This window comes from Cetorhinus maximus, chromosome 11 (assembly GCF_964194155.1).
Source record: "Cetorhinus maximus chromosome 11, sCetMax3.hap1.1, whole genome shotgun sequence".
Classification (NCBI taxonomy): domain Eukaryota; kingdom Metazoa; phylum Chordata; class Chondrichthyes; order Lamniformes; family Cetorhinidae; genus Cetorhinus; species Cetorhinus maximus.
In genome coordinates, this window is record NC_135889.1 from 56,676,738 (window position 1) to 57,122,109 (window position 445,372).

The 445,372-nt window shown below is 43.7% G+C and overlaps 1 protein-coding gene across 1 annotated transcript; it reads left to right on the top strand.

Moving 5' to 3' along the window:
* The first annotated feature begins 13,270 nt into the window (after positions 1-13,270).
* Positions 13,271-413,960, top strand: pde11a (phosphodiesterase 11a). The gene is made up of 20 exons (XM_078552024.1): positions 13,271-14,174; positions 90,578-90,736; positions 208,642-208,731; positions 239,094-239,234; positions 239,813-239,877; positions 252,147-252,279; positions 256,545-256,620; positions 257,645-257,712; positions 265,811-265,903; positions 276,549-276,599; positions 311,614-311,760; positions 313,304-313,411; positions 330,979-331,088; positions 332,403-332,493; positions 341,904-342,004; positions 351,308-351,385; positions 361,163-361,226; positions 366,907-366,981; positions 377,061-377,144; positions 413,812-413,960. Exons 1-20 carry the CDS (start codon positions 13,386-13,388, stop codon positions 413,953-413,955), a joined length of 2,667 nt encoding a protein of 888 aa, XP_078408150.1. The 5' UTR covers positions 13,271-13,385; the 3' UTR covers positions 413,956-413,960.
* Positions 413,961-445,372: the final 31,412 nt, after the last annotated feature.

Below are 445,372 nucleotides of genomic sequence, written 5' to 3' on the forward strand. Positions count from 1 at the left end.
TACTGATGGACTTCCTATATTTATTCCAGACATGACACTGCTGTAATCATGTGGCCCCTCTCCCCAGGCTGCCCTGGAAACTCCTCTACTGAGGAGTGCGGAGGAACAAAGGGATCTGGGAGTTCAGATACATAATTCCCTGAAAGTGGCGTCACAGGTAGACAAGGTTGTAAAGAAAGCTTTTGGCATACTGGCCTTCATAAATCAAAGTATTGAGTATAGGAGTTGGGATGTTATGGTGAGGTTGTATAAGACATTGGTGAGGCCAACTTTGGAGTATTGTGTGCAGTTCTGGTCGCCTAACTACAGGAAGGATATCAGTAAGATTGAGAGAGTGCAGAGAAGATTTACTAGGATGTTGCCAGGTCTTAAGGAGTTGAGTTACAGGGAAAGATTAAACAGGTTAGGACTTTATTCCTTGGAGCATAGAAGAATGAGGGGAGATATGATAGAAGTTTACAAAATTATGAGGGGTATAGACAGAGTAAATGCGGGTAGGCTCTTTCCACTTAGATTAGGAGAAATAAACACAAGAGGACATGGCTTTAGGGTGAAAGGGGAAAGGTTTAGGGGGAACATTAGGGGGAACTTCTTCACTCAAAGAGTGGTGAGAGTGTGGAACGAGCTACTATCTGACGTGGTAAATGTGGGCTCACTCTTAAGTTTTAAGAATAAATTAGATAGATACATGGATGGGAGAGGTCTGGAGGGTTATGGATTAGGTGCAGGTCAATAGGACTAGCGGAATAATATTTCGGCACAGACTAGAAGGGCCGAATGGCCTGTTTTCTGTGCTGTAGTGTTCTATGGTTCTACTGTTAGCAGATCCCAGAAATCACCAAGTGATCCAAATGCCATATTTCACCCTCAGCCCCCACTGTTACCAAATAAAAGATTCCCTTTCACAATGCTCTGTACCCCAGAACCATTCCCCTTGGAACCAAAGCCCAACACCTGCTCCTCAACTGCTGTTAAACCTCATAACCTCCTCCCACGACAATTAAATCACACAAATCTATGCCCAATCTCCCACATTTTGCTTACCATCTTCAGATGTATCCTGTGCTATGAGAGATTAGGTACATAAAAATTAGGTGTCTAGGTCAAGAATGTCTGTGACTTCTGGTGACCTTACAAATCATGCACATAAAGGGAAACAAAGTTTAGGATCTGACCTGCAGATGTATCAAATCCTGACTTCCCCAAATATTTACTTCGTAGCTATTGGAGTTTCTGGCATAAAAGGGACAAAACTCTACCTTAGCAGCAGGCAATACAGTACATTATGGAACATGAATGTCCCTGTTCTTATAGTAAGTTGATTGAAATGTAGTTTTATAAGTAATGCAACCACATATCCACTAGCAATATATTAAAGATGGTACATGTCGCACTCCACATTGATTTCTTCACAGCAGGAATCATCTGTCCTTAGCTGTGCATTATGCAGGCATCAACAGTTTAACTAATATTTGGTATGTATTTATGCACCTTGGGCATAATTGAAGAAGGATTGTGGACAGTCAGATACAGGACTAGGAGTCAAGGAGAAGGCACCTTGGCTTGTATGGGTGGACATAATTCTGGCAGAAGCCTAATATCCATCTGACTAAATAGGTTGAACAAGGTGAAATAAACAATGCACAATACTCTGTCCTGATACCTAACAGGCGATGTCTGATCTGTTTGAAATTGTAAGCTACTGCCTAGACACTGTAATGTATTCATCTGTGCTGCATGCTAATAAAAGGTTTGCTGTAACCAAGTAGTATCAAGTTTGAATCCCTTGAATTCTGACATATGGCATATTAGATTTACTAACAAGCAAGGAGTCAGATTCATTTAACAGCCTAACTTAATTTATTAAATAGTGATAATATTGAATGGATTCAACTAACTGGTCAAGTCTGTTACTGGGTGATCCATTGTAAGATCAGTGGGAAGTGTTCAAGAAAGAATTTAATGTGATACATAACCAGTTTAAACCCCTAAGGGGCAAGAACTCTACTTGCCTGAATGACTGAAGAGGTAAAAGCCAACATAAAGCCAAAAGAAAAGCATATGAAAATACAAAAAAATAGCACAAATCCTGGTGAATGGAAAAGATACAAAGAATAACGAAGGACGACAACATAGTATGAAAATAAACATGCATGGATATCAAAATCAACACTTTTTTACATTTATAATTAGAAAAAAAGAGTGCTCAGGAGTAATGTGAGCTCCTTGAAAACTGATAATATTGTAAATAAAAAATAAGGAAATGGAGGTTATGCTGAAAAATTATTTTGCATCAGAATTTATTGTAGAGAAAGAGTTCAGCATGCCAGACATCCCAAGGAAAATAATATTGAGTCCTGAAAAGGGACTAATGAAAATTAATGTTAGCAAGATAACGGTAATTAAAAAAATTAATGACACTAAAAAGTGCCAGATCCCCAGGACCAGCTGGTTTCCATCCCAGGGTTTTAAAGGAATAGAGGAGAATATTGCAGGCATCCTAACTTATAATTTTTTGACATTTTCTCAATTTGTGGACCATTCCTTTAGAGTGGAAAATTGCAATTGTCTCTCTGCTATTCAAGAAAGGTGAAAAAAAGCAGGGAATTATGGATCAATTAGCATAACATCTGTTATCAGGAAATTACTACAATCTATAGTAAGAGAAAAGAAAGATGTGCCCGCGTGCAGCGAGACATGGACGGCATTCAAGCTTGGGTTGATAAATGGCAAAGTAACATTCATGCCACCCAAGTGCCAGGCAATGACTATCAATAGAGAATCTAACCATTGTCTTTTGACATTCAATAGCATTGCCATCACTGAATCTCCCATTATCAGCACCTGGGACTACCATTGACCAGAAACTGAACTGGACCAGCAATATAAATAATAAACAAAAACAGAAAATGCTGGTAAAACTCAGCGGGTCTGGCAACATCTGTGGAGAGAGAAATGGAGTTAACGTTTCGAGTCCGTATGACTCTTCTTCAAAGCTAAAGATATATAAATACTGTGGCTACAAGAACAGGTCAGGTTGGCAGTGAGAAACTCATCTCCTGACTCCCCAATGCCTCTCCACCATCTACAAGGCACAAACCAAGAGCATGATGGAATACTCTCCATTTGCCTGGATGAGTGCAACTCCAACAACACTCAAGAAACTCGACATGATCCAGGAAAAACAGCCTGCTTGATTGGCACCCCATCAACCATCTTAAACATTCAGTCATTTCATCACTGGCGCACAGTAGCAACAGCATGTACCATATACAAGATACATTGCAGCAACTCATCAAGGCTCCTTCGACAGCACCTCCAAAACCGCGACCTCTACCATCTAGAAGGACAAGGATAGCAGATGCATGGGAACGCTACCACACACCATTTGTATCACCGTTCCTTCAATGACACTGGATAGAAAAACTGGAACTCCCTTTTTAGCAGCACTGTGGTTGTACTTACACCAGATGGACTGCAGAGGGCCAAGAAGGTGACTCACTACCACCTTCTTGAGGCCAATCAGGGATGAGCAAAGAATGCTGGTCTGCAAGTGATGCTCACATAGGACCATAGAAAAGTTACAGCACAGAAGGAGGCCATTCAGCCCATCTTGTCCATGCCAGCCCGAGAACACCCAGGTGCCCTTTCTAATCCCACCTTCCTGCACCGGGCCCATAGCCCTGCAGTTTGCAGCACTTAAGGAAAGAATTTTAAAAAGCACCTTTCACAGTCACAGGGCATCCCAAAGCATCATAATTAAGGATTGGGTGACTGAGCACCCCTCTCCTAATATTACTCAGTTCTGTTGAAGGGTCATGAGGACTCGAAACATCAACTCTTTTCTTCTCCACCGATGCTGCCAGACCTGCTGAGTTTTTCCAGGTAATTCTGTTTTTGTTTTGGATTTCCAGCATCCGCAGTTTTTTGTTTTTATCTTTGTGTTTAATTGACTGCCACTCCTCTTCAAGAAATGCCTACCTTGAAGAAGTACTGCTCTGCTCTCTGACAGGATTTCCGTATCTCTCTTCTGCCTTGTTCACCTTCATTGCTTTCCATTTCTCTCCTGGTGTTTGACAAGGTGTTTACTAGAACCCGCTTTCACAGCCATATTTCCTTTCTCAGTGACTGTCTCCATCTCCGACTTACCCCGCGTGGATTTCAACTGAAATTCCATCCCTCTTGTTTCGAACCCACCCAGGATTAAAGGTATCTCCGGGACATAAAACTTTTCTCGGACTGCTGTTCCCGTCGCATTCTGAGATCCACACTCAGTGCCACGCGCCGCCATATGAACACACTCGACCTCTCCCTCCAGCAGCGCCGCCGCACCCTTTTTCAAAGCTGCGCGTGCCCCCAGTTTCATTTTATTCTTCGTCTCATCCGACGCCTCAACAAGAAACTTTTTCTCTTTCTCTCAAGTGCTAAGGAACGCAAGCTCCAACAACTCATCGACACCAACACCCATCTAGGACCCTCCACCCCTGCCTGTCCCTCCGTCCCCACCCCATCTTCCAATCCCAGCCCCGGCCTTGTATTCACTATAGCCCCTGACCCTCCCCTCTGCAACGCTGAATGTTCAGTGCTCAGCAAAGGACTTAGTTTCATACCCTTACGCCCTCATCTCAATGAATTTCGGGCTCGGCACGATGCTGAACTCTTCTTCCGCCGTCTTCGTCTCCGTGCTCACTTCTTTGGGCAGGAGTCCTCTCCCCGTTCAACGGATCCTTTTACCCACCTCCAATATTCTCCCTCCACCTGGACCCCTCCCTCTGGATTCTTACCTTCTCTTGATCTTTTCATTGAGAACTGTCGGCGTGACATTAGTCGTCTTAATTTCTCTTCTCCTCTCACCCATTCTAACCTGTCTCTCTCTGAACTTACTGCACTCCGTTCTCTCAGGTCCAACCCCAACATTGTCATCAAACCCGCTGACAAGGGTGGTGCTGTTGTTGTCTGGCGCACTGACCTCTACCTCGCGGAGGCTGAGCGTCAACTCGCAGACACTTCCTCCTACCTCTCCCTGGACCATGAGCCCACCACTGAACATCAAGCCATTGTTTCCAGGACTGTCACTGACCTCATCTCCTCTGGAGATCTTCCTCCCACAGCTTCCAACCTGATAGTCGCCAACCTTGGAAGGCCTGCTTTTACCTCCTACCCAAAATCCACAAACAGAACTGTCCCAGCAGACCGATCGTGTCAGCCTGTTCCTGCCCCACGGAACTCATCGCTCGTTATCTTGACTCCCTTCTCTCTCCTCTTGTCCAGTCCCTTCCCACCTACATCTGTGATTCCCCTGACACCTTACGTCACATCAACAATTTCCAGTTCCCTGGCCCCAACCGCTTCCTCTTCACCATGGACGTCCAATCCCTCTACACCTCCATCCCCCACCAGGATGGTCTGAGGGCCCTTAGCTTCTTCCTTGAACAGAGGCCTGAACAATCCCCATCCACCACTACTCTCCTCCGTCTGGCTGAGCTTGTTCTCACACTGAACAATTTCTCCTTTAACTCCTCTCACTTCCTCCAAATAAAAGGTGTGGCTATGGGTACCCGCATGGGCCCCAGCTATGCCTGTCTCTTTATGGGGTATGTGGAACATTCCTTGTTCCAGTCCTACTCCGGCCCCCTCCCACAACTCTTTCTCCGGTACATCGATGATTACTTCGGTGCTGCTTCATGCTCTTGTCGGGACCTGGAAAAATTTATTAATTTTGCTTCCAATCTCCACCCCTCCATCATTTTCACATGGTCCATCTCTGACACTTCCCTTCCCTTCCTTGACCTCTCTGTCTCAATTTCTGGTGATAGATTGTCCACCAATATCCATTACAAGCCTACCGACTCCCACAGCTACCTCGACTACAGCTCCTCACACCCCGCTTCCTGTAAGGACTCCATCCCATTCTCTCAGTTCTTTCACCTCCGTCGCATCTGTTCTGATGATGCTACCTTCAAAAACAGTTCCTCTGACATGTCCTCCTTCTTCCTTAACCGAGGTTTTCCACCCACGGTCGTGGACAAGGCCCTCAACCGTGTCCGGCCCATCTCCCGCACATCCGGCTTCACGCCTTCTCCTCCCTCCCAGAAACATGATAGGGTCCCCCTCGTCCTCACTTATCACCCCACCAGCCTCCGCCATTTCCGCCAACTCCAGCATGATTCCACCACCAAACACATCTTCCCTTCACCCCCCCGGCGGCATGCCGTAGGGATCGTTCCCTCCGGGACACCCTGGTCTACTCCTCAACCCCCACCTATGGCACCTCCCCATGCCCACGCAAAAGATGCAACACCTGCCCCTTCACTTCCTCTCTCCTCACCGTCCAAGGGCCCAAACTCTCCTTTCAAGTGAAGCAGCATTTCACTTGTATTTCCCTTAACTTATTCTACTGCATTCATTGCTCCCAATGTGGTCTCCTCTACATTGGAGAGACCAAATGTAAACTGGGCGACCGCTTTGCAGAACACCTGCGGTCTGTCCGCAACAAAGACCCAAACCTCCCTGTCGCTTGCCATTTTAACACTCCACCCTGCTCTCTTGCCCACATGTCTGTCCTTGTCTTGCTGCAATGTTCCAGTGAAGCCCAACGCAAACTGGAGGAACAGCACCTCATCTTCCGACTAGGCACTGTACAGCCTTCCGGACTGAATATTGAATTCAACAACTTTAGATCTTGAACTCCCTCCTCTATCCCCACCTCCTTTCCATTTCTTCCCCCTCCCTTTTGTTTTTTCCAATAATTTATATAGATTTTTCTTTTCCCACCTATTTCCATTATTTTTAAATCTATACCTTTAATGCCCTGTTAGTCTTTCCACCCCACCCCCACTAGAGCTGTACCTTTAATGCTCTGTTAGTCTTTCCACCCCCCCCCCCCCCCCCACTAGAGCTGTACCTTGAGTGTCCTGCCATCCATTCTTAATTAGCACATTCGTTTAGATAATACCACTACCTTCAACACGCCTTTGTTCCTTTGTCTGTGACATCTTTTGATTATCTGCTCCTATCACTGCTTGCTTGTCCCTACAATCCACCCCCCGCAACTTCTCTCCCCCAACCCCCCACCCCTTAAACCAGCTTATATTTCACCCCTCTCCTAATATTACTCAGTTCTGTTGAAGGGTCATGAGGACTCGAAACGTCAACTCTTTTCTTCTCCACCGATGCTGCCAGACCTGCTGAGTTTTTTCAAGGTCAAAAGAAACTTAGGGGTTCAGGTATATAGATCATTAAAATATCATGAACAGGTACAGAAAATAATCAAAAAGACTAAGGGGATACTGGCCTTTATATCTAGAGGCTTAGAATATAAGGGGTGGGGTGGGGTAGAAGTTATGGTATTCAAAGTGCTGGTTAGACCACATATGGAGTTCTGGGCGCTAGACCTTAGGAAGGATATATTGGCCTATGGGAGAATCCAGGTTTACCAGAATTATACCTGGATTCCAATTGTTAAGTTACGAGGAGTGATTACACAAATTAGTGTTGTATTCCCAAGAAGGTTAAGGGGTAATTTGATCAAAACTTTCAAGATATTAAGGGGAACAGATACAGTAGGTAGATAGAGAGAAATTACTTCTGCTGGTTGGAGAGTCTAGAACTGGAGGGCATAGTATAAAAATTCTATAAGTAGCATAAAAGTACAACTTTCCCTTAGCAAGTTTTTGCTAACTGTCCTTGATTAATATGTGTCTTTGTAAATGACGATTCAGGCTTGTCCAACGCCTGGCTCACAGGCCGGATCCAGCCCGTCAAGCCTCTGTATCCGGCCTGTGCACCTGGTGTCCAAACTACAGGTAAGTTCAATGAAAGATTCTGCAAGGAGCAACCAAAGGCAGAGAGAGTGTACAAAACAAAAGCCACTCACCTTCACACTGCTCATTGCTCCTCCAATCAGAGACTGTTTCTCTCTCAAATTTGCTGCTCATAGGGTGAGAAACGACCTGTGATTGGAGGAGCAATGAGCAGTGTGAAGGTGAGTGGCTTTTCTTTTGTTTTCACAGCATGTGCACTCTCTCTGCCTTTGGCTGCCCGCAGTCTCTTACTCTCACCCTTCTGCGCAGAAGCCAGCCCTAAAGTCCCCTAAAGGAACACAGGGGTCAGGATGGCGGAGTGGGCTGGGGAGGCCACCGGAATGGCAGCCCACCCGGCCCCCCTGCCTTCCCAGGACAGCTGAAATCTCCAGCAGGGTGGAGTGAGGAAGCTTGTCGCTTCACAGTGTCCCAAATTCCTCCTCAATGCTAAGATGCCCAAACCTCCCAGGCCTGGGTGGGGAGTGAACGAATGAGTCTGTGTGAGTGAGTGAGCCTATTTGGGTGTGTGAGAGCGAGAACCCTGAGACTGGGAGTGAGCCAGACACACACACACCCTGCCCTCCTCCTCCTCCTCTCTCGCCTCCTCCTCTTCCCTCCCCAAAAACCTATTCACAAAGCAGGCCAGTAGAGAAGGAAAACATAGGTTGAAAGGCAACCCATTTCAGAACCTCACTTTCGTATGAATTCCGCTGAGGCCTGCATGCAGTTTGTGCCACCAGAGGCAAATGCAAGGTCAATGTTAGTTAAACCCAACTCCTTAGCTTGGCTCCGGTCCCCACCCTTTCCCCTGTGACCAGGACTTGAGGCCTAGTCTGTACTGTTTCACTTTGCTTCTTAAGCGAAAAGGCAAAATAGGTTTTATTGGTTAACTCTGCTGCTTTGCACTTTTTAGTGGTCAGTTTTATTAATTACTGTTTTTTTAAATTTTAAATTTATTGTCTTGATGTTGATTTTTAAAAAAAATTCATGTTTAATGTTGTGTCAAACCTTATCTTGCCGAAATTTGCTCATTGGCCCCTTGAGTGAGAAAAATTTAAATGTGGCCCCTCACACAAAAAGTATGATGTTAGCAGTCCTCCAATCCTCTGGTAGCATGCATGTGGCCAGAGAGGATTGGAAGATGATGGTCAGAACTACTGTTATTTTCTCCTTTGCTTCTCTTAATAGTCTTAACATTTCATCTGGACTTTATCTGCTTTCTAAGAATCCAATGCCCTTAATATTTTGTCGCTTTTTATGTTTATCCCATACAATAGTTCACAGTCTGCCTTAACTGCAATGTTTGTGTTGTCCTATTTTTGTGAAGGCAGTGCAAAATATTCATTTTGTCTTCAGATTTCACACACCAGTTACCTCTTTGGTTTCTAATAGGCCCTACTTCTTCCTTAGTTAGTCACTTGCTCTTTATTTATTTATAAATTTCCTTTGGTCTCCCTTGATTCTACCTGCCAATATTTTTTCATGCCCTCTCTTTGCTTTCATAATTTCCTTTTTAATTTCACCTGCAATTTATAGACTCCTCTAGGCTTTCTGCAGTATTGAGCTCTAGGTATCTAACATAAGCTTCCCTCTTTTTTAGCCATATCTGTATGGTCCTTGACATCCAAGGGGCTCTAGATTTGAGAGTCCCAGCTTTTTTCTTTCAGAACAAGTCCTGGGAGCAAATGAATTTCACTTAGGCAAAGCAGCTGTCATATATCTTTAAAGGCTTTCCAGCCTGTCAATAGCCCAGCGCGATCAATCTCTGTGGTCCTTTCATCTTGTTCAACCTGGTAAGTTCCTGGGAGCCCACAAAACCTGTGCATTGCCAGTTAAAGACAGAATCTGGGGTTAAAGATGCATTCGATTACCTTTCAACATATGTTAATAGCATACTTTCCCGTCCCATGGAGATTTTCCACAGGTTACCAAATTCTCTTGAGTTAAATGTGGAAGTTGGGGGTTGCTACCGGTTTCTTGACAAACATGCATTTTTTGCTCTTTTAAACTGGTACCCATAAGGACACGGACCAAGCAAGGCAGGTTGAAATTGCCCCCTGCCATTCTGCAACCACTCACAAGACTAATATGGATGAAAAAGGCTGCAGAAGCCATTTTAACTCATTGATCTAGAATAATCTCATCGCAGCAATTTATGTTTTTGAAACCTGCCTCTCTTTGTAGCTGCCTCTTTGCTTCTTTAACACACTTGTCCAAACTGCTACACATGGACCACATTTGCTGATACTGGCCCCTAAAAGCCTAGGTTTTCTTATTTGACTCAAAGTTAGCTGTATTGTTTAGAAATCAGAAGGTCATGGATTCAAATGCCTCCCCAGGACATGAACGCATAATCTAGCCTGACATTCAGTGCAATGCAGAGTTAATGATTCATTGTCAGATGTCAAAGGTGCCATCGTCCAATTGAAGCACTAAACTGAGCCTGTTCTGTGGGCGTAGAAGATCCCAAAGCATTCACTACACGAAGAACATGTGAGTTCTCTTGGTGTCACACAAAACATTTACTGTATCTTTTCGCCAACGCCACCAAAAACAGTTTGGCTGCCGATTTATCTCATTGCTGTTTGCGGGACATTGTTAAACAATAATTGACTGTTGGGTTTATCTGTCTAAAACAGTGAAAATAGACTTTTTAAAAAATGGCTGTAAAGCTTCTTGCGATGGCCTGAGGATGTGAAAACACTTTATTGATGCGGGGTTTTATTTATTGATACACCGTGTTTGAATTTTGTTAGCCTGCAATCTGGAAAAAAATTGTTTTGAGAATGTTCTATTTGTGGATAAATTCAATTTGAATGTGTTGCATTTGTTGGTATCAGCAATTTGGAATATGTGCAAATTACTGGGATCACCAGTTTAAATGTCCGCTCCCACTATTGCGCCTCAAAATGAGACACAATAACAAAAAGCTTGGACACCTCTGACTTAAATACCTCAAACTCGAGTTATTTAAAATAGTTCTGAGAAGTATAATGCGGAGGAAATGAACAAACCTGCGTTTGTCAAAAATTACCCGATTAATAGTTAAAATATATTGAGCAGTATAAATAATGAAGTGAAACATTTGCTTCAGAAGAAGCGAGTGAAGCAAAATCAGTTGGACAGACGTCTCATGCTCCGATTATGAAAAACACATTGGTACTAAACACCACTACCATGGTTTAATACACAAACCCCTTCACCTGGCAAATCTATGACGGGTAATTATTGGAGGCGGCGGCGTATTTGTTTCCTCCAGATCACATGATTCAGCTTGTTAGAACTGAATGTTAAATGGTAACAGTTGGTGACTGAGGCCAGCTACCAGTTTTGTTTGCGCTCCGATTTGACGATGCTATGACCACACATTGAGTATATTCTAATTGTGGCACTTGTACTAGAATTGGAGTGACATTAGGGGGGACAGCAGCTGCTCTATATATTCTGAAATCAGAAACAACGGTATAATTTCTTCTAAACCTGGGTGTAGAGTCACATCACAAGCTTATTCGTTGATATCAATATTTTCAAAGTTTTACCAGTAGCATCACATCATAGTTATACACAAGATTTTCCCACTCGGAAGACTGAATATCCAAGGACTGAAAGAAAGTCCCGACTAAATCCTTTAATGTAGGAGGTTTGGTTCATTTAATAAAATAAAACAGCTTCGGTAATAAGACAAATATTACAAATAGAAATATAGAGCTAATTATTAGAGACTGAGGCTGCCAAACCACAGATCCCCGCTTCCTGACAGAACAATAGCGTTTTCCCACCTGCCACTCATAACAACGGCCAATGTTGACGGAACCAAGTCATTGGTTCACACCAGGATAATATCAACATCAGGGAGTCAGAACTACCGAAACATTTCCAGTGTACAGGACAAATACTGTGCGAGAGGACTTTCCAGCCACATGTTTGTAGCGAGCAGATTGTTTTGTTTTGTTTGTCAGGGAGGGAGGTGAGAGCCATCAGTTTAACTGAGAGTCAATGAGAGGAACTGTCCGCGCATGCGTGTCACTTAACATGCGAAATGGTTTTCGTCATCAACCTGAAAGTCTTTCAGAAAATTCAAGCCTATTAATTAAAACGGCACTGCACTCGGGGCATCCGTCACTGCTCAAATAGATTCAATTGCTTGTCATCCGTGCGCACTGATTTAAATGGGTTTGCAATATAAGGGCTCTTGCTGAGCTCTGCTGCCTTTCATTCTAGATTCGACTGCATGGGCGTCTGCCCATGCCAACAAATTGATGAACAAATAACACTTCCATCAGCCCACACGAGAGAGGATCAAGACCACAGTTCTTAACAGTGTACTTATTTCATTCAGTTAACTCTGTGAGAATCAGAGTGTTTTTAAAAGGCTCATGTTACGATCGTTGTGTTCCGTGTAGTAAAACATTTCACCATGAGCACCAGTAGCCTCCTTCACTTGCGGGCGCTGTGCATATAAATGAATTGCAAAAACATTGATGGTACTGGATCTTTTCCTGATACCATGGAAGGAAAAGCGCCAGTTTTAAACAGGGAGGCATTCGCAAGAAAAGAGGTTCTACGACACAGGATATACATCAGTCATTTGGTTGTAGGGCATGTTTAGGGGCGGGCGCAAGGAATCTCAGGCGCTTTGCGTAAATTGCATTGAGCATTTCTCCTGACTGAAGTCGCTGCTTGTTCGAGCCAATTATAATCCATTCATTTCAGGACATTCGCGGGATTGGACTGGGAATTGTGCCTCACGTATCCCATCTGTTTAACTCTCTGGCTATTCCTTTAACAGTATATTGATTAGAGAGAACAATAAAATGAGCATTATGCTAGTTGTTGGAAACAATAAAAATAATTGTTTTCATCAGAAATGTCTGTTTTACATTTGTCCATAGATGATGTAGTCCTAATATATTCTCTTATCCACGTGTTATTTTAAGAGAGGGTTATTAATAGTCCCTTATTCAAGAGCCTCTTGAGATCTGACAATAGAAATATTACCATTTTTATACATTAGGGAACCTATTCATCAAAGTTTCTCAGAGTACCAGTTTGCTTTAAAATGCATTCTAATCTTCCTTGAAGATTTACCAGAAATGGTACAATTTTTTATCCTCGCAAAGACAGAGGAAAATAACACCTCAATTTTACTGCTGTTTTTATATGATCAGAGTAGACTTCGCCAGCAAACAGTGACCCCTTACGTCAGTGGATCAGGAGGATCCACGTTTTATCTGTCATTACTGGCCGTGCCTTCTTACGCAGCTTCAGCACTCCCAACATGGCAAGATAACAGAACGGACTGGGCTGTCTGTCATCTGTTTCTCAGGAAGACACCTGAAGGCATCAAACAGCAGCCTGCTCACATCAACCATTAGTGAGAGATCATTTCACCCACAAGTTAGTGCGGCTGTGTCTACCTTTCAAATGTGCAGCTTGGCTCAAACGGTTTATTCACTTTAAACGTGCGTGAATTTTAACCTGTAGACTACTGCGCGCAAACAGGTTAAATACAGGGTCATGCTGCTATGATATTTCTGTGCGATACAGTTCGTTACACTGACTGAGGCTTCTCTAGTTGCAGCTATGTCGGGTTCAGCAAAGCTAGACTTCTCTGAAGTGGAAACTTTTCTGGATAATCATCCGGATCTTTTCGAAGAGTACCTGCTGAGGAAAGGCAAGCACAGCACTGTGGAGAAATGGCTCAAACAGCATCACCTCAGCAAAACCCCATCAACTCCCACTTCAGGGGAGAAGACCGTGCCTGCCAAGGAGTGCTGGGCGACCAAAGGAGACGGGCTACAGAGGAGGCCCTCTCAGAGAGAGCTCAGGAAACATTTTGCCAGATCTAAGGCGATGACCGTCAACAGGACTTACGACGAGCATGTCAACTCCAGGGACAAGGAACCACTCTCCAGCATGAGGAGGCGAGCTCTCCTCAGGAAAGCCAGTTCGCTACCTCCCACCACAGCTCATATCTTGAGCGCCTTATTGGAATCTCGGGTCAACATCCCCCAGTACGCGCCTACAGCGATCGACTATAAATATGAACTCAGGGACAGCAATGAGAGAGAATTCTTTCTGGAACTCGTCAAAGACATTTCCAATGACTTGGACCTGACCAGCCTGAGCTACAAGATCCTTATTTTTGTCTGTATCCTAGTCGATGCTGACCGTTGCTCCTTGTTCCTTGTGGAAGGAACTTCCAACAAAAAGACTCTAGTGTCCAAATTCTTTGATGTGCACGCAGGGACCACAGTGCTGCCTTCGAGCAGCATGGAAAACTCGAACGAAGTGCAGGTGCCTTGGGGAAAAGGAATCATTGGTTATGTGGCTGAACACGGGCAGACGGTCAATATCCCTGATGCCTATCAGGTAAGACACCTCCTTGCGCACAAGACCCCAGAATATTGCATTTGTTTTAGACAGTTTATAATCCGAAGATAAAAGACTTCACCAAGAAGGCATAGTGTTTGTATTGACGATGTCAAAGATAAAATGCTATACAATTACAAAGAAACAATTAAAGAAAACTTTCTCTCCCCTCCCCCCGCCGTTGTTGTAGCGTTCATTAAGACTCGGTTTACAGTCAAGTACTTTACAGTGTCGTAAAACAACGAACATTTTGTTTAAACGATGCGACTGAAATAAAGGTTGTTTTTTCCCCACCGTATGTGTAAGGAAAATACTTTCATCATGTAAAGGATTGGCGTACACTTTCTTTGCTATTACAGTATTTAATTCGCCATCGGTTCTAAAGGTGTTAAGTGGTGAAATCAGTGATACTGTGGGACTGGCAAAAACGTCAATATTGGCACCACTTTCACCTCATTTGATTATTTGGGCAAACAGATTTTTTAAACAAATTTTTTTTAAAAATGAACCCTTTCTTGCCTATATATGCATTGCATCTATGAAATCCAATCTTATTTAAATTCGTGTTGAATAAAACACGATGTCAAAACATTTCCTCGGTTATTTTAAACTAAGACATGCAACGCAAAGTCTGTGGGTTCATCCTTTGCCTTATAACATGATTCATATAGTTCCTAGAAAGTGGTTATCAGAGTGGGTATAGGAACAGGTCTGATAATGATCTATTTAGACATTGGCCAGCTAGTCTGTGCACAGCAATGCTCGCCGGAATAAATGCAATCGCTTAAAATAAAGGTAATAGTAGTAATTTATTTGAGGATTATTAACAAAGGGAACAATTAAAATGCTACTGTGAAGAAAGGAAAGGGGGTTTCTGCCTGGAAATGTTATCAGCAGGTCCAACTGGAGAACTGAGACAGAATTTCCTGTTGCTTCAATATTTTGGAAGAAAAAGTTAAAAACGATCAAATAATTTGCATTACACACAATGCCGTAACATGGTTTAAGCACGCTTTAGCGAAATAGTATGACATATTTTGTTTGACACAACAAACATTTTGTGGTGTTTGGCATGATTTCGTATTCCTGACCCAGATTGTAATCCTGGAGCAGCAAAACAAAACAGTCAGAACCTTTCCAAATATGGTGATCCATAAAACCTGGCATCGCGGGATAATTTCCCGCAATGATAACGACTGGAGTCAAATCCCACAGCACCTTTGTTTCACCGGTTACACAGTAGCTGTGTATTAGCATGCATCCCGGTCATACGTATTAGCATGACAAATTGACAATTATGATACAAGGCAAAATGTAATGAGTTTTTTAAATGAAGTAGAATATTACATACATTATTTCTATGCCAATTTTGAACAGTATACAGTCATGCTAAATAATGCAGAACATTCTTATTCTTGCTTGCACGGAATATTCGAATTTGATAACTCTTGTTGCAGGCTTTGGTTAATCACTGTGGGATCGAATCCCATCACTATCAAGAAACGGAATGGAACATGTAATCGTGTGATCTAATACCAACATAAAACAATGATGCGAGATGAAGCTAAATGAACTCGCTAGGAGTTTGTATCTTAACAATATTGCAGAAATTTGCAGAAGCCACTGACACAGTGACAAATGAGGACCCTCACGGTGCCTTTAAAATGCATCGTTTGGAAATAATTCCAAGAGCACAGCAAAAAGATTGTGAGGTAGAAATTGTTTATTGCAAGTGATCTATGGTGCCAAACTGTAAGACATCACCTCTGCCATTCATCTCGATAATCCTTTCTCCAAGCACACGTGACAGTAGGCGGCGCTCCAAAGTTACGTCTTTCACGTTGCGTCAATAGCACTTTTACTGCAGAGAAAAGTAAATATTTTGAACAGCGTTTGTCTTAACGCTTGCTTATGTCAGTGGTGCACATGGTCGTGTGCTACTCCTGCTGCTGTGACATGCGCTTTCGCCCAACGTGAGAAAGTGTTCTTTCAACCACAATTTCGACCTCTCTTGACACGGGAAATTCTGAAATCTATTTCCATTCTGCTCAGAAATTCGAGGTTGGGAACCCTCCCTTAAATAGTTTCACATTGTTTCGGTTAGACATGGAGACTAACACAGCACTTCACACTCCAATAGCCTAACGAACCACTAAAACTGTTCTAAATTTGCCTGGCTATACATTTTGCTAACTTCTTTGTTTTTATATAGATGAATTCGATCTTTAGATAAGCTATCACTCACGGACCTGAAATTAATTTTGAGGAACATTCTTTTTCTGGTTCCTCACTCTTTCCATCACCTAGTCTCCCATAGGATGCTGCACCTCACAGTTGTCTGGTGGGCGTACTTATTCAATAGAAAATAGTGTTGGCATTTTTAGAGCAAATTTTACAGATAGGTTCAAGAAACAACTTACTACAATTTTGGCTCTCTTCATGAAATTTTACATGTTCCTCCCATGGTGCATTTGCTGCTGCTCCTTTATGGACAAATTTTGTTCCTGCCCCCTGAACAACATAGTTGAAAAAAGGGTAGCAAAGGCTGGAATTTGAACTTGGTTCATTTAGTTAAGTCTAAGCTGCAGCTACTGGACTGCCAAGATTCACAACTTTCCTTGCTGTCGTGTCTAATAAGGGTCCTGCTGTCCACTGCGACTACTTTACTGGATCCCACATTACTTGGTGTTGAGATGAAGGTAAAATTTCCTCCATAAACAGTTCGCCAGTGTACTCCAGATCATGGTCATTTCATTCTTTCATCAGGACCACCAATGAATATTCAGATCAGCACCTAAAGAGCTGAGTGGAACTCGAGTAAAGTCAGGACCCAGAGGCACTGAAAGAAAGAAATGACTCTCACTTTTACTGTCTGAGTTAAGTTGATGCATGTCGCATTATCATGAACACCAAATACATTTAGGACAGTAATCCAACTTGTAACGCTTTCCCAACTGAAGATATCAAAATTGTTCAGCCTACACCATGTCCACAGCTGCTTGGTCCTGCATGCCTTCTGCCACATATACAATCATTTGAGTAGAGTGGCCTGTGGGCGTGTGGCATTGTGATCATGGGATATGGCAACTTCATCTATGTTAACTCCAGCCATGTCACTACTACTGGAAATTGCTTCACCTACTCATCAGTCTGAGTACAATGAAACTTCTCTTACTGTAATCAAGCACATGGAAAAGCAGGCTAGAGGACAAGGCCTATAAAGCTGTAGTCTGCACATCGATGAGAGATGCTATAACTGACACTAGGGCCCCTGCCCATGCACTGCCTCGTGGTGGGAGGCAGCTCTGCAAATTCATTCATTTGCACTGTACTGATGTAGATAGTGGACAAGACCATTGCTAGCTGTCATTTGCAGCAAGTTGAGTAGCAAAGGCTCCAGTGATTATAATTCAGCTCTTTGTTCCTTCAGAAGTCAGTCTCACCAGGGTGTACATAAGCTGGCCTTTTGGATAGGAGGTTCCACTGTTTCACTGCTACCACCACACCCTCCTTGCTTCTGCTGAGTTGTGCACTGTGCAAATGTAACCTCTAATTTCACTATCTAAATCCATTGGCATGGATATGCCTTTGCTGGTATATGTGTTGATACAAGAGAGTGGCACTGGATGCTTGGAGGTCCTGGACAGGTTTGGACCACTGGTCACAGATTCTTAGAGAACACCTAGAGATAGAGAAATGGACCATAGATTACAACGTTGTTATTGCAACACTCTTTGCAATATATTTCACTGTGCTTTGATGCCAGGGTAAATAAAATAGGGCGAGAAGTTTTATTGAATCATGGTGATCACTCTGACCAGAAGGATGTTGAAATATCATTGGGGTTCATTATACATCATAGGATCCAGATTTCTATGAATTCCCAAGGCTCCCACCTGATTTAGCCAGGCACTTCAAACACCTGGTGGTAGGCCATGTGAAAAATGATGGCAGAGTAGCAATGGAATAGTAATAGTTTGCTTCTACTTAAAAAGAGGAAAACCACATTCCTATTTAGAGAATCAATTGTGGCAAACCTCTCAACATCACCAAACAACCAAAGTGATAAAGCAAGTGAGCATGAGAGAGAACAGTGTCAGAGACCCACAGTTAAAAGCAGTGGTGGGGAGTCAGTGAGGGTAAGAGTTAGCCTGAAAGACAACAGTGTTGGAGACCCACAGTTATAAGCAATGGTGGGGAGTTAATGGGAGTCAGAGAAAACTACAAAAAACATTTGTTTCCAAGCAGTGTATCAACAATCTTTCTTTGCAAGGACAATCCCACATTGGAACAAGCTGCCAAAGGAAATAGTCACAGTCTTGAAATCTTCAAAACCCATCTTTAGGTTATTTCCATTTAAAAGTTTTTTCATTATAAGGACTACCAATTCAGGTCAGGCCTGGTTTAGCTAGCACTACCCTTATAAATGTTGGCAGAACATGGATATTAGTCTGTGATGTTGACACAACTGAAGCAGAAGATGAAGAGTGAGCTTGAGAGAGAACAGTAGTGGAGACCAACTAGGAAGGGGACCTTACTGAATCTGATGGTGGGAAAAGAAGTAGGCCAAGCAGACCAAGCGTTTGTGGAGGAACACTTGGGTAAGAGTGATCTTTGTAACATAATGTTTAGATTAGAAGTGGAGAAAAGCAAGGAACAATTTAAAGCAGAACTTCTAAATTGGAAGAGGGCTAACTTCAGTGGGAGGAGAGGGGATCTCACCAGGGTAAAATGGAACCAAAGATTGACAGGAAAAGCTGTAATGGAAAAATGGATGATCTTTAAGGAAGTGATGTTTCAGGTACAGGCTAAGCACATCCAACAAGGTCAGTAAGTTAAATGAACCAAATCCTGAGCTCCTTGGATGAACAGGGAGATAGAGAATGTGATGAAACCAAAAACAAGATGTATGGTGCATGTCAGGTGAATTCTTTAAGAGAGAACCAGGCCAAATACAATAAGTTTAGAGGGGAAGTGAAAGGGAAAATATGACTGGAAAAGAGAATTATCAGAATATAATGGCAATTAACATAAACGGGAACTCTATCATCTTCTACCGGCATGTAAATAGTAAGTGGGTAGTCAGAGGTAGGGTAGAGCCTAATAGGGACAAAGAGCGTGATATGTGCTTAGAGATGCAGGGCATAGCTGGAATACGTAATACGTACTTTGTATCTGCGTTTACTAAGGAAGAGGATGCTGACAAAATATAAGTAGAAGTGGAGATGGTAAAAGTAATGGATGGGCTAAAGATTGATAGGAAGGATGTACCTGAAAGGTTTACTACGCTTGGAATGGATAAATCACCTGGCACGGATGGCTTGCACCCCAGGTTGCTAAAGGAAGTGAGGATGGAGCTAGTGGAAGGGCTTGCCATAACCTTCCAATCTTGCCTAGATATAGGAAAGTGCCAGAGGATAGGAGAGTGGCAGAGTGTGAAACCCTTATTCAAGAAAGGGTGCAAGGATATTCGTAGTAAATGCAGATCAGTCAGTTTAACATCAGTGATGTGTAAGATTTTAGAAACAATAATCAGGGAAAAAAATCAACAGGCATTTGGAGAGGTTTGAGTAAATTAAGGAGACACAGCATGGATTTTTAAAAGGCAGATCATGCTTGACTAATCAAATTGAAATTTTTGATGAAATAACAAAGGAGGTTGATGAAGGAAAAGTAATGAATGTTGTCTAAATGGATTTTAAGAAACCCTTTGACAAAGTACTGCATATAGACTGGTTAACAAAATTGAAGGTCACGGAATAGGAGGGTCAGTGTCAGCTTGAATAAAAATATGGTTTAAGGACAGAAAACAGCGAGTTATGGTAAGTGGTTGTTTTTTAGCCTGGAAAGTGGTTGGCAGTGGTGTTCCCCAAGATTCAGTGCTAGGACCATTGTTTTTTTTTGACATATATAAATGGTTTACAGATTGGAAAACAAAGTAAAATTTCAAAATTTGTCAATGATTCCAAACTTGAGGTGTGGCAAACAGTGGGATGATACTACAAAAGAACACGGGTAAACAAATCGCAGATAGAATTTAATACAAGGAAGATTTTTTATTCTTTCGGGGCTGCGGACGTCACTGGCTACGCCAGCATTTTTATTGCCAATCCCTAATTGCCTTTGAGAAGGTGATGGTGAGCTGCCTTCTTGAGCTGCTTCAGTCCATGTGTTGTAGGCACACCCACAGTGCTGTTAGGGAGGGTGTTCCACGATTTTGACCCAGCTACAGTGAAGGAACATCTATATAGTTCCAAGTCAGAATGGTGAGTGGCTTGAAGGGGAACTTGCAGGTGGTGGTGGTGGTGGTGCCATGTATCTACTGCCCTTGTCCTTCTAAGCAGTAGAGGTCGTGGGTTTGAAAGGTACTAGCGAAGGAGCCTTGGTGAGTTGCTGCAGTGCATATTGTAGATGGTACACGTTGCTGCCACTAGGTGTCGGTGGTGGAAGGAGTGGACATTGAAGATGTTGGATGGGTGTCAATCAAGCGGGCTGTTTTGTCCTGGATGTTGGCGAGCTTCTTGAGTGTTGTTGGAGCTGCACTCATCTAGGCAAGTGGACAGTATTCTATCAAACCCTGACTTGTGCCTTGTATACGGTGAACAGGCTTTGGGGAGTCAGGAGGTGAGTTATTCTCTGCAGAATTCCCAGCCTCTAACCTGCTCTTGTAGCCATGGTATTTATATGACTGGTATCGTTCAATTTCAGTTCCAGGTCAATGGTAACTCCTAGGATGTTGATAGTGGGGGATTCAGCAATGATAATGCCATTGAATGTCAAGGGGAGATGGTTGGATTCTCTCTTGTTGGAGATGATCATTGCCAGGCACTTATGGGCTGTGAATGTTACCTGCCACTTATCAGCCCAAGCCTGAATGTTGTCCAGGTCTTGCAGGACTGCTTAAGTATCTGTGGAGTCACGAATAGTGCTGACCATTGTGCAATAATCAACAAATATCCTTGACCTCATGATGGAGGGAAGGTCATTGATGAAGCAGCTGGAGATGGTTGGTCTAGGGCACTACCCTGAGGAACTCCTGTAGTAAAGTCCTGGGACTGAGATGATTTACCTCCAACAACCACAACCATCTTCCTTTGTGCTAGGTATGACTCCAGCCAGTGGAGAGTTTTTCCCCTTATTCCCATTGACAGCAGTTTTGCAAGAACTCCATGATGCCACATTCAGTCAAATGCTGCCTTGATGTCAAGGGCAGTCACTCTCACCTCACCTCGGGAGTTCAGCTCTTTTGTCCATGTTTGGACTAAGGCTGTAATGAGGTCAGCAGCTGAGTGGCCCTGACGAAACCCAAACTGAGCGTCAGTAAGCAGGTTCTTGCTGAGTAAGTACCACTTCATAGCACTGTTGACGAACCCTTCCATCACTTTGCTGATAGTCGAGTGTAGCCTGATTTGGCGGTAATTGGTCGGGATAGATTTGTCTTGCTTTTTGTGGACACAACATACCTGGGCAATTTTTCACAATGCCAGGTAGATGCCAGTGTTGGAGCTGTATTGGAACAGCTTGCCTAAGAAAACAGCTGGTTCTGGAGCACAAGTCTTCAGTACTATTGCCAGAATGTTGTCAGAGCCCATAGCTTTTGCAGTGTCCAGTGCCTTCAGCTGTTTCTTGATATCACAGGGAATGAATCAAATTGGCTGAAGACTGGCACCTGTGATGCTGGGGTTCTCAAGAGGAGGCCAAGTTGGACCATCCACTTGGCATTTCTGGCTGAAGATTGTAGCAAATGCTTCAGCCTTGTCTTTTGCAAGGACAATGTGCTGGGCTCCCCCATCATTGTGGATGGAGGTTTTTGTGGAGCCTCCTCCTCCAGCTTTTCTGCCACCATTCACAACGGGGTGTTGCAGGACTGCAGAACTTAGATCTGATCCATTAATTGTGGAATTGCTTAGCTCTGTCTATTGCATGTTGCTTTTGCTGTTTAGCATGCAAGCAGTCCTATGTTGTGGTTTCACCAGGTTGACACCTCATTTTTAGGTATACCTGGTGCTGCTCCTGGCATGCCCTCCTGCACATTACATTGAACCAGTGTTGATCCCCTGGCTTGATGGTAAAGATAGGGTGGAGGATATACCGAGCCATGAGGCTACAGATTGTGGTTGTATTGCTGCTACTGATAGCCTACAGCATCTCATGGAAGCCCAGTTTTGAGTTGCTAGATCTGTTTGAAATCTATCGCATTTAGCACAGTGGTAGTGCCAAGCAACACGATGGAAGGAATCCTCAATGTGAAGACAGGGCTTGGTATGTGGTGGTCACTCCTACAAATGCTGTCATGGACAGATGCATCTGTGGCAGGCAGGTTGGTGGGGACGAGGTCAAATATGCTTTTTCCTCTTGGTTCCCTCACCACCTGCCGCAGACCCAGTCTAGCAGCTATGTCCTTTAGGGCTTGGCCAACTCAGTCAGTAGTGGTGCTACTGAGCCACTCTTGGTGATGGACATTGAAGTGCTCCACTCATTGTATATTCTATGCACTAGCCGCCCAGAGTGCTTCCTCCAAGTGGTGTTCATCATGGAGAAGTACTGATTCAGCAGATGAGGAGGTGGTAGGTGGTCATCAGCAGGTGGTCTCCTTGCCCAAAAATGGGTTCCTCACAGTCACAATAAAATTGTGTATTTGTACACTTTTACTTATTATTTAGAATGCTTGAGTTATTGTTTTGTTCTGTATTTTTGAGTGCTAGAACACTATCACTGAAAAACTTACCATTAAGAAAAACGTTTTAACATATCCAAAGAATATGCTTGTGTAGTTCTTCATATTTGTACTTAAAAGATTCATCTTTATTAACATGTGGTAAATTGTTTTGGCAGATACTACATGTTAGGCATCTTAAGCACACTTTGAATGTTGTAAAAGATCTCTGGCTGCTGAAAAATGTAATTTAATTCATCTTTTGTGTACATATTCATTAAGAAAGTGTTCACTGAGCCACTACTTAATCTGTTCGTTCCATGAAGCTGTGACATTCATCTAAAATGTTATATAATTTATTTCAGCTTCATCTACTTACATATTTTCAATAAATATTTGCAATGATTTTTAAAAAACACATTCAATCTCACCCTAGCTTGCATTTTTTCAACAGCCAGACAGTTCAGCCCATCAGTATTTACAGAAGTCAGACCCTTTGCCAAAATACTACATGGTTGTTCTTAATGTTATAATCATTGAGACCAAAGACCTATAAGAACTGAATTTACCAAGTGACTCCAACAGAAGAAAGAGATGGACATGATTTATCTTCTTATAACATTTACTTTAACAATCAAACCAACATCAATATAAATTAAAAATGAATTAACAGGCAAATTGTATTCAACAGAAACTATAAATTACACTTTAAATAGCCAATACAACAAAGAAAGATTCACAGATTAACTGACAGCGCCCTTAGCATGTACGCAGGTACAACTACAAAGTCCTTCACAAATCTCTCTCCCTCAGGTAGAGTTCAGCTTTTCTTCATGCAGGATTTGGTCATCAAGTCACCTCTGATAGCAACTTTACTTGATGGATATGGTTATTACCAAAAGGACATTTCTGCAGAACCTCCTTCATGACAGTCTTCAGGTTCCTGTCTCTTCAGCAGTTCTCATCCACATAGCTCCCCACAGTCTGCCTACTTTGACTTCCAGCTGAAATCTAATCTCTGAGAGCTTTTTGTGTGTTTTTCCCCCCAATCACCTTCCTTTTCCTTCACAACCTGAGGTCACAGTTTGATTTCGCAGAAGTCTGATGTCACAGTCAGGAATCCAAGTTACAATCTCCCTTTCCCAGAAACCCAAAGCTTTGGTTTCTCTTTCAGTTGGGGATTGTCTCAAAAAACATAGGCTTTGAAACCAAAATTAGTGCAGACAACAGCTTGCACACGCTCCCCTCCCCCGCCCCCCGCCTCATTGATCTCACAAACAACAATTTCATCACAATAGCATAGGCAAAGATCTCCTTGATAATTAGATTTGCAAACTTCCCTAATGACCCAGCTGGGACAGGCAAATGTAACTTTCATTTGAAACCTGAGTGTGGAACATAAGAGTAGGAGAAGGCCATTCAGTTTCTCAAGCCTGTTCTGCCATTCAACTAAATTGTGGCTTAATTGTAACAAAAATCCAGAAATCTCAATTTTGAAATGTTACCAATTTATTTCTTAGCCAAGAGGCCAAAGTTTAAGCATTATAGTTGACAGGCTATATTGCCATGTTAGGCAATAGAGTTTGGCATTGCGAATACTAATTTCTAATTTACCTAAATGACCTAGATTCAGAAACTCAAGTCAGAGTGGTCAAATTCACAATTTATACCAAAGGGTCAGTGGAATTGGAAGAGGCAACTCAGAAATTACAGGATGAGTTTGAAAAGATGTGAGAGTGAGCAGAATAATGACAGATTAAACAAAATGCAGGCAAATGTAAAGTGCCATACACAGGAAGGAAAAACAAATGACATGCGTAGTACATGATGGTACTGAAATCATTTTTAGGGATATTACATTACATTACAAAAAAGCAGAAAACAAAGAGCAAGATGGGAAATGAATAATGTAGAATAACTGAATCATTTAGGAGTAAACTTGAGGACCATCTGCTTCTTAATAATCCAATAAACAGTTGCCAACATGAATTCAGAAGGGGAAGACCCTGTCTGCTCAAACTGTTAGACTTCTTTGCGCAAGTGACAACCCAAGTGGTCTGTGAAACATGGTGTATGGCATGGTGTATCTTAATTTCCAAAAGGTTTTTGATATAATTCCATACAAAAGCTATTAATTAAATTCAATGCTGTGAGAATTCAAGGAAAATCCTTAGAATGAGTCAGAAATGGGTTGAAGGATAGGAAATAACAAGTACTCAATAGGGAAGTTATGTCAGAGCGGGAGAGAAATTATTGAGTGGAGCTCTTTAGAGTTTGGCATTGCGATTGCTAATTTCTAATTTACATAAATGACCTAGATTCAGAAACTCAAGTCAGAGTGGTCAAATTCACAATTTATACCAAAGGGTCAGTGGAATTGGAAGAGGCAACTCAGAAATTACAGAATGAGTTTGAAAAGATGTGAGAGTGAGCAGAATAATGACAGATTAAACAAATGCAGACAAATATAAAGTGCCACACACAGGAAGGGAAAAGAAATGAAGTGCGTACTACATGATGATACTGAAATAGGTAAGGATGAAGCTAAAAGAAAACTAGATTTTTACTGGACTCAAGGCTATGTAAAGCCGACTAATGCAATAAACAAAGTCAATAGGATTCTGATTACACAGCCAACATAGTAGAATATAAAATTAGAAGAGGTGTGATCATATTTTAATAGTGCTCTGGTTATACCACAGCTTGAATACTACATCCAATTCCAGTCGCTATGAAACAAGAGGGAGACAGTCAAGTGCTGGAGGCAGTGCAGAGAAGAAGCTTGAGACTGATCTTTAGTCTCAGAGGATCTGAGTTTTGAAGAAAGATAGGAGAACTTCGGGTTTTCCGCTTGGTAGGGAGAAAACTAAGAGATGATTTTATAGAGGTAAACTAAATTCTTAAGGGTAAAGAAAAAAAGAGACATGCTTTTTGTCTTGCACTCATCAGGACAGATGCAGGAATGACAAATTTCAAAGGGAGCAACAATTTATATTGCATGAGAAGAGGGTGCTGATTGGTTGGCAAGTCGGTTCTGATTGGCCGAGGCATTGCCATGGAGAATGCACAAGGGAGCTATTGTTCCCCATGCTTTTGTTTAATTCAAAAAATGGCTCAATGCCTGGACATATTCCTTTTGCCTGCAGAGGACTTGTTCCTGTGTATGAATATACATAGCTTTTGGCAAGCTTAAGTGAGCTACATTGTGAGCCTGACTAATAATGATAAATTAATGTGATCATGTGCACACTCAGAGTTGTTCAAAGGAACATATGACTTAGAAGCAGGAGTAGGCCATTTGGCCCTTTGAGCCTGCTTCACCATTCGATAAGATCATGGTTGATCTGGTTGTGGTCTCAACTCCACTTTCCTGTCTGCCCCCCATAACCTTGACTCCCTTGTCTATTAAAAATCTATCTAACTCAACCTTAAATAAATGACCCAGCCTCCACTGCTCCCTCGGGAAGAGAATTCCACAGACTATTCTCCTTACCTCCATCTTAAAAGGGAGCCTCATATTTTAAACTGTGTCCTCTGGTTCTAGTCTCCCCCACAAGAGGAAACATCCTCCCAGAATCCACCCTATCAAGTCCCCTCAGGATCTTATATGTTTTACTGTCTGCTTCCTGTTCGTTAACAAATCCTTTATCTGTGCTAATGTGTTACACTCTAAACCATGAGCTCTTATCTTGTAACCTTTAAAGTACCACTTTATCAAATGCCTTTTGGAAATCTAAGTACACTACATCTACAGTTTCCCCTTTATCCATGTTGCTTGTTATCTCCACAAAGAACTCTAATAAAGTAGTTAAACACGATTTCCCTTTCACAAAGCCATGTTGACCCTGCCTGATCACATTATGATTTTCGAAGTATCCTGCTATAATCTCCTTAATAATGGATTTTAGCAATTTCCCTATGACAGATATTAGGCTAACTGGCCTATTGTTTCCTGTTTTCTGTCTCCCTTCTTTCTTGAACATGTATAACATTAGCAATTTTCCAATCCGCTGGAACCTTTTCAGAATCTTAGGAATTTTGGAAGATAATGACCAATGCCTGTACTATCTATGCAGCCACTTCTTTTAAGGTCATAGGATACAGTCCGTCAGATCCTGGGGCCTTGTTAGCCATTAGGTGTAATAGTTTTCCCAGTAACTTTTCCCTGGTGCTGGTAAATGTTTTCAGTTCCTCCCTCCCCTTCACCTCTTGATTTTCAATTATCTTTGGGAAGTTTTCTAAGTCTTCTGCACTGAAGACCAACACAAATACCTGTTCAACGTTTCTGCCACTTCCTTGTTTTCCATTTATTAACTCTCTAGGCTCCTCTCGAGAGGATCAACACTCGCTTTAGTTACTATTTTCCTTTTAAAATACGCATAGAAACTCTTACTATCTGTTTTCATATTTCTAGCTAGCTCTCTCTCATGCTCTAATTTCTCCCTCTTTTTTTTAGTGATTCTTTGCTGGTTCTTAAAATCTGTCCAATCTTCTGATCTACCACTAATCATTGCAGATTTGTACAATTTGATATTATCCTTAATTTTCTTATTTAGCCACAGGTGATGTGGCCTTCTCAAAGAGTCTTTCTTTCCCACTGAGATAAACATCTTTAAAAATCTTCCACTGCATATCTAGTTTCCCAGTTCACTTCAGCCAACTCTGGCTTCATCCCCTTATTTAAGTTTAAAACATTAGTCTTAGACCCGCATTTCTCACTTTCAAACTGAATGTGGAATTCTATCATGTTATGATCGTTGTTGCCTCAAGGCTCCTTTACTGCAAGGTTATTGATTAAACCTGTCTCATTGCACATTACCAGATCTAGAATAGCCTGCTCCCTATGTTGGCACTAGAACATACTTCTCTAAGAAATTGCCCCAATACACCCTATGAACTCATTTTCCAGGCTACCTTTGCCAATCTGATTCACCCAATCTACATGTAGATTAATGACACCCATGATTATTGTAGTACTTTTCTTACACACCCCATTTATTTCCTCTTGTATACTCTTATTGCAGTGTAACTACTCCTGCAAGTGACCTCTTATCTTTCCTATTTCTTATCTCTGCACAAACTGATCCTACATCTAGCTCTTTTGAGTTAAGGTCATCTCTCACTACTGTACTAATGTCATCCTTAATTAACAGAGCTACCCCAGCACATTTTCCTAGTTTCTTGTCTTTTTGAAATGTCAAATACCCTTCAACATTCAGCACCCAGCTGCCTTTTGAGTGCAGAAGATCATTAGTGAAGAGGCATAGTGGAGCAGAGAGGTGCCCACCCCCATCACAGGATAAGTTTACAAACAATATTATGAATTCTCATGTTCCTACCCTATCCCTGTGTTTTCATCTGTCCTCTGAAATGTGTAAAGTCCGCACATTGCATACTTCCCACTCTAAATGTTACTGTCCAAACTGAAGTGAACTAGACGGTGGTCCACGTTTCCAGTGACCCGTCTCTCTTTGCCCCCACCACTCACCCCACTAATTGGCTAGCAGACCATTTCTCTGTAATGGCCATCAGGTCATACATATTTTTTTTTATCTGTGCTAACAATTCATCTATTTTGTTATGAATGCTGCATCCATTCAGATACAAAGCCTTTAACTCTGTCTTTTAACCATTTTGCAATCTCTGTCCTTATCTGCTGCTGGACTCTTAAGTTTTTATCCTCTGTTCCTCCCTGCCACAGCTTGGTTATCATTACCTAAAACACAAACTTGCTCTATTATCATTTAATTTACCACATCTCCCCTCACATGATTCATTTCCCCTATTATTTAGTTTAAAGCACTCTCTACCACCCTAGTTATATGACTTCCAGAACCCCGGTCCCAGCATGGTTCAGATGAAGACTGTCCCAACAGTACAGCTCCCACTTTTCCCAGTACTGATGCCAGTGTTCCATGAATCACAACTTATTTTCCCGCACTAGTCTTTGAGCCACGCATTCATCTCTCCGATCTTATTTACCCTATGCCAATTTGTTTGTGGCTCAGGTAATAATCCAGAGATTATTATCTTTGAGATTCTGCTTTTTAATTTTGTCCCTACCTGCTCAATCCCTAAGCAGAACCTGTTTCTTAGTCTTAATTGTGTCGTTGGTACCAACATGGACCACAAAAACTGGATCCTCCCCCTCCCACTGCAAGTTTCTCTCCAGCCCCGAACAATTGTCCTGAACCCTGGCACTGGGTAGGCAACACAGCCTATGGACCCTCGCTCTTGGCTGCAGAGGGCAGTGCCAACCCCGCTGGCTATACTGTCCCCTACTACCACACAGTCCTATTTACACCTCACAATTGAATGGCTTTCCATACCATGCTGCCATAGTCATTTTGCTGATCCACCTTGCAGCCCCTACTCTCTTCCATCCAAGCTGCAAGAACCTCAAGCCTGTTGGACCATTGCAAGGGTGGAGGTTCCTCCATTTCTACCTTCTCAATCCCCATACCACTCTCATTCGCAGTCACACACTCCTGCCCCTGACCAGTGACCAAATCAGAAGGCCATATCCTAAGGGGTGTGGTTATCTTCTGGAACAAAGTGTCCAGGTAACTCCTCCTCCCTGATGTATCACAATGTCCATAGCTCATCCTCCAGCTCATTGACTCTGAGCCAAAGCTTCTCAAGTTGCAGACATTTACTGTGGATGTGGTTGTCTTGGATCACACTGATGTTCAACATAACCCACATACTATAGCTGCAACACATCACCTGCCCTGCCATCCTTATTATTTGTTGATGAATTTATTTTCCTTTATTACTTAATAAACCCTGTTACTACTAATAAGCCTTACCACGCTAATAAACCTTACCACTACTAATAACCTTACAATTAGTAACAAATTTCCAGAGTTATAGAAGATAAACAAGTAAAGACTCACCAACCCATCACTTATCTATTTCCTGTGACGTGGCACTTTGATTTTCTCAGAACACAGTCTGGGGACAGGCAGGCCTTCGTTCCTCTTTTATACTGGATCCCCATCGCTCTCCTCACACTCTTTTATACTCGATCCCCATCACTCTCCACCCTCTTTTATACTGGATCTCCATTGCTCACCACCCTCTTTTATACTGGATCTCCATTGCCATCCACCGTTCTTTTATACTGGATCCTCATTGCTCCCTCATGCTCTTTCATACTGGATCCCCATCTATCTCCTCATACTCTTTTATACTGGATCCCCATCTATCTCCTCATACTCTTTTATACTGGATCCCCATCGCTCTCCTCATGCTCTTTTATACTGGATCCCCATTACTTTCCTCACACTCTTTTATATTGGATACCCATCATTCCCCCATGCTCTTTTATACTGGAACCCCATCACTCTCCTCACACTCTTTTATACTGGATCCCCACCGCTCTCTGCAGTCTTTTATACTGGATCTCCATTGCTCCCCTCATGCTCTTTTATACTGGATCACCATTGCTCTCCTCACACTCTTTTATAATGGATCCCCATCACACACCATCCTCTTTTGTACTGGATCTTAATCGCTCTCCATTGCTCTTTGATATTGGATCCCCGTTGCTCCCTTCATGCTCTTTTATACTGGGTCCCCATCGCTCATGGCCCTTTTTTGTACTGGATCTCCATTGCTCTCCACTGCTCTTTTATATTAGATCCCCATTGCTCCCCTCACGCTCTTTTATACTGGATCTCCAATGCTCTCCTGATGCTCTTTTGTACTGGATCTCCATCACTCTCCACTGCTCTTTTATACTGGATCCCATAGCTCCTCACACTAGTACATACTGGATCCTCATTGCTCATCTTTCGCTCTTTTATAATTGATCCCCACCACTCTCCGCCACTCATTTATATTGGATCCCCATAACTCTCTGCTGCTCTTTTAGCTGGATCCCCATCACTCCCTGCCTCTCTTCTATACTAGATCCCCATCACTCTCTGCCGTTCTTTTATACTGGATTCCCATAACTCTCTGTCGTTCTTTTATTCTGGATCCCTATGTCTCTCCTTGTATTATTTTATTCTGGATCCCCACCGCTCACCACCCTCTTTTATACTGGGTTCCCATCGCTCTCCTCACACTCTTTTATAATGGATCCCCATTGCTCCCCTCATGCTCTTTTATACTGGATCACCATCGCTCTCCACCGCTCTTTTATACTGGATCCCCATCACTCTCCTCATATTATTTTCTGCCCTGCGTCTCCGCCACCCTCCTCGCGTTCTTCTGCCCTGTGTCTCCGCCGCCCTCCTCGCGCTCTTCTGCCCTGCGTCTCCGCCGCCCTCCTCGCGCTCTTCTGCCCTGCGTCTCCGCCGCCCTCCTCGCGCTCTTCTGCCCTGCGTCTCCGCCGCCCTCCTCGCGCTCTTCTGCCCTGCGTCTCCGCCGCCCTCCTCGCGCTCTTCTGCCCTGCGTCTCCGCCGCCCTCCTCGCGCTCTTCTGCCCTGCGTCTCCGCCGCCCTCCTCGCGTTCTTCTACCCAGTGTCTCCGCCGCCCTCATCGCGCTCTTCTGCCCTGTGTCTCCGCCGCCCTCCTCGCGCTCTTCTACCCTGTGTCTCTGCCGCCCTCCTCACGCTCTTCTGCCCTGTCTCCGCCGCCCTCCTCGCGCTCTTCTGCCCTGTGTCTCCGCCGCCCTCCTCGCGCTCTTCTGCCCTGTGTCTCTGCCTCCCTCCTCGCGTTCTTCTGCCCTGTGTCTCCGCTGCCCTCCTCGCGCTCTTCTGCCCTGCGTCTCCGCCGCCCTCCTCGCGCTCTTCTGCCCTGCATCTCCGCCGCCCTCCTCGCGCTCTTCTGCCCTGCGTCTCCGCCGCCCTCCTCGCGCTCTTCTGCCCTGTGTCTCCGCCGCCCTCCTCACGCTCTTCTACCCTGCAGGTCCGCCGTTCCCTCGTGCTCTTTTGACCTTCATCTCCACACCCTGCTCTCGTGCTCTTTTGCCCTGGGTCTCTGCCACCCCCCCCTCACACTCTTTTTCCCTGCTTCTCCATGGCCCCCTTCCATTCTTCTGCCCTGCATCTCTACCACCCCTCTTGCGCTCTTCTGCCCTGGGTCTTTGCCGACCCCTCGCGCTCTTCTGCCCTGTGTCTCTGCCACTCTCCTCCTCCTTTTATACTGTTTGGTAAAAGACATTCTGCTTGCCAAGCAAATGCATAATGTGGTATATGAATTTCAGTGCCAATGTGATGCCAGGTATTGAGGCCATTCATCCCAATGACTGACAGATCGTGTCGAACAGCATATCCCTTTGGGTGTTTGCAATATACAGAGTACATACTGTACCCAACTAGTCCGTGCTTGCAAAGCTCAGAACATAAAGTCTAATGTTAGATGTGATTTTGCAATTGGACAGCACTTATAAACAATCTTGAGCGCTCTAAAGAATTGCACTAACAAACCGTTTTAATATTATCAGCCAGGCTCACAATGTGATGCACAGACTCTCAGACTCACACTTACGCTTGCTCGAAGCTACAGATGTTCATATGCAGGGACCTGCAGGAAAAAGGAATACGTCCAGGCATTGCACCTATTTCTCGAATTAAACTAAAGTATGGGGAACAATAGCTACTTCTCCATGGCCACGCCTCAACCAATGAGAGCCAACTTGCCAACCAATCAGCACCCTTTTCTCATTCAGTATAAATTGTTGTATTCTTTGAAACTTGTCATTCTTGCATCTGTCTTGATGAGTGCAGGAAGAAATGTTTTGAAGTATGTCTCTTTTTTCCGGCAATGTTGAATTTCTGTACTATCAAGTGACTGTTGGTATAGAAAAAGTTAATCCAGGATATTACTTTAGATTAAACTGTGGGAATAGAACAAGGGGCCTTTCTGGTTGGAGGCAGGAGTTTGGATCTAGTAGTCTCACACTATGTTGGAATCTGCAATGTAAGCATTTTTGATGGGAATTCCAATATTTACATGTTTGCATGATGCCAATAATGTCGCCAAGTGACATTATAATGAGAATTCCGCTGTAGCATTTCAGTGCAGCACTGTAGCATGTAGAAAAACATAGGACAGGATCTTCCAGTTGGCGAGCGGGGGCGGGGCCCACTCGCTGACGTGTAAAATGACACAGGATGATGTGCAGTGGAACTCCCGATGTCACCCCGCATCATTTCCATTTTCAGGTCGGTGTGGGCGCAGCCAGATGAGCTGCGCGCCCGCCGACCTGTCAACGGCCTATTGAGGCCATTGAAAAAGTAATTAACATCATTAATGGACCTACCTGTCCAACCTTGAGGTTAGCGGGCAGGCCGGGAGCCCTGGCGAGCTTAAGAAAAAGCATGAAACCTCATCCACGGGTGATTTATTTAACAATTTTTAATTTGGAGCTGATCTCCCTGAGGCAGCACTTAGCCTCAGGAAGATCAGTACGTTCTTTTGCGCACATGTGCGAAAGAGTGCACTCTCGGCTGCACGCCCTTGCCCGCACGGTGCGCATAGCGCTTCCTGGCGGATGTCACGCTGGGTGGGCCTTAATTGGCCCAACCATGTAAAACGGTGGCACGCCCCCAATCGGAGGCGCCGATCGGAGGCACGCCTGTCCGCGCCTGCTCCTGCACTTCTCCCCCCCCCAAACGAGGGGAAAATTTTTCCCATAATTTTCCATCAATAATTCATCCCAGATTGCAATCTGTGATGGGATTACAATCTCAATGATATTTTGTGTGAGTGGTCTCTCTTTTGGCTTGATCCAATGCGTTACGGCTTTGCACAGGGATCTTCTACAAAGCCTGGGTAGCTCAATCCATAGATAATGGGAATCTTAATCCCAGGGACATCATTTTGAGTCTCATGTTGGGTTAATTATTTTTTCTTAAATATTTTAGCTAAAATACTTTGTGACTGATTATTACCAAAAACTATTAAATCATTAAACTAAATATTATAATCAATTCTCCACATTGGAAGTTGAGAATCTCATTTACTGAAATGTTCTGATTGTATATTTTCATAATTACTGAATTGTTAGAAGTATGTTTTACAGAAGGAACAGTTGCTAATTGATCGGTGGACTAAATATAAGAACTTGCAATTGGTTAAGGACTGCACCGACCTAAAAATGGGTAACTTGAACTTTATTGTTAGTCTGTGGCAAGCCAACTTGTTTGTTTTAAAGCTGTCAATTGACACTCTGACATTGACACTCGGACTGCAACTGAGCATGTTTAGGAAGTTCTCCCCTAGTGTTGCAGCACAAATAAACACAGCCTTTAGGTAAGGTTGAGGTAATTGGAAAAATAAACCAAATCAGAGAAAAGGAGAGAGTTTTTTTATGTAGTGAGTTGTTATCATCTGTCCTGTACTGCCTGAGGAAATTGATTCAATCGTAACTTTCAAAAGGTTATCTGTATAGATTATGGACAACAAGCCAATGAGTTGGATAGCTCTTTCAAAAAGGTAACAGAGGCATAATGGTGCAAATGGCCTCCTTTGGTGCTGTATGATTCATCCTGAATTCTAATATATTATTTTACCTTTCTACATTTGCATTAATTCCTAACTTGAGCAATAAACAAGACTCCAATCCATTGCCTGTACTCTCTGTAGGATACTAGAAATAGAGGAAATATCTATTATTCCTACTTTTTCTATTTATTGGTGTGCAGTATTAAGTAGTACTTATGTAGCATATCTATCTGGTAAGGAATAATGTTCCTGTACTTATTATGCTTGTCCCAACTCCAAGTTAATAAATAGATGTAGTCCTGTAAATCTTAATCTATTTATTATTACAGTAACAAGCAGGATGGATAAAGGAGTACCAGTAGATGTAGTGTATTTGGATTTCCAAAAGGCATTTGATAAGGTGCCACATAAAAGGTTACTGCACAAGATAAGAGTTCATGGTGTTGGGGGTGAAATATTAACATGGATAGAAGGTTAGCTTACTAACAGGAAACAGAGAGTCGGGGTAAATGGAAGATTTTCAGATTGACAAACTGTAACAAGTGGAGTGTCACAGGGATCAGTACTGGAGCATCAACTACTTATGATCCATATTAGAGACTTGGATGAAGGAATCAACTGTATTGTAGCCAAATTTGCTGATGATACAGAGATAGGTAGGGAAACGAGTTGTGAAGAGGATACAAGAAGCCTGCAAAGGTAGGTTAAATGAGAGGGAAAAATTTGGCTGATGGAGTACAATGTGGGAAAATGTGAGATTCACTTTGGCAGGATGAATAGAAAAGCAGAATATTATTTAAATGGAGAAAGACTGCAGAATGCTGCAATATAGAGGGATCTTGGTGTTCTTGTACATGAATCACGAAAAAAGTGACATGCAGGTACAGTAAGTAATTTGGAAAGCAAATGGAATGTTGGCCCTTATTGCAAAGGGGATGAAGTATAAAAGTGGGGAAGTCTTGCTACAATTGTAAGGGCATTGGTGAGACCACACCTAGAGTACTGTGTACAGTTTTGGCCTCCTTACCTAGAGAGGTATATACTTACATTGGAAGCAGTTCAGAGAAGGTTCACTATGCTGATTCCTAGGATGAAGTGGTTATCTAATGTGGAAAGGTTGATCAGATTGAGCCTATTCTCATTGGAGCTTAGAAGAATGAGGGGTGATCTTATGAAACATGTAAGATTCTGAGGAGGCTTGACAGGGTAGATGCTAAGAGGATGTTTTCCCTTGTGAGGGAATCTAGAACTTGGAGGTACAGTTTAAAAATAAGGGGTCTCCCATTTAAGATGGAGATGAGGAGGAATTTCTTCTCTCAGAGATCTGTTAGTCTTTGGAATTCTCTTCTACAGATAGCAGTGGAGGTTAGCTCATTGAATATATTCAAGGCTGAGTTAGACAGATTTTTAATTTATAAAGGAGTCAAGGGTTTTGGGGACAAGCAGGAAAGTAGAGTGAGGGCCACAATCAGATCAACCATGATATTATAAAATGGTGCAGCAGCCTCGATAGGCCAAATGGCCCACTCCTGCTCCTGTTTATTATAAGCTTATTATCTTATAATATTGACAAATCAATGAGTTGTAACTTCTGAGTTCCAGGGCAGTGTAACTGGGAGGTACCCCAAAGATGCACTGGGAAGCCCCCCCCCTCCCACCACCAGATGTTCCCAGGTAAGGATTGCATGGCAATTGCCTGGGAAGTGCATACTTCCAATGGGCAATTGCCCTGCACTGGGAACCATCTGAAAATGTGATTTAAATTGCAAAGTTCGGATGGTTCCAACTGTATTACATCAATAGTTACCTAGAAAATGTTAGAAGAATTAAAACCTCTTCTAGCTTCTGGGTAACTATTGTACAGATCCAGACCGACCCCCCATGGGACTCCCCTCCATACCCCACCGACTAACCTCAGGGGATGCACCCCCACCCCCCAACTAAGCCCCCAACCATTGACTACCCCACCCCCGGGCCCGATGCGACCTGACCTCCCACGCCGGCTGTCTGAAACCCCCCTGTCTGTGCCCCCCCCAATTGCCTGATCTGCCTGATTCCACCCACCCCACCACGACTGCCTGATACCCCCTAACTGCCTGACATTCCCCCCCCCCCCCCCAACAACTGCTCGACTCCTCCACAACTGCCCGTCACCTCCCCCCCACGACTGCCCGACCTCCCCCACCCCCACCCCCCATAAATTCTAACCACTTACCTGACAAATCTACCTTTTCCATGGCTTGAAAGGCTGGACCTTTAAACTCACCTGATTTATGGCAGCCAGTGCCATTAAAAAGGGGCGTGGCCTCATCACATCCTACTCTGAAGCCCTCGATAGAAGGCTCTGGAAACACGCTGCCTTACACAGTTCTCACCTGGCCTGAGTTGGAAGGTCGGGCGAGATAGGATCGAAAGGATTTTGAGGTAGGAAAATAGAAGCGCAGCTGTAATCCAACTCTGATTGCCGCTCCACAGAAATTCAGACCTGTTATGCTTCCTTTTATGACACGAGTGTCATCAACAAAGTGGCCAAATACACTCCGATTGCAGCATCTAGGAAAAGCTAGTTGCGAAAATGAAAGGTTATCCAAAATATTCAGCAGAGTTTATGATGCAATAATTGTGACAAATTCATTTGTGGGCTAGTTTTTTGTTAGTAGAAGGTCTGGCCTGAGCAAAGTGATCAGATTCCTGTGCATGCATGGACATCGAATAGCATTGTTTTCAAGTCTGGAAGAAGTTAAGTGCTCACTGGCATTCTGCAAGTTGAAGGGAATTGTTTAAAGGAAGAAATGAAGAATGCATATTCAAGGCATTATTGACTAAAATTCAGCAAGCTGATGTTAATGTATTGTTTCAGAATTTTGATCAGAATTCTGTTGACTTCATAATTCCAGAGGGATTAATCATCTCTGTTAAAAGATCTGAAATGATGTAGAAGGTAAGGCTCAGTACAATGGGGTAATATCAGTTGAATTGTGATTACCAACGCTGCTGGTTAATAAAATTGAGAATACTGTTTAAATGCCTCCAGAAGGGATATATTTTATTAAAGCCATTCATCTTTTTAAGAACTGCTGTCACAAAATGAACTATTTCACATAAACCTTTTACTAGTGGTTTTGTCTATTCTATCAATTTAGTAAAATCCTTTGGTACAGCCATTCATGATTCTAGCACAGGTTTGAGGTACAAAACATAACAAACCTCAAAGGATAAGCATAATAAACATGATAATCATGAGAAAGAAAAATAATGATTTGTCAATGTGCTGGATAATAAGAAATATTTTGCAGCATAGAGTATGATGCTATTTAATTTTGAATTCATTGTCCGCTATGGAATATATCACTGGAACCCTCAAGTCAACCCCAAACCTGTTTACCAGTGCTGTGGCACACCACTCCCCATATCCATTCGCTGTGATGTTGCACCCTCTTGGATGTCCAGTGAATAGAGAAAAATGAACATCTCCCTACCCACCAGGACCTCAACACTGCTTGAAGATGTGCAAGCCTTCTGAACCTTCAATGATTTGTCTTCAACCCTGATGAAACATAAAAAGATGAATGAAGTTCCCAAGAAGTCACAAACAAACACCTCTGAGCAAAAGACGCAATGCAAAAGATACCTGACTTGGAACTTCCACAAAGCTCATGAGCAACCCTAAACTGCAATTGCATAAACCATGGCAGATGCAAATAATTGTTGCGCAAATCAAAAATTAAAAACTTTCTGTGCAACTGTGGTCACCCAAAACAGGCCATGGAACCTATAACAATTCAATGCCTGTTTCACAACTACAAAAGGAGGCATCACAACAATACACTCTGCTTCTTCTGACACAACTATCTAGCTAAACGACCTGAATATAAAATTATTGTTGTTGTTTTACATCAATGTCAGCCATAAGCAAGAAAGAATTTGAGTTGGAGCAACAATACCTTCAATGCAATTAAATGCAATAGCAGACAGCAAATATTCACAATAACTGATCTCTTTACTACAAAAGCTCACCAGGTTGAAACAATGGCCCAGATTTTGCAGTTATAGTAATGGCACAACTGCCAGTGTTCACCAAAACTACCCTGTGAAACCAAAACCACTCTGTGAAACCGACAGAAACTTCTGGTGTTCGCGGATGCACAGTTAAATGTGGAAATCTAGCAGTTGCTGTCAGGGGTACCCTGCTCCTCCACAGACTGTGCTGTTGCAATCTTTGCAGATGCAATCAATGCAGAGTCACCGGTTTGACATGAGTGTCAACTTTAGGCACTATTCTCACTGTAAAAACTGTTGAAAATGTTACATCTTGTCGAATGAGGTGAAACTGAGATTTTAACTGTATTCTAAGACATAATTATTGTTGGAAAACTTCTCTGGCCCATACAAATTAATTTTAGATGTCTGGAATGTCATTCCCTCCACTTCATGATAACAATTCCACGGATTTATAAAATAATAAAAAGTATTTTTTTTTATATAAGATTTATGATATTTCAGCTCCTATCTTAATCCCTTATATATGATATAATCTTTATTTCACTCTCTGTAAAATGATGAAAAACTTAATGATAATCAGTCCTTTTATATTAAGTTTGCTACCTGTGAGAATTCTGCACTCTGATTGGCTACTCAGTCTACTTAGTGATTTCTCTATTCCTGGATGTCAGTGATCCTCTGTATCTGGCACCAGACTGAAATTGATATTATACTAGGAGAAATTGACTCCACAACGCTTACCAGATCTTTATGTGCAGCTTTCTTTGAGGTCAGTGGTGAGTGCTGTCAGTTTGCCGCTGACCACAAGTCTGTGCCAATATTTAACACAATATTTACAGTTAATTCAGTAACATACTTCGATGTATCTTTCCGAATCTTAAATTTAAGGTAACTAAACAAAGTAACAGCTCACCTTTTATTGAATACGAAATGTAAAATACAAATGTACAGTTCAAAAGAAATGATAGATAAAATACCCCTTGTGTACAATTAGGATCTAATCAACTCTACTACTTTGACTTCAACAAAAATGCCGTTGTAAAGTTAGTCAATGCAGTTATTACCAGCGAGATTAATTATCTAATTCATTCTTGATTAAGACTGTAGCTATGTGTAAAGTGTTCACTCTAATGATAACTACTGAGCGTGTGCATAGGGAATTATGTCACAGTGATGTCAGTCACTGAGAGAAGTTGAGTGTGAAGCACCTCAGAGCAGCTCCAGCTATGCCTTGATCTTATTTACCTTTGTAAATAGTTAGCATGTAAATCAATGGTTTGGAATAAAAGGCCATTGCCTCCAACAACATCTCTTCTAGAGTAAGATGCCAACGAATCCCAAGATAAACCCACATTAACAGATGGTGTCAGCAGTGACTACACCCACAGAGAAATGGTAGAAAATGGCAGGAAAAACCTCACGTGAAGCCCAGGAACAGTGCAGCTCAGCGGGTGAAAGATTTCGAGGCCGACCCAGCAAGCACGCCGGAGTCGACAAAATAACGAAGGCAGCCCAGCGACTGGCGAGACAAGCAGCATGGAAAATACCAACCTTGAATCAGGATGACAAATTGCTACTACTTTCCCCTACCAGAAATATTTCAAAGTATAGAGGGCCCCAGGCAGACTGAGCAATGGCAAAATTGGCGAAGATGTTTTACCCAATACTGCAACACCTCAGGTCTTGTGAGTAAAGATAACAAAAATCAAGTTAACACTTTGTTATTTACTGTTGGGAGCATAGACAGTGTGCCGGCCAGACTGGGGATGACCGAAGAGACAGTATCCTACGAGGATATCATCGGAGTCTTTGACTCATACTTCAGTCTTCGTAAAAATATTGTCATAGAGAAGGCGAAATTTAATCAACGTAGTCAAAAACAGGGTGAAGGGATTGACTCATTTATCAATGAATTGTACTGCCTAGCCAAATATTGAGAGTATGGAACACTAAAAAACGATTTGATCAGAGATAGAATAGTCGTTGGCGTTTTAGATGAGAATCTGCCTGACTTCTAACAATCTCGGGAAGATTTAAATTTAAGCAAAGCTGTACAACTGGCCAAACAGGCCAAAGAGTGGAGGCATAATAAGGGCCTTGTCAGAAATGTAAGGGAATTTTCCCAAGAACTGCTCGGTGAAGTCATACAATTTGTAAGTTGTAAAACCGAAAGTATTACAAGGCAGCAATCAAGGAAATGCCCTGAAAAGGTGCCAACCGCTATTTTCCAATGTCCCCACTGAGATGAGAAGAAGGTCCACAGGAGGGATGAATGCCCCGCCTGAATTCTGCTGTGCCGTGGGTGTGGCGAGTTGGGCCATTTTCAAATGGCCTGCCATTCCAGGAAATCGGTGTTCATAAGACAGAAGGAGAAATCTGCTAAAGGAACCTCCATTCAAGAGATTGACAACCAGGAAATCACCTTCCTAGTAAAAATAAAGGAAAATAAAAACCAGTATTAGAGTGCTGACATTGATGTAAATGGGCAACCGACTGAATTCAAGCTAGACACAGCAGCTGGTGTCTTAGTGTTATCTGATAGAGTTTTATGGCTGATTCAACTCCAGAGTCCTGGGGGGATCAAGTTGAATGTTCAAGGCCAGCTAGAGACAACACTAAAATACAAAGAGAAATTTCTGAAATATTGTACATTATCAAGAATCAAGAATACTCTTTGTTGAACAGAAAAGCCTGCATAGTTCTGAACCTGCTTATAAAAGTTGATGAAGTCATCAAGAAAACACAAAATAATGAATGTAGGAGGGAATTCCCCACACTTTCTAAAGGCTTAGGTAAGCTGAAGACAGTGTATCACATTACATACAAGATAGAATCTAAACCCATTGGTCTATCCACACCAAGGAAGGTTTCACACCCATTCCTGAAAAGAGTCAGGACTAATATAGAGATGATGCTACAACAAAGGGTCATTTCACCAATAACTGCACCAACCAAGTGATGCTCTGGTATGGTACCAGCCCCAAAGCCTAATGAGTTCATTTGAATCTGCATTGATCTAACACGCCTCAATAAGGCAATTGAAAGTGAAAAACATCCAATGGCATCAGAAGATGAGAATGTTGCAAAAAGCACAATCTTCACCAAGCTTGACGCCAATAGCGGATTTTGGCAGTTACCATTGGATCAGGAGTCAAACTCTTAACTACTTTCATTACGCCCTTTGGACAGTACTGTTTTAACAGTCTGCTGTTTGGCATCATATATTCCCTGAAATATTCCAAAGGACAATGTCCAATATACTGCAAGACATTGATAGCATTATATGCCACATGGATGACACCTTGATCTATGGGTCAACGAAACAGGAGCACGACAAATGGGCCAGTGAAGTCTGACTAATGCTGTAAGAGGCTGGCTTGATGCTCAATGACAATTTTTTTTCATTCACGGGATGTGGGCTTCGCTGGCTGGGCCAGCATTTATTACCCATCCCTAGTTTCCCTTGAGAAGGTGGTGGTGAGCTGCCTTCTTGAACCGCTGCAGTCCATGTGGTGTAGGTACACCCACAGTGCAGTTAGGAAGGGAGTTCCAGAATTTTGACCCACTGACAGTGAAGGAACGGCGATATATTTCCAAGTCAGGATAGTGGGTGACTTGGAGGGGAACTTCCAGGTGGTGGTGTTCCCATCTATCTGCTGCCCTTGTCCTTCTAGGCGGTAGTGGTCATGGGTTTGGAAGGTGCTGTCTAAGGAGCCTTGGTGAATTCCTGCAGTGCATCTTGCAGATGGTACAAACTGCTGCTACTGTGTGTTGGTGCTGGAGGGAGTGAATGTTTGTGGACGTGGTGAGTTTTCTAGGCCCACGATAAAGTTCCATGAACTGGGACTGAATAGCACTATGCGGTTATCAAAAAGGAAGCCCTCGAAGCAACTAGGGTGTGTGAGAAGTTCTTTGATAATGTACTGGGCCTGGAGTTTAAGATTGAGACCGCTCATAGTAACCTGGTTGAACACAAAAGAAATCGCAAAGATGCCACCCAGGATTCAGCGATTTTGACTTAAATTCATGATACGATGCTACTACAAAATGCGTACAGGGTAATATCAGATTACAGCTGATACACTGTCTAGGATACCCACCACTTACCCAGTACAGGCAGATAAGACCTTCATAGCAGAAGTTGAAGCCTTTACAGCCTTGACTACCAAATACTTGCCAGTAACAGATCAGAAGTTTCCTGAATTTTGTATGGCCCAAAGGCAAGATGAAGAATGCATCCAGATTTACACCTACTGCCTGGACGGATGGCCACAGTACATTCCGAACAACTCCATCTTGAGGCAATGTTTCAAACAGCGGCACCATTTCAGGGTCATAAACAACCTCCTAGTATACAATGCAAGAGTGGTGGTGCCATGAGCTCTTGGCCTTGAAGTCCTCCAGAAGATCGACCAAGGACATCTTGGTATAACCAAGTGACCAGCCAGGGTGCAGCAGTCAGTATGGTGACCAGGAATTTCGCAGTCTAGTGAACAGATCGTCTCCAGCTCTGTCACCTGTGTCATCCACAGACAGGAGCAGAAAGAACCACTTTTGCCTTCCTCCTTCCCATCAATTCCTTGGCATGGATTTGTTCAACTATAAAGGAAAAATATTTCCTATAGTGGTAGACTATTATGCCCACCGGATAGAGGTGCAGAAGCTGCATGGGCTCACCTCTGAAGTCATTATTACCTCCTTGAAGAAAATGTTCTCTATGCATGGAATTCTGGATACTGTCATCTCTGATAATGGACTACAATTTGCCAATAAGTGCTTCCAATCTTTTGCAGCATCATACGGATTTGTACATGCCACAAGCTCCTCAAAATACCCACAGTCTAATGCAGAAGCTGAGTGAGGAGTATGCAGTATAAAAGACCTACTAAAGAAGAATGACGAATCTGAGCTCACTCTGCTTAGTTATCACTTAACACCTTTACAAAATAGGTTTGCCCCATGTGAGCTTTTGATGGGCTGTAGGCTAAAGACCCAACTTCCTTTCCAGTCCCACACTTTCCCTACCAAATGTCATAGTGGAAGACCATGATCGAGCTAGGAAGAATGAAGAAGCCTATTGAGTGAGTCAAGCTCATACGTTTAGGCATAAGGTTCAAAACGTTCTGATTCTTGGAAGGGGAGAGAGGGTATGTATCAGAGACCAGAACAGTGCTGGTATGGTAATTGAGAAGCTCTAGTATCCGGAATTGTGTCTGTCAACATACAGTCAGGCATCATTCGAAGGAATAGATCTGCCGTAATTTCAATGGACATAGAACCATTAACAGCATGGGCAGAGTACCCTGAACCTCAAGAGAATGTCACACCTACAGAACCACAAACGACAGAAACCAGAAGTGACAACCCCCATGAACTGACTTTAGAGAAACAGATTCCCATCTAACTCAGAAGGAGCTCTACACTCATTCAGGAAAACTGGTGAAACTGTCAAAGAGACTTTCCCTTTAAGAGAAGAGACTTTGGGAAGAGGTGTAGGAGAATGTGTGTATAATAGTATTGGATAAAGACTCGGTGGGCAGGTGTAGAGTAAAGCGTTAATGCTAATGCTAGTTGCTGAGCATGTGCATAGGGAGCTAAGTCACAGTGATGTCACTCGCTGAGAGGAGCTGAGTGTAAAGCATCTTAGAGAGTAGCTCCAGCTTTGTCTTGATCATATTTAACCCTTGTAAATAGTTAACATGTAAATAGATGGTTTTGAATAAAAGACCATTGCCTCCAGCAACACCTCTTCTAGAACAAGATTCCAACGAATCCCAAGATAAACCCACAATAACAGACTATGTTATTGCTTTGCTTAATTGTAAAGTGGTTTCCACTTCACAGTGCTAAGAAAATGACAACTTAATTCCAGAATCAGACCCAAATCTGACTTCAGAATGGTGTGGTGTGTGACAAACTTAGAGACTTGATTTTGACACCACATATTTTTAGTATATTGTCAAATTATGTTAAAGAGTGCTCATGGGGTCTATTAAAAAAAATCAAATTTGCAAGTTGGGAGCAGAATTTTGTGCACAATTGTGTTGGCATGCATGTGAAGAATTCTCTCATGGTTTTCAGAGTGCAATCCATAGTATGACAAGGATGCTGCCAGTTGCCAATCTATTCTCTGCAGCTAATCGTCTCAGGGTGGAATTTTATGGCCCTGTCGCAGCAGGGGTGGGGCTGGAAAATATGGCGAACCGTTCAAAATTCCATTGACTTCGGCGAGACCGGAAAATCCTGCCGGTGGGAGGGACTGTCAAATTCCACACTCATTTATACAGTTGCAGCAGAAGTTATAAAGCACAATAATCAAATGTATTTTGCAAAATCTGAGCTCACTAGTCAGCGATTATCTTGTAAACACCACCCATCAGGCTGCATTCACTTTATTCTTCATTTTTCTGTAGACAAATGAACATTTTTCAACACAACTGGTAAAACGTAAAGGGTTTGTAGTTTGATATTCAGTTTATAAGTTCAACCCTGAGAGCTCAACAAAAAGGATTTGCCTCCTCAGAGGCAATTTAGTGGAAATGGGTTTAGTAGCGCCTATACTTTTGGGTATTGCAAGGCCCCTTATGGTTCCAAAATATGACTTTGGCACTTCTGATGTGAAATGTGATATAGGGGTTAGCACCCATGCACCTAATGTCTGCTGGCAGCATGCAGATCATGGGCCTGAATCTTCTGGACGGCTTGCGGGGGCAGGCCCCGCTCGTCAATGCTTAAAATGACGCGCGGTGATGTTGGGCGTGCGTCTCGACGTCACCGTGTGTCATTCAGATCTTCAGTTTGGCGGGCGTGCACCGGAGTTGGCTGCGCGCCCGCCGAACTGTCAAAGGGCTATTAAGGCCATTTAAATAGCAGTTAAAACAATTAACAGGGCTGCCCATCCTTGGACAGCAGGTGAAGAGCCCAGGCGGCCTTCGCATTTTTCATGGAACCTTATCCACAGGCGGGATGAGCTTTCATGAAGGTTTTTAAACTTTAATTAAAATTTTTAATAAAATCCATAGATATGTCCCAGCTCATGTGACACTGTCACATGAGGAGGCATGTCTGAATAATTTTAAAAAATCTTTTATTCCCTTTTTCACAATGAAATTAAACTTCCTGAGGTAGCTCTGTGACTCAGGGAGATTTCTGCACTCTTTCACGTGCATGCACGAAAGTGCGCAGGCCCCGACTCAGCCTCCTCCCCCACCCGCACAGGGAGCGCTCAGCGCTTCCGGGTGCGCGTCAAGCTGAGTGGGCCTTAATTGGCCCGCCCATGTAAAATGGCGGCGCGCAGCCGATCGCAAGCGCTCCTGCTCAGCTCCCCTGATTGGGAGAAAATTCTCCCCATGATATCATTCAGTGAGCAATACTGATTTTAGGCCAGTGCTGTCATTTTGGAGCTCCACACTCCAGCCTATGCCCTCTCTTCACTTTGCACTGCTGAACACAGTGGGCGAGATTTTCTGGCCCCGTCCACCGCCGGGATTGTCCAGTTCCGCCAAAAGTCAATGGCTTTTTGGCTGGGCCACTGAATCTCCTGCAGTAGGTCCTGGCACGACAGCGCTGGAAAATCCCGGCCAATGTAATGCATCATAAATTTCTAATCCTGATCTTCAAATCCCTCCATTGCCTAGCTTCTCCAGCTCTTTGTGAGCTCCTCCAGTCTCAGAACCCTTTGAGCTCCTCTAATTTTGGCTTCTTGAACATCTCCGATTTCAATCACTCCACTATTGGTGGCCGTGCCTTCAATTGCCGAGGCCCTAAGCTCCAGGATACCTTCCCAGAGGTACCCCCACCACCAGTGCTTTTAAAATCAACTACTTCCATGATTAAAGGGATCTATTCCAAGAGTGCAAAGCCCTGTTCCAAATTGATGCTGGACTCCTCCATGCTCCTTAACATTGAACACGGGCTTTCTACAGGCTTACCAATGCACCAACCTTTTTTCACCCGTCAGCGCTTTTCTGTAGTCTGGCTCAGGTTAACCGCACATTACGATCCCCATGCCCATTTTGTGGTGCTAATCAATTTAATCCCCAATGCATCTATCGGGATGTTTGCCATTTAGTTTTTAATATATTTTCTAATGTATATTTTTAAATCTATATTTTCAAGTAAAGTTTGAGAAATGTTCATATTCATTAATAAAGTTGAAGCTTTAACATTGGAAAACTGAAGAGAACTTATAATTTGGTCATAAGCTATGTATTTCAGTATAATTAGAAAAAATAATTGTGATTAGTGTATGTGTCAGTGAGTATCTTAACTCCTATTAACTAAACACGGTGGAAAATGCAATGAAACACAGCAAATCAACATACCTAAATAATACATATTGCAGAAGAAAAAGAAACAAAACTAAGATTCACCTGTGAGGAGCCTTTAACTGCAGTTCATTTAAACGTATGGCTAGTTATTTTACATATACCTTGACAATCCTTGACCTAATTATACAAAAGGGCACAAAGAAATTAAATACATAAATTATGGTTTTAAAAACTAGATTCCCTGCTTTTTCCAATGTATTCCAAACATACAGGGTATGATACAGGGTATTGTAAGCTGTCCCAACTTAAGCTTCTGAATGAATATTTCATTTAGATGAAATTCCTGTTGGCAAATAGGGTAACAGTTTTGTTAGAATCACAGATGTAATCTCAACATTCATGATAGTTTTGAATGGTTTTAGTGCTCCTGTGAAGCACTTTGGGATGTTTTACTATGCTAAAGATTCTATACAAATATTAGTTGTTGTTCATTTTAAAAGGGTACATTTAGGTTTTTCTTTTTCTATCATGCTGTATCATCAAATTGCTTTAATAATCTTTACATGATAAAATTGTGGTGTGCTCATGACTCCACTGCCATATATATATTTCTTTAAATGCTGCTTTGTCTTGGCTGGCTTGTAAGCAAGAAATCTTTGATGATCAATAAGTCTGACATTTTCATTCCAAAAGATTATGTTCCAATTTGTTCTAAGTTACATGCTTCAAGCCAATAGTTGAAGACTTTATTGATGAAAATCTACTTAAAATGACTGCATTTCTATAAATATACCCCAAAATAATTGAATAAGTCCCGGTGACTTGACAAAGACAAATATGCAGTTTTTGAAGGGAAAAGTGCGGGATAAAACCAGCAGGTTTCATTTTGAATGTAAATGTCTCAGAGGCTGCTGATTGAAGAATGATGAAATATAGGGTTTATTCCATGAACCAATCATTTTTTTACATTATTATCTTCCTCATAAGTGCAATTTTTAATTTATCTGTAATGAGGATTATTGTAAATACTGAGGCGATTTTAGTACCCAACTGCTAGTACTGAATGGTCAACATATTGAAAACCCCCTAGTAGGAAAGGAGAAATTAGATTGGACCATGATAGAAGATATTATGGCAGAATATCACAACTCAAAGTGAGAATTTAGCTTTGTTTTATTAAAAAGTATATAAAAATAAATATCAGGCATCAGCTTCTCCATATAATTAAACAGTGCCATTGCTACCTTAATTCCATATGGTAATCTTTTAATATAAAAAAACCATGGATTCTGAAAACAAAATTTGTGCCTCATTGCCACAGTACATTTTTCAATGCGATCATCCCATGAATTATTTCTTTACCCTCTAAGGGAATTGTTCAGATGGTGGTGATATAGACATTGTGGAAAAATGTGTGACATCACAACTAACATGGAAATTATCAAAATTGAATATTAATTTATCCAATGTATGCTGGATAATAATTTATATTACTGTGTTTACACAAGAAGTTATGAAAGAGTAATAGCACAAATTCAATTGCCTTGCTACGTGTGGATATATAAAACCTTTATTTTCAAGTAAGTAAAACTGTGGTGATTCAGAAGAGCCAATTGTAACATAATCCCTGACAGTTTTGGATAGGAGTTGGAGTTGGGCATGAAGTTAAAATCTCCCGGGGCTCACATTCTTGGAGACTGGATTGTTCAACATCCACTTTGGTCCCCACGCCTTTAATTCCCATCCAGGTTAAAATTGCCACTAATGATACATCATTAGTGGGGAGGCGGTGGCATAGTGGACTAGCCACTGGACTAGTATTCTAGAGACCCAGGGTAATGCTCTGGGGACCTAGGTTTGAATCCCACCACGGCAGATGGTGAAATTCAATTGTAAAATTAAAAGTGTGATGATGACCGTGAAATCATTGCTGATTGTCAGGAAAAACCCACCTGGTTCACTAATGTTCTTTAGGGAAGGAAATCTGCTGTCCTTACCTAGTCTGGTATACATGTGATTTCAGACAGCAATATGGTTGACTCTCAAATGCCCCTCTGAACAAGGGCAGTTAGGGATGGGTAATAAATGCTGCTTAGCCAGTCCACATCCCATGAACAAATATAAAAAAAATTGGGAGCTTGTATAACCTGAGAAACCTGAAGAATTTAAGGAAAAATAATGAACTGATGTTGCTGGAGGAGGGCTTTTCGTTTGTGCAGCATTGGTTAGACTTTATTCTGCACCATTCAGGACAAAACCACAGGAGTTTCTCAGGACAGTGTCCTAGGCTCAATCAACCATCTTCAACTGCTTCATCAGTGACCCTCCCTCCATCATAACGCTATTAGTGCAGATGTTCACTGATGATTGGACAGCATTCACTTGCGTTTGCAACTCTTCAGATAATGAAGTAGCCAGTGTCCGTATACAGCAATGCCCAGACAACATTCAGGCTAGGGCTGATAAGTGTCAAGCCTAACAACCTCCCCGTGACAATCAATGGCATGACAATTGTTGAATCTCCCACTATCAACAGTCTGATCACAAATTTAATTGGACCAAATACATAAGTACTGTGGACGAGAGCATGTCAGAGGTTGTATATAATGTGGCGAGTAACTCACCTTCTGATTCCCTGAAGTCCTTGCACCATCTGTAAGACATAAGTCAGGAGTGTGATGGAATACTGTCCACTTGCCTGGGTGATTGCATCTCCAACAACACTCAAGAAACTTGACAGCATCTAGGGCAAAGCAGCCCATGATCAGCACCCTATCCATCATTTCAATTGTTCACTCCCTCCACCACTGAAATATTGTGGCTACAATGTGTACTTGCAAGATGCACTGCAGTGAGTCAGCAAGTCTTCTTCAACAGCACCTTTCAAAGCTACAAACTTTACCATCTGGAAGGACAAGGGCAGCAGATGCACGGGAATGCCACCCCCTGAAAGTTTCCCTCCAAATCACACACCATCCTGACTTGGAAATATATCATCATGCCTTCATTGTCACTGCATCAAAATCCTGGAACTCCCTTTCTAATAGCACTCTGGATGTACCAACACCATACAGCTGCTGTGCTTCAAGAAGGCAGCTCACCATCACCCTCATTAGGCTAATTAGGGGTGGACAATAAGTGCTGGCCTTGCTAGCAATGCCCACAAGTCATGAACAAATTAAAAAATTCAGCTAGAAAAAGTTTTCACCATAGCTTGCTAGAAGTGTGAGCTGATGATGGTACAAGAAGGGCAATGGGGCATCTGGAACCTTATTGAGTAGTTGGTCCAGCAGTGTATCTCCTTAAACTGATGAGATTTAAGGATTAAGAGAGAAACAAAGGAACAATGAAGAAGGAAGGAGAATTAGAGGTAAATCAGATGTAGAAAGAGAAATAAAGAGAAAAAAGATTGATTGGATTGGAGAGAAGAAAGAGACAGCAAGGACAAGTAAGAAAAACAACTTTAAATTTAAAATTTAGCATTTTTAAAATCCCAAATAACAATTGACCTTAAACAGAAATGAGATTAAATTCTTTAAATTGTACCCTTTCTGGGTCAGAGAGATTTATTGACATTGCATTAGCAATTAAAGAATACCTATGTTCTTAATCATCAGAGTTACCTTTTTGTGGCATCTTTAATGAGCACTTAATGTGCCAATCCAGCAAGTTCTGAAAAATAATAGGGAGATTGAGGGCAAGATGCTGGTTTTGCAAAACAAGCAGTGGAGTGGGGTATATTGACCAGCAAGTACTAGAGATTCACAACTTAATGCTGTATTGTGCATTAATAACAGTGTGTATTAGTAGCATGGCATTATTTTTCCAGCAAGATCCAGTCCAATCATTCTGAGAATGCTAGTTAAAGAGAGTTTGAATGTTCTCCCAAGCCTTATCTATTTATAGCATTGTGCAATGTATACATATAAATGCAGGATTGAATACAAAGAAAACCAAATGCTGAAGGTGGAACACAGAAGAACAAAAGTCTGGAAAGACAGATAAGTGCATGTACATTCTTAGTCCCATTCAATTGTCAGGGGATTCATGAGAATGATAAATAAATATGGACAGTCACATGTATCTTAACGTTTTGCACTTCATCACAGCAGAACGTCTAAAGCTTCTGAATCCACAGTGATAGATAAAGATGAAAGAAGGGTGCAAGTTGGCAAATAACAGCTGATTCTTCAATACTTCCAATGCCTTGTGTAATTACTCCCTGGGGTGGGGTGGGGTGGGGTGGGGTGGGGTGGGGCTGGAATGAACACTAATAGTAACAGGCATAAAAATGAAAAGTCAGGAAAGGTAACTAAAGGACTTTTATTTTGATACTGTGAAGAACAATAACAGGTTATCAATCTGTACAAAATCTACTGATTATTCAAACTTTTATCTCTACTCTGAAAAAAAAGGTGAAAATTTTGGATAGAATTTTTTTTATCTCCACTCTAATAACTTATTTTAGGTTCATTCATTGGATTTTATTCAAATAACACAATGGAAATGAGTATTGCTGAAAAAAGAGACATGCCTACGTTTTTCGTCTTGCACTCATCAGGACACTTGCAAGAATACCAATATAAGGGGAAGACAACAACTTTACTGTATGTGAAGAGAGTGCTGATTGTTTGGCAAGTGACGTTGCCATGGAGAATGCACCACTGATGGCAAGTGACAGTTAACTGCCATGCAATGTTTGAAATTTAAACCAGGAAGCTTGACCCTGATTGGTCAAGGCATTGCCCCGAGGAATGAGTCAGCGAATGGCTGTCATTTATTTTGTTTAGCTGAAACAGGCGCAATGTGTGTATATGTTCTTTCTGTCTGCAAACAACAGGGCCCTGTGTATTAATATATGTAGCTTCCAGTACACACACATGCGCCACACTGCAAGCCTGAATGACAATCTTAAATTGGTTGTCAGTTTAATTTTTAGCACACTGAGGATTATTCAGCAAATGTTGTTCAATCTCAGAATCACATCTAATGTTGGACACTGTGTTTTGAGTTTTGCAAGCATGGGCTGGTTGGGTACAGTCTGTACCTTGCCCATTGTGAACTGTGGCTGGGACATGCTGTTTAATATGATCTGCCAGTCTTTGGGACATACAGCCTACATATCTAACATCACACTGGCACTGAAATTCATGTACCACATTGCTCATTTGTGTGATAGGCAGAATGCCTTTTTGGCTTGACGGCAGCATCTGTTAGTGGCGAATACCACTCGTGTTGCTACTGCATAGTAGCAGCGTGAAACAGCTAGCTTCACCTGTTGCTGAAATTTTTGAGATACCTTGCCCTTCCAGGGTAATCTAAGGTAGACTGGGCACTTTTCAGGGCCGAAAGTAAAGGTCTTAGGCCCGTTCATGAGCTTGTGTGATACACAGTGTGAAATGACCTGATCAGTGTAGCCACTATCCCACAGGAATCCCAAAGCGTATATTGACCAGTGAAGGTAAGCTTGTGCTAGACCGTGGTAGAGAATCCCCGGGCATTTTCTCAACTAGTACGGCAAGGAAGGGGAGCTCATTTGACTGCTCCATTTCATAGGTGAATTTGAACACAGGATGGAGCCCATTAGAACATGTAAAGAAATTGTTACATGCAACTGCAGATCACACAAATGTTCTATACTACCAAATAACAATGGAAGTGGTTTGTAAAATGGCTCATTTCAACTTCATCGCACATTTATTCATCTACCACTAACAGTGAACTTTTAACTGGGGAATCATGCCATTAGATTGGAAAATTGCTAAAGTCAATCCATTATTTAATAAGGGTGGAAAGGAGGATCCAGGAAACTAAGCCTATCAGTTTAATGCCAGTTGTAGGGAAATTCTTCTTCAGTTCTCTGCCAGAAGGCAGGTCAGACCCAGAGGGCCACGACCTCCACTGTAGGTAGGCCAAGGAAGCAGGTCCTGAATCCACCCCAGCCGGAACAGGTTTGAACCCCATGCGACTGGCATCAATCTGATCCACACTGGCTGTCCAGCCAACTGAGCCAACAGCCAACAGGGAATAATGGGGATGTATTCAAATTGTGGGACGTGACATGTGGTGTTCCCAGGAATGTGTTTTGTGACATCAACTTTTTACCATATTTATTAATGACTCGGAATGAAGAATTGTATATCATAGCTTGTAAATGGCACTAAATTGGGAGGTGCAGTAAATAGTGCAGATGGGAACAGAAAGTTACAGATGTAGAGATATGGAATGGCCAGAGTTCCTTCTCCAGTTGATGGTGGGATTTGGCTTATCTGTAAATGTCAGTATGCTCATCAAGGTGAGGTGTATCAGAATCCAGATGCGCAGATAGCAGTAGCAATCTTCTTGCAGATAAGTTTTGCCAGACCAGCCACTGATACAGGAGGCTCATAAACATGTGACCAGCACTGGCGGGGTGGGGGAAGGGTGGTGGCTGAGAGATCCCAGTGTAAGTATTGACGTAGTCAGTGCTGGAAGACATGGGCAGCTTCGGTGTAACTGCCAGGATTACATGCCCAAAGAATTTGGCTCATATACATCTATCTATTTGCGTGTGCATTTTCAGCAGTCACATTTTCTTCTTTAATGTAAAAAAACTTGAAATAAGAGTTGAAATTGCTTTATTTAATTACTGCAACACATTTCAAATAAACTGGTTTAATTAATGATGAACTTCAATGATGCATTTTCACATCTTTCTTGAAAAGAAATGCAGAAATATAAGTCAGCATTAAGAAAACCCAAAATACAATATTGTTAAAGTAGATTATCATGCCAGACAATATTGTGTAGTTTAGCTGTTTGTAGTAATTAAATATTTATTTCCAAGGTTATGTAGTGAGCTTCAAAGAGCAGCCCTCCTGCACCACGATAGCACTGTAAGCAGGAAGTTTATAACTGCACACATTCTACCTTTAATGTCGCCAACTCCTCCCCCACCACACACCCTCCCTGTCCCTCCCCCCAGAATCACTGAATGGACATTTCTTCAGGGGAGGTTGGGGCTGTAGTTGCATTATGGTTAATTTTGAACACATTATTTTCAGATTTATAGGAGAAATAAATGACTTTTGGGTTAATCAACATTCAACAGACTATCCAATTCTCACCTATCAACAGTGATGTGACTAGGAAAGGAAACTTGGGTTCGCCCAAAATGGTGAATGGAAAATAACCAAAGGTTTGATGCCTGAGCAAATTATTTAGATTGCAAATAATTTAAAACCCCATAAACATAAAGTGGCACTCCTGAATTTGGATGGAAAGAAAGAAAACTACACAAAGGCACATTTAAATTTGGTGTTCACACAGGCTCAGGGTTGTGTGGGGCTGAGAGCTGGACCTACCCAGGCTCAACAGTGCTTTAGTTCCTGCATATCATTTCCCACAAAATTACCTGTACATGGAGGCACTCTACTTCCTCCATCCTCACGTAATTCACAAACACACCTTTCAACCTTCTTCCAGCTGGGTCACAGAAGCACTCCCCATTTCCAATACCATTTCTCATTCACACCTTCCAACCCCATCGCCCAGTCCTCCCAGTTCACAGAGACACCCCATTCTCCAGCTCCCTCTTCACCTGCTTCATTAATGCTTTCTATCCCCTTGGCAATATTTTTATTGCTGGTCCCAGCTACAGCTCATAGCTGTTGTGCTCTGTGACTGCACTCTGTCCTGCATATGAGAATACTTGATCTGCCATGGGATTAGGAATTTCCACTTGCACCCTGCAACATATTCCCTTCCCTGATCGAGACAGCAGTGATAGATAGAAATTACAGCAAGAGCTGGTGGTGAGAATATGAAGGAGTGGAGCAGAAGTCACTTCTTGGTCAAATCTCTGGGGCAAGATCTCAGCTGTTATATGATGAACTTGTTGATTTGTCATAACAGGGGATACAGTATACAGAATCGTGTGTGGTGCATGCACCTGGATTCACCCCTACTACCACATTTACAGCATACACTGAAAATCTAAGGGGCCCTAAAGCCAAATTGTTTTTATAATGGTTTTAAATCAGGGATGAATGTCTGCTATGAATTAGTCTGTGACTGATATATTAATAGTCAGTGGAAAAAGTTAGTATCTGAGACCATGGTGTGGAATTGTGACAGAATAATGTGGTGGAGTTGATATTAATACAAAAGGCACCAAATAATCTTTTCCAATTAGGCCACAGCCAATTAAGAGTAACACTGAACTTTCTCCGACATCACCTATTCATACACAAGAATGCTTCTCTCCAATATTATATTCTATATATATGGCTTTTTAGAGGAGCCATTTTTTAAAATCTGGCAAATACGTTGTGTGTTTATTGGGAGACTAGTACATGCCACCTGTCCTACAAAACCCACCCCCCCGCCCCCGCCAATCCTCCTCCCCCCTCCCTGGGTTCTAGGAACTCTTCCCATTCTAAAATCTTAGAACTTGTCTATCCTGGGCAGCCATGATCTCCTTTAGGCTTCTTCTTGCAGTTCCGGCAGCTTCCACTACTGAGCTTTGGCTCTGCATGATTGGCTGGAAGTTCCTGAGGGTGGGAATTCTTCTCACCGAGAGGTGGAAGTCCCACTGTTAAACAATTTGGCAATGTGTTATGGTTGCAGGGCAGGCTTCTTCAGCACGGTGTTGTGGCTTCTAGCTGACATTCCTTCCAGTGGGTGGGGCTGGGGGGGGTAGGTAAGCAAGCAGTACACCCCCCCCACCGCCCCCCCCCCCCCCCCCCCCCCCCCCCCACACTCCCCACCATGTAAAATGCAGCCCTTTATTTATAGTGGGTATATGGTGGGACATGGGAGAAAAGGCAATATTGATGCTGAAAGAACAAAAGCAAAATACTCTGAATGCAGGAAATCTGAATTAAAAACAAGAAAGGCTGGAAATACTCAGCAGGTCAGGCAGCATCCGTGGAGAGAAACACAGTCAATGGGCTGAATTTTACAGCCCTCTGGGGATGGGCTAGGAGGTGGGGGGGTCACAGGGCCCATAACGTGGTGAGGGAAGGTGGGGGATGGAGTGACATTGGCTTCCTGCCACCATAACACTCTGTCAACAGCGGGGAAGATGGTGGACAGCCTTCCTGCGCAGAGGCTAATTGAGCCATTTAAGTGGCCAATTAGGGGTCTCTTCTCTCTGCTGCTTGCACATTACCAGTGGCAGGTGAGCCTTCCACTAGGTGCTAAGCCCAACATGTAAACCCTGGTGGCCTCCCAGTGGCTCAGGGGGATGCCCTCCTATTTGGGCACTCTTTGGCCCACGGAGCGGCAATGGCTGTCCCTCCTGATGACAGCACTACCTACCCTCAGCAACGCCAATGCCCCCCCTCCCCCTGTCCATCACCAGTACCTGCCTGACTGGTCCTGGCGCCCCCAGGCCCCAGGTATCTGCTTGGGACCGTGGAGTCCTCCTATGGTGTCCTCTTTCTCCAGGTGCAATCCTAGCAGCAGCCACTGCTCCTGGTGGTGCTGCTGGTCCTCTGTTTGGCCAGCAGCTCTTGGGGGCGGGCAGCTGTCCTTACCAGGGCTGGCAACCTAGGATCGAGTTGTTCATTTCCTATTCCCCTTAAAATGCAGCTCCAGGTCCAACAGCTGGCTGAGATGGAGTTGCTCTGGCTTTTGGGACTGTCAGCGGGACACTCACTGTGTGTACAAAACTCTGGCCAACATTTCAGATTGATGAACTTTCATCAGAACTGCTGAAAGGATTTGGTAAGAAATGTGCAGAGACAGTGAAGTAAGTGTATATAGTAGCTTATAGCACAGAATGAGGCCATTCAACCTATCACACCTGTGCCAACTCTTTGTAAGTGTTTAATTGTTTCCTGGAGCTGAGTGCCCCAAGTTAAAACCAGGACTTTGTAACTTTTTTTCGTTGTTATACCCAACTTTTCTGTAGTAATCTTTTAGCACTGTAGTGATTGGGCAACAGTAGAAGAAGGACCAATTCTGATTTAGATGCTGTTTTGCTTTCCTCCGGTAGCTTAACTGCTACTTAGCTAGTATGTCTAACATCTGATGATATTAAAGCAGCTACAGAGAATGCAATTCCAGAACGCCAAATCTCAGCAGCCTACAAAAGAAAGCTTGCTCAAGGACACATCTCTGCTCGAGCTTGTAGATACGGTCCTGGAGAGAAGAGAGGCACTTTTCAACTCAGCAGGTCGTGAGATTACCAAGAACAGCATGCCTGACAGGAGGTGGCTAACAGGGTGAACATGGTCTCCCTGACCCCAAAGACTATGGATGAGGCAGTGACAGGTTCCAGCAGCGTGCACAATATCACAAAGGTAAGCCAATATTAATACAGGAACAAAGGGTCAGGGGACAGCCATGGACTCTGAGGCCATCTGTGACTAACTGCTTGGGCAGTAAATATTTTATTGCCATTATAATATAATGAGTTATGATGTGACAGTTAAAGTTAATTTGTTATTGGCTAGGATTAGTGCAGATCCTCAAATAAAGGAACACTACATCTAGGTGCTATACCTGTAGGTGATATATCTAAGGAAAGCATGCCAATTAATCCTATGAAAATGGAGGGGAAAGTAAAATAGAGGTGAAATGTATGTACACTCACCAGCATTCACCTTCTGTACTTGAATTAACACAAGTTAATTGATATGCCATATGCATGAGTTGGTACAGCAAGGCATGAATGACATATGCTATCCTTAGACTTGAATGTCCTACCCTTGACTCATCCATGCAGATAAAATTGCTACATCTGTTCACTTTATCAGTGTCATTTGTTAAGAGAATATTTTCCTTCTTCTAGGTCAAGCTGAATTATAATACCAGGACACTTGAGAGGACAGTTCAAGGAGAATATTTTGCTGTCCTAGAGGACTGCCTATTTGAGATAACTGGCAAACCCCTTCTAGAAATTAATATCCTACCTAAATAGGTGACCCGCAACCCTACAAAGGTAAATACATTCCTATGTACATAGCATGCAGTGAGCACAGCATATGTGTGTCAACCATCACAGCACTCAGGCAGTAAAGTCAGACAGTCATTTAAAATACACTCTGTCTTTGCATAGTAATATTAACATGTTCTCTGCTGTCCCATGTGTTCTTTCCACAGGTTAAGGATGCACAAGTCTAGTTGTTGATCATTCTTAAGAACAAAAGGAAGAGCAAGGGGAGAACTGTTCCACTTTCATACATTTCAACAGCATGAAATTACCTAATTTTTTTGCATAGGGAGCGAACAGCGGGGTTATTTTGGTGAAGGTAATAGAATGGCTGTCAGCAAGGGAGTCTTCAGAGGATTGGAGGCATTGAATGAAGGCCTCAACCACTGCAAATCCTCTCTTAAAAAAGTGTGAGAAAGAAAATCTCTCAACAGATCCCTCAAGCAGAAGGTGTTGGACCACATGCATGGTGCATTCACTTCACTTGACTCCATCCATGCAACCAATTCCTGATTCTCTGATTGAGTCTGTGTCGGGATCTCAAGCAACCTGAATGATGTGTGAACAATGTGCTCAAAGAGGGCTTCTCTAGCTTGAGGTCTGAAGTGCAGCATGTGTCAGGTACTGTGGCACACTCTGTAACAGCCTCATTAAGTGTGAATGCAGTAGCTTCAAAAGCTGCACCATGTTCCAAAAGACTTGAGCCTTTTTGAGGAAATGCATCCTACAGTGTGAGGAGAAGTAAAGTTTGTTAGCAGTTTGGTGGAGTCCTGTGTAAACAGGAGGGAGATTGTCAGTGAAACATACCTCTGACCTCTTGGAATGTAAGGCAACAACACCTTAGGAAACTCGGGGTTGGTTGTGGCTGGAAGCAGAGGGCCTTCTGCTTTCCTAGACACTTCATAATCACCAACCCTTGGTATGTCCTGAGGAACAGAACAGGTCGAGGTAAATTAAGAACGTAACGTTTCCATAGGTGCATAGCCACATACATTGCACAAATATGTATGCTTAATAAATTAATCTCACCAATTCACTTGTCACATGTAAATCTTTTCATATAAATGCAACTTTTCAAACATCTCAGTTTGCTGCAGAGATACTTAGGGGACACACAGTGACTTCATAGCAATTCATGTTTACTGTGCCACAAGATAAAACACTATACTGCCTATGTCTAGTTTGCAATTGCCAAAGGATAGCTGCATATGCTCATGTTGATGACTTACTGATGGAATGTAGGACAACAGTGGTAAAGTAGATAGGAAGGGATTCATTCTACTGTCAAGATTTTTTTTTCATTCATGGGATCTGGGCATCACTGGCTAGGCCAGCATTTATTACCCATCCCTAATTGCCCTTGAGAAGGTGGTGGTGAGCTGCCTTCTTGAACCGCTGCAGTGCGTGTGGTGTAGGTACACCCACAGTGCTGATAGGGAGGGAGTTCCAGGATTTTGACCCAGCGACAGTGAAGGAACGGCGATATATTTCCAAGTCAGGATAGTAAGTGGCTTGGAGGGGAACTTCCAGGTGGTGGTGTTCCCATGTGCCTGCTGCCCTTGTCCTTCTAGATGGTAGTGGGTTTAGTGGTCATGGGTTTGGAAGGTGCTGTCTGAGGGCCATTGATAGTTCCTGCAGTGCACCTTGTAGATGGTACACACTGCTGCCACTGTATGTCAGTGGTGGAGGGAGTGGATGTTTGTGGATGGGGTGCCAATCAAGTGGGCTGCTTTGTCCTGGATGGTGTCGAGCTTCTTGAGTGTTGTTGGAGCTACACTCATCCAGACAAGTGTAGAGTATTTCATCACACTTCTGACTTGTGCCTTGTAGATGGTGGACAGGCTTTGGGGAGTCAGGAGGTGAGTTACTCACTGTAGGATTCCTAGCCTCTGACCTGCTTTTGTAGCCATAGTATTTATTATGTACCTAGTCCAGTTCAGTTTCTGGTCAATGGTAATCCCCAGGATGTTGATAGTGGAGGGTTCAGTGATGGTAGTGCCATTGAATGTCAAGGGAGGTGGTTAGGCTTGTCACTTATCAGCCCTAGCCTGAATATTTCCTGGGCATTGCTCTATATGGACACAAACTGCTTCATTATTTGAGGAGTTGCAAATGCAACTGAATGCTGTCCAATAATCAGTGAAGTAATAGCCCTATGATGGAGGGAGGGTCATTGATGAAGCAGCTGAAAATGGTTGAGCCTAGGTTACTGCAATGAGCAACTCCTGTGGTTTTGTCCTGAATGGTGTAGAATAAAGTCTAACCAATGTTGCACACACGAGAGGCCCTCGTCCATCAACATCAGTTCACTATTTTTCCTTAAGTTCTTCTGGTTGCTCAGATTATGCAAGCTCCCAAAATGATGTATCATTAGTGGCAATTGTAACTCAGGTTGTTATTAGGGGTGATGGTTAGTTTCTCTCTTGGAGATGGTCATTGCCTGGCACTTGTGGAGCGAATGTTACTTGCCACTCGTCAGCCCAAGCCTGGATTTTGTCCAGGTCTTGCTGCATTTGGGCTTGGACTGCTTCAGTGTCTGAGGAGTCGCAAATGGTGCTGAACATTGTGTAATAATCAACAAACATTCCCACTTCTGACCTTATGATGGAAGGAAGGCCATTGATGAAGCAGCTGAAGATGGTTGGACCTAGGAAACTACCCTGAGGAACTCCTGCAGTGATGTCCTGGAACTGAGATTATTGACCTCCAACAACCACAACCAAATTCCTCTGTGCTAAGTATGACTCCAACCAATTGAGAGATTTTCTCCTGATTCCCATTGACTCTAGTTTTACAAGGGCTCCTTGATGCCACACTCGGTCAAATGCTGCCTTGATGTCAAGTGCAGTCACTCTCACCTCACTTCTGGAGTTCAGCTGTTTAGTCCATGTTTGAACCAAGGCCGTAATGAGGCCAGGAGCTAAGTGGCCCTGGCGGAACCCAAACTGGGCATCAGTGAGCAGCTTACTGCTAAGCAAGTGCCACTTGATAGCACAGTTGATGACCCCTTCCATCACTTTACTGATAATCGAGAGTAGACTGATGCAACGGTAATTGGCTGGGTTAGATTTGTCCTGCTTTTTGTGTACAGGACATACCTGGACAATTTTCCACATTGCTGGGTAGATGCCAGTGTTGTAGCTGTACTGAAACAGCTTGGCTAGGGGCACGGCAAGTTCTGGAGCACAAGTCTTCAGTACTTTGGCTGGAATATTGTCATGGCCGATAGCCTTTGCATTATCCAGTGCCTTCAGCTGTTTCTTGATATCACTGGAATGATTTGAATTCACTGTTGTAGATACTTTTCTGAAGTAGCTTCTATAATTATCTAGGCACTTGAATTGTTGTGCCCAAATAGCATTATGGACACAATCAATTATTCCATGAATACTTAGGAACTGTGCAGGTAAGTAAATGTTTTACTTGTCTTGTGATTGCAGACACAGAACATTTGTTTTCTGTAGAGACTGGTGGACATGACATAACAGTGCATTAATTGCTGTACAGATTAAATAGTGGCAATCAAAATAATAACTCTTTTTGAGAGACTGGGGCTACCATTGCCTAGGAACTGAGAGCTTCTCTACCTGTTAGTCCCTCTGTCTTTTATGGCAATGCAGGACAACAGACACAGCAGTTGCAATGTTTACCAGCATGTTTACTTATTCTAAAAATAAAATGGAGTAGATTCTCAGATTCAACCTTTGCCCGGGCATTTGTCAAGCAGTGCACTTTTAACACCGGCGTGATCTTTATTGTATGGACGCCATCTGATTTTGTGGAACTTTATTCATATAATGTGGACAAATTAAATGGCAGTCTTGCAGAGCAACTATTTAGGTAATGATACCCAGAGTGTCACAGGAAGGGACAGAGTGTACAAACATAAAAAAAACAGCAGCACATAAGGTCGAAGGGGGAAAAATGGGAAAAAGGCAAAATTAATGGCTCTTTACTTAAATGCACGTAGTATTCAGAACAAAATAAATGAATTAACGGCACAAATAAACATTAATGGATATGACCTTATAGCCATTACAGAGATGTGTTTACAAGGAGATGAAGCTGGGATATGTGACTTTTCGAAAGGACAGGCAGGAAGGAAAGGGTGGTGGGGGAGCTTTGTTAGTACGAGATGGAATAAGTACAATAGCAAGAAAGGATCTTGGATTGGAAGATGTAGAATCTATATGGGCGGAGGTAAGAAATAACAAGGGGAAGAAGACACTGGTGGGTGTAGTCTATAGGCCCCCGGACAGTAGCTATACTGTAGGACAGAGAATAAATCAGGAGATAGTGAGGACATGTAAAAAAGGCAGTACATTAATCATGGGTGACTTTAATCTTCATGTAGATTGAGAAAATCAAATTGACAGAGGTAGCCACGAGCAAGAATTCATAGAGTGTATTCTGGAGAGTTTCCAAGAACAATATGTTGTGGATCCAACCAGGGATCAGACTATTTTGGATCTGGTAACGTGTAATGAGGTTGGTTTAATAAATGATCTTGGAGTAAAAGATACCCTAGGAAACAGTGACCATAATATGGTACAATTTAGCATTCAGTTTGAGAATGAGAAACTTGGGTCAGAAACAACTGTGCTAAACTTAAATAAAGGTAATTACAAAGAAATGAGGGCAGAGTTGGTTGGAGTGGACTGGGATAGGATTTTTGCTGAAAAAACGATGATGAACAATAGCAGACATTTAAGAAAATAGTTCATGACTCACAACAATGATATATCCCAGTGAGGAAGAAGGATTCAAGGAAGGGGATAAACCAACCATGGTGAACCAAGGAAGGTAAGGGCAGTATCAAATTGAAAGAAAAGACATACAGTGTGTCAAAGATTAGTGGTAAGCCAGAGGATTGGAAAAGTTTTAAAAACCAACAAAAGATGACCAAAAAATAATAAAGAGGGAGAAAATAAACTTTGAGGGTAAACTAGCAAGTAATATAAAAATGGACAGTAAGAGCTTCTTTAAATATATAAAAAGAAAGAGAGATACCAAAGTCAACATAGGCCACATACAGAATGATGCTGGGGAAATAATAATGGGGAAGCAGGAAATGGCATTGGAGTTGAATAAATACATTGCTTCAGTCTTCACGGTAGGAGACACTAATAGCATTCCAAAAATACTAAGTAATCAAGGGGCAAAAAATGGGGAGGATATAAATACAATAACTATCACTAGAGAAAAAGTACTAGGGAAACTAATAAGGCTAAAGGCCGATAAGTCCCCTGGATCTGTTGGGTTGCATCCTAGGATATTAAAGGAAGTAGCTTCAGAGATAGTGGATGCACTGACAGTAATCTTCCAAGAATCCTTAGATTCTGGAAAAGTCCCAGAAGATTGGAAAACTGCCAATGTAACTTCCTTATTCAAAAAGGGAAGGAGACAAAAAAACAGCTAACTATAGGCCACTTAGCTTAACATCTGTCATTGGGAAAATGTCATAGTCTATTATAAAGGATCTAATAGTAGAGAATTTAGAAATGCATAATATAATCATGCAGAGTCATCATGGCTTCATGAAGGGGAAATCATGCCTGACAAATTTATTAGGGGCAGAATTTTCTGCTTGTTGGGCGGGCTGTGTGGGAGTGGGCACGGGTCCGCGCTGCCATTTTACGCATGTGGGCCAATTAAGGCCCGCCCAGCGTGAAACGCGGCTCCCTAGGACAGCGGGAGTGGGTGGGCGGTGGTGGGACTGCTATGACCACCGGGTCTAATAGCGACGTGGCAGCCTGTTTAAAAGAGCTCCTGTGGCCTTGCAAAGGCTGTCAAATATGGCCAGTGGAAGGGCTCCCCAGAGCGCTGCTGCTGAGCAGGCCAGGCAGGAGGGTAGGGCAGGGGGACACTGTGTCCCTCATTTCTCAGACAATTGCCTTGCTGCCCTCCTTGAGGAGATGGCAGCACAGCGAGAGGTCCTTGCTCCCAGGGTCGGGAGGTGGAGGCCCCTCCCACGTGACCAAACGTGCCTGGGAGGAGGTGGCGGAGATGGTGAGCTCCCGCGACTTGGTGCGACGCACCTGGATCCAGTGCTGTAAGTGCTTCAACGGCCTTTTGCGCTCTGGAAGGGTGAGTACCATGTTGGCATTGGGCATTTAACCCAGCAGGTAGGCATTACCCCCTGGCTGCCCCTCCCCGACTCTCAGTGCAGTGACTGCATTGAATCATTGACGGCATGTGTCCTTCGCTGGGTGGGCCAGCAGATATTGCCCATGCCAAGGTCACCCTGAGAGGGTGGTGATGAGATGCGTTCTGCACCCGCAGCATGTGGTACAGTGACACCCACATTACTGTTTTGGGGGCAACCTGGAGGATCTGCACCTAGGCGCAGTGCTGGAACTGCAAAACCTGTCAAAGTCAGGGTGCTGACATGCTGGGAGGGGAGGTTCCAGGTGGCGAGACACCGATCCATCTGCTGCCCTTGGCGTTCCACGTGCTTGCGCCTCCTTGCTTTGCAAGGTTGGACCATGTGGTACCAAATGTGATTGAGGCAGCATTTAGCCAAGGTGGGGAGCACAGGGCTGGCATCTTTGTGTGGGTGTGCGGCAGCTGCGGGGTGAGGAGGCACTGGAGCCCTGCAATGTCCCACTCTGGTTGGGGTGGGACGGCAGTGAAGAGAGTCCGGGTACAAGTTGCACTAATCAATGCTCTTCTCTCCTTTTCAGGAGAAGAATGCTCATAATGCCACTGAGCGATTGAGGACTGGTGGAGGGCCGGCCCAGTTGGCAATCATTACCAGGTTCGAGCAGGAGGCCCTCGATCTGTAGAGGTGTCATGCGTCCAGGTCCACCAGTGTCGGTGAGGCTGGGGGGCCACGGGGAGGTATGTTTGCCCAGCACTGAGGTCGCCATTAGTATCCCAGCAGCCATGGCACTGCTGAATGTTCAGTGATTGAAGTTTGCAACATGACTTGACCGTTGCTTATGGAAGGATGAGCGCATAATGATCCGGGGGACAGGAATGAACATTGACATTGTCTCCATGTTAACTGATCCAATGTCCTTGTTCTTCCTTTCAGCATCAGCGGAGCAGGACCGGGAGGAGGAGCAGCAGAGGCCGCCTCTCACACCTGAGGGCCCTGAAGTCTCTGACCCACCAGCGTCACACCATCTCCGCCAGGCAGGGACCAGTGCAGATACTAGCCCCTCAGTGGGAATTAGATCATCGTCTAGTGTCCCGGGGCACAGCAGTGAGGGCACTTCACAGTCACTGGAGGAGCTGGTGAAGACAGAGAGTGCCCATGGCGCCAGCAATCAGAGGACTGCAGGGGACCAGGCACATGCTCGGTCGGTGGCTGATGATGTGTCTCTGGAGTCGTCTGTGAGGCAGCAAACGCTGGAAGTGCAGCAGGGTATGTGGGAGGATCTGGCGGAGATACATGAGGCAATGCTTGGCTTGGTCTCCGTGGTGGAGGAGACCACATGGACCATCGCCGATGCAATGAACCTCATGGCTGAGCGCCATGCTTCCTCCACGTAGAGAGTGGCGACTCGCGTGGAGAGGGTCCTCCAGGAGACCAATCAGGGCTTCCTGGGGATGCACTTGGACTAGCAATCCCTCATATCGGCATTGACCTCAGCTGGTCAGTGCCAGTGTGGGGGATGGTCTGGGCACCAGGTTTCCCAGCTCGATGCTCATCCATCTACGGTGAGGATGGAGGTCCGAAGTGACCTCATGTTGGCGCAGCAGCTGCCTGTCATCTCTGCCGGCTCCTCTCAGGGCATTCCGGATGAGGGCGGCAGCTCCTCCACCCCTCTCCCAGTGACTGTTGCATCCGGTGAGGCTGTGACAACTGGGGAGATGCCAGCTGTGGAACTGGTAGCTCCCTCCCAGGCAGGGCCAGCACAGGCTCCACGGGACAGAGGACGTCCGCCAAGGTCATCGAGGCCAACAGGACAGCACAGTGGGCAAGGCTGTCTCAGGTGCCAGTGCCTGTGAGGGGACAACACCAAGTCGAAGCGCCCGTAAGCGTAAATTTAAGGCACCTTAGGTAGATCACGGGTTTCTGACTGGTGCTTTTGTGTTGTCCTGCAATGAGGTCATGATTAATTGGTGTGCTGTTTAACACCTTTGTCATTTTGTTTCCTTAAGTTCGTTTTGTTATTTCATTAAATTTAGACATGTGATCATGGCTGAGGGTGACTCTTTTCCTCTGCAGGTGGATGGTTGCCCATGATGTTATGAGTGGATTGTGTCATATTGAGCTTTATGGACAAGGCCCTTAGTTAATGTTCCTATCCAGGCAGATGTAACACTCAGGTATCGAGTATGGAGCCTGCAGCACAGGCCTTTGTTGGAGGTCCATCTGTGATGTTCTAGCTGAAAGTTCATTGGATTAAAGCCTCCCGGGTGTCCCTGCCTCCCTGGAGTATGCCCGGGTCAGCGTCTGCCCCCTCAGCATTCTCCTGTGTGTGCTCATCCTCGGACTCACTACTGGACTCATCGTGTGCAGCCGGAGCAACTGCGTCTACATCTTCTTCGTCCACAGCGTTGCCCCTTTCCAGCGCCAGATTGTGGAGAGCGCAGCATGCACCCACTATCAGCGACACACGATATGGGGGTTACTGGAGGGCGCCCCCTGAGCGGTCCAGGCATTGGAAGCTAATCTTGAGAAGACCGATGGCTCTCTCCACCACAGCCCTTGTGGAGGCGTGGCTCCTATTGTACTGCTGCTCAGCTTCTGTTGGATGGCGGAGAAGAGTCATGAGCCACCTTCTGAGGGGATAGCCCTTGTCACCCAGCAGCCATCCATCCAGCCGGGCCGGAGCATTGAAGAGCCCCGGCACCTGGGAGTGTCTGAGGATGTAGGTGTTGTGGGAGCTGCCTGGGTGCCTTGTACAGACTTGTAGAATCAGCATCCTGTGGTCACACACTATCTGCACATTCATGGAGTGGAAGCCCTTCCTGTTGATGAAGGCACCGGGCTTACCTGCTGGCGCCTTGATGGTCACATGTGTACAGTCTATAGCACCCTGGACGCGGGGGAAACCAGCAATGGCCGCGAAACCTCTGGCTCACTCTGTCTGGCTGGCTTGGTCCCAGCGGTAGTGGATGAAGGTCAATGCACGCCTGAACAGAGCGTCTGTCACCTGCTTGACGCAAGTGTGGACAGCTGATTGGGAGACACCGCAAAGATCACCCACCGAGCCCTGGAAAGAGCCAGAGGCATAGAAGCTGAGGGCAGCTGTGACCTTTAGAGCCACTGGCATGGGGTGTCCACCCACACAGTTAGTGGAGATCTTAGGGCCTATCATCTGACAGATGGAGTTGACTGTCTCCCTTGAGAGACAGAGCCTCCTTTGGCACTGCACCTCAGACATATTGAGGTAGCTGTTTCGCCACCTGTATACCCTGGCCGCGGGATAGTGGCATCTTTTGCGGCCCCTTTCACCTTGAACTGCCTCTTGGCCCTGCACCCCGTCTGCCTGTGCCTCTCCTCCCAAAGGTGGCTCCCCTGGAGGCTGAATGTGGACTCCTGGCCTCCTCCCCCTTCTGGCCCTCCCTTCCTCCTCAGAGGAGGTGCCTCCAGTGGAGAGCACAACTCCCATTCCCAGGCTAAGGGAAGGCTTCCTGAAGCCTGCAGGCCCCAAAAAGGATCTTCACTGTAGAGTGCTGACCTGAAGGTTGTGAGTCCTGTCCAAGCAGCTGGTATGAGTTTTGAAGTATTTCTGTACTGAGCACATTTGCGACCCCTCTGAGCCCTCTTATCCTGCCCTTGGATGAGGTTTATACAAATGTGTCCTACCCGCCTGCCCGTTGCACCCATGCGACGACCTGAAGATCGCACAGGCCCTGAAAAATTGCCGTCAGTTGGTGCCTTAAGGGCCTTAAGTGGCCCGTTAATTAATGGCGGGCACACATCGGAGATCATCGCATGCCCACCCGCCGAAATATCATGATGGCACGTTGTGACATTGGAACGCTCGCTCGACGTCACTGCACGTCACTTTATGTGTCGACGTGTGGGGCCCTAAAATTCTTTGAGGAGGTAACTAGTAGGCTAGATAAAGGGGAAGCAGTAGATGTAATATATTTGGATTTCCAAAAGGCGTTCGATAAGGTACTGAACATAAGGCTACTTAATAAGATAAGATGATGGTGATGGGGGTAGTATATTAACATGGATGGAGGACTGGCTAACTAATAGAAGACAGGGAGCTGGGATAAGGGGGGGCATTTTCAGAATGGCAAACTGTAACTAGTGGAGTGCTACAGGGATCAGTGCTGGGGCCTCAATTATGTAGAATATATATTAATGACTTAGATGAGGGAAGTGAATATACTATTGCCAAATTTGCAGATGATACAAAAATAGACGGGAAGGCAAGTGGTGAGGATGACACAAAGGATCTACAGAGGGATATAGACAGGTTAAGTGAGTGGGTAAAAACTTGGCAGATGGAATATAATGTGGGAAAGTGTGAGATTATGCACTTTGGCAGGAAGAATAGAGGAGCTGAATATTATTTAAATAGAGAAAGACTGCAGAAAGCTGCAGCACCGAGGGATTTGGGAGTCCTTGTGCATGAATCCCAAAAAGCTAACGTACAAGTTCAGCAGGTAATAGGGAAGGCAAATGGAATGTTGGCCTTTATTTCAAAGGGAATGGAGCATAAAAATAGGGAAGTCTTGCTAAAACTATACAAGGCACTGTTAGACCGCACCTAGAATACTGTGAACAATTTTGCTCCCCTTACCTAAGGAAAGATATATTGGCATTGGAGGCAGTCCAGAGAAGGTTCACTAGGTTCATTCGGGGTATGGAGGGATTTTCTTATGAGGAGAGGTTGAGTAGATTGGGCCTGTACTTTTTGAAGTCTAGAAGAATGAGAGATGACCTTATTGAAACATATAAGATTCTTTGGGAGATTGACAGGGTAGATGCTGGAGGTTGTTTCCTCTTGTGGGGGAGTCTGGGACCAGAGGGCAAAATCTCAGAGTAAGTTTTCATTTAAAACAGAGATGAGGAGGAATTTCTTCTCTCAGAGGGTAGTAAATCTGTGGAATTCTTTACCGCAGAGGGCTGTAGAGGCTGGGTTGTTAAGTATATTCAAAGCTGAGATAGATAGATTTTTAATCAGCAAGAGAACCAAGCATTATGGGGAAAAGGCAGGAAAGTGGAGTTTAGGATTAACAGATCAGCCATGATCTCATTGAATGGTGGAGCAGACTCAATGGGACAAATGGTCTACTTCTGATCCTTACGTCTTATCGTCTTAAACCCCTCCCAGACCTCACTGGGCCTGGCACATGAGCTTACTAGCATGAGGAGAAGGAACAAAACATCACAAAGCGTGGTTTTCACAGTTTTTCTATTGCATGTAGTCTCTTAGAAGAACAATTAGACAATAACAAATCCAGCAAATTTTAAAAGTATGAAATCCTAATAAAGTATTATGTTGAATTAGAAAAATTACCTATCATTATGAATAGTTTTGATTTACACCATGTTGGTTCCAAAAATTACACATCTCTTGTTCTTTTACAGTACAGTTACTGAATCATTCTATTATGGTTTCCTCCAATACAAACTTCTCCATGCCTCTTCACAGGGTAATGAAAATGTTGTTTCTTTCAATTTTTTAACAATCTATTTCATTATGTCTCTTGTAAGTCTACCCAACAACCTTCACCTTTAATTGTCCACCCTTGTAATTCTTCCATTGGCATTCTTCACCTTACTATTTCATCTGACCTCAAACAGAGCTAGCACATACATCTCTTGGGATTACCATAGCAGTCTCCAAGAAGCCAGGAGGCTCTTTTGCTTTCGACAATTATTATTTCTCTATAAAGTGCAATTCCATTTAAGAGCTGAAAACGTCTCATGTACACCTGTCTGCCACTTCTCACACACACGGGCAGCAAGCAAAGAAAAATCTAGTTGTCTAATCGGCAATCTCTCTCATCTCTAACCTCCAAATTCTGTTTTTCCTAACATTCCTAGTTTCCCTCTATTAATACAACAGATGTGCACAATCCTCTGAACTTGCTGTTCCAATTCCTTCTAAGTTGCAATGCACCCACCAACACATCCCTCCTTATGTTCTTTCTGTGTTAGTATCAAGAGTTGTTACATAATTTCTTACTCTAACTCATTCTTTTCCAGAACCTGTAAACTATCGTACTTTGTAGCTTCTGCAGGGATTCCTCCATCTTTTCGTTTTGAAGGCTATTGGTGTTGCAAAGGGAATTGACTCTGATGAAGCTCTAATTCAGTTCCCACTGAATGTTAGGTCGAAACAAAGGATGTTTCTAAGTTCATGTTACCTAAATATTGTTCAGTGCAACATCAATGAAATAAGAATTTGAAATATCAGACTAATATATATTTATATATATATATATATATATATACTTGTATAATAAGACCCTGAGGGAGATTATTACCTTAAGAACTACCACAGCTAATCTGAAAATGTTTGGTGATGTGGCTAGTTTGTAAGCAGAGGAAATTGCATTGTGTAGTAAAATCAGTACTTAACTTGAGAGTAAGTCTGCAAAAAAAAAGTGGCGCTTTAACTCTTACGTTAAGATTATATGAGAAAGTTTATTTATTTATAATGAAGTTTATTTTTACAAACAACCAGTGACTGGTTCTAAAATGAGTAATAAAATTTTATATTACATTGTGATTTGACTTGGTAGAGTAATTTCACTGTGCCCGCCAGCTGTGTATGTTTGAATCCAACTCACCTTGAACTTCGCTGAATCAACTTAGATTTCCAGGTTTAGTGTTTTTTCATGAGCTGAGGGTAGGTTGGTTGAGAATACTGCCTGTGAACAGGAACTGGCCCTAAATGGGTGGAGGGAAGTTAAGTGCTGCTGCAATCTTAATTCTGCAAAACCAGCAGTGAAACTGCCAACAGCCACACAGTGCCCTGCTGCACTTCACACAAAAAGATTAAAATGTTTGAATTTTTACAAGGTTGCTGGCGGCCTTTTATTAGACCAGCTAGTTGAAGTGTTGACCACTAATATGCATTTTGGAGGCATGGTGATATCGTCTCCATGTGATTTACAGGTCTTCTCTACCTATGCCTGGGGATGCCCCAGAAAATGCATCCCAGCACAAAAGGCACCAAAGATGTTATGGGTCCCTACTGGAGTTTTGTCTGCCCAATTATTCAGAATGTGGTGCACGCAAGACATTAGACAGAGAACAGAATGGGTGCTGTTGCTTATGTGGGGAAAGGGCTGTATGAAAGCAAAGCATAGTGCATGAATGTAGAAGAATATAGAGACGAAGTTTTCTGTAAACAAACCCGTTCCACCATCTCCGGAATTGCTGATATAAATCCAGCGCTGCTACCTGAGCTGATCTCGGCATTGGGCTGGTGTTTTACTATCATAATATGGCCTGACGATGGCCTGAGAGTTTAGGATGGCAGCGGCTCGGCTCTCGCCGTCTGAGTATCAGTGGGGAACATATCCCCAATGATTCCAGCAGCCCCAATGCCATTTTATGTTGCAGTGAGCGTTAATTGGCATAAGGCGGGACTTCCAGAGGAAGCCCTGCCTTGGAGAGTTGCCAGTCAATCAGATTGGCTGGCAGCTGTCCCAGGGCGGGAGGGTTGGCAACATCTGGGGGGGCGGTTTGCGAGGGGGGATGATCAGGGCCTTGGGGGATAGGCCGGGCTGGGAGGGATGGGGTGGTCACTGGGCCTTAAGGGGTGGATGCCCCCAGGCAGAAGGGGCCTTCTGATGAAGGTGCCCGCCACCCCCACCCTCCTCCACCACCACCACCCCACCTTCCCACGCAAGATCGAATTCAGTTTAATTCCGGCCTTCCCCCCCTGAGTTGTCACCTGCCTGTCGGCCTAAAAATTTAGACTGGGCAGATAAAGGCCCTTAAGTGGCCATTAGGTGGCCACTTATGGGCCTTAACTGGGGCAAGGGCAGGCTTCCTGTCTGAGGCCCTGCCCGCCCCACTGTAAAATCACTACCATGTGAGGGTGGGCGGGAACCTGGAGGGAATCCTGTCCATGCAATTTCATGTACCCACCCCCTCTCCACCCCCCCACCCCGCTCAGAATCTGCCAGGGGGTGAGTGTAAAGTTCTGGCCAATATATGCAAAGACTGAAATAAAGCACTCCAATTAATGTAGGTTTCAATGTTATAGATAATTTTTCAGTAAATCGGAACTGAAACCAGTTGCAACTGTGGCCAAGCTAGAAACCTACCTGAAACAAATCAGAGTAAATTCTGGAAGACCTTATGCCATAATTGAGGCCTTGAAAAAAATCACATGCATGAACCCTGTTGCTGTCCATTTAACAGATGAACACCCCCAGTCCTCTTGCAGTAGTTAATGAATCATTCCCTTATGATTTTCTCCCACAAGATCTTCTCCATGCCTTTTGACAAGACAATGAAAATTGCAGGAGCCACACCCATGTTTTTGCATACTCCTGTTCCCTGTGTGCATGGTCACTCCAGTGGTGCAGGGCTTTGCAAAGTTTATCCTAAAATTCTCTCTCTCAAACTGACTGAGTGAGACAAGTTTAATACCCCACACTGCATGATACTGCTTTGTGATATATTTGTTATTAAGCAGATTCATTCTATTGTTTGTTATTTCAAATTATTGACTCTTGCTACTTTTTTTTTTAAAGTTTCTTTCAGCTAACACTTCGAAGAAGGTCTCCAGAGAGTCTCCAGAGGTTGTATTCAACAAATTATTTCTAAATTAAATTCCTACCCTAGTGGAAATTCCAGTTGCTTCCACTGAAATGGTTTCTACTGACCAACAATTGCAATTGTGTTTTAAAGCTTGGTTAGCTGGCCAAGTGGGACACCAGTTGGCAATTGAATCAATATTTAGAGAGGAACTTAATTTTCTTTCTATTTACTCAAATATGTGCAAGTTCCCCAAAAAAATGTCAAAATTCAGCCTTTTCAGCTGATTATGTATTTCACAACTCGTTGCTTAAAGTTTCTTCTGCAATGCTGAGAGATAATCTTGGTACAATAGTGTCTGAGGGATAACTCACTTTGGATTACCATGGGTCATTAACTATTAATTTTTACAAGTCGTTATTTGTGAACAGGAGGCTGTTGGAATTTCTACAAGGGTACAGCATGTTTTTCAAATGTTCTGTATAGAATCCTTCTAACTCTGAGCTTGGATATAATAAGGAATAACTATATTGCTACATACTGTTTGTATTTCTTTAACACATACCACATTGAACATTTTATACATTATCATAGTTAAAAAATTAAAACTAAAATCTGATGGAAATTTAAGAGAATAAATATTATATGTAAGACTTTATTCTTACTAATACAATGCTGAAATAGTAAAAAATCCTATTGAAAATCCCTACTGCTGATTAAGTGCAGAGCTCCCAGTAGAAACCAATAAGAAACCTGTTCACCTAGCTTCTGGGCAGCATATATGATCACTGCATGAATCAGTAAAAACTAATATCCTGTTGACAAACAAACAATCCCTAAGTGATGTTAAGGATTGGTATGCTTGAGCAACAAATTCTGAATTTTTAAAACAGACTTTCATCAGGTGAGAACGGAACAACTTGAATTTCATCCCCTCCCATGAGGGGGTGAATATGCAAATTGTTTAATTGGAACTGCCTATAATTGAATTTAGTGTATGATTTAGTCAACTGTTCTCGGGAACAGATGGCTACGAGCTGACCAACTATTGAGTTTTTTTAATCCAATGAGCCGTCTTTCTATAGTCAAGTATATAACCTATTTATTTATAAACTAAGCTCGCGATATTTTATAAAAATCTGGCGGATGCACATACTTCTTGTGATGATTTTGGTCATGTTTGAGGAACAAATTCAGAATCCTCAAAACAGACTTTCATCCGTTCCACTCAGCAATGAACATTGAAACCCCCTGTGCAAGCATTCAGAGTGAAATCCCAGATGGAATTTTGTCAGTGGAGTGCCATCCCTGACGGCGGAACCGGAAGTGTGCACCATTCCTGCTCTCTTGCTTTTTCCCGTTTCCCAAACGGTTACAATTTAAATTTAAAGTGCCGGCGGCATACAGGGAAACACGTGCAATTCTGCAGCAGGGGATGCCTTTCAGTGGTGAAACCCGCTGTCAGTTGACAATGCTGCAGCTATGGGTGGAGGTGTGGGCGGGCGGGCTATGGGCTATAAAAGAGCCTCCTGCTAAACACGGCCACAATTTTCCTGTACAACTCATTGCCATTAACATAAAACATATTGAGAGATCAAAGGTGGCATGGGTGTTTTTCATTTTTAATTTCGTTTGTAAATAATTCACATTACATTGTTTTCACTTTATTCATGTGTGTATCATTGTTATTTGTTGAGACTTCGCTTAGTCAGAGAGCTGAATGTACTGGCATATCTCATGGTTGTAATCGTCAATGCATGCCAGAGGGGTTATGGACATTTCCTTTTATTGTGGAAGAAGCAATGTTGTGTTTTTTGTTCACTGTTCATTGAATTTCCATGTTAGTGTTATACATGTCTGTGGAACATGACTGAACTTACACGCTCAGATGGCCCTCCCTTCTAATCATTGTAAAGGACATTGTATGAGATCACTCTCAGCAGGGATAACTGAAATATTGTGAACGAACTCAAAGCCCTATAAGGACTCTGCCAGCCCACATCCTGAGACGGGTCCACATTTCGACAATACTGACCCTGCCCTTTAGACCCCTCATTTCCTTACCTTGGCTGATTATCCCCACAATACACAGGATGTCAGGCCATTCCTACTTCACTCCTCCATGCCCCCCAACCCCACTCCACACAACCCTACCCACCACCACCCCCCTTCACCACTGACTCACCTTTCCGGTCCTGGGCCTCCATGCAAGCTGCCATTCTCCTGCTCCCCTCCCTTGTGTTGTCGAGTTCAACAAGGAAAACCGCTGACCTCAAACACAACTGCACAAAGCCAACTGGTGCACGCCACCTTTGAATAAACGTGAGCTGGGTGCAATGAGATTCTCGTGCACCACTGACTTTATTTTGAAGGTAGGACTTTATTTAAAAAGTTTTACGTTAATGAATATTCATGGTTGCAAAAGTATTACAAGAATGAACCCAGCACAGGTATGATTCCGTGAGGATGGCTATGCCAGGCTGTTGCTTGGCTAGTCTGTGAGACAGCTCTCCAATTTTGGCACAAGCCCCAGGAGTTAGTAAGGTGGACTTTGCAGGATCGGCAGGGCTGGGATTGCTGTTGTCAGTACCTAGGTCAACGCCAGGTGGTCATCCGGTTTTATTCCTTCTTAACTTTTCTGTAGCGGTTTGGTGCAACTGAGTAGCTTGCTGGGCCCTTTCAGGGGGCAGTTAAGAGTTAGCCACCTTGCTATTGGTCTGGAGTCACATGGAGGCCAGACCAGGTAAGGACAGCAGATTTTCGTCCCTAAGTGAACCAGATGGATTTTTATGTGGCATCACTACTGAGATTATCTTTCAATTCCAGATTTTAAAAAAATTAATGAATTGAATTCCTTAATTGAACTTAAATTCCAGCAGATACCATGATGGGATTTGAACCCTTGTCTCCAAGGTATAAGTTTGGGCCTTTGGATTACTAGTCCAGTGACATGACCACTACACCACCATCTTCCCTTTGGAGAATGGGGTGGGGAATGGAGGGGGTTTGAACGGGGTGGACAGATGAAAGAAGTCAATCGGGGGAGGAGAGAGGTCAATGGAGGGGAGCAGGGAGGTTTGATTGGAAGGGGTTTTACCTTTTTTTAGGTTAAAATTCAATTTCTAAGTCCCACCCCAGCTCTGCCTGGTTCAACCACCATAATGAAATAAACTCTTGGATAGATGGTGCTTACATATTAGTTCTAGGTAGTCTCTTTTTTCTAGTAGAATGTGGATTGTACACCAAGGTGGGATTCTTCTTTGCACCGAGTTTTAGCAAGGTGGAGTTTCCCCTGCCCCTTCATATCTGCCCAAACTCAAGCCATTATCCAGTGTCAGCGAGCCTTCTGTATCCATGGTCCAGGTGAGATTCCCATCAACAAAAGGCAGAATTGGGGAAAATCCAGTGATGTTGCAGTGGGGATGGTGCTGGAGCTCCAGAAGGAGCAGCTAAAGACCTTAAAGGGGAAAAATTGATCTAAGGGTTGAAATTGAGGCTCATATTGGCTGGGATGAAGGCCTACAGCACTTAAATATTGGGCCTGATTGAATAGATAAGAGGCCTCCTCTTGATTTTCCGGACAGGTTTCTCATTATAAATATTGAGCTTTATTTACAGGCTGCAGCAGCAGTTTCCATCAAGCCCCACAACTAGAAGAAGAACCCCTACTCAAAGGGCAGAATATTGCACTCGTCGGGTGGGCACACGACCAACCCGAACGAGTGTAAAATGATGTACAATGACGTCAGGTGAGTGTCCCGATGTCATTGTGCACTCGCATGATATTTCAGTCAGCAGGCATGCGCAGGAGTTGGCAGCACACCTGCCAACAATCAACAGGCCTATTAAATCCATTAAAGATCTAATTAAATGAGATTTTTCGCTGCCCGTCCAATCTTACGATTGGCAGGCAGGTGAAAAGGCCAAGCGGCCTTTGGATTTTTTGCGAAACCTCATCCACGGGCGGGATGAGGTTTTGATCAGTCATTAAAAAAAAAAATTTTTCAAACTAATTTCTAACATGTCCCTGCTCATGTTACAGAGTCACATGAGGGGACATGTTATCAATATTTTTAAAATCTTTATTTTTTATTTTCAAAAATCTTCATCTCGCTGAGGCAGCTCTGTGCCTCAGGGAGCTTTCCCTGCACACACCCACGTGCAAGCACAAACTTCTGTGCTCGCCCTTCCCACCCCCCCACCCCCCCGCCCCCCTCCCCACTCCCCCCACAAGCAGCGCTGTAGCGCCCGTTTCATGCTGGGTGGGCCTTAATTGGCCTACCAGCATGAAATTGTGGTTGGGCCTGATCGAGGTGGTGGTCACTTTTGCAGCCACTCTCAGGCCCACTCGCCACGCCCGCCCAACAATGGCAAAATTCTGCCCTAAGGTTCCCTGTGCTTAGAGCTGATTTGTTTACACTGTGTCACGTGATACTACACAACACAATAAGTCTTAAAGCTACAGTCACTACATTCCTTAAAGCTACAATTACTATATTCTTCCCCCTTTAAATTTTTTGTACAGTTTGCATTTACCAGAACGCCTTCATAACATTACAAATACGTACATGGGCCATGGAATTATAAGTTCAGTCTCTCAGGTGGTTTCCTGATCCAGGTGGAACATCTTGGCTCCACAACGTTCGAATCTCTTAAGGATCCACATTATCTGGAACCGCAGCAACATCAGGTACCTCTTTAGGCTCAGGCAGTTCAATGTTATCTACTCTGACAGAGACATCTGGTATGTCTAGCCTTGGTTAAACAATTTCAATAGGGACTACGGATTCTATAATGGTTACATGTTGGGGGTATCCCCCTTTTTCTCAAATGGTCCACGTGTTTGCGGGTGATCCGGTCCTCCACTACTGCCTGGTATGACAATGGTCCGGTCACAAAAACTATTATGCCAAGTAACCGACTTGATCCACCACTGAAGTTTCATAGATATACTGCTTCACCAACAGTAAATTCCCGTTCACGACTATGCAAATCCTGAGTCACTTATTGATTCCCTTGACTTTTCTCCACCTTTCCCTCCAAATTGGGAAGTATCAGGCTTAATCTCGTTCGAAGGTGTTGCTTCATAAGTAACTCAGAAGGCATTGAACCTGTAGTAATGTGGGGGTTTGTTCATTATCTTTTCTAAGCCATCTTCCATCTGGTCTTCTTCTTTCTACCACAGAGTTTAGTCTCATCCTTCATTTTGACTTCACAGTTGGTCAGGCTTCTCTCAGGCGAACTATCAACTTGGCTCCGTTCAGGGGTTGAGCTACCCATGGCTTCATCACCCACTTGCATTTTGGAAAGTTCCACGACTTTTCCTTCTAATGACTCCTTTGTTTCACGCAGCTGATTCTTCAGCTGTTCTGTCTCCTTCCTCCTGGAACCTTGAACATTGCTGTGTCTTCTCTGCCAACTGGTTCTTCAGTTTGTTTAGAGTGACATTAAATTCTTTCTGCTTCGTGTCGTAATTTTACATTAAATAGGGAGTAAATAACAGAATTGGTGGTTTTGGTTCTTCCACATTATGTACTTCAATTAACTTAGTTTGCTGCCTGGGAGTCTGTCTCAACCTTACTTTACAATGCTTCAGTATGTGCCCTCTTTTATGGCAAATATAGCACTCCACCTCTTTAAAACAGCAAGTTTCAGGAGCATGATTGCTTCCACGTCGGTAACAATTCATTTTCAGATTTGCTGCTGAGCTGCTTCCTGTATTTATTTTAAATTTTCATGTAGCAGGGACTGTCTCCCGCTTTGCGACAGAGTCCCGGCATTTCACACCACACCCGGCTGTCCATTCCTGTCCCAACTGGAAAACAGCACCATTTTGTGCACCTTGTATAGCCTGTGCTTTTCATCGCGAGTGCTATTTCCAATGCTTTTTTAAAATCGAGGTTTACTTCAGCTAATAATTGTCGTTGAATGGTATCATCTTGTACACTGCAGACCAAACGATCCCTGAGCAGATCACTTACAGTCTCCCCAAAATCACAGTGTTCAGTCAGCTGTTTCAATTTTGTCACCTATGTAGCAATGGTATCCCCCGGGGCACAACCATTGAATTAAACCTGAACCTCTGCATGGTGGCTGAGGGTTTGGGTTGAAAGTGCCCCTCAACAAGGTCTACCAATTCACCGAAGGTCTTTGAATCAGGGACATTCGGGGCCGTCAAACTTCGGATTAAATTATAGGTTTTACTCCCGCAAATGTTTAGGAGGATTGCTCTCCTCTTTTCCTCCCCTGTTATTTTGTTTGCCTGGAAATAGAACCTGAGGCATTCTACATGTTGACACCAATCCTCTGTGGATGGCTTGAAGAGGTCAATCCTGCCAAAGTGTGGCATATCTGGTGAGTATATTTTCCTTTCCTTCTGTTTAAACAAGATACACATTCTCTGGACAAGGGACAATGCTGGACCCAATTTATCCTCATCGCTAGTTTGTTATGGACTTGATTTTCCAGACAGGTTTCTCATTAGAAACATTGAACTTTATTTACAGGCTGTAGCAACAGTTACATGCTTCCATCAAGCTCCACAGCTAGAAGAGGATCCCCCACTCTAAGGTTCCCTGCAACTTAAAGCTGATTCGTTCACACTGTCACATGATAATATACAACACAATAAGTCTTAAAGCTACAGTCATTACATTCCTTAAAGCTACAATTACTACACATAGGTACCAAAATCCCAGTCAGGAGGTCATGAGAGGTTTGATCTCACTGCCTGAAATTTTGATTATTCTCCATTATAATCCCACCTAATTCTGGACAGAATTGTGGAGAATTCCCTCCCAGGTTTCTCCAATTCTGTATACAGAGATCTGATTCAAATAATCTGAAACCAGTTTCTAAATTTTCTTCCTTAAGGGGTACCTGTGAGGTGATGTCCAAAGCAATCTTTAATATGCTCACCTAATAATTTATGCGCAATTAACTTAATTTGAATGACTATGCGGTTCTAACATCTATCTTTGGGGATTCTTTGGGACAAAATCTGGAAAAAACTTTTCCCCAGCAATCCACCCAACCCCCACACCCCCACCCATCATATCGCAATCAGAACTTGTCCAGAAAATCATTTGTGCCCTGATTGTTCCATACACTGCCTATCTTTTATCCAAGGTGATTTCAGCCTCAGCCAAAAACTTGGGATGGAATGGTCCCACTTTGCACTAAGTGCAGTAGTAGGCAGGTAAAATGACATTATAGCCGCCGGCCGCAATGGCAACTTCTCACACCGTATTGCCCCAAACCTGCCACATTAATTATGCATTCCTGGGAAACACGTCGCTCCCATGATAAGCGGGCTCTCATTTGCCCGCCACGCCATCACCTCACCACTTTGTTGCGTTGGGCACCGTATTTAAAGTCCAGCCGTGCGCACACCTCTCAGTGCTTCCAGCCCATGACTGCTGCAAAGAAGAACTGGCCCCGAAAGGCAAAAAGACTGCAGCCCCCAGATTCAATGACACATCCCTTGAGCACCTTTTGGATGCAGTGGAGGCCCGCTGTGATGTCCTCTACCCCTGCTCTGGCCGCAGGATGGGCAGCAACATCACTAATCCGGCTTGGGAGGTGATGGCAGTGGTGATCAGTGTCAATGCCCTGCAAAAGAGGACAGCCACCCAGTGCCACAAGAGGATAAATGATCTCCTCCATTCCACCAGGGTGAGTCACTCTTCTCACCATTCTCAACTCACACACTCACAAACCCATCACACATCCGCATGGATCTCACTCACCGCCAGTTCAAGGGACATCACCATTCACTCTCTCACACACACCTTCATTGTCCTCATCCCATCCATGGGACCACTCACCACCCACACATGCCAGGCATACTTATCTGGCCTGGCAGGCATCCTGCTTACACTCCATCTCTATTCATGCAGGACAAGCTGGCACACAACAAGAGGGAGAGGTTGCAGACTGGTGGAGGAATGCCTGAAATCAAGGTCCTCACGGACTTTGAAAACAGAGCCATCCAGCTGGCCGGCGAGGATCTGGACCGGTCCTGTGCTGACGGTGAGGTCGGCAGTGCCACGCCAAGTGAGGATCCAGCAGTGCAACATCCATCAGACAACCATGCTGTGAGTGATGTGTCCTGTTTCACAAGCCACTGCCACGCACTAATGATCTCCCCTTACTTTTGTAGGCACATCTGGGAGACACCTGATGGAGTCCATGACCCAGGTCCTCCAGTCAAGCCCTGAAGAAACCTCTGAAGAGGAATCTGAAGGCACACCCTTTGAAGACCTGTCACAGCGCTCACCCACACCCTCCACCAGCGCAGAGACACACACCTCGGTGGGACCTAGCTTTAGAATAGCCTCGGGATCACAGTCTGGTGAGCACATCGCACTTTCTGACCCACAGCAGGTGGCAGCAGGACTTCCCAGGTCAATGGCACTCGGAGGACTGCTGGAGGCCAGAACATTGCTGAGTCCAAGTCAGATGACAAGCCTCTGGACTCGGTCATGTCACAGTTGCTAGAGCTGCAAAGGCAAGCTCGGGAACATCAGGAAGGGATGTCCGCTGCACTCCTCAGATTGCAAGGCACAATGGAGGAGACCACCTGCTTTCAGGCTGAGGTAATGGCGCCAGCATGCCAACACACCGAGGTCAACATTGATAGGATGGCGATCGCCATGGACACCTTGGCACTGCTGCACAGGCTGAATTCCATTGCTGACACTATAGTTGGCCTCCAACAGTGTGTACGCAAGAGGGCTGCTCTGCAGCCCGGTCTCACTCCAGCTTCCCCTTCTCCTTAAGGAGTCAGCCAGGGGCACTTGGACACCCATAGGGAGGAGGATCAGCAGGTGTACCCCGTGGGGCCATCCATCCATGTGACTCCGAGAGTGTCTGACCCATCCGAATCCCATCTTCCTGTGACCTCAGCAACTCCAGCTCCACAGGCTGAGGGTGCCACTGCCACACAGCAGGACCGCGAAAGGCCAAGGCCTTCCAGGTCTTGGCCCTCCAGAGGGTGCCTACCATCACAGACAGGGTGTAGCAGTCAGCAGGCTGCTTCCATCTCTGCTGTGGATGCCCGGGGAGCACCAAGAAGTGGCGGCACAGTTAGGAAGGTTAAGAAGATATAGTGTCACAGCCTGGACACAGATGTTAATCACTTGTACATATTATTCACTATTGTCAATAAACTCCCAAGAATGTCTCCTTGCCTGTGGCTCCTTGTTCTGATGAGCAGTGTTCCTGTCACTCAGATGTGAAACTTTTTTGCACAAGATAAAGGCAGATGTCTCAGTCCAGGGCCTCTTCCCTGTGCTTTGTGCAGCCTTCAGACCAAAGTCACGGTCCAGCTTCACACTCACTGGACATATTAGTGATGCCTACACCTCGATGGTGCTTGTCATTGCTGCCAGAATGTCATGGGCAGGCATCACAGAGTTCCGTCATTCTCTCTGTGCTCTCATCACCTTTAAGGTGGGGCTGGCGCCCCCCCATCTCTTCAGCATCTGTGACCATTGACACTGTACTCCTGAAGTGGTCAGGTGCTGAAGGTTGACAAAGGATCAGATGCCTTTAAAGTTTCACAGCTGCATCTCTATGATATGATATGATGTGACCCTGATCACAGAGCGCTGGCAAGCTGCCCTCAGCCAGACAGGAGTCAGACATTCTCAGAGGCTGTGTGAAGATCTCTGGAGTGTCCTCACTGCATGTCGTCATCATCCTCCTGCAATCGAGCGACTATTAGGGCATCCACTGCGTCGTCTCCATGACAGGAGCACGATCACATAGGGTATTCGTGCTGCCATAAGCCAGACTGGAGTCAAACATTCATAGATGCAATGTGAGGATCTTATGATGTCTCCTCACTGCGTGTCATCATCATCCTCCACAAATCTAGCGTACCTGCCTCGTGTGGCAAGTGTGAGGGCCTCAATGCCCTCAAGGCCTCCTCACCCACATCACCGTTGACATCCTTCTCATCGGAGGAGACCTCCAGCTCCTGCAGCCAGCTCCTCTCCCCGTTGCAGCACCAGTTTGTAAAGGTTGCAGCAGGGGATGACGATGCGTGTGTCCCTCTGTGGACAATATTACAGGGCTCCACCAGCCCGGTCCAGGCACTGGAACCTCATTTTCAGCATCCCAATGTTTTGCTCCAGCAAGTTGCGAGTTGTAGGAGTCATGCACACTCCCTGGAAACCTTCCACACACCTGCAGGATGCGTTTGTGGTGGTCGCACTCCAGCTGCACATTCAGCGAATGGAATCACTTGTGGTTGACATAGTTGACTGCTTGTTGAGACGGAGATCTGAGCGCCACGTGAATGCAGTCAATGGCACCCTGCACCTATGGGAAACCTGAGATCTGGGCAAATACAATTGCTCTTGCATCCTGGCTCTACTGGTCCTGGGTGAATTGCATGAAGTTGTGTGCCCTCGCGAAGATGGTACTAGTCACCTCATGGATGCATTTGTGGGTGGAGGCGATGATATCCCACAGAGGTCACCAGTGGAGCCCTGAAAGGAGCCACTGGAGTGGAAATTGAGTGCTTCTGTCATTTTCATGGCCACTGGCAGTGGATGCCCTCCATGTCCACGTGGCGCCAAATCCTGCAGCAGCTGGCAGATGTGACCAACCAGTTCACGAGACATGTGTAGTCTTCAGCAACACTGGTTCTCGGTCATCTGCAAGAATGAAAGGGGGCATCTGTAGATGCTGGGTCTAGTTAGGCGCCGACCAGCGATTGCTCTCTGTGGCTTTTCGGTGGCGTGTGTGGGAGTCCCAGCCACCCCTTCTTCCTGAGGGTGCTGCTCCCCACTCTGTGCAGCCAGATGCCTCAGTCACTCTCCTCCGCTGTCTTCACTCTCTGTGCACTCTGAGGCATACAGCTAGTTCAACAGGCTCCACGATCCTGATGTACTCTTCCTGCAGTATGAACGAGAGAGACGCATGGGTGTACTAAGAACCTCTCTTGGTTAAGCCAGAGTGCCCTTTAACGCATCCCAGAGAGTGCAGGCCACCACTTGGATGACCAGAAATTAGTGCGCTGCATGGTTGCCCAAAAACCCACCTTCCACTGCCCTACTCCACCTGGCCGATTGGTGACAGCTTTGCTCATTGGACTGCATGTTGTGCTCTCAGCTCAGGAGCAGGCATTCTCCTAACCCACACTGCAAGGCTGCACTGTTAGCTTGAACCATGGGGGAGACTGGTCCAAACCGGAGTGATGACATTGCAAGGGACTGTGAGTGCCCCCACCAGTGACTGCTCCATGGCCAGCTTTAGCCAGGAGATTGTACAACTTGCCCAGTCGTCCAAATATTCTGCAGTCCTCTAAAACGCTCATTAGTTTGCAGTCTGTGCCTGAGGGGTCAAAAGCTCTGGAGCACTTGGTGGCACTTTGATGCCTATGCATTGCTTGAGTGGGCAGATGGGCTAGAGGCCCGACTCCAATCATATCAATATGGCTGCGCCTGAACTGTCTCAGCTGCAGAGGGATGGTCACTTTACACACTGTGTCCCTAATGCGTGGTCGCTTCCACCACCACCCCCACCCCCAAACCCCGCATGTGCTTGTGCGATACCTTCAACCGCAGGGCAGCCTTTGCCCCGCACCAACGTGCCTCAACCTTGAAGTCAAACAGGCATCCCTCGTGAACTCTCTGCAACGTTACTGTGCACTCACCTCTGAGCTCCCCTCAAAGTGCAGCCCACCAAGTGCATGTCTTTTATATGCTGTTGTGAAACATGTCGGCGTGGGTGGACGATCCAGTAGTGGAGGGGGGGACCGATTCCTGCAGACTGGTCTTATAATGATGTGCTGATGTATTACAATGAGGTTCCCGATGTCCAATGGCGGGAATTGTGGCCCGCCATTGATGGGCTGAGCAGATGATCGCAAACTGATTTCATGCTGTCGTGAAACCGATTTTTGGCCTTGTCGCCATATTATCTGCTCACACTGCTAAGCACGCCCGATGCCAGCAGGCATGGATGATTCTGCCTTTGAGCTGAAAATACGAATGTGGGTAGAAAAGGCCAAAGGAATTTAGCATTTTCTAAAAATGAGTGTACAGTACAAAGTTGGCACTGAGGATTCTCCCAGTCAACTGCCGAAGCTTCAACAGAAGATCAGTGGAAAACCAATTCATGTCTTTATCTAAGGTTTCCTGCAATCTTCCACCAAATCACAGAGGTCAAACAGCAAAATGCCTGAGGAAGTTCCAGTGACAGTGTTGTAGAAATTAGGCCACAGTTAGCTTACTATATGCAGTTTTCTGCACCCCATTATAGGAATGACATTAAATTCACATAAAGCTTACAGAGCAGTTTCGCCAGGACAGTGCCAAGGCAGATTCTTTTATGAGGAGAGATTGAAAAGACTGGACCTGTGTTCTCTGGAGTTTCGAAGAATGAGAGGTGATCTCATTGAAAATTACAAAATTCTTACAGGGCCTGACAGGGTAGATGTAGGTATGGGGTGAAATCTTCTACTTCTGCCAACAGCGGGAATCCTGGCGGGCTGGGGCACCTAATTTGGCATGAATGAAAAGATCAGTTTTCCGCTGATGGAAAGCTAGTTTGGAATTTTGTTCTCCTGACTCTCAAAGCGGGTGAAAGGCAGGTCGAGTTTCCCGCTGAACAATGTCAGCAAAAACATTTGCATTCATTAGCATCTCATGAATGTTCATTAAAAGGCCAACGTGCCCTCCCCAAATTAAGTGTCCCGCAAGCAACTAATTAGAACATTCTGTTTTATGACTGTATATAAGTGGCGGGAACCTGGCGAGCTTCATTTCATCCATGACTTGGAGGTTAGTAGGCACTGCTTTTGCTTTCCTTTTACAATGTCACTGAAATATGTGTTGCATTGAGAGCATTACAGTCCTTGAGATGGTACAGATCACAAAGACCATTCCTGCCTATATAACCTAAGTCAGTGTGAGCCCAGTCATGCAATGAATTCCACATGGGATCGAGTGCTGTGCCTTTACCCAGGGAGCATTGAAAGCCCTGCTAAGCAGCCGCATGCAGCTCCAAATAAACATCATATGAGCTCAGGAAACTGCTTCATCAAGATGAACACACACTTCTTACATCACACACTCCAACTCCTCTTGCAGTCAAGTCTAAGGTGCCTGTTAGTTCCCTACTTGCCTAGTTCAACATCAATAATGCAGAGAGTGAGAAATCATCAATCAATGAGGTTCAGCCTTAAACGCGAACACTACATCTTGCTGCAGAGAAGCATGGAAGCCTATGGGCTTCGAAGGTTCACAGTACGTTTTTCAGAAACAGATTTTCACACAGTAAAAGCCATTCTAAATGACATATTGGACATACAAATCTAACGTGGGTCCCAAAGACTACTCATACCATCCACAAACAACAGACATCACTGAAACAACAGCAGTAAAATCAATAACCTTGATGAGCATTTCTGCTGAAGCCAAAACTTAGTTACCTGGGAAAATTGGCTGACAACAGTGTCACAAGTGATGTGCATTGCTGGATGTTGCAGATGAGGAATTCTAGTCTACACACTGCAGTGAAAATGTGGGAGAATTTATGCAACTGAAGATCTTTATGAGATTCCACTGGGGGGCTACATTCCAGACCCTTAAAAGACCGTGAAATGTGGAAGCCAATTGAGTAGAAATGGAATCAACGAGACTTGGAGAAGGATAGATGTAACATGTATTTACAAAAGTGAAAACTATATATGATGGGTGAATACCCGTGTGCATTCAATACTTTTAAATTTTTTTAATCCTACCACTACGTCTAGGTGCAGCTCCGATATCTGCAGCTGAGGTGGAGGCAGTCTGCTGACTGCTGTGCCCTGCTGTCTGAGATAACTTTGCCGTGTGACCTTTGGTGACCTGAGGCTTTGAGGGGTTCGACCTGCTAAGGATCTCCTACTCAGGCGCAGGTGCATCCTCTCAACCTGACCTGCTGAAGTTGATGTGTCAGGGCCCCCTTGAAGTGTCCTGGGTAGATGCCCCCAGGGCGTCTAGCTGGTGCTGCTCCTCCCTTTGGATGCCCAATTAGCCCTCCCTGACTCCTTGAGAGAAGGGGCACCTGGAGGGAAGTTGAGGTGCTAGCCCTCTTCTTGCCTAGCCACTGCTGGAATGCACCCATGGTTGGAGCGATGGTGTGCAGGTCCAAGCACAAATCCAGCAGAAGCTGCTGGACCTCAATCTCCAAGGCAGCTATCACCCTTCCAATGGAAACTTTGATGTGCTCACATGCCAGAGTCACGTCAACAGATAGAACATGAATGGACTCCTACATCTGTTGGTCCAGCCTGCAGACAGCCTCTGACAACTCTGCCTGATGTTCCCCTGCCTGACTCTACCTCTCCAAGACATCTGTTAGAGCCATGTCTGGAGGCTTGACATCGGACTTGGTCTTAGCAGGGGACTGGTCTCCAGTAGGCCTTCGAGTGTCAGAAACCTTGGCTGTCACTGCCTCCACCAGCTGTGGACTCGTGCCTGTGAGGTGATCCCCGGATTGTGAACCTGAGTCTGCTCTAGAACGAGGTCCCACTGAAGTGCATAGATCTGCACTGGTGGAGAGTGCAGGTGATCACAATGATGGTGTTTCTTTTGAAGATACAGCAGCTTCCTCCTCAGACGTGGCCCAGGGGCTGGGGCTTTGGTGTCTGGAGGATGATGTCCCCCCTTTTCTTGATGGTGCCTGGAATAGAGAAAACAGAGAATTAGTGATTGACTAAGTGTACATGAAAGATCGTTCACAGTCATTGCCAAATCTTGTCGATGTATACTGGATGCATCCTAGCTGGCTTGTTGGAGGAGGCCAATTTCACCTTCCGCACAGGAACCATCGCTCTCTCCTTTCCAGCAAACTTTGCAGCATGTTCTTTGAAGATTGAGAGGGTTTGGATCTCAGGGATGCCACTTCCCGTCTTGGCACTCTCTCTCTTGTTGTGGGGAATCTTGTCCTGCGGAAAGACAGAGGGATTGACTGTGATCCCAATGGGTGAATGGGCAGTTCTAAACCATGCACACCTCTTGTCTCTGCTGATCCCTCCCCAGTAAGTGATTAAGGAGCTGTTTGTCCAGGAACTAATATGAGATGGAGAGCTTAAAATGGCTGGCACACATTCAGTGCTGATGTCCCATCTGCCAGTTGTATGTGACATCCCTGTGGACTCTAACCCTTAGACTGCCTGATACCCTTATGAGAGTGAGAGTTTGCAGTGAGTAGACATTGTACTTACTCTGGTGGAACGCAGCAGAACATTCATCTGTTTCCTGCACTGCAGAGCAGTCCTCTTTTGGGCCCCATGGGCGCTGACCTCCCTGGAGAGCTCCTCCCATGGCAGCGTGGTCAGGTGGGTGGGCCTCCTGCTCCAACCTCGTGGAAGGAGGACCTCCTGCCTTCCCTGAACAGCTTGGAGGAGAATCCCCAGGGAAGATTCGCTGAAATGTGGGGCCAAAGGTTGTTTGCATTTGGGTGCCATAATGGACTCTTATCCACAGCATCTGGCCTGCATTGAATGAATGTCTGCTGGGTGCTGTTTAAATATGGTGCCAGGGCCTTCAAACCCATGAGGTAATGGCAGGGCAGGCGACTTCCTGTCCGCCTCGCCAGACCCTGAGATTTGCTGAGCTCCTCATTGATGCATAATTAGTGCACTGAATAGCAGAAGATTGCGTGTGTTCGGACGTCCTGCTGCCCAACGGGAATCATGCCGACTTTCCTGCACGACACCGGACTTAGTCTCCAGAATGGAAGATTCCACCCAGGATATTCCCCCTGGCTGGTGAGTCTAGAACCAGGGGATACAGTTCCAGAATAAGGGGCAGGCCATTTAAGATAGAGATGGGGAGGAATTTCTTCACTCAGAGGGTGGTGAATCTTAGGAACTCTCTACCCTAGAGGGCTGTGGAAGTTCAACCATTGAGCACATTCAAGACAGAAATTGGAAGATTTCTGGATACTAATGACATCAAGGGATAGGGGGATAGTGGGAAAAATGGCGTAGAGGTAGATGATCAATCAAGATATGTTTGAATGGTGGAGCAGGCTCGACGGGCTGAATGGTTATTCCTGCTCCCGGTTGCTCTGTTCCTATGAGAAACTATAGTTATCAGAAGAGAGTTGAGATACTAGAAATAATTTCACAGAAGCAGGGATAGCCAAGAAGAGATTTAATAAAGAATATTATGGTTATGAGGATTTTAATAGAGTGAGTAGGCAAAGACTATTTCCTCTGATTGAGCAGTCATTAACAAGAGTTCACTCACTTAAAATGATCACTTTGATTGAGGAATGAGTTTAGGGGAAATGTTTTATGTTAGAATATGGAATGTTTTGCCACAGAGGGTAGTTGAGGCAGAGACCATTGTATCATATCAGGCAGAAGATAAATATTTGAAGGAGAGGAAGATATAGGAGTACGGGTTTAGTTTTGGATCAATCTCGCAAAATGGCAACACAAATAAGATAGGCCAAATGGCCTCCTTCTGTGCTATAAACAGCGATGGTTCTACACCAGTTGGGATCAAGAACTGCTGTCGAACCCAGGAGTACTGAAGGGAATAGTAGTGCCTCAACTGTAACCCAACTAACTGAGCTGCCCCAACACAGACCAGTGGTGAAAACCTTTCACATTCCCAGTCTGCATGGATCAGTCCTGTACCTTGTCACAGTGCATTCCTTGACTGGTCCATCAGGAACACTCTCCCTTTCTACAGAGTGTACAAGAATTTAAATGATTTATTTGCAATATTTGGGATTAAATTAAATTTCTGATACTTAAGCAGGTACTTGTGCTATAAGAACATTTTAAATTAGTTGGTTTATTTGACTAATAATACAAAATTATTCTAGAATTTATGATGTTCAATGAACAGAGATAGAAATGTACTTCAATTCTTTTTAGACTAACAAATCACTTAGGCCTGAATTTTCACTCCTGAGTTGGGAGTGCAGTCTGGGACATTTCCCTGCTCTGCAAACCTGACTTGGGAGAAAGTGCCTTGTAAGTTGGGATTCTTGTTCCTGGGTAGCGGGGCTCTCTGGGAGTCCGGTCCATTGCCCCCAGAACGAGTACAGAAGTTTCTGGGTATGGAAGCGGGCTGGTTGGAAGGCCTGCCTCTGTGCTCCACCACTATGTTGAAACTTATAAAAGAAACAGCAAAACAGCCCTCACAGCTCCTGAACCCCCCCCCCACATACTCCCCATGCCCACCATCCATGTCAACCACTGGCCCCCACCCACCTCCCCACCACCATGGTACCTCATACCCTCATGCCATCTCATGCCCCCTGCCCAGCCCATGGCCCTTCATAACCCCTAGGCTTACTTAGTGGCAACTCATGCCAACCCCCACCACCATTTGTCTTTACACCTACCATGAAAACTCACCCAGCATCCACCATGGGCAGACCTTAGGAGCCAAGCTGAGATAAAATAAAATAAAGTTCTAAGTGACTATTGATGAATTCACTATTAAAAAACAGTCTCTTTCATAAAAACCTATTCATTACATTTACATTCCTTCAACTATATCCTCATAAAAACAAACATTTCATTCAAATGCTTAATCCCTTATAAAGCAAACATTGGAATTCATAGTTCCACTTCAAAGAGTCTAAATGCACTTGGAGCTGTCCATCAAGTGGTGAACTGGAAGGCACCCTACTGTGATAATGGAATGTTGTGAAATCAGTTATGCAGCATGAATTCAGTAATGGCCACCTTTATGTTTATATCAACAGACAGAACAGAAGAGTTAAATCGCAAATAATGATTTAAAAAAAAATACTCCTGGCATTTTTTTAAAGATTTAATGGGCAGGAGTCTTGAATGCCTTGACAGCTTGACAGCTAACTTTGACAGTCCATTTTGATACTTTTGACAGTTGTTTCTGACAATTCATTTTGACACTTTTGACAGTTCCAATGAGCTTGACAATGAATGATAATGCATATTTTATGCACATTCATGCCTACTTTTAACAATTCCAAGGGACACCTTACCTCTCCCAAGGGGCACATGATTTCTCCCAAAGGGCACCTGGCCTCACCCAAAAGTGTCCCAGGACCATATCCAAAAGGGTACCCCACCTCTCCATCAGGGTACCCCACCTCTCCAAAGGCCTCCACAAAGTTCAGGCCTGCACCTACCAGGTCTAACCTGCACACATGGTGTTTCACACACCTGGCTGACAAAAATCACACACGAGGGGAGGAAGCTGCTGATTTAAATGGACAGCTGCCCCCACGGAATGTGCATGCATGAATGCCAACCTGGGCCCACTCCTGCCCCATGAAAATGGCAGTGCCATGCTCGGGGGCAGGGCTTTTGGATTTTGGGCTCGTCTGCCATTTTTGCAAGGATGAAGAGGCTCTCCATTATTGTGAAAATCCAGGTCTTTGTATCTGTTCAGTGCATTTATGTGATTATTTTCTAATCTGTTGAAATGTTTCTCAATTAAATAAAGGGTGGCTAAATTTGTACACCACTAAAATGGGAACTGGGTAACCAATGTTTTCTGTTTCCTTGCATAGGACCGTCGCTTCAGAGATGAAATTGATAAGCTGACAGGATACAAGACAAAATCCCTGTTGTGCATGCCAATTCGAAACAGTGATGGTGAGATTATTGGTGTAGCCCAAGCTATAAACAAAAATCCAGGAGGAGCTCCCTTCACTGAGGATGATGAAAAGGTTGGATTTTATTTCTCGTTCATCAATGATTATCATTTAATGACAGTATTTATAATAAAATGAAACATAGCACAAAGCACAGTGGTTATCCTTGATGCTTTTGATGATTTCGATAAGGCACTTTATCAAAGGACGTTAAATATCGAATCCAATGTGGCTAGAGGAAAGTCATTGCATGAGGTGGATTCCAATACTACTGAAATAATTTGACAATAATAAAAACTTTAAGGTTGCTTGGAACAGTGTTATTGCTGTGTACAATTTGAAACTTTGATTAAAGTTAAATTAACAATGAGCCTCGTATTTTCTTCAGATACCAGCAATTAAAAATATGACATGCAGAGTAGAAAAGTGAATGAGTATGCTATTTTGTTTTTAACTAAGGTAAATATTACAGCAATATTGTGTGATTTACACAAAATTTTATAACGATTTGCTCTTACAAGATTTAATGGAAACGCCTAAGGGCAATTTTACAGGGCTGTATCAGCAATTAAAAAATTTAAAAATAATGTATCCATTTTAAAATTGCTATTGTAAGCGACACTGCATTTGTTGAGCTTATGAAATTGTGAATTTATTTGAATGGAAAGAGTTCTAATTTGTTTGATTGCTTTAATTAGCAGGACATCCTTGACAATAACATACTTATTAAGATAAATTTCAGCACTGTAATGACATATAAGAATTTACCCAATGCTTGTTCAATCCATTATTAAGGAAACAGATGTTCCTGTAAAATTTTTGTTATTGTCAAAAAATACACACAAAAGAACAATTGGAAGTAAACCGAGGCTAACAGTAAAAAAATACGTGGGGTGAAATTTGTCTTGGGTGTTAGCGCAAAATGGTCAATAGTGAATTCCCAATCCATTTCACACTTCATTTTTTCAATTCTATTGCTTTACAATCAAAATGTACTTAATATTAATAATGTCTTTGAAGTAATGTTTTGCATACAACAATCTGTGGAAAGCAAATGAGCAGTAATTAAATTTTACATTTTCATCACATCTCATGGGGATTAAAAATAAATAACCTTATGAGTTGCATTGTCTCAGATCCCCTTATTTGTTATAGTGTGGCCCTACTGAGTTTATGGTATAAAATAGAGGAAAAGAAAGACAGACTTGCATTTATGTAGTGCCTTTCAAAAGCTCAGGACCTTCCATAGCAATTTATAGTCAATGAAGTAATTTTGAAGAGTAGTCACTCTTGTAATCTAGGAAATGCCGAAGCCAATTTGAGCACATCAAGCTACCACAAACAGCAATGTGGCAATGGTGAGATGATTTAGTGTGTTGATGTTTTAGTGATGTTGATTAAGGGATAAATGCTGGCCAGGACACGAGGGATAACTCACCTGTGCCATGGTTTCCTTTACGTCCACCTGAGAGGGAATTGAGGGCCTCGGGGTGTGATATCTTATCTGAAAGATGGCACCTCTGACAGTGCAGCACTCCCTCAGTACTGTACTGGAGTGTCAGCTTAGAATTTTATGCTCAAATCCTGGAGTTCGACTTGAACCAACATCCTTCTGATAAGTTGGACAAACAATCCGAAAACAGTGGGCTGCTGAAAAATAAATTAAGAAATGTCCTCAAATTATGGACCTCAATGTTTAGGGTCACAGGATGATGGATTTTTCAGAAAGACAGTACTCATCTTCATAAATAATCCATGTAAAGATGTGTTACAATCCCTGGAGAGACTGATAACTTTTAGAAAGATCTCTGAATTTCCAGTGGCTGACTGGAAGGTTTCAAGTTTTAAGACTTTTATTGTAACAAACAAACTAAAAGCAACATTATCTAAATGCTATTCAGTAGGTAACTTATCTTCTAAAGTGCAGAAAAAGTCCCCCATTTAACTTTTAAAACAATAGAAAATCCCCCTCCATGGATATATTTTACTCTGCCCCTTAAATGGACACTTCATTCTCCAGGAATGAAGCTAAAGCTATTCTCAGCTCCCATTGGCTTGCTTCTTTTTTCCCTTTCTAGCCGATAACTTCTAATCTCCGAATTAGCCTGGAGATTCTTCTCTCTAGCCAAAGATAAATGAATCTTCCAGCCTTGTTTAAATCCTCACAAACATGGTCTCTTCAGTTTGAGTGCTAGCTCCTACCTGCCTTCTTTGTGGTGAACAATAGAGGGTGGCTGCCTCTATTTCTCTGCTCTCTCTCTCTTTCTCTCTCTCTCTCTCTCTCAGTTTCCTGCAGCCTGACCTGTCTGTGAGGTTCAGGGATATCTTAAGAAAAACCCTCTAACCTCGTGGCTCACTATAGACTCTTCCCCTCTCAAAACCATCTCCAGGGCAACATGAATCACATGAGCCTTGTATCCAGGTATAAATGCTAATTATCTATCCGCTAGTCCCCCAACTTCATTCCGTCTTAGAATTAAATAGACATTTTAAAGCATAACCATTCACAAAACCTGACATCCCTAGAAATGAAACTAGCTAGAAATATAAAATGGATAGCAAAAGTTTCTACAGGCATGTAAAAAAGAAAAGAGTAAGTAAAGTGAGCGTTGGCTCTCTAGAGAATGGATGAGTTAATAGCAGATAATAAGGAAATTGTGGATGAAATGAACAAATATTTTGCTTCTGTCTTTATTATAGAAGATACAAAAAAATTCCTGTAATAGCTATAAATCAGGAGGTGGAAGGGAAAGAGGAACTTGGTGAAATTACAATCACTAGGGAAGTGGTACTGAGCAAACTGATGGAGCTCCAGATGACAAGTCTCTGGGCCCTGATAGGTTTAATCTTAGGGTCCTAAAAGAGGTGGCTAATGAGATAGTAGATGCATTGGTGTTAATTTTCCAGCATTATCTAGATTCTGGAAAGATTCTTCAGACTGGAAAGTAGCAAATATAACCCCTCTATTCAAAAAGGCAGAAAACAGGAAATTATAGCTTGACTTCTGTTGTGGGGAAGTTGTTAGAATCGATCATTAAGGAGATTATAGCTGGGCGCCTAGAAAAACTCAAGGTAATTGGGAAGAGTCAATATGGTTCTATGAAAGGGAAGTGATGGTTAACCAACTTATTGGAGTTCTTTGAAGGAATGACATGTGCTGTGAATAAAGGGGAGCCTGTAGACATGCTGCACTTGGCTTTCCAGAAGGCATTTGATAAGGTGCCACATCAAAGGTTACTGCAGAAAATAAAAGCTCATGGTGTAAGGGTAACATATTAGCCTGGATAGAAGATTGGCTAGCTGGCTTAAAATAGAAAGTATGCATAAATGGACTTTTTTTCTGATTGGCAGGATGTGATGACTGGAGTCCACAGGGGTCTGTGCTGGGGCCTCAACATTTTACAATTTACATCAATGACTTAGATGAGGGGAGTGAAGGCAAAGTAGCTAAATTTGCAGATGACACAAAGATAGGTAGGAAAGTAGGTTGTGAAGAGGACATAAGGAAGTTCCAAACTGATATAGATAGGTTGAGTAAGTGGGCAAAAATCTGGCGGATGGAGTATAATGTGGGAAAATGTGAAGTTGTTCACTTTGGCAGGAAGAATAAAAAAGCAGAGTATTACTTAAATGGAGAACGACTGTAGAATCCCGAGGTGCAGAGTGATCTAGGTGTTCTAGTGCATGAGTCACAAAAAGTTATATGCAGGTGCAGCAAATAATTAAGAAGGCTAATGGAATGCTGTCCTTTATCATGAGAGGAATTGAACATAAAAGTAAGGATGTCATGTTTCAGTTGAATAGAGTATTGGTGAGACCGCATCTCAAATACGGTGTGTAGTTTTGGTCTCTTTATTTAAGAAAGGGTGTAAATGTATTGTAGGCTGTTCAGAGGAGATTTACTAGTTTGATACCTTGGATGAGCAGGTTGTCTTATGAGGATAGGTTGGACAGATTGGGCTTGTTTCCACTGGAGTTTAGAAGAGTGAGGGGTGACTTGATTGAAGTATATAAGATCCTGAATGGTCTTAACATGGCAGATGTGGAAAGGATGTTTCCTCTTGTGAGTGAATCCAGAACTAGGGGGCACTGTTTTAAAATTAGGGGTCACCCTTTTGGGACAGAGACAAGGAGAAATTTTTTCTCTTAGAGGGTTGTGCGACTTTGGAACTCTTTGCCTCAGAAGGTGGTGGAGGCGGGGTCATTGAATATTTTTAAGTTTGAGGTAGATAGACTCTTGTTAGGCAAGGGGATCAAAGGTTATCGGGAGTAGATGGGAATGTGGAATTTGAAACACAAACAGATCAGCCATGATTTTACTGAATGGCGGAGAAAGCTCAAGGGGCCAAATGGCCTACTCCTGTTCCTATTTTGTATGTTTGTGTACCTCCCTGTCAGCTGCTCTGGTCCTTGTTTGAATATCTCACATCTTCTTCCTAGTAAGCCAACTTGGGCCTCTGCTTTAACTTTAAACAACCAAGCCACCCACCCAAGCTTGTTGCCAGGCAGAATACAGAACAGGTAACATAACCTCCTTCCTTCCTCCATTTTAGACCATAAAACGTAGTAGAAGTAGGCCATTCGTCCCGTCGAGTCTGCTCCACCATTCAATGAGATCTTGGCTGATCTAATAATCCTAAACTCCACTTTCCTGCCTTTTCCCCATAACCCTTGATTCCCTTACTGATTAAAAATCTGTCTATCTTAGCCTTGAATATACTTAACGGCCCAACCTCTACAGCCCTCTGCAATAAAGAATTCCACAGATTCACTACCCTCTGAGATAAGAAATTCCTCCTCATCTCTGTTTTAAATGAGTGACCCCTTACTCTGAGATTATGCCCTCTGGTCCTAGACTCCCCCACAAGGGGAAACAACCTCCAGCATCTACCCTGTCAAACCCCCTAAGAATCTTATATGTTTCAATAAGATTGCCCCTCATTCTTCTAAACTCCAATGAGTACAGGCCCAACCTACTCAACCTCCCCTCATAAGAAAATCCCTCCATACTCAGGATCAACCTAGCGAACCTTCTCAGCACTGCCTCCAATGCCAGTATATCTTTCCTTAAATAAGGGGACCAAAACTGTTCACAGTATTCTAGGTGTGGTCTAACTAGTGCCTTTTATAGTTTTAGCAAGATTTCCCTATTTTTATGCTCCATTCCCTTTGCCAACATTCCATTTGCCTTCCCTATAACCTGTCGAACTTGTATGTTAGCTTTTTGGGAATCATGCACAAGGACTCCCAAATCCCTCTGTGCTGCAGCCTTCTGCAGTCTTTCTCCATTTAAATAATATTCAACCCCTCTATTCTTCCTGCAAAGTGCATAATATCACATTTTCCCACGTTATATTCCATCTGCCAAGTTTTTGCCCACTCACTTAACCTGTCTATGTCCCTCTGTAGACTCCTTGTGTCATCCTCACCACTTGCCTTCCCACCTATTTTTGTGTCATCTGCAAACTTGACGATAATACATCTCATCTAAGTCATTAATATATATTGTAAATAATTGAGGCCCCAGCACTGTTCCCTGTAGCACTCCACTAGTTACAGGCTGCCATCCTGCAAATGCCCCCCTTATCCCAACTCTCTGTCTTCTATTAGTTAGCTAATCCTCTATGCAGGCTAATATACTACCCCCAACACCATGAGCTCTTAACTTATTAAGAAGCCTTATGTGCGGTACCTTATCGAACACCTTTTGGAAATCCAAATATATTACATCTACTGGTTCCCCTTTATTTATCCTGCTTGTTACTTCCTCAAAGAATTCTAATAAGTTTGTTCGGCATGATTTCCCCTTCATGAAGCCATTCTGACTCTGCTTGATTAGATTATGTATTTCTAAATGCTCAGCTATTACATCCTTTATAACAGACACCAACATTTTCCCAAAGACAGATGTTAAGCTATCTGGCCAATAGTTACCTGTTTTTTGTCTCCCTTCCTTTTTGAATAAGGGTGTTACATTGGCCGTTATCCAATCCTCTGGGACTTTTCCAGAATCTAAGGATTCTTGGAAGATTACTACCAGTGCATCCACTATCTCTGTAGCTACTTCCTTTAATATCCTAGGATCCAACCCATCAGGTCCAGGGGACATATCAGCCTTTAGTCCCATTAGTTTCCCTAGTACTTTTTCTCTAGTGATAGTCATTGTATTTATTTCCTCCTCTCTTTTGCCCCTTGATTATTTAGTATTTTTGGAATGCTATTAGTGTCTTCTACTGTGAAGACTGAAGCAACGCATTTATTCAACTACTCTGCCATTTCCTGGTTCCCCATTATTATTTCCCCAGCCTCATTCTGTAAGGGGCCTATGTTCACTTTGGTCTCTCTCTTCCTTTTTATATATTTAAAGAAGCTCCTACTGTCTGTTTTTACAATACTTGCTATTTTACCCTCAAAGCTTACTTTCTCCCTCTTTATTATTTTTTTGGTCATCTTTTTAAAACTTTCCCAATCCCCTGGGTTTACCACTAATCTTTGCCATATTGTATGTTTTTTCTTTCAATTTGATACTGCACTTAACTTCCTTGGTTCACCATGATTGGTTTATCCCCTTCCTTGAATCTTTCTTCCTCACTGGGATATACCTTTGTTGTGAGTCATGAACTATTTTCTTAAATGTCTGCCATTGTTCACCAACTGTCTTTTCTGCTAAACTGCTTTCCCAGTCCACTCCAGCCAAATCTGCCCTCATTCCATTAAAATTACCCTAATTTAAGTTTAGCACAGTTGTTTCTGACCCAAGTTCCTCATTCTCAAACTGATTGCTAAATTCTACCATATTATGGTCACTGTTTCCTAGGGGGATCCTTTACTCTGAGATTATTTATTAAGCCTGCCTCATTACACATTACCAGATCCAAAATAGCCTGATCTATGGTTGGACTCACAACATATTGTTCTAAAAGACTGTCCTGAATACACTCTATGAATTCTTGCTCATGTCTACCTCTGCCAATTTGATTTTCCCAATCTACATGAAGATTCAAGTCACCCATGATTAATGTACTGCCTTTTTTACATGCCATCATGCCTGATTTATTCTCTGTCCTACAGTATAGCTACTGTTCGGGGGCCTATAGACTACTCCTACCAGTGTCTTCTTCCCCTTGTTATTTCTTACCTCCACCCATATAGATTCTACAGCTTCCGATCCAAGATCCTTTCTTGCTATTGTACTTATTCCATCTCGTACTAACAAAACTACCCCACCACCCTTTCCTTCCTGCCTGTCCTTTCGAAAAGTCACATACCCCTGAATAGTTAGTTCCCTGCTTGCATCTCCTTGTATCCATGCCTCCTCTATTTGTGCCATTAATTCATTTATCTTGATCTAAATACTACATTTAAGTATTAAATGAAGCGCGTCTAAGTAAAGGGCCATTAATTTTGCCTTTTTAACATTTTTTCCCCTTTTGACCCTATTTGCTGCTGGTTTTTTTATGTTTGTACACTCTGTCCCTTCCTGTCACACTCTGGGTATCATTACCTAAATAGCTGGCCTGCAAGGCTGCCATGTCCTTTTGCTTTGTAACCCTACGTATCCCCTTTCCAAAACCTTCCCCCCTCCCCCTCTATTTAGTTTAAAGCCCTCTCTACAGCCCTAGCTATTCGGTTTGCCGGGACACTGGTCCCAGCACGGTTCAAGTGAAGCCCATCCCACCAGAACAGCTCCCTTCTACCCCAGTACTGTTGCTAGTGCCCCATGAGCTGATTTTATCCCAAATTAAAAAGACAATTCTAAAACATAACAATCTTATGAATTTCATATATGTATCAGATGACATAAAATGAGTGAACATTTTTGAATATTTAGCCAAATTGCTCTTTAATCACTGTTACTTAGTGTGTCAATGGCTATGGTTGTACTTTTTTATCCTGGAGCACAAATAGAGGGGATGGTTCGCGAATAGGGAAAAGGAAATTTTTGATTGGTTTCTAGCAAATTTCAGACTATCAGAAGAGCGTGACAGAATGTTTTGTATTGCATAATTATTACATGCAATACATTATATACACACATTAATATATTAGTGATTTTAACAGCCACAATTCTTTTTTCTTTCAAAACATTAATTGGGCCAAAAGAAAGGATTTCTTCACGAAAAAATAAGGATATTCTTTGTGAGGCCATACAATAGAACAAAGATTTCACAGATATATTTGAAATTTATGAAACTTGAATAACATAATTATGGAACATATAATGATGTGTTGATAATGGTAGTAGTCAGGGCCTATTTAATTTGCAGTTTCATCAATGATGATTGTTTTTTGCTGAGTAGATGGTATAATGTGATAAATAATGTATCAAGCACTTATATTTTCATTTTCTGATGACACAGAATTATGAGTTTCACTACTGTTTTGGGGCAAGTCTGAGGATCAATGGATCAATGTGCTGCTTAAAACTTTTATTAAAATGTCATATTGTGGTTTACGTAGAATCATAGAAAAATTAAGTGCAGAAAGAGGCCAATCAGCCCATCATGTCTGCGCTGGCCAAAAAGAGAAAAAAGAAACTAGCCGCTTATTTTAATCCTACTTTCCAGTACCTGGTCCGTAGCCTTGCGGATTACAGTACTTCAGATGCAGATACAGGTATTTTTTAAATGAGTTTAGCGTTTCATAAGAACGTATGAATTCGAAGCAGGAGTAGGCCACTCGGCCCCTCGAGCCTGTTCTGCCATTCAATAAGATCATGGCTGATCTGAATGTAACCTCAACCCCACAATCCTGCCTATGCCCAATAACCTTTCACCCCCTTGTTAATCAAGAATCTATCTAGCTCTGCCTTAAAAATATTCAAAGACTCTGTTTCCACCAACTTTTGAGGAAGAAAGTTCCAAAGACTCAACCCTCAGAGGAAAAAATTCTCCTCATCTCTGTCTTAAATGAGCGACCACTTATTTTGAAACAGTGACCCCTAGTTCTAGGTTCTCCCACAAGAGGAAACATCCTTTCCACATCCATGCTGTCGAGACCCCTCAGGATCTTAAAGGTTTCAATTAGGTCGCCTCTTGTAAATTCCAGTGGATACAAGCCTAACCTGTCCAGCCTTTCCTCATAAGACAACCTGCCCATTCCTGGCATTGGTCTAGTAAACCTTCTCTGAACTGCTTCTGATGCATTTACATCTTTCTTTAAATAAGGAGACCAGTACTGTACACAATACTCCAGATGTGGCCTTACTAATGCCCTGTATAACTGAAGCATAACCATTACTTTTGTAATCATTTTCCTTCACAATAAATGATAACATTCTATTAGCTTTCCTAATTACCTGCTCTACCTGCATAATAACCTTTTGTGATTCATGCTCTAGGACACCCAGCTCCCTCTGAGTCTCAGAGCTCTGTAATCTCTAACCATTTAGATAATAAGATTTTTTATTCTTCCTGCCAAAATTAAAAATTTCACATTTGCCCACATCATACTCCATTTGCCAGATGTTTGCCCACTCACTTAACCTATCTATGTCATTTTGTAGCCTCCTTACATCCTCTTCACAATTCACTTTCCTACTTATCTTTGTGTCATCAGCAAATTTAGCAACCATTCCTTCAGCCCCTTCATCCAAATCATTGATATAAATTGTAAAAATTTGAGGCCCCAGCACTGAGCCCTGTGGCGCACCACTCGTCATAGTTCCAGCCTCAACTACCAACTTAGGCATGAATTCCAGATGCCCACCACCCTGTGGGTGAAAAAGATTTTCCTCATGTCCCCTCTAATCCTTCTACCAGTCACCTTAAACCTATGCCCCCTGGTAATTGACCCCTCCACTAAGGGAAACAAGTCTTTCCTCTCTACCCTATCTAGGCACTTCATAATTTTGTACACATCAATTAGGTCACCCCTTAGCCTCCTCTGTTCTAAGGAAAACAACCCTAGCCTATCCAATCTCTCCTTACAGTTGCAATTTTCATGCCTTGGCAATGTTCTTGTAGATCTCCTCTGCACTCTCTCCAGAGCAATTATGTCCTTCCTATAATATGGTGACCAGAACTGTATACAAAATTCCAGCTATGGCCCAACCAGCGTTTAATACAGTTCCATCATTACATTCCTACTTTTGCATTCAATACCTCACCCAGTAAAGGAAAGCATTCCATATGCTTTCTTGACCATCTTGGCCACCAGTTCTGCCACCCTCAAGGACGTGTGGACATGCACTGCAAGGTCTATCACTTCCCAATAACTTGCCGTTTATTGAGTATTCCCTTGCTTTGTTTGCCCTCCCCAAATGCATTACCTCATATTTTTCCGGACTGAATTCCATTTGCCACTTTTCCGCCCACTCAACCAAACCATTGATATCATTCTGGAGTCGACAGCTACCCTCTTCACTATTAACTACATGGCCAATTTTTGTATCATCTGCAAATTTCCCGATCATGTTTTCCACATTTAAGCTAAATTATTAATATATGCAACAAACAGCAAAAGCCCCAACACTGAGCCCTGTGGAACACCACTGGAAACCGTTTTCCATTCACAAAAACATCCATTGACCATTACCTTTGTTTCCTGTCACTGAGCCAATTTTGGATCCAACCTGGCACCTTCCCCTGTGTCCCATGAGATCTCACTTTCCTGACCAGTCTGCCATGTGGGACCTTGCCAAATGCCTTATTGAAATCCACTGCACTACCCTCATCAATCCTCCTTGTTACTTCCTCAAAAAATTCTATTAAGTTAGTAAATCACGATCTTCCCATAACAAGACCATGCTGACTACCCCTGATCAATTTGTACTTTTCTAAGTGACAGTTTGTCCTGTATCTCAGAATTGTTTCCAATAATTTGCCCACCACTGAAATCAGACCGACCAGCCTATAATTTTTTACCTATCCCGCATACCCTTTTTATATAATGGTATGATGTTCACAGACCTCCAATCTCTGGGACTTCGCCTGTACCTAGTGAGGATTGCAAAATGATCCTCAAGCCATCAACTATTTCCTCCCTGGCTTCCTTCAACAGCCTGGGATACAATCCATCTGGCCCTGGTGATTTATCCACCTTCAAGGATGCCAGCCCCTCAAATACTTCCTCTCTCACTATCCTTATTGTATCTAATATTTCACACTCCTCCTCTTTAACAAGAATGTCTGCATCATCCCTCTTCTTAGTGAAGACAGAGACAATGTGCTCGTTGAGAACCCTGCCCACATTTTCTGCATCAACGCACAAGTTACCATGTACATCTCTGATAGGCTCTAGCTTTCCTTAGTTATTCTCTTGCTCTTAATGTACTGATAAAACATAGGATTTTCTTTGATTTTACCTGCCAATACTTTTTCGCATCCTCAAAATATTGTTGCAGTTGTACTTTAAAAAACATAGCATTTATTGCAATAAACATTTGATATAATGTCAACATAATTGTGCACATTGCCGGAGAAGCGGGCCCAGCCACCATTTTACGTGGGCGGGCCAATTAAGGCCCGCCCAGCGTGATGTCCGGCGGGAAGTGCACTCCCTGTGCGGTCGGGGGGGATTCCCTAAAGGCGAGAGTGTGCTCTTTCGTGCATGCACACGAAAGAGTGCACATCGCCCTGAGGCTAAGTGCAGCCTCAGGGAGATCGCCTGGACTTTGAAAAATATTAAAAATAGAGAAAAAAAAATCCCTTACATGTCCCCCTCATGTGACAATGTCACATGAGTTGGGACATGTTCATAATTTACATAATAACTTTATTAAAATTTTTAAAACCCTGCATGAAACCTCATTCCGCCGCTGGATGAAGTTTCATGTTTTTTCTAATTCCCGCCGGGGCTCCTGGCCTGCCCACCAACATTAAGGTTGGACGGGCAGGTCCTTCAATTGGTTAAATTATCCTGTCAATGGCCTCAATTGGCCATTGACAGGTCGGCGGGCCCGCAGCTGATTTTGCTGCGCCCCCGCTTTCCTGAAAATTTAAATGGGGCGGGATGATGTCGGAGGTTCCGCCCAATGTCATCCAGTGTCATTTGACATATCAGCGAGCGAGCCCTGCCCCCTGCTCACCAGCAGCAAAATTCTGCCCATAGATTTTAAAAGACCCAGGCAAAGAAACATGATACCCTGAACAAGTCAAATTCAAAGTGAGTTCACACAGAGACACATCCCACTATTACTCTACTTTACAATAAATTCCAATAAAATTATGGAAATTATTATATCTTCCTGACAGAGAACTACAACTATCATTGGGGTTAGTGATTGCTGGAGCTTGTGGGTGCTAGGGGATCATCAAGGAGTTTACATTTTGGAGGTACTTTAACAGACTCTGCTGAATGAATTAGCTTTTATCCATTAGTTGCTTGGAGAAAAAGACTGTCTGGAGGCAGCAGTTTGGTACATACAGGCTGCAGGCTTTTCACATTTGTTGGATCTTAAACTGCCCCCCTTACAAACAGACTTCTCTCCTTTATACATATTTTCCCCTTTGAATGCAAATCCCCATTGTTTCTCTATGTCTTTGGACTTTACCCTTCTGATAATAAAAATTTCACATAGCACTAAGTTTTACCAGTAACCTTTAGGAAAAATAAACACACTCTTTCTAAACTTCACCTGGCTTGGTGACACATTTCATTCCCTTTTTTGAAAACAATCTAGTCTGGTTTATTTAAAAATGCAAATTTTCCCTTGACTCCTATGTTTCTTAACTTCCCCATGTTTTTCTAATTAACATTTCAAACCTAACCTCTCTTCTTACATCAAAGCACCAAGATTAGCTGCCTCTGATTCAATTAAGTCTCACACACACACACGCACACATAGGCACATCCCTTTATTACTCTATTTTACAATAAATTCCAGTAAAATTATGGAAATTATTATATCTTCCTGACAGTGAACCACAACTATCTTTGGGGTTAGTGATTGCTGGAGTTTGTGGGTACTAGGGGATCGTCAAGGAGTGTATATTTTGGAGGTATTTTAACAGATTCTGCTGAATGAATTGGCTTTTATCCATTAGTTGCTTAGGAGAAAAAGACTGTCTCCTTGTGCTGGGAAACTGGTGATGCACTTCTCTTTGCTGGTTGAGATCAACTTATTTGGAATTGGTTTGGTGGCTTCAGGTTTAATACCCATCTTGGGTTCCCAGCCAGAATTCTATTATACCTGGTCACCCAGTGCTAGTATCTGAGGGCGGAATTTTCCGTGCCCATTGGCGTTGGGCATCATGGCTGGCTTGAGTGGACAACATGGCGGGAAGGCCAAAAATCAGTTTCATAATGTCGTGAAACCAGTTTTCAATCGTCCACGCCGCCCATCAATGACATGCCACGTTACCCGTCGCCGCATGGTGGGAACTTCATTGTAATATGCCTGCTTATCATTATATGTCCAGCCCGCTAGAATCATTCCCCCATTCTGGGTCACCCACAACTGTACATAAGCGACATGCACTTGATGAGCTTCACTTCACTCGGGACTTTGAGGCTTGTTTGCCTATTTTGCTTTGGGCAGCACTCGTGGTCATCAGCAGCAGTCTTCACAGGCAGCACCACATCACTTTTAGGTGGGATCATGGGCAGGTCTCTACTTATAAGATGGGGGTAGCTTTTCAACAGCTTGTTTGGGGAAGGGGCAGAAGTGGCCTCAGGCAAGGGAAGAGGCTGCAGGGCTAGGGCATTACTGGAGAAGGGGCTATCCCAGGGTGTATGTGGAGGCACATGTTGACCTGTGCAAGTGGCCTCAAGAGGGTGAGGGCTGAGGAGGCAGTCTCCAGAGGAGATGAGGCCAGATGGAGATGTGAGGGTGTGTGAGAGAGTGAGTGGTGAAGTCCCTTGAGTTGGCAGTGAGTGAGATGCCAGTGAATGTATGATTGCCTTGTGAGTGTGAGAGTTTAGAGTCATGAGATGGTTGCCTTACCCTGGCAGCACGGATGAGATCATTGATCCTCTTTCTGCGCTGGATGGCAAACCTCTTCTGTGCAGCATTGGCACTGACCACCTCTGCTACTGCCGCCCAAGTCAGAGTGGTGATGTTGTTGCCCCTCCTACGGCCAGAGCAGGAGGTAGAGGACATCATGGCAGGCCTCCACGGCGTCCAAAAGACGTTCCAGGGACGCGTTACTAAATCAGGGGCAGCAGTCTTCTTGCCTTTTGGGACATGGACAGGTTGCCCCATCTAACTGGGTCAGTGTCCATGTTTTCTGTGAGTGGTGTGGGAGAGGGAAAGATTCTTTGAAAATGCAGAGGTTTCCGTTATTCCGAAGGATTCAGATGTCTTTATCTGCATTTAAAAAGCTATTGGATACCCACATATAGGGAGTAATTTATCTTAAAAGCAATTGTCAATGTTTCTACAGCCAGGATAAAAATGAAGGAAATGTGGCAATCTTGTATAACCTTGTTGGAGAACTGTGTGGCAAAGCTATGGCCGTTGATGGAAAACTAGCCTGTGAAATACAGAGAAGGAAGTCACCCTCTAATGTGTCAGGTGCCTATATTACACCAAGGGACAGCATTAAGGCATGTGCTTTGGTCTTGTGCAATAATTATTGTGCTAAATGGCTGCCCGGTGAAATTCCCCATTGGTGCCCTGGACTGAATTGGAACAGTTTTGCGAGGTGGAGCATGTATGCAACCTGAATGTTATTTAATGCTTGAAAAACATTATAAAATGGAATAAACACTAACTGCACCTTATAGAATCGTGGAACGGTTACAGCACAGAAGGAGGCCATTCGGCCTGTCATGTCCTGCCTACATGAAATTTCATCTGTCACATATCTGTGGCTCTCTTGACAGAGTAACTCCTTTAACCCCACTCTCCCGTCCTTCCCCTGTAGCCCTGTAAACCTTTTCTGTTCAGATTATTATCCAAAACCATAAATGAATCTACCTCCACCACATTGTCAGACAGTGCACTCCAGATCCTAATCACACACTACATGAACTGGAGTATTTTGTCCAATTCTTGGCACCTCACTTTAGGACAGACGTAAAGGCATTAAGGGAGGGTGTAAAAAAGATTTATGAGACTGGTTCCAGCGATAAGGGACTTCAGTTACTGGGTAGATTGGAGAAACTGGGGTTGTTGTCCTTAGAGAAGAAAAGGCTGAGAAGGTTTGACAGAGGTGTTCAAAATCATGAAGGGTCTAGACAGAGTATATAGGGAGAAACTTTCCCTTGATGGAACGGTCCAGAACCAGAGGACACCAATTAAGGTGAATGGCAAAAGAACCAAAGGCAACATGAGGGAAAACCTTTTGGGTAGAATTTTAAGGCCCCTCGCGCCAGTGGGATTTTCCGGTCCTGTCAAAGTCAATGGATTTTGTACGGCTCACCACCTTTTACAGCCCTGCCCCTGCTGCAACAGGCCATAAAATTCCGCCTTATAACTTGCTTGTTTTTGTACTTTATGGTCCTATTTATAAAACCCATGATACTGTATGTTTCTTAACCACATTCCCAACTTGCTCACCCACATTCAACAATTTGTGCATATATACCCCTAACTCTCTCAGCCCCTGCACCCCTTTAGAATTGTACCCTTTATTGTATATTGCTTCTCCTCTTTCTTCCTCTCAAAATGAATCACTTCCAGTTTCTCTGCATTAAATTTAATTTGCTATATGCCCGCTCATTCCACTGCCCTATCTATGTTCTCCTGGGTCAATCATTTTCCTTATTACAGTTCACAATACTTCCATGTTTTGTGTTCTCTGCAAATTTTGAAATTGTGCCCTGTACACCCAAGCCTAGGTCATTAAGATCAAGGAAAGCAGTGGCCCTAGTACCGCCACTGGGGCACCCCACTGAATACCTTCCCCTAGTCAGACACACAGAAGTTGAGGATTGAGTACGTGGTTCAGAGTCCGGGATCACTACCAGGCCCAGAGTCATGGCTGCTTTACCAGCTGTTAGTGGGCAGGGCCTCGGGAAGGGCACAAGCTCAGCTGCAGCCTGAGTTACCACTTAGAGAGCCTGGAGTGGCTGCAGGCAAACAGCCCAAGGAGGGCAGGAACAGAAAGATTCCATCTTACTAGGAGAGACTGGGAATGGGTCCCATTCCAATGGGAAAGGCCAAGATTGGGTACCTGTCTTACCAAGAGAGGCCGGGAATGGCATCCATCCCACTGGGAGAAGCCGGGAATAGGTCCCTGTCCCATCAGGAGATCTTGGGAATTATTCAGGAATAATAACAGGAGCAGTCTATTCAGTTCCTTGAGACTTACCAACCGTGCTGAATCAAACATTGAGGCTATAGCTGGCAGCGCTATTCAGAAAGGTTCCTTATTATGAAACCCAATCTGAAATGAAAATGTGCAATTGGAAAATCTCTAAACAGAGGATTAGTTTAGTACATCAGCCATACCTCTTGCCTCCATGCTCCATTTTGGTTCCTAAATATCACCTCCCCTCCTTTTACCTCCCTTCACTATTTATATACTTATAGAAGACTTTTGAATTCCCTTTTATATTAGCTGCCAGTCTCTTCTCATACTTTCTCTTTGCTTCTCTTATTTCTTTTTCATTTCTCCTCTGAACTTTCTATATTCAGCCTGGTTCTCACTTATATTATCAAACTGACATTTGTCATATGCACACTTTTTCTGCTTCATCTTACTGAAAAAAGAGCCACGCCTAGGCTTTAAATCTTGCACTCATCAGGACACTCGCAAGAATACCAATATAAGTGGGAAACAACAAATTATACTGCATGAGCCATGGCAATGCCATTTGCCAACCAATCAGCACTCTCTTCACATGCAGTATAAATTGTTGTTTTCCCCCTTATATTGGTATTCTTGCGAGTGTCCTGATGAGCACATGATGAAAAACTTATACGTGTCTCTTTTTTCAGCAATATTCATCTTACTCTCTATTTCTTTCATCATCCAGGGAGCTCTGACTTTGTTTATCCTATATTTCCACTTTGTGTGGAATGTTCCTCAGCTGTACATGAACCATCTCCTCTTTAAAGGTAACTGATTATTCTGTTACAGTTTTGCCTGCTAACCTTTGAAACCAACTTATCTGGGGCAGATCCGTTCTCATCCCAGTCAAATTGGCCCTCCCACAATTAATTCTTTTTGCTCTGGATTGCTTCTTGCCTTTTTCTATAGCTAACCTAAACCTTACGACACTATCATCACTGTCCCCAAATGTTCCCCTACTGACACTTGATCCACTTGACCCACGTCATTCCATAGAACCAGATCTAGCAATACCTCCTTCCTTGTTGGGTCGAAAACATACTGATCTAGAAAATTCTCCTGAAACTCTTACCTCTCTTCTCCCTACACAAGTGCTATTCCAGTTATATTAGAATAATTGAAGTCCTCCATTGTTACTACTTTGTAGTTTTTTTTCACCTCTCTGCAATTTCCCTGTAAGTATGTTCCTCTATTTCTTTCCCACTAGTCAGTGGCCTATAGAACACACTAGCCCATCCAGTTCAGGAAATTGGAGTCATAGATCTGCCATTCAAGTATCACCTTGCAATTCTTGCATGAAAATCTGTCAAAAAGATTAATTTATGATGGGATAAAAACTTACAGAAGCTGTAATATTTTTAAAAAATGGTTAGCAAAAGAGAAGTGTTAGAGAAGGGATTAAGGCAAGATTTCTAAAGCTTTTGCCAAAATTCAATTATTCATTTCTAGGATCGAACAGGAATGCATCCAGGGTATCAGACTGCGGCAGAATCCACAGCTTAATGTTTGCACTTGTACTTCTGTGTGTCCCTCCTGTATCTGAGGCTATGTGCCTTTTTGGTGCTATTTGTAAAGTCTCAGTATCGAGATTAAATTAGTCCACAAATAATTATTTTGAGTGTATAAGGTTATCGCACATTGCATGATTATTTTGTTCTAGTGTTGTGTGCAGTGCAAAGAATATGAATTAACAAGAATTTTTACAAGACCTGGATGCATGTTACTCATTTTTATTCTGTCAGTGAAGTAACTTAATAATTCTACTTTCTTTGATTTGAGAATTGAAGAGGTGTGTTGTTACCCAACCACTGTGCCACAGTATAGCTGCAAAAGTAATAGGCAAAACTGTGGCTGGGATATTCTCAAGGCTTTGGAGAATGGTCTGTGAGGTGGGAGGGATCATAAAATGGCACTAAAAGGTGTCAAGAGGGAAGCGCGATGTGTTTACATCGTGAGTGGATATCACCAGAGGCAGCAGAGCTGGCGGGAGGAGAGTGCACTAGAACACGACAGGAAGGTAATTAAGCCTGTAAAGCAATCAATTAACTGCGATTTTACCACTTTTTTCCAATTTACGAGTTTGCACGGGTTTCAGAGCCTCGCCAAGTATAATGAGGCAGAAGCTCAGCGGAAGGTTGGTGTTGGCTGCAGTTGGAGCCATTGTGAGAGATAGTGTGGCTTGGCGAGGCACGTGATGCTGAGTAGTGTTGAGTGTCCTCTCTGACTTGGCAAATGCATGTACGCAATAACGGGCAGGGAAGGATGCAAGGCCCAGAAAACTGAGTGCAGCAATTTGCCATGGGTCTCATTTGTATGGGCTTTGAGATTTCCAGTGAGAAGCAACATCAGAGACGGAGAGAGCTATAGCCACAAGCAGCAGGGCAACAGCACCCAGAGGGGCATCAAGAAGATGAGGCTGGATGGAGGCATGGATAAAGAACGCAACCAGCCTCTCACAGGGAGATGACACTACTCACACGAGATATTCTACTGTCAGAGGCTCAGCTTTCTGCAAATGTTGCAGCAGCAGTATTGCCAAAGACTACACCTCCCCAGGGAGATGGTAAGTGAGCCGTGCACCACGATAGAGGATGAGCTGAGCCCAATGGGAAATGGGCACCATATGCCTCACAATAATTCCTGGAATCTTCTGGAGTTATGCGTGGGATCTGTCAGTCTGAGGCTCATCACTGCAACAGATGGTCACCAATACCACCTTCAAAAGAGAGGCGGCAATACATGTGCTTTCACTCCGTTCTAGAAAGTCAAGCTAAGAGAATGGTAGGATTCAGGGCCATTAATGGATTTCCCCAGGTGCAGAATGCCATTATCTGCACCTCTGTACCTGGTAATGTGTAATGAGACAGGATTAATTAATGTCCTCACAGTAAAATATCCCCTTGGTAAGAGTGATCATAACATGATCGAATTTCACATTCAGTTTGAAGGTGAGAAATGTGGTTCTGATTTAAATAAAGGCAATTGCGAGGCTATGAAGGCAGAGTTGGCTAAAGTTGAATGGGAAAATAGGTTAAAAGTTAAGGTAGGAGAGAAGCAGTGGTAGACATTTGAGGAGATATTTCATAACTCTCAACAAAGATATATTCCGTTGAGGAATAAAGACTCTATGAGAAAGATACACCATCCATGGCTAATTAAGGAAGTTAAGGATAGTATCAGGTTGAAAGAAAAGACATAAAATGCCGCAAAGATTAGTCAAGGTAGCCAAGAAAATTGGGAGAACTTTAGAAACCAGGACTCCCTTGCTGTTCTGTCCTGGCTTACCACATGTACAAGTACTGCTGGCTATCTTTTAAAGATGGTGCCAGCATTGCCTGAGCGGAATCTTCCCCTGCCCATGTCGCCTAACTTGCCTGCTCCCCTCCCACTGACCCCCACCACCAGCCATTAATTGGCTGGTCCTGAGAATATTGTATTTGCAAGTCCAGCCCTGTCCGCACCACCACACCACCAGCTCACTTTCTATCCTGACGTTGGGAGTTGGCTACTGCCCAGTAAAATCCTGGCCTATGTATTTATGACTTAGTAAGTCCTCAATGAAAAGATTGTCATGTGACATTATACACAGGGCATGTATGAAATATTGGGAGCTCTTGGACGAGACACATAGCGAACTTCTCCAAAAACAATAACTTGTCTTTGTATAGCACCTTTAACATAACACATCTCAAGGCATTCACAAGAATATTATAAAACAAAACTTGATCCAATAATAGGGCTGGTGAAAAAAAGTTTGGTCAGAGAAGTACGATTTAGGGAGTATCTTAAAGGAGAAATGTGAGGTAGAAGGGTGGAAAGGTACAGAGTTTAGTGGTCAAGCAGCTGAAGGAACAGCCTCCAAAGATGGAGCAATTAAAATCAGGAATGTTCAAGAGGCCAGAATTAAAGGAACGCAGACATCTTTTGAGGATTGAGGGGCTGGAAGAGGTTACTGAGTTAGAGAGGGGTGAGGCCATGGAGGGATTTGAAAATAAACATGGGAATTTTAAAACTTAAATAAAAATATTAGCAACTCAAAGATGGAGGTCCAAAAGCTGTAAGCTGACGTTAATCAAGTTAATGAGCCAATAATGTATTCTTCAATAAGAATCTATTAATTACTGATATGATTAAATAATTAATCATTTTTATACATGTAAGATGATACCATTTGCTCTCTGAATCCCAGAAGATTATAGCTTTGCAAAATTTACAAATCAATTTTATATAAAAGAAAAATCTGATGAGGCAACAGTATTTATTGAGATTATAAACACAAATCGAGCAGTTGTAGGATGAAATAAAACTTACACAAGTGATTTATTAAATACTTTCATTTAAAAAAAAATCAGAATAATTATTAAGCCTTTGCAACTGCATTCTGAGCCTTTGCTCCATATGATGCATTGCAGAAGTGCTGGCTGCCAGATGTTAAAGCTTAAATGACCTAGAGAGCCATTTCTAAAATGCTTACTATACTCCCTGGTGTTATCACTGCAGCTGACCATATTTCTGTGTCTACCAAAATGCACTGCTAGCAAAATCAGTAATAGACTACAATAACAAATAACTGTTCCAGTGGTCTGTGCAATTGAAATTGTTCAGAGACAGCATTATAACAAGACTTCCTGAATTTGATGAAAGCTTTGTTTTAGTATTTTATGACATCCTTAGAACTCAGCTGCTCAATAGCTCACCCCAGACTGTTAATGTGACACACAAAACACCCAAAATGTCTCCCAATATCGTATGTTGTAAATTTTGTTGGGTTTTTATTTTGCTTGTGTGGGGTAGTGGTTTAACACTCTTCTAAGGTTTTCTTCTCGATATAACCCGCAATGCCAGGGTAACAGTTTCCACTTTCTGTCACCAGTAAAGTATGAAATAAATTTGTGCAAGTTCATAACATAAAAACAGTCCACAAAATCAAGTTGTTTGCCATGAGTTAACATTAAACTCTCAATGCAGTTGGGAGCCTTAAAAATGACTGATGTGAGAATTACCAAGAGTTGGGAAGGCTCTTCTGAGTTTGAAGTTAAGCAGGAAAGAGGAAGCAAAGTGTTATTTGAATAGAGATAGACTGTGGTACAGGGGGTCTGGTTGTCCTGGCAAATGAATCACAGCAAGCTAGGATGCATGTACAGCAGGTGATTGGGAAGGCAGGTAGAATGTTGCAAGGAGATTTGAGTATAAAAGTAGGGAAGTGTTGCTATAGCTGCTATAGGGCCTTGGTGAGACTGCATCTGAAGTACTGTGTATAGTTTTGGTCTCCTTACAAAAAATTAGTTTGAAACCAGAAACACTATGCACCATCTTTTTATTGAAACTATATACCTAAAAGGGTTATTTTCAGTATTTGATAGATGAGTACCACCCTTGAAAACTGAATTATAAGATGTGAATTTTGAAGATACGTATGTGCAGCAGGGCTGCTTCCATTTCATGTAGTAGATATTCTCAAGGAAAGCATGATTGGAGAGGGAATACCATCAGTAAACAATAACTTGCATTTATATGATGCCTCGAATGTAGTGAGAATGCCCCAAGGTGCAATATTGACAAGCATCTGTCTTTGGTTAATCTGTCCCAATTTTTAAAAATGGTAAAAGTCTTAATGTTTTTACTGTTCATTACCCATTGAGGTTTAATCTCATCACAGCTTTCTGACAACCACTCTTGAAGAAGCTGCAATTTCAGGTTGGATGCAACAGCTGCCAAGCCCTGTCCCTTGAGAGCAGCAGATTATAGTTATTCCACCTCTAATGGACTGCATGCAACAAACTTCGCGTTTCATAGGCTTAATCATTGTGATCCCTAATGACAACTCTGCCCAGTTATCTCAGGATAGGGACTGCCTCCTTCGGTATGACAAGTTTCTTGATGATAAATTTGACACCTTGTGCACATCTAATAATACCATGGTGCTGTTCATTAGGCAAATGTTTACCCCTTCATTTAATGTCCCTCTTGAAAATTTGGAGCATAATGTTGATTCCAGATACTTCAATTTTCACCCACTGACTGGGCTCATAGCTCTTCTGCTACAAATGATATAAATTCAGTTTATGTCCAAATTTTCCTTTTGAAAATATGGGCGGAATTGTCCCACAATTGCACTAAGTGCGGTAGCGGGCATGAAATGCGCATTTTACCTACCGGCCGCAATGGCGGGTTTTCACCCCGCATCATCTGCTTCCCTCCTCATTAATTATGCAGCCACGGGAAACATGCCAGCTTGCTGGTGGGTGGTCTCTGAATTTCCCGCTACACCGTTACCTCACTGTTTCCTCACTCCGGGTGCCATTTCTAAACTGCAGACACGCACACAGTTCCCAATGCTTGCAGCCCAGGACTGCTCCAGTGAAGACATGGCCCTGAAAGCCAAGAAGAGTTCAGTTACCTGTCACTGGAATGCCTTTCGGAGGCCCGCCGTGATGTCATCCAGTCCCATTCTGGCCGCAGGAAGTCCAGCAATCTCACCACTCCAGTTTGGGAGGCGGTAGCAGAGGTGGCCAGTGCCAATGCTGCACAGAAGAGGTTGGCCATCCAGTGCAGAAAGAGGATGAATGATCTCATTCATGCCGCCAAGGTAGGGCAACCATCTCATCACTCTAAACTCACACACTCACAAGGCCATCACACATTTACTGGCATCTCACTCACTGCTACCTCAAGGGACACCACCACTCACTCTCTCACACACACCCACACATCTCCATCTGGCCTCATTTTCTCTGGAGACTGCTTCCTCAGCCCTCATCATCTTGAAGCCACTTGCACAGATCAGCTTGTGCCCCCACACACACCCTGGGATATACCCCTTCCCCAGTACAGCCCTCATCCTGCAGCCTCGTCCCTTGCCTGAGGCCACTTCTCCCCTTTTCCCAAACAATCCCTAGCCTTGCAGCCATTGAAAAGCCACCCCCGCCTTACGACTGGTCTGGTAGGTAGAGACCTGCCCATGCACCCCCCCTGCGAAGCCTGGTGCTGATCACCCTGAGTACTCCCTGAAGCAAGGTAGGCAAACACACCTCGAAGTCCCAAGCAAAGTGTAGCTTGCCAGGTGCATGTTGCTTATGTACAGTTGTGAAACACAGTGTGATTGTGCCTGGATGATCCAGTGTTGGGGGGATGATTCTGACAAGCAAGGTTTATAATGAGATGCTAAAGTATTGAAATTATGTTTCTGACATGCGGCAGCGGGAAACGCGACCTGGCATTGACAGGTGAAGCAGACGATCGCAAACTGGCTTCATGATGGTGCCAAAGTGATTTTTGGCCTACTTGCAATGTTGTCCACTCATGCCATTAAAGATACCCACTGCCAACGGGAGTGGAAAATTCTACCCTATGCTAGACAGGAACTTCAATTTACCAAAGGTCCTAACATTGAGACTCCCAAAACCTCAATGTCACTCCACCAGATGTTCTTAATATGGATCCCATCAAAACTATTCAGCTCTAGACCTCATCATAGACATGATCCTGACATGGACACTGGAGCTGAGCATCAGAGGATAGCCAATATTAGCTTCCTTTGACATCAAGGCAGCATTCAACCAAGAATGGCACTAAAAAACCTAAGCAAAACTGAAGCCAATAAAAGATAGAAAGACTTGCATTTAGATTGCGCCTTTCATGACCACTAGACATTCCAAAGTGCTTTGCAGCCAATGATGTATGTTTTGAAGTATAGTCACTGTAGCAATGCAGGTCAAAGCGTAAAAGTCTCCAGTGGTTGCAGCCATATCTGACACAAAGGAAGATGGCCATGATTGTTGGAAACCAATAAATAGCAGCCCCTAGGAGTTCCTCAGAACAATGTCCTCTGCCCAGTCATCTTCAGCTGCTTCATTAATAATGATTTCTCTGGGCAGAATCGTCCCAGATTTGCACTAAGTGCGGTAGTGGGCTGATAAAACGACGTTTTACCCGCTGGCCATAATGGCAGCTTTTCACGCTGTATTGTCCCAAATCACCCACATTAATTATGCATTCCCAGGAAATACGGCCTTTCCATGGTGGGTGTGCTCTCATTCACCCACCATGCCATCACCTTGCCACCTCATCCCACTGGGCGCCATATTTAAAGTCTAGCCGCATGCACACATCTCAGTGCTTCCAGCCCAGGACTACTGCAGGGAAGGTGTCCATGAAAGGCAAAAAGACTGCAGCCCCCAGGTTTAATGACGCATCTCTGGATCACCTTTTGGACGCCTTGGAGGCCTGCCACGATGTCCTCTGGCTCTGGCTGCAGGATGGCAGCGGCGTGACCAGCCAGGCTTGGGAGACAGTGGCAGTGGTGGTTGGCACCAATGCCCTGCAAACCACCCAGTGCCGCAAGTGGATGAATGGTCTCACCAGTTCCACCAGGATAATTCACTCTTCTCATCACCCTTAACTCACACACTCACAAACCCACCACACATTCACGGGGATCTCACACCTTAAGGGACAACACCACTAACTCTCACACACACCCTCACATCTCCATCAGGCTTTTACCCTCTCTTTCTCATGTCCTCATCCTGTCTGTGGCTCCGCTCATGACACAAACATTCCATGCAGTGCCATGTGTCCTGCTCACATTCTCTCTGTCTGTTTTCATGCTGGAGAAGCTGGCTCACATCAGCAGGGAGAGGTCCCAGACCTGGGGTGGAGTGGCCCACATTAGGCCCCTTACTCATTTTGAGGAGTGTGCCATCTCACTGACTGGTGAGGACAGGGACTGTGCCTGTGGTGACGGTGAGGTCAGCAGTGAAGACCCTCGTGAGGATCCTGCACCACATCATCCCTCTCTCTTCACAAATGTGAGTGCTCTCTCTCCTGCTTTTGACTCTGCTGCCATGCACTAGTTATCTCTACTTTGGTTCACGGGGAGCTCTGCCAAGCGACTGACAGCCTCAGCCAGCCAGTCCCTCAGCTCCATCCACATCCTGACCTCCAGTCAATAGGACACCTCCTCCATTGAAGAGCTGGAAATAAGCAGCCTGGAAGACCTGTCACAGCGCTTACCCACACCCTCCCCCAGCGTAGAGACATGTATCGGTGGGACCAAGATCTAGAGCAGGCTCAGGTTCAAAATCTGGTGGTCACCACACAGACACAGTCCGCAGCAGCAGGAAGCAGGTTCGTGCGAGCTCCCAGGCACTTGGAGGACTGCTGGGGATCAGGCATCTGTGAGGTCCGAGTCAGATGACAAGCCTGTAGATTTGGCCATTCATCTCATCCTGGAGAGGCAGCAAAAGGCATGGGAACATCACGCAGAGCTGTTCATGAATGATTCCAGTGTTCAGCTCCATTCACAACTCCTCTGATAGCTGAAGTCAGCTTGCAGAACATTAGCAACATCCACATGAGCCAAAAAGTGGCAGTAACATCTACATCTTATAATAACTGGCAACAACCATCTGCAACAATAATGCAGAATCTTCAGCTGCAATACCATCATCAAGTGCCAAAATCACCAACCTGAAATAAAAACAGAAAATGCTGGAAATACTGAGAAGATCAGTCAGTATTCGTGGAGTGACAAACAGAGTTAACATTCTGATTCTGATGTGAGCTCATCAACCTAACTCTGTTTTTCTCTCCACAGATGCTGCCAGGCTTGCTGAGTATTTCTAGAATTTTCTGCTTTTATTTCAGATTTCCAGCATCTGTAATATGTTGCTTTTAAATGACCAAAAGCTTAAAGGGTACACCTATATCAATATCATGGGAAAAAAAGAGCAGCGAATGTGCTGGCTATTTTAAGATGAATTATTCTCTTCCTGACCCCTCAAAGTTTCCACCATCCATAAAGATTAATCACCACCAGCCTAGATACATACACCCACAACAACATTCATGCAGCTTCCAGGACAGAGCAGTTTGCTTCCCTGCCATTGTACTCAGTATTCATCCCCTCTGCACCATCACACTGTGGGTGCAGAATTTACTATCTGGCTTATTGGATGCACTGCAGTACCTTGATTAGCTTACTTTCTTCACAATCTCCGAGAAAGACAACAGCAGCAATTTTGTGGTAACTTCATTTCCTACTTCCTCTACAATTCAAACACCTTCCTGACTTGGACACATGGCACTGTTCCATCATTGTCACTGGATCAATACTCTGAAATGCCCTAACTGACTAGTTGAGGGACATGGATGTTTAAGCTGGTAGGTGGAATGCTGATCAAATAGACTGTTTTCAACTGGTTGGTGTTGAGCTTCTTGAGCTTTACCCATCCAGACAAGTGACCAGTATTCCATTGCACCCCTTACTTGTGCCTTTTAGGTGGTGGAGAGGCTTTGGAGAGTCAGGAGATGAGCTGCGCACTACAAAATACCTAGCCTCTGACCTGCCCTAATAGTCATGGTATGTATGTGGTTGGTCCAGTTGAGTATGAAGTCAATGGTGATCCATTGGCAGGGTATTCAGCAATGATAATGTTATTGGATGTCAAAGAAAGGTGGTTATATTCTCCCTTGTTCAGAATGGTTATTATTTAGCAATTGTGTGGTGAGAATGTGGAACAAAATTAAATTAAAATACAACATTAATCAACACTCTGTGGTGCAATAACTTTTCAAATGACTATAAAATGAGTCAATTAAATTGAAGCAACAAAAAAAGAAGTCAAGTCTGAGGAATACATGATAGTCAGCCTACTCTCAATCCTCATCATGAAAGGTATAACAATGCTGTCAAGGGGCTCTTAGTCACCAATAAGGTGCTCACCAATGGTCAGTTTGGGTTCTTCCAGGACCACTTGGTTTCAGATGTCATTGGTCCAAAAATGGAGCCTATTTCCAGAAGTAAGACGAGAGTGACTGTCCTTGACATCAGGGCTGCTAAACCCTGTCCCTTGAGAGCAGCAGATTATGGTTATTCCACCTCTAATGGACTGCATGCAACAAACCTGCTTAACCATTGTGATCCCTAATGACAACTCTGCCCATCTCAGGATAGGGACTGCCTCCTTCGGTATGACAAGTTTCTTGATGATAAATTTGACACCTTGTGCACATCTAATAATACCAGCCCTGGCCAAGATGAAGTCAAGATCTTGCTGCATGCTTGCATGGACTGCTTCATTATCTGAGAAACTGTAAATGGAGCTGAAAACTGCAATCATCAATAAACTTCCGACATTACGATGGAGGGAAGTTCATTGCTAAAGGCAGTTGGACCCAAAATACTGCCCTGAGGAATTCCTGCAATGATGCTGCATGACTTGGGATGATTTGTCTCCAATTACCATAGCTGTCTTCATTGTGCTAGGTATGACTCTGGACACCAGAGAGCTCCCCCATTTCTATTGACTTCAGTTTTACTATGGTTCCTTGGTGCCAAATTCAGGCCAATACTGCCATGATGTCAAGGACAGTCACTTTCATCTTACTTCTGGAAATAGGCTCCATTTTTGGACCAATGACATCTGGAACCAAGTGGTCCTGGAGGAACCCAAACTGATCATTGGTGAGCACCTTATTGGTGACTAAGAGCCCCTTGACAGCATTGTTATACCTTTCATGATGATGATTGAGAGTAGGCTGACTATGATGTATTCCTCAGACTTGGCTTCTCCTTTTTTTGTTGCTTCAATTTAATTGACTCATTTTATAGTCATTTGAAAAGTTATTGCACCACAGAGTGTTGATTAATGTTGTATTTTAATTGAATTTTGTTCCATATTTCTAATTTAAGCTCGGTGTAATAACTTTAGCATTTTACACCCTTGAGACCATGTTACTTCATAATTAGTTTGATAGACCAAGATATTCATTCATTTTCATAAGAAAATTGCAATTCACAAAAAAGTGATAATTATTTTTTCAAGAAGCAAAATAAGCGCAGTAAACTCTTAAATTTTAACAACACATCTTTAAAAATTTCATTCTAATTATAAAATAATTGCTTTCAGTGTCATACACAAAGCCCAAAATATTTCAGATTTATATTTAAAGTAATAATTCCCATTTTTTAAAAAAGGAGACACGTCAGACTTTTGTAACTTTGGACCCATTAGTTTGACATCAGGATTTGGAAAGATGCTTGAGGGAATCATTGAAAGTGCAATATATGATACTTGGATAGAGAGGGACATATAAGCCTCCAAAAAGCAAGTCATAACGTACATAAGTAAAATACTGCATGCTGAAAATCTGAAATAAAAAACAGAAAATGTTGAAATACTCCACAGGTCTGGCAGCATTTGTGGAGAGAGAAACAGAGTTAATAATTCAGGTTGATGACCTTTCATCACAACTGGGAAAAGTTAAAAATGTAATATGTTTTTATCAAGTGGAAGGGAATAAGTGGGAAGAAGAACAAAAGGGAAGGGCTGTGATAGGGTAGCAGGCAGGAGAGATTAAATAACAAAAGGTTTCAATGTACAAGGTCAAAGGAAGTGGTAATGGGATAAATAAAGTAAGAAAAGATGTTACTGTCCAGAGTAGGTGTGAATGGCAGGATCCTGAATGGCTGCCGTCCGGAAGTAAAGTAAAGGAAATAAGAGAGAAACAAGAGAAAATGAGAGAAACAGGAGGAGAAGAGCGAAACATTGTCTGCAAACCTGCTGACAAGGTGGGGATGGGGGATGGCGGGGGGGCGGGGGGTGGGGTGGGGGTGGGGGGTGGGGGCGTGGTAGTGGTGTTGGGATGGGGGACAGGTAGTTGGGGGGTGTTGGTGGAGGTGCTGTTGTCTGACACACTGACCTCTGCCTGGCAGAGGCTGAACACGAAATCTCTGACACTCCCCACTGGCCATGATCCCACCATCAAAGATTGAGCCATTGTTTCTGGAACTGTCACTGACTCATCTCCTCTGGAGAACTTACTTCCATGGCCTGCAACCTCATAGATCCATAGCCCACTTCTACCTTCTCCCTAAAATCTACAACAGGACTGTTCTGGTAGAGCCATCATTTCAGCCTGTTACTGACCATCTGAACTGATTTCTCCCCCCTTGGCTTTATTTCTTTTCCCATTATCCAGTCTTTTCCCATCTACATTCATGACTCTTCCGATGCTCTCTGTCACTTTTACAGTTTCCTTTTCCCTGAGCCTAAACATCTCCTCTTCAGCATGGACATCCAATCCCTATACACCTCCATCCACCACCAGGATGGTCTGAGAGCTCTCCGCTTCTTCCTTGAACAGAGGCCCAACCAGTCTCCATCCACCACCATCCTCTCCACCTGGCTGAACTTGTTCTTCTGTTATTATTGTTTTTGTCCTTGTATATGGTAGTCATGGTTCTAGACTTATTGATAAGGCTGGGGGCAATACTGTTACCAAACTCTATCTTCTATTGAACATTATGCTAACTATTTAGAAGGTAGTTTCTGCACAAGGCTCGATATAGAACTCTCTCTCTTCATGCTTTTTTAACATGTGATCTTACATCACTGACCAGGCTTGTCCAACTTACTCTACTTGACCCCCGGAGCTAGTTTTCAAAATGCCAGTCAAACAGCTGAGTTTCAATGGAAGATTCTGCAAGGAACTGCTCCTCCAATCACAGGCCATTTCTCTCCCGCGTTGGCTGCTGATAGGGATAAGCTCACTAGCGTGGCCCAGGAAGCAGAGGTTTCGAGGTGTGTGGACAAGGGAGTGGAGGTTTTGAGGAGCATGGCCAAGGGAGCGGAGGTTTCAAGGAGCTTGAATAAGGGAGCGGAGGTGCCAGGCAGCCTGGAGTGGGGCCCAGGCAAGTTTGAGTGGCCCTAAGCGGGCTGAAGCAGAACACAAGGCAGCAGGAACAGTGCCCAAGGGCGTCTGAGAAAGTGAGAGACTGGAAACTGTGTGAGAGGCAGAGTGTGGGAGGGGGGAGTGGGGTTGAGAGAGGATGTGAGGGGGTTGAGAGATTGTAAGGGGGAGGGGGTTGAGAGAGTGTGAGGGGGACGGTGTTGAGAGAGTGCATGAGGGAGAGGGGTTAAGAGAGAGTGTGAGGGGGAGGGGATTGAAAGAGAGTGTGGGGGGGTGGTTTGAGAGAAAGTGGTTGGGGCGTGAGAGAGTGTGAGGGGGAGGGCATGAGAGTGTGAGGGGGAGGGCATGAGAATGTGAGGGATGGGGTACAAGAGTGTGAGGGAGAGGGCATGAGAGAGTGCGAGGGGGATGCGGGAGAGTGCGAGGGGGGCGCGTGAGGGAGTGTGCGGGGGGGGCGCGGGAGAGTGCGAGGGGGGTGCGGGAGGGTGCGAGGGGGGTGCGGGAGAGTGCCAGGGGGCGCGGAAGAGTGCCAGGGGGGTGAGGGAGGGAGTGTGCGGAGGGGGCGCGGGAGAGTGCGAGGGGGCACGTGAGGGAGTGTGTGTGAGGGAGTGTGCATGCGGGGGCAGAGTGTGTCCATAAGTCTGTCTTACTCCCAGTGTCAGGGTTCTCATGCACTCTCATCCACTCATAGTGGGTAATCATCCTGAGGCTCGGAGTGAGCAGGACACACACACACACAAACTCGCCCTATTATTACTGCTTTTTTGCTCAGCAAGGGTTTCTTTTCATACCGCAATTTTATTTTGAAATTCATGTTTATTGTTGTGCCAAACTTTATCTGAAATTTGCTCATCAGCCCCTTGAGTGAGAAAAAAGTGAAAAGTGTCCCCTCACGTGAAAAGTTTGGACAAGCCTGATGTTGAGTATGGGTGGAATTTTCTGTGCCCGCTGGCGTCGGGCGTGTTTGGCAGCGGAAGCGGACAATATGGCGAGAAAGCTGAAAATCGGTTTCACGACATCATGAAACCAGTTTGCAATCGTCCGCTCTGCCCATTGATGGCGGGACACGTTTCCTACCGTCAGACATTGGGAACCTCATTGTAATACATCTGTACATCATTATAAGCCCAGCTCACTGGAACCAGTCCCCCACACTGGATCATCGGGGCAGGTCAGTGTGTGTGTTTCACAGCTGTATGTGAGCGGTGTGCACCTTGTGTGCAGGTCAGCGTGTGTGTTTCACAGCTGTATGTGAGTGGTGTGCACCTTGCCGAGCTACAATTCGCTCAGGATTTCGAGGTGCGTTTGCCTACCTCGCTTCAGGCAGCACTCGTGGTCATCAGTGTCAGGCTTCACAGGCAGCATCACATCACTTATAGGGGGTGTTCACGGGCAGGTCTCTACCTACCAGACCAGCCATAAGGTGGGGATGGCATTCCAACAGCTGCAGGGCTCGGGCTTGCTTGGAAAAGGGAGAGAAGTGGCCTCAGGCAAGGGAAGAGGCTGCAGGGCGAGGGCTGTACTGAGGAAGGAGGGTATCCCAGGGTGCATGTGGGAACACATGTTGATCTGTGTAACTGGCCTCAAGATGGTGAGGGCTGAGGAGGCAGTCTCCAGAGGAGATGAGGGGGTGTGTTTGAGAGAATGAGTAGTGATGTCCCTTGAGCTGGCAGTGAGTGAGTTGCCAGTGAATGTGTGATGGGTTTGAGTGTGAGTTTAGAGCGATGAGATGGTTGCCTTACCCTGGCTGCACAGATGAGATCATTGATCTGCATTGGATGGCCAACTTCTTCTGTGCAGCATTGGCACTGACCACCACTGCCACTGATCACCACTCCCATTGCCTACCGAGTCGGAGTGGTAATGTTGTTGTCCCTCCTGGGTCACTAAACTGGAGAGCTGCAGTCTTATTGCCTTTCAGGGCCATGTCTTCTTTACAGCAGTCCTGGGCTGGAAGCACTGAGAGGTGTGCACGTGGCTGCACTTTAAATGTGATGCCCGGCCCAATGAAGCAGCGAGGTGACTGCAAGGTGGGTGAATTGGAGCCCACCCGCCATCAAAATGGCGTGTTTCCTGGGAATGCATGATTAATGAGGCCAGATTGGGACGATACGGCATGAAAAGCTACCATTGCGGCCGGCGGGTAAAACGTCCTTTTTCTCACCCGCTACTGCACTTAGTGCTTATCTGGGGCAATTCTGCCCTATATATTTACATATTTAACATTAACCCTTTATACTACATCTTCTCCCAAGTCTCTGACTCAATAAATACTATTTGCATTATCCTACACCTCCGTCCGAAGTCTTTGCCATCATCTCTGTCACAGAGATAAGTGTTGTGGTGGTTTCACCAATCTCCCTAACTTTGTTCACATCTCTCTCTCGTAGGTTGCATAGGATTTGGATTCTCCGCGTTCTCTCTTGAACACTGTGGAGTAGCTTGTGAATCTTTAGAGACTGTTGGTTCTGTGTTCTGGTGGTCTTCCTGGTCATATGGATAGTTGGTCCATTCAGTTTATGGTCTTCTTCTTGTTGATATAAGTGCGTTTCTATTTCTTCTCACAATCCCATTCTCTGTCTCAATAAGATAAGATCTCAGACTTTGTGTCATTTCCAGTATTTGGCTTTCTCTATTCTGGACCCTAATCCAGACTGGTTTAGTTGGTTGAAGTTCTAGTAACTCATATACTCTGGCGGTGATTGTAATTCTTTGTCTGATTTGCCCGATACTCATTCTCCTTCTCCCTTACTCTCTCAATGTCAGAGGTTTTTAGACATAGCATGAGCATATGTGGAAGAACAGGAAGTTGAGTGTGTAATCTTCTTCCCGTCAGTAGTTCTTATGGAGCTAACCCATTCTGAAGTGATGTGGATCAGTAGCTCAACATTACTATGTTGAGATCATCACTCTTTTTCAAAAAAGCTTTGACCGCTCTTACTCCTCTCTCTGCCTCACCATTTGTTTGTGGGTACCTTGGCGATCTATTTTTGTGGACAAATCCATAGTCTTCCGTAAATTTCTTGAACCCTTGGTTCGCAAACTATGGCCATTGTCTGAAATGATAAGATCTGGAATGCCATGTATGGCAAAAGTTTCTTTCAGTGATTTAATGGCTGCTTCTGAGGTTGGACCATGAAGATGTTTAGCCTCAATCCATCTGGAGTAATATTCACCAGCTATGAGGAATATCCTCCCAGTGAGCTTGAATAGGTCCATTCCAAGGCGTCTCCAGGTTCTGAATGGGAATGATGATACCATCAAAGGTTCCTCCTGCTTTTGCAGAGGATTACACAGGTGATGCAGCTTGAAATCATGTCCTCTAGCGATTCTGAAATTGCTGGCCACCACACTGAATTATGTGCCCTAGCATGGCACTTTGTAATGTCTAGGTGTCCCTGGTGTATTCTTTGAAGGACTCTTGGTAAGACCAACCTCTCATCATAGATTAGTAAGTCATCTACAATATTGAGAAGTATTGCTCGAAGTACTGTTTTAAGATGAAATTGTTAAGAACATATCGGCCATTTATTTTCACAATATTCTCTGATTTTAGCACATTCTTCATCTGTCTTCTGTGCTTAGCATATTTCATTCAGCTTCCATGTGGTTACTGGCAAGAATTTTGTTATCAGTGAGCTGTAGACTATACATCCTCAACAAGATTTATACCCTCCTGTTCAGGCTTCGAACAGGAATGCATGACAATGCATCTCCTGTTGTTTGCTGCTTGCTTTATACATATTCATCTGGTTCCTTCACCTGCTGTTCCAGGGAAATCTTCTGCCCAGCTCCCTCTAGGTTTTCCAATTCATCTCCTTTAAAGAGAAGTTGTAAATCTGTGCCAGCTTTACAGCTTAAGAAATGGGCATTCTTAATCATGAATCTCATACAAAGTTTCTGTAAATTCTCTTCCTTTGTGCTGGAGTTTAGCAGTCAACTGTCTTTCAGCTGAATGCCTCCTGGACCATGGAGTCTTATGGTCAATGGCTGGAGTATCTCTGGTTTTAACAACTTTTCTGTGTCTGACAGAATTGAAACTCCTGCTCCAGTGTCTAACTTAAAGTTTGTTTTGTCCATTGACCATAATATCTGCACTACAATAGTTTTCGTTTGATCCAGTGACTTCTCCCAAGAATGATACTTCCAATTCTTTTCTTCAATTTCTTGAACGCCTTCAATTTCCTGAATGGTATACGATCTTGGATGCTTCTCCTTTAGTTGTTTGGTTAAAAGCTGTTTGCTGCAGCAAACTGATTTAAATTGGTCTCTCTTCTTGCAGGAATGGCACTCCACTTTTTTGGCAGAGCAATCTTTGCATCGATGCAGCCTTTTCCCACCAAAACGAGAACACTGAATAATTGTGGCTACTGCACCCTCTTCTAATTTTCTCTGTTTGCAGTTAGGTGTGCTGCATGTTTCATGTGCTACAAACTGGACTGTATCAGTCTGTTTTCTCCATGAGATTTCTTTTTCACCTCAAATAAAACTTTTGTTTTCTCTCTTTTGTTTGCCACGCTATACGTATCGCTTTTGATAGGGTCAAGTCTTCCTGTGACTGCAAGAAATCAGAGAGTGTCTATTCTATGACTCACATGACAATGTGATCCCTTATTAATGCATCTTTCAGGGATCCGTATTCACAACTTTCTGCTAATTAATATTGCTAATTAATAAAGGAATCTATGCTCTCTCCCAGTCTTTGGGTGCACCTATTAAATTTTGCTTGCTCTGTAATGGTGTTTTTCCAAGATTAAAATAAGTATCAAAAGCTTTGATAACTTTGTCATACAGTGCCTTGTCTTTGTTTATGTCCTGTACGACCACAATGTCATCTGCACTACTGCCTATGGCATAGTGTAAGGTACTGACCTGTTCCTTCCTAGTCTTTTCTGCTAGTCTTGATGCTGTTTTGTACCTCCTAAACCTACGATGCCAGTTCTGCCACTTTTTGGCTTGATCCGGGCCTTCCACGTGGTTGCACATTGGTAAAGGTAGGAATTATTCCATCTCTTTCTTTTATTGTTGCTTCTTCTGGTGTAAGGTTGAAGATTTTCCTGTGCTGTTCTTGTTCTGCAGTTGTTTCTTTTGCTGCTCCATCCAGTTGCTGGGCTCTTCACTTGTTGCTTCTTTCGTCATGTTAACTGCTGCCACCCTCTAGTACTGTTGTTTTTGGCCTTGTATGTGGTACTCATGGTCCTGGACTTATTGATAAGGCTCGTGGCAATACTGTTAGCAAACTGTACCTTTTATTGAACATTATCTAGCTATTTATCAGGTAGACTTTGCACGAGGCTCTACATAGAACTCTCACTCTCCATGCTCTGTTATCATGTGATCTTACATCACTGATAATGTAGATTATATATTTACATCTTTAACATCAACCCTTTATATTATAGTTCTCACCTTGAACAACTTCTCCTTCAACTCCATTCACTTCCTCTAGGTAAAAGGTGTTGCTCTGGGTACTTGCATGGGTTCGAGCTATGCTTGCCTTTTTGTGGGAGGGGTGGAACGTTCCTTGTTTTACTCTGACTTGGTCCCCTTCCCTCACCTCTTTTTCTGGTACGTGGTGTATCGGTGCCATTTCCTGCTCTCGCCCTGAACTGCAAAATTGCATCAATTCTAATTCCAAATTCCATTCTTCTCTCACCTTCACATAATCTACCCCAGTCTCTTCCCTTCCTTTCCTTGACTTCCCGACCTGCATTTCTACAGCTTAACTATCAACCAATATTCACTCTAAGTCGACCAACTCCTATAGCTGCCTTGACTATATTTCCTCCTCCCTCGCTTCCTGTAAGGGCTCTATTCTGTTCTCCCACTTTCTCAGACTCAGTTACATCTGTTTGGACAATGCAACCTTCCATACTAGTGCTTCCGATATCTCTTCCTTTTTCCTCAACCGAGGGTTCCACCCAGCATGGTTGACAGAGCCCCTCGACCATGTCCATTCTATTTTCTGCACTTCTGCTCTCACTCCGTCTCCTCCTTCCCAAAAGCACAACAGGGCTTCCCTTGTCCTCACTTTCCACCCCACCAGCCTCCGTATTTAATGGATCATCCTTCACCATTTCTGCCACCTCAAGTTTAATGCCATCATTTTTTCTCCCCTTTGAGAATGCTAACTGGTCCTTTTCCTCCCTGCCCACTTTTCAGTCACCCCCAACACCCTCCCCCTTTCCTACAGCACCTTCCCATGCAAGTACAGGAGATGCAACACCTGAGATGCCAAACATTACTTTCAGGTGAAACAACAATTTACTTGTGCTTATTTCCGCTCAGGATACACTTTTTGCTGCTCATGATGTAATTTCCTCTACTCTGGGGAGACCAATCACGGACTGGATGACAGCTTTGCAGAAAACCTCGCAGGCATGACCCCGAGCTTTTTGTCACCTGTCATTTTAATTTTCGATCTTGCTCCTGCTCTAACTTTTCTGTCCTTGGCCTGTGCAGTTTTCCAATGAAGCGCAATACAAGCTTGAGGAACAGCGCCTCATCTTCCAAATCTGTATGCTACAGCTTTCTGCACTCAACACTGAATTCAACAATTTTAGATGATAACTTCTGCCCCGATTTTGTTTAGTTTTTCTTTGCTGGTTTGGCTTTCCTCTCATTTCTCTCTTATTTCCTTTGCTTTCAGATGACAGCTATTCAGGATCTTACCATTCACACCTCTGCCAGATACATCTGTGCCAGATTTTCACAAAGTTGGACCATCTCCAGAGGCCTTTAAAAATGGTGGGTGGGACTTGATTCTGGGATTCCTGTCCCCATTCCCAAGACAGTGATTTTTTCTGGCACATGATAAAGTTGTGGGTAGTGAGCCAGCACATTACACTCCCGAACTGACTGGTTCCATTGCAGGGGTAGGCATCTCAAACACCTGCACCCTCCCCCTGCAAATTTTGTGGAGTCAGACCTACTTCCTGAGGACTCATGATTCATGGGCCCTCAAAAGAGTTGTGGACCACAGTTTGGATTCGAGAACCTTTTGAAAGGCATCTTTAAAAGATCTTAGCCATGTGCCCTCCAGGCCCTCCCATGTCCCTTCCTTGACCCCATACTCCCTCCATGCTTACACGCCCAGTATGCATTATGTACAGAAACAAAAAACCATATGATAACAATGGCAAGTCTTGAAATGCTCATGAAAAAAAACACACTCAGAAAAATGCTTTGAAAAAAAACTGCTGCTCTTACAACCTTATAAAAATGTCAATCAGTGCCAAAGCTTCAATAATAGATACTTTACTCTGCACCTCTTAATCTTGTCCAAATAATTGTTCAGACATTGAAAAAACAGATCAAACCACGTAATGATTGTCAATGAATCAAAGCTAACATTGCACTTCAGCATGTCTAGACAGATCCCTTGCTGAGCTAATCCCTTAGTGAGTCTTGGAGCTCAGCATCGATAATGAGGCCCTCTGGAGAAACAGATGCCGGTCCATCTGTTTCTGTTGATACAGTTTTCTGTTTTTATTTCGTAGCTTACAAATTTGAATGATTCACCAAGGCAGTGGATGTGGGAAGACCAGTAGATGTTGTTTACTTAGACTTCCAAAAAGCCTTTGACAAGATACTGCACAAAAGGAATCTCGATGAGATCAAAGCATTTTAAAAATCTTTCATTGGATGTGGGTGTCTCTGGAACAACCAGCAATTGTTGCCAACCCCTAATTGCCTTTGAGAAGGTGGTGCTGTGCTGCCTTCTTGAACCATTGCATTTCATCTGGTTCAGGTACACCCACAGTGCTGTTAGGGAGGGAGCTCTAAGACTTTGATCCAGTGACAGTGAATGAAGGGTGATATGGTTCCAAGTCAGGATGGTGTGTGGCTTAGAAGGGAACCTGTAGATTGTGGTGCTTCCATGCATCTGCTGCCCTTGTCCTTCTAGGTGGTAGAAGTTGCAGGTTTGGAAGGTGCTGATGAAGGAGCATTGTTGAGTTCCTGCGTGTATCTTGTATATAGTATACACTGCTGTTTCTGTGCGTCGGTGGTGGAGGGAACAAATGTTTACGTTGGTGGACGGGGTGCCGATCAAGTAGAATGCTTTTCCTGCATGGTGTCAAGCTTCTTGAGAGTTATTGGAAACAAAGCCACCCAGGCAAGTGAAGAGTATTCCATCACACCCCTGACTTGTGCCTAGTAGATGGTGGACAGGCTTTGGAGTGTCAAGAGGTGAGTTACTCATCTCAGAATTCCCCATAACTGAACTGATCTTATAGCCAAAGTATTTATATGGCTGGTCCAGTTAAGTTTCTGGTCAATGGTAACCTCAGGATGTTAATAGTGGGGAATCAGCGATGATAATACCATTGCATTTCAAAGGGAGATGGTTAGATGCTCTTTTGTTGGAGTTGGTCATTGCCTGGCACTTCTGTGGCGCAAATGTTACATGCCATTCCCAGCCTGAATATTGTCCAGGTCTTGCTGCAGAAGGATACGGACTGCTTCACTATCTGAGGAGTAACAAATGGTGCTGAACATTGTGCAATCATCAGCAAACATCACCACCTCTGTCTTTATGATGGAGGGAAGGTCATTGATGAAGCAGCTGAAGGTGGTCGGGCCGAGGACACTACCCTGAGGACCTCCTGCAGTGATGTCCTGGAGCCAAGATGATTGACCTCCAACAACCACAATCATCTTCCTTTTTGCTAGGTGTGACTCCAACCAGTGGAGAGTTTTCTCCCATTGGTTCCAGTTTTGCTAGGGCTCCTTGGTGCCACACTTGGTCAAATGTGGCCTTGATGTCAAGGGCAGTCACTCTCACCTCAGCATGGGTGTTCAGCTCTTTTGTCCATGTTTGAACCAAGGCTATAATGAGGTCAGGAGCTGAGTGGCCTTGGCAGAATCTAAACTAAGTGTCCATGAGCAGGTCATTGCTGTGTAAATGATGCTTGAAAGCACTGTCGAAGATACCTACCATCACTTTGCAGATAATCAAGAGTAGACTGATGGGGCGGTAATTGGTTGGGTTGGATTTTTCCTGCTTTTTGTGGCCAGGACATACCTGGGAAATTTTCCACATAGCCGGGTAGATGCCAGTGTTGTAGCTGTACTGGAACAGCTTGGCTAGGGGCATGGCAAGGTCTGGAGCACGTCTTTAGTACTATTGTCGGAATATTGTCAGGGCCCATTGCCTTTGCAGTATCCAGTGCCTTCAACTGTTTCTTGATATCACATGGAGTGAATCAAATTGGCTGAAGGCTGGCATCTGTGATGCTGGGGACCTCTGGAGGAGGCTGAGATGGATCATCCTCTCAGCACTTCTGGCTGAAGATTGTTGAAGATGCTTCAGCCTTATCTTTTGCACTGATGTGCTGGGCTCCTCCTGGATATTTGTGGACCCCCACACCAGTAAGTTGTTTAATTGTCCACCACTATTCACAACTGGATGTGGCAGGATTGCAGAGCTTAGATTTGATCCGCTGGCTTTGGGATTGTTTTGCTCTCTCTATCACATGCTGTTTCCACTGTTTGGCATGTGATTAGTCCTGTGTTGTAGCTTCACCAAGTTGACAAATTTTTACATATGCCTGATGCTGCTCCTGACATGCCCTCCTGCACTCTACATTCAACTAGGCTTGATGGTAATAGTAGAGTGGGCTATATGCCAGGCCATGAGGTTACAGATTGTAGTTGAATATAATTCAGCTGCCGCTAATGGCCCACAGCACCTCATGGATGCCCAGTTTTGAGCTGCTAGATCCATTCTGAATTTATCCCATATAGCACGGTGGTGGTGCCACACAATATGATGAAGGGTATCCTCAGTGTGAAGTTGGGACCTCATCTTCACAAGGATTGTGCAGTGATCACTCCTCCCTGAAATGTTATGGGCAGATGCATCTGTGACAGGTAGATTGGTGAGGACAAGGTCTACTAGGTTTATCCCTTTTGTTGGTTTCCTCACCAACTGCCACAGGCCCAGTCTGATGGATATGTCCTTCAGGACTCAGCCAGCTCGTTCTGTCGTGGTGCCACTGAGCCATTCTTGGCGATGGACATTGAAGTCCCCCACCCAGAGTACATTTTTTCCCTTGCCACTCTTAGTGCTTCCTCCAAGTGACGTTCAACATGGAGGAGCACTGATTCATCAGCTGAGGGAGGGCAGGACATGGTAATCAGCAGGAGGTTTCCTTGCCCATGTTTGATCTGATGCCATGAGACCTCATGGGGTCTGGAGTCAGTGTTGAGGACTCCCAGGGCAACTCCCTCCGGACTGTATATCACTGTGCTGTATGCCCTGTCCCACCAGGGCTGGTGATGGAGGAGTCTGGGATGTTGCCTGTAACATATGATTCAACGAGTATGACTACGGTAAGCTGTTGCTTGACTAGTCTGTGGGACACCTCTCCCAATTTTGGCACAAGCCCCCAGATGTTAATAAGGAGGACTTTGTAGGGCTGGATAAGTTGTTGTCGTTCCTATTGCCTAAGTTGATGCCAGGTGATCCATTCGGCTTTATTCCTTTTTGGCTTTTCTGTGGTGGTTTGGTACAACTGAGTGGCTTGCTAGGCCATTTCAGAGGACAATTAAGTATCAAACACATTGCTGTGGGACTGGAGTAACATGTGGGCCAGACCAGCAAAGAAGGGCAGATTTCCTTCCCTCAAGGGCATTAGTGAACCAGATGGGTTTTTATGTCAATCGAATGAAGTTCCATTGTACTACGACTGAGTATCGCTTTTATTTCCAGATTTCTACTATTCAATTTAAATTCCACCAGGTAGGAACTAAACCTATGTTTTCAGGGCGTTAGCCTGAGCCTTTGGATTACTAGTCCACGTCTTCCATGGTTTTAATGGTAATATATGTGCTGGATTGAGAACTGGCTGGAAGCAGAAAGTAATTATAGATGGAGTCGTATCTGTTTGAAAGCCTGGGGTGCCCTGGAGTAATCATGTTGGCGCATTTGCTCTTTATTATTTTTATTAAAGATCTAGATATAGGGGTTGGGTCATGATCTGTAAACTTGTAGATGTTGCCAGGATCTGTTTGATTGTTAAGAGTCTAGATGATGCTTGGCTGCTATTGGTGGATCTTGTATTATTGAGGCATTGAGCCTAGCTGATAGGCTAAAAGTGCTGGGAATCTATACTTTAGAGAAGCACAGAATTAGTGGTGATCTGATTGAGGTTTAAAAGATGATGAAGGGAATAGATTGTGTTCAAATTTATAATTTGTTCCAATTAAATAGGTTAATGAGAACCAGGGGTCGCTATTTTCGGGTATAAGACCTGATTTAGGTTAGATGGCAGCAGGTGGTGCTTAGTGGCCCTCTGGAAAAGGCTGCTGGCCCAGGTGGCGAACACAGATTCACTCAATCCCTTCAAATGAGACCTGGGCCACAGGTTATCTCTTACAAAAGGTTAGGTGCTGCATCAACCTCCTAGACTATCTAAAACCGCCTAAGAGGCCGAAGAGAAATTTCCCAGAATCTATCCCCCACAAACTGACCTTTTTTCAATATGTTTTAGTACTGCTCTCAGGCGGTCACATGGTTAGGTGGAGTGGAACCTGCACTTATTGTGATACACGATTGTGTGGGACAGACTGGATGGTCACTTCCTGTCCATTATTATTTGCATGTTCATAATATATATCACATAACATTTTCACTTATTGTGACCAAGAAAGAGTTTATCCTTTGCTTTATGCCTGCCCCCTTCCTGATGTCCACTCAGTCGCCTCCATTTTCACACCTCTTTGAAGCCAGAGGGTGTGATGATAAAGATACAAAACTTTCCGTAGCTCCTGTCAGGTTTACCGTTTGATCAGCAAGGGAGATATATATTTCAATGGTCATGCTTGCTTTACATCCTCACAAACAGAAGACTCTTTTCCTCGCTGTGCTCATCTAGGCACCCTATAGTACTAAAGGCCCTATGCTCACTAGTGGAATTTTAAGAAATATAATTGATGAGCACGCTTATTTTCTGTCATGCTTTTATATGCAGAAATATAGGCCGGGACGTGCTGCAGGGGATACAGTGGCCCAGCTAAAAGTCCATTGACTCTCAGCAGGACCGGACGATCTGACAGCAGGCAGGGCCGGAAAATCCCGCCCCTAGAAACAGGAGTTGGCCCTTTTAACCTCTTGAGCCTGATCCACCATTCAATGAGATTATGGCAGATCTGTAACCTATCTCTATATACCCATCTTTTCTGCATATCTTTTAATACCTTTAGTTAACAAAGATCTTTCAAACTCAGTTTTAAAATGAGCAATTTGTTAATTTGTGGAAGAGAATTCCAAACTTCTACCAACATTTGTGTGAAAGGTTTCATTCCTGAAAGGTTTAGCTCTAATTTTTTGACTATGTCCCTAGTCCTAGACTCCCCAACCAGTAAAAACAGTTTCTATCTACTCCATCTGTACTCCTTAATATCTTGAAAACTTTAATTAAATCATTCCTTAGCCTTCTAAATTCCTGGGAATACAACCCTAGTTTGTGTAATCTCTCCTTGAATGTTAACCCTTGGGGAAAATATTTGTGATGCTTTGCAGACTTACATCAATTCCTCGGAGCAGACAGCACCATTTGGTGCTACCTGTGTGGACCACGATATCAATGGAAAATGATGCACGGGCAAGCTGTCGGTCTGCCCTTGGGGAAATGACATAAATCCGTACACGAGCAAACTTCCTCCCCTTGGAATCTAACTTTTATCTTGACAAATCTTCTCTGTACTCCTTTCAGTGTCAATATTTGTGTAACCTTGTCCTTATATGCTGTTAATAGTGGCATAACATACAGAATGTGCAATACATTTCATTGCAAAGAGAAACAACATTCTAGACACTGTAGGATTATGCAGACACTAAATAATCTCAAATTATTTATTCATCCAGACCCTTGTTACTAGAGGATAATACAACACACAGGATAATGTGTAGCTTGAAGTGGTTGGAACCGGAGATCCAATCCAAAGTGGGTTTGGGTGATGTTATAAACTGCAGGGGAAAGTAATTTGGAACCATCATTTGAACTAAGAGATTAGATTACGGGCTTCAATCACTCCATGCTAAGTGTAAATGCTTCTAATATACACTGTTTTAATTTATGGTTTAATTTAATTCCAGGCAATTTTTGCCAGCCAGTGCACTTCATGTATGAGGAAGAATGGCCACATTGCAAGTTTATTCAGAACATTTACTTACACATTTTATGTACGGTGTGTATTATATTCCATTAATAGAATTTTAGTCTATTCAGCTTCTCACCAACAAAGAAAAGCAATTAAGATGAATTTATATGGAGGTTTCAGCACGTATATTGTATTCAAGCTACAACAAACATACATATTTGTTTAAAAGCAAAATACTGGGGATGCTGGAGGTTGAAAATAAAAACAGCAAGTGCCAGAAAACCTCAACAGGTCTGGCAGCAGCAGACTGAAGAGTCATTTGGACTCGAAAGGTTAACTCTGTTTCTCTCTTCACAGATGCTGCCAAAACTACTGAGTTTTTCCAGCACCTCCTGACATATTTGTTTAAATTGCTTCTGATTTTGAGTCTTATCTCTTTAACGTATGTTCATCAGGAAACACAAGAGGAAATCTTCTAGTTCAGAAAAAGGACGTTGATAAATTATTAAATATATGAAATCATTATTTCTTCTAACTATTCATTAGGGAAAATATGGCAATAATCAGTGAGAATCAAAGTAAAATTAATTACTTCAATGGAAACAAGCTGGAGATTCGAGGTATAAGCTAATCTGATGACTGGTGCTTGACAATCATATCAACTAAATGTAAATCGGCGGAGCTGTCGTTGTCTGATTATCTGCCAATTAACGGAGTGGGCGAGAAACGCACAATAAGCGAAGTCGAACCAGAGCAGCTGGGCGGAATCCTCTGGGCTTAGTCCTTGCAGGAAAAGCGGGATCATTTTTAGATGGGAAACCTGGGCCAGAATTTTTAGCTCGTTGGGCGGGCACGCATCCGACCTGAATGTGCATAAAATGACGCGTGATGACATCGGGCGAGCGTCCCAACGTCATCGTGCACTCGCGCAATATTTCGGTTGGCAGGTAGGCGTGGCCGCCAACAGTTAACAGGCCTATTAAGGCCATTAATACCAATTAAATGTGATTTTTCACTGCCTATTCACCCTTACGGTTGGCGGGCAGGCGAAAAGGCCAGGTGGCCTTTGCACAGTTTAGGAAACCTCATCCACAGTGGCGGGGGGGCGGGGGGATGAGGTTTTCAACAGCAATTAAAAATAAAATAAAAACTTTAACTTTTCATCAATAACATGTCCCTGCTCATGTGATTTTTAACATTTTTACATTCTTTAGTTTTGATTTTTTATATCTTCAGCTCCCTGAGGCAGCTCTGTGCCACAGGGAGTTTTACCTGCACGCAGCTTCGCACCTGCGCAAACTTGTGTGCTCACCCCCCTCCACATCCCCCCGCCCCTCCCCACAGGCAGTGCTGAGTGCTGCAGTGCGCCTTTCATGCTAGATGGGCCTTAATTGGCCCACCAGTGTGAAATCGCGGTCAGGCCCTGGTCGCGGGCGGTGGTCAGCTTCCCAACCGCTCCCGCTCGCCCCCACCGAGCCTGCCCGATGAGGGTGAAATTCTGCCCCTGATTTCCTAATAGGCAGGCTGCATTGAGGCTCTGATCCACAGCAATTAGCATCCTGCTTCTGGGCTCCTTGACCAGTCGGAGAAGATGAGCAGGATGACCCAAGCATTCTGTCAAAGGAAGGATTTCTAGTTAAAGGGACTCCTGCATGGGTTACAATGGCTCACCTGCACGTGAATTTTTGAGGCTGCAATAACCACAGAGATGAATAGGAGACCTCAGAAAGGCCGCTCCCTCGGTCTCTCACACTTACCTGGAAGTCCTGATGTGGGGGCTGCAGTGAGATGAGATGTTCAAATGATGGGAGGAAGAGGACAACGTCTCCAGCCGAGCAGACAGGGATAGAAGTGGCTGAGGAAGTCACCAGCAGAAGTGTGCTTCCTCCAACCTGGAGACAGTGCACAAGAGGATCCAGGACCAAAGCTGAGCGACATAATGCTCTCAAGTGCCAAACTCTGACTTTCCTAGGACTTGCAGCTCTATTCTTTCCTCTCTCTCCAGTCACCTCACATCCCCATCTGAACAGCCAACACTCACTTGCACTCATCTTCAGCCTATTGTTTTTGCATACCCTTGCCCCTCCGTCTCCCTTCACAGATGTTGCCCTTCCCTCCTGTCCACACAGCCATTACTCACACTCACACCTCTCTGTTTTTACTCCTTGCAGGAGAAGAGGCAGAGGCCTGGGAAGAGGAGGTGGTGACCATCCAGTGAGATGCAGCTTGTCGACCTCTGAAAATGCACAGCCACCTGCTCCACGGGGAGGCGATCTTGTTCGAGGAGGCTGTAGATGTCAGCAATGACCTATTGTCAGAGGCTGAGCCTCCTGAGGCACTGGTGCTCAGACAGATTGAGAGAGCTGATCCTCCATCAGCACACACTGTTTTAGGGTCTCACCTCCTTCCAGCTGGATTTCTGCTCATCCCATCTGCCCTGTGGAGAAGCATGTGGCTGAGGGGACGGCAGCTGCTGCTGGTGTTACTGCTACTGCTGTTGGAGCACTTAGTGGTGGTGGCAGTGGTGGTGTGCTTTCTCCCCAGCTGCCTCGATCAGAGGGGGAAGGTGGAGCTGCATTAACTGCTCCCATTCTGTGGCGGTCTGGCAATAAGGGAATATAGCTGAAGCTCAGTGAATGCATGATAGGTGAACTGCGTTCCTAGGAGTTGACACTCATCTGCCAAGCAGAGATTGCGCTCTTTGAGAGAGGAAGGGATTTGAACAGCAGCCTCTCAGCTGGCCATGGATGGAGCTCTTCAGTTTCACTGATCAAAGCACTTCCAGCCCATTGCTTTCACTGAAGAAGCTCTTCTTGCTGTGCACTGGCCTTGGTGACCCTGGTAAGTTGCTTAACTACCTTAATTACTTACCTGATAGAACCAAGTGTGCTCCCTGCTCACTGTCAATCCCACCCCATGGAAAACTGGAAAAGGGTGGAATGGCTTTGGGAACCTGACCCGATGTCAATTTCAGAGAATTTAACCCCCCCGCATATTCCACAACCTTCCTCCACCTGTCGGGGAAAACCCCCCACCCCCACTGACTTTGGCCCTGAAATCTGAAAGCAGAGAGGTCAGTAATGAGCCATGGATTTCCTCACTTTGGGTGCATAGAAATGGGCAACAATGGAGCCCAGGGCAGCCACATAGTGGGATTTGGAACTGCAGCAAAACCCTCTCCTACTCTTAAAGAACTGCAGCAAAACTGCAGCCAACCACAGGGTCTGACCCAAACACATGAGAAGGTGAAGCCCAGCTTGCGAAACATGGGCAATTTCACATGAGTCACAAAAAACAAAAACGTTAGAAATACTCAGCAAGTCTGGCAGTGTCTGTGGAGAGAGAAAAACAGAGGCCGGATTTTCCATGCCCCCCAGCGTCGGGCGTGTTCAGTGGCATTAACGGATAATATGGTGCGATCAGCTTCACAAAGAGGTGAAACTAGTTTACGATCATCTGCTCAGCCTGCCGATGGCATCGGACGTCAGGAACCTCGTTATAATACATCAGCATATCATTATAAGGCCAGCCCACCGGACTCATCCCCCCTCCACTGGATCGTCCGCCCACGTCACAACAGCACATAAGTGATGTGCATTTGGCGAGCTCAGGACTTCAAAGTTTGTTTTCCTACCTTACTTTTGGTCAGCACTCATAGTCATCAGTGCCAGGCTTCACAGACAGCAGCACATCACTTTTAGGGGGCCCACAGTAAGGTCTCTACCTACCAGATCAGCCATATGTGGGTAGCTTTTCAGTGGCTGCAGGGCAAGGCCTTGTTTGGGGAAGTGGGGTATCCCAGGGTGTGTGTAGGGACACATGTTGATCTGTGTAAGTGGCCTCAAAATAGTGAGGGCTGAGGAGGCAGTCTCCAGAGGAGATGAGGCCAGGTGGACATGTGAGGGTGTGTGTGTGAGAATGGATGGTGATGTCCCTTGAGCTGGCAGTGAGTGAGATGCCAGTGAATGTGTTATGGACTTGAGTGTGTGAGTTTAGAGTAATGAGATGGTTGCCATACCCTGGCTGCATGGATGAGATCATTCGTCCTCTATCTGCATTGGATGGCCAACCTTTTCTGTGCAGCATTGGCATTGACCACCGCTGCCATTGCCTACCAAGCCAGGGTGATAATGTAGCTGCCCCTCCTGTGGGGGTAAAGGACATCACAGCGGGCCTCCATGGCTGCAGTCCTCTTGCCTTTTGGGACCATGTCTTCTTTGCTGCAGTCCTGGCCAGAAGCACTGAGAGCAGCTGTACTTTAAATGTGGTTCCTGGCGTGATGAAGCGACGAGGTGACGGTGTGGTGGGCAAATGAGAACCATGGAAATGGTATGTTTCCCGGGAATGCATAATTGATGCGGCGGGTTTGGAACAATGTGGCGTGTATTTTACCCGCCTGCTAATGCACTTAGTGCAAATCTGGGACGATTCCGTCCAGAGTTAACATTTCAGGTTAATGACCTTTCATCAGAGTATCTCAGGCTAATCACCATCACCCCATGGATATCTCAGAAACCAGTCAAACCCTGTCATGTGAGGCTCACTGGGCTGATATTTCTATTCCAATCTCTTAAGATGTGGCAGCCCCAAACAGAACCTTTGCCTAGAACCAACGCCAGAAGGGCAAATGCTGCTCCTGTAAGACCAAAACTTATGTCATAGTAGTTCGATTACAACTTATATAAGCACACAGATATTAAATAAACAGGCAAAACTTTTTTTCTAACTTAAGCATAATACTTGATGAAATTGCCTGGCAGCAGTGCAAATTGAAGGCTAGGTTCTGATACCTATGAATTGTGAGTAAAACAAAACCACTAACTGGCTACCAAAGAAGAGCCAAGATAATAAACATTTTTATACTTTTGCAAATGGCTGTGATTCATCAATTTAAGTTGTTTTTACCGACCATGGACATGAATTGAATGTATTGCAATCTTGGCCTTAGTTTGGAATAGTGATCAAAATAAGGAATTTTTAGTTGCAAAATGTCATTAAAAGAAACTACCCAGTATCATGGAAATGTTTCTGGAAATAAAATGTAAATGTCTGTAAGTAGTGATATTGTTTACTACTTTTTGAATAGCATTTTCTGAATGTGGCCCGTAACATGTGTACAGGTGATGGCGTGATGCCAGAATGTGTACAGTTCTGGGCGCCACATTATAGGAAGGATGTGAAGATGTTGGAGAGAGTGCAGAAGAGGTTTACAAGAATGGTTCCAGGGATGAGAAACTTCAGTTACGGAGATAGATTGGAGAGGTTGGGACTGTTCTCCTTGGAGAGAAGAAGGCTAAGAGGAGATTTGATAGAGATGTTCGAAATCATGAGGGGGCTGGACAGAGTAGATAGGGAGAAGCTGTTCCCACTCATAAAAGGATCGAGAACGAGAGGGCAGAGATTTAAAGTGATTTGCAAAAGAAGCAAATGTGATGTGAGAAAAAACATTTTCACACGAGTCGTTTGGGTCTGGAATGCACTGCCTGAAAGTGTGGTGGAGGTGTGTTGAATTGAGGCATTCAAGAGGACATTAGATGATTATTTGAATAGAAACAATGTGCAAGCGTACAGGAAAAAGGCAGGGCATTAGTACTAGGTCATAATGCTCATTTGGAGAGCCAGTGCAGACATGATGGGCTGAATGGCCTCCTTCTGTGCCTTTAAACATCTGTGATTCTGTGAACATGTGTCCCCAAAGGTGAATCAGACCCCCCAATATGAAATAAGTTTGACACCAGGGTTCCTGAAAGAGTTAAAAAGCTTGAAGCCAATAAAATGTCTGGGATGGGGATTTTAGAATAAGAGAAGCATGAGTTGAGACTTCTGAAGACATTAGTGGGGTGGGTGGGGGGTGGGGAAATGCTAAACATAGGGGAGATTGGGGAGATCCTGCTAGACTGGAATTAATTATTCAAGCAATCTTGAGGATTGCTTGTGGGAATTGCAGTTTAAACTTGGATGTGGATTTTGGAGTAAGGGGAAATACTAAGTGGAGGACACCATTGCTCGGCAACATCTTTAACATCCTTCTTAATTTACATTGCATTTCAGTGTTCAGGGGCAGAATTTTCACCTCGCGCACCTGACCTGCTCGAGCGTGAAATGACACGCGATGACATCAGGCGAGTAGTCGCGCAATAGTTCGGTCTACAGGCACGTGCGGGAATCGGCACTGCGCACGCTGACAATTAGAAGGCCATTATGGCCATTAAAGTGTTAATTAACTTAAATTTTTCGTTGCTCGTCCAACCTTATGGTTGGCGGGCAAGCGAAAAGGCCAAGCGGCCTTTGCACTTTTTAAGAAACCTCATCCATGGGCGGGATGAGGTTTCCAACAGCAAATAAAAATAAAATTAAAAATTTTACATCTCATTCATAACATGTCAGAACATGTTTTCAGAATCTTCATCTCCCTGAGGCAGCTCTGTGCACCTGCGTGCATGCGTGAAGTTTCCCACTCGCACTGCTTGCCCCCCCCCCCCCCCGCCCCACCGCAGTGCAGGCAGCGCTGAGCACTGCAGCATGCGTTCACATTGGATGAACTTTAATTGGCCCGCCAGCATGAAATTGCTGTCCAGTCCCGATCGTGGGTGGTGGTCAGCTTCCTGACCGCTCCCGCCCAACAAGGGCAAAATTCTGCTCCAGGAGTTCAATTGTTGCTGTTACATTAAATACCCAGAATCTCAAATGTAATGCAAACTGGTAAATTCATAAGTGGAGCAGGTAGCTCAATCAGAGGAGGAAGCCAGGAACCTCCAAAAGTAAAAGGCTAAAATCTGTAATGGGTCAAAGTAAGAACAGATGACATTTAATACTGTCATGTGCAAGGTATTGTACATGGGAGGAAAAATGGACACTGTAAATAGCATATCAGAAATAACAAAGCATTCAGTTGAAAGGGATCTGGAGAGATGGTAAACACAGCGCTTAACATGTCAAATCATTGTACAGCAACAGTAAACAAATACTGCATAAATGGCAAACATCATCATTAAGCCAGCGCAGTGCAATCTGGAGGATGCCATGCTAAAACCGTACAATGCTCAGGTCAGATTACATTTTGAATATTGTATTAATTTTGGTTACTGATCTATAAACAAACATTCAGCTCAGGAAGGTGATGTAAAAAAACAGCCACAATGCTGATCCCTAGCATCAAAGAATTAAGTTATGAGAGAGAATAGAGATCTTCATTTTTGTAAAGGAGCCAACTGAACCCATCCTCATGTTTAATTGCTCCATGGCCTCACCCCTCACTATCCCTGTGACCAGCTCCAGTCAAAAATCCCTTCCCCTAAATTCTCCGTTCCTCTGACTCTGGTCTGTTGCTCATTGCCCCTCTTCTTGTCCCAGCTTTGGCAAGCGTATCTTCAGCTATATAAGATGCATGCTTTGCAAATTTGACCCTAAAAATTTCAGTGTCTCCAACTTCCCCCTTAACAGGAAATTTATTTAATTTATTTATTAATATTCATTTTATTCATTTAAGAGGAAATTAAGAGATTCATCTCTCCTTTTTTCTTTTAAGGCTCACCATCAATTTTTATTTTGATTATGCCTCTGTGAAGTGCCGATGCAAAATTTTCTACATTATGGATGCTATATAAATGAGAATTGTTGTCGTGAGGAGGCTCTACAGACATGCAAAAGATATTGAATGACACAAATAAAATAAATACAGAGCAATACTTCAATGTAAACCAAGAAATGGGATAGGGCACATAGGCGAAATATCATGAAAGACCAACTTATTCACACAAAGAATGATTAGCACTTGGAATGGCCTTTGGCAGGTTTTAGAGGTGAAAATCTTAGATTCTTTCAAGATCCATTTAGATGACATAAAGGGGGGACTGAAAGATTTTATTTGTGAGTGAAAGAGCAAAGATAGGCTGAATGGTCGCCTTCATCTGTATTTAATTTGTTAATGACCAAGTAAATAAAAGCCAAAACATAGAGAAAAGAAAAATCCTGCCTGACTTAAGTGCAGTAAAATTGCAATGTTCTACACTGTGATGTACCTCAATTTCCAAAAAGCCATCAATAAAGTCTCATTTGAAAGGCTAGTACTTAAGGGATTCAAAGTTAAACCTGCTAATTGATATAAAATTGGCTGAAGAACAGGAACCAGAGGAGACTTGTCTGCTGAGGGATGTTAGAGTGGGCTGGATAGTGCTGAGTGGAATTATCCCGGGACCGGTGATGGGTCCTGCACTGTTTCTAATTTACGTTAGTGACTTAGGCTGAGAAATTCAATGCACATTTACCACATTCACAGACCAACCTTGGGGAAGGCAACACAGTTAAATCTGAGAAGACAGCCCAGCTGCTACAAAATGGGTAGCAAAAAATAGATTGGTGGGTGGGACATTGGTTGAAATGCAATATAGATGCACATAATGCATAGACTGCACATGGGGAGAAGAAAATGATGATGGCAATATCCCATGAATAGGAAAGTGAGAGAGAGGAAACAAAAAAAGTGTGTAAAAAAAAAAAGAGAAAATAATAGAGAGAATGCGAGAACAAAAGAAAGAATGAAAGAAAGAACAAGACTTATATTTAAGTAGAAATGTTGAACAATGCTTTATTTAGCAGTACAGATTTTTGCCTGAAAATGAAAGAAAGAGAAAGTGGACATCAGGCTTTGTGTCACACATTGGAGAGACTGAGTAGCTAATTAATTTGGGTTAAAGCAGTTGAAAAGTTTTTGCCTAATAACAATGGGGATTCAAGCCATGAATTGTGTAAAACTAATTTGTGTTCAGCACAGCTTATGGAAAATCCAGAGGCCACAAAATTCAATAACCCCCAAAAACAGGCCCAGGGATTGCAATGGATGACTCCAATGCAGACAACAGGCAGGTTTTATGCTGCCAGCTAATTTAAATGATTGTCGTGTGCAGCCAGAGCCAATCACACTGTTAACTGGCTACATGCCTGACAGGGAGCTCAAAAGCATGAGAGGCTAGCATGAGTTAAAATTGGACTGCACTACTTGAAGCCAGTCTGCACCTCTAAAATTGAAAGCACATTTTAACTAAAGTGGGTGCTGGATGTCTTTCTAAAAGTGATTTTGACTTGGGACAGGCACAAGAAACACTGGCAGAAAATGACTTCAGGATGTTTTGATGTGGCACTGGAGACCTCGGTGCCAGAGGTGGCGAGGAGTAGAGATGTCATCTAGATACCAGAGGCCCTCCAAATAAACATGGTGGCGGCAGTGGGACCAGAAAGGCATAGTGGTCAATGCCAGGCGTCTAGCCCTGAAAACCTGGATGCCGTGCTGAAAGATAAAAGTAGTCAAGTTCCAGTGAATTCAGCTTCAAATGTCATAACCTACCAACTGCACCATGAGCCTCAAACGTTGTCCAATTCATCACACCTCTATCAGCCACCTATAAAATCTCTAGCAATTACAACTTATACCTCACATTCATAACTTCACCTCACCCTCACACACTTAGCACCAGGGCCAGGGTGAGAAATTATGGGCCCAGGTGCTTCTCTAGTTTCCAGGTCCCTTAACCCCCCACCCCTTTAATCCTCCCCCTCACACCTTTTGGGTGCTCAGAATTGGGAACCATAGTCACAGTGGGGTCCAACTGTTTTATATTGATTTAGCAAAACTTCTTTCTTTTTGGGCTCTATGCCTCTTTTTTATAAAGCCCATTGAAAGCTCAGGTTTCAGTATGAAACAATTCACAGCCACAGCTTTGTCAAACAATTACACATAACTTGGTCATTCATATTATGCGACAGCTCTGCTTCTTAGACAGCAACATCCAAAAGGTTTGAACTTCACGAGCACCGCAAACAACAATCCCATGTACAAACGGGAACATCTTGAACTAACTGTGACATTTTCTTCTGGCGCACGACTCCTGGTTTCACTTCCGAGTTTTAAAATGGAGAAACCTTCCGGTAAATTAGCGCCAACCAATTCACCTGCAATAATTTGTTATTTCTATCCACACAGTGGGCTTTGTTAACAGAAAAGTTACACTTTGTATTAAGCGATAAATATTTTCTCATTTTAAATTGAAACCAGCCACATTTATAAATACCCAGCACGGAGCCAGCCTATAATAGGAGAATGGAGTGCAGTTGGTGCCGGAAATCTGAAATATAAACAGAAAATTTTTGTAATATTCAACAGCCCAGGCAGCATCTGTGGAGAGAGAGAGAGTCAATGCTTCAGGTTTACAATCTGCACTAGTTCTGCTGAAAGGTCGCTTGACCTCTGTTTCTCTTTGCATAGATGCCACCAGATATGCTGAGCATTTCCAACACTTCCTTTTTCTATTGGAGCAAAAATTACCTTTTTCCAGCCCTCCAAAAAAGCAATCAGACTCTTGTGAATCTTTCATTCTCCTTCAGCAAGAAACGCAGCAGCAGCTGCCTGTGATCTGCTTTGGCATCACATAAAACATAAATTTCCAAATAAAAAGTTAAGTGAGATTAAAACACAAACAAAAAAAACAATGTCAAAGCAATAAATTGATAATTTAAAAAAAATGAGTAATTAATAAAAATGACCATTAAAAAGTGCCAAACTGCAGAGCTAACTAATAAAACCTTTTTTGTCCTTTTGCTTAAGAAGCAGAGATAGAGAGTGCAGACTAGGCCTCATGTCCCAGTCACAAGGGAATGCAAAGAAACTGGGGCCGAGCTAAGGAGTTCGGCTTAACTAACACTGATCTTGTGTTCTGGTGGCACACACTCCAAGCTGGCCTCAGCAGAATTCATACGAATGTGGGGGTGGGAAGCAGGTTGCCTTTCAACCTGGGTTTTCTTCCTCTCCTGGCCTGGTGTGTGGATAGGTTTTTGAGGGAGGAGAGGTGGGGAGGGGGATTGTGTGTATGTCCAGCTCACTCCCAGTCTCAGGCATCTCTCTCGCTCTCTCCCTCACTCGCTTTCACACACACTCTCACACTCACTTGCTCTCGCACTCGCTCTCACACTCACACCCTCATGCGCTCTCGCAGTCGTGCACTCTCCTGCACGCACTCATGCATACTCACCGACTCACCCACTTGCCTCCCCGACCCGAGAGGTTTGGAGATTAATATTGCTGAGGAGGAGTTTGGGACGGCTCTGAAGGTGGCAAGATGCATTTCCTCTTCACCCTGTCTAACACTCCAGCTGCCTTGCCCCTTGGCCTTGCTATTACTACAGTCACAACTTCTCTTGGCCTCCTTGGCTGGCTCCGCCATCTTGACTCCTTGGTCCTTTATTGGGCCCATTCCTGTGCCAGAGGGAAAAAGCATAGCCAAGGGTGGGCTCCGTTACCCAGAATATCAAAACAAATGGCTGCATGGACTCAGGCTCTCACTCTGGAACAATTGGATCTCGAATGCTGGAACTTTGTCCTGGAGCGGATCACCCACTACGCGCTTGTGTGTGAACACATTGAGGCATGAGGCAGCCACTTGAGAGAGGGGCAGTGCTGCCGGTAAAGGCAAAAGCAAAAGCTGTGAGTTGAGCCCTGTGGAGCTGGGCTCTGGTGCTTTGCACCTTGTGCATCCCCATTTCCCAGTCTTGCTGCTGCGAGCCTCACATTGACATCTCATAGTTTGCACACACTGCCAGATATTCAACTATGACAGCCATATCGGCCAAACATATTGCACCACACTCACTGATACACTTTTCTTTCTCTTGCAGGACAAGGTGTCACAAAACTAGAGGCAGTGGCCCCTGACAGATAGGGGACAGGTACAACTGCATGTCCTAACTTCTATGGAGGAGAGGGTGCTCGTCATCATTAGAGTTGTAACTGAAGCCGTGGCCAGTGGTGGGACTGACTCACTTCCCTCTCATCCCACAATCTCTTTTGATTTGCAAGCTGCAGGTAGTGTAAGCATGCACCTATCACCTTACCCACCTTCCTACACCATGACACTACCCCTGTGCCTTTCTCCTTTCAGATACCCAATACTGCAATTTGTCCGTGGCGAAGGAGCACCATTTGCAAGAGTAGGAAAACAATGATTACAGAAGAAATCCTAGTTGATTTCACACACTCAGTCACCAGCTCCGATACTGCCACTGTGCTTACTTTAGAGGATAACTTGGAGGTGGAATCGGCACATGGTGAGACACACGGCACCATTGGCCTACAGACAGGGCAGGGGACAAGGGTGTCATAGGTGTCAGATCTCTGGAGAAAAGGCAGTTGGGTATGCACAATGCAATGCTTGATGCATTAGCAGGCCTGCCAGAAATCTTGCTGTCACTGTCAAGGAGCATGCGGGAGTCCGGCACACTTGGCTCAAGGCTTTATGCAGAGATTGGACCTGTGGAAGTAGTCACCAACTCTATTAGCACACTTGCAGACCTGTCCTTGATGCTGCATCTGATAGCTGATAGCTTTCCTTGCAGCGTAAGCAGAAGCCACTTAATATTTGGCTGCTGCGGACTTAAAATCATGCAAGATCAGCTTACTGCCATGCAGGCTTAGCCTGCTGCTGTCATAGCCTCAGATACCAGAATTCTTTTTAAAAAATCCTTTCATGGGATGTGATCGTCACTGGCAAGGCCAGTATTTGTTGCCCATCCCTAATTGTCCATTGACGTTTCCAGTTCCTAGGTCAGTGCCCGGTGGTCCATCCATTCCTTTTAGACTTATTAGCAGTTTGATACAACTGAGTGACCTTTCAGGGGGAAGTTAATAGTCAACTGCATTTCTGTGGATCTGGAGTCACTTGTAGGCCAGACCAGGTAAGGATGACAGATTTCCTTCCCTAAAGGACATTAGTGAATCAGATGGGTTTTTATGACAATCGATGGTAGTTTCATGGTCACCATGACTGAGATTAGCAAAGGGAGTTGCAGGGTGTCAAAGCAATTTTCCCGCCAACACATTAGAATTGCAAAGACGTCCCTCCCTAGCAGTAGCAGTGGCACTGTGAAACACAAACCTGCTGTCCACTTTCATTAGCACAGCATTTGTCCTCCCACCACTGCCACTCCACCAGTGCCATTGCTGCTGTCTATCAGCCTGTCAGGTCAGACTGTTGCTGCCTATGGTGAGATGATGCATTGTGAAGTCAGGCCTCCTGGCCCAGAGCTGCCTGAGGGCACCTGCGAGGCCATCTTCAGTCTCCACCACATCCACTTTACTTGGCTAGCATTGCAGAGGAGCACTAGGACAGGAAAAGGCACATGAAGTCAAGGGCTAAGGGAATGTAATTAGTTGATGTTTGTATACAATTGGCATATTTTGATTTGGAATGTTTATTTTATGTTAGCTTTTATTTTTGTGTTGTGGCTAAACAGACATTGTGATGCTCAGTAACAGAGGGAAGGTCAGTGTGGGGCTGTTGGTGAATGGGGAATTGGAGTTGTGATTACTGTTATCACGGTTGGATGAATGAATCATGCACAGCTTGGGTAGAAAGGGGCATTGTTGGTTGCCGCCTCGTTTCCCCTTCCGCCTCAGCTGGTCACCGTACTGCGAGTGGTAAGGGCTATCCTGTCACGTTAGCAGAGCTGAGCAGCGTGCAGCAAATCACTACAAAGCTTGCCACGTGCTCTGTTGAGTACTGCAGGACCCCTCCAGAGCTGTCCATGCACCCCAATGCTCTGCTCTATCACACTTCATGTGGCAGCATACATGCTGTCCAGGAGTAAACGAGTTGTACACTGGAGCCATGTTGTCAAAGGATAGCCCTTGTTACTCAGCAACCATCCTCTGGTTTATTGTGATGGCTCAAATTTAGATGGTACAGCAGACTGCCACAGGATGAGGACATTATCAGTGCATGATACACTGCGTATAGTCGCACAACGAGGGCATGATACACTGTGTATAGTCACACAACAAGGGCATGATACACTGTGTATAGTCACACAACAAGGGCATGATACACTGTGTATAGTCACACAACAAGGGCATGATACACTGTGTATAGTCACACAACAAGGGCATGATACACTGTGTATAGTCACACAACAAGGGCATGATACACTGTGTATAGTCACACAACAAGGGCATGATACACTGTGTATAGTCACACAACAAGGGCATGATACACTGTGTATAGTCACACAACAAGGGCATGATACATTGTGTATAGTCGCACAACAAGGGCTGATACACTGTGTATAGTTGCACAACAAGGGCATGATACGTTGTGTATAGTCGCACAACAAGGGCATGATACATTGTATAGTCGCACACCAACAGAATATTGAATGGGTGCAATTCTTTCCAGTTGTGATACATCTCATGTGATGCTCAAGAAAGCAACATGTGTGCAGTGAATGACACCCTGCACCATTGGGTAGCCTGCAATTCTTGCAAAGCCAGGTGCTTGCTCTGTCTACTTCTCTCTGCGAAGAGAGTGAAATGTATTCAGCTATCTTGGAATTCATAGCCTCAGTGATCCCCCTTATGCAATGGTGGGCAGCAGACTGGGAGCTGTTGCAAATATTCCCAGCTTCAGCCTAAAAGTACATGGCCACCGTCACCTGCACAGTCACTGGCAATGCTGTGTTTGTCCCGATCGGAGGCTGCAGTTGTGGTCGCAGCAGGTGGAGCATTTCAGTCAGGATGTCCTTAGCAAAGCAGAGACGTTAGACACATTGTTCCTTCCTGAGGTTCAGGCAGGAGAATTGGTCCCTGAACACCCTGGGCATATATGACCTGAGAGCCCTTCTCTCCTCTTTTTCCTTCTTCAAGTAGCTTTACCTGCTCTGTGTTGCTTTAGTTCATTCTCCCTGTCATGCTGTATAGGCCACGGGGTTGCAAACCACTCCACCCATGCCTCGGAGCAAGTAGTTTATGCAGAACCCTTGAAGTCAGGACAAAGTCCTTCAGCGTGAGCTACATCACTCCCTGTAACTTCGTTAACTCTAAACAACTCTGGAAACCAAATGCTTCTACAATTGCAGCATAAGCCAGTAGATATCAGTTAGCAATTAACCAGAAATTAGTTGATTATCATTGTAAACAGCCCTGATGGAGGTCCTTTAAGCTGCTAAACGCGTGTTCAGTTGTGTGAGGTGAAGAGATGGCCTTAGCTGGAACATTAAGCTCCAGTGAGGCAGTGCTGACTTGAAATCAATGATATCACAATCTGCCTACTCTGCATACTTCTGGCAGATTCTCCCTGTGCTCGCCTACTAACACCCTCATCAAAATGGCATCTGATGCAGCTCGCATGCTGTGGCTGCAATCTGGGTGAAAAGTGGTACCTGTAGTGCTGGGAAACAGGCACTACAAAGCAAAATTTCACAACCGCAGTCACTAAAATTTGGTTTTGGTGACTTTGCTTTAACCACTATATTTGCGTGATTACTACAAGAAATAATCAATAAAATGATTCCAATTATATTAATAAACAAAATATTTAATTTCTTGCATGTTTGTAATCAGTGGTTTTTAATTACCTAATTATTCACTTGGTTAAACAGAGTGACTCAGCCAATAAACCACATTCCACTGAACAGTTTGAGCCTGTAACAGATAGGTCTCTGAAGTCAATGATTGATTGGTTTGGAAAATCCCCCTAAAAATGTCTAATCACTGCAGAGCAGCAACCAACAAAGCGAATAGAACAATTAATTATATAGTTAAAACAGTCAGAGGAATCATGCTTAAACTGCATAATGCTCTGGTTAGACTGTACTTTGAGTTTCTTTAATTCATTCATGGGATGTGAGTGTCGCTGCTAAAACCAGCATGTCTTCCACATTACTAACTGCCCTTGTGAAAGTGGTAATGAAATAACTTCTCTGCAGTCCATGTGGTGTAGGTACACCCACAGTGCTGTTAGGAAGGGAGTTTCAGGATTTTGACCCAGCGACAGTGAAGAAATGGCGATATATTTCCAAGTCATGATGGTGTGTGGCTTGGAGGGGAACTTGCAGCCATATAAATATTGTGGCTACAAGAGCAGGTCAGAGGCTCAAAATTCTGTGGCAAATAACTTAACTCCTGATTCCCCAAAGCCTGTCCACCATCTACAAGGCATTAGTCAGGAATGTGATGGAATTGCCTTCACTTACCTGGATGAGTGCAGCTTCAATGACACTCAAGAAGCTTGACACCATCCAAGTTAAAGCAGCCTACTTGAGAGGCACCCCATCCACCACCTTAAACATTCACTTCCTCCATTACTAACACATGGTGGCAATATTATGTACCATAATCAAGATACACAGCAGCAACTCACCAAGCCTCCTTAGACAGCCCCTTCCAAACCTGCGACCTATACTATCTGGAAGGACAAGGGTAGCATACGCATGGGAAAACCACCATCTGCAAGTTCCCCTCCGAGACACACACCATCCTGACTTGGAACTATATCACCGTTCCTTCATTGTCACTGGGTCAAAAACCTAGAACACCCTACCTAACAGCACTGTGGGTGTACCTACACCACGTGGACTGCAGCTGTTCAAGAATGTGGCTCACCACCACCTTCTCTAGGACAATTAGCAATGGGCAACAAATTCTGGCCTGGCCAGCAAAGCTCATCCCATGAACGAATAAAAAAACAGTGGTGGTTTTCCCACGCATCTTCTGCCCTTGTCCCTCCAGGTGGGAGAGGCTGTGGACTTGGAAGGTGCTGTATCCTGTTCTGGTTAATGAAACATAAGGGAACATGGATGCAGAGTAGACCCACAAGACTAATCTTTACAGCAAAAAATTTACTTGTGAGAACAGATTGAGAATACGTTGGTTTTTCAGCTTTAAATAGAAGGTGCTTTACAAGGGAGGTCACTCTCTGCGAATCACCACCTTGATGTGGTGGAGCAGCTTGTGTGCTCTGACAGTCCCTTGAGCGATGCCATCAAGAGCTCTTTGCTCCTGGTAGGGCCACCCATAGCTGCAAAGCCAGGGTGAGGTGCTAGATAGAGTGTGGGCCAAAAGGTTCTGAACACCAGAACAGGAGAAGGAGGAAGGCAGCAGTGGTAAGGTGGTCCCAATCACTGTGGTTTGACACATCACCAAATTCTGTCCACCTACCCGTGAAGATCGTGTGGCCAATAATGGCGCCCCTAGGTCTCCACAATAAACAAAGTCACTTGCAGGCTTCTGCCAGGGTCCATTTGCCAAGTCCTGTGGCGATGAAGAATTGGTGACGGGGTCAGGGCTGTGAACCTGGGAGTCCCTAGTTAAGAATCTTCACACAGGTGACAGATGCCTGAAAATTGTTGGATACCTTTGTTGGGGCAGAGGTGTCTTTCGGCAGCAGATTCTGTGACTGAAGAGTTCTCTTCAGGATACCCTCTGTTCACCCCAAATGTGGAAGGAGCTGGAAAAGATGCCCTAACAATAGGCTGCCCCACCTACTCTTGGCTGAGGAACCACACCAAATCACGATTAGAATGCTCATGGATAATTCCAAGGGTGACGATCCGAAAGGCAGAACTGCAATCAGATCACGTGAGCTATCAAGATTCCAAATTGACATCGCTGCCTTCAGAAGAAAAGATTATCCTTCTGGGCGACTTTAATGCCAGGGTTGGCCATGGCTGCAATGTCTGGAGCCTAACCATTGGGAAAAATGGGGTGGGAAAAGCCAATACAAATGGCGTGCTCCCACTGGCAAAGCGTGCTTAGCATGCCCACATTATAACAAATGCCCTCTTCCATCAGAAGGGCAAATGCAAAACCACATGGAGGCATCATTGGCACATTCTGGATTATGTCATTGTCCAGGTCAAAGATCCAGGTGATGTCTGTATCATTCAATCCATGCAGGGCCTGATGCCTGCTGGACAGATCATAGACTTGTTCAATCTGCACCAAGACATCACAAGGCCCATAAGTCCAAGAGGAAGAAGATCAATGTTGCAGCTCCAATGCAGCCCGACCAAAGGGAGGAATTCCAAGTGCAGCTCATGACCAATCTGGAAAATCTTCACACACCTAACACAATTCCAGAACAGTGGGATCAAATAAGTCAGCTGTACTAAACTCCTGTGCCCAGACCATTAAATTTAAGCATTGTTGTCACCAGGATTGGTTTGATGAAAATGATGCTGAAATATGTGACTTCCTAGAATAATAACAAGCAGCCTTCATTGCCTGGCAGAACTACCAACATTGCAAGTCAAGAAGGCAGCATTCCAATAGCTCAAGACTGATACCCAAAGACAAATCCGGAAGATAAAGGGTGAGTGATGGGAAGAGGAAGCCCGAGAGATCCAACAATATGCTGATCATTATGACATGTGAAGCTTTATTGAAACCACCAGGGCATCAGTAGACCATGGTCAAATGTACAAAATCCCCGTCACTCACAGGGTGGTGCTTCTCTTCTTAAGGATGACAATGTCATCCGTCAACACTGGAAAGAACATTTTCAACAACTCCTCAAATGTGAATCCACAGTGGCAGCTGATAATCTCCAGGCGAACCCCCAGCTCCCTGTGGTAGAATCCATGGGTGAACCACCATTGTGAGAGCTGCAACAAACAATCAGATGGATGAAGAACAACAAAGCCTGTGGCCACAATGGGATTCCAGCTGAGGTCTTCAAAGTTGATGGGCTTTTGCTCACATCAAGACTCCATACACTCATCCTATGGAATTGAGAGGAAAAAGAACTCCTCCTCATTTCGGAATGCAACAATTGGAATTATTTTCAAGAATGGAGATAAATCAGGCTGTAGAAACTTTCGAGGTATTTCTCTCCTGTCCATAGCAGGGAGATCCTGACACGCAGTTGCAGAAATGCCTGTCTGTTCCCCTACTCATTGAATCCTTTTTCACTATCGCTTTCCCGGTCTTCCTCCTCCACTACCGCCCCACCCTGCCTCATACAGTTGAGTCACCATTGGTGCTGTGGACTTGGCTCTGACTGCAATCCCCAGAGAAACCATTGCAAACATTGATATTCAGGATTGACAACCAGTCGCAGAGCAAGATTCACTCAGGGGACTCACTTGGCGTCAGATTTAAATTAACCTTGGGAGAGGTGAAATTCATGCCACAGAGATTGCTAGATCTTTGTGGGGCAGCCGTCTTTGAGGTCTATGGGAGTGATGTTGCTTTGCTGCTGATTGCAAATCCAGGTGATTATTTTATGCTTAAGAATAGCCTCCATGTAAGGAAGAATGACTAACACCTCAACAACTACGAGGGGTTGGGCAATAAATGAATTGCCAATATCTCACAAATTTTGAAAAGATTGAATTGTGTCATATTGTTGAATTATGCTTTACTGGCTAGATTTTCTGAGGGAATAACAGTGCAGCTGGGAAAATTTGTAATGTTTCCTTGGAACTCCAAGGTCAACTGGTGCGAGTTTTATTCTGAAATCTAATCAAGGCTATGAACGTTGTGCTGCATGTGATAATCAGTCGCATGCTTTTGCTACAAATTTGTACAAATGTGAAACTGAAATGCAAGCAGAAATGAAAATATGAAGGACTAAAAGGCAATTATCAGAGGTTTTAATGAAGACATTCTGTGGAGAAATGAAAGAACATTCATTTCTATGGCACTACTGTAGATGAGCCATAATGGCATCATGGATGCTAATGACAATGAATCACACTAAAGCCATGTGCTTGAGATCGCAGAAACCGAAGCAATAATTCTGAAAGTATTGGGGAAAATATTGAAAGATTTCTCCTTATGATTAATTTCATCATCATTTACCTTGACAGAGCTTCTTCTTATTACAAGGTATCAAAAACCTCTCATTGCCAGCAGTTGTTAGAGAAGATTACAGCACTTGCCTTCCCATTATACCCTACTGCTGAGGATTAACAACCCAAATTTCCTGTTCATTCCAGATTTAAGTAGCCATGGACACTTGTTATAATTATTATCTGACTGTGAATTAAATAATAGTTGGTTTGCTTAGAAAGAGCAAGAACACTGATATCAAGTCTGACTGTGCAGTAAATGCATATCTGCCCTTGATGTCAAGCTGGGTAATCATGGCAGGCGTGACAATATGAAAAAAATAATTTGGCATGAATGCTTTCAGTAAGTGGCAATTCTGTGCTTGACCACTCCAGTGAACAAGCTATTAATATTTAATCACATCCCTCCTAGAGGTGCTGGGCTTGATTCTAACATGCTGGAAAGCATGACAGATAACGAATAATAAAAGAGCACATTGTAAAATATGAGATATCAAACTAGCACAGAAAAACTGGTGTGCATCAGATAAACATTTTTAAAATTCATTTATGGGATGTGGGTGTCGCTGGCTAGGCCAGCATTTATTGCCCACCCCTAATTGCCCTTGAGAGGGTGGTGGTGAGCTAACTTCTTGAATGACTGCAGTCTACACAGTACATGTACACCCACAGTGCTCTTAGGTCAAAAGTTCCAGGATCTTGACCCAGCAACAATGAAGCAACAAGATATATTTTAAAATCAGGATGGTGAATAACATGGAGGGGAGCTTGCAGGTGGTGGTGTTCCCAACTGGCTGCTGCCCTTGTCCTTTAGGTGGTAGAGGTCACAAGTTTGGCAGGTGCTGTTAAAGGAGCCTTGGCGAGTTGCTGCAGTGCATCTTGTAGATGGTACACACTGCTGCTACTGTGTGTCGGTGGTGGAGGGAGTGAATGTTTGAAGTGGTGCACGGCGTACCAATCAAAATTGTCCTAGATGCTTTCGAGCTTCTTTAATGTTGGAACTACACTCATCCAGGCAAATGGAGAGTATTTTATCACACTCCTGACTTGTGCCTTGTAGGTGGTGGACAGGCTTTGGGGAGCCAGGAGGTGAGTTAGTCACCACAGAATTCCCAGTCTCTGACCTGCTCTTGTAGCCACAGTATTTATGTGGCTGGATCAGTTCAGTTTCTGGTCAGTGGTAACCCCAGGATGTTGATAGTGGAGGATTCAGCGATGTCAAGGCAGATGATTAGATTCTCTCTTGTTGAAAATGGTTATTGCTTGATGCTTGTGTGGTGCGAATGTTAATTGCCACTTATAAGCCTAAGCCTGAATATTTTCCATGCAGGCACTGATTGCTTCACTATCTGAGGAGTTGTGAATGGTATTGAACACTGTGCAATCATCAGCAATCACTCACCTCACTTCTGTTTTTATGATGGAGGAAAGGTCATTGATGAAGATCAAGATGGTTGGGCCTAGTTCACTGCCTGTCAAGCTCCTGCAGCAATATCTTGGGCCTGAAATAGTTGGCTTCCAACAGCAACTATCTTCCTTTGTGTTAGGCATGACTCCAGCCAGGGTACAGTTTTCCACCTGATTTGCTAGGGCTCCTTGATGCCACATTCAAATGTTGCCTTATGTCAATGGCAATAACTCTCACCTCACTGATGGAATTCAGCTCTTTTATCTATCTTTGGACCAAGGCCTAGAGACCTAGAGGTCTAGGACTGAGGCCTAGAGCTGAGTGCTCAGAGGAAGACAAACTGAGCATCAGTAAGCAGGTTGTTGCTGAGGAAGCGCTGCTTGCTAGCACTGTCGATGGCACCTTCCATCACTTTGTTGATGATTGAGAGTCGACTGATGAAGTGGTAATTGGCTGGATTGGATTCTTACTGTCTTTTGTGAACAGAATTCCAACTGGGCGATTTTCCACATGGCTAGATGCCAGTGTTGTAGTTGTACTGGAACTGCTTGGCAAGGGCATGACTAGTGCTGGAGTCTTCAGCACCAAAGTGGTGATGTTGTCAGGACCCATAGCCTTTGCTGTCTCCAGTGCACTCAGCCATTTCTTGATACAATTTAAAAATATATTTATGAAGCTCTACACAGGGTATTTTGTTACAAGGGAAGAATAACTGCGTGAGCTTTTGTCTTCTGACTAATTTATTTATCCTCAGGGTTTCAAAACAAAAAAAAGAGTTCCACTGTGCCTTTGTAAAGAAAAGCGTTTGTAAAGAAAAGGTTACCAAAACAAGTAATTTGGCAGTCTGAAATATTTACGATTGCTATCTCACTACAAGTGTTTTGACGCTATTCAATTTTTTGCAAATTTGCACGTACATTAATAGATTTACAGTTTTTTCAGTAAATGATACTAGGTGATCATCCAACACTCCAACAGTATCCAGCAGAGATCAACGAACTCAGCACAGGCCAAAGTCAAATATTAGAAATTATTGGGCTCAATGAGACAGCATTACACCTTACTGTACAGTATTACACCCACTTACTCATTCAGCTGTCAGGTAACCTCTAAGAACTATTTCTCAGTATACCACAGTTTAGAATGAAGTGATTTTACCACTTTTGTTCAATCATTTTTTACTTATTACTGATATTTTAAAAAATATTTCAATGGTTAACAACAACTGAGTCAAATATTCTTTTGAGTTTACTTAAGTTAAAGTAATTTGAACAGGAATGTTAAATGCGCACAAATTTATGCAGCACTGTGGAAATTGTGGCAGAATTGGGACATCCAAAAAACAAGCAAACTCCTGATACATCTATGTGCTTTATGGCTGTAAATTCTCAGCTTTAAAGAAAATACAAAACCAGGGATATCACAAAATAATACACACTATTAGCCAAAGTCACTGATTTACAATTTTTACTGATAGCGGGCAGAAGCTGTTCACTAGTCTTCAAGCCCACTGCCAGCTGCTTGGTCCCTCTCTGTCAAACTTGTATCACATAATCTCAACTCGGTTAAGCCACAGATTTCTTCTGAAATGCTGGACCTCTGCTTCAGACTCTTTGCTTACCAGTCAGCGGTTATGCAGAAGGAGGAATGGCCTGGCAGTTCAAAATTGAAATGCAGCTAAAATCACAATCTTGATGCAAGGGGCGAAGCAAGAGGCAAGGATCATGGGGAAGAAAAACTTTCCATCATGATTCAGCTGTTGCTGGGCATTGGGTGGGACAAGGTTTAGCTGCAAATGCCAAATATAAAGACAGTTTGCAGAAGCTCAGAGAATAATTGGACAGTAAGGTGGCAGTGAGATCTCCAAAACCCATTATCTACCAGCTCCAGACATTGCCAAAACCCCAGAATCCCTATGAAATAATGCTACTTCACCCAACGAGCTATCTCTCTTTCCCCGTTAACATTGATCAGGAATTTTGGGCACACATAAACAGGATTTCCACTACTCTTCCCTCAAAAATAACAGCAGTGTAGCCAAGGTGCTTTAAGGAAATTCCTGAAAAATCCCTCTTTACCCTCCAAATAGTTCTCTGTCCCCATACCCCAGTCTCCAGACACTCCAGGCCCAATTCCTCTTCAAATATTGTGGAGTACTGTGTCCAATTCTGGACACCACAATTAAGGAAGTGTTGTAAGGGTTGTTTGGTGTCTCACTGAGAGATCTGGAGGCTTTTTTGGTTGACCATTATGTCTTTATTAACAACTCATCACTATATACATCTCCAAGGTATGGCCCTGCATAGGTGGTGTCTCCATGCATACTCCTTCCAGATTCATCTACACACAGTGTACTACCATGTGACTTTCTACAACACCATGCAGCGGTACTGTTTCCCCAGTCCCACAATGACCCTTGCTCTGCCTGAACACTCTTATACCACAGAAAGAATGTGAAGGCATTGAAGAGAGTAAAGAAGCAATGTACTAGAATGGCTTCAGGGGTGAGGGATTGCAGTAATGTCAATAGACTGGAGAAACTGTGGTTGGTTTGGGAAACAAAGCAGCAGGTTAGCGTGTCGGGGGGGTGGATTCAACTTCATGGAAAATTATGAAAAAACTGAAAAGAAAGGAGAGCCCAGGAGAGGCTATTAAAGCCTCCAGAACACAAAATAGGACAGAGTGTTTGGAAAGGGCTAGGAATCTAACTTCAAGCACATCAGATAAAGGGACCACAATGAGAAAGGGGACGGGAAATACAGGACTGAAGTTGTTGTATCTGAATGCACGCAGGATACGAAATAAAGTAAATGAGCTTGTGGCTCAGATTGAAATTGGCAGGTATGATGTGGTGGGCATCACGGAGACATGGCTGCAAGAGGATCAGGACTGGGAGCTAAATATCCAAGGATATACATCCTATCGAAAAGATAGGCAGGTTGGCAGAGGGGGTGAGGTTGCTTTGTTAGTAAGAATTGAAATTAAATCGATAGCAAGAAAAGACGTAGGGTCAGATGATGTAGAATCTGTGTGGGTAGAGTTGAGGAACCGCAAAGGTAAAAAAAAAACATAATGGGAGTTATGTACAGGCCTCCGAACAGTAGTCAGGATGTGGGGCTCAAGATACACTAGGAGATAGAAAAGGTATGTAAGAAAGGCAAGGTTACAGTGATCATGGGGGATTTCAATATGCAGATAGACTGGGAAAATCAGGTTGGTAGTGGATCCCAAGAAAATGAATTTGCGGAATGTCTACAAGATGGCTTTTTGGAGCAGCTTGTGGTGGAGCCCACTAGGGAACAGGCAATTCTAGATTTAGTGATGTGTAATGAGGCAGATTTGATAAGGGAGCTTAAGGTGAAGGAACCCTTAGGAGGAAGTGACCATAATATGATAGAATTTACCCTGTAATTTGAGAGGAAAAAGCTGGAATCAGATGTAACGGTATTACAGTTGAATAAAGGCAACTACAGAGGCATGAGGGAGGAGCTGGCCAGAATTGACTGGGAGATGAGCATAGCAGGAAAGACAGTGGAACAGCAATGGCAGGAGTTTCTAGGAGTAATTTGGGAGACACAGCAAAAATTCATCCCTAGGAAGAAGAAGCTTACTAAAGGGAGGACGAGGCAACCATGGCTGACAAGGGAAGTCAGGGACAGCGTAAAAGCTAAAGAGAAAGCATACAATGCGGCAAAGAGCAGTGGGAAACCAGGAGATTGGGAAGCCTACAAAGACCAACAGAGGACAACTAAAAAAGAAATAAGGAGGGAGAAGATTAAATATGAGGGTAAACTAGCCAGTAATATAAAAGAAGATTGCAAGAGTTTTTTTAGATATATAAAGGGTAAGAGAGGCAAAAGTGGACATTGGGCCGCTGGAAAATGACGCTGGAGAAGTAGTAGTGGGGAACAAAGAAATGGCGGCGGAACTGAATAGGTACTTTGCGTCAGTTGTCACAGTGGAAGACACAAGTAACATCCCCAAAGTTCAAGAGAGTCGGGGGGCAGAGGTGAGTATGGTGGCCATTACCAAGGAGAAGGTGCTAGGAAAACTGAAAGGTCTGAAGGTGGATAAATCACCTGGACCAGATGGATTACACCCCAGAGTTCTGAAGGAGATAGCTGAAGAGATAGTGTAGGCGTTAGTGGCAATCTTTCAGGAATCACTGGAGTCAGGGAGGGTCCCAGAGGACTGGAAAATCGCTAATGTAACACCCCTGTTTAAGAAGGGAGTGAGGCAAAAGACAGGAAATTACAGGCCGATTAGCCTGACCTCAGTCGTTGGTAAGATTTTAGAGTCCATTATTAAGGATGAGATTTCAAAATACTTGGAAGTGCATGGTAAAATAGGGCAAAGTCAGCATGGTTTCATCAAAGGGAGGTCATGCCTGACAAATCTGTTAGAATTCTTTGAGGAGGTAACGAGTAGGTTAGACAAAGGAGAGCCAATGGATGTTATCTACTTGGACTTCCAGAAAGCATTTGACAAGGTGCTGCACAGGAGGCTGCTCAGTAAGATAAGAGCCCATGGTGTTAGAGGCAAGGTACTAGCATGGATAGAAGATTGGCTGTCTGGCAGGAGGCAGAGAGTGGGGATAAGGGGGTCCTTCTCAGGATGGCGGCCGTTGACTAGTGGAGTTCCGCAGGGGTCAGTGTTGGGACCACAACTTTTCACTTTATACATTAATGATCTAGATGAAGGAACTGAGGGCATCCTGGCTAAGTTTGCAGATGCTACAAAGATAGGTGGAGGGACAGGTAGTATTGAGGAGGCGGGGAGGCTGCAGAAGGATTTGGACAAGTTAGGAGAATGGGCAAAGAAGTGGCAGATGGAATACAACGTGGGGAAGTGTGAGGTCATGCACTTTGGCAGGAAGAATAGAGGCATAGACTATTTTCTAAATGGGGAGAGAATTCAGAAATCTGGAGTGCAAAGGGACTTGGGAATCCTAGTCCAGGATTCTCTTAAGGTTAACTTGCAGGTTGAGTCGGTAGTTAAGAAGGCAAATGCAATGTTGGCATTTATTTCGAGAGGACTAGAATATAAAAGCAGGGATGTGCTGCTGAGGCTTTTTAAGGCTCTGGTCAGACCACATTTAGAATATTGTGAGCAATTTTGGTCCCCGTATCTCAGGAAGGATGTGCTGGCCCTGGAGAGGGTCCAGAGGAGGTTCACGAGAATGATCCCAAGAATGAAAGGCTTAACATATGAGGAACATTTGAGGACTCTGGGTCTTTACTCGATGGAGTTTAGAAGGATGAGGGGGGATCTGATTGAAACTTACAGGATACTGAAAGGCCTGGATAGAGTGGACGTGGGGAAAATGTTTCCATTAGTAGGAGAGACTAGGACCCGAGGGCACAGCCTCAGGGTAAAGGGAAGACCTTTTAGAACAGAGATGAGGAGAAACTTCTTTAGCCAGAGAGTGGTGAATCTATGGAATTCATTGCCACAGAAGGCTGTGGAGGCCAGGTCATTGAGTGTATTTAAGACCGAGATAGATAGGTTCTTGATTGGTAAGGGGATCAAAGGTTACGGGGAGAAGGCGGGAGAATGGGGTTGAGAAACTTATCAGCCATGATTGAATGGCGGAGCAGACTCGATAGGCCGAATGGCCTAATTTCTGCTCCCATGTCTTATGGTCTTATGGTTTCCTTAGTGCAGAGAAGGCTTAAAAGGAGATTTGATTGACTTAAAATCAAGAAGGGTAAATAAAGAGAAACTGTTTCCAGTAGCTAAAGGGTCATTAACCAGAGGGCACCGATTTAAGGTGTCTGGCAAATGAACCAGAGGCGACATGAGGAAAATCTATTTCATGCAGCGATTGGTTAGGATTTGGAATGCACTGTCTGATAGGGTGGTGAATACAGATTTAATAGTGAAAGACAAAAGGGAAATGGATAAATATCTGAATGAGAAAAAACTTGCTGTGACATGGAGAAAGAGCAGGGGAGTGGGAAAAGTGGATTGCTCTTCAAAAAAAGGCAGTCGAGACACAATGGATCAAATGGCCTACTTCTGTATTTCTCTCAGTACGCGTGTAAACCAACCAAGGACCAGACTCACCATGAGTAGCACCATGGGACACCTGCTGATATATATAAATAACTCTTGCATCCGGCATGCATTAAATGTATTAAAAAAAGAAAAAGCCTGTGATAACCTACATTTTTTTTAACCTTCATCTAATCTCCCTCAACAGACAAGAGCAAATCTACAGAAATTTCTTTCAATCACTTTAGGAAAAATGCAAAGGCATCAGAGGGAGAGCAGAAAAGATTCACAAGAATGGTTCCAGGATTGAGGAACTTCAGTTACGTAGGTAGATTGGAGGAGTTGGGACGGTTTTCCTTGGAGAAGAGAAGATTGGCAGGTGTTTTGATAGAGATATTCAAAATCATGCAGGTTCTGGACAGAGTGGATAGGGAAAAATTGTTTCCCCTGGTGGAAGGATCAAGAATGAGGGGGCACAGGTTTAAGATAATTGGCAAAAGAAGCAATGAGGATATGAGGAGAAACTTTTTCACACAGCAAATGACCTGGAATGCGGTGCCTGAGAGTGTGGCAGAGGCAGGTTCAATCGAGGCCTTCAAGTGGAAATTGGGTTATTATCTGAAAAGGAAGAATATTCAGGGTTATGAGGAGAAGGAGGCGAATGGCACGAGGTGAATTGCTCATACGGAGAGCCAGTGCAGACATGATAATCTGAATGGCCTCTTGTTCTGTAATAACTCTGTGATTGTGTTATCATTGACCTCAGCATATTTACATTTAGATCACTTCTGCACAGGCAGTATCAGAGACAGCCTTAAAGAGACAAACATGTTAAATACAGCTCTAACTAATGAGGAGAAATTTCTTCACCCAGAGAGTGGTGAGTCTGTGGAATTCGCTACCACAGAAAGCAGTTGAGGCCAAAACATTGTAAGTTTTCAAGAAGGTGTTAGATATAGCTCTTGAGGTGAAAGGAATCAAAGTATATGGGGAGAAAGCGGGAGCACACTATTGAGTTGATCATGATCATGAATGGCAGAGCAGGCTCGAAGGGCCGAATGGCCTACTCCTGCTCCTATTTTCTATGTTTCTATGTAACTTATTACTGCCAAATTCATTTCCTGTGAGCAACTGATAGCTTTCACAATTACTGAATAACGTCAGGTTACCTATAAAGCAATCATAAGGTTAGAATTGAAGACCTAATTTTGGTAATTCATTCATTATTTAGTAATTTGCATGCTTTGAACATGTAAAGGACTCAAACTACAGGGAATTTACATTGTGTTGAGCATTTTGCTAAATGTTATGTTCTACAGGCATTGGTCCATCACCAAAGAATTGTGCAGTAATTATTCCAACATGGAAATACTTCTCCCTGCTACATATTCATTATTTGTCAGTTATTAGATAGCAGTTTCCTTGTCAAATAAAGTAGAGCAATAATCATACCAATCTGACAAGCTCTAATTACACTTGTATTCTTCATACATATTAAAACAATTTGCAGTGTCACATACAATATAAACCATATAACAGAATGCTTGTGAATTATGGACATATTTAATGCATGCATCATTAAAGCTATTTTATATATATATTCATTCCTGGGATGAGGGCATCGTTCGCAAGGCTGGCATTTATTGCCCATCCTTTGGTGTCGTGTGAAGGTGGCATTGAATCTTCGTGAACCATTGCACTCTGTGGGGCTCCCACACAGCAATAATTATTTATATTGGTTTAATAGAACTAAGTGGCTTGCTATGCCACCTCTGAGGGGCAGTTAAGAGTCAATTGCATTGGATTAGAGTCACATGCAGGGAGCAGGTTTTCTTCCCCATCAGTATATCAGTTGGGTTTTTATGACAGTGCAACAGCTTCAGGGTCACTTTTACTGATACCAGATTTTTATTTTCATATTTCCTTTAAAACTATATTCAAATTCTCACACTGTCATGATAGGATTTTATCTATTGCTCTCTGGATTACCAGCCCAGTAACATAACCACTATACTGCCATAAAATTTATGTTTAAATACATACATTGGAACAAGAAAAATCAGATTGTTCAAAGTTTTTAAATGGCATTAATTAATGTGGTGAATATAGTTGTTTCATAGTTAATCTTCAACAGGAAAGGTTACTTAGCGTAGGACTCAAATGATTTGTTTTATCTGTAGCAATATGTCTTGAGTTCCTGACTGAGTCCATGATTTTGTTTAGCAATTAAAGTAATTGGCCTCCATGGCTGACTGTTAATAATGGGGAAATCTGCCAGTGACTGTGAAAAGGAGTCTCTGAATACTATGCGATGACAAGCTATTAGTGAAGCAGCCTGCAGTGCGAGGTGTAACATGTCAGCTTTACTCTGACACCCAGTCAACAAGACAAACTGCTGTGCTTCCAAGAAGCAGGCATCAAAGCACAACAAGGTTTGCATGGGGTCTTTCCTCCAAAGAATTCACTACAGCCACAAATGTTAATTCTTTCCTTTCTCCCTCTGTTTACCAACTGAAAGATTTGTTATTTATGTGTATTTAGAAATCTTCAGGCTCAATTTGGCAACTTTAAAAAAAATGTTAATCAACTGCTGATTTCCTGACGCATAGAAAGATTCAAAGTAACATCTGTTAGAATGAATCAAAATCCAGTGTTTCATAATCATGAAGTAACTCCCAATGTTCAGAGAAGAAGGCTGGAAGCTGTGGGTATAAAACAACACCACTGCTATTAAGTGTCAGAATTTCATATCTGTAACTAGCTCCCATTCTAATTAATTCTGCAGCTTTAGTTAAAAAGGAGGGAAATAACTGACATCAAAACTTAATTGCAGACATTAATATTAATCACACTAATCCTAGTAAAGAAGCAATTGTATTTGCCTCTGCCATTTAAAGATAGAACAGTAAGATCTCAACCTTAATTTCTCAAGTTTAAATTGTTTGTGGATTTCAAAATATGTATCTTTACCTTCAGATAAAAATGAGTAAATAACTTTGTTTACATTTGTAATTCTGAATATTATAATTGAAAATAAAAGCAGTGTTATAAGCTAGCAAATTTTCTGTAAAATTTATAGGATTTTTTGAACAGACTAACATTATTCAATGTTCATCGTTATTTCTAGTTTATGAAAGTGGTACTTCATGAATAAAAAATGATTGTCATGGGCAAAAATAACATCCAGTTCTTTGGAAGTTTGATATATACAAAACCAAGTGTTTTTTCTTTATTGATACACTTTAATTTCCTCCAACAGTTTTATTAAGTAAGAATAGGGAGGATGTGAACACATTTGGAGAGAGTGCAGAAGAGGTTTACAAGGATGGTTCCAGGGATGAGAAATTTCAGCTATGAGGGATAAATTGGAGAGGTTAGGACTGTTCTCCTTGGAGAGAAGGCTAAGAGGAGATTTGATAGATATGTTCAAAATCATGAGGGGGGCTGGACAGAGTAGATAGGGAGAAGCTGTTCCCTCTCGTAAAAAGATCAAGGACGTGAGGGCACAGATTTAAAATGATTTGCAAAAGAAGTAAATGTGACTTAAGAAAAATCTTTTTCACACAACGAGTGGTTCAGGTCTGGAATGCATTGCCTGGAAGTGTGGTGAAGGCAGGTTCAATTGAGGCATTCAGGAGGGCAATAGATGATTATTTGAATAGAAACAATGTGCAGGGGTACAGGGAAAAGGCAGGGCAATGGCACTAGGTCATAATGCTCATTTGGTGAGCTGGTGCAGACTTGATGGGCCTCCTTCTATGCCATTAAGATTCTGTGATTCTGTTAATGTATGAATGAGAACACCATCACCTTCTAGTTCCCCTCTAAGTCACACACTATCCTGATTTAGGATTGTTAGCTGTTCCTTCATTGTTCCTGGATCAAAATGCTGAAAAACTGCATCTAACAGCTTTGTGGTATTCCCTTCAACACACAGGCTGCAGAAACTTAAGAAAGCAGCCCAATAAACACCACCTCAGGGCAATTAGGGATGGACAATAATTGCCACCCTTGCCTGTGTAGAATAAGTAAATAAATAGATACAATTTATGTCCAAATGAATGCATATGTTTTTACATGAGTATTAATTTTATCTCAGAAATTTATCTGTTACTGATTTTAGGCTAATTGCCCAATAGTTAACGAATGTTAAAAATTCATGCCTGCTATAGATAGTCTGCTGATACAGTAGCATGAACTCGCTTAGCAGTCTTATTTTTGTATGCGTTAAATCATAATGCTCAATATCTGCCACACTGTAAGTGTAAGTTGTGTAGCTATTACTTTTAGAGGATGAAAGGTGTTGGTTCAGAAGGGATAAAAGGGGGAGTGGCCAATGTATTACCTTGTCTGACTTCATTAGGTCATTAAACTTTTTGTGGTAATGGTCGGGTGGCGGTGAAACCTCTCTTCACATGAGTTCAGTGACCTTTTTGGCTGGTTTTCTGTCATGGACACTGACCACTCTGTAATTCCTCAGTTCTATTCAATTTAACCTGTTCAGATAAAGAAGATGATGTTTCTTTCTTGTGTTGACATTCTTGTAAAATGTCATAAAAACAGTCATGAGATATCAGCTCAAGTTAAAGTGCTAACTCAATGAGTTGTTTCTCACTTACCTGCTGCTATTCCAGACTTCAGCTGCAATCTTCAGCCAGAATTGTCTCTAACGTCCATGCAACCCATCTCATTGCTCCTGTTTTACACCAATTGTTACTCTAACAGTTATGAAAATAAGTTGACCCATGACACTTTGGCATAAATACCCCCTCAGACCAACAAGAGGCATGATTCATTTTCCATTGGTATATAAGTAGGGCAACTCCGGTGTGGAAATTTGCTGCTTCATGTGTGGAAATGTGTGGGATGCTTTGATAGTGTTGTAGTGAAGGTTCTTTGAGGGAATGTTCCACGTTTCAGAATTTCCTGACTATGATTCCACACAAAGCATTTGGATCAAGAGCTTTTTTTCAACCTTAGATCTTTTAAGTTAAGTGTATTCCCCCAAATTTTATTTTTTTTAAATGAAGAGACAATAAAATCCTAATACGTAAAACTTTAGTGTTATTTCCTTAGAGATCATAAGTGACCAGCAATTTCTTAGCCTGACTTGGTAACTGGCCGTGAATGCAGGGTGTTAAACCAAAAACAGAGAAATAATTTTTAAGCAGACGTAGTAAAGGCAAGTGTTGTCCATACTTAGAAGGAGATGCAGGAGAGTAGTTAGGAGTTATTTTGTTGAAGTCAAATAAGACGACTTACTAAGTCACACATTCTGTTTATTATTTGATTTTATTTTCAAATATAAGTTGTACTGATTGAATTAATGAGTCAGATTATAACTGTCACTCTGTATGCTCACTTACTGTGCACTAAAGCAGCTCAAGGATTCCTATCAGACTAGGTTTGACCAAGTGTTTTCTTGGTTCAGCTTTAAGATTAAAGAAGGTATGTGTGAAAGAGTCGCAAAAAGTTAGTATGCAGGTACAGCAAGTAATTGAGAAGGCTAATGGAATGCTGTCCTTTATTAAGAGAGGGATTGAACATAAAAGAAAGAATCTTATGCTTCAGTTATACAGGGCATTGGTGAGACCGCACCTCGAATACTGTGTGCAGTTTTGGTCTCCTTATTTAAGGAAGGATGTAAATGCATTGGAGGCGGTTCAAAGGAGGCTTACTAGATTGATACCAGGAATGAGTGGGCTGTCTTTTGAGGAAAGGCTGGACAGACTGGGCTTGTTTCCACTGGAGTTTAGAAGAGTGAGGGGTGATTTGATTGAAGTATACAAGATCCTGATCGGCCTTGATAAAGTGGACGTGGAGAGGATGTTTCCTCTTGTGGGCGAGTCCAGAACTAGGGGGCACTGTTTTAAAATTAGGGGTCGCCCTTTTAGGACAGAGATGAGGAGAAATTTTTCTCTGAGGGTTGTGCAACTTTGGAATTCTCTGCCTCAGAAGGCGATGGAGGCGGGGTCATTGAATAGTTTGAAGGCAGAGTTAGATATATTCTTGTTAGGCAAGGGAATCAAAGGTTATTGGGGGTAGATGGGAATGTGGAATTCGAAACACATGCAGATCAGTCATGACCTTATTGAATGGTGGAGTCGGCTTGAGGGGCCGAATGGTCTACTCCTGCTCCTATTTCTTATGTTCTTAAGACTCCATATCCAATAAAGGAAAGGAAGACTTGCATTTTTCAGGACCACTGGACATCTCAAAGCACTCTGCAGCCAATGAAGTACTTTTTAAAGTGTAGTCACTGTTGTAATGTAGGAAACATGGCAGTTAAATTGTGTATATCAAACTCCCACAAACAGAAATGTAATAATAACCAAATAATCTGTTTTTGTGATGTTGATTGAAGGTTACATTTTGGCCAGAACACCAGGTGTCACTCCACTGTTCTCTTCAAAATAGTGCCATAGGATCTTTTAGATCCACCCAAGCAGGCAGATGGGGCCATGGTTTAATGTCTCATCCAAAAGTCAGCACCTCCAACAGCGTTGTATTCCCTCAGTAATGCCCTGGAGTATATTCAAGCCCTGGAGTGGAACTTGAACTTAGGTCCATGTGACTGAGAGGCAAAAGTTTTATTCATTCATGGGATGTGGACACCACTGGCCAGGCCAGCATTAGTTGCCCATCCCTAATTGCCCTTGAACTGAGTGGCCTCAGAGGGCAGCTAAGAGTCAACCACATTACTGTTGATCTGGAGTCACATGTAGGCCAGACCAGGACAGCAGATTTCCTTCCCTAAAGGGCATGAGTGAACCAGATGGATTTTTATAATAACCGATGATAGTTTCATGTTCGCCATTACTGACTAGCTTTCAATTCCAGATTTTATAAATTGAATTTCAATTCCACCAGCTGCCAAGGGGTGACTTGCTCCCAGAGCATTACCCTGGGCCTCTGGATTATTAATGCAGTGATATTACCATTGCACCACTGCCACTGTCTCCCTGACACAGCAATTTTATGTCAAGGGTGATGCATTCTAATCTTTCTGGATTATACTATTAAATAAGTAGATATTGGGCAATGAGGATCATTTTTGGAGTGGAAGAAGCATGGGATCTGCTTACAAGAATGACTGAGGCTACTAAACCAGGAAGTTTTCTGCAACAGATAGGGGGAGTTCTATAGGGGGAGGTGATGGCATAGTGGTATTGTTGCTGGACTAGTAATCCAGAGACCCAGGGTAATGTTCTGGGGACCTGGGTTCAAATCCCACCAAGGCAGATGGTGGAATTTGAATTCAATAAAAATCAGGAATTGAAAGTCTAATGATGACTATGAAACCATTGTTGTGAAAACCCATCTGGTTCACTAATGTCCTTTAGGGACTGGTCTGGCCTACATGTAACTCCAGAACCACACTAATGTGGTTGATTCTTAAATGCCCTCTGAACAATAAATGCTGGGCCTGTCCAACCAACCCAGTGATGCCCAGATCCTGATTGAATAAAAAATACAGATCTCTGATTTGTAACATGTTATAATCAGTCTCAAGGTTCAGCATGAATTGACGTAAATAGCTTGCTAAACTGGTATCTTTGTGAAAATCTCAACTTGAGTCCAAGCTTGTGATAATGTCACAAGAATGACTCCACACAGTTGTAATGGGGAGAAATTTAAACATTTTTTACTTGAAGATAGTAAACATGATACATAGCTAAATACAGCCCTGGTTAGGCCTCATCTGGTGTACTGTGATAAGTTCTGGGCACCACCCCTTAGAAAGGATACAATATTATGATCTTGATAGAGACCAATAACTTTTTTTTAAAAATCCAAAATTCCAGCTATGTACTGAAATAATGAAGCCACAAGATTCCACTATTTAAAACAAAATAATTTTTACTATACAAGAGTCAACAAAGCAAACACTATTTTAGGTAATCACCGATACTTCAAAACCTAGAATTAACATAAATTAATCTATAAGTTCATAGGCAGATTGTGTTTGATTATAAATCATAAATTACACAATCAATGACAGATACAACTAAGACAGATCTTATGAATTAGCTCGGCAGTCGAACTAGCATATATGTCATCAATCTCAGTCACAAGGTCCTTCAGAGCTCTGTCTTCCTCATGAAGAGTTTCAGCTCCTCTTCTTCTAGGATTTAACCTGATCTTTAACCGATAGCAGCACATAACCAACCCAAGTTCCACAGGCATGGTCATCAGCAAAAATGGCACACTGCTGCAGAACCTCCTCAACTCTGCATACAATGGTCTGGTTGGCAGAGATACACCAATGTTATTTCCAAGTAACAGAAACAGCTACAGCAACTATATCTTTCTTATTCTCAGCTTCTAGATCTAGCCTGTCTTCTTCAGCCTGCCTGTACTGTTCTAGTGAACTCATTATCTACCACTGAGCTCGGAGGGCTCTCTGTGTCCTTTTATATGAATTCAGTCTTTCCAGAAGCTTTGGTTTCCAATCACAGTTTCAGTCTTATTTTCCCCAGAAACAGTTTCCCTTTTCGGTTTCCCTTTTCAATTAGGGTCTGTCTCAAAAAAATACCAGTTTTGAAACTACAGATTCCATCACACCTGGAAAGAGTGCAACACACATTCACCAGAATGTTACCAGGGCCCCAAGAGTTAAATCATGTGGAGCGATGATATAAACTAGGCTTGCAGTATTTAGATTAAGGGGTGATTTGATTGAGGTTTTTGGGATTTTGAAAGGAAGTGATAACGTAGATAGAATCTTTCTGCTGGTGTGGGAATTCAGGGCAAGGGAACGCAACTTTAAAATCAGAGCCAGGTCATTGAGGAGAGAAATTAAGAAACACTTCTTAGTGCAAAGGGTGCTATAAGTGTGGAATACACACCCACAAAGGGCAGTAGATGCTAGCTCAAATAATAATGTTAAAACTGAGATCAATAGACAATTGCTAGCCAAGGATATTAAAGGTTGTGGAGCCAAGTGGTGGATGGAATTAGAATACAGAATGATTTCACTGAATGGCAAACAAAGCTTAAGGGCCTCCTGCTGATTCTATAGTCCAATGGATTAGATTTATTCATACCAATTTTTCTCTTTTGTTATATTAATTTGGTTCTTTGATCTTTAATTAGAAAGAAGTGTCCTATTGTGAATCTTCAGTCATGAGGTACAGTAGCTAGCACAAATACTTTAAATAGTCTAATTGAAATGATACAAGTGATGTTGCAACAGTCCAGAGGTGGGAACAAGGAAAGGTATGAATAGATACTTTCTCCTCCAAGAAAATTCTGTTTTCATTACATGAGATTTAGAGATTGTATTCCATTAATCCATTAATTTATAAAAATGGTGTGGGAGAATGAAACACCTTCCATTTCAGACATCCAAAGGGAAATTTTAATAATTGAAAGAGGTACACAAATTTAAATGGCTTCCAAGCACTTGCTGTCCAGTTCTCACTTATCCCACCAGCTGCTTTAACTTGTCTTTTGGCTGAACTGTCTACCCAGAAGTAGGCAGGCACCATATGAATACATTCCAATCAGGGAACGGTTATGTAGTTAAGGTCCCAATGGAATTTTAACAGCCTCTGCCTTGAGGCCTCAAAGTCTGGAGCCTTGGGCATCCTTTCAGTAGCAGCAGGTGGCTTTCAGTCCCCAAGTTTGAGCTGCCTAAAGTCAGGTCATCTGCTTCCTTCCTCTCAACACTCACAGGACAAAATCTCTGGCTGGGATTTTCAGCCCTGCCGTGGTGGGATCTGTGGTGGGGATGTGGCAGGCCAGCCGAAAGCCCATTGAGTTACGGTGGGACAGGACGATCCAGGTGGTGGGCGGGGCCAGAAAATTCCGCCCACTGTTTTTCTGGGGTTTGAAGGCTGCTTGGTGAGATGTAAATCATTCAAATTGGTCTAAATATCTCACAGGCCAAAAGAAACTTAGACAGTTCTACTACAAAGTGTTTTGGCAGGGAAAGTGTTGGAGGTTTATTCAAGCCTTTTAGATGGACAGTCTGCACATTATTAAATGGTTAAGCCTGTTGTGCTTAATACGCATGAGTTAGTTCCAAAAGCTTAAGGCCAATGGCTTAGAAATCCAAGTAAGAGACAGAATCAGACTTGCGTGGAATTTCCAGCAGAAAGTGAAATGGTGTTTGACAAATGGTATAAGGCAATGGGCTTGATCAAGATTTTGAAAACCTTAGAGAAGTGTAGTTAATGGAGGAATTTAAAACCAGTAGTTATAGGAGTGAGGTCGTAAAGAAGATTGTAAAATTTCTAAAGTAAGGGAGGCAGTGTTATGGCTGCTAGTTACAAACTATCCCACAAATACATAGGTGGCAGCAGATATTTGTTTGCAAATCCACACAAAAACTAGAGAGATAAGGGAAGTGATAGTGAACAGAGTACTCATAACAATGAGGGGATGGCAGAAATCAAAAGTCAGATGCTTTTCAGAGTAATGGAAGAGACAATGTGGGAGATAAAAATTATTTATTTTATTCATTCATGGAATGTGGGCATCATCGGCTAGGCTAGCATTTATTTCCCGTCCCTAATTGCCCTTGATAAGGTGGGGTGAGCTCCCTTCTGAACTGCTGCAGTTCATGTCTTGTAGGAACACCCATACTGCTATTAAGAAGGGAGTTCCAGGATTTTGACCCAGCGATAGAATGGTGATATAGTTCCAAGTCAGGATGGTGCGTGACTTGGGGAGAGCTTAAAGGTGGTGGTGTTCCCATGCATCTGCTGCCCTTGTCCTTCTAGGTGGTAGAGGTTGCAGGTTTGGAAGGTGCTGTCAAAAATCCTTGGTGAGTTGCTGCTGTGCATCTTGTGGATGGTACTTACTGCTGCCACTGTGTGTCGGTGATGGAAGGAGTGAATGTTTAAGATGGTGCATGGGGTGCCAATCAAGAGGGCTGCTTTGTCCTGGATGATGTCAAGCTTATTGAGTGTTGTGGGAGCTGCACTCATCCAGGCAAGTGGCAAGTATTCCATCAGACTCCTAACTTGTGCCTTGTAGATTGTGGACAGGCTTTGGGGAGTCAGGAGGTGAGTTACTCACTGCAGGATTCCCAGCCTCTGACCTACTCTTGTAGCCACAGTATTTATGTGGCTGGTTCAGTTCAGTTTCTGGTCAATGGTAACCCCCAGGATGTTGATAGTGGGGGATTCAGCAACAGTAAATGCCATTGAATGTCAAGGAGAGATAGTTGGATTCTCTCTGGTTGGAGATGGCCATTGCCTGGCACTTGTGTAACATGAATGTTAATTGCCACTGTCAGACCAAGCTTGAATATTATCCAGGTCTTGCTGCATATGGACATGGACTGCTTCAGTGTCTGAGGAGTTGCAAATGGTGCTCAACATTGCGCAATCATCTGCAAATGTCCCCACTTCTGACCTTACGATGTAGTGAAGGTCATTAATGAAGCAGCTGAAGATGTTTGGGATTAGGACACCACCCTGAGAAACTCCTGCAGTGATGTCCTGGGACTGAGATGACTGACCTCCAACAAGCACAACCATCTTCCTTTGTGCTAGGTATTATTCCAACCAGTGGAGAGTTTTTCCCTGATTCCCATTGACTTCAGTTTTGCTAGGGCTCCTTGATGCCACAATTAGTCAAATGCGGCCTTGATGTCAAGGGCAGTCTCTCTCACCTCACCTCGAGTTCAGCTCTTTTGTCCATGTTTGAACTAAGACTGAAATGAGGTCAGGAGCTCAGTGGCCCTGGCAAAACCCAAACTTAGTGTTAGTGAGCAGGTTATTGCTGAGCAAGTGCCGCTTCACAACACTGACTCCTTCCATTACTTTATTGATGATAGACTGATGGGGCGGTAATTGGCTGGGTTGGATTTGCCCTGATTTTTGTAGACAGGACATACATGGGTAATTTTCCACATTGCTGAGTAGATGCCAGTGTTGTAGCTGTACTGGAATGGCTTGGCTAGGGTTGCGGCTAGTTGTGGAGCACATGTCTTCAGTACTATTGTTGGAAAGACCCATAGCCTTTGCAGAATCCAGTGCCTTCAGCTGTTTCTTGATATCAAGTGGAGTGAATTGGCTGAAGATTAACATCTCTGATGCTGGGACCTCAGGAGGAGGCTGAGATGGGTGATCAACTTGACACTTCTGGCTGAAGATGGCTTGAAATAGTTCAGCCTTTTCTTTTGCACTGATCTGCTGGGATCTGTCATCAGGAAGAATGGAGATATTTGTGGAACCTTCTCCTTCAGTGAGTTGTTTAATTTTCCCCCACCATTGGTGACTGGATGTGGCAGGACTGTAGAGCTTAGATCTGATTGTTGGTTATGGGATCGCTTAGCTCTATCTATTACATGCTGCTTATGCTGGTTGTCATGCAAGTAGTCCTGTGTTGTAGCTTCAGCAGGTTGACACTTCATTTTTAGGTATGCCTGGCACTGCTCCTGGCATGCCCTCCTGCACTCTTCATTGAACTAGGGTTGATCCCCTGGCTTCATTCAAGGAGATCAATATGTTACTTTTGCCATAAGGCAGGACATGTAAAAGCGTTGCGCTGGAAGTTGGAAGCCAAGCTGGCAGCTTTTGTGAGAGTCTCTAGTGTTTCCCCAGAAAATACTATACCAGTGAAGGACGCTTGTAAGAAATTGATATCATCTAATGCATTCATGTTGGGTGTAAATCAGAACGTAAAAGATTATGGAAATTTTATATTTGAGGGTGAAGTCACTTATATAGAAAACAAAAAAGATTGTTATTTTTTGACATACGGTGTTGACTCAAATGTTTTATGTTAGCAAATGATGTGAATTTCTCTCCAGAGAGTTCACTAAATAAAAGTATATTGATGGAAATTGTTTACCTATTTCATTGTGTAGAGAGAATTTAAACTGTGCTTTAGTCAATGGGTCTGTTATTGTTGGAGTGGCATCAAATTTGCCTGTTAAAGATGTTGATTTCATACTAGGAAATGACCTAGCAGGAAATAAAGTGATGCCAACTCCAGGGATAGTAGCAAAGTCTATTGAAGCTGACAATGTGCTAAGTAAATCAGGGGTTATTTGTAATCCTGCTGCTGAAAATACTGTTTCAAGTAAAGATGTGTCCAAAGAATCAAAAACTCAGACTTTTGAGAGTAAGGAAACAGTTAAGCCTCAGATTAATAACAAAGAGTTAAAAGCAGCTGGAAACAAATTGGATCTGTTTCAATTAAACTTGCTTGCAAGCCCTAAGCCATGGGTGTCAAAACAGAATAGAGCAGCAGATTTCCAGGTGAATGGACAAACAAAGAAAGACAGTGTTTTAAGCCAAAGTGACTTGCCACTAACTGATGCTGTTACCTTGGAACCATGACAATGGATTTGAGTCCTAGGGCAGATAATAAAACTTCAAGATGAAGAAGTTGTGGCTCTGGCTTGGAAGAAATTGAACAAAACTTGTGCTGAGTTCAAAGATGAAAAACAGAAAGAATGTAAAATAATGCAAGAGCTGATTAAAAAAGAATATCAGGATTTTTTATTGGAACATCAACATAACTTCAATGAGATTCTTAAAACAGTGAAGGAGATTCGTAATACTGCATTTAAACGGGAAAGGTGGCTCAGTTTTTGACTAGATGAGGCTTTTTAAAAAAAATGCGGACATTAATGAACGTATAATTCAGAAAGAGAAGGGTGATCCAAAGACTGAATTAAAAAGTCAGCACCCTGATGAAAATGTAAGACCTGGTTTTGAAGGAAAGCCAAAGGTAATACTGAATCCAGAGGGTAAAAGGCATTAAAAAAGAGAATTTCTTCTTGGTCGACAATTTAGACCTGCTAGTGTTCAAGCCAGAGGGTCTATCAGAAGTTAGCAATGAAGTTCTTGATGAGACTAACCAAACCAGACCGAGGATACAATTGTCCAACCAAGGACATGAAAACAATGTGAATTTGAATCATCATGAGAAAGGAGAGTCATTAAAACAGATCTGAGAAGGTGAGGTTACAAGCAGCAAAACATATTCTCATCCATTTGTGATGAAGAACTTTAAAAATGGACATAAAGTAGACTTGAACTCCCAACTGCTGCTTGCATTTGGTTGATACAAGTTTAAACTTATGCTACCAAGATGGACTGTTTGCTGGCAAAAGTTGGCAGCACAGGAGAAGAATAATTTAGTTAGTTAGTAAGTTAGTTGTTAAAATATCTAAAATGTTATAAGTTATATTTTGGAAAATGATTTTGAAAACTCATCACTATGGTGATGACTTTTCATTCTTTAGGGAGAGGTGTTACAATTATGACGTTTATAAGATTGTTAAGTGTTAGAACCGTGTCATTAATTTAAGGGAAGATGAAGTGGAACATATGACCTGTTCTGAATTCTACCCGACAGCAAGCCTGATTGTTTGATGGTTAGAGATCAAAGGGGCCCGGAATGTTTTATTGGGAATACAATACAAGGTGTTTACACTTGGATGCAATGGCAGCAGCCTGTCTGCTAACAGAGGATAGACTGAGTCTCCAAAGTCCCAGAAAAGTGTTGAGAATATTGATTTGTAAACAGTGGTGCTTTAAACTGTCTATTTACTTCCAATATAAAAAAATGACGGGGTCTCAAGGATAGCTAATTAGCATTTCTATCTAATTACAAGGCCCATGTGATTCACATTGTCATGGAGATGGGCCTTGAGACGGGAAGGGTCTAAGATATCCCTGAAAACTCACAGACAAGTATGGTCTATCAGGATCTGGGAGAGGGAGAGCAGCGATAGGCAGTAAGACTCTATGGCCAGAATCTTCAGTTCGCTGAGTGGGGGCTGGCCCCACTTGCCGATGCATAAAATGACACGCAGTGACATTGGACGTGTGTCCCGATGTCACTGCGCATCATTCTGATCCTCAGTTTGGCGGGCAGGCAGCAGAGTCGGCTGCACACCTGCCGAACTGTCAAAAGCCTATTAAGGCCATTTAAAAACTAATTAAAGTTATTAGCTGAGCTGCTCGTCCAACCTTAAGGTTGGCGGGCAGGCAAAGAGCCCAGACGGCCTTCGCAATTTTCATGAAACCTCATCCACAGGCGGGATGAGGTTTCATGAAGGGCTTATAAATTAAATAAATTTTTAAATTCAAGTTCATTGACATGTCCCAGCTCATGTGACACTGTCACATGAGGGAACTTGTCTTAAAAGTGTTTTTTAATTAAAACTTAAAAAAATCACACTAATCTCCCTGAGGTAGCTCCGTGCCTCAGGGAGATTTCTGCGCTCTTTCGTGCACATTGGCCTGCCTACGCAAAATGACTACGCGCCTGCCTGTGCCCACTTCCACCCAACCCCCCCCACAACAGGGAGAAAACTATCCCCTATGGTTCACTACCCAGGAATGTGGGTGGGAGTTCATGCTCGGATTGAAAAGACCAAATTCATGTGGAATTAAAATTAAGCTGAAAGATTTGCCTGGCTTGTGCTAGTGGAAGAAATTCCGGGGGGAAGAAACCTTACTGAGAAAAACAGTTCTAAGACTAAAGGTTCCAAAGCTGAGCAAGGAAAGGAACAGAAGTAAACACTCCAGAGCTAAAGGATCGCCTTGGACTGGTTGCAGGAAATTGAATGTTTACTTAAAGGACAGTGTAAAGTATCTCTGTGAACTGTGTTTTCGGTTATGCCAATAGAAAAAGGGGATTGTTCTGTTTTGTAGTTTAAAGTACAATTGCCTACAACGATACTGTTTAGTCAATAAGACTTTTCAGTTTTTGTTACAGTAAAAGACTTAAAACATGAAATCTTGCTGTGTTATTCTTTCAGTTATTAATTGAAAGTTCAATTTCTTTTTAAAAGTTACTGTCTCTATGAGATTGTAACGCAAGACCTATGCTAATCCAATTTCCCCAACATTTTTAATATTTTTTTTTATTCATTTCACTCACGGGATGTGGTCTTCGCTGGCTAGGCCAGCATTTATTGCCCATCCCCAGTTGCACTTGAGAAGGTGGTGGTGAGCTGCCTTCTTGAACTGCTGCAGTCCATGTGGTGTAGGTGCACCCATAGTGCTGTTAGGAAGGGAGTTCCAGGATTTTGACCCAGCAACAGTGAAGGAATGGCGATATATTTCCAAGTCACGATGGTGAGTTACTTGGAGGGGAACCTCCAGATGGTGGTGTTCCCATGTGTCTGCTGCCCTTGTCCTTCTAGGTGGTAGCGGTCGTGGGTTTGGAAGGTGCTGTCTAAGGAACCTTGGTGAATTTCTGTGGTGCATCTTGTAGATGGTACACACTGCTGCTACTGTGCATCGGTGGTGGAGGGAGTGCATGTTTGTGGATGTGGTGCCAATCAAGCGGGCTACTTTGTGCTGGATGGTGTCCAGCTTCTTCAGTGTTGTGGGAGCTGCACTCATCCAGGCAAGTGGGGAGTATTCCATCACACTCCTAACTTGTGCCTTGTAGATGGTGGCCAGGCTTTGGGGAGTCAGGAGGTGATGCCCTGGAGCTGAGATGACTGACCTCCAACAACCGCAACCATTTTCCTTTGTGCTAGGTATGACTCCAACCAGCAGAGAGTTTTCCCCCTGATTCCCATTGACTCCAGTTTTGCGAGGGCTCCTTGATCCCACACTCTATCAAATCTGGCCTTGATGTCAAGGGCAGTTACTCTCACCTCACCTCGGGGATTTAGCTCTTCAGTCCATGTTTGAACCAAGGCTGAAATGAGGTCAGGAGCTGAGTGGCACTGGCGGAATCCAAACTGGACGTCAGTGAGCAGGTTATTGCTAAGCAAGTGCCGCATGATAGCACAGTTGATGACCCCTTCCATTACTTTACTGATGATCGAAAGTAGACTGATGGGACGGTAATTGCCCAGGTTGCATTTGTCCTGCTTTTTGTGTACAGGAACTTCCTGGACGATTTTCCACATAGCCGGGTAGATGTCAGTGTTGTACCTGTACTGGAACAGCTTGGCTTGGGGCACGGCAGGTTCTGGAGCACAAGTCTTCAGTACTATTGCCGGAATATTATCAGGGCCCATAGCCTTTGCAGTATCCAGTGCCTTCAGCCATTTCTTCATATCATGTGGAGTGAATTGAATTGGCTGAAGACTGGCATCTGTGATGCTGGGGACTTCCGGAGGAGGCCAAGATGGATCACCCCCTCAGCACCTCTGGCTGAAGATTGTTGTGAATGCTTCAGCCTTATCTTTTGCACTGCTTTGCTGGGCTCCTCCATCATTGTGGGTGGGGATACTTGTGGAGCCTCCTCCTCCAGTGAGTTGTTTAATTGTCCACCACCATTCACGACTGGAAGTGGCGGGACTGCAGTGCTTAGTTCTGATCCGTTGGTTGTGGGATCTCTTAGCTCTGTCTATCACTTGCTGCTTATGCTGTTTGGTATGCAAGTCATCCTGTCTTATAGCTTCACCAGGTTGACACCTCATTTTTACGTTCGCCTGGTGCTGCTCCTGGCATGCCCTCCTGCGCTCTTCATTGAACCAGGGTTGATCCCCTGGCTTGATGGCAATGCTGGAGTGGGAGATATGCCAGGCCATGAGGTTACAGATTGTGTTTGAGTACAATTCTGCTGCTGCTGATGGCCCACAGCGCCTCATGGATGCCCAGTCTTGAGTTACTAGATCTGTTCAAAATCTATCCCACTTAGCATGGTGGTTGTGCCACACATGATGGAAGGTATCCTCAATGTGAAGACGAGACTTCGTCTCCACAATGTCTGTGCGGTGGTCACTCCTACCGATACTGTCATGGACAGGTGCATCTGCAGCAGGCAAGTTGGTGATGATGAGGTCAAGTATGTTTTTCCCTCTTGTTGGTTCCTTCACCACCTGCTGCAGACCCATTCTAGCAGCTATGTTCTTTAGGACTCGGCCATCTCGGTCAGTAGTGGTGCTACCGAGCCACTCTTGGTGTTGGACATTGAAGCCCCCCACACAGAGTACATTCTGTGCCCTTGTCACCCTCAGTGCTTCCTCCAGGTGATGTTCAACATGGGGGATTCATCAGCTGAGGGAGGGCGGGACGTGGTAATCAACAGGAGGTTTCCTTGCCCATGTTTGATCTGATGCCATGAGACTTCATGGGGTCTGGAGTTGATGTTGAGGACTCCCAGGGCAACTCCCTCCCAACTGTATACCACTGTGCCGCCACCTCTGCTGGGCCTGTCCTGCCGGTGGGACAAGACATACCCAGGGATGGTGATGGTGGAATCTAGGACATTATCTGTAAGGTATGATCCCGTGAAGATGACTATGTCAGGCTGTTGCTTGACTTGTCTGTGAGTCAGCTCTCCCAATATTGTCACTAGCCCCCACATGTTGATAAGGAGGACTTTGCAGGGTCAACAGGGCTGTGATTGCCGTTGTCGTTTCTGGTGCCTAGTTCGATGCTGGGTAGTCCATCCAGTTTCATTCCTTTTTTGAGTCTTTGTAGTGGTTTGATAGTGGCTTGCTAGGCCATTTCAGTGTCAACCACATTGCTGTGGGTCTGGAGTCACATGTAGGCCAGACCAGGTAAGGATGACAGATTTCCTTCCCTAAAGGGCATTAGTGAACCAGATGGGTTTTTAACAACAATCGACAATGGTTTCATGGTCATCATTAGACTTTTAATTCCAGATTTTTATTGAAATTCCACCATCTGCCATGGTGGGATTCAAACCCGGGTCCCTGGAGCATTACCCTGGGTCCTTGGATTACTAGTCCAGCGGCAATATCACTATGGCACCACCTCCCCCAAATTGATTTATTGATTTATATGATGTTTCCCCAATTTGTATATTGATTTTTTAGTTTAAAAAAAAGCTTTTAAGATATATAATTCTGTTGTTGTTAATGTATTTCCACATAAACTAAGAGGCAATACTTCCACTTTTCAGGTAGAAAATCTTCTGAAGAATTGACATTATACATCTTAAAATAAATGAAATCTGGTATTGATGAGTTAGGGAGCACTTGAAAATATTGTTTATGTGCTTAGATCTCATTGATTTATAGAATGTGATTTTAAACAACATTAACATTGAATTAGATCCAGTCCCTCATTAAATACTCCATAGAATTTTACCAGCTCATTAAGATTAAGAAACAACTAATGTTACTGTGACTTGCTAATGAAATAAAAAAAATGAAGAGTACAAATAAACTGAGTTGGAGGCAGTGGTGTAATGTAGACCTGAAATAAAAAACAAGGTAACTTACAAGTTACAGGGTAGGGTGAAAATTTGACAGTACACAATAGTGATAGCCCAAAAAGCTACACTAAAAGGAAGCAGTTAAGATTACAAAATGGTGCGCTTTGGGATAGATAGGAGACAGATCTTTGAAATCACAAATGATGGAGAGACTGGGGAGGTGGTGTTTATTGTAAAGCTTTGGTGGACAATGATGACTTACCCAGTTAGTTTCTGATACATTTCATAATTAAAACATTTTGGTTTTCTGGAATTTCTTTCCTGCATTACATAGGATTTCAATGGCTCAGACTGACTTCTGTGACTAGGTTTCTTTGTCATCTATAGGCTTGTGATTTGCTGCATAGATACTTAGTTATAAATCTTAGTCACTTTGTGTTGAATTTGCTGTGAAGCAGTAATGGATGCCAAGTGTGTGCTTTCTTCCCAATTAGACGATAGACTTGTTGACAATGGTTACTTCCAGACAGGCCTGTCGAAAATAAAAGCCAAGAACTTGGAACACGCCATTTACTTCAAAAAAGGTTGTGACTACATCAGACTTGCAACTGTATGCAGAAAAGCTACCTGTGAATCCGGTGAAAAACAAATCTTTAAGTAGAGTCTCACACAGGAGGTTCCTTTGCCATAATTATTGTAGTTTGAAATTTGTATGTGGGCAGAGATACTCAGTAACTGATTTTTGCCCCACATTTGCAATCTGTATTTCCCCAATTTTACACATTTAGGAGGCGTTTCAGCAGTGAAAATCAACCCTGTTGTTTTAAGGATTCAGCTTCTTTCAATGAGCAATGAATTTTAACAGCCTCTTCTTAAATAATGAATGACATTTTTGCCCTACTGAAAACTATCCTGTAAAATTTTGTAAGGGTTATATATTTGCATATTAATAGGAACAGTGCATCTATTAATATATTACATTCTGTCCTGCTCTATGTTCTATTTTAGAAGAAATTTGCTTCAGTTGAACTTTATTTTATTATTAAGTAATGTGATTATATTGAGAAAATGGATCATCTACCAACATCTAATTGAGTTGCCTTGGCGTTTTACTCTGTATTCAGCAAGTGAGGAGTAGATTAAAATTACAGTTCTTGATGGCAAGCAAGTCATAAGCAATCATAAGCTACATCTTGCCATTTATAGGCATTGTTTTGGAAAAGTCTTATTGTAATTTTAATATATAGCATCCCAAAAACCTGCACATTAATCACAAATATAAGGGGTAAAAACAACAACTGCTGTTTTGATTTACAGATTCATAATAATTTGTCAATTGGATGCTCAGTTCTTGATTGCACAAAAATGTTTAATTCCACATAATGCCGATAATGTAACATAATCACTCAATTCATATCCTTTTCATCCAGTCCTATTCACTTTGCACCTCTAAACAAAAGGAGACTGGAGAGATTCATACCAATCTTATGTCAATTTTTTGTTTTGTTTGATTACACTCCTGTGAAGTATTTTGGGATGTTTTACCACGTTGAGGGCGCTATATAAATGCAAGTTGTTATTATTGCTGTTATAAAGTTCTAACATACAGGCTCCAAATATCAATAAATCCCTGATAAATGTGTAACTACCTCATCAATATTCTGGTCCAGTAGCTATACATTTAGTGATATTCAAGTATAACACTCCTAAATGTTAAATGTAAATCAAACCTTCCACATAACATACAGGACTGGGAATAGGTCATGATATTGTAATTCCATTTGGAATCAAATGTCCTTTTCCATATTCAAATCCATGCTTTTTCTTGCATCATAGTACCTCTTTATTGTTCATTAAGAAGGAATTTAAATAGAAAAAAATCCGATAATATTCATGAAAGTTTAATTTGTGAATGAACGTGAGAAGCATCTTATTTCCAATATGATTTGCTATGAATTATAATAGGAAATTAGTGCTTGTTGTGAAAAGGTATACAGTGATAGTGACCTTTCACTGATACAATGGACATATGGGGCGGAATTTTCCCAGATTTGCACTAAGTGCGGTAGCGGGCGAATAAAACAACATTTTACCCACCGGTCGTGATGGTGGGTTTTTTTTTTGAGGTGGGTTTTGATGCTGTATCATCCCAAACCCGCCTCATTATTTATGAGCTCCCGGGAAACATGCTGTTTCCATGGCGGGTGGGCTTTCATTCGCCAGACGGCCATCACCCTGCCGCCACATCACACCGGGCGCCATGTTTAAAGTCCAGCCGCAAGCACAGTGCTCATTGTTTTCAGCTCACCACTGCTGCACGGAAGACATGGCCAGCAAAGGAAAAAAGACCGCAGCCCCCTGCTTCAATCACAGGTCCCTCGAGCAACTGCTGGATGCCCTGGAGGTCCACCAGGATGTCCTGTGCCCCTGCTCTGGCTGCAGGATGGGCAGCAGCCTGACCGATCCAGCTTGGGAGGTGGTGGCAGCAGCGGTCAGGGGCCTGACCCCAATCATATCACTGTGGCTGCGCCTGTCTCAGTTGCAGAGGGATGGTCAGTTTATACAGGTGTCCCTACTGCCTGGCCAGTTCCCTCACCTACTCTCCCCCCACCTCAATTTATTGTGCGTGGGATCCAACACCAGTGCAGCAGTTGATGCCACCCCAACAATCATTGCCTCAGAGACTGGGCAGCAGTTGCCTCTGGACACCCCCCCCCGACCCCCCTCCCCTCTTTCCCCAAACAAAATTGCCTCCGAGGCCTGAACACCCCATCCGACAACAAGCGCCTTCGTGGCAGGGCAGCACTTCACCCAGGCCCCCTGGTGCCCCTGAAGCCTGCAAAGTAACAGGCAACCCTGGCAAGTCCTGTTCACTCACCTGCTGTTCCCCCAAAGTGAAGGCCACCAAGTGCACGTCGCCTGAGTGCTGTTGTGGAACACGCCGACGTGCTTTCCCACCGACGTGGACGGACGATCCGGCGGGGTCCAAGAGCTGATGGGATGACTTTTTGATGATATGCTGGTGCAGTACAATGAGCTCCCCGACGACCGTTGGCGGGAATCGAGGCCTGTCGTCAGTGGGCTGAGCAGACGATCGCAACCTGCCTTCCCACTGTCGTGAAACCGACATTATCTGTGCACACCACCTATCACGCCCGCTACCAGCGGGCACAGAAAATCCCGCCCACAGTTATCAAGTATACTGCACATCCAGACCAGCATGCGGGCAATACTATAGTTTTAATAGCCAAGATGAGGGAAAAGATATTGACAGTTGGGGTCCACTTGACATGACCTCAGGTACAGGGAGGTCTGAACAAAGTCTCAGAGTCCTAATACTTGGTTAAAGAGCTGTAATTAAAGCTATAAGCTGAACATGTCGAGACCTACCAGAACTTTCAGTGCTGCAAACAGTCTTTGAAGTCACGAATGCCTTCTCCATGTCTCCAGTCCCACTACAAAAGTATTTCTACTTATTGAGTTCACAGGGAGAACTTAAAGTGCCAGCTTCAGGTTGTTTAAAATGGCTGAAACCAACAATCCTTTTTAAGATTCACTCCTTCAGTAAATTGATGCTGCAGGTCTCAATTGCTGCAGTCACAGTGGGCATCTTGTTCTACCTTGTTCCTTTGCTGTTATCTATCTCGCTGCTACTTACTTATATTGTGTGCTTCATGGGTGGTCCCCCGACCTTTTTCTCATTCCCCAAACTGATTGACCTGGAGTTTCTTCAATGAACATTAGGCCTGAAAATGCACCCAATGCTGCAGCCATTTTGCTGATGTCAAGGCACAGAAGTAACCTCCGAATCTTAACTTAAAATCTTCAAACTTAAAATCAACATAAATAATCAGGGCCCAAGGAAAGCTCCAAACCCACATCCTTAAAGTGTGAAAAATTAAGTTTCAACTCATCTAACCATCATTTTTACAATCAGGATGTGCATTTTAGGAATCTACTAATGGAGATGATATTCAGTTTTTAATGTGATTCATGCTATCAGCATGACTTAAAAGGAAATGCAGAGCAGCCTTCACTGAGGATATAGTTTTTACAAAAAACAGCTCAACGCATTGCAACAGAACACCAGAAGAATTACTTTTTGTTTCCTGCTGCACCTGAAAATCTGTTTGCAATGTGAAGAAACACTTTAAAGAGCACAATTGGAGGGCACTAACTAAACCAAAAGTGAAATACTGTGGATGCTGGGAATCTGAAATAAAAACATGAGATGTTGAATATGCTCAGGAGGTCAGGCAGTGGGGAGAGAAACCGAGTTATCTTTCAGGTCAAGGACCTTTCTTCAGAACGAATCCTATTGGAGGACACTCACATTTGAGGGTGTGGCCAGGTTCTGGATAGATTTTCGATTGGGCAGAAGGTTTGATGGCTGGTAATAAAAGATTGAGGAGTCTTGGGTGTGCTGTAGTCACATGTGCAGCTCGGTGCCAGTGGCTTTCAAGGAAATCCAATATTGCCAAAGGGCCTCAAACAAGCATAGGCTGTTTGTATATTCAAGTAAGAGTCTGAAAACCCGTTTCAGATGTAAGCCCTGAACATTGATTACTTCCTGTGTATTTCCGGCTTGTGCTGAGCCCACCTCATTGGAGACTTAGGAACCTATTTATTACCAAAAGAAGGGTGTTGCACGGTCAAATTTCTAAGCCTCTGAACTTGCCACTTATCTTCGATGAGGAACATTTCTTGCTGTTGTTTAGGGTTTTGAGGTAATTAGATATGAGCCCCCAAATCCAGAGGACCATTTGCCTCTGTGATGTGCTCCAGTGCCCACTGACCCACTCAAGTGATGACCCACCATAGAACACATTTATATGCCACTGGCATTGGCTAAGAGCAGCTCCTATCTAACACAAGATTTCTGATAACTATGGGGTTGGTGTCAGCTTCTAAGATGTCCACTGCATTGAAGGAATTATAATTTCATAGAAATGGGGGAAGAGGGATAATTGCAGTGGAGACCAAGGGAGACTAGAAGAACCCTTCATGGTTATGTTTATTTTGGATGCCTTGTGAATCTATCACTGAGGAGTGCTCTGAGTGTGAGGGGTGGGGGGCGGGGGGAGAATCTTGATAAGATGGATAGGTTTGTGAGCAGACAGCAGGTTAAAAGGGCTGAAATTGCTGGTGAGTCAGGAAACCAGCAGCAACTGACTGACTTCTGCCTTTAACCTCACTGCCACCTGCAGCGCACAGGAAACTCTTGTGGGTCAGACGGGTGGCAGTTTAAATGATCTATCAACTGCTTTAATCATGATTTCTGACTGTAACCTTGTGTGCACGAGCTCCCTGGGCTTCATGGAACTCAGCAGGGAAATTAAGGTGAGGGGATAGCGGGACTTGAGGGGGCTGAACAAGTGACGGACAAGAAATACTTTGAATACTGAAATCTCACAGTTGCTTCCTTGCCTAGACTTTTGTTGACACTGAGAGTGTGCTCTCTCTGGAGGTGGTGATGAATTCCACTGCTTTGGAGATCACTTCTAGTACTCTGGCGTCCATATCATTGGATCCACACTCACCAACTGTCAATCTTCCATTCAGCACTTAAGCAGCTGTACCTTGGACCTCAGATGAGGAATAAGATAGTAACAGCGGCAACACCAACAGTAACACCTGCTGCTCCACAGGACAGATCATCGAGCTCCAGTTGCAGGAGGCAACACCCCTAAAACAGTGTTTACATGAAGAGGACAAGCTCCCTGGACATGACTGAGCACAGGTGCCTCAGGAGGCTCAGAGTTTTACATCAGGTAGCTGCAGAGATTTGCAGACTCCTGGGAGAAAACCTCCTGCCAATTGGACCAAGCTGTCGAAGTCACCACAGTCTGTGATTTCCATCCCTCTGGCTCCTTCCAGGGATTTTCAGGTGATATTTGTGGAATCTCATAAAGTGGTGCCCACAATTAAGTGAATCTCACAGATGACTTATGCCATTTTTGCAAGGTGGGGGCTAATGTGCACTTCTTAACAGCTGAGGTCAGTGAAAATAAGAGGGCATTCCGATTTGCTTCTCTGGCTGGATTCACACAGGTCCAGGAAGTCATTCAATGCACACATGTGGGAATCAAGGCACCCCCAGGTCACTCTGGAGTCTGCAACCACTGAAAGGAATCCCCCCTACGTTGCTGTCCAGCTCATCTGCAACCACAAAATGGTCATTATGCATATCTATGCAAGAGTCCCAGGGAACTACCTTGATTTTATCTGTGCCAGTCCTAAGCCCTTCACACCTCAATGTAGAGTTGGTGGATACAGGTCATAGTCCTGAAGCTTTAACTCTGTTCTGCTCACCACAGTTGCTGCCAGACCTGCTGAGTATTTTCAGTATTTTCTGTTTTTATTTTATATTAGAACTAGCAGATGTCTCCTTGGAGATGAGGTCTACCCTCTGAAGATATGGCTGCTGACATTTGTGAGGAGCCGAGGCAAAGATGCCCAAGAAAGGTACAATGGAAGGCACCTGACCATGAAAGCTGAAATTGTGCAAGCAATTGGGAGGCCGAAAATGCACTTTAAATGCTTCGACAAATTTGGGAATGCTCTTCATTATGCACCAGTCAGAGTATCCAGAATAAAAGTGGTCTGCTTTGCCTTGCACAGCAAAGCACAGGAGCAAAGACTGGAACCCAGGAGGAGGAAGTTGCTGAGTGCCCTGCCTCTTTGATGAAGGAGAAGAAGGAACATGAGGAGCAGGAGGAGCGCAATGTGATGAGGACATCAGCTGAGGCACAGAGAGGTGTCCAGGGTGTCTGGGATGGCCTCATTCAGGCATGGTTTACTTTGAGTGCAGCTGGTGCACAAACTCTGTGCACCTCCCCCCCCCCCCCCCCCCCCACCGGGGCAACCAAATAAATGTTATGATGTAGAAAAGAATAAACATAAATGTGATAATGTAACATTGTGTTAAACACCCATGAACATGCCCTTGTACAACTGCAATTCCTTACTATTCCTTTTTTGACTACTCCTGCCTGGTGTGGCCACTGTGGATTCAGCAGAACTAGAGGCAGTCTGAAGGCTGCTTATATCCCTGCTCTCATCCTCTTGTCTGAAGTCCTCTGGGTTTAGCGCCTACCTGGACCCCCAACTTCCCCTCTGCAGGGGCCAGACTCAACCATCAGAACAGGAGGCAACTTGTGGGGCTCTGAATGGGGATAGAAGTTTGGGACAGGGGGTTAGAAGTGGAGGTGCATTGAGAAGGATTCACACTTCCAAGTCCCCTTTTACATTTAAATACAAAGGACATACAGATACAGGCATTCGGCCCAACCAGTCCATGTTGGTATTTATGCTTCATTCAAGTCTCCTCCATTCTTTCTTCGTTTAAATCTACCATAATAACCATCTATTCCCTTCTCCCTCATATGCTTGACTAGTTTCTGATTAAATGCATCTATACCATTCATTTCAACCACTCCCTGTGGCAGTCAGTTCCACACTCTCATCACTCTTCGGGTAAAGAATTCTGAATTCCCTATTGGATTTCTCGGTGACTATTTCATTTTGATGGCATTTAGTTATGCTGCTTCCCCATGAGAGGAAATATTCTTTCTGTATCCAATCCATCAAAACCTTTCATAATTTCAAAGACCTCTATTAGGTCACCCCTCAGCCTTCTTTTTTCAAGAAAATAGAGACCCAGCCTATGTCACGATGATGTGACTCGTGCATGAGTGATATTAATCTGTAATTTCACTGGCCAACCGAACATATACTGAACTGTTTAAAAAGGACCTTTTAAGGACAAGAAAAGACACTGACTAAAGATGACTGCCACAAGTCATTTGACATCTGGTACTCCAGTGACCAGATTCTGGAAAGTTCCAATGTGGAATACAATTCAGACATGCCATGACATCCTTCTTTGGAATTTCACAGCTGAGGGTGTCAAGAACCACTTCAAAGGGATCAACCAAAATGTACTGGCCATAGCATTTACATTTCAGTAGGGCTACCTCACCACCAGAGGCAGAAAGTCTGCTGGAACAATAGTTATATGAAAGATGGTTTCCTATCTCATCAAGATGGATAATGAGTCATTCAGGGGGTTAATAGGTGGGACACTCACCCCCCCCCCAGCCATTAAACAAAAGCACTGTTGGTTCAGACATCAGATAAATATACATCTTCTGAAATCATTATGGGGAGAGCGTGGTCATGTGACTGAAGTAACCATTTTTGAAACCTCTTTGATACAAGCTGCTAAAGATAGAAATAGAGAGTAGTTGGAAAAGCTGCCAATGGAGCAGTAAGGAGCTCCCTTCTCTCCTCTCCCGAGTTAAGACCTATCCCTTACAGTTTAAAAATCCAGCACAGAGATAGTGAATTTTCCATTATAAGGAACCTCAGGTGCAAAACTCATTAATCATAATCTTTATCTCCCTCAACATCCAAGAAGCCTTGGCTTTGTTTCCCCTCCCTTTCACTCTCTTGTTGGAATGTATCTAGTCTGTAACTAAAACATTTCCTTAAAGATCATCCATTGTTCCATTACAGTTCATCGTGTCAGTCTTTGGTTCTATTTTACACTGCCTAGATTCCTTCTCATCCCATTGAACCTTGCATCCACCTGTCCTGCGTTCCAAGACCTTTGCAAGGCATGCAGTGAAAGAGGACATTGGGCTTGCCAATGCAGGTAATCCAGTTCTGGAGGTGTGACCAGAGGTTACAATAAGATGTGACCAAACTAAAAGTATGTGCAGCATACTGGCAGTGATAACAGGGAGTGTGCCAGAGACCAACATGAATGCAAGTACATTCATAAGGTTAATGGCAAGACAGACCAGGGTGAAGATTCAGAGTTGGGGAGATCTTCAACTTGAAAGTGAACAGGCATTCTGCATCGTGAATTTGACATGATGTGTGGATGAAGTCACAGAGGATTTTGCTGTTATCAGCATCATGTGCCCAAAGAAAAATGACAAACACATGCTCACCACCAAAGTCAACAGTGGCTAGTGTGATCATCTCGCCAGTCAGAATCCTGAAGGGCTTATATCTGGACTGTTGGGATACAACAACTAAACTGACTGCATACTACACATCATCCATTCATTGCAACAGTACATTGACATTGAAATGCAGCTATGGCAAGTCTGCATGGAAACCATGAGTATTATACCTGGTGAACACAAGCAGGCCAGCAATAGCAGGTTACCGGCATTTATGGAACTCAAAATTGTGACCAAACACGAGATCACCGATGCACCAATTGCAGCAGAAAAGTCAGTCCATGATCTCCAACAGATATTCGGACAGATTCAACATTATAGGAAATTCCTGAGGTAATTATACCTCAGAAGATGCAATCCCATTGACTGACTCTCTTATAAAGTGAAGTGTGCACATAGAGGAGAAGCTTAAGACTGAGTTGGATGACATGGAATGTAGTGACCTTATCCATCATGTACATTAGACTGGCGCAGCTCTATCACATGCGTACTGAAAAAAAGATGGCATAATCTGGGCGTGCTTGGACCCAAGACATCTAAATCCTGCTCCAAAGAGATGCCAACAGAAGATCCTGACATTAGAGGAATTGAATCCCAAATTAGGGTCAAAATTGATAAGGAGTAAGTGTTGGATAAACTGTCAGTGCTTAAAGTTGACAAGGCACTGGGCCCGGACGAGATGCAACCAAGGATATTGAAGGGAGTGAGAGTAGAAATAGCAGGACCACTGGCCATAATTTTTCAGTCTTCCCTAGACTTGGGGAAGGTGCCAGAGGACTGGAGAATTGCAAACATTATGAGGCCCTTGTTCAAAAAAGGTTGTAAGAATAAGCCCAGCAATTGCAGACCTGTCAGCTTAACTTCAGTGGTGGGCAAGATTCTAGAAACAATTATTTGGGATGGAATTAGTAGTCACATGGAAAATTAAGGATTGATGAGGAAGAGCCAGCATGGATTTCTAAAGAGGAAATCGTGTTTAATTAACTTGCTGAAGTTTTTTGAAGGGACAACAGAAAAGGTCAATGAGGGTAGTGCTGTTGATGTGGTGTATGTGGACTTTCAAAAGGCATTTGATACAGTGCCACACAGCAGACTTGTGAGAAAAGTTTTTGCTCATGGAATAAAAGGGACAGTAGCAACATGGATACAAAATTGGCTGAAAAATAGAAAGCAGAGAGTAATGGTCAGTGGATATTTTTCAGGCTGGAGGAAGGTTTGTAGGGTTATTCCACATGGATCATTTATATATATCAGGAAAAGCAAGTAGGTATTGTGACTCTTGCTTTTCCTGATGTATATAAATTATCTAGATCTTGGTGTGCAGCGGACAATTTCAAAGTATGTGGATGATATGAAGCTTGGGAGTGTTGTAAACTGTGAGGAGGACAGTGTAGAACTTCAAGAGGACATAGACAAGTTGGTGGAGTGGGCAGATAGGTGGCAGATGAAGTTCAATGCGGAGAAGTGTGAGGTGATGCATTTTGGCAGGAAGAACATGGGCAGACAATATAAAATAAGAGGTGAACTTTTGAAGAGGATGCAGGAGCATCTTGGTGTATATATGCATAGATCATTGAAGGTGGCAGGACAGGTGAAGAGAGCAGTTAATAAAGCATATAGTATCCAGGGCTTTATTAATAGGGGCGTAGAGTAGAAGAGCAAGGAGGTTATGCTGAATTTATATAAGACACTCGTTAGACCTCAGTTGGAGTATTGCGCACAGTTCTGGGCACCACATTATAGGAAGGATGTGAATATATTGGAGAGAATGCAGAAGTAGCTTACAAGAATGGTTCCAGGGATGAAAAGTTTCAGCTATGAGGATAGATTGGAGAGGTTGGGACTGTTCTCCTTGGAGAGAAGAAGGCTAAGAGGAGACTTGATAGAGAGGTTCAAAATCATGAGGGGGCTGGACAGAGTAGATAGGGAGAAGCTGTTCCCTCTTGAAAAAGGATCAAGAACAAGAGGGCACAGAATTAAAGTGATTTGCAAAAGAAGCAAACATGACGAAAAAACTTTTTCACACAACGCGTGGTTCAGGTCTGGAATGCACTGCCTGGAAATGTGATGGAGGCAGGTTCAGTTGAGGCATTCAAGAGGGCATCAAATGATTATTTGAATAGAAACAATGTGCAGGGGTACGGGGAAAAGGTCGGGCAATGGCACTAGGTCATAATGCTCATTTGGAGAGCCAGTGCAGATGCGATGGGCCAAATGGTCTCCTTCTGTGCTATTAAAAAGCTGTGATATGCTGTAATTCAGGAAGAGACAGATTATGTTTTTTAAAAGAAATTGTCTCTGGCAAATGCAGTTTTACATGGGCTTCAACTCAACTCCTGAAATCTCAAGACGACTGTGGAGAAAAATCTGGCACAGCCAAGGACTCATGAACAGTGGACTCTCAATTTCTTTACCTTTCAGCATTGAACTTTAATTTGGCTAAGAAAGTAACTACCTACAGTATAACTTGTAAATTTTGCATGGTTGTGTGTGTCTGTGTGAATGTGGGTTGCGAAAGTTCCAGAAACACAGGTTTACTTTTTAAAATATTTTGCTCTCTTTACCTGGGTGGGTTTTGTTAGGGGGAAGAAAGTAAATGAGAATTTATGGTAAGGGAGATTTCATTATAAGGGAATGAATTACTTAAATTAGAATCTAGAGGCAGGCCAGCGCAAATCAGTAAATCAACAATTAAACAGTTAAACTAGATGAACCTTATAAATTCTCAAACTTTGTACACCCTCAGGGTTTGCAATCACCAGCAAGGTCATGGGAATTAGACTGGAATCAGAGGATGGCAATAACATAGATTAAGTGTGCTCTTCAACAGATAGAGGAAGGACAGATGGTCCCAGCTTAGGTAGGAAGGCGGGTCTCTGCCTGGGTGAAAATAGGGACATACGATGCATGTACCTGTTACCAGTGATGTCTATTTAATGTAAACCTATATGTTGACGAGATCGGAATCTGGAAACTGTTCTTGTACATGACCAATAATGTATAAATATGTTGAATACTTGTAATTTAGCAGAGTGCTATCTCAAGCTGTATTGAGATGGTTCTCTCCTTGCAATTGCTCGAATAAACGATCGTGACCTGTACCTGAGACTCCTGTGGTCCGTTTGTCAAAGTGACCACAACAGTTTTTAACTCGATTAAAAAGTAACCCCTTTTTGTTTTTAGACCTCAAAACAGCCTGTCAGACTCACTTCTCCACAATCAGTACATAAATGGTTAAACATAGACATTGGGTGGAGCTCCTTCATTCTTCTAAATCCTCCAACAAAACCTGTTACAGTCAGACTTGGAATGGTAGGGCAGGGGAGTCATATTTTACCACTCCTCACATGGCCATACCACCTGTCAATTCTTTCCTGATATGTATACTTATGCATTTCTGGCATTATTCTTGTGAATCTTATCTGCAGCCGCTCCAGTGCCTTTATAACTTTTTATAACATGGGACTAGAACTGCATTAGACTACATTAGAGTACTACATGCACTAGTACTACCACCGTGCTAAATAGGATGATTTCGAACAGATCCAGCAGCTCAAGACTGGCATTCGTGAGGCACTGTAGGCCATCAGCAGCAGCAGAATTGTACTCGAACACAATCTGTAACCTCATGACCTGGCATATCCCCCACTCTACCATTACCACCAAGCCAGGGGAGCAACCTGGTTCAATGAAGAGTGCAGGAGGGCATGTCAGGAGCAGCACCAGGCATACCTAAAAATGAGGTGTCAGCCTGGTGAAGTTATAACACAGGACTATTCACATGCCAAACAGCATATGCAGCAAGTGATAGCTCTGTTTATCACTTAGCTCTGTCTAAGAGATTCCACAACCAAAGGATCAGATCTAAGCTCTGCAGCCCTGCCACATCCAGGCACGAATGGTGGTGGACAATTAAACAACTCACTGGAGGAGGAGGCTCCACAAATATCCCCATTCTCAATGATGGAGGAGCCCAGCACATCATTACAAAAGCTAAGGCTGAAACATTTGCAACAATCTTCAGCCAGAAGAGTCAAGTGGATGATCCATCTCGGCCTCCTCCGGTGGCCCCCGGCATCACAGATGCCAGTCTTCAGCCAATTCAATTCACTCCATGTGATATCAAGAAACGGCTGAAGGCACTGGATACTGCAAAGGCTATGGGCCCTGACAACATTCTGGCAATAGTACCGAAGACTTGTGCTCCAGAAATTGCTGCGCCCCTAGCCAAGCTGTTCCAGTGCAGCTACAACATTGGCATTTACCTGGCAATGTGGAAAATTGCCCAAGTATGTCCTGTACACAAAAGGCAGGACAAATCCAACCTGAACAATTACCGCCCCATCAGTCTACTCTCCATCATCAGTAAAGTGATGGAAGTGGTCATCAACAGTGCTATCAAGTGACACTTGCTTAGCAATAACCTGCTCACTCAGTTTGGGTTCCGCCAGGGCCACTCAGCTCTTGATCTCATTACAGCCTTGGTTCAAACATGGACAAAAGAGTTGAACTCCCGCGGTGAGGAGAGAATGACTTCCCTTGACAACAAGGCAACATTTGACTGAGTGTGGCATCAAGAAGCCCTTGCAAAACTGGGGTCAGTGGGAATCAGGGGAAAACTCTCCACTGTTTGGAGTCGTATCTAGCATAAAGAAAGATGGCTGTGGTTGTTGGAGATCAATCATCTCAGTTCCAGGACATCACTGCAGGAGGTCCCCAAGGTAATGTCCTCAGCCCAGCCATCTTCAGCTGCTTCATCAATGACCTTCCTTCCATCATAAGGTCAGAAGTAGGGATGTTCACTGATGATTGCACAATGTTCAGCACCATACGTGACTCCTCAAAGACTGAAGCAGTCCATGTCCAAATGCAGCAAGACCTGGGCAATATCCAGGCTTGGGCTGACAAGTGGAAACTAACATTTGTGCCAGACAAATGCCAGGCAATGAGTTCAATGGCATTACCACTATCGACATCCTTGGGATTACCATTGACTGGAAACTGAACTGGACTAGTCACTGGACTAGTCATATGAATACTATGGCTACAAGAGCAGGCCAGAGGCTAGGAATCCTGTGGCGAGTAATTCACCTCCTGATTCCCCAAAGGCTGTCCACCATCTACTAGGCAGAAGTCAGGAGTGTGATGGAAAGCTCCCCACTCGCCTGGGTGAGTGCAGCTCCCACAAGAAGCTTGACACCATCCAGGACAAAGCAGCCTGCTTGATTGGCACCACATCCACAACCATTCACTACCTTCACCACTGATGTACAGTAACAGTAGTGTGTGCCATCAAGATGAACTGCAGGAATTCACCAAGGCCTCCTTAGACACCTTCCAAACCCACGAGCACTATCATCTAGAAGGACAAAGGCAGCAAATACATGGGAACACCCCCACCTGGAAGTTCCCCTCCAAGTCACTCATCATCCTGACTTGAAAATATATCACCGTTCCTTCACTGTCGCTGGGTCAAAATCCTGGAACTCGCTTCCTAACAGCACTGTGGGTGTACCTACACCACATGGACTGCAGTGGTTCAAGAAGGCAACTCACCACCACTTTCTCAAGGTCAATTAGGAATGGGCAATAAATGCTGACCCAGCCAGCCAAGCCCACATCCCATGAATGAATTTTCTGAGGCAAACTTCCTCATGCCAAGAAATAGAATCTCCCTTTGGGCTCTTACAGCCATCAGCATCATCTCTGGAGAGGCATCACTGAGGGGCGGTGCTGCCTTGCTACATTGTGTCTCCATCACTTCGGGTTCTGGCTCTGTCTAAAGACCTCTACAATGCTTCAAGTCTCATCCTCACGTGGTCCTTGAAACAGACTGATGCAGGTCACCATTACGCCTGCTCAATCTAATTGGATGCGACACCGAGACAAACATACCAGCTGAAACCTCCGGGCTGCCCATGTGCTGCCAGCTCCCCAGCTTGAGCAGGTCACAAAGTTACAATCCAACCCTTAGTTTTCCTGCTGCGCTCCTTATAACCACCTGGGCCTCAAGCTATGGAAAGCCAGGTGGCTTCCCATATACCTTGGCTCCTCCATGTACTGATCCCCCCCTCTCAGATAAAATCATCACTAATGCTTCAACTTAGCTCTGAAATGCGTACCAAAATGTCCTCAGACCTAGAAGATACACTTTCAGGTTAAACACTGAACACCATTTGAAATTCAATTCTTGTTGGTTGCGATTTGTTTGTTACTTCTTGGCCTCATTAGGGCATCTGTTAAATTGTTACTCCTAGTGTATGTAAGACCTTGAGAAGGAAAGTCCATTGTGAGTTTACAGCATGTTCATACTCAATTTTGTATTGTTATGGCAGAAATGCTGCACACTGACACTAAATTTAGAGTATAAATCAGGCATTAACACTCAAATTAATTACAAAATCAAACCAAGAAACTTCCTTATCCAAGGAGCTTCATTGCACTTGTTCCACTGTCAGGCCAAGACTGGTGTAGATTCAGGATGCATTTACCCTCTAACTGCAGCATGCAAGTGAAGCAGAAAATTGTAGTTGTACAGAACTACAGAAAGAGAACGACCATTCTGTCAGCTAGGGAGATGCCTCACAACAATGAAAAGTTATTGAGAATCCTAGGGCATAATTTAATACCCTCTCCTGTGGAGGGTTTGGTGGTGCGGGCATTTAGTTGGGCAGGAGGTTGGCATGTGGGGACCCTACCATATTCCCATCTCCACCCCGATTAAGTCCGTGGCAGGAAGGCTCCTGGACCACTTTCCTGTCCTGCCTCCAATTGAGGCCCTGAAGTGGACACGGGCCTGATCCCGCTATCACTGATATTTAGCCAGTGGTGGGCAGGGCAGCCGCCATGCGGGAAGCACGACAAGTACCCCATCGGTGTTGTTTGCGGGCTCCTCGGAAGGGGGGGTTCCTCATTCAAAGGTACTCAGTGCCTGATCAAGGGACCCAGCATCGGGAAGGTGGGGGTCCTGCTGAGATCCACACCCTACCTTTGCTGCTGACACCCCTTCCCCCTCACCCACCATCCACACCCTGTAAAACCCCATCCCGCTACCACTCACCTGTGGCCTGGGTCCATGTTGATCTTGGGCCCCGGGTGGGTGTCCCTGGTGACAGTACCGTTCAATAGAGCTTCCGGCCTCTGATTGGTTGGCAGTTCTTGAAAGGGGAGACCTCCTCCCTGTGGTTCCTGATCCCGTGAGAAGGCCAACTGCTGTCCAGTAAAGCACCTGAATGTCAAATGATGCGGTAGGTCTTCCTGAAAAGAGGTAACGTGGCTGAGAACCCTGTCAACTCCATTAAATCCGCTCCTTCGTGCTTATTAATTGTATTTCCTCCTTAAAAAAAATGTTTTATAAAACCAAGGGAAAATCTAGGGACAAAAGACTAAACAAAATGAATGTCATGACTTTATTATTAACTGTAGAAGGAATTGTTTGTTGTTGAATGGCTAGTTGCCTCTAAAAGACAGCAACTGTTCATCGAGTGTCTCGATGAAGCTTTTGTTCTCATACATTCACCTTCCAGTAGTAAGAAAAGTGCTAACAAATGGAACAGCTGGCACTCTGTTCACATCATATTAATAATGCATCACAGCATTACCACTGATGTGTGGTCAGACTAACAGAGCTTTTGATGCACTGCTATTGTACCCGTGAGCGAAAATGACTGTCAGCAAAGCTCCAGACTATTGTATCAATATCAACATTAACGATTCATTGCTCAGGAGCACTGCCATTTCTTTACTATAACATTTGCCAATTGAATACTAACATAATTCTCATATCTCAATGCTAATTGTGAAAGATAATCAAATTGCAACAAAATATGCAGTCTATGGTGACAGATGAGTTATTTCTTGAAAACCTTTGATAAATAACATGCACTTGTTGACATTGTTATTTAATCAACATTACCTGGCTCAATGTAAAAGAAATAAACTTGGACTTTCTTTATCCCTGAACTATCAGTCTATGTATCATTCCCAATTTTAAATTATTTATTTCTGTTGATTTCAGGTTCAAGTATATTGTAAAAATGTCCATGGAATACAGTCTTATCCACCACATCCATTTGCACAAAGATGCTCACAACATGCAAGCTTCAAATAAAACATTCAAGGAATCTTTCCAATTAGTTGTGTGTAACCCTTGGGAGTACTAAAGAACCAATTTCCCAAGTGCAGGTACACACACATGCACTTGTGTGTTGATAGAATGGATAGCATTTAGTGAGCGATTATTTAAATATTTTTCCATGTGTACAGAAGGCATTCTGGCAGCATGAGTGAGGATAATGAATGAAGCAGTTTTTAAAGGACTGCTGCTCTTAATTTACTGTTCATTTTTCATGCAGGTTCACTATTCTGGCATAATTTTACTGAAAGATATCTATATGGCATGGAGCAATTGGAGAGTTGCCCCTTCCAACAATGAGACTTTATAAGCTGTATTTGCCCTTGAGAAAGTGGTGGTGAGCCGCCATCTTGAACTGCTGTAGTCCATTTGGTGTAGATACACCCACAGTGCTGTTAGGAAGGGAGTTCCAGGATTTTGACCCAGTGACGGTGAAGGAACGGCGATATAGTTTCAAGTCAGGACATTGAGTGGCTTGGAGGGGAACTTGCAGGTGGTAGCATTCCCATGTATCTGCTGCCCTTGTCCTTCGAGATGGGTCATGGGTTTGGAAGGTGATGCAGTGCATCTTGTAGATGGTGTACATTGCTGCCACTGTGTCGGTGGTGGAGGGAGTGAATGTTTAAGGTGTTGAGTGAGTTGCCGATCAAGCAGACTGCTTTGTCCTGGATGGTGTCAAACATCTTGAGTGCTGTTGGAGCTGCACTCATCCAGGCAAATGGGGAGTATTCCATCACACTCCTGACTTGTGCCTTGTAGATGGTGGACAGGCTTAGGTGGGGGGGTCAGGAGGTGAGTTACTCTCCTCAGTGCCTCTGACCTACTCTTGTAGTCACAATATTTATATAGCTTGTCCAGTTCAGTTTCTGGTCAATGGTAACTCCCAGGATGTTGATAGTGGGGGATTCAGTGATGGTAAAGCAACTAAATGTCAAGGGAAGATGGTTAGGTTCTCTCTTGTTGGAGAAGGACATTGCCTGGCACTTCTGTGGTGCAAATGTTATTTGCCACTTATCAGCCCAAGCCTGGATGTGGTCTAGGTCTTGCTGCACATGGACACGGACTGCTTCAGTTAATGAGGATCTGCGAATGGTGCTGAACATTGTGCAAGCATCAGTGAACATCCCCACTTCTGATGGAGGGAAAGTCATAGACGAAGCAGCTGAAGATGGTTTGGTCTAGGACGCTGTCCTGAGTAACTCCTGCAGCGATGTCCCGAGACTGAGAAAATTGATCTCCAACAACCATAACCGCTTGTGCTAGGTATGTCTCCAACCAGTAGAGAGTTGTCACCCTGGTTCCAATTGACTCCAGTTTTGCTAGGGCTCCTCAGTGCCACGCTCGGTCAAATGCTGCCTTAATGTCAAGGGCAGTCACCCTCACCTCACCTTTTGAGATCAGCTCTTTCATCCACTTTTGGACCAAGGCTGTAATGAGGTCAGGAGCTAAGTGGCCCTGGCAGAACCCAAACTGAGTGTCAGTTATCCTACACATTTACCATAGGGAAAGAAAACAGTAGAGCAGGGACACAACTTGAGTAAAGTAATAGATTGCTTACACCTTCTTGCATTTTCAGGAGAGCATGTGAAAGTTTCAAATGTTGGGAAACGGAGTGAATTTGTAGTAAAGGCAGTAGTGATTCTTAGAGTTTGTTGTGTATGTAGCCATCATAATATGGAGAGGCCTTTCTTCCCTCTGTATGTACCCCCCTTCCACCTCTAAACCCATGATGGCCATTGACAAGGCCCAATGAATGGAGCAGGTGTGGGTTTTTAGCTGATGGCAGCAGTAATGCTCTGTTTAGAAGCCTGTAAATGTAATCTTGTAAAGCAACAGCAAATGAAACTATTGAAAAAGCTATAATGCATGAACAGCAGTAAAGCAAGTCAAGTACAACAGCGTGAACAAAGCTTCCAATAAACAGTCTGGCAGAAAATCTGTAGGGATGAATATCTCAATACAAATACGAGAATGTCCTCACCCAGAACCTCCACAAGGACCTTGTCAAAGTTTTCAGGGTCAGAGGAAGGCCCTTTCATTTCCATATGTACCAAAGGGTACATGCAGGGTGCCGGCCCACTGAACACAGAGGTTCTTCCCCTTAACAGAGCCCTGTGTAACCTCAATGTAGAGACTCCATAGCAGTATGTCAGGACAGTCAATCTACATTGTTCTGGCCTATTTTCTAGCACAAGTAACAATGGATTTACACCAGAGGGACTGGATTTTTGGCCCCAGTCAGCTAACAGTCACAGCTCTGCACAAAAATATAAAATCCTCACCTTGACTTTCAGGAGAGCATGAGGTCTTCAAGGAAAATTATAGACAAGATTTTAAAAGGCAAGTCAATGAAAATGTAATCATGTTATTGTAAAACTCATCTTTTTTTGGTTCAGCCCTTATTCTGTATTTAAGAAATGTTTTTGGGAAAACGGTGACTGGAAGGAATTTCAGAAAGCAGTTTGAGTGATTTATGGGAATGCTGTGGCCAGATTGCTTAACCGCAGGGTAACATTCGCTAGGCATGAAACAACAGCTTTTGTGTATTTAACATTGAAAATGTCTGTCACAGCACCAATTACAAGAGTAACCTTATGGATTAAGATACTGGAGTGCTGCTGCAAATTATATTTTTTGATGTTTTATGATTATGCCCTGAAGATATAGTTACAAAAATGAAGGCAAAGCACAATTCAGAAAATATGACATTTCCAGCCATTTTCTATTTAATGACACTCAGGAGGGTGGGAAAGGTGAGTAGCTTAACACTTTCAGTGCCAAGCCCCACAGTGACTTGCCCAGCATTCTCCTGCACACCACTCCTCTGAGCAACACACCTTGCAGCTCCACTCATTCCTCTCTCTCCAGGCACCTCCTCACATCCCCAACCGAACAGCCAACATTCACTTACCCTCATCTCTGTGCTATTTCACACCCATGCCTCACAGTCACTCTCCACAAATGTTGTCCTTCTCTCCATTTGTCACGCTCATAATTCTCTGTTTTCTCTCCTTGGAAGAGAACAGAGTTCAGACTGCAGGGAGAGCCAGAGAAATGGATGGGATGGAGTGAGTGGTTGGGGGGGGTGGGGGAGTAGGTGGGTGGGGGGTGGGGGCGGGGTTGCTGCTGCTCCAGCGATAGCCACCTTGATGGCCATTGTCAATGTATGCCCACTGGTCCATTTAGAAGGAGGTTTGTTCCATGAGACTACAGATGTCAGCAATGACTTGCCATGAAAGCCTGAGCCTTGTAAGGCACTGGTGTTCACACATGCCAAGAGAGCTGGTCCTCTGCATTTAGACCTTGTTTTGGGGACCTCACCTCCTTTGAGTTGGACCTCTGTCATATGGAGCGGCATATAGTTAAGGAGTCAACTGGTGCTGGTGGTGCTGGTGGTGCTGCCCCTGGTGCTGCTGGTGCTGGTGGTCCTGCCCCTGGTGCTGGTGGTCCTGCCCCTGGTGCTGGTGGTGCTGGTGGTCCTGCCCCTGGTGCTGGTGGTGCTGGTGGTCCTGCCCCTGGTGCTGGTGGTGCTGGTGGTCCTGCCCCTGGTGCTGGTGGTGCTGGTGGTCCTGCCCCTGGTGCTGGTGGTGCTGGTGGTCCTGCCCCTGGTGCTGCTGGTCCTGCCCCTGGTGCTGGTGGTGCTGCCCCTGGTGCTGGTGGTGCTGGTGGTGCTGCCCCTGGTGCTGGTGGTGCTGCCCCTGGTGCTGGTGGTGCTGGTGGTCCTGCCCCTGGTGCTGGTGGTCCTGCCCCTGGTGCTGCTGGTGCTGGTGGTCCTGCCCCTGGTGCTGGTGGTGCTGCCCCTGGTGCTGGTGGTGCTGGTGGTGCTGCCCCTGGTGCTGGTGGTGCTGGTGGTCCTGCCCCTGGTGCTGGTGGTGCTGGTGGTCCTGCCCCTGGTGCTGGTGGTGCTGGTGGTCCTGCCCCTGGTGCTGGTGGTCCTGCCCCTGGTGCTGGTGGTCCTGCCCCTGGTGCTGGTGGTGCTGGTGGTGCTGCCCCTGGTGCTGGTGGTGCTGCCCCTGGTGCTGGTGGTCCTGCCCCTGGTGCTGGTGGTCCTGCCCCTGGTGCTGGTGGTCCTGCCCCTGGTGCTGGTGGTGCTGGTGGTGCTGCCCCTGGTGCTGGTGGTGCTGCCCCTGGTGCTGGTGGTGCTGGTGGTCCTGCCCCTGGTGCTGGTGGTCCTGCCCCTGGTGCTGGTGGTGCTGGTGGTCCTGCCCCTGGTGCTGCCCCTGGTGCTGGTGGTGCTGGTTGTCCTGCCCCTGGTGCTGGTGGTGCTGGTGGTCCTGCCCCTGGTGCTGGTGGTCCTGCCCCTGGTGCTGGTGGTGTTGGTGGTCCTGCCCCTGGTGCTGGTGGTGCTTCCCCTGGTGCTGGTGGTGCTGGTGGTCCTGCCCCTGGTGCTGGTGGTGCTGCCCCTGGTGCTGGTGGTGCTGGTGGTGCTGCTCCTGGTGCTGGTGGTCCTGCCCCTGGTGCTGGTGGTGCTGCCCCTGGTGCTGGTGGTGCTGGTGGTGCTGCCCCTGGTGCTGGTGGTGCTGCTCCTGGTGCTGGTGGTCCTGCCCCTGGTGCTGGTGGTGCTGGTGGTCCTGCCCCTGGTGCTGGTGGTCCTGCCCCTGGTGCTGGTGGTGCTGGTGGTCCTGCCCCTGGTGCTGGTGGTGCTTCCCCTGGTGCTGGTGGTCCTGCCCCTGGTGCTGGTGGTGCTGGTGGTCCTGCCCCTGGTGCTGGTGGTGCTGCCCCTGGTGCTGGTGGTGCTGCCCCTGGTGCTGGTGGTGCTGGTGGTCCTGCCCCTGGTGCTGGTGTTGCTGCCCCTGGTGCTTGTGGTGCTGGTGGTCCTGCCCCTGGTGCTGGTGGTCCTGCCCCTGGTGCTGGTGGTGCTGGTGGTTCTGCCCCTCTTGTTCCTGATCAGAAGTACAAGGTAGAGTTGCATGAGCTGCAGTGAAAGCTGACAGATCAAGGAGAGTGAAGGCCAAGGCAGGTGAACTGACTTCTAAGAAGTTAGAATCACCTGTTAACAACAAGGACACATTCTCAGAAAAAGTGCTGTGAATACCAGCTTCTCATCTAGGCAGAGCTGCAGCTCTTCACTTTCACTGTTTGAAGGCTTCCCAGCCTGTCCATTTCACTGAAGAAGCACCTCCCCGCTGTGAACTCGCCTGGTTGACGCTAACAAATTCCACACAGCTCGGAAAATCTGTGCGCTGGCTGTTAAAGCCAGAATGCTGGATTACATCCTCAGTGAATTGCCTATTTGAATAGTTCATTCACTTAGCTGACAGTTCCCTACTTGCCTGAAAATCTGCCTGGGATTAAACCTGGAAATGGAGGGGACCATGTAAGGCTCCCAACTTGACACCACTTGTCAGAGCTTTAATCCCCTTCCCTGAACCTGAACCTGCAGTTAAGATTCTGCCCTATGTTGTCAATGCTCTCTTAGCTAGCCTTGTATCAGCCACCATCTATAAATGTTAACTCATCCAAACCTCTGCTGCCTGTCTCCTAATTCGTGCAAAGTCCTTTGACCCATCACCTCTGTGGTCACTGATCTATGTTGACTCTCAGTCAAGCAAATGCCGCAATTTTAAAATTTTCATCCTTGTTTTCAAATCTCTCCCTGGCCTTGCCCCTCCCAATCTTTGAAATCTCCTCCAGTTCCACAACCCTCCAGGATATCTCTCATCACCTAATTCTGTCCTTTTCCGTTTGCCCTATTTTAATAACTCCCTAATTGGTCGCTGTGCCTTCAGCTAGGAATTAAGCTCTGGAATGTCCTCCCTAAACCTCTCTAACTCTCTACCTCTCTCACCTCCTTTAAGACATTCCTTAAAACCTACCTTTTAAGCAAGGTCTTAGTCATCTATTTTAGTAACTCCTAATGTGGCTTGGTGTCTGTCCTGTGTACAGTTTTGGTCTTCTTACTTGAGAAAGGATATAATAGCATTAGAAGCAGTTCAGAGAAGGTTCACTTGTCTGATTCCTGGCATGAAAGGGTTATCTCATGAGGAAAGGTTGGACAGGTTGGGCCTGTATTCATTGGAGTTTGGGAGATTGAGAGGTGATCTTATTGAAACATATAAGACCCTGAGGGGAGTCGACAGGGTGGATGCTGAGAGGATTTTTCTCCTTGTTGGAGCGACTAGAACTGGGGGGGGGAGGGGGACAGTTTAAAAATAAGTGGTCTCCCATTTAAGACAGAGATGAGAATTTTTTTTTGGTCTGTGGAATTTTTTTCCTCAGAGAGCAGTGGAGACTGGGTCACTGAATATTTTTAAGGTTGAGTAGGTTCTTGATTGACAAAGGAGTCAAATAGTATAGGGGGTATTCAGGAAAGTGGAGTTGAAGCCACAATCAGATCAGCCATGATCTTATCAAATGGCTCGAGGGACTGGATAGCCTACTCCTGCTCCTAATTCGAATTTATGTTTATATGTGTCAAATTTTGTAGGATAATGCTGCTGTGAAGTGTCTTGAGGCATTTTACCATGGTAAAGGTGCTGTATAAATGTAGGTTGTTGTTGTACTTTGTTTCAAGCTAAATGCAATGCAAGCCTTATCTCACACAAAGTATAGCATATACCATTCCCTTGAACTTGATTTCTTTCACATTCAAATGCATGCAATATCTTACTGTAGAATGAAGAGGAATGTTTTTTACACAGTCTGCCCTTTCATTATTCTTTCTGTGTGCACAAGTATGGGCAGGTAATAAAATCATTTCTCACCTTCTACACCATAAAGCTAACTTTAAAACATTATTTATTTTTGAAATGAATGGGGTGATTACAGTCACCTGATGATATCACATTAATGTCATAGCACCTGGAATCAAATGGTTTTAATGAATGAAAGGCTGAAATGATTTTCTAAAGTTCCTAAACAAGCACTATATTGTTCATTTAATTTGGGGAATATTCTTGTTAAATAGTCAATATTCTTTGTCCTTGAGCTCTTACACTATTTGCATGATCCTGTTGCACAGCAGTGTTTTCTCTGAATACCTGGTTTCAAAATATTACCAAACCATGTCAACGAAACAATAGTGCAGAATAACTGGAGTCAGGGATAATAATTCATTAATGCTTTGGTGATTCTCTACTCATACTTGGCTTTAGGCTTTGATACATGAAATGAATAGGTTTTCATGATCCTGATGTCTGTCAAAGTATCCTACAGGAGGTGTATTTTCAGTCTTATTAATATTAATTGTTTTTATTCGTATACAGGTATATACTCCGATAGACCATGTCCACACAATACTAAGCTTTGTTTTTAACATCTACTAATTACGTTAGAAGAACTTGCAGATGGCGCTAAAAATTGATGTACGGGCACAGTTCGTGAAAAATTATAATGCATAAATATATTAATAATCTTGAAGTATTACATTTTCAAATAAGTTGATACATTGACACAGTGCTTTCAAAAATGGACTGTTTTATAATAAAATAATCAGTGCATTACAAAGTTACCAAACATCATCCTTTTAGAAAGTAATTCATTCCATGCTCTAATACTTCAAATCATTAAGCAACTTAATTGGTTTAAAATAATTTTTCAAATTTCAGGAGGCAACAATGTCAATTTTTGTTTATACTGGAGAAATTGTAATTCGACAACCATGATTTATAGATTAGTTCAACTTGTGAAATCATCTACTCAATTGCCCTGTCTAATTGCAGGTTTTATACTGCGTTCAGATAAAATACTATCTCATTTAGATAGACTTTAGCTTCTCATTTTCTCAGCTGAGGTTTAATATTGTGCTGTGGGCAATATGCAAAACTTGACTAGAACACCCAAGCTGTTTGCCTCTGAGGAACCAAGACTAGAAGTCATCATTTTTGATGTTCACATGACATTCTTCTGTATGCTGCTTTAACAAAGCCATGAACCCATTTAAACTAAACCTACTTTAAAATAAAGTCCCGTCATTTGCAACTTCCTCTTTCGCGAATTTGTTTACCTGCACAAAAGTTTGTGCACCAGATCACCCAAAGCGGGCCCAAATGTTCGCTTATCCACTGTTTTAAAAATAAAAAATACTGTAGAAGCCAACTTTAGAATTGTACTGAAAGAAAGTAAAATTGCCTAAATGAAGATAAGAACGGACGGTGCCCATGGCGGGTTTCCTGCAGTAGAAAGTGCGCCTGTGTCGTCTGTCACTGTTTGCACGTGGGTGTCCCTTGTTGCTGCAAGTTAATTCCTGATCACAGTACAATATCTGGGCAATCTGTAAGCCTGTATCTTTAAGTCTGTACAGTACAGAACTATATTTAAAAATGAATTTAAACAGGAGCAGGTGCAGGAAGAGGAGCCTAAGAAGACTCATTTTACACCCAAGATGACAAAAGACCTCATAAGATCAGCTGAAGATTTGAAAAAACGCGTGACAGGCTATGACACAAACCTGGGAAGAAGCATTGCCTTTTGTAGAGTGGTTGGCACAGCTATTGCTCCTTACCGTGAACTTTACAAAGTTGAAAAGCAAAAGGCGAAGCAGTTAAGAATAATATCGTATTTTATCCACATCTTCATTTCACCCACTCCCTCTATTCTCAAGTACAGTAGTGAGACAAACCTTAAATTGTTCCTGTCTTATTGTTTTATTAAACAATTTCTCCAGTAAATTTTTCTTTAAGTCTATTAAGAGCATAGTTTTTATTGCCTTTGATCCTTTATACATGTCAATTTTTAGAATGGCTGGAATCTAATTAACTCCCATTGTAAAGTATGTTTGTCGTTTGCGATTTCGCCCTTTGCGAGATTTCATGGGAACGTAACCCCCATGAATGGCGAGACTTTACTGCAGATTTCAAAAAGCATTTTGAGCAACCTGGCCAGATTGCACAATCTCAAGGTAATGTAACCTGTAAATCATTGTTGTAGAATTACAATTTCCCTAATATAAACATTGTTGTCTCCTGAAATTTGAAAAAAATGTTAACACAATTAAGTTGCTTACTATATTGGAATTTTAGGAGCGTGAAATGAATTACTTTCTATAAGGATGATGTTCAGTAATTTTGTAATGTGCTGATTATTTTATTATAAAATAACAGCTATAACATGTCTCTAATATTGTCAACAAACATTCATAGTCTAAAAGATGGTTCAAGTAGATCATTTTATTAAAGTCAGCTCAGAGATTGCATTTTACATGAGCCAAACTTGAATATGATTTATAACTTGATATCTACACCATTATAAGCTGAATAGTAACATGTAAGGACATTGAATAATTCCAATTCTTACTAAAGAGAACACACTTGATAATATGTGCATTAAATATCAGCAACAGAAACATGAAGTAGTTCTAGGAAGCTCTATTAGAAGATGAATTAAATGATGCAATTATAATTGATCTTCACGAAAACAATTGAAGTGTAGGTGGATTTGATAATAAAGAATGATCGGGAACAGCTCTGTTTATTCAGAGCCCCAAAGCATCTTTCCACAATGCTTCAAATGATGCACATTAATCATGTGATATTGGCAAGTTGCTACCAGAGACATGCAAATATTTGTGTTTATCTACACGCAGTTGCTGGTGCTGACTTCACAGGAAGATTAAAAATTTTTCACAGCAAGTACTGTGATTAGTGGTTATTCTTTCATTGTCCTACTCTAACATTCCTGTTTTCACTGGGATGAAGTCCATTTTTCTTTTCTCTCTCTTCCTTCACAGTTGTTGACCCCCAAACTAAGCACCAATGATTCTTAAGAGGGTAGCAAACAGGAAAGTGAATTGTTCTACCTGGGAATGTGTCTGATTTTCCATCCTCCTATCATCCTTTCAGCATTTATCACAGAGGGATGGATGAGATCATGACAGCAGTGGTGTGCAAGCTATAAATCAGTTTCCCCTGCTCTCTGGTAATACATGTTAGCGCTGCAATGGGCTAATAGACGGAAAGGAGGCCCTCCAGACTCACAGTGGGAACAGTTATCTGTGTTGGTAATGCCAGGATACTGGCCATGAGGACCTGGTTGCAATACCACAAGAAGTTCAATGAGCTCACGAGGGGTCAAGGTCAGTAAATGTATCTTCAAATACCATGGGTGGAATTTTGTGGTCCCTCTCACTAGTGGGATTTTCCGGTCCTGCCGAAGTCAATGGAATTTTAAGCAGCTTGCCGTGCTTTCTGGCCCCCACTCCGCCCCCGCTGCGACAGGACTGTAAAATTCCGCCCTATATCTTACCAACTGCACCACTAACTTCAGCCACCATTCAACTAACCACACCCCGATCACTCACCAACCAACAATCTCTATCAGGACTCATAACTAACATTCATATGCTACACCTCACCTTCACACACTTAGCACTGCTGAAAACGTCACACCCACATCTCACAGTTTGCACAGACTGCCAGCTATTCAATGATAAAAGCCACATCACCCAAAACATTGCATAACAGTCACTGAGAAGCTTTCCCCTCTCTTGCAGGACGAAGTGGCACAAGACTGGGGACAATAGGAGCTGAATGGAGAGGGCAAGTGTGCCTAACCCCGATGGAGGAGAGAATGCTGGCCATATTAGATTGGCCACTGTTGTGGCCAACAGTGGGGCTGAAATCATCGAAAATGACAGGATCCTCATAACTAATCCCGCCCCCTCCCCGCACATCCCACTTCCCCCTCATCACACACTCTCTTCTGATTTACATGCTTCAAAAGGTTTAAGTATTCAGATAGTGTAAGCATTCATCTCATACTCTCCCTGCTTCCCCTCACCTTCTGCCTGTTTCCTTTCAGCCTGGGCAGGAAGGGGCAGCCTATGTTGCCTCCTCCTTTACTCTTTCTCCTCCTTCTTTACAGCCTCCACCTTCTCTTCAGCGGCTCGCCAGTGTGCTGGTGGTAATGACTGTCCCCTCATGATGTCCAGGGTGTGCAACATCCACCAAAAATACTGACACTCATTCTGCCGAATGCTGCAAGGCTCCTTCAAGGCGGTCCAGACAGTGTTGTTTCAGCACAACAATCTGCTTCATCACATTTTGTGTGGCAGAATGACTTTCATTGTATACATGCTGTACACGTGCATGTGAGTTATGCTCTGGAATCATGAGCCATGTCATCATCCTTATTGCCTAAAAGCCACCCTGGTAATTGAAGGGTAAAATAATTAATAATCAGTAGTCAATAAAAATCAGATTGTTTTATTTTTCTGTATTTTTCCACTAACAACTCAATGAAACGATTACAAGTGCTGTTAAAGAGTCTGGGAAAGAAAAAAGTCTGAATTCCATGGGATCCTCCCTATCAGGACACATTGCTCTTGACTGTCAAGTTTCTGTTCTAATGAATTGCACATCTGTAAAGACATCAGGATAAGAAACACTGCTTAAAGCAGGCATTGTTTTAAGTTTAAAGCAATTTGCTCAATTAGTTAGGATTTATGAAGTTAACCCTTAAAATTATCAATAATATTATAGACCAGTTAGCCATTTCCAACAACTTGGCTAAGGTGGGCTTATAACATCTTTAGGGAATAAGGAAGGGTTACTGGAATCATCTATGGGTGCACCAAGCGAAGGGAAACCGGTTGTGATCTTCGGGGACAGAAGCAAGAATTCCTGTCAGTGCGGAGAGTGTGATGGTAGCACTGGGGCCAGGGACAGAGGAGAGAATTCCTGTCAGCATGAATCCCAGCAAGGTGCAATGTTCTTCAGAGACAGATGTGAATACCTGTCATCAGGAAGGGTTGAGATAATTGATATCCCCGGGAAGAGAAGAAGTTTCCTGTCAGCACAGGGATCGAGTCTGTAGGGTTTAGTTGATAAGCACGCTTTTGTTTTCTTTTTGTTAATTAATTGACATTTGTATCATTTGTCCAGGTGCTGGGGATGTACCTCCCATTCTGTGGAATTGCGATCTCAAATGCTCAACTGTTTGCTGCTTCCAGAAAGGAGTACGATAGGAGCAGAGTAAGTAAAGAGAGTGTGCCATGGGGACTTACTTCTGACCATTTTTTCCATACATCCTTCTCCATAATCAGTGTGGTGCTGAGTGCATGTTCAAAATGAACAACTATCTTAACTGGAGTGGTTCAGTTGATTGAGGCAAGAAATAATATTTTCTTTAAATTATTTTACTTTAAATAAGGGCATAAAATCCCTCCCTTTATTCTTCTTCTGCCCCTATGTAGGTCTTATCAAATCCCATAACTGTTATAACTGAGAGGAAGAATAAATGATGTTCCCCCAGTTCTCCAGCAATGCTCACCTTCATCTGGCCACAACATCGAGCTGGCAAAGGCTCTCCCTCAGGAGATAAGATGCTCCTTTGTGGATTACATCCACATGACAGGGTAGGGGGGGCTGCAGCTGTGCCTTCTACCTAGTCCTTCTGGGCAGCGGTGTTTTCACATACTGCACCATCTGATGACCCTTTGAATCTGGTTTCGAAAATTTTATGTGATGCCCATTGGCTCGCTTAGGAATGGTAGGGCACAAAGATAAATTTTGGGATTCAAAACTTACTAGCTTGGTATCATTGGGAAGATTGTGGACTAATTTATAAGGGACGAATTTAAGGGAATCTAACAAGTGAGTGGCAATGAATAAAACCAAATAGGTTCATAAAAAGGCAATGTCTCATAAATTTAATGGTATTCTTTGAGGACTTAGCTGAGAGTGAGGTGGCGAATATCATACATCTTACTTTCTGAAAGCATTTAATAACATTTCCAACAGGGCATTTATGGCTACAAACATCGATTGGGATCTGATATAAAAATGATAGACTTGGTAATATATTAACTAGATAAGAGGAAATTATTCTAATTATGAAGCTATGACCAGCGGAATTTTCTAATCAGATCATAATATTTTTGATGGCTTTAGTGAAAATATTAGAATCAGACTGAATGGTGCAGAAGACAGATTTGTGTGGGAAATCAGAATCTTTAAAGTGCAATGTATTCAGAGATTCGTTGCATATTAAACTGGCGAACTGCATTACAAATTATATTTAATATTGAGATACATTTTAAGGTAATGTAAATTCATGCACTGCCTGTTTTCTGCCTGTCGGGCGAGCCATGGGGGAGAGGGCACAGGTGGGCGTGGGCGGGCACGGACCCGATTGCTGCCTGCAATCGGGTCCGTGCCATCATTTTACGCGGGCGGGCCATTTAAGGCCCAGCCAGCGTGAAACGTGGCTCCTGAGGACAGTGGGAGCGGGCAGGCGGCGGTGGGACTGCTATGACTGTCGGTTTCAATAGCGACCCAGCGGCCTTGCAAAGGCTGTCAAACACGGCCAGCAGAAGGGTTCCCCAGGCCAGGCAGGAGGGTAGGGAAGGGGTGCATTGTGTCCCTTGTTTCTCAGACGATTACCTTGCTGCCCTCCTTGAGGAGATGGCAGCACGGCGGGAGGTCCTCGTTCCCAGGGACGGGAGGAGGAGGCCCCTCCACATGACCAAACATGCCTGGGAGGAGGTGGCAGAGATAGTGAGCTCCCGCAACGTGGTGCGACGCACCTGGATCCAGTGCCGCAAGCGTTTCAACAACCTTTTGCGCTCAGGAAGGGTGAGTACCATGTTGGCATTGGTCACTTAACCCAGCAGGTAGGCTTTCCCCCCTGGCCGCGCACACCACCCCCCCCAACTCTGAGTGTAGTTACTACATTGAATCATTGACGGCATGTGTCCTTCACTGGGTGGGCCAGCAGATATTGCCCATGCCAAGGTCACCCTGAGAGGGTGGTGATGAGATGGGTTCTGCACCCACCACCATGTGGTACAGTTTTGGGGGCAACCTGGAGGATCTGCACCTAGGTGCAGTGCTGGAACTGCAAAACATGTCAAATTCAGGGCGCTGACTGACTGGGAGGGGAGCTTCCAGGTGGCAAGACACCGATCCATCTGCTGCCCTTGGCGTTCCACGTGCTTGCGCCTCCTTGCTTTGCAAGGTTAGACCATGTGGTGTCAAGCGTGATGTAGGCAGCATTTGGCCAAGGTTGGGGGGGACAGGCCTGGCATCTTTGTGTGAGTGTGCGGCAGCTGCTGGGTGAGGAGGCACTGGAGCCCTGCAATGTCTCACTCTGGTTGGGGTGGAACAGCAGCGAAGAGATTCCGGGTACAAGTTGCGCTCATCAATGCTCTTTTCTCCTTTTCAGGAGAAGAGTGCACATAATGCCGCTGAGCGGTTGAGGACTGGTGGAGGGCCGGCCCAGTTGGCCATCATTACCAGGTTCGAGCAGGAGGCCCTCGATCTGGGGATGCGCCATGAGCCCAGATCCACCGGTGTCGGTGAGGCTGGGGTGCCATGGGCAGGTATGTTTGCCCAGCAGTGAGGTCGCCATTAGTATCCCAGTAGCCATGGCACTGCTGAATGTTCAGTGATTGAAGTTTGCAACATGACTTGACTATTGCTTATGGAAGGATAAGCACATAATGATCCGGGGGACAGGGATGCACATTGACATTGTCTCCACGTTAACTGATCCAATGTCCTTGTTCTTCCTTTCAGCATCAGCGGAGCAGGGCAGGGAGGAGGCACAGCGGCCCCTCTCACACCTGAGAGCCCTGAAGTCTCTGACCCACCAGCGTCACACCATCTCTGCCAGGCAGGCACCAGCGCAGACACTAGCCCCTCGGTGGGAATTAGATCATCGTCTAGTGTCCCGGGGCACAGCAGTGAGGGCACTTCACAGTCACTGGAGGAGCTGGCGGAGAGAGAGAGTGCCCATGGCGCCAGCAGTTGGGGTCTGGCTGGGGACCAGGCACATGCTCGGTCGGTGGCTGATGATGTGTCTCTGGAGTCATCCATGAGGCAGCAAACGCTGGAAGTGCAGCAGGGTATGCAGGAGGATCTGGCGGAGATACATGAGGCTATGCGTGGCATGGTGCCTGTGCTGGAGGAGTCCACACGGAGCATCATCGATGCAATGAGCCACATGGCTGAACGCCATGCTTCCTCCATGGAGAGAGTGGCGACTCGCGTGGAGAGGCTCCTCCAGGAGACCAATCAGGGCCTCCTGGGGATGCCCCCGTCCAGCAAGCCCTCAAATTGGCATTGACCTCAACTGGTCAGTGCCAGTGTGGGAGATGGTCTGGACACCAAGTTTCCCAGCTCGGTGCCCATCCATCTACGGTGAGCAGGGAGGTCCGAAGCGACCTCACGTCGACGCAGCAGCTGCCTGTCATCTCTGCGGGCTCCTCTCAGGGCACTCCGGATGAGGGCAGCAGCTTCTCCGCACCACTGCCAGTGACCGTTGCATCCGATGAGGCTGCAACAACAGGGAAGATGCCAGCTGTGGAACAGGCCACTCCCTCCCAGACGGGGCCAGCACAGGCTCTACGGGACAGAGGACGGCCGCAAAGGTCATCGACGCCAACAGGACAGCACAGTGGGCAAGGCTGTCTCAGATGCCAGTGCCAGCGAGGGGACAACATCTAGACGTAGCACCCGTAAGCGTAAATTTAAGGCACCTTAGGCAGACCACGGGTTTCTCACTGGTGCTTTTGTATTGTCCCACAATGAGGTCATGATTAGTTGGTGTGCTGTTTAACACCTTTTCATTTTGTTTTATCATTAAATTTAGACATGTGATCATGGCTGAGGGTGACTCTGCAGGTGGATGGTTACCCATGATGTTATGAGTGAGTTGTGTCACATTGAGCTTTATTGACAAGGCCCTTAGTTAATGTTCCTATCCAGGCAGATTTAGCACTCAGGTATCGAGCATGGAGCCTGGAGCACAGGCGTGTGTTGGAGGTCCATCTGTAATGTTCTTACTGAAGGAGCGTTGAGTTAAAGCCTCCCGGGTGTCCCTGCCTCCCTGGAGTACGCCCGGGTCAGCGTCTACCCCCTCAGCGTTCTCCTGTGTGTGCTCATCCTCGGACTCACTGCTGGAATCATCGTGTGCATCCGGAGTAACTCCATCCACATCTTCCTCGTCCACTGCATCCCCCCTTTCCAGCACAAGATTGTGGAGAGCGCAGCATGCAACCACTATCACCGACACACGATCTGGGGGCTACTGGAGTGCGCCCCCCGAATGGTCCAGGCATTGGAAGCACATCTCGAGAAGGCCGGTGGTTCTCTTCACCACAGCCCTTGTGGTGCCCTGGCTCCTATTGTACCACTGCTTAGCTGCTGTTCTTGGATGGCGGAGAGGCGCCATGAGCCACCTTCTGAGGGGATAGCCCTTGTCACCCAGCAGCCATCCATCCAGCCGGGCTGGAGCACTGAAGAGCCCCGGCACCTGGGAGTGTCTGAGGATGAGGCGTCGTGGGAGCTGCCTGGGTACCTTGCACAGACTTGCAGAATCAGCATCCTGTGGTCACACACTATCTGCACGTTCATGGAGTGGAAGCCCTTCCTGTTAACGAAGGCACCGGGCTCACCTGCTGGCAGCTTGATGGCCACATGTGTACAGTCTATAGCACCCTGGATGCGGGGGATGTCAGCAATCACTGCAAAGCCTCTGGCTCGCTCTGTCCGACTGGCCTGGTCCCAGCGGTAGTAGATGAAAGTCAATGCAACGCCTGAACAGAGCTTCTGTCACCTGCTTGACACAAGTGTGGGCAGCTGATTGGGAGACACCGCAAAGATCACCCACTGACCCCTGGAAAAAGCCGGAGGCGTAGAAGCTGAGGGCAGCTGTGACTTTTAGAGCCACTGACATGGGGTGTCCACGCACACAATTAGTGGAGATCTCAGGGCCTATCATCTGACAGATAGAGTTGACTGTCTCCCTTGAGAGACGGAGCCTCCTTTTGCACTGCACTTCAGACATATTGAGGTAGCTGCTTCGCTGCCTGTAAACCCTGGCAGCAGGGTAGTGGCGTCTTCTGTGGCCCCTTCCACCTTGGACTTCCTGTTGGCCCTGCACCCCTTGTGCCTGGGCCTCTCCTCCCAAAGGTGGCTCCCCTGGAAGCTAAATGTGGACTCCTGGCCTCCTCCCCCTTCTGGCCCTCCCTTCCTCCCCAGAGGAGATGCCTCCAGTGGAGAGCACAACTCCCATTCCCAGGCTAAGGGAAGGTTTCCTGAAACCTGCAGGCCCCAAAAAGGATCTTCACTGTAGAGTGCTGACCTGAAGGTTGTGAGTCCTGGCCAAGCAGCTGGTATGAGTTTTGAGGTATTTCAGCTCACACAGGCAAGTATCAGTTCCTTTCCAAATTAAATATCTGACCGAGCACATTCGCGACCCCACTGAGCCCTCTTATCCCACCCGTGGATGAGGTTTATGCAAATGTGTCCTACCCGCCTGCCCGTTGTGCCCGTGTGACAACCTGAAGATCGCACGGGCCCCGAAAAATATCAGACAAATGCTGCCTCAAGGGCCTTAAGTGGCCCGTTAGTTAATGGCGGGCGTGCATTGGAGATCATTGCATGCCCGCCCACCGAGAGGGCCCACCCCTGCATGCCAACAGGAAAATTCTTCTCTATATTATGAGGGGTTTGACATGAAATAAGATATCACAGGAGAAAAATTTGGTATGATCAGATATTGACACGTTATCATTTCCATGCTGCAGAAATTACAAAGGCAAATTGAATCTTAGGGCAGGAATCTCAGCACCCCCAACCCCCGGTGGCTGGAATCAGAAGTGGGTGGGGCCCAAAATGTAGCCCCATCGGTCAGCTTCATTCTGCCTCTGGGTGAGTTTTGTGGAGAAAGGATGGGGGTCAGCAGCCCTCCCCACTCACAAGTGGCAGGTAGCTGATCAGGCTCATTAAGGTCTAATTAAGTCCAATTGAAGGAGGCTGACTGGAGTTTTCCAGTTCGCCTCCAGGTGCCTGCACTGCCAGGTCAGCTTATGTGCCTGAAAATGAGCACCCAAACTGGAAGCCCAATGCTCCAATCTGACCTGGAGGCCCTCCCTGCCTTCCTGAGTATGACAGCAGCCACCGGCCCCACTCACTACCCCCTCACCCCCTCCCCAAGATACCAGTGGCTGTTTTGTGGAGGTTCAACTTGGTCTATGGGTGGAATCATCCCAGATTTGCACTAAGTGCGGTTCCGGGCACGATAAAAGACGCCTCACCCGCCGGCCGCAATGGCCGATTTTCACGTCCTGCCCCATTCATCACGCATTCATGGGAAACACACTGGATCGCTGGCAGGCGGGCTCGGATTTGCCCACCACAGCTCTTCCTCGCTCCAGGCACCATATTTAAAGTGTACCAGAGCACAATCTACTTCATGTAGTAAGGAGCGCATGAGGAGACAGGCGACCTCGCTGGAGCGAGACGGAAACTGAGTAAGTAGCGAATTAGGTTCACATGGTAAGATCTGGTAAGTCCTTTTCAAGTTTTAACTATAGATTAAGAATCAAGACCTGACATAGAACTAACCTTCAAGTAAGTTAAGTTAGCTTGTTAAACATAAAACTGCCTGTAGTGGCAGTTATCTGTCAATCACCTGAAAACAATTGGTTCAGGTGGTGTTAATTACTGTAGCAGGAAGCTAAACTAGCTAGTGACTCATCAAATGGTCTGTAAAAGAGACAGGCTTTTCAGACTACACGATCAGTATGGGGCGCACAAGGAGACAGGTGGCTATGCCGGAGTGAGATGGAGACTGAGCAGGTAGCGAATTAGGTTCATGCAGGAATTGAGTGCACGGGGGAAAGAGGTGAAGTGTACATAGGAATTATTCTAAGTTAATTAAATGAGTAATTAAATTAAGTTAACTAAATAACCTAAGTAGCAATGGCAGAACAAGTGTTTTGTTGCGGTTGTGGATGTGGGAGCTTTTGGATGCCAATGCGATCCAGGACAAACACATCTATAGAAAGTGTAAGCAGTTAGAATAATTCCGGATCAGGATTATTGATCTGGAAGCCGAACTGCAGACACTGTGCAACATAAGGGAGGGGGAGAAATACCTGAACACGTTGTTCCAGAAGACAGTCACACCTCTTAGAATAGGGTTGTCTGTTTTGGTCAGCGGTGAGGGACACAAGGCTATGGGCCAAGTGCTGGAAATGGGATTAGGTAGGTAGGTCAGGTGTTTCTCACGTGTTGGTGCAGACTCGATGGGCCAAAGGGCCTCTTCTGCACTGATTCTGTGATTCTGTGACAGGAGGATGTGACCGTGAGTGAGGCAGGTAATGGGACCAAGCAGACAGTAGTGGAGGAGCCTCAGACTTTGCAATTGTCAAACAGGTTTGAGGTACTCACAACCTGAGTGGACAAAATGAGGTCTGCAAGGTGGATGAGTAGTCTGACCATGGCACCATGATATAGGATCTGTTCAAGCAGGAAGAGCAAACAGGAATGTAGTGGTAGTAGAAACAGTATAGTGAGGGGGATTGACATTGTTCTCTGCAGCATAGAGCGCGAGTCCAGAAGGCTGTGTTGCCTGCCCGGTGCCAGAGTTTGGGACATCTGCTCAGGGCTGGAGAGGAACCTGCAGTGGGAGGGGGAGGACCCAGTCATTGTGGTTCATGTACATACAAACGACGTAGGCAGGACAAGGAAGGAGATTCTCCATAGTCAGCATGTGAAGCTAGGTACCAAATTAAGAAGCAGAACCTGAAAGGTAATAATCCCTGGATTATTACCTGAGCCACGTGCAAATTAGCAAAGGTCAAATAAGATTAGAGGGACAAATGTGTGGCTGTAAGGCTCGTGTGGGAGAAGTGGGTTCCAGCTCGTGGGGCACTGGCACCAGTACTGGAGAAAGTTGGAGCTTTACTGTTGGGACGGTCTACACCTGAACTGTGCTGGGACATGTGTTCTAGCAAATTGCATAACTAGGGACGTAGAGAGGGCTTTAAACTAAACAAGAGGGGTGAGGGATCAGGCTTGGGTAATTATAGCAAATCAAGGGGTAGATTCAAGGTAGGACACCATAATGGTAAAATGGGAAATGAGGGTCATAGAATAGCAGGAAGGGACAGAGAGATAAAACCTAAGAATACACCAATGGTCGAGACTAGATGATAAAAAGATAACAAAAAGACAAAACTAAAGGCTCAGTATCTGAATGAGCGTAGCATTCATAACATAGTAAATGAATTGATAGTGCACATTGAAGTTAATAAATATGATCTGATAGCCATTACAGAGACTTGGCTGCAGGATGAAAAGGATTTGGTCCTGAATGTCAAGGAGTACATGATATTCAAGAAGGATAGGAAGGTAGGTAAAGGTAGAGAGGTAACGCTGTTGATCAGGGATGTAGAATGGTTTGGGTGGAGATGAGGAATAGTCGGGGAAAGAAGTCACTAGTGGGAGTGGTCTACAGGCATCCTAAGAGTAACCACAATGTAGGACAAAGTATACAAGAAGAAATATATCCAATATTTCTTCTTGTATACTTTGTGATTAAGGGACAGCAATAATCATGGGTGATTTTAATCTACATCTAAACTGGAAAAATCAGATTGGCAGTAGTAGCCTGGATGAGGAGTTCATTAAATGCTTTCAAGATCATTTTTTTAGAGCAGCATGTTCTGGAACCTACCAGAGGACAGGTTATGTTAGACTTAGTATTGTGTAATGTGACAGGATTATTTAATGACCCCAGGGTGAAGGCACCCCTACGTAGCAGCGACCACAATATGATTGAATTTTACATCTAGTTTGAAAGGGAGAAGAGTGGGTCTAAAACTAGTATTTTAAACTTAAATAGGGCAACTATGTGGGCATGAAAGCTGAGCTAGCTGAAGTGAACTAGGATACTAGGCTAAGGGAAAGATCAATAGAGAAGCAGTGGCAGACATTTAAGGGGATTTTTCAGAATACTCAGAATAAGTTTATTCCTATTATAAAGAAAAATTCTAAAGGGAGGACCCACCATCCGTGGTTAACTAATGAAGTTAAGGAAAGCATCAAATTTAAGGAAAAAGCATATAACTTCAAAGATGAGTGGCAGGTCAGATGATTGGTCAGAATATAAAGAACGGCTGAGAATGAATAAAAGGTTAATCAGGAGAAAGAAATTAAAGTATTAGAGGAAACTGGCTAGAAATGTAAAAACAGATAGCAAGAGTTTCTACAGGTATTTAAAAAGGAAAGGAGTAAGAAAAGTGAGCGTTGGTTCCCCAGAAGTGACAGTGGCAGGTTAATAATAAATAATATGGAAATGGCCGATGAAATGAACAAATATTTTGCTTCTGTCTTCACAATAGAGGACACAAAGACATGACAGTAACATCTATAATCAGGAGGTGGAGAGGAGACAGGAACTTGGTGAAATTACATTCACTAGGGAAGTGGTACTGAGCAAACTGATGGAGCTGTGGGCTGACAAACCTCCGGGTCCTGATGGATTTCATCCTAGGGTCTTATAAGAGGTGGCTAATAAGGTAGTTGGTGTTAGTTTTCCAAAATTTGCTAGATTCTGGAAAGGTTCCATCAGACTGGAAAGTAGCAAATATAACCCCCCTATTCAAGAAGGGAGGGAGGCAGAAAACAGGAAACTATAGGCCAGTTGGCTGGATGCCTGTCATGGTGAACATGTTAGAATTGACTTATCACCCCACCAGCCTCCGCATTCAAATGATCATCCTCCGCCATTTCCGCCAACTCCAGCATGATGCCACCACCAAACACATCTTCCCTTCACCCCCCCTGACGGCATTCCATAGGGATCGTTCCCTCCGGGACACCCTGGTCCACTCCTCCATCACCCCCTACTCCTCAACCCCCACTTATGGCACCTCCCCATGCCCACGCAGAAGATGCAACACCTGCCCCTTCACTTCCTCTCTCCTCACCGTCCAAGGGCCCAAACACTCCTTTCAAGTGAAGCAGCATTTCACTTGCATTTCCCCTAACTTAGTCTACTGCATTCGTTGCTCCCAATGCGGTCTCCTCTACATTGGAGAGACCAAATGCAAACTGGGCGACCGTTTTGCGGAACACCTGCGGTCTGTCCGCAAGAAAGACCCAAACCTCCCTGTCGCTTGCCATTTTAACACTCCACCCTGCTCTCTTGCCCACATGTCTGTCCTTGGCTTGCTGCATTGTTCCAGTGAAGCCCAACGCAAACTGGAGGAACAGCACCTCATCTTCCGACTAGGCACTTTACAGCCTTCCGGGCTGAATATTGAATTCAACAACTTTAGATCTTAAACTCCCCCTCCCCCCATCCCCACCCCGTTTCTTCCCCCCCCCCCACCCCCCGCTTTATTTTTTTTCTCAATAATTTATATAGATTCTTCTTTCCCCACCTATTTCCATTATTTTTAAATCTAAAACTAAAACCTTGTTAGCCTTTCCACCCCACCCCCACTAGAGCTGTACTTTGAATATCCTGTCTTCCATTCTTAATTAGCACTTTTCTCAGACAAAACACCTCTTTGACCCTTTTGTCTGTGACATCTTTTGATTATCTGCTCATCTCCACAATCACCACGCCCTCAATGTGTCTCTCTCCACCACCCCCCCACCCCCCCACCTTAAACCAATTTATATTTCTCCCTTCTTCTAACTATGCTTCAGTTCTGCCGAAGGGCCATGAAGGCTCGAAACGTTAACTGATTTCTTCTCCGCCGATGCTGCCAGACCTGCTGAGTTTTTCCAGGTAATTCTGTTTTTGTTTTGGATTTCCAGCATCCGCAGTAGCTTTTAGCTTTTTGTTTTTATGTTAGAATTGATCATTAAGGAGATTATAGCTGGGCACTTACAGAAACTCAAGATAAACGGGAAGAGTCAGCATGGTTTTGTGAAAGGGAGGTCATGTTTAATCAATTTATTGGAGTTCTTTGAAGGAGTAACATGCACTGTGGGTAAAGGGGAGCCTAAAGACGTGCTGTGCTTTGATTTCCAGAAGGCATTTGATAAGGTGCCATATCAAAGGTTATTGTGGAAAATAAAAGCTCATGCTTTAGGTGAGTAACATATTAGCGTGGCTGGCTGGCAGAAAACAGAGATCATGCATAAATGGGTCTTTTTCTGATTGGCAGGATGTGATGAGTGGAATCCCACAGGGGTCTATGCTGGGGCCTGCACTTTTTACAATTTATATCAATGACTTAGATGAGGGGAGTGAAGTCATGGTAGCTAAATTTGCACATGACACAAAAATAGGTAGGAAAGTATGTTGTGAAGAGACAGGTTAAGTGAATGGGCAAAAATCTGGCAGATGGAGTGTAATGTAGGAAAATGTAAAGTTGCTCACTTTGACAGGAAGGAAAAGCAGAGTATAACTTAAATGGAGAACGGCTGCAGAATTCCAAGGTGCAGAGAGACCTAAGTGTTCTAGTACATAAGTCATAAAAAATTAGTATGCAGGTATAGCAAGTAATTAAAAGGCAAATGGAATGATGTCCTTTATTATGAGAGAAATTGAACATAAAAGTAAGGATGTTATGCTTCAGTTATACAGGGTGTTGGTGAGACTACATCTTGAATATTGTGTGCAGTTTTGGTCTCCTTATTTAAGGGAGGATTTAAATGCATTGGAGGTAGTTCAGAGGAGGTTTACTAGATTGATACCTGAAATGAGCAGGTTTCTTATGAGGAAAGGTTGGACAGACTGGGCTTGTTTCCACTGGAGTTTAGAAGAGTGAAGGGTGACTTGGTTGACGTATATAAGATCCTGAACGGTATTGACAAGGTGGGCGTGGAAAGGATATTTTCTCTTGTGTGTGAGTCCAGGAACTGTTTTAAAATTAGAGGTTGCCCTTTTAGGACAAGATGAGGAGAATTTTTTTCTCTCAGAGGGTTGTTTGATGGAGGCGGGGTCATTGAATATTTTTAAGGCAGAGGTAGATTCTTGTTAGGCAAGGGGGTCAAAGGTTATTGGAGGTAGATGGGAATGTGGAATTTGAAACACAAACAGATCAGCCATGATCTTATTGAATAGCGGAGCAGGCTCAAGGGACTGAATGGCCTACCCCTGCTTGTATTTCGTACATTTGTATGTCTACAGTCCAGGACTGCTCCAGGCAACAGTTGGACACAAAAGCAAAGGTGACACCTCTCTGAGACACCTGCTGGATGCAGTGGACTCCACTGCTATGTCCTCTATCCCTGCTCTGTTTGCAGGAGGTCCACCAGAGTCACCAATCCAGACTGGGAGGCAGTGGTAGCGGCTGTCAGCACCGACAGAGCACAGAGGAGGTCAGCCATCCAGTGCAGGAAGAGGATGAATGGTCTCATCCGTTCTTCCAGGGCAAGTTAACCACCTCATCACTCTCAACACACACTCCCAAACTCATGACACATCCACAGGGATCTCACACCTCAAGGGACAACTTCACTAACTCTCACACACACCCTCACATCTCCATCAGGCTCATATCCTCTGCAGCTCATGTCCTCATCATGTCCCTGGCTCCACTCACCACACAAACATTCCACGCAGGGCCATGTGTCCTGCTCTCACACTCTCCATCTGTTTTCATGCAGGAGAAGCTGCCTCACAACACAAGGGAGAGGTCCCAGGCAGGGGGGTGGAGCGATCCACATTAGGCCCCTCACTCACTTTGAGGAGCGGCCATCGCGCTGACTGGTGAGGATGTGGACCATGCCTGTGGCAACGGTGAGATCGGTGACGAACCCCCACGTGAGGATCCTGCACCACATCATCCCTCTCTCAACGCAACCGTGAATGCTCTCTCTCCTGCTTTTGACTCAGCTGTCATGCACTAATCATCTCTACTTTGGTTCACAGGGAGCTCTGCCAAGCGACCAGCACCCTCAGCCAGCCAATCCCTCAGCTCCATCCAGGTCCTCACCTCCAGCCAAGAGGACACGCCTTCCATTGAAGAGTTGGAAATAAGCAGCCTGGTAGACCTTTCACAGCGCTTACTCACACCCTCCACCAGCCCAGAGCTAAATACCTTTGTGGGACCTAGATCTAAAGCAGGCTTGGGTTCACAATCTGGTGGTCACTGCATGGACACATGTCCGCAGCAGGAGGAGACAGGTTCAGCCGCGCTTCCCAGCACTCAGAGGACTGCTGGGGATCAGGCATCTGTGAGGTCCGAGTCAAATGATGAGACTCTGATTAGGCCTACCAACTCATTGTGGAGAGTAAGCAGAATGCAGGGGAATATCACGCAGAGCTGTTGGAAGCCCTCGTCTAGCTGCTCTCTGATGAAGTGGTGCCCACAGGTGCACGATTGGTGGTCCCCATGGGAAGAATGGTGGATGCCATGGAGATCCTAGGACACCAGAGCACGGAGTTGTGTGCAGACCTGTACTCCATCGCGGGAGCCATGGGTGAGTTCCTGCAGTGGCAACGCAAGAGGGAAATGGGGCACCCTGACATCTCTCCAGGTGTTCGTTCCTCTCAAGGAGTCAGGCCGGGGTCCTCAGGCCCCTGAAGGGAGGAGGAGCGGCAGCTGGACACCCTTGGGTCGTCCACTCAGGGATCTCAGAGGCTGTCCTCTCCTTCCAAGTCCCCTTTGCCAGTGACCCCCTCAAACTCGTCCTCTGTCACCGCAGAGGGAGCAGCTGGCCCACTGGAGAACAGCCAAAGCAAGTCAGGGCCCTCAAAGCCTTGGCTCTCCAGAGGACGCACGTCACAGTCATCAAAGGCAACAGGGCCAACCATTGCATAGGCTGTCTCCACCCCTGCTGCAGATGTCAGGGCAGCACCTAGAAGAAGTGGTAGGCCGAGAAAAGTTAAGAAATCCTGATATATTCACGTTCACTGAACAACGTGTCATGTTGTCCTTCAGCTTCATTGACAGGCTTCACGAGTCCGACCCCTGCATCCGCCCCCTCCACCACCCCCACCTACCACCAGCAGTTCAGCTGCACACAGCCGGACCACGAGCGATTCTGGAGGGAGGAGCGTGTGTGTGTGTGTGTGTGTGTGTGTGTGGCAGGTCCTTTCGGAGCCTCGTGCAAACACTCTCCCAAGCAGGTGGAGCCTTCATCCATCACATTCATCTCACTCTCCTGAGCATTTTCAATGCTGCCTGCTGGGGTTCTCTTTCAGTTGTCCATCTGAGCTGACCCACTGATCGAACTCCCATGCAGCAACTTTGCCCGTCCAACACGAGGCTCCGCTCACTTTTGATTTAAGAAACATGGTAGTCATTAAGTTGCTGATCAGCTCCCCCTTCCTTTCCCCTCCCCCAGTCACCCATGCGCTTTCCCCCATCATAGTCCACCCCCCTGGCATCACCTTCCACCTCCCTGTTGTTAGCCTACAGCCTGAACCCTTGTCATTCCAGGATGTCCAGGTGAATATGCACATTTCCTACCTTCCTGAAAATCTCAACCCCATCCACATTGACCTCCTCCTTTGCACCCCCAGGGTCTGTGTTTCCCTTTGTGTCCCCACCAACCTCGCCCCCTCCCCTTTCTACTGGTACCAGTGCACCCTCACTCTCCCACCCTACTGGCTCCCTCTGCCCCCTCCCACATTCACCATTCCCTCCTACCATGCCAATGCTGAGATCACTCCCCAAGAAGCATTCATTGACTCCACAGACCCCTCCCTTGCACGTACACCTGGATATTCCACCCACTGCCCCTGCCCCCCTTAGTCCTTCCTCCACCCTTACTCCTTCCTCCCCGCCAGAAACCTTCCCCCCTTCTAACTCCCTCCTTTCCCCGGACACCTCCCATCCTCCGAACTCCCTCCCCTACACCTTCCTCCCCCATTACATTTACATTCCCACTAATGCAGCGTTTTCCCCCATTACACCCTCTTCTCCCTGTTATCCCTCATTCCCCCTCCCAACCTCACCCCCCGACACTTTTGTCACCCCTAACCTCACACCTCCGACACTTACATCCCCCCCTTCCAACCTCACCACCCCCTGCCCCCCACCCACCCCACTCCCCCAGGTACACCTTCCTCTCCTACTCACATGTCCAAAGCAAGCCTGAAGTATGCACGGAGACCATGGAAGATGATGCGAGCCCACAGCGAAATCTGTGAAGATCCGAAGCCTTAGCGAAGTTGAAGTTGCTGCATGGAGACCTCCCACCACCCGAAAGCTGCTTCACAGCTGAGCCCTGTGCATGAGGATCCACCCAGCACGTGATGTGTTCCTCCAGGGTCTGGTGGCTGTTGGGCTCCAGCATCATCTTCTCCTCGGATATCCACGATCTGAGCAAGGCCCTAAAGGTAAGTCCCACTTGTCCAGACATGTTCTGGGTCACTGTGTTTTCTCACTGGCACAATGGTAAATTGGGTATTGTGGGGGGGGAACGATTCTGGTCGGGCCTTACTTTGCATCCCATTAGTAGGATGCGAATCGGGTTCACACCAGTCCCCAGCGGGATTCGCGATCTGCCAAGGCGGACACCATCAAATGATCCCACTGTGATTTCACGCTGCGTGAAACCAATTTTTGGCCTTCTCGCCATATTGTCTGCTCACGTCCGCCATGGCGTCTGCTGCCAACGGGAGCAGACGATTCCAATCTGAGTGACATGAGAGAGTTGATATGTAGCTTTTCTAAAGACTATTTACTTACACTCCTTACAGGACTTCATAGTAAGTACATGGTTTCCAGGACACAGACCCTGTTCTGTATCTTGCTCTCTTGGAGCTCCTTGGTCATCTGACCCTTGATGTTACGCTTACATCATTAATAACATTGTGATGTCATTGACATAACCATTAACCCATGACTCTACAGTGGCCTGTTGAATCTCCTTTTAATAAATCATATAAAAAAGTTGGTGTTGAATCGTCCTCTCTCTGATTTAGCTTCTATTATAACCTGCTGCTTCTCTCAGGCTGGAAGGCCTCTTGTTGGTCCTCCAGCTTTGAGAACCTACCTGCCACCTTCAATTCAATGGAGAGCCTGTCTTCATGCCAACTTTGCACCGTGAAAATCCGAAGGAGTGGCTGTCTCTCCCCAGGGCTGGATTCAGGACCAGAAAACAGGCCTGACTTCTGTTTCCCAGAGCTGGAGGGAAAATACAGCCCACAATAGGTTTATGTAAATGCATAAAGTCCAAGAGACTGACACTGAAACTGCAGGTAACATTAATGAGATCACACTTGACTGTTGATGAAGCCAAGAGAATGACACTGATTTTTGCTAGAAAGATGAAAAGTGAAGGGGCCTTGTCAATAATATTATTACTATAGTAAATGTCACACTTCAATGCATTTTGTTTATTCAAAGTAAATTTATACCAAATCATTGAAGCCGTAAGGAATGTACAAATCAGAAGTAAGGAACGGAGCTAGAAAAAATCAGTAGGTCTGAAAGTACATTTTTTTACAACATTATGGAAGTTCAGGTTGTATCTAGTACACATTACATTTCTTGGGTTTTTCTTTTCGTCATGCCTATTTTTCACTGACATGATTCAGTAATGGTTTTCTACGGTTAGGAATGCTTTTTTACATTACTTTTAGTATATGGCACCATAAGGTACTGACAGAAATGCCTGCATTTTATTGTTGGGCCTTTTATGGCCTCTGCTCCTCTGTGTAGCATTACTCTATTTTATGCTCTTTACAGTTTTCACTGGACCCTCAGGTCCTGGCTCCTACCAGAAAATAACTAACTCTCCCAGCCTCTACTTTAGTGTTACTCTTCCTACCCACTCCCTCCATTTTAAACTTACTGACATAGATTTTATAGTGGTAAAAGACGGTGGAACTGTCAGCGTTCACCATTACTTCTCCACTAGTACTGACAGCAACATATGTGCAGAATTAAGTGGAAATCCAGAGGTTTCTATCAGTGATGCTACACTCCTCCAGAGGGTGCACACTGGAGGTTCCCCACACTCACCTCTGCCCAGTACAATCCGTAGCAATCAATGAATTACCTTTAAACTGTTAGTTCCACTGTAAAAACCATGAAAATGTCAGACCAGGTTGAATAAATTGTGACTGGGATTTAATGGCAAACTAACTTCATAACTACTGCTAAACACCCTCACTGGTCTTGGAAAACTAATTTTATATTTCTGAAATGTCAAATTTCTCCATTATGATAAAATAGTACAATTATATTTGTTTATATCGTAATTTGAAAATATAAATTAAAAATAAAGACATTCAGTACTTTTAACTTCCTGCTTTGCTGACTGTGAGAATAATTCAGTGTGATTGGCTGATTCTCTTGGTTGTTGACATGATTGTTGCTGGACACCTGGAGATCTTCTTGATTTGTGCCAAATTCAAACTGCTGTTAGGAAAGGTGAAATCTGTGCCAGGGAGATCGCTAGATTATTGTGGGCAGCTTTCTTTGAGGCCAACGGCAAGCACCATTGTTTTGCCACAGACGCAAAATCCGGTCCAGTATTTTTGGAAAAATTTACATTTTCCCTGCAAATTAATCATGGATTCCATCCCCAATGCTACCTTTTCATAAATAAATCTGCCAAGTTTTTAATAAGTGAATCAATGCTGTCATCAGTTTTTAATTAAAAGGCTGATCACACCAATCTTCACAGAAACAATTTCATTCCCACTTGTTGCCTTTTTTTCAGTTGTCCAAAACTACAATTTGGTAAATAAATATCTGTGCCGTCATTCTTAAGGTAAACAAAAGCCAAGACAAATGAATTCTCTCTACTGTCTTTCATTTCATAAATCATACCAATCTTAATGTCTGAAAATGTCATTCCTAGAACTGGCGTACTTACCCCAATAATATTATATAATACTTAAAATGTCATCTGCTCTGATTCACCATCAGCAATGCCATAGGAGATTCATGAACATAACTTCAAAAAGCATCTTGTCTCAGCTACGCACCCATTGTACTCCAGACGTCACTTTGTTACACAGACATAAACTTCTGTTACTGATGTAAAATAAACTTAAAGAAAGAAATTTAGTCATAGACTTGGACCTTAACATTTACAAGAAATTGCAACTGTCGTCTGATAAGACTTATCATCTCAAATAGCTTCAGTTGACTCATTTGCTTGTTTATTAGTAATGGCCTTAAATACAGGCCAAAGTAGCAGTCTAATCATTGAGCAATACTATTGCAAATCTGCTAGAGATTGTAATATCATGGATGAAGTAGTGTAGGAACTGTCGCCGCAAAATTCAGTTGCATAGTGCCCACATTTTGGCACGATGGATGCAGTTCTGGGTCCAATAGAGTCTGCGCCACTTGTGCAGTCTTCTGGTGCAGGCAACACTGGATGATATTTTTGAAAAGTGGTTAATGTGGGCGCTGGGAGTTTGCACCTGGTGTATGAAGCATCGGCAGATTGTGACACCATTAAGTATATAACACAATCTTAACTCTAGTGACGGCATTTTCAATATCAATGCTCCAGCTAACACCCTCTCTTAACCTCACACAGCTGAACATGCATTCAGCAGCAGGAAGGACTTCCCATGGCCAGTTCTATTAAAGGCATCACTGTTGAATAACAGAAGTCATTGACTCCCTGTATGCAAAGAGATAGGATATATATAGCGTTCGCTCTTTCCTGAGGGAAGCAGATAGAGCAAGCGTGCAGCTTCACCAGGGTAGTGAGCTTCCCCATGGTTCAGTGTTCCTTTGACTGAATTTATGCTGCTTTTTATTTATACATTTATGGGGTGTGGGTGCTAGGCCAGCATTTATTGCCCATCCATAATTACCCTTGGTCAGAGAGCATTTAAGAGTCAACCACATTACTGTGGGTCTGGAGGTCAGACCAGGTAAGGACAGCAGATTTCCTTCCCTAAGGGACATTAGTGAACCAGGTGGTTTTTAACAACAATTGGCAATGGTTTCATGGTCATCATCAAACTTTTAATTCCAGATTTTTATTGAATTCAAATTGCACCATCTGCTGTGGTGGGATTTGAACCCAGGCTCCCAGAACATTACCCCAGGTCTCTGGAATACTAGTCCAGTGACAATAACACTATGCCAGTGCCTCCCCAGGTGTCACCTTTGTGGGTGCCACATGTAAATTCTGAGATGTACCACATCTGTAAAGGGGTCCACTCCCTCAAAGTGCAGCTAGTGTGTCACCATGCTCAGCACATCATGCAGGTCAATGCCCAATATCTTGGCAGCAGTCATGATGTCTTTATTTTCTGCCAGTCCACTCTACCATCAGCATTTGAACCAACACAAGAAACCAGAGGGTGAACACTGAGTACTGGGGCTATCCACTGACAACCTGGCTTGTGACTCTAATGTACAAACTATGCACACCCGGGGCAATATGCATATAAAGAGAAACATGCTGCCACATGAAATATCATTGAGCAGTCTATTGGGGTGCTTAAGCAATATTTCTGTTGCCTGGGCTGCTCTGAAGGTGCCTGCAATACTCTGCAGAACATGTGTCACGATTTGTCATGGTCTACTGCATGCTATACATCCTCACCATCATGAGGTCACAGCCCTTGACACCAGAAATCCAGGGAACAGCTGAGGAGATGAAAGAGAAGGAAAGGAGGAGGTGATTAGCATTCCCCCTTTCCAGCTGGGCTGTCCATGCTCTGTTTATTGAACTGCGATACCATGAACGCAACCTCAATTCCCCTTTCAACAGAGGGCGCTGGTGAGAAGTGACTGAAGCATTCTGGGAGAAGTCATCGCAGCCACCGCGACTCAGGAGGGAATCGAAGAGAAGGACTCTTGCACTCAACAGGAGGAAGGGCATCCAACAGAGGGCGCTGGTGAGAAGTGACTGAAGCATTCTGGGAGAAGTCATCGCAGCCACCGCGACTCAGGAGGGAATTGAGGAGGACCCACTGTCAAAGAACGGAATAGCCCCAAACATTACATTGCTGTAGTGTTTCCATCCCTCCCTCCTCCTCAAACCTAAAAAAAAGAGAGAGAGGAAGAGGCAGTGCATTCAGGAGTGCACCAGACCTGCCTTCTGAAAGTGGATTTTAAAGAAAAAGCAGCTGATTGGTGAGTAAATCCTGGGAACAGACTCGGAGGGAAGAGCACTGGAGCGGTGAGTATAAATCTAGGTTACCTTGGGACTCGCGGCCTTGTCTCCAGGGAGCAGACTCGGAGGGAGGAGCACCTCCTCGGGGTACAGAGTAACTGAAGCCAAAACTGAAAAAGTGACATCACAGGAAAGCTGTGACTTGCTTGTTTGGTAGGAAATCTGCACCAAATTTGAAAAAAAAAACACTGCAAAGCTAATTAATTAATTATCTAAGTAGAGTTGGCTGGGCAGGTGATGTGCTGTAGCTGTATGATGTGGGAGCTGGCAGATCCCATTGTGAGCCGCAGTGACCACATCTGCAGCAAGTGTTGGTTGCTGGAGGAACTCCGGCTCAGAATTGATGAGCTGGAGTCCGAGCTCTGGATGCTGCGGCACATCCGGGAGGGGGAGAGTTACCTGGACGCTTTGTATCAGGAGGCGGTCACACCCGGTAGATTAAGTACCTCAAGTCCGGTCAGTGGTCAGGGTCAGCAGGGTGTGACTGCAAGTGAGGCAGGTAGAGGGATCCTGTGTTCAGGAACAGAGGAGCCTCAGCTCTTGACCTTGTCCAACAGGTATGAGGTACTTGCTCCCTGTGTGGATGAGGAAGAGGGCTGTAGGGAGGATGAGCCAGCTGACCACAGCACCGTGGCACAGGAGGCCATTCAAGAGGGGGGAGCAAAAAGACAAGTGGTAGTTGTAGGGGATTCTATAATTAGGGGAATTGATAGCTTTCTTTGTAAGCAGGATCGAGAGTCCCGCATGTTATGTTGCCTGCCCAGTGCCAGGGTGAGGGACATCTCTGACTGGCTTGAAAGGATATTGGAGAGGGAGGGGGAGGATCCAGTTGTTGTGGTCCACGTCGGGACAAATAACATAGATAAGACTAGGAAGGAGGACCTGTTTGGGGATTATCAGGAACTAGGAACTAAATTAAAGAACAGGTCCTCAAGGGTTATAATCTCCGGATTACTACCCGAGCCACATGCAAATTGGCAAAGGGACGCAAGAATAAGGGAAGTAAACACGTGGCTAAAGGAGTGGTGCGGGAAAGAGGGGTTCCATTTCGGGGGCACTGGCATCAGTATAGGAACAGGAGGGATCTGTACCGTTGGGACGGTCTCCACCTGAACCGATCTGGGACCAATGTTCTAGCGAAAAGGGTAAATAGGGTGGTCAACAGGACTTTAAACTAGAAAATGGGGGGGGGAGGGAAGGGTAAAATTCCAAGAACTATGACTAATGGGAAACAAAGCAGCAGGTTAGCGTGTTGGGGGGTGGATTCAACTTCATGGAAAATTATGAAAAAACTGAAAAGAAAGGAGAGCCCAGGAGAGGCTATTAAAGTCTCCAGAACACAAAATAGGACAGAGTGTTTGGAAAGGGCTAGGAATCTAACTTCAAGCACATCAGATAAAGGGATGACAATGAGAAAGGGGACGGGAAATACAGGACTGAAGGTGTTGTATCTGAATGCACGCAGTATACGAAATAAGGTAAACGAGCTTGTGGCGCAGATTAAAATTGGCAGGTATGATGTGGTGGGCAATACAGAGACATGGCCGCAAGGAGATCAGGACTGGGAGCTAAATATCCAAGGATATACATCCTATTGAAAAGATAGGCAGGTTGGCAGAGGGGGTGGGGTTGCTTTGTTAGTAAGAAATGAAATTAAATCGATAGCAAAAAATGATGTAGGGTCAGATTATGTAGAATCTGTGTGGGTAAAGTTGAGGAACAGCAAAGGTAAAAAAACCATAATGGGAGTTATGTACAGGCCTCCGAACAGTAGTCAGGATGTGGGGCACAAGATACACCAGGAGATAGAAAAGGCGTGTAAGAAAGGCAAGGTTACAGTGATCATGGGGGGATTTCAATATGCAGGTAGACTGGGAAAATCAGGTTGGTAGTGGATCCCAAGAAAAGGAATTTGTGGAATGTCTACGAGATGGCTTTTTGGAGCAGCTTGTGGTGGAGTCCACTAGGGAACAGGCAATTCTAGATTTAGTGATGTGTAATGAGGCAGATTTGATAAGGGAGCTTAAGGTGAAGGAACCCTTAGGAGGAAGTGACCATAATATGGTAGAATTTACCCTGCAATTTGAGAGGAAAAAGCTGGAATCAGATGTAACGGTATTACAGTTGAATAAAGGCAACTACAGAGGCGTGAGGGAGGAGCTGGCCAGAATTGACTGGGAGATGAGCCTAGCAGGAAAGACAGTGGAACAACAATGGCAGGAGTTTCTGGGAGTAATTTGGGAGACATAGCAAAAATTCATCCCTAGGAAGAAGAAGCATACTAAAGGGAGGACGAGGCAACCATGGCTGACAAGGGAAGTCAGGGACAGCATAAAAGCTAAAGAGAAAGCATACAATGCGGCGAAGAGCAGTGGGAAACCAGGGGATTGGGAAGCCTGCAAAGACCAACAGATGACAACTAAAAAAGAAATAAGGAGGGAGAAGATTAAATATGAGGGTAAACTAGCCAGTAATATAACAGCAGATTGCAAGAGTTTTTTTAGATATATAAAGGGTAAGAGAGAGGCAAAAGTGGACATTGGTCCACTGGAAAATGACGCTGGAGAAGTAGTAGTGGGGAACAAAGAAATGGTGGAGGAACTGAATAGGTACTTTGCATCAGTCTTCACAGTGGAAGACACGAGTAACATCCCCAAAGTCCAAGAGAGTTGGGGGGCAGAGGTTAGTATGGTGGCCATTACCAAGGAGAAGGTGCTAGGAAAACTAAAAGGTCTGAAGGTGGATAAATCACCTGGACCAGATGGATTACACCCCAGAGTTCTGAAGGAGATAGCTGAAGAGATAGTGTAGGCGTTAGTGGTGATCTTTCAGGAATCACTGGAGTCAGGGAGGGTCCCAGAGGACTGGAAAATCACTAATGTAACCCAACCCCCCTGTTTAAGAAGGGAGTGAGGCAAAAGACAGGAAATTACAGGCCGATTAGCCTGACCTCGGTCGTTGGTAAGATTTTAGAGTCCATTATTAAGGATGAGATTTCAGAATACTTGGAGGTGCATGGTAAAATCGGGCAAAGTCAGCATGGTTTCATCAAGGGGAGGTCATGCCTGACAAATCTATTAGAATTCTTTGAGGAGATAACGAGTAGGTTAGACAAAGGAGAGCCAATGGATGTTATCTACTTGGACTTCCAGAAGGCCTTTGACAAGGTGCCGCACAGGAGGCTGCTCAGTAAGATAAGAGCCCATGGTGTTAGAGGCAAGATACTAGTATGGATAGAAGATTGGCTGTCTGGCAAGAGGCAGAGAGTGGGGATAAGGGGATCCTTTTCAGGATGGCGGCCAGTGACTAGAGTTCCGCAGGGGTCAGTGTTGGGACCACAACTTTTCACTTTATACATTAATGATCTAGATGAAGGAACTGAGGGCATCCTGGCTAAATTTGCAGATGATACAAAGATAGGTGGAGGGACAGGTAGTATTGAGGAGGCGGGGAGGCTGCAGAAGGATTTGGACAGGTTAGGAGAATGAGCAAAGAAGTGGCAGTTGGAATACAACGTGGGGATGTGTGAGGTCATGCACTTTGGTAGGAAGAATAGAGGCATAGACTATTTTCTAAATGGGGAGAGAATTCAGAAATAGGGTCTTGGGAGTCCTAGTCCAGGATTCTCTTAAGGTTAACTTGCAGGTTGACGTGGTAGTTAGGAAGGCAAATGCAATGTTGGCATTTATTTCGAGAGGACTAGAATATAAAAGCAGGGATGTGCTGCTGAGGCTTTATAAGGCTCTGGTTAGACCACATTTAGAATATTGTGAGCAATTTTGGGCCCCGTATCTCAGGAAGGATGTGCTGGCCCTGGAGAGGGTCCAGAGGAGGTTCACGAGAAGGATCCCAGGAATGAAAGGCTTAACATATGAGGAACGTTTGAGGACTCTGGGTCTATACTCGATGGAGTTTAGAAGGATGAGGGGGGATCTGATTGAAACTTACAGAATACTGAAAGGCCTGGATAGAGTGGACGTGGGGAAGATGTTTCCATTAGTAGGAGAGACTAGGACCCGAGGGCACAGCCTCAGAGTAAAGGAAGGACCTTTTAGAACAGAGATGAGGAGAAACTTCTTTAGCTATAGAGTGGTGAATCTATGGAATTCATTGCCACAGAAGGCTGTGGAGACCAGGTCATTGAGTGTATTTAAGACCGAGACAGATAGGTTCTTATTTGGTAAGGGGATCAAAGGTTACGGGGAGAAGGCGGAAGAATGGGGTTGAGAAACTTATCAGCCATGATTGAATGGCGGAGCAGACTCGATGGGCCGAATGGCCTAATTTCTGCTCCTATGTCTTATGGTTTTATGGTTCAACTGCAGGCCCACACATTACCCTCCTTCCATTACTGACCACTACAGTGTCCTCCTGCTCACAATATTGAAATAAAAGCCGTGACAAAGCAAACATTCCACATGAACTTTATCAAATAAACCACTTAATATGCCATATAAATGTCAACTAATCGCCTTTGTGTATTTCTGAATGTCTGTCTTCCATGTGTCTTTGACTGTCCTAGTGCTCCTACTCAGTGCTCCCAGTGGGTGCAGCATGGCTGGTGGCTGGTGAAAGGCTAACCTTCATTGACGGTGGTGGGGCGGGTGCGGGGGCTGTGTATGGATGGGCACAGGGGAGATTACAGTTGGCCTTGCAGGGTGCCCTCAAGCAACTCTGAGCAATGAGGGCCCAGCTTTGGACTGCATCATCTCAGCATGGGCAGCAGCAGTCTGGGCTAACTGGTTCACAGGCAACAGCAAGAGCACTGATGAAGTGGCAGCATTGGGAGATGTTGTCGTCCTGAGATAGGACAGCAGGTTCATGCTCCATGGAGCCACTGCCATTCCCCTGGGGTGGTACCTCAGTAATCCTAGCAGTGCTTGTCAGGACAGATTGCTGAACTGTTGGAAGACCCAACAAGCTCCCTTAAACATTGGTATCTGCAGCTGTGATAGCAGCAATCAAAGCCTTTAGGGCAGCAAGCTGCACTTGCATGACTTCAGTCTGAACTTCCACTGCAGCACCTAGACATTAGGTGGCTTCTGCTCATACTGCTATGGAAGCTGAAACATTGGCCATCAGACTCAATGGGCTGAATTTTCATCTTCAAGGCAGGAATCATGAGTCAGGCCATTTCCCATGTCACAATCCTGACCCCTGCCTGGCAGTGCCCAACCACACTATATTTATGGTGGGGTGGCCAAGGCAGGCTGAAATCAGGGCTACCGCCTCCAGAAGCAGACCCAAGATAGAAACAGAGGCAGCCAGATGCTGAGGCAGGCAGGTTAGAAGGCCTGCCTCTGTATGCTGGGTCATCATCCAGTTCTGTAGATGAGTATGGGGCCCCTTGCTCCCAATGCCCCTGCCATGCCCCCTCCATATCCCCCATGCCCCTCCATACACCCCATGCCCTCTCTCTCACCTCCCATATCCCCTCACCCAGTATCCACTATGTACAGAATTCTTCAGCCTTATCATAACATTGGGAAGTTATTGAGATACTCATAAAACAGTCAAGATAAGCAAACAGTCATTTAAAAAGCACAGCAGAAAAACCATAATCCTATTAGGTGGTCATAAATCTGTCAAGCTAAGCAAACTCACAGTCCCCTTGACAGCATATTGACAACCCTTTCTGAGCTGAATCCATTAATGAGGTTTGGAACTCCGTCGGGCATTCACAATGAGATTCTGTTGCACAACTGTGTCAACAAAATTTTCAGAGCTGAATACATTAAAGCCTTTTAAGTCTTTGAAAGAGCTCAGTCATCTGCTTAAGCTTGGAAGCAGGGAAACAGATTTGTGAACCACCGTTCAATGAAAGGTTTAAATCACAGGGGACAATTGATGCAATCAAATCTAAATATTAATAATGTTCAATGAAGAAGAACACTTTATCCAGTGCTCCTGAAGACTTCTCCACTTAAACAATGCTGGTCAAATTAATTGTCAGTTACCTTTTAAGAATAAACCTCTATCAGCAATCACTGCATTAGAAACATATTTAACTTATCATTCAGCATTTCAGTATGACATGTGAAGTTGGCAACACCTTTTGACCTTACCTGTCAAAAGGTTCTGATTCTAGACTAGGGTTTCCCCATGGTTCACAACACCTATGAGCTGATATGAACCACATCACCTTCAGAAGCGGGCCCGACTCCATCAAAATTGCAGGGAGTCTGAAATGCTCAGGCCCGCATTGACGGGAGTGCTGCATGCAGGATCACTACCTGCATCCTTATCCCACGCTGCTAAAAATTTCCAGCAACGGAAATGGTCATGGGAATCCCAGAATCATTCCAACATGGATGGAGGCATGAAAATCTGGGCCTATTTGATAGTTAGGGCCACAGCTTTTCTCATGGAGTTGGTCACCATTTCCACACTGGAAAGGATGAGCTCCAGGCTCTCTGTTTAGCTGTGTGCAAAGTTAACGGTGGCTGCTTCCAATGTCCTTGATAGTGACAGCAGGTTTTCTGGCAGACCTATCAATATCTGTGTGCATGCTCATCAGCCCTTTCTATATGCTGCCCCATCGAGGTGCTCATCTGAGTCCTCAGCAGTAGAATTTGTAGTATAGATTGAGTACAGCACTGCCCACATCGTGATGTAAGAGAGCATATGACCCACACCTAGGGGCTAGTGTAGTATTGGACAGAGCTATGTGTAGAAGCAAGCATGGAGACAGCTCCTAGCTTGAACCTTTACTGTACCCTATGGATATTTTTTCTAGTAGTTAATAATACTTAATGTTGAAGTATCTAAGACTACAAATACCTTAATAAGACCTACCTAACTACACCCAACACCTTACAACAGAATTCATGGGTGATCTTGCCCTCCAGCACCTGTGCTACCCTTGTTCTCTACCTAAGCTGCAGCTATCTCATACCTAGTGCCTCTACAAATGCAGATCTCCTCTCTAAACTACCTTCTAAACTACATAACATGTCATTATCTGAACTGGTAGCTGTAAGTGTGAGATTGGGTGATGGTGTTTCTTCATCATCTGGCTCTTTTTCCTCTTCCACTTGCTCCTCCTGTTCCACTATCTGTTCAGGCTGCAGGTCTTGGGTATCTGAATGAGAAAGGCACAAGTTTAGGGTTATTGTGAGGGGATGGAGGGGTGGGGGAAGAGAGAGATGCATGCTTACAGCATCTGCAACTTGTAAATCAAAGAGATTGTGGGATGAGGAGAAAGTGAGAGGTGAGAAGGAGGGTTCTGAATGAGGATACTACCATCTTCTATGGCTTCAGCCCAGCCTATGGCCATGGCCTCAGCTAAGGCTGCTGCAATGATAGCGAGCAGCTTCTCCTCCATCTCCATATCCTCCATGTGAGGATATGCACCTGCGCCTGTCCCCCGCCAGTTTGCTGCTGTTGCCTTGTCCTGCAAGAGAGAGGGAAGTGTATAGGTGGATGTGGTGCAATATGTTTTGCTGATATGCCTGCCATAGTTGAATATTTGGAAGTGAGTGAAAGCTGTGAGATGTGAGTGTGAGGTTTGCAGTAGTGCTTATTGTGAGAGAGTGATGTGAGGCTACGATTGTGAAGTATGATTCTTGGTTAATGGAGATTGTTGATAGGTGAGTGAAGTGGTGGAGGAGGGAGGTGAATTCAGCAGTGTGTGAGGCATGAGGTTTAGTTGTAAGGGTACGGCATTTGAAGATGCATTCACTCACCCTAATCTCCCCTGTGAGGTTATTATATTCTTTTAGTGCCGCATCCAGATCCTCAGGGCTAGACTGCTGCCATTGACCGCAATGACCATCTACTCCGACTTCCTCCAGTGTCTGTCTTGAGGGATTCCTGCCCTGTATGGATAGAGGACCTCTCTCCTACACCAAGGCTTCCTGTGCAGTGTCAGAGAAACTTGGAGTGCACTCGCTACCCTACTGTGCCATTATTCTTCTTTTTCCAGGTCCAAATCGTTTTTAGAATGCTTTCCAGCACTTTATCCAGTCAAGATGCCCCTCCCACCTCCCCAGAATGCAGCTGGTTTTAAATATTCATACCCCCTGACAATTTTGTGCATGCTGCTCAGGTGAACTGGCACACAACAGCATGGTTATTTCTAGCTGTGGTGCTACAATTGTGTAAATGTGTAGGCAGCACAAAGTTTGTATGCTAACTGCATTAGAACATATATGGGGTGGGAGGGAATCGTGATTCCTGTGACCATTTTCAGAGCTATTGAATTTTTTCCCCTGTGTGTAGGGGATGAGAAGAATGGCTGAATGTTGGCATGATACCATGTAGGATTTCTAGTCCAGTCCGAGAGAGATGTATTGAAAATAAACATGGCAACAAACAAGTAAATATGTCTATTATACTTACAAGTAGGAATCCTGCCAAGGATCAGGAACATCACAAATCCGGGTACTTTGGCCACAAGGTATGAAGTAACCCTAACACCCGTTGTCTGAAACTGAATTAAACTGTTAGCCATGAGGTCTCATCTCTCAAAGTTGCTGCATAGTGACCTTTCCTAACAGTGTCCTGTTGAGCTCATTCCCATACGTTTCCACCAGGTCTGAGCTTATCTGTGCAGGATATGACTTTAACCCTTTCTCCAACAAAATTATGTGATCTGTAAGTTGCCTGATGCACATTTCTTACACCAAACTATTAAACGCTTTATCCTACACTGAACATAACTAATAGAAAAGCTATTTCACATTTAAGGATATATTTACCTCTGTGGATAAAATTTAACAACATCAAGCATGAAGAAATAGCTGAGCAAGCCAAATGGAAAGTAATAATGTAATTTGCTTTCATTATTTTCGCTGCAGATTTGCTCCCTCACTAAAATATATGTGAAAATTAGCCCAGTACAATAAAGAAAAAGTCTGTTAAGGAGAACTAAGATGTTATTATAGTGTTCCACAGGCCGGGTAATTACAAACATTTGAGTTCATTGCTCAGCTATACCTCTGGATTAGTGTTGTGAAGAAAGGACAAGGTATATGAAGAGATTATGAACTTGGGGTGAATTTACACTGACTCCTGATGGTGGTTCACATGTTGAAATGTAACTAATTTATCGCTGTAAGTTTCCCATTCTTAAGGTGGGAGTATTCCATTTATTTCAATCCGACCTTAAAAATACTGAAACTTCTGCTTTCACTGGGGGCCAGCTTGGAGGTGGGAAGGGCATTTACTTAGGCAGGATGGTGGCGTACTGGAACCCCGCCACCCTCCTGCCTTTACTAGAATTAAGTTCTGAGCTGGTCCGCCCATGGTCAACCTTCCTGCTCTGCAGCAAATTGAGTCCCTTAAGTGGTCAATTAATGGCTGCCTAAGGACTTCATCCTGCCACCAATGGTATTAACCCAGCTACAGGTAGCCGTCACAATGTGGCAGGTAAAACTGTGCAGCTAGCCTGTCACCGGGTTGGGAGTGGGGGAGGGATGGGTCCCTCGATCAAAGGCACGAGGACCTGGACATCAGGAAGGAGATCCTGCTGAGAGCTTCCCCCTTCCCTTGCTGCTGACCCACCTATGCCCCTCTCCCTGTAACCCCCACCCCGCAAAACCCCACCCCGACATTACTTACCTGTGGCCAGGGTCACTCAGCGATCCTGGGAATCTGGTGCCTGTCCTTCTGGCAGCAGCCACAGCCTTCCCAGTGGCACTGCTAAGCACTAGACCTTCTGGCCTCTGGCTGGCAGCTCTTGGTAGGCGAGACTTCTGCCCCTGGGTCTTGATTCCAGGGGAAGTCCCGCCACTGCCTGATTGGTGTGTGGTTCGATTGGCCTTCCTGAAAAGAGGCAGTGTGGGTCTCTCAATGGCTCTCCAGCTGGCAGGCAAGACCCCTGATGCTTCAACAAGAATCTGCCCCATTCTTTCTATCTTTAGAGTGAGACAATTTGTCAGCACCAAGTTCTATCATTTGATAGCATGAGCTGTCAACAGGAGTCAGGTGAGAAATCAGATTGAGTCAGGAATTCAAAAAATCTTCTTTGGGTGATTTCAGCTACACTCTGTGGATGCTGCAGCATGATTAAGAAATTTCTCGGTTTTCCTTATTTTAGGTATTGTAGAATTATAGCATTGTTTTTTATAAAATAAAAGTAAGTAACCCTTTCTAAAAAGAACAAAATATACCACTTAGATTTAATCGTTTGTACATTGGTTTTTAGCAAGCATCTGAATGAAGGCTCCTTCAGACACAACAACATGTACCAGCTTTAATGGGTTAAAGACGAATGTGGCCAGAGATAAGGCGAAAGTGAATTAATGTGGGCTGTGCATATCTTAAATATTGATCTAAACAACAAGGCAAATCAGAAGCTGCATGACATTTTCTAATCCCTCTTTTAGTTTCAAATGGAATAAAAATACACAACAAAAAATGGAAAATAACATTTATGAAACAATAATCTCTACTGTCAGATATATATATATACATGTGAAGTATGACTTTTTTCCTGTTATTTTTCAGTTACTAGCATTTTTCACTTCTCATATAGTTATTGAATTAGATACATCAATATTAATGTGCTGTACTATCTCTATTGCCCTAAACAGGCTCTGCTGGAAGTAGTCAATGACTTGTTTGAAGAGCAAACAGATTTGGAAAAAATTGTGAGGAAAATAATGCGCCGTGCGCAGACTCTGCTCAAGTGTGAACGCTGTTCTGTGCTGCTCCTTGAAGACATCGAGTCACCGGTAAGTTGGCTCCAAAAGGCACAAAAGAAGACCCAACAAAAACATGAAAAGAGAAACAAAATACTTTTAAGTTTTCAGAAAGCCTTTTTGGAATGAAAATTTCCTTCAGGAATGGAAGAAACTGAATCCAAGGATTTCTAATCATCCCTTTGTTTGTATTGTAAGAGTTATATCTTCCAAGTCTAAATTTTAAAGAGATTTTTCATTCTTTCCACATGATTTTTCTAATATGATAGACTAATTGCTAATGTTAGAAGTGTCACTCATTTGAAAGGTCACAGTTAGCAACTGAGTTCAGTAAAAATACTCTTATGGGTAAGCTTCAGTGACCCATAAGTGCATTGGCATCAGTTAATTTTTTGACTTTTCTTCTGCTGCAAGAGTTATACAAATCTATAGCTTTCACCATCTCAGTGTTTCCTTTCTTTCAATTGAAATAATCTGCTTAATAAAATAACCCCAACTGGCAGAGGTGGAAAGACATTTTAACTGAATGATCTCAATTTATCTGAATGGAATAAAGACATTTTTCTGATGCCCATTATGATTCACTTTTTCCCTCGATTATTTTGTGACAGGTGGTAAAGTTTACAAAATCTTTTGAGCTCTTGTCTCCCAAATGCAGCGCAGATGCTGAAAGCAGGTAAGATCCATGTTCTATTTAACAATAATGCAGATAAGATTCCCAATTATGAACAAATGGCAAGTACCCTTGCCTGCTGTCTGCATAGATTGGAAAATTGTGGGCCCATACCAATGTGAACTTGGGAAATTTAAGTTTGGGGGATAGAGAATGAAAGATACATATTGCAAAACTTGAATTTAAGCAAGGATTTCATAGTTGCATCATTAACTACAGAGCAAAGTTGAACGTAAATGTGCTCTAAATTTCAAGTTGCATTACTTCTTTAACCACTTGTTGTAAATATATATATTCTTGCTTTTTATACATTTTCTGTTCCGTTGCTGTATTTTAAGAAATCACTTTCATACATATAAATCCAGATTTTAACACTGGCGCGAATTGAATGGGAGGGAGACTGGGAGAGCAGCAAACTGCCCTGATATTATCAGCGTGAGCCCCCGATGATTTTAACTCCCAGTCCTCATTTTAATATGTTTGATAGGCTGTGCCTCCCCACCAAGAAACAAAAAGCCCATCCTTTTCACTCTGAAGTTTCTGGAAAGCTGCCCAAGCCCATTTAAAGCTCAGGGCCTGAATTTTACCCTTGGTGAGCATACGCGATCGGCGGGCATGGGAGTGGGCGGGGAACAGAATCCCGACCGCGATTGGCACCTCAACTTTGATTTCACACTGGCTGGCCAATTAACGGCCAGCCAGTGTGGAAGGCACACTGAAACGCTCAGTGCTGCCAGGGTAGGGGCGAGAGGAGGGCGAGCACTAAAGTCAGCGCGGGTGCGGGGAGCGCAGAACGGAAGCTCCCTGAAGGCAGAGAGCTGCCTCAGGGAACTGAAGAATTTAAATGCAAAAAATAAAGATTTTAAAAACCGGGAAAAAATGCCCACGCATTAGAATCAGATACTGGAACGTATGGATGATGAAAATTCTGTCCAAACATATTATTCATTTTTTAAAAAATTAATATCGGAAACCTCATCCTGCCCGTGGATGAGGTTTCCTGAAAAATGCAAAGACTGCCTGGCCGGTTTGCCCGCCCACCGACATTGGATAGGCAATGAAAATTCTCAGTTAATTACTTTAATGGTCTTAATAGGCCTCTTAATTGTCAGCGGGCGCGCTTCCGACTCTCGCGCGTGCTCCCTGCCCGAAATATCGCGCGAGTGCGCAATGACGTCAGGACACTCACCCGACATCATCATGCGCTATTTCACGTTCCAATGGGTCGGGCACTGCCCGCACGCCAAGTGAAAAATTCTGCCCCAGATGTATCTCTTAAAGTGAGATTGCATTTCCTTCTGCCTGATTTAGTTGGAACAATGTGGATGAGGTAGTCACAGTGATGAGTTAGGGCTGCTCATTTTACCAGCAGCTCCTTCCTACCTGAAGAAAGAGAAGGAAAAGGAATTTACTGTGCAGTGGTTTCAAAGCAGCGCAACACACCAGGGAATACACTGTTTAAACCTAAAGAATTGTAAACATTAAGAACCTTTTTTTATGTACCACCTCTGGAGGTCCCAATATACAATGAAGCATAGTTTGTTGTCTTTCAGGCAAAGGCTGCAGCTAATTTATAGGTAGCAGGTACCTCAAACGGCAAAGAGATGAAGAACCCATTGGTGATGTTGGTTAAGGGATATCACTTCCTCATCTTTGAAAATGTGCAATTGATTAAAATACATTTGTAAAACCTTGAAAAAAAGTATATTCCGTCTCACTTTACCTTTTGATTTCCAATGCATAAAGACATAATTTTCAGAATTTACAAAAATGGATTTGAGTTGGCTCCTAGCACTGGAAAACCTATATTGGCAGCCCAGAGGGCAGTAAAGTGTTGGGAGACAAGTTGCAGGAGCTTAGCTACCTTTGAATTAAATCACAGGTGTCAAATACCTGGAGGGAGGCCTCTAACTGAATACTGGGTCCCTTGTATCTAACTTTAAATTAGAAAGCAATTTGCTGCTATCAACAGGAGGGAAAGGGTAATTATACTCTGTCATTTTGCTCACACTCCTTCTGACTCTATCAAACATGGTACAGCCCTGAGCTGAGAACTGCCATAACATCGGAGGTATCATTTGAAATATTATGTACAACCACTTCCACTCTGTCTGCACACACAGCTCCATTGAATGTGAAAACTGCACAGCGCACATATCTTGAACGTGATAGTAGCAGCTGAGGAACAGCAAACAGATGTTGAGACAGCAAGGCCAAGGTTCGTGTTTGGTGATTTCTTGATGGGATCGGTAACAATGGATACAGGAAATTACCCTTGTGCTCCTAAACGCTTCTTTGTTCGAATAGTGCAGGCATTCTGGCATGAAAGCATCAGCATTGCTTTCTGGAGAATAGGAAATCACTTGGAAAATGAAAAGATACCGATTGTATAACAATTGAGTGAAATCCCTTGGTAGTCACTTATAGGCTTGGTTCAAGGAGATCTTGTACCCATGTGTGTGCCATCTTAGGCAACTTGCACGCAAGAGAATCCTGCACTTGGTGAAATACCTACACCATGTTCAGCCACTGTGGCCTAGCCAGGGAAACCAGTGAAAGTGTTGCCCTTGCCATCAAAGTACTGGTCAATTGTTTGATACAGGTACGCCCTGCCTAATGTAGCACACGGTACAACTGTGCCCTAGGTGGTCTTGTAGAACAGAAGCTGGTCTCCCCTCATACGTTGAGGTGCATGTCAAGGGCTCCATAAATGCAGGTCCCAGGATAGTGATGGTTGTGGCCTAAACATCACAGGCTTTATCGGACCAACACTTGTTTGCCCATCATGAATTCCTCTTCCTCCTCTAAATTATCCAGAATGTTCAGAGCCCTCAAAGGAATACCCATTCCCACCACTCCTCATGATGCGATTTCAAAGCCAGCACCAACCATGAATAATGAAGCAAAATTATTGGCAATGATAAATGAAACACAAGTTGAGGATGATTCAGGTAAAGCCAATTAATGCATGGAGCAAAATGTGATAGCTAATTGAAAGCATAGAAAATGAAAAGAAAATCTTGCCTACATCAAAAACCACTATCCACCTGTGAGAAGCTTGGGCAGGTTTGCTCCTGGGATCCTTATGTTCCCTCCTTTTATAGATAGATAGACATTTACACCTCGTTGTAAACATTCAGTTACTTGAATAGTTACATCTAAACTGTACAGAAGCAAACAACTGGTGAAGATGCCTAAAAAGTAGGTGGGATCTATTTTTTTTAATAAGGATATTCTTACTGATCACTTGGGAGCTACAGTGCTCTATTAAGCTGATATCTGATCAGTAAAATGGTCAGTGCCATTATAGCCTTTTGACAGGTGGAGGGGAAAAAAAACATGCATCTGGATATACAGTCCAAAGCCATGCAAGAGTGTGATAAGGCTGAGTAGGATACAACATCTGCACACTATTAGACCTGCTAGCAGGCTGTTAGGCCTCCATAAGGTCCTGATTTGAACAACAGAACTACAGCTGTTGGCACTTCAATTCCATCTTTTTTAAGCAAGAGCAGAAGAGCTGTTGTAACCCTATCTCATTATTACATATAATTCAAAATATCTAGAGAATCCTAGGAGTTAAACATTGCAGCCTCACATCTGCCTATAGAGCTCTTCCCTGAGAGCATCATTGCCAAGAATGATGTATTTTGCATACAGAAGTTCAAATGCAGAATTTTCCTGTATTGCTGTAGCATATATGAGGAAAATCATTGTCCTGTCCAAGGTATCTCAGCCCAATATTTCCAAGATTGCTATTATTAAGGGTATGATTCATGAGAGATCGGTCCTTATTACTACTATCATCATCTGTTGTTACAGCAAGATCTATCTATCTATCGATCGATCGATCTATCGGTCAGTCTGTCTGTCTACCTCTCTGCCTGTCTCTTTGTCTGTCTACCTGTGGATCTACCTGTAGATCTATGGGCTGAATCTTCCACGGAGTGGCAATCACTGTTGGATTGCCACTCTGCTCCTATTTACTTACCCTGAACTGGAGCTCCACATTTCTCACCCAGACTTCTGAACTGGGCCTCCTGAGAAATGTGGAGTGTACCCACTCCTCAAGGCCTTCCCTCATAGTCCAGGAACGGCAGGGGGATCCAAGCCATGCCCACTTTTTATGGCACCAGCTGCCATATTCTGTTAAGTTTTAATGTCGCAAAAGCCACTTTGACATGGATAGAAGGTAAGTGTGTAGGTAGGTGGGTGAGGGGATAGGATGACAGTTGGGTGGGTGAGGGGTTAGGATGGAAAGTAAGTGGATGAGGGCATAGGGTGGCAGGTAGGTGGGTGAGGGGATAGGGTGATGGGTAGGTTGGTGAGGAGTTAGGGTGGCGGGTAGGTGGATGAGGGGGTAGATGGCAGATGGGTGGGTGAGGGGGTAGGGTGGAAATTATGTGGGTGAGGGGATAGGGTGGCTGATGGGTGGTTGAGAGGCTAGGGTGTATCAGAGGATAAAGGGGATAGTTGGGGGAATCAGGGTAGTCAGGTGGGGGTAGTTGTGGGGTTCAGGGTTATAGTTGGGGGTAGCCAGGAGGGTATGGCGGGTTGGGGATGGTTGGGGGCGGGGTAGTGGGGGTTCTGAGGCGGTAGTCAGAGGTGAGGGGCTAGTCAGGGGTGGGAGTTTCTTTGGGAGTGGGGGTGTAATCAGTGATTGATGGGGTAGTCAGGTCTGGGGAAGGAGTTGCGGGGTCTGGGGGTAGTCGCGGGGTTAGGGGTGTAGTCATGGTGTCCAGTGGGGAATCAGGACATCAGTACAATAGTTACCCAGGAGTTAGGACTCATTTTAATCCTTCTAACTTCTTTTGGGTAACTATTCTGTTAAGTGAGTCGGAACCATACAAAGTCTCCGACTCTAACTCAGAGTTTGAAGGGTTCCAGACACAGGGTAATTGACCAATGGAATTTGAAACTTCCCGGGCAATTCCCATGCAGTGCTTATGTTGGGACTTTCAAGGGGACCCAGCACATCTTTCGGGTTACCTCCGGGGTACGGCCATCCAAAGTGCAGGAGAGTTGGGGGAAAGGAAGCTATGCTCCTTTTTTACGGCACTAGTTGCCACAGAGCGGGTAAGTTCAAAGGTCCAGCCGCTTTGAGAAGCCAAGGGTTAGGGAAGTGGGTAGGATGATGGTGTCAGAGTCAGGAGGGTAGTCATGGGGATAAGGATAGTCGGGGGTGGGGGTTAGTCAGTGGATCTCATGGGCGGCCTGGAGGGTAGTCAGGAGATCCAGTGGGGGTTCGGAGGGGGGTGCTCATTGTCAATACTATAGTTACCCAGGAGTTAGAAGTGGTTTTAATTCTTCTAACTTTTCCAGGGTAACTATTCTGGTAGTACAGGTGAAACCGTCCAAAGCCTGTGATTTGAATCAGAGTATCAGATGGTTCCCAGTGCAGAGTAATTGCCCAATGGAAGTTTGAACTTTCCAGGCAATTGCCATGCAATTTTCAGGTGGGAACTTTGGGGGAGGGGGTCACCCAGAGCATCTTTGGGATACCTCCTGGGTACAACTCCCCAGAGATTGGGAGTTATAGACCATTATACTATAGGAATTATTTTGTGCAACAGAGTATCTTGATACATTTCATGAAATGAAGCATCACACTCCCCACAAGATGGTCTCTGACTGGTAAAGTATGTAAAGAAGCAACTGAATCAATACAACAGGCTGTTTGATTCTCCCTGTTGTCCCTGCATATACAAATATAAACAATCCAATTGGAGAACCACATTTTCACACACCTACTGCCAAGAATTGTCTGGTGAGAGACAACAGGATCAATTCTAAACCTCCGAGATTGACATTGATGGGGCAGTAACAACCTCAAAATTGGGGAAGTAGCTTTACGCTGGCAGCCAAAATGTCTGCCTGTTTCAGATGCTGGTATGCCAGATGCATTTGATATCCGAATTGGGTCCGATAAGATCTTGATTGCCATTTTAAGATTGAGGTAGTCAGACAGCCCAAGGTGTATGCTCCAAATTGTTTCAGATGATTGAACCAAAAATACCATGGAAAGGTAAATTTTAAATTATTTTTATGGCTCTACCAGGCCCCACATAATGTACCACAGGCCTAGGCTTGTCCCCCCGCCCTTGGCCTTGCCTCTCCTCCCTCTTCAAGGACCTACCTGCAGCTGCCGACATCATCCCAGCCGTGGACATAAACTATGAGCTGCCTTGTGACACCCATTTAGCATCCGCAGTTCACCAGTCATATTCCAAATGATGGCAGCCCCTTCTTTGTGGGAACTGCTGGGCATCTGAGCACTCCACTGGTCTGCCATCTTCTCCTACAATCTACACCAATGTTATCCTCAGTAAGCACTATAGTAGCATAAATCCATTGTATAGTGATAGCACAAATATTGAATGGTATTAGTATATACCATGCTCAATAGATGTACCTACTGACAACAAACAGCAGAGAAAGACTCAGTAATGCATTTCTGAAGTGAAGTAATAACATTTCAATGATGTTCCTTCTAATGGGTCTCTCTAACTTGTTGACTTGGGTTAATGTTAAATTGTAATGAGGCTGGTTGATTTGTAGATACCAAAGCAGTACTTTGGAGAAAGCAGTAAGTAATTCCAACGAGGCAAGTTGATGGTCTTATATTGCATTGACCTTCACACTTATAATTACATTCATAAATCTGAACTTGTCAGCTAATCTTTTTAGGAGTGTCCTTGTGCTGCACTTAAGCTAAAAATTATTAACATTGAGAGAAGTGGGCCAGTGTAGAAAATGTATGTTTGTTTGTTGAGTATATTATGAAACTGTGACAGCCAGACTTTAGAATTCTTCACCTTGATGAGATTAACTGCTTCAGATTCTTAAAAGTTCTGTTCACTTAACAAATTTAAATGTAAATTGCAGATGTTAAACTCAGCACAATCAGGATAGATGTGGCGAGGGGTAATAAAGAGAAGCATCAATTTTGACTCCTGCCACCAATGATGGCATCATTACCATCAGCTTTAGGTGAGATTAAGTGTTGAGGTTTGTAAATAAGGCCCAGGAGATAAAATCTGTCAAATTGACCACTCCAGTGGGCCAAATTGTTGCCGCCTTCGGCCCTTGTAGTCCTAACCCCTCCCTCAAGTTGAAATTTTTCCTTAAATTACTAGATTCCTATTGTCATAATGGAAGAATAGAATAACCTATATAGCCTTTTAGAAAGGACAACAAAAAGACTTGCATTTATATAGTGCCTTTCATTACATCAGGATGCCCCAAAGTGCTTTACAGCCAACGAAATACTATTGAAGTTTGTTTTTTATTCATCCATGGGATGTGGGCACTGCTGGTAAAACCAGCATTTATTGCCCAGCCCTAATTGTTCTTGAGAAGTGGTGAAGTTTGAACCTCTGCAGTCCATGTGGTGCAGGCTCACCCACAGTGCTGGTAGGTAGTGAGTTCCAGGTTTTTGACCCAGCGATGATGAAGGAACAGTGATATATTTCCAAGTCTGTCAGATTCTTTCAGGTCGATGGGTGTCTCGCCCACCAGTTGGAGAACTGGCAGGCAACCCCTGTCAGTTCCATGGGGGTGGCCCAGTGAAATCAAGTGCCCTTCAGGCACTTAAGTGGCCACTGCTGGGCCTTTTCCACTATTGGGTTCAGATGCAAAGGCATGGGTGGCTTTCTGTGGTCTTCCCGATGCCAAGTCCTTTAATCAGGCACAGAGTGACTGAAGAATATGTGGCTTTCCAGGGGTGCGGGAAAGCCATGTGGTTCTTATTTAATCACTGAGCCACTATTAAATTGTGCTGAGCTCAGGCATAATGGGTGTCAATTGGCTCATTGACATCCCACCGCCAGCGGCCGGGAATCCCGGGTCAGCCTTAATCAGGGGAGGTTTTGCTGCCATTGGAAGACTGACGTGGGGCCCCTTCTGCAATTAAGGCCGCCGTGTTTTCTGCTTCCGCAGCAGGCTGCATTAAATCCAGCCCAGTGTGTGACTTGGACGGGAGCTGGAAGGTGGTTATGTACCCAAGCACCTGCTGCCCTTGTATTTCAAGGCAGAAGAAATCTCAGGATTGAGTAGGGCTGTCGAAGCAGCCTTGGGGAGTTGCTGTGGCACATCTTGTAGATGGTACATGCATCAGTGTGCACTGTTGGTGGGGTAAATGCTGGCTGTTTTAATTTGGATGTCGAGCTTCTTGAGTGTTGTTGGAGCTGTACTCATGCAGGTGTGGCAGGTTTTCCATCACATTCCTGATTTGTGTCTTGTAAGATAGCAGAAAATCTCTGGAGACTCAGGAGCTGAGTCACTGGTCATAGAATACTCAGCCTCTGACCTCCTACTGTAGTCAAAGTATTTATTTGGCTGGTCTAGTTAAGTTTCTGGTCAAGCAACTCACAGGATTTTGATGGTGGGGTATTCAGCAATAGTAATTTTTAAAAATTCTTTCATGGGATTTGGGCATAACTGGTTAGGCCAGTATTTATTTCCCACCCCTATTTGCCCTTGAGAAGGTGGTGGTGAGCTGCCTTCTTGAACCACTGCAGTCCATGTGGTGTAGGTACACTCACAGTGCTGTTTGGAGGGAGTTCCAGGATTTTGACTCGGCGACAATGAAGGAACGGCGACATATTTCCAAGTCAGGATGTTGTGTGACTTGGAGGGGAACTTCCAGGTGATGGTGTTCCCTTGTGTCTCCTCCTTGTTGGTGGGGGTTGTGGGTTTGGAAGGTGCTTTCGAAGGAGCCATGATGAGTTGGTGCAGTATATGTTGTAGATGGTACACATGACTGCCACTGTGCGTCGTTGGTGTGGTAGATAGGGTACCAATCAAATGGTTGGTGTTGAGCTTCTTGAGTATTATTGGAGCTACACTCACCCAAGCAAGTATAGAGTGTTCCATCACACTCCTGACTTGTGTCTTGTAAATGGCAGACAGGCTTTAGGGTGTCAGAAGGTGAGTTACTCACCGTAGAATTGCCAGCCTCTGATGTGCTCTTGTAGCCACAGTATTTATATGGTTGGTCCAATTCAGTTTCTGGTCAATAGTAACCCCCCCACCCCCCACCCCACCCCCGACCCCCCCAGGATGTTGGTAGTGGGGGATTCAGCAATGGTAATGCCATTCAATGTCAAGGGGAGATTGTTGGATTCTCTCTTGATGGAGATGGTCATTGCCTGGCACTTGTGTGGTACGAATGCAACTTGCCACTTGTCAGCCCAAGCCTAGATATTGTCCAGGCCTTGCGGCATTTAGGCATGGACTGCTTCAGTATCTGAGGAGTCTCGAATGGTGCTGAACATTATGCAATCGTTAGCGAACATCTCCACTTCTGTCCTTATGATGGAAGGAAGGTCATTGATGAAGCAGCTGAAGATGGTTGGGCCAAGGACACTATTCTGAGGAACTTCTGCAGTGATGTCCTGGAGCTGAGATGACTGACCTCCAACAATTACAACTATCTTCCTTTGTGCTCGGTATGAATCCAACCAGCGGAGAGCTTTCCCTCTGAATCCCATTGACTCCCGTTTTGCTAGGGCTCCTTGATGCCACACTCGGTCAAATGCTGCCTTAAAATCTGTGACGAACACTTTAATCATAGAAAATGGTTCACCTTCAAGGACCAACAACAATGCAAGAACTCTGATTGCCTTTACTGGACGAGACATCCATTTACAAGAAAAGGGAATTAAGCAGTTTAAAGAAGCTGGAAACCTCTTGACCCTGGTGGACTGTGTACAAAAGGGGTCACATGGTAGTTTATGGCTCTGGGGAAAAAAAACATGCCTGGAACTGTGTTTAAAAGTTGGTTTTGGTTTTGCTTTGAGAAGAAGGACCAACTGTTTGTGAAGGAAGACAGCAGCCTTTTTGCATTCCAGAGCCAGTCCGCAGCTGTAAGTGATTATAAGCTGCTTCTAAGTTGCTATATGTGCTGGAATTAAGCACCTCCAGGTGGTCTTCGAGTCTGCCTGAAAAGCAGTGCAAGAGTCATTGATTGTTTAACAGATCTGCGCTGAGAGACAAAACTGCATAACCTGGACGTCATTTCAAGGACTTGAAAATCTTTCCTTTTCCCTTGAACCATTGACATTTAACCTTTGGCAAAATTCCTCTATTTTTATTTATTTTTTGGTATATGCGTGCGTGTGTCACTTAGGATATCTTGAAAGAGTAATTGGTATACTTTCATATTTCATACTGTATGTTAATAAGCTTTGCCTTTCTATTTGACAAGACTGGTTTTATAATAAACTAACAAATTTGTTGTTTATGGAAAGAAGCCTGGTTAAAGTCACTTTTATTCTGGGTAACAGTAGTGAAGGTAAGCAATTGGCCATTTTGGTGAGTGAATCAAGCTTTTAAACTAATGGTATGATCTGTGGAGTAGTGGGGCTAGTCAAACTACTCACTCCTCCCATCCCAGTCTTAGCATATCAAGGGCAGCCAATCTCACCTCATCTCTTAAGTTCAGCTCTTTTGTCCATGTTTGGACCAATGAAGTCAGGTGCTGAGTGGTCCTGGCGGAACTCAAACTGAGCGTCAGTGAGCAGGTTATTGCTGACTAAGTGCCACTTAATAGCACTGTCGCCGACCCCTTCCAGACTTTGCTGATGATCGAGAGTATACTGATGGGGCAGTAATGGCTGTATTGGATTTGGCCTGCTATTTGAGTTCAGGACATACCTGGGCAATTTTTCACATTTCCAGTGTTGTAGTTGCACTGGGGCAGCTTGGCTAGATGTGCCTAATGTCTAAAGGTAATGCCTTTGAATGGCAACAGGAGGTGGTTAGACTCTCTTGTTGGAGATGGTCTTTGCTTGGCACTTGTGTGCCATGAATATTACTTGCCATTTATCAGCTCAAGCTTGAATGTTGTCCAGGGGCAGCATTTCCACCTCGGCGGGCGGCCGCGCGCCCAACCCACTCGGGCGTGAGTGACACACTATGATGCCGGGCGAGCATCCCAACGTCAACGTGCAGCTGTGTGGTAGTTCGGTCGGCATGCACACATGGGAATTGGCAGCATGCCCACTGACAATTAGAAGGCCTATTAAGGCCATTAAAGCATTAATTAAGTTAAATTTTTCACTACCCGTCTAACCTTACAGTTGGTGAGCAGCGGAAAGGTCAAATGGCCTTTGCACTTTTTAGGAAATCTCATTCACAGGCGGGATGAGGTTTCCAACAGCAAATAAAAATAAAATAAAAAATATTACATCTCATTCATAACATGCCCCTGCTCGTGTGACAGAGTCACAGGAGGGGCCATGTTTTTTAACATTTAAAAATTCTTTATTTTTGTTTTTCAGAACTCTTCATGTGAGGCAGCTCTGTGCCTAAGGGAGCTTTTCCAGAGCGCATGCGCAAGGTTCCCCGCTCGCCCTCCTCCCCCATCCCCCACGCAAGCAGTGCTGAGCTCTGTAGCACACGTTTCATGCTGGGCGGGCCTTAATTGGCCCTCAGCATGAAATCGCAGTCTGACCCCGATCGCAGGTGGCGGTCGGCTTCCCGAACACCCCTGCCCTCCCTCCACCGAGCCTGCCTGACAAGGGCATAATTCTGCCCCAGGTCTTGCTGTGTGCGGTCATGCATTGCTTCTTATCCAAGGAATTGCAAATGGAACTGAACACTGCAATCGTTAGTGGACAACCCTACTTCAAACCTTATGGTGGAGAGAGTGCCATTGATGATTCAGCTGGAGATGGTTGAGCCTAGCATTCTTCCCTGAGGAACTCCTGCAGCGATGTCCTGGGGCTGGGTGCTTGGTCTCCACCAACCACAATGAGCTTTCTTTGCGCTAGGTATGACTCCAATCAATGAAGAGCTTCCCTCCTGATTCTCCTTGACTTCAATTTTATGAGACCTCCTTGATGCCTTGCTCACTCAAATGCTGCCTTGATGTCAAGGGCAGTCACTCTCAGTCTACCTCTGCAATTCAGCTCTTTTTGGACTAAGGTTTATGGTCTCTGTTTGGACCAAGACTGTAATGAAGCCTGGAAATGATTGGTCTTGGAAGAACTGAAACTGAGCATGGGTGAGCAGGTATTGGTGAGTAAGTGATAACGCTGTCAGCGACACTTTCCATCACTTTGGTGATGAAGAGTGCTTTTAAAGTGTAGTTGTAATTTGGTTATATATAGGAAATGAGTAGATTAAATGCACTGTAAACTCTCTTACTATTTAATTGGGAGAGTAAAATGTCTGTCTAATTTGGCCAATTTAACAGTAAAACAGTTTAAATTAAGTGATATGTGTGTTGGTGAGTTTAGAGTAATTGTGTCTTTTATGTTCCTCAAAAGCTCTAAAGACAGCATAGAAAAATCATCATATTCAGATTGGCTAATTAACAACAGCATTGCTGAGCTTGTAGCTTCAACAGGTCTCCCAGTGAACATCAGTGATGCATATCAAGATCCACGGTTCGATGCTGAAGTGAGTATCCCTTCAAACTAGGTCTCAACATCACTGTACAAATTCTCGTGTTTTAAGGGAGTTACTTCTGTGAGGTGCTGTTCCCTTTTACAGCATATTTGCTGGATGCTGATCTCTGTGATGCTACTGGGTTCCACTGTTTAAGACCCAATCACTATAGAGTACATTGGAGAATCTTCCTGTATTTAGAAGGGTACAAAGATGGAACCTGAATACAGATTTGCTAGACCTACATTTTCATGGGTGGCTTGCCTGAATATCAAGTTAAACTAAGGAGTGCAATTGATAAGTGGGGGGACTTGTCATCTGTCATCCTGTAATGTAAAATCATCTGAAGTTGTAACAGCAGTGATGTCAGCTTAGTGTTACAGAATTAATACAGGTCCTCTGTGATAATTCCATATTTATTAAAAACATGTTACTAAAATATTTTGAAAAACAATCTAAATAAAGAAGCCCATTAAAATCCTTTCGGAATGCTTCAAAATAAACATTATTTTAAAGATCATAATGGGTATGATAACTTTAGTTGTATGCTCAATGGCAAAGACTTCTCAAAAATCCAACCTTTCAATCTTTATCTTATAGACACAATAGCTGGTAATATTCACATTATAGGATTAAACAGAAGAGTTTTCCCCCTGAAATGAAGCAACCTGCTGGTGTATTCCTAGTTTTTCAGTGACAGAAGAATAACTATTGTAGGCCATGTGACTTAAGCTAACATCTATGTATCACGTTTATTCAAAGTTAAAATTAAATAGCAAAAGAACACTCAGCACATTCTACTAAATTAGAACTTCTATCCCCCATGAACCCCACCACTGCCCCCCCCCAAACATGTGCTCATCAAGATGAGCAATGTTTACACTGAAGAATGGAACTCTTCCTGTTCAGCCATTCAGTGATACCACCAAGTGCTCCTAGGTCAGATATATCATAATATCATAATACAATAAAGCTTCCTCTATTGTCTGAACATACTGTGGCCTCAAGCTGAGAAGAGCACCCTCTGCTGCATCAGTGTGACATTTTTTGCATTTCACACCTGCCATCCTGTGGCACCTGAGTGAGACTGCCAATTAATACCAGTTTTGTGTTAAAGCCCATCCCACAAGCAACTGGATTGAAATTTCCCCAGATAATTCTGTACAAAACCTTTACAGATAGCAGACAGAGAAGACTTTCCATCAACCTGGGCTGCATCTGAACCTGAAAAAAGAATAACTTGCATTTTATAACACTTCTCATGACCTCAGAATGCTTCAAAGCGCATTACAGCCAGTAAATTACTTTTAAAGTGTAGTCACTGTTAATGCAATGAAACGTAGCAGTCAATTTGTGCACTGCAAGGTTTCACAAACCGTAATGAAATAATGGCCAAATGATTTGTTGGTGATGGTGGTTGGGGGGTAAATCTTGGCCAAGACAACAGGCGAACTCCCCTTGCTCTCCTTTGAATAGTGACATGAGATTTTTTATATCCACCTAAGGGAGTAAATGCTACTTAGAAATAATAGGCCTGTGTCTAACCCACTATGCCACACAGTTTACAACATTTAGCTTCCACTTCCTTAGTTCACAAAGTGCAGGTTGAATATCCTCTATCCATACATCTGAAAAATGAACACATCTAAAAACCAAACTTTTTTTTGAACAGCTATGCGGTTAATTTATGTGGTAAAGTGGAGTGCTATGTACCTTTAAGAGAATCGACCACATGACTGTGTCAACCAATCGCTATACAGCATGGGCTACTTTGGTAACTGTGTCTAGGGCTGGAGGTGATTGAAAAAGCACACATGGTGTCAGTGATCTGCTCTTAGTTCCAATAAACCACCAGTGTTTATACTGCAGGTGTAGTTGGAAAATGGAGAAACAACCTAGTATTTGCAGACTATAGCTAACGTAGGCTTAGTATGGTAATATAAGTAGGCCTAGGTCTACAATATGTACGCTAAATTCGAAAACCGAAAATGCCTGAAACCTGAAACACAACTGGCCTGAAGGGTTTCGGATAAAAGATATTTGACCTGTAATATAACGCACAACATTTCACAAACTCAACTAATAACCCTAAACCTGCACCAGTACTTGATAAGCTTATATGTGAACTGAGACTACCCCATGAAGCCTTCATGTATTCATTTATACAACAACCAAACCAGAAGAGCTGAATACCTGGCAGGAGGCTGCCAAACATATTTCTAATATGGAGTTGTCAATGAGTTCCTCATGATGAGATAATGTTGTAGGTATTTGCTGCTCATCAGCCAAAAGATACAATAATACCTGGCTGACATTAGTTTGACAGTTTCATAATAGACACTAAACTCAAATCAATTCACACCTAATTCCAAGTACCTTTTATATTAAATTGACTAATTTCAGAAGCCTATTTCCACAGAATCTATAGGAAGATTTTCTAGAAATGAGCCTTGATCCTTCACAGGATTAACTTGGATACATTGCAGAAAGGGTTTAAAGACAATTCTATTTGCCTGTAACATGTCAAAACATCTACTTTTCTGTATATAAGTGCGCAAATACATGTTTCTGGTCTGTCACAATTGATTTGAATTCTGCCGTTTAAATTACCCTATGGGAATTTCTGGCTTGCAAGAAGTTCCTGTTTTAAAACAATTTTGTGTAGCTACCAAACAAAATTCTCTGACATTCAGATTGGAAGGAAAGCTACATTTATTAATTTGAGCCACTCATCTATTTAAAAAAATTATTCCTCCCGCCCATTGCTTCCTCTTGGTTTCTGCAGGACATGCATGGTTTGCAGCTGGGAGAACACATGGATGACTTGCTCCCAGCACCTATTAATGCTGCTCCCAACCAGAATTAGGAGATGTATGAGGGTGCATGTTACTTCAATAAAGGACTCAGCAGAAATGAGGAATAAAAGTCTCATAACGCTATGGTCGTAAACATTAGTGCAAAAAATTTTTAAAATTTACATTGCTTTATTTACAGAGTTCTGGAGAGATATTTGAATGTAGAAGTACTGTTAAATAAAAAGGCCATTATCAACTTAATTTTTCAAATTTCTTTTTCAAAAAATACAGCTCATTCAATTTTCTCTCTTCCCATCCTGAAAGCTGTGATTCATGCTGGGGTATAGTTCAGTGGGTGCTGATGCCATCTGATACCTTACAAAGTGGTCATTTGGCTTGTGTGAAACCAGACATTCCAAACAGGTTATTCGATTATGAGTGAAGAGGGGAAATCAGAGCTGATAAACCGCTTCCCATCTGCATGTATACAACTGGATAGTGAACAGGAGCAGAAAACCTGTCTGATTTATTTTTATTCAAGGACACCAAGGTCAATGAAATTAACTAAATCCCCACAAGCTGCAAGTTGAACATGGAGCCTTCTGTTCTGTATGGTTCAGTCATACACCGACCTTACCAACTCAATCAAACAAATGTTCAGCTGACTTTTTTAAAAAATATATATTTTTTGCCTTTCTTTATATATTAAATGGCTAGAAAGTAGAAATCACTGATTACTGTTAAAGAGGACAGACATCTGGAGCTTTAGTTTAGAATACCCAAGCACAAATAGCTAGTTATAAATTCCACTGATTGACAAGTCTATATGCAAAAGTATTCAAAAAATGTAGTCCCTGTTTTAGGATTCTCTGTTAAAATAAATGAGAATGTTGAACAATACAGCACGTTGCCTGGACAATATTATAGTTTTCATGATAAGCCCCTCCCTCCCCCATAAACTTACATGCAATAAAAAGGTGGCATATTGAGATCACAAATATTGTACATCACTGAGTGACATGACATATTTGTTCCTTAAAGCCATAAAGATGTTTTATTCTCTAGGTACTTTGCATCTTAATACCCCTAAATATAGAACATACAACAAACTGATGCAGTATTAATGTCACATTTATTACTGCTTGACCAAATAGTCATAATTCATAGCACATCTTTAAACGTGGGGAATGCATTTAACTATGTAGGTGCTGAGGTAATTTTATACTCATAATCTAACATGAAAACAGTTGAATAGTATTACTGCTTGCTTACTTAATGCTCACTTACTTTGCTTGGATTTGTACATGGATCAATTCTGATTAAGTGCCCCACTATCCAATCTATTAGTTGGTATCTTCAGAAAGTTTGTTGTCTGATTAACTTCTACTGTGAAGTAATTCTATCAGTACTCAATTAAGATTAAATTCTGACTTTTGATATCAAGTACACCATTTAAATTAACTTCTTTATTTTTGCGCCTAGGCTGATCAGATTTCTGGTTTCCATACCCGTTCAGTCCTTTGTGTACCAATATGGAACAGTGGCCATCAGATAATTGGTATGTGTTTAGTGATTCCTTTAATTCATTTTAAATTTACTTCAACATTTGATTTGATGAGTTTTCAAAACTAATATTTTCGAGCGGACAAGTAGCAAAGAAGAAAAACCTCTAGATGGGACAGGTGCAGAGTACATTCTAGCACTGCCTGTCATGCTGATTTCCCTCTTCCTTATGTGGGTCATTTCAGCAACTCTCAGCCAGGCTGTGTGGGTAGCAGGATGAAGTACTATACGAAAATTGGATATCCTTCCATGGAGAGGAAAGGAGAGAGAAAGGAAAAGCTAGCCCTGTTTTGGTTCCTTCTTCCTCCTTAATCACTCTTTCCACTAGTTGATGGTAGAGGACTACTGAGGACTGACCTACTTCCAGATTGTTCTATTCTATTTGATAGAAACACACGTGAGCCGATCAGCATATAATGAGAACCGATTAATCAAAACATAAACAGGGTAATAGAACAGTGTGTTGGAGCACCAATGATGCGTGCCATGGAGGGGTGGTGCCAGAGTTCACAACTTCTCCTGGAGATGCTGCCAGGTCACAAAGGAGACTCAGCCAAGCAGTATCCATGCACTTTCCACAGATTAAGCTAGAAAAAGCACCTTGCCCACTCGCATACATGATCAGTGAATGGTTTCAGAACCTATTGGTGAAGCCCTGTCAGCAGGTCCCAAGTGCAATCTCTCAGCAATGTATGGTGTCTATTACAAGGAAATGATAAAAAGAGGAAGGGAAGAAAATATGAACTCCTTTAAAGAGCAAGTATCATCAATCCTTTTTTTTAAAAAAAAATGAAAATAAAATAAAGTCTGCAAAAATATGAAAATATTCAAATCTGTTGCCTTAACGTTAAGATGATTTATCATCCAATTCAGTAACTCGGGTCAGGAACCGTCACGGGCAGGACGGAAAATTCGGTGAACCAACAAAAAGTCCATTGACTTTCAACAAGAATTTGGATGGGACCAGAAAATCCATTGCAGCTTATAAGGTTCATGAGTAACATTCATTTGACTTTCAGGTGTGGCACAGGTCCTCAATAGGCTTGATGGGAAACCCTTTGATGACGATGACCAGCGGCTGTTTGAGGTAAAGAAATCGGTTAATATTTTCTTATCGCGAGACCAACTAAGTATTTTGTAGCACAATAACTATACTGCCAACATTTCGATTTAAAACCAGAGAACTTCATTGAGGCTACAACTGTCAATAATTAAAATCGTACAGAGATATTTCCACAGCAAATTTAAGTTCTCAGGAGTTATCCAGTTGTGGCAGGCCACTCAACCCATCTCAGGCCACTCAACCCATCTCAGGCCACTCAACCCATCTCAGGCCACTCAACCCATCTCAGTTCATCCAGATATTTTTAAATTACATTCCCCCTGTAGCATTTAACCCAACACTTGAATGAATCTAAAATTTTCACCTCCTCCATTTTATATAGTAGGTCATTCTAAATGTTGATCATTTTTCTTGTGAACATGTTTTTCCTTGCACCTTTCCTAAATCCCCTTGTTCAAATGCTTTGATATAATGATCTGGATTTACTTATCTGTTCTGCCTATTTCTATAAAATTCCCTCCTTTCAAAACAAAAGAGCACTGATTATATTCAGATAGTCACTCCTTAAGGTTATCATCTCTTCACTAATTGGCCCTTGCTGTTACAAAGGATTTCTTGCTGTTGTGTTTAATGTCTGATGCTACACTCATTCCAGACACTGTAATGACTTTCTAAACACCCCTTTTAATGTGTTCCATGTGGAGTGTAAAATGGCAACTGCCCAAAACCTTTATTCACATAAAATTACATTGGAGGTCACATGACTATGTCCAGCCACAGTGCACTAAGGTATTTATCCAAACGTCCCCTTTTCATAAAAAGAAAAAAAATTACATGTTCTATCATTTGCAAGTTACTCAACATACATGGTCTATAAAGAAAATTATCGTGCATGAACAGAAAGCTGGTTGTTCTTTCTAGTCTGTTCCAATTTCGTCTGTCCCACACACATTGTATTCACAATGTCATTGCCTCTTTGGAGAATGTCTTTGCCATGGTGAGTGTTCTGCTGTGGTACTTGTTGCTGTTAATCCGTTGCATTTGTTGGGGAACAATTGACCTCTGGGACTCATGGTCGTTCAATTCCTTGTTCAGTTGGCAAAATCAGATCTGCCTTCTCAGTCTGTCTGCTGTGAAGGAGTGGCTTCTCTGGCTGCGTGTAGATGTCTATGGTTGTGATGATACCTAACTTTTACCATGTACGATCAGCATCTCTACACAGCTCTCAAGTTTCAAAGACTTTTATTGGGTGTGTTGAATGTTTGCACTCTGGCTGGCTTTTCAATGCTCATTCCTGACAACGAATTGGCAGCTTTATCAAAGTGGAATTTGGCTTTCTGTCATTTCACTTTGATTTTGCCGCTCCCGTTACAACTTCTGGCTTCAGTAGTTTTTAGTTGTTGGAAGAATAGTCAGGGTATGGTGTGACATTAATCACTGGACTGGACTACTTTCCATGTCTTCCGTAGTTGTGTTTCTCCACTCTAAGATTGTTTTGTATACATATGTGTTGGATCTACTCGATTTTTTGATGATCCCTTTGACAATTTTCACCTCTACCTCAGTCTTCCCATTTGGCTGAAGTAAGTATAGAGATGGGGCCATAACCTCCGAGCACCCCAGTGTCAGATTTGAGGGGTAACCCAAAGATGTGCTGGGGAATCCCTCTCGGAGGTTCCTAGGTAAGGCTTTGCAAGAGAATTTCCCAGCAGTGCACACTTCCTGTGGACAATTGCCCTGCGCTGGGATCCATCCGAAAATGCGGTTTAAATCGCTCCACAGGGTTACACCGATAGTTACTCAGAAGAGGTTAGAAGAATTAAAACCTCTTCTAACTTCTGGGCAACTATTGTAAAGTCCCAGACCGACCCCACGGGACTCGCTCCACACCCCCAACTCCCCCCACCCCTGTCCCTCCACCCTACTGACACCCCCTGACCCCCCCCCCCCCCAAAATCCCCACCTCTGAAACCCCACTTCCCCCGAACCCCCAACCCACAACCTCTGACCCCCCAGCCCCTGGACCTTCGACCACCCCCACTCCCCCCAGACCTCTGACCCCACCTGTCCACCCCCCCACCCCAACCCCTGGACCTCCAACTGACCCCATACCCCAAATCCTATCCACTTACTGTAGATACTTACCTTCTCCCTGGCCTGTCAATTTCACCGGTCCTTTAAACTTACCTGCTTTACAACAGCAAGTGCTGTAAAAAAGGGGCGTGGCCTCCTTGAATCCGCCGGAGCTGCGTTTTGCTGGGGCCTGCGAGGCATCTTTTGATGCAGGTCCCAAGCAGCTCCGGCGAACAGAAGGGTCAGCATAATTTTCAAGACCAGGTAAGTGTGCATTTATTTCTTCTAATTCCTGTGGGCCAGCACTTTCTAACGCTAGTTGGAAGATACAGTCCCCATGATGTGTAGTATTGAATTTCCCAATCATTCACAAAGTGCCCGAATTCTTCACTCATGAACTAATTGCCATTGTTGCTCATCACAATGTTGGGAATGTCATGACAACTGAAGTGTGCTTTCATGCATGCTACAATCTCACTTGTGATCGTTGGTGTCAGCTGGTCTAACTCCCAGTAGTGTGAAACAGTTGTCAATTGTGACAAGGTAATTTGTACCAGTGAGAATGAAGAGGTCTACTCCAAGTTTCACCCATGGTCTGTCTGGGATGTCATGAGTTATGGCAATCTCCTTAGCTTACTTAACGTGATGTTCAATTCCAGTACCTGGCTGATATAGTCCTTAATCCCATTGCTCAAGAGCACTTCTCTTCTGAATGTGGAAGGTTACCAAGCTTTTAATTTGTTTCAGCTGAGATGAGGTGGTTTCACTTCGTGTCCACTATCTGGAACTGCAGATCTTTTTCCTGTTATGTTGGACTCTCAGCTCAGTTTGCCTTCCTGGGGTGAGCATCATTCCATTATATAGCCTCAACTTTACCTTCGAAGGCTTAATTTTCAGATTACCATCGTGAGCATCTTCACACAGGCCTGCAAAGCTCATGATCTTGCACATAGCACCAGTGCCTATCTGAGAAGGTTCACTTGAAAGGTTGAACAGGTTGTGTCTATACCCATTGGAGTTTAGAATAATGAGAGGGTGATCTTGTTGAAACATGTAGGACTGTGAGGGGACTTGAGAGGGTGGATGCCGGGAGGATGTTTCCTCTTGTGTGGAAAACAAGAACTCGGGGACACAGATTAAGAATAAGAGGTCTCCCTTTTAAGACAGATGAGAATTTTTTTCTCTGAGTGTCATTAGAATGTGCAATTCTCTTTCCCAGAAGGTAATGGAGGCTAGGTCTTTAAATTTATTCAAGGCTGAGTTAGTCAGATTTTTGTTACGCAGGGGAATCAAGGATTATGGGGGTCAGACAGGAAAGTGGAGCTGAGACCACAACAAGATCAGCCATGATCTTATTGAATGGTGGAGCAGGCTTGAAGGACCAAATGGCCTACTCCAGCTCCTGAGTCCTATGTTCCTATGACACTTCACAGTAACTTGAGGCTTTCCTTCGGCAGTGATCGTTTCAATGGTCACAAACCATTTTTTTACCTTGACTTGAGGGTGCCAACCAGTCCTAGGGTGTAGAGTGATTCTTTAGAATGAGTGACCAACATCTCTCCAGAAACCACCTTTATAGGCTTGCTTTTCTTCTTTTCAGCAAAACACTTGCACGCGAAGTGATTCAGCTTCTTAAAATTAGAGCAATGCTTTCCCCATGCTGGACATGCTTCGTTTTCATTTGTATGGTGTCCTCCACAATATTTACATCCTGATTTTTCTGCTGGTCCATCTGTAAATTGTCCTTCCTTTTCTCCATTTTCTTATGCTTGCAAGAATTGGACTGCCCCTCAGCATAGTGCAAGGCCTCGTTAGTTCTCCCATCAATACTCTTCAGTTGATGATTAGCAACCTCAGAGCTTCTGCACATCATTAGTTTTCTTGAGAGTAAGTTTCTCTTCTCTCAGCAGACGTGCTGTCACAGCAAGATCCTAAGACAACCCCATCTCTAATGAGATCATCCTTCAGTTGTCCAAGCTCATAAGATTCAGCTACGTGTCTCAGTGCAGTCACATACTGATTAAAGTTCTCCTTCTCTTCCTGAGCTCTAGTGTTAAACAAAAGCCCGGATATTCACCATGACAAGGAGGCTCTCTGTCGTTGTGAAAATCCCGGAAACGGCTGAAATTTCTCTGACCTACCCCTGAATCCAGCATTTCCCATCTTTGCGGGGGCAGGACTGGAGTCGGGCCGGAGTTTGCACATGCACAATTTGCTGAGGCAGCTGACCATTTCAATCACCAGCTACCTCCACTGAAGTGGGATTTTGGTAGGCCAGGAGTGTGAAACTTGGTGTGTGCAGATTAGAACAGCTAAGAGCTGGTCCGAACTTGGTGGATTTGTTTGGATAGCCACGCCCTTTGGAGAGGTAAGGTACCTCTTCGGCTGGGGTCCTGGGGCACATTTAGGAGAGGTAAGACACCCTTTGGGCTTGTTAAAAGTGAACATGATTATGCACTTTTTATGCACAAACTCAATGAAGCATTCAAGGAACTGTCCAGCTGCCAAGGAACTGTTAAAGATCTGTTCAGCTGTTAAACCTGCCCAGGTAATGTCAAAGCTGTCCAGAAGGTGTCAAGCTATCAAAACTGTCCAGGAAGTGTCATAGCTGTCAAGGAATTGTCCAAGGATACTAGGTGAGTTGGCATTGATGAGATAAGGGCAAAGGGTGGCAGCATGGGTTGGCATGAGTTGGCATTAAGTTGGCATAAGGGATACGGGCGCAATGGGGAGTGGGTAGGGGGCATTAAATTGACATGGGGTATGAGCAAAATGGGGATGGGTAGAGGAGCATGGGTTGGCATAGAAGGTGTGAGGGGCCATGGGGGGGGTGGGTGGGGGTCAAGGGTTGGCATAGTGGATGTGAGGGGCCATGGGGGGTGGGGGCATGTGTTGGCATAGGGGATGTGAGGGACCATATGGGTGGCTGGAGGAATGGGTTGGCATAGATAGGGCATAGGCAGTGTGTGGGGTCTGAGGAGGGTGAGAGGTGAGGACTGGAGAGATGTTTTTCGGTTTTTTAAAATGTATTTACACATGGTGCGGGAGCACTGAGGCAGGCCTTGCGCCCAGCCCACCGTCACATACAGCACCCTTTGCACTCATTCCAGGGTCACCTGCCCCCACTCCTATTTCAGCCCACTGCCCCCAGCCAAAAATCCAACCTGCAGGCAGCCAGTTTGAAAGGTCAGGTTTGCTAAGCAGGGAAATCTTCTGGCTTTGTGGACCCGACCAGGGAACAAAAATCTGGGTCATGGTGTTCATAATTGACATCAGTAGAGGATTCAAAGTGGATCTTTAAGGCCACCAAAATTTTCTAAGTCTGGCTTTTCTACTCCTCAGTGAGGTCCAGGGTGAAATACAGCTTGTAGCACTCTTTCCCAGCACTGATAACAGAATTACTATTCTTATTTTTTCAGGCTTCTTGTTCAGCTCTGTGGCAATCTCATAATTCTGCCATTAAGATTGAAAGAATTTGTAATTCACTCTCAAAGCCCCTTCATCTCTATAGGGGCAGGTACAGGAATATTCAAAATGACTCACACAGCAGTCAATGTCCAGTACAAAGCTGGAGACTGAAGTTTTAATGATTCTCTGCCGTTTTACACAGCTGCTGACTCTCTTACAGCTATCAAAATCTACTCCGTTTCGACTGCACACTTCTGACACCATGGCCTGAATTTTTCAGGCAGCGGGCGGGCCTGGCGGGAGTGGGCCACCCGCGATCGGCCCCGCGCACCATTTTATGTGGGCGGGCCAATTAAGGTTCGCCCAGCGTAAGACACGAGCCGTAGCACTCAGCGCTACCTGTGCGGGCGGGGGGGGGAGGAGAGAGAATCAGGGCCAGTGCTCTTTCGCGCATGTGCATGAAAGAACGCTGCAATCTCCGTGAGACACAGAGCTGCCTCAGGGTGAATCGCCATTGTAAACAGTGAATAAAAGGTTTAAAAATTTATTTAAACATGTCCCCTCATGTCACAGTTTTTACATTTATGAAAACATTTTTATTTAATTAATAAAAGCTTTAGGAAACCTCATCCCGCTCGTGGATGAGGTTTCCTAAAAAACGCGAAGGCTGCTTGGCCTTTTCGCCTGTCGCCGACCTTAAGGTTGGACGGGCAGCATTGATAATTGTCTTAATCAGTTCCTTTAATGGCCTTAATAGGCCGCTTACATATCGGCGGACACGCAGCCGACTCTGGCGCGCGCCAGCCGAACAAAATATTGCGAGACTGCGTGATGACGTCAGGATGCACGCCTAACATCATCACACATCATTTAATGCATCGGCATGTCGGGCCCGCCCCGTCACGCTGACTGTAAAATCCTGCCCCATGTTCCATGTAATGGCTACTGCCCAAAACCTTTATTTACATAAAAATGACATCAGAGTCACATGAGTATGACAAGCCATGGTGTACAAAGGTATTTATCCAAACAACATGCTTTTGAAGTTTCCAGTGAACTTTTCAGTCTAAATCCTCTTCGCTCTACATACTTTGCAAAGCTCATTTTTCATTCTCATTTCATTCTGATTTGCAAGACATTTTACTGCGTTATACTAAAATCATTGCCCACTGAAGCTAAATTTGGGTACATCATTTGCTTTTATGAAGAATAGCGCTATCCAGACCTCTAACTTCTGAGAAACACAAAGAGCTTGCTGTGTCAGCCTAAATGTTAATTTACATTTAGGGGTCAATTTCACAAAGCCTTATCAGTGATTTCACTGGGCAGAAAATTGCTGGCAGCATACCTGTTGTTGGTGTGAAGCCTCACAAACTTTATCTTTAGTGCATACAGGAAATCAGTTGGCAAGTAACAGGTTTTAACAGGAGCAACCTGATTTCTGAAATGCACTAATGAAGGATTTCTAGGGGGAAATGGTGGAGAAAAAAAGAGAACAGCTGACACTCCATTTTAAATGTCTTCATTAAACTAGTATTTAATGAAGCCGCACCAGACCAAACAAAAGTTATTAAATATGCACACTGCTATAATTAAATGTTTATCTGTACCAATGTAAAAATATTGATAAAGTTACTAAGCTATTTATTTTAATAGGTGCTATCATATTTGAAACTCTTGATGTTATATTACTTTTATTATAGTATCTTATTAACATATTTATTACCTTATTTTACAACAGCAGAGTATTTTACATTTAAAAACAAAATTTGTAAAGATTTGAATGCATGAGTAGGTTAATACATAGAGCGTTTCCAGGTTATTTAGTAAAGCTTTCCAATTCTGAACAATCTCCATAAAAGTTTGGAATGACAAGATCATTTTCATTTTGTAGAATCAAATGGGACAGAAACGTCTTCAATGTTTTACAATTAATTTTTATTCAGGATTATATGTCCAACATGTAAAACATGATCACATTTCCATACGTAATTTCATTTAAGTCTATGTGGATTTAGTTGCAGATTGCTGAAAAATCACAAGAATTATTACAGTCATTGAGTAGCATTGTATAAAGATACAATTCATTTATAAGAATGAAGTTGGTGTCATCAATTCTGTTTAGCTGTTGCAGAATTGCAAAAGTGTTCATCATTAAACAAAACAGCTAAACAGATATTTAAAGCTGTAGGTTACTACAGATCTTTCTAGAATCTGATTTTCTTTTCACCAAATCATTTTTTTTAAAGACTAAGAAAATAGCTTCTAAACCATCAAAATCTGCTTTATAATTTCCAAGATTAGAATGGTCTGTAAAAGCCAGGTAGCTGATAAGCAAGTAAAATGTGCTTAAAACACATTGGTCAATATATGGAGAAATACTAGAAAATGGTCCAGGTTGATCAGCTCTAGGTTTATCTCCAACCACGAAATATACCACAATTTTACACCAGAATGGTTCCTTTTTTTTTGCAGAAAAAATCAACTAAAACATGAAAGTGAAAAAGTCAAAAAATACTTGTGGCCAACATTAACTTTAAAATTTAAAGTCATTATTAATGTAGTGTCTTGAACTATGAAGAAATATTATACAGGTAGGACTTACATTTTTAAATTATTATTCTGTTGAAACTTGTTTCAGGCATTTGTTATTTTCTGTGGCCTTGGTATCAACAACACCATAATGTATGATCAAGTGAAGAAGTCCTGGGCAAAGCAGTCCGTAGCTCTTGATGTAAGTAACTACTTAGCTTCATACAGAGTTCTAAAACAGGAGTCTTACTTCCATTTATAACATAGTCACAATCGTGGTAAACTACAATCACATCTGGAAACCCTTGTGATTCATGAAGGTAGTGGAGTTGTGTGAAAGAGCCTGCAGGGTGGCAGTAGTACAGTCAGTGAAACGCTATAGTCTTGGGAGAACACTGCAATATGTGCCAACTCCAGGAGCCTATCACAATGCTGCCAGATATCCAATGGGAAAATGATTACAAATAAGGCATAGCCAACTGCTTGATGCAAGAATGGACTGCAGACTGAGTGATGTTACTGATACTCGTGTGGCAGTGGGAAGGAGCCAGAGGCAAAGAACCTTGGGCTACAGTGACCTTGACTGCAACAGGCAATAATGTGTTGTGACAGATGGTTGCAGGTCTTGTTACAGGGAGCAACACAACTTTGACAGTGTCCCTAGAGAAGTGAAGTGTCTTTATGCACTACTCCTCAGAGAACTGTAAATATGCTGCTCTGGGCCATACTCGATTGGGAGGGTAAAGATTCTTCCCAATAAAGCTATTTCTATTTGGTCTGCCTCAAGCTGCAGCTATGTTTGTTCTATCCTCCTATTGTTGCTACTTTTCTTTCTCCTCCTCCTCTTGCCAGAGTGGCATTCTCAGAAGGACCCCAATGAAGAAATAAGTGAAATAGTAGAGGCCCATTAAGAGTTCAGAATTCTCCACAGCAACTACAACTGCTTTGAAATTGTCTGAGTAACAGGAAAATCACTGTCAATGTCAGCAAAATGTCCCAAAATTTATCTGCAGTTTTACTTGAGAGCAAGTGAGTAACTCTTTAAATACCACTGCAAATGCCTGTCTTCTGATGTGGGCTACTGATGTGTGGGCAGGAGTGGGCAGAGATGAAAATAATGTTGAGAGTCATAAGTACATCACTTAACTCCAGTTAATATATCATTGAGGCTGTGCCTGTCTTTCACAGGAGTTCTAGTCACCTAGATTGAGATTCTTCTGAAAATCAGCACATGCCAAAATGCAGCAGGGAAGCCAGCATTTCTATTCATGTGCAATTTTGATCCTGCTACTCTTACTGCAAGAATATTTTTAAGGCAGATCTGGATAGATTATTGATAAGCAAGTGGTGGGGGGGGTGGGGGAAAGGTTATCGGGGGTAGGTGGGAATGTGGAGTTGAGGTTACAATCAGATCAGCCATGATCTTATTGAATGGTGGAACAGGCTCGAGGGCCAAGTGGCCTACTCCTGCTCCTAATTCGAATGTTCATATGTTAATCCCTATGAAGAACTTGGGTCCCTAATTTAAATATGCTAAGAGGTGATCCATTCGGATTTTAACCTAACATTCTGGCCTTATCAGCCAGTGCACAGATTTCCTGTGCAGTTGGCAACTCCCCAGGGTCAACGAGGCAAAGAGCATGGCAGGATATATTACTCTGTGAACTTGACAGGCTGGAAAGCCTTTAAAGACTGAAACTGCACAGCCGTTTCCCTGCCTAAGTGAAAGGCGTGTGGTGACAGGTTTTATTCTGACAGTGTATTTTCACTGCTTTACAGGTGATATCCTACATTTCTTTTCATTTAAAAATTTTTTTTCATGGGGCAGAAGTTTACGTTCCGTGGGCGGGTGTGTGCCCAACCTGAACGGGCATAAAATTGCCCGAGATGGCAAGCATCCCAACGTCATCGTGTACTCCCATGATATTTCACTTTGCAGGCGCACACAGCAGTTAGAAGAGCGCCAACCAACAATTAATTAGGCAATTAAGCCCATTAACGGTGCAATTGTAAGTGAATTTCCGTGGCCTGTCCAGCCTTACAGTTGGCGGACGGGCCAATCAGCCAGGCAACCTTTACATTTTTGATGAAACCTCATCCAAGGGTGGGATGAAACCTCCATTAGGAAATAAAATAAAAATAAAGATCTGAGGACAGCATTTTATGAGGTATGCTTTCAGGTGCTTGATTGTGCTGCCTGGACATTTTTTGCAGCATTTTTGTGCTTTCTTTTATTATGTGGAGGTCTGCAGCTTCCTCAGGCAGCTGTCTGCCTTCAGGGAGCTCACAGGGCGTGCTCACCTGCACCTGCGGTGATGTCGCCACCCGCCCTCTTTATGCCCCCACCCAGCAGCACTGAGGGTTCTTAGCATACGTTTTATGCTGGCTGGCCGTTAATTGGCCAGCCAATGTGAAATCGCGGTCGGGAGCCGATCGTGCTTAGAGGCCTGTTTCCCGACCCTTCCCGGGCCTACTGATAGCACGCGATTGACAATCGCAAAATTCAGGCCATGGGATGTGGACACCACTGGCAAGGCCAGCATTTGTTGCCCATCCCTCATTCCCTTTGAGCTGAGTGGTTTGCGAGGCCATTTCAGGGGGCATTTAAGAATCAAAGGAGTCATAGGAGTCATAGAATCATAGGAGTCACATGTAGGCCAGACCAGGTAAGGATGGCAGATTTCCTTCCCCCAAGGACATTAGTGAACCAGATGGGTTTTTACAACAATCTATGATAGTTGTCATTGTCATCACTACTGAGACTAGTTTTCAATTTCAAAGATATTAATTGGATTTAAATTCCAAATTGAATTTGAACCCGTGTCCAGAGCATTAGTGTGGGCCTCCGGATTACTAGTCCAGTGACATTACCACTACGTCACCAATCATCCCCCTTGTTATTTGTTCATGGGATGTGAGCATTGCTGGCTATGGCAGCATTGTTGCCCATCTCTAATTTCCCTTTAGACAGTGGTGGTGAGCAACCTTCTTGAACTGCTGCAGTCCTATTTTGTAGGTACACCCACAGTGCTCATAGGAAGGGAGTTCCAGGTTTTTGACCAAGCAATAGGGAAAGAATGGTAATATAGTTGCAAGTCAGGGTAATGTGTTACCTGGAGGGGTACTTCCAAGTGGTAATGTTCCCATGCGTTTGCTGCCCTTATCCTCTTAGGTGGTAGAGATTGTGAGTTTGGAAGGTGCTATTGAACAGTTGCTGCAGTGCATCTTATAGATGGTACACACAGCTGCCACTGTGCGCAATTTAGTTTCAGCGTTGGCATCAAAGACCATGGGGCCAGATTTTAACTAACTCAAAACTCATCCACTCGCACAGCGTTAAAATTGGGTCCCATGTGTGTAATTTCTTGGTTTGAGTGGTTCTCCTGCTTTTCATGGATTCCCAAAATTTTCTGATCTATTTTGATGTTCTTAATCTGGAAATAGAAGTGAACTGATTTATTTTAAATAGCCAGAAAGGCCACCACAAATAAACATGTATTTTGTGACTTGGCAAAGTTCTTCTGCAATATATTCCCTTAACAAATTCCTAAAGTAGTTTCCTCAAAAAAAGTGATTGCTGATTTGGAGCTTTCGAAATGTTGCACAGTTGCTCTTGTACATTTCTAATGGCAATTGTAGTATAGAACAGAAATGTATAGGCTAGAAGATGGTTGTGATTGTTGGAGGTCAGTCATTTCAGTTCCAGGGCATCACTGCAGGAGTTCCTCAGGGTAGTGTCCTAAGCCCAACCATCTTCAGCTGCTTCATCAATGACCTTCCTTCCATCATAAGGTCAGAAGTGGGCTTGTTTGCTGATGATTGCACAATGTTCAGCACTATTCACGACTTCACAAATATTGAACAGTCCATGTCCAAATGCAGCAAGACCTGATCAATATCCAGGCTTGGGCTGGCAAGTGGCAAGTAGCATGCGCGCACTACAGGAACTCACCAAAACTCCTCAACAGCACCTTCCAAACCCACAATCACTACCATCTAAAAACACCACCACCTGGAAGTTCCCCTCCAAACCACTTACCATCCTGACTTGGAAATATATCGCCGTTCCTTCACTGTTGCTGGGTCAAAATCCTGGAACTCCCTCCCTAACAGCATTGTGGGTCTACCTACACCACAGGGACTGCAGCGGTTCAAGAAGGCAGCTCACCACCATCTTCTCAAGGGCAATTAGGGATGGGCAATAAATGCTGGCCTCACATTTTTTTTCTATATTCATTCATGGGATGTGGGCATCACTTACTTTTAAGAGTCAACCACATTGCTGTGGGTCTGGAGTTACATGTAGGCCGGACCAGGTAAGGACAGCAGGTTTCCTTCCCTAAAGGACATTAGCGAACTAGATGGGTTTTTACGACAATTGGCAATGGTTTTGTGGTCATCATCAGACTTTTAATTCCAGATTTTCATTGAATTCAAATTTCTCCATCTGCCATGGTGGGATTCGTACCTGGTTCCCCAGAGCATTACTCTGGGTCTCTGGAATACTACTCTAGTGATAATTCCACTACATTAGTGCCTCTCCCATGAATAAATATATGTATAAAAAAGAAACTCCATTACCTGGCAGGATTTTTACGCCCTGATATGGGTGAGTGTGCCGCTGACCATTGTGCAGGTTTGACCTTACCGTTCCTGCTGTTGGCGATTTTGCTCAGGAATGGTAGAAGCAGGACCTGGCAATTCACCTGATTTGGATAAATGGCCAATTGATCTTGTTAACAAACTTGTCAGCTCATTAAGGGCCAGTTTAGAATTTTGGTGGAGGTGCACCTGTTACAGGCTGGATCAGGGACAATCCAGGCACAAGGAGGCAGCTACACAATGAGGAACCAGTCATGGTCGTGCCATGAGTTTAGCTGGATCCGTAAAAGGAAGCACTGGTGCCAACAGGTGAGCAGAGGTTGCAAAGCAGGAAGTCTCAGGCTGTGGAGAGGGTCATGACCCTCCAGGGATCATGGGCCATATCAGAGGTGGGGTGGGGGGGTGGGAGATGGGTGGTGGGTGAATGGGGTCCAGCGATCATTGTGAGTGCAGTTGAGTGTGAGCAAGGCAACAGCTGGACATGGGATTAGATTTTCAGATATTGGGTCGAGTAGCGATGAGGATCAACATCCTCAGCAGCAGAGGCCAAGCCCTGAGCATGAGGAGGCCAGAGGAGAGAAACGAGGAGCAGGAAGACAGCGGAGGTCATAGCCTCAGCATCAAGTTACCGCTGAAGAAATTGTTATCTGAACATGTCAGAGAATCAGTGCCACAGGAGACTGTGCCTGTCTAGGCAGATGGTACCAGATTTGTGCCCTGGTTAGGGAAGGCACTGCTCACCATGCCTTGCCAGTAGCTGTGGAGGTCACTGTGGCCTTGAACTTCCGCACCTCTGGCTCCTTCCAAGGATCAGCAGCGAACCTTGGTGGCATCGCTCAAGTGGAAGTATATTGTTTCATCTTGCAGATTACTGCTGCCCTCCAGAGCAAACAAAACCAGTAAAAACTGGAAAATAAGGATACTGGTCTGAACTGGTCTTGCATACCTTAAAATGGAACACCAGTAAAAACTGGGAAATAAGAGTACCGATCCAAACTGTTTTTCCTATTGAGAAAAGCTGAGCACAACATATAATTTCAAATGGATGGGGCCTCACAGGCACAAAGTGCAGTGGGATTCGCCTCCATTGCTGAATTCCCCCAGGTGCAGGGTATTATCAATTGACCATGTGGCCATTGAGACACCTAGTGACCAACCAGTGAGATTCAGCAACAGGGAGAGCTTCTACTCCCTCAATGATCAGCTGATCTGTGACCACAATAAGAACATGTGATTCTATGCACATACTATCCTGGCAGCTGCCATGACTCCTTTATTCTCCAGTAGACCAGGGTGCTATAGCTTTCCTTTCCAACCCCAAACTCTGTGGATGGATTCTAAGGTACAAGAAGTATCCCTTGAAGAGATGACTACTCACCCCTTTACATGACCCCGAGACAGAACCACAGAGGCAATACAACTAAAACCATCTAATCACAAAGACCACCATTGACCAGGTCATCAGGCTACTGAAGATGTGGCTCCAGTGCCTGGAGCAGTTGGGTGATGCCCTGCAGTACATCCCTGCAAGGGCCTTGAGTGTTGTGGTTGGTCTGCAGTGCTCTCCATAATATGGCCCTCCAGAGAGGTGTGCACCTTGATAAGGGTGATACAGCTCATTGGAGGAAGAGACGTGGGAAGTCAAAGAGGAGGTGGAAGGGGAGAAAGAGGAAGATACAGAGCAAAGTGATGCTCTGGCTGTGCACAGAGGTGGCTGTGGCTGGAACCAATGTAGGACTCAAAGGTCTCAACAGGATAGCATCAATATCAAGAAACATTTTATCCAGGCAAGTTTCACCTGAGCGCTTCTTACCCTGTATGCTCTGGAATTCACACATTTGTGAGAACACTTCCATTGAAGACACAGCCTTGAATAGACCCATTCTTACTACCAAGGAATAATGCAGACCTGTCCAGATGTCTCATTGTCTTGATTCAAAGACCCCCAGCTTTGCTTCACCACTTCATCCCACTTTTCAAATTTTGCTGTTAAAGAGTGAAAGCTCATTAGTCTCAAGTCATGTGTTAGCATTTACAGTGTGGTCAAAGAGTTACAACGTGCATATTTACAAGTGAAACATACCGCAGTGACCCACATAGTGCTCTGCCCAACATGGCGGCCTCTGTTTTTGGCCACTTTAATGTGGTGCCCCCCCTTGTGGCCTTGGATGAGGTGGAAGCAGCTTGCTCACTTCTGGTTGTGTCTGAGATGCCCGTGGTGGTCATCGTTGTCATGGAGGTGCCAGTGGGGCACCTCCAGAGGTTGCTGAACTGGCATCAATGCGGAGGTAGCTGCAACCACAGGTCCTGCTGCATAGATGATCCCTCAGTCAGAGGGACCAAGTGGGGTGATGATGATGATTATGACACCCTGTGAGGCTCCCTTATCCTCATTGGAGACAGCCTCAGTCCATGGTTAGCACACCAGATTGCTGGAAGAGGACACCAGCTGTGGTACAACTAGCATCCCCTCCATGCATCTTTGCGTCATCAGCACCACTGACTGGTCAAGACTACCGAATGTGGCATGTACACTGTGCAGTGCTAAGCTCCTGCATCCAATCAAAGTGTTGCTGCATTTAGGCTCTCAATGAGGTTGTCATTCCCTCAGTGGAGGAGCTCATGTGTTCAAAGCCCTGAACCATGATGGCGGTAATGAGCTGAATTGACTACCCCATTCTCAGTCCATGACTCTGCATTGCCTTAGGAAACTGCGACATGCGGGAGCACATATGTTGCTGCTGGTCTAAGTTAAGCCTCTTTTCCTGTGACTCCTGAGGTCTTGCATCTGTGGCCAGCTGTGAATGACTGTGTCTGCCCTCCATCCTCCGAGAGGGACTACTCACAGCTGCCTCTGCCTCTGGCACCTCTTGCTCAGCAGTGACGTGCTCTTCACCCAGCGTCACCCTGTCTAACCGCACACAAGAACTGAACGATGTGTGTGTATCTGGGCCGGCAGAGGGTGTGTTGGTGCCGGCACTGCTTTTTCAAATTGTCATAATGGCCCCGGTGACATGACAGGACTCAGGCGCTCTCTTCCACATCTGAACTTGTGGTAGCCACAAGAGGAGATCATCTGAAGTTGCCTGTAACAAACAGCAGAATCTAATGGAGTTGAAACTTTGGTACGCTGTCAGATGGGGAGGAGTGAACTCCACCCTCTTAATCTACAGATTGCAATATCTTTTAACCCTTTCCTCCAGGTATGCCCATCTCTCTGTCCCCTTTTTAATCCTACAGGGCCATCCTGGTGATTTCCTCCACTGCACTCACAAGCAAGGTGGGGTGCTCCTCTTCCTGTGTGTGCCCTCTCACTGGCTTTATGCACCCCTTTCTCCTGCAAGGACAAGGACACGACTAGCTTTACGACACACTCAACATGATTTTCATAATGTTTGATGTGCCTGAAACCATTATCTCAGACAATGGTCCCCAATATACAGGACAACCCTTCCAGAACATGGGGTGTGAAACACATCACGTCTTCCCCACACTACCCTCAGTCCAACAGGTCAGTAGAATGGACCATCAAGATGATTAAAGCAACACTTCTAAAGTGTAAGGTAACCAAGCAAGATCTCTGAATCGCCGTGCTCAATCTTCATGGCTCACCACAGGGAGATGGACTACCCTCACCCGCCAATTTGATGTTTGGGAGACAAGTCCGTACCACTCCTGTCCCATCTACTCCCAATCCAGATGGATGCCCATGATATTCGACTGGAATGGAAGGAGATGATGTCCCAGCAGCACGATCAGAGAGCAAAACCTTTAACACTGTTGAATGTAGGTCAAAACATGCACATACCGGATCACCACACAAAGACGTGGGTACAAGGAAAGCGACAGTGCACACAGCTAAGATCATTCAAGTTTGAGATGACAAACGTACAGATCGTCAGAAGGAGCCATTGGCTCAATCACATCGTGCAAGCTGAACCAAGGATGGATCAGATTGACAATGACTCAGACACAGAGTGTTATTTCAGTACGCCTCACATACCAACATTGTAAGACAAGATGATCCCACAACGAACAGCCAAGAAACACAAGCTGTGAATGTACAACCCCAGGACATCACACAACAACCTGAAAACTACACAAGAAAAAAAATGGTCACGTCATACGCCCACCAGAATGTTATCTTCATGCCTAAAGAACCTATACTGTGATTCACTCTTGTTATGCTTGATAATCAATTTACGTATGTTCTCAAGTTTTTCTTTTTATCAAACGGGAAAAGGGGGATGTTGTGATATTGTATGCATGCCAATGCAGACAATGACATGTACCTTTAAGGAGCTGCATAGTGACATCACTATGACATCATCATGTGTAAGGCTGGAGGATAAAAGGTACAGCCTCCATTTTAGATGTTCATTATTGCCTGTGATCTCTACTGCAGATGTTCGCTACTGTCTGTGACTCTGGGCGGAATTGTCCAATTTGCACAAAGTGCAGCATCAGCTGGCCGCAATGGCAGTTTTCACACCGTATCATCCCAAACCCGCCGTATTACTTATGCATTTCCTGGAAACACACCGTTTGCATGGCGGGCAGGCTCTCATTCACCCGCCACGCCATCACTTCACCGCTTCATCACGGCAGGCACCACATTTAAAGTACAGCCACACTCGGTGCTTCCAGCCCAGGACTGCAGCAAAGAAGACATGGCCCCGAAACGCAAGAAGACTGCAGCCCTCGAGTGCTGTTTGGAAGCTGTGGAGACCCGCTGTGATGTCCTCTACCGCTGCTCTGGCCACAGGAGGGGCGGCTACATTATCACTCCAGCTTGGTAGGTGATGACAGTGGTGGTCATCGCAATGCTGCACAGAAGAGGTTGGTTATCCAATGCAGATAGAGGATGAAGGACTCATCCGTGCAGCCAGGGTATGGCAACCATCTCATCACTCTGAACTCACACACTCAAGCCCATCACACATTCACTGGCATCTCACTCACTGCCAGCTCAAAGGACATCACCACCCATTCTCACATCTCCATCTGGCCTCATCTTCTCTGGAGACTGCCCCCTCAACCCTCACCATCTTAGGCCACCTGCATAAATTAACATGTGCCTCCTCACACACCCTGGGATATTCTCCTTCCCCAGTACAGCTCTCGTCCTGCAACCTCTTCCCTTGCCTGAGGCCATTTCTCCCCCTTCCCCAAGCAAGCCCTTGCCCTGCAGCCATTGAAAAGCCACTCACACATGGCCGATCTGGTAGGTAGAGGCCTACCCGTGAGCCCCCCTAAAAGTGATGTGGTGCTGTCTGTGAAGCCTGGCGCTGATGACTGCGAGTGCTGACTGAAGCAAGGTAGGCAAACTAACCTCGCAGTCCTAAGCAAAGTGCAGCCCGCCATGTGCACATTACTTACGCGCTGTTGTGAGACATGTTTTCCGTGTTTTCCGGCCTATGCGGGCAGATGATCCAGTGGAGGGTGGATGAGTCCTGCGGGCTAACCTTATAATGAAATGCTTATAATAAGGTTCCCGATGTCTGATGGCGGGAAACGCAGCTCGCTATTGGCGGGCTGAGCGGACGATCGCAAACTGGTTTCACACTGTCAGGAAACCGATCATGCCACATTGTCCACTCACATCACTGAACACGCCCGACGCTGGCGGGCAGAGAAAATCCTGGCCTCTGTATCAGTAAGATTTAATGTATACCTTATGAGTCAGGCATATAGTCAAGTAATCAGCCTATGTAACTTTTAGGACCCAGGCTAGATCAAGGCCTGTGCAGAGTTGTACATAGTTGTTAATGGTAATATGCTTCATGGAATTATGTTCAACCAGAACTCTCAGTCTCAATATCTTGCTTAGCATAGATAGCATAGAGACAGATCCCTTGAGGTCTACATCGAGACCCTCAACATATATGACGGTAGTGGTCCATAAGAGACCACGACACCTGCCACCACTAATTGGCCGTCAAACCTGCCCTTCAGCTGATGCAGTTTTGGGACCACAGTTTTGATCCCTATGTGAAGCTCCCAGCGGACAAAACCCTGCTCAACATATCTTAGTAGTTCTTCACTAACATAACCTATGACTTCTGACATAAAGAATTGGTTAGGGTTTTCTTTGTTCTATTGCATCACTGATATTAAATGTCTATAGTTGTTCAGTTCCAACAGCTTCCTCAAGAGACAATGATCTGCATTTTTACCACTTTTTTTGGAGAGGATTTTGAAACTGATTTTAAGGCAACACCTAATTTTGTTCAATTCTATTACAGGTCCTTTCATATCATGCTACATGTTTAAAGACTGAAGTGGACAAATTTAAGGTAGGGTGCGCCAACACAAAATATATCCTACATCTTCTTGCTTACTAAGCTTCATTTTTTTTCAAATTATATATTACACAGTTATGGATCAGTCATGCGAGAACAATTCATGAAATGTTTGGCTCCCAGGAACTGAGTTATGACAAGGGAAGATTGCATCTATGATGAATGTAATCGGATATTTTTTAAAAATCTAAACTTATAGGAGTAAAACTTCACATAGATGGCATTGCAAATGACAATTATAAGTATTTCTGGCCATTTCAAAATTATTAGATTCCTGTTGTATAAATTATGCGTAGTCAGGTGCAAAAGGACTAACTGTACTATTTGTGCTTCAGGGGAAAAATAGGATCTTGGTGTTAAGGGTTTTGTGACAATTTTTACATGTCAGCCCACAGTCAGGAACATCCATGTATGACTTACAACAGTAAACAAATAGTCAAAGATTTAGCAAATCATAGGAAGGTGCATACAATGTCACCATGATTTAGAATTGTTAGCAGGTAACTCAACCATCTATTTTATCGTGAAAGCTTCAACAATCAATTATTGGATTGATTTCTTCCAATCACCGAAACAAAAACAATCTACAAGCAAGGACCAGCGGCAGCCAGAAAACAAAGGATCAATGGTTAGGCTATTACCTTAGCAGAAGGGGATGATTCCTGTTTCCTAATGGAAGACTTTCTCTGGGCACCATTTTTAAAGAGCTCCAGCTCACCTCAAGCTGAAAAATATTATGGATAGCACATCTATTGGCACTTAATGCATATCTCAATGCTGCTGTGTTAGTGTATTCAACAACGAGGTAGATTTGGAGTCCATATACATTTGTCCATTGATGTAAAATGTTTCTATTTATGTGTGAACTGTGAGTAAACTACTTGTTCATTTTCAAGAGATTCCTAAATGTACAGCCCTGAAAGTGTGAACAGGATTAATATTTGATCATAGGAATTAATAATTCATATTGTGAATATTTTTCATTTCATTTTGCAAGTTCACCTAAAAGCTTGATAACAAACGTGTAATGAGTTAAAAAGTAAGCTCACTGTTTTATTCAATTTTGTCCTCTATTATTAAAATGCCTTATTACTATTGGTAGTTTAGGTTTAAGATTATATTCATGCAAAAGCATACTCTTCAGTAATTCCAGACTAGAAGCTGAAGAAGATCTGAAGAATGGTCATTTGGACTCGAAACGTTAACTTTGGTTTTCTCTCTCCACAGATAAGATTTGATGAGATGAGATGAGCTGAGTTTTTCCAGCATTTACTGTTTTTGTTTCAGATTTCCAGCATCCGCAGTATTTTGCTTTTATAAAAGTTAATCAGGTTTCTTTATTAGGAAACTGGAGTAGGAGTGAGTAGTGAATGATTTCTTGTGAGCACTCAGAGTTATTTTATTTGCGACTATTCCTTAGACAAGAGAAAGTAGTCCAATTTAGCTGTGAGTACCTGTTTTACTTCTGAAGTTCTGTGCATTGGTCGAGCATTGTGTTGAAACGGTCCATACAAGTTGATGCTGCGCCATGTATTCTTTATCTCTGGGACCAATAATAAAAACATTTACATCTGTAACACATGCTGTGCATGATCCAAGGCCTGTTTTATTAATGCACAGACTAGAATCCTTCTCTGGACCAGTACACATTATTGTAATCTGGAAGCAGTTTGAGTGCTTGGAGCTTATGCATGCATTTTGCATTAGGCTCGTTAAGGCCATATTTGTTATTTCAGGAAATATGCCTGGAGTGACCAAAAAGCATTTTGAATTGGTGCTTCAAGGGAGGTCAGTGCTCAGCTATTTTTCAAGCTGGTGTTTTCAAAATATTTTTCTGCCATTTCATTATTTGGCCTATAATTCTTTCATATAACAGAAATGGGTAGTTGCTGGTGATGCTGTGCAGGCACAATCAGCGGTGTCCTCCTTTGCCGAGTTCACCAGAGCTGGCGGCATCAGCTGGAAGGCACCTTATTAACATGGGTTGCACAGGCACAAGTATGACTTAATGCACATCCCCAGCACCCACCAGCCCAAGCCTGCAGGGTGCTCTGTTACCTGCCCATCCATAATGAGAAGAAGAGCCAAGGCTAAATTTACCAATGGCCTTAATGACCCTCTGGGCAAGGGTCTTCCAAAATTAAAATAAAATTTAAAATTCATGTCTGGTCTGGGCCTCGGTGGTGGGGTCCACAAATTCTCTTTAATTAGCTTGCAAGTTGCTATTCACTTGGCATGCTGCCACAACCACCTTTCCAATCCAAGCAGCAGGAACTGCCAGGATAAATCTCCGCTACACGCTCCACTCCATGGCCATTCCTTTGCCTCTTAAGGAGTGGACAGAATCCCAGAATCAGCTGAGATCTACACAGAATCTTGGCCATATATATTACAAAGATGAATAACGGAGAAGATGTTTGCCATCAAATATATTATCATTGAATATTTCACATTAAGGAACTTAGTGCAGGTATCATGCTTAGTGCATTCAACTTTCTACATTTAAAGGTCAACATGTTGATGCGGTAACATTACACTATCCTAGGGAGGAATATGAACATTTCTATGCATTTAGAAAGATAAACAATTAAGTGCATTCCATTCTCTGTGATGACAAGGGAAGAGTAATAAAGATCTGTTTCCAGACATCGTATTAAGCTGCAGCAGCAAGTTTAAATACAGGGGATGTTTGAATTTCCACTGATTTCTTGAAGTGCAACTTTGGCCAATTATAGCCTTTTCTGTTACACAGTAATCAGTTACTATGCACCAGAAGCAGCTGATGAGTACAGTGCTGAACTAGTAATCAGCATGAAACAAAAACAGAAAATGCTGGAAAAACTCAGCAGCCGAACAGCATCTGTGGAGAGAAAAATAGAGTTAACGTTTCGAGTCGGTATGATTTCTTCAGAGCTAAAGCGAAGTAAAAATCTGATGAAATTTATACTGTTTAAGGGGGGTGGAGGAGGTTAAGATGGATAGAAGGCCAGCGATAGGTGGGGGCAAAGGAGAGATTGATAAAGGTGTCATGAACAAAAGGACAAAGGGCGTGTTAATGGTGGTGGTAAGGGCTAAAGGAGGTGCTGACAGTTTATTAAGGTAAGAAAGCAAAATGTGATAATAGCAGGACAAGAGTAAGTGTTCTGAAAAGAACAACATGAACAAGTGACAGATGGCCCTTGTCGGGGGAGGGGACAGTGATGGGGAGAAAAGATCGAAAATAGGATAAAAGGTGGGAATAAAACAATGAATAAATGAATAAAAATGAAAATAAATAAAAATAGGTAAATAAAAAATAAAAATTTAAAAATAAAAATGAACATTGAAAAAAGAGGTGAGGATAGAGGAGAGAGTTCATGGTCTGAAGTTGTTGAACTCAATGTTAAGTCCGGAAGGCTGTAAAGTGCCTAGTCAGAAGATGAGGTGCTGTTCCTCCAGTTTGCGTTGAGCTTCACTGGAACATTGCAGCAGGCCAAAGGTGGACATGTGGGCATGAGAGCAGAATGGTGTGTTGAAATGGCAAGTGACAGGAAGGTCTGGATCATGCTTTCAGACAGACTGAAGGTGTTCCGCAAAGCAGCCACCCAGTCTCTGTTTGGTCTCTCCAATGTAGAGGAGACTGCATTGGTATCTTCCAAACCTGTGACCTCTACCACTTGGAAAGACAAGGGCACCAGGCACATGGGAAGACCATCACCTGCAAGTTCCCTTCAAAGTCATGCACCATCCTCGCTTGGAACTATATCACTGTTCCTGCAATGTTAACAGGTCAAAAAACTTGAAAACCTTTCCTAACAGCACTGTGGGTGTACCTATGTCACATTGACTGCAGCTCATCACCACCTTCTCAAGGGTAATTAGGGATGGGCAACAAGTGTTGGCCTTGCCAGTGACACACACATCGCATGAAAGAATTAAAAAAAAACAAATTTTCTGGTTCTCATAATCATCAACCACAATCCATTGAGGTTTTTGCTCATTAAACCAAAAGGCCAACTGGAGACCAAACATCCCACCCTACTGCAGCACAACACAAGTGGTATTTGTCACTAGCAGGATGCTGCCATCAAGCCAAAAAGACACGCTGCCTATCACACAAATGAGTAATGTGGTTTGTGAATTTCAGTGCCACTGTGATGCTAAGTATGAAGGCCTTACATCCCATAGGCTGGTGGATCGTATCAAATAGCACATCCCAGTCGCTGTTCACAACGGACAGTGTACAGACTGTACCCAACAAGCCTGTGTTTGCAAAACTCAAAACACTGCCCAACATTAGATGTGATTCCGCAATTGGACAACATTTACTGAATAATCCTCAGTGTGCTAAAAATTACGCTGACAGCTAATTGAAGATTGTCAGTCGGGCTCGCAGTGTGGCGCATTTGCATGTACTGGAAGCGACATATATTAATACACAGAGCCCTGTTCTTTGCAGACAAAAGGAACATGTAGATACATTGCACCTGTTTCAGCTAAACAAAATAAGTGACAGCCATTCGCTGATCCATTCCTCAAAGTAATGCCTTGACCAATCAGGGTCAAGCTGCCTGGTTTAAATTTCAAACAATGCTTGGCAGTTAACTGTCAGTCACCATCAGTGGTGCATTCACCATGGCAATGCCATTTACCAACCAATCAGCACTCTCTTCACATACAGTATAAATTGTTGTCCGCCCCTTATATTGGTATTCTTGTGAGTGTCCCGATGAGTGCAAGCTTAAACATGTTTCTTTTCTCAGCAATACTCACTCTCATTTCCAGGTTTTGCTAGGCTATTTGATTAACATATTTAACAATCTCAAAAGATATCTCTTTACAATGCAAGAACTGTAACGATAAAGGACAGCAATGGAATTGCTGTGTGCTGTAAGATAATCTTGCGTGATCTTGTCTTCTGTTATTTGGAATGTCCATCCTAAGTGTTCAAGATGTGATTCTGGAGCGTTCATCTCAGCTTTGCACAAAATTCTGGAAGAGTAGCTAATGAATTTCAGGATTTCACTTAGGTTCAAAATCTGTTTTCAGATGATTTCATAGCAAAGGCCAAGATTACTGCGACTCTAAGATTGAATTTAATTGACAGTGCTGATCAGTTTTAAAGTCATGCCTCTTAATCAATTCTGTTCTTCTTGTAAATAATTTGACATTGAATTCATTATTCTAACTCACTCTTCTGAGTTCAGACTCTGGGCCACTCATTAGCAATTCTTCAATCTGGTCGGTTATCATAGTTACTTTCCAAGTTCATGCAGGTCCTAGACGCTCTGTAGAGGTTATTGTGCATTTCAATAACTGGATGACCATGCAAAAGCCTATAGAAAGTCTAATGAACACTGCACAGGGCAAAATCTGGCCTGAAATGGTACATTAGCCGAGAAAAGAGCATCCTTTTGTCCTACCATAAAAGATGGGGTAGGTGGAATTAGTCATCACAAGTAGTGCAAAAGGGCCTCATAGTGAGTCAGCAACTCATTTTGTACCACACCGTTCCAATTTGCCATTGTCTCTTTCACACTCCTCAACTGTGAAACCTTTCTGATCCCCTCCCAACATTTACTGGAGTTCTGGGGAAAGTTCCATTTGGTCACCGGCAGAGGTCTCCTGCTGATCAGAATTGCACTCCTGCTACCTGCCAAGTTTGGATGGGTGACAGAGTCTTTGCACACATGGTTTCCTATCTGCAGCACAACCCCCAAAAGGGAGTTAAAATTGACCCATTAGAAGGTTGAAATGCAGTTCTCAACTTGGGTAACTCCATATCATCCCCATATCACCTGTGGCATCCATGAAATACACTCAAAGTAAAATCAATATAAAGGTTGCTAAGGGATATTTAAATATAAGGCAGTTACAGGTGCTGTCTCCTGTGGTACTGGTTCTCGTGTTCTCAGATCCTATACTGAGGGTACAGCCTCTGTCGTCTTTCTACCTTTGTCCCTCTCCTCGGTCCTCCTGATGCCTGGGGCTCCACCCTTCCTGCAGAGGGTGTTGTTCCTCATCACCACTGGACCCAAAATCTGACAATTATGCTCCCATTGCCTTCCTTGTGCTCACATTACCCCTCCCTCCAATTGTGTTCGGAAGCCTTGCCCTCTCCTCTTATGTCCCAGCAATGCCAGGAGGATGACAATCCCCTGCCCTGCCTGAATGGTTACTAACCAGTGCCCTGACAAACTGGCCAACCTGATGGCGGCTGTGTGCAAATTGCCGAGTCCCACTCTGCGCCGTTCACTCTTTCATGGGGCCCATTTAAGTCCCTATGTTGGCTATGACTGATTCTCTGCTGTATGTCCACCTCCATGCACCTGGTCTACCCAGAAGGCGTGCGCAGCCCGTGCATTCCCATGAAAATCGGTACATGGCCCTCAATGAGCTCTTTAATGACGTGAAATGCAGTTATCAATGGATCAGGTAGGTTCTTGGGGCCACCCTTCCCCTGCATCGATGAAACCTGCTGACGCTGGGAATGATGATGGGAATCCAGCACACTGGCTGGCGGCCGATATTTTCATCCCCTCCTGCCTCTGTCCCCCCCACCCCACAGCAGAACCTAAAAATCCAGCCCCTAGCCTCTAGTTTTTGGAACGTTGCTGTTAGAAGCTTACATTATTTAAACATTTTCAAAGTACTGATTGTAGTAGCATTAGTCTTAGGGCTAACAAACCAGTCTTTGGTAATCCTGGTTCTTTGAACTTCATTTAATTATCTACAAAATTGTAACATTCATAAATTGACTGACTCAAATATTAATATAATCAGCATAAGATAAAAGATAAACAAAGCCATCATATTCATTTGTAGTGTAGCCTGAGGGGGAGCAGAGCAAGCACAGAAGTATTTATTACATCAAGAACAAAAAACATGGATTCTTGAACAGAACCATGTGAGGATGTGGCTACAAAAGATTTTAATAAGACAGTATATTAAGTTAATAATATATAAGGCATTACTTGATGCAAGAATAAACAAAAAGGCAAAGATACACAGGCCTGAAAGAAAAAAATATACAACATGCAAAATCCAATTCTAGACAGCAGTGTTTTTCTGCAGTGATTGACAGGCAAGCAGAGAGTGTGTTTTCTCTGAAACATTGGATTAGAATTCTCTTCTGTCAGGAGATGTAAAAATAAATCAGTGTTATATGTTCAGTATCAGAACATTAGCGATTAGAGATACCAGAGAATCCAGAGATCATGAGTGTTTTTTTTTGGATTTGCTTTGTTAATTTGCATCAGCTGACAACACATCATAGTATTCATGAAAGGTATGCCAATTAGTTCACTCTTTTGCCTACTTAAAATTTCCTTTGACTCTTCAATTCTGATGGCTGGAAACTCAAGCATTTCTAACCAATTTAAGTTGCAGCACCGGTGTTAATGTCCATCAATAAATTAAGATACTTCGAATATTTATTTAAAATGTTTTTCTCAGTAAGCAGAGAGATTTAAACTGGAAGATTAGGGGGTAGAAATTGGTGTGCACCTATTTTTGGGCAGGGTGTCACACTTCGTTACTTGCTCCCACCCATTGCCATGGAGGCGAGTAGCAAGCCACTTCTACCTGATTATAGAGTTGGTCTGAGTGGGGATGACTTCTGGCTGCCTGAGTGCACAGCAGGGGGACAAGGCAGTGTGTACTGGTAGCACATGATCCACCAGCCTGCTGCTCTTAGACACAGTCTGTTCTGCTTAAAGGGGAAGCAGCACTGAATCATAGAGGCTGTCACTGAAAGCTTGTTTTGAAGGAGGGAAATAGAACTCCAAAGCAAGAGAGAGCAGACTCTCAGGTTCACAGATGTGGTGCTGGAGGCTTTAGTGGTGGAGGTGGACAGGAGAATAGAAGAGAAGCCATTATTCCTTGGGAGGCCAGTAGATTCACAAGGACCACCCTCTGAAAAGACTGTGAGCAGGTTGCTAAAGCGGACAATTCTCAGGATTGGGCCTCAATAACCAGGCAGCCGTGCCACAAGGAGTTTAATGACCTCACACATGAGTGGTCAAAGTCAGTGAACGTATCTTCACATGACATCTCCAACCCACCACACCAACATCCTCTCACGCTGTTTAATTTTTTTGAAAAATATACTCTATTCATAAAATACCTTGCAGAACATTCCAAAACATTTCAAAATCACAATCACAAAAGTACAATCAGATTCAATTTTTTACACATAGATCACAAGGTGCATCAATACAATCAATGAATATTACAATCATTTCAGTATGGTCAATGCAGAAAATAAGACAATGGTATTGGAGTTATCAACATACATCTTGTTGCACTCTGAGGTGCTTCAGTACAATTATAATACAATTAATATTCAATGCAGACATTCATTTTGAGCTGTGCAGCCCGAGGGGCTCTCAACAGTTCCCATCCCCTCGCTGCTCTGTGGCAGAAAGGTCTTAGACAGTGACCTTTCCCCATCAAGCTTTAGTGCGTCCCTCAGCACGTAGTCCTGGACTTTGGAATGAGCCAGTCTGTAACACTCGGTCGGGGACAACTCTTTGTGCTGGAAGACCAACAAGTTTCGGGCAGACCAAAGAGTGTCTTTCACCGAGTTGATGATCCTCCAGCTGCAGTTGATGTTTGTCTCGGTGTGTGTCCCTGGGAACAGCCCGTAGAGCACAGAGTCCTGTGTCACAGAACTGCTCGGGATGAACCTCGACAGAAACCACTGCATCTCTCTCCAGACCTTCTTTGCAAAGGCATGATCCACAAGGAGGTGAACAACGGTCTCATCCCCATCGCAGCCACCTCGAGGGCAACTTGCAGAGGGGGTGAGACTCCTGGCGTGTTGGAAGGATCTGACGGGGAGGGCCTTTCTCACCACCAGCCAAGCTACGTCTTGGTGCTTGTTGGAAAGTTCTGGCGATGAGGCATTCTGCCAAATGACTTTGACAGTCTGCTCGGGGAACCATCCCACAGGATCCACCCTCTCCTTTTCCCGCAGGGCCTCTAAGATGTTACATGCCGACCACTGCCTGATCGACTTGTGGTCAAAGGTGTTTCTCTGCATAAATTTTTCCACCAGGACAGGTTGGACAGGTTCCAACTACTTGGAGCGTTCCACGGCAGTATGGCCAGACCCATCCTCCGCAACACCGGGGACAGGTAGAACCTCAGCATGTAGTGACACTTGGTGTTTGCGTACCGAGGATCTACACACAGCTTGATGCAGCCACACACAAAGGTGGCCATCAGTATGAGGGCGATGTTGGGCACGTTTTTTCCCCCTTTATCTAGAGGTTTGTACATCATGTCCCTGCGGACACAATCCATTTTCGACCTCCAGATAAAGCGAAAGATGGCTCGGGTGATCGCCATCGCACAGGAGTCTGGAATGGGCCAGACCTGCGCCACATACAGCAACAGCGAGAGTGCCTCACACCTGATGACCAGGTTCTTACCCGCAATGGAGAGGGAGCGTTGCTCCCAAATGCCCAGTTTTCTTTTCACCATAGACACTCGCTCCTTCCAGTTTCTTAACACATGCACCGGTCCCTCCGAACCATATCCCCAGCACCTTCAGGCCATCAGCCCTGACAGTAAAGGGGACAAAGGATCGGTCAGCCCAGTTCCCAAAGAACATGGCCTCGCTCTTCCCACGATTTACCTTGGCTCCCGAGGCCAGTTCAAACTGGTTGCAGATGTGGATCAGTCTGCGCACCGACAGCGGATCCGAGCAGAAGACGGCGACATCGTCCATGTACAGGGAGGCTTTGACCTGATTGCCTCCACTGCCTGGGATCGTCACTCCTCTTATGCACGGATCCTTCCTAATGGACTCAGCAAAGTGTTCTATGCAACACACACAAAGGACAGGGGAGAGAGGACAGCCCTGCCTGACTCCAGATTTAATAGGAAAGCTATCTGATTCTCACCCATTGATTGAGACTGTGCTACTGATGTTAGTGTAGAGCAGTTGGATCCAATTGCGAATTCCCTCCCCAAACCCCATTTTGGAGAGCACATCCACCTTGTAGGTGTGCGATATTCTGTCAAAGGCCTTTTTAATGCACCGTACCCCCTTCACCCACCCAACAGCAATCAGGACTAAGGCCTAACATTCAGATACTTCACCTCACCCTCACACACGTTTAAATGCTGCCAGCCTCACACCCAGCTCTCACTGCTTCCCCAGACCTCCACCTTTTCAGCTGCGGCAGACACATCATACAAACACAGTGCAAAACAATCACTGTACAATACAATCTCTCAAAGGGCAAAGTCACCTGTAACTGCTAGGAGCAGAGCAGAACCGGGAAGGAACATGAACACTTGCACTGCCTGAGCCCTTCGAAGGAGATAATTCTCTGCATCATGGGACCGGCTGCGACAGAGCCCATGGCATCTGATGTCACCGAGAACATTGAGGATGATGGAATGTGACTGTCTTATGCCCTTTCTCAACTCCCATCTCACCCTCATCCTGCTACCTGGCATGATGTGCAAGCTGTTGAAGGTGTGACTATGGACCTCTTGCTTTATTCCCCAACCCAAAATCCCTTCTATCTCCCCTTTCTGATTTTCTGTTTTCAGACACCTAAGAACTGCCAGCTTCCCAGCTACTGCACACCCAGGAGGAAGAGAGAGGTACTGGTGAAGAGGCCCGATCTCCAGATCTGACACTCACAGCCAACAAGTCAAATACTTACACTGCAGGTACCTTAGTGTAGAGTTGGGATTTGCATGTGATGAGTCACCAGGCACCAATGGGTTGCAGCCAAGCCTGGAGGACAGGATTGTTAGCGTGCCAGCCCCCTGGAGGACGAGGTCACAAATGAGTACTACCATAGGGGACTCCAATAAGGACTTCAAGGATTTATAGAAAAACCCTGATGGGTATGGACACCCAAATGCTGAGGATGCATTGGGAGGCCTACAAGACAGCCTCCTGTCACTGTCAAGGGACATGGAGGAGTTTGGCTCCCAACTTGGCAGAGGGCATCGGGCAGAACTTCCCCTGTCCATAGCCTCTGCTCCATCTCCCTGTTCTTCAGACCCAGAAGCACTGGAACTGCAGCATCCAAGCTTGTTGCAGCCTTTATTGTGGACAGGTCGCCAAATCCTCTGTCCTTCCTGTGAGGATGCAGCTTCACTTCCTCCCTGCCAAATCCAGGAACTCACCACAACACCTCCAAGAACACTCCACAGTAAATTCATAGAATTTGCAATAACATAGGTTATTCCCTTACCCCTTACCTGAAAGTTGGATGCCTGTCATTAATAGTGGCTCCCTCTTGCAGCTTTATGAATGTTCTTTGATGTGCGAAAAGTGATTACATTGAGTGGACCTGCATGATCCAAGTTTGGAAACAGTGCATCAAATCAGCCAGTAGGATTGATACCACAATCAGGCAGTCATGAGGCTTCTGAAGTATCCACAGTATGCCTGCATACGTGGCCCCCTTCCCAGCATTGGATGCCATGCAGACCATGCTGGAAGCGGCTGGAAGCACTGCATGCCCCACTCAGAGAGCTTACGGCTTCTGTAGCATTGGGTGGAATTTAATCCAGGCGATGGGGCTCGCCGGAGAGCTGGCGATAGTCTCTTGTTGCTTCCTTTGGGGAAGGCACATCAGGCACTTAAGTGACCAGCGGTGGGCCTTCCGCGGGATCAAGGTCCCCAGGGGCGGAGGTCCCACCCCCCTGATAGCTGCCAGCCAATTAGAGGCCAGCTGCTCTCCATTGCAGGCAGCGCCACCAAGCAGTGGTAACTGCTGGAAATGCACCCACCAGTGGCCCAGGATCAGCGAGGGACCCAGGCCACAGGTGAGATGGGGTGGAGTGGAGTGGAGTGGGGGTTGTGGGTTGTGGGGAAGGAGTTGCTGGCTAGTGGCAGCAGGACTGTCAGGATAAAGGGCAGGTGGCTCCCTGTGGGTGCTCCTTTCCTGATGCTGGGTTGCTTGATCAAGCATTGAGTGCCTTTCAATAAAAGACTTACCCGCAAACTGCAAACAAACATGACAGGATTTGCTTTTAGAGTTCCGCAAGTGGGGACTGCCCCACCCACTGCTGGTTGAATACCAGTGATGGTGGGATTAAGTGGGCATTATTGGCCACTTAAGGCCTCAATTGGTATTGGGGCAGAAAGACAATCCACAAGTCTTCCCATCCCGGTCTTAATAGGGGCAGAGGCGGGAATGCTGACATGTCTCCACCCCACGCCCTCTAGCCCTATTAATTGCTCCCGCCCTTCCAAACTCACCTTGGGAATGGGCATTGAATTCCACCCATTGGCTGGAATTTTCCAGCCATGTTGGCATTGAGCGTCATGGCGGGCGGGGGAGGGACAATATGGCGAGAAGGCCAAAAATTGGTTTCACACCATTGTGAAACCAGTTTGCGATCGTCTGTTCCACCCATCAATGGTGGACTGTGTTTCCCGCTGCTGCACGTCAGGAACCTAATTTCAATACTTTTGCATCTCATTATAAGCCCTGCTTACCGGAATCATTCCCCCACACTGGATCATTTGAGCACATCAGTGTGATTATACACCAGCATATTTCACAACTGTACATAAGCAACATACACCTGGCGAGCTGCACTTCGCTCGGAACTCCAAGGTTTGTTTGCCTACCTTGCTTCAGGCAGCATTCACAGTCATCAGCGCCAGGCTTCACAGGCAGCACCACATGACTTTTAGGATGGCTCACAGGCAGGTCTCTACCTACTGGGGAAGGAGGATATCCCAGGGTGTGTGTGGGGGCACATGATGATCTGTGCAAATGGCCTCAAGATGGTGAATTCTCAGGAGGCAGTCTCCAGAGGAGATGAGGCCAGATGGAGATGTGAGGGTGTGTGTGAGAAAGTGAGCGGTGATGTCCCTTGATCTGGCAGTGAAAGAGATGCCAGTGAATGTGTGATGGTCTTGAGTGTGTGAGTTTTGAGTGATGAGATGGTTGCCTTACCTGGTAGCATCCATTTTCTGCACTGAATGGCTGACCTCTTGTGTGCATCATTGGCACTAACCACCTCCCAAGCCAGCGTGGTGAGATTGATGAGCCTCTTGCAGCCAGAGCGGGGTTAGAGGGCATGGTGGCGGGCCTCCACAGCATCCAGAAGGTGTACCAGGGATGCGTCACTGAATCGGGGGGGGTTGCACTCTTCTTGGATTTTGGGGCCATGTCTTCACTGGAGCAGTCCTGGACTGCAAGCATTGTGATGTGTGCGTGTGGCTGCAGTTTAAATATGGCGCCCTCCGTGAGGAAGCAGCGAGGTAACAGTGTGGCGGGCAATTCGGAGGCCGTTCGCCAGTGAGACGGCATGTTTCTTGTGGCTGCATAATTAATGAGGCAGGATTGGCACGATACAGCATGAAAAGCTGCCATTGCGTCCGGTGGGTGAAACATTCTTTTCCCCGCCCGCTATCGCACTTAGTGCAAACCTGAGACAGTTCCGCCCTATGAATCCAAATTTCACACCACAAATATTGGTTCCAAATATTAAACTCAAGGAGCATTTGCAATTCAAGTTTTCCCCAGGAAGAAAACTTGATGTTCACAGCTGCATTACAGGTCAGAAGAGGGGTAGAGCGGGAACATAACTGACAGTGCTGCCAATAATGTGATCTTGGCATAGTGTTGCTGAAATAGGATCAGTTTGATGGACCAGCTAGTCATTACCTGTCCTTCCTTATACATTCACACAACCACTGCATTATTCAGAGTGCTGCATGCATCTTTGCAGCACTAAGCTGGCTTCATTGTATAATGCAAAATCAGCTCATTTCAATGAATTCTCAATAGTCCTAGCAGTTAGTTGAATGACAAGTTGCAGTCATGGGAGAGTGCAAGCAGATCCTAAAGGAGGTGTACTGCAAAAGTAAAAAAAAATGGGTAATAGCAAGATGCAGAGACCGAACAGCACCAGTGCAGGGTTCAGCATCAGAAGTGCAAAATGTTTGCTTTAAATTTTAAAGTTGCTGAAATGGGAAAGTCCACTAAAAGTTGAATCTAATAGTCATGTTCATATTCATAGCAAAGGGATATCATGTTTGACAAATTTATTAGAGTTCTTTGAGGAAGAAATAAGCAGGATGGATAAAGGGGAACCAGTAAATATAGTGTACATGTGGATTTCCAAAAGGCATTCAATCAAATGCCACATAAAAAGGCTATTACATAAGATAAAAGCTCATGTTGTTGGGGATAATAAATTAGTATAGCTAGAGGATTAGCTAACTGACAGGAAACAGAGAGTTGGGAAGAATGAGTCATTTTCAGGTTGGCAAACTGTAATGAATAGGGTGTCACAGGGATCAGTGCTGGGACCTCAACTATTTACAATCCATGTTACTGACTTGGGTGAAGGGACTGAGTATTGTAGCCACATTTTCTGACAATACAAAGATAGGTAGGAAAGTAAATTGTGAGGAGGACACAAAGAGTCTGCAAAGAGATAGATAGGTTAAGTGAGTAGACAAAAATTTGGCAGATGAAGTATAATGTAGGAAAATGTGAGGTTGTCCACTTTGGAGGGAAGAATAAAAAAGCAGAATATTATTTAAATGGATAGGAGCTGCAGAATGCTGCCGTACAGAGGGATCTGTGTCCTCATATATCAATCATAAAACATGCAGGTACAGCAAGTGATTAAGGCAAACAAAATGTTAGCCTTTATTGCAAGGGGGATGGGGTATAAAAGTAGGGAAGTCTTGCCATAACTGTACAGGGCATTGCTGAGACCACACCTAGAGTACTGCATAAGGTTTTTATCTCCATATTTAAGGAGCAATATGCTCACATTGAAGGAAGTTCAGAGAAGGTTAATTAGGTTGTTCCTGGGATGAAAGGGTTGTCTAATGAGGAATGGTTGAGCAGGTTGGGCCTATACTCATTGGAGTTTAGAAGAAGTAGAGGTGATCTTATTGAAACATATAAGATTCTGAGGGGGCTTGACAGGGTAGATGCTGGGAGGATGTTTCCCCTTCTGGACGCAGTTCAAAAATGAGGTTTCCCATTTAAGACAGAGATGAGGAGGAATTTCTTCTCTCAAAGGGCCATTAATCTTTGGAATTCTCTACTGCAGAGAGCAGCAGAGGCTGGGTCATATGTAAAGCTGATCTTGACAGGTTTTTGATCCACAAGGGAGTCTAGGGTTATTGGGTGGGGTGTGGGGGGTGGGAGGCAAGCAAGAAAGTGGAATTAAGGCCACAGTCAGATCAGACATGATCTTATTGAATAGCGGAACAGGGTTGAGTGGCCAAATGGCCCACTCCTCCAATTTCATATGTTCTCACACTAAAGGGTGCTGTAGGAAATGTAGGTGCTTGTGTTTTGCTCCAATAATGTCCTGCTATATGCAGTTTTAATGCTCCATTGTTTGTTTACACATGGCCCTATCAACATCAGGCATAACCCTTTACTTTTTCTCATGGGCCATGTGTACACAGAACTATTTTTAGATTCTGAAACTGAAAGACTTAATGGACCAAACTGTGTACTCTATCCAATCATTTTTACAGATTTTACTGTTGAATTTAAATCTCAATTCCTGAGAATTTGAAAGCAGTAGGAATTATTGCAAACTAGGTGTTGTCATCTGTTCACTTGAAGATTATTCTACAAGTGCAACAGGCCAAAGAACTTTTCATAAACTGTTACAAATGAGAGATAAAGTCAACTGCTGGATTTATATGGGATATAATCATATATCCTTTTGTCCTTATGTGGAGGATATTGATAGACATCCTTTAGCTCTAATAGCATACCTCTAAATTTGAGAACTAGGAAACACTGAAACATCTGTCTTAATACTCTTGATTAAATCAAGCCAATGAGATAATAAAATACAACCCCTGACATGCAACATATATCAGATATCATCGGTACCAGTACTCATGTACCAAGTACTCCTTCAGGAGGTGATGAATGTGTCATCCTGACTGCTTATTCTTGCCTTACCAAGACTAGGTTAAAAGTTCGAGAGGCTCTTGTGTGTTATATTTTTTATATGTTTAATGGTATAAGACAAACAAGGGTATCATATTTTATCATATTCTGTGTATACTGTTGACATGTAAACCCATTTAGTGTTAAGGGTAGCTGCTACCATTTGTTTTGTATGCATTTGATGTTGTGGGTTGTTTTAAAGTCTGGACATTCCAAGTGAGTGCTCATTAGTTCTCTGTAGTATTCATGCCTGACCTTGCACAGCCATTACACTAGGGCAAAATGAATATGTGAGCATATATTTTATATGAACAAAAGGTTGCTGTGCTGTTCTACCTGATGGATCACTGTCATTGGCCTATGGCAACATAAAAACACTTCATACTATTTTGGGTCTGTTGGATTCCACATACCGTATTTCAGGAAGAAATTGTCAGTTAACATAATGGGATAAATTACAATTGGATTTAATTTGCATGGATAGTTTACAGCAGTATAGTATGACTGTTCTAGAATTTATCAATAGAAATCATTCACCATTGACCTTTGTTTTCACTGAGGGAGGTTCTGTAGTTTTTGCCAGACCTATATTTAGCAAAATGATATTGTTAAATATATGGCAGACTGAATTCCAGTAAAGTTTCCTTTTTTTATAAGTCTCCACTTCAACTTACTTTGCAAAGCAATTTGACATTCACCAGGTAGATTCTTGATATTTTCTTGCTCCTCCATGTTATTTCCTTCAGCCTAATTTTTGTAACCACTGGGGCTTCTCAGCACCTGTAGTGTTGCTACTGGGGAAGCTGAAACCTCTTCAGTCCATTGTGCTGAACATGTTATAATTTATATGCAAATACTTTTGATACCCAGAAGCTGCACAGTTGTTGTATTAAAGATTCAATCAATACAGTAATTGGGGCAGAGCTTCATTTGGCAGCTAGAATGCCTGAACTGAACTGCAGGAATTGAGCCTAATGACTCATTATTTGTTTTTGACTCATATTTAGTCTTACTGCTTAAGGTGACTCATTACAAGGAGATTGTGTATATTTTTCATGTTATTTTGGTGCTTCTTTATCATGCAACTTTCAAAAGGAGATGGTAAAGAGACAAGTGAAGAAACAAAAAATGGGTTTGAAGGAGGTGTAAATGGGAATAGCAGAACGATTATGAGCTTGCTATTCCCATTTCCACCTCTAGGCTTATTCTTTCTTGCACCATGCATTTGTTTGCCTTACACCATTATCCCTTTTATCGTTTAATCTCTCCTGTCTTCCACCCGATCACATACCTTTCATTTTGTTCTTACTCCTCACCTTTTGCCTGTCTCTGTACATGTTTAAAAACTTTTACATCTCTAAGTTTCCTCCAGTTCTAACAAAAGGTCATCCACCTGAAACATTGGGCAGAATTTTACTAGTCGGCGAGTGGGGGGGGCGGGGCCCGCTCGCCGATGCGTAAAACGGGGAACTCCCGATGTCACCGTGCCCGATTTAAATTTTCAGGAAGGCGGGAGCGCAGCAAAATCAGCTGCGCGCCCACCGACCTGTCAATGGCCAATTGAGGCCATTGACAGGGTCAATTAAGTAATTAAAGGAACTGCCCGTCCAACCTTAAGGTTGGCAGGCAGGCCAGGAGCCCCGGCAGGGAATAGAAACAGGAAACCTCATCCACCGACTTTAAAAAACTTTAGTAAAGATTTTGTAAAAATTATGGACATGTCCCAACTCATGTGACATTGTCACATGAGGGGACACGTCAGGGAAATTTTATTTTTCTATTTTTGTCTTTTTTACATTTACAGCCAATCTCCCTGAGACTGCACTTAGCCTCAGGGAGATGAGTGCGCTCTTTCATGCGCAGAAGAGCGCACTCTCGATTTTGGGATTCCCCCCCCTCCCGCACAGGAAGCGCATTACGCTTCCGTGTGGACGTCACGCTGGGCAGGCCTTAATTGGCCCGCCCACATAAAGTAACGCCCCCCTCTCCGATCAGGGCGCCAAACGGAAGCGCACCCATACGCACCCACCCATCAACTTCCCCCCACATGGGGGGGAAAATTCAGCCCATTAGCTGTTTCTCTCTCCACAGAGCCTGCCTGATCTGCTAAGTATTTCCAGCATTAGCCAGCATAGCCAACTGGGCTGAATGGCCTGTTGCTGTGCTGTAGACTCTGTATAACTATGCAATTTAGGGACCGTGAACCCCTCTCTGAATCAATATTCCTCTATTAAAGAGATGTTGGAACAATGAAAGCAGGACACATCTCTATTCTATGTTGTGAAATTGTAAACATTTGTGTCGCTCAAGCTACAAGTTAGTAAGGGACTGGCAGTGGACTGATCAAATAATTACCAGCTTTAAAAAAATACTCAGCATTTGAAAGTTAAGACTTTTGTATTGAGAATAATTAAACTCGACAACATTTGTTGCTAGGTTATTTCAGTGAGAAATTCCCTGAGTCCCATAAAGCCCTCAATATTTATGTGAATAATGTATACATATTTAAAGGTACAAAATTTAACTGATTCAACATTACAAAAGATCAAGTTCCTATTTAATTGTAGAATATTTAATTGTACCAATATTTGACATTGAAAGACTATTAAAGGTAACTAATTTTTATGGATCAGGACAGGCATGAGTTGATGGACCTGGAATAATATGAATTAATTGTAGTGTTTTTCCTCTCTCAATTGTCTTTGCAATAAAAGTCAGACAAATCCTAAACTAAAATCTTATCTGACAAATAAAGATTTCATGCAACTCTAGTCTCTTGGTCATTGAAAGGTCAGGGGAGCCTATCCAACAAACCCCTTCCTCAAATCGCCTATGGAAATTCCACTGCAATGATCTGGTTTATCTTCTTATATATTTGAATATCTTCAAATAATGACCCTCAGCAAACTCCAAAGAGATTCTCACAATTGTAGAATTTTACAAACTTCATTCTGGGGTCTTGAAGGACTGAAACTAGTTTCTTGCAACAGTTTTCTATTGTGAATAGATTCATGATTAAAACAAATATATTTGTGTCTTGAAACAAGTCAAAGTTTTCTCCTTGTGTGGAAGAACAGACTACTTTTCTATTCTTAATTATGAAAAATCACAGAATTTTTAAATACTCTTTTTACCCAGAGCTGGTGAGCTGGACATGCCAAGAACAATTAAAACTATTTCCAAACTTCTTCAATTTTTAAGTGTGGTTGGCAAGATAGTTCTTTCATAGAATCATAGAAACTTACAACATAGTAGGAGACTTTTCAGTCCATCATTCCTGTGCTGGTTCTTTTAATGAGCAGTCGTGCTCATTGTCCCACATCCCTGCTTTTTATCTATAACCATAGAACCATAGAACACTACAGCACAGAAAAACAGGCCATTCGGCCCTTCTAGTCTCTGCCGAAATATTATTACGCTAGTCCCATTGACCTGCACCCAGTCCATAACCCTCCAGACCTCTCCCATCCATGTATCTATCCAATTTATTCCTAAAACTTAAGAGTGAGCCCGCAATTACCACGTCAGATGGCAGCTCGTTCCACACTCCCACCACTCTCTGAGTGAAGAAGTTCCCCCTAATGTTCCCCCTAAACCTTTCCCCTTTCACCCTAAAGCCATGTCCTCTCGTGTTTATCTCTCCTAATCTAAGTGGAAAGAGCCTACTCGCATTTACTCTGTCTATACCCCTCATAATTTTGTAAACTTCTATCAAATCTCCCCTCATTCTTCTACGCTCCAAGGAATAAAGTCCTAACCTGTTCAATCTTTCCCTGTAACTCAACTCCTGAAGACCCGGCAACATCCTAATAAATCTTCTCTGCACTCTTTCAATCTTACTGATATCCTTCCTGTAGTTAGGCGACCAGAACTGCACACAATACTCCAAAGTTGGCCTCACCAATGTCTTATACAACCTCACCATAACATCCCAACTCCTATTCTCAATACTTTGATTTATGAAGGCCAGTATGCCAAAAGCTTTCTTTACAACCCTGTCTACCTGTGACGCCACTTTCAGGGAATTATGTATCTGAACTTCCAGATCCCTTTGTTCCTCCGCACTCCTCAGTGCCCTACCATTTACTGTGTATGTCCTACCTTGGTTTGTCCTTCCAAAATGCAACACCTCACACTTTTCTGCATTAAATTCCATCTGCCATTTTCTGGCCCATTTTTCCAGTTGGTCCAGATCCCTCTGCAAGCTTTGAAAGCCTTCCTCGCTGTCCACAACGCCTCCAATCTTAGTGTCATCAGCAAACTTGCTGATCCAATTCACCACATTATCATCCAGATCATTGATATAGACAACAAACAACAATGGTCCCAGCACAGATCCCTGAGGCACACCACTAGTCACAGGCCTCCAGTCTGAGAAGCAATCATCCACTACCACTCTCTGTCTTCTCCCACACAGCCAATTTCGAATCCAGTTTACAACCTCTCCATGGATACCAAGTGTCTGAACCTTCTAAACTAACCTCCCATGTGGGACCTTGTCAAAGGCCTTACTAAAGTCCATGTAGACAACATCCACAGCCTTTCCTTCATCTACTTTCTTGGTAACCTCCTCGAAAAACTCTACAAGGTTCGTTAAACACGACCTACCACGCACAAAGCCATGCTGACTATCCTTAATCAGCCCTTGGCTGTCCAAATAATTGTATTTCCGATCTCACAGAACACCTTCCAATAATTTACCTTCTACTGACGTCAGGCTCACTGGCCTGTAATTACCTGGTTTACTTTTGGAGCCTTTTTTAAACAACGGAACAACATGAGCTACCCTCCAATCCTCCGGCACCTCACCCGTGGCTAAGGACATTTTAAATATTTCTGCCAGGGCCCCTGCAATTTCTACACTAGTCTCCCTCAAGGTCCGAGGGAATATCATGTCAGGCCCGGGGGATTTATCTACCTTTATTCGCTGTAAGGCAGCAAGCACCTCCTCCTCTTTAATCTCTATATGTTCTATGACACTACTGCTTGTTTCCCTTCCTTCCTTATACACTATGCCAGTTTCCTGAGTAAATACTGTTGCAAAAAAAACTGTTTAAGATCTCCCCCATCTCGTGAGGCTCCACACATAGACGACCACTCTGATCTTCAAGGGGACCAATTGTGTCCCTTATTATCCTTTTACTCTTAATATACTTGTAGAAACCCTTCGGGTTTACCTTCACATTATCTGCTAAAGCAACCTCATGTCTTCTTTTTGCCTTCCTGATTTCCTTCTTTAGTATTTTCTTACATTTTCTATACTCTACAAGTACCTCATTTGCTCCTTGTTGCCTATACCTGCTATTCACCTCTCTCTTCTTCTTAACCAGATCGCCAATATCCCTTGAAAACCAAGGTTCCCTATGCCTGTTAACTTTGCCTTTAATCCTGACAGGAACATGCAAACTCTGCACTCTCAAAATTTCGCCTTTGAATGCCTTCCACTTACTGAACACATCCTTGCCAGAAAACAACTTATCCCAATCCACTCTTCCTAGATCCTTTCTCATTTCCACAAAATTGGCCTTTCTCCAATTTAGAATCTCAACTCGAGGACCAGACCTATCCTTATCCATAATTAACTTAAAACTAATGATATTGTGGTCACTGGACCCAAAATGTTCGCCTACACATACTTCTGTCACCTGACCTGTCTGGTTCCCTAATAGGAGATCAAGTATTGCATCCTCTCTCGGTACCTCTATATATTGATTTAGAAAACTTTCCTGAACACATTTGACAAACTCCAAGCCATCCAGCCCTTTTACAATATGAGAGTCCCAGTCAATATGTGGAAAGTTAAAATCTCCTACTATCACAACTTTCTGTTTCTTACATCGGTCTGCTATCTCTCTACAGATTTGCTCCTCCAATTCTCTAACTATTGGGTGGTCTATAATACAACCCTATTAGTGTGGTTACACCTTTCCCATTCCTCAGCTCCACCCATATGGCCTCTGTAGACGAGCCCTCCGGGCTGTCATGTCTACGCACAGCTGTGATATTTTCCCTGACTAGTATTGCCACTCCTCCCCTTTTCATCCCTCCCTCTCTATCACGTCTGAAACAACAGAACCCCGGAACATTGAGCTGCCAGTCCTGCCCCTCCTGCAACCAAGTCTCACTAATAGCAATAATGTTGTAAACCCACGTGCCAGTCCACGCCCTAAGCTCATCTGCCTTTCCGACAATACTCCTTGCATTGAAACAGATGCACCTGAGAACATTTCTATCACGTACAAACCTTTGATTTCTGTCTATACATGCATTCCTCGCTTGATCTTTATCCTCCTCCACCTCACTATCTGCTCTTAACACTCTGGTTCCCCTCCCCCTACAAATCTAGTTTAAACCCCCCGGAGCAGCACTGGCAAACCTACCCGCAAGGATGTTAGTCCCCCTCCAGTTCAGGTGCAAACCGTCCCGTCGGAACAGGTCCCACCTTCCCTGGAACAGAGCCCAATTGTCCAGAAACATGAAGCCCTCCCTCCTGCACCATCTCCTTAGCCACGTATTTAGCTGCATTATCTTCCTATTTCTAGCCTCACTAGCACGTGGCACGGGTAGCACTCCTGAGATCGTAACCCTGGAGGTCCTGTCTTTCAACTTTGCACCTAACTCCCTAAACTCTCTTTGCAGGACCTCCTCCTCCTTCCTATCCACGTCATTGGTCCCTACATGGACCACGACATCTGGCTGCTCACCCTCCCTCCTGAGAATACTGAGAACTCGATCCGAGATATCGCGGACCCTGGCACCAGGGAGGCAACAGACCATCCAAGATTCTCGATCTCTCCCACAGAACCTCCTATCAGTCCCTCTAACTATCGAATCCCCTATCGCTGCTGCTCTCCTCTTTTCCCTCCTTCCTTTCTGAGCTGAGGATCCAGTCTTGGTGCCAGAGACGCGACCACTACAACTTGTCCCTGGTAGGTCATCCCCACCAACAGTATCCAAAACGGTATACCTATTATTGATGGGAACGGCCACAGGGGTGCTCTGCTCTTTCTGTCTATTCCCCTTCCCTCTCCTGACAGTCACCCAGCTTCCTGCCTCCTGACTTTTAGGGGTGACTGTCTCCCTGAAACTCCTGTCTATTACTGCCTCTGCCTCCTGAATGATCCGAAGTTCATCCAGCTCCAGCTCCAGTTCCCTAACTCGGTTTGTCAGGAGCTACAGCTGGATGCATCTTTTGCAGGTGTAGTCATCAGGGACAATTGTGCTGTCCCAGACTTCCCACATGCTGCATTCGGAGCACTTGACTGCCCCAACTGCTGCCTCCATTACCCACTCCTAATTTAATTAAAGGAACTTACCCGGCCTTATCTCACTGGGAGCAAGCTCGTCCTCAGCCTCTGCTCGCCGAAGCCTCTCGAGCCAAAGCCTCAAAGCTCCACTCCTTCACTGGGCCACTCACACACTGGCCACTCCTCTTCAGCTTCCCCTCCTTTTATTTTCAATCTCCCAATCACCTCTCTTCTCACGCTGTTTTCAATCTCCCCATCACCTCTCCTCTCGCGCTGTTTTCAATCTCTTGACTGACTCTCCTCTCGCGCTGTTTTCAATCTCCCAATCACCTCTCCTCTCGCGCTGTTTTCAATCTCCCCATCACCTCTCCTCTCACGCTGTTTTCAATCTCTTGACTGACTCTCCTCTCACGCTGTTTTCAATCTCCCAATCACCTCTCCTCTCGCACTGTTTTCAATCTCCCGACTAACTCTCCTCTCGCGCTGTTTTCAATCTCCCGACTGACTCGCCACTCGCGCTGTTTTCAATCTCCCAATCACCTCTCCTCTCGCGCTGTTTTCAATCTCCCAATCACCTCTCCTCTCGCGCTGTTTTCAATCTCCCAATCACCTCTCTTCTCGCGCTGTTTTCAATCTCCTGACTGACTCTCCTCTTGCGCTGTTTTCAATCTCCCGACTGACTCTCCTCTCGCGCTGTTTTCAATCTCCCGACTAACTCTCCTCTCACGCTGTTTTCAATCTCCCGACTGACTCTCCTCTCGCGCTGTTTTCAATCTCCCGACTGACTCTCCTCTCATGCTGTTTTCAATCTCCTGACTGACTCTCCTCTCGCGCTGTTTTCAATCTCCCAATCACCTCTCCTCTCGCGCTGTTTTCAATCTCCCGACTGACTCTCCTCTCAAGACTCTCCTCTCAACTCTGCAAGTTCCTCATCCTTAAGTATTTGCCTTTTAAAATTATTTATGGAATCAGCTTCCACCTTTTCAGGTGTAGTGTTCCAGATTCCGATAACAGACTGAAAACATTTTGCCTAATCTCCCCTCTGGATCTTTTGCTAATGATTTTGAATCTTTGAGCTCTGGTTATTGACCCAATTGTGAGAAGGAATAATTTTTCTCCACCTACTCTATCAAAACCTCTCATCCCTGACCAGTGATTTATAGAAGTTTTAGCAAAATCACTTTGTGTTTATATTCTATTCCTTGATTTATAAACCTAAGTAACATCTATGCTTTTCTAACTACCTTTTCAACTTGCCCTGCCACTTTTAAGGATTTGTGTATATTAACACCGAGGTCTTTCTGCTCACCTACACTTTTCAAAATCTTGCCACATAAAATATACTATTTCCCCAAAGTGCAACTCTTCACAGCCCCAAACTGACTCCATTAATCTTGCTTCTTTCCATTTCACCATCCTGCCTATGTCATTCTGAAGCCTATAAGTGTCCTTATCACTAAATACTACTTTATCAAATTTCAAATCATTTGTAAACTTTATAATGCTGCTCCTTATGTCGGAGTCTAGGTCATTCATGAAAATCACAAGGAGCAAAGGACTAAAAATGACCCTTGGGAGACAGCACTGTAACCAATATTCCTGTCTGTAGGACAACTATCCACCAACAATCCTTTGCTTCTTGTCACTAAGTCAATTTTATATCCTTACCACCACTTTCCCTTTAAATCCATGGGCTTTCATTTTCTTACTCTCCCATCTAGCACTTTGTTGAATGGCTTCTGGAAGTCCATATATACAACATCTAGAGCATTACTTTGATTAATCTGATACCTCAAAGAACTGAAGTAATATAGACACAATTTGCCTTTAGAAAATCCATGCTGGTGTTCCTTGATTAATAATCTATGCCTTTCCAAATGAAAGTTTATTTTGTCCTAGGAATGGTTTTCAGTTACTTCCTCACCACCATAGTTAGGCTATCTAGCCTCTAGCTTCCTGGTTTGTCTCTTCTCTCCTTTATTGAATAGTGGTATAACCTTAGCAACTCTTCAGTCCTCCAGTGAAATTCTACATACAATGAGGATTGAAAGGTTGTGACCAATGCCTATTTCTACTTTTGTTTCTTTCTGCAACCTAGGATGCATTCCATCTGGACCAGGTGATTTACCAGCTTTCAGTAACACTAATCTTTTTAGTACTTCTTCCACAACTTCCTCTCCTCTTTTCGTGTAACCTTCACATCCGCTGCTTCTTTTGTGAAGATGGATGCAAAGTGCTCATTTAATGTTTTACTCATGCCCTCTGCATGAGGATTTCTGCTTGGGTTTTAATAGGTTCAGCATTTTTCTGAGTTAAACTCTCACACTTTATACGTTTGTGAATTGTTTTAATGTTCAGTTCAATTTTGCCTGCTGACCTTTTGTCATAACCTCTCCTTGCTTCCTGTATTAATTTTTTCAATTCCCTCATGTACTTTTCATAGTCTTCCTGATTATTGACTCAATCAATTAGGAAGGCAAATGCAATGTTGGCATTTATTTCGAGAGGACTAGAATATAAAAGCAGGGATGTGCTGCTGAGGCTTTATAAGGCTCTGGTCGGACCACATTTAGAATATTGTGAGCAATTTTGGGCCCCGTATCTCAGGAAGGATGTGCTGGCCCTGGAGAGGGTCCAGAGGAGGTTCACGAGAATGATCCCAGGAATGAAAGGCTTAACATATGAGGAACGTTTGAGGACTCTGGGTCTATACTCGATGGAGTTTAGAAGGATGAGGGGGGATCTGATTGAAACCTACAGAATACTGAAAGGCCTGGATAGAGTGGACGTGGGGAAGATGTTTCCATTAGTAGGAGAGACTAGTACCCGAGGGCACAGCCTCAGAGTAAAGGGAAGACCTTTTAGAAGAGAGATGAGGAGAAACTTCTTTAGCCAGAGAGTGGTGAATCTATGGAATTCATTGCCACAGAAGGCTGTGGAGGCCAGGTCATTGAGTGTATTTAAGACCGAGATAGATAGGTTGTTGATTGGTAAGGGGATCAAAGGTTATGGGGAGAAGGCGGGAGAATGGGGTTGAGAAACTTATCAGCCATGATTGAATGGCGGAGCAGACTCGATGGGCCGAATGGCCTAATTTCTGCTCCTATATCTTATGGAATCCATATAGCACCTCACAAGACTGCCTAATATACTGCTCCAGTCCTTTCAGTGAGTCTGAAGTAATGCTGGTTAACATTACACTGGAGTCTGAATTATTTTTTGAACCTTGAGAATGTGGTCTATTGCATTACAGTACTATACTATCGGAATGAAGGAGTTTCATTTATATCCCAATGAACTGGGCAACTGCCAACCATCAAACTGTGGAGGAAGCAGGTTCTATTACTAGTTGGTTTCATATAGATGATTAATGACTGTATTGTAAAAGTATAATACAGCATGCTACAAATCATGTTAGCATAGGTTATACAACAATACTGGCTACCACTGAGAATCTTACATATATTAATGCTGATTGCCTTAAAGTTGTCATGCAACCTTGGTCATATTCTGATATATATCCATATATCCACTATATTCATGAAAGGTAGCACATTTCCACATGTGGCTCTTTATCTGCATGTCTTGTGCACTGCAAGCAATGCATTACATGTTGCCAACCTGTAACCTGATGACCTGGTTAGAACAAAGGTGGCATAGAAAGACTGGCAAAGGGTGAATAATTTCTGACTGCTGCCAAGAATCGGGTTTCAGACACAGGTGACATAAGTATACAGAGGGATTATAAACAATCCTTGAACCTCAAGCATTTGAGCAGTTATACTTGCTAGTTAAATTCAAGTATTTTAGGCCAACCAATTAATTTAGGTGAGATTAGTTTATTAGACAAAGTATCACAGAAAAAATGTTTATCTGGCACTATTTAAATTGTGTCTGTTAGTCAATTACAGAGCACTATTAATGATAACATTGCAAATACTATCATGTCAGTCGTGACTCAGTTGGTAGCACTCTTGCCTCCAAGTCACAAGGTTGTAGTTTCACATCCCATTTTGGATGTGAGCACAAATATCATGGCTCACACTCCAGTGCAGTACTGCACTGAGGCAGTCCTGGAGTGTCAGATGAGATGTTAAACTAAGGCCCCATCTGCCCTCATAAGTGAATGTAAAGATCCCGTGGTACTATTTGAAGAAGAGCAGGGGAATTATCCCCAGAGTCCTGGCCAATATTTATATCTTATTCAACATCATGAAAACAGATTATCTTGTCATTATCACATTACTGTTTGTGGGAGTTTGCCATGTGCAAACTGGCTGCTGTATTTCCTAAATTACAACAATGACTACACTTCAAAACTACCTTCTTAGCTATAAAGCGCATGGGACATCTAATCATCACAGGCGTTATATAAATACTTTTTTTTATAATGCAGGTGTTCTTGGATGAAGACAGGGTGATGAACAATGAGCAGCACCTATAGAGACAAAAAGCATAAAACAAAAACAGAAAATGAGGGAAAAACTCAGCAGGTCTGACAGCATCTGTAGAGAGAGAAATAGAGTTAACGTTTCAAGTCCATATGACCCTTCTTCAGAGTTTTTAGCGTAGTGAGATAAAAAACATGTCGGGGTTGAAATTCATCTTGGTCGGTAGTGCATGTTATTTTTCAGAAACTCTTTTGTTAAAGCATATAACTAGAGCTAATCTTTTCACTCTTTCATATTTATTTACAGAATTAGAAGCATACACCTCCCAACCCAGCAGCCACAATTATAGGGCTGAATCGTCCCAGATTTGCACTGAGTGGAGTAGCGGGCAGGTAAAACGGCATTTTACCCGCTGGCCACAATGGCAGCTTTTCATGCCGTATCATTCCAAACCTGTCGCATTGATTATACATTCCCAGGAAACGCGCTGTTTCCGTGGTGGGCATGCTCTCATTCGCCCGCCACGCTATCACCTCACTGCTTCAGCATGCCAGACGCCATATTCAAAGTCTAGCTACGTGCCCACATCTCAGTGCTTCCAGCCCAGGACTGCTGCAAAGTAGACAAGGCCCTGAAAGGCAAAAAGACTGCAGCCCCCAGGTTCAATGACGCTTCCCTCGAGCGTCTTTTGGACACAGTGGAGGCCTGCCGTGATGTCCTCTATCCCCGCTCTGGCCGCAGGATGGGCAGCAACCTCACTAATCTGACTTGGGAGGTGGCGGCAGCCGTGGTCAGCGCCAATGCCCTTCAAAAGAGGACAGCCACTCAGTGCCACAAGAGGATGAATGATCTCCTTTGTTCTCACACTAACAAGCTGATCACACATCCACAGGGCCATCACTCACTGCCAGTTCAAGGGACATCACCATTCACTCTCTCACACACACCTTCATTGTCCTCATCCCATCCATGGGACCACTCACCATTCACACATGCCAGGACTACTGATCATCTCTCTCCATCTCTATATTAATGCAGCACGCAACAAGAGAGAGAGGTCGCAGACTGGTGGAGGAATGCCTGAAATCAAGGTCCTCACAGACTTTGAAAACGGAGCCATCCAACTAGCCGGTGAGGATCTGAACCAGTCCTGTGCTGATGGTGAGATTGGCGGTGCTCTACCAAGTGAGGATCCAGCAGTGCAACATCCATCAGACAACCATGCCGTATGTGTCCTGTTTCACAGGCCACTGCCCATGCATTAATTATCTCTCCTTGCTTCCGCAGGCACATCTGGGAAACAGCCAACGGAGTCTACAACCCAGGGCCTCCAATCAAGCCCCAAAGAACAAAGAACAAAGAAAAGTACAGCACAGGAACAGGCCCTTCGGCCCTCCAAGCCTGCGCCGATCATATTGCCTGTCAAACTAAAACATTTTGTACTTCCGGGGTCCTTAACCCTCTATTCCCAACCTATTCATGTATTTGTCAAGCTGCCTCTTAAACTCCCCTATTGTACCTGCTTGTACCCACCTCCTCTGGCAGTGAATTCCAGACACTCACTACCCTCTGTGTAAAAAACTTGCCCCGCACATCTCCTCTAAAGTTTTCTCCTCTCAACTTAAATCTATGTCCCCTAGTAATTGACTCTTCCACCCTGGGAAAAATCTTCTGACTATCTACTCTGTCCATGCTACTCATAATTTTGTAAACTTCTATCAAGTCTCCCTTCAATCTCCGTCGCTCTAGTGAGAACAATTCAAGTTTCTCCAACCTCTCCTCATAGCTAATAACCTCCAGACCAGGCAGCATCCTGGTAAACCTCCGCTGCACGCTCTCCGATGCCTCCATATCCTTCTGGTAACGTGGTGACCAGAATTGCGCGCAATAAACCTCTGAAGAGGAATCTGGAGGCACCCTCCTTGAAGTCCTGTCACAGCGCTCACCCACACCCCACACCAGCACAGAGACACACACCTCGGTGGGACCTAGCTTTAGAGTAGCCTTGGGATCACAATCTGGTGAGCACATCGCACTGTCTGATCCACAGCAGGTGGAGGCAGGGACTTCCCAGCTGTCCAGCACTCGAAGGACTGTCCATGAGGCCAGAGATTTTCTGAGTCCGAGTCAGATGATGAGCCTCTGGGACTCGGTCATGTCACAGTTGCTGTAGTTGCAAAGGCAAGCTCAGGAACATCAGGAAGGGATGTCCGCTGCACTCCTCAGATTGCAAGGCACGATGGAGGAGTGCATCCACCTTCAGGCTGAGGTGATAGCACAGCGTGCCAATGCACCGAAGTCAACACTGGTAGAATGGCGGCCGCCATGGAGACCTTGGTCCAGGACGTTACTCCTGCACTGTTGCGCAGGCTGAACTCCATCGCTGATGCCATAGTCAGCCTCCAACAGTGTGTACGCGAAAGGGGTGCTGGGCAGCTCGATTTCACTCCAGCTTCCCCTTCTCCTTAAAGAGTCAGCCAGGGGTCCTTGGACACCCATAGGGAGGACGGTCAACAGGTGTACCCCCCAGGGCCATCCACCCACGTGACCCCAGGAATGTCCAGCCCATCCGATTCCCCTCTTCCTGGCACCTCAGCAGCTCCAGCTCCACAGGCCACACAGCAGGACCCTGAAAACAGGTCGGGGCCCTCCAGGTCTCAGCCCTCCAGTGGATGCCCGCCAAGGTCATCACAGGCAGGGCATAGCCGTCAGGAGGCTGCCTCCACTTCCACCGTGGATATCCAGGGAGCACCAAGACGTAGTGGCGGGGTTAGGAAAGTTAAGAAGATGTAGTTGCACTGCCTGGGCACAGGTGTTAATCAGGCACATATTGTTCACTATTGTCAATAAACTCCCAAGAATGTCTCCCTGTCTATGGCTCCTTGTTCTGATGAGATGTCACTCAGATGTGAAGCCTTTCTGCACAAGATAAAGGCAGGTGTCTCAGTCCAGAGCCTCTTCCCTGTGCTTTATGCAGTCTTCAGACCAAACTGATGGTCCAGCCTCACACTCCCTGGAAACATTACTGATGCCTGCACCTCGATGGTGCTGGTCATTGTTGCCAGAACGTTGAGGGCAGGCGTCACAGAGTTCCGTCATTCTCTCTGTGTGCAACTGGGTTGGCCCCCCAGTTCTTCAGCATCTGTGACCAGTGACGCTGTGCTCCTAAAGGGGTCAGGTGATGAAGGCAGACAAAGGATCAGATACTTTTAAAGTTTCATGGCTGTGTCTCTATGATATGACCCTGATCAGAGAGCGCAAATGAGCTGCCCTCAGCCAGGCAGGAGTCAGACATTCTCAGAGGCTATGTGAAGATCTATGGAGCGTCCTCACTGCATGTCGTCATCATCCTCCTGCAATCGAGCAACTATTAGGACCTCCACTGTGTCTCCATGACAGGAGCATTATCACAGAGGGTATGTGCGCTGCCATAAGGCAGACTGGAGTCAAAACTTCATAGATGCAATGTGAGGATCTATGGTGTCTCCTCACTGCATGTTGTCATCATCCTCCACAAATCTAGCTGCCATGAGGGCCTCCCAAGCATGCCTGCTTCGTCTGGGCCAGTGCGAGGACCTCATCCCTGTCGGGGTCCTTCTCATCGGAGAAGACCTCCAGCTCCTTCATTTCCTCCTCAGCCAGCTCCTCTCTCCGTTACAGTGTCAGGTTGTAAATGGCGCAGCAGACGACGATGTGCGACACCCTCTATGGACTATATCGCAAGGCTCCACCAGTCCGGTCTGGACATCGGAAACTCATTTTCAGCATCCGATGGTCTGCTCTACCATGTTGCAACTTGTAGCATAAGCCTGCTGCAGTCTGAGGCCGCCGCACGGGTGTCATCAGCCACTGCCTCTGCAGGTAGCCCTTGTCCCCGAAGAACCACCCCAGCAGCTTCTGTGGATCCTGGAAGACTTCAGGGATCTGTGACCAAATGAGAATGTAGGATTCATACACACTCTCTGGAAACCATGTGGACCTGCAGGATGCACTTGTGGTGGTTGCACACCAGCTGCACATTCAGCGAATGGAATCCCTTGCGGTTGACATTGTTCATGTATTGCGACGGAGATCTGAGCACACCTGAGATCTGGGAAAATCCAATCGGTCTTGCACCCTGGCTGTCCTGGTCCCAGGCGAAATGTACAAAATTGTGTGCCCTCGCGAGGGTGGCATCCGTGATCTCATGGATGCATTTGTGGGTGGAGGCTTGTGATATCCCATAAAGGTCACTTGTGGAGCCCTGGAAGGAGCCACTGGTGTAGAAATTGAGCGCTGCAGTCACTTTCATGGCCACTGGCAGTGGATGCCCTCCATGTCCCAGGGTGCCAAATCCTGCAGTAGCTGGTAGATGTGACCAACCAGTTCCCTAGACATGCGTAGTCTTTGGCGACACTGGTTCTCAGTCATCTGCAGGAATGAAAGGCGGTGTGTGTGTGGTAGCCCCAGCTGCCCCTTCTTCTAGAGGGTGTTGCCCCTCCTTCTGTGCAGCCAGGTGCCTCAGTCGCTCTCTTCTCAATCGTCTTCGCTCTCTGTAAGCCACGAGGGATACAGCTAGGTCACCAGGCTCCATGCTCCTGATGTATTCCTACTGCAGGATGAAGGACAGAGACGCGTGGGTTAGCATGGGTGTGCTAAGAACCTCTCTTGGTTAAGTCTGAAGGCCTCTTAACGCATCCCGGAGAGTGTTAGCTAGCACTTGGATGGCCAGAGATTAGCGCGCTGCATGGCAGCCCAAAACCCCACTCCACCCAACCAATTAGCAGCAGCTTTGCCCACTGGACTGCATACTGTGCTCTCAGCTCAGGCACAGGCATTCTCCTAACCCACACTGCAAGGCTGCACTGTTAGCTTGAACCATGGAGGAAACTGGTCCAAAATGGGATGATGACATTGCAAGGGACTGTGAGCGCAAGCACCAGTGACTGCTCCATGGCCAGCTTTAGCAAGGAGATTGTACAATGTGCCCAGTTGTCCAACTGTTCTACAGTCCACTAAAATGCTCATTGCTTTGCAGTCTGTGCCTGAGGGGTGAAAAGCTCTGAAGCACTTGGTGTCACTCTGATGCCACTGCGTTGCTTGAGTGGGCGGAAAAGCTAGAGGTCCAACTCCAATCATATCAATGTGGCTGTGTCTGAACCGTCTCAGCTGCAGAGGGATGGTCACTTTGTACAAGGTGTCCCTAATGCGTGGCCGCTTCCATCCCCCCCACCCCGCATGTGTTTATGTACTACCCTCAACTGCAGGGCAGCCCTTTCTCCCCCCTTCCTTCCCCCCCAACCCCAACGCGCCTCAACAGCAGGACAGCCCTTGCACCCTCAAACACGCCTCAATCTTGAAGTCCAACAGGCGACCCGGGGTGTGTCTGCAACATTACTGTGCACTCACCACCGAGTACCCCTCAAAGTGTAGCCCACCAAGTGCACACTTTTTATATGCTGCTGTGAAACACATTGGCGTGATTCAGATGATCCAGCGGGGAGGACAATTCCAGCAGGCTGGGCTTATGCAGATGTATTACAATAAGGTTCCCGACATCAGATGGTGGGAAATGCAGCCCGCCATCATCAGGCAGAGCAGGTGATCGCAAACTGGTTTTACGGCGTCGTGAAACCGATTTTTGGGGTCTTCTCACCATATTGTCTGCTCACGCCACCAAACACGCCCAATGCCAGCGGTGATGATTCCGCCCAACGTCTCTATTTATTTATAAGAGGCCCAAGTCAATCCGCATTTAATACCCTCTATCTGCATACAATTACACAAATTAATATACAGTTAACGTTGCACGTGGTACTACATTCAAGGCATTAATGTAGATGCAAGTCGTTGTTGCGAAGCAAACAATAATGAATTGGCATCCTGTTTTACACTCTACCCTATTCACTTTTTCATTGAATAGAAATTGGACGGAGTGTAAAATGGGCAGCTTATTTGCTATTGCCCACAAGAAAATTCAACCCTGTGAGTGATAGTGAAGAGGGAATTAAGGGCCAGCAGTGGAAGCAAATGTGCAAAATGGTGATGATTTAAACTGTATATCTAGTTGAAATAATCTCTTTTAGCACAAAAAGCAATCTCTGGCATTGCATGCACAATTCTTTTACAAAATAAAGTAAATTAAAGTGTTGTCTTCAGCCTTCTTAAGATAAATGAAATATATTGGTGCTTCTCTTGTAATGCAACTTCATGTTTAGGTAGCTGTATATGGATAATGGACTCAATGTACACAACTGACAAATAATTTTTAAGATTTATGAAAAAAAATGTTTGCATTCTGAAATGTGTTCAAAAACAAGAGCTACCCATTGGCAATGCTTAAGAGAGGCACATATTCAATATTAGGAAAAAAATAGATTATTTTTCCATGATAAATAGTCTAAATCCTGAAAAGCACTAATGCTTTAACAGTCATGGAAAAGGACTGGGGTGCTGCAAATATCAAATATTGCTGACGTGGCAGACATGTTGCCGAAGCTTTTCATCTTGCGCTTTCAAGAAAAATGCAAGAATGACAAATTCCAAACAATCACAACAATAGGAGAAAAGGGCGCTGATTGGTTGGCCAAGGTGTTACCATGGAGAAAGCAACGGGGAACTATAGTCTCCCCAAGTTCCTGAGTAATTCAAAATAGCCTCAAGGCTGGAATACATTCCTTTTGTTTGCTGAGAATGGGTCCTTGCATATGAATGTATGTCACTTCTAACAAAAGTTCTTTTGGTTGCTCATAATAGGCAGTCCATGCTTAATAAAATCCATAACAAAACATCTGTTAACACTTGCTGAACAATCCTGAGTGTGCTAATAGCGACACAACAACCAATAAGATAATCAATCAAGCTCGAAACATGGCTCATTTTCACTTGCTAGAAACAACATACGTTCATTCACAAAGACCCGTTCTCAACACAAAAAGAATATGTTCAAACTTTGCATTGAGTTACCCAGGAGCTTGGGGAGCTTATAGTTTCCCATTGCTTTCTCCGTGGCAATACCTCAGCCAATCAGTGTCTACTTGTCAACCAATCACACCCTTTTCTCCTGTAGTATAAATTGTTGTGATCATTTGAAATTTGGCATTCTTGCATTTGTCCTGATGAGTGCACGATGAAAAGGTTGGACAACATGTCTCTTTTCAGCAATACTCAAGTTCTATACTACCAAGCAAAACATGAAATGGGCTTAGATTTCACTTAACAGACAATTAGGTGGACCCCAAAGCATAATTTCTTTGAAAAGGTCTGTGACTTGTAATTTGATACACCACCACCACTGTTGGCTGCTTTTAAAATATCTCCCCAAGTTGCAGTCATAGTCCAAAGGTTGGATCTTTCACTTTTAGGGAGTTTTCAAAGAAGCACTCTTTCACTGATTCAATGTATTATTTGCTGTGAAGAACAGGTGAAAAGTTAAAGTGAAACCTCAGTTTTGAATTATTTAAAGCCTGAGAATTCTTTCCATTTGCAGGCAGCAAACATCCCACTTGCTACTGAACTCAGTATTGATGAATTCCATTTCAATGACTTCTCTCTTGACAAGGATGCTATGATCACTGCAGCCCTCAGAATGTTTATGGAGCTTGGAATGGTGCAGAAATTCAAAATTGATTATGAGGTAATTCATCCAAATACAAGTAGAATAATTTATCAAATGAATTTTCTGTATATTATTCAAGATATTTGCTTCTCATACTAATGTAAAATGTCTAAGATCTGATTCTGGATGAGTTTATTGACATTTGGGCCAGACAGAAACTGACTTATGAACATTAACTCCTTCCTCTCTCGTTGAGGTTCCTTCACCTGGCTGTTTATATCCCACCATCAAAATTGAATTGGCGGTGGAGTGGCCATCATTAGCAGATCCCATTTAGGCCTTTCTCCTCACTCCCGATACCTTTGGCTGACATTACCATCTTCCAAACCTCACACAGGCTTGACCCCTCTGTTTCATCCAGGTATCATCACTGATCTAACATACCTCTCCATGATTGTTGAATGTGTTGTTGGCACCCAAAATGAGGGGCATAAAATCACCAACAGTGTGCTGTTACTGTGAGCTATGATGAAAGGCTGAGTGAATTGCGTCAATATTCTCTGGAGCTTGAAAGAATGAGAGGTGGGGCCGGATTTTCATTATGGAGGTGGAAATCAGAAGTCAGGAACTTTCCAGATGTAGTGATCCATTCTGGCAGTATCCACAGGCAGAACTTTCTTATGCTGGAGGGTAGGTCAGCCTACAGTCAGGCATGCTGCTGTGGAGACAGAAGCGGGCTGATGGCAAGGCAGCCAGGTAAAAAGTCTGCCTCCTTTCATAGAAACATTGACCCAGCAAAGCTCCCCTCACCCCTTAACACCCCTACCCCCTTCACACCCAACACCCCACACCCCCAACCCCTTCAACCTCCCCTTCAAACACCCCTTCAACCCTCTTTACCCCTCCATCTCCTTCAAATCTCCTCCACCCTACCAACCCATTCACCCAGTATCCACTTTATGAACAGAACTCACAACCCCCCTTACATTTGGAAGCTGTTGAAAAGCCAATAAATCTAAAAAAAGAATTCACTTTCAGAAGCTTCAGAAATTTGTAAAAATCCATCAAGCTCACATTCCCCAGGACATTTGTGCCAACAAACCCTGCAGTGCTGAATCCATTAGTACTTTGGAAGGTAGCCAAGCCTTCAAACTCTCATTCCCCAGGACAGTGTACACACAAACCCTGTGGTACAGAATCTATTAGTGCCTTTAAAGTCAGCCAAAAGCTCATACATATGTCAAAGCCTTCAAACAGCCCCTCACAACCAGCATAACCTCCTCCCTTGGCCAGATGTCACAGGCTATGCCTTCTTATCCTTTGACCTATCCAGTCCCACTGCTTCTTTATTGGTTACGTAAACCTCAGTCATCTCAGTCCTACTCCCTGAAATTCATCCTCTCTTTCTGAATCTTTTTGCCTTTCTGATTGTCCATGTCTTTAGAACCCTCCTCAATGCCTAGCTTTTTGACCATACTTTGTCATCTTTCCAAATCCTGCCATGATTGCCTATAATCCACTTCTCCTCTGTGAAGAGCATTGAACGTTTTATTACATTAAAGCTGCTATATAAATACAAATTGTTATCCCATACACTGGATTTACAAGCTATGTCTTACAGACTTTGTGCAGATGGTTGCTGACTGTCCGGAAGAACTACAGGATGGTTCTCTACCACAACTGGCGGCATGCATTTAATGTGTCTCAGTGCATGTTTGCAATGTTGACAGTGAGTATTTTAAGTAGTACAGTAATATATGATGTAAAGTATCAAAACAAATTATTTAGGTTTATTGAAAATATGTATTGAACTTATCCAATATATTTATCCAAAATATGTTTTGGATTTCATTTTATCTTTGTTAATCTAATTAAATTTAATCTACTTGCAATGGTATAAATTTAATACCGAAACATCTAGAACTTTGAATGCAATTTCATTACCTCAAAGCTGTAATGCAGTTGAGCTTGGATAGATAAATGAATGTGTGTCCTCATTATCATGTCAATAACAGCCAATAATATGTAGATTGTTAAAAAATTTTGTAAGAAATTATGGTTTTAGAAGGACAATGAATAAACAAAACCAATGGAGATGCTTTTGTTCAAGCAGATAGCTAAGATTTTTACAGAATTTTGCAGCCACAATTGAACAAACTACCCTAACGGGTGTACACTAGATTGGATCTTTAGTCTATATTATAAATTAGAGGACATTGTTTATAGTCATGTGCCAGGAATAAACTTCCCAGTCATTTGGCATAAGACATGGAGAAATTCGGCAACATGCGTCTGGATTTTGTGGCAATAATGACAGTGAAATTGTCAGAATTACTACTCTGAAATTGACAGCAACTTCTGGAGTCTGTACATATGCAGTTAAACATGAAAATCCAGAAGATGCTGTGGTGATTCAATGCTTCTCTGGAGGATGAGTTGTTAAAGATCCCCCTGACTATAATCAAGTAAAAATCATTGAATTGATGAATGGTTGCACTTTTGCACTCTTAATCTCACTGTAGAAATCATGTCAAAAGTTACACCTTGTTGAATGAGATGTAACTGGATTTTTAATGGTGCACAAAATCCTTTCTGGCCCTGATCAACTAATTTTATATTTCGTAGAATGTCAAATTTCTCCATTCTGATGAAAAAAAAACAATCGCAGTAATTTACTTCCCCCTCTAAAGTTTAATTGAAAGTGAAGTGCATTTTACTTCTGGTTTGCTGTCTGTTCAATGGGATTGGCTATTGATCCTGTTTGATAACATTACTGTTGCTGGACACCTGGAGATCCCCTTGATTTGGTGCCAGATTGAAACTAATATCACAAAAAGTCTTTGTGAGCAGCTTTCTTTAAGGTTAGCAGTGAGCACCATCGCTCCGCCACAAAATCAGCCCAATATAAAGATCCTTAGGATAATTACAAAGGCAAGAAACTTTCCCTACCTGCCTAGAAGCAATCTTTCAAGGAAAGATTGTTGAGAAGCTCCAAAAAGCCCTTTGCTTAGTGAACAAGACAAACAAAGGCCTGGTTTTTGTGTCCATCTATTTATTGATTGTACATTGGGTAATTTATAAATGAACGACCAAGATTTTATTAGTTAGCTGGTTTAAATATATGAAATTGGCATAAAGGTTACAATGTAAGGAATCTTGTAACATTAATAAAATACATCATGAAGGAAACGTAATTGAATCAAACAGACTAGATGAGCCCAACTACTTGGACCTTTCCTTCCAATTGGAAGAATGAGAGAAAACAAAAAGCTAAATATCATAATAAATCACAGTTAAAGAAGAGATACAGTTAAACATATGTCTGCAGAAACAGCAGCAAGTAAGCAATGATGAACACATTAGCTGCTATGGAGAATGACAAATTAATCCTTCAGTTAGATCCTTTCCTGAGAACTGTTCATGAAAGTCTGTTTTGATACAAGATGGCATCTGAAATATTTCTTTCAGATTCTGACTGACTAACGGTCTATATCTTTCGGTTTTATTTCAATTCAAGGCTGACTAAGGAATCAAATCCCAGGTGCAAAATTACCCTCTAATACACTAGTTCATTTTCATTTGCGTACACATGGGAGTCAAGAGCAAGTTGGATATTCAAGTGAAGCACGATTAGTGGGTGAGTGGGGAAATAACTAGACTAAGGCAAGAAAGGAGGCGGCAATGGGTGGGGAGATATATAAGATAAAAGGAAGAAGGGAGGAAAGGATGGGCAGCAGGGAGGATGGGAGAAGTTGGATGGGGACAGGGATGGAGGGAAGAGGGTGGGCACACACAAGAAGCATACACCAGCCCATTGTTTATTTTTAATCACTTTTTCATAAGATCTGTTCATACAGCTGCTACCTAATATTTGCTGTGACATGGAAAATACCAAAACTTGGATAAGGTAATTTGTTTCTGTATTTTAACCTGATAACATTTCGTTCTTAAGTTTTATCCAAAAAATACTTTGTATTATTCATGCTGGCTAAATAATGTGTTCTACCAGAAAGGTAGAGTCACAGAGTAGAATCTGTATGTTTACTTATGCAATGTAATATTTATCTAAGGAGAACAGTACTGGGGTTCTGTAACTTTGGCGATGAGCCAACAGGGACTGGCTGATAAAATGTGCAAGTGGTGTTTCTACCTACCTTACATCCAAATTAGTGACTGATCGGGAGAACCTCCGAGGAAATTTCTGTTGATATTTCTTCAGGAATCAAATCGGAAAACAATTAATGCAACATTTTCAGACATTTATCAACAAATTGGAAACCAATATCAACAGACTCAAAGCCTACTTTCACAATGTAATCAGACCCTTTTTCTTCTCACTGCTGACAGATTCACAAGAACATAAGAAATAGTAGCGAGAGTTGACCATACAGCCCATCCAGCCTGCTCCACAATTCAATATTCATTGACACTCTACAGGGAAGAGGGTTCCAAAGATTCAAGACCCTCTGAGACCTCTGTTTTAAATGGGAGACCCCTTATTTTTAAAACTGTGTCTCCTAGTTCTAGTCTCTCCCACAAGGGGAAACATCCTTTCAGCATCCACCCTGTCAAGTCCCCTCAGAATCTTATATGCTTCAATAAGATCGCATTTCAATCTTCAAAACTCCAATGCATACAGGCCCAGCCTATCCAACCTTTCCTTGTAGGATAACCTCCCTCATCCGTCAGTGGAGTGAACCTTCTTGAACTGCTTCTAACACATTTATATCCTTTCTTAAATAAGGAGACCAAAATTGTACAGAGACCATCTAGAGATGGTCTCAACAACCGTAGCACAACATTCCTACTTTTATATTCCATTCCCCTGACAATAACCGACCACATTCCATTTGCCTTCCTAATTACTTGCTGTAACTACATACTGACTTTTCCTGATTCAAGTACCAGGACACCCAGATCCCTCTTAGCTCAGAGTTCTGCAATCTCTCTCTTTTTAAATATTATACTGCTTTTCTGTTCTTCCTGGCAAAGTGGACAAGTTAACATTTTCCCACATTATACCCCATCTGTCAGATTTTTGACCACTCACTAAACCTGCCTATATCCCTTTGCAGACTCCTTATATCATCTTTACAACTTACTTTCCTACCTACCTACCTTTGTGTCATCAGCAAATTTAGCAACCATACATTTGGTCCCTTCATCCAAGTCCGGTGAAGAAGGAAGTCTTTTCCACTCTTGAAGTGTAGTTTAGATGAGTTCAGATAATTGGAGTCAGATATCACGATAATTGCAGGATTCCCTCGAAGAGATGAATGTCAAGCAGGTCATGAAAGTAGGCACTTGTGGCTTTCATCAGTAGGTCCAATTACTTTACAGGTGGATTTGGATTTAAGAATCAGGCTTGGGAGGCTTTTAAAGTTCAGGTGCTTAAAAGGCAAAGATGACACTACCTTTTCTGCAGCAGCCCTGGCTTACAGTGTTCTTCTGCAGACTACCCAGGTCTTTTTTGGTTTTTAGATCAAAACTTGTTAATACTGCCAGGGCCACACAACTTGTGACCTCAGTACAGCCTTGGTCCAAACATGGACAAAAAAGCTGAAGTCCAGGAGTGAGATGAGAGTGACTGCCCTTGACATCAAGTCTTCATTCGACCTAGAGTGGCATCAAAAGCCCTAGCAAAACTGGAGTCAATGAGAACTGGGGGGGAAAGCTCTCCACTGGTTGAAGTCATATCTAACACAAGGGAAGATGGTTGTGGTTGTTGGAGTTCAATCATCTCGAGCCCGGGACATTGCTGCAGGAGTTCCTCAGGGTAGTGCCCTAGGCCCAACCATCTTCAGCTGCTTCATCAATGACCTTCCTTCCATCATAAGATCAAAATGGGGATGTTCACTTATGATTATACAATGCTCAGCACCATTCATGACGCCTTAGATACTGATGTAGTCGATGACCATATGCAGCAAGACCTGGACAGTATTCAGGCTTTGGCTGCTAAGTGGCAAGTAACATTCATGCCACACAAGTGCCAGGCAATGACCAGAGAGTCATAGAGGTCTACAGCACAGAAAAAGGCCCTTCGGCCCATCGAGTCTGCACCAGTCAAACAAGTACCTAACTATTCTAATCCCATTTTCCAGCGCCAGGCCCACAGCCTTGTATACCATGGCATCACAAGTGCACATCCAAATACTTCTTAAATGTTTTGAGTGTATCTGCCTCTACCACCCTTTCAGGCAGTGAGCTCCAGATTCCCACCACCCTCTGGGTGAAAAAATTCTTCCTCACATCCCCTCTAAACCTCTTGCCCCTTACGTTAAATCTATGCCCCCTGGTTATTGATCCCTCCACCAAGGGGAAAAGTTCCTTCCTGTCTACCCTACCTATGCCCCTCATAATTTTATACACCTCAATCATGTCCCCCCTCAATCTCCTCTGCTCCAGGGAAAATAGCCCCAGTCTATCCAATCTCTCCTCATAACTAAAACTCTCCAGCCCAGGCAACATCCTGGTAAATCTCCTCTGCACTCTCTCTAGTGCAATCACATCCTTCCTATAATGCGGATTCCAGAACTGCACGCAATATTCTAGCTGTGGCCTAACCAGCGGTTTATACAGTTCCAGCATAACCTCCCTGCTCTTATATTCTATGCCTCGGCTAACAAAGGCAAGTATCCCATATGCCTTCTTAACCACCATATCTACCTATCCCACTACCTTAAGGAACCAGTGGATATGCATACCAAGGTCTCTCTGATCCTCGGTACTTCCCAGGGTCCTACCATTCATCGTGTATTCCCGTGCCTTGTTTGTCCTGCCCAAGTGCATCACCTCACACTTATCCGGATTAAGTTCCATTTGCCACCGTTCAGCCCATCTGACCAGCCCGTCTATATCTTCCTGTAATCATGGCTATCCTTCTCACTATTTACCACCCCACCAATTTTCGTGTCATCCGCAAACTTACCGATCAACCCTCCTACATTCAAATCTAAATCATTTATTTATACCACAAACAGCAAGGGACCCAACACTGACCCCTATGGAACCCCAATGGAGACAGGCATCCAGTCACAAAAACACCCCTCGAACATCACCCTCTGCTTCCTGCCACTCAGCCAATTCTGGATCCAATTTGCCAAATTGCCTTGGATCCCATGGGCTCTTACCTTCGTTATGTCTCCCATGCGAGACCTTATCAGAAGCCTTGCTAAAGTCCAAGTAGACTACGTCAAATGCATTGACTTTATCCACACACCTGGTCACCTCTTCGAAAAATTCAATCAAATTGGTCAAACGTGACCTCCCTTTAACAAAACCATGCTGGCTGTCCTTGATTAATCCCTGCCTCTCCAAGTGTAGATTCATTCTGTCCCTCAGAATTGCTTCCAATAGTTTCCCCACCACTGAGGTTAGACTAACTGGCCTGTAGTTCCCTTTATCCCTTCTTCCCTTCTTGAATAATGGTACCACATTGGCTGTCCTCCAGTCCTCTGGCATCTCTCCTGTGGCCAGAGAGGTATTAAAAATTATTGCCAGCACCCCTGCTATCTTCTCCCTTGCCTCACTCAACAGCCTGGGATACATTTCATCCGGGCCTGGAGATATGTCTACTTTTAAGCCTGCCAGACCACTTAGAACCTCTTCCCTTTCTATGCTAATTTCTTCGATTATATCACAGTCCTTCTGCCTGATTTCCATACCCACATCGTCCCTCTCACTTGTGAACACTGACACAAAGTATTAATTTAGAACCCTACCTACATCTTCTGGCTCCACACACAAATTACCACTATGGTCTTTAATGGGCCCTACTCTTTCCCTAGTTATCCTTTACTCTTAATGTACTTGTAAAATAACTGGATTTTCCTCTATTTTACCTGACAATGTTTTTTCATGCTCCCTTTTTGCTCTCCTAATTTTCTTTTTTAAGTTCTCCCCTACACATTCTATACTCCTCTAGGGCTTCCACTGTTTTGAGCCCTTGGTATCTGCCATAAGCCTCCCTTTTTTTCTTTATCCAATCCTGTATATCCCTTGACATCCAGGGTTCCCTGGATTTGTTGGTCCCACCCTTTGTCTTGACTGGAATCTGTTGGCCCTGTACTCTCCCTATTTCCTTCTTGAATGAGTCCCACTGCTCTGACGCAGATTTACCTAAAAGTAGCTGTTCCCATTCCACTCTGGCAAAATCATATCTGATCTTATTCAAATCAACCTTCCCCCAATTTAGAACTCTGATTTCTGGCCCATCCTTGTCCTTTTCCATAACAACCTTGAATCTAACGGAGTTATGATCACTATCTGCAAAATGCTCCCCCTCTGATACCTCTATCACTTGCCCGGTTTCATTCCCTAAAATTAAGCCCAGGATCTCTGCCCTCTTTTGTAGGACCTTCTACGTACTGGCTTAAAAAGCTCTCCTGGATGCATTTTAAGAATTCCACTCCCTCTATGACTATGATTAACCCAGTTAATGTTGGGGAAGTTGAAATCCCCCACTATTATTACTACCTTATTATTTTTACACTTCTCTGAAATTTGCCTACCTGTCTGTTCTTCTATTTCTCTCTGACTGTTTGGGGGCCTATAGTACACTCTCAGAAATGTGATTGCTCCTTTTTTGTTTAAGTTCTACCCATATGGCTTCATTTGAGGAGCCTTCTAAGATGTAATCCCTCCTTACTGTTGTAATTGATTCCATGATCAATATTGCGATACCCCCTCCTCTTTTACAACCTCCCCTGTCTTGCCTAAAGACCCTATATCCTGAAATATTGAGCTGCCAGTCCTGCCCTTCTCTCGCCTCTGTGACAGCAATGACATGATACTTCCATGTGTTAATTTGTGCCCTCCGCTTATCTGCCTTATTCGTCAGACTCCTTACATTAATATAAATACCATCCAACCTTGCCAAGCTCCCTTGTGCCTTAATTGGCCTATAATTTCTATGCCTTCCAGACTCACTTGCTCTCTCTTCTAATTTTGGCTGTGCATCTCCCCCTGCTGTACCTCCTCTCAGGATCCCATCCCCCTGCCAACTTAGTTTAAACTCTCCCCAACAGCACTAGCAAACCTCCCCGCATGGATGTTGGTCCCATTCCAGTTCAGGTGCAACCCGCTTTGTACAGGTCCCACCGCCCCCAGAAACGGTCCCAATGTCCCAGAAATCTAAAGCCTTCCCTCCTGCACCATCTCTCCAGCCACGCATTCATCTGGACTAACCTCCTATTTCTATACTCACAAGCGCATGGCACCAGAAGTAATCCAGAGATTACTACCTTTGAGGTCCTATTTTTTAATGTTTCCTAGCTCCCTAAATTCTGCTTGCAGGACCTCATCCCTCTTTCTACCTATGTCATTGGTCCCAATATGTACCACAATCTCTGTCTGTTTGCCCTCTCCCTTTAGAATGCCCTGCAGCCATTCAGTGACATTCTTGACCCTGGCACCAGGGAGGCAACATACCATCCTGGAGTCACGTCTACGGCCGCAGAAATGCCTGTCTGTTCCCATTACTATTGTGTCTCCTACCACTATTGCCCTTCCCCTCTTTTTCCTCCCCCACTGTGCAGCTGAGCCACTCACAGTGCCATGAGCGTGGCTGCACTCCCCAGAGGAACTGTCACTCTCACCATTTTCCAACACAGAAAAATGGTCCTCAAGCAAGATGCACCCTAAGGATTTCCTGACTACCTGCCTGATACCTTTTTTCTGACTGATGGTCACCCATTCTCTCTCTGTCTGCACTTCCGCAAGCTGTGGGGTGACCACATCTAAAAACGTGCTATCCACAAAACTGTCAGCCTCACGGATGCACCTTAGTGCCTCAAGCTGCCGCCCAAGCTCCAAAACATGGAGCTCAAGTAGCTGCAGCTGGTGGCACTTCCTGCACACGTGGTCAGTCAGAGCGCAAGGAGCATCTAGGACTTCCCACATGTTGCAGGCGGTACATAACATGGGACTGAGCTGCCCTGCCATGCCTCTAGTTGAAAAAAAACCCTTACTTTAAGTTAAATACAGTAAACAAACATTAAATTATTTATGTACTTTAAATAAAAACTAGAACCTTTGCCTCTCCTTAGCTTAATCTATTTTAAGATGGAGAAAAAACTGGAAAAAGACACTTACCCACTATTCACCAATTAGCTCTCACCTTTGTGCTGACATCACTTTTTGAAGCTTTCCCACTCTCGCGCTGGTATTGATCTCTCCATCACTCTCTCACGCTGTCTTATGATGTCACTCTTGTTATTTTCAACAAGAACTGACTGCAGGACACTCTTCCCAGACTGCTTCACCACGATGCTGACTGCAGGACACTCTTCTCCAACAAGAGAGAATCTAATCATCTCCCCTTAGCACTCAACTGCATTACCATCACTGAATCTCCCACTAACAACATCCTGAGGGTTACCATTGACCAGAAACCAAACTGGACCAGCCATATAAATACTGTGGCTACAAGAACAGGTCAGAGTCTGGGAATTCTGCAGTGAGTAATTCACCTCCTGACTCCCCAAAGCCTGTCCATCATCTACAAGATACAAGTCAGGAGTGTGATGGAGTACTCTACACTTGCCTGGATGAGTGCAGCTCCAACAACTCTGAAGAAGCTGGACACCATCCAGGACAAAGCAGCCCGTTAGATTAGCACCCCATCCACCACCTTAAACATTTCACTCCCTCTATCACCAACGTCCAGTGGTAGCAGTGTGTACCATCTACAAGATGCACTGCAGCAACTCACCAAGGCTCCTTCGACAGCACCTTCCAAACCCATGTCCTCAACCACCTGGAAGGTCAAGGGCAGCAGATGCACCTTCGTATTCCCCTCCAAGTCACACGCCCATCCTGACTTGGAAATATATCCGTTCCTTCACTATCATTGGGTCAAAATCCTGGCGCTCTCTTCCTAACAGCCTGTGGGTGTACCTACAACACATGGCCAAAATTTTCGGGTCAGCATGTGGGGGTGGGCCCTGCTCGCTAGCGTATAAAATGACGCGTGGTGACGTCGGGTGTGTGTCCCGATCTCACCACGCATCATTCAGATCTTCAGTTCGTCAGGCACGTAGAGGAGTTGGCTGCATGCCTGCCAAACTGTCAAAGGCCTATTAAGGCCATTTAAATATTAATTAAAGTTATTAACTGAGCTGCTGGTCCAATCTTAAGGTTGGCAGGCAGGTGAAGAGCCCAGGTGGCCTTCACATTTATCATGAAACCTCATCCACAGGCGGGATGAGGTTTCATGAAGGTTTTAAAACATTAATAAAAATTGTCAATAAAATTCATAGACATGCCCCAGCTCATGTGACGCTGCCACATGAGGGGACATGTCTTAAAAATTTTTTTTCCTTTATTAAAATTTTTAAAAATCAAACTGATCTCCCTGAGGTTTCCCCGCGGCGGGACTGGCAAGCCGATGAAATCTCCGTTCACATCTGTGGGACCGGAAGATCCTGCCAGCGTGAGGGGATGGAAAGAAAATTCCATTGATAAGTTAATAAGAAGTCCATTGATTCAGTGTTGGGAGAAAACTTCAAACAATGGCAGGTGTTAATTCCACAAAAAGATTCTGCCTTGGCACGTCCATTCAAGGGGAAGTACCCCGCCCAGGATGACTCAATGAGGAACTTTCCAGAAGCTTGAGATAGTCTGTGTTGAAGTTGCAAAGGTCGCCTGACCCTTTGGCAGCCATCTTAACCGCCTTGTGAGTGTCCATTTTCACAGGAATACAGTCCATAGTTGAAGTTATGAATAGGACATGCCTTCGCTGGGCATAACAGCATAACTATTTACATAATCATATATGGGTAAACTTTACATATTAGCAAGCACACTATCAGAACACCAACCCTAAAACTAAAATCCAGCCATTTGTTGTTTTGTAGTGGTCCAGGCTCCTCAGCTGTTTATTTACTAACAAAGTTAAAACAGTGACAATTTTCGAGAGACGTAATGAAATATCATAACTTGAAAAAAAAATACAGTGGGCCCCATCATTCAAGGCCATCTACTGAGAAAAGGTAGTTCTTATTTGAGGAAAATTCTGTAATCCTAAATGGGGAAAAAATCTACAAGGTATTTGTTTTTACATTAATGTATCTTCTTCAAGATGTAATCCTGAACTGAAGTGAGACTTGCTTTAAGAAAATTAAAGCCTAATGCTTGTACCATGATTTATTTGCATGATTGCCTTCATGTTGCACACCAGCTCCATCATTTCTAGCACTTTGCTTGGAGTGATACCTTTTAGGAAGCTGAATGTGGAGAATGTTAATGCCCCTTAAAGTCTGTCAACAGAAAATCATCTTTTAAAATCTGTAGGTTTTAATGCTATCCAAAGAAGTCTCTGGAATTGTAATCAACAGTCTATGTAACTTGGTGTAAATTTTTTCTGCTCACTACTGGAAGAAGTTAAGTTTGTGCCAATTCATAGCTCTGAAATCTACTCTCAATCAACCAGAGAAACCCATGTTGTCAAGACAAAGTTAAAAGCAAAATGTTAAAAATGCTTTAAGAGCTGACTCATGTTTAGCTGCAGTGCTCTACTCAGAAAACAAAACATGTTGGCCCAGAATTTACTGCAAACTGTAACAGTGAGGATAATGGCACTCACTATTATTGACGCACAAAACACACAGCACCTTCAGGCATGGGCAGATACATGGTTAAATGGGGAAATCTCGGTTGTGCCCCTCTGCAGTTACCTTTGCGAAAATGGCATCTTGCTGTCAAATACATTGAATGGTGTGAAGCTCCTGCACTTTGGTGATGGCTATGAACTAAATTCGCCACAGAAAAGCTTGTCAATTGTCCTTTTTAACTGGACGATAAGCTTAAAGTACTGCCAACCACCTCTTTGACATTGAACATCAGCTATTAAATAGGCTGAATTTTCCGGTGGGCTTAGGAAAACCCAGGCTGCGTGCCTGGGATTTGAGTCTTTCCATACAGCGCTCAGGTTTGCAGTGCAGCTTGCCAACCACAATGGAGTGTGTGTGGGGAGTATGGCTCTGCAGATGGGCCAGTTAGAAAGCCCACCTTGGCTCTCCAACACCAGAGTCCAGCTCCCAATATTTTTTTAGGCCCCTAAACCTCACCCCTCACCCACCCCCCCCCCCCCCCCCCCCAACTTGCCACCCACCACCATGCCACCTCCATGCCCCACAGGTCACTCATGCCACCTCCATGCCCCCATTTATCCTTCATAGCCGCTTACCCAGAATGCACTATTTACAGTCCTCAAAAGCCACGCAATAGCAATGGGAATTATTTAAAAATTATTGGAAAAAAATTAAACCTCTAACAATCTCATAAAACCCTGAATTCAAGCACACTAGCATTGATGCCGGAAAAAAGACTACTCCCGTTCAAAACAAATTGTAATCCTTCAAATGCCTGTAAGGTTTGTAAACAAACAATAAACCACATCAAAGACATATCCTGCTAGTACAGCCTCTTAAAAGTCCAAATTGTTCTTGGATCAATAGACCACCTACTGAGCTGAAGCCATTAACAGATTTTGAAACCCAGCCAGGCATTCATAAAGTCTACAGCTGTCATAACAAGAGCTTCCAAGTACAAGTTTCAGGCAGAATGCTGTTCCATTTCCATTTCAAAGTAGAGTACCTATCAATCAATGGAGAGGAACAGGTGCAGAGATTTCTTTTAACTTTCAAAAGCAGGGTTTTTCCCCATCCAGAGCTTTAAGTCAATTTAAATCACAGCACAAAACATTTTTTATATATTGTTTTAAATGCATTATGACACTTTTTTCAAAGGAATCTGTCCTGTAATGCATAACAACACTCACACAATGAAGGTCAATATAAGGGTCAACTTAGCTTTGCAGGACAGATGCTGATGATAATCTGTGACAGCCTTCTGTCTCTAAGACAACAGTTTATGCTGTAGTGGTCAATTCTGTGATAAGTATCGCCTGTTGTGGCTCAGGAGCCATCACTCAGGCATGGCAGTCTCTGTCGCATTTTCTGTGGAGGAAGACAGTGGGTTGAGAATGTGCATGATTCACTGGCCTTTGTTTTCTCTGGGCCCTCTTCTCAGTCAGCTAAGGCTTTTCATTTCTGTTCGCTTCTTCCAATGTCCTTCCAAACAATCAGCCTCCAGAGGTCATGGCCAGCAATGACTGTTTCCCAGTTGTCAATGTCAATATCTGCATTCTTCATATCCTGCTTGCAGGAGTCCTTGTAGCAGAAGTATGGACATCCAGGAGTTGTGACCCAGTGGCCAACGCACCGTATAGAAGGTCTTTGGATATGTGGCTGTCTTCCATCTGATGAACGTGGCCGAGCCAGCGCAGACGTCATTGGTTTAACATTGAGTGTATGCTGATGGATTTAGCACACTCCAGGGGCTCTGAGTTGGTGACCTTGTTCTGCCAAAAGATGCCGATGTTACATCTAAGACAGCAAAGGTGGAAACTATTCAGCCTTTTCTCCTGCCTAGCATATGTTGTCTAGCTCTCACCACTGTAGAGGAATGCACCGAGAATGCAGGCTTGGTAGACGATGATTTCATTGAATGGCAAAGCATGCTTGAAGGGCTGAATGGCCTCCTCCTATTTCTTATGTTCTTATAACTTGCAGTTTGGTGTTCTCAGTCAGGTTGCTGTTGTTCCTCGCTCTCTTACTCAGCTTGGACATAACAGCTGCAGCTTTTGTAGTGTGAGTGTTGATTTCAGCATCAAGTGACAGATTGTTGGTGATTGTGGAGCTTATCAACAACCTCTAGCATCACATTGTTAATGCTGATAGATGATGTTATGGCAACATACATGATATCTGTCTTCCTGATGCTGATGGCCAAACCAAACTCTTTGCAGGCATGAGAGAGTCTGTCCATTTGCCACTGAAGGTGTTCCTCTGTGTGGAATGTTTTTGCAGCAACGTCAGTGTAGAGCAACTCTCCGAGGAGGACTTGACACACCTTTTTCTTGGATCTCAAGCGAACAAGGCAGAACAGCTTTCTGTTAGTTCTGGTATGTAAGTAGACACTTTATGTAGATGAGCTGAAGGTATATGACAGCAGAAAAGTGAAGAATATGCCAAAGAGTGTCTGTGCCAGATCACAGCCGTATTTGGCCCCACTGCATATCTCAAAGATTTCTGCTGTTGTGCCTTACCATCATGTTACCATGGAAAGAGGAGATCACATTGAGCAGCTTCAGCAGGCAGCTAATATTCTCCAGCAGCTTAAATAGATTGCCCCTGCTCACATGGCCGAATGCCTTGGTGAGACTGATGAAGGTATACTGATACAGTTGTCCCTTTGTTCATGCTATTTCCTTTGCAGCTGTCGGACTGAGAAGATCATGTCAGTTGTAGATCTTCCAATTCTGAAGCCTCACTGGGATTTGGGATAGATGGATTCAGCCAGGATCTGCAGTCTGAAAAGGGCAACACAGACAAATGCTTTTTCCACGATGGTCAGCAGGGAGATGCATCGATAGTTGTATAGGGTCAGAATCTTTGCATCATTCATACGCTGGGATACTGCCCTCTCCCACCAGCAGAGATGGAAATTTTTGTGCAGATGCTGCAGGAGTGCCAGTTTCCCATGTTTGATGAGTTCAAGCGGTATCGCATCAGCACCTGGAGCTTTGCCCATGGCAAGTGAGTCAATAGCTTTGCTAATTTCCTCCGTTGTGGGTTCAATATCCAGCTCTTCCATGACAGGTAGGCTTTCTATGGTGTCTAGGCCTTCCTTGGTGACAATGTTCTTCCTAGAGTAGAAGTCAATGTAGTGTTCCACCCATCTCTCCAGCTGTTTACTGCAGTCGATGATGACCTCCCTGCCTTTGTTTTCAATGGAGCTGCTTTCTTTGTTTATGGATCTGTTCCCTTTTTAAACCCATAGACTCATAGATGTTTACAGCACAGAGAAGGCCATTTGGCCCATTGTGTCCAAATGTGGCACATTGGATCCAAAATTGGCTGAGAGGCAGGAAGCAGAGGGTGATGTTGGAGGGATGTTTCTGTGACTGAGAGTTGTGGAACTCACTGCCTGAAAGGGTGGTTGAGTCAGAAACTCTTGTAACAACATTTAAAAACCCTTCATTCATGCCCCCAGGCATTCCCTGTGTCAGTGGACATCTGGATATTCTTCCAGAATTGTAACCAGTAGTCATTAGTGCACCGCCTAGCAGTCTGTTGGACTTCAAACAGCTTTTAATGCATTCAGAGTTTCCTCACTCAAATCTCTCCTGTATTTAATGAGAGCGGGCCACTTGGCTTCTTTGACAAGTTCCATCACAATGATGTTAGCCTCAAACCAATTAGCAATTTTCCGCTCTTGCTTCCCATATGCTGAGTGTGATATTATAGATGGTGTCTCAAAGTATGTTCCATTTTGCTTCTGCACTCTGTGCTGTTCAGAGAGTCACGTCTGGTGATAATCAGATCCAGCTGGTGCCAATGCCCTGACCTTGGACGTCTCCAGGACACTGTGTGGCATGGTTTGTTCTGAAAGGTGTAGTTATACAAAGCTCATGGTAGCAGCAAAGCTCGAGTAGTCTCTGTCACTCTCATTTATCTTTCCTAAGCCATGAGGTCTGAGGCAGGAGAGGCATGCCTCATGGTCTGCGCTCACTCTTGCACTGAAATCCCCCAGTAGCTAAAATGTTCTAACTTAGGGATTCTGCTGATAGCAGTGTCAAGATCCTCATAGAACTGTTCGTTCACTTCTGTAGTGGAGCACAGCATTGGACGGTAGATACTCATGACGTTAACTGGCTCTCTGAGTTGAGAAGCAGATGGGGGGAACATGCTCTGAACCATTTATGGGGGGGTTCTATCATCGAGAGTAGCAGCAGTATAGCCTACAGCTTGTTCACCTGTTTCCTCTGAACTCTTCAGATGAAACTGTAATAATTTTCTTTCAGTAATCCGCTTTTGGTGAGCCTGGTCTCTTGTAGGGAAGCTAAGTCATTGTTCAGCCGATCAAGTTGCATGCTGATCACAGCTGCCTCACATGCGTTGTCAACCAGCTGCAAGTTGTTTGTCAATTACACATAAATAGTCCTGATGTTCCTGTTTACCAATCAAAGAGTTAACATTTTGTTTGTTTGCCTGGTGCGATGGATTCCGTCCACTTATTGAGCAGAGACTCTAAGCTCCAAACACCCATTGAAGCAGATGGACTGTGGCGGGTCAGTACCTTACTAGTCAGGGGTTGCCCGACTTGAGGTGGCCAGGGGCTGACCAGTGAGACACAGTGGTCCCTCCCACCATCAGAGACAGCCCGCAGCAACCATTCTCTATGTCAATCGAGTTGGGCTTATCAATTGAAACTGTTGTCTCTCGTGTTGTGTTAATACTCTGCAGTGAAACTGAAGTGTCCTCTCGAAGGCCCAAGCCTGGGCAAGATTTGTAGAGATCCTGGGCTGCCCAAATATCAGGGTCCCCCCTCTCAACCTCCCCAGTTGAGTCCAAATGAACGCAAAGCACTCTATTTGGCACCAGCTTGGCTGCAGGAGTTGCAGAAAGATGACGTATTTAGATATCAGTCCACCTTTGGGCTCCAATGATGAATCACTGCTTGAAAACAGATTTACCTTACAATACAGCGTCGAATAGTGACATTTGAAGGTGTGAAAATATTTTACACTTACCTTTCAGACTCCTCAGCGGACTTCTCCCAGTGGTCACGAACTCTCCAAGGAGATGTGTTTTCTTTAGGCTTCCAGAACACACACCAGTACACAAAAATAGTGAGGCAGAACAAGTACAATTTTCCTGTGGTCCTCACAATGGGAATCCCGACCTCGGAAGAGGTGCATGTGCGTTTTGTACCCAAGGCCTCCCCAACCCATGGAAAGGCCACATAAGAATGGTGAGGGGTCAGGAAAACAGAAGAAAATTGTTTTTCCAGTTTAAAAAAAACTAAGTTCAGCGTTTCGCAACCCAATTCGCATCTTCATTGGGAGACGAAAATCTGGACCATGAAATCTCATTCTATCAGCTTTCACATGTTGGAGATTTAAAAAAAATATTCTAGCTTTTCCTCCTGTCCCTTTTTTTCTCTCTTTAATTCGACCTTTCTTTCCATCTCTTTCTTTAATTTTCCGTATCTTACTTGGCATTGCAATCACTGTTCTAATTTAATGTTTCCTGGTTCTTACTCTACCTTTCATTTCACAATCCTTCAATTGCATTGTTAAGGATGGCTCCATTTACCCCACATACACTGTAAACCCACTCACAGCAACTTGTACTGTAAAATCTTATGGAAATTAAATGGGCAAGCGAAAGTCTAACAAACTGCAAGTGGTACTCATTCATCAGCAACAGTAAACTCTGGTCAATTGGTTTTCAGCTAATGTACAGCTGGATGTGGCCTTTAATTACAACTGGACAGCTCTAGTTGCTGCTCATGTTGAGCATGTTGTTTTTAATTACAGGTCAATTACAGTAGGGAACCTTTTTTGTACCTTATGGTGCATATGAGAGATCATGTGTCTTAATTGACAAGTTCCATTGTACACGTCTGGAAATGACTGTCAGCAATGTTGTTGTAGAAAGTTCCAGTGCACAATCAAATTCCTCTATTATTCTGACAATGGCATTTATTCATTCAAGATGAATGCTTCTGCTAAAATCACAAAGAAAAGAATTTTGATATAAATGCACTAGAAATTCCTACAATAAGATTGCTTACAGCACTTCCCAGGTTAGAATCACAAATTTCACCAGGAGATGGTCAGGTGTTTTTCTTTACAGTAGGTTACTAGTTAATTCACCGCGTCTCATATAGGAGTGTAATATCTTTCACCTTGTTTTTGGGATACATTTACTGCAGCTTCACCTCAAATATTGTTATTTTAATAATATTTTTATAGAATGCCAGCATCAAATCTTCCTCATGTGGAGCTCTTTCAATCCAAGCCATTGCTCAAAGTCTTCCTTTTACACAGAAGTTTAAATGCAGAGTTAATCATTATTTGCTAAAACAAGATGGCTGACTCTGCAAAATATGTGACCCACTGTTAATTTCTTCAGGCCTTAGCTTAATGCCAGTGAGGGTATTCCTTGTCAAGTACTTTCCATGTTAGATTTCTTTGGAGCTGCATCCTGTTGTTTTAGTGCCTCATATACAAATAAAACAAAGGTTAAAAAAAGCTCCATAAAGATGGAGCTGTGAGACGGTGTAATTACAGTCTGTATAATTAAGCTTATTGGACCTAACGTTTCTTCCTGTAATCGAGCTCACTTGCTGTGAATACTTTTATCTTGCTCTCAGTCAACCCCACTGACAAAAACTATGGAGCCAGCCAACCTTGCCTGATATACATATTTGTTGTTTTTACAGACCGCAGATTTTCAGGAACTTTTAACAGACACAGAAGTTCTTGGTCTAATGGTAGGCTGCCTGTGTCATGACTTGGACCACAGAGGCACTAACAATGCTTTCCAAGCAAAGTAAGTTCTAATTGTTATGAATATACTGTTATCTCTTTTACCAATATTCATTTTTAAACAGCACAGTTATTGATCTCTGTCCATATCCAGTGCACACACAATGAAAATAATTTAAAAGTAACTTTGGCCTTTCTTTATTCAATTTTGTTTTTAGCCCTCTAAATTGATATATTTTATTTAGCAAACATTTATAGCTTCAGTTACACAGAAACTGACAAATTAGATCAGTGATTCATGTCCAATTGGGTTAAAACACACGCCACAAGGAAAGCAGACCTTCAAAATACAAAATAAAAGCAAAATACTGTGGATGCTATGAAATAAGACAGAAAGTGATGGAAAAACTTAGCAGGTCTGGCCGGAATTTTTCAGCCCCTCACTCCACCTGGATCTTCCAGTCCTGCCGATGTGAATGGGGGAACCTGCTGTGGGGGGTGGGGCTGGAGGATTCCAGCCAACATTTCAAGTCCAATCTGACTCTTCTTCGTAACTTGTGCTGAGTTTTTCCAGCACGTTCTGTTTTTATTTCTAAATACCAAGTTACTTTCAGATAACCCGCCACACACTGCAGTTTTTGAGATTAATTAATTTCAAAAGTTCAAATTTTTACCCCTGTTCCACTATATGAAAACTGCATCTTAATTTATAATGGAGGTTACCGCATTTTATTTATCGAAATCGTGGCCACCCCTGCTATGTAACATCCAGCAAAGTGCAGGATAACTGAATCTGTCCCATCAGCCGCAATGAATAAATTCCATTATGAAAATAGGAATTGGATCTAAAACCACATTAAACACTTCATCCAAATCAACATTTGAGAGGATTGAGCATTTTTTCTTACAGCTGTTTGTCTTTCAAATTGGATTAAATCGGCTTGTAGTGAGTTGCTCTTAGCAATTGTTTTGGAAATGCAGCCAGATCATTGCACTCAGATAACTAGCAAATTGCACTTAGACAAAAACAAAAATTGCTGGAAAAACTGAGCAGGTCTGACAGCGTCTGTGGAGAGAAAGACAGAGTCATACGGACTCAAAACGATAACTCTGTCTTCCTCTCCGCAGATGCTGTCAGACCTGCTCAGTTTTTCCAGCAATTTTTGTTTTTGTTTCAGATTTCCAGCAACTGCAGTATTTTGCTTTTATCAAATCGCACTTAGACCTTTTTTCACCCAAAAGAACTTTTAAGAACCAATCAGTAAACCTAAAGGTAAAGGAATGTGGTAGAATTCATTCTGGAACGGAGAACATTTTAATTTTCGAAGTGAAGAAATTATACATTCTGGTTTTTTTTAAAATGTTTTTCTTCCTTTAGGAGCGGGTCTGCCTTGGCACAGCTGTATGGCACCTCAGCTACTCTAGAACTTCATCATTTCAACCATGCGGTTATGATTCTTCAGAGTGAGGTACTACATTCTGGCTATTTCCTCCAAATCAGAAATCCTGATATAATGGGCTGGATTTTGTGGAGTCCGCTAGAGCGAGCAAGATGGCAGACGGACTCAGAGTATTGTGTGGGGAGCCATCCATTAGAACCCGGGTAGCTGGAAACGGTTCCTGGGGCAGAATTTTCACCTCGGCGGGTGGGCACGTGGCTGATCCGCTCGAGCGTGAAATGACGCGCAATGACGTCGGGTGAGCGTCCCCGATAGTTCGGTCGGTGGGTGCACGAGGGAATCAGCAGCGTGCCTGTCGACAATTAGAAGGCCTATTAAGGCCATTAAAGTATTAATTAACTTAAGTTTTTCACGGGGCAGGGGGGTGAATCCCTGAACCCGAGAGAGCGCTCTTTCACGCACGCGCACGAAAGAGCCCACTCATCTCCCTGAGGCTAAGTACTGCCTCAGGGAGATCAGCTCTACTGTACAAATTATTAAAAATAGAAAAAAAAATCCCTGACATGTCCCCTCATATGACACTGTCACATGAGTTGGGATATGTCCATAACTTTTTAAAAAACTTTAATTAAATTTTTAAAAACCTACATGAAACCTCATCACCGCGCCTACCTGAAAATTTCAATGGGGCGCGGTGTCGTCGGGAATTCCGCCCAACATCACCGCGCATCATTTTATGCGTCAGCGAGTCGGGCCCCCCACCCCGCCCCGCTCACCGACAGGAAAATCCTGCCCATAGGATCCTGAGAGGACTTGACAGGCTGGATGCTGAGAGGATGTTTCCCCTTGTGGGAGAGACCAGAACTAGGGGACAGTTTAAAAATAAGGGGCCTCTCATTTAAGATGGAGATGAGGAGAAATTTTTTTCTCTCAGAGGTCGTGAGTCTGCGGAACTTTCTTCCCCAGAGGGTGGTGGAGGCAGGGTCATTGAATGTTTTTAAGGTTGAATGAGATAGATTCTTGATTGACAAAGGAGTTAAAGGGTATAGGGGGTAGGAAGGAAAGTGGAGTTGAGACCACAATCAGATCAGCCGTGATTTTATTGAATGGTGGAGCAGGCTCGAGGGACTGAATGGCCTACTCCTGCTCCTAATTCATACGTTCATATGGCAAGGGAATAGCTCAGGTCATTAATGCAGCATAGCACAACTCCCACTCTGCTGGAAGTAGTTTGCTGCATTGGGAAAATTTGCTATAAAAAAGAAATACGAAGTTTCACTGAATAAGTTGATCAAAGCCAGTGCAAACCTAAATCAATCAGCTGAGTATGTGGTGAACATCCTTAGAAGTCAGAAGCTTAATGGCTCAGACTTGTTATCATACAACACCATTCCTGTTCACACTCTGGATCTGTTTCCTGGGCCACAATATGGCCTCTCATCTCCTGGTTAGATTAGTAACCTATTTTGTATTATATTTCTCACAGAGATGTAAAATGTATGCCAGAACCTGAGCGTAACAAAACACTGCATTTCAATGGGTTTACTTTGTTAAGTGTTGATATAAAAATCCACATTGACTCTGAAGACATATCAAATATTCTTCTTCCAGCCAACTGACTCCACAGAAAACCAAACTTGAACCAGAAAGGGTGTTGTGATATGATGAGATATAGGCTGGACTTTTCCACCCGCCTTGGCGTCGATGGTAGCACACAAGCACATGCCGGGGGTGGGGGGAGGGAAGCAGCCACGCATTAGGGAAACCTTGTATTCAGTGAGCATTCTTCTGCAGCTGAGACAGTTCAGGGCGCTGCTACATTGACATGCTTGGAGTCAGGCCTCTAGCTTAATCAAGGCCTCTGCTCAATCAAGCAACACAGAGGCATGAGAGTGCCACCAAACGCTCCTGAATTTTTCACGCCTTGGCCGCATACTGCAAATTAATGAGTGTTTTAGGGGGCTGCAGAACAGTTGGACGACTGGGCAAGTTGTACAGTCTCCTTGCAAAGGCTGGCCATGGAGGCGCTCACAGCCCCTTGCAATATCTTCATTAAGGTTTGGACCAGTATCCATTATGGTTCAAGCTAACAGTGCAGCCTTGCAGTGCAGGTTAGGAGAGTGCCTGCACCTGAGCTGAGGGCACAGCGTGCAGTCCAGTGGCCGAAGCTGCCGCAGATCGGTCAGGTGGAGTGGGGCAGAGGTGGGTGGAGTTTCAATCAGCTACGTAGCGCACTAAACTCTGGCCAGCCAAATGGTGGCCAGCCCGCTCCAGGATGCATTAAGGGGCCTTCAGACTTAATCAAGAGAGGTCCTTAGTACACCCATGCTAACCCACACATCTCTCTCTTTCATCCTGCAGGAGGAGTACATCAGGACCGTGGAGTCTGGTGAGCTAGTTGTATGCCTCATGGCTTACAGGGAACAGAGATGAAAGAAAAGAGAGGAACAGAGGCATCTGGCTGGGCAGAGGGGGGGAGCAGCACCCTCAAGAAGGGGCGGCTGGGGCTCGCACAGGGGCAGCTGAGGAGCCACTGTGAGCTGTCGCTGGTTGGTGCCTAGCTAGACCCAATGTATACAGATGGTGCTTGTCATTCCTGCAGGTGACCGAGAACCAGTGTCGGTGAAGACTGCCCATGTCTAGGGAACTGGTTGGTCACATATGCCACCTGCTGCAGGATTTGGCGCCATGGGGTCATGAAGGGCATCCACTGCCAGTGGCCGTGAAAGTGACCACGATGCTCAATTTTTATGCCAATAACTCCTTCCAGGGCTCCATAGATGACCTCTGTGGGATCTCGAAAGCCTGCACACACAAGTGCATCCAGGAGGTCACGGACACCGAAGGCACACAACTTTGTGTATTTCCACCAGGATCAGGCAAGTCAGGAAGCAAGAGCGCTGGGATTTGTGCAGATTTCAGGTTTCCCACAGGTGCAGGGTGCCATCGCCTGCACTCATGTGGCGCTTAAATCTCTGTGGCAGCATGCGGTCAACTATGTCAACCGCAAGGGCTTCCACTCGCTGAATGTTCAGCTTGTGTTCGATTGCAGCAAACGCACCCTGCATGTCTAAACACGATTCACTGGGAATGTCCACAGCTCCTACATTCTCAGTAGGTCTCAGATCCCTGACATCTTCCAGGATCCACTGAGGCTGCAGGAATGGCTCCTCGAGACAAGAGCTACTCATAGAGGATGTGGCTGATGACGCCCGTGTGGTGGCCTCAGACTGCAGCAGAGAGAAGATACAGCAAGGTTCATGCTGCAACTCGCACTTTGGTGGAACAAAGCATTGGAATATTGAAGATGAGGTTCTGGCGCCTGGACCGGTCTGGTGGAGCCCTGCAATACAGGCCACAGAGGGTGTCACGCATCATCGTTGCCTACTATACCCTTCACAGCCTAGCGCTGCAATGGGCGGAGGAGCAGCACATCTCCTCCAATGAGGAAGATGACGATGGGGATGAGGGTGAAGAGGTCCTCGAAAGCGAGGATGATGACGATGAGGCCATCATGTTGTCCAGACAAGGCAGGCGTGCTCAGGCGAGCCTCATAGCTGCTAGATTTATGGAGGATGATGATGATATGCAGTGAGGAGACACCATAGATCCTCACATTGCATCTGTGAACATTTGACTCCTGTCTGGCTGATGGCAGCGCACCCTCTGTGATAAGGCTCCTGTCATGGAGATGCAGCGGATGCCTATCGTCCCTACATCCGAAGAGGATGATGACGACATGCAGTGGAGACACTCCATATATCTTCACATACCACCACCTTCAACACCTCTTTGACCCTTTTGTCTGTGACATCTTTTGATTAACTGCTCATCTCCACAATCACCACACCACACCCTCAATGTCTCTCTCTCCACCCCCCCCCCCACCCACCCCCCCACCCCCCCACCCACCTTAAACCAATTTATATTTCTCCCTTCTTCTAACTATGCTCCAGTTCTGCCGAAGGGCCATGAAGGCTCGAAACGTTAACTGATTTCTTCTCCGGCGATGCTGCCAGGTAATTCTGTTTTTGTTTTAGCTTATGTGAATGTCTGACTCCTGTCTAGCTGAGAGCAGCTCGCTTGCATTCTGTGAACAGGGTCATATCATGGATATGCAGTGGGGAAAATTTAACTTCTCCTGATCCTATGGCATCCTTTGTGAGCTGATCCTTCAGGACCACACTGTCACCGGACACAGATGCTGATGAGATGGGAGGCCAGTCACATCTCAAAGGTGCTGGGAGCACACAGAGAGTGACGGAACTCTGTGCAGCCAGCCCAGGATATTCTGGCAGCAATGATAAGCCCCATCGAGGTGCAGACATGACTGATGTGACCAGTGACAGTGAAAGACCACCATCAGTGTGCTGGGAAGAATGCACAAAGCACAGGGGCTGAGACTGAGACACCTGCCTTTATCTTGTGCAGGGACCAAGATTTCACTTCAGACTGACACGAACACTGCTCATCATAACAAGGAACCATAGACAGGGTGATATTGTTGGGAGTTTATTTACAATAGTCAACATTATGTACAAGTGTTTAATGCCCATGCCCACGCAGTGAAACTACATTTTCTTAACCTACCTAACCCTGCCACTACATCTTGGTGCTCCCCGACATCCACAGCAGAGAGGTGGAGGCAGCCTATCGACTGCTACACCCTGTCTGTGATTACCTTGATAGGCGTCCTCTGGAGGGCCAAGACCTGAAGGGCGCCAGCCTGCTTTCGGGGTCCTGCTGTGTGGCAGTGGCACCCTCCTTGACCTGTGGAGCTGGAGCTGCTGGGGTCACAGGAAGAGGGGATTCGGATGGGCTGGATACTCTCGGAGTCACCTAGGTGGATGGCCCCGGAGTGTGCACCTGCTGATCCTCCTCCCTACGGGTGCCCAAGGCCCCCTGGCTGACTCCGTGAGGAGAAGGGGAAGCTGAAGTGAGATAGAGCTGCCTGCATCCCTCTTGCTTTGACACTGTTGGAAGCCAACTATGGCGTCGGTGATGGAGTTCAGCCTGCGCAGCAGTGCAAGACCAATGTCCTGACCAAGGTCTCCATGGTGACCACCATCCTACCAGTGTTGACCTTGGTGCATTGGCATGCTGGAGCTATCACCTCAGCCTGAGGGCAGACGGACTCCTCCATCGTGCATTGCAACCTGAGGAGTGCAGCAGACATCCCTTCCTGATGTTCCCGAGCTTACCTTTACAGCTCCAGCAATTGAGGTATGACCGAGTCCAGAGGCTCATCATCTGACTTGGACTCAGCAGATTTCTGGCCTCCACAGTCCTCTGAATACTGGAAACCTGCAAAGTCCCTCCTGCCGCCAGCTATGGAGCAGACAGTGCAATGCGCTCACCAGATTGTGACCCCGAGGCTACTCTAAAGCTAGGTCCCACTGAGGTGTGTCTCTCTGCGCTGGTGGAGGGTGTGGGTGAGCGCTGTGATGGGACTTCAAGGACAGTGTCATCAGATTCTTCTTCCGAGGTGTCTTCTGGGCTTGCATTAGGGACCTGAGTCGTGGTCCCCTTGGCTGCTTCCCAGATGCGCCTGCGAAAACAAGGAGAAATAATTAGTGCATGGCAGGGGACTGCAGAACAGGGGAACTGACTCACAGCATGAGTATCTGATGGATGTTGCGCACTGGATCCTTACTTGGTTGAGCGCCGCCGACCTCACCCTCAGCACAGGAACGGTCTAGATCGTCGCCAGCCAGCTGGATGGTTCTATTTTCAAAGTCTGTGAGGACCTTGATGTCAGGCATTCCTTCACCAGTCTACGACTTCTCGTTTTGTTGTGTGCCAGCTCGTCCTGCACGAAGACAGGTGGAGAGCGTAAGCAGGACACCTGTCGGGCCGGTGAGAAGGCATGTGTGTGTAGTGAGTGGTGCCATGGACGGGATGAGGACACGATCTGCAGGGCAGATGTAGGAGTGTGTGAGAGAGTGAATGGTGGTGTCTCTTGAACTGGCAGTGAGTGAGACCCCTATGGATATGTGATGGGCTTGTGAGTGTCTGTGTTGACAGTGATGAGAAGAGTGACTTGGAACGGAGGAGATCATTCATCCTCTTTCGGCACTGGGTGGCTGTCCTCTTTTGCAGGGCATTGGCGCTGACCACTGCTGCCACTGCCTCCCATGCTGGACTGGTGACCTTGCTTGCTGGTCTTGACCCAGACAGCAATAGAGGACTTCATGGCGGGGTCTCCACTGCATCCAGTCGGCGTCGAGGGCAGCATCGATCAATTTGGGGGCAGAATGTTTCCTCCCTTTGGCAGCCATCAGTTGCCAGCAGCTTCCTATCCTTTGAAGAATGCTAGCCCTGTGCAGGCGCGGCCTTTAAATATGGCACCTGATTTATCGAAGGCCTGAGGTGATGGCGGGGCAGGCGAATTGGCCATTGCTCTCACCTCCTTGCTGTTGAAGCTCCGTGGATCCTTTGCGCCCCCAGTAAAATTTAAAAACCTCCTCAAAATAGCATTCATTTGGCTTCTTAACAAGCTTGATTTTTCTGCATGTTGCTTTGCATGCTCCCAGCCCCACCGGTCAGCAGGTTAAAAACTCCTTTGTCCCGCCTGCTACCACACTTAGTGAAAATCTGGGACGATTCCACCCATAGAAAATTAAATTCTTCAAGCCTCCATGTAACACCGTGCCATAGCACTAAGTTTAGCATTATGCTTCCTTTGGTATTTGAAAAAATGTCTGCCAAAGAACACTTTGAAATTCCGTACTATTTCAGAGATAAAGGAGATGGTGTAGTGGTATTGTTGCTGGACTAGTAATCCAGAAACCTGCCATCCTTACTTGTCTGGCCTACATGTGACTCCAGACCCACAGCAATGTGGTTGACTCTTAAATGTCCTCTAAACTAGGGCAACTAGGGATGGATAATAAATGCTGGCCTAGCCTGTGACGTCCACATCCTATGAACGAATAAGAAAAAAAAATGAAAATGAATCTTGCCACACATCAGAAAAAACACTAAATCGTGTTCTGCATTTTGAGATTATAACTTCAAATATAACTATTGAGATTAACATTTTAAATTAAATCTTTTCAGTAACAATTAATCATTAATAATCAAGTAAATAATTTGTTTTGGCTACAGTTAGTGGTGATAAAATTTAATTTGACAGCAAAGTCTTTTTATAATTAATCCTGGAACAGAAACGATGAAGTAAAGGAATAATGAGCATGAAACATGTTTTGATGATTTAAGCTGTGAATCCAAATTTTTCCCTATGTATTTATTGGGAACTAATTTAACTTCAAGATGGTTCATAAACTATAATGGTACAAATTTGCTGTCAAAATTATGGCGTGTGGTAAATGGCAAATGCCACAGCAACCTCAGGCAAGGCCTGATATGTGATTAAATGTGGAAATCTAGAAGTTTCTGTTGGGGATGCACTGCTCTGTTGTTAGCTTTGTGAGAAATTGCATCTTGCTATTGGCCAATGCATTGAGTGGCATGAAGTCCATGTACTTGTGCTATAAATATGAAGCAAACTCACCACAGAAAGGGCAAGATGTTACAAATCGCTGCGGTTCCCTCCCACCCAGTGGAAAGGTCACCAGAGAACTCAACCCGCTCCAGTGGCTCAGGGCAAGTCCTGCCTCTGAGAACTGCTGGCCAATCAAATGGCCGGCAGCTCACTGGTCCCAGCAATGCTACCGGGAGCGATGGCATTGCCAGTCCCAGAGAAAATCATCGCTAGAACCGTAGAGAGGGAAGGTGGTGGTTCTAGGCGGGACCAGCTAGGAGACCCCATTATGGGAGGCAAGGTATGTGGGGAGCTGGGGTGCCCAGGCTTGGTGCTTTGGAGGATGGTGGAAACCTGTGGCATCAGGGCCAGACCTTGGGGTGGAGGGGGGTTGGGGGTGCCAGGGGGCCATAAATGATGCACCCTTCTTTCCTGAATGTAACCCCAGTAGTGGTACCAGAACTTGCTCCTTCCTCCGCCCACTGCGTGAAAAATTGTGGTGGGTGGGAAGAGGCCCTTAAGTCATTAGCCATTAATTGGCCACTTAAGAGCTTCAATTGGCCTAAGGGTGGGTGGACAACCCAACACCTCCCCCGACTGTATGTGGAATTGCGGTGGAGTCAGGGGCAGGCGGGTAGGCACTGGAAAAGTCATCCATGGCATCATGCCAAATGTCACCCCCACACCCGCCTGTCAACCTGCCCGCAGGGGAGCATAATATTCTGCCCAAAGTTAAAGTGAAATATTTCAAGTCTATGGACCCTTTTAAAGATGTGGTAAGTGTTTATTACTGCCAGTTAACCGCCCTGGCATTGAATATTAACTGTTACAAGTATGGAGCACCAATTCTTCAGCTTTTAGCTGTTTTTAAACAGTGATTTTTAAAATGTGAAATTTTTAATTTAAGAACTTTTTTACTCTTCCTTTCTGGCTCCCCCTTTTCTCTTGCTTCGTGCATTCTCACTTTTCCTCTCTTTTTGCACCTGATTTGACATTGAATTTTCCATTTTAAATTACCACCTTTTTCAGACCTTGCAGTCTTTATTTTTGAATACCTTAATCTGATGGATTAAGGCGACACTTGCCTTTTCAGGCTGAGCGCCTTCCTGTTTCCATCTCACACTCCCAGGACAATGTATTATTGACATTAAACTGGCAAGGGAGTATCTAACTTATAAAAGGCTCTATCCATTTATGGTCACAGGAATTTTTGGGTCAATAAAAATCAGCCCAGCTGGCCAGCAAACTGGCTGCATTATAGTCAAGGCATTTGCAAACAAATTTTGGAATATCTTGTTGAACCTATGTTCCATTTTAAACAGCTGGCATTATGTTATGTCCAATGTCATGGGCAGAATTTAATGAGGGGATTTTGGACCTGGCATCCGCACCATCTCCAGGGATCCTGAGGGTCTTAAGTCCCTAATTGGCAGCAGGAACCCTGCCACTGGGGCTCCTGGCTTCACAGGAAACATGAACTTCCAGGACTTCCCCAGTCAGGTGGAATTCTCACCCCAAAAGCTGCTGGCCAATCAGAGACTGGCAACTTTCCATTGCCAGCAGCACCACTAGAAGTATTACTGGTACCAAAAGGGGTATCAGAGGCAAGGGCAAGGGCAGGTGGCTCTCATCAACATCAATGCCCCCTCCCATCCCCACCCCAATTCCTGATGTTGGATCCCTCGATCAGACAGAGAGTGCCTTTTAATGAGGGACCCTCCTACTAGGCCACAAGCAAACCCACAAGCAAGCTTTCCTGCTCTGAACTTAAATTGGGAGAGGTGGCAGGGAGGCAGCAGTGTCCCCACCCTGCACCGTCCTACCTGATCAAATGGCCTCCCCTGCCTCAGAACTCACCTCTGGGTGGGGGGTGACATTAAATTCCGCCCAGTGGAAACTAAAACAAAATCAATTGAATCAAGTAGTAGTTAAAATTGTTATTTGTTTCTAATATATACTTTAATAATGTTTTAACTCTTTTTTTCCCCTCATACAGGGGCACAATATCTTTGCAAGTCTATCCTCCAGGGTGTACAGTGACATCATGCAGCTTTTGAAACAGTCAATACTAGCAACCGATTTGACGCTCTACTTTGAGTAGGTTTCAATCCACTTTTGTATTTCAATACAACAATCATGTCTCTGTTTATCTGAAAAGAATCCTACTGTTATATAAGATGCCCTTGGCAGAAGTTATAATATTTATCGATTTCATGCGGTCTTGGGTGTTGCATAGAGTTGGTTGAGAATGCAGCAGGCTGTTGCCCCCACTTGTTCCTATAGCTCATACAGAAATCCTTGATTTCAACTGATGGGTTAAAATTAGCTTTTGAAGGAACACAACAGGAATTTAACAGCCTTTATTTTGATCAGATGATGGGATCAGTGCTTCCACACAGATGACTAGTACAATTTTCAACATTTCAATGCAACCAACATTTTTGAAATTATAAAATAACATTAAAAAATATAGATTTTGAAATGGAAATAATTGAGAAACTGTGAGTGTGCATATATTTACAATATTTGGAATAATATAAATTTAAAATATTTTAATCTTGCAAATGAAATTAATTCAATTTAGCAAACAGTACTTATAACAGCAGTGCTGTTTTATTCTTCCTCTTAATATACAGGGACATATGAGGATAGGTATTGACTTTGTATAACAGCCTGTTTTACATTGATCCCGATTTTATTTGCATTGACTTCAATGGAAGTGAAAACTGGAACAGATGTGCTTGCTGCTATTCAGTACCACATATTTTATACAGTCAGAGTCAAGACCTATCCCCTGGATCTGTACACAGACTATTAATGGTTACAGAATAGTTTCAGATGTTAAACTCAAACTCTTCTGATTAAAAAAGTGAGAGGTTATGTGAAATTTCTTTACACAAAGGAGCTGGAGCCTGGTATGCTTTGTCACCGGGGATAACTGAGGCAGACACCATAAGGGAAGGATAGAGAAAAATTTGAAATTGAGGAAGAGACAGGACTGAGAGGAGAGAGCAAGGCACCAGTATTATCTTTTGATTGCACTAACAAAGAGGCAGTGCAGAGACAATGGGCCAAATGTGTAAATCTCCATGACTCGAATGACTGATTGTGCACTAAACTGAACTATTACTTTGTGTAAAGAGTGAAAGGCAAAAGAGGAGAAACTTTTACGTCACTTTATCCATGGTACTACATTAACTTTTACACCAATTAACACTGATATCGAATCATAGAATGATATAACACAGAAGGATGTCATGTGGTCCGTCATGCCTGTGTTAGCTCTTTGGCAGATCAATCCAATTAATCTCTCTCCCCTGCTTTTTCCTCATGCCCCTGTAGCACAAACCTATAAACTAGGAGCAGGAGTAGGCTACTCAGCCCTTCAAGTCTACTCTGCCATTCAATAAGATCATGGCTGATCTGATTGTAACCTCCCGCCTACTCCCGATAACCTTTCACCTCCTTCTTAATCAAGAATCTATCTAGCGCTGTCTTAAAAATATTCAAAGACTCTGCTTTCACTGCCTTTTGAGGAAGAGAGTTCCAAAGACTCACGACCCTCAGAGAAAAAATTTCTCCTCATCTCTGTCTTAAATGAGCGACCCCTTATTTTTAAACCGTGACCCCTAGTTCTAGATTCTTCCACAAAAGGAAGCATCCTCTCCACATCCACTCTGTCAAGACCCTTCATGATCTTAAAGGTTTCGTTCAAGTCACCTCTTACTCTTCTAAACTCCAGGGGATACAAGCCTAGCCTGTCCAACCTTTCCCCATAAGACAACCCGCCCATTCCCCAGCCTAGTAAACCTTCTCAGAACTGCTTCTAATGCATTCACATCTTTCCTTAAATAAGGAGACCAATACTGTACACAGTAGTCCAGACTGCTTCTACCACATTTTCAAGCAGTGCATTTCAGATCACAACATATCACTTTTTTTATGTTTCCTCATGTCACCTCTGGTTCTCTGCCAATTATCTTAAATGTGTCCTCTTGTTACTGACCCTTCTGCCACTGGAAACAGTTTCTCCTTATTTACTCTATCAAAATCTCCTATCTGAACTCTCTCCTGAACTCTTCTATCAAATCTCCTCTTAACCTTCTCTGCTCTAGGGAGAATAACCCCACCTTCGTTAGTCTCTCCACATGACTAAAGCCTCTCACCCTGGTACCATTCTGCTCTGCACTCTCTCTAAAGTCTTAACATCCTTCTAAACAGTGGTGCCCAGAACTGAACCATACTACTCCAGCTAAAGGCCTAACCAGTAATTTTATAAAGGTTTAGTATAACGTCCTTGCTTATGTATTCTATTCTTCTATTAATAAAGCCAAGGGTCTCAAATACTTTTTAAACACAATATGAGGTATAAAAATTAATGAAGGAATCAGTTGAAAGGCATGCAAACAGATTCTGAAAAGGCACATCTTGGGTTGTATGTTGGATGTCAATTTTCCATTAGTCAACTGAACTAATTTTAAACTTATATTACGTGGCAATTCTAGAGCATGAACATCTGCAGCAGACTCCAACCTTTAAAAGTTTAATGCAAGTTCTTCCTTAAGCACAAAAGTGGGATGTTTTTAAAATGACTAAATTCACAAACAAAGCAAACATTTGTAAAATTGTGGCCTATTATAGGTATTACAAGGTCAAAGTTGATCATAATAGTACCTCATTAGCACAGAGTAAGTCAAGGACATCCCACTGTGAAGGGAGAAATGAAAAGCAAGACTAAATTAAAAAAAAGGTTAAAAGGGTAATGACTCTATTCACTTCAGCTGAACTTTCACAGATGTGATTGTTGTCCAAATCTTGGGGGGTTACTGCATTTTCACATTTTTACAGCTACAGGACTCTATTGCAAAATTCAGTTGACTAAACCTTTACGGTACATTTATTAGTTAAACTAAATTCAAAACCCAAAGGTGCTCAAATTGAACCAAATATCCAAATTAGCCCTCAGGTATTTTGGCCAGAATTTTACAGGCCCCGAGTCGACAGAATTGGAGGCGGTGGGACTGGTAATCTAGCAGGAGAACACACCGGAATGGAACCTAGACGTGTTCCCGCTGCCAGTCAATTATTCTTGAGATGGCTGGACGGTGGGTTGGGAGCAAGCAATTTTACTGGGGGCGCAAAGGATCCAAGGAGCTTCAGCGGCAAGGCGGTGAGAGGTCAGAAATAGGTGGCGGGTGGCTAGAGGTGGAAGCCAATGAGAGCAGCAGTGTTTTGGCACAGGGAGGGTGAAAGGTAATAAAACACCAGAAAGGAGAAGCTGGGGGTACTGCAAAGTGCACACACACATTGGAGGCAGATTATCGCAAGGGTCCCTCTGTGGTGCAACTTATGCATGGTCTCTCATAGCCCAGCTGCACTTGCCATTCTGTGTCAGTTTCACAGTCCTGCATTTCACCACTGGGAGGCCTTCTGCAAGGTGCCAATAAAACATGAGAAGAGGTTGACACGGTTTAGTATTTGTAATGCAGCGATCAGTGCTGAGTGACCAGGACATCTGCTTTGAGGCAACTGTGCATTTCACTGTTAGTGCCGGTGCCTGGCAATGCCCGCTTTCTGAGTCATCAGCCTCTTCTCGCACTTCATTGGTGCCTTTTGTAATATCCAAGGCTGTGAGCTTTGTATTACAAGATCAACTCGCCTTGTCAGATCACAACAGGTCATTGAATCACTTTGGAAACTGCAATCATGTTCACATAAATGCCCTGGGGCTGCTGATTTCCTCTGTGACTTCCAACCATGCTTTCCCAGTGGGGCTTGCTGGCCTCTTCCTCCCATCAACTGGGCAATACTTCTCTCCATGCCCTTTCCACCTGAAATTTGGGAGCCACTCTTCCTCTAATTGCAGCCATTCCTTGAAAACCCTTGATCAGTCTCCTATGTGCTTTTCTGTGTGACACCTTTGAACCGAGTGCTGCTGTCCCTTTAAATATGGGTCTGCATTTCAGCAGCTGGGACTTCCCACTCGCACCCACCCACCAAAGGGAGTCAGCCATTACTTAGATGCAAACAGCAAAGTCTGGCCCCAGATCCCATCTCCTGTCTAAGCTGTCATGTGTACCCAATTTGAGCCCTGATGTCAGGACATCCTCTCTTCTGGTCAAATTCAGCCCTTTGAGTCAGTTTGGCTTATTCCTTTAAACACATTGCAGCATTCAGGCACTAAGAGATGTCATATACATTTGTGTTCCAGTTTTCCTATCCCAACATGTTTTTTTTAAATAATATCAATTTTCTCCTCTCCCAAATGCCTTAACAGACATACAGTTTGTCTATTCACATCCTCGGGTAACCATCCACATATTTCTGAACAGATTACTCTGATTTCAGGTATGGATGTCAATATTTGTGCTATTTGAAAAATGGACATGGAAAGTCTGCTTCTCCAGTATGACACTAATTGTCACCAGGTTGACCACATTTTTCTGATCGAGTATTTAAACAAAGGCTATGCGTGTGTGAAACAATTATACTTGCCCAAATGTAAAATAAGTCATTTCATGCATGGACATATCCTTGCTACTGATGTTCTCAGAGTCTTTTTTTAAATGCCTAGGTCTATATTGGTGTATGTAAAATCTACCCACTCTCATTATTTCACTGGAAGCCAATTCAAAACAACACTGGTACAACCCTTGGAGTTAAAATTATAGGCATTAACTCAGCAGTAGATGTGCCGATAAAGAACAGCCACGTTTTTGTGGCGACGGGGAATTCTCACTGACTGATTTCATGGGATGGTTATTTGTTCAGACCTTTTGATTGCTTTTCCAGATGTGGTCTATTAGTGTTCATTTGTAAGGAGGTTTTCTAAAGTGATCATGTAATTTAATCCTAAAGTATTCAAATACAAGGAATCAATTTATGTTTGATCTGAGGAGAAACAAAACAATTTCCATTTGCCAAAGTTATAAATTCAACCAGATTCCTCCAGAGAAATGGGTTAAACTGCAACTTTAACTTCAAAGGCTTTTACATTTTATGGGTGGATTATCAAGTCTGCAAGTATTCCCATTATTTTTATGTTTATAAAATTCTAAATAAACATAACTGGAGCACATAAAAGAAGTAATGAGGAATCATTGCCATTTGGTTTGCCAATATGCATAAAAATAATTTGTGAGCTTTACATTATTAAAAAGTGAGCTGGCCATACTTTGGCTGCAGAGGCTTTTGATACAGTACCATATAAGACTTTTTTAAACAAACTAAAGACAATGTTTATCAAGGTTCAGTCATGGTTGTTAATTAGTAGTTAGCTAAAAGGATGGAAGCTAAAGGTAGTAGTAAGGGCTTGGTCAAAATTAGGGATGAATTAAGTAGTGTATCTCCCCTGCCACTTGATCTGCACTGGTACCTCTCCTGTTCCTTGTAGACATAAGTGACCAATTTGCTCTGTCAATGAAAGTCAAATTTGCAAATGACACCAAGGTGGATGAGGGCGGGTGAAGACTCTGGGCTCAGAGAAGATAATCTAGATCATGAAAAAATACTCAAAAATATTTTCAATTGGGCTGATAAGAGCAGATGAAGCTCCATGTGGGTAAAAGCAAGTTTTGGAAGTAAAAACAGGAGGGATCCTTCACTGGTTGGGTAGCACTTGTTGGGATCGAAACTGATTAACTCCAGTAGTGTAGAAATCAATGGTTAAAAAAAAAATTGGTGAGGTATAAAACAGGCTGCCAATTTGCTCTGAGCCTCTCTCACACTCATGGCATTGACCAATTTCTCCAGGTTGTGACAGAAATTGAGGGATATTAATTGAATTATTTCTCATCCTATCAAAATAGTACCTAGCAGCAGAAAACGAAACAAATAGAATGCTGAATTCTATTGCCAAATCAGTGGAATTCAAATTCTTTAGAGGATGTGCTAAAGCAGCTCAGTGCTTTCATCAAACCACACTGATGCTGCATTCACTTCTGATCACTGTGACATAAAGACACCATCCAAGCCCCAGTCATAGTAAAAAGGAGAGCAACATGATTGATCCCTGGTGATGAGCTGTAAAGGAACAATTTGAAAAACCAGAGCCTTTCAGCTTTGAAAAGAGACATCTCTTTGGAGCCTTATAGAGGAATAAAATGCTTAATGAGATAGACCCTAAACAATATTTTCAGATTCTGCAGTGCAACAAGACAAAATGGCATAAACTCCAACTTGTGAATGGCAAATGTGGGCAGATGTCAGAAAATATTTTTTTATATAATAGATAATCAACATGTTGATGGGTTGCGAGGAAGAGTAATAAGGTCAATTAACTGAACCCATTTAAGCAATAGCTGTGTGCTGTAATAGAAAGATGATACTGCAGGTAATGTAGAAATGTGAGATAAAATTGGCTAAAGGGCCTCTTGCAACAGAATAAAAATAGTTGCAGTTGGTGATTGAAGCCTAATCACTGATTTTTTTCTCGGTCTAAACTTTGCTCGTAAAAAGCCTAACTTTTTTTTTTTTTTTTGTAAAAATATACTTTATTCATAAAAATCTTCAATCACATTCAAAACCATTTCAAAAACAACATTACAAGGGTACAATCCAGGTTAAACTTTTACAAAATGTATCACCAGGTGCATCAGTACAAACAATATTACAGTCATTTACAGCCTTTCATTTTGATCTGTACAGCCCGAGGGGCTCTAAACAGTTCCCAGTCTCTCGGTGCGCTGTGGTAGAAAGGTCTTAGACAGCGACCCTTCCCCATTGCGCCTTTGCGGCAGCTGCCCCAAGCTTTAGTGCGTCCCTCAGCACGTAGTCCTGGACTTTGGATTGTGCCAGTCCGCAACAATCGGTCGGGGACAACTCTTTGTGCTGGAAGACCAACAAGTTTCGGGCAGACCAAAGCGCGTCTTTCACCGAGTTGATGATCCTCCAGCTGCAGTTGATGTTTGTCTCGGTGTGTGTCCCTGGGAACAGCCCGTAGAGCACAGAGTCCTGTGTCACAGAACTGCTCGGGATGAACCTCGACAGCAACCACTGCATCTCTCTCCAGACTTTCTTTGCAAAGGCACAATCCACAAGGAGGTGAACAACGGTCTCTTCCCCACCACAGCCACCTCGAGGGCATCGTGCAGAGGGGGTGAGACTCCTGGCGTGTAGGAAGGATCTGACGGGGAGGGCCTTTCTCACCACCAGCCAAGCTACGTCTTGGTGCTTGTTGGAAAGTTCTGGCGATGAGGCATTCTGCCAAATGACTTTGACAGTCTGCTCGGGGAACCATCCCACAGGGTCCACCCTCTCCTTATCCCTCAGGGCCTCTAGGACGTTACGTGCTGACCACTGCCTGATGGACTTGTGGTCAAAGGTGTTTTTCTGCATAAATTTTTCCACCAGGGACAGGTGGTACGGCACGGTCCAACTACTTGGAGCGTTCCGCGGCAGCGTGGCCAGACCCATCCTTCGCAACACCGGGGACAGGTAGAACCTCAGCACGTAGTGACACTTGGTGTTTGCGTACTGAGGGTCTACGCACCGCTTGATGCAGCCGCACACAAAGGTGGCCATCAGTATGAGGGCGATGTTGGGCACGTTTTTTCCCCCTTTATCTAGAGGCTTGTACATCGCGTCCCTGCAGACACGATCCATTTTCGACCTCCAGATAAAGCGGAAGATGGCTCGAGTGATCGCCATCGCGCAGGAGTGTGGAATGGGCCAGACCTGCGCCACGTACAGCAACAGCGAGAGTACCTCACACCTGATGACCAGGTTCTTACCCGCAATGGAGAGGGAGCGTCGCTCCCACATGCCCAGTTTCCTTTTCACCATAGCCACTCGCTCCTTCCAGTTTCTAACGCATGCCCCGGTCCCTCCGAACCATATCCCCAGCACCTTCAGGCCGTCAGCCCTGACAGTGAAGGGGACAAAGGATCGGTCAGCCCACTTCCCAAAGAACATGGCCTCGCTCTTCCCACGATTTACCTTGGCTCCCGAGGCCAGTTCGAACTGGTCGCAGACGTGCATCAGTCTGCGCACCGACAGCGGATCCGAGCAGAAGACGGCGACGTCGTCCATGTACAGGGAGGCTTTTACCTGAGTGCCTCCACTGCCTGGGATCGTCACTCCTCTTATGCCCGGATCCTTCCTGATGGACTCGGCAAAGGGTTCTATGCAGCACACAAAAAGGACAGGCGAGAGAGGGCAGCCCTGCCTGACTCCAGATTTAATCGGAAAGCTATCTGTTTCCCACCCATTGATTGAGACTGCGCTACTGATGTTAGTGTAGAGCAGTTGGATCCAATTTCGAATTCCCTCCCCAAACCCCATTTTGGAGAGCGCATCCCCCATGTAGGTGTGCGATATTCTGTCAAAGGCCTTCTCCTGATCCAAGCTGATGAGGCAGGTATCCACACCCCTGTCCTGTACATAGGCAATCGTATCCCTGAGCAGCGCCAGGCTGTCAGAGATCTTCCTGCCTGGCACAGAGCAGGTCTGGTCAGGGTGAATCACCAATTCCAGAGCGGATTTGACCCGGTTGGCGATGACCTTGGACAGAATCTTATAGCCTAAAAAAAAAAGCCTAACTGATCAGGAAATTTGGATAGTTTTATTCAGCCTGCTTCTAAAAGCTAAGGTTTAAATGTTGAAGTCAAGTAATGGTTTACCACTTTAAAAAAAGGTATTGAAGTTCCACTCTGCTGAAAATTGCAAACTTCTCCCTGCATAGGCTTCTGCTGTGGTAATGTTCTTCCAACTGGAACTAATTACAGCAGTATCAGTTCTGGCAGTCTATTCCCAAGACAATTCCTTTTAAAATCCACATCACTTAAAAGTGATCCTTGCATAAAGCTCCAGCCTGCCCTATTACTGCCACATGTCATTCATTAGCATGAACAGACATTCTGCCTATTAGCATGTTTTCCCTCCAAAGAAAAGAAAGAATATATTTGAATTTAGTGTTGCTTTGCTATAGCATGGCCAAGAGAAAAAGCATGTTAATGTGATTCCCAGCATTCTGTTTAAATATCTATTTATGCTGGATTTACTCTACATTCCGTTTGTTTTCTGTATCAATGTGTATTTAAAAAGGCACCAATTAACTTCCATCATTGCCAACTGGGAGCAAATATTCCCAGCTCCACAAATTGCATTAGAAACAGCCACAGTGTAAGAGGATTTGAATCCTCTTTAATTTGAAAATTTGTTCCTTTCCTGCTTTGTAATATACACACAGTGCAACTTTAATCTTCAATTTACCATTGAACATCTGCTTTGTGTTGAGGAATTGGCAGTTTTATTTTGGATCAATTGAGCAATGCTGAATTTGATACTACTAACACAGTGTGAAGTAGTTCATTACAACTTGTAGATATATTATTTATATGTATTTCCATAGATAACCACCAGCTATCCAACATTACACACAATGACATTTTTCTTTTCTAGGCGAAGAATGAAGTTTTTTGAACTCGTTAATTCAGGAGAGTACAACTGGAATGTAAAGGATCAACGAGAAATGCTCAGGTCAAGAGATCTATATTAATTGCCTGGTAATATATGCCCAAAAAAATGTTGAAATAGTCATAGAACAAAGAGACTCTATGGGGGAGAAATTGGGCTGTTCTTAGGTGCTACACGAGCTCCTAACACTCAATGGGGCCTGAGATGTGCACATACACTTGCAATAAGAAGTGCGCAGATGCCATTTGGTAAAGGGGGCTTGCGCACGTGCAGCTAATGACTGCTAAGGGCATAGGGAGTGTGCAGGTTATGATGTCAATTTGATGCTAACATTGCCATTTTAAATGACATGCTCTAGTCTGCTCCCTACCTTAACTTCACACAGCTGAACACAAGTTAAATTAAGAGAAGGAGCCCCCCCCCCTACCACTCCAGCACTATTTAAAGGGATCATGAACTACTTACAGGTTAGTTGTTGGATTATTTCTTCTGGCTGCTGATGCAATTATATACGTTTTTGCAACTTTGCTACACTTGCCTAAGTTTGAATACTCTACACAGAGTGGTCTGACTGGTGTTGAGGAACTCTGTTGATTTTAAGGCTTATACTAAAACAAATTGTGTCCAGACTTGAGTGGCCTGGCAGAGCTTCCTCTATAACTTAAGCAGGATTGAAAGAATGAAGGCAGATCACATGGAGCAGGACAAGCTGCTAGAAGAGGGAGGAGGAGGAGGAGGGGGAAAGTGCTGTTAGCAGGAGGCCATATCCACAGAGGGTTTTTTTCTCAACTTCAGCAAGACCAATGTTTGAGATGCCTCCACTTCACAAAACAGCTGATGACTAAAATGCCAACTGCTGCAGCCTCAGCTGCAACAACAAAATAAGGCAAGGACAACATTGCCTGTGGCTGGCAAGGTGTTACAATCCTGTTTGAGACTGTTAACGTTTAAAGAGAAATCCGAATACCCAGTAATCAACCGACAGAGCTATACCACAATATTTCACGTTTTTAAACAAAACCAAATTTTATTGTGTATAAGGAGAATTAAACAAAGCAAGCACAACTAATTTAATACTATGGGCCATAACTTCCAGTGGAGTGGCGAGTTGGTGGGAGGTTGTGAGTCGAGCCTGGTGGAGGAACATCTGGAGTCAGGCCTGGAGGCGGTGCGGGGAGGTCGGGAGTTGGGCCTGGAGGGGGTGGGGGGAGATCGAGAATTGGGCCTGGAGGGGGTGGGAAGGTAGAGAGTCGGGCCTGGAGGCAAGGTATGGTCAAGAGTCAGGCGGGGGCGGGGGAGTTCGGGAGTCGGGGAGTGGGTGTGGTGGAGTCCCACTGGGTAGTCAGGGGGTGGTACTGGAGGGGTGAGGGGGGGGTCCCACTGGGGTTTGTGGGGGTGGGAGGAGTCCCATGGGGGCCATGGAGGGTGGAGGGAGTCCGTGAGGGGTCAGGGGGTAGTCAGGGGTGGTACTGAAGGGTGTCTCGATTGGGGTCGGGGGTGGGGGTAGTCTTGTGAGAGGTTGAGGGCGTGGGGAGTCCTGTGGGGGATCAGGGAGGTGGGGAAGTCCTGTTGGGGGTCAATGTGGCTCTGTACAATAGTTACCCAGGAGCTCGAAGTGGTTTTAATTCTTCTAACTTTTTCTGGGTAACTATTGATTTAACACAGCCTGAACCATCCTCAGTTTGCAATTTAAATTGCATTTTTGGATGGTTCCCAGTGCAGGGCAATTGCCCTAAGGAAGTTTGAATTTCCTGGGCAATTGCCCTGCAATCCTTACCTGGGAACCTCTGGTGGAGGGGTTCCCCAGCGCACCTTTGAGTTACTCCCCAGATACACTGCCCTGGAGCTGGGAAGTTTACAGTTTATAATTACAGGTACCTGCACTATGAACTTAGTTCTACTTTTTACTTCTCCCCAAATATTCCCTTATACATTGCAACAATCTTTAAGGTGCATACACTTCCCTAGAGACCAACTCAAAGGTATGTCACTTTGGAATTCACTTTAATTCTCCTTAGTGTTCCAGCTATTCTCTGAGGTAAGATCCTACAGGGTCCTATCATTAGCTTTTTGGCTATGTGACCCTCCACTTTTCTTCATGGACTTCACAGCTGTGGATGCCTCAGCTCTTTGTTCTGGTTGCAAGCAGACAGCCAACTGCCTTCCCACGGATTTCCAAGCTACATCTGCGTAGTGTTTTCTGCCACAAAACTCGGTGAGGACACCTGTAGATTTTTTCAACTAGTTGCAAGCTAGAACAAATCTTCCAGCTGCTTTTCCCTCACAAAATCCAAACTTGAGATAGATCCCCAACTGCATTCCACACTGAATAATTAAGTTAGTATTTTCCCTGCTTGAAATGCAGGCCTAATTGACTACCATCTGCTGTTGGCTCCCTCAATCCGATGAGATGTAGTCTACACCAACACAAAGCTGCAACTGTGTCTGTCTGCTCCCAAATTGGATTGCTTGCTATCTCAGCAAACACACACAGATAAATTAAACAAAGGAACATTCCATCCCCACAGCCTGTCTCTATGACAACATGGCATGCTTTGGGATGTTCTCAAAAAATGTAAACAAATTATTTCATCTTCCATTCTACTCTTTGATTCTGTAGCTCTTTTGAATAATTTCTATTGCTAACAGGATTTTACGACCCTTTCTCCAGGCTCCCTGGATTCACGAAGAAACCCCATGTTTATAATACTGGTTACAGCTTCCTTTCATCTACATGCATAATTTAAATCTTTTATTGAAGGGCAGACCATCTGGCTCTATTATGCTAAGATAGAAGACCCCGCCCCCCCTATTGTTTATGGCTTTCACACTGTCAACTCCAACATTGAAAATAAACATAAGTTACCTTTTAAGTGTAATCAACTCCAAGCTTGTTTGAATTGCATTTCATCAGAGTCATTACCAGTTTCTCAGTCAGGATTTTCCATTTATTTTACATTTAAGACTTTAATTCCTCAAACTAAAAATTATATTCTCAAACATATAAACCATGAAACATATTTTTGCAACACAAGGTGACAGTGGCTCTTGATTTTTATGATACTGGATGGCAGGGTTATTTGCTCATGACCCCTGTCCAGAACTCATGCACAGCATGCCCACAGTGAGAACCATGCTTCCATTAGGAACATTATAAAACACACCATCCGCATCCTTAAGCATATTTCTGCTGTCTAGGGTGCTCTGGAGAAGCCTAGCTGGGTGAGTATCAAGATTTTTGTTAGAATGCTGCTCAACCTGGCCATTAACAAGAAGTGCAGGAACACAAAGTGGAAGGGAGGCTGCATCATAGGCAACCATTTTCTCCACATGCTCTGCACAATCAAATAATTCATTAGTGATCTGAGTAACCTCAACAACACTTCCCATTCACCAAGTCCCACGCTTCTTAACTTTTCTCTATCATTGATCGTCACAGTGTCCTCTTTCTGACAGCACAAAGATAAAAACCCCTAGAAAAGGCACCAATCCAATTCCATAAATCCAATCATGACATAATACATAAATTACTAATCACCCTTGTGCATTCCCATAGTGTGTGTCTTCTGTGTGCCTTTGCCTATCCTAGTGCTCCTATGAGGTGTTCCCCCAGAAACTGCAGTATGAGTAATGAAAGGTTGCTGTCCTTCAATTGAAGAGACTGCAGATGGCCGGCCTTCAGGGGCAATCTCGAGCAACTCTGGGCTAGGAGGGCTGACTTCAGACTTTACCATGTCAGCTTGGCATTAACATTCTGAGCTGACTGGCAGGAGGAGAAATGCTACCATTTTGAGAAAGGACAGCAGGATTGTGTTCTGCTAAGCTATTACCACTCTCCCAGGGCAGCACCTCAGCAGTCTTATTGTTGTGGAAGCCCCTTTGAACAGTGATATTCCCAACCATGATGGCAGCTGCCTGAGCTTCCACTGCAGCACTCAGGTCTTTGTTGGAAGCTTTTTGTGCTGCAATAGAAGCTGTGAGATTGGCCATCAGACACTGCATCCTGGAGGGGTCCACAGGTGTATTGATAGAGGTGACGACCCATTCCATGTTGGACAGCTCCATCTTGTGCAAAGCTATGTGTCAAGTTGGTGCTGGACTCCTCCATGTTCCTTGACATTGAGCACAGCCTTTCTGACAGGCTTCCCAGTGTACCAAGCATTTTGTTCCATACACCTTACAACCTTCTTCTGTAGCCTGTCCCATCAAAGTCCCCATTCCACTCCTCTGCAGAACTTGGGTGTGACTTCACCCTCCAATGAGTAGGCACCTGCATTTTGGCTTTGTTCCTCCCCCACCCTAGCTCCTGCACACTTGTTCTTGGTGTTTCGCATGCAGCTCCCTCCTCTATCTGAACTGCAAAAATATGTCAGTCCGTGAGCTGGTGACAGCGAGTGTAATATCGAGTAATGATCCCTTTTCATCTTTTCATTGTCATATTCCTCTTCATCCTCTAACTGGGAAGGTTCATGTTCTTGGATACCTGAATTGCAAAAGGGATAAGCGTTGCGTTGTAGTGAGGGAAGAGGAGAAAGTAAGTGCGTGCGTGCTTACACCATCTGCAACTTATGAGTCAGAAGAGATAGTGGGCTGAGGGAGAAGTGGAATGAGAGAAGGAGGTTTGTTTATGTGTATACCCTCATCACTGACCCTTCCTGTGCTAATGGCCTCTGTGATTTCCCTTCCCATGACCCCCAGCAACATCTACTTCATGGAAGTTAAAGTATGCTTGGCCTCCTCCAGTTCTTTCCTACTGCCTGTTATTATGTGCCAGCTTATCCTTCAAGAAAGAGAGAAGTTCTTTCTACAGTATTTGAATAGGAAAAGAGTAACTAAAGCTAGAACAAAAACAGAATTACCTGGAAAAACTCAGCAGGTCTGGCAGCATCGGCAGAGAAGAAATCAGTTAACGTTTCGAGCCTTCATGGCCCTTCGGCAGAACTGAGGGTAGGAGGTAGAAGCGGGCCGTCCGAGGTTGGGCGACTATCAAGTTGGAAGCTGTGGGAGGAAGATCTCCAGAGGAGATGAGGTCAGTGACAGTCCTGGAAACAATGGCTTGATGTTCTGTGGTGGGGTCATGGTCCAGGGAGAGGTAGGAGGAAATGTCTGCGAGTTGACGCTCAGCCTCCGCGAGGTAGAGGTCAATGCGCCAGACAACAACAGTACCACCCTTGTCAGCGGGTTTGATGACAATGTTGGGGTTGGACCTGAGAGAACGGAGTGCAGTGAGTTCAGAGAGAGACAGATTAGAATGGGTGAGAGGAGCAGAGAAATTGAGACGGCTAATGTCACGCCGACAGTTCTCAATGAAAAGATCAAGAGAAGGTAAGAATCCAGAGGGAGGGGTCCAAGTGGAGGGAGAATATTGGATGTGGGTAAAAGGATCCGTTGAACGGGGAGAGGACTCCTGCCCAAAGAAGTGAGCACGGAGACGAAGACGGCGGAAGAAGAGTTCAGCATCATGTCGAGCCCGAAATTCATTGAGATGAGGGCGTAAGGGTATGAAACTAAGTCCTTTGCTGAGCACTGAACGTTCAGCATCGGAGAGGGGAAGGTCAGGGGGTATAGTGAATACCCGGCTGGGGCTGGGATTGGAAGATGGGGTGAGGACGGAGGGACAAGCAGGGGTGGAGGGTCCCAGATGGGTGTTGGAATCGATGAGTTGTTGGAGCTTGCGTTCCTTAGCACTTGAGAGAAAGAGAAAAAGTTTCTTGTTGAGGCGACAGATGAGGCGAAGAATAAAATGAAACTGGGGGCACGCGCAGCTTTGAAAAAGGGTGCGGCGGTGCTGCTGGAGGGAGAGGTCGAGTGTGTTCATATGGCGGCGCATGGCACTGAGTGTGGATCTCAGAATGCGACGGGAACAGCAGTCCGAGAAACGTTTTATGTCCCGGAGATACCTGTAATCCTGGGTGGGTTCGAAACAAGAGGGATGGAATTTCAGTTGAAATCCAGGTGGGGTGAGTCGGAAACGGAGACAGTCACTGAGAAAGGAGATATGGCTGTGAAAGCGGGTTTTAGTAAACACCTTGTCAAACACCAGGAGAGAAATGGAAAGCAATGAAGGTGAGCAGGGCAGAGGAGACAGTCGGAAATCCTGTCGGAGGACAGAACCGTACTTCTTCAAAGAGGGCATTTCTTGAAGAGGGGTGGCAGTCAATTAAGCACAAAGATAAAAACAAAAAGCTAAAAGCTACTGCGGATGCTGGAAATCCAAAACAAAAACAGAATTACCTGGAAAAACTCAGCAGGTCTGGCAGCATCGGCGGAGAAGAAATCAGTTAACGTTTCGAGCCTTCATGGCCCTTCGGCAGAACTGAAGCATAGTTAGAAGAAGGGGGAAATATAAATTGGTTTAAGGTGGCGGGGGGGGGTGGGATGGGGGTGGTGGGGGGAGAGAGAGACATTGAGGGTGTGGTGATTGTGGAGATGAGCAGATAATCAAAGGATGTCACAGACAAAAGGGTCAAAGAGGTGTTTTGTCTGAGAAAAGTGCTAATTAAGAATGGAGGACAGGATATTCAAAGTACAGCTCTAGTGGGGGTGGGGTGGAAAGGCTAACAAGGTTTTAGTTTTAGATTTAAAAATAATGGAAATAGGTGGGGAAAGAAGAATCTATATAAATTATTGAAAAAAAAAGCGGGGGGGGTGGGGGGGGTGAAGAAACGGGGTGGGGATGGGGGGAGGGGGAGTTTAAGATCTAAAGTTGTTGAATTCAATATTCAGCCCAGAAGGCTGTAAAGTGCCTAGTCAGAAGATGAGGTGCTGTTCCTCCAGTTTGCGTTGGGCTTCACTGGAACAATGCAGCAAGCCAAGGACAGACATGTGGGCAAGAGAACAGGGTGGAGTGTTAAAATGGCAAGCGACAGGGATGTTTGGGTCTTTCTTGCGGACAGACCGCAGGTGTTCCGCAAAACGGTCGCCCAGTTTGCGTTTGGTCTCTCCAATGTAGAGGAGACCGCATTGGGAGCAACGAATGCAGTAGACTAAGTTAGGGGAAATGCAAGTGAAAGCTAGTGTTGGTACTCTGGAGGGTGAGCCTGGGAAATTGATAATGGAAAGGAAAGGAAAGAAATGGTGGAACAGGTATTTTGTGCCTGTCTTCATGGTACAGGACTTCAAAAACTCCCCAAAGGTTCTTGAAAATCAAGACATGATAGGGAGGGATGAACTTAACACAATCACTGTCACCAGGTAAAGGGTGCTAGGAAAACTATTAGACCTAAAGGATGACAAGTCCCTAGTACCAGATGACATTTATCCTACAGTCTTAAAAGAAGTGGCGGCACAGATAGTAGATCCATTGGTTATAATCTTCAAAAATTCCTTAGACTCTGGAAAGTTTCCAGCGGACTGGAAAATAGTTAATGTAACACCTTTATTCATAAAAGGAGGGAGGCAGAAAGCAGGAAACTATAGGCCAGTTAACCTAACATCTGCTATAGGGAAAGTAGGAAAATCTACTAGTAAGGAGGTTAGAGAAGGATACTTTGAAAATCATGATTTGACTGGGCAGAGCCAACATGGCTTTGTGAAAGGGAAATCATGTTTAACCAATCTATTAGAGTTTTTTAATGAAGTATCATTCAAGATGGATAAAGGGGAATCAGTAGATGTGGTGTACTTGGATTTCCAAAAGGCACTTAATAAGGTACCACATCAAAGATTACGAAACAAAATAAGAGCACATGGTTAGAGGTGTAACATATTAGCAAGGATAAAGGATTGGTTGCAGAGAGTAGGAATAAATGGGTCTTTTTCGAATTGGCAAGCTGTATCTAGTGGAGTGCCACAGGGATCAATACCTCAACTATTTACAATCTATATCAATAACTTGGATGAAGGGATGAATGTATGGTAGCTAAATTTGCCAATGATACCAAGATAGGTAGGAAATTAAGTTGTCAAGAGGAGGTAGAGAGTCTGCAAAGGGATTCAGACAGGTTAAGTGTGTGGGCAAAAATTTGGCAGATGGAGTATAATGTGGGTAAATGCAAACTTATTCACTTTGGTGGAAGAATAGAAAAGCAGTATATTACTTAAATGGAGAAAGATTGCAGAACTCGGTGGTACAGAGGGATTTAGGTATCCTGGTACATGAATCACATAAAGTTAGTATGCAGGTATAGCAAGTGATTAGGAAGGCAAATGGAATGTTGGCATTTACTGCAAGAGGAATGGAATATAAAAGTAGGGAGGTTTTATTACAGCTGTACAGGGCCTTGGTGAGACCACATCTAGAGTACTGTGTGCAATTTTGGTCTCCTTATTTTAAAAAAAGATATAATCGCTTTAGAAGCAGTTCAGAGAAGGTTCACTGGACTCATTCCTGGGATGAAGGGGTTGTCTTATGAAGAAATGTTGAACAAGCTAGGCCTATACCCAGTGGAGTTTAGAGGAATAAGAGGTGATCTTATTGAAACGTATAAGATCCTGAGGGGACTTGATGGGGTGGATACCGGAGGATGTTTCCTCTTGTGGGGAAGACTAAAACCAGGGGACATAGTTTAAAAATAAGAGGTCTCCCTTTTAAGACAGAGATGAGGAGAAACTCATCTCTGAGTTGATGTGTGGAATTCTCTTCCCCAGAAAGTAGTGGAGGCTGGATCATTGAATTTATTTAAGGCAGAGTTAGACAGATTTTTGTTAGACAAGGGAGTCAAGGGTTAAGGAGGGCAGACAGGAAAGTGGAGCAGAGACCACAACCAGATAAGCCATGATCTTATTGAATGGTGGAGCAGGCTCGAAGGGCCAAAAGGCCTACTCTTGCTCCCATGTTCCTGTGGTTCAGATGTTCCTATGTTCAGTGAGTGTCCTGCAATATGTTTGGGCAATGTGACTGTCATGACTAAATAGCTGCAAGTGTGACTGAGCTCTGAATTGTGGGTATGATGCTTGTGACAATGCTAAGTAGGTAAGAGTGAGGTAAAGCTGATGAATTGAGCAGTTGAATGCTGATTGATAGAGATTGTTGGTAGATGGATGATGGGGGTGTAATGAATTAAGCAGTGGAAAAGGCTAGTGGTGCAGTTGGTAGGATTTGCCATTTAAAGATGAACTCATTCACCTTGGCAACTCATGTCAGATTATTAAACTTCTTCCTGCATTGCATCCATGTTCATGGAGCAATACTCCTGGCACAGCCCTCTACCTCTATATGTTCCCTTTGTCTCCTGAACATATGTCTGGACGGCTTCTTGCTGCCTTGCGGATAAAGGATGATTCTCCTTCTTTCCACCAAGATGCAGTGCAGTGTCTGAAAACCTTGGTGCTCACTCTCTTGGATTTCAGCCATTGTTCAACATGTCACAGTCCAGACTGACTTTTGAAGAAAACTCCGACCACTTCTTGCAGCCAGGATGCACCCACCCTCTCAGAGGTGCAGGCTGTTTATAAGTTGTGATATCTGAGCCCTCTGCTGATGCATGCAACCAATGAACAATGGGCAGAATTTTATGGTCCCGCCGAAGTGAATGGAGTTTAGAATGGCCGCGATGGGGCTGTAAAATTCTGGCCAATGTGTGGAGCACTGGCTGCACACAGCAATTGTTTAATAGATGAGGCAGCACCAATTTAAGATGGCGCCTCAAACGCAATGCACAGGCGAAGGTTAATAGTGCAGCATAAAACCCACACCCATTTTCAGGGGTTAGCCAGTTTCTCCCTTTTTGGTTTATTACAAAAACAAATTTTAAAAATGTATTCAAATTACATGCTTCCGTGCATTGGCAATATCTTTGGAGATCATTTAAAAAATACTTCATAATATATTTGGCTTCTGGATAAAGCTGTATAGATGTGAAAGGAACCTGCTGATGGAAATGCGTATTGTCATTGTAGGTCGATGCTGATGACTGCCTGCGACCTGGGGGCTGTAACTAAACCTTGGGAGATATCTAGACAGGTCAGCAAGTTGCATATGCATGGCCTTTTAAACTGACTTGTCATTTGGCTGTTAACCATATAATCTAGTCATATTTGTAATTTAAAACTTTAAAAATGAATTTATGCAGAATGTGTAAAATATGTTAATAATGATAGCACTTGACGATCGGGAAACTGTCCTTCATTTAAGGCCATCTTTTCCTGTAAAGTAAACATGGGGACCCAATAAATTAGGTTTCTATGCTACAGTGAAGCTTTCCACTGAAATGGAATATAATGAGGAAAGCAGGGCAAAGTGATGGTTCGCCCTAGCCAGGAAGATTTTAAAGGTAAGTGTAGAGGCACCTTTACAAAATAAATATGACAAGATTTAGAATGTTCAGCTTTCCTTACGATGATGTATTTCTTTTGCACATAAATTTGTGTTCAACTAAGAGACAACCCTTTGCAGTTAGGTGTGGGAATGGAATCCATTGAGAAAGAAAGACTTTATGAAAAAGATGCATCATCCATGGCTAACTAAGAAAGTTAAGGATAGTGTCAAATTGAAGGAAAACACATACAGTTCTGCAAAGATTAGTGGTAGATCAGGAGATTGGACAAATTTTAGAAACAAGCACAGAATGACTAAAACAAATTGAGGGAAAAATTAGAGTAGGAGAGAAAACTAGCTAGAAATATAAAAAACAGACTTTAAGAGTTTCTGCAAGTATATAAAAAGGAAAAGATTAGCCAAAGTGAGCATTGGTCCTTTATAGGTTGAGACTAATGAATTAAAATGGAAAACAAGGAAAGGGCAGAAGCTTTGGATGGGTATTTTGTATCAGTCTTCACTTTAGAAAACGCAAAAAGCATCCCAAGAATAGTTGAAAATCAAGAGGGAAAAGGGAGAGGCTTAAAACAATTACAATCATTAGGGAAAAAGTACTGGGTAAACTATTGGGACTAAAGGCGATAAGTCCCCTGGGCTTGATGACCTGCATCCTAGGGTCTTAAAAAAATTGGCTTCAGATATAGTGGATGCACTGAGTGTAATCTTCCAAAATTCCTTGGATTCTGGAAAGATCCCAATGGATTGGAAAACCACAAATCTAACACCACTATTCAAGAAAGGAAGGAGACAGAAAATAGGAAATTATAGGCCAGTTAGCCTAACATCTGTCATCGAGAAAATGCTTGAATCCATTACTAAGGAGGTAATAGCAGGACATTTAGGAAATCATAATATAATCAGGCAGAGTCAACATCATTTTGTGAAAGGGAAATCATGTTTGGCTAACTTATTAGATTTCTTTGAGGTAGTAACAAACAAGGTGGGTAATGGGGAACCAGTAGATGTGGTGTATTTGGATTTTCAAATGGCATCGATAAGGTACCACATGAAGGGCACCATACTTTAGAAAAGATGCGAACGCATTGGAGAGACTGCAGAAGAGGTTTACAAAAATGGTTCCAGGGATGAGAAAAGATCGGAGAAGTTGGGACTATTCTCCTTGGAGAGGAGAAAGCTAAGAGGAGATATGATAGAGGTGTTCAAAATCATGAGGGGGCTGGATAGAGTAGATAGGGAGAAACTGTTTCCACTTGTAAAAGGATCGAGAACGAGAGGGCACAGATTTAAAGTGATTTACAAAAGAAGTAAATGTGATGCGAGAAAATACTTCTTCACACAGCAAGTGGTTCGGGTCTGGAATGCACTGCCTGGAAGTGTGGTGGGGGCAGGTTCAATTGAGGCATTCAAGAGGGCATCAGATGAATATTTAAATAGAAACAATGGGCAAGGTTATGGGGAAAAGGCAGGTGAATGGCACTGAGTCATAATGCTCATTCGGAGAGCTGGTGCAGACACGATGGGCCAAATGCTCTTCTTCTGCGCAATAACAATTCTGTGACAAGATAAGAGTATTGGGGATAACATATTAGCATGGATAGAGGATCAGTTAGCTAACAGGAAAATGGGTCATTTTCATGTTGGCAAACTGTAACTAGTGGAGTGCCACAGGGATCAGTGCTGGGCCCTCAATTATTTACAATATATATCAATGACTTGGGACCGAGTGTATGGTAGCTAAGTTTGCTGATGACACAAAAATAGGTAGGAAGGTAAGCTGTGAAGAAGACAAAGAATCTGCAAAGGGCTATAGATAGATTAAGTTAGTGGGTAAAAATTTTGCAGATTAAGTATAATATGGGAAAATGTGAGCTTGTCTGCAAGACTGCGGAAATCTGTGGTAAAAAGATTTGGGTATCTTTGTACATGAATCACAAAAAGCTGGCATGCAGGTACAGCAAGTGATTAGGAAAGCAAATGGAATATTGGCCATTAGTGCAAGGGAATGGAATATAGAAGTACCAAAATGTTGCTACACCTGCTCAGGGCCTTAATGATACCTCATCTGGAGTACTGTGTACAGTTTTGGTCTCCTTATTTAAAGAAGGATATAATTGCATTGGAAGCAGTTCAGATAAGGTTCATACAGCTGATTCCCTGAGGGGTTGATTTATGAGGAAAGATTGCGCAGGTTAAACCTATTGGAGTTTAGAAGAATGAGAGATGATCTTATTGAAACATATAAATTTCTCAGGGGACTTGACAGGGTAGATGCTGGGAGGATATTTCCTTTTGTGTCTAGAACTGGGGGGGACAAAGTTTAAAAATTAGGGATCTCCCATTTGAGATGGGGATAAAGAGGAAATTTTTCTCTCAGAAGGTCTTTTTTAATTCATTCATATGAAATAGGAATCGCTGGCTAGGCCAGCATTTATTGGCCATCCCTAATTGACCTTGAGAAGACCAGGCGGTGATGAGCTGCCTTCTTAAACCGCTGTGGTCCATGTGTTGCAGGTGCACCCACAGTGCTGTTAGGAAGAATGTTCCAGGATTTTAACCCAGTGGCTGTGTACTGTAGTTCCAAGTCAGGATGGTGTATAGCTTGGAGGGGAACTTGCAGGTGATGGCGTTCCCATGTATCTGCTGCCCTTGCCCTTCTAGATGGTGGAGGTTGATAACACCATCGACAACATCTTTCATCACTTTGCTGATGATCAAGATTAGACTGATGGGGCGGTAATTGGCCGGATTGGATATGTTCTGCTTTTTCTGGACAGGACATACCCGGGCAATTTTCCACATTATCGAGTAGATGCCAGTGTTGTAGCTGTACTGGAACAGCTTGGCTAGCGGTGCGGCAAGTTCTGGAGCACAAGTCTTCAGTACTATTGCCAGAATATCGTCAAGGTCCATACCATTTGCAGTATCCAGTGCCCTCAGCTGTTCCTTGGTATCATGTGGAGTGAAACAAATTGGCTGAATACTGGCATCCGTGATGCTGGGGACCTCAGGAGGAGGCCGAGATGGATCATCCACTCAGTACTTCTGGCTGAAGATGGTTGCAAATGCTTCAACCTTGTCTTTTGCATTGATGTGCTGGGCTCCCCCATCATTGAGGATGGAAATATTTGTGGAGCCTCCTCCTCCAGTTAGTTGTTTAACCACCACCTTTCACGACTGGATGTGGCAGGACTGCAGAGTTTAGATCTGATCCATTGGTTGTGGGATTACATAGCTCTGTCCATCACATGCTGTTTCTTATGCTTGGCATGCAAGTAGTCCTGTTTTGTAGCTTCACTAGGTTGACACCTCATTTTTTAGGTATGACTGGTGCTGCTTCTGGCATGTGCTCCTCTACTCTTCATTGAACCAGGGCTGATCCCTCGGTTTGATTGTAATGGTAGAGTGGGGGATATGCTAGGCCATGAGGTTATAGATTGTGATTAAATACAATTCTGCTGCTGGTAGTGACCCACAGCACCTCATGGATGCTGAATTTTGAGTGGTTAGATCTGTTTGAAATCTAGCCTATTTTGTACAATGGTAGTGCCACACAAAGCGATGAGGGGATCTTCAATGTGAAGACGGGACTTCGTCTCCACAAGGACTGTACGGTTGTCACTCCTACTAATACTGTCATGGACAGATGCATCTGCGACAGTTGCATTGGCGAGGAAAAGATCAAGTATATTTTTCCCTCTTGTTGGTTCCCTTACCATCTGCCGCAGACCCAGTGTAGCAGCTATGTCCTTTAGGACTTGGTCAGCTCAGTCAGTAGTGGTACTATCAAGCCACTCTTTGTGGTGGGCATTGAAGTTCTCCACCTAGAGTACATTCTGTGCCCTTGCCACCTTCAATGCTTCTTCCAATTGGTGTTCAGCATGGAGGAGCACTGATTCATCAGCTGAGGGGTGGGAGTGGGGGCGGGGCAGTAGGTGGTAAGTAGCAGGAGGTTTCCTTGCCCATGTTTGACCTGATGCCATGTGACTTCATGGGTTCCTTAATCAATGTTGCTGATTCCTGGGGCCACTCCCTCCTGACTGTATACCACTGTGCTGCCACTTCTGGTGAGTCTGTCCTGTCATTGGAACAGGACATACCCAGGGATGGTGATGGTGGTGTCTGGTGCATTGTAAGGCATAATTCAGTGAGTATCATTAGAAGATCCCCATCCTCAATGATCATTGCAAAAGGCAAGGTTGAAGTATTTGCAACCATCTTCAGCCAGAAGTACTGAGTGGATGATCCATCTCGGCCTCCTCTTGAGATCCCCAGCCTCACAGTTGTTGCTTGGCTAGTCTGTGGGACAACTCTTCCAATTTTAGCACAAGCCCGCCAGTATTAGTAAGGAGAACTTTGTAGGGTTGACATGGGTTTGGCATTGTTGTTTCTGGTGTCTAGATCGATGCTGGGTGGTTTGTCTGATTTCATTCCTTTTTGTAGACTTTGTAGTGGTTTGATACAACTGAATGGCTTACTAGGCCATTTCAGGGGGCAACCATGTTAGACTTTGGAATTCTCTTCCCCAGAGAGCAGTGGAGGTTGGATCATTGAATATATTCAAGGCTGAGTTAAACAAGGGAGTCAAGGATTATGGGAGGTAGGCAGGAAAGTGGAGTTAAGGCCACAGTCAGATCTGTCAAGATCGTATTGAATGATGGAGCAGGCTAGAGGGGCTGAATGGCCCCTATTTCTTATGATCTTGTGACCCTGATGTTTGCAGAAAATGTTATATTTTTAGTAGCCTAGTTACTAGGATAAGCCTTTAAATATAACAACTTACAAATTCTCCATAAGTTGCATTCATATCCTATCAGAATAAATACCAACATGGATTGGTTGGGCCTTTCTCCATTTTGTAATTTCTGAACAATTATTCTCTTTTATTCTGCCCCCCACCATACCCCTTCTCAATTTACTATCCACTGAGGCTTTTCATGTAGGGAATTCAAACTTCAATTTTCTCATCTGAAATATTCAAATTTTATGAACTGCTCGCTGGCTGTGTGATCGAGGAGAACCTTTGCAGTTAGGTGTAGGAAGCTCAATTTTCAGTTCTTTGAGAGAAAAGCTTTGAGTTCTACCATGCTCATGTTAAGGTAGAAATTTCTTTCTTGTGGTTCAATTTTCAGACCTATAAAAATACTTGCATACATTTTAATGAATGCCGCTTGACTCTAAATGCAATATTACAGTTGTTAAAATCTTTTCAGAATATTAGCCATTCATAGTGATTAGCCTAGATATTAACAGAAGGGAACTGCAGGATCTAACAATGGGGAATCACAAGTAATAAATAATGAAAGCTGATGAGAAAGTAGTCACAGAACACATTCTGTCCTTACAGGAATCTCTGATTCTCTTGCAGGTAGCAGAACTGGTTACTAGTGAATTCTTTGAACAAGGAGACAGGGAAAGGTCGGAGCTGAAACTCACCCCTTCAGTAAGTGAAAGCCCATTTCTTGCATAAGTCCATTCAGTTATATAACCTATGTTCAAATCAGACAATACTGTCAATCTTGATAGTCCTGTCCTGTCAACATTTATAGTCCTTATCCAGCCAATACAAAATGCAAAGACATGTTCAATTGCAGTAACCACAAATGAAGGATTTTTTATATTTCTCCAATTTGCTTCATATATTTTCATCATTTTGCAGCTAATATATGAAGAGCTAAGCTACTCATTTCAGAAAGTGCATGCTAGAAAATTGTACTTCATTTTAAATATTGCTGTAATAATTATGCCCTTTGGCTTGAAAATTGGATCATGCCTGAATTAGGGCATGATCGAAGTGCTATGCACAACTAGAGGCAGCAGGTACCCTGGACAATTAGTCCATCAGCCTATTTTATTTATTATGGGCAAGGTGCAGGAGCCAGCTCACCAGTCCAAGGAGGCATGAAGATCTGGCCAGTTCAGACACCACCCGGAATCCTCTGGAGAATCCAGAAGAGAAGGCAGGGGCAGTATAGGCCATCAGGAGGGTGTGAGTGGTGGCCTTCAGTGGGCTGTGAATTTAATGTGAAGCTATTAAGAGTGCTCCTGCTCCTCACAGCTCCACTATAGAGTACCTAAAAAAAATGTAAAATGTGCCTATTTAAGGATTGCTGGTTTGATTGCAAGTGTCTTAGCATATTGACTGCACTATGACTGTGCATGCTATTGCCTATTACAAACCAATTTTGCAAAGTGAACGTCAAACAGGTATTAGGCTCTTTACTTGCATTCGCAAAGACTTAACAACACCACCTTGTATTTCTATAGTGCCTTTAACATAGTAACGTGATCTAAGGTGCAAGCACAGGCTGAGTTTCTGGCACGCAGAATTGAAGAGAGTGGCTTGCCAATCTGGTGCAGAGTGGGCACACTGTGGATATTCAAAAACTGTAGATCATGTATGTTTGTGGTGGTCAGTTTAGTTTTGGCACAGGAGGTGACTGAGGTCTGGGCACAAGAGGCCAGTACAGCTGACTTATTTGATCCCACTGTTCTGGAATTGAGTTAGCTGTGTGAAGATTTTCCAGATTGGTCATCAACTGCACTTGGAATTCCTCTCTTTGGTTGGGCTGTGTTGAGGCTGAGACATTGCTATTCTTCGTCTTGGACTTTTGGGCCTTGCAATGTCTTGGTGCTAGATGGATGTTCTTGAATGTTGCCAAAACAAAACTCATATTAACCCACACCTTGTCAGCTAAATATTCTACCTCCCATCAATGTTGAAGGAGAGACTCTGGAATATGTTGAGCACTTCCCATATCTTGCCAGCCACCTCTCTCAAAAGGCCACCATTGACAAGGAGATCCAACATCAGCTGTACTAGCTTAGCCTTCCATAAACTATGGCAGAAATGTTTGAGAAAAAAAACCTTCACAAATCAACAAATATCCTGGTGTACAGAGTCATTGTCATTGCCACACTCCTGTACTGCAGTGAGAGCTTTACTGTGAATCAGCAACAAATAAGAGTGCGAGAGAAGTTCCATCAGTTCAATGGGAGGACCGTCAAACAAATGCTAGTGTTCTTCTTGAAGGCAGCTCCACAAGCATTCAGGCAAAACTCCTGCAAAATCAACTTCGATGGGCTGGACATTGTCTAAATGGCCATAAGTGTCTACCCCACCAGGTACTGTTTTCTCAACTCTCAAATAGCCAATGTTCTAGGAGAGGGCAAATAAAATGCTTCAAAGACACCGGGAGGAGCTTGCTACCAATCGTTCAGGATGGTGACAACTTGTCCATCAAGCTGCATCACACTTTGCCTCCTCATTAAGACGCTGTGATTCAGAGTGACAGCAGAGAAGGAAAGAAAAAGAAGCAAATCCTGCACTCCGTATCCTACTACCTCATGGGACATCCTGCCCCATGTGCCCAAAGATCTGCAGGTCGGGAATCAGCCAATTCACTCAGATTAAGGCCCATGGCAGAAACTCACGACCCTGAGTAGACTTCATCCTTGAATCAAGGGGTAGCCACCACCTCTGCCGACAATGAAACAAAATTTGACAGTGAACCACATAAGGGGAATTTAAGGATGGGTGGCTGGCCATGTTTGAGGCGCTGGGTGCCTATATGGGAGCCTTGACCAATGTAGCTGGTGTGAAGTCAGGCTATTAACAACTTTTATCACAGTGTAGCTCCTTCTTCACCCCTACAGTTCATCAATTCTGGCAGTACCTTCAGCTCTCACAGCCTTCTCTCCCTAAATCTCTCCAGTGCAGTACTGAGGAACTTTTGGATAAACCAGGGCCAGACGTGGACGTAAAGGATCCCATGGCACTCTTTCAAAGATAAGCAGGGGAATTCTCCCCAGTATGCTGGCCTATAGTAATCCCCAAATCAAAGTGACTAGGACAGATTATCATGTCATTATCACATTGATTATCACCTTGCTGTTTGCTGGAACTAGCTGTCCACAAATTAGAAATGAGTACTTCATATTGACAGCCCTTTCATATGTTATTACTTCCTCTTAATAGTAAAATAATTTGTTACAAAAGAATAATTCTTACTGCATTTATAATTATAAAACTAGATTCATCTTATTAATGCTCATACAGTAGTTTATTATACCGATTGGGTATGATCAATTAAAAAGTGTATCAGTAGACACAGCAATGCAGTAGTCTAGTGCAGTGGACAGCAACACACTATATTAGGTATTGGAAGGAATAGGGCTCTGACCTAAGATTTTTACACAATGAATTCTTGATATCAGTGGTTGTTTCTGGAGAAATATGTATGGAAAAGGTCAGGCACTTTCTCACAGCAATGGAGAGAGACAATGCATAGTCACCTTGGGCAAGTCTTAATAACTGGATATTGAGCAACACTGACAGAAGCCCGAAAGCATAGCCCATCCTCACCACAGGGGATGAAAGAATAATGCAAAATAATGCAATATAATAGTATATTAAGGAAGATGATTTTTTAAAAAAATGCTAGTTTTAATAAATTGTACCCAAGTAAAAAGGAAAAAACTGAGGTTAAAAATCTTGTGTTTTATAGAAAATAGAAAAAAAAATGTAATGTATATAAATAGCATTTCATTATGAAGAAAGATTAATTTGACCACAACATATACCCTGATGGGAAATAGCATTCTTAAAAATTAAGTTGAATTTGGCAAGTGCTAGAATCACCTCAACCCTGAATTCAGAGCAGCAGGTGAATAAAGAACGCTCAATATAGGTAATAAGCAGATGCTTTGCAATTGTGTGCCTGTCAAAATCTTAAGGACATCACAAAAGGACAATGTTTAATTTTATGTTCAACGTATTATGATCAGTCTTCAGTTTTATCTATCATGTCAGTTAAGTATTTCTAGTAAAGTGACATATTAGACATGGCATGAGGGCAGTGGCAATGATTTGCTGGAAGGCAAATGCAATGCATCACTCAGCATTAGCGAGGCTTGTAGAATAAGCAGTGTAGGGTAAAGAAAGATGTTTTAGACAACAATACCAAATCTCGTAATATATGAAGAAGGTTCTTAATTTCAATTTAATAAAATACATGTTACCTATATAAAATTTGCTGCAATTGTTACATGTTGGCATTTTTACTTGTGTATGAATAAATATTTTTTTAATGCAGTGATGTAATCAAATGTCCTGATTCAATATAATTTCATATTTTAACCAACTCATTTGGATGTCACTGGCTGCCTCTTCAGCATCCTCCACTACCACCATTTTGATATCAACATTTCAGCCTTGACCCAGTTGAGCACTCTTCCCTCTGGCTCAAGGACTATATTCAACTCCTAATGCTGGGTGTTGACCACAGCATAAAACAGCATTAATATCAGAAAGTGCGAGAAATACTCAGCAAGTCTTGCAGCATCAATGGAGTGAGAAACAGAGTAAATGTTTTGAGTTTAATATGGCTCTTCAGTTCTGAAGAAGAGTCATATTTGACTCAAAACTATGGGCTAGATTTTCATCTTGAAGGTGCGTAGCTGCAGTTAGGAAATCTCATAGCTCAGCGTGCCTGCCTCGGGAAAAAGTGCCCCAAACGGCACAATTTTCGCTCTGGTGAGAGGAGGCGAGCAGTTGCGGGATAGAGTGGGAAAGAGAGGCAAACACAGGGGATCCAGGCTTGGGCTGACAAGCTGCAAGTAACATTCGCACCACACAAGTGCCAGACAATGACCATCTCCAATAAGAGAATCTAACCATTGACCCTTGAAATTCAATGGCATTACCATCACTGAATTCCCCACTATCAGCATCCTGGGAGTTACCATTGACCAGAAACTGAACTGAACTAGCCATTAAACTACAAGAGCAGGTCAGAGGCTAGGAATCCTGCAGCGAGTAACTCACCTCCTGACTCCCCAAAGACTGTCCAGACTGTACAAGGAGCAAGTCAGGACTGTGATGGAACACTCTCTATTTGCCTGGATGAGTCCAGCTCCAACAACACTCAAGAAGCTTGACACCAACCAATCTGATTGGCATTCCATCCAAAAACATTCACTCCCTCCACTACCAACACACAATAGCAGCAGTGTGTACCATCTACAAGATGCACTGCAGAAACTCACCAAGGCTCATTAGACAGCACCTTCCAAATGTACGACCACTACCACCTAAAAGGACAAGGGCAGCAGATACATGGGAACACCACCACCTAGAAGTTCCCCTCCAAGCCACTCACCATCCTGACTTGGAAATATATCGCCGTTCCTTCACTGTCGCTTGGTCAAAATCCTGGAGCTCCCTCCCCATCAGCACTGTGAGTGTACCTACACCACATGAGCTGCAGCGGTTCAAGAAGGAAGCTCACCACCACCCTCTAAAGGACAATTCAGGATGGGAAATCAATGCTGGCCCAGCCAACAAAGCCCACATTCCTTGAATGAATAATAAAAAAAAAACTACCGACTGGGCTCGTAGGTGGTAGCCTTCAATCGGGCAACACTCCTCAAGGAGATCCATCTCCAGCAACAGGACAAGGCTTTCTGTGTATCCTCGATGGTAAAGCTGATAGGTGAGACTTGGGCCAAGACAGCTGAGAATGTTCCGGAGGTGTCAATCCATTTACAGATGAGTCAGTCTTCTGTGTCACTTTCTTCTCAAGCCCATTGACATCCGGCACTCTCAGTTAGGGATGCTGGCCTGCATTTATTGTCACCTTACTATGGATGTGCACCACCTGAGGATGACAACATTCAGCCAATTGCCTGCCAGACATTAAAATGCCTCCTCTTCAACACAGAAATTGTGCCCTCATAGCCGGCCTGGCCCTTGTGAACTGAAAATGCTCAGACGCCATGAAGGCCTCAAGGGTGTCATTGCTAATAAAGAGCAGATTTCAGCTTCACTATATCCTTGCTCCTCCCATTGCTCCCTGAGCATTTTCTGAAGCAACGATGTGTGTGTCCAGAGCATGCTCAAAGGCTCTAGTGCCCGCCATAAATGAGCATTTATTAGCACCACTGATCTGGGCCAAATGGAAGCGCAGCTGTGTATGCCTACATTGTGACAAGAGCCTTGTACCCACGATACAGACAACTACAGGGTGAGAGATGCTCATAGCTGTAGGTTCAAGTGCCAGGACACAAATTTGGGTGAGAGGGTTAGAGTTCCATCACCTTGAGGTGATGGTGTACACTTGGAAAGTCACAAATGCATTTGCCAGACAGGAGTGCACATAAGCTTTGAGTATGGGCTCATAGCATGAAAGCCCTGGTGAATGACAGAGACTACATGGAGTTTCAGGTTTTATTACTCTTCTCCATCCGTTAACACATCTCTCCTTCTATGCTACAACTTCACCCTTCAATCATGCAGTCGAGATGGGAGAGCACCTCTGCCTCTATGTTACACAGCCAACAGTAAACATATGACCCTCCAATGCTTGTGAATGACGTGCTTTCCACAAACACACTTAAAATTAAGGACAAGGCACCACTGATGTTGGCAATTATCGGGAAACGGTCACACACTGTGGTGAAATGAAATCAGATTACATGCACGAGATGCCCGTGATAGCGACATCTGCGACAAGTAGTGGGAGGGACCATGGTGTGTTACCTGAGTGACTGCAACACAGCTTATCATAACAAGGAGGCAAACACAAGAGATGTGGAATGGGTATGATTCTATTTACAGTTGTGAATATTACATACATGTTGTGAACACCCATGCCAATGTTGTGCTATTATTTTCTTGATTCCCTAATCCTACTGCTAAATCTGGGTGCATCCCCAACAACTACAGTGGATGTGGAGGCAGCCTGCTAACTGCTATGCCTTGTTGTCTGTGATGGCTTTGGCGGGAGTCCTCTGGAGGGCTGAGACCTGGAGGGCCCCGGCCTGCTTTAGGTTTCCTGTGAGGCAGGTGCACCCTTCTTGGCCTGTGGAGCTGAAGATGCTGGGGTCACAGGAAGAGGGGATTTGGATCAACCAGATACTTCTGCAGTCACCTGGGTGGATGGCCCCGGGGTGTAGAGCTGCTGGTCCTTCTCCCTTTGGATGCCCAAGAGCTCCTGGCTGACTCCTTGAGGAGAAGGGGAAGCTAGAGTGAGATTGAGGTGCCCCACCCCCCTTTTGCATGGCCACTGATGGATGCAACCGAGGGCTACAGTGATGGAGTTGAGCCCGCGCACCAGTGCAGGACCAAAGTCTTGGACCAAGGTCTCCATGGCGGCCACCACCCTGCCAGTGTTGACCTCAGTGCATTGGCATGCCAGCGCTATCATCTCAAACTGAAAGTGGACAGACTCCTCCAACGTGTGTTGCAATTTGAGGAATGCAGCTGACAACCCTACCTGATGTTCCCGTGTTTTTATTTGCAGCTCCAACAACTGATTTAGGACCAAGTCCGGAGGCTCATCATCTTACTTGGCCTCAGCAGAATCGTCGCCTCCAGTAGTCTTCCATGTGCCAGCAACCTCAGAAATCCATGCCTCCACCTGCTATGGGACAGAGTGCGTGCTGTGCTCACCAGACTGTGACCCCAAGCCCGCTCTATAATTAGGTCCCACCGAGGTGTCTCTCTCTGCACTGGTGGAGGGTGTGGGTGACCGCTGTGATGGATCTTCAAGAGTGCTGTCCTCTGGTTCCTCACCTGAGGTGTCATCGGGCTGGATTTGAGGGCCTGATTAGTGGATGTTCTTGTGCACTTTCCATAGGTGCTTATGAAAGAAAGGAGGGATAATTAGGGCATGGCAGGTGACTCTAAAAGAGGATAAAGCGCTCACAGTGGTTGTCTGAAGGATGAGCTGGTGCAGGGTCCTCACTTGGTGTGCACCGCCCACCTCACCGTCGGTGCACGTACGGTCTACATCCTCTCCGACTAGCTCTATGGCTCGGTCCTCGAACTGAGAGAGGGCCTTCAGTATCGGCATTCCACCCCTGGTCTGGGACCTCATCCTGCAATTGTACATGAGCTTGTCCTGCATAGAGACAGACGGAGAGCGTGTGAGTAAGATGCACACCAGGGCAAATGATAAGGATACCTGGCACATGTGGTGGTCAAGTCATCAACCTACAAGAACTGTATCACTTTAATCTTTATTGAATTTTTACTACTTTATAATCTATTTTTGTATGTGTGAACCTGAGTGTGTGCGTGTGCATGAAAGCTGTAGCATTTTTTATTATTTTACTCAGACCCAGTTAAGCACAATAACATCTATCCTCTTTACCTTTCAAAATAAAACTCAAGGAAACCTGTCTGTTTCTGTTACAGTCACAGTCTGTAAACAGTTAAACACTCACTGAATTGGCAGGCACATTTTTAAAAAACCTGTTGAGGTCAAACCAGGGAAAAGAGGGAAGCCATTCCATCTCCTCAACTGATCATAACAATGTACAAAAATGAGATCCAACACAATCATCAAATTCGTCAACATTCCTACTGCTGGTGCTTTCCTATTGGTGGGTGTGTTCCTGAGCAGGCTCTGTGCCTGTTGGTATCAGCTGTAAATGAACACGAGGGTAATGTCCAGGCAATCAGCCCAAATTGCCACATTACAGGTCCCTGCCGCTTTACAAAATGGCCTGGCAGGACTATCATTAGAGGCTCCTCGGAAGTTCATTGAGGCTCACTGCAACTTTTGGTTTTTGGCACAAATGTGCTGCAATTGGGACCACAAAGCCTGGGCCAATATGTTTCTGAATCTTGTGTTAATCCCAGTGGCCATTCACCTTTTTCCCTGCAGCATTTTAAATTAGTTTTCCTTCCTATTGACATCTGATTTTTTTTTGGATCTATTTAGGTTCAATGCTTAGGTTAATCTACACTTGTTAATCTTAGGTAGATATTTATCTGTATTTTGCAAATATTCCTTTTCTTAGCTCCTGCTTGTACCAAGGTCTTTACCTGCTAGTACCTAGGCTTTACTTCAGATTCCTATTGCCATCTAAAGCTAAGTCTTAAGTCTTTAGCATCCTGTTCAAACCCAACTCCATTCCCTTCTCCATTCGATGCATCACCCAGCATGCTATCTTTCACCTCCAATACATGGCTCATGTTCCTTTACCAATATCCACGCCTTATCCATTTGAGGCTTGACTTTCCCCATGCTCTTCTTTCCAGCCAAAATTTTCCACAAACTACGACTCTTTCCAGAATGCCACAGCGATTACCCACACCCATACTAGATTATTCCCATCCTTATCAAGCACCACTGGATCCCTGTGCCTCAATGGAGTGATTCAAAGATCCTTGTTACCAATTTCAGATTTTTCTATTCCTTCACTTCACCCTATTTCATTCACCTTTTCCAGCTCATATACTATCTGATCCTCTATACCTGCTCTATCTCTAATATCAGAACTCTGTTTTATACATTGATGGGTACTGCTTTAACTACTGCTCACCCATCCTGTTGGATTCCCTCCTTAAATCTTTCTACTTTGCCACTCCTCCTTCCAAGAGTCTCCCAGAATCGTTCTCTTCCTACTTTGGACCCATGAGCCTAACCCGGAACGAGTTCCGAAGAAGAGTCATATTGGACTCAAAACGTTAATTGTTCCTCTCTCCACAGACGCTGCCAGACCTGATGAGTTTTTCCATCATTTTCTCTTTTTATTTCAGATTTCCAGCATCCGCAGTATTTTACTTTTATTAACCTAACCCTTGTTTTCCTCATATTTGTGTGTGTGAAGAATACTTTGAGTATAATGTTTTATGTTCTCCGTTGTATTTTTAAACAATCCTCCAATCAATTTGCTTAAACTAAGCCTAAGGGAATAGAGTTTTCGCTCATTGGCACAATCCAGACAGAATTGGCTGAATCAACACAAAAGATCAGGGAATTTTAAATGCAAGTGAGTTACCCAAATCTATTTATGTTCATGTTTTCTGCAATTTATTGCATTGGTCAATTCACCAGGTTTAGATTATGCTGTATTAAGAAAGCTCTTCAAATTATGCGCATTTTCTTAGGTGCACTCATAGGTACATTTTGAATGCTTTTTCGTCTCAAAAAATCTTTAATTTACTAAGAAATTGACAAGTATATGCCAATGAAACTATTAAATGATTCAGTAGTTTGTTGAAAGTCATTTTAAATCTAATTACTCAAAAGTGGGGACTGGACACTTAAAGTTCTTATTTTTGGCAATTAAACCTATTTTCAGCTGTATTAATAAAATTGTACCAAGTTATCACTCTTAATTACATCACGGACAATTTTTAAGGAGGAAAAAAAACGATTGCACTGGTTCATTGAAAATCTTACGTTTGTGATTATGCAAATAATTTTATTGGAACTTGATCTGTAACCTAACCTGTGCAATTTCAAGCATATTTTGGGAGCAATTTTCCAATTGCATTCAGAGCGGAAACTTTACCCTCAAGATCCCTTTTATTATCAGCACTAGATTTGGAAAAACCAGTCCAAAACCTTCCGATACTATACGATGCCTGGCAGTACGAGAAACAATAAAGATACTTAGGATTTACTAATTTCCAGAGAAAGCTGGTTATTTATTAAATATATTATAACATTAACTAAATATTAAGACAGATTCCAGCTAGAACTAATTCCTAATTATTATTGTTTCCAGGCCATATTTGATCGTAATAGAAAAGATGAACTTCCAAGACTGCAGTTGGAATGGATCGATGGGATATGTGTGCCCCTCTATGAGGTAATGAGTATAAGCAGTTGAAGTCTAATTTCTATAAAGTATGTAATCCATTACCTATAGAATCCGCTACCCTACAGAATCAATTATAGAAAAACTGAAAACTGTTTAATCTCAAGTTTGTCAGGTAACCAGTTGGTGCTTTTATCTTATTGGCTCTTTAAACATCAAGGTGGAACCTTAGCTTTAGAATAAAATAATTTTTAGGTAGATAAGATAATAGGGCCGCTAATTGTATTACGAACCTGGATATTTTCTTCAATATTCTGAAAACAATTTGAAAAGAGTACAAACAAAATATTTCTCCTGTAAAAAGCATGTAATCATTTACTAAGCCAGCAGATGTATCTCTGTGAATAGGCTGTTCTCATAATTTGATACTTTCGAAGCACAAATGATTTCCCCATATAATGTGTTTGGCCTGTAGCTAACAGTGAATTAGTTCCATGTACACTCTAATAGGTTTGTGAATGTCAGTTAATAAATGTTGGCGCCTTAGGAGCAGTCTGCTCTTTTGCCATTTCTGTACAGCACAGGCAATTCTAAACATGATGGCGCAATTAGTCGTCCAAGCCAAAAAACACAGAATTGATCAACAAAAGCAATCGGCAAGTTGACAAACTTATGACCCAGGATAGCTATTACTGAAAATTGTTGGTGCTTTGGGCAAACGGTAGTGGAATTGACCTTCCATTGCTGGCCACTTAGAATTCACATTGTGTCCCACAAAGTACACTGATCTATCATCAGATCCCAACGCCATGTGGTAAGTTCTCACAAACATTCAAGCTAATACTTTCTTTTAAAAGTGTCTAATTGTAACACTTTCAGTGCACGTAGAAATCTTCTCATTAAAACATTTTGTTAGCAATTTTGGCTTTTCTTGTCTGGCAACCAGTAGTTGTCTGCAGGAGAATCAAATCCAGATTTGTATCAGATATATTACATTCAGATGATTGCACAACCACAAAACCATCTCTCGCTGATTTATGACGTAAAGGCTGCAGACCTACTTCTCTGCTCTCATGCTACTGAACAGCCACGATAAGAAGCTGCCACGGGGTTATCGTATTGGTCCTGGTCTGTTTTATTACTTACCTATATTCCCATGAAATATCTGCTTTAGTGGTTAAAGTACATTTTTTAAGAAGGGATACTGATTCCAACCCCTTTGACTGTCAAAAGAAGATCCCTAAACGGTGAGCCGCAACACCAACGGCTGGAAGCATAAAAGAGCAACATTAGCAGTAAGGCTATTTTGATGATTAATAGGTCACACCTTAATAGATCACACCTTGCTCTGTCATATCTTAGCACTTGTTACTACCAGTTCCCATGTTTTATCATACTTGAACCATTAAAAACAACAATGTGCATTTATATAGCGCCTTTAACAAAGTGAAACATCCCAAGGTGCTTCAAAGGAGCATTAACAAAATTTGACACCAAACCACACAAGTGGATATGAAGACAGGTGACCAAAAGCTTAGTCAAAGAGGTAGGTTTTAAAGAGTCTCTTAAAAGAGAAAGGAAAAGTAGAGAAGCCATGAGGTTTAAAGAGGAAATTCCAGAGCTTAGGTCCTAGGCCACTGAAGGCATGGTCCTCAATGATAGAACAATTAAAATATGGTACGCACAAAAAGCTCGAATTGGAGGAGCACACGGATCTCGCAGGGTTGTAGGGCTGGAGGAGATTACAAAGATAGGGAGGGGTGAGGCCATGGAGTGATTTGGAAACCAAGGATGATAATTTTGAGGTATTGTAGGTCAGCAAACTACCAGGGGTGATGGGTGAATGGGACTTGATGCGATTAAGGATATGGGTAGCAGAGTTTTAAACTCAAGCTCGTGGAGGCTGGTAGATGGTAGGCCGGCCAGGAGAACATTTGAATAGTTAAGTCTACATCTAACTAAGTCATGTTAAACAAACACCACCTTTTCACTGAAATAAGATTTACCCTAATTCTAATTTTAAACCGCATCTTCTGCTTAAGTTTTAGAAACAAGGGCTAGATTTTTAGCCCCTGTTGAGGGTGGGAACAGAGGTGGGTGGGTGTGGAATTTTGCGTTGCTGGCCGGTATGCCTGTTCCACACTTCAGCCTGCTTCTGGACCATTTTTCTGGAAGTGGGATGGGTGGCACAACTACCTCTCATGAGTGGAGGTTAGTCAATTGAGCAGCTTAAGGGCCTTTAAGGTCTGTCGTCAGAGACCGAATGGGATTTTCCAGTCAGCCTCCAGGTTCCCAAAGCCGGTAGGCGACAGCGCACCCGCCTGGAGATGGCCTTCTGGTGACGGATCAGAGGGCCATTGTTCCAGGCAGGTTCAGAGGCCCTCCCTGTGTGCCTGGGTTCAGCAGCAGCTGCAGACCACAATGTGGAGAGGCCGCAAATACAAGAATCATAAAAAAATGGCGATGTAGGTTATCAAAGCCATTTTTTAAAACGCAAACAAAACGCTGGGGTTCATTTTCAGAGTGATAGAATTGAAAAGCAGAGGAGCTATGTTAAACATGTGTAGAGCCTTTGTTGGAGCACACTTGAACTACTGAGAACAGTTTTGGTTGTTATTATAAAAACGAAATAGATATACAGCAGAAATTACAAAAAAAATTTACTAGAATTATACCAGAACTGAATTGCTATACTTATCAGGCAAGACTGACCAGGCTAGGGTTCTCTCCTCATAAGAGAAGGTGGAGGGGGAAGGGCACTGATCAAGGTCTTTAAAATTACGAAGGGGTTTGACTGAAATGAAAACAGGCAATGCTGTGCTGGTATTATCTATGGAGAAAGAAACAGAGTTACTGCCGTATTTTGCTACTGAGGTGGGTAGCTCAAGTTCGGATATTTCCTGACTCGGCAGACCCACTTCTGTGTAAAATACCTCTTTACATGCTATTTGTGTTCCGAGGAGGTGGGGGTGGGATTGAGCCAGGCCCACCACCCCCAGAAGCAGATTGGAGGGGGGCACAGAGGCGGCCGAGTGCTAAGACCAGCTACTTAAAAGGCCCGCCTTGATTCTCTGGGACTTCATCTCAGTTGTTTGCTTAATTTTAGGCCCTCTAGCCCTCACCACCCCTTACCCTCTTCCCATACCATCTCCATGCCCGCATGCCAATTCAATGCCAACACATGCACCCCTACCCACCCCCATAGCCTCTTATAGCCCCCAAGCCAACTCATGCATCCCACGCAGTCCTAATGCCTCCTCATATCCTCCTTTACAACTCATGGACCTTCCATGTCCATTCACCCAGTGTACACTATGTACAGAACCAATGATGCCTATCATAACAATGGAATCTCTGAAATTGCTTAGAAAAAAAAACCTATTCATAATTTTGGAAAAAAACTGCTGTCCTATAGGTCTATAAAAATATCAATTTAAAAGACCACTAAAGTAGCAATACAGAAGCTTTAAGCATTTGATACCTCTTAACCTTGTGCAAATAAACATAGAGACACTGACAAAAGAGATCACAGAAAAAAACTTATAATAACCTCATGGAGATGTTAATCAAGCAAAGTCAGCACTTCTCTGCACCTATGTAAACAAATTCACACACATAACCCTTTTAAGAATCTGGGCTCTGCTTGATTGACATCTCTATGAGATTAAAAGTTACTCTCTTCCCCCCAGCCTATCCCCTGCCCCGACACCACTAACGTTCCTTGCATTTGTACTTGCTAAAACCTATAACATCTCTAAATTTTTCCAGTTCTGCTGAAAGATCAGTGACCTTAAATGTTAATGCTAGTTCTCACCCCACAGATGGTCAGCATTTTCTGTTTCTATTGCAGATTTACTGCATCTGCAACATTTTGCTTTTGTAAAGGGTTTGATGTCATAGATGTAGAGAAATATAACACTGCTATTCAAGAAAGGAGGGAGACAGAAAACAAGGAGCTACAAGCTAGTTAGCCTGATATCAGTCATCTGGAAAATGGTACAATTTATTATTAAGGATGTCTTAGCAATGCACTCAGAAAATCTTAGCATGATCTGACAGAGTCAACATTGTTTTACAAAAGGGACACTGTGTTTGACAAATTTATTTGAGTCTTTCGAGGATGTATCTAGTAGGGAAAGTAAAGAGGGACCAGTATTGCAGTATGCTTAGATTTCCTAAAGTTATTTGATACAATGCCATACAAAAGGTTAGTACGCAAGGGCTCATGGAGTTGAGAAGCACAGCCTCTGAATAAGGAGTTGATTATTTAAGACTGAGGTGAGATGAAATTTCTTCACTCAAAGGGTTGTGAATCTTTGGAGTATTTTATCCCAGAGGGTTGTCAATGCTCTGCCATTGACTATATCTAAGGCTGAGATAGATTTTCGAAGCCAAAGATCAGGCATGATCATATTGAATGGCAGATCAGACTTGAGGGGCCCTATGGTCTACTCCTGCTCCTATTTCTTACATCCTTATGTTCTGAAGGAGCTTCTACTTACAGGTTTGATCAGAACTAGGGCCCATAAATGTAAGATAGTCACAAATAAACCCAATAGGGGTTTCAGGAAAAGTGTATTTATCCATGGAGCAGCCAGAATGTGGAGCTCCCCACCACAAGGAGTAATTGAGGTGAGTTTCATTGACGCATTTAAGGGGAAGCTAGAACAGATGATGGAGAAAAGAATGGAAGGATATGTTGATGCAATTAGGTGAAGAAAGGTGGGGTGAGGCTCACGTGGAGTATAAACACAGCTTAGCTCTGTGGGCGGAATGGCTTGATTCTTTGCAGTGGATATTGGCTACAAAATTCAACCACTGGTGCTGGTGCTATGGAAGACTGAAAATTCAAAAAATGTTGGACAGATTGCTTCCAGCTAGTTTGGATGCAGCCTGCATGATGAGCTATGAGTGTAAGGGCTTTAGCATGGGCATGTTATGATGGCAAACAGCATTTAATATTGATGTGGTGCGCAAACTATCATTTTAGACCTCACATTTCTTTTAACACCCTCTCTTAATCACTCCAACTGAACATGCAGTCAGCTGCATGAGGGAACCACTACCCCCACTTCCCCTCCAACTAGTGCTATTTAAAGATCTAACCATGCAACCTTCAGGTAAGGAGTTTTTGACTTTACTGCTGCAAAGTAAGTGGGAGTAGTGTGTTGAGTGTTACTGAAAAACTTTGGAAAACCTTTTGGATTTTCACAGGAGTGGTGTTCAATTTGATATGGAGGTCAGAAGGGTTGAAAGGCCTGTAGGTTGCCTTCAGTAATGGAGGCTATATCTATGGCTCCTCTTTTGCTGCAACATGAATTGAAGGCGGAACATAGAGAACAGAGAGGGGAAACTGTGCACAGAGGGAGGAGGAGAAAGGCTGTCAATCAAAGGCCCTGCTCACCAAGAATCTTCAGAGAGCACTTCGACATCCACCTGAGCCATGCACAGTTTCTGAAGCAGCTTCACTTCACCAAGGCGTTGGTAACTGATCTGTGCTTCCTCCTTTATCCCGACCTGCAGCCGCACAGCAGAGTGAGAACAGCTCTGCCAGTGGCCATGAAGATAGCCATGGTCTTTATTTTCTATTCCAGCAGAACCTTCCAGGCAGTAGGTGACATTTCTAACATTTCTCAGTTCACCATCCATTATTACTAAACAATGGGGGCAACAGAGGCCATGCATAGAAGGAGAGGGGCCTTCATCACCTTCTCATGAGGGGATAGCACATGGATTTTCCAGGCTACCTGGGTTCCCAATGGCGCCGGACGTAATTGAATGTACCAACATGACTCCGTGGGCCCCACATGCGATTGGGAAAATGCACTACAATCGAAAGGGCTGCCACTCCATGATTGCATCCAACCATGTCTAGAAGAACCTGTCAATAAATGCCTGCTATCCTGGCAGCAGCCACGATGCATGCACCTTGAGCCAGTTAGCTGTACCCGCCATCTTTGGGCCACCACGACAAACCAGAGGCTACTTGGTGACTATGGATACCCACTCTACAGCTGGCCCATGGGTCCGCTCCACCCCTTGACCACACCTATAATGAAAGCTATGCTGCCACCAGGAACATCATGGAGAAAACCATCGACAATACTGAAACAACAGTTCTGCTACTAGGAGTGCTCAGCAGCAGGACCCTAGCCTAGTACTCACTGGAGTGTGTCTCCAGGTTCATTGTTGGCTGCTGTGTCTTCCACAATATCGCTGTTAGGGGGCAGCCTTTGCCTTCAGACCTTAGAAGGGCACCTCAGGAAGAGGAGGAATAATAATAATAATAATAATAATCCGGGACCTCTTCACTCTGGATGGACTGCCTGTGGGTGGATACTCAGACTCCAGTACCCCTGAAATCTTATCTCCACATCACTGTGCCTTCACACTTCCCCACCTTTCAATCCTTCTGCTACTCATAAAATATTTCGTGGTCGAAAACCTGAAGTAAAAACCATCCCATAGCAACTTTATCCAACAACACATCCAACAGTTTACACAAAACGGAACTAATCACCTTTAGGCATTCCCATAGTGTCTGTCTTGCAGGTGCCTTCGCCATAGTTCTAATGTTCCTCCACAGTTCTACCTCAATAACTGCATGGCTGGTGGAAGGCTGCTGACTTTCAATGGGGGAAACAGCAGATGGCCTTGCAGGATGACCCCTTGTAGCTCTAGGGCTTGAGGGCCCAGCTTCAGACTGCACCATCTCAGCATGGGTGACGGCATTCTGAGCTGGCTAGCTGAAAGGCAACTGCAGAAGTGCTGGAAAAGTGGCTGTCGTGGGAGCATGAATTCTGTCATCCTGAGAGAGGACAGAAGGTTCATTCAACTCAGAGCCCCTGCCACTCCCCCAAGGCAGTGCCTCAGCAATTCTAGAAATCTGCTGGAGCACAGATAGTTGGGCTGCTGGGAGACCCTGCAAGCCCCGGCATCTGCAGCCATGATGGCGGCAGTCCAAGCCTGCATGGCATCAAGCTGAGATCTCATGACCTCAGTCTGAACTTCCACTGCAGCAATCACACTGGGTGGTTTCTGCTTGTGCTGCAATGCAAGCTGATACATTGCCTTCCAGATACTGCATCACTGGTCAGACCAGAAGTGCTTTCATGGAGTTGGCCATCACTTCCACCCTGGTAGAACGTGCGTCAGCTCTGCACAAAGCTTTTTGCCAATTTAGAGCAAGATTCCTCCATGCTCCTTGACAGGGACATCCAGCTCTTTGACAGGCCTGGCAATGACCAGGCTTCTCAGTGTGCATGATCAACAGTGTTCTCCAGTATGCCATCCCATAACAGTCCTCATCTGAGTCCTTTGCAGCAGAACTTGTCTGCGACCTTGACCTCCTGGGGGTTGGTACATGAGTTTCGTTTCTCCCCGGCCTGGCTGCAGCCCACTCATGTCCGGTGATTCACCACATGATGATCCCGACTCTATACTACCTTCTAAGGCACATGTAGTGCCAGTATCTGAGCTAGTAGCTGTGAGTGTTAGATTAAGTTCTTCATCAGATATCTGCTGTTGCTCTGCCCTTCAAGGTGAGGCTGCATTGCCTTGCCAGGTTCCAGGTCTTGGGTATCAGAAAACAAAAATGCACAAGTGGAGGGTTGGGGTGAGGGAAGCAGAGCTGCGGAGAGAGGGGAGTGGTGTGCAAAACAAGAGATCAATGATCTCACCACTTTCTGCTAGATAGCAGGATGAGGATGAAGTGGAATTTGAGAAGGGACACGAGGTAGTGACATACCATCATCAGTGATGCCAGATGCAATGGTATTAGTCAAGGCCAATCATTCAGGGGGTTCAGGAGATGCAGGTGTGCCCGTCTCCACCAGTCTTCTACTGCTCCCTGCAGTTATGTGCAAAACCGTCCTGCAAGAAGAGAGGCAAGAGTGTCAGTGAGTGTGTTGTAGTGTGTTTGAGTAATGTGCCTGCCATAGCTAAATAGCTACAGGTATGTGGAAGCTGGGGAAGGTGGGTGTGAGGCTGGCAGCATTGATAGGTGTGTGAGGGTGTTAGGCATGGGTCCTCATTGCTAACAAGTGAGTAATGGGGATGTGATGCATTGAGCAGTGTGTGAGGTTGATGGTGTGGTGGATAGGAGATGTCATGTGAAGAAACATCTGCTGACCTTGTCCACTCATGAGAGATCAAAGAACTGTTTCCTGCACTGCAGCCAGGTCCTCGGGGCCAGACTCTGGTCATTTATCTCCCTGGTGACTCCTCCTGTTCCCTTCACAGGTTTTGCCTTGAGGATCTCCCAGCCCTCTGTGAAAACATAGCCTCTCCCTCCTCCTCCTGATTTCCATCAGTAGGGCCTCCAATGCTGTATCCAAAATCCTGGGAGCTCTCTCTCTGCCCTGTTGCTCCATTTGTAGCTCTCTTTCTTCTACCAAAACCTTCCTGAGACTGTTGCACCAGCTGCTGTAGCCCGAGTGTGCCTCCCCTTTATGAAGTGCAGGCTAAATGTTCATCATCATAGCACACTCCTGGGCCCTCCTGCTGACCTTGCAGCCAGTGAACAGCACATTTCACACTGGGCTGCACAGTACAATCATGTTGAAGCGAAGGCAGCACTCAGTTTACATGCTGCCTGTCTCAACAGGACTAGGCTGGGATCAATCGCGCATCGTGTTCTCCGCGCCCGATAACAGGCCAATCAAATTTCCCCCACATCACATCTCCGAGCTAACAGGGAAAAAATATTCGGCCATAATTCCTGCCGAGGACTGCTGTCCACCAGCCACTAATGGAAGTGAGTAAATGTGGACTCTGGATGGGAACATGATCAAATTTTACTGTGAGACTGTCCATAATAAAACAGCCTACTAAAATTAACTAATTGGGCAAGATATAACAGGACTAGTGCTGCCTGGAAAACCATTTTGCAGTGGGAGTGAGGGTCTTCAGGACAGCAGTGATAAAAGGGGAAATTAAACAAATGGAAACTCGGAAGGAAAAACTTTTGAATTTTTTTTGTTCTATTATGTGTGATTGCATTGAATTATCCTTCAGTGAATGCCACCAGAATTACCTTCAAGTGGCATTGCAACTGTTTTCATTTAGCTAAGATTATGGTAAATATTTCAAACAAATTGCAGGGAAATTCATACTGTATCTGTAAGCCACTCTTTCACTTTTGTGGTTTTAAGATTTTACCTAAACCCCAAGTTAAAATGTATTCTTATTATTCACCTCCAACCAAAACAATTCCATATTTTTAATATAAAACAAAATGTTCTCACTACTCTGAGAAGAAACAACAGCTTACATTTAAATAGCACCTCTAACCCAAGAAAAAACCTCAAGGTGCTTCACATAAACATCGTTGGACAAAAATCGACACTGAGCCTAAGGAGGAGATATTAGGAGGAGTGATTACCTAAGCTCCCAATAACACCTAACAAAGAAATAATCAAATACAGTGACTCTAGGCACAAACACCATGAATGGAGATCTCAACCCAGATTTTAAAAATGGTTCACTTCAACAATCCACTCATCATTATGATTCATTTTGAATGTTTGGGAGAAATTCAAATTGTAACTCTAATTCTACACTGGAGGCACTCTGTGTTCCTTTTTTAACAGCTGGAAAAGAAACAAGGCATACTTCTGCTTCAATTCTTTTATTTTATGGGTTGTTTTTATGTGCTTTTCTCTGCTCCATGATTTCTGTTTTTTCTCTTTGTCTAATGAATGTCTTCTGTCATCATTTAACTTTTCCGATTTTACTCTTTTTTTCCCATTGAATTGGTAACCAAACTGCATTAGATTTACATATATGAAGTCTTAGTAAAGCAACCTATTCTGCTGAGTTGCAGATCTCTGATGAACGATTGAGACAGGGTAATTCCATTAACAAGGTAGTGTGGCTATTTTTTCACATCCAGAGCCATTTGAAAAAGAAAGCTTCAGCCTAATCTGAAACTTCATAGGATATTGAATTGCTTATTCCTAAATATAATTGACTGTATTAAAAAATCCAAGTTTTTTACTGTGTAATTTTCCAGATGGTTGAGTCAGAAAGAAAACAATTTTACAAGTAAAACTAAAATTGAGTCAACATTGTTGATCAAATTTGTAAATTCACTTTTTTTATAGCTTTGCATTATTTTGAGCTCTTTGAAGTCTATTTGCTTTTTGTCTAATTCTGAGCAGTTTGATTCTTCCCCACCACCACCCCCCCCACCCCCCTTTCCCAACCCCTGGGTTATTTGCTTTTTTTTTTGCTAATGGACTATAGTACTTCAAGGAAGCCTTTCTCTTTGATTATTGCACTTGCGTGTCAATATTGGATTAAGGCACCAGTCACAAGAGCACACCTAGGGCACCATAGGAGGGGAGAGGACCCAAAAGAAATTTGCAGTGAGTTCCAAGTTGTACAAAAGCCTCAATGTCAGCCAACTGAAACTTCTACAAAAGCTAATCAGATGAATGTGAATAACTTAACAATGCACTCCCAGAGTAAGTAGTGGGAATCCAGCCTTCTCCTCACAGCTCCCCCACATCGAGATCTAGCTCTACCTAAGGTGATTGCAATTCTAGAACTATGATACTGAACTGTGTGATAATGACAACTCTTCAGCTTAACACTTCTGAAAATAGTTTGAAGCTGTTCCAAAATTTAGGTAATCCAAAAGGAAGTGGCAGTTTCGCCTAAATATATTTTGAATGTGTGGGAATTCTAATATTGAGAGTTCTATTAAAAATTTGTTAAACACGCCAGTATGAAGCTAAACTAAAACACTAGTGTAGTGCCATCGGCCTATATAGCCAAAGTACATATGCACAGCTCCCTTTATCCCACAACCCCAACCCAAATTTGTATTTCAGCCACAGTCAAAACAGTAGAATTAACTTAATGACTGACAGTAAAACATTTTTTCAGGTAAACGCCCCAAGAATTTTTTTCGGCTTTAGAACTAGCAGTGGTTTTCCCTGATAGCTCAATGTTCATGTCGCTGTCTCTGAGTTATACAAATTGTGAAGGTCCCTAAGTCCTTACTAAGCTAATTAATCTCAGTCACTATAATTGGAGGCAGTGCTTGTGGATCATAATTGATTAAGTTCTTGTTACTGATCAATATTCAACAGGCCCTGCAGGAAGCCTGTATATACAGTGGTTCAGCAGATTTAAAATGGAACAAACTACTTTCAACTTCCCAGATTGTTCCGTTATACTTTAGATACTGTCGCTACCACTACCACCTCCCCCCAACCTTCCCATCCACCAAACTCTCAGTTCACAGTGGCATCTTTCAAATTTTTGTCCATCCCTTAATTCATACAAGCAGGGGAAGTAGTGGGGTAGTGGTATTGTCACTGGGTTAGTAATCCAGAGACCCAGGATACTGCTCTGGGGACCCAGGTTCGAATCTCACCACGGCAGATGGTGGAATTTGAATGCAATAAAAACCTGGAAATGAAATCATTGTCAATTGTCATAAAAATCCACCTGGTTCACTAACATCCTTTAGGGAAGAAAATCTGCAGTCCTTACGTGGTCTAGCTTACATGTGACTCCAGATCCAAAATAATGTGGTTGACTCTTAAATGCCCCTGAACGAGGGTAATTGGGGAGAGGCAATAAATGCTGGCCTAGCCAGCGACGCCCACATCCCGTGAATGAATAAAGGCGAATAAAGGCACCTTCTCTCCTCCCTCAGTTCCTGCTGCACTTTCCCTTCCACGGTATGTGTCAACGTGCTCTACTCTACCCTACCCTCTTCATAACCTTGCAGAATTATCAACAGGATTCCTGTCCAGAGCAGCAGGACATAGGAGTAAGAGTCTTAGTAAAATATGGGGCTGAGGTTGAGTGAATAGGAAGTTCCCAAGTAGGTAAATGTGGATTATATGTATACTGTGTGTGTGCCAATGCATGTGTGGATGTCAAGTAAAAAATTAGTTTTAGCATTTAGCATTAATACAATGATAGATTAACTATCAAGGGCTTATTTGGCAAGACAGAAGAGAATGTCCGGTTCCCTCTTGGTGAACCAGATCTCAGTAAGGGAATCACATCTGAGGAGGAAAGAAAGAAAATTGGAATTAACTTCAAAGAATCACAGAATTTTAACAGCACAGAAGGAGGCCATTCGGCCCATCGTGTAGGCACTGGCTCTCCAAATGAACATTATGACCTAATGCCATTGCCCTGCTTTTTCCCCGTACCCCTGCACATTGTTTCTATTCAAATAATCATCTAATGCCCTCTTGAATGCCCCAGTTGAACCTGCCTCTATCACACTTCCAGGCAGTGCATTCTAGACCTGAACCACTCGGTGTGTGAAAAAGTTTTTTCTCACATCACATTTGCTTCTTTTGCAAAATCACTTTAAATCTGTACTTTCTCATTCTTGATCCTTTTATGAGCAGGAACTGCTTCTCCCTATCTACTCTGTCCAGCCCCCTCATGCTTTTGAACATCTCTATCAAATCTCCTCTTAGCCTTCTTCTCTCCAATAAGAACAGTCCCAACCTTTCCAATCTACCCTCATAGCTGAAGTTTCTCACCCCTGGAACCATTCTTGTAAACCTCTTCTGCACTCTCTCCAATGTGTTCAGCTCCTTCCTATAGTGTGGCACCCACAACTGTATGCAAAACTCCAGCTGTGGTCTAACAAGTGTCTTATATAAATTCAGCATAACCTCCTTGCTCTTGTATTCCATGCCCCGATTAATAAAGCCCAGGATATTATATGCTTTATTAACTGCTCTCTCCACCTGTCCTGCCACCTTCAATGACCTACGCACATATACACCCAGGTCTTTCTGCTCCTGAACCCTTCAAAATCTCACCCCTTATTTTATATTGTCTGTCCACGTTCTTCCTACCAAAATGCATCACTTCTCCGCATTGAACTTCATCTGCCACCTATCTGCCCACTCCACCAACTTGTCTATGTCCTTTTGAAAATATACACTGTCCACCTCACAGGTTACAACACTCCCAAACTTCGTATCATCTGCAAACTTTGAAACTGTCCCCTGCACATCAAGACCTAGATCATTAATAGCAAGTCAAGGGCATTCATGAGGTGCTGTAGGGCATTAACTGCAGCAGAATTGTACTCGAACACAATCTGTAACCTCATGGCCCGGCATATCTCCCACTCTACCATTACCATCAAGCCAGAGGATCAAACCTGGCTCAATGAAGAATGCAGGAGGGCATGCTAGGAACAGCACCAGGCATACCTAAAAATGAGGTATCAACTTGGTGAAGCTATAACACAGGACTACTTACGTGCAAAACAGCATAAGCAGCAAGTGATAGACAGGGCTAAGTGATCCCACACCAATAGATCTGATCTAAGCTCTGCAGTCCTGCCACATCCAGTTGGGAATGGTGGTGGACAATTAAACAACTCACCGGAGGAGGGGGCTCCACAAATATCCCCATCCTCAATGATGGAGGAGCCCAGCACATCAGTGAAAAAGGTATGGCTGAAGCATTTGCTACAGTCTTCAGCCAGAAGTGCCAAGTGGATGATCCATTTCGGCCTCCTCCAGGGGTCCCCAGCATCACAGATGCCAGTCTTCTGCCAATTCAATTCACTCCACGTGATATCAAAAAAATGACTGAAGGCACTGGATACAGCAAAGGCTATGGGCCCTGATAATATTCCAGCAATAGTACTGAAGACTTGTGCTCCAGAACTTGCCATGCCCCTAGCCAAGCTGTTCCAGTACAGCTACAGCACTGGCATCTACCTGGCTATGTGGAAAATTGCCCAGGTATGTCCTGTACACAAAAGGCAGGACAAATCCAACCCAGTCAATTACCGTCCCATCAGTCTACTCTTGATCATCAGTAAAGTAATGGAAGGGGTCATCAACAGTGCTATCAAATGGCACTTGCTTAGCAATAACCTGCTCACTGATGCTCAGTTTGGGTTCTGCCAGGGCCACTCAGCTCCTGACCTCATTACAGCCTTGGTTCAAACATAGGCAAAAGAGCTGAACTCCCGAGGTGAGGTGAGAGCGACTGCCCTTGACATCAAGGCAGCATTTGACAGAGGCATCAGGAGCCCTGGCAAAACTGGAGTCAATGGGAATAAGGGGAAAACTCTCCACTGGTTGGAGTCATACCTAGCACAAAGAAAGTTGGCTGTGGTTGTTGGAGGTCAGTCATGTCAGCTCCAGGACATTACTGCAGGAGTTCCTCAGGATAGTGTCCTCGGCCCAACCATCTTTAGCTGCTTCATTAATGACCTTCCTTCCATCATAAGGTCAGAAGTGGGGATGTTCGTTGATGATTGCACAATGTTCAGCACCATTCATGACTCCTCAAATACTGAAGCAGTCCATGTCCAAATGCAGCAAGAGCTGGATAATATCCAAGCCTTGGCTGACAAGTGGCAAGTAACATTCACGGCACTGAAGTGACAGGCAATGACCATCTCCAACAAGAGAGAATCCAACCATCGCCCCTTGATGTTCAAAGGCATTACCATCACTGAATCCCCCACTCTCAACATCCTGGGGGTTACCATTGACCAGAAACTGAACTGGACTAGCCATATAAATACTGTGGCTACAAGAGCAGGACAGAGGCTAGGAATCATGCAATGAATAACTCACCTCCTGACTCCCCAAAGCCTGTCCACCATCTACAAGGCATAAGTCAGGAGTGTGATGGAATACTCCCCGCTTGCCTGGATGAATGCAGCTCCCATAACACTGAAGAAATTTGACACCGTTCAGGACATAGCAGCCCGCTTGATTAGCACCACATCCACAAACATTCACTCTCTCAACCACCGACACACAGCAGCAGTGTGTACCATCCACAAGGTGCACTGCAGGAATTCACCAAGGCTCCTTCATCAGCACCTTCTAAACCCACGACTGCTACTATCTAGAAGGACAAGGGCAGCAGATAGATGGGAACACCACCACCTGGAAGTTCCCCTCCAAGTTACTCACCATCCTGACTTGGAAATATATCCCCATTTCTTTACTGTCGCTGGGTCAAAATCCTGGAACTCCCTTCCTAACAGCACTGTGAGTGTACCTACACCACATGGACTGCAGCGGTTCAACAAGGCAGCTCACCACCACCTTCTCATGGGCAACTAAGGATAGGCAATAAATGCTGGCCCAGCCAACAAAGCCCACATTCCGTGAATGAATTTTTAAAAAATTAATATATACCAGGAAAGGCAAGGGTCCCAATACCAACCCCTGGGGAGCTCCACTATAAACCTTCCTCCAGCCCGAAAAATATCCATTGACCATCACTCTCTGTTTCCTATTTTTCAGCCAATTTTGTTTCCACGTTGCTACTGTCCCTTTTGTTCCATGAGCAATAACTTTTCTCACAAATCTGTCGTGTGGCACTATATCAAATGCCTTTTGAAAGTCCATGTACACCACATCAACAGCATTACCCTCATCGACCTTTTCTGTTACCTCTTCAAAAAAATTCCAGCAAGGTAGTTAAACACGATTTCCCCTTTAGAAATCCATGCTGGCTCTTCCTTATCAACCCATATTTTTCCATGTGACAACTAATTCTATCTCGAATTCCTGGATATTTGGACCGTTTCTGGGGAAGGTGGGACCTGTACAAGCGGGAAGGTCTATATCGGAACCAGAGCGGGACTAACATCCTTGTGGGTGGGTTTGCTAGTGCTATTGGGAGGAGTTTAAACTAATTCGGCAGGGGGAGGGGACACAGAATGTTAGCAGAATAGAGACACATCATAATACAGTAAAGCAATCAAGTCAGAGGGAGTATAGCTGTATTAAGCTTCAAGGGAATAAGGCAAGGCTGGATGGCCTCTACTTTAATGCCAGGAGTTTTACAGGTAAAACGGATGAGTTAAGGGTGAGGATTGACACGTGGAATCATGATATAGTAGCCATCACTGAGACGTGGTTGAGGGAAGGGCAGGATTGGCAGCTCAACATTCTGGGACATAGAATCTTCAGGCGAGACAGGGGCGGGGGTAAAAGAGGAGGAGGCGTTGCATTATTAGTTAAGGAGTCAGTTACTGCAGTAAAAAGAGATGATATCTTGGAGGGGGCATCGAATGAAACTTTGTGGGTAGAATTTAGGAATAAAAAAGGGGCAGCCACATTGTTAGGTATTTATTATAGATCCCCAGATAGTCAGCGGGAAAATGAGGGGCAAATATGTGTACAATTTGTGGAGGTGTGTAAAAACAATAGGGTAATTATATTAGGTGATTTCAACTTTCCCAACACTAATTGGGATAGACATAGTGTTAAGGGCTTGGATGGAGTGGATGTCTTGAAATGTGTACAGGAGAACTTTTTAGGTCAATATGTAGAGGGTCCAACAAGGGATGGCGCAGTGCTGGACCTAATTATGGGGAATGAAGCCAGACAGGTGGCTGAGGTGGTGGTGGGCAAGCATTTTAGCGATAGCGACCACAACATGGTACAGTTTAAGTTTGTTATGGACAAAGAAATCGACAAGTTGCAAAAAAATGTTTTGGATTGGGGGAGAGTGGATTTTAATAAAATAAGGCAGGATCTGGCCAAGGTAGACCGGGAACAGCTACTTGTGGAGAAATCTACAGAGGAACAGTGGGGGGTGTTCAAAAAGGAAATGGGGAGGGTACAGGCTCAACATGTTCCCTCCAGGGAGATAGGAAGGAGTAACAAGCCCAGAGAACCATGGATGACCAGAGATATTCAGGTTACAATGAGAAGAAAAAAAGAGGCTTTTAGCAGGTACAAGGGAAGCAAATCAGCAGAGGCATTAGTAGAGTACAGAAAGTGCAGGGTGGAGCTTAAGAAAGCAATTAGGAGAGCAAAGAGGGAATATAAGAAAGCTCTGGCTGGTAAAAAGTAGGGAAAATCCCAAGATATTCTATAAGTATATCAATGGGAAGAGGATAACCAGGGAAAGAGTAGGGCCCATAAGGGACCAAGGGGGCAATCTATGGGTGAAGCCAGAGGACATCGCTAGAGTGTTGAATGAATACTTCACATCCGCCTTCACCCAAGAGAATGATGAAGGTATCGATCTTGGGGAGAGAGTCTGCGAGGTTCTTAAGCAAATTGATATAGGGAGTGACAAGGTATTGGAGCTGTTGGCAGGCTTTAAAGTGGACAAATATCCAGGTCCAGATGATTTGTGTCCCAGACTGCTGAGGGAGGCAAGGGAGGAGATCGCAGGGGCTCTGACCCAAATTTTTAATTCCTCTCTGGCCACGGGGGAGGTGCCAGAGGACTGGAGAACAGCTAATGTGGTTCCGCTATTTAAGAAGGGTTGTAGAGATAAGCCAGGGAACTACAGGCCAGTGAGTCTCATGTCAGTGGTAGGGAAACTATTGGAGAAAGTTCTGAAGGAGAGTATTTATCTCCACTTGGAGAGGCAAGGTTTGATCAGGGATAGTCAGCATGGCTTTGTCAGAGGGAGGTCATGCCTAACAAATTTGATTGAATTTTTTGAGGTGACCAGGTGTGTAGATGAGGGTAGTGCAATTGATGTAGTCTATATGGATTTCAGCAAAGCCTTTGACAAGGTCCCACATGGGAGACTTATAAAGAAGGCAAATGCACATGGGATACAGGGTAATTTGATAAGGTGGATTCAAAATTGGCTTAGTTGTAGGAGGCAGAGGGTGATGACAGAAGGATGCTTCTGGACTGGAAGCCACTATCCAGTGATGTACCACAGGGATCTGTGCTCGGTCCCCTATTATTTGTCATTTATATAAACGACATAGATGACTATTTGGGGGGTAGGATTAGTAAGTTTGCGGATGACACAAAGATTGGCCGAGTGGTTAACAGTGAGGTTGAGTGTCTTGGGCTACAGGAAAATATAGACGGGATGGTCAAACGGGCAGATAAGTGGCAGATGGAATTTAACCCTGAAAAGTGTGAGGTGATACACTTTGGAAAGAGTAATTTGACAAGGAAGTATTCAATGAATGGCATGACACTAGAAGTTCTGAGGAACAAAGGGACCTTGGCGTGTGTGTCCATAGATCTCTGAAGGCGGAGGGGCATGTTAGTGGGGTGGTGAAAAAAGCATATGGGACACTTGCCTTTATCAATCGAGGCATAGATTACAAAAGTAGGGAGGTCATGTTGGAGTTGTATAGAACCTTGGTGAGGCCACAGCTGGAGTACTGTGTGCAGTTCTGGTCGCCATGTTATAGGAAGGATGTGATTGCACTGAAGGGGGTGCAGAGGAGATTCACCAGGATGTTGCCTGGGATAAAACAGTAACATATGTTTGAAGCATAGAGTGGAGAACAGGAAGAGCAAATAGAGGAGAAGCTTACAAATGGAAAGCAAAAGAGTTAGACAGTTAAACACAAAATCCAGGGACAACAAAGTGGACATGATGCATACAGAAAGATAAAGGGCAAACAGAAAACAAAAAACAAAGAAAGAGACACGAAGGGAGACATGAAGGGAGACTGGAAGAATTAGAGGGCAAGACAATAAAACAGTGACAGGAAGATGGAAACAGTATTTTTCAAATTATTGTCTGTGAAAAAGAACAGCAAGCTATATAACAATTTCTAGATAAAATACTGCAGCATAGAATTGTACAATGTCCCAAAATTACAAGACAGCATTTACGCCAACTTACCATGAGCAATGTCACAGGATACCGACTGGATGTAAAATAAAAAGGAATTAGTAGAAGGCATAACCACCACAGAGGTACTTATTTCTGCCCTTTTTCCATATGGTGCATATAATTATTTGACAAGGCAAAATAGGTTACTCGATTCTGTGTAATTTATAAGTATAATCATATTTATGATATCTACAATTTTAGCCATCCTGCCTTCAAAAGGAGTTTGAAGAGTTCGGAGATGGTAATTCCAGGTGTTTTGTTATGAAGAAAGATTTGAGAGAATACGATTCACATCTTTCAGATGCTGGGATACACTGCAAATGTTTTTGTGAGCAGGTTGTTTAACTTGGATTGTGATCATAGAATTAATTGCTGTGACATGAATATAAAATAATCAAGCTTGAATTAAGAGTAGCAATTGAAAGAATCATCTTCCCAACAGGGTAGTAAACATTTCAAGTAATCTCCAATTTTAGGTAATTAAAGCCTGAGATTTTAAAATTTCTTTAAGAGCTGGATAAACATCTTTTGTATGTAGAAGCACAATAATGCAATGCTTGATGAAATTTGATGAGAGTGTGGATAAATCACCTTTAAAATGCAACTGATTGGTGGATAGTGTGGAGTGAAGGGATGGATTAACATCCTGAATTCAACATCACTAGCCTTGTGAATTTGGATGAAATTTTTATATAGGATGCTCACTGTGCATGTATGGTACCCTCAAATGATTGAACAGTTTGTGTAGAGTATGGCATGGCAATTTATAAATGGAATCATTAGAGAAAGTGTACTTGATGGAAAAACAAGAATAGAATTTCCATGCATAAGTTGCAATGTTGTTAATATCAATCAAAAAAATTCACAGCCTTCAGCAGTCTAGAGGAGCAGTTACACAAGGGTTTCCTCTATCAGCCTGAATAGACCCTTAAACAGTAGATGAAGACAGAAGAGCAAATATATAGGCAAAGAAGTGCAGAAACAAAAGGCAGTAATAATGGAGGATTTCAACTACCTCAATATTAACTGGGATAAATTCAGTGTACAAGGTACAGAGGGATAAGAATTCTTAAAATGCATTCAGGAGAATTATTTAAGTCAGTCTGTAGCAAGCTAAACAAGAGAAGCAGTTCTGGATTTAGTTTCAGGGAATGCATCTGGGCAAGTGAAAGGGGTATCAGTGGGACAGCATTTTAGTGATCATAATGTCATCTCAGTAATCTCATTTGAGATGAAGCCATTTGTTCACAATCCTGGTGTTACATTTGACCCCAAGATTAGCTCCTGACCTCATACTTATACGATCGCTAAGACCATCTATTTCCACCTTCATAATATCACCCCTGCCCAAACCATCGGCTCCTAAAATCCTCATTCATGCACTTGTTACCTCTAGACATAACTATTCCACTGCACTTATGGCTAGTTTCCCAGCTGTGGAGTTTATGGAGTCTATCCTCCATAAACCTGAGGTCAACCAAAACTTTGCTGCCCTTATCTTAACCTGCAGCAAGCTCCATTCTGCTACCACCCCTCTGCTCGCTGACCTCCTGGTCAAGCAATGTATTGATTTTAAAATTCTCATCCTTGTTTTCATATCCATCCAAGACTCTACCCCTCCCTGTCTCTGTAATCTCCTCCAGCCCTCCGAGGCATCTGTGTTCATCTGATGCTGGCCTCATGAGTATCTCTCATATAATTGATGCAACATTTGTAACTGTGCCTTCAGTTATCTAGGCTCCAAGCTCTGGAATACCTTCCCTGCACCTCTCCATCTGTCTACCTCACTTTTCTTCTTTAAGGAACTCCTTAAAACCTACCTCTTTGATCGAATTTTTGGTCATCTGGCCTAATATTTCTTCATATGGCTCAGTGTGATTCTTCTATGATTCTGTGATCCTTGAAGGTAAATCAGTGTCAGAGCAGTGGGTGACATTCATGGAGGAGAGAGGATTCAAAACAAATACGCTTCCACCAAGAAAAAGGGTGAAACTCCCAAATTTAAACTTGTATGTCTATGATGCCAAAAAACATCAAGCTAAGTAAGAGCAGCTCATGACTCATGAAATCCCAGACAGGCCATGGATGAAGCTTGGAATAGACCTCACTCTCACTGGAACTATCTTGTCACTGTCGACTACTATTCAGTCTACTGGAAGTTAGACAGACTGATGTCAATGAATTCAATGCCAGTGAATTCATAGAACACCTGAAAGCACACTTCATTCATTATGACATTCCTGACATTGTAATGAACGACAATGGCCCTCAGTTCACGAGTGAAGAATTCAGGCACTTCATGAATGATCAGGAAACTCAGCACTTCATCATCACCACACTAAATCCAGTCAAATGGAAAGGCTGAGACAACAGTGAAAATTGCCAAAAGGATCAAAAAATCAAGTAGATCAACACAGATGTATGCAAGATAATCTTATTGTGGAGAAACACACCTACTGAAGGCATGGAAAGTAGCCCAGTCCAACGACTGATGTCACACTGCACCCAAACTGCTCTACAACAGCTAAAAAACTACTGAAGCCAGGAGTAGTACCAAAAGTGAGTCACAAAATCAAAGTGAAATGACGCAAAGCCAAATTTCACTTTGATAAAGCTGCCAAGTTGTACACAATGAAACTGACTCACCAGACATATCATCACAACTGCAGATACAGATGTGAAACCAGAGAAGCTGCTCCTTTACAGCAGACAGCTGATGAAGAAGAGTTGATTTCACCACCTGTACAAGGAACAGAATGACCATCAATCCCAGAGGTCAACAAATGCAATGGATCAGCAGCAACACTTGCCACGGCAACGACATTCCCTGGAGCAACAACGTCTCCAGACAAATAACCAACAATAACCTTCACATGAACCATTAAAAGACCTGAACACTTTAAAGATTATGGGCAGAATTTTCCCATCCTGCCCGCAACAGGTTTCGTGGCAGGTGGGAGTGGAGAATCTAGTGGGAGCCAAAATAATCGGACTTCCGCTGGTGTGAAAGCAGTTCGCAATTCTCCTGATGACGGGTTAATGGCAGGTTGGGTATCCTGCTGACTCGTGTCAGGAACCCCATTTGCATTCATTACCACCTCGCGAATGCTCATTAAATATGCTTCTCGTTGGAATTATGTGGCGATTTCCAATCCTGTGGGCAATCCAGCAGGAAATCACACCAGCGAGAAATCACGCCAGTCTGAATCACCATTGAAAAAGAGTGGCATGCAGCGGTCAGACCTCATTTCACTCGTGACTTGGAGGTGAGTGCAACATTCATAACCTACCTACCACAGCGCCGCGCCGGTCTCATTGCGATGCCAGTGGAATGCCACATTGCTGGGGATGTAGAGTTGGTCTGCTCCTGGTAGTGCCCCCTACTCCTATAGGACACCATTGTGCAGTGGTATTCACTTCAGACCTATTTCAGCATCAAGGTTGCTCACCATGCGAGCTTAATGCTGAAATAGGGCACATCAAAGACATCCTGCAGGATAGTGGCTACCCTGACCTTACTAAATACAGTACTAAAGATCCAGAAAGATGAGCAAGAATTTATTCTCTGGTCATTAGAAATTCTAAATGTTCATCTCCAAATAGATGAATAATTAGAAGCTTGAGCATCCACAAGGTTAATTATTGAATGAGAAGTGAGGCAAAACAAACTTGACTATAATGGACAAGGCAGAGTAATCTTTGCCATTGTTACTGTAATAATCAATGAATTGTTCTTTTCTTAATGTGTGTTGTAATCCTTTTTGGGAGCTGTGTGTGATATTAGAATTGATTTTTTATCTGATCTGGATACTAAAATTTCATTTTGGAAGTGGCTATTGCAAAGTACCATGTTTAGTTAACAGTTAATGGCCAGTTCAGCAATTGTCTCCCTGACTGTTGAACTATTCCCCACAAATGTCTTTATTGCTTTAAGGTGAATAGTAAAAAGTTTTCAGGAAAAAGTTTGAAATATTTGTGTCACGCAAGGTAATAGTCATGATTTATTTATAAGGGCAGTTTAGATATTTTTTAAAAAGGGCTTTAATGAGATGAGGTGGAAAGGGAATCAGCAGAGCATGCTCTCTAAGTGAAAACTCACTCAAAATAACAAGGCCGTGGTTAACTATGGCAGAATGACTCAGGGGAGGGTTCCTCAGCCTTTTTCAAGCCTTCAGCTCTGCTGTTTAGCTATTAGCTTGCAACTCCGTTCAACAAGAGCTTAGAAGCAACCAGGCACACATTCAATGCTTTACTAGCATTGGCAAATGAAAACCCCTTTATTAAATGTGTTTCTTCCCTAATTATTTTCTTTCTATATTCTTCTCGATTATATTATATTCCTTCCTATACATATATTGTATATACTGACGAGAATAGGGTTTCCAGCCTTCCCGGAATGACTGGGATTTCCCCAAGCACTGACTGCAGCAGCTGGGAGATCAGTGATTTAAATTTCCACAACAGTGCACTGCACCCCTCCTATATATCTACAGTAAAAAGACATTTAAATTGCAATCTTGCTATCACCTAACCTCTATAATTTAACAATCTAATCTTATTTTCAACCTTGGTGGTGTCCTATATGTCAGACCTTGGTCATTTGCCTGGGTTTCTCAAAATAAATCTAATAAGTATGCATACTTTAGCAGAATGAAAAGGCAACAATAGTATTCCTTATTCCTTATCAATGCTGACTTTTTATGTATATAGTGACTGTCGACAAAAAATAATATCAATTTGAACAATATAAATAACAGTAAGTTCCCAGGAGAATCCAAACTTGCGAGCAATCCTAATGATAACAGCAGAAATTGCATTCCTTAGCTTACCAATCACTCAAATTCAAATTCAGTTTTTGTAAATTGAATACAATATATTTAAAATAATCTTGGGGCTGGAATTCATACAGGGGCACTTATAAAGATGTATTCTTATTTGTTTCTGTAAGAATGGGAAGAAGTGTTCAAAAAATGTAACTATCAGGATAAAGGACCAAACAGGACATCAGTGTGTGAAATTCATCTACGTAGCGCAGCCTCCAGCAGCACAACAGGAGTCTTGCACACTTTTCTGGGCCACGCAATGCCGCTAGACACTTTCGGTGCAACCTCTTCAAAATGGCACTGGCTCGGCATCCCCAGCATGTGCCAGACCCCTCAGATGCATCGCTACCCTGACTTCATATGGCCCAACTGGCTGATGTGATACCAGGATACCTAATTTGGAACATGCAGGTCCAGACCATGAATTTGTACATCACTCACCAAAAATCAGATGTTCCACTGCAAGATAGGCCCTGAACCAAGGCTATTCAAAGGGGCCCTCAACAAATTGCAGGTGAGATGCTTTTGACTTTTGCTTGCTTTGGCAGAGTTGGTGGAAGAACCATGCTAAGTTCTTGGAGATGGTTTTTGCCAGTTTCTGAATACAGTCAGGGCAGTATGAGGTGTACCTGATCCCCATATTGGCATTATAACTATAATTAGGGAAAACATTACAGCAGTGCAAAATAGTGACATGGACATCAGCAGGACAGAAATAGATTCCATATAGATTGAGATAAAAGATAATAAAGGATTAATCGCATTAATACGGGTAAGTGTGGTTGTTTACAGATCAACTAATAATGAAAGGGGGGTGAAGGAAGAAATATACAAACAAATAGGGAAATGGATAAAAAAAACATAGAACAATAATCATAGTTGATTTAAACTACCTTGATATTAACTTGCTGGAAAAGGCAAGTAAAGGGAATGAGGGAATAAAGTCTGTATAATGTGTACAAGACTCCTTTCTAACCAAATACTGGATCTAATAATGGAAAATGAGCTAGAGCAGATAAAAGAAGCAAAAGTAGGGGAGCATCTTGAAAATAGAATGATAATATTATATGCTTTAAGCTAATAATTAATAATAATTGAGAAGGACATAAGTATGATGAAGGTCAGGGTAAGAGATTGGACAAAAGCTGATTTTTATGGGGCTGAGAAAATATAATGGACAACAAAAAAATGGTGTAGAACAACAATGGGAAACATTAAAAACAGTGTTCAACAGAGTCCAGGTAAATATATTCTGCTAAAAAAAACAAGAAGGTGGTAAACACTAATGAGTCACTGTGGATGAATAAAGGCATAAGGAAGAAAAAATGAGGATAAGCATTGAGACATACACTAAGGACAGCCGGGGACAGCATGACAAGCAAATATACAAATAGACTGGAAGAGAAGTCAAAAAAGCAGTTAGGAGGGCAGAGAGGAACCTTCAAATCAAACTATCAAAGAGCATAAAACAAAACAGTCAAATATTTTACAAATACATAAATAAAATTATGGGAATGGGTGCACGTAAGGATGAACAGGATAATATAACAGGCAACGATAGAGATATGGCAGAAATATTAAATAATTACTTTGCTTGAGTGTTTACCATTGAAACAGGACAGGTGGACATGACATCGGATGGTGCAATTAGAAATGAGAAAACTACATTTAAAATAAAAAGAGTTGAAATTTTAAATCAAATAACCAAACTTGAGGAGGGTAAAACCCCTGGTCCATATAGATTACATCCGTAAGGTCATTTACCAGCAGCCTTCAATTCATGAGTGAAGCTTTCCTTTAATAGGGAGTCTGCCTTTAAGAGAAGGTCGGCTGCACCAAATGATTTCAGCACAATGCTGTTTGGCCCTCTGCTGAGTACAGAGGCAGCTGGCAGTATAATGAAAGAAACAACGTGGAATCTGATCAGCCCTATGTTGCAACACACAGATGAGTTAGAAGCACTAAATGTAATGAATTGGCATGGGCAGGCTATGATTGTGATCTCCTCGCCTGAGAACCAGGGTGAGCCAATTTATTGCCCTAGCTGTCTAAACTGCCATGCTGGAAGGAGTGTGTGTTGCATGAAATAATTTCCCTGTAGCTCTATAAAGAAGTATTAAATTAAGTTAATTACAATAAAAGAGCCAGGGATTTAATTGGTTTTTTAATTCTATACAGAGAAAATATTATAGCACAATTTTAGTGGAAGACAAGAGGAAGGTTAAGAGTCTTGCTCTACAAAATGATTTAAATTAAGCAAAAACTGAAAACCAGGTTTGAATGAAGTCAGAAAAGGCCCATCAGAGAAATCACACCATTAAGGGATCCAAAGAAAATGTTACTAATCTCTGCAATCAATGACATTTATATAACAACTTGTATTGCAAACTGAAACCAATTACTTGGAAAACAGAAAATTTCTCTCTAGCAAATCTATTGAAGTAGACAGTGCAGCTACTGTTGAACAATACGGGGAAATATATAAGAGAAACAGATGGGATTTTCAATAAGAAATGTTGAGCAAAATTGGCTCAATAGTTCCAAGTAATGGCAGTAAGGAAACATGAGACCTGTAACACTGTCAAAGAGAAGGAAATACTGCCAAGAAAATGTGTAATTAAATTACTCTGATGAAATCAACAAGGTATTCATCCACTCGCTTACTGTACTCTGGAGTGATATTATAAATCAGAAGCAACGCATGCAAAGTTCTCTCATGATAATTTTTAAAACATCTGAAGAGAATAAAGTCACCGCTCATGATCTGATCTGCTATTTAAAAGGAAATACTATCAAACTTTCATGTTGTAAATTTTGATTGTATAATCAACCATTCTGCACCATGGGCTGCTGTATTGAGGGGACCTTCAACTGACAACAGTGCGCCTGCTCCAGCTCATCTCCTTCCAACAATACTGTAGTTCAGACAGAGTGTTGGCTGCTCACATTTCAGAGATACAGCATATAACTGTCCCTTATAAATTAACATTAATGGATACCATTATGCAACCAATTTTACATTGGTGCCAAGAGGTTTCAGATACAATTCAGTGTAAAAGTTCTGGTATAGCTTTAGCATCAAGTTGGCCATCAGAAGTGTCAGTTCATTAAAGTCAAAGCAGACATACTTAATGGGCTTTTCACTGACTGCAATATAACTGCTTGGAAGCTTTTTAAAATTTACATTTGGATGGTTTTAGTGTTAAGAGAAAGTGTTTGCTTCCCCACATTATTCCAACATTAAAATTTAACCAGCCAGTCAACAAATTTCTGCACATTTTTGCCGAGACGGTGACCTAGTGGCAATGTCTAACGTTCTGGGAAGATGGGTTTAAATCCCACCACGGCAGCTGGTGAAATGCATGGGGTGGTTTTATGCTAAAGGTGCTATATAAATATAAGTTGTCATTGTATTCTTCATCTAAATATTAGCTATACAAGGGGTAGAATTTAACGGGGCCCCCAGGAGTGGACTGGGAGGCAAGGGAGCTGTAAGGTGGTGAGGGAAGGGAGGGATGAAATATCCGTTGCCTTCCCAAAGCCATGGAATTTCATCAGCAGCAGGGAAGGTAGAGGATGACCCACTCTAGATCAGATTTGGCGCTTTCAGTTTCAGAATTATCCCTCCACAACAAATCATCTTCCTCAATTCTTTGAATTGGACATTTTTGAATGATCGGTGACAGTTTGTGTACAAATAGCATCCAACGATTTGATGACAAAACCACACATCAGGCGGGGCAGCACGCATAGTTCCACTCTTTGTGACAGTGTTTTTCTCCATTAACTATCCACTTTTCCATTCGATGCAAACATGATCCTTGAATGGCTTGTTGAGGCACACATCCAAAGGTTGAACTACAGACGCTATAACTGCAATGTGGATGTTATTTCTTTGCAAGCACCTCTTGATCTCATTGGAGATCTGAACATGTCTGACACCAATAAAGTTGCGTTCTTTGCCTAGACCATGGAGATGCCTATTCCACACATTGTCGATCCACAAATTCACTCTATCCTCATCCATCCAACTGCTGTCATGAACTGGCACAAAAACACCTGCAGGGAACTTGATTTTTGGCATGGTTTTACGTTTGAAAATTACTATAGGATTTAATTTTGATCCATGGGCTATGCAGGCTAGTACCACCGTGCACCTTGTCTTCTCATGTCCTGTGGTTTACAATGGAACGGTTTTTGAATCTTTCCGCTCCCCAGTTCAGCTGCCAGGCATATTGAAATTCATGGGTGTTTCATCCATGTTGCTGATGTGACATACTGGGTACTCATTTTTTTGCCACTGTCTGACAATTGAAAGCTGGACACACTGGTAATTTTGGCAACCTCTTAACAATCTTGATCTTCTGCCACAATACTGGACATTTTTATTCCATAAAGTGGCTACACCAACTAGCTGTTACTCTGAAATCTTTGCTGGACTCAGGGTTTGATTTGGCTCACTTAAGTGCGTATTGCATTTCTGGTGACGATGCCCAGAATTTTCCGGCCCCTTTGGCGTTGGGTGTCATGGCAGGCGAGGGGGTTTTTGGGGGGGGGGAAGAACGACAATATGGCGAGGCAGCCAAAAATTGGTTGCAATCGTCTGCTCCACCTGTCAATGTGGGGTCGCGTTTCCCACCGCCAAACATCGGGAACCAAATTTCAACACTTTAGTGCCTCATTATAAGCCCTGATCACTGAAATCATCTCCCACGTTGGGGCACATCAGCGTGATTGTACGCTGACATGTTTCACAACTGTACATAAGTGACGTGCACCTGGCTGGCTGCACTTCGCTTGGATTTTCGAAATTTGTTTGCCTACCTTGTTTCAGGCAGCACTCATGGTCATCAGTGCCAGGCTTCGCAGGCAGCATTACATCACTTTTAGGGGAGGCTCATGGGCAGGTCTCTACCTACCAGACCAGCTGTAAAGCAGGGGTGGCTTTTCAATGGCTACAGGGCTAGGGCTTGTTTGGGGAAGAGGGAGAAGTGACCTCAGGTAAGGGAAGAAGCTGCAGGGTGAGGGCTGTACTGGGGAAGGAGGATATCCCAGGGTGTGTGTGGGGGCACATGTTGACCTGCGCAAGTGGCCTCAAGATGGTGAGGCTGAGGAGGCAGTCTCCAGAGGAGATGTGGCCAGATGGAGATGTGAGATGGATGTGTGAGAGAGTGAGTGGTGTTGTCCCTTGAGCTGGCAATGAGATGTCAGTGAATGTGTGATGGGCTTGTGAGTGTGTGAATTTAGAGTGATGAGATGGCTGCCTTACCCTGGCGGCACAAATGAGATCATCTTTCGGCACTGGATGGCCGACCTCGTGTGTGCAGCATTGGCACTGACCACCTCTGCCACCACTTCCCAAGCCAGAGTGGTGAGACTGATGGGCCTCCTGCGGCTAAAGCAGGGAGTACAAAACATCGCGGTGGGCCTCCACTGCATCCAGGGGTGTCCCAGGGATGTGTCACTGAATCGGGGGGCTGCACTCTTCTTGGCTTTTGGGGCCATGTCTTCACCGGAGCAGTCTCGGGCTGCAAGCATTGAGAAGTGTGTGCGTGGCTGCAGTTTAAATATGGTGCCCCGCATGAGGAAGCAGCAAGATGGCGTGTTTCCTGTGGCTGCATAATTAATAAGGCGGGAATGGGATGATACGGCACCAAAACCTGCCAATGCGGCAGGTGGGTAAAACAACTTTTTTCCCGCCCACTACTACACTTTGTGCAAGTCTGGGATGATTCTGCCTGATGAAACCATTCTGATGATTTTCAAGGACCCATTCTGCTACATGCTTCTCAAGATCAGGCCAGTGGCTGGTCCCTGTTCTCATGGGGCATTTGGTCTTGGGCATTTTCTTCAAGGTGGATATTCTTCCGTTCTCACACCAGATTTTCACTGAATTCCCTCGCTGCAGCACAGTTATTTGTAAGGTTAACAAATGCTATGTCTTTTAGCCTGAAACCAGTTTCACACTTCATTTATTTTTTTGGAAGACTCATGTTCGTTGTTCGCTACGTGATGTCTGCTCTGTATGGGTGTGTCTTAAACTGCCACACATCTTCACAACACAGCCCATATCACCTGCCCAAACCCTTGTGCTCAGTTATAAGGCAAGTAAAACATGCATTTGTGGGACGAAAAGTTAACGTTCACTCCGTTCACTACTAATGCGGGTATAGCATGTCATGGCTAGACAGGGGAGTTGTCTCATACAGCGGGAATATGCAAAACCAAGATTTTTGGGGCCAGAAAAATTGAGTCATCTTCTATCTTGGGTTGACTTATATGCCGCAATGTACGGTAAGGATCTGCTTCAGGGACCGTCCAGTAAAGGTGGCTGTCCTGCAGGCTTGGAAGGGGAAGTGGGAGCCTCCTAATCGGGCACTCTGAGGGCATCCCAGCTGCAAGGGCCATCATCCCCTTTGAAACATTCCCACCCCCACCCTTACCAACCACCGCCCTCCAGCCCCCTTTCCGACACCTAGCAGACTAACCATGGCGACTTCAGCCCCATTTACCTTGTTCTATGGGCAGCATCCATGTTGCTTCCCCCAGCTGGGTGCAATCTCAACAGCTGCCAATGGCGCTGGGGAGACTGAAGAGTTGCCAAAGAGCCCTCATGCAACTCACTGGCTGCCTGTTTGCCACAGTACCAGGTCGGGGCTCCCTGAAATGGTAAAGGCAGGTTTGCCTCTGACTTTCTGACCCACTACTGGGGCCACTGCCACCCTGACAAAATTAAGCCCAAGGTGTGCAACCCTTTATATACAAATCCCTCTCTGATGTTACTGCTTACTTTCATAACCCCCAAATTGAGGCAGTGGATGGGCAGAACTATAGAAAGGATGATTAGGTGATGGAAACCCAAGGTTTTAGGACTGAACTACCATAGTCATACCTTGAAGTGATGCCAAACACTTAGGGTATGTCCAAGTGCAGTTTATTAGAGCAAGAGAGAGAGAAAACAGAAGGGGAGAAAGAGACTGGGAGAGACACAGAATAGGAGAGGCACAGAGAAAGAAACAAACAGGGAGAGACACAAATGACCAATAGCTACACAGTGAGCCACTGAAAGATGAAGCCTGCTGTTACCCTTGGTACAGGGAATTGAGGTCTCCTCCTTGCATGTAGAGGTTGATATCAATCTTATTCAGTAATCACATTGTGTTCCTTTCTCTTAACGCATTGTGTTTCTGTTAAAGGGCCATTTTATTTTTTTTAATGATTTCCAGGGTTTGGTGAAGATTCCTTTTCCCCAGGCAAGCAGAATCTGTACCACCCCTGCCTCAGAGACACAACAAGCTAGAGATTGTCCAGTCCCACCTTGGTAAAGCTATGATATTATTCAGCTTTCCAGCATATAATCATTGCTATATAGGAATTCAGGATGGTGGTCACCAACTTGCTGAGTACCATATCATAGGCTCCATTGTGAATGCCCACTTCCCTGAGCTCAGCTTTGTCCCTGTGTAAAGGATATGGCTTGACCAATCATTACTCTTCATTGCACAACCATCAACTTTTCAATCCCTCATTTCCGCATTCTGTTGATGCCACAATTAAGAGTTACACTATCTTGTGTGGAGCTAAACTTTACAAGCTAGAAGGTTCCCACTTCAAATTGTGAAGTCCATACAAGTTAATTCCCACCCTTTTCATCTCCACACACAATTTACAGCAGGAGTCACTGATAGTCATTAGGAGTGGGAGCCCTAGTTGATGGTTCTCCTCCCTAACCTTAAGGACACTGAAGCCGATTTTAGTGCCTAAAGAATGAACTTACAAAGTGGGGTCTGAGCCTAGGACTGGTCTGTATTCTACACAGATCAATAAATGACCATACCAGCCAGTGAATGACTATATCATTAATGAATGACTGCACTGATCAGTGAATGAATATGCTAGTCAGTAGGTGACCATGCCTCCTCCTATAACAGGCTGCTGGATTGCTTCAGTGCATGGTGCATCCTCACCTGCTGTAGCCAACTCTTGACTGTCCACATCATCTCATTCCAGAGGAGGGAAACTGTTGAAGAGCAACAGGAATGACTGCTCCTGTCTCATCACCCAACCCTGGCCACCCTTTCTATCAAACTCACCCTCCTACTTTATTTACCAGAACCGCTTCTCCTCCTTCTACCACCAGCATGACATTCTCTAATGCCTGGTCCATAAAATCATTTCCCTCCTTAATATTTTGTGTATGAGCCAGTCACTCACTAAAATAGACCTCTTCCAACTTCAGCATATTGACCAACTTTTAGTTGTTGCCGTTGAAACCCCCTGAGCCTGGAAGACAAAATCTCACAACCTCTACAAAACGTAAAATATTCCATCGTCATGCAACCTCAAAATATTAAACTTGTTTTGAGTTATAATGAAAAGGCCTTAAGAAATAGAAAAAAAGACAATGAATAACCCTTTTCAATCAAGTATCTTGAACTTCACCCTTCTCCCTCTCTTTTGATTAATTAACTTAGCATATTACACTCACCGAATTTCCATTTTAGCAGTCCTCCTCACTGTGTTTCCAGCTCATTCAGTTGTAAACTCATTGTGTTTAACTGCAATAGCTCACCTCAGGCTGAGGGTGTCTGCCTTCCAGTCAAATCCCAGCTACACAGTATCTAATTGACATCTGGTCAGTAACGTACCTATGGTTGACTGACAGTTAACTGTCAACTGCATTATAATTTTTTTAAGCTAAAAAATAAGTTTAGATTTGGGACTAGAGGGGATAGAATGGTGGATTGTGGTCGGGACCAGCTAAGGGGAGTTTGTAGTCAGAGATTGGGGCTGGGGGAGCCCGAAGGTTTCCATATGAGGCCTAGGAAGCATTCCTGCTCCTGCTGGCCCATAAGAAGTGCTAAAAGAGCAGATCATTAGCACTAAACTTCCTGAATTGGCAGCTCCCACCTCAGATCAGCTGCCAGATAGCTGCCAGTTCACAGCTTGGGCCTCCTTCTCACTTCCAGTTAAATTTGAGTTACAATGCCGATGACATAAGTAAAATAGTAGGTCATACAGCTCCTTGAGTCTGTTCTGCCACTCAATAAGACCATGGCTTATCTTCTACCTCAACTCACCTTTCCCAGCCTATCCCTGTTCCCTAGTGTCAAAGAATCGATTGATCTCAGTTTTGAATATACTCAACGACTGAGGTAGAGTGTTCTCTGATGTAGAGAATTCTAAAGATTCACAGCCCTCTGAGTGAAGGAATTTCTCCTCATCTCAGTCCTAAATGGCTAACCCCTTATCCTGATATAGTGATGGAGGTGAATGGGACCTAGGCATCCCATTTTCCAAATTCAGTTCAGAGCTGGATGCGGGGCCCTGCCACTGAGGGGCCTTCTCTGTGGGCCGTGGGTCCCCACCAGCAGAGGATGTTAATCTGGGAAGATGCCGGGCGGGGGACTCTGTTGACCTTGTGGACTCCCCTCTGGACACAAAGTGATGTCCTCGGCAGACTATGGACGGAACCTGGAGACCAGAGCGTGAGCTGAAGAAGGGGCAGAGCCTGAAGCTCGGAGTGTGGGCTGAAGAAGGCATGGAGCAGAAGCCACCAGGAGAAAGAGTGAAAGAGAGAGAGTGCAACAGTCATAGCAAGGAGCAGAAGCAGAAGGCTGGGACTTGTGAGCTGCAGCATGGAGGAGCCAAGGTCACATATAGGGCAACCTGAAGCCTCTGACAGTGGTGAGAGAACCAGGAAGTGGAGCAGGCATGCAGATGCTGGAGACCTGGGCGGACCACTTGGTCAATACCCAAGTTCGAGAAGCCACGAGGAAAGGAAGATTTCCTTCGTTTCTGGGGGACAAGTAATCTGGTTCATGGGGTCATGGGAAATATACAATAGGAACTCAACCAACTGAACTCTGCTTCCCAGCAGATTAGAGATCAGGAGTTAAACTCTCAGCAGTATCCTGGCAGATCTGGAGTGTTGGTCACAAATGTCCTCTGTAAATAGTTCGTTTCTTGGAGTTAAGCTTTTCCATTAATGTTTATAAAGATTCAGTGCCAGTGAAATAACCAGTGGAGCAACTAATATAACTTTATTAACTTCATGCAGTCCGTGTGCTTGAATCTCTCAAAACACTGAGACTAGGCCGCCTCGTTCTGGGCTTTCTAGCCAGAAGAAACGTCTTATTATCTATGCTATGAAGTCCTGTAAGGATTTTATAAGTTTAGATGAGATCATCTTATTCTTCTAAACTTGAGAATATAGGCTCTTTCTACTCAATATCTCTTCATACGACAACCCTCTTATCACAGGAATTAATCTAGTGAATCATTGCTGCATCCTTTCTAAGCCATACATCCTTAGATAAGGAGGCCAAACTGTACTCCGGGTGTGATCTCATCATGCCCTTTATAATGATGTCAGTAGGCTACAGCATTGGAATGTTAATTTGACCTCTGCCTGCTTTTTGCAGGAGCCTCATCAATAGCTTGATCTCTATATGTTAAACTTTAAAGGGGCCTGCAAATGATCACAACAGCTATGAATAATTGATTTACTGCTGTCTTTATTTTGTGTTACATGGTCAAACACAAATGGAAATAAATGATTGTAAAATGAGAGAATGAGTGATGCTGTGAAATGCTGGCTTGGGGAAGACATAATGCTTAGTACCATTGTCAAATGTGAAGTTTGACACAATATATGAAGGTGATTTCGCCAAGGGCATGTAAATGAGGAAAAGGAGGGGGACCAGAATAGATCTTTCAAGGATTCCAGAGATAACAGATCTGAGGTGGATTGCAGTTTTCTCTTGCAAGAATAGTAAATGAAGTGAGAAATTCCAGTCACTAAGTCAAGGTGCAGTAACATCCAAAGGTCAGCATGTAGCCCATGCTGTGATGATTTGCTCACTGAAGATTAGTTTCAGTTGCCTTACGTGAGAGGTTTCCTTTGAGCTGAATGCATGTAGGGTTTTGAGTGAAGGAATACATTCAGGTGAAAGCTGCGATCCCATGGGCATTCATGGTAAAACGTGTAAGTCCTTTAAGATTGTGTGAGGGGCAGGTAGTTGTAAGTGTAAACATGGTCAGTATTCTGCATCAATACAAAGTGATGGTGGGTTCTCATTCCTTGATTGACCTGGATAGTTCTTTGAAGGTTTTCCTGCACTGTCTACAAATGCATGGTGTGGCTGAGCTGTCACTAACACTAGCAGCAACTTCTTCCTCATACTCCAAGGTGACTTTTTTGGGAGCTTCTGGAGAGCACGGAAGACACATCCCTCCTGTGGGTCACGTCCTCTAGGAAAAGCTCAACATCCTAGAAAACTGGGTAGCTCTGTGGCCAACTGCACTCTTTTTAATCTTGCTTCCAGCTTTTCAGCAAAACAAAGGCTGCATCTTAAAGCTGGAAACATTTTGCTTGATGAATGTATATTGTATGATCTGGAGAGGGAGACATGTTGCAGTCAGTCCCAAAGGGGGTCATTACTGACAGCCTTTATTTGAGTTGCTGAATACTCTTCATATTTTAAGCAAAGCTCTTCTCTAATACTTAAACTTATTGACATTGGGGATACTTCTTTCAATCTTTAGCTTACTGAAGTCAACATCAAGACTTTCCATTGTTGCCAGAACACTAATTTTGATATCAGAACAACTTTAAGAATAATGCAGCTAGTTTGATAAGATTGCTAGCTCGAGGGATTTTACTGTTTAAAGTTGGATTGACCATTTATTGTTGTTACGATCAGGTGAGGGGGAATAAACTGGCTCTCCTCTTCTCCAGTTGGTTGCAGCAAAGTTTTATTTAAAATTCTTTCTGAGTGGATACCTTATCCTAATCCAAATGTATTTACTTTTTATAAGGAGCCAATTTAACTGGGCTTTATTGAGTCAAAGAAAGAGTAAGTTTATTAGTTACTAAAACCCGAGGAAAAATAATAAATATGTGATACACACACCCCCACAGGTCAGAAATGAGAAATTAAGAGTCCAAATAAAAGTTTTAAAAGAATATGCAAATCAGTCCTTGGCTTGCCCATGAGGCATAGATGGTGGTACGTTGCAGCCGTCAGGTTAGATGATTCCGGTAGAACTTTGGAGCTGTCCTTGTTGATTTTGCAGTCTGTTGGAGACATTTGTTGGCTTGTCCCCAGAGGGAGGGATGACTTGGTTGTTTCTGCAGGGTTAACTGAAGAGGCTATGCTAAGTTTCTTTCTGCTTGCTGCCTAATAGACAACTTACCTCTAGCAAGAGAGAGAGAGAGCTCCTTCTTGCTTCTTTGTTCTTCTTGCTTCTGTCTCTGTCACTCACTGGTCTTCAGCCAGTTTTTAATGCATTTTCTCTGTGTATTCCCAGGAGGGGGAAATAGACATGTCTTGCATCCATAGTCCGTTTTGCTTTCATCTCAGGACGTTTTTTTTTACACATTCTGAGATATAAATCAACAGGAGATGGGTTCTTTGGATTTTTGATGAGATGTGCAGGAAATAGTCCATTGTTTCCACAAATACAGGGGATTAAAGTCCAGCTTTTTGCATTTTCCATATCTTTCAAGTGTCTCTGTTTGAAATGGGCCTTGACCCCTCTTCAGGTGCCAAATTCCATGTTCTCAGGCAGGTCTGTCAGTATAATGCACATAGGAATTTTCCAGAAAGTGGTCCCTTTAAGTATCTGCCACCTTTTGATCAGTGCCTTTACATGTATTTCTTGAAAAAGCACAGGTCTTCCTTAAAAAGTTCAATATGCCCATAGGTACTTGGGGAAGGTGTAGTCTATTTTTCCTGACTTAGTGCAGACATACTTTGCACTGCATTTTAATCATTATTTCATGGATAGAATAATTGATATTGTGGAAAGATTTACAAAGCTGTAGCTGGTTTCTGATTGCATCACAAGCTATAAGAGCACATAGTGAGTGATTAGGCATGCCAGCTGGACTCCAACATTGAACAGCACGGTAATAAATTATTTTTTATCAGCTAGAGTTTTTCTTATATCCAAAATCATTTGTTACATTCTTGAATTAGTAAAACTATTTCCTGTCATGAATAAGGCATTCAAATGAGCATTAAACTGGTCTATTTTGTAGCTAGGAGACATTATACCATAATTAGATCATCTGACTGGGCTTGTTGAATGTCACAACATTAAACATAGACTAAATTATTAAAGCTACTTGAATTTCATGTTTTAGAAATATTCTACCCAATTGTCTTGCAAATTTAAAGATAAGAGTAACCGAGACATATTATTGAGGATAGACAAATACTTTTCCCATTAAAATTAGTCACACTAATTCTCTACATGCTGGAATTCTTAACAAGAATAATTTATTTTATTTTCTTCCAAATAATTCTCAGGCTCTGGTGAAGGTCAATCCAAAACTGAAGCCGATGCTACATGGGATTAAAAGAAACAGGTGCAAGTGGGAGGAGATGCACCAAGAAAGACAAGACAGCAAAGACAATGCCAGCCGCAGCATGTCCATGCAAGACATCAGTTAAAACCCCAAGCATCATTTACGAGGATGGGCAATCAGCTTGACTTGGCTATAATTCAACTGGATAAAAAAAAAATCTTCAGTTGTGATTTGCAAGGGTGATTGACAGTGCTGAAATCCCCAGTGAGTTGCTGCACAATGCAGAATCCCTCTACTCACAATTGAGACACAAAGCAACAAAATAAGTAATGCAATACAACTATCCTGTTGTATGCTTATGTCTAAAAGGCTGCCGAGAAGCACAGAAAGTTCCCTTACCAGTGCACAGATAATGCAGCTTCATCCGGTGCTACCAGTTGCTAAGGGTTTGCTGTCTTCTGCAGAAAATGTATGAACATGATAAGCAGGTTTAACGAACGTCTATTATTTAAACATCAGGATAGAGAACTGGAGTATTCTGTGCATCCTTTGTTACTCTGCATCAGCCAAATCAGTTATAAGCCAGTTATTGCCTGCTTTTATGCTGTCCTTCAAATGCTGGAATGTTCTTGTGATTTTATTTTCTATTTTTCAAATACTTAAACAATTTTTTACTTAATTCTTCTCTACGTGAGGATGCCTGGGAATCAGTTCTCTGTATTGAAGAAAATGTGAATGATAGATGTGTAGAGGCAAAACCCTTTTACAAGCAGCCTTTGACAGGTGGAGCTACGGTGGTTAGAACTGAAGCATTGTTTACTATAGAGAATGCGAGAGCAGAGCTTTGCTTTTTGCTTTGAGCAAGATTATTTTTAAGCCAATGGTGGTTGAAGTTGTATGTTAAACAGAATGCATGATGAAGCAAATCATATCAAAGCTGTACAATTAACAGGCTGTGGGTGGCATGGGGTTTTGTCAGCATGAAAATTCTAACTAAACAAAAAAAGAGTATTCAGCTCTGTGTGATTTTCCTCACAGCTGAAGGGTCAGAGGGGACACTATCAGGAGTAGAAACTGAACCGACTGCTTATCCCTGAAAGTCTCCATACTTGGATTTTAAGAATTCTGCATGCATTTCACATCTGCATCTGTAAAATGTTGAAAAACATTTGCAAGATTGTTAAACCCTATCACGGATAATTTGTTTTGGAGTATGAACACATTGTTTCCCTCCCGTCCCTTTGCTACCTATTTGTTTTGCTGCAAATATATTTTTGAAACTGCTACCTTTTCACACTTCCCATAATGGAAAGTGATTGATACCAATCCGTTTCCTTTTATGAGTACTGTAATTCTTAGCACTCTTTTTGAACAGAATTCAATTTTCATTAGCTAACATCAACAATGATATTCTATGCAGTGACACTCAATTTATTCCCAAAGTCTGCTTAGTTGGTAGCATTCTCACCTCCAAGTCACAAGGTTCTGTATTCAAGTCCCAGGACTTGAGCACAAAAATCAAGGCTAACACTTCAATGCAGTATTGAGGCAGGGCTGCACTGTCAGAGGCGCCTTTGAGGCGCTGTTTGCCCTCTCAGGTGGATGTAAAAGAAGAGCAGAGGAGTCCTAACCAATATTGATCCCTCAATCAACATCAATGAAAGCAGATTATTTGGTCATTGCTGTTTGTGGGACTTTGCTATGCACAAATTGGCTGCCATGTTTCCTACCTTACAACAGTGACCATACTTCATTAGCTATAAAATGCTTTGAGATGTCTCGTGGTTGTGAAAAGTGCTTTGTAAATGCAAATCTTTCTTTCTTATTGTAAAAGTTCAAAACAGGAAGCCATTCTTTTTAGAATCCATCCACCACCAGATGCCTTACCTAGCCCAGCATCTGAATTCAATGTGCAAATGTATTTAACCCTTTCCCACATAACCCTCATTTGCACATTTCTGTCTTTAAATAGCTTTAACCTTTGAGGTATTATTTTAATCTCTTCTGATATCATTTTAATTCTGTTTCGTACCCAGTTTATTTATTTTGATTAATTCTACTCCTGATGATATTTATCACCAGTGAAATAAGAGGGCAGCTGTGAAAAATACAAAGAACATCCCTACTCGAGAAGTTCCATCCCCAGATCTTTAGAATCCACAAGAATTTACAAATATACGATGGTACAAATTAGGATATTTGCAGGACTCTGCATAATCAATGATCAAATGATTAATGTTACAATTCCCCAGTTGTCTTTTGTAAAAAAAAATAAATTATGATATTGAAACCCAAACCAAAAAGATGTGTTTCTTTTATTATTTTGCCCAAGTCACATTTATTTGTAAATTAGTTCCCATTTTATTGAACTTTCTGCCTTTTATGAGCTAGTCTCAATGGACAAAGGTCTCTGGTAGGTAGGTTTTGAAATAATGATTCTGTTGCAGCAGTAGCTCAGCTGCAAGGCAAGCACACAGCCAGGAAAACAAACTGAAGCACAGCAATGGATTTAACCAATTCATCATCTAAAAAACTGCACTGTTAAGGTAGGAATCACAATAGATTAATGATTTCTTGTTACTTTGCTGTTTATTTGGTCTCCACACTGTTTCCAGCAGGAAAGCTGGAGAAACCGTTTCAATACTGACTCCTGCTGGAAGGGGGAAGTGTCACAAAGAGTAGCATTCACATTTTACATCTGCAACACAGTGTGGGGAAGAGAAAAGATTTTGATCTTTTGTTTCTTTCCCTTGAATGTAATTGCACTTTTATCTTTCTGTCTAGGGAAGAATGTTGACATTAGGATTATTGAAACATGGCATAAACATTCCTATTTTTATCTAGGGCTGTGTTGCTGCAGGAAGGAATTGATCTTTTTCACTGAAAAAAATGCTTTATCTATCATTTTTTCCTCAGTATATCATTACAAATCTTATTTGCCATATAAATTAAACAATTGGTCTTAAAAATGTTTTAAATAAAGATTATAAGTTAAGCTGCAACAGAAATATTTTATTTTGCCCACTTTGATTTTTAAAGCCTTTTTCTCAGTCCAAAATAGGGCTATCTTGTGCTATTCTGCCAGCAGTTACTATATAAAAGAAAGAATGTCCAGAGTGAATTGCTCTGAGATTGCCATGCACAGTTCACTCACCATTAGGTATCAACAGTGAGTATTAGGCAGTCTCTATGTTGAATACTGATTTATATAGAGACTAAGTTTATGAACAAATGTTCTGGTTGTGGAACCTTGCTCAAATATTCCTTGTGTTCACTTCAATTTAACTATATTTTAGGTTTGTCAGCAAAACTTGGTGACATTTTTCAGACCATAACATCCACTGGTCGCACAAATTTTAGAGCTCACCAACTGAAATGTTGCTCTTGCTGTGCCTAATTCAGACTTAAAAGCAGCCATTGTCTTGCATGATTGGTTTGTGGTCACTTTCAACAGTTTTAGCTGACTTCATGAAAAGTACATTTGACTGTGGCAAACTAATTAAATGGAAGTCTGAAAGAAATATGGCATCCAAAGGACAGTTCTGTCCAACAACACATCAACAAAACTGTTTGCAGAAGTCCTTGCGTTTTCTTGTTATCAGTATACAAACATCCACGAATGAAAATGTTTATCATTTAGCAGACCATTTGTTTGGTCTGAAATAATGACTCTGCAGACCATCGAATCATAAGACCGTACAGCACAGAAGGAGACCATTCAGCCCATCATGCCTGTGCTTGTTCTTTGACCCAGATTCCTGCTTTTTGCCAATGACCCTCTAAGTTCTATGTTCCAAGTACCCATCCAAATCCCCCTTAAAATTATTTATAAAATCGGCTTCTACCACCCTTTCAGGTAGAGCATTCCATATCCCAACAACACGTAAGTGAAAAAAAATTCTCCCCATCTCCTTTTTGGATCTTTTGGCAATAAGAATATAAGAAATAGGAGCCAACGAACATACAAACTTACAAACAAGGAGTAGGAGGCGGCCATTCAGCCCCTCGAGCCTGCTCCACAATTTAATAAGATCAAGGCTGATCCGATTGTAACCTCAAATCTGCATCCCACCTACCCCCGATAACATATCACCCCTTCGCTTACCAAGAATCTATCCGCCTCTACCTTTAAAATATTTAAAGGCACTGCTTCCACCAGCTTTTCAGGAAGAGAGCTCCAAAGACTCATAACCCTCACAGAAAAAATTTCACTTCATCTCCATGTTAAATGGGTGACATCTTACTTTTAAACAGTGACCCCTAGTTCTAGATTCTCCCACAAGAGGAAACATTAAATCCACCCTGTCAAAACCCCACAAGGATCTTATATGTTACAATCAAGTCACCTCTTACTCTTCTAAACTGCAGTGGATACAAGCCCAGCCTGTCCAACCTTTCCTCATAAGACAACTCACCCATTCCAGGTATGCGTCTGGTAAATCTTCTCTGAACTGCTCCAACCATTTGGCCCCTTGAGCCTGCTTTTTTAAGAAAATTCATTCACGGGGTGCAGGCTTCGCTGGCTGGGCCAGCATTTATTGCCATCCCTAGTTCCCCTTGAGAAGGTAGTGGTGAGCTGCCTTCTTGAACCACTGCAGTCCATGTGGTGTAGATACATCCACAGTGCTGTTAGGAAGGAAGTTCCAGGATTCTGACCCAGCAACCGCAAAGGAACGACAATATATTACCAAATCAGGATGGTGAGTAATTTGGAGGGGAAATTCCAGGTGGTGCTGTTCCCATCTATTTGCTGCCCTTGTCCTTCTAGATGGCAGTGATCCTGGGATTGGAAGGTGCTCATGAAGGAACCTTGGTGAATTCCTGCAGTGCATCTTGTAGATGGTACACACTGCTACCACTGTGTGTCGGTGGTGGAGGGAGCGAATGTTTGTGGACGTGATGCCAATCAAGCAGGCTGCTTTGTCCTGGATGGTGTCAAGCTTCTTGAGTGTTCTGGAAGCTGCACTCATTCAGGCAAATGGGGAATATTCCATCACACTCCTGACTTGTACCTTGTAGATGGTGGACAGGCTTTGGGGAGGTGGGCTACTCGTCGCATGATTTCTAGCCTCTAGCCTGCTCTTGTAGCCACAGTATTTAAATGGCTAGTCCAGTTCAGTTTCTGGTCAAGCCTGGATATTGTCCAAGTTTTGTTGCATTTGGACATGGACTGCTTAAGTATCTGAGAAGTCACAAGTGGTGCTGAACATTGTGCAATCATCAGCGAACATCCCCACTTCTGGCCTAATGATGGAAGGAAGGTCATTGATGAAGCAGCTGAAGATGGTTGGGCCTAGGACACTACCCTGAGGAACTCCTGCAGTGATGTCCTGGAGCTGAGATGACTGACCTTCAACAACCACAACTATCTTTCTTTGTGCTAGATATGACTCCAACCAGTGGAGAGTTTCCCCGATTCCCATTGACTCCAGTTTTGCTAGGGCTCCTTGATGCCACACTCTGTCAAATATGGCCTTGATGTCAAGGGCAGTCAGTCCCACCTCACCTCGGGAGCTCAGCTCTTTTGTCCATGTTTGAACCAAGGCTATCATGAGGTCAGGAGCTGAATGGCCCTGGCAGAACCCAAACTCGGCATCAGTGAGCAAGTTATTGCTAAGCAAGTGCCACTTGATAGCATCGTTGACGACCCCTTCCATTACTTTTACTGATGATGGAGAGGAGACTGATGGGGTAGTAATTGGCTGGGTTGGATTTGTCCTGCTTTTTGTGTACAGGACATACCTGGGCAATTTTCCACATAGCCAGGTAGATGCCAGTATTGTAGCTGTACTGGAACAGCTTAGCTAGGGGCACAGCAAGCTCTGGAGCACAAGTCTTCAGTACTATTGCCAGAATATTGTCAGGGCCCATAGCCTTTGCAGTATCCAGTGCCTCCAGCTGTTTCTTGATATCACATGGAGTGAATCAAATCTATGATGCCAGGGACCTCCGGAGGAGGCCAAGATGGATCATCCACTTGGCACTTCTGGCTGAAGATTGTAGCAAATGCTTCAGCCTTAACTTTTGCACTGATGTGCTGGGCTCCTCCATCATTGAGGATGGGGACATTTGTGGAGCCTCCTCCTCCAGTGAGTTGTTTAATTGTCCACCACCATTCACGACTGGATGTGGCAGGACTGCAGAGCTTAGGTCAGATCCATTGGTTGTGGGATCGCTTAGCTCTGTCCATCACTTGCTGCTTATGCTGTTTGGCATGCAAGTAGTCGTTGTTATAGCTTCATCAGGTTGACACCTCATTTTTAGGTATGCCTGGTGCTGCTCTTGGCATGCCCTCCTGCACTCTTCATTGATCCCCTGGCTTGATGGTAATGGTAGAGTGGGGGATATGCCGGGCCATGAGGGTACAGATTGTGTTCGAATACAATTCTACTGCTACTGATGGCCCACAGCGCCTAATGGATGCCCAGTTGCTAGATCTGTTTGAAATTTAACCCATTTAGCACAGTGGTAGTGCCACACAACACGATGGAGGGTGTCCTCAATGTGAAGGCGGGACTTCGTCTCCACAATGACTGTGGGGTGGTCACTTCTACCGATACCGTCATGGACAGATGCATCTGTGGCAGGCAGGTTAGTGAGGATGAGGTCATGGCTAATCTGATTGCGGCCTTAACTCCACTTTCCTGCTTGCCAACCCCCAGAACTCTCAACTCCCATGTAGACCAAAATCTCTCTAACTCTGTCTTGAATATATTCAATGACCCAGCCTTCACTGCTCCCTGGGGTAGAGAAATCCTTTGAGAGAAGAAATTCCTCCTTATCCCTGTCTTAAATAGGAGAACTTTATTTTGAATGTGCCCCCTAGTCCTCGAATCCCCCACAAGAGGAAACATCCTCTCGGCATCCACCCTGTCAAGTCCCCTCAGAATCTTATGTATTTTAATATGATTGCCCTTCATTATTCTAAACTCCAATGAGTATAGGCCCAACCTTTTCAACCTTTCCTCATAAGACAACCCCTTCATCCCAATGCAAGTTAAATAAGGAGACCAGTATTGTGTACAATACTGTATGTGTGGTCTCACCAATGCCCTTTACAGTTGTAGCAAGACTTTCCTACTTTTTTTATTCTTTCACAATATGTGGCACCACTGGCTTTATACTCTAATCCCCTTTGCAATAAAGGCCAACATTCAATTTGCCTTCTTAATTCCTTGCTGTACCTGCCTGCTAACCTTTTGTAATTGATGTACGAGGACACTAAGATCCATCTGCAATGCAGCATCCTACAGTCTCTTTCCATTTAAATAATATTCTGCTTTTCCCACCAAGTTGCACCACCTCACATTTTCCCACATTATACGCCATCTGCCAATTTTTTGCCCATTTACTTAACCTACCTATGTTCCTTTGCAGACTCTGGTTCTCCTCACAACTTGTTTTCCTATCTATCATTGTATAACCAGCAAATTTGGCTCCAATACACTTGATCATTTCATCCAAGTCATTAATATAGATTGTAAACAATTGAGGCCCCAGGACTGATCCCTGTGGTAATCCACTATTACAGTTTGATACAGTTAAATGACCCATTTATCCCAACCTCTATTTTCTGTTGGTTAGCCAATCCTCTTCTTCAACTCTGCCTGAAGGCAGTTCTAATCCACAACGCCACAACCTCCACCATGGGTAGGGCAAGAAGGCAGGTCCCAAATCCACCCGAGTCAGAATGGGGATTGAGCTCCGTGCTGTTGGCACCAATCTGAACCATAGCAGCCGTCCAGCCAACTGGACCCCAAAGGAGTCTGAGTTGCTGTGGCAAAATGCACTTTTACATGCATGTTGCAGTCTGGAGCTATGAATAGTGATGATAGAGGCTCCAATTTTCTTTCCATAACATGGCTGACCAGGAAGCCCCCCGCTCTGACCACCTGCCATTGGCATATGCTGGAAGGATTTACAGGTTGACACTTAACTGGATGGCCGCATAACTAATACATCTTTCTTGACCGTCAAGCCCTGGAGTGGGAATTGAACCCAGAGATTCTGGCTCACAGGCAAGGACACTACCCATTGCCCCACAAGACCTCTTTCAGCACTATCCATACTAATATACTGTCCTCAGCAAAATGAGAACTTACATTGTGTAGTAACCTTCTAGGTGGCACCCTATCAAATGCCTTTTGAAAATCCAAATACATCTACTGGTTCCCTTTTATCCACCCCACTTGTTACATTGTCAACAAAGTCTAATAAATTTGTCAAATACAACTTCCCCGTCGTAAAACCATGTTGATTCTGCTCGATTGTATAATGATTTTCTAAATGTTCTGCTACTACTTCCTTCATAATGAATTCCAGCATTTTTCCAGGTGTTACGTTAAATGGCCTATAGTTTCCGGCTTTCTGTCTCCCTCCTGTCTCGAACAGAGGTATTACACCTGTGGTTTTCCAATTTGCTGGGACCTTTCCAGAAATCTACGGAATTTTGGAAGTTTACAACCAACGCATCCATTATCTCTACGGTCACCTCATTTAAGACCCTAGGATGCAGGCCATCAGATCCATGGGACTTGTCAGCCTTTAGTCCCATTAGTTTTCCTAATACTTTTTGCTCTAATGATAGTGGTTGTTTTAAATTCCTCCCTCCCTCTCACCCCTTGATTTTCTACTATCTTTGGGATGCTTTTAGCTCTATGACCTCTGATTATTGAGCCATTCGCCAGGGGAATTAGTTTTTCTCTACTTACTCTAGTGAAACATCTCATCTTGAAAATCTTTACCAGATACCTCTTAATCTTGTGTTCCAAAGAGAACAATTCTAACTTTTCCAACCTTTCCTCATAACTGATGTCCCTCATTCCCAAGTATCATCCTGATAAATATCCTCAGTACCCTTTCGAAGTAGTTTACATCTTTCCTGAATATGTGGTTCCCAGAATTATCCACAATACTCCAGCTAAAGCCTAGCCAAATATTTGTAAAGTTCTAGCATGGTCTTTTTGCTGTTATATCCTATTCCTCAATACACCCATGAAAGCCATATGTTTTTTTAAACTACTTTAATTTGCTGTGTTGTTTTTAAGGATTTGTGCATACAGATGAAGTGGGGTAATTAGAATAATTTGATATTAAAATTGATATGAAGATGTGCATTACCAGCTTTAAAGGTAGGCTAAGCATAGTTATGAGCATTAATAGCTTTAAGTGTAGTTGTGAGAGCTCCTTCTGTGCATGATGAGAAATATAGCCAACACGTAGGCAAGATGGGTACGGTACTGTGGGAACCCAACTAACAATCACAAGTCAGAAAACTTAATGACCTTCGCAGGATAGGTAAACAAACATTAGAGTGATAAGAGCACAGACTGGGAGGCGTTAGAAACGAGGCACTTCCCAGCCTCCCAGTGAGATAACAAAGACATCTGCAGCCTGAATAGTTCTGCTCATTAGGTATGTAACTGGAGGCTGTACTAGGCAGTATAGTGAAATGTGATAACTAAAAGATATAAATATGCTATGTAGCCTTTGTATCAGGGAGACACACTGCAGAACCAGGCTGTGTCCGCCCAGCTTATGCTTGAATAAAACCTTTGCTTACTGGAAACTCTCAGACTTGAGTGGTCACACCTTTAGCCAACCTGATCATGTCCCATTCCCCCCAGGCAGGTTAGTTGAAAATCAGGGCTGGTGTGTTCAAAAGCTGACACAATAGATATTGGGGCTGATATTGCTCCACTGCAGGCCCAAAATTATTTTTGCAGCACAGACCACAGGGAAAAAATAGACAGACCCTGTAAACACCATTGTTCAAAACTGGGTGTAAGGATAAACCCAGCAACTACCAGGCCAGCCGTTTTAACCTCGGTGATAGGGAAGTGTGGAAGAAATAAGGAAAGCTGGCCCAGATTTATTCAAGACAAATTGTGGTTAACTAACTTGATTGACTTTTTTATGAGGCAACAGAGAGGGCTTTATGAGGACAATACGTTTGATGTGGGTAATGTGGTTGCTGTGGTGTATATGGACTTCCAAAAGGCATTTGATAAAATGCCACATAAGAGACTTATCAACAAAGTCGAAGCCTGTGGGATAAAAGTAGCAGCATGGATATAAAATTGTCTAATTGGCTAGAAATAGAGTGTAGTGGGGAAGTTGTTTTTCAGATTGGAGGAGTATACAGTGGTGTTCTAGTTGGTAGGTAATAGGACCACAGCTTTTTGAGATATATTGGTGACAAGGGAAGTCTTGAGGAGCAGTGGTAGTGCCTCTACCTCCAAGCCTGAAGCTTTGGGTTTGAGTCCCACCCCAGGACTTAATGGTCACAGATGGTGCGTGCAAGCAGGTTGATTGTCAACCCGTAAATCCTTCTGATACGCTTATGGCAGGCGGTAAGAACTGAGAGTCTCCTGATCAGCCAGAACCTGCAGAAAACAATGGTAAACCACTCCAGTACTTTGCCAAGAATAACCACGGACTGACACATGGAAGTCCATGGTCACAAATGTCCTCTTAGAGCATGGTATCTGAAGGGAGATATTAATGGCTTGGAGTTGCAGATGACACAAAACTCGAAAGTGCAAATAACAGGCTGGCGAAACAGGCAAATACTTGGCAGGTGAAATTTAATACAGAGAAGTGTAAAGTGATACAATTAGGTAGGGAACACAAGAAAATCCGATACAGTACAGAATAAAGGATACAGTTACAAAGATGGTGCTGGAACAGAAAGACCATGGGGTACATGTGCACAAGTCGCTGAAGGTTGAGAAAGCAGTTAAAAACATAGGTGGGATCCTGGGCCACATAAATAGTGGCATAGAGTACAAATGCAAGGAAGTATGGGATCAAATTTTCTTCTGGGCTTGAAGAAACCCAATCTGTGCACGTTCGCAGCTTGCAAAATAGGCTCCCAGCCCATGAGTGACTTTACGCAGGATTTTTGTCCTTTCACACAGGTGTCGGGTTTACCGTACATATTGCAAGCTGCGATGTAGCGCGTGAGGAGTTTGGGTGCAGAGGTAGGCCAGTTAGAAGTCCTGCCTTAATTCTCCAACACAGCAGCCCAGCTCCCAACATTGGTTAAAGGTTCACTAAGCCTCACCCCACCCTCCCTAGTCACCTCCATGCCACCTCACATTCCCCCATGCCACCCACTGCCCCCTCAGGTTTCCTCCATGGCACCTCAATCTCCCCATGCCATCCCATGCTCCCTCACATTCCCTCATGCCACTCCATGCCATTTCTACGCCTCCCAGGCAACCCCATACCACCTCTAACACATGTCCTCCATATTCACTCACCTAATATACACAATGTACACTTTTCAGAAGCCCTGCAATAGCAATGGAAATTATTTTTAAATCAGTGGAAGACCATTAAACAACTAACAATCTAAGAAAACCCAAAATTCAAACTCACCATCATTGGTACTGGACCAAAGAAGTCATAATCCTTTAAGTGCCTATTAGGTTTGCAAACAAACCAGGAACCACATCAAGGCCATATTCTATTACTGGTAAAAGTGTCAATCATTTTTGGATCAATAAGACCATCTGCTGAGCTGAAGCTTTTGAAACCCAGCCAAACATTCATAATAGAACAGTTGTCATAACAAAAGCTTCCAGTTCCACTGACAGAACAGATAACCTTCTAAGCAAAGTGCCTGTCAATCAACGGAGGCAGATCAGGTACAGACCATTTTTTCTAACTTCAGAAGCAGGGTTTTTAAAAAGCAGTGAGATCTGCCAGTTCAATTAAATCAGAGCACAAAAACATGATGGTAGAGGACATTTTTCTTTACATTTTTTAATATGGTACTTTCTCCATGTGAAAAGTACTGTAATGCATGTGAACAATAACACAATGCTGGTCAATATAAGAGTCAACTTACCTTTGCAGGACTGATCTCTATGACAAATCACTGCATTAAAAACACATCAACATTACAATACAGCACCTAATAGTGATATTTGAAGGTGTCAAAACATTTTACACCTACATTTCAGAATGTTTCTGAATCCTCAGCAGGTGTTCCATTTTCTTCATGAGCTCTCAAAATTGGCATGCTTTTAACGAGCTTCCAGAACCCTGCACCACCAGATGAATACTTACCTTACCTTCGTTTGAAGTTCAGAGGTCGAGAACTCCAGTTCCCAATGAACCTTCGGCTACTTGCGCAAGAGCTGACCGGGAAATGGCCACATATGCACTTTTTTTTTTTTTGCATTCTTCAGGTCGGGGACCAGCCTGCACTGAAGAAAAATACAAATGGCGTGAAAATGCAGGTCAGGTGACCTGATATGGAATGCCATTATCTTGTAGAGCAAGTTACGGGAGGGGGACAGGGAGAAGGTCCCAGACCAGGGAGGGGCAGAGGGAGAGATCCCAGACCAAGGAGGGGGACAGGGAGAGTCCCAGGTAAGGGGGAAAGCCCGTGGACAAATCCCTGATGTGGTTAAAGAAAGGAACAGAGTAAGAATTCAAGAAAAAACTGCAGGGAGCAGACTTTAAGTGAAGTGGGCATGAGAGGAGCCCTGAAGATCCAAGAAAGCAGCTGAAGGTTGAGCCTGTGCTGTGGGCCCGTTGGGGCAAAGGTACCCTTTTGGAGCAGCGCTGCTCTGCTTGGCACGGCTGAAAATCTGAGATTGCATGTGGAAAATGAAGCTTGAGTGTACTCAGAGATCCAGAGGAAAAGAATCTCAGAAGGCAAGAGTGAAACCCTGCAGAATGGTTTTGCTTGTTGCTAAGACTTTTCTGGGAGTAGAAAGTGTAATAGTAGATTATTTGAAATCCTTAACTATACTAAGAGAGTTTGCAGAGCAATTGAACATAGAAATAGCAGGATTTCATAAGGATGATCTGATTAATTACCCAGCATTTAGAATTAGAACAGAAACCTGAAATTGGTGTATCACAGCTAGAGTTAGCTAGCATTAGCTAGCATTCAGTTGCAAATGAAGCAGCTTGAAATAGAAAAAGAAATGAAAAAACTTGAATTAGAAAAAGAGAAAGAAAGATAAAAAGAAATGGAAATGCGAAAGCTCAAGTTTCAAAGAGAGAAAGAAATCAGTCAGTATGAACTTGCTAGAAAAAAGCTTAAGTTACAGAGCGAAAGAGAGTCTAGGTAGTTCGGATGTGGTATCAAGTCCCATTTGGAGCTTTGATAAAACAAAGAGTCCTCGCCTATTGCCTAAATTCACAGAAGACAGGATTGAGAGATATTTTATCTCATTTGAAAAGGTAGTTACAAAACTAAAGGACACATGGACCCTCACTTGGCAAAGTATTTCATTGGGAAGGCTATGGATGTGTATTCTAATCTTTCTGAAGAACAATCTTCAGATTATGAGGTAGTTAAAGCTGCAGTACTTAATATTTATGAGCACGCCCTTGAAACATCAGTTGAAATTTCAGACTTTAAAAAAAAAAGACCAAATGAAACGCTTGTAGAATTTGTTAGGGAAAAAGAAATGCTGTAGAGTCAGTGGTTTTTATCAGTGAAGCTAGAACAAAGTTTTGAAAATGTGAGGGAGCTAATGATAATAGAAGAATTTTGATAAAGCATCCCAATAGCTACTAGGTCACACTTGGAAGACTAAGGTTTCTAAGGTACGAGAAGCAGCAGTTCCAGCAGACGGGTATGATACATCACATTGATAGTTTGGAAGGGGGGGGGGGGGGTGGGTGGCGGGTGAGTAGTCTAGTTTTATGGAGGAGGAAGATGATGTTTCAGTCAAGAAAAATGGTAGAAGGTAAAAGTGATGTAAAGAAACCAGTGTATTGCTGTAAGACTGTGCATCTCAAAGCTCATTGTTGGAAGCTAAATGGTAAACCGTTGGCAATAATAAGAACATTTAAGGAGTTTTTAAGAAAAAACTGTACCAGAAAAGGAACTGGATGTTAGAACAGTGACACTGGTACTAGTGACAAGAGACTTCCACAGAGAAAATTGCACCAGAAAGTGAAACTTGTGAGACACCGAGTGCTTCTAATGTTTTTACACTAGGAGTAGGCAGAACTGAAAAGGATTACAAGGGGTTTATATTGGAATGGAAAGTCACTCCATTTTTTGTCCAGGGAAAAGCCCAGAAAAATTGTTACCCAGAGAGATACTCATTCAGCTCAGAACTTATTGTTACCAAAGGATTTGGATCTTTCTTCAGAAAATTCATTGAATCAAAGTGTATTAATGCAGGGTATTGAAGGAAAGTGCGTGTCTTACCCATTGCATAGAGTAAGTTTAAGTTGTGCTCTGATGAAGGGACCTTGTGTGATTGGAGTTGTTCCAAAATTACCTATTGCAAATGTAGACTTTATATTGAGCAATGACATGGTGGGCAGTAGAGTATTTCCACAACCTGGGATGGAGTGTCATAGTTCTGAGTGTGAAACCCTGCATGGTGGGTCATCCGAGTGGGAGCAACTTTTGAAGAGAATTCCAAGGCGAAATCTTCAGATCGGGAGATTGGAAACCCTCGTGAGAAAGATGAAGTTTCAGTGAGATTGATTTGCTCACAATGTGACAAATGTCTGGGTAGGTTGTTGGGAAATCCATGGAATCTATTTTGGTTACATCTGTCAGCTATTGTGTAGTATGATGTGTCCAACCACAGTTCATCTGTTAATTCACATGTACTTCATACTTACCCTGAATATTCGAATATAAGATAGATATTGTAAATTGTTTTATCTTCTGAACTTGTATAGCAAAGTTTATTTTTGTTTGTTCAAAATCCGTGGAATCTTGTAGCTTTATTCACTTAGTAAGCATCTTGAATCTCAAACTTTATCTACTTTCAACAAAAGTTATTGGGACTTGACTGGATCTCCCTCCCCCCCACCTCCTGGGTCTGGCCACGGATCATAATAGAATCAAATTTTATATTCCAGCCCAAATTCTGCCAAACCTCATTTGTTCCCCCACATGATGCTGAATCAAAGGTCCCATCTTATGCTTCAGGCCCCAGCTTGCCCACTACATCCCTGCCAAACCTCCAGGGCCCCCAGTGTTAAACCCCAGACTATTTTCCAATGCAGATTGCACATTCACTAATATATCCAAGTACCAGCTATCTACTTCTAGCTGCTACACCCTGCCTACCAATTTTTTGTGCACTGGCAGCTTTAAAATATTATGGAGTAAAAAATGGTGTCTTTATTTACAGTTTTCATAGATCAATGAGTAGAGTTAGGGAACTCAATCTCCAAAACACCAATAAATCCCAGACTACTAAAAATAGAATTTGATTTAATCATTCTGTCAGAGTTCTCTGTAAGTTGTAACTCTAACTTTGAGTCTTTACCCACTTTATTAATAACAATTTGTTCGTTTGAGACTAGCCATGAGATAGCCTGCTGTCAAAATATTAGGAAACATTTATTAAGTAATAAAAATAATACCCATCAAATGTTAGGCTGTGACTTCACTGGCTCAACAGGGGTCTTGTCTCCCAACTTAGCCCTTAGTTGCAGATCAATGGCTTTCTACAAAGATAATGTAGCGCTTTGTGATATGCAATACCCATCATTATAAAGTCTCTTTGTCCACCTGAGACATGAGAGCTGTGTGGTGTAGGGTGCCATTCATTACTTTGAGGTTCATCATCCTCAATATTTGATGGAGCTGTCGGTATTGCATGTCCTAGAGAATTTTCATTAAAATGAGGGCTTATCAATGTTACAGCTGAAGGGCTGAATCACTAGTGTGGAATTTGAAGGGAGCTGTCAGTGCATGGTATGAGTTAATTAAAAGTAAATAACATAATAAAAGAGTACAATGGTACACTACACAGCCTTAAGATTAATATAGAAATTAAAGAACTACTTCATACACAAAATCTACACATAACATCTATGAAACCAGCATTTAAAGACAATCGCTGTGTAAAGATGAAGTAGCAAGATACACTTACAAAATACAGCAGAACACACTCAATTAATACATGTTCATAAGTAAAAAGAGTAAAAGAAAAATACTAGATACCTCCAAAACTAAAGAACTTCATTATTAAGCTTACAGAAGAGCCAAAGTTATAAATAGGGCTGTTATATAGTTCCTCTTTGAAAGAAAGCGATGGTTTCTTTGTAAGGCGTTATTGTACAAATAACAAGTCAATGCCACAGTAAAAGAACTAAGCTAATGTTAAAAAAAAAGAGCTCAAGTCTGAAGGCTGACAGTTGTTCGATCACAAAATAGGTCACTGTTAACTCTGCTTTGAGCTCTACATATCAGGCACAACTGATAAGTTTTAATGGTCACGGAGTTTGTGTCCTGTCCCAGCTCCAGGCACCGGGCCATTCAACCTTGACTATCTTCACATCAATAACTCTGTAATTGAACCACAGAACCCTAGTTTTATATGTAGGCCTAGGCCATGTGGTGTGTTTCACCTGTCAGACAGGAATGCAGCTACATCTTCACAAAGGCGCAATTGCATGGGAACAGTGTCTGACATTGATTACAATTAAATAGAATATTAGGTTAATTGATTAATATAATTCAATTACTTGATTATTATACATAACCAAACTACAAACTAATTATTAAACATGATTTTTACCACAACCCACTGTAAATCAGTAGCCCTGATGCTATCCCTTACATGAACACGCCTATTATAAAATAATATATTTGCTCACAATGCCATAGGAGATTGGCTATTTTCAATTCTTTTTTGGTTACCACTGCTGTTGCCCTCTGTTCATTCTGCTCTGCCAGGCTCTGCTCCCTCCCAACCAGTTACCCAGCCACTGAGGCCCTGAATGCTGCACATCTGCTTCTTCTCACTGAGGCATTCTGCAGGTGCTGCAGTCTCTACCAGGCCCAGAAATAGTGTGAACCTTGCTGATGGTTTACTGCAGGCACGATGTTCTTTGTCTTTAGTTTTAAACAGAAACAAATCTGCAATTTGAGGTTCAAATTCTGAGAGCCTAATGATGCCTACAATTTATTGAAGTCCATTAAGAAATCAGGCCTCAAGTGCAGTAAGATTCACATACCTGTGGGGAAACCAAATACTGAAGCACTGTCCATTAGCTCTTCTTCATGGATTTAATGTTTCAAATTTTCAAATTTTTGAGCATAATGCATTATTTAATTTGATAATCAGCACTGAAATACTGCAGAGAACTAGAAAGGATAATTTACAAAAGCGTGCATGACTTGTCTAAGAAAAAATGCTCAATTATTTAATGAGCCAAGCTTCTTGTAAATATAATTTTACATCATTGGATATTATATAACTTGATATATACCTGTACATATATACATATACATACATATACATATATATATATATATATATATATATATAATTGATGCATTATATCATTACATATTCCTCAAAGGAATTAGAGCCATAATAAAAGGTACAATGAAGGTTCCTTATGTTGAAACTGGGAACACGAAAATTAAAATTATAAAGAAAAGCTTGGCATCTTGGAACTTTTTCATGAAACAAAGAGTAGAGGGGAGGGGGGGGTTCAACAGAAGTTTTCAAAATTGTGAACGGTTTTGAAAAGAAATAGTGCAAGATTGCTAGCATTGGTCGGTGGATTGGTAACAAACGGACATAGACTCTGGTTTATCATCAGTAAAATGAAGGAGGGATGTAGAAGACATTTTTCCACACAGGTAGTTAGAGAAAACGTGGAATGTTTTACCACAAATAGTTGTTCAGACAAATGCTAAAACATGATTTAAATTGGAATAAGGGAAGTATTTAAAGAGAGGGACTATAACAAGATAATGGGTGGGCAAGGAAATGGGATTAAAGTATTTACATCCAGGTGGCTAGCTCGAACCTTTCGGAGTTCTGTATATTATTTGAATATAGATATATTTCAGGTGCATCGGTACCTATCAGCTCAAATATGCTGGGGGCGTTGGGGTGGGGGGAGGAGGGATGGTGAATGGAGAAAACCACAGGGATACCCGTCTTTTTAACAGATTTTAGACAAGCTAAAGTTTCGCTACATGAACTATAGAAGGCAATTTATCCTGGCATTTATCCAGTTCTTTGCAGTTAGAGACATGACCATTTGTTTAGTAAGTAATCCACAAAAATTCTCATATTCTTTGTCAAATTAATGTTAAAAATATGAGTTTACACCCAATGTAATAAAGTAAAAGAACTCTCCTTATAACTATATAATGAACAGGTGGCAATTTGCAAAGGTCACAAAGTATCCAGATTCAAAAATTATGTAGAATCTACGGCACAGAACAGAAACACTTATTTGGTCTTTGTTGGTGTCTATATTCCCAAGACAATCATATTTTCCCATCTTAATCCCCTTAGCCCTTTATCAATAAACAGAACAATGGAGTGCAAGCCTCCAGAGGTTGCGAAGACTTTACAATGCAATAATAACATGTTCAATTCTGGGCACCACCAAAACTATTACATGCGCTGCAGAAATTGCAGATTAGAGCAACAAGACTAACCCCAAGTGTAAGAGAATATTAGAGAACCTTAAGGTGCATAGCCTGGAGGAATTAAAAATGCAGTTGGGGGGGGATTCAACTGCAGGATATGAAACATGGAATGATATTTAATAATTTAGATAAATTAAATCCAGAATATTACTTCATATTAAGCCAGCAAAATAGAATATAAATGTCAATTGGTCAGAACTAAATTTAAAACTATTAGGAAGAACTTGCTGAAAAGAGTGATAAATAAATAATCTGCTAAATAAAATAGAGACAAAGAAAGATAATTCATAGTGCATCTGCATGCCAGAAGAATTGAACTCCAGTCAGCCTCTGATCATTGGCCTTAATAGGCCTTTTAATTATGTTAACAAGCCACTCACTGCTTGCAGATGGGTAGCCTTCCCCTGCCCGACCTTCTTCCTTAAGCATGGCCCATATTCAGAAACACGTCAGCAAATCGGCATGCCAGCTGGTGCCAGAAAATTCCAGGCCACCCACCTCAGGTTAGATTTTGGAAGCCTGCTGGAGGAGATCAGAGTGAGGGAATGAGGCAGGCAAGTGGTATGCAGGGGAGACAGGCCAGTCAGCAGGACCCTGGCCTCTAATTCTCTCTCCAAGGTTTGTTTTGGACACATGGCTCGCGGCCCTTGAACCCTTCTCGTCTTAGTTTTCATTTGTGCTTCTTTCTCCTTCTTCCTCCTTATCCAAATGTCTGATGTGTCACCTGGAGTGGAATTTAATAGAGTCTGCTGGAGCAGGCGTGATACAGGGTATGGTGGGGGTGCCGGGAGAATTGGGCACAAGTACATGCGTCTGATTCCTGGCATCAGGAAAACTGTCCCCAATTTAGTGGGTGGCCAGGAAAGGCCCACGAGTGACTGGATGTGAAAGTCACTTAAAGCCAATATCCCTAAACCTACTGGGATTTAATGGTGGCTCAGGGATTTAACAGAACTCATCCAGGTCTCCTGTGCCTTACGAAGGCCGTCCAGCAAACCCTACTGGTTTTGCCAGCAACCTACAAGGGGGAGGGGTCCCTTGTAGACTCAGTACCCAATCGAGGGACTCAGCATCAGGAAGGGGAGGGGCCACAGAAAGGCATCCCCAACCTTTGTATCTGATCCCCCTACTCCCCTCACCAGCGACCACAACCCCCATCCTACCCCATTTACATCTCCAGAGATCCAGCGATGATCCCAAATGAAGGCCTCTCTGAATTACCAATAGCAGCCACCACTCAGTTTTGTTCAAACCAAAATAATGGCTAGAGGTTAGTGAGGGGCTTGTTACTTAAAGTGGAATAGTTCTAGTGCCCAATGGGTTACTTTCCAACAACATCATAATATACTGTCAGAAGGAGGGGTTTCATGGTGAGACCCCCATTATTATCAAATCACATTATGCCCCAACCATATCTGTTCCTTCCCCCACTTCTGTCAATGGTTGGATGAAGTGAGCAGGGATGCACAAGATCTGGAGGAATGCCAGGTTCCAAAACTGGAGCATGTCGCAGAGAAAGAGAGGGACACAGTGATGAAAGGGTCTAAGCACAATGATGAACTTTAAATCAGAGGCATTGGGGGAATGGTAGCCAATGTAGGTCAGTGAGAACAGGGTAATGGGTGAGCAAGATATGATGTTGGATAGGACAGAGGTTCTCAGTGAAAGGATTCTGAGGGGTCCATCAAAATTAACCAGAGAATGTGTAAAATATGAGCCTTGTGAAATCTGCCTAAGCCCATCTCTGTAATGAATTTTTAAACCCGCATTGGAGTGTCACAGCCATTCGATTCATCCAAGGGCCAGTAACTGAGCTTCTCAGCTCACACAGGCACAAGGCAGCTTGTAACTGCAACACATCAGTACACCCCTCACCCAAACGACAACCTGGTGCCCAGTCCCTTCACTCGCGCCTCCATCTGGTATCCAGAACCTGCAACAAGTAATTAAATAATATAGCAATACAGGACAAGAGCTTCCTGAAAGTGCCAGTTGGAGCTTTGTTGTGCGTTAGTATCCTCATATACCCATTTTTAAAAATGCACTAGGCTCATGGAAAATATTTAGCAGGTGGAGAAAGGAGAAAATATGGCACATGGATTACACCTCGATTTTAATGATAACCATTACACTCAATGCTGAATAATTGAATCTCTTTCATTTTCTTACACTCAATATATCAAAGTAACCTACATCAAAGCAATGCTCCTGGGAGAGGGAATAGGGAAAGACTGCTCTGCAACAGGAACTGACCAAGCTACCACCCTGCTAAATGCATGCCTTTCTCACAGGACAGGACAAGCAAATCATGCTTGGTGACATCCTTAATGCTATCATCTCTCAAGTTTTTTTCATATTCCCTATCTACAGCTCTCACTACTTTCTTTGTATCCTTTTGCTGTTCTTCATATCTCTCCCAATCTGTGAAATCTCCACTGTTCTTTGCATTTGAGTTAACATTTTCCTTTAGTTTCATTCCACCTCTCACTTTTTTTGTTGACCAGATTTGTAGAGCTCTTGCCCTTTAGGGTAATGTACAAATCTTATATTGAACTGTATTGTATCGTGTTGCATATCTAAAGATTTTCTATGAAGTCACCTGATTCTCTGTTTGTAACATCACCTCAACTCTTTGTTGCACTGTATATTACAATAAACTCTAGACTCTTATTGTGTGTGCGATATTTGCATTATCAAATTCCAAGAGGTCACAAAGTTTTAACTTAATATTGCTCATTACCCTGAAAAGGAAAGAGGGCCTGAGCCAGATCAAAGGAAATTTTTGGGCCATAGTACCAAACAACAAAGAGGTTATGAAGCACTTTATTACTGTCCTCCAGATATCAGCCAGCTGTATCCAAAAAGCAACTACAGGTTGGCTGAAAGTTGATGCAAGAACTTTCCAAAGGAAGAAATTGACCACAGTAGACTGGACAAAACTGTTAATAAGTAAAAATGCACCAACAGTAGGGGGGTGTTCAAAATTTAGCCAATTCAATGCAAAACCTGTAGATACCCCTAAGGGCAAGCGCTCTAAAATTTGATCAACAGGAAAAGTGAGGTATTACTAAAGGAAAATGTTTACTCAAATGCAAAGAACTATGGTGGCCTTACAGGTTGGGAGACATATGAAGAGCAGCAAAAAGATACAAAGAGTGAGCTGTAAAAAGAGAATATGAGAAAAACCTGAGGGGTATCAATGGCAACACTAAGGATTTTACAAATGTATAAAGAGAAAGCGGTGTCTAGGCGCACAGTGTGGGCCCCTTGAAGGCAGACATAGGTGATGCTGTAATTGAAATGGAGGAATTGGCAAACTTACTAAATGCTTAGTTAGTATTGATCTTCACAGCATAGGAAAATGATAAAATACCAGAAATATGAGAAAAACAAACTAAATTAAGGAGAGGAACTCAGTAGGTTTAATGTCAAAAATAAAAATGGAGATGGAGAAAATAACGAGACTAAAGATAGCCAAATCTCCAGGGCTTGTTGGTTAGACCCCAGTTATTTAAAGTTGCCACAAAATTTGCAGATGCTTTAGTTATGATCTTCCAAATTTCTCAATTCAGGAATTGCCCTGTTGTGTTTTTTTAAGCATATCTTCAAACACTTTCCCCTCCCCTTTGGGGAATAGTAAGGAGGTGGTAGAAGGATTTCCAGGCTCATTATCAGCCTGTTGAACAATCATGAACACTCTTTCCCTGGCTAGCAAGTCTTGGTGTGCAACTTAAACCAGGAGCTTCTGAATGACAGATAGGGACGCTACACCCAAAGGATCAGATCAAAGTTCTGTAGTCCTTCCACATCATGAACAGTGGTGGGCAATTAAACAACTAACTGGAACAGGAGGCTCCACAAAGATCTCCATCTTCATTGATGGGGAGCTGAGCACATCAGATCAAAAAAAAATGCTGGAGGCACTTGCAACCATCTTCAACCAGAAGTGCTAAGTGGATGATCCATCTCAGCTTCCTCCAGAGGTCCCCAATATCACAGATGCCAGTTTTCGGCCAATTTGATTCACTCCACATGACATCATGAAACAGCTGAAAGCATTAGATACAACAAAAGCTACGAGCCCTTACACCATCCCAGCTGTAGTACTGAAGACTTGTGATCATGAAGAAGCCACACAAGCTGTTCCAGTACAGGTACAACACTGGCACCTAGCCGACGATGTGGAAAATTGCCCAGGTAAGCCCTATCCACAAAAAGCAGGATAAATTCAAATCATTACCATCCCATCAGTCTACTCGCAATCAATAGCAAAGTGATGGAAGGTGTTGCAACCACTATCAAGCACATTCTCAGCAATAGCCTGCTCACTAACGATCAGTTTGGATTCCACCATGTCTGCTAAGTTCAGCTTTGGTCCAAACATGAACAAAAGAGCTGAATTCCAGAGGTAAGCTGAGAGTGACTGCCCTTGACATGAAGACAGCATCTGATTGAGTGTGGCATCAAGGAGCACTAGCAAAATTGAAGTCAACAAGAATCAGGTGAAAAACTCACCAGTGGTTGGAATCATACCTAACACAAAGGAACATGGTTGTTGGAGGCCAATCATGTCAGCCACAGGATATCACTGCTGGAGTTCCCTCAGGTTAATGTACTAGGCCCAAGCATCTTCAGCTGTTTTATCAATGCACTTCCCTCCATCATAAGGTCAGAAGTGGGGATGTTCACTGATGACTGCACAGTACTCAGCACCATTTACAACTCATCAGATACTGAAACAGTCCATGCTGACTTACAATAAGACCTGGACAACATTCAGGCTTAGGATGATAAGTGGCAAGTAACATTCACACCACGAATGCTAGGTATGATTCCAACCAGTGGTGAGTTTTTCCCCTGATTCTTATTGACTTCAATTCACACCACAAGTGCCAGGCAATGACCATATCCAACAAGGGAGAATCTAACCATCGCCCCTTGACATTCAATGGCATTACCATCACTGAATCCCCCACTATCAACATCCTAGGGGTTACCATTGACCAGAACCTGAACTGGCCCAGCCATATAAATACTGTGGCTACAAGAGCAGGTCAGAGGCTAGGAATCCTGCAGTGATTAACTCACCTCCTGACTCCCCAAAGCCTGTCCACCATCAACAAGGCACAAGACAAGAGTGTTAAGGAATATTCTCCACTTGCCTGGATGAGTGCAGCTCCAACACTCGAGAAACTCAACACCATCCAGGACAAAGTAGCTTGCTTGATCAGCACCCCATTCACCACCTTAAACATCGACTCCCCTTCACTACTGACGCACAGTGCCAGCAGTGTGCACTATAAACAAGATGCACTGCAGCAACTCAAGGTTCCTTTGACAACACCTTCCAAACCCGTGACTTCTACCACCTAGAAGGACAAAGACAGCAAGTGCATGGGAACACCAACACCTGCAAGTTCCCCTCCAACCACACACCATCCTGACTTGGAACCATATCGTTATTCCTTCACTATCACTGGTCAAAATCCTGGAACTCCCTTCCTAACAGCACTGTAGGTGTACCCCCACCACATAAACTGTAGTAGTTCAAGAAGGCAGCTCACCACCGCCTTCTCAAGGGCAATTAGAGGTGGGGCAATAAATACTAGCCTTGCCAGCAACACCCACATTCCATGAACAATTTTTTTTATTTGAAATTAAAATTTTTAACTTTAATAGCACCCAATCTTTTAAGTACATCCTGTCTTTTTTTTATCTTACTTACCTTATCTACGACCAACCTCCTGCTTTCAATGATGTTGGTAGTATCCCCTTCTTTAGTGAAGACAGACATAACGTTCAAGTTCAATGCATCCAGCAATGCCCTCTGCCGGTCCCTAATGAGTTCCACCATTCCTTTGGCTACCCTTTTTACTATTCAAACATTTATAAAAGACTTGGGTTCTCTTTTGTTCCAAGTTAATTTATTCTTATACACTTTCTTAGCCTCTCATTTCCTTTTTCAGTTATCCTCTGTATTTTTTATATTCAGCTTGGTTCTCTACGGAATGATAAATCCAACATTTATCATAAGACTCCTTTTTCTGTTTTATTTTAATCTCCACATCTTTTGTCATCCAGGGAGTTCTCGTTTCCCTTTCTTTCCCCCTACAGGGAATAAGTCTAATTTGTACCCGAACTCTGTTCTTTTGATGGTCTCCCATTGTACATTGCACTATTTTACCTGCCAATCTTTGATGCCAATCCACTTGGGCCAGAAACCTTTTCAGCACCCTGAAATTAGCACTCCTCAACCAGTTAAAACTTAATGACATTGTGATCGCAATGTTTCCTACGTACCCTTTCACTGAAACATGCTCTGTTTGCCCTTCCTCCTTCTCTAATTGCCTAGGTATGTTCTATATACTGATCAAGAAAATTCTCTTGTACACATTTGAAGAATTCCTCCTCCTCTTTGCCCTTTACACAGTTATTTTCCAAGTCTAAAATGGGATGTGAAGTTGCATTGTCTCCTCTGTAGTTTTTGCATCTTTCTGTGATTTGCCTGAAAATTTGCTGCTGCCTCTCCTTATTTTTTGATAGCTTACAATTATATAGTCAACAGTATAATAGCTCCTCTTTTGTTCCAACAGATGGCCAAAAGCTTATTCATAGAGATTGGTTTTAAGGAGCATCTTAGAGGAGGAAAGAGAGATAGAGAGGCAAGGAATTCAGAGTTTAGGGCCTAGGCAGCTGAAGGCATGGTCACCAATGATGAAGTAATTAAAATCAGGGCTGCTCAGGCAGCCAGAATTAGATGAGTGTAGATATCGCAAGGGTTGTGGAACTGGAAGAAATGAGAGAGATAGAGAGGAGTGGGGCCATTGGCTGATTTGAGAGCAAGGATGAGAATTTTAAAATAGAGGTGTTGTTTAATACAGAATCAACATAGGCCAGTCTTAGTGATGGCTAGAAGCTTACTTCGTGGTCAAATATAATACTGTCATGAACAGTCTCCTTCAGCCTCAGCCAGGCAGAGGCATGGAGCTGGTAAACTAAAGAATGAGGTTTGTGGCAGAGACTGAAGACAATGGCTTCAGTTTTCCCAACATTTAATTGGGAGGGAATTTCAGGCCTTCCACAGTACTGAATGTCAGACAGGGAGTCTGATAATTTAGCAAAATTGCAGGACTCGAGAGGTGATGGTGAGGTAGAACTGGGTGACATCAACTTACACGTGGAAACTAATGCTACATTTTCAGATGGTATCACTGAGAAGTATCATGTAGCTAAGAAATAGGAGGGGTTAAGGATAGATCCTCGGTTTCACACAAGAGACTTAACTAAAATAAGAGTACATGGAATTGGCTTAGTTAGGGAATTAGGTAAGAGGTAGAAGAGAGTAGGGATAATGGTATGCACTTAAATTAGCAGTATGTGACTAGTAGTACTCTCCAGGGTCTGTCTGGGGCCTCAACTTTTCACTATATTTATAAATGATTAAGGAATAAAAACCCACAAATTGAAGCCAGCGCTAAGTTAGGTGGTGCAGTAAATAATATAGATGGGAACAGAAAGTTGCAAAGGGACATTGATAGTGAGTCGGTAGAACTGTGGCAATTAGGAGTTCAATGTGGGAATGTGTGAGGTCATATAAACACTGAAAATTCACAGCTATTTCAGCATTGGTACAAAGACAGTTTTGTTGACAGAAACACACCTGTGTTTTCTTTTACAAATGCTGACAAACCAGAGCATTACTAGCATTTTCTTTTCTTAATACAGATTTCCAGCATTTGCACATTCCTTTTCATTTTGCTGGTTGCAACTTAAAAGACTTCCTGCTTAATTTCTTTTTTCTATGCACTATTCCCTCCTAACAAGGCAGGTAAATTCTCCATAGGTTTCTGCACTCTAACTATAACACTGGGATTCTTGCAAAAATAACACTGAACAATATACTCAAATTCTTTCCTGCTATCCCCTTCCAACATTGTAGTGAAGGCAAGGAAGCTTTTGTATAGAACCGTGCAGATCAAAGGGTAGGTTTAGTAAATATATCCAAAATTTGCATTGAGCAACATTCCTCATGTCCAGAGCACTTCACAAAATAAGGAGAAAATGACTAGAGGTTTTTGAAAGCAGGGAGGTTGCTGGCAAGGCAGAGGTTACTGGACAGAGTTTTCAAAGCACAGCGGATGAACAAGCAGCAACCAAATACAGATTAGAAGAGAGCAAAGAAAAATTTGGTGTTAGAGTAGCAAGTGCATATGGGCATGCAATGTAGCAGGGTCATTAAGGTAGGAAAAGATCCAAAAAGATGAACCAGAATTGTGAAAGAAACATGCTGAATCAAAGAGAGTCATTGTAGCCTGGAGAGGATGAGGGTGATGCGAGTATGGAAGTTTGTGTTTTGAGGCTATGGGTTGAGGGGGCAGGGCAGAGATAGTCAACATTACACAAGTGGAAGTAAGTGCCTTTGGTGACCAAGTGGATGGAGGGAGGGATCAATTAGAACATCAGGGATCTGAAACCCCTGGCTCTGGAGGAATTGAAGGAGGGCAGACCAGAGGTGCTGATGCCTTACTTTGCTGACATTTAGCTAGAAGAATTTTTTTCTCATTCAGGTCCTGATGGCAGAGGCAATTTGAGAGTGTGCAAACAATTTCTGAGTCAATAGAAGAGGCATGACCAATGAAGACACTTACCCCGTACTTCTAGATAATGTCACTGAGGGAAACAGGTAGGTTGTGAAGATGGAAGAGTAAAGGACAAACTCCATGGGTATATCAGACAGAATTGCATTAGTAAAGGAAGAAAAACCGTTGTTACAAATATTTAGTTTGTAAGATTATGTTTTGTTACTGTCTCTTTAATAAAGGGTAAAATGGGGGAATGAAAGGGGTTATGTAACCTGTTCTGAATTCTGCCTGACAACAAGCTTGGGTGACTTGGTTGGTAAAGGTTAAGGGAAGCCCACGCCAGTAAACAATGACCAGGGCAGCTGTGCTGATGTTAGATAGACTGCTAGTCTCCAAGTCACAGGGAAGTGTTAGGAATATAAGGTTTTGTAAATGGGTATACTTTAAACTGTTTATTTAATTCCAAGATAGAAAGTAGTTGGGGTCTAAAGGATAGCCAATTAGCATTTTCACCTGGGTACAAGGCCCAAGTAATTCATGTTACCATTTGAGAGGGTAAGAGTCCATAACAAATCATTGTAGTATTGGCTTACACGTTTCTTAAGATATCCCTGAATCCACAGGTCAATCTGCAAGAATCTGGGGAGCAAGAGAGAGGGGAGGGAGGGAGAAGGAAGAGAAAATGCTGACCCTGTCGGTCACCACACAAAGCTTTGGGGTGGGGTGGGGGGGTTGTGGTGGTGGTGGTGCAGAGGGAGGGAGAGCTCATGCTAAGTTTGAAGAGACCGGGTTTCTGAGGAGTTAAGAGTTAAGCAAGATTGGAAGAGTTGCCTGGTTTGGCTAAAAGGAAGAATCTCCAATTCATTCCTCGCCGTGAAAGTCAGTTTGGGGATTAAAAGTTATCCAGCTGGAAAAGAAAAAAAGGAAGCAAACCATCTGGAGAATGGCTTTGGACTAGTTCCTGGAGAATAAAGTGTCCACTTAAGGGATAGAGTAAAGTATAACCATGGACGAGCATTTTCAGATGTTTTAAAAGTTAAATGGGGGGTCTTTCCTGTAGTTTACAGTATAAGTTGCCAACTGAATAGTGTTTAATGTTGTTTCTAGTTTATTACAGTAAAAGTCTTAAAACTTGTCCAGACTGGAAATTCAAATATCTTTCTAAAAGTTATCTGCCTCTACAGGGATTGTAACACCATAGTCAAGAATATAGGGCCTATAGAGTCTGAAAAGCCTCGATTTAGGAGAAAAGCATTGTCTCTGAGGTCGATTGCAGAGGAGATGTTGAAGGTGGGTGAAGTGGTCAACAGTATTAAAGGAAGAAAGGAGAGAATGAGAGATGGAGCCAGTCAGCCACAATGGATGTCATGTGTGACTTTGCAACCAAACTGACTTTCAGGTTTTGGTGCTGTGAAGGGGTGAAGCTGAAGCCAGGTTGGAGGAATTTGAATACATGTTGCAAGAGTTGGATAGCCTCAACTAGCTAGTAAGACTTGAAGAAAAGGTCTGAGCAATAGCAATAGTTGTAAAAATTGACAAATTGAGGTTGGTTGCCTTCAAGAGGAGTGAAAAATGTCAGAGCAGAGACAGTGACAGGCTAACGTTTGCATTGCAAACATGTGAATGCGATTAAAACGTTGGGTGTTTAAGAGCTGGGATGGGAGTAAACTATGGGAGAAGTGATGGTATACAAGATGAATGAATTAAACAACTTGCATTTATATAATGCCTCTAACAGCAAAATGTCTCAAGAATCTGTAAAGGAGGTTGACGGCAGTGTTATGTGGATCGTGTGTGGGTCCAACGAGTAAGAAAAGGCAGCAGGTATGGGTGGATAGCCTCAATTTAAAGCATAAATTAAGTCAATCTCCTTGCATTTAGAGTTAAGAGAAGGTGGAATGAGATATGAAGAGACAGTAAAGGAGAAAGTAAGTTTGACATTATTTGACAGAAGTTATGCTAACCTTAAATAAGAAGTAATTTGGCTCCCAGCTGGGGTAGTGTGTCCAATTCTCGGCTCCACACTTTCGGAAGGACGTGAAGGCTTTGGAGAGGTTAGAAGAGATTTACTAGAATGGTTCCTAGAATGAGGGACTTAGTTCCGTGGATAGACTGGAGAAACTAGAACTCTCCTTAAAACACAGAAGGCTAAAAGGAGATTTGATAGAGGTGTTTAAAGTCATGAAAAATTGAGAGAGTAAATAAAGAGAAACTGTGACTCATAGAAGAAGGATTAATAACTAGGTGATTGGCAAGAGTTAACGTGAAGAAAAACTTTTATTATGCAAAAAGTGATTAGGATTAGGAATATACTGCCCAAAAGGGTACAGATTTAGTAGTAGCTTGGATATACTGGGAATTGGATAAATTTGAAGGAAGGAAGGAAGGAAGGATTGCAGGGATATGAGGAAAGAGCAGGAGACTGTACCAAAGTGGCTTGGTCTTTAAAAGAGCTGGCACAGACTCAGTGGGCCAAATGGCCTCCTTCTGTGCTGTACTATTCTATGATTTTGCTCTATGGATGAGTTTGGAGTAGTAGGCAGTTTTGGCTAGGGAGAGGGAAAAATAGTATAATTTGAGGTAATCCAACCAGAGATGCCAGATAAGATGAATACAAAGTGCGCTCAAGTTTCTTTCCTGTTAATCTGAAGTTGCGGAGATGGCAGTTATACCAGGAATGGCATGAGGATTTTGAAAAGACACCGTGCAGGGTTGGAAGGGGAGAAAGTTATTGAAGGTGGATCTCAAAGACTTGTGGAGAAGATTGATGGAGACATCAACATCATTACAGGTGGCAGACCAGAGCAGAGGAGAGAAGAGACAGTTACAGAGTGCTGGAGAAAGAATAGCTTTTAACAGGTTGGAAAATTACTGCTGTAGCATCTAGAAGCAGTCAGCGGACTGCATACAACATCAAAAATAATGAAGCGATCAGAGTGCAACAATTAAATTGAGGTCTTGAGGCCATATCAGCCAAGATGTAATTGAATGGCAGAAAAGGCTTGCAAGGCTGAAGGGCCCACTGCTGTTCTCACCTTCCTATACGTCATGATACAGTTGTTGTAGGTGGCCGTGCATGTGAGTGAGCGAGTTATTGTGGTGGGGTGGGAGGCATGGGGAGGTTTAAAAATGGAAAACAAAAACAAACAGCGGAGGCAGGTCAAGGTGAGTTCAAGTAAAGGCTGAAGCCACTGAAGTGGAGATACCCAAGCTGCAGCAGAGGTTAAATAGGAAGAGATTATGGTGAGAAATGTGTCTGGAGGTCAGAGAACTATCGGCAAGTAGGAGCTTAAAATGTACCCCTACAATTGTTTTAGCATTTCTTGTCAAGTTATTTTCATGCACATATGATTTTCTTTTTATTTATTTATTAAACACTTAGCTTTAAATGCATGTTTTGGTATCCCATGAATGCATAGCTACAAATGAAGTGCCAACATTGAAATGGTTTAAAGAAATTCAAATGTCTGATGAGCAATTCCTTACAAGTTTATTTAAAATAAAATCCAAATTAAATCACAGCAGTACCTTACCAACAACAATGTAGAAGCCAACAGACTTAAGGACAGGAAACTGCTCATCAAGTTTGTTGAGAATATGAAAACTTTGGAAGGTAGGTTGACAAAACAATTCAGCTACAGAAGGATTACAAATGAGTCACAAACAATGAGTTTCTGGCATACTGATTTTATAAATTACCTCCAGAAAAAAAAACACTTGGCAAATTTGTGGAAGATACAAAAATGTGCATTTAATTCTAAACTTTATTACAAATAAAAGGAGAAAAATAAGCAAAACCTTTGAGCTGATCTTTGGCCAAGTGACTCCTTTTATTTGTAATTTATTATCCTCCTTGCTTTCTAACCTCATAACTATAGCCAAAATGTTGCGCATACAGCTAGTTCCTAGGCTGCCTCTTTAGAAAACTATGGGAAGGAGGTAAAATTCTCTTTTCCAATTTTTTCCTTCTGTTTTGCATTCTCCTGATTCTCCCAACAAACAAGTACCCATACTCAGCTCATCACCTAACTCGCAATGGCTCAGACTGACACTTCAATTTGCGCTTGTTCCTGCTTCATCTCTGAGTACAAGCACATTACTTGTAATCTTCAAGTTACAGATGGGATCACTTCTTATGGATGTGCAAACCAGATGTATGAAATGCTCACAATGTAATTTATCTAACAAAAATCTATGCCTGAAAAATAGGCATCACTGATTGAGTCAGATGAGGAGGGGAGAGGGTAAACTTAATATTCAACTGTACACCAAGCATTATTGCTGATAAAAGGCACACCATATACACAACCACTTGAGGGAGCTAAAAGTATTGATTACACAGCCAATGGTTCACCAATATCCAAGTTATGCTAGTTCTTTTACAAGTGAAATGCCAGAAACTCAAGTTAACAGTGTTTGCTAAGTAAAATAGATACAGCCTCTGGGAGAACCATGAACATATTTTCAAATGTAGCCTAGAACACTGCACGCTGCTAATTAAATGTTATCACACACCAATCTTGATTTTCATCCAAGCAAAATACTGATGCCTTAAATAGCAAAGTCAGTCATCACACACC

Excerpts from the sequence above, each read along its gene's own strand:
- pde11a (XM_078552024.1), top strand. The coding sequence starts at position 13,386 with ATGTCGGGTTCAGCAAAGCTAGACTTCTCTGAAGTGGAAACTTTTCTG. Across the intron at positions 257,713-265,810 it reads ATGACCAGCGGCTGTTTGAG|GCATTTGTTATTTTCTGTGG; the intron begins GTAAAGAAATCG and ends AACTTGTTTCAG. Across the intron at positions 332,494-341,903 it reads TTATGATTCTTCAGAGTGAG|GGGCACAATATCTTTGCAAG; the intron begins GTACTACATTCT and ends CCCCTCATACAG.